General features: G+C 41.7%; 6 protein-coding genes and 1 long non-coding RNA gene across 8 annotated transcripts; 6 read left to right on the forward strand and 1 right to left on the reverse strand.

Annotated features, from left to right (window-relative positions):
• The first annotated feature begins 2,268 nt into the window (after window positions 1–2,268).
• On the forward strand, window positions 2,269–186,270 carry PLCB4 (phospholipase C beta 4). Its single transcript, XM_082049841.1, has 40 exons — window positions 2,269–2,366; window positions 20,982–21,041; window positions 70,170–70,237; window positions 103,419–103,519; window positions 107,244–107,324; window positions 107,626–107,685; window positions 109,030–109,173; window positions 118,374–118,453; window positions 119,004–119,057; window positions 123,549–123,630; window positions 124,739–124,839; window positions 125,455–125,512; window positions 130,402–130,510; window positions 132,140–132,350; window positions 132,984–133,077; window positions 133,721–133,800; window positions 134,272–134,356; window positions 136,897–136,987; window positions 137,898–137,993; window positions 139,524–139,624; window positions 141,345–141,380; window positions 143,902–144,043; window positions 144,677–144,761; window positions 144,968–145,092; window positions 146,946–146,997; window positions 149,247–149,349; window positions 151,104–151,268; window positions 154,083–154,287; window positions 157,363–157,451; window positions 157,883–158,027; window positions 160,699–160,748; window positions 160,865–160,930; window positions 164,601–164,716; window positions 169,146–169,221; window positions 172,639–172,814; window positions 177,113–177,214; window positions 178,925–178,982; window positions 179,408–179,494; window positions 181,588–181,624; window positions 184,428–186,270. The coding sequence occupies exons 4-40, from the start codon at window positions 103,436–103,438 to the stop codon at window positions 184,514–184,516; spliced, it is 3,615 nt and encodes a 1,204-aa protein (XP_081905967.1). The 5' UTR covers window positions 2,269–2,366; window positions 20,982–21,041; window positions 70,170–70,237; window positions 103,419–103,435; the 3' UTR covers window positions 184,517–186,270.
• Window positions 186,271–190,452: 4,182 nt separating this feature from the next.
• On the forward strand, window positions 190,453–200,086 carry LAMP5 (lysosomal associated membrane protein family member 5). The gene is made up of 6 exons (XM_082048893.1): window positions 190,453–190,598; window positions 190,866–191,038; window positions 191,297–191,428; window positions 191,512–191,617; window positions 193,141–193,329; window positions 198,958–200,086. Exons 1-6 carry the CDS (start codon window positions 190,559–190,561, stop codon window positions 199,134–199,136), a joined length of 819 nt encoding a protein of 272 aa, XP_081905019.1. The 5' UTR covers window positions 190,453–190,558; the 3' UTR covers window positions 199,137–200,086.
• A 7,337-nt stretch (window positions 200,087–207,423) lies between these two features.
• Window positions 207,424–249,079, reverse strand: PAK5 (p21 (RAC1) activated kinase 5; the record flags this gene model as incomplete). Its single annotated transcript, XM_082048447.1, has 9 exons — window positions 249,027–249,079; window positions 241,902–242,116; window positions 222,560–223,357; window positions 216,764–217,255; window positions 214,929–215,062; window positions 212,850–212,976; window positions 210,019–210,144; window positions 208,311–208,445; window positions 207,424–207,579 (listed from the first exon to the last, which is right to left on the reverse strand). The coding sequence occupies exons 2-9, from the start codon at window positions 242,103–242,105 to the stop codon at window positions 207,424–207,426; spliced, it is 2,172 nt and encodes a 723-aa protein (XP_081904573.1). The 5' UTR covers window positions 242,106–242,116; window positions 249,027–249,079.
• A 63,806-nt stretch (window positions 249,080–312,885) lies between these two features.
• Window positions 312,886–327,194, forward strand: LOC309438014. The gene is made up of 4 exons (XR_014183706.1): window positions 312,886–313,323; window positions 322,876–322,992; window positions 324,305–324,436; window positions 325,781–327,194. It is a non-coding gene; the product is annotated as an uncharacterized lncRNA (long non-coding RNA).
• Window positions 327,195–343,972: 16,778 nt separating this feature from the next.
• LOC309437757 (D-beta-hydroxybutyrate dehydrogenase, mitochondrial-like) lies at window positions 343,973–358,007 on the forward strand (the record flags this gene model as incomplete). Its single annotated transcript, XM_082048455.1, has 4 exons — window positions 343,973–344,306; window positions 351,809–351,961; window positions 354,688–354,818; window positions 356,966–358,007. 4 exons carry the CDS (start codon window positions 343,973–343,975, stop codon window positions 357,311–357,313), a joined length of 966 nt encoding a protein of 321 aa, XP_081904581.1. The 3' UTR covers window positions 357,314–358,007.
• A 7,746-nt stretch (window positions 358,008–365,753) lies between these two features.
• On the forward strand, window positions 365,754–377,896 carry ANKEF1 (ankyrin repeat and EF-hand domain containing 1; the record flags this gene model as incomplete). Its single annotated transcript, XM_082048415.1, has 9 exons — window positions 365,754–366,099; window positions 366,603–366,802; window positions 368,200–368,349; window positions 369,120–369,243; window positions 370,139–370,961; window positions 373,676–373,902; window positions 375,127–375,278; window positions 376,481–376,624; window positions 377,666–377,896. The coding sequence occupies 9 exons, from the start codon at window positions 365,754–365,756 to the stop codon at window positions 377,789–377,791; spliced, it is 2,292 nt and encodes a 763-aa protein (XP_081904541.1). The 3' UTR covers window positions 377,792–377,896.
• Window positions 377,897–456,354: 78,458 nt separating this feature from the next.
• SNAP25 (synaptosome associated protein 25) lies at window positions 456,355–484,324 on the forward strand. 2 transcript variants are annotated; one of them, XM_082048922.1, is made up of 7 exons: window positions 456,355–456,469; window positions 457,126–457,167; window positions 465,414–465,462; window positions 473,185–473,302; window positions 477,400–477,525; window positions 479,630–479,774; window positions 484,002–484,324. In XM_082048922.1, the coding sequence occupies exons 1-7, from the start codon at window positions 456,398–456,400 to the stop codon at window positions 484,068–484,070; spliced, it is 621 nt and encodes a 206-aa protein (XP_081905048.1). In that variant the 5' UTR covers window positions 456,355–456,397; the 3' UTR covers window positions 484,071–484,324. The 2 variants fall into 2 exon arrangements, with proteins under 2 accessions (XP_081905048.1, XP_081905047.1); XM_082048921.1 differs by lacking the exon at window positions 473,185–473,302 and adding an exon at window positions 473,440–473,557.
• The last annotated feature ends 19,655 nt before the right edge of the window (window positions 484,325–503,979 follow it).

Raw genomic sequence — 503,979 nt, forward strand, 5'->3', positions numbered from 1 at the left:
TAAGAACCACAATAATGAAGATAATAGGCCTGAATTTTCCCCTGCAATAAAATCCTCTTGCACAGGCAGCCACGACCTATTGTTATGTAGAAACCATTTTGAAGGATAAGAAATCATGGGAAAAGCCAAGCAGTGTTATGGACCAGAATAACAGTGTCTGTGCTTAGAGCCAGTGAAAGCTCTAGAGGTCTGAACACAAACCACAAAAGGATTCCTAGGGAGAGTCCAATACTATTTGCTAGCGAGAAAGCCATTATGCCTCACTGGAATTAAAATATTTTTATTACTATTTTTATTATAATTTACTTTATGCAGCCCAATGGCAAAAAGAAAAAAAATAAGCAATTAAAAAGAAATGGAGCTCTTCATTTGTATACCTACAAATGTATCCATTTCATCCATTTTGAAATGAACTCTTCTGGAACCACAAACAAAACCCTCTTCATTAGCTCTCTGTCCATCTCACATTGAAGCTAATGTTCTCCATCTTTAATGGCTATAATTGCTGCTCCTATATCCTGCATATTAGCTTGATCCCTTTAGCCCTGCCAGCACAACTGGCCTTCATCCAGCTCATGTGCTTCTCGGGCAGGTTCCTTTGTTATTTCCTTCCCACACCTGCTTTTGCATGATACACCCACCCTGAGCCTTAGCTGCAACCTTGCTCCCCTTCATGTATTTCTCAAGCCCTACCTCTACCACCATGCCCATGAGGAATTTCTAATTGAGTAGACATCAGCAAATATAAACATCTGCTTAAAATAACACTTGCCTCAATTACGGAAACCCCTCAGTCTGTAGGTCTGCTGTGCTGCCAGGCTGTCCCTGAAATCATGCATGATCGTTGCTGTTGTTCTCGGTCACACCTTTGCTTACTTTTCTGTGGCAGCTCCAGGAGCATGATGTCAGCTCTTGAAGGCAGAATAATTTTTATCACATCCCAGTACAGCACCTAGCACCAATGGGGAGGTCTTGTTCCAAGCTGGATATTTACAGTTTACAGTACAGGATAACATAAACATTGTCATTTGCCTGCGGAAGCTCTGGCCGCTGCATTACCAGATCGGGTAGTTTGTGGCCATGCAACACTGATGACTGTTTAGCAAAATTATTTTAGCTTTTCCTCCACTGTCTTCTCAGCTCACTCATGGTAAAATCTCCAGGTGCAGGTGGCCACCCCTCCTTCCTTCTGAGTGCTGCTGCTGGCTCTTGGTGCCAGTGTCCCTTTGGGATGGCTGACTTGCAGGCCCTGGGTGGCCAAACTCAACAGTTCACTATTAAAGTCCAAAAGGGCAAGCTGTAGGAGAAAAGGGATGGGGAGCCTGCTTTGGCTGCAAAACTCAGCACTTTGTGGGCCATTATTCTTGACACGAAGGAAAACACTTCTCGTAAAATCACAAGGAGAGAGGGAAAATTGAGACCAGGCACACGATGAGAGCAGAGGAGCACAGGGGAAGGCACAGGGTGGTATGTGGGCAATCCGTCGCAGTGGTTTGCAGCCAGTCATGGGCTGTGAAAGGGATGGAGGAGGATATTCAGAGAGGGAATCCCAGGCTCCTGACCTCAGCTTGCTTACCCAGCGCCGAGCCTTCTCTACTGCTCACTTCAAACAAACCCCAAGGAGTCCAACAGTAATTCTGAGACAAAAAAAAACTGTGAGAGTTTGGGAACCCTCCAGCGGCCTCTGAAACATCCATTTTTCTCTTCAGCCGTGTGTTATCTGTGATGAAGGCAACAGGCCTGGCGGGGGCCGGGAGCACACGGGGGATTTCCTTCTTCTCCATTCAGCCACCCTTTAAACACGTATAGTAAACACGGGCACGCTGGCGCGGGCATCCTCACAGAAACACGGCCCCCCATGCGCTGTGTGTGTACGTACATACACGTATGTGTGGTGCAGGGCCGGGGGAGCGCGGCCGCGCCCGGGGCCGCGCAGGCGGAGCTCCGCGCCCGCGGCCCCGCCGCCCACTTGCCATGCGCTGCCCGCGGCCCTGCGCGGCGGGGGGAGCCCGGTGCCCGCGTCCGGAGGAGGAGGGGTGAGCGGGTCGGCCCGCCCAGCCCAGGCGGCGGCTGTGGCCGTGGGGTTTCCCACTTCTCTTCCGCGTTTCTCCGCGCTGCGGGGGTTGAGGCGGGTGCGGCGGCGGGGCCGCCGGGGCGGGGGAGGAGGGAGCAGAAGGGAGCAGAAGGGGGAAGGAAGGAGGGAGGAGCCGCCGGCGCTGCGAGGCGGGCGGGTTGCTCGCACACACACAGGCACAGTGTGCGGAGGAGGAGGAAGAAGGAGGAGGAGGAGGTCGTCGCCTCGGCGCAGCCCCGGCACCCTGCGCAGCGCGGCGGGGCCGGCGGCGGCGCGCGCCCCGGCGGCTGAGGTAAAGGCGGCAGCCGGGGGGCTGCGCGCGCGAGGCGGCGCCGCGCGGGGCGACCGTTGGGGGCGACCGTTGGGGGCTCGCGGGTCTGTCAGCAGCATCGCGTCCTTCACGGGTAACGACTCTGCCCGCTTCTCCGCTCCGGGCCGTAACCTTGGGCTCCCCGCGCCGCCCGGGGCAGCCGCCGGGCGGCTTTGCCGGCTCCGGCTCCCGGCCTCGGCTCGCCGGCCCTCTGCCTCAGGAGATGGACGTACACACACACACACGTATGTCTGTGTGTACGTGTGTGAGATTGTATAGATCTCTATGTATGTATGTGTGTGACTGGTGGTTGAATTGTTTCTCTCATCTTCGCTGCCAGCTGTGCAGCTCGCTGTAGTTTCTGAGCGTATCCGGATTTTGTCAGTGCTGGGCGATGTGACAAATTTCTGTGTAGTTAAGTATAACTTTCTTGTAGTGTGTTGTTTTTTGTTGTGTTTTTTTTTTTTTTTTGTGGGTTTTTTGTGTGTGTTTTTTTGTTTGGTTGGTTTTTTTCCCGTCTTTTTCTCCTTCCTTGGAGAAAGGAAGGCTCACCTTTGAAGAGATTTTTGTTTGTTTTCCTTCAGATGCATTGAAAGGTCTCTCGGGTTACAAGTGCTTATGTTGTCTGTGTGTCCATAATTTGCACGGGTGTTTTTAAATCACTTACTGGTAATTTTCAAAGCAAGTTGCAAAAACATTATTTCTGTTTTGCCAGCAAGGCTATGCACCGTATTTGATGCATGACTTTGAATTATGTGCAATCAGACACCTGTTACTTAATACTGTTTATCCTTTCCAGTTACAGTTATCCAGCCTCAGACTTCTTTATTTTTTTAATATCTGAAAATAAATTCCAAATATTCTTTTATGTTGGCATCTGGTTGAAACGCAGGAATTCTAATTCAGTTGTGAGGTATATAATGCGTGTATGCTTTCTGAAAGGGAGATGATTTTGGAAAGTTATAGAATAATCTTTATCTCTGGGGAAGTTTATATAATGTTAAAAGTGTCCACAGGGATGCCTTTGTAAGGAAGGCGGGCAGTAAAGGCTACACAAAGGCAAAGTCTTGCACAGTATAAATCTTCAGTAAAGAGTGCATCATGCTCTCTTAGTATGTAAATAATGTTTGCATTTTCCAGACTTCACTTGATGTTACACCATGGAATTTTCAGTTTAATAATGGGAGTTAATGAGGATTCTAGGAAAAATGTCGCATTTCTGATGCCGCAAGAGGATGGAGCAGATTCTTTCATAACACATTTGTGTTTGTGGTTGTATTCTGTAGTTTACTAGAGCAGTTTTAGCAAGCTGATGATATTACTCACTTATAGTTATTTTTTCTAACTTCTGAAAGTGTAATGTTAATAGTATTTGTAGGCTTTCTCTAGATGAAGGGTACCTAACATTGCTATGTATCACAAAATAATTATTGTTATATAGAGTTGAACAATTTTGTATTATACAGAGATAGTTTCTAAATACGAGTTGGGAGCAGGTTTATTCCTCTCTGCAACTGACAACTTTGTAAAGTAATTAAAATAAATTACAGATTTCAGGGATGAGAATTCCCTTCCACAGCTGTTAATACCACTCTGCCTTCAACTGTCAGTTTTGATTCATCTCTTGATGATATCACTACAAACCAGGTATTAATATGAAAGTCAAACGTCAGGTGAAAATAGAACTGCATGTAGCTGTCAAAATAAAATTTTAAGATCTGATTTGATTGCTAGATGTGGCTACGTACTTGGTAGAGTAACAATGCCTTTTATTTTATAGACATGCGCCCACGCACAGGAGCTTTGTTCTAAAACAGTATTTTCTGTCATGAATTTATGCATAACCTACACTCAGCTTTTTCTTAACATGCAGGAAAGAAAGAACCTTGAGGAGAAAGAGAGAAAGACCAAAAAGGGGAGGAGAGAGATTTCATATGAATTTCCATTACTGGCAGAGGAAATGCCTCCTTGTTATATATCACAAAAAATCACTGGTTGTGTTCTGCTTTCACCTTTCCTAAATAATGGCAAGTTGGTTTGGCTTGATATACACTGCTGACTTCTGTTGCAGTCTTTGGCCATTTGTTCCAGTAATATCTGGCTGTGATGATGAACTTGGGGCTATGCTGTGAGTCTGTCAAGTATATGCTACAGCTTTGTAGAAACTGATAGCTTTATTTTCACCAGGTTTCCATATACTGTTTTGAAAACTTGTAGGAGTATAATTTCTATGCTTACTGAGATGGCTTATTTTGTATTTCTTTTTTGTTATTTAACTTGTCATTTTTTGTGGTCTACTTGCGTTGTTTAGTGGTTTGCTTTCCTTGGTGGTTTTAGAAGTTCAATTGCTATTCCTTCCTGTTTGTAATTTGCCAGATACTGAAGTCCGCAACTGCTGTATGAATATTTTCCTTAAAATTAAATTAGTTCCTTTTCCAGGGGAAAGGGAGAAAGGGACAGAACAAAAACTTAATCCAGGCATCTTACCTAAGAGTGGCTAGTTGTGGAAAATTGATACCTCATTGATTTCAGAGAAGGCTGGTCTCTTCTGTAGTTTTAATCATCTGCCCCATTAGATTCAGGGAATTGTTTTAAATTAGTTGAGAAGTGAATTTTTCCAAATCATAAAATCTCTGGTTGGTTGTTAGTGGAAATCATTATTAAAGGTTTCATAAGCATTATTTGTAGGACGGCTACTGAGTAGCCTGGGCTTAGTTCCATTCTCTAATAAATAGGTGCATTGTGCTACTTCCAAAATTGCAAAATCGATGACTTGAGTTCATTTACTAATTTTGCAAGATATGTAATATATCCAGTTTTTGGAAGACTCTTTCATGTCTACAGAAGTTGCACATGGTGGAGATGTTTATGAGCCAGACTCCTAACTTTTCAAAAGTTTTTTGATTATACTGTTTAAGATGTTTTATTCTTATGAAGGATGCACGCATAGCACTTACCACATCAAAATGATCTAAGTGCATGCCTCAAAGGCTCAGATAAATTTTTATTTCCTGGGACTTTCTGAGAGTAGACTTTGTGGTCCTTTTGCTGCTGAGGGAAAAGTGTGTGTTGACTTGACTTTGTTGTGTGGGGTTTTTTTTTTGTTTTTTGTTTTTTTTACTTCATATTCCTGGAGATCTGACCTATAGAGGGTTTGCAATGGTATAAATAACCAAAATACTGCACTTTGGCATTAACCATCCTGCTTTGCTTATGTTCTCACCCTGTAAGCACTAAGCTGTGAAAATCTATCTTGTTGGTCCTCACCCGTCTTCTTACAGTAGTGCTTTCTGGAAGCTTTGTAAATATGGATAAAGAGCCTTGTGAAACTGCAGGAGAAGACAGATTCCCAGCCATTCTGGTATTAATTAATTAATTAATACGAGTAGGAACTTCCATTTTCCAAGAAGACATGCTGGTATATCTGAGTGCCTGGAATAGGGCCATAACATGGGGAAGAGTATCAGGACAGCCCTTTCGTAGCTGTCCTCAGAGTGCTAATGCCAGAACTCTGTAGTTTTCAGGGCAAGATACTCCCGTGCGGCTTATGTGAGGCACAGAAATAGATGGCGCAGCACAATTGTGGTTTCAGAGATTCCTTTCCAGCAGAATTCTGGATGATGAGTTGTCGATCTTTTCCCTGTGAGATGGTCACTGCTGGGAGCTTCGAGAAAAATCAATACTTAACATGCCCTTCTTTTGAAGACCTACATGAGCTTGTATAAGGTAGTGAATTGCTGCGGTTTCTTTTGTCAGTTTGGCTATACAAGTCATTTTAGGTATCGTCCACTGAATGAAGAACTCATTAAAACTGTGCCTGAGCAATAGCAAAAGAATCCTGATTTTTGAAGAAGAGTGAAACAGAACATTCTCCTGCTTTCTACTGAAGAGCCCAGCCTTTAGACAGACTGTTACTAAGTTGCACTCTCACATACGCCTTGTTACTAGGCTTGGATCAATGATATTGGTGAATGGGAGCAATGTTTCATTTCAACTTTGGAGTTCTAAGAAACACCAGTCAGTCTTTGTGTGGTAGAGAACCTATTCCTGGGGAGCCATGCAGGTGTCATTGAAAGGTTACGTTGCCTTCGTGTAGTATATGGTCATGAAAAGGGAGAAAAACAAGGTTGCCAACCCTTAAGACCACTTGCCTTTTTCATGGTTTAGGTTTCTCTGGCAGATGGAGCTCTTACTTGGATCTCTCTGTGCCTTCCCATTCTTTTCCATTGCCAGTTATTGACCTTGGGCTCAGTCTTGACTCTGCAACCAATGGCTAATAGCTGCTCATAGGACAGATGTTATAGATCACAAAGACCATAGATATGGCATGGAATAGTCTCACTTGTTCTCCCTGGTTTAATGACCAGGGACCATTTAATGAGTAGTTGAGTCCATAATCTGACTTTCTGCAATTGCTGCATGCTGTCTGATGGAAAATCTATTCTATAACCAGTAAGTGCTCCTAGTGCCTCATCTTGTGTCTCTTGCTTTCCTTTTATAATTGCAAGTAATCAAAACTTGACTTAAATGATTGGCAGCTGTCATACATCTAAAGTTAGGGCCTTTCAATTTCATATGGAACATGTTATCGTACCACCTTAAGGCTCTACACTTGGATAGTTAAGGGTCACTTGCTTAGTCTTTTCTCAAAATAAGAGCTTATTTCTTTAACCATTAACAATAACCAGGAGCTTTAGGCAGATGATGTGAGACAGTCTGTTTGGAATGTGGTCTATTGTAAGGACTGTTTGTGGAGTTCTTGAAATCAGTATCGCTGAAGTAACCACGCACCTCTGCGCTCTCATTTCTGAAGAAGCTGGGTCTATTCAGTTGACTTTGTGGCTCTCAAATTGTAACTTTCTTTGTGAGCTAACCTTGCAAATGGCAATTTCAGAAGACCATGAGAAGATGTGTAATATTATAGATGGTAAGTTCAAGAGTGACTGTTCAGATTGAATACTCTTTGTTGTTCTTTTTCAGATGTTGTACTGATAGATGATTTATTCAAAAAGTTTTAATCTAGGCTTGGTGCTTGTATTTTGTTGTTTTTATGTGTAATACCATTTGAAAATATGAAGAGATTAAAAATTTAGAGGTGTCATCCACCTATTAAATAGTTATATAAAAGCACTTTATATCTGCAGTTAATCTAGCAATATGTCATCTGAGAGAGAATATATATTGAACTTCAGAAATGTTTACATACACTGTGGTAAGAAGAAAATGGGTACAAAAAAGGGATTATAAGAACAGGCTATTTATTCTTGAAGTTACAGATAGTTTTCCTTTTCTAACAATTTCTATATTGAACTTGAGCACAAAATGCTCCTGCAAACTGGAAGCGATCAGGAGGTTAGCGACTAGTAAAGGGGGCAAAAGAGTAAGGACTTGAAAGGCTAATAAAAAGCATCTATCCAATTCCAGTGATCTAGAGTTTCCACGATCCTGTGAACAGTGTAATGTAGAAAAAAACAAGCAATAAGGAAGGTCTGTGAGAGATAAACTGTGGTTTTGAACAAGATATGTTGAATGAAAGAGCTTCTCATAAGAAAGTGGTAATTTTTATTCCTTGATCTTTTAGGCCACTCCAAAACTCTACAGGGTTTTCTGTTCCCATTTTTCTCCTTCTTGAACATATTTATTTCCCATGCCTGAGATTGCCATGTGTCTCATACTTACTTTTTGGTTTTCCTTCCTAAGCTTGGGGAGATGTTTATATTGATGTTGCTGTATGTGCTATACTTGTTGCATGTACAGATCTTGTCTACTCTTCTCTTAGCAGAGGCTTTGTTCTGGATTCAGTATGCTTGACTGTGTCTCTGCCTTTAGACATCTCTACTACTACTGCTGCAGCTGCTAAAAGGAAACATAGGTAGGAAGGAGCTGATAACTGTAGTAAGAAAAAACAAACAAAACAAGCCTACCCATACACAAACCCCAAACAACAAACAAAAAATCCAAACAAACAATAATTTTGGATATTGCTACCTTTATGCAAGTTACTTTGTTTTATTACATAAACATGATAAGGACATTTTGCTCTAATTCTTACAGAATTCTGCTCAGAAAGGAGTGAGTGGAAATGGAGGATGAATGCTGTATTGGGAAGCATAAAATAGAGTCATGGAGTCATTACATTGGCTGGGCTAATGTGATCTATTAAACCAAACAACATTGATATAATCTTTTTTTATGAAGGACCCTGATCAGGGAAGTAAAAGTATTTTTGAAGAAGGGGCAGAGATGGGGTGAGAGGCTGATGAATTCCCAGTAGGTTTATTTGTAGCATATTGAAGCATATTTCTGCTAAAGGAGAGGTTGGGTGGCATGGAGTGGTGATGAAATGGACTGTGTATTGCTCCTAAATCTTGACTGCAAAGCAGACAGGGGCTCTTGGATTATTTGATTTTTTTTTTTTTTTCTTTAGATACAGTTCTTGAGGATTGGTGCAGATTAATTGGGCTCTCTGTGGGATTCAGAGAGCTGTACTGCATGTCTGACATCAGCAAAGAATAGACTGAGTAATTATTGCTTTCTGGTCTTTCAGTCTGTGTTATTTGTGTACGGCTTCCCTAGCAAAATGTGCTGAGGAATAATTGTCATATATTAAATGACAAGGGAAGATGGAATGTGATTGCAGGTATATCAGAGCAGCTTGCAAATTAGGTGCTGCAGTCTGGCATAAGAGCTGTTAGTTGCAGGTAATGTGAACACTTCAGCATCACTGCTCAGCTTGTAATTTCCACACTGGAAATCTCCTGAATCTTGGTATGCTGCAGATGCAGGGGAGCTCTCAGAAATTCCTCTCAGCCTGTCTGCCATCCCTCACATAATATGCTTATCTGCTTTGATTGGTGAATCCCCGTGCTGAAGCAGAAGGTGGGGGTTTCTGGAGACAGGGAGGAGGGGAGGAGAGATGTGACCTGAAGAACAATTGAGGGCTCGCACAGGCTGTCTGAGTGGAGAGGAGATTCAGCTGCTGCTCGTTGACCTGGGGGGTGGTGGTGCCGTATTCTCCCAGGCACAACAGCTTGGGCTGTGAGACCCTGACAAGCTATTCTGCTTGCTCTAAAGCCAGAATTAGCCCCTGCTGTACATCTGCATTTACCCTGGAGAGTGACTGTTGGTCCAGTAATCTCTCAGCTGCAAATGAACTGATACAGTAATTTCCCTTCCTGCCCCCCCTGAATCCTTCAAATCTGGCAATATCTAGTAGACTCTGGCTGTTCTTTTTGCTGATGCTCTGGTTTTCAGCTATGACATCATAACAGCTTTTTGTTGACCTGTAACTATAGCAGGTGACAGGGAAGAGAACTTCTCAGAAGGCCTTGCCCCAGGTCAGAATAAAACAGTTTTTTAGTTGCACAGGTTGCTGCTTCCCTGTGTTCAGGTATCCTTGGTATAATTTTGCTAACCTCAAGCAGACTCTTGTCTACATGGATTCATCCTAAAGTATTGTGTATGTTTGGCCCTACATGCATTATTTTTTTTTCTTCCCAGACTGAGAAAGTACTGGAACAGGCATATATGCCTAGCCTGGCCAACAGGTATTGATAAAATGGTCTCCTTTGAGATAGCCTGATGAGAGCGTAAAGCTAACTAGGAAAAGTAATATAAAAATAATTACTAACTGTGTACCATTTTGTGTGTGTCTTTATACAAGAAAATGTCTTACAATTAAATTAGTCTTTGCATCAGTTAATGGAAGTATTTGCGCTGGTTTTATGGGAGTATTGCCATCTTTTCCCTTGTTGAATTAATGAGGACTGACACCTTGGAAGAAGCATATGATACTTAACTGGACATGCCCTGGAGAGAGTTACGAAGTTGGTGTGGTGCTGATGATGAACTTGGTAACCTGTATTGGTACTTTTGTGAGTTGATGTATGGGTTTTGTGCATAGGAGAGGGTACCCAGAATGTCTCTCTTGCAACCTTAGCTGTTAATTACCATTGCATTGAAAAGCAAAGACAGCTGATGATCACTTAGTTTTCTGGATTGAGCTGGTAGTAAAGATGTACAGATGCTTAGATGGATAAGAAAAAGAAACAGCAGTATCGGTTTCTGCATTTTTCTTTCATCTCTCTAGAGAGCTGTGTGATCATTACTATGGAGAAATGTTGAGTGTTGTTGCTGTTGCATGTTTTTGTTTGGTTGGTATGGAAGGTATAAATCTTCATTTCTGCTAGTCTGGTCAAATTCATTTAGAAGGGTTTTTATTAATGAAGTCTGTACTGCAAAATTGTGGTCCCTGTGTAGACAGGGGAATCACAGCTCACTTAGACATTTATCCGGTAGTCCAGATCACATATGAAAAATTAATCACCATTTCTCTGCTGCATCTTCATTTTCAGTGCTGACCCTTTCACTGAATTGCAGCCTCAGAAAAAGTAAAATGTGCTGATTTTTGGCTATAGTGACAATCTACCAGTTGATTTATTCAGATTTGTGGTGAGGATTTTTTATTTTTTGTTTGTTTTCTTTTTTTAAAGGAAGACGTGTTTTCAGAGTTTTGTGTAGATCCCTGTGTGTTAGTTTCTAACAGCCTTCCCCTGTGGTGAACTAAATGCCTTGTGTAATGTAAATGCATTTCCAGATGTTTGTAGTTAATTCTTTGCTATACAAACACACATTTATTTTGTAAATGTGTCTTGTATTTTAAAACACATGAGGTGGAAGCAATACTTACATGAGTAGCTATGAATTGGCATGAATTAGAGTACTTTAAAATAGTGAGCCTTATTGCTGGTTATATTTTGTCATATAATGATCTTTGCGACATCAACTGAAACTTTGTAAATCAACCGAACCAATGTGTTGAGAAATGCGTGCTCTGATTTATATATCTTTGATTTAGCTATGCTTAGTTAAACAAACAGTGCCCTATAATATTAACTGATCTCATCCTGCTTTCATTTCTAATGTATCCTTGAAGAGACACTGCTCACTTTCATCTTGTGTATCCACCTCCCCTCTACACAGAACAACTGAAAATGAATATTGTGAAAACAAAGTTATAATTTCAGCTCTCAGATATTTTATGTGTTAGAAACGTCTATTGAATTGATCTGAAATTATGCAGAAAGATACACAAGTAGTTCATAGGCAACTTTGAATCATCAGGTGATTGATACAGTTCTCCATGATTGAGGTGCTGAGCAATGTGGCAATTACTTTAAGGCTTTTGAAAACTGGAAAACAGTTTTTTGAATTTCACAGGTAGAAGTGGCAGAGGGAATTACATTGCTGTGTTAACCATTGCGTTATACAGTTTTAAGCAGTTGGCTCCATCCCACTGTAATTTAGTGTCAGAATGTTTCCTGTATTTTTTCATGTTGTTTTGTTTTTTTTTTTTTTAATGCAGTTGTTTTCTTTACAGAACACTATTTTATTTCAACAAAATATGAGATTTTCCAGTTGTGTAAAATTACGTTAGCCTTTTTTGGGGCTTAGTTTTTTTAATTATTTAATGTTTTATATTCCCTTGATAAAGACTGATACATAAACAAATAACGCCTGCCTTTAGCATCATTTAAACACTGATGAAAACCTTCATAACTAATTTGAAATTTTAACCAAAACTTGGATTGCAAAGATGTTACTTTGCCTTGTTCTTTTGAAAGTTCTGTAGAGGTATTTCTTCAAAGTGTTAGAGGTAGTAATTATCAGAGTAAGGTGTCAGCTTTGTTAAGAGCTGTAAAACTATATACCTAAAACTTGTAAAGCTGTAGACCTATAATATTTGTTAAGTGAGGTACATCTCTTCCTTAAAAAGTAATATGTAATTTAAATTATAATTGCTCTTCTGGTAATATTGCTTAATTTTATAAACCACTACATTGAATCAGTTACTAGGAAGTCAACTCATCATTTCAATTAAAAAGTAGGTGCTTGTGTATACATGAAGTCCGAAAAAATTTCTGGCTGTTTTTCTTTTTGCAGAAGTTGGGGAGAAGGTGATACTTCTGAGTCAGTTTTTAATCATGTAAAGAAATTCCTATTTAAAGATGACTGAAAATGGATGCATCTTTTCTTTTTTCCTTCCATCTCTTCATGCTATCATCACATCTCAGGTCTTAGAAACTAAAGAATATTGTCTTAAAGGCTTTGGTAGGGCGTGTTTTGCTTAGCTGAGTAGTCTTCAGTTGAGATGGTAATTAGGACATCTGTTAATGACTGAAACATAATTTTAACAAAAGTTAAAAGCCCATGTTAAAAGTTTTAACAAAAGCTCTTTAGGTTCAGCAATGTCTATTGACAAAGTGCGTGTGTGTTACAAGCATGTAACCTAAGTCAATTTGAGCCTCGTATTCAACTCAAAATCACTTTGCACCTCATCCAAGGTGCCTTTTGGAAGGTGGTTGCTATTTATCTGCACTCTCTTACTGTAATACTATCATGACTGGGTTTATGCACAAGCAAGGATTCATAGGCCAAAACTGTGTGCCCACTTAAAAGGGAAAATAATAATAGAAGAAATTACTGTGTGAGGAGTACGTCACTGAAGATGTGGTTGGTTTGTTCTGCTCTCAGTGCAGCTCATTCAGAGCAAAGTCCATGAGATGACAATTGGTAAGATGGTGTTCTTTGCAGAACTGATGAGAAGCAGAGTAGATAAACTTTACTGTTTATTTCAGTGTTACGTTTTTTATTCTTGTGTGGGCTCGATAAGGTAGGTAGCTCTGTAGCTCATGTCTAGCTCTGTGCTGATAATATTGTTTTCACATTTGGGCCATTTCTGAACGTAGCACCAGGCTGACGTGCTTGCTAAAAATGCTAGGTTTTGGAAAAAAAAGCCCCCCCATTTGTGAGATCAGCTGTGAAAGAATGCACTTTTTCAGGATGGAGAGAAATCACTGGAATTGTAGATGACTGTATAGAGGCTGATATAATCTTCAAAATTAATTTTTAGCTCGGTTTTAGCAGAGCAGGGAGTGGCTATTAGGACACATTTCGTGCTGTGAGTGTGGTAGTTTTACTGGGTTAGAATACCTGACCTCTTGTGACAAAGGAGGGACAGGGGCTTGGCCTGAAAGCTCTTTTGTTGGTTTTTGGTAATCCACCATTTAGTCTCCTTCTGCCCTCCCCCTTTCTTTTGGATGTAGAACATATCTGGCTGTAGTGGATTTTTAAAATTGGATTTCTTTGTTCTAAACCAGGACTTGGGTTAAATACAGTAAAAGACACACAAACCCCACCACTCCCAGTGTTCTGATTATGGTATTTTTCAATACCTATCTTAAATGTCATGATAATGCCTGGCATGAAGGCTCATTGTCTTGTGAACAATGAGATACACAACAACCTTCAGCAGTGCATATCAGAACAATGTGCATAATTCCAGCTTAGTCCTTAACTATGAACAGAAGTGCAGCACAATGTAAATGTCAATTCAGGAATGTTAGGTAGGTTTGGTATGATCCCTTAAGGATTCTTCCTTCATGTCCTAAATTGCAAGGTTTCTGGGGCAGGAACTATCCTTGCATTATTTATTTTATAGCATTTATTACAATGCAGCCTTTCTTAAAAAAACTGATTGATGCCCATTTGCTTATATCTCAGATGAGATAACACGCTACAACACAGTGTTTTTAATTAGAATATATATACCCTATTTTGTACAAATTAAAAAGAAATGGCATCCCTGTTGTTCAGTTCAACATGCTGAAGTGTCTAACGGTATAAAGCAAATTTCAGAATGATTATGACGATTTTGTATCTTTTTATATTCCAGTTGTTGAGACTTTTTTAATGTGATAAGAGGACTTTACAGAAGCCTGCAGCGTAGGTGTTAGTAACAGCGCTTCTGGTAAATTATGTCTTGACCTTGACTTGCAAATCAAAGTGTAGCAAATCAGGGGCATGGGAATACTATACCAGGGGAAACTCCCAGGAGCACAGCTTAAGGTATGGAGCAAGACATTGCTCATACTGCTTAGACTGATGTCTCATGCAGTGTTAGAGACCATTGTTTTTAATACCTTTGTTAAGGAACAGATCCAGTTTGATTTATAGCCCAGCAGTAGCAAAGTTCCATTCCCCTCACTTTTAGAAGTATAATCTGATATAGGATATTTATCAAGCAGTCTTTTTTCATATAATCTTTGACACCAGTCTTCCAGCAAAAATGTAAATGTGTTTCTTAGTGTTATTTCTAGGTATGAAGATTCCCTGCATAAACCTTTAAGTCAGAGCAAACCTCATGGGCTTTTTTTATTTTTCGGCAACTGTGTGCAGATAGTTTGAATCAGCAAGGCTTTGCTTAAAGGGAAACTATCAAGCCAAAACCATATATATGTATGTTTTTTTTTTTTTTTTCAATGAACTGAAGTAGCTGCAGACATCAGGCCTGTCACTGAACATCCTTGTCAGTTCTAAAACTATATGGGTTGTATTACTTCTGTTTCTTCCCTCTTTTTTAGTTTTGTGAAAGGCAACAAAGAACAAACTCGACTGCATAGTTGGAAGAGAAAAGAAATAGAAGAGTCTGGGCAGAAATTGCAATCTAATATAGAAAGCACATAGATCTAGAAAGATGTCTCAGCTATGCTAAAAATTATCTGACACTTTGCAGTCTTACAACACTCAGTAATCTAATAGTGGTTCTGGAATCTGTTTTCAGGCATTGTACATACTTTAAAAATGCTTCTTCCCTCAATGAATTTGTAATACCGGTACAGGAAGAGCCCAAAGCTGAACACATTTTTAGTATGTAGGCAACTATAAGTGTGAAACAATTCTAATTACATGTTGCAAAGTTCAGCCTAAAAATTCAAGCTGCATGTTTTAACAGTTGTTGGTCAAGTAGGACTACCAAGTTACTGGCCTCACTTTTAAGTGTAAGTTTTTACATTGTGCAACCTAGCACAGACTAGGTAATGGCTGCCATCGTAAAAGATTTAGTTTCAATGGAGACTGTAGCATTGTGCTCAGGATGTTTGTACAATGAGGCTCTGTAAACCTCGCTTGCAGATATGTAATGCTTTGATCTGTTTACTGGACAAATGAAAAATTAAACTGATGTCTCCCATTTTTTTTTTTTTTCTGCTTGGGAGAAACTAGTGGTCAGGAAATCTGGCTAGCCCTATCAGATTTTGCCCCAAGAAATTGCATCAGTTTTAAAAAAGAGGTATTGTACTTGCAGCTTAATGTTTAAACTTAGTGTCAAAACGTTATGGCAGGATAATGCAAATGGTTTTCTTGGGTGGATTTCAACTCCTGTGCTAGTATCTGGTAGAATACATTTACTTTCTTGCATTGAAATACCATGCTGTTTCCATCACAATGATGCCACTTTTAGCTAGCTGGTTGCAGCCAGATTCAGAGATAGTAATCAAAATTGTTTTGAAATGTATCTCTGTTTATTACAGTGTAAATTTTTCTTTTATACTTCATATTATTCAGTGATTAAACATGTTTACTTTGAACAGGGTATGTGTTCTAGGTGGGTGGAGGCAAAATAAAATTGTGTTTAAGCCAGTTGTAATTTAATTTCAGCTTTGTACATTTTGTTGAGACAAGAAAAGCTGCTGGCATTTGGACCTTGCAGTATATTATGAAGTGACTACCAGTTCAGATTCTCCTATGGAATTAAAACAAATTGGAAAGCAGAGTAAGAAAGAGGAAGAGATGTTTCTATGAATTAAATGTCAATGGCTTGTGGTTTGCCATCCTCTGTTGCTTTTGTTGATAATGGCTGGTTACGTTAACTTCTTCCCACCACTTTCTTCTTGAACTTGAAGCAAAGCAGTTTTGTTGTGGTATAACACCTGCTAGCATAAAAATGGTTGTAAATCCACTGCTGCATCTTCACTCTGCAGCCCAGTAGGAAGGAAAGAAGGGTGGAAGAGACTGTTCTTTAGAAGTACAGATGGCTTTAGTAATTAAAAATGTTTTGTAAAATAATAAAAAAAAAAAAAAAAAGAAAGAAAAGTATAACTTCATATAGCTGCCAAAAAAGGGACTGTATGAAAAAGCTGAGTGCATCTGTTTGGTACATTTGGAAGTGGAACATACCTACTATGATCAGCTATGTACTTTCACATGTGTTGTGGGACAAAGAGGTTTGGATAAAATGGCATGCCTATTCTGTGTTATTTTGCACAGTGCAGTGTATCTTGTATTATAACAGATATGTAATTATCTCTAAATATTCCAGGGGAAAAATAATGCTGCTTTCTCTTGCTGTTATGAAGGACTGGGATAATAAAAGCATACATTATAACATGCTATGTTGGAGTTGCTGGACTACATCTCAAAACATGAATGACAAGAAGTAAGCTCCCAGTTTTTGAAACACAAGGCCCATCCCAAAAAGAATGACTGAGCTGCAGTAGGATTTCTGTGATGATGCTGAGGTTTCCCTGGAGACCTTAGATGATTGTGTTTTATCTTAGTGATTTAAAGTGCTGGCAACTGGTGGCTTGCTGGCTTGGAAGAAGCATCTATCGTCTTCTCACCTACTGCATGTGCCCCAATGGCTGCCCAGGTGTCTGTGATTGCCCTTTCATTTCTCTTTTGTTTGGATATGGTGAGACACTCCTAAACTTTTAGTTGGAGTGCAGTTTTTCATGAAAATAATTAATTTCATTGGCTCAAGCAGAGTAAAAGCATTTACTCATAATTGAGCTGGATTTTTTGTAGTGCTGTGAAATCTTGGATTGTTAATGCTTTCAGCAGCAGAGAGTAATTTCATAGATCGAAAACCTCTTAAACTGCAGCACAATAATTTTGGTTCCAAATAATTACTATAGATGACTGTAAAAATAGAGTACTTCTCTGCCTCCCCCCCAATATGACCATCCTAAAACATAGCTAAAACTACCTCTAGGAACTTTAGGATAGTCTATAGTTGTTACATCCAGGATACCCTGAAATGCTGTGACTCAAATTGCAGATTGTGTCTTAGGCCTGTTACATTTGCACGCAGATGAGAGTTTGTGGTACTGTTTTATATTGTGCAAATGCTGCCGCTCTTTATGGCTTGGCTTAAATGATGTGGTTTTATCACATAAGTATAATATGTTCGCTGTAGGAAGAAGACTGGAAGATTTTATTATTTATAAATAATTTTGGAGAGCGTACTTAACTATTATTGATTGATATGCTTTTCATAAAGCATAATTTCTGGGCTCTAAGTTATTTGAAGTCTCTGTGGAAATAATCTGACTGTTTCAGGCATTGGGTGTGCTGAATCTTGCTCAGCAAACACCAGGAAGTGTGTTTTCATTTTAGTGATATCCACCCTGAAACTGAGTCAAGAACTCTTATGACTGCATGGCTGGACTCAGATGTAGAACTAATACTTAAGTGTGAATTGTGTGTGGCATTAGCAGCAGGTTGTGTACTTTCTTTGTTTAATAAGTTTCTGAGATAATTCAGTGAAACTAAATGCAAAAACCCTTAATAAAACCACACGGTTTATGAATATATTTTCCATCATGGTATTCCTTTGGCAGAAATGGGTGAAATGTTATTTTTTTTTCTGTTTCTGAAGTTATCAACCAATAATTGTGTTTAGCTGTGTATTTAGCTGCTTCTTTTGTCTGCATCTGTGAATCATACTGTCCATTTTTTATTTACCTGGGAACAGCCAGCCATATGCCCTGTAGTCAGTGCCATCTAGGTCAGTATCAGGGGAGAAAAGGTGCAGAGTTATCTGGTAACCAAAGAGGCTGCTGATTCTGTGAATAAGTATGTGAAATGTTCCAGAAAAATATGCCAGAGGGTCAAATTATGTAATGCTTTGAGCAGGAAGCCACTGAATTGTGTGTAGAGTGTGTCACCAGCAACAGACTGATGTCCCTGGCAGAGCTCCACTCCAGGAAGGAGCTGAGGTTTCTCAAAGGCTTTACATGAGAATGAACAATTTGATGGCGTGGCCCTTGCTAGAACAGCTTGCCCTGTTGAAGGCAGACCCAGCAGCGCACAACCCTGCTGCTAGGAGGCAGGGGGCTGATATAACATTGCTTTGGTAAGTGTGGCTTCCTTCCCACAAGTGTGTACCAGCTGGCATCATCTTATCAAAGACCTAGTGTTAGGGTGAGAGTGATTTCTTTCATGTTTTTTGGTTTGTGTGTTGGTGGGGGGGGGTCTTGTGTGTGGTTGTGTTTTTTTTTTGCATGTGGTATTGGGTTTTTTTTCCAGATTGTGAGAAAAAAAAAAAAAAAAAAGATGTATGAAGGACCTTTTTAGAAACTAAAGATCCAGATTCCTGTATAGGGAATTTAGGTGTGGTAAATGTTAAAAAATCTGTGTCTAAAGATAAGCAGATAAAGCATGGTTGGCGTTCCTTTTGCATGCAAAATTAGTTAAGATTTGGTAGGTAATGACTGTTACAGAATAGGATATATTGATGAGCTAAAATTGTCATGTTTAAATTAAGAATCTAATGGTATTTTCCAAATTGAGTACTAAGACTTCACTTCTAATTAGAATCAGGCAAAAGGTCCTTATTGGATTTTAATGTTTCAGTCTCCTAGTGGGTAACTCACGGAAGTGCTCTTTGTCCCTAGCCAGGTGTCCATAAATGGAAGACAGTAATAGACTTCTAGAAGTGTGTTCCTGTCAGGTCATACTCCCCGATCATTTCAGAGAATGGCAGGTGCAAAAAGAAACATGTATGTTAGATCCCTGTCGATGAAAACTTGCTTTCTGCTTCAAAAACCAATATTAAAAAAAATTTTGATAAGCCCAGAGTCTAAGGCTGTCTATCCTTTCAAAAGTTCATCATGATTTACCTGGGGGTTTTGAAAACGTAAGTCATTTCCCAGTAGGTTACTAGGGGGTTAAGTGACAGGAAGAGAGAGAGAAGGAGGCAACCCATATGGTATGTTTAAGGTGACAGGAAAGTTCAGGTGACTAGTCAAGAAATGAGTCTTGCCTTACTGAGCAATAGTCAAGAAATCTGTGTTGTGGCCAGTAATGACCATTGGACACTTCAGAATTTGATGCCTCACCTCCTGGTTAGGTGTTCAGTTGCAGCTGAGATCTTGTGGTGTCTATCGTGTTAGGTGTTCAGGAAGTGAGGAATATAAAATTAATGATCCTTTGCAAAAAATATGTATCAAGGTACTTAAGACCAGCCGATTTACTTAGTTTTGAAAAATTTTATATATATATATATATATATTTTTTTTTTTTTTTCAACAGTAGAGAAATTTAAATGGTGGGGTTTTTCTGAATAAAATCTGGTGAAAAGAAAAAGATTTCTGGTATTTTCATAACTAAAAAGAAACTTTTGGTTTTTTTTTCCCACTAAATTTATGAGATTGTACTCATCTGTTTACATGGAATATGAAAAATTTCAGAGCCCAATGGCAATTTTACCCAGAAAGCTTTAAATTATTAAAACCAATTGAGAAGCAGATTCTGTTTCTGTTATGTGCATTAGGTATGGTATGATGCTACTAATTTCAGTGGAGCTGTGCAGGATTTTACTCTGATGTAACCATATTGAAATTTGACCACAATCTGGAAGATGACAAAAATATCTGAGGTGTATATCCCATTGCGGACTAGTAGAGTAGCTTATATGCTTGAAAGTATTTTTGTAATGTCTTTGCTTTTCCAACAGAAACATGTTTTGAATAGTGAGTTTATTTTAGCATTAAGTTGGCCTTAGTTGTCCCCAGAAGTAAGTGTAAGGACATTTCTGTGTGCAGCTGTGAGGTGGTGGGAGACCCGGTGATACCTTGTCATGTAATGATGAGCTACTGAGGCCAGCCTGAAAGTGCAGTAGCAAAATGATAGAGTTTGAGGTACTAAAACAACAATAACAACAACAAAAAAAATCAGATAAAGGCACTGTGTAGTCTTTTACTGGAAGAGTGCACTGTCAATATTTAATGAGAACAAAGTACCTAGATGTTATCCTCTCAGAGCTGCTGTTCATGTTTTGGAAAAACTTCTGGTTTAATGGAAGTTTTGGGCAACTTTGGGAGAACTCAGCAGAACAGGAAACTATTTTCTTTAACTACTCTCATTGCTATAATTGTGATTGCCATGGTACTCAGTCCCTCTACTGTGCTACTTTGGGTGGTTTTTTGCACCATGTGTTTTCAAGGCAAACACTAGACCTACAACATGCTTTGGCTTTTTTTTTCTTTCTTTCTCTTCTTCCGTATCTCATAAAACTTAAAAGGCATCAGGTCAGATTTAATCCTGAGTATGCACTTAGTGGATATGCTCAATTTTAGGCTTGAATTATTTTACTTTAAAGGAAAAAAAAAAAAAAAGAAACTTAATGAAAGAGTGAAAAATACAGATTCTGAACTAATGTGTAGAAGCTCTTGATAGAGATTTATTTGAAAGAGCTACAGTTAATTTCATATTATTTCAATGCGGAATACACTTGTTATTTTTTCTTTTAAAACTTCTTCTCTTATAATATGTCAATTTCTAACCTAAATTGGGATTTGACTTCACTTTGTCCTTTTCATTCTGGTGTCTGTTAATCTGCTGCTTTGCTTGTTGCATGTCTGTTGTGCTTATATCTGCTTTAAGCCCTCATACAATTACTTAGGTATAGGTATGTATTTTATTAGGTATTTAAATATTAGTATGCATAATTAAGGCTTTTTTGTTTGTTTGTTTTAGGGAAAGGAAGACATTTTCTACAATGGACACTTCTACAGAGTAATTTATGATTTTCAGAAGGTATGTGGGTTTTTTTACTAGATTATTTACTTCAGGTTTTAAATATGGTTTAATGTTTCAATGCTGTGCTGTTCATATTAGTAGAACAAGAAATGTATTCTGAAAAAACAATGGTTGGGCTTTACAAGAGGAGAGGTGTTATTAGAAATTTAGGTCATAACTCTGCGAATTCCGAGTATGCTGAGCAATCCTGAAAACCACATGCCCTGACTCTAAGGAACTGTGTGTGTGAGGATGATCAGTGACACAGGTGGATGGCAGTATTCTAGGTCCTCTGTGGCCTCAGCTTTTTGTAGTAGCCTAACATTCTGGGAAGTACAGGTGAGTAATAAGCTGATCTTTTGTTTCCTATCCCCCCTACCCAGGCCTGACTAAACCACAGTGGTAATGTGGAGCCATTCTTAAAACAGCTGCAAAGGCAATTTAAGTGCTCTAATCTCTATGTGATTCCAGCAGATTCTTCTCACCTCCAATTTGTGGAAAACACTTTCTTTTTTTTCCCCCCCTCCCCCCAGTTCAGGGTTGGGTCACTTGCACATCAACTTATGTTCACTTCATACATACTCCTAGACTTAAGTGTAGTTTTATATATCCCACTGGCATCAAGGTTTCTTACCCTATTGACTTCTGCTGTCTGAAAGCTACTTTTTCTCCAGAAGTGCCAAACTCTGTTGGCCAAGCCATTCTGTTTAGCTTAAGTGAGTTCTTTGCCCATCCTTACTGCATAAGAGCAGAGCACTGCACATGCAAGTAGAGTGTAGAACTCTCTGATATTATCTGAGATGATTTCTCAGATGAGGATTCCAATTGCAGATAGATCTGCTCTAGAGGAATCTTTTGCAGGACTATTTCAGTGCCAGAAAAGTCATTGACACCAGAGGATATTGTTGTGTTGGTCATCTAGAATTTTAGAATTAGAAGTAATGGTGCATTGATCATAGGTGCTGCTTTACATATGTACAACCACCACGTTTTCCACTTCATTGTTATTTGATCCCTATACTGTATACCACAAGGATTTGGGAACTTGTTGCACTGTGACCTGGTGTTCTATCACAATTGGTTTGTTTATTTGTAACTGATAAAAAGAATTCTTCTGTGGGCACAAGTACGGTTTCATAAAGAAAAAAGTAAACCTACATTGGCCAGAAATATCATTCTTGACAAGTAGAAGCTACTGTAAATATTTTCTTAGAGCAAAAGTCTGAAAATACAGATAGCACTATCTTCTTATCCAGGTGCAAGCAGTAGAACTCCTACTAGAGACTTAGAGTGAAATCACACCGATGACAGAACTGCTGGGGTAATTGGCTGATTTGTTCAAATCGGTAAAGAAGTAGGGAATGAGTCAGTTTACATTGAACAGCTATTGCATTTGAGCATCTTGCGTGCTTTCAAAATAAAACTATATGTAATAGAGGGAAAAGCCAGTACATATGGAGTTAGGTGAAGGAAGCTAAGGATGTTGCTTTTCATTTTCCACTTGGACCCATTTTTAACCGTTTGAACATAGCATGCATAAGGATATGCCATAGGTTTCACACATCATCTTGAAAGACTTCAAAAACTTTTGGTACAGCAAATTCCAGAACTTCAGAATTTACATCAAGTAAATATGAAGAGAATTTTTCTCAATAACAAAGCAAAACCAGAACAAAAATAGCCCAGGCTGTCACAATTTGTACAGTCAGTTTTAGGGTCTGAAAGCAGCATACTGTAGTTAATACTAGTTACATTGAGGATGTGTGGGAGAGGTTTTTTGGTAGCAATAATGCTGACATCATATTATTAAATATTAAATGAGACCATCATGCATTGTTGTCTGTTTCATTACACTGTCATTCTAGACAGTATTTCTTCAGGAGATGCGATCAGCCAGTCTGTCCTTAACAGGTTTATTCTATTTACATTGTGGTGGGAGGACACGAGTGTGCAAATGGTAGATGTTGCCTTTATCGTTACACATCATTACCTCTAATCATGCTCCCTTTAATGCCATCAGGAGCTACAGGAACTTTGACCCCTGTGCTATTCTGAAAGAGAATGAGCTGAAGAGAGAACTAGGCAAAGAAAATTTTTTTAATAAACTATTGTTTCCAATACTGTTGGAAGGAAGCAGTGCTGGATCCCTGTCAAAGTGTATAATGTGAGGCTGCGCATAATGTTCACTGGGCATTCCTGACTGGAATAATAATGAAATCGTCACAGTTCCCTCTTTGATTTTATTCATCACCACTTTTTAGTTGATTTTTATGGAGGTGACATAAGATCCCTGTGGTATTTTTACAGGTTAGAATTGCAGATTTTTTTTGTAGATTAAAGGACAGAGTCAGGTTATTTGGCATGTGTATTTTTGATGAAATTACCCATTCTCTTGTGTGGGTACTCATGTGCCACTGTCTTTTAGATGGGGAGCTAAGAGCAGCATTCACCCCAGCCTCATTATCAAACCCAAGGGGCTGCTTAGTTATCACTGTATCTCATGCTTGATAAGAACCAATTTACGTGCTGCCTATATTAATCCTATTTATGTGATTAAAAATTTGTCATTAAAAAAAGGGTATATTTACATGGGAAATATGAGAAAAGGCATCAGTCTCTGATTTGGGTACAGCCCAGCCTTGTGGAAAAGGGAGTCTGCTAATAATTCTGTTCAGGATTTAGCAGCACACTGGAGCAGTCACTGGTGAACTCTTTTTTTTTATCCTGTAGGCAGGCAATAGTTGGATCAGACTGTGATGAAAAAACACTAATGTTTTTCTCAAACTGCTGTCTGACTCCCTCTTGCTTTGGAAATGTTGAAATACCTTCCTGACTGAATGAAAGTGAAGGAAGGGAGGGATGCAAATTAGAGCCATCACCAAAGATAAGTTGAACTGTAAAAGATAGTAAGCATTTCCAGTACTAAAATGCTGTCCATTAATGTTTAAAGGTGGCATTGAATAATTGCATCCTTAGCCCTGATTTTATGAGCACCTAATGGACAACTGGCTAGAATCACAAGAAGGAGGGCAGGAATATTAGGAGCTAATGTGTTAGGTGTATTTGTCTGTGTGTATGACTTTCTTTTGTTTCTCTTTACCTGTTTCTGTATGTTCTGCAGTGGTACAGTCTGTAGTCTTCACTTTAAAAAAAAAAAAAAAGTACTTCGTCTTATAATTACCTGAAGCCTCTTCATCAAGCGGTCCGATGTACCCTGGCAGAGTAGGGGCAGAGTAGATGAACCTAAAGCTTGATAAAAATGTGGAGGTGAAATGATGCAGCTTTGTTTTGTATTCAAGATCATCATTAACAGATCACTTAATCATACCATTGCTGAAGTTTTCCGTTCCCTTTGTGATTGCAAAATAGAAGACTGGCTACTGGCTCTTCTAGGTTCTGAAAGAGTATTGAAGATTAACAGACTATGTCTGCTATGATCTTTAGAGCTGAAGCAACTGCTAATTTTGCTTTAGCAGTTGAGGGAGTACTTGGTAGATTTGTGTGACTAACTTGTTCGCGTTTCTGAGGCCTCCAAAATAGTGCCATATAGCTACAGATGACATCTTGTAGCTGTCAAAGTACTGCAAGTGCAACCACAAACACCGTTAATGTGGCGCTGTGCACACCAACATACTTGTAAGAATTATCTACTATAATTTCTATTGTTACACTGCTTACTTGCTTTAGTTGAGAAGACTAAACCTTGATGACCTTGTAATCTGTCTGCTACAAGTGCAGAAATATTTGTGCTTGTTTTCCTCAATTCTAGTGTGGATCTGTACTGACTCCATTGTCACACCTGCTGAGCTTATTCATTTAAATACTGACAGAATCGAGGATGGGTTTTAGTCCTAAAGTATTTGCTTTCTGGTCATTTTATGAGGCATGGTAACTGCTCCTAAAATGGAAGTCACGCTTTATAGGGGAGAATAAAAAAAAGTTGCTTTCTTGTTAGAGACCAGTGCAATTTGCTTAGATTGCTGTTCTCAAACTAAAGGGTTTTCAATCCTAGCTTTAGACTGTGTCTCCACTGTATATCTTCTTCCTGTCACTGATAAGCACAGCAATTAAGATATGTTGTGTGAGTATCCTCCATTTGAGCTGAATTTTGCTCTGTAGCATCTATTTTGGCCCTGAATCTTACTACTGTTCTCTTAATCGGGTCCATTGACTCCTACAGGCTGTTTCTTTGTACGTGTTATCTCTGGCTTCTGGTAATTGAATTCTTTTTAGGTCTGAAAAGTTATCTGCTGTTTGTAAACAACATGCATAGCTTATTTAGGTGGAGTATACCCTCAGTTTCCCTTCAGATGGACAGTGTTTTCTTTATAAAAATTCTCTTATTCTTAGCACATTTCTAGGTCAGGAATGCTTAAAATATCTTCTGTCATTAGAACTTGGAGTCAACAGTATAAAACAAAAATAGAGAGGCAAAAGAAAAATAAATGAAGCTCACTGAATCCAGATGAAGCATTGTTTTCAAAACATTCCCTGCTGTTTGTGATCATGTAGTCTTCATACTTTCCTTTGAAAGACTGTTCTGTTTAGTTACAGCAAAATCCAGCGATGGTTAGATCTCTTTGGTGAAAAAGGTGAGCATGGAAGAAGCAGAACTTCTATACTGATGAAGGTCTCAGGCTGAGAAAAGTTGGTGGTTCAGAGAGGAGGCAGAGCTCTGGGAGCTAAAAAACAAGTGCTAACAAAAGCATGCAGGTAATTTATAGCAGTAGTAACTGTCTCAGGTTCCCTGTAGTTTCATGTACATTTAAACTGACACTTCTGATAAAGAAAGTAGTCCCCAGTCTCACTCCTAGCCTCTGCATTTCTTGTCCCTGGATGCTTGTTCACACCAAAAGTCTGTGTAAGTAACTAGTGAATCAGGCAACTGATCTGTCTGGAAAGCAGACCTGCTAAATAAAATTCTGAAAGATTATTTTTAACCTGGATAAGAGAAGGCTCTGGGGAGCCCTCATTGCAGCCTTTCAATACTTAAAGGGGACTTAGAAGAAAGATTAGGACGGACTTTTTAGTAGGGTATGTTGCAATAGGACAAGGGGTAATGGTTTTAAACTAATAGCGGGTAGATTCAGACTAGATCTAAGGAAGAAACCTGGTCTTGAACGGAAACCTAGACAGTGTGGGATGAACTGGTCAGAAAATGTGAGACACAAAATGACAGCTCATATTATTAGGCCTTGATAAAACCTGAAGAAAGTGAAGTTTTGGCAAACCATTTTGTCATATGCAGGCTCAGCTCACTAAGACATACTGGGTTCTTTGTGGTTTCCCCTCTCCCCTGCCCTTTTTTTGGGGTTTTGTTTTGTTTTTCTTTGCCTGGATCATTTTCTTTCTTCCTTATTTGTGAATTAAACTGGCTCCAGGAGGAAACCAGAGCATGAGAGTCTTCTCTAACTAACCAGCAGGAATGTGTGTCTGGAAACGGAGAGCATAGAGTAGAAAGGAGTGGAGGAAACTTCCCTTTCTAGTTTCTCAATCTAAACTCAGACAGCATGACTCAGTGCGAAAGCTGCAAGGCAGTGGTTGCAGAGGCATAGTGAGTGACATTTCTGTGTTCCAAAGGGATTCCTTTGCAGACAGGTCAGTAGGATCTTTGTCGTTGACTTCAACTGAGGCCAAGTGTATAAAAAAAGAGAGAAACGGAAAGAATAAGCAGAACAATCTGGGAGGTATGAGGAGAGCTGCAAAATGAATGAAGCAAGATCGAAAAAGTGGTAATATAATAATAAAGCTGTCAGATGTAGGAAATACGTATGTGGTGGGGAAGAAAGCAAGAGGTCATACGCACAGCAGAGTTTGGACAAAATGTTTTATTCAGTTCTGACTCTCTTCTCCCATTGAAATTATTTGCTAACCCCTAGTATTGATACACCAAGATTATTTGCCCAGTAGATTTATTTTTTTTTAAACTGATGTGTCTTCTTATGCCAGATGAATAGTGCGTTCATCTTTAGCTCTTACTGTTTTATGGTGAAGCCAAAAAGAAAATTACTAAATTACTTCCAGAAAATGCATTGTATTTAGAAATATTTTTTTTCCTTTCCTTCCAGTATTTTCAACTTCTCTAAACCCCTAAACTATGGAAAATTTCAGAGGGATGTTTTCTCTAATTACATTTGTGGTCTGGTTTGGAGCAGCAATGCTCGGTTGACTGTTTAAGTAAACAGATTCTAATCAAAAGCAAAACCCTGTATCATCCTGTGGCTTTCCTAGAACCTGCTTTTGTTTTATTGTTCACATCTCATGTGATTTTGTTGCTCTTAAAATGTGTATTGCATTATAGAACTGGGAGTGTGCATGTGCAAGATAGTTATGGAGTCTGCCTTATGGGCAGCTATTTAACTGCAGAAATCCTTTTTGAGCGCAGTACCTGTGAAAACTGGAATCTGAGAAGATGGCATGTGTTGTTCCGCATCAGAATGATTTCTTGCAGGCGATGGAAATATCTGTGGCAAATCAAATTTGCATTCAAAACTTCATTTATAATGATTGTGGTTATTATAATTTCCTCATTCTCTGTGTACATCCTCTTAACCTACCGAGTGTAAATTTTCCAAACTTGACAGGTTGCATAAGCCAGAAAAGTAGGAAATAACTCCCAAAAGAACTGCTGCCAGATCTTTGAAGCACGTATTGAGTTATTGGATCTGAAACACAATGTGTAAGAGTTGCCTTGCCAAGTTTTGAAAGTTACAGTATGTGGAATGATGAGACTGCTGTCTAGTTATTTTCTGTAAAACAAAGGGGAAAGACAGAGAAATATGGAATGTTGTTTATTGCTTAACGACACACATTCCACTTTTCAGTTGTTTATGTTTTTAACTGTTGTTTCTTCTTTTCAAAATTAATAAGACTTGTTAAAACTTACAATGAAAAGTAGAAAGTAAATCTACGTAGATTTCATAACTGCACTTTTTGCTGTTTGGTCTGTACCAGACTGAAAACTTGGATTGTAAACAAGATCATTATGAGGTCTTTTGCATGCTGGGCTAGCAGTTGGGACCACATCTCTGGAGTTGATGTAGATATTACAAGTAATTCTTGTGGTGATACACAGACTGCTTTTTCAAGATCTGCAGGGGCCTTGTACACTTGGAACACTTTTATACCATCTATGCAGTGAGTGTTTTTATAAACGGCTTGATGATCAAGACTCTTCTCGTACAAAGGAAGCCGTGCTTCACTTATCTCATTAGATCACGTCTAGATGGCCAGATGTGTATATCCAGCTTCTCTCTGTGAGCAAGTGTGTTGCTCAGTCTGACAAAAATTCAGTCATTTTCTTCTGCTGAGCTATATTTTAGCCTTGAGAAAGCAACTCCATCTTTCCTTCTTTAGAGACCTTGGAGGAGGAGAAAAGCCAGTTAACCTAGCTATTAAAATATTTGTGGCTTGTCTTCGGTTTGAATTCACCTAGGCTGGGCAGCTGGCTCTATGAATTCAGTCGGTCCTTTCCTGCAAGATAGTCAGGCATACCTGCCTCCTGTTAGTACTTCGTTACTCTTCAGAACCTTTCTCTTTGGAAACAAAATAAATGTATTTTTAAATTTCCCCTAGTAAGATGTGCTTTTGCACATGTCAAGCCTTATATGTAGCCCACTAAGCAATTTAACTCTCTCTCTGAAAGGCAGATCAAATATTCTGTAATATCTGAGTTATAACAATGGAAATTTTTTGGTTCAGATGAACTGGTACTTGACTTTGCTGAATTTGAAGCTAGTACCCTTTTTTCCTTTAAAAAAGCAGTTCTGCCTTCCTTAACTTCATCCGGGTCTGTCTGCCTGAAAACTGGTTGGCTTTTATCTGTGCTGGCCTTTATGGCCTGCTTTTGTGTAAACAAATTTGTTTTTAAGAATGAAGGTAAGCAACTGGTAAGATATTCTGAGAAACCTAAAAGATAAACTTCTGTGTTTTTAAAATTACTTCTTTTGGTTTAACTAGCCTTTTTCTACGTGTCTTAATTGATCAATTTGTTGCCTGGACTCTATAGAATAAATATTTTTTTTATTTGTAAATTGTGTATATACACGATCAGTGAACTGGGAAGTTTACCCTTTTAAAATGTTAAACAGTTGAGGTGGTTTCCAGGTGAATATTTTAAGGAAATTGAAAGCTTTCCTCTCTCCATAATTGATACATCAGCATGGAGCGTTGTCTGTTGTCACATAAAAATTGGACTCACCTTTGTCATTATTGTCTTCTGTGTTAATCTACAGATGCTGTTAAAGTGTAGTAAAATATTTTTACATTCACTTTGATGTCCCTTTCATCTTAGAATCATAGAATCTTGTGAAGGTTTGCAATTTGGCAAGAGCATAAATGGGAATCAGACCCAAAGAACTTCAAAAATTATTATGACCAAAGCAGAGACATTACAGCAAATGCCTTTTAAATATGAGGTAATATAGCTAAAGCAACACTGCACAGAATGGCTAATCAGTAAGAGCTGGAGCCTATTCTGTGACATAGGAGCACATGGTTGTGTCCTGAGTATTCCTTAACGGAGTTGCTTTTACTCTCTAGTATGATTCTGCAGCTTATCAACTCTGTTGATCCAGTGGGATCCAGGGACAGCTTTAAAAAAACAGGGCTGTCTATGAAGAGAGTGAATTCACCATCTCTCCTAAGGGATATTTTGGCTGGCTGTACCCTCTCTGTCTCTTCTTTTCTTGCTGGTACACATTAACTACTGAACCTTGGCAGCAGGTTACACAGGCCAGCAGGTGACAGAAGAGCAGGAAATGATGCTATTGAATCTGCTACCTGTTATACCTTTGACTAAAGCAGAATGTACCAGAGTTCATATTATAAAACTAAAACACAGGCTGTTTCACACTTCATTGCTTATCCTTATATGTGATCTTTGCTGTGCATTTTATTTTTTGTTTTTAAAGACTTGTGTCCAGAACACAAGTGGTTTCTTTCTGTATCTGAGCATTTTTACTGGCACTTCATGTGACTGATATAAACAATAGGAACTTGAGTCAAGTGGTTAAATGTTAAAACAGCTTCCCACATGTCTTGGTTTACTTCCACAGGGAAAGGTGAACGTTCAGCATAAATGCTGTATTTAAACACTAATCAAACATTTATTATTGTTGAATGAATGACCTGCCAAGGATGCAATTGAACTAAAATGTACAGGTTATATTTCATGGAGGTGAAAAGCTTTATTAATATTTGAAGTATGGCTTTAATTAGTCTGACCGTTGGTAGGTGTGTTCATTTTCTCAGTGTACATCCGGTATAGCGTTTTTCACCAACTTATAATTGGCAGTTTCCCATAGGAAATAATCATTATTGGTATTATAAAAGCACTTTGTATCTATCACATTTGGGAAATGAAAGTTTTGCAAAGGTCAGAATAAAATGTGCCCCCAATTATGCTAATAGCTCATACCACAAATGATCCACTGGAAGGTTTAATAGCTTGGTAGTCCTCTTTAGATTTCCTTAGAACGGGAAGAATTAATATTACATTTTGACACTTTACAGAAAGGTGAAAAAAGAAATCTACCTTCTCTCCAGCTTTTGAAGTTTGTACCTGAATTCTGTTAGTTGCTTGATGATATTGAAATGTTGTGAGGTTTTTATTTTGGTTTGGTGGGTTTTTTTGTGTTGCGTGGTTTGTTTTGTTTTGGTTTTTCTTCTTTAGGAATGCTTTTTAAAATCATTGTATTCCACTTCACTGAGAAGTCAGTATCTTTTTTTTAAGGAGCCTGAATTTGAAAAAAACCACCATGTTTTGACATTGGGAAATGTCTAGATATATTATTTGGAATTTGACAGCATAGTCTAATAGACTTAGATCCTTTTGCTAAATGGAAAGTGTTGGAGTAATTTAAAAAATAACCTGCTCAAAAAAATAGTCAAAGTTGTTAAAAAATGCAAAACCAGAATTTTAAAGGAAATTACATTTTAATTTTGCTTTTTACCTGTCAAATAAAATTTCCCTTGTTTCCTTTGAGGGATATTGCACACCTGCACTGCACTCCAAAGATTTGAGTCACCAAACCATCCAGGAGTTTTCCAAAGATCAGAACAAATCTTCAGGATGTAATTACTTATATATTATCAGATACTGAATTTTCTTGCTTATATAACATGTCTACCAGACAGATTTCCTTTGAACCCGCAGGTCTGTGTTACTTGAAATGGCTCTTTGTTATTGTAATTTTGAGGTTAAAACATTAGTAAATGGCTAGATGAAATAATTTACTCCTGAGACTGATTATCCTAATATGCCCACTGTTACTGTGCATCTACTGAGTTGTTAAACAACCCATTAAGAGGGCAGTCTGAAAGGTAACATTTGCAAATGTCTCCAAATTGAATTATAAATGTCTCTGGTAAACAAAATGTTTGCTGCACTGTGCCAGTTCCACTGAGACGTCTGGCTGTATCACGTATGTGTATTTTGTAACATACTTTGGAAAGACAGAAAAGGTAATGAAATAATTATCTCAGATTTACCCATCTCATTTTTAAAGTGTAGAAACATTTTTAATTACATATAGTTTTGTTTGAAATATTATCTTTTTTCAGTGAAGTGTTTTCCATAAGCTTTATTTTGATCGAGATGCAGATGGTTTATTACTCTTTTTAGGTGAGCTGTAAATGAGGAATATTGACATGGATCAAAATGGAAACAGGATTGTTTGAAATTTGTATATGCTGATTTTATGAGCTGCATTAGGAAAGCTGCTGCTTGTGCTTTACTGAAGGTGTTGTTTTGCCTCATGCAGCCGTTATGGTTATAGCAAGGCCACCTCCATAAAATGTATAAGTCCTTTTTAACAGTTTTTCAAAAAGCAGTACTAGCAAGGTCTGTCTTGTGCAAATATTTCTGTGTAGAGCAGGATGGAAGCAAGCTCTTGGTAGGCTTAAACTTGAATCTTGATTATGTCCTGCTGTAAATATTTTTCTGTTGTGTCATTTATTTATTTTTTCATTGTCAGTTGTAATACATGCTTAATATTAGTGCAGAGACCCTTAGTTTCTGCTTGCTGTGTGTACTTCAGTTCGTTCCACAGGCAAATTACTCTTCTTCAGCATAAACACCTCATTTCTCTGAGGGGACCTTATTAACTCCAGTCAAGCCAGTCCTTATTTTACCTAGAAGATTCTTTTTTTGCTATTATAATACACGTAGTTCTGTGCGGAAGGCATAAAGGGAAATGTGTGAGACTTACCTGGTAAAATGCAGACACATGTGATTCAATAAAGGATTCTGTTTTCTGTAGCAGACCTACAAACCACATTGTACAGTCTGAAACAAATTTTCCAAAACAAATCGTAAGTTTTAAATATCAGGCATGCAATGGAAGATAAAGTTAGGGCCCAAAAGTATGTTTATTTAGCATACGTCATTAAATACATCGCAGTACTTATAACTGGCTAGATACAGCACTCAACTATCATTTCAGTAAACTTTCAAGAAGGTGTGGATTTTATTTCACAGTGATGTGAACAATTAAATCCTCTGAAAATTTTCTGACTGTCCTAATTATTTTTTTTCATGTGAAGCTTGCTAATGCAGGTCTCATTGCTGCTCACTCTGCCAGTGAGTCAGGTATGTCTCGATGGTACTTGTGCTTTTAGACCGATGGGGACAAAGTGATCCAGTTTTTCCTTCCTTCCAGGTGCAATTATGGGTCTCAATATAATAAAAATAAAATGATTTAATATCTGCAGAGGTTCATATGGCATATTTTCCATTTATTTTAAGTTAGGAAGCTAAAATATCTTAATTGATAGTCCCATAAGGTTTATTTTTTTATGAGCTCTTTTTTCTCTGAGGTTCTGTGTTTTCAGGGTATTGCTAGTTCTGTAAATGTAGCTATCAAACTATTGTAATTTAAGGCCAAATCCTTCTCACAGTTGAAAGAAAAAATTCAATGGTTTTATTGGAGTAGAATCGGATTTAAGGAGCAGAGCCTGAGTAGTCTATAATTGTTCTAATCCCTGGACGGCTTTCCAGCCAGGATGCTTCACGGACACTGCAGCATTTTGTATTGGTTGAATCTCCCCTGATGTGAAATATAAGAAGATTTGTTATTCATGAGTGTGCTACATAGTCTGCTAAAATCAGTGGGTTCAGTTTTTCCAGTCACATTTAATAAGCGAGGAACCATATAGATTTTTGTTGTGATGGATTTGTTGTTGTTTTTGTGGGTTTTTTGGTTTTGTGGGTTTTCTGCCCTTCTCATGTTTCACTTAATTTAATTTGGTTGGCAAAACTATTGATATGACAGAGTCTTTTCACAAAGTCTTGCATCTCCTGGGGCAGATTGTGTAGCCTGCACAGCATTTGATAGCATCAGTGTTTTGGTTGTTGCTTCACAAGTAATAATTTATTTTGCTGGTCAAGTATCTCTCATATATGTGTCCCTACAAGGATGTTTGTCTTTTGTACTGATGTGCTTTTGCTCTCATCTTGTAGTTCCCTGTAAATCTATCAGCTGATGGGTCCAGTGGAGACAGCATTGATCTGCGATGCAGGAGTAGGTTAGATTTTGCATTGCATGTATCACTTTCTTATGCCATTTTTCCACCACTGAAGAACTCTTCAAAGAAAGGTACCCCTCGATCTGTCAGTAGAGCAATTAGCACAGTGAAGTTAGGATCTCTGCTGGTGCCATGATGTACTTGTGCATTCCTGGTATTTCTTATTGCAGGAAAGTTTTGAAGTATTCTTGCTCTCAGCTTTGTCATTTGCATCCCAGTGTCACTCAGATCAGAAGAATTAGGAAAACAGAGCTCCACAGGAGTATTCTCGTGCAATGATGTGTCAATCACAGTGATGATTCTTATTGGCTGACTAATTTGGTAATTTTTTAGGTGGGCAAGAGCTGGTGTTCTCACTGTAATTTTACTGAGCAATTTCAGAAAGCATCAAAGTTTTATTTATTGATCACCAAGTGATATAAAAATATGATTAAGCAATATGAAATATGAAAATAAAAAATATGATGGAAGACATTTGCAGGAGAGTAATGGGTCAAGAGTTTGTGCGAATTTTAATGTGCCGGATGAATATTTCCATTTCTTAGGAGATGTGAAGAAACGTATCTCAGGATCTTGTTCTGAATTTAGCTACTCTTCCTGTTGTTTTCTCCACTTGGTTTATGTGATCAGAAATACTTACAGTCAGTTTCTGTTTGGGAGAACCCTAGATCTGCTGTGTAACAGTGGAAGATGTATCAGGCTCCTTCATTAGGCTTGTGGAGAGCAAGATTTCTTTGCTTTCCATATGTGTGCAGGAGGACAAAGAGGAGTTACCTCCCTGTGGCTTCTCTAATGAGTCCTAATACAAAAGCTAAGCATGGTAGAAGTTTCTGTGTGCTGTTGAACGAAGCAAATGATGTGGCCACTTCTTTCCCTATTCTGCTGTTACTGAGAGCATATTGAGAGTGAAGAAACAAATACCATATTTATTTGCTACTGTGGCAACGGATGAAAATCCTGGTCTTAACATGAATGGAAACATTGCTCTTCTAGTTTGGGATGCCAGGATTTTACCAGCTGTGCCTATCTTACTGGCTGCAGAAATGAAAACTAATTAAGAAATAATTCTGTGCTACCATTAGACTAGTGCTGCTGGAACTAGTTCCTGGCCCTGTCATGGATAATGGGCTTTTCATCACTAATGGATTCTTCTCTTGTGTTTACTGACCAAATGCAATCCACTGCTGCTACGTAAACAGTTGTTCAGCCCTTTCTCAGTACAGTGCTTTCCCATGGTGTATTTCAACTGTATGAGTTGCCATTCTGTCTACAGAATTATGGGAAATGTTCAAAACACCTCCCAGAGGTTCAGCGAATTAAAGCGTTGATGCAGAACTGCTGAATAACTGGGTAGAGCAGCACATAGATGAACATTATTGGAGCTGATGGGGTAGATATGTTGGACCACAGTAGTCACTGTTCAGAGCTAAATTGAAGGACAGCAAAACACAGAATTTCTTCAGACTCCAAAGTGTCACATGTGTTTGATCCTGGTTTTGTTTCTGAAGACATAAAAAACTAGGTACCATACCCAGAAGCATAGCAATGGAACAGGGTTTGTTTGCCAGTGCCAGCTAAATGCTGTAAAAGGGAATTTAATGTATCTTATGACTCTTGGTTTTTATTTTTGTATTAAGACATACAATGGGTTTTAATGTACAGTCCAAACAGTGGCATGTACAATTTTGTACAAACGGTGGAGAAAAATATCACTGTTTAAATTATTTTTTTTCTGCTAGTCATTATCTTAAAAAGAAGTGAAGACAGAACACATCAAACCTAAAATTGAGCTTTTTAGTCTTTGACTGAGTAGTCTCAAGTCAAGCTCCTGTCTCGCAGGTAAACCAATACATGACAGATAAGGGCTGAAAATTAAACTCATTGACAGGAGGAATAAATGTTCATCTGCAAAGACACTATTTATGTCAAAGAAAGCTGCTATATGAGGAAAACACTATATATATATATATATATATATATATATATATATATATATATAGTATGTATTAGTACTCTTTTGTCTGTGCACAACTTCTGCAGGCTTTTGGAGGCAACAATTAAGGAGAGTTTGGGGAACCAGAAGACATAGTGCTGAATACTTGAAAGAAAAAATATGTGGCAATTGTAAATAAAGATATTTGAAAGGAATAACAGTGATGCTCTGTTGGACAAAAGGACCTTTTTTAAGAGAGATAGCATTAAAAGAGTATTATGTGGGGAAAAGTGAGACCAGTGGCGTGGGTAGCTTGCTGAGTGAAAAGGTTAGGGCAAGTCTAACAGAGACAGCTGTGGAGGGAAAAGGCCAGCGTGTGATCCTCGAATCTTTCACTTCACTAGAAGTGAAGCCCAGGTGATTTGGCAGGAGGCAGAAACTGTCTTAAAAATGTGTCTGTTCTTCAGTCTCCAGGTGTGCCCTGTGATTAACTCTGTGCTTGCGACTGATGATCTCTCTTTTTTCAAGTCACAGCATCACAGATGTGCATGTGTGTGTTCGTGTATGGATAAGGGCCTTGGGGATTATTGTGATGCTCTTGTCATCTCCTTTGCCCTTCCTTTCTCTTTGCTGACAGAGGTGAACACCAGGAGGATAATATGTCAGTTGTGTCTTCTCTTTCTTCTATAGCAGCATTGAAGAATAGGATGGGCTCTTTTCAGAGAGGCTCCCCAGATACTAGGGGGCTGACAGGTATTTAGTGATCAGAGAAAAAGCTGAAAAGTTATTCCAAATAATCTTTGGCTAATATGCAAGAAAAATGTACTGTGAGCTTAGCTAACAGAAGGAGCTGTATTCAGTCAATTGTTAGCATAAAGGGAGTTTAAGCAAGTGACTATTTCCATGGTATTTCAGTAGTTTCAAGGTATGTAGTTTCAAAGTACGTAGCAGGAGAAGACAAAAGCCTCTTGGAGGCTGACCATAAGGTTTGTTGTGCAAATTTAGTTTAGAAAGAAAAGTGAATTTGTCTGACACTGTAAAATAGCTTTTTGTCCTGTAAGCTATTTCCTGATTGGTGTATGGAAAATTCTCCATCAGTGGAAGACAAGGTCAACATAAACACAGCCTGCTGCCTAAATAATTTAATATTGATATGGTGTTTAATTCTGTACTAAACAATAAACAGGGACAGTCATTTCTTTGTTTACATAGAGATTTAGAAATAATTATATTGCCCTTCATTCTTCTAGGTTTTGTTAGAAAAGACATTGAAAACAAATGGAACAGTGACAAGGCTAATAATAGGTCTTCTATGGAATGTGGTGGGTTTTTTTTTCTTTGCCAAACTAGAGCATCTTTACATCCTTGTGCTTTTAGGTTGACTCTTTTGTAAAAGTGGAAAAAGGGAGGTACAAAGATTTGATTTAGACTTTATTTCAGCTGTGTTGATTCAGAGCTGCTTGTTGTTTTCTGTGTCATGAAACATCTCTAGAGATGTTCTGCCCAGCTTGCCTATTTACTTTCTTTGTGGTTATCCATGAAAGTGCAAATGTGTTTACCTGCAATTGAAATTCTAATGTCAGTCATGAAAATGCACTTGGGGTTCCTGTAGATTACAAGGCAAAATGCTGGAGCCTCAGGAACGAGGAATTGGGCACACTTGTGTATGTTACTTTAACCTACAGAGTTTGGCTTATTTCCTAGCATGCACAATTCTCACATTGCTGTGTATGTTTCTAGATATTTCATACATGAGTATTTGCTTAAGTAATTTTTAAGACAAAGTACTTCTGAGTGCAGGATGGCAACTCTTATCTTCAAAGCCCCTACAGTGCTTCTGGCACAAAAGGAACATGAAGCTGCGTATGAATAATTGAATGTCAGCAATTAGAACTGTTATTAAAATAGGAAGTTACTGTGACTGTATTTTCTGCTCGTTGTCTCTGTTCTACCTGTTCCTCCTGTAAGTGTTATGCTTGACTGGCAACTGAAAGCTAAATATTTCTTGCTTCTCTCTGGTGTTTTATTTTGTCTCAGTAGTAGCATTCCACAAATTATAAACACCATAGGTAGAAATATAGTGTGCAGCAGTACTGTGCTACTCTTGTCACCAAACCCTCTGGCTTTGCAGAGGTGGGAATGGCAAAATATTTGAATTCCTTGATTGCACTGGGGAAATGTTCCATCTTCTCACTCTCAGCTTTTGAAGAGAGTGCTGGAGATGTGCAATACTGGGAAGGGGCTGAGGTTTCTGCATGGGCTGGGAAATCCAGTCTCACAGCTGAGACTAGCAAGGAACTGGGCACCAGATTTGGTGCAGTGGTTCTGTGCTGTGGGAAAGCTTGGAGGAACCATTCCCTCAGGGTGGTTTTTGGGCAGTTCTGAGCAGGGACAGGCATTAAGGCAATATTGCCTCTGGGGATTTCTGCTGCAGTCGCTCCGAGGGAGAAGGAGAAGACAGTGGAAGAGCATGAGCTGGACTGTTTGAAATTTGATGTTCAGTGGTCCTTCTCTACTTCTCCAACAACTGCCCAAACGCTTCCCTAAATCTGGATGGATTTCACCCATAGTGAAAACACGTAAGCACCAATACATCCATCCCCAGCCCCTGTTGCTGTTTGGGAGTCATTGCAATTGGCAGCTTGATCTCCGATTCAGTATGGTTCTGGATTTCCTTCCTCTCCTCCTCTAATGAAGGAGGGATTCACCTTTTCAAATATAGAGCAGTAACCTTCTCCCTCCTCCCCCTTCTCTCAATTATCAGATGTGCACTACATCTAGGAATCTAATTTCAAATTAACTTGTCACCCTACATCCCATCTGTAGGGCTTTACAATTTTAAACCAATTGCCTTTGAGGTGACTTTATATACTGTTTCATTAACATATACATATCAATTCTAGGGCACCTACAGACTACAGAATAAAATCCCCTCTCAAGCAAGGCATCTTCAGGGAAAAGAAGTAGTTTGCATTTGATTTACTGTAGAATGAGAGCTGTGGTAGGTCAAAACCTAACATTGAGTGGGGCACAAATGCTGTATCTTTGGTTCAAAGGGAGTTAAGTACAGTGAAATGGTGGATTGTCTCTAAAGAGAGTGAAGTAGTCTCTCTAATGAGAGAACATGCCTCAAACGAGGACTCACAAGTGGACAGAGGCCCAACCATGCAACGTACCCAGATGCAAACTGGCAGAATTAAGTCAGAGAGGCTGTTTAGCTCAGTGACAGTGGAGCATTTTCCACAGCTGTGCCTTAATAGCTCCCATGTAGGGCTAGTTTTATTTTGTAGACAGGTAAAAAGACAAGACAATCGGGTGGTGGTCATAAGGAGTGTAATACTGGCTGTGAAAATAAAGCTTAACCATTTTAGGACCCTCAGGTTTGTGGGAGTTTGTGTGGTTTTTTTCTTTTAAAAAATTTCAATATATAAATCCAAATATCTTTTTCAGTTAATTGCTAATTCTTCTTACAACATGTATCACACAGCTGTCTGTAGTCACCTATCCGAGGGCAGATGGGTGGAGATCTGGTAAACCTTTGGACCACAGTTCAGCTCTCCTTGCTGCCTCCTACACGACTACTGTTCTGCAGTCACTAAGGCTTTGTGTAAAAATCCTTTCTTATGCTATTTCTTTGCTTATGGCTTAAGGGAAGTACGATCTCTAACCATACAAATGTGCTTCAGATTGATACTGTGTGCATGGCAAAGGCTGGTCAGTGAGATAGATGTCTTACATACTTGATATTTGCTTATATTTAAGTAAATGCATCTATTTGGGCTGACATTCACCTCTGCTGTGTGTATACAATCAAAAAGGCCATCTCTGCCATGACATAAGTGCCTGTAATGCTGCTTTTTTTTTTTTTTTAAATAAAAGACTCCAGAGTATATACTGATTTTTTTATTTTTTATTTTAAATCCTTAACATCACTCTGTTTCAAATACATTCTTTAACAATGAAGCACATGCTGTACATAAGGAAAAAAGGACCTAAAAATAAATAAATCTTGGCTTTATTTCCTGCCATACATCCCTAAGTTAGAAAAGTACTATGTTGTCCTGCTAGACTACAAATGCTTAATTCTACAAGGGAGAACAAAAAATACAACAAATTTCATATCTATCTATAGCTATCTGTCTATATCTTACCTGTAAATATGCATCTATCTATCCATATGTATCTATACAATATGTATAAGTAACACTTACATTAAAAAAAATTATTAAATAGAAATAGAAAACATCTCTATACTACATGTAAAGAGGTATAATATGTATATTTTATACATGGGGGGGGTTATATAGTTATATGCATGCTTATTTAGAGGTACCCTTCTGGAATACATGAAAACCTAATCTTCAAGGGGGGGAAACAAACAAAAAATCAAACAAACCACACCAAGACAGCACAAACCAAACAAAAAAAAGCAAGCAAAAAACCAAAACAACAACAACAGCCAAAAAAAGGCACAAAAACCCCATAACAAAACAAAACACAACAACACAAAAAGCCAAAACAAAACCACACAGAACCTCCACACCCCCCAAAAAAGGCAGAAACTAAGTGGTGGTTCAATTTTAGAACAAAACTGGTCTGACAAAAATGTCATGAAAATAATTCCAGTGTTTAGGTTTGGTAGTTTGAAGATGAAGTTGTCCATGGATGCTGAAGGGTTGAGATGAGCTCTCACCTGTGGCTTCTGAATCCAGCCCCCCTGGGACCCGGCAGATCTGCCTGGCCTGGCTTGAACAGCGCTAGTGGAAACACTTGGTGGGTGCTGGAGGACACTGAGAGCCCTTTTGCTTCCATGGAAAGTTAATAGGCACATGAAAACTATGCCTGAGGGCTGACATTGACTCTTTCCTAGAGAACATTTTGATTTTTCAGGAATTGTCATATATCATTGGAAAAGTGGCATGGTCAGAAACCTGTGTTGTTTCCATTTGTAGTCTCGCTGGCTGGTTTGGTTGAGTGAGATGTGGCCTGGTGAGGATTTTCCTTAATTTCTGGAAAACTGCAAAACCTAGAAAGCCAGTAATGTTTCAGATCAGACTTCTGAAATGTTTTATTTCTCCTTAATAATATTCTTCCAGCTGTAAGTCACCTTCCAACTGGTAGATTTCAGCTGTCTTGTTTATATTTATTGGAAGGTGACCACAAAATAAACAGTGGGGTTTTTTCATTCTTTCCCCAGTTTGTTTAATTTCTGCATTAGACAGTGCTATGTAAATTATAGTTCCACTTTTTCTCTTGAATAGTCAGTCAGGCATGTTACCGTTTCACTTGTGCTGGAGATCCTTTTAAAGGTTACTCACTTCTAGGAGAGAGAAGTATGTTTTAAAAAAATAGGAAAATGAAATAAATTGATGGGGAAACTAGGGAGAGCACAGTATAATGAAGTTTCCTGGCTTTGTTTTGTTGACATACTTGCTTTGAGATTGGTAATATTCTTGTTTCTTATGTTTTGCTCATCTCACAGCTTCATTAAAAAGTAATAATGAAAACAACATTTACGTTGTGTCTAAATGTAAGAAAATTAGTCCTTATTGAAATAGCAGTTTGGTTGGAAGTGGAAGACTTCTGTGATGGGGGGGTGATGTTAGTGAAATTGGCTATTAGAAACATGATGTCTTGCTGTCTTCGGTGCATTTTTTGGTGTTGTATTTTAAGAGCTTGCAGGTTTCGTTTCTTCCTATTCTTTCCCTTCCTGTTCCGTTGGGGTGTGAAAATGGGAAAGCAATTGAACTAAACTGACTTTGTCCATAGACACCTTTCGGTTTGGCTGGCTAAAGGCCAGGATGGAGTGTCATGTGGGGATAACACAAGAAATTTTATTTCTAAAGATGGGTTTCCCTAGATGCTGGAAGCTTGCTTGGGCAGATGTCTGAAATGGCTCAATGCCAGAAGCCTGTAATTCTGTGTATTTGGCATGGCTACAACATATTACACCTCTTGGTCCCCACCTAAAACTTCAAACTTGGACTGCATTGCGGTTAGGTGATAGATCTGTCTTAGCTTAAGACTATGTCAGATAGACTCTTACGTGCCTTAAGCACTTAATTTTTCCATTGGTTAAGAGTAGTTCAAAGCTATGTAAAGAAGACAAAGCAGGTGTGGAAGGGGTGATGCTTTGAGGTGTTATTGGCTATGGAACAGTTCCCTCTTGGTGCTACCATACAGCTATCTGTAACAAACAGCTGCTTCTGATTTTTCACTCTTCAAGTGAAATATAATTCAGGCTTTAAAGGATTTTTTTTTAATGTCACTTGCAACATTTTTTTGCTATAAAACTAAAGATTAACCTTGTTTTATTATGTTTTTTCTTTCCATATTAGTAGTTTAAGTTTTGGAAAATGGGAAGGCATGGAAGTTTGCCACTGTTAATGAGGTACAACTTTCTTATTTTAGTTTGGGAACTTAGCAAAGGCAATTCATGGAAAAATTGTGTTTTATAAGTATGAATAATGGCTGTTCTGCATTATTTAGATACCGGTTCATACTGTGCAGCTAAAGTAAGTGTCCAAATAATGGGAATTTCTATAAATTTATTAAAGGAAAATGCTACTTGTAAACATATTTTCATTTTCCATTTTTCATACAACTTTATAGGTCTCTGAGACTTGCTTAAATGTATTGGACAAGAAGATCAAGTTTAACATATTCATCTGTTTGCTTTAATTATAGTTTGAGATTTGTTAAGAGTTCTTTATACTAAGTTGTTTCTCTTAGATGTGTCAGCTCTTTTTACCCTTCTTGAGTGGAAAAAATTACCTTTCTTTTTGATAGCACACTGACAAGTTGTTATCGTTTTGATTCGTTAAATGTAGTAATGTACACATTAAACTTCTGCTGTCAGTTTAGGGTTTAACACAGATTTCAAGGTTTTTGACAGGTATATGTGTATGTTTGCTTCTTCGAAACGCTGTTTTACAGCAGAAATACTTGATGAATGTTTACTAGGGCATTGTTCAAGTTTGCCCAGCCATATTCCCCCACTTTGTTTATTTGTACGATATAGGAAAAGAGTACAAACCAATACTTCTCAGCACATCTGTGTGGTTAGTGGAGTTACTTCAGCTCACGTTTATGAACATTTTAGTTTTCAGCTTTTCTGGGAGCAGGGTTGTTCTTCCTAGATAAATATTCACAGCAGTTTGTTCTTTTTTAGAAAAGGAATAAGAAAAAATATTAATCTCACTAACATCGCCACCTAATGTGTTCTATTCCACTCAGGGGTTTTAGAATAGACCATTAAATGTGCTTTATTCAGTTGATGATTTTACAGGGAGAGAGTTTGATTTGTTGAACATCATGCAATGTTATTTCTGGGACTGGTTTCATTAATGGTGGTGCGAATAACTGCTTTCCTGAATTTATTGCTCTGTGTTTGCTTTTGCTGAATCGGAATTTTAATAAGCTCAACGCATGGAAAAATGTCATGAGTTTAATTTTGTGGCTTCCAGGGGCTGTGTTGAGGAGTTTGTGCTTATGAAAATAGAGATAAGTCAATTTGGGAGGAGGAATATGTAACAATTTTCATCTGTTCTTTTAACTGTGAGCTGAAAGTAAGATAGCTTTTGAAAGGTAACATGCTAAGAGCTTTATCACAGGGTGACTGCAGAGTATGTTTATTGTAGATTCCTTTTGTTTTATCTTGCAGGTGTGATTCAGTTCCTGTTGCACTTTGTCCTTTATTGTGGGCTCGACTTCCCTGCCCTTTTCCATAGGACAGGTTATTAATTTGTATTCTTTGGAATGCCCTTGGTGGTGAGAAGTTATCTCAGGGCCGGGGTTTGTTCACCTGAGCTCCCTGGGACATGAGCATCTGAAGTCTGTCCATCTTCCCCCACTTTTATTCCGCTGGGTGATTGAGTTTTACTTTTTGTTTTTTAATGTAAAATGAAGTATGTGCTGGATTGTATTTATTATCTCCCTCTTTACTTCCTGGAGTGAAGGGAGATAATTTTTTAAATTTAAAAAAATAGGTAATTTTTTTACAATTTAAATGCCACATTGTATTTTTAAAATAAGACTAGTTTCAGATGGATATTTTTGATAGTACACAGTAGATAGCAAGTGTCTGTCTGTTGCTGAAACTGTAAACACAGTCAGCTTTCTCCATAATGGCAATAACTAGTGAAGAATGGGCACAATCTTTGCTGAGAAGCTCATGCAACTTCTGATAATAGGTTTTTGCAGAGGCAGAGAGTTTGTTTTCTGTAGTCAGGGTTGTTCAGGTGTGCCATCTCAGAGAGTAGCTGTTTGGCCACTGTTGAGGAAGTCGGGAACGGAAAACTGTGGCTTGTTTTGCCTTCATGTTCCTGTGTACAGAAGTAAGGTATTAGGAGAGAGCACTATGCATCTAGCCAACTTCTAACATGCTTGTGAGGGTCAGGCTTCCCACGTTCTGCTTATTTACGGGATGCATTGATATGTCTGCTTATAAGGAAAGAAGCTCTGTGCAAGGCCCAGGCAAATTTAGTTAATCAAACTATCCTTGGTGTCAGGACAGCAGCTGTGCAATGAGAGCAGCAGAAGGCATTTTTAAAATACTTTCCTCAAGAACAAGAATCTCAGTACTGTGAAAAGGAAGATTACTTCAGCTGTTTTCTACGTGTTTAATGAAAGAAATACTGAAGGAAATACCGTGACACCAGCCAGATAGTAGCATGAGAACACTCTACTGTTCCCTTATTTCTAATATAGTTGCAAGTCCACGGAAGCTCACGGCTGTCATTTTAAAGTAAGTTGCTTCCACCTAAACTGCTTGACAGAATTTTGAGGATCAAATCACTTAGCTTGATATATTACAAAATTACAGCCTTTGTGGTTTAAAATAATAAAAAAGGTAGTTGCGCAGTAAAGAATATGTTCTTTAATATCTGTACTTTTTTCTTCTTATAAAACAAAAATGTTAGCACACGTCTTCAGATGCCAGTAACTTCAACACAATTTTGAGTTTTCATCAGATGATGCGTCTATTCCTTCCCTTCTTCATACTTATAAGGGAAGATATTTATTCTGTGCTCTTATATAATTACATTTTCCTGGTATTCACTGAATGACGACAGCTGCCAATGTTCTGATCACTCATGATCATAAAATGTTCTGCATGTGTGAATTTCTGTAGTTAACTTACATGGTGTTTTTGAAGCAGTTTTAAGGCCTCACACTGTTTGCTGCTTTTCTTTTCATTTGATTTCAGAAATTGTATTTTCATCTCTAGTACTTTTGGTTGAATTGAAGAATAGCACATCAAGCCAGTGGTGAACACAGTCACAAGTGGTTAAAAAAGCCCTATTCCTGCACTCTTGTGAGCCTTCTGTACTTCTCTGCCCACATTTTTGTGCTGAATATTTGGAAAAGAGCTGTGACTGATACAAAAACATTCTCAAGTACTCATTTCTATACTGATTATGTTTTGTAGTGTATTGGCCTTCCAGTAAACTGCAGTATTTGTAATGATTCCATAATTTATTACGTTGAGGGAATGGGGTGAGTTTTTAATAGGTTAATTGACATGTATAAAGACAAACTTCGCTATGTTTTTTTTGATGCAGAGGAAGTGCAACAGTTACTTTGTTGCATAAAGTAAACTTACAACACAGTGGATGTTTCCAGATGTTTTAAAAATTCCTTTCAGATAAAGTAGTATAGTCTGAACTAAGATCTCCACAATTTTAAAGCCCAAAGCAACCCTAAAGAGGCACGAGCCATGAGAGAGAAATCGGGGAGAAAATGTTTGCAGGAGAAAGAATAAAATTAGAGGTTAGATGGGGGATCAGTTAAGCAGAAAGAAAGTATTATGTTGCCATACAGAAGAAAAGAAACATAAATGACAGTTTTTACATGCACAGAGAAGTGTAGATATAGCATTATGGGATATCTTGTCTAGCTCTACAGGTAGGATTTATCTTGCCTAGCTTTTACTGCATAAAGCCGGGCATCTATTTAAACTACTGTTTTGGCTTCTTCTAAAGTCACAGGAGAGAGTAAGGCACCTTTGGGGGAATGATTCATCTGTTTTCTTTTAGACAAATATCGTAGGATGGTATGACTTGTCCTCTGGAGGTGTCTAACATTTTGCATTGATTAGAGAGCTAGACAGATAACTTGGCTTGGACACGTAGCTCGTAGGGCCCTGAGGTAGGGGAGAGAGAGATTTCAGCTGTGTTGAAGTCATGTTCCAGTCTCTCATTTTCTCTATAAAGCTCACTCTGCAGTTAAGGTGATTTGTAGTTGTTCATTTTTACAGTTACCACATGTACTGTTGTCCAAGGTCTACAAAGAATTGTTTTTTTTCCTTGTGTTATCGTCTTACTTGAAGTAGTTGCTTTGACAGTTGTCAAGTGTGCTAAAAAACCTGCTCATTTTGAAGTGATGTAGTGTATAATCTGTTACTGAATTTTATTCAGCATTATGTTATCACGTAAATTAACACTCTTTGGTTTGTATAATTAACAAAGGGAAAAGTGAGCCTTTGTTTTAATTTTGGACTAGCTGAAAAAAAAGGATGTATTCCTTTTTCTCCAAACAAGCAGATAAAACCTTAAGTGAAAATGAAACTGAAGGTACATAATAACACAGATATTTTTTTCCCCCCCTAATGACAGTATCTGCAAAAACATCCATTTGGTCTTTATCCTCACACGTCAAAATATCATGTGAAACTATTCACTTGCCTGTGGCTTGCGTAAATATTGTAACAATAAAGGGGGAAAAGATCTTTGTCGTGTTCTTCATAATGGATTAAGAATTTCATCTCACTTTTTTGATGAGAAAGGTCGTGATTACTCACTGTTGAGCAGAAAGTCATTCTAAAGGTTACAGAACAACAACCGACTTTCAGCAATGACACAATAGTCTCTTTGGCCTTTATATAATTTGAAATCGTGCATCACTTATTGACCTTTGAAAATTAATAATTTTTAAGCCTCAAAAATTAATGCTGCCTTTAAATATAAAACTTTCATAAATGGAAGACAGCACAAATATCATGTCTCTCACACTTCTCTGCCGCTGAAGGAAGCTTTGTTTTCATTCCATCTGGCTAGTTAGCTGTTGGTTTATTGTGGTGGGTCTGCTGAAGCCTTTCTCTCAGCCTCAGGACTGGGGACAGGGGCTCAGTTCTGCTCCACTCCAACTGCTAGACTGTGGTGAGACTACACAGCCTCTTCATTTCCATCCCATCTTCCTCACCCTCATGTTTAGGGTGCCACAATAGAACTGGGAACAGAAAAGGGAAGGTTATCTTCTTTCAGTTCATGCTTATTGTATCTACTACTCCTACCTTGTATCACTGTGAAGAGCCTGGTCCATCTCCTTGGTAGGAACTAGTCATTACATGTACTAGTGGGGCAGCTGTTGGGTGTCCCGTGAAGCCATCCTTTCTCCAGGGCAAACAAGCCCTGGTCCTACAGTCTCTTCCCACTGTGCATGCTCCCCAGACCCTGGCGGTCTTGTCACCTCTGCTGGGCTTGCTGCAGTTTGTCTAAGTCTTTCTTGTATTAGGAATCCCCAAACTGGATGCTATTCCAGATGTGGTCTAACAAGTACTGAGTAGAAGGGGATAATCAACTCCCTTGACCTCTTGGCTGTGCCTGGGATGCTGTTGATGCTCTCTCCTGACAGAGCATCTTGCTTGCTCGTGCTGTGCTTCCTCTTTCCTGCCAGGACCCCCCAATCTTTTCTGCAGAGTTGTTTACCCATCTAGTTGCCCACCTCTCCAGACCAAAAAATCCCAACTGTGATGCAAGGAGTAGGCCAACCTGTTCATTAACCAATACATTTTCCTTTGTTTTCTTGTATTAGCATTAAATATCTGCAAGCCTTCTTGTCTAACAGTGCAACCTCAATCTTATTCATCACTGCACTGTAAATGACTGCACTAAACAAGTTGTAAGTGATTTGCTGGTGTTCATACAGCCTCCCGATTATTGTGAGAATATGGTATGTGTCCTTTCCATGCCTCTATCCACAGTCCGCTGCAGAGACAGGGTTTTTTTCCTTGCTCCTCTGCCAAAGACAGTTCAACAGCTTTGCTTTTCAGCAAGTAGCTTAGTCTCAGTGTATTCTGACCACCATATTCCTGTGCAAGAACAGAGTGAAATCAATAAGAATCCGTATCAATTTTGATGATTCTCACTGGTTTCTTAAAGGCAATTTTAAAATTATCTAGTCTTTCGTTCTTTTGTATCTGAGACTTGAAGTGGAAAAGCAGTTGTTTGCATATTGATAGGGTGCAGCATTTAACTATAAATGCACACGGAAGGGAATGAATTGCTGATGAGCAAGCACAGCTAGCATTTTTAGTTGGATTTTTGTGTTGAAGGCAGACTGTGCTTGTAACAAAAAAGCTGAACAGAAAGTAGTTCATTTTCTCCCAAAATATAATACTGAATAATAAGATCAGCATATTTTTTTTTTTCAGTCTAACATTGTCATTTGGTTTTCTGAAATTTGAGACACTATCAGAACTGGGAAAATTTATCAAATAGGGCATTCTGTATGGAGGTTCTTAGTTGCAGTGCAAATACACAGAGCAGCATCTGAATCATGTGAGGGATTGAGGGATTCACTCTATCACAGCTTTGGGCAGGATTCCCTCTGCTGACTCCACATGTTGAGCTGTGGAGAAACAATACTTTAGATGTTCAAGTTGCATAAAGAGTTGAATGAGGATGGGAAGCAGTGTGCACTGCACAGGTGTACTGGAGCCCTGGATGTCTGGGTTGAAGGATGATCATGTTTTGCTGCATGTTCTCCTATCTGAAAGGAGAGCAAGGTCTCTTCTAGCAGGGATTGCCTTGATACCTTGAACATCAATACTGGCGTAATCTAGAAGGGAATATGTAGAGATTGTCAGATGACATAATTGTAGTAGCACAGAAGACAGCCATTGTTTTGTGAAATCAGACTAAGCAAGGGCCTTATCATTTTCGTGTGAAAACAGTCCTGAAGGTTGATTAGAGGTACTGCGGGAGCAAGCCCACCACCTTTCTGTTTATTATCAGAAGCATTTTATATTTACAGGTCTTCACCAACTCTATTTTTAGGCAAGAGCTTTGTCAGGAGTATTGAAATCTCTTAGAATTTTGTCCAGTGCTTAATACAAGAATATTCCTGTTAGATTTATTGCAGCATCTAGATAAGGAGACTTTACCTGAGTGGGAAAGTCAAATACGTTCCTTTGTCACAGAGCTTGAGTTTAATTTAAATAATCTGCACAATCTTTTGGGTGTTTGCGTGCAATGGCACCACAGGTTTTACATATGTAGCATAGCCTGGCTTTATTAGCAACGATTGACTGCTAAGGGCCATAAATTACAAGTATCTGCATTATGGATGATACTAATACATAAATAAGTGCCTTACAGCTGAGGAAGTGGAAGTCCTTTGAGAGCAATAATTAATTAAACCTCAAAACAGTCCCCTGAGATGGCATTATCCCTGGTTTTACAGATGGTAGAACACGAAGGCTAAATGTATTGTTCTAGGATAGGTAGCCAGGCATTGTCAGATTAGAGTTTAAAACCTTGACCTCCTTTATATAGTGTCATGTTCCAATCCACTTTGTGTTTCTACCGCTTTGAAAGTTGCTGATAGTTACGCTGTAAAGCATATTTTTCATCCCATTTGATCTTTGCTGTATGAGGTGATACTTGGGTAAAATCTGGGCATTCCACCAACCTGCTTGTATTGTAAGACTCCAAAAGAGAGTAGGTAATAAATTCTGTCTCTTTAGTACTATTGAGGCTAACTTGACATTGAAGTACACATTTTCCTTTCAGAATATAATATTTTATGCAATTACTTTGCCTGTAGAAATGAAGAACACAATTATAGTGCTGTGTTTTCCTTAGCATAGCCAGCATGGAGAGAGTGAGAGTGGGTATTGCTGATACTCATGTAAAAACAGCATTGACAGGGAAAGAAGAGAGGAGGAGTTTGGGGCAGTTCAAGAGCTGTTCATGTAAGTGTTATTTTAAGAAATTTTGCTACTTAAAACTACTGCTCCTATTTACGTAAAGAGTTTCTCCTGTTTGAGGTTGAATGATGTCAAAGACTTTATCTGTGTTTTGGCATGTGATATCACACAGCAGCTGAGGCTCTTTGTCTTGTGGGATTTTTTCCAAGTGAAGAGGGAGCACATGTTCCAGTAGGAATTTCAGCACTGGCATGTGTTTCCTCTGGGGCTGACGGGGATGTCATGTTGCGTCCGGAAGGCAATCTGGAATGCTGCCCTTGTTGTTTCTTTGCAAGTCACAGTGAATGAAATCATCTGGTTTTTCTCAAAGGTTCTTAGGGGAAGGAAGAAGATTTTTGAGTAACAAAGTACCGTGTAGTAAACTCATTGACAAAATCCTTGTCTGATTTGGTGCTTGTTTTAGAAGCCTTTCTAATAACCTCATCTCTCAAGTAGGCTGTGATAGGTTAAAGTATACTGCCAGTGTAAAACTCTTGTAACCCAACTGAGTTTGCTGACAGCTTTTAGTTTAGTGCATCTACGAAACCTAAATAATATCACTCTTGAGGATTCCCCTGGGTGCAACTAGCAAATAAGTTCATCTGTGTTTTGATTTCTTTTGGCAATAAACTTTTATTTCTTAATAAAATAAATTTAACAAGTTTAAGCATTTGACTTTCTTAGGAAATAGTCTGAGAACTAGTGATGCTGGTATTTTCTGGTTTAGTTTAATTTATCAAATTTTATGTTAGCTTTATGCACATCCATTTTTGCAGAGTGCCTCAATGATATGGACTGTAAAGAGCTGTGGTGACAGACTTGATAAAAGCTTTAGAATGGCTGTATGCAGTGTTTGCAATGCCAAGCACACAAACACAAGATACAGAGTCCTCACCCAGAAATGTGTGGAACTACAGCTGATCACAACTTTTCTCTTCAGAAAAAAAGACTGGGTGATAGTATCAATATGATGATGACAGCCCCAAACTAAATCACTGAAGAGGGTCAGGCAAAAATTAATCAAATGTGTGTTTTCTGTAAAATCCCAATTTTGAGTGGAAAACTTTAAACTAGCCCTGTTAAAAATCTGGGTCAAAGTAAGACATCATTGAGTGATGAAGAAAAACTATTGAAAGAGAAAGCGAATTCAATTCAGTCTTAGTGCAGGCTGCTGGCTTTCATCAGTCTAGTACCATTTCAATGGAGTATTGTCAATATTGCTGTTTTGAGGAGTGAAGAAGTGAGAAAAGTGGGTGGCAGAGAAATGAAGTGCATGAGAGAGTGTACGATAATAAAATGCTAATGGGTTGACATGGGCAGAACTATGAGAGAACAAGGACTTTTCCTGAAAGGTGTGACAGCTCGCTGGTAGGAGCAGGGATGTAACCCCGATTGCTTCCCCATGCAAAATTGAGGCAGGGAGGGTTTGGCAGGGCATTTCCCGCGTAGCTGGAAGTGTAAGGTAAACGGCCCACGTTCACCCTTGCTTTAAGTAGTGTTGGTCCATTCCCTCTCCTTCCTTCTTATTGCAATACTTCTTTTCTCATCAGGTAGATCTTATGCTGAGATGTAGTACAATGCTGGCAACAGTCAGAGTTTTTCCATCTGTACCTTCTGCTCTGGATTTACTCTGCTTGCTCAACTGCACACTCCCATGCTGTAGTGAATTACCTTCCTCTGGTTTTAGGTCACAGCTTGCATTCCAGAGAAGGTAGAAGGAGGCATTTGCTATTACAGAACTGAAGTGGAGGTGAGGCATGAGAACTTCTCTGCTGGCTCGTACCTTCATACTACACACCTTCCCATGTGTAGCCTAGGAGTTTATACCCTTAATCCCAATTTTTCCTGCTCCGTGACTGCACATTCCTGACCTGAGAACACGGTTTCTGCCTCAGGCTGCCACAATGCCTGAAGCAGAGGGAAACCAACTGGCTTCACAGTCTTGCAGCTGCCAACTTCTGCTTTTACATGAGGCTGTAGCAAGAGCAGCAGCAGCTTTAGGCTTTTGCTTATGTACAGGATCTAGCAGCAGGCAAGACATACTTTCTCTGTGATTGCCTATAAAATTTTGTATATGGAAGAGTCATGAACAGCTGTCATTGTGTGCTGTCAACATATCACTTTGAGGAGGTTTACCTACCGAACCTTACCAAAGCATTACTGAAATGTGTTTCAAATCACTGATGCAAGGACTATCTATATTGACCTGACACGGGGGATAAGCAAGAGTTACCCTCAAAGCTGCTAATGAAGGAGTCCGTGAAGCATTACACATGCAATTCAGGCTCTGTAAAAGTAAACTGCTTGCAGTGGTTCCCCACACAAGGTGACGCACATGTCTGGGACTTTCTGGCTTTTGCCTGACTGCCTGTTAAATAATTTTGTAACTTTTAAAAATTATTTTTTCTTTTGTGATACTACACAATAATTAAAACCAAGAATTATGCTTCTTGCATTCCTGCTAAGATGACTTAGCATCAGAATTATAAGCTTATTCTTGTATAACTCAGGCTTTAGAAGTTGAGGCATTGGATTTTTTAAAAGCTCTTAAAATTTCTCTCTTACCTCATAAATAATTGGTGAAATTTTGAGACTATATCAGTTCCTGCTTAAACAAGTCTTGTATTTTCAGAACCATTCAGTATCTAGCTGCTCTTGATACAGACAATCAAATTATTGAACAGTGTTGCAGTCATTTTAACAATTGAGTCATGTAGTTGCCAGAATACCACAAGAGGTATTTAGTTCCCAAGCTATTAACAGGCAATGCCTGGAAATTAAACCAGCCTTCCCTTTTTTCATTGTATAGAATACTTTTTGAAAAAGGTATATGCAAAACTTTTTGCTTTATAGCTTAAATGTTAATTGTATATGTTATGAAAGGTAAGTAGAGTTCTCTGTTTCTATTTTGCCTTCTAAGGCAAATGGTTTCTTCATATTTTTGCACTTTATGCTAAAATAATTTTTTTATATAGCTGAAGAAAAAGGATTTTTCCCTGACAAAGATATGTGTGCATTAGACAATACACAGAATGAACAATACCTTGTTTATTGTATCTTTGAAACTTGCATAGTTTGTAAAATTTCACAGATTTGTTTTTTTAGCCTTGTTACACTACAGCTTAAATGCATGATGGTTTTTTTACACTGTGGTCACTGTATTAGAAATTGTGATAACTTGCATGTGGCAGGAATAACCTGAATACAGATAACCCACTGGATTATCTACCTAACATGATCAGGGATAACCCTTTGTCTATTGAGGTACCTCTGCAAATCCTAATGTATAACTTGAATTAATTACGAAGACCCGAAGAAAAACCCTGTTATTCCAATAATTACGACTGAAGAGAAACCATGACGCTATTATTAAGCTTGAAATCATCTGTAAAAACAACATCCTAAAAAAACCAAACCCCAAAACTCTTAACTTATCTCAGGTCCTGTTTTACCAGTCAGTTCTTTCAGTTTTCCCCTCTACTCTTTCATGGTTAGGAAGCATGAGGAGAGGTCCCTTGCAAGGTGTTGCTCTTACAGCTGCTCCTGACACCGTCTTCTGCAAAATTGTGCATTTGTGCTTCATGTAGGAACAGTGGGAAATTCTGCTGCTTTCCTGGCACTCTCCAGAATTACTAGTGATTTCAGCCTCTGCTAAGATCTGTGGCAAAATGCCAATCTAGTTTAAGTAAAACCGGGAATTCAAAAGCCATTGTTTTCCAGCCTGATACGCCCTCTTTTCATTTGGTTTAATGAAGTGTTTCTTTTGCCATGGAGAGCTGGACTGAAATGTCAGTGATATCCATTACTAGTGCTTGTGTGTTATTCAGAGGGACTGATTTGTAGCAGCATGAGCTGTATTAATGGTTTAACAATTTCGATGGATGTGTGTAAGTTTGTGAAAGATTAGATGGGTTGTTAGTTAACATGAGGTTTTCTCTTTTTTTTCCGTTGGTGAAGGGTAGTATATTTAGATCTCTTTATATGGAAATGAATCCATGTTCTATTTACAGATGTCCAATAAAGCTTCATAATATGAAGAGAAAATTGGGTTCTGAGTAGCCAGAAAGATTTAATTAAAAAACATGATATAAAATTAACGCAGCCTATCTTCAGCTTCCTTGTGATCTGAATAACTATAAACAAGGGGCTCTGACTGGTTGTGCAAGTGGTTTCAGAGAATTAATGTGTTCTGTGTGTTTTCCAAGTGTTGACTGATTTGTTTTGGATTATGTGTCCATATATTCTCACAAAAGCTGTTCCCATGCTTGAGGGCTGTAAGACTGTCCTTTTGAGGCAAAACATGTGCTCATATATATTTGTAACATTGCATTGTTGGTGTTTTGTAGTGGTTGTGGGTTTTTCGGTTGTTGGTTTGTTGTTTTTTCAAATGGAGCTTATCTCTGAGCACAGTAGTAAACTGAGCCCTCTCATTTTCTGAGGATGGCAGTGGTCCTTCTCCTTTATCGGGGGGTAGAGGTGTCGCAGCTGCAATTTTCTTACTTTTGGTATGTGAAAGTACTGGGGTTACCACATTCTTCACTTTCACTATCAAGGTTTTCATCATGTGGAACCCATGTGAGAAACGTTTTAACTCAGTTTTATTATGTACTGAGGGGGCTACTTTCAACATCTTACTAGTAGAAGCACTGTACATCACACTTCTTGCAGGGCTGCATTCAAGTATTTTTTGTTCAAGGGATTTTTTTTCTTTCCTATTTTTTTTCTGGTAGTGCTGGCTATACCCACAGTTACAACTTCCAAATACTATTTGCAAGGCTGTTTTATGTTTCTGAAAGCTTGTATTGCTTTGTTCACATTTAAAAACTGCGTGTCATTCTGTTTGACAACTCTTTAGTCCCTGTGTGTCACCAGGTACTGTTTGAATGGTAAATGATGTTTCCAAATTAGGAGTTTTGAATTAATGAATAGTGTGAAGCAGCAGCATTTCTAATGTGAATGAAAGTGTATCTTATATTGTCAGTGAGTGACTCAGTAAGTAACTTAAACTGTGACCAAACATGAAAGGGGAATAATTTGTTAGTGGTCTGCTCCCTGTTCAAAAATGAAACTTCTCAGCCTAATGAATGGGTAATATCTTAGACACACCGGCATCACTAGCTTTACCTCACCACTAAACATGGATTACTCATGATTTACTTTGTTTTAGGTAATTTTTAAAGCTGATTGAGTATATGCTGACAGTGTGAAATTGATTTTTCGCCTCTACCCTCACCCCTCAAAGCTGAACTGTCAGTCAGCTTCTATGATAAATGTCAACTTTTCAGGAGAGCGATATGCTTTCCTCTCAGGTTTGCTGTCACCAGAACCAGCTCTTCTGAAAATCTGTTGGTAAGCATGAAGGTTACGTGTTGTGTGCATTGATCACACCTGAAATTGGGGATTTTTTTTTCAGAGTGGATCTGGTTCTAGCTATGGGTACACAGTGTGTATTCATCAAATATCCTGTTAGACACATTGATACAAGTCTGTGTAGGAAGTTGAACGTGTTTTAGGTAGCAATTTAAAGACTGTCATCTTTCATCTTATCATTTCCGGGTTTTTGTGGGATAGAGCTTTTCTTTTACAACTTCATCATCCCATCGCTTCACCTCACTTTTGTGTTACGGGTATCATAAACCTGTTCATATTGAATTACTGCCTTGATTTTAAACAAATGAAGGCATGTTTTAATGTTTATGAGTATTATTTGAAGCAGATGATTGGCAGCAAGAAATGGAAGTTTTGGACTTAAGTTAGAGGAAGTTGACAGACAATATGCTCCATTGCAGAACTGAAAACTGCAGTAGAGGTAGATATCAGTAGAAAAATGTCAATTGATCATTTGCTACTATTCCATTACATCAGTAAAGATTTAATCAGCTTTAGATGAGATCTTATCCATCGTAGTTTTATAGTAATGCTTTAATCAGGCAGGGCTGAAAATAAGATTTTAAACCTTTGATGCTATAAGGTATTCCAGCCTTCCAGGCACAACATTTAATTATACCAGCCAGAATTTGCTCTAGCTTTAATGAACAGTTGTGTTTGTGTAGCCCAGTTCAGATTAAAGAACAGAAATTCATGTAACTGCCCCAAACTGGGAACCTACCTTCCATGGAAAAACTCTTCAGTCTCTATGGACTCCAGCTCAGTCTGTGGCTGAAAATCAAAGGAGAAATAAGATATTTATGTGAGGGACAGAAATATGTGATGTAGTTATGAGACATGACTAGGGATGAGAGGGTGAGAGGGAACAGCTCTGCTGTCTGCCAAGTGCCACTTAGGACCAGTGTCTTTTGGTGACCTTTGGCAAATCACATAAACTGTCTACACCTTGTCTTCTGTGCAAAGAGGATATGCCTTCTTCACAGTAGTGTTTTGGGACCTAATTAAGATTTTCCAAGCAATTCTAGAACCTCAGATGAAAGTTATGCACAGAAAGCATTATAATTAACAGGAGGTTATCAGCAAGCTTTACAGAATTAATAGATTCTTATAAATATAAAACGGAATGATTTTTTTAGAAGCTATGCACAACATCCCATCCCTAAAAAGCATCATTTGTTGATATGATATTTTAAGACTAGTAAAAAGAAATGTTTATTTTCTTGTACTGGGATATTCTTCTGTGTATCGACTCACATGCCTTATTGTGTTGGGGATCTGGAGGTTTGGGAGTGTGTGCATTGCTCTAGGCTATATGCACAAAAGGGAAAAAAATGATTAGACTGTGTCTGCAGATACTTTCCCATTCCTGCTATAAACATATGAGTGTTTTAAAATTATTTTCTGTTTTCCAAAGACAAAAAAATCCCACAAACAAACCCACAACACAACAAAAAAAACCCAAACAAAACCATTTAAAAATTAGTTGACTTGACTGCCTTTTCATGTGCATTTCCCTTCTCTACATTGGGCATATTTAAGTATTTCTGCTACTGAAATAAGAGGTTTGATTGCCAATGACTTATAAGGCCATTTTGCTTTACTCTGTTTATATGGCAAACATAGGAGTGTCTGGACATAAACTAGAGTTGGGGGGCTGCACAACCTGTATTGGAAGGAGATTGTGACTGGCTTATATTGTACCAAGAGGCTGTTGCCAGTATATGGTAGTTACAGTTCCAAAAAAAAGGCAAGTAACATGTGGGTGCAGTACCAGTACCCCATAGTGCAGACTCATGAGTACTGAATGTTTGTGTAACAGCGGGTGAACTTGGTTATACATGCATTGATTTTAATAAGACAGCTCCTGCTCTAGTCGAGCATTGAGTTTTATAGATTGGGGCCAATACTTGATGACGCTGAATAAGGTTATTTATTTTGTGAAATTTAAACCATATAAATATTGCTTGCAAAATGGATCTGATCTGCAAACATATACAGGGAAAACATAATAGAATTGTATTTAATGATCTGGGTGGTCTGCTGGGGGGGGCAGCTTTGTATTTTACTAAAATCTGTCACCAGGCATTCTTCCACAGTAGTTTGCTGTCTGGTAGGAAATGTATGTCAAGCAGAATCAATATTATAGTTCCTTTTTACTTATCTCTGCTTTTAATCATAACTGGAAAATAGTATATATGACGGGGCACTGAAACCATTTATCACAGTGCTTTTATTGTCTTGTTCAGCTGCAGTATAGCATTCACTTACCCCTCTCATAGCATGTTATTTCCATTTGCAATACAGCACAAGAGGATTCTTATTTCCTAGAAGATGTTTGCAAAATTAGAAAGCAAGGTACTGATCATTGCCATATTTTGGCTGTGTTGGTTTGTTTGTTTGTTCTGCATTTCTTCTAGATCTACAAAGTGGGAAATAACTACAGAGATAGCACCAGGTAGTTTGATTTCTAGATTAGGTGGTGGTGTGAAAGCAACAGGTAGTGATGATTGTTGTCATTTGATGATGATGTGATGGTGCAGACACAGGTATTTATTTGCATTATGCTGTGATTTATCACAATATTTATCATGGAGCACTTGAAATACAGGATCTCTGTCCTGATTTAGCACTTTACTTGCAGACATTAGGCACTGCTTAGCCTGTCTTTAAAGCAGAAACTGGCTGTTGTTAAAGCACTGTTAACTTGCTTAAAAATCAATAGAGAGATGTGGAAGGAAGAGGGCTAGTGTGAGATAATGGCTCGTGCTAACAGCTCGTTTCATAGGCTTGCAGTAGGGCTAGTTGTGTGCCAGGATGGCAAATATGATGGGTAATGAGTGCCCTCTGTTTCTGGGGGTCAGCCTCTGCCCAAGCAGTGACACGCATTGATCAACTGGTGGAGGTTCTTGGTAAGGGCGGATAAGGTACTACAGCATGTGGGTTGGAAGATATGTGCATGGGTGGGAGTACCTGACTTTGGGGAGACAGAGAGTAATTAATTCCCCCCCTTTTGCTCCTTTCCCTGTACCTTTTTTCCTTCTCCATCTCCTTCTTTTTCCTTCCCTCAGTACAAGCATCTTTCTGGTGTAATGATTTCGTTGTGCCCCGCAGTACAGGGTGAGACAACTCAGTCCTTAGGAGATGGCATTGGTTTCTCACAAGGAGAAGAACTGCTCGAATAGCACTGTCAGAGATGAGTTCTCGCTGTGGTTCTGCTGTGTCTGTCCTGCAGCTAGCTGTGCAAACGCAGCATCAGGAGTTCCGCCTGAAGTGGCTCTGGTCTGCCTTGCTTGGGTGGGTGCCAGCAGCGACGCAGCAGTGCAAAGAGACGTGTCAGCATCACTGGAGGAGCGGCTACGTCTGGGTACCCAGGCCTAGAGGCAGCTCCCTGCAGCATTGCGCTCATGGGCCGTCCTGATGTTGGCAGGCTGGAGAGTGGCTGAGCGTGTCCGTGCATGCGACAATCCCACCGCCAGCAGCCTTAGAGGTGACAGATTTAACATGAACACGTTTTCAGGCTTGTTCTTGTGCCATTTGCTTATCACAGAGAAGTTAATGTATAAAGAGATGGGTCGATTAAGAATAGCATCAGGGTAAACAAAGCAACCAACCTTTACTTAAGAATAAATGTGTATAACTAATGGCTCTGTACAATTGCTTCATGTAATTCAGACTTGTTTGGATAAGAATATTTTTTGAAATTTTGTTTCCAGTAGGTTTTGATCAATACAATTCAACTTTCACTTGAATTTAAATTGTATTGATTGTGATTTGCCAGTTAATATCGTAACATTTTTATTTATTTGATTTACTGACTAATACAATTGAACGAGTACAGGCCCACAGGTGAAAGCTGTCATCTGAGGAAAAATTGATACATCTACCTTACAGGAGGATGTGTACTTTGTATTTCAGTGATGCAAAACTGATAAAGTTAAGATAAATCAGCCTTCTGGTGTAGGTGAGGCTTCACTCAGTGGAAAGATCTATTTTCAGAATATCTGAGATATCTTAAACATTGCAAGTCTGTTTTAAGCACTTCTGGACCAGCACTGGTATGCTGTAATTGAAAGACAACAGAAAAACCTCCCAGTAAAATACAAAAGATTTTTGTTTTTAAGCTTGACATCAGTTAATGTTATTTTTAATGTTTCCTTTATGTGTTCAGTCAATTAGGACCTGTGCGTACATCTTTCATGAGCGGTTCCACTGTGTGCAGTCGCACACTTGGTCACTTTCTTGGTACTTGTATTTTTGTTTATTTATTTGCTTGATTTATTTTTAACTGGAGAACATTTATGAGGGTGTTAAAGAGTGGAATTATCTTTCACTCACACAATATTATGCAAGAAAACCATAAGACATCGAAAAATACTACTAAAAATATAACAAAAATGGGTCAGCAGTCTGATAGATTGAAGCTGTAGTGAGGGGACAGTTATTGCTTTATTTGAAATGCATCAGATTTTAAGTCAATGATATCTTCCTAAATTAACAGCCCTTCTAATTATAGGAGAAGTGTTAAATTGTAATCTCTTAGTGGTGTGAAGTCGAAGAGCTCTTTTTGGATGGGTGGGAGACTGATTTCATGGGGAAATGGGTGATATGAATGGATTGCACGAAGCTGCTGGTAGGGAACAGCAATGGATTGCAAATTGATGAAAAGCAAAGGTTTGTCGACTTAGAGGCTGCCTGGATACATTACTGTTAAATTACGGTGAGCATAGTTGAGGCACGCGTGAGACTTTTCCTTTTCAAAAATAAATGAAATAAAATATGTACCAAGTGAGTTGGATTAATCAATTGTGAACCATTTGTTTATTCAGTTCTGTTTTATAGAACTGCACATAAGATTGGTACACATACACAAATAAAAGGCAAAACTAGCCTAATACACAGTGGTTCATATAAAGCACCATTTAAATTCTGACTTGTGGCTGGAAGATATCCTGCATGTCAGATAACTGCTCATACTTTCTTTTTAATTGGTTGCACACATCACGGATACTGACTTTTTGGCAAAAGAATTGTTGGCTTTCTTTGCTACAGTCGTGTGTCTATTACAGTGTAAAAAAAATGTTAGCAATTTGAAATACCAAAGGATTTAAGAGACTTTTTTTTCTGTAAATTTGTATTCTTCCATATTGAAAAAGCTGTGATAAAACTTGGCAGAGACTGTTGGGAGTCCTGTAAAATGTAATGAAATATCATTTATCTATTTTAACGTACAGAATTACATGAGTAATGTAGCCCTCTTAAAATAAGCAGAATGGTTCAAAATACCTATGGAAAAATTATGAAACATTGCAAGAACCTTCACGTAAATGTTAAGAACAGAAACTTTACATGCAAAGTATGAAGCAGTATTAGCAATAGAATCTGGTAAAGCATCTCTCCTTCAAAATTCACTGTCTGGCTGGACACAAAGTCAGAGAGAATTTTGTGCAAATAAGAACAGATATCCTAATTATACATAGTAGGGAGTTATTTATGTGAAGAACTGCCATTGTAAAACACCATTTTTGACTGCGGTGTAGTCAAGACCATCCCACGTTATCTGTGAATAGGCTACATCTGTACAGCCAGTGATAATTCTAGACTCAAATCAGAAGCTGAACCTAAACACATTGGCGATCTAAGCTACATGCCTACAATGTTGTGCTGTAGTTGGAGCCTGCAAGGAGCCAGCTGACTTGCCAGGCAAAGAAACCGCAGATGTCTATTTGGGGATGCTCCGGTATTGCTGAAGCCCACACCTGACTCCATGTACAGCCCGGGCCCAGCGTGTCTGCAGACCAGTTGCAATTAGTTTGGCGTTTTTGTATTATAGTCTGATGTTGGATCAGGGACGCTGCCAGCTGAGAAGCATAGTCACCTTTTTTTGATGTACAGTGCTTGTCGTAGCTTGTTTTCTTCCAACAACAAACTTCTTGTATTGATAAAAAACCTGATCTAGTTCTGCAGATAATTCTCTTTTCTAATTTCAAACACTTTAAAGGCATCTTTCATCTCACCAACCATGTAGATGTGCTGACTGCCTCTTTGCATGGGAGTCAATTTATTCATGATCAGATGTTTTGAGCTAAACTGTCTTTAAAGTGTCAAGAATTCCATTCTTTGTATAAATTCCTGTCACTCTTATTTTCAGGCTTCATCAAGCAAATAATTTTGATAACTTGAAACCAGAGAGCTATAGTATCAATTAAAATTTTTACTTAGGAATGTTCCTGTTTTTTCATGGTGAAACAACTTGTTAGCCTTTTATGCCTTTTTTTAAAAAAAAAAAAAATTCTTTTGTAGAGACTGGAAAAAAAGGGACTTGAGTTTATAGCACACAAATTCTGGAAATATGATGAATCAGGAGCTTGCTAGACAGTTTTCTGAATCTTTTAACAGTCAGACTGTATTTCACATCACAGTTTACATTACAGATAATGTTAAATAGCATATGGTAACATTCTTTGGATGAAATCCTAGCTCCTCTTAAATCCGTGACAGACTTCACATACATTTCAAAATCATATTCATTGTGTGATTCATAACCAAAATTCTTTGAAAAATGGCATCCTTGGAATAAAATGTGGCCTGCAAAAGCGAGGAATGCAATTCGTTACTGTGCTGGCATCTTGTGGAGTCAGGGGGAAAGGAGAGAGTGAACAAGTGTGGTAAACTATCTTACAGCAGGCAGTTTTAGCATGGCTAGTGAAAGCTCACAGAACAGTTCTAAGAAGCTGGTTGTAGTTCTACAGCTTGACTGTGGATTTACAGCTCATACAATACATATTTTTTTTAAACAGTAACAAATATAAATTAATTAGTTTCTGTATTCTTAATGTATGGCAAATGTAAGAGATCAGATATATTTGGTTGACTTTAAAAAAGAAATCTGATGCAGCTTCATTTGTGATCCTCGTAAACCACAAAGTAAGTGTATTGTAAATTTTTTCATGCATTTTCTCTGAGCCCATTCCATACAGCTTTGTAATTAGGTCTGTAAGGGCCAAATGCAGTCCAGATGAAATCACTTGCATTCCACCTGCCTGCACTGAAGCGGACTTTGGACTATATATAATATGTGGGAGTAAGCGATAAGAGCACAATGAATAGACCTTCTGTTCATTAATGATCATGGGGAATTCTAAGAATGCCTAAAGAAAAGTATCTTTCTTTTGGAAAGAATTTATTTGTAGCTTTAGGAGCTTTAGGTTGCAAAGAAATTATATGGTGACTATGCTGACTCTTGCCTGTATTTTCAGAAGTAAAACCCCGAACTGTTACTGTCAAGCTATTTTAAGTTCAAGTGGAGAATTTGTCTCATCAAAATAATAGCAAATTCATTTTGAAAATTATATAAGCATATAGACATAGAAATATTTTAAAAATCCTATAAAGGAAAATCGTAAAGTTTTGCCTTTGTCTTCTAAGTAATTTGCACTTTTCGTCTTTTATCACTTATGGGTTTGCTTATTGTTTGCTTTTTTGGAGCTCTGCAAGAAATCTTGACTCTAGTTCCGTACAAGAGCTTCCTGAATGCCCCTTTATCTCTAGATGTTGCTTTTATTTTTTAGCCTTACTATTTTTCCATGACAAGCCTTGTTGAAGTGAGCACCATCATAGCCTTATATATATACAAGATGAAAAGATAAAGGCCTTTCTGTATTGGAGTGTAACTTTATACAACTTCCAAGCAGTTTTTCCCGAAGTCTGAAGTAAAATTATTGTATAAGTCTTTGTTATGTTTTCTGTTCAGTGTATTCTCATAATTTCAATAGAGAATACTTTGGACTGATTGTCCTTTTTTTTGATAATGTTATAGTTAGAATACTTGGCAGTCTACTCTCTTTTTTTCTTTCCTTTTTAATTTTGTTGGATAATCTTGCATACCACTGCAGTTGTGTGTTTATGATGTTTTCTTCATGGAAAACAATAGGAAACAGCAATGATCCATGAAGCATTTCATGGCATTTTACTGGTAACCATTGCAAAATGAAACAGGGTTAGCATAAAGTTTGAGTAAGATTTAATCCACACATTGGGATTAATTAGAGCATTTAGTTGATGAATGACAATTCATCATTTGAATAGTGAACTAAGAATTCTTATCTTTGCCAAAACTGTCTTATTAAGTGAAATGCAAATTTCAACTGTTTACATCACATAGTCTGACCACTTGGATGAAGATATACATTTGGTTCTCTGCAACTTTTCATATTTCATTTATATATTATACTTCTTTGTTCCTTTAGTATTATGGTATATTCATATCTCTAAATACATCAAACTGAAAATGGCATAATAGTTTTTATTGTTGATACTGGAAATATTTAAATTGCTGTTCTTAAGAATGGAATTTTTTTACTCCAGTTGTATATTAAATGTCTGTATATATTTTTATTCAGTTATAAACAGTATCATTTGACCATAGAATCATGACATTATTTTTAAAATGGGAAACATAGCAGAAAGTTTAGTGAGATCCATGAGCTCTGTGTTCTTACAGATGCATCTTGTATTAGCTGACTTAAAATGAAAACATAAATAGGACAGCATTATATGCCCATATGTGCACAAGTGTGACTCCTCCTGGGACTGATGACCCATCAGCCGTTGGGCCAGTAGCAAACTTGAGTTAACTTCAGGAGAAGAAATACGGTTGTGATCAGCTGCAGTGCTTTTCAGCCTCTCAGACCCTCGTTCATATGCACACAGCTAGAAATACATTTAGGCTCTCTAGGAGGCCAGGATAAACAATTAGTTTGAATATTCTGGAATTTCCTTAAGAAATTAACATTTTGTTGCATTAGGAAGGTCGCCTTCTCTTCTAGTGGTGATTTTAAGTTGGGTTGCTCTTTTCAAAATCTCTGCTGCTACTCAGCACCAGTGAAAACAAAACAATTGTAAAAATGTATTTGTACTTGCTGATGATCTGGATGCTCTGAGAAGCACGATGTGGAACTCACTCATGGCGCCTCCTGAGTGTGGAGAAGGGGCTGCACTGTCCTGTTCTAATCCCCCAGCTGGCTGATCATTTTGGCACAACAATTTCGGTTTGGCTGTTTTGTATCACTCCTAAGTCACTGGTGAAGGAATCAGCGATGCCTCTGGTAACAAAAGATGAGTTTCCTCAAGCTGAATGAGGCAGTTCCTGCTGAGAGCAAAGTATTTTCTTAGCTTTTTCTCTTTGTTCCGGCCACAGTCTTATGGGCGGTTCTTGTTTTTTTCTGTGGCAACGGTGGGCTTCTGTTTGACCACTCTGCAAATCTTTATAATTGGAGTATGTGGATGTGCTGATATTTTTCTTAAAATGGCCCTGTAGTTTTGGAGATCTTCCTTATTATACATTTTAAATGTTCTAAAGTGAACAGAGCAAATAATATAAAAGACTGAGTACAGTGCTGTGGAAAAGAGCAGGAGCGATGTATAACACTATCATTTCAAGACAGAATGAGTTCCCATGAGCTCCTAAGACTTCAGGCTGCAGAACAGACTTGTTGCTGGATGCTTTGACCGGGCATATAAATTTAAAACTTGAGTACTTGCAAAGAGAGATGTGAGGAGGTTGATGCCAAAAACCCATACGAGAACATCCCCAGAATGAAAGGATCTCCTGTGGCCCCCCGGGTCACCGTTGTGGCAGTCTGCAGAAAGGGACCCAAGCGTCTCTAAGTGCTCTGATCTTGCACAATTTAAATTCCTTCAGTGAGACAGTGATCTTCAAACTGGGTTTGCTGAGGCAAGTGAATTTGCTGACACTCACAGTAACATCTTCTCTACCATTTAAAAGTATTTTCCTTTACCCCAGTTGTAGAGCTTTTGCTATAGTCAATTTCCATCAGTGCAAATATCCCTGTTGACAAATGTGAATCCAGGATTTCACATTAAGGTTATGGTGGACAGGGCATTGGTTGCAATACATACGTACACCAGAACTAAACAGAACGGTAGCCGAGTCAAAAGAGAAGCAGCAAGTGCAAAGTCCAGCAAATAGTTAAGAGCTTTTAGAGCTCTGTTTTCCACGTGTTGCTCTAGATGTGGCACGTTACTGTATGCAGATTCTAAAAATCTCATCATTTAAAATAGTCTGTCTTCCCCACATCCATTTGGACATCATTTTTACTGTTCCTGTTTCGACCCTCTGTAGAAGCCAACGTTCCTTACAATTGTAAAGCAGCTTGAAATCACAACATTTAAATCCTTATTAATCCCCAGTTCCAGCATTTTATAAAATGCCAACTGCTGTTAGCATGCTGCAATTAAAGCACACATAAGGCAGTGCTGCAGAAAAAGATGAATGCGTCTGGCTTGCATGAAACAGAAATGTAAAGATGCAGGTCCGTTTTGTATTGCCCTGGGTATAAAGCTTTTTTAGCAGTTCATCATGCCAATTTGCTTTTTCTCCTTATTCAACTTCAATTTACTATTCCCTCAACTGTGCTCCTGTATCTATTTGTCAATAAAATCCTTAACCCTCATCAGTGAACTGAGAATAGAACATAAGAAAAAAGAAAGAAGGAAAGACGTAGGGTATGTTGTTTTGTTGTTGTTGGGTTTTTTTTGTTTGTTCATTTGTTTTCCCTCCTAAAATAATTTTAGACTCTCACAGCTGCATAGACGCAGCCATGTGAGTAGGATAGCAGCAAACTGCCAGTTTACTTAGTTATGCACAAAAGGTGGTGGGAACCTGGTAAAATGTCTTTGCTACTGCGAAATCGGAGTGGTCATCTTAGATTACACCTGGTGAAGCAGTCTCCCTAAAATAAGTACCGGTGTTCCTTGTGTAATTCCCGTGTTCCTTGTATATGTTTTGGAAGGCTGTTGGAGGAAGCTCACATCTGCCTAATGCAGGTGTTTGAACTTGGATGGACAAACCCCCCACTTTCCCTATTTGCTTGCTACAGGGTTTTTAGGAATTTTTTCGAAGAACGTGGCTTCTACTAGGTGCCAAAATTAGGCAGATTTGATCAGCTTGATCTGGCCAGAAGTACTTTGCTGTCATAAAAACTATCAAGACCACTTTTCTTCAAGAAAAGAGAAGAGCGCTGCTGGTCCCCTCTCCCTCCTTCCTGTGTCACCATCCAGCAGTGTTATTGTGAATTCTGTCTGTTTTATTAATCATCCAAATGGTGTAGCAGTCCTTGTATTATGGCAGAAATTACCGCTCTGCCTGGAATTCTACTGCCGTGCTTCCAGTCAAAAGTTTTTTTGCTTCAGCAACAGTAAAATATTTAAACTTCTAGCATACTGTACAGCAGACTAGCTACACTGGGGACCAGGAAGATTTGGTATTGTTGGCTTTGGCAATTGTTAGATTTAAATATCGCTCCATTATTTTTTATTGTGTTATAGTAATTGAATGTTAGAGTTTTTAGAAACGACGAGAAAATGTTTGCTGTTCCCTCCTTTTTGGGTTACTTTTCCTGCTCGTATACTAGCAGTGCCATTCACGTTTGAGTAAGTTGGTAGCTGTGTGTCTAACCCCTTAACTGTTGTCTCTTTATTGATCAAGTCTTTAGGAGCGAGGTTCACTGGGGACAGAGAGAGATGCAGAAGCTCTGCAGTGGGATGCAGGACGTGTCAGCGGCCAGCTTTGCATTCACTCATCATGGATGTTTTTTGTGGCTTCAGCTTTAGGTTAGACGTAAACAAGTGAAGCAAGGGTCTATGTGTATCTGTTGTATTTGTTGTAGCAATGGTTAAAAGCGATTTATTTACTGCCTGCCAGTGCAGTCGGTAGCTGGGGCAGCAATCCATGCTCAGATTGAAGTGAGGATGGATTCTCTCCTGTCTGATTCCCTCTGTCGTTCAACCTCTGTGCTGGTAGCGGTGAGGAACAGTGTCTGGCAGTGTCAGTTTTCTGTTGTGTGTTGAATTAGGTAGTGCCTTTTGTGCCTTTGCTATGATGCTGATTTGAAAAATGATAACATCTAAAAGTGTTTTAAATAACAAAGGGCTTAACCAACCCTAACTTGTTGTAATTTACATCTAGCTATATATTACTATGAAGTAGCAAATAATTAGCATGGATATCAGTAATCTGAAGGGCTTGCAAAGAGTTCTGTGGTTTCCACTGGGTCTGGAAATTACTTAGTTGGGTACTGGCATGCATAATACAATCAGCAGGTTTCAGTTTGATGATTTACAAATTACGCAACATGACTTAAAGCTCAGCTTTAAGAGAAATAGACTGCGTGATGTACAACAGGCCAGCTGTGTGATTGTGGACCCATTTATGTAATTATTAATACAAACTGAAACTCAGTCTCTACTTCAAATCAGTTATTGTTGACAAAATTAGTCATATACTTTTGTTATCCTTTAGCTATGCATATAGTTCCCATTTGACAGTCCATTTGATAGCTTAAGTAGGCCTCAGACTGCAGTTAGCACCATGCAATCTAGTTAGGCCTCCGTGGCACCTCTTGTATATTGTTAGTAACTATTGCAGATCAGGTGCTTTATATATAAAATATTTGTTTCTTTTTTACCTTGAGAGAAGCAAGATTTGTAGGAGCAGATAGTCTTTTATCAGGCTAACTGATGAGACCAGCAAACAAGCTTTTGAATGTGGGCTCTTCTCCAGGTCTCCAAAAAATAGCTTGGGTAATCCTGATTGGTCATTTGTGTGTTCTGTCCTCCAAAAAGATTTGTGGCAATGCTGGTTGCAGTTTTTCTTTCCTTGACAAAGGCTGATTGGAGATAATTTGTAAAGTTGAGGCAGGGTGGGGTTTCCTCACGGAAATAAAGATTAAAGATTATATAGAATTTCCCTTATTTTACTTCTTCCCACAGGGCCATTACTGGGATCTTTCTTTCAGTGAACAAGGCTAGAAGCAATTCCATTTTTATGCCTTATTTTCATATAAGTGTGAAGTTGCTTCTTTTGGAGAATGTTCACAGAAGAATCATGTGTCAAAATCAGTCCTAGGAACTGTTGTTACATCCCTGACGAATTTGTTCTTACCCTTGACAGACTCACTGTTTGTTGCCTAATACAGGAATCTATTGTATGCAGGACCAGGAGGATATATTTTTTTCCTGTTTACACAAGAGATTCAAGTAAAATTCATAGTTCCACCTGGAGTTAGCAGAGTTGTCCAGCTTTGTTTTGACTCTGAATATGAAGTAGAGCCTGTGTTGAAGTCCATTTATAAACTTCCTTATGGTGATAGTGATACCAGTTACCTCTGCAGATCTTTTCTTTTTATGTATCATTTTTGTTCATTAGCCCTTACCTCAAAGTATTACTTATTCCTTTCCAGATATCAACAGACTTCTTCATAAATAGTTGTTTTATTTTAAAGAGAACTCAGAAAACAGGACAAAATTCTTATTTTTGCTTCTATCAAAAATTTCAGATGGTCTTAGCATATAGTGCAGACGTCAGAGCATGAAGAATGTGAAAGATCCCTCAATATGGTTGTTAAATCAGGTCGAGTTTGTGTTTGCCTGGTGCTTGGCTGATCCTGGCAGTTGTTTGACAGGAAGCTAGCTGGGATTAACCTGCATTAGGCACGGGCAATGTTTGCTGATCTAAGGGCTGGAGAAAGAAGTGACAGGTCATTTAAGCTCCTTCTGTTAACATGATGTGGCTGTCATACTCATATCAAACTCAGCTTTCTTTGGATTGTTTCATGATTTAACTTGAAGGCAGGCTTTTATGCGTTCATTTTCAGAATTGCTATTTTAACTGGTCCCCTTAAAATTTATATTTTTGTCTTATCTCACAGCTCCATCTACTGTTGGCGCATTTGGTTATAGTCAGTCTCCCTCTCCATCTTCAGTTTTCTCTTAAACTCATACATGGATCTAAAAGCTGTTTTTACCTTTCATGCACTCTTGTTTGGTGTCTGCTTTATCCTCATTGGTCTCCTCTAAATTCCTCTGCTATTTCTCTCTTTCCCCTAATTTATTTTAAGTGTTGTGAGCACCACCATGACACTTCTCTGACTGACAATTTTAGGTATTATTCACATCTCTTTGGGTCACAGATTGAAGGCTGTTTCTTGGAGGGGATTGTGGGTCAGATGCTGTAACATTTGTTGGAAAAAGCTTCCTATCTCTAAAAGCATACATTTTTATTATGTCGCATTCTTGTTAACAAACTTGCTTTGATAAATGTAGTCTTACTTCATTCATACTAATTTGAAATGATTCCAAAATTTTTAGCCTACTCCTTCAATGGTGTCATTGCCCTTTTTGCCTCTTGCTTTCCTGGCTTCTTACACATCTGACATAAACTGCTCTTCTGTACTTTCAGGGCTCTTCACCATGATTCACACTGTCACTTCTGCCCTGTTTCTCTCAGTAGTAAGAAACGTTCTCTCACCCTTGATCCATCCAGGACCCAAGCCTCGGTTGTTCATTTTTTCCATTCTCAACTCGAGACCTTTATACTCTGATTTTTACTGCATCTTGCAGCAAAAGATGCCACCATAGCATCTGAAAAAACTGCCTTGTTATCCTTCTTCAGTTCTTCCTATAAAGTATCTTTTCTATAAACAACCCACTGTTTGGAGACTCTTGTGTGGAAAATATTATCTCGTTATTTCCAATACCCCTCGTACCACTCTACTTCAGCTATGAGTGTCTCTGGCAACTTTTCCCATGAGCTGTTTGGGAGACAGAATAACTTTGGTTCTGTTTTGGTACAATGCCAGACAAAATAGCGTGTGGCCTATGGCTGCCGCTCTGAGGTGGTATGGAAATACAGATCATACTAACATGTTCTTGCTAAATGTTTTAGTTGAAATAACTTGTGGGTGAAACATGGCCACATTGCAGAGGATGCTTAGAAGCCTTAGGAATGGATGTGCAGGAGGGTCATTGTCCTCATATTTTTGTACTGCTCATGCTCTACTCAAGTCTTGCGTTACTGAAGCTTGTCTGTTTCTCATTCTGAAGTGAAATCTTCTCAACTTTGTTGCTCATCTAAGGAAGACATGAAACACAATTAAAATCAGCTAGCATTTATTCTGGGAAGATATAAATGTGGCAGCACTGTTCAGCTGCTCCTTTGTGATGATTATTAATAATTCAGGATGCTTTATGAATGTTAAAAACTGTCCTGGCATGGTGCTGTGGGGAATGGCATGTTTCATCCAGAGCTTCCAATGCTACCAGCCATGGCTGATCTTTTTCTATGCAAGGATATATAGCAAAACGTTTCCCATGAAAAATTTAAGAGTAATATAGCCAAATCCAATTCTGAAGTGTTTCTTTTGATACTCTCCTTTGGTGGACTGTGGGAGGGGTGTTTTTGCTGATAGTGAAATCTAGCAAATAACACCACCAGCTTTTATACTGATCATCTTTTTGTTTTATTGCTTCACAGAAGGAAGAGTTTCCCAGCACATCAGTCTAATTAGACCACTGTTCATTCATCCAGTCCAGAACTGCTTTGTAAGTTGCTTTCTTGTAAACCAGAAATTACAGTTGAGTAGAAATTGCAAATGTGGTGCTAATGGATTATCTTTCAATATATCAGTTTAAACTGGAGTGGAGTATTGTATCCATGTATATGGATAAATGACTTGGCTTCACATATATTATCATGAAATTCGTAAAATGAAAACGATTAAGAGTATCAGAACAAAGAGGCTGTTACCTTGGCAGGTAATTTCTTGGTCTTTTGTGTTTCACAGCAGTATTGGCTTAAAATATTTTAAAATCTCAGACTGCTACCATCTTTCTCTGGTTTCTGTGGAGATGTCAAACTGTGACAGTTTTGTCCTTAAACAACAAAGGAGAACACACACACACACACTTTTTTGTATTGTGATGTCATCACTGTTAGAGTAGAATGTGTGTCATGGAGACGCGAACAACTCCTTGATGTTGGAAGGAAGGTCAGGGAGCTGGTAGTGTCACTGTAAGTATTTGTAACCTGATCCAATAGCTTAAGGTAGCCAAGACCCAAAAGTAACATCTTTATTAATTGAGGCGGCAGCTTGGGGAACAGTGGGGAGTGACTGTAGCGTGTGGGGTGTGAGTTGCTGGAAAACTGGTGGCTGGTAAACTCTGAGATAGCTGTTAGATAGCTCTCCACAACAAGAGCCTGCCCAGTTTGTGGCAGCATAGGGGTCTTGACCATGTAGATGACTAGCTTGTGAGGAAGAAGTTGATGAAGCAGTGAGTAAAAATGCACTTTTGTACAGCAGGGCTGCCTAGGCGGTTGTTGGGATTCCAGAAGCACTCCCAAATTGCAGCTTAACGAAACTGTAACATTGCTTTTGCACTTGCCTGTCTCTTGTTTGATTCATACTAACCTCAGTAATTGTCATGACAAAACCAAGCCAACAAAAATTCAGTCAGATGTTCCATCTAGTTCTTGCTCTTGCTAAATGGGAGATATCTTCATGATTGAATTTAGAACTCTGTTGCTGTGGATGATTGTCATGCAACAGTGGCAACAGATGAAACTGCTGAGGTGCAAAGCCTGCAGACTAATAGGAAATCAGTGGCCTATGTCTAGAAGTACTTTTTTTTTTTCATGCAGAAAATCCAAGATTTCAAGCCCAAGGGAAAGTAACTGTTCCTGAAGACACTTCTTTGTGGTGCACCTGAATGTCTTGCTCCTTAATGCATATCTGTGTGTTATGGAAGCACATTTCTGTGGTCTCTGAGTAATAAATTTCCTGGCGAAACTGGGTTGAGGTTCAGTGATAAACTGCACAGCCATCACTACAGAGTGGCCATTCTGCTTAAATGCCCTCATCTGCCTGACCAGTGTCATCAGGGTCTCTGGATCACTTAAGGGAATCTCATAGTGGGCACTGGACAAAGTTTCAATCTTTTTCTCTGCAGTCAGTACTGTGCTGGAAAGTCTATGTATGCCCAGAGGCAAGGGAAAAGGGAGTACTGCCTGGTACAGGCATTTCATGGAATTGCCTTTTTCACCCATAAAATAGGTTCAGCTCCAGGCCAAACAACTCAGCATTGTCATCTCATATTCCCAGCTCTATATTCTCCATAGAGATACCAGAGTGTTGCTCTGTTTTGGTTTTCCCTTTTACTATTGCACATGATTCCAGTGTCACTGATAGTGCCTAAACTGAATCTGTTTGTTACTATTAATGCTTAAAACAGTTATTAGAACAGTTGAAAATTGTTACTGTTTTCCTGGAAATACAGCTAATGCTAGGCAGAGTTTACTAATACAAACTTGAGAAATTGTGGGTGGATGTTGTATTCCCAAAGGCTGAAATAGTTGACAGTAGCATGACGACTGACTAACAGCAACAGAAGTCTTTATTTGGCATTCGTATGGGGCCAAAGAGAATCCATGCTGTTCAGAAATTGAGTGGGTAATGAGGTAGTTGGCTATGGTAGGACTCAATATCCAGGCTGTCCCAGAATTCAGAAGGGATCTGTATTGTTACTGAGCTGCAGTGGTTGTTTGGTGCATATGGATGCATATGTGTGTGTATCCTCAATGAAAAGTTGTCTCTAATTATTTAAAATTAAAAATACCCAAAGTGACTAGGTTACATTTGGACTTTTAACTTCAAGTGCTCTTTAAGAAGTATAAATAAATCTTTACTTAGAACTAAAACTTTAGCATCAGAGTCCAGTGCTAAACCTGTAATGAGATTCTGTGACTTATGAAGGCTCTTAATCAACTGCATTTGCATTCTGTAATTAAGCCTTATGATCACCTTGCTGGCTTTCAGTATTTTATGTGTAGCTTGGAAGCCTGTTTAAACATTTATTGGAGTCAAATAGGTTTTTCACAACAGTTCAGGAGATAGAAACCTGCACATGAAGTTCTTGAAACGACAGATGTTGGAGAACTTTTTAAATTTTAGTTAAGTACACAAGATTGCACAGTGGGGGAGATCAGTTTAGCACAGCAGCTTGCTGGAAATACTGGGAGTGAGAGCTCATATTCAATAAGCAATTTTTAAAAAATACAAAGTTTGTTTAAAAAAATTGAGTTTTCCCTGGTGCTTCTTTTCTAAGAAAATGGCACAGTGACTCTGCAACAATTAATAAATTCCTCGTTTTGATACACCCTTGGTGCTTCAGGGTGAGTTGCCTGACAATGTCAGGCTCCTGTACAGCCAGAGCTTTTGCCTCACAAAGACACATATGTCACCCTTCTGTCGGAGGTTACCTGTCGTGGTCCTCAATCTCTTCCATAAATGCTTGGAAGTTCTGTTGTCTTTTATGTTTGTTTTTTGTTTATTCCTGTTTCTTTTGTTTGTTAGAGTTAATTGTTATAAGATCAGAATGAGATTTTACTGTGGTGAGGATGAGTAACAAAAGCAACCAGGACATGTTGTTTGTTACATAAAATTCAGTACCCCCTTTGTGAAATTTAACATCAGTTGCTGCAAAAAAATTTACTTGGCCTTTCTTTCTGTTTTTCAAGTATATCATAACTTGATGTTCTCTGCTACAGGCAGTGTTTTGTATTCTGTTTGCTGAGCTGGTGAAGTCTAAATGTTTCATAAAAGCCTCTTTGGGAGAAGGAATCTAGCAATTTCTCCTTCATACTAGCAGCAGAGTTATTAAGGCTTCATAACTTCATACTCTCAAAGGTAGGAGCTGAGCCAGAGAAAAGGAAGGTGGGCCAGACTTGCACAATTAGGGGAAAAACCACAACCAGCAATTTATTGCTCTAGTTCTAATCTAATTCACTGAGTCATTCTTCTGGTTGAAAGGTTTTGTATTCTCAAGTTGCACTGTGGTTCCGTAGCTTTGAGGCCATCATAAAAATGAAGGGAGGCCTGGAGGAAAAGATACAGAGCTAGGTGGAGGCAGCAATCCCACTGCTGTCCTTCCTTGAATGTCTGTGCCTGGGTTCCAAGGGTGGAATTTTAGTCACAGTTAGCAGATTAGATTATGTGTCTGTTCTCTTGATTTACTGTTATTTAGAGCTTGTTCTTATGAATTTAATATGTCCATTTTACAAACTCATGAAAGGAAAACCCATCAAGAAAGCTGTTTAGCACAAAAATACTGCTTATGGCTCAAAGTTCCCAAGCACCGAACTGCAGGAGACTATAGTTACAGTCTTGGTCTGATCAAGTATGCTCCCCTAGGTTTCACCTCGTGGCCACTTTTGATAGTAGAATCTTTGATCACATCTCATATGATCATCATGTTATTGGATGGATACTTCTTTAAGAGTTAATATCCAGTGTTTTGTTGTTTGTCTTCTAGCCAAAAATCCAAACCAAATAGGTGACATTATATTGTTAGCAAGTGTAAGGCATAGCATATACCAAACTACAAGGAGCTCCCAGAGGGAGCAAAAGCCTAGCATTCGGTTTTCTCTCTTCTCATGCTAGACAAGCTCTTTTTGTGCCATCCTGTTGACTGTGCTTATAATCAGTAGCGAGCACAAAGCTGGGAGAGTATTTGGTTCACACAGTGAGAAAAAGGTGAGAGCCTGCTGCGCCCCTAAAAATGTAAAACTGGCATCATTCAGCCTTTAGGTTTTGATGAGTTCACTCCTCTTTTCCCAGCACTTCAGTAATAAGGATGCCACCATGCAGCTGCTTTCTCATATCTGTAGTTAGTTGGAGAAGGGACAAAATTAGAGCGTGTGTGGCTTTGAACACCTCAGTTAGTGGCTGAAGGTCCCAGTCCAGCATCTTACTCATCATATGTATACTTCCCATCCTCTTTTTCTCTTTCCTCATAAAAGAGTAGGTATGCAGAGGGCCCGGCACTTATGAAGCATGCAGAGGGCTTGTTGATCGATTAACTGAAGCTTGCCTGGAGGCCAGTGCTAGCAAAGACTAAACCCTGCCATTCAAAGACATAGAGGCAAGGCCTGTGATCTCTCAGTTTGGTTTCCCATAAAATACAGCAAAGCTCCCCTTCAGGAGCATGTTTGTATCCCCTTATGAATTGATGCAGACTTCTCTACAGACATTGTTGGGTATCTAAGGTCTTGCGTAGCAGCTTACTCACTGACAAATGATCTCATAAAGTTAACGTAGATGTTAAAGGTAAGTCATCTACCAAGCTCAGCCAGTTCTGCGTAGTGTGCATCTACATGCTGCTGAGATAAAATAAGCAATCAAACAAAAACCTCCAGACTTGACAGTGTACCTTTGCCGTTATTAGCAATCAGCGGTGTTACTCAAGTCAGTGAGTCTGCTAATAACCTGGTCTTAAGGTATTACTGTTTTATCATATTACCACAGTATCTACAAAAACCAGCCATACAGAGAGCCCCAGGACTTCGTTGGATTTGAAAGTGGACAGATAGACTACAAAAAAGTTTTCTGCCCTGAAGAGAAAGAAACTCTGATAAGGGAATGCCTTGTAAGAGTTTACGTTGGGTAGCTCAGACCCAAGCAAGTATGATAGGGTTTTTTTCTGGAAATGTCTTAGTACTTGCAGATGTAACTAGAGGTAACTCTTAGGATTGCGTCCTGTAATCCTTTCTGCATGCCTGTTTAGACTGCTGAAAATGAATGAAACAAGTACAAATCCTCATGTACTATTTTAAATTCTTTTTCCTTGTTTTCTTTTGCCTATTCTCTGCTTTTCCTTGCATGCGTCTCAAAAATTTACATGGCAATTTATGTTAATTATTCCTGGAAATTCATAACAATGACTGAATTACGTTCAAGAAAGCAGATTTTAGTGTGGCGTGACACTTGCAACTAAGAAAGTCTCAAATCCCCTTTTTGCACTTTACTTTCTCTATTTTGGTCTATAATAAGTCTATTTTTATATATATGTATCACATATTATGCATTTGTATACACCCAGGCAGTATATTTTCCTTGTAGAAGCAATTTGTGTCTATGGCTTCTTGCCAAGAAAAGAGCTTTCCTGACATTTAGTATATCTGTCTCAGTCAGTTTAAGTTGGCACAGAACTCCTTTGTGGAGAACCTTTATGTGAGGAAAAACATCTCTGAGTGACTGCCTTAACCCAGTGCTGGGAATATTAGTCATGGCGAGTGGCTGCGTTGATATGGAGAAGGAGAAAGAAAATCCCAACACAACCCATCTGTTTTCACTCCACTTGAAATGAACAGTTCCCTAATCACCCCCAAAAGTAAATTTTAATAAATACCTTTAGGAAGGTCTCTTTGCTCTGTTCTGCTCCCTTCTTGTAAGGGGATAATGCTGTGCAGATATATAGCAGATTTTTAGCAGCCTGGTCTCCTAGCATTAATAATTTTCTAACTTTTTTTTTTTTTCCTTCAAGTCTACATCTTATTCTAGAAGTAGGTAATCTTTGAATCTCTGGATCTTAGCCTCAACTGGAAAAATAGTTCACTTTATGTGTATTCTGATTGTTCGGAATGAAAGTTCTCTTTCATAGCAGCCACAGGAATTGAAACTCTTCAGCTGTGCTCACTGGTAAAATCATACAGCAAAAAATATGAGATATAAGATCTTTTGCTGGACTACTTTTGAGTTGATCTGGGATGACAACCTATTTCAGGCCAACAGTCATTCTGAGGTTTCCATGGAGATTAATGATGTCAGAGGAGCAACATCTGAGTGCAGTTTGCTAGAAAACAAGGCTATAATGTGATAGTGGAGAGGTGAAGTCTTTGCATTTTTGTAAACTCATAGAATAGTGAAGCACATTTTCTCAGTGGATTGCAATTTGGTTTCGGTTTGTGCTGAACGTGAGCTGAAGTAATGCTTTTGCAGTGTGGTGGTTTTCCTGCAGTTTCTCTCAGTGCTGTAAGTGATGATTTCAGTACCATCTCTATACTATCTATTTTAGCTTTGATTGCTGTTCTCTTTACTTGTGTATTTTGTGTATTCTCATATTGTCCTATTAAACTCTCTGGCATTTTCTGTCTGCACTGAATTGCTTTGACTTAAGGGTGATGCCCAGGTTTACCTGTGAGTGTATTTTGTAATACATGAGCATCAATATTAGAGTAGGTTACAGCTCCACTGAGTTTTCTAAAACTTAGGAGCTGCCACAAGGGGTAGTACGTGTAGGAGAGGGGAGAAGTGGCAAAGTGAGGAAAGTATAAAAGTTTACTGGGGCACAATTTAAAGCTAACGTTTGACCCTTAAGAATTTGAAAACTGTTACCATTGCTTGTAGTGTTATAAAGATTAAAATGCCGCTCCACTGCGGAGAGATTACTGACCAAAGGACTAAATCTGTTAGTATTGGCAGTGAAGGCATAGATAGCACTTTTGCATGGGGTTTTTGCAAAGGGAGGGATTAGGAGATGTAAAAGTGCCTCCATTCCACTTACATTTTGTAGCTTTTTAGCAATTCCTGAATGGGAACGAGGCCCTACAAGCATTGCTGGTTCCCCATTATTACCTAAGGCGTTGTTTGTGTGTTTGATTTTTGTTCTTCCTCAGTTCCACACCTGTGGTTTTGCTGTGCATTATTTAGCGGATTCTTGTAAAGTTCAGGTTATCAAAAACTTAAGTCAACAGCTGTACTTAAAATCAGCCATTTTTTCAGGTTCCAGCAGAAAATGGGAGAAAAAGACTTGTTCAAAATAACAAAAATAGAGAAGAAAGTCTTAAGATTTTATGCTTAAGTTGAATTCAGTTTTATGACTAAGCCACTTGTTGCTTCTATAGCACTACCTATAGAAAAATGCTCATGCACACATACTGAAAAACAATCAGAAGAACAGTAATGATGGTAAACTATGTCAAGTCTCTACTTTGCCTGTTTTTCTCAGAAGAGTATTGAACAGCAAACAGTGTTTTCTGGAGCATCTATTATGCTCCAATGACCGTACTTGGCTCTTGTTCCTTGACCATAGTTGTAAGAGGAACATCTTTTGTGTAGAGTGAAGCACAGGACTATGTAAACTTGCTTTTCTGACTTGCACAGACTATCAAAGTATACTCATGTTTTAGAGAATTTATTTTTTAGGAAAAAAAAAAAAAAGTGGGAAAGCATCTCTGAACTCAGATCCTTTAATGTCTGAGTTCAGCAGCAAAGGAATTATTTCCCCCCCCCAGGCCAGTTTCTAAATTCCTGAAATGCAAAACTTACACAGGGAGAGAATGGCCTACTCTTGTACAGACCAGCTGACAGCTCCTCCTGAAAATCAGGACAAGTTAATACATTCCACATGTTCTCTGCCCCAGTTTTCCAAATTGATTATTTTGAAAAGCAAAGCAAGATTATCTTTATTTTGCAGGAAGTGTTTGGTGCCATTAGACAGCAATGCTGTTGAAAAGAACAAAGCTGGAGCAGCTTTTGATTATACCCTCTGAGAAATGGCCAGTTGCTCTACAAGTGATCCGAACAGGACTGTTTGTTCTCTCTGGGTGCTGAACACTTGAAAATTTACGCGCTTCGCTCATGAGCCTAAAAAGGAGTCAAATTCTTTTGAAGCCTTAAATATTGAGCCGTTTTCAAAATCTATCCCTGTATGTGTAGTATGAACATATGCTGTATGACAGTAATGCAGCTATAAGTGTCTGACCATTACTTGGAGGGCTGGAGCTTTTGTGCATTACCTGACTTTAAAAAAGGGGGAAATCTGTTAGGAGATGATGTTCTATGAAGGAATACAGCCTTTTTTGGAGGGCTAGGTTTAGCAGGTTACTGAGTTTCATACTTGGCTAGCAGGAGTTATCTCAGTGTGGGAAGTGAAGCCGGGGTGAAACAGCCACAGTCTTGGTCTTGTTATTTCCTGCAAGAGATGAAGGTTTAATGAAATGTTCTGTAATCCATAACAGTGTTGAAGCTCCTTTGTGTTTGCTAGATTGACAGGGAAGTGCTGAATAGGGGAAAGTTATGGAGAAAGAATATAGTTCCGTATGTTTTTAAACACATTCCTTCAGGGCAATAATTTTTCACATCTACTGAGTCATGCAGATGATTGCATAATTGATTGACATTTTATATGCAAGTGTCCTGCCCTCCATCTGAATTCCTCCCTTCAAACAATGCCTTTTGACTCAATTCTGTTACTAGCATACCATGTTTGGCAATGTTTTGGTATGCTGAGTTTACTTAACCAAATACAAAGTTTACTTAACCAAATATAAAGCAATGGCCTGACAAATACAGAGATAGGAATCACTAAGCTTGCAGCAGAGCACAGCATCTTTTTAAATATTGCTGGGGTTTTTTATATTTTGCTGTAAAAAAAAAGAAGCAGATGTTTGTTTCCACCTCCTCCTCTTCTCCTGGTCACCTTTTCTCTTCTCTTTGGCCATCGTGCCACTGGCTTTGGCAATGACAAAGCCTTTTGTAGGTACTGACCCCCACACCTTTACTGGTGGACTGTTCACTCGTAGGAGGCACCACATCTGTTGGGAACAATGAGTCTTGGACAGAGAAGGGAAAGGAGGGGAACCCTCTGTCAAGGCCACGTTTAGCAATTCCTTCACTGCTTCTTGTTGTTTTTAAAAACTGTTTTCCCTTTTCCTGAGAAGCAAGAGGGAGTTAATTTTGGTTGGTACCCTCACAAAACTGGTACTGGAAAGGCAGATGCATAAAACACAAACTAAAAATAAAGTCAGAGCATCTGCATTAAACTGTAACCACATCAGACCTAGGCTGGCAGGTTGGATGTCTCACAGATGTCTCTGTGGACAGCCTGCAGTATATAGCTCGTCATTTAACTTTTGCACTTTAGAGGCATGAATGCTGCATTCAATTCCAGCATTTATACATGAAGTGGACATTTGTAAGAGCACACTCTGCAAATAGCTGCCTGGCTGACTGCTTGTTTACCCTCAGCATGAATGTCTGCATGCAGAGTGTTGCAGGTGCAGCCAACACGCAGACATTTTTCCCACGCTCTTCAGCCATCTCGTCCTTTTAGGAAGAGGCCTGTAAATTGACATCTGATACTCTTGAGGGGTTTTTTTTTAATCAGCAAGTAGAAGAGTGAGAAGTTTTGGGGGATGTGTGGAAGGTGCAGGGATTTATACATACAGAGCTTGGGAGTAGGAGAGAAGGGTTGCCTTACCTAGTGATGTTTGATATTAATGAGTGAAAATTAGTTTCTGTGATTGTGATTTATCATAGAAGAATCCCAGCAGTTAAGCCAGCACATTCTTCTGTGCCTCTGTTATCGTTGCTCTACAGAATTGCCTTCTTTATCCTAAGGGACCATGAGGTATGGCTGCCCTGGCAGGAATATCAGTAGAAGTTCAAAGACAAAACCAAAGCTCAAATATCACCTCCATTTAGCTTCAATTTTGCTCTTTCTGTTTGTCCTAAAAGTATGGCTTCTGTGTCCAAAGCTTGTCTGTTTTCAGCTGTTCTCAGTTTAAGTTACCGGCTAATATCCGTAAACTTCATCTCACCTAAAGCACTGTACTAGCTTTATCAGTGTGCCTCATGCAGATCATTTGAAACCTTAGAAAGTGGTAGAAATAGCATTTTTTTTCCTTCTGCAATGTTTTTTATTTCTTTAAAATTGAAGTGTGGACTTCCCTTTTAAAGTATATGGGAAAACAGTGAAGAAAACAGCAGGGCCACATGAGGGAATTCCATATTTATTTTTGGCACTTAATTTCCATGAAGAGGAGGATCCTGTTGACGCAGAACACTGTTTTTTCCCCCTACTTGCAAATGTTATGGAAGCATAAAAAGTTAGTTCCTTGTTGTCAAGATTCCAAAATAGATATTTGCGTAGTAGATTAGATGTCATATTTGTGTAACTTTGAAAACAGCTTTCAGGCTGGTGTTTCCTAAGCGGGATATGAAGCTGTATCATCAGGAGTAGTATTACTTCTCAAATGCATGTTGCATGTACAGAATTGATCAGTTTATAGACAGTATACTGTTCTTCAGCGATTGAAGAACCACGTGCAGATCATTAGTAGTATAAAACCAGAAGTATGTGTAGTTACAACTGTCTCACTCTCTATGTAAACCATGGTTTGTTGTAGCTAAGGTCTCATGTTTGACTTACCATGATTTTACCATTGCAGACCTCAGAAGGAGATGGCCTGAAACTGGCTTTGGAAGATAAAACATAATTTGAAATAAAAGCCTTACCTACATTATCTGTAGAGATATTATTTACCACCTGTAGGAAATGACTTCAAAATACTCATTCTCAAAGAAAATTGACTGAAAAAATGCTTTGGCTTTAACTTCTAATAATTTCTTTTAGAAGAAAATATCAAAGCAACGAATAAACTGTAAGAGGTCCTTTGGATTGCAGGGTCACTTTCTTCTTTTCCAGTTGGTGGTTAAGTTAGCAAAGTCGAGCAAAGTGGTGGTAATGATGAGAGGGGAGGAGGGCTGTTAAAATGTGCTGTCTTTTTGAATGCAAAGCTGGGCCCAAGCCCAGGCCTGCACACACACCAGTGATCACCTTCTGCCAGCTGTGCCTGCAGGAGGTGCTGTTTGCTGTTGGAATGTAAATCGTCCCTGAAAATGAGGTTGTCATGAACAAGCAGTACTCGGTACCTGGTAATTCTGAAATACTGCGTGAGGGGTTAGTGGTCCTTAAAGACAGAGAAGCCTGTGGTATTTCCAGGGGCTGTCACAGCATCCATAGAGCCTGTGTGCTGCACCATAGCACCTGAAGTAGTTCTCCTGAGATCAGCCTAGACTGCCCTGGTACTTTTCCTGGTTACAATCACAAAAATAGTTGGATAAACCCAAGAACAATGCCAGCTGTCCAATAGGGAAAATTGGAATGAGAGTTGGATTCATTGCTTCTCTTGATCCAGCTTTTGTAGTCTGCTTAAATAGGAGACTGATTAGACTCTTTGTGAGGAAATTACATATTTAACTGTAAAACTGCAGATGTAGCTATTTTCAGAAATCTACCCGCCCATCCTTGTACAGCTAAAAATGGCTTGTCGTGCCTCAGACAGAGGGATGATAAGATATGCAAGCTAGCTAGCCAGTCAGGCCAAGCTGTCTTCTTACCCCTAAACATTATACTGGAACTCTGCACAGAGTCCATGCAAATTAGCTAATTACCAGCCTCTGCTCAGGCTTCCATGATTGCTGAGTAGTGGAACTGAATGATTTAATTTCTCTAACATACTCTCTTGCTGCTTTTGCATGCAGAATATGTTGCTCTAAAGTATCCCTTGGTGCTGGATCTTGGCAGTGTTCCAAAAGGAGTTCAAGTTAAAAACCACTCAGTGTAATTCAAAGATTGGTAAATCTACATTTGTCACCTTCCCTGCATCATATAATTTTACTGTCTGTAATGTGGGCTTTCCTCTTCTCTCGCAGAAGAGATGATCTTGGATAAATGTTTAAAATGTGAATCAGGGAGTATAGCTGGCACTGGCTGTGTATGTGTTATTCTCTTGAGAGAGTAATTAAACTGAGGTGAAGTGATCCTATGATTTTTTTTTTTGTTTTCCAAATTAATTATGCTTTAAAAAAATGACTATATAGAGTTCTTGGTTACATTAATAACTGAGTGTGCTTGTCTTCCATTGTGATTTTCAGCATTGCATTGTGCTTACTCTGAAATGCATGCTGCTCTCAGAGATAGTAGTGGACTTTAATTTCCCATTGAAATTCTTGCAAGAGAGTTTGTATGTAGGGTACAGGAACATTTTGACTGTCTGAGTGTATGTTATTTAAATCACAGAAAGTTTTGGGATGTGGCCAGATTGAAGCTAACAGGAAAAGGAATTTGGTTAAGAGCTTCTGTTTCTCCTCAGTAGTTGGGTCTGAATCCTAGAAACACTCGCAAAGTGTGTTAACTCATTAATTTTACTGCAGCTATCAAATAAATGTAAATACAGGCATAAACACTGGCGAGTACTAGCCAGCTAGTTCTATTAGCTGAAGCATGCTGATGTCATTGAAGATTCCTTTAACAGTAGCTGCGTTCTTTAGCTGTCTAGATGCCATTAAAAAAACCCTGTGCTTTAAGCCTCAGGCAGGAAGAAGTGACTGCATGTTCGTCATAATAAGCCTTGGCAATCAAGAGGAAGTTGTAGATCAACTAATTATATGTTGCTGGTTGCCTGTCTGTCATCTTATTACAGTGTTTCAATGATCAGAGATATCACGATTTCAAATTGAGAAAATTTCATTTTCATTATGTTTACTAGTTAAAAAAGGTAAATGTAGAACAAAAGTATGTATTGGAAGGTCAGTGTATCGTACGTGTTTCTTTGCTTAGTAGAGGTTCCCTTTGTTGTGTGTCTTTAAAAAATCATGGATTAAGGCCCCATTTCAATGTATTTCAACAGCATCACTCTCATAAGCATAAGCAGAATACCCCGTGCCAAAACACAGAGTAGTTGCTAAGTGAAACTAGCTGTAATACATGTAGTTAACCCTTTGTAAGTATTTGTAGATCATAGTATTGACGTCATAGTTGGACTTTGCTAATCACTTCTTGGCTTAGATGGAACTACATGTAGATCTGTCTCGAAAAGCTCATGTGTCCTCATTCTTCCTTAATTCCTTGCATCTTTTTAATCCAGGCTGAAGCTGGATTGAAAAATTTTAGGTAGTAAATCAAGTACTGTGATTTATTTCAGTGACCTAAACATGATAATAAGGATTGTATGGAAAAGTGCTTTGATGCCTACTTTGTTTTCTTTTTTAAGCAGCTAAAAGAAGCAGTCTGGCACTAAGCTAAAATTAAGTGTATTTTGCAGACCTTAAAGAATTGTGTTCCTATTTTTTGAGCATCCTTATTTTTATAGTCATTTATTTCAAATCAGACAACATTTAAAAAGGAAAAGTATATCAAGATTGTGTAAACTGGAAACTATGTAGCAAAAAAACATTTTCCAGTTTTCTTTCAAACTTGTAGTGGCTTAATCTTGAAGCAAAATATTCCCAGCTAAGTTGCATAAACTGGGATGCTGGCCTTTCAAGATCACTTCTGTCCACTGGCTCAGCGTGTGCCAGTATCTTACCTGTCACAGCATGTGTGTTTTGTTGTTTCTGAAAGAACCTGCACATCTGAATTCCTGATTATAGGTCATACTGGAAATCAGTGGTTTTAATTACCGCTTGTATTTCCAGGAAAAAGAATCATTTAAAGTACTGTAAACTTGCCAGAATTCTTAAATTAATATCTACTGATTGATTTTCAAAGAGCCTGAAGGGAACGTAGCTTCTCTAGGTGTCTTCAAGAAATTGAATGAGGGCTTAATGCAAATCCAGTACTAAAGCTGACAATCATGCCAGTTATGTTTTCTTGGTTTTCTTTTGGAATTTTTTAAAATTATACTCCTCTCCATGACTTCTGAACCCTTTAGAAACAATTAAATTTTGGACAGAACTTTAATATGGTTAACTATCATAACAGTGAGGTATCACAAAGCAGTCTCTGTTCATTAAATAACGCAGGTTTTATGTATGTTTTTTTTAATCCTTATATATAAACCTATGTGTACATATACATAAAATCTTAAAACCTGCTGTGAAGACGCAGGCCATTTTGAACATGTTTGACAGCGTATCAGAAGATAAATCTTCCTGCTTATTTTGTACCTTTTGGTAACTAACTGTCCAATTTAGAAAAGCTTACTCATTTTACAGAGAGAAATAATTTGAAGTGCAGCTACCCAAAAGCCAAGATCTTATCTAGTAGCAGAAGCTGTACTTGTTAAGTTTTCCAAGCATGTAGAGGGCAGCAAGAGTTTGTGCTGAAAAAAAAATCAGATTGACATGAAGCTATAGTGTTTATTCTTCATAATTGTAGTTCACTGCTAGTCACATCTTTTGCAGCTGGCAGTCACTTAGATGCTATGCTATATACTTGATGACATCTTCATATTGATTTTAATCTGTCCTTTTAAGACTGCCCAATCTAACTTTATTGTTCTCTGTGTGTTAAGGGATAGCTGCAAATAGGAGAAGACTGGCTAGATTTAGTATGACTGAAGCCATATTTTGATGCAATGATCATTCTGGTAAAGCACAGTAAGACTATCTAATAAAGGTGATTTAATATACAAAGCTAAGCAAAAGTTTAAGTCTTACTATAAATTACAGGTTCCTCTGTGGCATTTAGATTGTGAATATTTGGAATGTATCTCAGGAACATGGTTTTGGATCCAAGCATATTGAAAGCATGGAATGAAAATGGATGAGAAACCTGCAAATTAGCGTGGAAATATTGCAGATCCAACATGACAGCACTATGAATTTTTCTTTGGCGCAGCTATTAGAAATGACAATTTTACTAGCTAAGATTGAAGAGAACCAAAATGAAGTCAAAACTGGGTCCTTATTTCATCTTTAACTTTTATGATAATGGAAATCTGTTAGATATTTCTGTGAGAATAATTCTCAAAATAGACTGGGACAATTCCTGTTCTGTCAGGAACCAAAAATGTGTACTTTCTACTTGGAAAAAGCTTCCAGACTGTTCCAGAAGAATTTGCTAGGTGCTATGGCAGTGTGTGACGTTCAGAAAGTTGACCTTATGAACAAGTCAAAAATCATAGGAAAATGACTAGCAAGCATTTGTGATGTTCAGAGGATGGATGGGGGGATCCAGGTAACATTCTGACCCCAGGAAGAAAATGGCAATATCGTTAGTACTTTCAAGGGAACCATTCACACATTATTAGGACCAGATTTGGAAGCACATTTAAACATGTAGCGTGAGTAACGATTCACGGGACTTTATAGAAGGCTGTGAGTTCACAGAGTCTCAGCGGTGATTCTGGCCAGTTCACTAAACTTCTTTTTCTATTGTTATTATATCCCCGTGCCTCTGTGGAAATGTAGTCCATGGCCTTCAAACCTGGAGATCAAGTAGCTGTACACCTATAAATGAGCAAACTTCTCCCAGCAGACTATTTGTGTTGTTTGTAGCTGCTTAAATGAAAGCACAAATGCAGTAGTTGTGCAATGTCAGATTAGGTATTCTGGTGAAAATAGAGCCTCTGATATATAAAATTAATACCATTACACATCTGGTGGATGATAAATAAAATTATTATGTTATATCATCTCTGGTTTCTGCCATTCGTGCCTTTTTCTCGTCTGCAAGGTCTGGTTTTCTGGGGAGCTTTCTGACCATCTGATGAACATTGCTCTATATAGTCAAGCTTATTACTGTACTCGAATTTGATTTTTAAATCCTGAAGAGATTTAAAGAGGAATTTTTCCCTCTATCTCTTAATCTTCTTTTATTTTTTTAAAGGAAGAGTTGAATGTATATACAATGTGCTGAAAAATACAGTAAAAGTATCAAATGGTGCTTTTTTTTAATTTTAGCTTTAATTTTTCTCCCTTGCAAGAGGTAGTATTAAATATGACACTATACATATGAAGAGTACACGTGAGGTGTATGCAACAAGGATTTATCACTGGGAAGAAAAAACAAGGTGAAATGAAGATGTTACATAGGCTAACCTTGCTAAATTTTTAAAAAGTGTTATTTCTCAGTGCCTGTCAACTAAACTACATTCTCTAATCCTGAAACGTTTTTCTTTAGTAAAATACAAAATTCTGTGATGTCAAAATGGGGTGAATGTGTAATGTATCCAAGACCATAGTCATGCTATTAATTATCTTTAATCAAGTTTGTCCGTATTACACTGATGTTGTCCATATTGCACAGAAACCTTCCTTAAGTTCTTTCAGTTCATTCCACCAACATTCTTCTCTGTTCTTCTGTTTTTCTGCCTATTATTTCTGATTAATATTGATATTAACAATATCTGTTCCTGTTGATTAATCTTTATTATTGGTTATGTACAAGACAATAGTTCCCATTATTGGATTTAGCAGAAACGGCATCTCTAGATTCTGTGCATTTTGAGGAAGCATTCTATTGTATTCATCCTACACGAAACAGGCAATGCGATTTAGTGAGACTTGCTAGTAAGGCGTACATTTCATTTCATTAAGCAGGTGGGACTGCCCTGGGAGAAAAATCAAGTTAGACCAGATCATCTGATTCTTCATCAAGGTGTCTGTCCACTGGGTTTTCAGTCTCTGTGCCTTTTGCAACTATGTTTTCTTGTCCTACTTTGGTTCAGCGTCAGAACACTATTTAAAAAAATACTTATTGACTGTATTTACTTTGAAACTGTGCAAACACCTTTATAAATGGTATATAATTCAGAGCTAAGCAACATTTTCACCGGCAAACAAAATGATATTGGCTAATCTTTACCGGGGAATTTCCCAAGTTGTTGATTCTGGATCCAGCATCCCTCTCTCCTTCGAATTAGGTCTATATTCTTTTTTTAACCTATAAGCTGTCGGCTGTGAGAACCTTTTTACACCCATCTCAAATGTTTGGCAAGCAACTTTTTTCCCTCCTTTTCCATCAAAAGATGAAAAAAACAGAATTCTCCTGCTGCTTCAGATGGCTTGTCTCACTTGAGACATGTCAGGTGCCTCAGAGTAAATTATACTGATGAGAAACGTCTGTTACTGCCAGAGCTTCAAACTCCTCCTGCAGCTAGTGCTGTGTGAAACCATGCAAACTGCCTGCTCAAGAAGCAGCTAAAAGGAATAACTAAAAGTTGTGTGTGTGCATTTGCATTCGCATTCATTTATTTGTCTCTAATCTTAATGATATTTCGCGACAATCAAGTTGTATTTCCAAGTTTTATTTGTAATAATGTGGAAGATGGATGCAGAGATTCTTGGGTTTTCATGTGCTGTCAAGTCCTTTGGGAGAAGCGAAAAACATGAAAATTGGGATGAAACCGAGCATCTCACATGGGGTGGTGGTGGCTGATCCTCTGCCAGCAGAATGATCAGGACTTGGACCTTACAGGTGTCCCACCATCCCACTTCTCTCACATTGTTTATAACAGAGGCACTGGCCCCTTCCTTGAGTTGACTGAGCAGTCTTATTTCATCTCTGTTGACTGTTACCTTTTGTAATTATTTGCTTATGTCTTTTACAAGAAAAGAAAAAAATAGTTTTGACATGTCATTCAAGCTGTTCTTCAGACAGGTCACTTGAATCTAGCAAGCGGGTTGCTTACATTGAAATATTACTTGCAAATGCCTTATGGGGTTCTCTTGGGTCCTTCCTAAGACGTATGTAAGCTGAACACAGGTCAGACTCAGTGGGGAAAAATGCTTACTTTTTCACAGTTGAATTTGCTTCAGTTTCCTGAGTTTTGGTTTCAACTTAATCCTTAAAAAATTGTTTTATTGAAGTACATTTTCTATTTTAAAGTACAAACCTGGAGTTTGGATTTCACCCATGCTTTGCTGAAGTAATCTTATCTTGTAGTGCACCTGCCTGGAGAGGCTCATAGTTAGAAGACAGAAATCTATTACGGACACCTGCATTTTCACCTTCTTGATATGTTGCATAGGAGCAGGTACTGTTTATGTGTTGTGAAAATGAGTGTTACAGCAATACTGCTGGTACAGAGTAATTTATGGAGGATTCAGTAACTGCAGGCTGTTATTCTGAACAAAGACAAGTGTTACTGAAGAGTTTTTGAGAATATTACTGCAGTCTAAAATAATCTCTGATTGCTTTGAAGATTGCTTTGTGATATTTTAAGGCTTTCAGCCAGGCTCTTTAGAGAAACTGTAAATGTACCGCGAAACAGCATTCTCACTAGAGTGTATCAGCAGAAGGTATGTTTGCCCTACATACCATAATGGGTAGAAATCCCCAAGATCCCTGGACAAGCACTAAAAGAGCTGGAAGCAGCCTGGCTGTAGTACCGCGGAGCTGTGTGTGCCTGGGAAGCAGACAAAATTAAACTGCACAGTGAGGTTGCTTCTAGCACCACAGAAAGCATGGCAAAGCAGTGCCAGCTCAGAGCTGACTCGCACATCTCCGTGGTACGCTGCACAGCATAAATTTATGTGCCCACGGAAGACTTGAATAAAACATTCATGTGCTATTGTAGCCTGAGCTGCTTTTGCTCTGTTACCAGCTTGTGTATCAGATATACTTGATCTTTGACCAGTGTTACCACTGAGGGACCACCTAGTTCTGTTTGGAAACATCGCTTAATTAATGCCAGAAGATTTTTGTGTAAGAACAAAATGGTGGATTGAGGCATCACTTTCTTCAAGAGCCCTCTGTACTCGTGATGCAGGACAAAAGGAGATGTCTCTTAATACCTACATGAAAAAAAAAAAAAAATGTGTATTTTTTTTCTGTTTGCTTGTTTAACATAGACTGAAATTCTAAAGATGTAGTTCAGATTTTTCCTGTTTTCATACTTCTGCTCCAAAACAAAGCTATACCTTCTAAGAAAGGCAGGTTGGTATAGACATGATATTACCTTGTACCTATCAGGACTGAGTCTGAAAGCAAAAGGAAGTCTGATTTCTTTAATTGTACAGAGCACTGTCCATTAGAGAAGCTTGAAAAGAGCAGCCTTTGTTTCCTAGATCTGATAGTTCTGCCACGGTGATGGGTTTGCCTGAGTAACTTATTCCTTCTTATCTTGTGTGTGAATTTGAATTTCCGACGGAAAGTGCAGTTTCTTTGCTTATCACATCCAGCAGCCGCATGATCTTATATTCAACCTGATTTTCAAGTACTCACATCTTGAACTCTAAAATTCGACTCTTCTTTAACTATAGCTTCAAAACTAAACTAAGAATAAAGTCTTGTCTTTGTTCTGCTTAATAGTTCTACTACCTGTTTATGTTCACATAGGATTATTTAAAAAATAAATAAATAAAAAGTAGCTCTTGAAAGTGTTTCAGCTTCCCGGTTATGGTAGCTGTAGCTGTGGGTTTGCTTTTTTACATTACAGTAGGCAAGTACTTAAACCCCTTTGTAGACAGGTAAATTTCTACTTAAAGCAGGGTTTGCAGTATTGTTGTAAAAGTTACAGAAATAGCAAACTTGTGATCAGACCAGTGGTAGATCAGACCAGCGGTCCTGACAAAATGGACTGCAGAGGATCAGTGCTGTAAGAAAGAGTCAGCCAGTTTTGAAAACCACAGCAGTCTTTCCCAGCAGTGTGTGTGACCCCAGCTTGGCTGGCCTAGTATTGCAGTTTGCTGCCACCCAAAGAGTTGGTGCTCTCGCTTCTCTCAGCTGCACGCTCCCAGTCTTTCCTTTATGCTGGTTCTGGTCATGACTTGACTCCTGTGTAACTGGGATACAGTGCATAAAGCATGCAGAAAATAACAAATGAATAGCTTCTCACCACCCTACAGAGATGAATGGGCTAAGCTGGGATCGCTTACACTAGCAGGAATGTGATCATCCAAAAAGAAGCAGAAGCAAGGGGTAGGACATTCTTTTCAGTGGGAGTTGGATTGGCTGCTTTTATCACTTGTGATCACTCCAAAAGGGCTCGTGTTTTGCTGGCGCTCTGAACAAGCGGCTGTGTGTTGTGTTTTCCTGGTTTCTCTGCAGTTAGGTTACTCTGCTTACCTCTGATAAGGGGTTGTCTCCAGCACGCACTTACAACCATTCACTTGGGCACAGTGGTGTCCACTGCACTGACTGTTTATAAAGCGAATAGCTATTACATCTATGCCCTCAGTGTGGTAAATCAAGGATACTCTGAGGTGGACACAGTTCATACTCTCTTAAACACAAATCTTTATGCATGCTAGTTTACATACTGCGGTGAACAGTATTATTGATTAACCCTTAACTAGCCCATGCTATCAAGATCTTGGAGGAAACAGTGGAAGCGCAACTTTGGAAGGGAAAGCTGTAACTGCAAAATCTGTTCTTTGTGCTTCTCTGCCAGCCACTTCTGTTTCAGGAGAAGCAGTAGCCTCTCTATTCCCCATGCTGCTTTTGTCTCCTATCCAAAAAAACCCTTGCCAGCAACCTGGTATCTCACTAAGTGCAGCCTGGGTACCTGCCTTCAAGAGGCTTCTGCCAGCTGTTCAGCATAAAATCCTTGCAGACCACTCTTGGTGTTACTTGGGGTGGCATTGGGCTTTCCAGAGAAGTACCGACTGGGACCATGTCCTTTTTCCTATGTGTGCCATTTCCCTCAAATGCCCAAAGGAACTGTGTATATATGGAGCAGAGAAGTGTCATCATTATGCAAAGCACCCTCTGACATGCGTGGGAATTGTACAGAAACTAAGATTGCAGGAGGGTGCACTGACAAAAGGAAAGATTTCTTGTTCTAAAACCTATATTAATATTTATTTTAAGAAAAAAGGCAAACAAAAACCCCTCAATGTGCAGCCTTCCTGATCCAGGCTTTCAGCTTGTGTGCATTGTTATTTCACAAGAAGACTCCTTTTAAACATTGGCACCTTGCTTGGCCTGTTCTCTGTTGTGTGGTATCCAAGTGCTTCAGAAACAATAAAATCACCTTCCCTGGTGATGCTGAAAAACCCCATTCTTGCTTTTCACAGCAGGGAACATTATGACTTGTTCAGGAAAAATAGTATCTTAAGGAGGATGGAAACCAAAAATGCTCAGTGGTGGGCCCGTAACTTTACTGTACAGATTTTTCTGCCCAGTTTCTTCCCTTGGAACAACCTTTCCCTAGATATTCCCAAGCCCTTAGTTGCTTTCCTGTGTATTGGTCAGTTGTTTCTTCTTCAGCTCCTCTGACTGGCAGTGCACCTTATGATCCAGTCACAGAGAACAAGAGTTACTTAGGGTCTTGGATGAGGCTGAAGAGCATTTTAAACAAAAAATTATCCTCAGGATGTTAAGATTCCTCTGGGAATAAATGGGGTACAGGAAGATGGAAAGTGGAACTTAGATCCATGATTTGACAGTCCAGTTGTGACTGTGCCAAAATGATGTTTCTGTCACATCACATTGTCCATTAATTCTTTTGGCAAGTTGTATTTCCTACTGGAGTCAGCTACAATGAGTGGTGTCCAGGGATAGTGTTTCTTCTCAAGCTTTTTCCATGGTATGCAGCTTAGTTTCCAACACACGAGTTGCACATGCTGACAAGTATCAGATGCACCTGTTCCTTGACCATAACCCACTCCACAGATGCAGATTTATAGAGCCTAAAAAGAAAGAGCTGCAAGGTGTGTACCAGTTGAGCTGGGTAATCTCACTGCCAGAGATACTTTTAGTATAAATTGTGTACTTGTATCTAAGTTTAGAGTGATTATAATTATATCAGATGTTTTGTTCTACAAAAATAAGCAACTGCTAAAGACTGAGGGCAGCTAGGGACCACAAAGCATTGAATGCACCGATTCACATCTGGTGACACTTTTTCTAATGTGCCCGTTGGGATTTCTCACCCAAACTCTGCCTTTATTGCCTGCTTCAGCAAAGAATCTTGGTCTTTATCAGTCTTAACAGAGCTTCTTCAGTTATTTTTCTGTTTGTTCACTGGACTGTGAGAAGTGCTTTTTATTATTTTCCTCAAGAACATTTACACTTTCATAGTAAGCTCCAGCTTTTTCCTTGCAAAGTAACACTATGTCATATTGTATGTATATACTGTGTGCATATTCTTCACGTTTCCCTGGGCTTATCTCTAAAATCTCAGATGTATAAAATACGAGAAATACATGTATTGTATATGTGCAGAAGTACAGCATGCACATTATTGTGCTTACTAAGGAAGGGAGCAAAAGGGTTTGCTAGCCAAGGGCAAAGAACTCTATTTAAGCTTTCAGTCAAAAAACAGTCTAGACATTTTTATCACATTAAACAGTCTGGAGCATTTAATAGGTATGTGACAAGAAGAAAAACAGTCTGTACTAGCTGACCAGTTTTCTTATGGGAAAGGGCTGCTGGGCCCAAATTTTCATTCTTTGCAATGGTGATTATTATGCTGGAAATGCTTAATGGTGGTATATGAAGCAAAGCTGGGTTTAGACATGTAAAAATGTTACCCTCACTTTCTATGGTGTCTGCTGTGCTGTGCATGTAACACTGCCCTTGATTTTGATGGACACTATATTCAGTGAGTGCATGTGCCACTTGTTACTACGTTGTAGGGGGCCAGAGTGTATAGTGTCAGTGTTAGTCAAGCACCACAGAGCACTTCAGCACCTGCAGCCAGTGCAAATGGCAAAACGTTTTCTCTGTCTCTGCTAGGGTCCCTTTATCGATGCCTTAGAATGTAACAAGTTGCATCTGTTGATTTCTCTTGCATCTGATATCTTCCAAACAGATGACTCTGACCTCCACCGTCTCAACGCGAATCAGTTCTTTCACCTTCCCAGGCATTTCACCCTTAGTTTGTCTGCAGCGCAAGGAAATGCTGAACTCCTCGTCTCTGGGAGCCCTGCCATCCCCACTCCCGAGCTGTCACAATAATTCACCCCACTCTGCTATTGCCTGGAATGTTGACACTGTTCTTGCCACTTCTTTCTTCTTTGCCGCATACACATAGGCAGCAGCATTTTCTTTTGTTGGTCTTCCTTAGTGTATTCCACCCTGTTCCTTCCTTTCTAGCCTTATTACAGAAACCTAGCTTCATACTTGGAATAAGCTCTAAAAATAGTCTTGCTTGTGCTACCCCAAACCGTTTCTATTTCAGTTATTCCAAACTATCCACTGTTCTTTTCCAACATTGTGAAAAAGCTGCCACCTTCCCTTTTCATCTTGGTTGTATTGGCCTACTTAGGAAGTTTATCATTCAGCCAGGCCCACATCAATGTCAGACATCCCATCCTTGCTTTCTGCATTTTTTCTGTTGTTAATTCCCCCCTCCTCTTTCTAATTCTTGTGCTCTTCCCCACACATCTGCTTTGTTTCTTTCTCCCCTAATAGTTGTCCAGAATCAAGAATGTTTTCATAGTCCAGCATGATGTGCATACTCTCACCTTTCCATGGAGAGAAGGGAAAACACTGCTTTTCTTCTTGCCTGCCGGAGCATGTTCTGTAGTATACCTGTCTTGCCACGAGGGCAAAGGTATCCTCATAATACGTGTCCCTTTCCACCTCAGTACAAGTGGAGGTCCCAGCTGGAGGTGACAATAAAGAACAGTGATGAGGAGGCTTGAAGAGGTAACAGCTCCCTCCTTTTGTTTCCTACTATTCAACACTGAATTGCATCTTAATGGTAGGAATTTATAGAAAGGAAGTCCCCTGAATCTGTCTCCAGTTGGTCCAGAAAAATCTGAATAAATTGAAGCTCTCAGCATGCTGTAAAGCCTGCTGGTCATTACGAGATGTCAAGTAAGTGTTCAAAATGGGCTGTGCATGCCAGCATGCCATACCAGCACTCTTGACTGGCAGACTGGCTCTCTGTCTGGACTGTCTCCATACTGGACAAAGAGGTTACATACCAACACTTTTATTTTAGTCTGTTTTAGAGTACTGTGTTGAATCATCCATTTGGAGCAGTACAAAAATTGAAATTCCTTTTGTCCAGCAAATTTCATATATATTGTGAATTGTTGAACAAGCCAAAATTTGGAGAGGCTGCTGGCTTGGAACACTTTCCCATTCTTCTCCTTAATAGTTGACATGCCTGGTTTTGGCCCATTTTTTTTTAAACAAGCAATATATTAATATTCAGACATTTTAGGGATATTATTCTCAAGCAGTGTAAACAACTGAATACCTCAGTAATGAGTGTATTAGCACTCTGAACTGTTTTATCAGATAAACTCATCTCTCAGATATCTCACACAGTCTCATTTTACCCTGAAAAGACAACTGTCAATTCGATCATGACTGATGTGACAGGAAACAGCACAATGTCAGGAGAGTGGTTTCAATATTTGATTAGTAGAAACACATATGCAGATTGCCCTGTTACTCTGAGTCAAGGATTAGCAAAAGACACAGATGCCATGTTTCGTGCATCCCTTTCTTCCATTTATAGTTACCTATGAAGTTATCAGCTGAAGGAATAATGACATTTATTTTTTTATCCTTGGTCCCATTACCTGCACAATCTTTGTTATTCTGTCTCCATTACCTTTAGAGCTTCTGGGCAGTGTCACAACAGCCATTTAAAGAGAAATCTGACTGAAACAACTTTACAAGAAATGCTTACTCTGCCACCTACCTACAATAATGAAGTAACAGTAATAATTTAAAGTTCAGAACCAGTTGCTTTTCCTCTTGAATCTCTAGGAAATCAAAGCTATAAAGAGTTGCTAACCCGCTATATCTCAGGCATGGTTGTCCATATTTGGACAGCTGTCCTGCTGGAAAGAGGGCTTCTGGATTTCCAAATTACAGGCAGCATTTTATTTTTAGCCCTGCCTAGTTGTGATACATTGTATTTAGAACTGTGGCAATCTCATCTTCAGAAAACTGACCAGGCATTTATGAATGAGTTAATACTGGATGTTATTGGCGATTAAAGGCATATAACATTTATAACTTTTAGCTCTGGGACACCTTTTTGTCAGTGCTTCCAAGCTCTCTATATGGATAAATGATCGCATCATGAAGTGATGAATCAGAAGTCTTGCCAGCCTCATTTTTTAGAGGGGGGGAAGGAAAATGGGAAATGGCCTGATGACCTTCCAAGGACTGCAGAGCAGTCTGGCCAAACATCGGCTGTAACCCACGTCCCTTGATTCCCAGCTAACCCCAAGGGCTGTGTGCTAATGAACATTGTTTCTGCATACAACAGGTAGAGTGTTTAGGAATGAGGAGAATAGATAAGCTGAGCTTATAAAACGGTGTTTAGGCCAGGCAGTTCGTGACTATTTTTTTTCCCCCCCATCTGTTAAGTGTCATTCCAATTCATAGATCTGCTTTTAGCACAGTAATGTTGAAGTGCACACCATGAGCATCACATGTGTTTCTTCTTCTGATGCTGACTGGAAGGAATCAGAGAAAGAGCTTTTATTAAAGACAGTATCTTCTGTTTCTTTCTGGTTTGGTGGTGGTGGTTTTGGGTTGTTGGTGGGTTATTTTTCGTTGGCACGAAAATAAAATGAAACCAACCAAGCATTAACACTAAAGCTCTGGGAGAGCTGCGGTGTGCTCCAGCCAGGCATTAGGTAGAGCAGCATAACGGGAAGTAAAGGGTGAGGAAAATTAGAAAAAAGGGTATCAAGCGCAAGGAAGGAAGGAGCGTACTGATGAAATGCAGATACTAGGTCTACATTTCTGGCTTTTCATTCCATTTTATCTTCTCTTGTTTAAAGAAGGTGATGCAAAACCCGCTATCTCTAGGGTGCAAGGTGGGTGCTTACATGAAATCTGAGCTGCACTAATGGTTCGTAAGATACAAACATTTTCTGACCAGTGCCATGGGTTAAATTGCACAATGACAATCATACCTAAAAAGTATAAAAACCCATTTATCTTCATGGTGACTGTAGTTTGTATGCTTTATCCAGGCTACCAAGAAATTCGTAGATAATTTAAACTTTCAACAAATATCTACTTTTAACACACTGCCAACTGTCAAATAATAAATGTACTTTTCTGATATTAATGCATTTTAGACCACTGGAACGATTGCCAAAGATCATGACCTTTGCTTTGTCAGAAGTTTTAAGCCAGCAATGTGACTCACTGCTGTATTCTCAGAAATCACCTAGAAAACTGGTCAGAATTGAACCCTGCAAATTAAGTCACTTGCTTAATTTTAGGTTTTAAAATAATATGTATGTTCCTCACGGTTTATTATTTTTTAAAATATCTGTATATTTTGAGCAAACTTGTATTAAGGCATGTAAAAACTTTAATAAAATTTGATTTGAACTAAAGCACCGGACCATAGAAGGGATTATTTCAAACACACAGAGATTTAGAAGTTATTACAAAAATGTGATCTTGACCTTTCATTACATTTTATTAACACAAGGTCCGAGTCAGTGTCATTGTTTGGAAAAGACAACTGTGTCCTCAGGACGTGGTCATGGAGCAGCTGATATTTGTAGCTTGTTCTGTTTTTCTTTGAGGTACTAGCTTGTCTTATTTCCTAAACTTTTCCTTGCACTTTGAAAGACTGTTGATACGAATCTGATTTGGAAGTTTGTGTTGCCTTTTGTATTTGTAGCTAATAATTTGGTCTTGAAGTTTTGCAGGGGTTTTATGTCCTTGGATCCCCAAACTCTTGCATTCATAAGAGGAATGATGCTCACTTGAGGTTATTTGGGTGTTTATCTCCTGCCTGAATTCTTCTTAGGAGTTTTATTTCAAACATTTATTTACATCTTCCTATCACTTTCAAGTACAGGAATCACTTCAGCTTGAGATCTTTTAGAGCAGTAAGCCCCAGAATGAGGCTAAAAAGAAGAAACTGAAGTTCTAAATGTCAAAATCACTCATTATTTTAATTAAAATAATTGACACAAATGCATCATACAGGTGTACCTAAAAGGGAGAAACACTACTCACTGACTTAAAAGATCTGTTATCTGTCAGCTACAGATTAAACAACAGTAGAAATGAAGTACGATATTAATTACCCAAAGAACATATTGACAACTCTGTTTTTTTTTTTAAATAAATCTGAGAAGTCCATTTCCTTTAGGGCTCATTACTGTAATTAATACAAGGTGTCAGACTTCACAAGACTGAAGAGAGAATTTGGGCTTAAGTAGTCATTTGCAAGCACTACATATTTGTGACATTTTAATTATTCCATGAAGTAGCCTTTAACACTGTCTTCAATGGAAAGCCACAGAGTGAAGTAGTTAAACTTGATAAAAGTCACTGCTGCTTAAATCAAGATAGTTTGTATACGTACATCACATGCTGTAACCATTCTAAAAGACCTTGGCAACTATTACACAAACTATTGTTTTCATTGAAGTCCGATACGTTCTCTCTTACTACATGGGGAGGAGATGGCTTCCAGGAAATGGGATGCTTGACATTATGCTAAAAATAAATCTTGAACACCTTCTACATGACTGAAGATAAAACCGTAGCATCTTCCGCATTCTTAGACAACTTAATTTTACTGATGGTTGGTGTTTGTGATTGGAATGTGACAAAACAGGGAGAGTTCCAGGGAGCTCATGTTATAGAATGAAGATCACTCAGGTGATGACACTTTAGCAGGTGGGTTGTACTAGATGATCTCCAGAGGTCCCTCCGACCCCAACCATTCTGTGGTTCTGTGATCACTCATTTCTTAGCCTGAAGCAGAGCAGAGCTCTGCTCACTGAACCTGTGTGAAATGCTGAAGAAGAGCTTAGTTAAGAAGGGGCCACTTGTAGTTTTGGGCTGACCTCTTAGTGGTCCTTGCGTGCCAATGCATTCCAGCAATTAATAAGAAATGGAAAATGAGACAAAATGGAAAATGAGACCATTACTGGACAAGACATGTTCAAGTGCCTGAGCTCTGTTATATGTCTTTTGTTGCTTCTGGGCCTTGTTTTTGGGAGAACTGTTTGAAGTTTCTTGTATTAGTGTGGGAATAGTGTGTTTAAAAATAACCTGCCGAAAAAGCACTCTTTTTAAAAAATTAACAACAAAAATGTTTAACTGTAGAAGAGCTTGGAGAGCTGTGAAATCTTGGAATTGCTTTACAGTATAGTGGGAGTAGCACAGAAATTAAGAAGCGTGGCTCTTGCCATTACTTTTTACATCAGATTCACACTGTAGTGGTTTTTATTTTCTAAATTTTCTTAAAATTTACCTTTTAAGCTTTCTAGTGTAGAAACTAAATTTTTGTGTTTTGTATATGGCGATGTTTGTACATTTAGGACCAAAGAAATTTTCTGAGGACTAAATGCATGAATATCTGAGTTCTCTTCCTGTAAATCTCTGTAATTATTGTAGTATTTGCATATGAAAGTGCTTCAGAGGCTTGTCAAAAAACGAAGGCATTTTTATAAGGATTTTAGTGTTGTAGTGCCTGTTTAGCCTTGGACAGCAGGTTTCTCACATTCACAACACTGCAGGTAGACTTTCTGGACTAGGATGAATTCCATAATTAAACCTAAAAGTTACAGACATCTACTGATGTAGATCTGATTGTCTTTGTTATGAACAATCTCGTTTACCAAAGGGAAGTAGTGGTGAAGGATAGATGTACTTAAAGGGCGGAAAGTGGGAAATATATTAGTTTTATTATTTTTTAAATTGTTTCCTTGCACCTATAAGAAAAATATATATGCCTGGGCGAGACTGGTAAACTCAGCATAGTGTTCTGTGAGTGCTTATACTTTGCCCTTGAACCCACGCAGGGAGTCGCTGGTGCAGGTTTAGGTGGTGTGATTTGAAGAGGTAAGTGGCGAAATGTCAAACACAGAGCGTGGAGCCTCCTCACTTTTCACTGAGCAAATAGTGATTCATTTCCAGAAGCAAAAATAATAATTACTAAAAAAAATATAATAAAAAAAAATTACAAGTATTGTTTAAATATTTGGGGCTAAGCAAACTGCGGAAATTGTGAGTGACTGTGTTTTAGGCTGGGGGGGCTCATCTCTGAGGAATGCTGCCGTCCTTTCCAACAGTGTCTCAACATTGACAGGATGTTTATGGGATCCGGGGAGTATCCTATCCATCACGCTAGCCAGCCCTCTGGGTTAGTTTAGAATATCACCTCTTTCCCCAAACATTTGTCTGCTTTATATTAACAGAATCCTTTCCTCCTCCTGTTCAGCCACACCTTGGCCTTCTTTCGGTCAAAGAATGAAAAAAACCAGGATTTATAGTCCCCCACCTCCCACGCCCCAGGTTTAGCTTAGTACAGCCAAGCTTACGAAAGAGGAAGACTTCTATGTTAAATAATACTATTCTGGATATGGTTAATTTTGTGTTCTCACTCTTTGGGTACTCCAGGTGAATCAAAAGGTGCTTTTTATTTCATGTGATCTAGATCATGTCTTATAATGCAGTGTTGAAAGAAAGGGAGATAGTTCAAGAAGCATTTAACTACTGCACTAGGCTTCACCTACTTCTCCTTTGTGGTCAGTGATTTAAGTCCTGAGGTGTATTTAGGAGTGTTCTTTCTGCTTTTGTGAATGGTATGTATTCAGAGGCATTTTTATACTTTAAGAGCCATATATCAGTGAAAATATTTTTATTTTTAAAAGCTACTTAAAAGTTTTAAAATTAAAATTTTGCTGTCTTTAAATTTAGTTTCTAGATCTTCTCTCTCCCAGCTGAATCTACACACATTTCGTTGTTATTACATTTCTTTAAAGCGGGTAATTCTTGATTCTCATTATTGTGAGACCATATGAATGTTGGAATGTCATGTTTGTTTGGGTTTGGTGGGTGGGGTTGGTTTTGGTTTTCACTTTCTTTGAACTGCTTAAACATTTCTGAAGACTAACAGAGCTCCAAAGAGTGACAGGGGAATATCTTTTATTTTGGTGATCTTAAAAGCTAACAGGGTTACAGAAGAATGGATTTTTTGAGAGGAGTGTAAGGGATGTGAGAGACCGAAAAGAGCTTTTCTAAAGGCAGAGAGAATTTTTTTCACCTTCTGCACAGCTGCCAAAGCATATGGCTTAAAAATCTTGTTTGTTACAATTCATGTGACTCCTTGCTATGTGTGCTCTTTCCCTCACACTTCATCTGTCTCAGTTCATCTGCAAACTGTATTGACCTGTGAGAGAGCAGAGCCAGAGAAGAGATTGGTAAGATGGTAAATAGCAATGAGCTTGAGTCCCTGAGACAGAACTTGATTGCCTGATAAATTATGAGCAATCAAGTCTGTTTTCTTGCCGTTAAATGCAAGGTTATGCAAATGAGGAGGAAGACTGTAATTCTGGTGTGTGTGGCAGAGCTCTGTGCTGGGCTACTGTGTCCTGGCCCAGACCCCTGACTTCAGAAAGGCAGCTGGCAAAGTGGGGAGGGCTCAGATTGACTGCAAGGTTTTGAAAAATGTGCATTGGACCAGAAACTGAAGATCTCAATCTCTTTAATTTATCAGCGATGAAGTAATGAGACAACTTCACTGTACTGTGTGAGTACCCAGACAAGGAGGAGATCTGTAAAGGAGGGATTTTTACAGAGCTATCATGCTGTGACTGGATGATGAACTCAGCAAAGGTCAAATTGGTAATAAAGTGCATGCTTGTAGTGCTAAGGTAATTAGTCTTTTGAAAGATAAGTGTCTGTTCAAGCGCTCTTTACATCCAGAATTCAGAATGTCAGATGCTGGACGAAATGTTGTGACATGTCTTATACAGTAGCTCAGAGCAGCTGCAGAGCTTCTAGCTTTTAAAATCTGCGTCTGTGTGGGGTTCAATGTCAGTAAAAAAGGGTAAAGGCCACGTGTATAGGCTGGGGACTGTGGAAGAGTACTCTTCACAGTCTTAAAAGCGTCATCACATTTCTTATGATTTAGCACACAATGCATCTGCTTTTCCCAGAAGGACTTGACATGCTGGCAGCATATATTGCTGCAAGAACTACCTGTCGTATTAGGGGTAACTTTTCTTCTTGGGAACATTCTGATAGTAAAAGTCATTTAAGCAGATAAGGGAATTATCAGTATGCCATAAAAATGGAGTGTTTATCACTTCAGGTGTGTAGGTTTAAAGTGTCCTGTAAATCTAAGGGGTATTTTTCCAAGAACTTTGAGGATTTGTTGTGTAGTATGTGATGTTGTTGGTTCTGGTTTCAGCTTTTTGAAGTCAAAAACCAGCTTTCTGAAACGGCTTTTCTCCAAATGTAGCTTTGCTGTAAGAACAAGCACTAGGTTTTCAAGGTGGTGTGATTATACTGAGCTACTGTGTGAAGTCCGTGAGCTGTGCAGAACAAAACACCATCATGCTATTGCACTGCACTGGCTGTCCTATTTTGCACCATCTTCCACAGAATGAGCAAAAGCAGCTCTATGGCGATCGAAACTGGAAAAGACCCTAAATTATAAGTGTATTTTTAAAAAATAATACAAATTTGATAATTGGGCACTTTCTCTGGAAGGATCTCAAAACATCTCATGGTCGTCATGAGGAAGATATTATTACTCTTTTACAGAGTGGTAAGAGCCAAATTCACAGGGCTGGCAAAAAGGGAGCTTTTAATAAGATACTAAATGTAACTGGTCCCTTCTTAGCCCTAGTTTCTTGTCCTCTAGTTTGTTCAAAACATCTCTTCATCAGGGAAAAAAAAAGTACAGGTGAGTAGTCTTAACTATTGTTTAGCCTCTTTTTTAATTGGAGAGTACAGATATATTTTGAGTTTTCATCCCGTTTGCAACAAAAGTAAACAATTAATGGTGATATATATAACTGTCAAATTGTATTTTTGATAGTTATGGAGAATTAATTCATTTATCTTATTCCTAAGGCTTTGGAAATCTGATCTGTATTTTTGATATTCCTGTATCAATGACCAGAAAAGGACATGAGATAAAGAGATAGAGGCAGTATTGAAATGTGGGCTTTGTTTTGTTTTGTTTTAATAGTAGTAAGGATTTATATTTTTTTTGATAGAAAACTGTCAAAAATAACCGTTCTTAAAGCTGGTGTTGAACAGAGTCTTTTAACTGTTCCTGTTCTTTTCCTTGTTAGGACATTTTTGATACTAATGAAAACAAGACAGAGAAGGAGGATACTACCATTTATTTATTTATTTTTTTTAAAAACCCTTGGATCTATTGTGGGTTTAAAGTTCAGTCAAAGTAGACATTTGTGTCTAAGAACATTGTGGAAGCATTGTTATTTAATTCATCATATTTTAGTCTGCTATTCAGAGTTTTGGCATACACAAACACTACCAAAATGGTTTGCATAGCATAGATTACACAGACTGTAATGCTCTCTCCCTTGACTTTTAGATATGCTTTTTGTTTTTCTCCCTTAGACGAGCTTTGCTTGGGCTGGGTGCCTGCACTATAACGGAGCAGGAACTGTTCAGGTTACATTTAGCCCTGTGTCGTGCTGCTAGGGATGGTCAATAGGAGCTGAAGATTGGCAGTTGTCGGAGCGGGGCCCAGACAGGCAATGAGAGCAGGGTCAGGACAGGCAATGAGAGCAGGGTCAGGACAGGCAATGAGAGCAGCGTCAGGCCGTGTTTGCCTGGGGTCACATAATTGTGACCATGTGCTGTGTTCATCCCAAATATACCGTTTCACAGGATGATTTGCTGACATCTGTGAGTCAGTCTTATCTCACTGCTGCCGAGTGTATTCCCTCTCATGCAAGACTTTCTGCTTTAGTGACTAAAGGAATAACCAAGATACTGTGTGTCCTAGATGGCATTAGTAAGCAGGAACAACGCAGATGTACTTTACTTGAGATTAAATTAACTTTAGTATTTCAGAGTATGTAGCTGGGACCTTTTCTGGTGTAAAGCAGCATAACCAGGAAGACACCAAGGTGTTGGAAAGGATACTGGGTGATTTGTTAGTCTTTATTCTAGTATCTGTATGTTACGACTTTTGTATTATACTCTCAGCAGTTTTGTTCACATCCCTAAACTTACAGAGATGCACAATACTACTAGGTACTTTTATTTAATGCCTTGTGTTCCTAAACAGGTTTTTACCTTATGAATTTTGACCTAGATATTATCTATAATTTGAGTTATGCATAAAATACCATTGAAAATGTTAAGGACTTTATTTAATATAAATGGATTTTGCAATATAAAACACAAAGGAAAAATGTGGCTTGCTCATGTAGTATGCAATTTAGAATGTTAAAAAATAATCTGTCTGTGGTGGATCTGATGTTTTCCTGTGTTACTCCCAGCCTCATTTTATTCTAGAAGTGATGTAGCAGATATTGAAGCTAAAGCAATAGTGCAATTGTTTTTTCAAATCATTAAGTTCCGACACGTATTTTAAAGTTATGAAACAAAAATACTCGTTCGAGGAAAATTCTCCGTTTAGAAATGCACTATGACTTTTTAATAGTTCTGTGTGAAAGAAAAAGCTGAAAGTCAGTTTTCTATCCCTGCTTAGGCTTTGAAATACTCCTTTTAAAAGACAGTAATTGAACTCTGGTTTTTCATTCCATTTCAGGTTTTTCTTCTATAATCATGGCAAAACCTTATGAATTTAACTGGCAGAAGCCAGTTCCCTCTTTTATGCAAGATGGAGCTGTGTTTGATAGATATGAAGAGGTAAGAGGCCAGTTGCGTTTCATTTGCTAATCTCATTTAAATATGTAGATGTTACAGAATGTTTCATGTTTTGTTTTAATTGCACACAAATAAGCTTTCAGATAACTCCAGAAATGTGTGTGGGGAGGGAATACCAACACACTTTATTGCTACACAGATTTTTGCTTTTAAAAGGAATAATTTTAACATATATTTAATCCCTCTGATTTGAAATAAGCCTCGAAGAGTAGGGGAGATTTGGATCAAAATATATGTAACGTGCATAAAGCTCTCATCTTTGCAGATTCGTAAAGCACATTACTGAACAGAGTGAATCCTTCAATTTTTTGTACATCTATCAAATTGAGGTCGGGGGAAATATGTTTGAGTTTGGTTTTTTTAAATATATAAACTGAGGACCTGCATCTCACAAGGGGAAGTAAGAGAACACAAAACATTTATGTTCTGATTCAAATGTGTCATTTGAGATGTGGAGTGGTTTTATCTGCTTTAGAAAATCAACCTGTACTCCATCTGAAATATGATTACTATGATCCTGCTTTCAGCTGTGCTTTAATCCAAATCTATTAAAGGAATGCAAAACCGGACATTTTATACAGACAGCTGAAAATAAAGTGCTGAAACATGTACCTTATATTCAGCATTGATATGCCTGTGAGAACAATTTTATCAGCGTCTATTATTAATCTTGTTTGGACAGGAAATCTCTAAAAGTTTAAGGTAGCTCAGTAAATGCCTTCAGGTGTATTAGTATTTTCCTCTTATCTTCTGAAATGTAAGTAAAAGGTATTTTTTATCATGAGGCCTGCCAAGATAGGGATAGTTGTTTGCCCTGTATTCTCAGTTTTGGGGACAGATAAATTAAGAAGATACTAGTGGACAGTGAATTTCTTGTAAAGGAAGTTCGTAAAGTTTTATTTTTCTTCAGGAAATATTGCTCCAGAAACTCAGCCGGTGAGGATCCCAGTGAGGGAATACCGCGCATGGTTGTTCTCTTGCACCTTAGATGAGAAGTGCTCAAATGCTGGTGTGAGATCAAGAATGCTCAGTGAGGCACCTGCGTCCTTGATGTAGTGACAGGGAGAACGAGACATCTCAGAGAATAACACTTCTGGCACAGTGTACTCAGCAGATGCCCATGCAAGACTAGGTAATGCTGGGCAGACATGTGGTGAGATGTTGCACCAGAAGTGTCTCTCCTTGCAGCTGAATTTACAGCCTTACAAATCCCTGTAGAAAGGGGGTCCTACTTGCTACCCGTGGAGCAAAATGTTGTTCATTCATCCATGTGCTATTCCGCAGCTGCATTGCTTGCTGCAGTTTTCACTACCGTTTGCTCCAGGTCTGCTGTGGTACAGGTGGAAGCCTGGTTTGTTTTCTCAAAGGGGACTCCTCTGGACACATTAAAAGGCTTTACTTAGGTAACTAACTGTATATTTTATCTGCAATTTTCCAGGAATTATTGAGGGTTGTAAAAAGAACACTGACTCAGAAGTTAAGATCTGTAGCCTGTAAACAGTGAGCACTTGATGGTGTGGCTGTTTGATATTATGAGATTTATGATATACGAAGACTATTATTTAATTGTGTTGTAGTAGTAACAAGAGACAGACCATTGTTTTAGAAATGCTATGCAAACATAGCAAGATCCAATGCCTATACTTGCAATTTTCAAGAAAAATATTTCAGATCTAGGCTTCTAGTTTTCATAGAAGTTCTGTGTTTAATTCCCCACCTTAACAAAATACTTACATTGGGGAAATATATGGAAATATACTTTGATCCAAGCCTTTTCATGTTTGATAAAAGGTCTGAGTCTAGAACAGAGTTATCTCAGCAGAATATGGGAAATAAAAATCAGACATGATTAGGGGTCTTACTGGTGGTGGTGCACACACAGTCAGATGGCAGGTGCCTTTTTCTTACCGTACAAGAAGACAAACTGCAGAAAAGGTTATTTGGTTCCTAGAGTCAAGGCTGGAGTGAACATCAACATGAGTGCAGTTTACATAGGCACCTTGGTATAAACAACATTTTTGGTATATCTAAGGCTTTTCGATAGATGGGGACACAGTAAATGATAAAAAATTGCCTGCCTTTTATTATGTGAGTGATCTTTCTGGGAAATGTAAGATACACTCATTTGGATTGGTAGCTAGCTACATTTCTATTGAAACAGGGCTCCAAGGGCTGTAAAACTAGTAAATCTTAGGTCTTGGGCAACGAGCTAGTGCTATGGTGAAGGCAGGAAAATAAATGTTAAGGTGAAGAATGATGGGCAGAGCAGTTCATGCTGGAAACTCATGCCTAGTGGTGTTGGCTCAGACTGAGCTGTAGCAACTTTATACTTTCTATCTCAACTTCCCTGCCTCTAAAATTAACATAGTTGTTTGCTATTTGGATGGAAAACTGCAAGTGTCAGACCTTAAAACCTGTAAAACTTGTTTGAGGACCTAAAATGTTGTCCAGAAGTGGTAGACATCATCCAATAATTAATGTATCCGGGGAAAAGGAACAATTATCCCAAACACAATGTATCCCCTTTGGCTGTACCCATCTCAGGGGGCTCAGGGCTATTACATGTTGATCCAGGTTCTTACTTGCCTTTGTGCCTGATGTCAAGTCAGGCTAAGACCTGACTGGAATGTGACCTTAGCCCACCCCATGCCCTTGTTCCAGGGCAGAGGATAGATAGTCCTGGATAGACTTAGTGACTTAAATACGTAGCTGTCCTGGATAGACTTAGTGACTTAAAACCGTGCTCCGTGGATTTGAGGGCATTAGAGTTTTTACCTGGTTTCGTTACCTAAATTCCCATTGTCCTGTATGCAAGACTCTGAAAACAGCTGTGGATATTCATGTGCTTGCTGCCCTTGCTATATGCACAGGAGAGGACGTGGCGTTTTAGAAAGGTACCTCAGTCTCTGACACGGAACAAAGCATGGGGCTCTGAACCAGCAGGCAGTGCTGTAGCCTGCACACGTGCTTGTTGGTTTTCAATTAAGGAAGTCAGGAAGTCCTGCATCCTTTTTGTCTTTAAAAAATGATTGATTCTGCACAGCTTTATCCTGCATTTTAGCTTAATTTATGATCCGTTAATTGGGGCTGGAGGTGTGTGGAGGAAATTTCTTTTCTCATTCAGCTAATCTGATTTTTTTGCCTTGTGTATTCTCTTTGGTATGCCATTCATTCTTGATTTCTCTACAAATCAATGTCCTGCAAACTCTGCTTGCCATTTACTCTGGCTACAAAATGCTCATGGCATGCATACTGTCATGATCTAGCAGAAAAGTGCTTCCTAAATTCTGAATGTTAAAATAAAATGTCATTTGATCCTGGAGGTAATATTGGCAAATTATGTATTTTTAACCTTTATGTAGTTTGAAGCACTCAGTTTTCAATAATTTGTTTGACGTTCCATTTCATTAAGGTTTTTTATTAAGTAGGAATTGCTGCTTTTACTATACAAAACAAATCTTTATAGTTGCAAAGAAGTAGGAAAATAGTAGTTAGGTGCATCCCAATGTCTCAAATGGCAGCAAGAAGACAAATCATTAAAAATGATCGTTTTATAAAAGCCTGCCTCTCTCATTTCTGATTGCTTTGGGAATAGCAAATTCTTCACGCAGATTTTTGGGGAGAAATGTAATAATCTTTTTACAGTAAATAAATTTATTACATTTGTCAAACTCACTAAAATAATGGTCTATATTTTTTTCTATAGGAATCTTTTGTCTTTGAAAGCAACTGTCTCTTCCAAGTGGATGAATTCGGCTTTTTTCTGAGCTGGAAGAGTGAAGGAAAGGTATATTAGTTATGTCAGGAATATATATCAGATATTATAGTGTTTGCTTTATATTCTGGCTAGTTTAAAAAGATCTAATATATCCTGTTAGTTTATTTACAAAACTAGCCTTAGTTCTGTTATTTTAGAATTAACGGAAGTGAGGTCTTTAAGAGAGAATTAATTGATATAAAAGGGAAACACACTGTTTAGTGTTAATTAGCAGTGTTTTGCAAATAAGGTTGTTTATTTTTGCTGCAATTCCTAATGGAGCCATGTGTTGATAGACCTTTGAACTTGTACTTCTTTTTTTCCTTTTCAGGAAGGACAGGTATTAGAATGCTCCCTGATCAACAGTGTTCGTTTTGGAGCTGTACCAAAGGTACTCTATACTTAGTTTATAGTCTTTATTTAAACAAAGAATATTTAAACTGAAGGCGAAATGGAGGATGAAGTTAATTTCTTTAAAAAATACCAGCAACACAGCTTTAATTTTCAAATCACGGCATAAAGTATTAAGTTCTAAAGTCAAGTAATTCGGCTTGATTGCAGTAGGAATGTTCTGTCCTCTGGTCTTTCTGATGCAATGCAGTGCTCAGCTTCCAGAATGCACCGAAAGCTGAACAACAGGTGTTAAAAGCACATATCAGGAGTTTTTAATTATTTTGTAGCAGCGTATTGTGATACTTGCCTTAGGGATCTGGAAAAAATGTTTTGTATTCCAAATATTGTTCCTATCTTTTAAAAATTTGTTCTATCTTCTTGCTCTGTTGCATAAAACATAGAAAGTTTTGTTTGCATCCCTCTTCATCCAGTTAGATGGTCAGAAAGGGCAGCTGGTCGCTGTCTGCCATTTTGAAGAATACCCACAGAAGTACTAGCTGGAGAAACCCAAAGCTTGGGAAATATTTTCAGTAACATTCTTCAGAAGGAATACATAGAATTTTCTGAAGTGAATTGTGGGCCTCCCTCCTCTAAGCCTTTAGTTTAGAAGGTTTCTTGTGAAGCAAGATATCTGTTAACACCTCTGCATTTCCACTTTCATGTGTTAAGTGTGTCTGTGTTAACTGTAGATGACTATCTCTTAGTGATTCTCTTGGGAATCCGTAGCCTAAAATCTTTGCCACATAGAGAAGGGGCATGAGAAGTGGTGGTGCAGACAACCCCATGCTTCATGTGCTGACAGCCATGCCAATATGCTTCAGACTTCACTTCTGTCTTTACATAGGTAATTTGTTCTTTATGCCCATTAAATCTATAGCCCTTGACCCTCAGCCAAGATCTGTATGTATGATGTATGTCATACTTGTAACATCAGCTTATATGGTCTGGCTTATATGATTTGGCTGTTCAGAAACAGCCAAAAAGTCACACAGATCATAACACTCAGTACCTATAGACTTAACTAGATTGGAATAACTTACTTAGAGATTAATACTGTTCCTCTTTTTTTTTTTGATAAAAATATATATTATTTCTAATTTAACGTTATAATATATATTTGAAATACTTCACTCCTGAGTTCACACAATTATGCTGCTAATTGTTAGAATATATTGTTTTTCAGGTTTACACACAATTCTAAGTGAAAGCGCTCATTTCAGATGATTGGCAAAGGTTTAAAGGTGTTAATGTATATATATGGAGATGGGAACGCATCTTTACTATACTGCGTTGCATAACAAAAGTATTGCAAATGTAACAAGTTATTTATTCTGTTTAACAGGATCCCAAAATACTAACTGCACTTGAGGCTGTTGGAAAATCAGAAAATGAGTTGGAAGGACGAATAGTGTGTGTTTGCAGTGGCACAGATCTGGTGAACATCAGCTTCACGTTCATGGTAGCGGAAACCACAGAAATAGCCAAGGTATTTCACAATTAAACAGTGTGCGGGAGTTTAAAAAACAAAACAAAATGGAAAGCTCCTCAGCAGTACTTGATTGTTTTTTCCTGAGTAAATCGACCTGCTTGACTGCCTGAAATACCTGTTTTAATGTCTGCTGCACACTCTACAGAAAACCAGCAAACCTCCATTTGGAGCATTCTGTAACGTGTCTGTGTGCCATGGTGAAAGGAAATAGTGACTTTATCAGCCTCTGCGTGCATGGTGATCTGTCAGAATTAGACACTGAGACCATTAAGTATAGGACACAGCTTTCCCACAACTGTTTAGGCTTGCACAGCAGACTGTGTGATGGTCATGCAGTGCATCTGTAACACATAGGGTTGCTGAAGGGAAGTGCAATTACTTTAATTTTACTAATGGATAGAGCTCAATCCTCCAAAATTTTGTTCAGCGATAACCTAATTGTATTGTATGTTCATATTATTTAAAAGTACAAAAGCAGGAAAGAAAATTCTCTACAGTTAAGGGGATTCCAGTGTACCCAGTTTTTTTTCTGTTTCCCGTTGACATGGAACAGTCTTTAGAAAACAATGGTGCTTTTTTACACGTCATCTTTCCTTAGAGCTTAAAATTGCAGTTCACAATGCAAGTTCTGTGGCTCCACCAAGGCCTGGTACTTGATCTGTCTGCTGTAAACTGGTCTGAGAAACTTGATCTGGAGTACTGATAGTATGGTACTAACTTAAATCCTGAGGTTCAAGGCGTTTTTAAAATACACCTTTTTTGCTTTTCTTTTCTGATTGTATATGCTTAGGTTGTATTATAATCTATTTTGCCTGTGAGGTAAACATTGAATAGTGATTAGTAACACACACCTGATAAATCCCCACCTTTTAAACCTGAATATCTGTTTGCCAAAAGTGACATCACTAAATCCCTTGGCAGACCTGGTTGAATTTTCATTGCTTTGGAACCATACCTCTTTAAACACTGGCAGTACTGAGTAAACTCCATGATAGGAGACATACTTGTATAACTTACATGGGTACACTGAATTGATTTTACTGTGTGTATTTTCAGCAGGCTTTTAGGGAAATAACATGCCACAGTTATGTTTTGAAAACATTTAAGAAGCAAAGAAAAGCAGATGCTGGCACCATTCACCTTTATACTTAACCCAGCAGTGTCTCTGATTCATTCTGAAAAGAAAAAAGTTGAAGTTAAGTTTTTTAGCCACCTGAGGTCTCAATAAGCTGTATTAGACTAATTGATTTGAAAGGGGTAAGTTGGCCAGTTATATAGACTGTCACAACCAGTGAGCTGATTATGCTGTCTGAAAGATCTACTGCTTCATTAGCCATCAAGATACTTCTTGAAAGTGGTGTGTCATGCTGCAGACAGCTTGTGGGTGGACTCTCAGAGGCCCATAAATGTGATAGTCCTACATTTGGGAATCTTTTCACCAAAATATATATATTCAGAACTTGTCAACAATGGTGATCCACCTGATCTGATATGTTTGAGGCACAAGGAAGAGGGTAAAGTAGATCAAACCGAAAACAATTTGGAGCTTTCTAGGGTACCTTTGCTGGACATTTGGGAAGTAATCTGGCCTGTGCTGTGTTGGCTTTTTGTATATGGTAAGAACATCAGCTTGCTACTATACTTCTGTGTTAAAATAGTTTTCTAGGAGCTACCTGCACATAGAGCTCTTCGTGCTTAATTCTTCCTGTTTTTTTCATAAGGAGACATCTCTTTTCTGGGACATAATAAATTTCCTTTAGAAGAAGTGAGTCTTTGCAAGGCATTAAGTAGCTGTGCAGCTACTAACTGCAGTTTAAAACAGGCCTTGATTTAATCCATATTCAGAAGTAAGCCCCACTTGTGAAATGACAGAGGCAAGAGTTTAGAGAAGAAGGAGCAGTGATTATAGCTGAAGCAGCCCAGACATGTGTAAGGGATGCATCTGGACTGGCTTCTGCTGTTTCCTTCCATGATGTTGTGAGGAAGATGAGCGTTACTTGCTGTAGATCTTTTGTCCCTTGCTCAGATAAACCATGATCAGGATTGGTCGCCACCTGATTGGAATATTTTAAAATAAGGGAGTTTGGTGACAGATCTAAATACAAAAGGCCAGAACCTTTCTGCGCAGAAAGAGGGCAAAAACATATTCTGCTTCTGTAGATAGTATTTTAGAATGGGACAAGAAGTAATTGATACAGACTGAAGGCTGCGTTATAACAGGACTAAGTAGCCATGACAAAGAAGAAAATCAATTCAAGTTCCTGGCTTCTTCAGGCTGCCCGTGTGAGGAGCAGTGTTGGTGGAAAGCAGATGCTATGATGCGGATAGGGCAGGGTGGCAGAGCGTGGGGACAGTCCCGTAGGGGCGCCCTGACTGTGGCGGGTGAGCGTGCGCAGAGCTGCTGCCTGCTGTGGTCAGGGCTGCTCACAGGCTGGCTGTTGTGATGTGTCATCTTCTCTGCACATTCCTCTGCCTCTTGTAGCGATGTGCTCAGCAGGTCTGGCCAAGTCATCGCTGAGCTCCAAGTATAGCTATTCCAACAGCGAGAGTGTGTTTATTATCTCTCCACTTGCCTCCAAGCTTCAACTCTGGTATTTACATTCTATCTACTTAAATTTTATTGGTGTTTTCAGCTGAGAAATTGGTTTTCATTTCCACTCTTAAAACGAAACAACCACAAAATGGGGTGTATTCTGTCTCTGATTGCAAGCAGCTGTCGTGGTCCACTCCTAAAGCAACTCCACTGTGGAAGCTGAGAGCGACTGTAAAAGTTGGAATTTATTTTCTAATGTTTGGAATGCTGATTAAATCAGGTCATATAAATTACTGTGAGCTAAAATTAACACACACACACACAATATTAGAGGTGTGAGTGTATGTGTGTTTTTTTATTTTTGTTTCTCAGATGGACTTTCTGTGACCTAGTAATCTGATAATCTGCTTTTTTCAATCTAGGACATTTCAAAGGCCAATGAGTATTTGGGGTTGAATTTCCTTAGTGGAGAAGCGATGTAGTGCTGATGTGAAGCCTTAGAGTATGGTATGTAGGCTGGAGTAAGTCCAATAAGGCTGTTGTAGTTCAGCAACCCAAAATCTGGATTTCTTGTTGTCTTTGCTTAGCCACTTTGGCAATGCATTAAGGACTTTAATTTAAAAGATTAACCTAAGTCAAGTCAGCTCTTTTTGCATTCTTTAATATTACTGCGTACCAGGGGTAAATTCGTCCTGGCAGTTGTTCTTTCCCAGATCCAGCTGTTGTTGGGAAGAACCATCTCTCCAGCTGATAGTTTCCGCCCTTCTGCCAGAAAGAACTGTTCCCACTGCCCTGCTGACCAAGGACTTCATGTGAACACTCCTAATTCACTTCAAGGAAGAGCCATAGCATTAAGCTTAGGTCACCTATTTAGGGGCAAAGCTCACACCAGTGTTTAAGATAACCTGGCTCTGGGAAGTGCTGATGCAGATGATTTTTTTGGTGGTAGGCAGGGATGGGAACAGCTGAAGGGGAGACAGGCTGGGAAGGAGAGCGGAGTAACCTTTTACACTGGCATAGCTGGATTTGATAGAAAATAGACATTTTCTACTGGTGTTACTCACCGAGACAGAGAATCACACATTGATGGCTAAACTGTGAGGCACCAGCATGAACAGCACGTGCTGAAATGCTTTATTACTCATATGCTAACAAATAACTTCAAGTAAAAGGTGAGCTTTATCTTACAGCTAATAATAATATGGTATTGAAGATGAAAGCATTTCATTTTGACATTCTTAAACTTCTCAGCTTTTCAGTTGGAATATTTTTTTCATTCTAAAATTGATTTCAGTTGGTTTAAAATGGTTAAGCGGACCACTGTGGTTTTGTTAAGATGAAGCACTTCAAGCTGATCACTTTTGTTGCTGTTCTACTGTATGGCTCTTTTTGACTTACCAAAAAGTTCTGTTTCAGTTGATAGTGACTTTCTTCCATGAAACAAGCTGTTAATTATTTGCACAAATCTTATTGGTAGGAGGGAAACTAGAAGGTAGCAGAAGATTCCCACAGGAATATCTCACAGTCACATTACATAAAAGTTCTGTTTTCCCATCGCTTTGGTTTGTTTTGATGTTTCAAAGCAAAACTTTCCAAGAAACCTGCAGAACATACTTGAACAGATCTCTAAAAGTCTACTGCTGCTCTCCTTGTCCCGTTATGTTAGTACATAACTTATGTCTCATAACTTATGTCTCATAGCCACGTTTCTAAACTATGACCATCTTTATATAACCACAGCTTACGTGTGTAGGTAGCCATGTGCCAAGTATGTAATACCATGTTTTCTAGAGAAATCTTCATATCCTAGCCAGCCTGTGGTTAAGCATTTGTGATTTCAATGCGCTTGCTTTTCTGCTTCTTCATGTACTCTCTTGTCTATGCCACCTGGAGTTCTGAACAAATCGAAAAGTTCAGCCCTGGTTCTCCATAGCCAGGAGGTCTCTTTCACTGTGTAAAGCTCCACTGTGTTTGTCTTAGTCTGTATACAAAAGCAGCCAAAGTGTGTTTTCCAGCCACTTTCTGAGCAGACCCCTCAAATGCTGGAAAAATCATTGTGGGTTGGAAAGCTTTGTTCAAGTGGGGAAGCACATCAGGGAACTCCCAACACAGAGTGTTTGTATGAGCCTCAGCTTGCTTGATGAAATACTTGAAAGCAGGAAGACTCCCTTTTATCTTTGTAGCAATACCCTGCAAGCCTATGCTGCAGTTGGCCAGGTAGGGGATGGGTTTTACACCATCACTTGTCTGCTCTCCTTGCTTTTGCGTTCTTACAGTAGAGGTATGGTAGTTTTCGTAGAAGAGAAATTACTTTTGAGACATCTGCATTGAGAGAACAGGGACATCTACTGGTCATAGTCTCAGTGAAGGAGGACGAAGTACCAGGGAATCCTGCCAGGCTGTGCCTGTCTTGGTAAGAATTGGGAAACTTGGTTCTGTTCTCTGTGGGTTTTCTGAACCTTCAAGGTATCAAGGCCTTGACTCTGGCAGCCAGTCACAGGCACTGAATACCGAAATCGGAGAGCAATGTCTCCTTGCCTCCTCAGCCTTCCCGATGCTTGAATCAAGTAGAGGGCAACTGTGGAGAGACTGCACTGTGAAAAAGTGAAGGTAAAATCTCAAGAGGTCTGGATAATACTGACCTCATCTGTAAGTAAGCCATGCGTGACCTTGTCTAGAATTTAATGAGCTGTAGGTTGCAGTGATTTTTAGCCTTTCATAAATTTTACTCTTTTTAACTCTTCTAAATGAAATGTTGATGGCTAAAAGAGAGCTGGGAGGTCAAATTTATCTATGCGCCCTGCCACAGCTGCCAGTGTGTCTTCGATGAACCCCAGCTAATGCAAGGTCACTAAGTGCCTCAGAAGCATTTGAGTACGACAGCAAAAGCTGAGAGAGTGCTGCTTTGATCAATTTTTCTTGCATCTTCTCCTTATAGAGATATTTGACAATATTGGATCTTGTTTGAGCGAAGCAACAGTCTGCTTAGTCCAGCCTGCAGTATACTTAGATTTTTGCCTCTTGTGTCAGCCTAAGGGTCTGTGTTTAAGGTGTGGTTGACTTTAGTTTTGCATCTTTACATCGTGGTTGTTTCTCTGGGCTTAGATATCAGGGCCCAGATTCCTCTTTCATATGAACCTGGACTAATTCTTGGTATATAGAGAGCCATTCAGGAATTACATTGGCAGAGTAAAGGTACTGAGCCATATTTTGAAAATCTGAAAATATTTAGCACTAGCATCACTAAGAATCAAACGTCTCATGTACTTCTGTCAAAAACATTTTCTAACTCTGCTTTCTGTAGGACCCAAGTGAAGTGTTTCCTATCTACCACATTTCAGAATTTCAACTTATTATAGGATTTTCCTTCTTTGTAGACGTAGTGATTTTGAAATGCTAAGCATGAAAAGAGAATTGAGGATCTTTATCCTCGTTTGCTTACATAGGTTTACAGGTCTTTCAGCTTCACCTGTAAAACAAGGAGTGTTGTCACAGCATACAAGAAAGGCTGCTGCTATATTCTTCATAGCACATTGCCTGAGAAAAATCTGAGATGCTCTTTCATCCCTCCCACAGGGTCATCAGACAAGTGTACATTAAATCTGGGAATGGTTTGTTGTCAGGAAAGCAATATATTGCCAGCTTGACGTTTGTCAAGTATTCAGGCTTTGGATATTTTGTGAGTATCTGTGCGCTGGATCACAGTGCCTTAAAAGTGATTATGAAGATAGTTGTTATTTGGAGACTATTCTGGCTCAAAAGGACAAAGTTCGAATGTTTGGCACTGAGCCTGTATACTAATCAACAGATGAGGAAGTTTTTTTGTCTTATGTCATTTGGCTTTTAGATAGTACGTTCACAATCCAGAAGCATTTCATTCTTTTTCCTTAGCTCTCTTATTAGTTTAGGGCCGGCTGGTAACTGTGAGGAATATCTGATGAAACGCTCCAGAAATTGCTTTAGCCTCAAACTGAAGTACAAGCAGGCAGATGCTGCATTGTAGTGGTGCTGTGTTGAGTGGAACAGACGGGCAAATGTGTCTCTCAAACTGCTGTGTCTTACCCAGGGGACATTGTGCCATAGACAGACAGAGACTCTTAGGTTACTCCCTTACTTGATGCCAGCAGAGATGTGATGATTTTGTGGCTTTTCAGTGTTTGGCTGTCGTTCTGTGCTCTTCTGGTGTGGGAGAATGCAGTTCCTGATTTGGCATCTCTATCAGGAAAGGGCATTATCACTGAAAAAAGATTAGGGAGTCCTCTAAAGTGGGAATCATCAGGACAGTTCCTGCAAAGAAATTACTCGCTAAGTGATTAGCGTATTGATTTCTCTCTATACGTGTTTTCTTTCTAGTGGTGTTGCTTTTTGGCAACTGTTCTTGACTAAGAGAAGTAACTTCAGAACTGAGTGCTGCATAACCTTAGTTTAAATGTTAGATTTTGTTTTATCAGGTGTAGCTGCAATCAGTTGCCTTCAAATCAAAATGAATCTCTGTGAGTTTATTTCCTGTTGAAACGGTGATATTGCTGGTACTACTCCAATGGTGGTTTTAGTAGAAAAAAATGGGAGCTTTGAAAGACTGAAGCTTATTTACGACATGCGTTTTGTGTAATTTAATTTTATAAAGGGTTTTTGTTTGCAGTGAATATGTGTCATTTTACTTTATGGGTCAGTGTTGAAAGGTTGAGGAGCTTTTAAGGGACTACTGGCTAATCCAGATCATACAAGCATATACTTTTGTATAGCTTTGACAGTGTTAATACAGCAGTAATTTACATTTTACTGTTCAGAGGAAAAAATAAAAAGAGAAAAACAAATAAACCACCACACGTATATAGTTGAATGATAATAATTGAATTTCGATGGTTCTAGGAGGTGGAAATGGATGTAAGGCTTGTTCATGCATTTATCCTGAAATCATCACTAGCACTAATCCTATATCATCTTAGGTAAGCAAACATTTGTAGGAGAAGATTAGTGTTCCCTAAGTCTGTCCATGGCTTCCAGTTATATTAGTTCTAATAAATAATATATTTTCCCATGAACCTTGCTTTCTTTATAGCCCTAGGCAAGTACCTCTGTACTATCCATACTGAGTCATCTTATCCATACTAAGTCATCTTATCTATGCAGTTGGGAAAAGAAAAATGGGAGGGCAGACTGTTACTGGTGGGTTGTTTTCAGGCATGAAAACACACCTGAGAAAACCTCAAACACTTGCTTTTCTCATAAGTCAGACTTCTATTTTTAAAGGATACGCACTTATTCCATTAGTTTGCATATTCTATTCAGTACTTCTTAAAAAGGATAGTTTGAAAAGGAATAATTGAATATTAATGTATGTCTTAATAAATGGCTACTTTTCCTAAAGCAAAATAGATTTATAAGGTGAATTTTTAAGTCTGATTAAGAATTTCCTGTTTAAAAAGAAGTTTGTGATGTGCTTGTAGTATGTCACAAATACAAGTGGATGCTGAAGCGTGTTTATCTACTGAATTGGCACCTTAGAGCTTGTTTTAGCCCGTAGTGCTTTACTGCCTACAGTTTACAATATGCCATTTTCCAAAGACATTAGTATTCCTCCTATATAAATGATTTTTTTTTCATCTGTTTTGTAGATGTACAGCACTAATTCATGAAAAGGAAAATATACTCATCTGCATCTATTTATAAGTGTCAAATTCTGGATCCTGCCCAAGTCAGTTCAAGCTGCATGCACAGAATTTGGCCAGAAGCAAGAGGCTTCTTTATTCATAAGGTTAATGTTAAGCAGTGGACCAAATCCCATCTCTGTTCCACCAGTGTAAATTATCTGTTAAGTAATCCTAGCATTACAATGGCATGATGGAGATTGAACTTGGCTTGTAGTGCTGTCATTTTTTTTCTCTTCCTATAGCTTTATCCTGGCAGGATTCTTGCTGAAATCAATGAGTGTTTGTGTTAGGGCCTAATCCTTAAGCTGCTTCTATACAGTACTGCAAAGTCTAGGTACAAGCCATAGTAGAAAAAATATATCCATGAAAAGGAATTGGATAAGTGCTGTAATGCTGCTTTTGGCTGAGGGTCATCCCAATGATAACTGGAATGTTTCACTTTTTAAGGATGAAAGTAAGCAGGACTTGAATATGCAACAGGGTGTCAGATGAGGCCAGCATCACCGAACAATTGATGTGCTTCCCTGTGGTTTGCTCTAGCTTATTAATATTTTGTTACATTCCTTTTCTAAAACTTGACCAGTTAATATATGATCACATATTGTATAATGTTGCTTAGTAATAGCTAATATTGCCAGCCGCAACTGAAAGGGAGGCGTATGTTTATATGGGCTATAAACAGAAGGCTTAATAAGTCAATCAACAGACTGCTTGCCTTTGTTAACAATAAACTGTTTTAATAGCACCGCTGATGCTACATGTCGTACTTGGAAGAATGGAAAGCACAATCACATTGTTTAGTGAAGGATGAAATAGTAATAGGTAAAATGTGGCTGGACTTTTCTGTGGCATTATAGGCTGTGAAGTGGGCAGCTTTTTTCCTCAACTCAGGTTATTAACATTATCCTTAGCTGCAAGGAAGAAGAGCCTTCCCCCACGACAAATTTTCCTACTTTTTTCCCCTCTTCTATTTTCCTAATTAGGTATTTCTGTATTTTCGTGTTTTTCAGCAATGGGTAGAAGGGCTTGGATCCATCATACATAACTTTAGAGCTAACAATGTCAGTCCAATGACATGTCTCAAGAAACAGTAAGTTTCATTCCTCCCCTTTCTCCTTTATTTTTCTTTGCTTGTATTTTCCTTGTGTTTTATTTTTTTAAATAATATTTTGTTTTTCATAGTTCAACATTTGCAATCACAAACCACTGTAATAAAGAAAAGGGCAGTAAATTAGTTTAGGTTTTATCTTTCATTGCAACCAGAAGAAGTCTAAAGTCTATATCTGGCACCTGCCCAGGAGCAATTATATATATATTTAATTTAATGATATTGTATGTTTTAGTTATTGTCTGGTTTGTTCTTTTATTGATGCATATGCAAACAAAACCCCATGAGTCTTTCTTGTCTTCATACTCGTTTTAGTTGATGTACTGTTTCTTTTGCGATGCTTTTTGCCTTTACCGTTACAGAACTGCTCTGCCTCAAGCACTAAATGGTTAAAGAAAAACGTTTTTATTACAGAACAATTATTTGTTTATACTCATTTCACAGACATGCCAATAATCTTAATCTAAATATAAGTATCTAGATCCCAATTTTAATAAATAGCATTTTTAAAACATTCCATTCTTGATTTCAGCTGGATGAAACTGGCTTTTCTAACAAACACAAATGGGAAAATTCCAGTTCGGAGGTAAGCATAACTGGGAGTTCAGGTTTTTATCAGGTACTGGTTGTATAATGTTAATAAAATTCTGTGACATAATAATTAATTATAATATCAATTTTGTTACTAATACATATATAAAAATAAGTACAGAACTAGACAAACTTAGCCAAGTTCTCTACCTCCTTGGTAAACTAGGCAGGACTTTATTTTTTCTCCATTGTAATGAAGATATGAGTGCTTGTAATTATTTTCAAAGTCATTTAGAGCTGAGAGCATTGGTTTTCTCAACTTCAAACTCCTTAAACTCCAATATGGGTTTTTCAGTTGTAAAAATTAACAAAATACTTAGCAAAAGAACCATAAAAACTTACAGGCCAGTTAAGGACAAAAAGGTACATTTTAAAATGTAGTTCCTTGTAAAAGAGACAGATACAGCTCTGCCAGAAATGCTTTTGCTTTTACAGGAACCCCCAGGATAATATTTGAGTTCCTCCACATGGTAAAAGAATCGTTGAGTTAGTTGTTGTTGTTAACAGAAAGCCTAAAACAGTGTATTTCTTTTTGTACAGCTATTAACTATTACAATTACTGACTTCCCATCCTCTGGCTAGGCAGTAATTCTCCCCCCTCCTGCTCTAGAAATTAATTCTTGCAGTTACATTGAGCTTCTTTCCTCCTTACGCATTCTGTGAAAACCACACTTTTGGTGCATGCTGTTTTTTCATAAATAGAAACTCACAGAAGGGAGCAAGAAGGAGGACTTTGTAAGATAAGCCTCACAGAATGTTTTTTATTAAGGAAGAAAGAGGATTTTGCATCTATGGAATCTGCAAAAAGACAAAGGGCCTGCCATGCTGCCTTACAGGTTTCTTTAATTTCATGACTCAAGTGACACCTTGACAGTGTTAAGGCTGCTTCAGTGTATTAATCTTTCACCTTTCATGTTGCCAAGCCCCTACTTATTTCTCAAACTTGAACTAAACTGCCATGGGGCACCTTCTGTGCAGAAGTGCCATGAGGAATATCAAATGAAGGGTAAAGATAAGGGAGAAATACTACAGAGGCAGATTCATTTTCAAGACTCCAGAGTTTTATGCCTTTGTTTGAACATAGAGCTTTATTCCTTGGTATGAATCTATAGGGCATTAGCTTGTCTGAAACCGTTTATGCCTTGAAATATTTTACCTTGCATTTAGTTTGCAGTATGAATTTGTAAGGGCTCTACTATCCCATGCTGTGCAGAGGGAAGCTGATTCTTCTTCACATCTGGATGTTCTAAGGAATGTGCCATGTTGGCGTGGGTGAATGTAGCAAACTTTTGGGGTGACAGGACTAGGAGAGGTGTCAGTGAGAGGCTGAGGGACAGGCGTAGAGGAGGAATATGAATGAAGGGGAAAAGCAGTTTGGGGATACAGGTAGGAAGGTTATTTTCTCCTGGCAGATCTATTAAGCTGTAGGAATGTGTATCACCAGATCACCTTTAGCTCATTTTTACATACAAGTGCAGTAAAACACCAAGAGAAATAAAAACTCATCTGAGAAATCAGAGCTCCTTGCATTTCTTTTCAGGTTTAAGACAGATTTTTACAGCTAGCACATGGCCATAGGGAATGATGAGCCTTAAGAAGCTGAAACTCCTTAGGCTTTTGATGGTAGATGGCATGAATATTCCTGATTCCTCATTAGTACAGTTGGGCATTGCAGAGTGATAAACGTTCTTCTTCTCCTGGATTTTAATGTACTCTGGGGCATAAATCTCTTTCTATCAACCTACTGTGTATGGGAGAGAAGAAATTCTGGCAATTAGTTATATGAAAACCTTAGGAGAGCACGGATTAGTCTGTTGGACTTTAGTAAATTTTAGCAGTATGAGTCTAGAACTACATCTACAGATCTTACAAGGACAGGGCATTTGGTAAGATATTTTATATCTTCAGATTTTAACACTACTGTAAATGATGACTAAAAAGGTCAGCCTTTAAAGAAACTGATTCTATTTGGTTTCTGCAACTTTCTGTTGGCAGAAAATGCACAAGTTGCACCTGTTCAGCTAGAGCCTGTTTAGAAATGAGCTTTGCTCAATCTATGCTTATCCCTTGAATAACTACGTTTAAAAGGATTTAAGCTAATTTAGCTTCTAACTATGAAAAAATATATATAAAAAAATGAAAAAGCTAAGCTATGAAAAATGAGGCTTACATCTGTTTTACCGTATAGCTTAAGTTAATTTTGCAATTACACTTTTTTGATAAATATGCTTTGTATTGATTACTCCAGAGTGTCTGGAAGACATATGTTTCAATACTTAGATGGAAATCGTAGTTTTAGATAATTTCTTCTACAGTGTAGGCAGTGGTACTTCCAGTTCTAGCAAAACTGATAAATTCAGTGGAACCACGATAAAAAATTGAACAGTTTATGTGTTGGCTTGATTTTTTTTTAAGTAATGGCTGGAAAGTGGTGAAGGTCTGAAGTAACAAAGTCATTTAATCCATCAACAGGCACGATAGATTCGTACCCCTCAGTCTCAAATTTGAGAAATATTTTGACTATTTATGAGCAAGTAGATTGACATGTTAGCATAAAAAGCCCCAAACCACAGTAGAACACGAGGAATAAACACCCATATGTATGTATCGACCAGTAACTTGCCTGCATCTGAAATAGCCATATTTCTTCCAAGATGTACAACAAGGGGAATGTAAATCTGCTCAGATGAAGTCTATTCTGACAGAGTGAAAAGTAGTTTTATTCACAATATCCTTAGCAAAATGAAAGTGTCATGCTGTATTTTTACAATCTTTTCTGATTCATGCAGTCTTTTCCAGACTGTTGCTTTCATTACAAATTACTGCTATGTTTGCTGTCGTCTTTGGTGAAATAAAAAATAGTTTGGCATCAAAAAATAAGTTCCCTGCAGCCATGGAATATTGGCTCACAGTTTCTGATTAATTACTTATGCTTTGAACTTGCGTTTTACATGACATTTATTATTGAGGCCCGATTCATTAGCACAGGCATATAATTTTTTACTGGGCTTGGAGATAGGTTGTAAATTGTAGAGCTCTGTGGTTTCGAATGGATAGAAAAATAAACGCCTGAAATTTTTTAAGAAGCAAGTGCCTAAAGTTAAATTCAGTCTATATTTTAGTGAAAACATTTTGGTACTTATCAGCTTTGGAAAATCAAATAACTTATTTAGATGCCTAAATAGGGACATAGAAATCTAACCGTTGTAAGAACCCAGTAAAAAAAGACCAGGATTTTTTAAAATATTATGTTATCATTTAGATCTTCGGCTTTCTGATCTTAATTTTATTAGTATGAAGATCTTTACAGAGGCGGTTTAGAGTATTTTGGAGAGTAAAACAACTGAATTGCCATGGCAACAAATAACAGCAACAGTTTCATGTCTATCACCATGTGAAATTATTTAGTATGCATGAGATTAACAAAAAAATCTCAGCAAACATTTGTCTCATTTGATGATGAAAAGCAACATATTCTTGTCAAGCAACTGTAGAGTCTTTCCCAAAGTGCAACTTTTGTTAGCATTAGAAATAGATGTTGCATACAGCCTTCTGTTGTGGGACACATCATTTTAGCTTAGACCCTACACAGAGGGAAGGAGAGCTGTCAAGTTTGGATCTACTTTTCCAGAGTTAGAGGTTGTTCAAATTCATCTCAAATGGAAACAGGAATAGACCATACGCTTCCACATTAATCACACCAAATAGCTAAGCTTTAATTGGATTTATTTAATTTCAAGTGAAACCAGTTTGTCAGTCTCATGCATGGTGAAAACACTCCTGTTTTGCGGAAGGAGGTGGATGTTAATCAGTTTGGTGGAAATATTTAAGTGGCAGCTGAGGTCTTCGTAAATGAGTTGTGCTTAGTATGTCCAGAGCGTGGATGTTCGTAAGGTGAGGGAGCATTTGAAGGGAGGAGGGAGCTCTGCAGCTGGCAGGGGAGCCGGGAATGAGATTCAACATGCATGGAGGAGTCTCTTGCTGGTAGCGACTGCTTGAAAAAGAAAGAGGGAGAAAACTGCTCTTGGCAACGGTTCCTGCCAGCCTCCTGGGTGCTGGGAAGCCTGGGTTAATGCTTGGAAAGGAAGTCACCACAACCAGGAATGGCTGGAGCCACCAGTCTCCTCACCTGCAGAATCTACTACTTTTTAAACACAGTCATTTATCTATGCATGGGGTTTAAAAGAGCCAACAGAATAACGCTTTGCATGGCTCTGTATCCCAGTATATTGGAAAAAACCCTCTTCTGTTCTTTTTGCAGTTCATTATTTTGATATATTTTCTAATGGATAGCTTGTAGGCAGAGCACTGCTGCCCTATGAAGCTTAGGGCAGTTTTTCAGCTGAGCTATTACTTGGAAGATGCTTACATTCATCATTTGAAGCCAGAGGAAAATGTTGGCAGTAAAAGCAAAAAGAGAGAGAAGTGAGTGTTTAAGAAGTGACTAACATTTCTCCTTTTTTTCCCCCACTCTTTTTTGTTTTAGCATTACCAGAACCTTTGCATCAGGTAAAACAGAAAAAGTGATCTTTCAGGCACTTAAGGAATTAGGTCTTCCCAGTGGAAAGGTATGTAATGGTTTTGAAGAACTTTTTTTGCATACAAAAAAGTTGATGAATCATTCACATTCGTAGCTGTGATCTAAGTCATTTGCATCACACAAAAACATGCCTATTGTTCATAAGTAACTTATTCATCATGGTGGGTTGTTTACTAAAACAGAAATGTAATTAAATGTGGATGACATAGTGGTCCTTAAACTGCTTAGATGAAGCTTCCTTTCTTTTCAGTTACAGACTACCTTTCATGCATTTATACAAAGTATATGAGCACAGAATATGGACGTGATTTTTGTGTGTGTGTGCTGCCCTCTCAGCCACATTTCTTGGATTTCTCCTGCTCTTTGTCCCCTCCTGTTGGAGACCTGCTGTCCAGCTCTGTCCCACTCGCAGCAGGAGGCCCTGCCAACAGCCCTGGAGAGGTGGTGCCTGCTGACAGTTGCAGCTTGGTTTTTTGGCTTTATTCCCTGCCCAGGCTCTCCCTTCTTTCCTTTTGGAGCCTCCAGCCCTTGGTTCTTGGCCTGTCTGCAGCAGGTGCCTGGTGAGGGGCAGCCCTGCAGGCTCAGCTCGCCGTCTCCAGCCAGGGAGAAAGACGTGAATCCCCAGCTGTCGCAGTGCTTGGCACCTGAGATGAAAATGTTCCTCTCTGCTGCAGTGCTCATCTTGTTTGGAGGAGGACATCATACTGAATGTATTAATGTTAGCTCATAGAAATTTTACATGCCCTGTATGAGAGTTGCTTTGCTTTTTAAAACCATTGCACCAAACCTGAGACTTTATCTCAACGTTCCTTGCCTTCTGTATAAGAATCCTGAAGTTTGTATGCTATTTGGGTTTTTTTTTTAAGCTTCAGAAGAAAAATAGAGACTTTTTCAGTTCTGTGTTTATGTAGAATTAATGTTACTGTGAGGTCAGAGTATAAGCGCTTCAAACAGATTTGTGATAAAGATGAATTAAGAACTGTTTTCAGAAAATACAAAAGAGACTAGGTAACCGTATATTAGGTAAAGAGTTAAAAACGTTCTCGATTGCTTTTGCTGATCTAAGATATGCTCTTGGGAAAAGAGCATATTAGTTCTCTTTTGCTGGATAAATGTACCTTTGCATTTTGTTACAGAATGATGAAATTGAACCTGCAGCATTTACTTACGAGAAATTTTATGAGCTCACCCAAAAGATATGTCCCCGAACTGACATAGAGGACCTTTTTAAGAAGATGTAAGTTCAAATTTAATATAATTTTGCTTTAAACTAATTTTGCCATATTTTTAGTCCATATCTAATAGTAATAGAACAAGGTAAAGATTATCTAACCTTGAATCCTAGTAGCATCAGCAATATTTTAAGAGAAACTCAAGTCTATGTTTTTCCCCTTCCCTGTCAGACTGTTAATGTAAAAGTTCACTCTCTATTTTAGAGCAACTTTTACATGAATTAGAGAAAGCACCTGGAACTTTTTTTTTTTGCATTGGCTTTACTAACTACTGTAATTTTAACTTGCTCCTGTAGGTGATTAACAAAGTATGTGAACTAACTAAATTAAATAAGTAATTTGAAGTTTTAAAAGTTTCGTCACTCAATTTATTCTCAGCCGGAGGACTTACATGTTGTTTTATGAAGTAATGTTTGTTAAGTTATAGGAAGTATTGGAGATATACTGTGCCAAGCATAGATAGTTAGTATGTTTTCTATGACTGTCCATTTTAAGGTTATAGAGCTACTTCAGGTAGAAAAGTAGGTGGTTTTAAAAGTATCAACAATGTCAACATGTAAATCATACCTACTGTAGCATCGTATATGAAAACTTACATTCTCTAATAAATTTCTTTTCAGCAATGGAGACAAAACTGATTATTTAACGGTAGACCAATTAGTGAGCTTTCTAAATGAAGTAAGCTTTTTCATACATTAACTACCATACAAGTCTGTCTGCAGTGGCTTGCTTCTTCCAATCTTTCCATTGCATGAATCATGTCATTATTTGCTGTGCTTTTGATCCGCTGATCTTTCCATTATGGTAACATCCAGGTGCAAAAATCAGCTCCAACCTTGTCTGTTGTTGTGCTTTCTACATGTTGGCTTTGCAGATTGCATCTGTTGATTACTTGCTGTTGTGCTATGTTGTGTGTTATGTATGTTTTATACATTTTACACTGTTACATTTAATGCAGTTTCAAGTAAAATACACCTGGTATTTTATTATAAGCAGTTACTTTACCTGTCGGCCACAGCTAAATATATCTGGTAGTCCTTCTGAATAACAGGAAAAATGAAGTAGGCTTTTATAAACAGTGGTTTGATTCTTCGCAACAGTATTATTTCGATCTATTATAAATCTAAGAGCTAAGAGGGTATTTTAAGATTTTGTATATGTTTTTTTTAAATACTATATCTGCAGAAAAAGAGGAAATATTTTTATTGCTCTATTTCCCTAATGCAGTTGTTGACAAGAGTATTTATTAATAGCATTTCTTAAAAATATCATGAGTGTGCAAAGTAGTTCAATAAATAGCGTGGGGTTTCTATTCCTAAAGCACAGTAAGTTATAGAAGATGGACTCATTCAGAACTGCAACATTAAGTACACTGTGTAGATTTGATTAGAACATACATATGGAAAATAGGCATATTCTACTTGTTTCTGTACTTGGAGATTCTTGTCATCTGGAACATGGATAGCTGCTTTATCTCTCTACATGATCTTTTAGGGACTGAGTGCATTACCAAAAATCTGCCCATCTAAAATTATTTTACTAGTTATAAATGTATTTTATATTTATAAATGTATACATTTATATATCTGACACTGCTATATGAAGATTCAAGCAATAAATTCCCCATATATCAAATTTAGAATATGATTTTCATTTTCAGGAGGCAATACATGCCCTACTCTTCACCAAACCTGTATTACATGGAGAAAGAGTATTCAAAAAATGTAGATAGTGAGAAGATTAACAGCTTCAGGACTAATGGTTACACACTTGGGGCCCTGGTTCATATACCCATAGTTCTCTCTATTAGCAAATTGGAGCACGTGCTTCATCTTAATACTGAGAGATATTCTTTTGTCACAGCTATTTACAAAGTTCAGTATCTCAGTGTTTGCAGGACTGGGGTCATAGCTAACGCGTGTGATTTTTGTTTTCTGCATTGAAGAGAGAAAGGGTTGCATTGTGATTGAAATTCTAAGTGATCACCCTAAAGTACCTCAGCCCCCCAATTCACTTGTTGTGATAGATACACTTCACTGCTTGAAGCACACAGCCCTGTCCACACGTTAAACCATATTAGCTTCTGATTTTTTTTTTTAGTGTTATTCCTCATTTTTCAGTAAATTACTGTTTTATCATTATTTTTAACTTGATCTCTGTAATTGTTTTAGCTTAAAGTGCATTTCCTTGAAGCCCAAACTTCTGAAGAAGTGCTGCCAGCAATTTTAAGAACTTCCTGGCTATCTCAAGGAACTGATTACGGAATTAGAATTGGATTGTTGTGCTCTCAGTTTTATATTGTTGTAGCCGTTCTTTTTACAGAATCAGAAGTCTTATTTTATGGGCAGTATTGGAGAAAGATGCATCTTGTTGGCTACATTCTTATTGACACATTTTGCATTTTGAAATCTCGTAGTTGGCCCTTTGGTTGGTGACCAGAGCTGGGAAAAATTAGTCAAGTGATTTTATAGAGTAGGACATTCATTCTAATGACTGAAACTAATGCCTTTGGCTCTGTGCTGCAGGTCTTCTGGTCTCCAAATAGAGTTTAGAGTTTTGGTTGTGATTTGAAAGGCACTAAATGACCCAAAATCTCCCTTCTGAAGGGGTCATCTCTGTCCCCTTGACAGCTGGCCAACACTGCAATTAGTGCTGTTTAATGCTGGAAAGTATAAAAGGATTATTATCTTTATATAGGAGAGGGGAGTTACTTGGCAGAGCAATTCTTCATGAGAGTCTTTAACCTAAATCATTTTGAATTCAGTAGCCTCCAGGGCATGTTGCAGAAGCTTTAAGTGTTACGGTTTTTTAAGGGAGCACAAAGGGTACGTTACTGGGTATGAGTGGAGAGTGTGAGCTGCTTTCCTGGCGTTCTTCCAAACAGCTGTCTCTGGTTGATTTTTAAATGCTGCTGGATGACAGCTGATTTAATTGTGTATCAGTATTAAAGCTTCTGGGAAGGTTTTAGAAATTCACTTAGTGTCAGGCACTGACTATTTTGTCTAGGTCTTTTTGAAGTCAAATTTTGAAAAAATAAAATGTAGTAGAAAAAGAACTGAGCTCACTACTAGTGAGATTTGCTCCTGCTGTTCATTTGCAGTGATAAATTAATAAGTCAAGTAACTGTCAAAATGGAAATTCAGTAGTCTGACCAGGACTCATCCTTTCTCCTGGGAAGGAGGTATGAGGTGATCCTTTTCTATCCTGCTCTTTCCCACTTCCTTGCCCGCCCTCCCTCCTTCCCTCCCTCCTTCCCTCCCTCCTTCCCTCCCTCCTTCCCTCCCTCCTTCCCTCCCTCCTTCCATCCCTTCTTCCATCCCTCTTGCTTGCTCTTCCTCCCTCCTTCCCACTCCCCTGCTCTTTTTGTCTCCCTCTGGTTTTCATCTCCATGAAAGGACACCCCTCTACCTGCTGCACAGGACAAATTCAAGAAGCAAAACTGGTTCTGGTGCATTGTTAACTGCTGTGCGTCTTGGTTTGTATCCACTCAGAGTGGAGATGCGTGACCAGGCTGGGAAGGCAAAATGATCTTTCTCTCTTTGAAGATTCATAGGGCATTCTTTGTCCCCACGCTTTCAGATAGTTAAGAATGTCTAGTGTAAGGGCGTCCTGTCTAATACAGTAACTAGAACAATCAATAAGACTTTGACAGGCATGTGTGATTAGGCCTGGGACATGTTTTCTTTCTAGGTGAAGCTTCATGCTTTTAGTTTTGATCAGCTTTTGGGATACAACTTCCCTTTGCCAACAAGCTCAGTAGAGCAGAATGTTTCCCCAAGAGGCACTAGTAAGCATTCATCCTTTTTTTTTTAAGAAAAACTTTTAAAGTAAGTAAACTTTAAAGACACGCTTTCTTTTTCAAATGGAAAATCAATAATGACTAGTGATCATTGCTGCAAGAAGAGTCTTTTTCTCTTAGCACCTTACAATAATGCTGGGACTCTTTCTCAAGATGAGTTTTGCTTTATCCCATTTATTTTCTTCTGTTTGCTATGACTAACTGTATAAGAAAGAGAGTAGGGAAGTGCACTTTTCTTGAGTTAAGAACCTTCCCTACTATTTCTTCCAATTTTTTGAAGTGGTGTGTTGTCACTAATGGTATAAAGCTTGTCATTTGTCACAGTAGACTGTACTGTTGCATGCCAGTGTTGAGTTGCTGTTGTGTGCTGCTTAGCAAGTTATGTTCTGCATCCATCTGCTCTGATATCATATTTCATCTGAGTTTTACTTAGATATCCAGACCGCTGATCTGTATTGAATGAAACTGCTGTATTTCAGATGCTGCAGACTGTCAGTAGCGTTACTTGAAAGATCCCTCCTTAATTGCATGATTAAATTGGCATTGGTTGTAATTTCTTGGAATGAATCAAGCACATGCACTAAGGTATTGATTGTAAGAAAAGGGATCGAGTGTTTATTTTTTGATTGGATATTGCTTTTTTTTCTTGAAAAAATGTCAGAAAGTTTACACATAAGAAATTACAGCAAATGCTGATAGTGCTGTGCCAAGCCATATCAATGCCATCCTGTCCACTCCAAATTATTGATCACCAAAATGGGGGTGGCCTGTTACATTTCTGAATTCTGCTTAAACTAAAGCTTGAAAACTATGCACCTACTGGAGTAAAAGAGTGTTTTCACAGTCATATTTATTTATTTATGTTTTATTGCATCTGCTTACACGCCACTACTCCGTTTTCAGTTTTCTTTTTGATGGAGAATCAGGCACACAGTGTGCAGCTCTAATCCAGCTTGGAGAGAAACAAAACTAACATAGCACACATTAAGTGAAAACTTAAAAACTCTGAGTTTTAGTAGTGGATTAGAAATCACTGCTAAATTGTATCTAAATGTTACATATATTATGAAAACCTAATATTGTAAATTACTGTGAAATGAAGAGATGATACTGTGAAGCTCTTTTAAGTCATATATATTTATTCTAAGAAACTATACTGTTTTTTGAATAGTTAGTAACACAATGTTTCTACTATTCGCAAATAATCATCAGTAGTTGCATATTTCTAAATTCAGGTTTCAAATTCTGTATTTATAGTATAGCTTTATTTTACTTTTAGTTTTTACTTTAGCTGTAGATACTGCTGAAGATCCGCATTTTTGCAGAGGTGATTGCAGTGCCATCTGTCAAGTCTGTCAGTTTACATGACCTACAAATAAGATTAGGGAGAGAATTTACAAAGAAGAGAGATTTAGCAGTTTATTTTCAACATTGCATTTGCACGTATGCCATGTGCAGTCATTATTCTCATAAACAAGCAATAGCAATATGATTGCACTGGGGTTTTTTAAAAATACTTTTATAAACAAACTGCCTAGGTTTCTTATGAAAGATAAAGTTTGTTTTCTGTCTAAAACTAAAGTTACTGTTGAATATTCTGTAAGTTTTAGGGCTCCTTTTTGTTGGTTTGTTTTTTTGTTTTTTTGTGTTTTTTTTGTTTTTTTTTAAATGTCCACTTCTTTCTTTCTCATCTGCAGTAATGAAATGCTCTTGGATGATAGCCATGCACTATATTGTTTTGCTGAATTCCGTTGTTTTCTAACCTTAGCATCAACGAGATCCTCGGCTCAATGAAATTTTATTTCCCTTTTATGACACAAAAAGAGCAATGCAGATAATTGAGACATATGAGCCAGATGAAGACTTGAAGAAAAAAGGTAAATATGGGAAGGAATTTAGTATTCACTGTTTTGGGGCATTTGGGGAATTCATTCCAAAGCAGCCAAACTTTTAAAAGGGAGCTTGTAGTCCTTGTGGTCAAGGGGCAAGCACTGGGGTGGCCAACCGGTGAACTGTATCAGGAAACTGATCTGCTGAAAAATATCTCCTGCTCAAAATCAATGGTTTTCTGGGAGGATCATTTCCCTGATCCAGGTTGTAGTGTGGCTACAAAGACAGCCATCCTGATAAAAAGTGATCAGTGCACATCAAATATACCAAGGCCATTCTGATGAGCACAGATAGCTCTGATAAGTTGCTGAAGTCTCAGCTATTGTTTGCACAGAACACTTGCTCACCTGTGACTTTTTTCCACTAAATGATGTGCTAGGAGTGTGTATCATGTGAGATAATTTGTGCTGCTGCTTTTAAGTTCTCAGTGACCAACAAAATAAAAAATTTCTTAAAGTTGAAAATTCCATTTCACCCCGTTTTTTCTTCCCCTTCCAAAACTCAGAATCAGCTGAGAGGATTTGAATAAGACATTCCAAACAGTTCACCTCTGGCTGACACAAAGCACAGAAAGCTTGAGCTTCAGTAGAGGATTTATTTCAGAAAGTGAGGAGCAGAATGAAAAGCAGGATTACCGGAGTTCTCGATATAAAAGTTGTCTTAAACAAAATAAAAGTGGGACTCCTACAGCCCGTGCCTTAACAAGAGCTGAGTGTTCATCCATGGCTTTAGAGAAAGCAACCTCCAAATTAGTGCCAGATAACTATTCTCTCTAGTGACTCTTAGTGAATAAGCTGTTCTTCCCTAACCCAGATCATTTTTCAGTCTCTTGGCCACTTTAAAACTGATATTGCGTTACTGATTATTCTTACTTTATCAATCAGGATAAATTTTAATGAGAACATTTTTTGTATTTATGAAGTATATAACAGCAGATAAGAGAAAGGAGTTAAGAATTCTGTCCTCTGGATTACTGTCCATCCCATGTTCCTTGTAGAAAATGACTTGCTTTTCATTATAAAGAAATAAACCTGTATTTCAAACAGTCAACTTGAAGGTATCTTAGATTTTCCTAATGCTTTACAAATGAACACATGCAAATGTTTTCAGGTACACCTCCACCTGTTTTTGTCAGCGGAGTACAGTCTGTGCACATACTGCAAGCTGATTAACAGTGATGTAGCACAGTCAGGGCAGGACTAAGTATGAAAGAGGGGAGAAAAATACTGTAGAAGACTGGTACCCATGCAAGCTCACGAAGTCCCAGAGCCCAAAATTATTGGGAGCATTCTGAGGAGATGTCACTATTTATTAGCCTTCTTCTCTCATCCTCTTGATGCCTTAGGTCTACTAGTGGTGAGTGCTGGATGTCGGATATTGAGCTAGGTGGCCATCTGATTTTTTTCTTGTTATTTGGGAACACGATGGCAGGTTTTGCACCAGGAGTGCAGTTACTGGTCAGCTTGGAAAACTGGAAGGGGGAGAGCTTCAGTTTGCTTGCAGAAGCCTGTTTAAACATAGCTTTCGTACTAGGGTTCGTGCTCAATGAGACAGTTTGATTCCTGCCCACTCTAAATTTCTAGGAGTAATTTACCACTCTTTCTTCTTCCTTCTAGGTGTCATATCAAGTGATGGCTTTTGCAGATACTTGATGTCAGATGAAAATGCCCCAGTTTTCCTAGACCGCTTGGAATTATATCAAGAAATGGACCATCCTTTGGCTCATTATTTCATCAGTTCCTCTCACAATACATATTTAACAGGCAGGCAGTTTGGTGGCAAGTCTTCGGTGGAGATGTACAGACAAGTGCTTTTGGCGGGATGCAGGTTGGAAGCAGGAGATAACAGCCTTTAATATTTGTGAATCTAATACTGGAAACCTACCTAATATACCTTGGTGTTGACACATTGCATAGTTGAATGTATAAATATATTAGTGTGGTAAATGAAAATTACATATTTAAGATGCTGTTTTTCTCAGAAAAAGCATTGAAAGGCAGTGGAATGTAAAAACTGATGTCAGGAGAGAGTTTGTGAGGAAGATAACAGAAGTTTGATCTTAAAATGACAGCTGAAGAATTTCAGAAGGCTTTCTGCTTTGTAATTAAAAAGTGTATATGTAAACGAGAATCTGTTTATGATTTCCTGCTTTATTTCTTGAAATAGTGGAATGTGTCACAATTAACTGAGTAAGAAAATAAATTAGAAGAGTGTTACAGTGCTGTAAACATTGAAGTTCAGGTGTAAATATATTGACCCACGCATATTCTATTTAAGGTAGTATACCCAACGTTTTAAAGCAGTCTGAAATTACACGTGTGCAGCTTAAAATAAATTGTAGAATACCCCAAACTGCTTCTTAACTTACTGCTCTGAACATCACAGCTCAGAGCTTGTCCTGAGTAGCTCACCTGTACTGAAACAATAAGGAATCTGACATCATTTTTCTTGGGCCTTTAGGTGTGTAGAGCTGGACTGTTGGGATGGCAAAGGTGAAGACCAAGAGCCAATAATAACGCATGGAAAAGCAATGTGTACAGATATTCTTTTCAAGGTAAATGCCTGACTGCTACACCTGGCAGTAAGTCCCAGTAGAACCCCTGGACAAGGATCCATGCAGGACACCCTCCCCTCCTCAGCACCCAGATGCTGCTCTTTGTGACACACCGACAGACTGTGTAGGCATGGTTTCTTGTCTCCAGATCTTAGGGCTTGTTTCCAACTCACATCATACACCCGCTGTGTCATGTCTGCCTTGCCACAGAAACTACCGGAAGCAGGCTTGCTTCTTTTGCCCCATATTTTCACATCCTGTGCTCTTTGCACCACAGAATAAATACCTTGTCTGTTGTCTGAGAAGTTCCTTAGTTGCGGAAAAAGCCTGAAGATGCAGGAGTTATTCTGGAAGTAGAAATTCTCCCTGACAAGAGAAGATGGCAGCGGGTCCAGGGGTGGCATTGATGGGCTTGGGGTGAAGCTGCCATTGCAGCCGCTAGTGCAGTGAGGTACCCGTTGGGCACTGAGTCCAGGGTGTTGCAGGGAACAGGGAAGAATAAGCGCATAGTTTGTTCTAGTTCTCCCTTAGCATATTTGAGACTCAGCTCTGTGTTTCTCATGGTGGAGAACAAAAAAAATCTGTTTGATTATGACTCTAATTTGATCTGTTCTAATTTGAATCCTATTATTGCATTTTATAGGATGTAATTCAAGCCATTAAGGAAACAGCATTTGTTACGTCAGAATATCCCGTAATTCTTTCATTTGAAAATCACTGCAGGTATGTGATGCCCTTGTAGGGCTTTTTGTTTTGTTTTTTAAAGCGCAATGTATGAGAGAGAAGATAAAGCTCAAAAAGACAATAATTTGAATATAATTGAGAACTGTGTAGGGCTATGCAGGTATACTGAATATCACTTGGAAGAGACTGTGCTTTAATATAGTAGTCAATCTTTATCTAGCTTAGTACTGGCAACATTTTTATCTGTGGTAAAGCTGTGAAATATATTTGGATGTTCCATTAGCTGTGTTGGATACAGTGAATCTGCATTATTGGTCTTATTAAATTCATCTATGTCAGATAATGGACTTTTATTGACAGTATAATTACAGTAAAGTAATACTTCTCATTTGAGAGAAAGTGGGCAGTATATAATTTAGGATGTCTACATCACTTAGTATTATTCTATTTTGCCGAGTAATAGTGGTTTCTTTTTTATATTTAAAAGTTAACCAACATTATCTTTTCCAGCAAATATCAGCAGTACAAGATGTCAAAATACTGTGAAGATCTTTTTGGAGATCTCCTGTTGAAGCAGCCTCTAGAAACACATCCAGTATGTTATATTCTGCCAGTGCTTGTATTTTTTTATACTAGCTAGATTTAAAAGAGATTATAAACTGGAATCATATCACCTATACTGCTGTTCACTGCCAGTCTTGTGCTTTTAAAAATTTCTAGTGATTTTGGGTGTCTGCTTTTTGGTACAAACTTGTCCTTATCTGATTTGTTTAATCTCTTCTGCACAGGGCTCTGTCAAGCAGCCTGGGGAAATCCATCCCCTTGATGTGTGACGTAATATCAGCACCTGCATAAAATACACCACATACATTGTATTTGCAGGTCATACATAACTCTGACATTACCAGTCACTGTTGAAAAACAATTAATTATAAATTGCATGGTCTCAGCTGAGGAAACCTCTTCCTTCAGCTGCACTCTGCATGCTTTGTGCTCCAGGTCAGGTCCTGCAGTCTAGGTGGTCCCCACTACTGCATTAAGAATTAAATTAAGCATGAAGAGTTCCCTGCAGCCTCATTTGAACTATCAAGTGCACTGTAATCTGCATGCACTTCACTCTCCTGCATGGCAGGAGATAATAACAGACACTTCTTCACAAACTCAATATTTGAGACTTAATAGCTTGTTACCCAGTGTTTGCAGCTACTCCTCCAGGCCTTGCTTACTCTCCTGAGCAATGTGCTCAATCTGCCAGCAGCCACCCAAAGCCTGCAGATGCTCTTTAGTGCTGTGGGGACCATGGCAAGGAGGACTCTGCCTTACCTTTCAGCTCCTGTCCATGTGACCTCTGCAAAGGGGCCTCCTGGCATTATCATCTCTAGAGCTGTTTCTCTTGGCTTTCCTTGTGCTTTACAGGGTCAACAATGCACAAGGCTCAGTGAATATTGGGTTGTTGCCCTGAAAAGTGCATCCCAGAGAACTAAATCTGTAGTGTTCCCCTATGATGTGTGTAGCACCTTGCCACGTTCCCCACAGAAGACAGCTTCCAGCTGCTTTCAGGAAAGCCTAAAGTAGAGCTGGCCAAAGGCTGCCGTGCTGCTATCTCAGGGCCCAGTATTTAAACCTCAGCTGCCTGTGCTCTCTAACACTACTGATCTTTCTGCATTTTGTGTCCATTCCTCCTCGTGGGTGAATTCAGTCCCCAGCTGCTCACAAAGCCAATGTTGCAGAGATGGCAGGAGGAGCTTGGAAGGTGTATTTTATGAGTGCTTGTTTTCTGGTACCTCAACTGGGAGAGGAGGGCAGGTTTAAGAGGGACATGTCACTGGCAGAAGCAGATTTGGTTTTAAGTAAAAGCAAATGTTTGTCCAAACGAGCATCCAGCTGTGCCCTGTGCTTGGGGATGCAGACTGGCATCCTAGAAGCCCTGGGACAGATGAACTCCGCGGCACTGACATCTAGTGGAATTACAACCCAAGTGCTCTCAGAAACAATTGTGTTTTCTCTCCATCCAACATTCTGATCCATGGCTGAGCTAGCTTGGTGGTTGTGGATGATCCTTACCCTCCTGCAAGGAGGTTTGCAGCTGTTGTTGTAGGATTGGGTTGATTTGGATTTTTTTGCTGGGTTGTTTTTCGTCACCTCTGCTGCTTTTAATTGGTTTCAAGTTACGGTGCTTTGTTCTTTTGTTTCTTCATCCAGAATGCTGCTTCTGCATAGCTCAGTGTTGGATTTAAGGATAAGACTATCTGAATATTTCTTCTAAGAATTTTTACTAGTCCTGGAAATATCTTCTGTTCTTGTGTCATGGTTCACTAGAAACCACAGTCCATTATAGCAGCAACTTCCTGTGTAATATTCTTAGCAAGTGTGAGGTGGAGAGGGTGATAATTACTATTCCCAAATCTCAATTACCATTCCAAATCCTCAATGATGTGATGGGGCTCAAACCAGAGCATCTTACACTTTTTCTCTTAATATTTGTTCTCTTTCCCCAAACTAGAACAGACCTTTTAGTCATTTCACCTTGGGTATGTTAAACTTGCCATTTGCCTTTCACAAATACTGGAGATGTGACCCTGTAGCCATACTGGCAAAAATAATCCTTATTACCTAGCTAAGGACTGGACAGTGTTCCATTCACCAGTGCCAGCCCATTTCTACTCTGTAAATATGCGTGGGCTGCCTCACTTGCATTGTTACAGCTTGAAGGGACCATAAAAGGTGACTTATTTAGCAATCAAGCAACTAAACTGTGACTTGGGCTGTGCTTGAACTACAGGGAGAGATGGGAGATAAGATGTCCTCTGATGAAGAGTTGTAGTCACATCCCTGCCCACTGCTAGGCAGGAGAGAGCAGATGTTTTGCCCAGTGCACCTGAGGATGGTGTAGGCTGGAGATCAGTGTACTGGTTTCAGCCAGCAACATTTCCCTGAGCACTGCTTTCCCGTGGGATAGGGAAGAAGCAGAGGAGACAATATAACTACAGTCACACTCCCTGTCAGGGTTGTGCCTGAAGTGGCACTGCTTGTTCACTGCCCCTTACCATTGCTATCCTCAGGTCAAAATCCCAAATAGGGATACAAAGAGGCCAAGCAGCTGTTATTAAATGTTTTCTTTAAATTATTTTACAGCTTGATCCCGGTAAAGCCTTACCTTCTCCTAATGACCTCAAAAGAAAGATTCTCATAAAGAATAAAAGGCTGAAACCTGAAGTAGAAAAAAGTAAGTAAAGCTGTCAAGTATTAAATTAAACAAGTCTGGCTCGATCCGAATAAGCTTAGTTACTAAAGTTTCCAAATTGCTTTTACTTTAGTGTTGGAGTAGTTTGACTTGCATATAAATGACACTTTGTTTGCACTTGCGTTTCGAGTGCCAGAGTCTCGGCCTTGATATCATCATGTAGCATAGGCATAGGTAGACCTAGAAATGTAATCCTGGGACTTCTATCAGGTTGCTGTTTGAGCTAAAATATAACAGGTAGAATCTCTTGTAAATTCTGCCTACGCTGGCATGTTTACATTGCTCTGTTTTTCCAGGATAAGCATAAAATGAAATGGAATTTCAAATTGCTGTTCTTGCTATTGTTACTAGTTCCGATATTTATCTTCTTTCAGTAACAATAATATTGCTATGTTAGTTTCCAGTATGGCTGTAGTGATAACCCTGGTCCTTCTCCATTCAAAGATAAGCATGGACACCCACCACCAACTTCAGTCGTACATGATTGTGTTCATACTGTCTAAGTGAAATGCACATGGGAGCATGATTGAGAATCTAAGCACTTTGCCTCCATTTGCACAGAGCAAGTACTACAGAGATAGCTGTCCAGTTATTTTTTGAAGAAGTAATATGGTTGCTCCAGAGATGTTTGCAATCTATGGAGATATTTTTCTTCAGTGAGCTTTGGATATAGCCCTTACTGACCGCTTTTCACATCTAACAACTCTGTATGACTAATGATGCTCTTACTCTGTAAAATTTTATTGCTAACTGAAAACTTAATCTTAGAGAACCAATTAATTAAAAGTAGCTCTTGGGATTAGAGAATCAATGAGGATTGTTCTCATCTATGTTTTTGAACTACAAACTGTTCTTGTCATGACTAATTTATTTTTATTTTTCTTATTAACAGAACAGCTTGATGCTCTGAAAAAGATGATGGAGGCTGGGGAAACTGCAGCTCCTGTAAATATCCTAGAGGATGATAATGAAGAAGAAATAGAAAGTGGTGAGGATTTTATAGAGAAGGGCTCTCAAACATTGCCTGTAGTAAATCAGTAGGCCAGCATGAGCAGCTAGGATGCATGTTACTCACCTGCCTGTGATCTGGCAGCAGCAGTAAATCTGAGCTCAGTGCAGGACCATTTTTACAGTCCTCCAGCCTTACCATCTATCTCAGATACGTACCACAGCTGCTCCTGGCTCTGGGGCAGGCTGTGGTAGGAACGTGAGCTCCCTTGGTGGTACTAGTGGTAATTCTCAACTTCCACTTACTATTCAAAAGTCATAGAAGAGCATCAACCAAGTCAGATTTTCACTGTGTGTGTATGTGTGTGTGAGAGAGAGACTGGAAAGCTATGATCTTTGCTTTGAAAGCAGATTTTGTCAGTATTTTTAATACTTGCGTCAACATCAGATTGGATTATTGCATTACACTTTATAAGGATAAAACAAGGGATGGGATTTTTCTTGCCAAACTTCTGTTATGTTCAGTGTAAACATCTGGACGTGAGCTAGTGATGTGGAATGTGTTTATAGCCAACAGCGTGAAATAGATGTATCTAGGGTGTGATTCACCTGGTCTGCTTTAAATGTCCACCTTCAGAAGAGGTAAATCATGTGTTGCCTGTACCAAGGTGCTGGCCTGTGACCCCTGTTAAACTGAATGGCCCAGCTTCAGCCTGCCCCTTGGGTCCCCTCCTTGATTTTTTTTGTTTGGTTGGTTTTGTTTTTTCCTAGCACAAAGCCACTGCTGTTGCAGTCAGTAGGGGGCATCATGAAGTGTATTCTTTGCAGTCGAAATCTGGTATCTGTCCTTACAAAGCTAAAAAAGACTGAAGTATAACAGTTATTTGGAGAGCCCTCTCAGTATCTTTCTTCAGGAGATCGAGGAGCACAGAGGAGATTCTGCTGTTTTGAAGGCCAATTTCCATTGGAATGCTTATTTCTAATAGTGCTCTTATTGTGGTGTGTTATTAATTACATGCTAGACTACGAAGAGGCTCAAATAAGTATTTTCTAAAACTGTTTAAATTCATATGAATAATGTGATTAATGATTTTGTGTCTGTAAGAGACCTTTTTAGATTCTTTTGAGTACACTAGGTTCTGATGGAGAATCACCTTAAAAGCAAATTAAAATGATTCCCTGTAGTAGGGGCACGTAACAATGCACATGAGAAGTCTGGACACAAGCAACTTTTTACATCTTTATTTAAATAACTCTGTCTTCATTTCTTGTTATTTCCCCAAGCCTACTGGGGCTTTTTTACTCTCTTGCTAAGCAGATTATACTGATTCCTTCAAAAATACCCTAAATGAATTTTTTCTTACTAACCATGTCAAATCTGTAAGAATCTCGTGCCTTAGCTGAAATTTACTACTAATGTTTGGAAATCTAAAACTCAGGCATTTTTCTTAAAAACAGAAATAAAATCCAAAACCAAACCTGTGTATTCAACTGTCATTTGTATCATATCTCTCACAAAAGCAGCAGTTGCTGTGGTTTTTGCACTGATCCGTCTTTCTTTTCTGTGCAGCTGACCAGGAAGAAGAAGCTCATCCAGAGTACAAATTTGGAAGTGACCTTACTGTTGATGATTACAGTCAAAAAGAAGCTGTTGCCATCAGTGTCAAAAAGGTGGGATTGCTTCTTATATGTTTCTTTGGAAGCTTTCCATGGAGGTGGGTGTAAAAGCCACTCTGTTTTCTGGAAGCATCACAGCACGTGTTGTCAGAAGGTCAAACACAAGATCTTGACCGGATTCCTAACCTTCAGGTTCACGAGAAGACAAAATTTTGTAGCCGAAAATACTCTCTGCTTGTTCAGATAGAATATTCATTGGGAAACAGAATCAGTATGTAGGTAAACAGTATACAAGAAGTGGATGATTTGATGAAAAACACTAATTAAAGGCAGAAAACAGATTCCTGCTTCTGGTATTTTACTTTGCATCTCAGTTGCAGAGCCCTAATATGAGGTGGAATATCAGCTTCCTCACTCAATATTTTTTTGCAAGACTGCATCCTGTGTCTTCATTATAGGCATTCCATGGGTCATTTTTTATTGTTAACTCTTAGAGTAGATTCTCCCTTCTACCTGCAACAATGAAGACAAAATAGGATGATCATTCCCCGGTGGGATGGTGTGGCAGGGGGGCTATTCCAGGGAGCCAGCTGGCAGACAGGGTAAGGTCCTCTGTGTTCCGCTCATGCCTGATGTAGTACAGTTTATCAGTTTGTGCTCAATAACTTGAAAATTACTTGACAGTAATTAGATACAGGATATTGAAATTCCAAACTAAGGCTGCTCTGGCACTGAAGGTGTTATTGCTGCTTGCTACAGAACAAAACCTACATGTGAATGCTAAGATACCTTATGAGATCCTGCTCCTCTGTCACTCAAGTATTTTGGCCACTTCTTCTCTCCTGCCTGGCTACCTTTGGATCTTACTCCACATAGAAGTATAGGTATGGAAAATCTTCCATAGTACAGGTTGCCCTTGGTAGTATTTCTCTAGCAATATCACAGAGACATCACACCTGCCTTCTTGATAACTTTTCAAGTCAACATCTTTGCTTCTTCAGGACTTTTATGAATCTTCCCAGTGAAGTATGGTTTAATGTCTTTGCTCTAGGGCTAGATTCACATAACTACCTGAGTGTCGTGGGCTTTGATTTGTTTTTGTTTGGTGTTTTTGTGGGGGCTTTTGTTGGGTATTAGTTTGTTTGCTTCAGATTAGTTGCTCATCCTCAGCATATGCCCTTGGGTAACTTCTCTGCTTCTTTGCTGATCAGTGATTTGATCCTTATTCTTTAGAGATGTACATCTAGTGCCAAGTCAACATTTATCTGTCTTAAGATTCTCAGTAGTGGCAGCTTATAGTTAAAGATAAACAGCAAACTGTCCCATTGCAAATAACATTTTGAGATAGGCCTTTTCCAAATGTGGACATTAAAGCACAGTTTACAGCAGTCTGAAGCCTTAAGTTTTCAGAGCCTGGGCAACTTGCATATCCAGCTCAGATGATCTTTTATGTTGTCTGGGTGTGTCATTCTTTCATTTTTCTCTGAAACTTCCTGGCCTTGGCATCTAGTGATAGTGCTGGTTTGGGCTTAACTGTCTGCCATCCTTCCTTTTCCCATTGCTACCCAGCTGTTGAATTTCATATCTGCTGTATGCAAATTTGAAAGAAACTGCAAATTTTTGCAAGTGTATGGGACAGATGAGCCACACAGGAAGGTGGAAATGGGTATATTTTTGCTAAATGCATTAATTTTTTGAGGATTTTTTTTTCCCTTATGAGAGTGTTTCCTATTGCCTTTTCTTTGGGTAATGTATATATATTTTTTTCCCTTAGGCTGTTGAAGATTCTGAGCAAGAAAACAATAAAAAGGTGACACATAGGATGTTACGTAGTTTGTTTTATTGCTTTATATCTAACATACATATTACTTACCATGCATTCTCAGTGGTACAATTAACAACTTTATGTTCAGTTTCACTGCCCCTACAAAGTATTTTTGAAAGTGACTCTTACCTCCTTTTCTCATCTAGGTTATCTATCTTCTGCTGCACTTTTATACTGGGGTTAGGGCTGCATGACTTTTGCCTGCTTAGAAGCATCTGATCACAGTCTCAAATGTCATGCACTGGGAAACAGCAGTTCTTTGAATGGTGTTGAGATGTATCATCCCTGCTGCTTTTTTTTCCTCTTCCCTTACCCTGACTGCACGTTGTTTTCCTCTCTTTTTCCTCCTTTTGCTTTCCTTTGGGACTTCTGCATTTATCTTCTCCCAGGAATCCCTTCTGTAAGCCTCTTCCCACCTCCTTCTGCTCTTCTTCTTCCTTTTCTTTTCTCATGAAAGCTACTTCTGTTCCTAACCACAGTTTGTTTCAGTCAGTGTTGTTTTGTAAGTGGATTCTGCTTCTTTTCTTGAGGGGTGGGGAGGTGTAAATAATGTAGAGAGATCAACTTTACCCCATTGTTTTCTCGAGCCCCTAAAAGGGTCCTGTCCTGTTGTAACCATTCCTTTGTTTCCATAGACTTTAAGAAAAATTCCATCCTTACCCCTTTCCAATTCATAGTTTTAAAGTTGTGAACACTGCAAAGAGTACAGCCCATTTGCTTTATGAATTATGGGTCTGCAAGTAAATAAAATAAAACCAATGACCAGTAGATTGTCTTAGAACATTGTCTTATATCTGGTATGTCAGTAATGCAGTCATACAGCTGTAGTCTATAGGGTATTATTCCCTTGGCACTAAGGATGCATAGACCCTTCTGACTTCCTTTTCACTGCAGTTTGTTATATAGACATATATGGATCAAGAGAGCAAAATATGTTTAGCAATTCTGAGCAGTCAGCAGGAGGCACATTGAAGGAGCCTGGTTTTTAGACGATGGGTGCTCAGTTCTTCCTGAGTTATTTGCCTTCCAAAAATGAAGACACTGGGAAAGGACTAGGTCATTTGAAGAAATTTGGCCTTAATTTGATCTGAACTCTATTAACAAATGTTAACCTAATAACAAAAAAATGCCTGTATTCTAGCAGTAAAGCTATGTACCATTTGACATATTTAGAGAACAGATCTGTGAACCCTCAATATGTGTATTTCTGAAAAGCAGTTGGGTTGAGCCCTGGTGATCAGCATTAAAATATGGTTTCAGTTTGATTTCATGGGCCACTGGAAGTTTGATTCAGTCTAAAATGCACATAAAAACACATGCACCTGGATTCATTCTGATAACTCAGCTATTCTTTGCATTCAGACAATGACGGTCCTTGTGACTATATTTGTCTTATCAAGACATAAATTGTTTCACTTCACATGGAATTCATTTTTTTGAAACGTGTCTGCACAGGTACATGCCCATAATATTGGCAAGTAGTGTCACATTTCCTTTATTCTCCCATCTCCTGGGTAAATGAGTTGCAGTAGTGTATTCTGAAAAAAGAAATCTATACTGTAAGAATTTTTGAATATATTTAGTATTTCCTTGCAGAAGTTCTCTGTCAGCCTACAGTAGGTTAGATTTTTTGGTAACTGGTTCACTGGTGGGAGAACAAGCAAAAATGTTTATGGGAAAAATGCCATGAACAGTAAGCCTTGCAGAGTTTGCTTAGATTGACAAAATCTTTCTTTTTCTTTCCTTTTTTTCGGTGGATAGAATGTATTTGAAACTGGTTTAGGGAAAGGAAAAAGCTGGACAGGCAGATCCACATGAGAAGCGCTTCTTATTGTGGGTTTTTTGCAGATGAGCTACTTGCAGAAAACGTTTGAAGTTCTGTTATAAATATAGTGGATCTTTCTGTGAATGATGGATTCAGATTTTTATCCTTTGAAGTGGCTGAGAATGTGAGCTTGGTACTGTGTCTCTTGTTGGTCTTGTTACATCTGTTTGTCCATTGAGGGTTGCAATCCCTATATTTTGTTCTGCTTTTATTAGCAAAGGTTGGCAATTGAACCTATATGTATTTTGATGTTGAGAAGGTTCAACTCAGTACCAAGTGTGCATTGCTCCACCACAGTTACTATCAGGAGATGTATATTACACTACAGTTGTTAGGAATTTATTTGGCAAAGCTAGATCTTTATCTCCCACCATTGTGCACTCTGTTGTAATTTTGTCCCAAAGTTATCCTACTAACATCATGTAATATTTACCCACTGCTTAGGAGCTTTTCTATCATCAGTCCTCTTGCATGCATCTTGTAACGTTGAGAGTGTTCGGTGCATATATCAGTAAGAAAATAAATCGTAATTGGTGACATTAAATTTCCACTTTTCTTGTATTAATTTGCACTTTCTTTAACTTTCTGCAGATTTGGGTATGATTTTGTATCACATTTGAAAATTCCAACAGTTGTTTTTGTACACACAAATAGTGATTATTCTTTTTAATGTGTTTTCAGGGTTTAGTAACTGTTGAAGATGAACAAGCGTGGATGGCATCTTACAAATATGTAGGTGCCACAACCAATATACATCCATATTTATCAACAATGGTCAACTATGCTCAACCTGTAAAATTTCAAGGTTTCGATGTAGCAGAAGGTAACATAAAAGGTTGAATGAAATAAAAGTATTTGTCTGCTCATTCTAGGTAGTTTTTTGATCTCTACGTTTTCTGAGTCTAGAAACAGTGTAAGACTCTTATAGTTTAATGACAGTCATGAGTATATTTTTAGATCTCTGTTTTCATGGTTGTAAATTCAGCATGTTATTCCTTTGGTCATCCACATGGAGTCACTAAATAACTGGGAGAACATGCAGCTGATGAGATTGATTATATTCTATAGGCCTTTCCAGCTAAACTGCTTTTTGTAGTTCATCTTTCTGTAAAGTAAGGTGAGTGTGATTGTCACAGTGGTCAGCAGTTAGCTGATGCTTTCATATTGCACACTAGACCATCTATCATGTTGTTTTGCCTTATCTAGCCACACAACACAGGCTCTGCATAACAATTCTGTCCTAAAAAAAAACTTGAAAGTTTTGTTGATTTCCCAGAAGAGAAAGAAAAAGGCAAGTCAGAAATATTATGAAATTTCAGTATAATATGATTCCATGAGTGACAGATAATGGGGAAACAGACCAGAATTTATTTCTTCATTATGTATAATGCATGATTTTGAGGTTTGATTTGTCTTTACAGAAGTGTTTTAACACGCCTTGTCTTTCTTTTTCTAGAACGTAATATTCATCATAATATGTCCTCTTTCAATGAATCAGTCGGACTAGGGTATTTGAAGACCCATGCCATTGAGTTTGTAAAGTATCCTTTCACCTCCTTATGCCACTTCTCTACTCATGCTGCAAATAAACAACAAATGCACATTTTCTAGATTTACAGTGTTCCACGTCTATAAAGGAAAAGGGATGAGAAAAAGTAAGATTAATGTAAGAAATATTAAAGATACTAGGATATGACCATACATTTCTATGATATTTTTATTTCATTTTCCTTGATGAATTATACAGTTATAATAAACGACAAATGAGTCGGATATACCCAAAGGGAGGCCGTGTGGATTCCAGTAATTACATGCCTCAAATTTTCTGGAACGCTGGCTGCCAGATGGTCTCACTGAACTATCAGACCCCAGGTAGGCACCAACGACCAGTGAACCTCAATCCTGAGAATGGCTTGGGCAGTAACTCTCAAACAGATGCCATGGATTTGCTTCTGGCATTTTTTGAGGAAACAGACATATGGCTAAATAATACAATGGGCTGGAATTATAGAAGCGTAAGACAAGGAGCAATAAAAAAGCCATACATGGATGCAAAATTCAGGTCCCTTTCACAGAAAAACAATAGAGTACTGTAATTTCTCACATAAATGTTTTATTAATAAAAAGTCTTAATTACAGGGAAACCTGTTTTCACAAAACACAGCTTCAGCACAGTTGGATGCATGTCTCCAAAGTAAAGATGGAGTGCACAAATTAAGATGGTAAAAAGTAATGACTCTGTGCCAAATGCATTTCTAGACCAGTTACTGTGAAGTGTTAAAGTCTTGTTTAGCATTGTAGAATGGGGTCTGGGATCCCAGCATAGAGAACAATGCCAGGGAATGTAAATGCCTCTCCACAGCATAAACTGAGAGGAGATGTGTTGTTCCTGTTCAGTGAAGGTGTGAATATAACTAACAGGGTAGGGGTTTTTGTTGTGCTTTCCCAAGACGGTGTGTTTGGTACTGCAGACACTCCTGGTGATCATGCCCTGAGTTCTGTCCTGCAGAGCTTTGCACAGCTGAGGATGCCAGAGAAACTGTATGGGGATAGATGCTTATAAAGTGCTGCACTGGGCAGGATTTAGAGGTTGGAGCAGATGTGCAAGCTTTACTCTTTTCCAACACTGCCTCTGCCCACTGCAGGTCATTCTCAAGCCTTTTGTATTGCAAAATAAGAGTGTTAATTGTATAATTGGAAGTGAGCAACTTTCATGTATTAGTCTTCTGTGATGCAGCTGTGCTGACAGGCTGAAAAATGATTGAGGAAATAGAAGTCAAGGCTGCCCAGTTAAGAGAATAATAACTGATATGAGCGTATGAGAATCTTGTATTTTTTTGTAATGGAGAACATACAGAAAAAATTTGTTCCCTTTTGAAGGCAGAGTCTGTTGGGCAAGAGAATAACTATGTTACCGCTGAACAAGGATATTGTATTCTAGTGTAACTGGAAACCTACAGGCAAACATCATATTTTTTTATGAAGTTTGGAAGAGGGTTGGAGGGGAATGGGATTATTACGTGTTTGCTCTGTGTCTTTATATACAAATGCCATAATAATGCATTGAATAAAATTCAGATGCTTTAAATGTTGAAAGTAAGCAATGTGCTGCTGGGATCTCTGTAGTTTCTTTTTCTGGTATTTTGTTCAATCAAGTCCATAGAAAACCAGTGCAATGTTCATCTTGCCTTCCTTAACACATCAGGATACAGATTGCTTCATTGGAGGGAGTTGTCTATGGTCATTGTAGAGAAATACACACTTCTAGGATGTCTCATCTAGCGTATTTTACATGGCTGCCCTAGAATGAGATCATTGCACTGCTAAAAGTGCTGGTATCTCTCCAATATTCGAAGTGATTCTAGATCACTATCACGAATGGAGACATCTCCACTATAGATACCAAAAGTTGAATGATGGAAGTCCCATCCCAGGCATTACTATGACCATAGTCTGATGCTTCTCTGCCTACCGGCTGTGTTTGAATTCAGGGAGAGACTATTTCCTAAGCACAGCTTGGTTGATATAGCTGTTATTACTCTGAAGAAATCTGAAGTTTTTCTATGTCCTTTATTTCTTAGATGTGTGTGTTTTATACACATTACATTTCATTTTCACATAAGCTGCTTATTCTGGACAAAGTCTTATTTTCTTTTCTAAAAAGGATTGTTCGTGATCTGCATTATTCAGAAGGAAAGTCAGTCATTTTTTTTCTCTCTTAATAGATTTAGCAATGCAGCTGAATCAAGGGAAATTTGAATATAATGGATCATGCGGGTGAGTGATATGATTTCAACTGTTGTCACTGTCAGAATCCCTTGCTATGGTTTTAATAAAATTTTGTCACTGTTAATTATGTGTTACAAGAGAAAAATGGGATGCTAGGTGAAGAGCAGAAATTAGCAGATTTCAGGGAGAATTATCTCCTGCAAGGAGGTATTCTGATAAATATGCTTTTTAATTATGCCCAGTTTCTACAGATGAGATAGAAGAGGCTTTGTGTGCAAATTATGAAGATAATGAATATCATACACAGTTATTTCAATACATCTTTGGCTTCTGTTCTCAGTCCTTCTTTGAAGATGTGCCTCAGAATGGAGATTCATTGCATAGTTCACAGAAATGCCAAATTTACTTGGACAGGTTGAGTCTTAATACATAAGGAATATTTTTTTTAATCTGCATGCTTTAGTGGGAGAGCAAATTTCACAGAGAATACTGAAATGTTTTCTCTCTGAGTTCTTGCTCATGACTTTTGCATGGAAAAGTATGCTCAAGTGATAGATTTTTCTCATATGTTGAGTTTATACATTAATAGAATGGGCTGATCATTAACATCAAGAGAAAGGAGAAGTTTGATGAATTATAGGAAATGACAGTCCAGAAACACATTAAAATCTGCAAACTCATTGTGGGAAGAAGCAGCTCTTTTACTAATGCAAATCTTCTTCAGAAAGGAAATCTGAGTAGATGAAGCTTGATAAAATTCCTTATCTGTAGAATGGGCAAAATAGTACTTTGCCACTCTGTGCCTTTATTTCACTTGTGAGCTCCTCAGGCAGAGGCTGTTGGCTTTGACAAAGGTGCAGTCATTTCAGTTAGAATGACAGAAGTAGAACAAAACCAAAGCTTTTTTATGGCAGAGTATGATTCCTTTATTATTTAACCCACAAGCCTAGTAAAAGAGCACATACTCACTCTTGCCAAATTCCCTGGAGGACAGGCATCATTATCAACTAAATTACTTGATTCTGATGTCAGTCTTGTGGTATTACAGTAATATAGTGGTGATACATAGTAAGATAGTGGTATATTTTATATGCAATATAAATGCAGTGGTGTTCCAGTCACAAAAACACACAGGACAATGAAAATAAAAAACTACATTTCCTTCTGTCTGTACTCCATTTTTCTCTGATTTACAGTTTTTTATGCTGGTGAAACTCTTAACTTCAGCGGTTTTTATTTCAGCAGGCCTGAAGCAGAAGCTAAGGGTGTTTTTATAGTTCCCTTCTGCCTATAACCTACTTCAGATTAATAAAACGTTATGAAATCACACACATTTATAATGTTAGGAAAATGAGGAATGTTACTTTCCTAAACCGAAGCCGCCTTATGAAAAAATGGGAGAAAGCATTGATATTCTTTCCATTGCAATTTTTCCAGCGTTTTAAAATTATTTGTGAATTCTATCTAGGACTTTATAACACTGTGTACCAGAGATTCACTGGAAAGACTAGGGGTGGATAAAAAATCATGTTCTAGCAGCTGTTGTCTGTCAAGGCTACAGAATTAGCAAGATGATTCCAGTTACATGTTTTCTTCCCACCAGTGGACGAGAGCCCCTGTCATGTGTAGCACAGCATTTCTGTGATCAACTGCTATTTTGATGGCAGAATCCTTTGGTTTTGATTCATCAGAGCACGTATCGGCTTCATTGATATGTTGATCCAGGGCATAGTCCTCAGGGATGTGTTGGAAGTGTTATTACGGGAGTACTTTTCATGCTACTATAATTAACAATCTGTCAGCACTGACATTATCAGCTGTTTCCCCCAAGGTTTTAAAATCGAGATGAAAAAATTAGCTTCAAGCGGAAATTTATTGTATGAGCTTGACTCTATGGAACTGCTACATTTTTCCCAAGTGTTAAAGAAATAAACAAATGAGAGCATCTACTTTTTTGTTATATGATAATTGCTGTATTTTATGTAATACTCAATGTGTTATTTAATTATTTTGAAATGTCTTTGATTATATTGCATTTATTTTCAGCTTGAAATCCAGGGTTGATTTCATCTCTCAGTATCTGTTAATTCAAAATTAAGATTAACATTTATCTGTATTCTAGACAAGTGTAAAATTTCCTTTTGTCTCCTTACACTTGCAGCTAGAATAGTAGTCTGTATTTTACAGTACTCTAAGAGAGTTCATTGTTTAAAGCTAGAACATCCCTTTTATTTGTATTTAATACATTTTTAATTTATACACAAGAATAATTTTCTTATTCTCTTTTGTGAAATAAGGTATCTACTTAAACCAGATTTCATGCGACGACCAGATCGAACGTTTGACCCTTTCTCTGAAACTCCTGTAGATGGTGTAATTGCTGCAACATGTTCTGTACAGGTAAAACAGCAATAGACAAAATTCTGTCATCACATTTAATTGTCAACAGGAATAGGCGACCTACAGAAAATGTGGTTGGATTGTGTGGATTTCATCAAATTATTTCTTTTTTTTTTTTTTAATTGCTGGCTTAGACATCTCTGTTTACTTGATCTGAGTGGAATGTGATAGAGTTAGAAATGGTTTGTTATTGCAACATTATCACTGAGTTTTAAGCCCCCTCATGTTCTTTTTGAATTACACCAGCCCACACAAATGAATAAATGAGCCAAGTTCATTTCTGTGGGCAGTAGGAAATTATACAAACATCACTTGTCACCATAGAGCAAGAAAGTATATGGGCAGACATGGATACAGTATTTTCAAAGTAAGTAGAGAAAAATGGTTCATGTGATGGAGATCCATCCTTTGGAGTTATCTGTGAGTAATAAATTCCGTAAAACTTCAGTCGTAGTTGTAAAGCATGGTGAGGTGTTACATTTTGGAAGGAGGCTGACAACTGTAAAGCCTGGTTTGTGACTTGACACTCTACCCTCTTTGCACAAAACCCTGTATGCAGCTTAATAAAAGACTTAAACTTTCAGTTAGCACTTTCTATGGGCAACATGGAAATGTCAAATTCTGTCCAACCAAGGGTTCCTTGTGCATTCTAGACATTCAATTAAGTTTCATTTGCACCTCCAAAAGAACAAAACCTTTGATTAGTGTTGTTTTTCTTTAACATTAATGACAGTACAATCCCCCCAAGAAGGAAGTGGAATCTGGTGGGGAGAACCTAAGTTCTAAGTATCTAAGTATCTACAGATAGCTCTTAGATCACATGTTTTGCTACTTGCTCATGTGTGACTAAAACTAGTATAAAATTCTGTATAAATTCTGTTATAAAGGAGTTGAGTGGACCAAAGCCAGTGATAGTATGCCTCACCTACGTAACGTTTGAGATTTGTTATGCCAAGTGTTCCCTGGACGAATGTTAGATCATGAAAAGAAAAGGACTTGAAATGAGCTTAGGTCTGTGAAATCATGATTCAGTATTTTTCTTCCCTCCTTGATCATAGCAATGGAAATATTAGCAGTATCGTTAAGTAGTAGATCATCTTGATGGAATAATTTTTTTTCCCTGGGGTAATTACCTGCTGTGGTGATTAATCTTGACTTGGAGTAAAATTGCAACAAATCTTCATATACATAACAATATAGAGGAGTCATGTGGGTTTTTTGTTTGTTTGCTTGCTTTTTAAGCATCCTACACTTCCCAGACACACAATATGGAGTTAGACTGACACGTGATTAGTTTAAAACCTTTACCTAAGTGAAAGCAGAGCAATAGCTTCCTTTCACCTCTTTGTAGTCAAGACATATAATAGATGACAGCGCTTCTGAACAGAAAGTTTAGAGTTGCGGAACAGCAGTGCCCAGTCTGGTTGTTTCATTCAGTGTTTTTCAGTAATGTGGTGAACACATCTGTGAGACATCAGCTAATCAGGCTGACTGACTTAAGCTGTTAATACCATAGCACACTAACCGCAATCGTTTCAAACTAAGGATATATTTAAGGTGTTATCACAAAAGCTTTTCTAAATAAGTGCAATTTTAGCACTAAATATACTATTTTCATATTATGAAATAAATACATCTGTTCTGTAAGAAGCATTTTTTCAAGACTGCTGTCAATAAAAATTCCCCAATATTTCCAGTATTCATAAAATGTTCTATACTTTGTATTACTTTACTGCTCTGTTACTATGTTGCAGGTAATATCTGGTCAGTTCTTATCAGACAAAAAAATCGGTACGTATGTAGAAGTGGATATGTATGGTTTACCCACGGACACGATACGTAAAGAATTTCGAACACGCATGGTGATGAACAATGGTCTGAACCCTGTTTACAATGAAGAATCATTTGTATTTCGAAAGGTAGGATACTTGGAAAGCACAGTTTGTGGTTGCCAGCCATTTCACACATGAGCATCCTTGCTCACTTGAGCCCCCCCAGCCTGCTTCAGTCCAACTGCTCACATGAATAAGTACTGCTCCCATGAAAAAGGGTTTGTAGGGTTCCCGTTTACTGCAGTAAACAATCTAAAGCTGAAATAAGCTTTCAAGAGGTTGTTTGTTTTGCTTTTGGTTTTTTTGTGTGTGTGTTTTTTTACAAATTTTGGTTGATTTTTCTAATGGATAACCTCTGTAGCTGTCACATGATTTTTATTTTTTTTGTTTCTGTTTGGCTTTTCCCTCACCTTTGCTTCCTCCTTCCGCTCGGAGGTAGCCACCTCCTCTGTAGCCATGCCTGTGTTCAAGGTATGCAGTCTGCTCAGAATGAGCCCCCGCTGCTGGACACCATCATTCCTTGGAGATTTCTTCTTCCCTGCCCTGCCAGTGGCTGCTATCTTGCACTGTTCCTTCAGCCCAGAGGGCAGGTGAGATGCTGCATCCAGAGCTAAGGTCAATGTTATTACATGGAAAAGTTGGAAGGGTGCTGTGTTCCTCACATGTCTTGCCAGCTCCCTCCTTCAGTAGTCCATGTGCATCATGTACCTTCTTATTTTATTTTTTTTTTAATTTAATGGCAAAAGAAAAACAACCCTTTTTTCTTGGTATGGGGGATTTAAAGAGAGAGATCAGTTTCCATGTTCAGTTTTTATCTCTCAGTCTTTATATATATGATACACACACATATATATATATATTCTTTTTTCTTCTGTTGGCTGGAGTTTCATCCAGACTACATGTGTTAGCAGTGCTGTCTTTGATAACGTCTGTTTTGCTTCCACCTGTTTTGTTGTCATGCAAAGTTGTTGCTCTTTTATTTCAAAGTGACAGACTTTGCTGAGTGGTGGTAACACTTCACACCTGGGTATATTACACACATAATCTGCTTTCTTAACGGTATAACCAGTTTTTAATGGAAGTGTAGTTAATGCAAGGGGGTTTTCTGGACTCAAATATATTCTGGAATGAATGTGACTTCAAGTGGTTTTCTCTGTATATGAGGAGATACAGGGAAGATGCTTAAGTACAATGACAGGCAATCATGCTGCCCATGGCTTGCTGGCCATATGGGCAGCATCTGCTGCTTTCTGATTTCTTAAATCAAAAGGCCCATAAACTACAGGGTGCACACAGCTTCAATATAAAAGGCAGTACCTTTGTATCATGGCATGGGTACAATGGCTGATACCAGTATTCCTTGGACTTTCTGCTCTATTCTGCAATGAACAATTACATGGTCGCACATTCTCCTGAATAACTCATACTGTAAGTCAGCCAGGAGATTCTTTTTCTTCACCTCAGGCCCTTATCATATCACGCGTAGCACTGTAATCAAGACATACATTGATGACAGGCAGATGAGTGGCATCAACACAGCAGGAACAACTCCTCTGTTTGGAGGAAATGAAGATGTGGTTGCAGAGTGCTGAAATGCCATGAGTGTGGAAGTGCCTACCAGGATGCCATAGAACAAATTCATGGAGGGGGAACAATAAACTTCTTAGTCCCCACTCCTGCTCCTTAGCAAATCTGTATCTGAGCCCATCATGTAATGAAAGATGTGCTGATCTGTGGCCTGTAGAGGAGTGACTCTACCTGCCCTATTTGGCTTACAGTTGACTCCTACACAGTTGCTCTCAGGTAACATGTTTGATTGTTTTTCTGTCATGTTTTCTTGGTTTTATTTTGATTTTAAAAAGCTTCAGTCATTCTAACCCAAGTTCTGTGTCGTCACTGTTGTGTAAGGGGGAGGATGGGGTGAGTGCTGGTGGTAACCCATGCTGGGATTGCTAAGTTATAGTCAAGTAGAGCAGCAGATCTGTGAATAGCTCAGGTGGGTTCAGAGACCAAAAGCAGTTTTTTTCCCTCTAAAACTGACCATGAAAGTGGCAGGGGGACAGTCTGAGGGAGATAGTAGACGCAGTTTACTTTAGCCTTCCCTTTTGTCCCACAAGCAATAGAGCCAGGTAGGGAAGGAGTGGGAAGACCTTTCCCAGCATACAGCCGAGGGAGGCTGGCGGGGGCTTCTCCTCACCGCTCCATGCACAGAGGCAGCACCATTGTTCCAGGGAAGTCAGGAGACTTTTTTTGTTACTGTTTCAGTGGGTCCAGCTGGGGGCTGACAGATGCAGATAGCTGGCAGCATCCCTGCCCACCATGCATACCATGTACCCTTCATGCCGTGAGTACAGCACAACTGCTTGTGCTGGTGACATGTCATTTCAGCAGGTCTATCACCCTGTCCTGCCCTCCTGTCTGCTGCTCCCTTTTGCAGAACCCATAGTTCAACATACATCCTCATCAGCTTGTGCTTGCACTCTTTCTGTTCTCAACTGCCCTTTTGGATACATCCCAAATCTCACCTTCCTGTCATAGTTCCTCATGATTCACCGCTGTCTACCCTTTGCCACTGTATCTGTCATTTCCCAGGTAGTATTTGCCTGCTGCCTTACCAAGGTCACCTGTCTTCAGTAATGAAAAATAAATATGCAAAATATTTAGCTAATGTAACTGTAAGCTGCAGGATTTGCATATTCTGAAATCTACCCATTATTTGGGGTGAAAAAAAGCTTTTCTAGGAAAGATTTGTTTTAAAGTGTGCAGTTTGTAGGGAATTACATTATCTTACAGTGATGATAGTCTGTTTCTGGCCTACAAAGTGAATGGTTCAAACTTGGGAAGTGGGGAGGGTGCTACTGTATTAGAGTCATTGAGTTTCTTCATTTTATGACTTTCCAGGTTATTCTTCCTGATCTTGCTGTCCTGAGAATAGCAGTGTATGATGACAACAATAAGTTGATTGGTCAGAGGATCCTGCCTCTGGATGGTCTACAAGCAGGTTACAGACACATATCCCTTCGCAATGAAGGCAACAAACCACTCTCTCTTCCAACGGTTTTCTGCAACATCGTGCTTAAAACATACGTGCCTGATGGTTTTGGAGGTGAGATAAACCTGTATCTCAGTGTGCTGTAGATCTTGAGTGTTGGTGTGAAGCACCAAAGTACTGCCATGTCTGTATGTGAGAAACGGGCACACAACGCTCAAGGACTGGAAAGATGTAGTATTTTAACTCCTTGGAAATCATGTGTATTCAGTTAAGAAATCGGTTTTCAGACCAAGCACCAGCCTCAGTGTTAATGATAAATGACATGTATCTGTTAAATGACAAAATAATATAGGAAATAATACTACAGTTAACTGAATTTGATTTTTCTCTGAAGATTCTTCTTTAGATTTTAAGTATATATTTTCTGACATAAATACTTGTAAGGTTAACATGTACTTTATGTATATTGCTTGACCTATAGTTATAAGCAATTGATGCAGAATCTAGATGTGTTTTTTAAAATAAAACCACATTTGTATTCTTGAGACTATTGGCATATTGCTAAAAATAGACAGTATTAACATAACTAAACAAGTTCCATGATTAGTGCTCCTCTCTCTTCCCAGATAGTTTTGATGTGTTTTGTGTATTTTTCTCATCGATACAGAATGACAACATGATGAACAACTGGAAAGTAACTTTTGACACTTGAGTGGGAGTTGGCATGTGTTTTTTAATTACTTATCATCTGCAGTGCACCTTTCATTGTTTTTATGGACTGTCATTAGGATCTCCATGGTTGTTTTAGCAAACCTGTAGGAAGGTGTAGTTCAATTCAATAGCTGCCTACCTTTTCATATCTTTTTTAACCTGTATGATTAAGATTTAAAAAATTGCACTGAGTAATAAGTAGAGTGGGTAATCCATTGTAGGCTTTAAAAGATGCATAATTTAATTTTTCATATAACTTAGTAATTTCTTATGGTTTATCTGCATCAGTTACTCCGTTCCAAATAAGACACAGTAGTGGCACAAATTAATGCAAATCAAGTAGCATTCTCCAAAGAGAAGCTTCTATAATAGAAGTCTGTACGTAAGTAAGCAAGGCTGCTTTGGTTAATGGTTAGAGTCCTCTCTAATGTACTCTTCTAGTGATCTTCCTCGTTTTATTTAATTGCGATTCTTCTACAAAATGCTACTCCCCACCCCCACCTTACCTCACCAAGGAGAAAAAAAACATAAGCAGAGCACAAACGACAATGTGAGAAGCAGTGATGAGTCACATTGCCCTTGTAGAAATGCTGAGCCTTTGGTGATGTGCTTGTATGGTTAGTAATACGATTTACAAAGGTCTCACTCTCACAAACGTGTTAGTCATTTGTACCTTGAAGCTCGTGATAATCAGGTTCCATTTTCAAATGACGCATCACGTTAACACGGTACTCCTAGATTTTCATTGAAGGGTGGATGCCAAGGACAAAAAGGCATGGTTACTAAGTTAGGGAAAGGGGAAACAGTCCGTGCAGAGCTACAAGGCCATTCTTAGGGCTGAAAAAAAATTCTGCATGGGTTTTGTGTATATCAAGTACAATTTCAGAAGACATAGTTGGTTCACAACAGTTTTTGGAGGCGACCTCTTTTTGTAGATAAACAGAGTTGTCCAGGGTAATGCTATGTTTTTAATACAACTTTGGATGGAATGGGAACCCTATCTCTGTTTTTTTTCTTAAAAAATGCATCCGCTGACTTTAGAGGAACATTTCGTAGAGCAACTTAGGTTGGAAGGGAGATACTAGAGTCCAGCCCTTGGTTTGCACAAGGATAGCAGGTTTCTTCCCAAAGCTTTTGGTGGCTTGGATGTTTTTACAGACCTGGTCAGTGGACCAACTCCTCTATCTTGCATCATTGTAAGCTAACTTGAAAAATGGCTGAAGAGATGACTGGAAACATGGGCAAAATTCAAATGATGATGAAAACCTTGAGTTTCAAAACCGTCATTGCAGAAATAATGGCCTATCATGCTACTGAGACCATCTAGAGTGTAAGGGTTTAAAAGCATTTGTCTTCTACTCATAAGCAGCCAACAATAGGGCTCTGCAGCATTCTGCAGAGAAACAGCTTCTTTGCAAATGGAGCACTGTCTCCATGGTCCTCCTAACAGTCATGACAAAAACCCTGAGTTAATTAAATGACAATATTTTGTAGTGAATGATGAGTCAGTCAGGCTGCAGTGTTCAAACTTCCTTTCTTAAGTTACTGTTCTGACAAGGAGGGATTATTAACTGAGACCAGTGACCCTTTCCTCCCTAAAACTGAAGTTCAAGTTTCAGAGGGATCATCAAAACAGATCACTGCTGTGGTCTCTGAATGCATTATTATTATAGATGCTGAATCAGTTTAACTCGTAAAATCATCTCTTGCTGTGGGGGTGTCCTTTGCCATTTGTTAATTCTTTGACTCTTGAAATTAAAGCATGGAAAGGGATTATTCAATGTGCAGGTAAAGATTCATGTGTCTTTGTCTTCCTGTAAACCTATGCTTGCACATTTATCACTGCATATAGAAAGAAGATTCAACAGTCTATATGGTATCTGGTGCTGGCTATGATACCACTAGTGGTGCTATGTCATTTGCAAGATTCAAATATTGGCCATTATGGTTCATTGAAAAGCCATTTCACAGCCTGTCATGTTCCAGACACGGAGCATCACAAAGGCGAGTGAGAACAGATTTTTCCCAATTGCTTTAACCACCCATCTGAAACTGCTGTTTAACTAGGAACTATAACGGCATTTTCTACATTTCTCTGCAGTCCCAAGTCAGTCCGCACCCCCTCAAATAACCAGGAGGCAAAGTCGTTAGTGCTTTGTGGCTCAGGAGATCCCATTCTGGTCTCAAATTCTAGTGTCATCAACTAGGAGTAAATTAGGGCAATTTTGGTCTTACAGAGTCAGTGTGTGTTTCCTAAATAAGATCCCTGGATTAGTACCACTCTCTTGATTGATGTTGCTGGTGTGTGCAAACACTGCAGTGAGGAGCACCTTCAATTCTGCCAGGATCACTAAGGAAAGTCAGACTATTGTTGCAAGCCTTGGCTCATGATAACAGGGGTAGAATAACACTCTCACAAAATATTGATTTCCAAATCCCTCTAAAGACTTTAAAAAGTTGATCATTTTTCCCTTACAGATATTGTGGATGCTTTATCAGATCCAAAGAAATTTTTATCAATCACAGAAAAAAGAGCAGACCAAATGAGAGCTATGGGTATCGAAACTGTAAGTAGAACTTAATGGCAAATACAGCCCATTTGTGTTCATACTATGTGGGGTTTTATTGAGTAAACTGATCCTTCTCCAATCGGTGCATGTTCCCTTATCATTTCTCATTTTCAAATAGAAGCCTCTTGGTCCTGCTCTGAAATACATTGGCTTATGTTAGTTACATGTCCTGAAATATCATTCACTTATTGACTGACAAATCATACACCACTTAGAAGTAGAAATTTTGAGAAATGAGAAAGGAGCCGTATTTTAGTAGGTAGCCATTTAAAATAGGTTGCAAATGCTTTAGTGAGTATAGTGTTGTTTGAAAGTATGTTGCAATTTTCTTGGTTATGTTTAAAGTAAACAAGTTCAGAAATTTCCCATACCCCAACTTTTATACTACAAGTGAAACAGCAATTAATTTCTGTGAATATTTCTTTCAGAGTGATATAGCTGATGTACCAAATGACACTTCAAAGAATGATAAAAAAGGAAAAGCCAATAATGCCAAAGCCAACGTAACGCCTCAGAGCAGTTCTGAACTTCGACCGAGTACCACGGCAGGATCTGGGACTGACGCTAAGAAAGGTTGGCAAAAGTCATGTACCATTCCTTCTGTTCTGAAGTGGTTCAGCCAGTCACAAAGTAGTACTCATTACTCAATTTTACTTTTGCAGTTATATTCATTCTTACCCTTTCAGAAGGTAACTTCTTTTGACATTGAGAGTGGTCTTTGTCTAATTGCAAATAAATTTTGTATATTTCTAAAATGGCTGTATAACACAAATACAGCTTTATTTTACTAAGTCACCTCTTTGGGCAGCTGTATACCTGCTGCCAGCAGTAGTAACCTGCATGACTCTGGGAGCAGTTTACTAAAGATCTGCTAGAGGAACACTAATAGGAATGACTGTTTTCTGGTATACTCCACAGAAACTCTTCTGCTTTTTTTTTCCTCCCTCTACAAATCCCTTGGCAGAGTTGCAGATTTAAGTAATTAAAGGTATTTAGAATTCATTGGATTCTGTAGAGATTTCCCAACAATTAGAAATGTTTGCAATGTGTGGTTTTATTCTGAACAGTGATTATGGAAATGGCATGTTTATTGTAAAAAACATCCGTATTAAATGTGCTCATTTATAAGTGAATAAGTATTTTTTCCTCACTCTTCACTGTTCACTCTACAAAATCGTCTTATAGAGTCAAATGGGATTAGTTGTTTCTCACATATCATCACAGGTAATGAAGATTGAAAGAGAAAACAGATTTGTACAGCTGAATGAAACACAATAAATATTTCTGTTAATGAGCCACAAGAATTAGAATCTGCTTCATTTTCATCCACCTTGGCCCAAAGGGATTGATAGGACTGAAAAGCAGCACTGATTGCTCTTCTTCTTAAACTTAAGCAGACATGGCTGAATACACACATGTGAGAAACAAGGTGCTCTTTCTCTAGAGTTACTTTTGGCAATAAAACAGGTCTTCTCTGACACCTGATCTCTTTCAAAGCTCTTCCCTAGTGTAAAACTCAGATTATTTTATGCAGTGAGATGTTTCCCTATTGCATGTATCATCACCAAGATGCACAAGTATTAGTTTTATTGTGCACTAATAAAACATGAAATTTGCTGGGGTTGGCAACTAATTCCTGGTGAATGAAGTAAATGGGTCTGCATTTTTAGATAAAATCCTGAGGAAGTTTGTTTAGAAGGCAGCACACCTGATGCAGCCCTGGTCTTAAACTGAGATTTCAGTGCTTAAACGTTCTCATCTGCAACCGTTTTTTATCCATATTCTCTCATGTTAATATAGACCTGGTCATGTTTATATCCCATGTAACCATCCTTATTTTGTATTACTTACCTCTGTGATCTGAGTAATTCTGCCATTGTTAGAATATGCAGCTTGCCTTGCTATTAGAAATTAGGTATCCAGCAAGATATGGTGTCTGGGGAAAGCTCTGAAATGCACAGGAATGTTGTGATTTTTTGTTTGCTGACTTTCAGTAATAGAAGTGATTTATATTTTTTAAAACTTCAGCTTCAAGATTTATCTGTGCCTAAATCTGTTCCACTCTCATTTACTAGACTAGTGTTAATACCATATAATTGAGCAGGACCTTGTGCTTCTAAGTAAATAAAAAATCTTGTTACCTAAGGAGATTGCCTACCACCCCTTCCCCTCCCTTTCTTTTTACAGCATCATAACTGAAAACATCTTTTTTCAGTTAAATTCATCTTAAAGGCAGAAAGTCCTTTACAAGGCAGGGGGGATATAACACAGACACTATTAACACTGCAAACATATTTAGTTAACCACTGTATTAATGAAAACCTGAATGTTTTCATGTAAAACCTCAGAAAAAAACCCTATGCATTACAATTCTCATGGCATTGTACTGACATTTTTATTAATGATTATATGTAGGATGTGTTTAGTAGTTACAAAAAATCATAACGTCACAAAAATTTATTAAAGCATAAAGATGAGATTGGGTTTTGTTTGCATTGCAGTTAAGGTGATCAAAATATATTTTCAGTCATCTAGATAGTACAGTTAGTCATATGTGACACATTTGCTTTTTGAATTGAATTTTCATTAGAATTTTCACTTATGATTCTTTTTCTCCTCCATTTTTAACTCTCCTTTAGTCTTGGAGTGAGCTATGGCTTCTTTTCTCATAGTCTGCTATTAACCAAAAGCAAATTTTACCTCTGTTAGCATGTAGACTGCAGGTAAATTTTCACTCCCTTGATTTTTGTGGTTTGAATTGAAGTATACCTAAACTCAGTTAACCCTTTATGCAGCTATGTAGAATATTACCCAAGCCTCCCTGCCCCAAAATTAGTGGTGCCAGTGGTGTCTCCAGCTATGGACCAGATTTCTGAAGTTTGTGTGGTTCATTTTTAATGTACATAAATGGTTTGCTGTGCTTTCAGAACAGGAGCTTTTTCAATTCTTAGATTGCTGTATTTTGACACTTCAGTCCAGAACTGTAAGAGATTAAAATACACTCATTGATTAATTTCTCTTTTTCACAAGGCAATTGATTGAGCAGTTCACTTGAAAAGGAAATTAACTGTATCTTTGCTATGTCTTGATGAATAATTTTCTCATTAACTTGGGTTTATTTTTATGTTGCAAATCACATGAATTAATTGCTGACTTAAATGTAGGGTTTTGTGATAAAAATCAAAAGTATGAGATATACTAATATGTATGAGGTTTTAGATAAACCGTATCAATACCTTTCTAGGTATAGACCTCATTCCTCAAGTGAAGATAGAAGATTTAAAGCAAATGAAGGTAAGGATGGACAGAAGCTTTTCAAAATATGATCCTAATTATTTAAGTAGCCAGGATTTTATCTGGTTACAGTCAAGATGACCGCGGAAAGATTGATCCAACTTCTCTCTTTGTAGGCTTACATAAAGCATTTAAAGAAACAGCAGAAAGAGCTGAATGCCTTAAAGAAGAAACATGCCAAGGTATGATTGTTAAGAGCTCTCTGGGCAACACATTCTAATTGGAAAAAGTTGCAGCACCCACTAGCACAGCTCTTAATTAAATCGTAGGGAGAAACTAAGGAACAGTAGTTGCACCACCAAGAAAGGCATATGTGTTCTAAATGTACTGAAATATGCTCCAGTGAGCAAATTTTCCCTTTAGCAACCCTTTGTATGTCTCCTTGAGTTCCAGTGCACATTTGTTTGACCCATATAAGCATCCAAAGCTCACCTTTTTCAGATGATTTTATCTAGCTCCCTCTTGCATGACATATTGACAGGCAGCTTGGAAAAAAAGGCAGTAATGATGTGAGAGGGTGCTGCATCAAAGCCAGGCGCTGGAGAAACTGCAAAACTGCCAAAGAGAACTGGAATGTGTAACTGAAAAATGAAGTGCCCTGTTCTTCCTCACTTGTATCTGTGTTAGCCACTTTATAGTCAGCTATTTGCTTGGTACTGTTGGCAGTGATGTCCCAAATATATACAACACTACCACAAATACACTTTACATTAGAAAATACAGCCAATTTTCTCCTGGCCTTTATAATTAGAAAAACATTTCTCTTATTACAGAAAGACGCATAGCAAGTAAAGAAGGTATCTTAAGTTCTGAATTTTGGCAATGCATACAAATCCATTCTGGGCTGTTAGAGCAATTGTTCCCTTGCCCCCTTTTATTGCAGATTTAATTGCAGAATAATGTAGTTGCCTGGGCATTTTAATACCAGTCTTTGTCTTTATATTCATGACTGTTGTTTGGGTGTGGGACTGTGTGTCTGTACAATGAAGTATGAAGAAATTGTTTTCAATAATTGGCAATTTTGTGGGGCTCTTAGTATTAAAAGTAGTACAAGGAAATTAAGTAGTTACGTTTCAGACTCCTTACTGACTTGATGCAGAAGGGAAGTGAGTGATTTCTCCGTTTTAGTATTGTGTGCAAAGCTCATGCTCAAGAAAAAGTATCTGTTGTCCACACTTCTATCATGGACAGTTTCCAGACTTTCATAGGGTTGATCTTTCAGGAGGCTTCTTATTTCTAAACACTACTTTCTCATTCATTGGACTACATCTAGCAGCTGGCTATAGCAGCTTTTTGCAAATGAAAATGGCACCATGATTATGTAGAAAACAGCCATACCAATGATATATATCCCTGATAGATGTGACCCACAGCAGTGTAAGGATATCTTAGCCAAGACTGTGCTTGCTAATGTTAAAAAATTGATCCATCTGTTCAGGCTTGTACTTGCTTCCTCTAATCTGAGGAAAAAATTGCCGGCCACAATCTGAAAACGCTGTGCACTCAGAAGGGCTTTCAGCATTAACTCAAGCACAGCTATTTTAGCTCTGAGCCAGCCTGTGTCCTGCTGGTCCTAAGTACAGAGTGCAAGTCTGTGCTAACAAGAAAGTGCCTGTCTAGAGCGTGCCTTGCTAAAGGCCCCAGGAAGGGCATGTTCTTGAATTTGGAGAGGAGAGGCTGAGCAGGAAAGTGTGGCCATATTGGCTCCTAGGTGATCTTAGGGAGGTGCTTGGTGTACTCATCACTGGTTTTAATGCATTTTATCAGCTGGGATGGAGCATGAGGGCTATACGGTTAGTTATCTGTTATCAGGTTGAGGAAACCCATGTATTAAGCAGACTGAACTTACAAGTTCCAGAGATAAGTTTGCTCTCATTTAGCCATAGACACTGCAGAGAACTGGAGGAATAAGTAAACAGAAGGGAATTGTTCATGTTGTTTAAGGAAAGTAAAGTCCAATTCTTTTCCACCTCAAGCTGGCCTTGGAAAATGCATTATGGAAAATGCATATCTTTTTTGTATTGAGTTACATCTTGAGTACTGTTTAGATAAATGATCTGGGGTGACATCACAGGGCTATAAAGGCATGTGATAAAGAGATAAGGCTTAAATCGTGGTTGTCCTGAGGGAAAAGCAGGGATTCTAGCTGATTATGGAGGAGTGTCACATAATTGGGCAGATGTCTTCTGCTTTGCAATGTTTGTGCTTAGTCTTTTAGAGCAAGAATTACATTGTTCTGTTCATGTAGAGGACAGGGGTGGTTAGAGAGATGCTCTTGGTCACTTCGCCTGGGGCTGGCTGGTGCTGTCAAGCTGATGTCATTCTTTTCACGGCCCATGTTTTTCCTACCTGGTTAGTCAGTGTAAATATTCCCTGGTGAAGCTGTTGGTGGAGTCTATTTGTTTCCCTTTAAATCCTCTATAGAATAGAGAATTCGGTTCCCCACTCTAAATACAAAATTTGGAAGCCGTACACGTTCCCTGGGGAAGTGCTTGACAGATGTTGGAGTGCTCAGGTCCAGCCCAGGGCTAGATTTTTAAAAGGCTCACAACATTTGTATTAATCTTTTGGTAAAAGTGAATGTAAAAGTCTTTAATTAGTATTTTTAGAGGAAGAAACAGTGATAAGGCAAAGGCAGGTGTATAGAAAATTATAACAAAAAGCAGTAGAATAACAAGGGTAAAATAAATGCAAAATGAACTGTAAAACAAAATAGAGATAAAGTCCTGGAAGAGGCCATATTAATTAATGCAAGGCTTTTTGTCACAATTAGGTAAAGTGTGGAGCAATTGGATATTAATCAAATAACATAAATTAACAAACAAGTTTTTCTATTGTAATGTAAATTCAATATTTAGTGCTCTCCATGGTAGTTAAATACATGCATCAGTATGAGCAGCTGTTCTGATAAAGGAGAATATGAAGTCAAGTTCAATAATGAAGTCTATATGTAAGCACTAAGTGAAATGTGTTGTTTCTGGTACAGTCTTGTAATGGAAAGGAACTGTCTACATGCTAAACCCAAAAGTGTAACATGCATTAGTCGTTCATCTTTTCATCACAGGAACAGTTTTTTCAGCCCTTTCCATAGATAACTCCTCGACCATTTCACCAATAACTTTAGTAGCGACAACGGGTTAGCATTGATGTGCAATACTCCACAGGTAGCCCTGTATGTCCAGTTTGTCAGCATGTGCTGTGTTGTTGGAGGGGGAAATTGGATGGAATGATAATTTGCAGTCTGTATGTGTAATTGAAAGTTGTATTGCACAGCTTACTGGCACTTGCAAAGGGAGTTGCTCTGCAGCAAGGTAGAATTACTTAATGATAAGATTACTGCTGTAATTAGGGATCACAGGCTCAGATCTACACAAAGGCAGTTGTTAATGATTTGATTTTTACCTAATGTTTGGGCTTGGAGCTATTTGGTTTGCAGTGACTAAGAGACTAGCACTGTATTCAGTATGAGATATGTAGAGGAAGGGGGGACTGGGCTGAGCTTTATTCTCCTCAGCATTCAGAAACTTTGAATGATATGATCTGAGCTTGTAAATCTGATTTTTATATTGCACTTAAGTGGACATTTATTCAAAAAGCTGAAGTTTTTTCCCATCATTTTTTGTTTTAAGGTATATCATATTTTAAGGTCCACTACAGATTTTTGTTTTTCAAACAAAGAAGAAATGTTTTAGGGCTTGTGGTGGAATATCTGGAATCTTTAATATCAGATGGTTAAACCACGTGAAGTTCCATTGTCAAAGTTATCTGTTTGTACACTCGTAATTTTACTCTGTAAGAAAGCTAAACATTAAAAATCTAACAACCTAATTGTAAGGTCCTACTGTTTTCCAGGAGCACAGCGCTATGCAGAAGTTGCACTGCACACAAATTGACAAAATAGTGGCACAATATGATAAAGAAAAGGTATCATACGAGAAAATGTTAGAGAAGGCAATCAAGAAGAAGGGGTAAGATATTATTTTAAATTTTCTTTTAGACTTAAAATACATTTTATGCTTTTGGGGTCTGGAATAAAACATTCATAAAAAGGTCATTTAGATGAATGAATTGCAGCTTGAACAAGCATCGTATATCAAAAGCTGCTTGAAGGCTCTAGCAGTTGGCCATAAATGTTGTACTAACTTTGCCTTTCTCTAGTCTTCTACTATAAAAAGTGAAGGATTGCCTCAGGTTTTTATTTCTGTGGTCTGATCTGGTCTCAGTTCATTCCCCAGGGAATGTCACTGTTGGATTCAGTGGGGACAGACTAAGGTCCTCAATAGCTCTAGTGTCCAGAAAGTAGCGATGTTTTGATTATGGGGAAAAAGCTGGCATCTAAATCCTGAACATTTTAGAATAATAGAGTTTTGCTGTGCTGTCAAGTTGAAGTTTCTTTTTAACAAATAAACCTTCATATCCTCATCTGGGATAAATCAGTTTTACTCCTTTGACTTGAGTGAAGCTGTTTTGCTTCGCACTAGCTGATGACCTGGGACATTGCATGTGTGGATCTCTTAATTGTCCCAGAAAAGCTCCCAGAAGATACTGGTGACTTTAATAAAATGTCTGTCTTACAGTCCCATTTGGAATTACGTAGCCAGGCCTGCTGTTGCCTTGCTGCTGTCCTGTAATCTGGCAGCAGTTTCTTCTCTCCACCTTTCACTCTATGACTTTCATTGAGACAACTTTTTATACTATAATACTAAAGCAGGAATTACTTTATTTAGATCTATATCAAGCTATGCTAATAGTTAGCCTTAATTTCATATTGTTGTCATCTGGCAACAACAACTGGCAACAAACTCACCGCATACTGAACATATATGCCTCTTTGGATTGGATTCTTCCACAAATACTTTTTATTTAGAGTGGCAATGGTTTCAAGTGTACATGTTATAAACTGAAAACGAAACAGGAATAGAACTGTCAGAATTAAACAAGGTAAGGAGAATTCTCCTCACTAAATTATTAAAAGCTCACAAACTCTTTAAAAAGCTCATGTTGGTTTTTTTTTTGTACAAGAAATAGGAACTCTAAGCACCCAAATACTTCTAATCCAAGTTGCTCCTTCCAGAAAATTACTACTTCTCCAAACACAGAGGGAACAGCTATAGGACTAATAAATTTAATGTGGCTTTGATCCAATTTATATTGAATATAACACCTGTTTCCATTAAATATAACAGTATGTCTGGATTTATCGTAATAGTCAGGGTATATTTACTACAGTGGTGGTGAACTGAGCCCTGGGCATTGCACCATAATTATCGTGTGGGGAGAAAGGCTTCCCCATGCTCTGGTATTTAAGAACCTCATATCAAGAAGAGTCAGGAATCAGTATTCCTGTTGGCCTGAGAAGCTGCCAGTGCCTCTGTCTGGGCAGAACAGCAAATAAAGGTGTGTTGGAAAGTTAAAGGTGGTAATGGCTGTTTCTGTGCAGTCAGTAGTGGAAAGCTCTGGGTAACAGTGCTTGCCAGAGAAACCCCAAATGGGAGAAGTATAAAAGTAGTTGATAATTTGATTCCCAGTTTCAGATCACTTAACAGGCTACATGCAGTGTCTTTTCTTAGTTCTTCAACACTTCTCTCAAGGATACCAAAGCCTTTATGATAGTTTTAAATTATCATTGAAAGTTTTTAAAAAATAAAAAAAGTTGGAAATGACAACTCCAGAAGCAGATCCAGTACACAACCAAACATTGTTCCTTGCCAGGACTCTGTGCTTTCCATGGACTCCAGAGCTCTCACTCATCTGATGGCTCTGCAGTGCCAAAAGAATAACTATTGGTATCTCATTAACAGCCAAATCAAATCCAGTATCAGCACAGACTTTCTGTGAAAACACTTTTCAACTCTGTATCAAGGTGTGTTAAGGGCTTTCTTCAGGGTCATTGTGTATGCAGCCCTGAAAGCCCTTTCAGCAAGGTACTTGTGCACACACGTCTCTTCACCCCAACTGTGCAGTATATTTAAGGACATGCTTAAAAGTTAACACATTGGTTGAGACTTAAAGCCTTTATTGAACTGAAATGATCTGATGAATTAGGGGTCCTGTGTTCAGTGAGTACAAGACATGCTCCATTTCCTTGGCTATAATTTTGGGACTTTTACGAGCAATAAAAGTTGTAAAATAACATGTAAAATGTGGTTTCAAGACACTCATATTGAAATTGTCAGATACTTCCTGCAAAAAGGCTTTATGATAGGTGTATGGAAGACTTCATCTTCTGATTCTATTGTGCAGTTTTTTGTGGTCCATTTCTGCCACATGGTGTGACAAATGTCAACTGCATATTGTTCAGCAAAGTAGAATTTTTTAATCACATGCTAATTCACTGACAGATGGACAGGATTTTGCTCTGTATGCTATTTCTGTTGTACACTTCAAATGCTTACAAATCTCAGGGAGACTTATAGGGATACGTGTGCTCGCGTTCCCACTCTGAAATGTAAAGATCCTTCTGATTCATTGGGACGCTCCAGAAATTCACGTGTATGTGTTTGTGAGCATGGACATGTGGCATCGGGTTGGGCATTTCTTCCCAACTGTGGTTTAACCATGGCCTATGCCACTGCAGCTGGGGACAATTCTCATTATCAGGTGGAAGTTGCTTTGAGAAATTATGAAAGCTGCATTTCCAGAGAAGGAATCAGCTGGTGATTTTGATACCTGGGATTCTGAAAAGTCCAGTGATTGTAGCAATTAGACTAATTTGGGATAAAATATGTTTGATTCTCTTAAGAATCTCTCTCTTTCATATTATGTGAGAAATCATATGAATTCTAGCCAGAATCTGATCACAGCTACCCACATGCATAATCAAAACCACTTTCTTTCCAGCTGTTTTTTTGTTTGTTTGGGTTTTGTTTTGTTTTGTTTTCAGGCACAGGTAGTAGTGGTCAGAACCTGTCTCTAAATGCCTTTATATTACTTCCAAAGTGTCAAATAAGTGTTAGAAATCTCTACAAAAATCTCCTCAATATGACTAGAAAATAAATAGCTAGTTCTGCTGAAGGCACATCACACTACTATTTTCAGTTAGGGCTTTCCTGGTACTGTTTGATGATAAAATTTTCTGCTAATTTCCATAAGTTTAGCAGTAGTTTGCTATTAAAGTAGGATTTAAACTTGTTAAGAGTTTCATAAATCTCCTTTTCTAGAGCAAACATGGATTAATGTTACTGCAGTCAAGCAATAGCCATTCTTATTAGGGCCAGCTTCAGATGATAAAATGAACGTGGCTCCATCCACTCAGTGAAGTTACACCATTTTACATCCATGGATGATCTGACACAGAAATATTACAGTGATGTTAAAATAGACTCCTCTCAATATAATATATTGTATTATCCCAGACACAAAACAAGAGACTTCCAGTATGTGAATTTGTATTCTGTTGTAAAAACTCTGCAAAAAGAACAAGAAAATTGGTAAAGATGAAGCTTGTCAGCCTTCAAAAATTTATTGACTTAGTGAGACAGTAATTGATGTTCCTCTTGCAGCTGCAATGGAATGTTTTTTTCTGTACATCCGTTCCACCCAGTTTATGGCCCAAGTAATTTGGTTTAGTGAAGGAATTTCCACAGGTGAGAGGTAGCAGTCATCCATCTCCTAACCCACAGGCGCGTCAGGGGAGCTTCAGCTTGGGCCCTCTGCAGGTGTTTTACCAGCCTGTTCCTTAGAATCACACACTCCTGCATTAAACAAGCTTTGCAACTTGCATTCAAACCCGTTAACTTTACCTAAATGCCATGCTTTATTCAACTTATTTGCAGGAGTGAAGGGCTGTCTTCAGGATTTGTTGTTTTCCAGGTCACAGAAGGTATCTAATGGCTTGGTGTGGTCTGCAAGGGTAATGAAGCCCCTTTCTTTGCAACCCATACACTTCTGTTTTCTCACAGAGGGGCACTTCGCTTTCAACAGGCATTCAGATTTACTATGCCCAAATTGTCCTGTGAGGTAGTTATTCAAATGGCTTCTTTTTCTCTGCCTCAAACTAAAATAAATAAATGAGGAGCAAGAATTACTTTTAAAACAGAGGATGAAATCCCAGCAAGGCAGTGACTATGCCTGTAAGTTTTCAGGCAGAAACTGGTTTCTCTTGGCAAGGTATTTTAAGCCTGGAAGAGGAACCAAGTACCATAAATGGAGATGCTTGACATATCCTCAGCAACAGAATAATTGCCGGGCCAATCTAGAATTAATCATGTGGTGTTTGAATTGAATGATCATTAATCCAACAATATTTTGTAAGTTGTGAATACATTGCCAGAAGAAATAATTTCATTCCAATACACTGCAACACTTCAACTTTGATTAACGTTTTAATTAGTAAGAGCTGACTGAATGGGAGGATGTTTAACTTGTGGCACACATTTGCGATTTTCCTTTTTTTAGAGGAAGTAATTGTCTTGAATTGAAGAAAGAAATGGAAATTAAAATTCAGACACTAACATCAGATCACAAATCAAAGGTAAGCAAACAGCCAGTTTTAACACATGAAAAATCTGAGAAGGAGACTTTGAGATCCAAGTGGTAGTTAATTTTCCTGGAAGCATGTGAATGATTTTCAGCAATAATAACATGTTGAAAAGAATGGGAGTAATTGAGTGTCTAAAAGTGTTTCTTAAATTTTAAAAAGCTACATCAATTTCCTGCCCTTTTAGAATTGCTGAAGAAAGTGCCATGTTCATGCCTTATGATATTAAACTGATCATTTGTGTCAGTTCTAGCTAAACAAAGAGATTAACATATTCTGTGTGAAATTTGGATGCTGAATACTTTCTCAAAATATATATATAATGAAGTTTCTTTTTCATTTTCCCTCATTGTCAGCATGGACAACACTTGCTAGTCTGGCTCTTAGGGAGGGAGTCCAAGTTGCTCTTGAGCCAAGTGCCTTATTTCTAATATATTTCTCCATTGCTTAGTTGCATTGTTTTATCCGAGGTGCTGGAGAATAGAAGTGCTCTGAGACGCAACCTCAGTTAATTTGAAAAAACTGTTCTCAAGTTGTGATTTGAGGTTCACACTGAGTTGCTTAGAGCTGCTTCCTCTAAACTTCTACACCACTGCTATGCTCACCAACTTCAGATTTCCTTTGAAAGCTTTATCCACCACCTACTGACAGAAAATACAAACAAAACCAGCTACATCTTTGAGATGGCAATAAGGTCGTTTCCATCTTTTCTTGCCCTCATTTTATTAGCTGGTATTATTATTTCATATGGAGAATGTCTTGCTTTTCTAAGCAAGGTTTCTTTCTTCTTGCTGACTGCTCAGCCAAATATGTAGCAAAATGCCCAGGAATGAAACAACCTTATGTCCCTATCTCCTACTCCTATGAAAAGTCCAAAATAATTTCCTTAAATATAAGCAAATTTGTTGACCAAAAAAGAAACAAAAGGTAATTCATTCATTTCGTAGTGAAATAAAGTCAAAGGAGCACTAGCTCCCTTTCATCCAGACATAAGCTCCAAAACTAATTTGAAGTTATATTGTGTAGAAAATTCTTGGCTGTGATCTCTGCTTCTCACCTGTGTCATTCACAGTCTGGAGTTAAGAGCTGTGATTTGTACACAGGGGACAGCCAAGTATTCATTCATCTTCCAAATCCAATAAATGTGACTCATGTTTTCCCTTCCCACAAATGTATGCAGTTTCTGGGCTCTTTTCCTTTTAAAATCCTGCTTTCAAATTGGTTCCCTTCCATTTAATCCATACCTGGAAAACAGACTGATGTCAGGTTTTAGGATGACATTTTCAAAGGAGACTTGAACATAAGCTACTTTGAAATGCCAAACCTCTGTGTGTTGGATAATTCCTAAAGAACTCCTCTGCAAGTCATCTACCTCTGTGTTTTTTCTCAAATTCACTGATTTTTCAATATCTTACTTACTCATTCCACCGAAATTGTCCAGATAAGGTGCCAATTTTAGAATTCTCACAGACCTCTTTTGTTTCAATTGCTGTGTGTGGCCCCTTGAATTATTCCTGGAGATCATGCAAAGGTTTGCAAGCAACATGTTGGAAAACAGTGCTCAAAGCCACAGGGAAATTAACTTTTCTCTTATGTGAAGGTTTGTGCAATTAAATTAGATTAATTTCTGAGATGCTGAATGCATTACACTGATATGGTGGGAGTTTGATTAATTAACAGTTGTTCAGCATTTCTCAGCATTTGGCCCACTAATTTTGATATCAGATTGTACCATAACTCAACTCTAATTATAGCTCATGTTCTCCAGTGTCACAAAGTGCATGTACACTTTTAGCACCAAAGAGACCTTTTCATCTACAAAAGTTTTCCTGTTATGAGGAGACATCCAGCCCAAGTTTGGCATTAAGTATTTAAATTGTATCCAAATGGCTCAATATGTACTTCACACACAATTAACCCAGCAGATGCAAATTACTCCCCTGCATTAGAAAAGTAGGTCCCGATATCAAGTAGGCTGAGGATGAAAAGGAAAAAAACAGGAAAAATTACTTCAAAGATTATTTCTGCTTGAACTTAGTGACTAAACAAACATCTTGCATATATGCTGTGCAAAAGAAAGTTCCTTATCGAGATTTTAATTAGTCTCTTAGGCCCAGTGTAGGAGCAGATGAAAGGACAGGGTTGCAAATACAGTCTGTAGAACAGGAAAGAGAGAATTTAGCTAATGGTTATTTTTCTTATCCTTTTGCATAAGCCAATGCTACCGTAATAGTGGAAAGTAGGACAAGAGCACAGCCCAGTGCAAATAGTCATTTTAACTATGATGCCAATAAATTGGAGAATAGCAGGGATGTACATTGAATTTACTACACCTGAACTTTGAAGTGTATCACAGATCTTCAGCAAAATGGGATTTCAGATGATTTAATGGTCTTGAGTTCTAAGGTCGTCTGAATCTGAGTCAAATTGGGTATTTCAGGTCTTGTAACTGGTGTTTGGCAAATCACTTACCTCCTTCTCGTCAGTTTGTGTCTTGCTCTACCTGAAATGACTCTCCCACTCCTAGAGAAAAACTTGGTTTATGAGGAGCTGTACCTGCTATTAGTTACCAAAGTAGCAGCCGAAATGACTACCTGAAAATAGGTTTATTGCGAGACATATTTTGTATACCATTTTAAAAGGGAGGATAGCTTGTCAAAATATCCAAAGATAGTTATTGAAGGATAATAAAATATATGTTTCTGTTAGCTTCTTTTCTAAATTATTGAGTGCAATATTTTCTTATAACAACAACTCTGGTGATTTAGACTTCTTCATATTGTCCTTGGGAACTTTCCAGAACTTTAAACTCATTATTCTTGGGAGTCTTGGGAGATAAGCAAGAGAAGAATTCTTGTCAGATTCCCTGCTGACTTAATGAGTACAAAACAAAGATACATAGCCCATCTTCAGATTCAGGCTTTATTAAACACAGGATTTCTGTGTAAACTGACTGTGTTCGTAAAACTGTCTCCACAAAATCAAAGACTGTAATTTAAGTCCTAAGAGAAATCCCACTTGCTAGATTTTTCCATTGTTAATTTCAGTACGTTTGATATAGAGCTTTTCTTGGCAGCCAAGAATGTGAAACCATTTTATATATGAACTCAGTGTTAGAGAAGGTTTTAAAATAACAGTAGCACAGTCAAGAGCACAAATGCAGCACTTTAGATAATAGAGGCCTAATAGTAGGGGTTGTTTTACATCTGCTTTTGTAATACACTGTAGTGTCCTCAGTAGTTTTATTACTCTGTGAAGCAACTTCATTTGTGTAACTTCATTTTTCACAATTTAGCTGCATTCTTTATGATCTTTTTAATGATTGTCTTTACATCGTCTTCAGCAGCAGTAATAGTTGATCTCCTAGTCTAGCTGAGAACCTGTGTGAATGCTGCTGTTACTTCTCTACAGGTCAAAGAGATTGTGGCACAGCACACTAAAGAGTGGTCTGAGATGATCAATACGCACAGTGCCGAAGAGCAAGAAATCCGTGATTTACACTTGAACCAACAGTGTGATCTACTGAAGAAACTGCTGATTAATGCTCATGAACAACAAACGCAGCAACTAAAATTTTCACATGACAGGTGAGCAGGGCAGTGCTACCCGATAACAGTTGATTTATGTTCACTTTGAGTAATGTTTTAGTTTCTTGTGTTGATAGCTCTTGTACTGCTGTCAAAGCTACTGGACTGTGTGTTCACGGTGGAAGTAAAAGAAGTGATCATGCAAGGGTTAGATAGATGAAGCAATAGGCTGCTTAGCTGGTTTAGATTATCTGAGCTTCATTAAAGACAGCAGATGCAATGAAGTGGTGGTAGTTCCCATCAACTGTGGATACTTAGACTTTACTCAGGAGCTTCAGTTCACAGGCTGGAAACTGAGAGGTGTTAAATATGGAAGTACCCTTTGGAGTTGCTAGCACTTGTGGACACATGTCTTTATAGCATTGGTGATTATAAGAAAGATCCATGAAAAGTAAGATCATAAAAACAACGGGTAGCATGATAAGCTACATTAGCCTGATGCATTATCTTCATACAATATCCTCCCATAATCCCTGGGAATACAAAAGATATCGCACAAGTGTCTTGTTGCTTTTGTAATTAACCATCCTGCCCATTTGAATGGAAATAAAATTAAATATGCATCATATCCAGAGTGTTAAAATTAGGAGTAAGTAGAGGAATAGTTTTTTTAATGCTGTTAGTTTTATGCAAAGGAGCCTAAAAGCATATGAATGCAAAACGTGTGTACGTACACACACGACTATTAATACATATTATATATTGATATGTAATTGTCTTCAGCATCTTTCACATAAAAAGCATGGGGAAAAAGAATTAAAAAATCACATTTGAAGAAGGAATTGAAATTCTTTTTAAAATTCCTGAGTGAAAAAACAGCTTATCTTTGCATCAGAGAGAACACACGCTGGGACCTGCAAGCCTGCCATCCAACAGAGAATTGTCCCAGCAAAAGGCTTTTAGTGAGCTCATCTTTATGTTAATCTCTGTGGTAACCCACGTATTCAAGCTGTCCTGCAATAAATACCCAGTCAAAAATGAAGTCCAAAATCGTTAAAATTATAATACAAATGCATCATTTAAAAGACACTAGCCAGAGGAATCTGCAGTCCTTGGTATTGTATTTCTAAATCATACCTGACTGCATCAGCCCAGACAAATCTCATCACTTTAAGAGTCCTGTTTTCTACCCTTTTTGAAATTCCCTACAGTGCTTAGAAGATAATTTTCTAATGCATAGCCTGTTTGTGGAATAAGACTTTTTCCCCCCTCATCTTTCTGAAAGTAAGTTTTTGGTTTCTATACATGTTTTCCTATTCTCATAACTTCACTAAAGACTGTCACTGAAGGCAGCTATTATATCTACACAAGGAAAAGATTTGATTGTGTGGGGTTTTTAAAGCTTTTCTTGTAGTTTTTGTCTTTGGATTTAGAGTTTCTATATCTTTACATTGTTTAAACAGCCCTGCATTGTTTCTTGTAAATGGATCTTATATATTTATTAATGCATCTTGCTCTCTTATTAGCAGTCGCTTGTGCTCAGTTCATGTATTGTTCTATTTTCAGTGCTACTAAGAACCAGATCTCATAATCTACATCCTGATAAATACTGAGAACTTTTTCTTCTCAGCTGCCCTAGGACTAACAACCTTCAAAATTATTTCTTCTTTATTCATTGCAATAGTGTGTTTCTTCTCATTTGCAAGTTCGTATGTAACCCCCAAATATAAGAGTGTCTGAATCTGTTAATATTAAAGAAAAATTTGGTATGTGAAGTATTGAAATATGAATAATATCTCCCCAAAGAGACTTTACACTTAATAGTTTGTAAACTTTTTCATAGAATATATTCTGTGTAGGAATACGTACGCATTTATCTGTAGAGGAGTATGTAATAGCCAAGAGACAACTCAGGTAACCATAGGAAAAGCCAGATCCATCTGAGAGCAGCGTGAGAGGTGGACCATGCTCTCAGCATGCTGTTCTCACCGCTTCCCTCTCTGTGAGCTGAGGTAATTAGTTCTCTATCACAACAGAGGGCACAGGGCTGGTAGGAAAGCTCAGTAATCTAAAATGATGTCGTTATCTGCTGTAGGGTAGATACTTTTCATCCACATGTAGTACAAAAGAACAGTTACAGTTCGTGCTTTCAGCTCATTTAAAAACAAAGCAGAAGATGGGAGATACTACTAAAAATCTGAAGCTTTACCGAACTCTGGGCATACTGTGCCTCCTGCCCCCCAGACTGAGTTAGCTTAACTGACTTGGGTGTAGTGAGCTTGCAGCATTTCAGAAACTGGGGACGTGAGGCTGTTATTTGCAAGCATTATGTACTCCAGCTAAAATAGCATGAGATAGAAAGAAAAATTATGTGGTGGGTTTGGGTTTTTTTTTAATGGAAGAGCTTTCTAGTCATTCAAACAATACTGATGACATAAAATAACATGCTAATGCACTTTTAATGTAATCTAGAGATCTGAATTCCAATGATAAATGTAGATGCTTAAAGTTAAGTATCCCTTTAAAAGACATGTTTGTATAAATTTCAGAGTTGCAGTCAGCATGATACAGTAGGAAATCAGCAGTTCACACATGCAGTTCACGTGCCATGTTTTTCCATTACTGTCCTGGCTTACCTGCTTCTTGCAGTGAGCTCTGGCTGGGGGCATCACCCCGTTTGTGAGGAGGAGGAGGAGGGTGTTCTGTAGCAGTGGCCTTAGCGCTTCCAGCCACAGCCACACTGGCAGAATGGGAGAGTCAACGTGAAACCCCACGCCAGCCGGTCGAGCAGTGAACTGCCACTAGAACCTCAGCCCTGTCTTTGAGAAGCGCTATTTTAGAAACAAGGAGTGGTCTCTACAAGTGATTCTTGGTCATCTGAAAAGGAAGATATTTCATTTATTCTGTTAATAACACCTTTTATTTCTTCAAAGCAGACAAAACCTAACACACCCAGAAAGACCCATCAGCAGTGCAGCTCAGAGCTACATTACAGCTGGCAGAATAGAGAAATAGTTGCATATAGATCTGTTGGCTCTTTTGGCCATATCCATGGCCAAAGCCTTATTTTTGAAATCATCAGTGATGCACAGTAGTCATCTAATCCTCTTAACTTCTTTCACTCTAAAATCATATCTGATGCAAATAGGCTAAATCAATTTGAACACCTACACTCAACATTTTTCATGTCCTTGAGCACAGTAATAAAAACAAGTGACTTCAGTACTGCTCTTAAGAGAGTGTGCTTGAAAATTACTTCAAATTCAGTATAGAAAATAAAAGCTTGTATTTGGAGAAAGGATTGTTGGAGTGAAATGTGCTTTCAATATGACATTTTTTAGAACCCAGTCTTAATTTTTGCCGTGATACCACTGCTTTTGAATCTGTATCCAGGAAATGTTTCACCTCCTGAACTCTTGGAGAAAAAAGAAAAAAGGCACTGCATTTCTTTAATAAAAATTTTAAAGTGTGGAAAATGTAAGTCATAGAACAAATTTTCTCATGCTACTTAATTATTAATGCATTTTAGAGATGAAAGCAAGCTAAAAGAGATTCAGTGACAACATTTCATTAAATTAAACACTCTGTTCTGTGCTACACCCTCCCTGTGCATACAAAATACTTAAAATTGGGGGTAATTAGTACAATAATTGCTTATGTCCAGAAAAAGAGACTAAGGCACTGCCTTGGCTTTCAATGGGTAACTTTTAGATGTATATGCACTACTGGGGACCTTACAATCCATTACTCACTGTCTAATTTCCATATATAATTCCTGTTTAAATAAGCACTTAAGATTAGGAGCTGGAATGCTCCACAGGCAGAAAGTAAGAGCCAGCTTTCAGGGATGGCCCTTTTGGAGCTGGCGAACCCGGAGCGACGGAAAGCTTTCCGCTCACTCGCAGCTCAGCAGCTGTTTCTCAAAGTCAGCATCTGTGCTGCTGCTCCCAGCAAAGAATCACAGTCTCTCTTTCTTTCTAAAACAACAGGATTTGTAAATTTATTAGGCAGTTTTGAAAGGCAGATTGCATTTTCTGAATGTCTGATAGTAGCTCATACTTGGGCATCTCTTATATACTAGGGAGGACAGTATTTTATACCCTTTTATAGCATTCCGTGTGTAAAAATGCTTAAAACTGATCTTTCAGATTATATTCTCTGTAACAAATGGAGACTTGAATGCTTGCACAAATTCTGTAAAGTCTACCCAAAGAAAGGCAATTTTCATATGGTCTGCTCTTTTTCTCTTCCTTAATGCTTCAAGGACAAAATCAACTATGGTGTAGAGTAATATCAGGAAACCAACCTCAACAAAAATTGCATTTCAGGCATTAATGACTTTATTTGGTTTTCCCTAGGGAAAGCAAGGAAATGCGGGCCAACCAGGCTAAAATATCTATGGAGAACAGCAAAGCCATAAGCCAAGACAAATCTATCAAAAATAAAGCTGAGAGAGAGAGGTAAGTAGCAGATCTCCCTTCTTGAGAAGGGAGGAATGCTGTCAAAGGCTGACAGGTGAACTCATGGATTACTTCCATTAATTAATGGAAATTATGCCTAATGTTTATGCTGAATATATTTTAGAGGACCATTTTAGGAAAAATGTTGCTTTTCTCATATTTATCCTTTTAATACATGTAGTGCTGTGATCAGGGAAATAAAAAGCTTAACTTTATACTCATCAGCTGTGACTTCTGTAGGTCTAGTCACACTATTAAATTGAAACACATCTGTAAGAGTTTTAATTATTGTTCTTCAGGTGCATTATACCTTTTTGCTTTTGCTTTTTAAATGAAATGAGGGCTATACTGAAAAGGGAGTCTGAGATTTGGTTCTAGCTGGAGTTAGAATAACTAGAGAGGCAGCATCGCTGAAAACACAGGAGGTAGTGCCAGTGAAAGGCTTTCTCCTTCATCCACTGATAACATGGAGGAGAGGTGGAACGGAAGAGCATTAAAAGTGATGATAATCAGCGGGGAGGGTGATGGAAGTCGGAGTGAAGAAGCAGGAGATGTACTCCACAACAGCACGTGTTGCTTCTCCACTGCTGAACGGAACTGCAGCACTGTCCCTTGTGTGCTGGCGTTGGAGACCTGGCCAGCGGCCAGACTCAGCAGAGCAAGCGCATTGCTGCACTTGCGAAAGTGGGTTATTCTGGCAGCCTTAACTGACTTGAGAGACTAGAGAGACACTTGCCAGTACCAGCTACCCAGACTTTTGGGAGGACTGATCTGTACTACAGCTATTTTAAGTTTCTTCTATTTATTATAAAGGTTACCAAATAAATAGGTAAAAGCAGGGTCTACATGATGATGTAGAACCTTCAAGGTTTCTCCTTCACTTTGGGCTTGCCATCTGGCTCATTCTTTCCTTTTTTACATTCTCTCATTGGCACTGGGCTATTTTGGTGAAAGGCTTGAACTTGTTCCCATTGCACTAAATCCCTTGAGTGTTACACACTCTGAGCTCATCGGGAAGACGAGTTGTCAGAGCCCTTGGTAACTCCATGCGTAGTTAATGTAAGACCTCCAGTAATGACTCCCAGATACATCTGTACCCAGATTTGAAAGCAGTCTGAATGCAGTTCTGGTTTTCAGGCTTTGCGATTAGTCTGATTCAGCTCTTTGAACTATTTTGGGTATACTTCATGACAGAAATCTTGGGGAGAGACACTTTGCAGTTAGGTATTTTGTGTAACTATTAATTGTATACTTACCATTTTACTTTAAAAACAACTTTAATAACCTTACAGCATTGGGAAGCTGTACCTTTATTCATGATCATCAGATTTCCATTACCACCGTTAGGAGACGTAGCGTGTTTTATATACTGAAATAAATTGAGAGCAGAGTACAGTAAGGGATACACAAGTGGATTAAACACTTTTTAGGTTCTTTTCACCACTCTTGACTAAGGAAAAAAGCAAACTTCATACACAACAGTCTTGGTCTTTTTTTCTTTCAAGTCTTCTATTGTATTTTGAAAGTGCTTGGAAACCTTCAGGTGTAAAGGTGCATAGCTGGAGGAGTGTACAACTTGCCATTAGCCCCACATGGTACAGATAATCAGAAACCAAAATATACCTCACAAGCTTTTGATTCTTTTTATTGTAGCTTTTGGGTTTCTATTTTTCCAATGAGTCTTCATGGACAACATTTGCATTTTTTTAGGCGAGTCAGAGAACTGAACAGCAGCAACACAAAAAAGTTCCTGGAAGAGAGAAAAAGGGTAACTATAACCTTGACAAAGTCACTGGGCACTATTTCTGGATATTCATTTTCACTTTTCTTTGTTGAGAATCCAGCTCTAGTAAACAAACAGATGTTTGTCCTTGCTTTGTTCCACATACTTGTAGTGTAAAAGATCAAACATCTATTTAAGAGGAAGCTATTTTAAATTAATATAATTATTATTCATTGTCATCTGTTTGCTACTTTTATGTGATATGTCCTATATGTGTAATATGTATAATATAAATACATTATTTTGCTAATAGCTCTTCTTAAGATTGGGTGATGTAATAGGTCTCCTGTGACTTTTTGTGCTATCCAAATGGGACAAGATGGTGTATATGGGTATGTTTCAAGTAAGTTTTTATTTTGCTTGCTACTAATGTGTTACATTTCCCCCTATTTTTTTTCTCTTGCTTACAGCTGGCAATGAAGCAGTCAAAGGAAATGGATCAGTTGAAAAAAGTTCAACTTGAGCACTTAGAAGTCTTGGAGAAGCAGAATGAGCAGGTATCTTATTTTAAAGGCTTAAAAGAAAAGCAAGCTAGTGCAAACAGTAACCAGAATGCTTCTGAGTGTAGGTCACCACCGAACCTGGGAAAATGACCTTGTTCCTGGGGAGTTTAAATAAAGGGGTGAGGTGACTTAAGTAATGATACAGAACCAGATTAGTTTCAGACAAGCGTGTGAAAGCTAGACCACTTAGCCAAAGTCAGTCCTTTCAGCTGTTCAGCCACATTGATACTCACTAGCTAGATATGACAGTCATAAAAGGCTCAGCATATCTATTTTAATTACTCCCAGGAAGTACCATGAGCAAATACATTTCCTTTGTTTTGGAACTTACATTTCTAATGCTGAATGGAAAATGGAGGTAAAATGTGCACAGAGCGTGTCTGAACTCTAAGAGATAGTTAGTTTGGACTGAAATCTAGAGATGTATAGTAGCGTAGGGAGTTTTATCTGTACTAGTACACCCTTTCCTCATTAAAATACCTTATTATTTTGCTAGTTTATAAGCTCTTTATTTTTTTTAATTGAAAAACTATTTGGCAAGGAAATGAAAATCCTAATTGTCTTTCTGGTAGAAGCAGTGCTATGTTCTGAGCAGTTCCCTTGGTTGAGCCAGCAGAGCTGTAATAACTGCATCGACCTGCAGTATGCACTTAGACAAATGTAAAACTGCAAGGGGAATGTACCCAGCAGTTCAGTGAGACGAGAGACAAGGGGTGCATTTAATACCCATTACTTTCAAGGGTTATGTACTTCGTTTATTAAATGTTCAGAACTTGAACTCTCTGGCAGATAGTATGAATTAAAGCTGTCTAGCAGAGTCGGGGGGAAGAGAGGAGAACATGCAAATCAAGTATTTACACTGTCAGGAGAGAATCATATAGCCCCAGAGCTGCAGCCTGGGAACTTGTAGAGAGGTGACAGCACATAGGGTCACAGGCAGCTGCTGCCACCAAGCCCCAGCCACCATGGCTCTGTCTTCTGATCACCTCCCTTCCGCACAACAACCAAAATTCCTAGTCTGTTCCCTCTCAGGGTGTCTGTAGATGCCATCTTTAACATCCAGCATGAACGGATCTGTCAGTCAGTCTGCTCCTGAGCAATATCTGCACATAATCAAAAGGCAGGGGGACAGGTACCTGGGGGAGGCAACTGGGCTACAGCCGATCTGTAGCATCACTATAGAGAGCATGATGGAGAACTCCCTGTAAACTGTGCTAGCTGACAAAAAATGATGGGCTTGATCCAGAGATAGGTATTAATATTTTCAGTGGTTTCTTTCCATTGGCTTCAGAGGGCTTCGAATCCATTTCTTAAAAACATAAGGACAAGGAGGAATTATTATAGTTGTACTTTTAACCACAGTGTGATAAACACATAACATACAAGGGAGGGAGGTTGCTGGGAAATAAGTGTGAGTCATTAAAGGAGTTAACGTCTTTCAGCAATTAGATACTTCTCTCACCTGGGGTTACAGCTTCCACTGCTGAGCAATGGTAACAGCCTACATGAGCTTGCTCATAATCCACTTCAGTGCAGAGGTTAAGTCATGTTAAATCATCAGTGATTAAATGCAGTGAGGTCATTCACGTGCTGGTTATCACTTTTGTGTGGGTGTGTAGTTGCCTCTGCCACAGGGATAGTCCTTAACAGCTTTTAAACTCACTCTAAGTTGATCCATCAGAGCATAGATTTTCATACCTGCTGTTTTGACCACTTCCTTTTAGACCCAAAAGTGCCCCAGTGCAAACCCCCAGCTGGGTCTGGTTTTGTTGTTATATACATCAATATATGAAGGCTATTTGGATCAAGATAAAGGTGGTATTTGTTTAATGAGAATTTCAAAACATGATATTTTTTTTTCCCCCGGATCAAGCAAGAGGAGAAATTTTTCATATAAATATACAATGTAGAAAAGTGGAATTACGGGTGGAAACAGCCTACAATGCAAACTGTTATGAATTTAAATTTGTTTTGGTTTATGTATGTTTTTCTTGCATTAATTTTTCAATCTCGCTTCAGTTTTCATTCATTTAATTTGCTTCTTGTTGTATTACTCAATTTTGACATTATTATTTTTGTACAAACAGCTTTTGAAATCCTGTCATGCAGTGTCTCAAACACAAGGTAGGATGGACGTATAATAAGCAAACTATTATTTCAGTGTGCTTTCCTTCTAAATTAAATCATTATCATTGGAGCCCTTCTTGTAAATGCAACTATTGAGAAGTACCATTGACATAGTGAACACAATGTTAATCTTGTTTGCACACAGGTATTTGATCCTGACACAATGTTAACAGTATTTTGTGCTTTAGCATCTCAAATTCAGATGCACGTGACCAGTGATGTGCAGAGGAAATATTTAGAGATTAACTTGTATTGTACATTAGCTGTCGTTACTGAAAGATAAGCTCAGAGTTCTACACTGTGTTTGTGAGAAGTGTCTATTGATCTAAGAAAACTATTTTAGCGTTAACATACGTATGATTAACTGCTAATGCTGATAGTCAGACAAAGAGTATCCACATAAATTAGTATGGTAATAAAATAAGTATTTCCATGCTAAGAATAGCAAAATATAGAATAGATGGCTAGAAATAGCTTTTCAGTATCTAAAGAAAAAAGGCTTCCAGCACTTTTAATTTCACTTTAAAATCCAACACATTACAAGACATGGTAACTATACCTACCGTGTGGCTGTGCTGCTGTGGTTTCCTAAATAATCGTTACTCACAGAAATCTCTGTTAACCCCTGTCTTACCAAGGGAAATAGTTGTGTTAGGCTTGAAAATCCACTTGTACAGTACTGCCTGATCTGAATTATTTATTGAATTGATAACATCTTCTACCAGTGAGTGTGACAGCACCCACTTTAAAAACTTTTATTTACAGATATATAATGAGGAAAAAATGTATTCATTAGGCTAGGAAAAAAAAAAATTGGTTTTGTCTTTTACTATATATGGTTCTTAGCTGTCCTAGATCTCACTAGAGAGCAGGCATCTTGAAAGCAAAGTCCATTAGCTGCCCCTCACTTCACAAATTCACTGTAGTTTCAACACCACCTTCTAGAAGGCTCGTCGGCAAGTGCTGTGATTGTGTGTTGACATCAGAATTCACTGTCTGAACCAGCTTCAGACTAGCGAAAATGGGCATCCTGGTCCTATGCTAATGTGTTCTTTGAAGCCAGGTTATCTCTAAAATAATTCTGTATGCCATACATTGGCATGCAGAATGTTTATAGGACACTATGTGCCAGTAGTTAAGTCACAAGCCTGAAACGTGTGAGTCACTAAGAAACAACCACAAGGTTTTGTTTTATCTGGAATTTCATTTCACACGCAAGCAAAATCCAGCCAACATTTCAGAAGAGGTTGTACATATCGATTTATTTATTATGTTTCCATATTTTCATGTTAAGATTATTTCTTCATTACTTTTAAGCTTTTAACTCATTTAAATGGAGAGCGTTGGTTAATTTTTAATCATATTTATGACAGTTGCTTTGCTATTATCATAATTACTTTTTTCCCCATGATGACGATTATTATGTAAGTACAGAGCTAGATTTTTCAAGCAGGCATATATATCACATCTGCACAGACCCACATTTACCTTGCAAAGTGAATAGCTGTGCATCTCATTACTTTAGATCTACATCTGCCCACTTTTGTGTATGCAGATATGTGTTTGCACATCCAGAATAGGTGACTTCTTAAGTAGGAACTTGCATAGCAAAGTTCCCTAAGTGACATTTACAACTTTTTGAGGAACTTAGTTCATGTAAGTCAAGTCCAGTAACCATTCTTCCCTGCATGATGGACACAAAGCCGTTACACCAAAGAAAATAGTAGCTTGGTTTGCCTTTTCCTAAACCTGTCCTAATCCTCAGGAGCTTGGTTGTAAAGATAGATGGGTTAGCTTGCCCTCTGGGTCAATTTATTCAGAGTCATTTGGATTTAAATAACTTCCCAGATGGAGAGACTTCAGTGAAAATGAAATGGTGACTCCCGGTTGCTTTAAACTGCAGAGTTTCAAACCAAAGCACAACTAATCTGTAACTGAGCCACAGGAGGAGTAAGTGTGCTGTGTGCACATCCGTGAAAAAGAGAGAGAGAGGGAGGGGAAGGGAATTCAAAAAGCTCTCTCTAAGCAGGGAATTCCCAAGCCAGTTACCATTTGTATCCAGTGCTTTAACTCTGCTTGCAAAGCCTGAGGCACTAGGAGTTTATAGCAAGATCTGGCATCCGTTCATTGCTGTGTCCTGCACAACGCATTTCGATACAGTTTCAGGTGGATTTGGTGTGTGTAATCCCATGGAGCATACAGCAGTAGTCTAATCCTGAGGTGAAAAATGCCACATCTGTAAGCATAAGGATCTGCTGGCCAGTTGGAGATTATTCTTTAAAAAATAATATTTTAAAAACTACTACTTGAAAAATCTTGCCTACTGCAAGGAGGGTGTTACACTGATGGAATTTTGTCGTTTGAGGTCTTTATGAAAGAAACGAGTCCAGGTCATAGATTAACTCCTAAACGTTTCAGGACACATCGCAGTACCCGCACAAAAGCCGAGAAGCAGACATTCCCAGAGATGTTTCCTGTCAGGAGAAACAGTCGAATCAGCATCTGCCTAGTTTTCTTCCCCATAATTGGAGCTTCTGCATTTCATTATACACCTCCTTCTGAAAACCAACCCATGAGTCTTGGAATAGGATCAAAAATATATCCCAAGACTTTGTAGACATATGAATTAAATCTCTTTTTGAATACAGAATGACGGGGTGGGGGGACACACACAGAATGTTGTTACATATATCTTCAGTGTGTTTTGCCTGTGTTTCACTCAGACACTCTCATATAAAACATGCTTCATTTTGAACAAATGGTCTAACGCAGTGCTTCATGCGGTTATTTTGGATTGCAGGCAAAGGAGATGCAGCAGATGGTGAAGCTGGAAGCAGAGATGGATCGCAGGCCAGCAACAGTGGTCTAAAGCCTCAACAAGCAAACTGAAGTTGGAGAACACAGCATCCTTAAAATGAGAGCAAAATCCAAAGTAACGTTGCTGAGGTTGAAAAGTGGGCTTTTTTCTTTTTTTTTTTTCCTTTTTTTCTTTTCTTTTTTTTTTTTTTTTTTTTTAATATATAAAATGTAGCTACGGACCACCAGTCTTAAGGTTTGCATTATTTCTTTTTTAACACTGGGCACTGAATTTCCTTTGTTGGATTTCCACAATAAGAATTTCCTTTGTTCAGAAAAACACTAATTGGAAGACGAAGACAGTTTTTAAACCTAGTCCTGTATTCCTTTCTGTATCTCAACAGGCAACTTGCCTGCATCAGAATTACACAATCAAAGCTTTGAAACACAACAGATATTTTTAGCATCATCTCAAATGGCAATGAAACTGTAGTCATGTTATTTACCATTTGTGTTCTCATGTGTGATATATTGTGTAGAAACTCCACGCTGCCAGATCCCGACAAGCAACGACTCGTCAGATGCTCGGCACCTGATGTCATCAAGCCCATTGAACTGGATCTTCTGCTAAGTCAGCATAATAATCAGTATAGTAAGGAGTTGAGTTTGGTCAGTTTTAAATTATATTTCAAAGTATTTTTCAGGCAGCAGACAGTAGGCAGTTGAAAGTCAACTGTATATATTCGAAAATACAATATGTACAAAGTCATCGGCCAAATTCATCAACTGTAACAGTAACTTGACAGAATATTTCTGCAGTCCAATGATGTCGTTCACAAGTGCCATATCAACTCTATCATGTCTGAAAGTTGCCAATATCCTGTAAAAGTTACTGCAATGGTTAGTGTGAGGGAAATACAGTGTATTTGTGCCAAAACTGATCAGTGCTCTAAGGAATTACGTGTTAGGCACTTTAAGAAAAGTTTACATCCTCCATAGCTTGTATAGAAATTGCATTTTGATCCTGTTGCTGCAGATCCCAGAAACTACAGTTCATTGTAACTTAAAGATTGTTTAAATGGCTTTTGGCAAAAAGTTTGTAACTGTGAAAATGTAAAAAGTATTTATACACTTCAGAATCACAACACTGTAGAAAATCACATACATGTTGCCACGTGATTAAAATTAGTCACCAGAAATGCTAAGAGTATGTTTGCATGTGATACAAATGCTACTAAGACTGTAATGCCTACTATATGACCACAGTCATTCTACTAGCTGGTAAATACTGAATAAATGTATGGCACAGAATATTGTTTGATTAATTACAAAGACTTTTAGCATAACAAGGTCTCTCTATATATATGTGTGTATATTAATTACGTGGGCATTCTTGATACTTGTAGTAAAAGAAAAGTACATAACTAATTTAATTTTACACAGAAGTATTTATGCAGATTTTCAGAATTTCATATCAGGAATAACCTTTTTATGTCCATTAGATATAAAAAAAAAAAATTGCTAGTGTGTTAATTTGCATGTTTCCAGCGCTTGCTGTAGTTATATCGCAAAACAATGCATGTAAGCATTCCACTTGGAATTTGTCCATGCTGCCAATTCAAAGATGACTGCATGGAAAACTGGTAGTTTAGAACAAATCAGATTCCTGATTTCAATGTACTAAGCACCAATTACTTTGTTGTATATGCTTGTACAAACAAATTCTACATATTCCTATAAACAAAATAAATGAAAAGAGATAATTATGTTACTGTCAGTCCTGAGATGAAACTTTCAACTTCTCTAATAAAAACCTTAAAAATTTGAAACCTTTAGTTTTGACTGAATTGTAGGGTGGTGGTATTATTACTTACAATTTTTTAGTACGTTTTATTTCCTGTAAAAATGTACATAGTGTAAATATATTTCTATCACAGCTTATTTATTCAAAGGAGTCTTATTTCTTTTAAGTGCTAGGAGAATTGCGCAGCATTGTTCCTCGCAGCACTGCAGAACTACCTGAGTACAGTGTAGCAGCCCTACCTTGAGATGCAGCAAGCCAAGTACAGTATAGCAGCACTACCTTGAGAATGCAACTGAGAGAGGTCAGTGAAGTCTTCAGGGGTTTAAGACAGGATTTAAACCTGTGATGCCTATTCAGAATTCCCAGTCTGATGCCGTTTAACGTAGAGAGGCACCTTCAGCTCCTTATGATCTGTAATGTTATAAAGACAAGTTGTGTGTGCCTGCACCACTGGGAGCAGCTCTCCTGCTCTCTAAGCTTGGCTTGTCCTCGGGGTCTGGAGGGAGGGAGGTGGGAGCATCAGCAGTCTCAGAACATGCTAAACAGGATCACAGAAGGCAGTGATTTTTATTTATAGATATATATATAGATTTTTTTTTTAATTAAAAACGTATTCTTAACCAAAGTTGGTAGGGACAGTGCTGTGAGCTGGAATTTTATACTGTTGCCCACTGCAGTGGTTTGTAGCCAGTAAGCAGAAGCAAATGACAGACCAGATACGGATGGTGAAGCATTGAAGATTACCAGTTTTCTTAGGCTCACAGTCTGGCTGGAAACCACTGCCCTGCCTGTTAAAGAACTAACTGAAAATGGAGGAGCTGGGTTCAGTTCATTTCCCTCTCTGATGCAAATCAAATCCGCCTGTCTTAATTCCCTGGTGAGTATCCTATGCATCAGGGAATAAGCTGGTTTTGGAAGGCTAGAAAATACTGTTCACAGCCTTATTCTGAGTCTGCGCTCACTGCTCAGCCAGGAGCGAGACATTTATCAAGTCAGAGACAAAATGTGCTTCTGTGAAAGCAGGGATCTGGGTAGCCTCAGCTCCCAGAACTGTTACATATTTCATCCATTGACAATTTAGCATAAAACGCAGACAGTAATTTGAAATTAAGCTATGAATTTTGTCAGCTAAGTATTTTGAAATGCTGTTTAAGTAGTATTTGATTCAAAATATGTTTGAAGTTTGGCCACTAATGTAATGAGGTGAGACTTTCATTTGAGATGAAATAGGCTAATCAATTTGAACATTGATACTGAGTTAAAGCAGTTTAAAATGTCATTCTCTGCCTGGGTGATGGATTCCACTTCACTGAGGTTTCATCGAGGGAAGTGTCAGATTCTCCCTCTCTGAATCTCTTTAGATAAATTCAGTGCAGCTGTGATGGGGAGGGTCATGAGACCCTGGCCTCACAGGCAGCCCTGCTATTCTTTCATGTCCAGTAATTTAGGGGTTGGTCATTAACTGGACTGTTTCCAGATAAGGGTCAGTTTAACTCCTGCCCCATGCGAGTGCAGTCAAACTGCATTGCCAGAGACCCAAAATACCCCTCGGGGGCTGATTTCCTTGCAGACTCGACATGCTGCTGCCCACAGGCTGCCGGTGAAAGCGGCTGCCAGCAGCCGATGCACCCCAGAGCCGCTTGGCCAGAAAACCCGCAGCCAGGGATGCGCCAGCGGTGGTCCCAGTGCTGCAGCCCTGTTGTCACCGCGCTGTGTGCTCTCTGCAAGGAGGCTGGTAAGAGTTATTGTTGTCTGGGGGTAGCAAGTGGGATTCAGCCTTCAGGGATAAGCAGTCTCCACAGTTGAGGGTAAGCTGGCTCCAGGTGATCCAATCTGACCATAAATTGGCCCTGGTCACAGAATTTCAGGTCCGCCAATGCTGCACTGGCTCCCTCAGGTGAGACCTTTCTTCTCTGTCAATGTTTTGGTGTTTTCTTGGTGTTAGGAAATCTTAGGCCTTTTTTTGCTATGGAGAGTGGGATAAATGCGGCTCTGCAGGCTGGGAGTGAGGATTGCTACCAAAGCTGGAGGCTTTTTGTTGTGCTGTGCAGCTGGCGGGTGCTGGGAGAGCAGTGTGCTCTGGGGCTCAGGGGGCTGTGGGTCAGGCTGGCCCGTGTCTCTAAGACAGCTGCTCTTTCCCAGCTGCTCCCTGTTGTACCCTCCTACATGGGCTGGATGCAAGAGCAGCTGCTCAGCATCGTGTATTTATTTGGAGGTTTAGAAGCTACCTAGAAAGGTAAAAAAAATTGGTAATTAAATAAGGGACTAGAGGAGGAAATAGATGCTAGTTAAATACTGAGGTCATCAGTGAAAGACCTGAGGAAGCCAGGTATTAAAATCACCACAGGAATGGAGTCTGTTGCAGTTCAAAAAGCCTCTCATAGAATTTTTTCCTTTATATAGTTCCCTGTAAGTATTACCTGCAGGTTAATCCCATACCACAACTGACATAGGTCTGGCTTTATTTTGGGGGGCAGGAATGACTCTTTATCATGAAATAGGAGAGAGGGGAAATGACCAGGACATAATATTTAATATGTACAGCAAGCAGAATTGGAATTTCAACAGCATAGTTACAGAAATCAATATGTTCCTTCAGTATCTGCTTTTATTTTAAAGAGGTAGTTCCCAGCAAGAAAACCCCACTGTGCAGAGGTGCCCTGGCAGAGAAAGGGCAGCTTCCCACAGTCAAAACTCACCTTGTAATTCCTTGCTTTGCAAAACCCTGGTCTGTTTCCTCCAGACTCCGTTTCCTGGACTAGAAATGTGAATTGCTAGTGAATCCGTGTAACGCCACTCATGCCAAATAGCTGCTGTCCCTTTGGCTTTTTGCAAAAAAAATATCCTTAGTGGTAGGCTCCTGTTCATCGCTGTTCCCGGAACTTGTGTTCCTGTAAATTGTGAGTATTCAGATGTGCTCCTCGGTCGGGTCGAGGGCGGGAGCTTATTAAAGGACCATAAAAGCTCCCGATGAGAGGTGGGAAAAAATATATATATTTTAACGCTGCATGGCCCGGCAGAAAAGAGAAAGGTGGAAGCCGGGAAGTGCGGGGGTGTCGGCGAGGCCGGTGGGGCTCCGGGAGCAGGCGGCGGGGGCAGCCGGGGCTCGTCTGCCGTTTGCAGGGCCCCGGGGGAGAACCGGCAGCTCAGCTGGGCGCTCTGGGCTGGGAACACGCCTGCTTCTCCTCGGGACACCCCTCTGCCCCCTCCTCCCCAGAGGCCGACAGGGATGGGGTGCGCGGTGCTTTTCTGCAGCCTGCCTTGCAGCCCTTTCTGCCTTCAGCGCCGGGCGGGGACAAACTCTTCCCAGCGCCCCGGCACAGCTCCGCACCTCCGCCACGCACCCCCAAGGTGTGCCGGACCCCCCACTTCCCTTTGCCCCATAACGTTCCGCGTAGGCGCAGCCTGGATTGTTTTAATGCATCTTCTCGGTGCTATCGGGACTACTCCCCTTGCTACGTGATGGTATGTTTTGTGTTACGGTGTGTTTTATGGTATGTCACGACATGGTAAGAGGTCAGGTGTGTTGGTGGCCGTTTACAAAAGACTGCCGGCTTTGCTTCTGACCTTGCCATACAAAAATAGCTGCACGTTTCTTTCTAAATTAAAACACGAGCCAGCTATTCGCCTTCACGAAAATTACTGGTGCTTCGTGAGCAGCCGGCGCTGGACTAGATAACCCCTCCTCCATCCCCTCCGCTGTCCCGGTTTAGCGGTTCGCTCGGCTCTCTAGCGGTGCTGCCCCGGGACAGCGGTTGTCCTGCGGGAGCAGCCGGCTGGCGCGGCCCCGAAGGGGAAGGGTGAGCGGCAGGACCCGGGAGAAAGGGGAACCCGGCCGCGCACTGTGCCCCGGGGGAGCCGGGGGGCGCTCGGTGCGGTTCAGCTCCGCTACAGCGGCACGTCGGGGCGGCCCAGGGGTCCCCAGCTCTTTCCTCCGAGGTCCCCGTTCTCCACCGGGATCCCTTCCGCGGGGGTTGGCGGGGTCTCGAATACCGGAGGCGGGGGGGGGGGGAATCCCTCCTCCCCCCGCTGCCTCCGCGTACGCCCCGTCCCTCGGCGTGGGCGCCTCCGTCAGCTCCGCCGGCATCTCCCCTCCTCCTCCCCGCACACCCACACACTCTTCCCCGTCCCTCCTCCCCGCCGCTCCGCAGCACAGTGCTTTTGCAGCCGGTGCAGCTCCTGCGAAAGGAGGTGTTGAGGTGTTTCAGCTTTCTTCCAACCTCGTTTTATTTTTCTTTTTTTTTTTTCCCTTTCTTTTTTCTTTCTCTCCTCCGGAGCGGACCCTTTCGGAGGAGCAGCAGCCGCGGACACGCCGGGGCCAAGCAGGGAGGATGGCTGGGGGGCGCCTCCCGGGGCTGCTCTTCCTCTTGCGTGAGTACCGCGGCGGCAAGTCGCGACACGGAGGAGCCCTGTCGCGATAAGGCAGCCGCTGAGGCAGACCCGCTGCTAGAGCACCGGTCCTGCTTCACTACCACCGGCTGCTCCGTCTCCACTGCCGGCTGTATCGCGACAGGGACGCCCCATGGTGACAGGGGAGCTTACTCCAGCGGGTTCGAAGGTGGTGGGGGGATGTTAAGGTAAAGGCTTAGGGCAAAAGGCCGCGGGTGCAGCCGCCGCTCAGCGCCTCTCTGCCCGCAGACGCCGCGGCTCACCTGGCTGCCGAGCAAGAAGTTGAAAATCTATCCGGGCTCTCCCCTAACCCCGAAAAGGACATTTTCGTGGTGCGGGAAAACCGGACGACGTGTCTCATGGCAGAATTCGCCGCCAAGTTCATCGTCCCGTACGACGTGTGGGCCAGCAACTACGTGGATGTGAGTGGGGGCCGGGGCTATGGGGGGCCAGGGGGCTGCCAGGACTCACGTTTGCAGCGCTGCAGCCGCAACCGCGGAGCCGCTGCTCGTTGTTACGGTAGGACCAGTGCTGGGGCGGAGGGAAATCCGCCCGTACTTTTGCAAAGTCCTTTATCCCCTCTGACGGTATTCAGCCGGGGCTGGGAAGCGGGGGGGCGGACTGTGGACGCCCGGGGGGACACCGGGGCCGCCCCCCTGAGCCCCACTGCTTGTTTGCAGCTGATCACGGAACAAGCCGATATCCCGCTGTCGCGGGGAGCCGAGATGAAGGGCAAGTGCGGCACCAACGAGTCGGAGCTGGAAATCTCCTGGCTGGAGCAAGCGTACACCCTCAAACTCTTCTTCCTGAAGGTACGGGGCTCCCCCCGCACACCCGGGAGCTGGGGGGGTGTACGGCGGCATTGCCGGGGTCCTGACCGGCCCTGTCTCGGCAGGAGGGGCACAACACGTCCCGGGGGCAGGAGGCTTTCTGGAGGCTCAGCCGGATCCAGTTCACCTACGACACCTCTGAGCGCACCTACTTCAAGGACGCTGTCAGCCGTAAGTGCCCCGAGGGGACGGGATTTAAAGCAGGGATCTGATGAACTCGGGGCAGGGGGAAGAATGCAGACACCCCGCGGGCTACGCTCTGAAAAGCAGTTTAACGGGAAAAAAAGAAACCCCAAACCCATCCGACACTAGCTGCCAATTTTAAAGCGCATATTAATTTTTCCCTTTTTATTATTGGCGGTGGTTTGGGTTTGATGTTTTTTTTTTTTTGTTTGTTCGCTTGCTTGTGGCATTTTTTGTTTTAATCACCGCAGTTGCAGTAGGAGAGAGGGCCCAACCTCTGCCCATTTGCTGCATGGCCCTGGGACCCACCCGCGGGGGGATCCAGGGGTCTGATGGGGTGGGCAGTGGGGAAGGGGTCTACCTGTCTGGAAGAATTTTTCTCCTTTCCAGAGGGACCAGCACCTTGATGTTTTTTAAGGTTAATTATTGCCTCAGTTCTGATGTTGGTTGGATAGGTAGGAAAGCAACGGTTCCCAATATAACAATGACATCGACATCAGTATCCATACTCCTACACATCAATATCTGTACTCCACACCCAACAGCCTCCTCTTTTCTCACTGGGTTTCCTATTTTTGGCTTTCATTTTATTTTTGTCTTATTACTGCTCAGAAATGAGCGGTCTTGTATTGAAAATTGAAATACAGTCATTTGCAAGTTGTTCTTCTGCAACATTTTCAAACTCCAGTGAATGGTGTGTTAAGGGTTTGTGGTGTAAGACACACTGGACATGGAACTGTTTTTCCTATCAGTTTTCCTACTGTTTGTGTCCCCAAAACACAGTGGTGGCCATGCCTCATCACCCTCTGGAGTGTGAAACACTGATTGCCTTTCTGTGCTGCTGGAAGGGAACAAAGGGCCGCAGAAGAGCGGGATGTGGAAGACATCCCACATTCCACCTTGCTGAGCTGCATTCAGCCGTCGTTTATAAAACAAGCTCGATGCAACAGGATGATATTTTCGTGTAATTTATACTTGGGCGAAACAGTCACGTCATATGTTCAGGAAAGGTGTTAGGGCCTGTTTTGCTTTGTAGTGAAGTCCTCAAATTGCATTGCTCCTTCCCACTTGAATTCAGAGCCCAAGTGCAGCGGCAGGAGTTGCTGTTTCCCAAATGCAGGGAATATGAGCACAATCTGAAACCTGCATATGTATCAATAGAAACCATTCCTCTGACTTGATGGACTTGGAGTCCTGTGACTTGAGCGTAGCTGGCAGTGGCAGAGCCAGCTCTCCCCTTTGTGCCAGCAGGACCATGCGCTGCAGCCGTCAATTCCTGCTTGCAGGCAGGCAATCCCAGTGCGGGACCTGCCCTGGCTATGTGGGGGTGTCATGCCAAAAGCACGGTCCCATCCCGGGAGAAAATGCTGCTTTAAGAGCAGTGGAGCATGCAGCTGCTGCATTGCACACCGCCTGCATACCTTGTGTTCGATTCGTGTGCTTTGTTAATGAAGTCACATCGGTCCCCCGGAGATGGGACCTGACTTGTGCTGTTTCTGCCCCTTGGCCAGCCGGCAAGCACACAGCCAGCTCGCACCGGCTCTCTGCCCTGGTCACCCCAGCTGGGAAGTCCTACGAGTGCCAGGCACAGCAAACCATCTCCCTCATCTCCAGCGACCACCAGAAGTCTGTGCAGCTCTTGCTGTCGGAAGTGCGCGTCCAGCCCTTCGATATCACCGCAGATTTTGTCTTCAGTGAAGGTAAGACGCAGGGCTAAGGCATGTCTTGCATCCCTGAGATGCTGATGCTGCTAAAGCCTTTCGGGTTTCACAATGTACTGAAGGAATTTGGGTCCTTCTCCTCCCTCCAGTGGGTTGTTAGTGCTCCCTGCAGTCCCTCCAACCCATTCTCTGCCTTTGTGGTCCCTCCAAAAGCCTTTACAAATACAGCCGAGCTGCTATTTGGTCAAAACATGGGATATTGTGTGTACATCATCTTCTGTAAGGACTCATCTAGCTAGCCCCGGCACTGCCTGGTCCCTGGGGAGCCCTGCAAGGCTCAGGTGTCTCCTCTGCAGCACAGAAGGTGCATCGGTACAGCTGCAGGGGCATTTTAGGGCCGTGGCACACTCAGGAAAGCTTGTGGCTGTGCGGGTGTAGGAAATGCTTGTGATGTGCGTTGCCAGCTCCAGTGTGATTAACGCTCACTGCAAGGGTGAAGGAAGAGTAACGGCGACTTCAATGAGGCGCCTTGTGTGCCCAACACACCCGACGCTGTTCCTTCCCTTAGGTTTCTTTAATGTTGATGGTGGATAAAAGAATGTGAGTTAACATGTGGTGTTCTTGTCCAAGGGTTGGACTGAAGTCAGCAGTAAAACTGCTACGGGGCAGAATTCCTGCAGATTTTGCCTTCCTTTATCCTAAGGAACCCCTGGTGCTCCTCCTCCCCAGCCGCCCCCTGTCTTTCCATCAGGTTGGATGAGGGATTATAAACATGCTCACCTGAATTAGTGCTTTGAGACTAGTCCCCTTTTTATAGTGCTATCTTAACAAATTAGTTAATTCCATTATTGTAACAAGATGCAAATAAAATTTGTTATAGCCAAACCTTTTAATAACGAGCTAGAAAATGGTGGTGTTATTTTCAAGCCTAGCATTAAAATCATGGGGCTTTATTATTTTGCGTGTGGGAAATATTTTAGAACACAATAAAAAACCAGCACTGACTACAGAGCCGAGCACTTAAGCTCATGACTCACATTCCTCTAACTGATGTAGTAAATATATGCTATTATGTACACTGGCTCTGGCAGAGCCTTGTGTGGCTGAATTACTCACGGCAAGGCCAGTGTAGTACGGAGTAGGTTTTATGCATGAGCAGAAATCATTTTTTTCTCTGTTGAATTAGTACCACATTTTGTGTAGGTTACAGAGAGAAAAAGATAGAATTTTGTATTTTCCTCTGATTTTTTCTTGGCACACGTCGATCCTCTCCCTCCTCCTGTGGATCCAGGCTTCCTGCACTCAGGGTTTGGCTGGGCAGACCCTGGAGGCTGAGAAAAGCATCTTTAAAATATGCAAGTCTGGACTGGGTTTTACCTGCTGTGTCTCTGTGATACCAAACTTGTCAAGTCCAAGAGCTCACAGTTAAAACACACAAACTCGGGGTTCATTGCAAAAGGGACCTACCTGCCTTTTTCATTATATGCTCTTTTGTATCAGGCAGTAAATTAATTTGTTGTGGCTTTTTTTGTTGTTGTGTTGTTTTTTGACTTGGTTTTCTTTTCTCTTATTTGTTGTTGTAGTTTAGGTGGATTTTTTTTCTCCGTGGTATGAGGAGACCCCTGTTGGTTTAGCAACCTTTAAACATATGTGGGGGATTTGTCCTTCCAAGAAAAGCATGGTTTCTTTTTTTGTCAAGCTATCTGGGTTTTTTTTGTTGTTGTTCTAGTTATTAACTGACGCTTCTCTTTGTTGAATTCCACTGCAAAGAGCACCTGGAGAGGACGGTCAGGAATACCCAAGAGGTGGTTTGTTAGTGAGGCTTCTCCAAGTGCCACGTCCCCACCAGCCCTGCAGACCAGCGTGTCCTCGGCACATGCATGGCAAAACATGATCCTTTGTGGGGTCTGCCAAGCTTAAATTACAGTAATTAGCCTTCTCCTTTTTGGTTCATTAATTTCCCATTAGGTAAAATTCCTATTAATTATGGACAAGCTATAGAACATTTTAAAATATTTTAGAATAGAGAAAGAGACCCGCTAGAGCAGAAGAATTGCTGAGATGCAGGAGGGTCAGGGCCCTTTTACCGCAAAGAAATAGGAGGAAAGGTTTTGTCATTTGTCCTGATACTGTCTGGTCTGGAATAAATTAAAAAGCTTGTAGGGAGTGATTAGATTGCTTTTATTTTTCGAATGCTTAAACTCATGTTTAAAAACTCATTAAACTCATGTTTAATCATGCTAGATTTTTTTTTTAAAGACATTGCTTCCAACCCTTACAAAAACATACACACACACATATATATATATAAATGTACATACATCTCTCTACATATTAACCTTTTAAATACAGAAGCAGCAGAATGTTTTTTCCACTCAGATCTTGGGAATTATTTTTTCTTAATACAGAAGATGTGTGCACATTTTTCAGCTTAAAAGAGCAGTAAAAAGAGAGCTGAATCAAGAGAGTGTGAGAAGAACATTTAAATTGGCAAAAGACCCCCACAAAAATTGTCAACTCTTTTGATTTTAATCAAAATCATGCAAAATCCTGATACAACATTAGGGACCAGGATCCCGGGAGACCTCGTCTCCCTCTGAGCCGTCCCAAGCAAGGGCCCCATTTTCTCAAGGGCCCCATTTTCTCAAGGGCCCTTGGCACCAAGTAGCTCCTCTTTGCAAGGTATGTGGCCACATTTTAAAAAGCACTCAGTCTTTTTTAAGCCAATAGCTTACAAATGTCTATCTAAAATCTCAGACACAATCGGGCTGTTTTTCCATCCCTTTGAACATCATTTCTCAGGCTTGGCGATCGTGACTGTGGGAGACTGCTGATTTTTTTTCCTTCTTTGCTGCTATTTGTTCTGCAGAAGGATGCTGAAACAAGAAAATGGGCCTGTTGGGTGGGTTTGTAGCCTAGTACTGAAATTGGATGAGCACTCACCATAGAAACCATGTGGGTACGTGAGCCTGGGTCCTGTGCGGTGCTGGAGGAAGCGCAGCACAAAAGAACAATGAGGAACGCACCTCAGCGCCTCCGTTGTCTCTGCCCGCAGCCTTTGTTCAGCGGGACGGGGACCGGGGCTGGGGGGTGGCACCCTCCGGGAAAGGGGTGACCCCACTGGCTTTGGGATGCAGCAAAACTCCCGGCATCACCTGAACTTTTCACGTAGTTAAAATTTGCCAGAGAGCTTTTTGTTTTAATGGACTGAGGGAAATGCTGCGATCCCCGTGACTTGAAGCAAAATACTCAAGAAAATTTGATGGAAAGGGCTGTTTTCCTGCAGAAGGCATTGATTTAAAGTAACAGCAGTTCCTGGTGTGACAGTGTTTGATTTGCTGTGCGTCAACCAGCCCACCTGCCCACACTGTGCTTGATGGGGTTGAGTGTCTGAATTTGTGTCTGCCGCGGACTTTATGCAAACCCTCCTCCCCTCCAGCTCTCCCTTTGCATTTTCCTTTGCTGACAGACCAAGAATGATGCCTGTTACCTCCCCCCCACCATGTTGTGGACCTCATTGCCTATGCAATGAGAAATGCTATATAAATGTTAGTTTTGTTTGTTGTAAAATGATGTGGTTTAACATTAATGTAATGTTAAAATAGGGCCGGGGCAGAGCGCTTTCTGCCCGGGGAGGTGCAGCAGGGTCCAGCTGGGGTTGTGGATGTGCTGCTGGAGACTCTGAGCTTTGCTTTGATTTTTTTTTTTCCTGTGGGCTTTTTTTTTTCCTTTTAATCCTCTTTACAAAGTGTCAGGATAAGGAACTGTCTTCCTTGGCTGCTTGGAGGAATTGACACCTTTTTGAGTTCTGATTCAGACGCTTAAATACAGCCAGGGCTTCATGTGGACACTGCAGTTTTGGCCATGTCCTCTGGCACATTTCATGCTCTATGGCCAGTTTGATTTGGCAAAGATAGGAATTCAAATATTGCAAGCAGATGTGTTAGAGTTGGGTTAGTGCTCTGCATCGCAGCACTCGTGCTTTTAGCTTTGCCTTCTTCACTGGCTGCAGACCCCCGTTCTGCAGACACAGCATCGTTGTTGTTTAAGGACAGGTGCCCAGGCAAACCCGCCGTGTTTGAGCGCAGGCGAATGCCCTCAGCTGGGTTTCCAGCAGGCATGTTTCGGTTTTCTGGCACCCCTGGCCATGCAGCTCTGCCCTGTGTGTGGCTTTTCCCGCAGTCAGGTCCAGGGATGCCAACCTGCCGCTGTGTCTCTACCTTGGAGCTGCAAGTCTGGTCAGGCCTAAACCAGGAAGAATTTCACAGAGATATAGAAACCCAATTTTGGGAGCTATAATAATAATCGGGATTTTTTTTTTTTCCCTTTCTCCCTAATACAAACAAACAAAACCCCTGCATTGCAGCAATTGCTGAACCGCCTGTAACACAGTCCTGGTGATTAATCACTCCTCTGGTGAAACAGTGAGCAACTGGAACAGAAAAGGACATTTTTTTTTGTTAGACCACATTTCACGTTTGCTTTTTTGTTTCACTTCATTTACAGCTTGAAGTGTTTCCTGCTGGCATCGCTGCGAGCCTGGCGCTGGGAGGACGACAGAGCTCCCGGAGGTGCCGGCACTGCTGGAGATACGGCCCTTCTGCCACCCCCTGCCTGGGCCCGGGCGCTCTCTGGGTTTTTCCTGCTCTTTTACCACATGCCGTTAGATTTTTAAAGCTTTTGCTCTTTGTGGTTTTTGCAGATCCCTGCATCTTGTGATCAGCTGCCTGGGGAACCCATCTGGACGGTCTTTAGCGATGGGAGGAATTAATGGTGCCCTTTGTATCTGCTCATGTAACATGCAGCCTTTTTTTACCTTTTTTTTTTTTTTAAGTAATTGCTGTTTTCATTGTTTCCAGCACAATTGTACCGTGAAGAAGATGATCCAGGGGCCAGCGCACAGCCCTCCTGCACCCCCATAATTTTCTTTGTATTTTGTTTTCCAGAGTTGGCATTTTTCATCATTTTGGTCTGGCAGCCCCATCTTGGCAGCATCAGCTCTGCCTGTCCCCCGGCACGGATAAGCAAGAGTCACGCAGGGAAAAGAGTGAATTACGATCCTGTCATTCGGGCCTACAGTAGACTCTAGAAGTGTAAGGGAATTGAACCAGGGTTGCCAGTGTAACGTGTTTCCTAACCTTGGTAGCCATGCCTTTGCAAGCTGTCTAGAGAAGTGTTTTCCCATCATAGCTGTGGTTATTATTATTTTCTAGTGGTTCATTAGAGTATGACGAGGACTTGTAGGCCAAAGAGAAAAACGCTGGGGAGGCTTGTTTTGCTTCTGCTCATCAGCCACCATCAGGACACTTGAACTTCCACTGTCCTGGTCCCAACAAGGCCATTCCTGTCCTGGTGTGGCAGGGGCCTGAAGAGGAGCTTACAGGCATGAAAGGTTTTTTCCCCAGTGTCAGCTGGTTTGGTAGATGTCACCTCTCCCTCCAAACCCTGCATTGTGACTGTGATTTCACTTTTACTCCAGAGCAGCCGATGTTCTCCCTGGGACTCCGATGACAGTTGCTGTCTCTCCTTGCTGCTGTGGCTATTTTTGCTGTGCAGGGACCCCTGGCACAGAGCCATGAATCCAGGGAGGTCCATTCACCACTGCAGCACTTCAGATTTGCAATATCTCATTCATTTCTCTCTTTCCTTCCTTTTCTTTCCCTGCAGAACACAAGTGCCCAGTGGACCAGAGGGAGCAGTTAGAAGAAACCCTGCCTCTGATCTTGGGCCTGATACTGGGATTGGTTATCGTGATAACCCTCTGCGCCTACCATATCCACCACAAGCTGACAGCCAACCAAGTGCAGATTCCTCGGGACAGATCTCAGTACAAACACATGGGATAGGCAACAGGATCGAGCAGCCCAAATATCAGGTAGAAAAAGCAAAAGCACTTTTTTCTAAAGGTGAGGAAAGGAAATGGGGGGGTAAGAGACGGTATTCACAACACCTAATTGTGGGTATTTCACGGAGGCACGCACGTTAAGGTTGGGCTTTAACATAATCAGTGCCATGACATAGATTTTGGATTCCAGAGACACTGATTTTTGGAGTCTGTCTGTGGCAGTAGGTGATATGAATACCTTCCTAAACAGCTGGGCTGATTATCTGGAAACAGAAACGCTTCCCATGACAAAGTTTAACACTGGGGCAAAATTAGCTTTTTTCCTTTTATTCTTCCCTTTCTTTCCCCTGTAAGGGACTCTTTCCAGTGTGCTGCTCTGGGCTGGGGGACAGAGCCATTGGACAGACTTCATTAAGATTCTCTAACAAAGGGACTCAAACCACATTCCTGAAGTTTGCACTCATGTTATGGAAAGCATGAAGGCAATACAGGTGTGGTTTGGGGGGGGAAATTAAAACAAAGGCCAGAACCTCAAGCTGGTATAACCTGGAGCAACTCCAGTGCAGCAGATTACAGCCAGCTATGAGCTGACCCCACACCTGAGCCTGAGTGAGGAAAGTTTGTTTTTGCTTCTTGAGCCACATCTGAATTAAACTTTAAAAAAAATAATAATGAAAAAAAAGTATTGATTCACAAATTATAAAGTGCCATGCTACTGCAAGTCAACTGAGAAATGCTTCTGGCTGGACATCCTGCACGTATCGTGATTGTTGTTGAGATGTTACATTGCTACCTGCAACTGGTATTTTCATAATGAAGCAAACAAAAAAGAGAAACCAGAAATGTTAAAGTTACTATGCAGATTATTCAGGTGTAATCTAATGTAACAGAAGACAATATAAGGAAACCCTTGAAATCTAACCTTAAATGTAGAGCATTTTTAAAACGAATTAAAACATGTACATATATAATGCATTATTTGCCTCCTTATTTTGAAATGATATAATGCTTTTTACTAACTCCATGATATCTAATGGAATCAGTACAAAAGTACATAGTCCGAATGGTTGTTAAATGTAGGATTTATTCTAGCAGTATTTTGGTGCAGATGGTTTGGCGAAGACATGGTGGTGGCTCAGTATTCTGTAGTTTGTTCCTTATTTCTAATGTTGTTCTAATCTCCTGGCTGGTTCTTTCTTATATGTTTTGTGGGCAATGGTGTGTCCAGTTCCCCCTGAGACTTCTGACTTCCCTTGGCTCTGATGGTACCACAGCGAGAGTTAGTTCAGAGCTTGTGTTGATTCAGGCTATGGAAAATACATTCTTGTTCTTGAACTGATTTGGTCCAAACAGGGGCTCATACAGACTGTCTTTTTTCAGCTTAAAACTGGTGATAAGCAAAGAAAAATAGTAATTTAAACATTGAGAAGTGCAAGAGGAGAAACTTAACTGCTTTTTAATGCTGCAGCCTCCTCCAAAATGTATGAGGTTTTTTGATAAAGGTGGATGCAGCAAGAGCCTTCCTTTAGTCCTGTCTTATTCCTGGTCTCATTTCTATGTTATGCTCAGCTCTCTTTGTTTTCTCATTTGGATGTAAGATACAAAATTATGGTGCTAATGATGCTTGTGGCTTTGCCCTTTTCTGTTAAAACTCTAGTGAAAGTGTTGTGGGCAGGCTTTAGGCTGACCAAGTGCCACTGCCTACAATGAGCTGATTAGTATTTAAAAGAACACAAAATCATTGAGAGGCAGCCGGAAAAAGCTGTAGGTAGCAGGAGGGCGAATAAAAGGATTAAGGTTCATCCTTAATAGAGAGGGGCCATAGTTATCAGCTTTGTCCTGCCTCGCTCTCATCTGCCCTCCAGCCAGAACGGCTTTCCCAGCCAGCTCCCGCCAGCCCCAGCATCTGCTCCTGTATTTGACATCCAAATACAAGAAAATAGAAAGGGAAGCAAACAGCTGAACTGCAGATGCCAAAGGAGCCACTCCATTGTCATTTGTCTTCTTAATGGCACATCTGGGCAAGGCAGTGGCAGGATGGCGTGGTTGAGTGGGTGAGCAGCAGTGATGCAGGACACAGGGATGGAAATTGCTCCGAGCTGGAGACATCCCGGTCAGGAAGAGACCGGTCCCCTCCCGGCTGGGCTCCTCCTGATGAGCTGCAAGTCTTTGGTGTCAGCAGGAGCAAGTTCTGCTGGTTCAGTTGAGTATAATTAGAGGTATAGAAGAGATGGGACACTGTCTGTGAAGAATGGCGGAAGAGAATGACTTTGGGGCTGGAAATAATAAGGAAAAGAATCCTGGTTTGCCCCTGTGCCATCTGTTCCTCTAGGAGAGCCCATTAGGGTGTTTTTTCCTCCCTCTTTTCACATTTATCAGCACCTATCCCTTTTTTGTTGTTGTTCATGGTTTGTTGTTTGGTTGGTTATTGGTTTTGGAAACTTGAGTTAGTTTCATATCCACTTGGTGTAACAGGGAGACTCTCTCCAACACCTACACGTATTTGAGATGGAAAAAAAATGCTAATTGATGCTTGACTTTGCAAACTAATTTTAATTCAACCTGCAGTGGCCCTGCAAGGGCAAGGAGCACATTATCTTAACTGCTCATAGGAAATCGTCCTTGACTGATCCCGCTGCTCAGGCACTGGCCACTGCACTGAAGTGATGGCATCGGCCATCTGACGAGGGTACAACCCCAAAAGCTGGTGCAGCTGTTGCGACCCTGTGCTCGTACACTGGGAGAACTTTTGCTGCTTTTCATGTCGGATGATGGAGGTTTCCCGTGGGTAGCACTCAGCATCGCCTTCAGGCTCAAAGTGTCTGTAAGCTCTCAGGAACAGAGTTGCATGAATACAGTAATTAATTTATTGGGGTTTTTTTCGAATTAAGATAGAAAATAATTTCTTGTTGGACTGAACTGTTTTCCCTCTCTTTTTTTTTGGGGGGGGGAAGAAAGGAAATAGAAGTAATAATTTCAGCTCGATGACAGTTTGCATTGTGTCCCGAACTGATGTATCCTGTTTAAAGTTATTTAAGATGTTGAAAGAAAAAACCTTGGAAGCTTTTAATTATTTCCATCCTTTTGCTAACAGTTATTTACTGAATCTTCCATTGACTTAAGCTTTCCAAGCCTATTTTTGAAAATAATTATTTATAAGAGGGGTTAAAAAAGCTGTTAAACTTCTCTCCTACCCATCAATCTACAGCAGCGTCTTGAAGATGGCAGCATGGTTATTGGGATTTCATTTGGTATTTAGCTTTTGGTCATTGATGGCTTATGGTGAGCTAGTTACAAACTTGAACACTTGGCTTTATAGATGTTTATGAACGTACTAGTAGAAGGTGGATAAATGTAGGAAACATCACTTTACTGAGCTCTGTTAAGGACCTGTAATAATTAAGCACTTACTAAAGCAGCTGTTAATGACTTACAAAGTACTTAGGATTAGAACTTTAATTATGAATTATTGATGTAGTGCTGAGGAGGGGAGTTTCATAGCCAGTAAATGCCCTGGCCTCTGCTACTAGAATTATTTGTTAATACCATTGGAATGGGTGCTATCGGAAAAAGCTGTTGTTTCTCAGCGACAGGTGGGAATAAATGCACTGCAGTCACTGGCCGTACGTGGAGCTCAGCAGATGAAGACGCCTTCTGGATGAACGGATGATCCCAACATCTGGTATCTAAAAAAACCCTGAAATTAAAGATATTTTCTAGTGATAGTGGTGGAGGAAATGGCTTCTGCAGGGACCAGGATCAGGGCTTGGGAGCTGTTGAGTTGCAGGAGAAGAGACCTGGGAAGATACTACAGAGGTTACCCAAGGAACAAATTCGCGGAGAAGGCGAAGAATAGGGCTCAGGGAACTTTGTAGCCCAAGGTAAAAGGCCAAGTGTCTGTGTGTGTGTCTGTGTGTGTGTGTCTGTGTGTGTGTGTGTCTGTGTGTGTGTGTGTCTGTGTGTGTGTGTGTCTGTGTGTGTGTGTGTGTCTGTGTGTGTGTGTGTCTGTGTGTGTGTGTGTCTGTGTGTGTCTGTGTGTGTGTGTGTGTGTGTGTCTGTGTCTGTGTGTGTCTGTGTGTGTCTGTGTGTGTCTGTGTGTGTCTGTGTGTGTCTGTGTGTGTGTCTGTGTGTGTGTGTCTGTGTGTGTGTGTCTGTGTGTGTGTGTCTGTGTCTGTGTGTGTCTGTGTCTGTGTCTGTGTCTGTGTGTGTGTCTGTGTGTGTGTCTGTGTGTGTGTCTGTGTGTGTGTCTGTGTGTGTGTCTGTGTGTGTCTGTGTGTGTGTGTCTGTGTGTGTGTGTCTGTGTGTGTGTGTCTGTGTGTGTGTGTGTCTGTGTGTGTCTGTGTCTGTGTGTGTGTGTCTGTGTGTGTCTGTGTCTGTGTGTGTGTCTGTGTGTGTCTGTGTCTGTGTGTGTGTCTGTGTGTGTGTCTGTGTGTGTGTCTGTGTGTGTGTGTGTCTGTGTGTGTGTGTCTGTGTGTGTCTGTCTGTGTGTGTGTGTGTCTGTGTGTGTGTGTCTGTGTGTGTGTCTGTGTGTGTGTGTCTGTGTGTGTGTGTCTGTGTGTGTGTGTGTGTGTCTGTGTGTGTGTCTGTGTGTGTGTGTGTCTGTGTGTGTCTGTGTGTGTGTGTGTCTGTGTGTGTCTGTGTGTGTGTCTGTGTGTGTGTGTGTCTGTGTGTGTCTGTGTGTGTGTCTGTGTGTGTGTCTGTGTGTGTGTCTGTGTGTGTGTGTCTGTGTGTGTGTGTCTGTGTGTGTGTCTGCGTGCGCGTCTGCGTCTGCGCGCGTCTGCGTGTGCGCGCATCTGCTTGTCTCTGTGTCTGTGTGTGTCTCTGTCTGTGTGTGTCTCTGTCTGCGCGCGTGTGTGTGTCTGTGCGTGTGTGTGTGTGTCGGGGTGTGTGTGTGTGTCGGGGTGTGTGTGTGTGTCGGGGTGTGTGTGTGTCGGGGTGTGTGTGTCTTGTGTCTGTCTTGTGTGTGTCTGTCTGTGTGTGTCTGTGTGCGCGCCTGTGTGTGTGTCTGTGCGCATCTGTGTGTGTCTGTGTGTGTCTCTGTCTGCGCGTGTCTGCGTGCGGGCGTGTGTGTGCGGGCATGTGTGCGCATCTGTGTGTGTCTGAGTGTGCGTGTGTGTGCGTGTCTGTGTGTGTGCGTGTCTGTGTCTCTTGTGTGCGTGTGTCTTGTGTGCGTCTGTCTGTGTGTGTGTGTCTCTGTCTGTGTGTGTCTCTGTCTGTGTGTGTCTCTGTCTGTGTGTTTGTGCGTGTCTGCGTGCGGACGTGTGTGTGCGGGCACGTGTGCGCATCTGTGTGTGTGTGCGTGTCAGTGTGTGTGAGTGTCTGTGTCTCTTGTGTGCGTGTGTCTTGTGTGTGTCGTGTGTGTCTTGTGTGTGTCTTGTGTGTGTCTGTCTGTGTGCGTCTGTGCGCACGTCTGTGTCTGTCTGTGTGTGTCTCTGTCTGTGTGTGTCTCTGTCTGTGTGTGTCTCTGTGTGTCTGCGCGCGGACGTGTGTGTGCGGGCATGTGTGCGGGCGCATGTGCGCGTCTGTGTGTGTGTGTGTCGGGGTGTGGGGGTGTGTGTCTGTGTGTGTGTGTCTGCGCGCGTGCCTGTGTGTGTCTCTGTCTGTGTGTCTGTGCGTGTCTGCGCGCGCGTGTGCGCCTGAGAGTGTCTGTGTGTGTGTCTGCGTGTGTGTGTCTCTGTCTGTGTGTCTGTGTGCGCGCGCCTGTGTCTGTCTGTGCGTGTCTGTGTGTCGGTGTGTCTGTGTGTGTCTCTGTCTGTGTGTGTCTCCGTGTGTCTACACGTTACTGTGCGCGGGCGTGTGTGCGCGTCTGAGTGTGTGTCTGAGAGTGTCTGTGTGTGCGTGTCTGCGTGTGTGCGTGCGTGTGTCTGTGTCTGTCTGCGTGTGTGTCTGTGTGCGTGCGTGTCTGCGCCTGTGCGTGTGTGTGCGCGTCTGTGTGTGTGTCTGCGTGCGTGTGTGTCTGCGTGCGTGCGTTTGTCTGTGCGTGTGTGTCTGTGTCAGTCTGTGTGTGTCTGTCTGTCTGTGTGTGTGGCTATGTGAGATTCGTGTCTGTCCGTGTGTGTGTGTATGTCTGTTTGCCTGTGTCCGTGTGTGTGCACATATGTGCCTGTCTGTTTCCCCGTCTGTGCATGTGTCTGCACGTGTGTGTTTATGTCTGTGTGCATGCTTTACTGTGTGTGTACATGTGTGTTTCTGTGCACATCCCTTTGTGTGTGCTTATGTGTCTGTGTTTCTGCATGTCTGGGTGCAGGTGCGTGTGCTTGTGTCTGTGTACACGCTTGTGTGTCTGTGCATGTCTATGGGTGTGCATCTGTGTGCGTGAGGTTTAGAAAACAAACAAGAAAACACACCGAATATGAAAGCATTTATTAATTTATTTAACTTGCATGTGCATTTGTCTCACCAGCAGTTGGTGTTCACAGAAAAAAAAAAAAACTTTGAAATTGACAAAACTTTCCGTAAACTTGATGAATACTGTTTAAAGTATCTAATGATAAGAAAGTTGCAGAAAATTCTTCACTTACAGCCTAAAATGTGCTGAATCTTGAAGAAAAAGTCCCCACCAACCCCAAGCCCCCCAATTCAAAGATGGTTAAAAAAGTTGAATTTTGTGGCTAGTATTCCAGTTTTGCCTGCATGTCATCGCCTTCACCAGAGCAGCCTGTTTTCCTGAGTTGTCAAGACTACAAAATAGAAATGCCTCCGAAGGCCGGGGGTGCTGCGGGTGGGGACCGGGAGTCAAACACATTTTCTTCAGTGTCGTCTTAAAATGTGCAAACAGGGTTAAGAAGAGAAAGCAGCGGTGTTCGAGTTCATATTTATCTCCTCCTTTTGATTGTTTCTCTCCCTTCAAATATGCTTTACCTTTTCAAGGGCAATACTAAAGGAGCTGCTGTACTACTGGCAACTCTTTTGTCCTGCAGGAAGATCTTTAAGCAACAGCTCCTGCCAGGTGTAGATGTTTGGTTATAATTTACTACAATAAATAACAATTAACTTATTCACTATGAAATGCCATAATAAGAAAGAAACTAATTGTGTTTTCACAAAATTGGCTTTGTGTTTCTTAATGAGATCGTAAAATGAGGTCAGTAAGAAAAAAACCTTGAAAAACATGGCTTTCATATTATACATAATTCAAAAGAATCATTAATAAATAAAATTCATTTATCATTGAAATCATTATGAAGCACTTCTAAAAATTTTAAAGGCAAATCTAGTTAGGCCTACAGTTAACATGCAAAGTCATCCAACAAATAACACAAAATTGTACCGCAGTAGTCAACTGTTGCATCAACATTCAAAAAGGTCTAGACAGCAGCACGACTTCTTCTATATGGCAAACATCTCGTAACGCATCACAACGGTCCGTCTGAGCTTTGGAGGGTCCCATGGGGTGGGCGGATGGACAGACAGACGCCTGCCATCCCCTTCCACTGCCAGAGCGAGACAGGAATACCGGAGATCTTTGTGCTAACAAAACTGAGCTTGTGGTGGCAAAGAAAAGAAGGGACCGCCACGGTGTGAGAAGACCCTTGAGTAAAGGTGGGGTGGGTGTTAACATCCTACCACCAGGGAGATGAGAGACACCCTGATGCCCACGACCATTCACCAGCAGCGCTGACTGATTGATTGATTGACAGGGTGTCCCTGGTAGTGCCGGCTCCATCGCTCTCTGAGCCACCGTGGCTCTCCTCACTGCAAAGGAACATCTGGAAAACTTTCTAACTTCCTAAAGGGTGTCGGTTTTCTTTTGTTTTCAAAAGGGTTAAAAAAGGGTTAAAAAAATTCTTGCTAGTTACACTTAGTACTTCAACTAACACAACAGTTACATGACAAAGTACTGCAAGTTATCAAAACATACTGTACAGAAAATTACAAATTCATTGCAAAATACATTGCGCTGCTATGACTGAGATAAAAAGTGCTTTTTTTTTGTCAGAAAAGTGTTCTTCTGAAATAGAAGTGCCGTAGCCTGCAATAAAATTCTGGTGTTTCACTCTGGTTGTGCTATCCTCTATTAATTACCTTTCCAACCTTGTTTGCGTTTGGTGCTTTCCGCCTGGATGGCCGAGACGATGACAGCGCAGGGGAGCGACGGTCCGTGTTGGACGCTCCCCGGTCCCTCGCAGCCCCCGAGAGCACCTCCCCGGGTTTTTACACACCACGGCACTGCCGCAGGGCTGGTTTTCCTCCACAAGGTTTCGCTCATCCCAGCCCGCGGTTCCCACACGACTGCTGGGATTCCTGCGTGGACTTTGCACTAACCTCCTCCCAAAAAGTTGCCGGCTTCAGCGGTGCCTGTGCTGCCTCATGAGGGGCACGATGCAAGAAGGAGGCCCAGCCAGTTTGAGGAATGGGTGTCTCAGCAGTTCCTGCGCCGTGGCTCTCTGCGAGGGCTCCCGCATCAGCATCGAGTCCAAGAAGCCCCGGAGTACCGAGGAGACCTGCAACATCACACTGGTGTTAGGGGTGGGCAAAGACACCCGTTTCCAGCCTGTGCTGGGTCTGTGCACTGTACTTGGGAAGACAAGGGACACCCTGAGCTTTCCTGTGGCAATAGATGTACTGAGCTGAAGGGCTGCACATCTTCTAAGGGCCATTAATACTGAACATACTGAGGTATCAGTGGGGCACAAACCAGCACACTATGCACATGATTTGCGTGTGGTGGGTGAGAAAAGCAATAATGCACTGAGGGCTCAGGTCTTTTTCCTGCAAGCACATCCAAAATGTGAGGTAGCCAAAGGCTTTGGCCCTGGGCATGGATGTACCAACCCACCCACAGCAGGGCGCATGTGCTGAGTTGCTCTGGTCCTCAGGGAGGGTGGGAAGCACAGGGAGCACGAGGCTCTGCACAGATCCCTGCTCTGTCACTCACTGCCAATGCAAAGCCAGGGCCGGGCACAATAAAAACCAAACAACACAACTACTAACAAACAAACAACACAACTATTAAAAACAAACAAAACAAAACAAAAACAAACAAAAAACCACACAAACAACAGTTTGCTGGTGGCTTTGGCCTCCTGTCCTCCCCACACAACACCAATGTAGGGCCCAGGGCTCAATGTGGTAGCTAAAGATGCAATTTATCCTTTGTGCATGCAAGTGTGTGGCTATGATTCTATTAAACACCAGTATATGCAAGGTCCTCATCACCTATGGCAAGTCTCACCTTGTGCATGTCCTTCACTCGGGCCGGCAGGTTGTCCCGGATTCGGCGCATGGCCTGCAGCGGCGGCTCATTGAAGTAGGGCGGCTCACCGTCTATCATCTCGATCACCATGATACCCAGGGACCAGATATCCACCTGTAACACAAAGACCCTTCATAAACACAGCTGGTAGCGCAAAGGTGGGGCACAGGTTCAGCACGTGGGTTTGTACAAACCTCTGAGCTGGCCCATGCTGTTGTACCTGGTATCTGTGGCCAGTCTGGTGAGCCACCACCGTAAATCTTTCTCGCTTAACCAGCCCACAACAATTTTTTTTTTTCTTGTGAGCAGTCAGTGAAATAAGAAAAAAGAAGAAATAAATTAGAAATTACTTGCAAACCCCGGTGTGCAGCGAGTTTAGGTGCTGGGCAGCGGCAGCACTGCTGGTTTGCGGGCTGGCTGCACCCTGCGGCGCTGCAGTCAGCTGTGCTGCTGTGCACCCCGGCAACCTTCAGCCCAGGTTGGTGCTGCAGTGCTACAGAAAGGTGCGGCGAGTGGGAGAGCAGAGCAGAATTCAGCTGCGCTGAAATCAGTTCCTCTGTTTGCCCTGAATATTAAAGACTACACAAACCCCACCTGAGACTGCAAGGCAGTTACTACACCTGGGCCCATTTCCAACGATCACAGGTAACACATTATATAATCCCTTTGGAAAACGATTCAGCTCCAGCTTAAAAAATGCACAAAACTATTTTTTTTTGTCCTGGCCTGCTGCAGAGCTGCTCCAGAATCCCTGATGACTGTAATTCCAGCATTTGCCAGCCCTAATACAGACACGGCCACTTCATACTGCTTTTGCTCTTTTGCCAACACTATCCTTCAGCTTAATACTTTTTTTTCCCCTCCTTTTCCCTTCTGGTGCGATACCTAATGTAGCTCTAAGTTCAGCCACTTTATAATCCCTTCGGTGTTATTAATGGGCTAAAAATAGCTGGTGCTATCTCTGCAATGTCTCCTACAATGCCACACATCCCAGGTGGACGGTGATGCCCGCACGGTCTCGCTCTCCCTGCCTGCGGCCCCTGCTGCACCATGTGAAGATGCAGCGTCTCCTTTCTCAGGCCTCGCCTCATTTCCCCATGTGTGCATATATATGTATGTGTGTGCATGTATATGCATGTATGTGTGTGTATATATATATATCTATATCTTTCCTGCAGGTTTGCTTGCTGCAGCTGTTACTACAGGCATGATCAAGCAGGTGACTCCCATCCTTTCTCAGACCATTGGACAGTGCTTAAAATAGTTCTCAGAGATATTTTAATACTTTTTTTCCACCTCTCAGCTAATGAGAAACTGAGTGTAAGGAATGAACCGATGCAGGGACACAGAGGGTGGTAATGCAGCCCACCCAGCTGGCTCTTGTCTTCGGGACCCTACGGGGAAGACCATGCCCATGTCGGCATGGTGCGATTTGGCTGCTGGTTTAGTATATGCAGGTGCAGACACCTGTAGTTGCAGCTCCAGCTTAAAGATCATCAAAGGGTCTTTCATGATGTAAAGATGATGCCAGTTTCCTTTAACGATGTAGCACTCTGGGGCAAACATAATTGCTGCTATTTAGCGTATCTGTGTAAATGCTTTTGAGCTGTGCGCTTCACACAGGGCTCGGCGCAGAGGGGAAGGAGCCGCTTGGGGTCGGCGCGGGGGGCGGTGCCGCTGGACTCACCTCGGTGCCGTAGGGCAGGCGGGAGATCACCTCTGGCGCCATCCAGTACGGCGTCCCCACCAGTGACTTCCTCCTGGGGACCTCCTTGGACACCTGGGCGCAGAACCCAAAGTCCGACAATTTTATCTGAAAAGCAAAGAAAAAGCTCCTTTTGAATAACAAGGCAAATTCCTCCGAGACAAACGTGCCTCTGAGACACATGTCTCCAGCTGCTGGGGGGGACGGGGACAGAGCGTTTGCCTCGGATGGAACTGCAGCGCAATTTTGGAAGCGTGGTTGGAGACAGCCTGGGGAACACACAGCTAATTAAAGCCAGGGCAAAGAAAAGAAGTAGGAGAGAGTGGCGCTGGTGCTCGTTACTCAGACTGCCTGTCACAGCTCATTGCCTCTTCAGCAGCAAAGGATGCGGAGGTGATAAATAGCTTATAATATTTAAAAAACAGAAGGAAAGCAAAAAATTCTGAAGTAACAGTATTTTACAATGAACCTATTATTGCCTATATATAAACCCCATGTTTGTAGTCCATGTATGTATATTAATATTTAATATATATTATTTGCATCAGGTATACGATCTGTGAGTTTGCCAGAAAACAGATTAAACAGGGGTCATTCCCCCCTTTTTCTTTCACCACAGGGAGCATGATCTAACACAGTAACACCTCCTGCCAAGGGTTTTTCAAGACCAGGACCTCACACGGTGAGCTATCACTAAAGACACTGTCTCCTTTACGTAGCAGGGGAGTTAATTTGGGGAAGAAAGGGAAGACTCTTCCAAAATGGTTGCAAGAGATAAAGGAGCACCTGCCCCCTTTGCTTGGGAACTTCAGGAATTAAAGACAGTCCTGTCCTTGAGTAGCTGTGGCAGTGACCTGAAATAGAAATAATGGGATACACAAGCACTCCGGAGAGCAGCTCTTGCTGCATCATGTGCCTGCTCATACTTTTACGCAAGAGGTTTTTCTTACAACAAAAATCATGGAAAATTATCTCCTCCCCCTCTCCATTGCTGTACAAGACCAAGGTGAAAACTTCTCCAACCTTCAACCAAAACAAGCTGGTCCGAGCGTTGTTGGCATCACCCTCTTCCAGAAACAGCTTGTTCCTTAAGGCTAAAGTGGTTTGTTTTGTTCTGTTTTGCTTTTTCCATGTATTTATTTAGAGGCCTGGAAGCTATCCTAAGGGTTTTCCCAGACATTAGGGCAACCCCGTCATCCCCAGCGATACACCGCATGGTGCCACGGTGACCCATGTCCAGGGCCCTTAAGACATGTGTCCCATCACGTACTCAGTGCCTGGGGATACGAAATGAGCCCAAACAGCCCCAGGACAACCAAGAGGGAAGTTTCATAAACCCCTGCATTGTGTAGAGCAGCAGTTTATTACCAGCACTGATCTACTTTCTTTCAGATTCAGTATAGACATTACTTTTTTTAAAACTAAGGGTGTGATTTTTAACAGAATTATGAAATGATTGTAGGTATTTCTAAAACAAAGCAAATAACAGCCAAGTTCTCCAAGCTAAATGTATTTTTCAGTTTACAGGATGAAGAATGGAAGAAATAATGCATAGTTTGGAAGGAGAGCCCAATCTTTTTTTGTAGGAGCACAAGAGGTTTTGCATATCTATTGCTCGTTCGAGTACATAAAAGAAGACGATTTTCTAAAAAAAGATAATTGCACAACACAGCCATGAAGAAATCTGCAATGCAGATAATAAGTACTGGAGTAATGAGTGTAATGAGGCACTGTATGCAGATCCTGAGAGCAGATCAGATGCTATTTCAGCAACGTGGACTGAAATTGCAACTGAAAAACTCCTACACACAAGGAATTTTCTTCCCTGACAGGATTAACAGGAGCAGAACCGCTCCCGTGACCGCTGCAGGAAGAAAATCCCTCTCCCTTGGTGAAGGGGGAATCAAATTATAATGGCGAGCCTTTGATTAGGGAATCAGATCAGCCTTGAAAAACCAAAAGTTTTATCTTCTGAAGAAGATGATTTAGGTTACTTCCACACCAACCGTGTGCTCTTAGGCTCAGTCCAAGCTGCTAAGCCTTGCTTTAGATAGGGGTATAATGCCAGTGGAACAACTCTTAAACCCTGCTTATGGGGCTCACCGGCCATGAGTGCCTTAGTTTTCCCTCAAATTATCCCAATGGTGAGATGCAAACTAGTGCCTAACTCAAGCAGAGGGTCTTATGAGTGATTTGCCTTCCTCCACCTAAACCCTTGGGTGCCCCAAGTTCAAGGTGCCTCATGTTTTACTGCCGTGTCTGCCCACCAGAAACACCATAGCACAAACCCACCTTTCTCCTTGTCAGGTAATAACAGTTTATTTGTGGCCAAACGCTGCTGATACAATATTCTTTTTGCACGCAAAGTTGTGGGTTTTTTTTCTTATTGAGCAGGTCATGGGCAGCATTTTCTCTCCCTCTCTCCTTACTCATTAACAACACTGACCAACTAACTGACAGCAGCACCCCATCCAAGTAAACGAAGCATGGGACAGGCATTATCAAGTATCTTCTAAGTATACATATGGTAAAAGCTACTCTCACCATCAGGGGAGTGTTTCAGCAGCAATGCAGAATATTTTCTATTCTTATAGACAGCCAGCCTCTTAACTAGCTCAGGAAAACAGAGCAATTGCATCAAAACTTGCAGATGTCAATCACCGGCCAGGCCAGGCCTATGTTTTTCTGATTCAGCTCAAGTTACTCCTGGGTCGCGTCCCTTGGTTTCACACGCCCGCCTTGTTGATTTTAAATGTGCGCAGCTATTTTCACACCAGCCCCACGGGACGGCGGGGGCCAGGCTGGGTACTCACCCTCCCGTCGCTGGTGAGAAGGATGGAGTCGCTTTTGATGTCACGGTGGATGACGCCCTGGTTGTGCAGGTAGGACAGGGCTCTCAGGACGGACAGGCAGACGGTGGCGATCTGCTCCTCGTTCATCCTGAAACAGTAAAGGGGAAATATGAGCTGAGCGTTAATGAGGACGGTGGGAAAGGGGACAAGGAGGGACAAGGCACAAGCCCCTGGTCACACCAGAGCGTTGATGGCGGGAGATGTTTTAGGCAATGGCTCTGTGGACACTTTGGTCCTATTTCTGTCAAAAAAAGGGGAGAGCAAGGAACAAGTCTGCAACGAGGTCTGGATAAGCCTCCCTGCAGCACTGAAAAAGCAGAGCGTACGATGTGCTGCAGCCTGGTACAGGGAGCCTGTTTTCCCCTGGGAAATAACAGAAATGCCTTATTTACAGTAAACTTACTGCTTGCCAAGGAGGGTAAATCACTGCTGGGATGGAAACAGGCATGGAATAAATATGAGGAAAAACACTCCTAATTGTGCAGACAAAACATCAGGCCCTGGGTCTTGCTCTTCAAGAGCATTTCCTTTTCTTTCATGACTTCTATAAAAATATTCAGGGTGTTTCAGTAGAAAAATGAACAGCAAGAGTCCTGATTTCTGTGCACGCACGCAAAACCCACTCTGGGAGAAGCTGCCGATGGCCGGGATGGGCGGCAGACCCTGACCCAGCCCATGTCCCCACCGTCTCTGCTACATGAGCAGAAAAACACCCACAGAGATTTCTGCTTTAACACCGTGTGCCGTTTGCAGCATTTCAGCGAAATCTTTGAGGGAAGGTTATGCAATGCAAAAAAAAACCCCAGAAGATTAAGAAAAGACTATTTTGAGTAAAAAAATAGATGACAGCTCTTAAGAAGTGGTGTCCTGGGAACATCTGTTTGCTGCTAAACTTCTGTCAGAAATATCTAAGACAGAGCTTTTAATGTTTTGGGGAGCAGCTGTTAACAAATGACTTGCAATATTGTGATTTATTTCAGCACATGAGCTAAGGCAACACTAAAAAACAGAATACCTGTGTTACAACTCTACTTTGGATAGGACCTAAGAGCATCATTAAACTATGAGAGAAGACAAATTTTCTAATTTACTATTCCTTGCTTCTTGCTCACCTAAATACTCTCCCACTAGCTTGGTGTGGAAATTGTTATTTTTTTATTCCAGAGGAAGAAAGCAAATAAAGAATTCCTCTTTCCTGTCTCATTTCATCCTCTTTATCAGGCAACGATGAGTGAACATCAGCTGTAAAGTGGGCTGTAAAATCTAATGTCTCCACTCAGAAGAGGAAGAGCAGTTCCATACATGGTGCTGGCGACTCACCTTCCTTAAAGGAACGACATTAACTGAAATATGGGAACAGGCTCTACCAGAAGCACAAATATTCTAATTCAAAATATTCTTCCCATTATGTTTTTGGCTTGGTTTGCAGTTAACATTTCTGACAGTGTGGTTACATGAGTTATGAGTATGGAGACAAATCGCCCTTAGAACTAACATAGTTGTGACAGCAAAAAAACAACAATACAGATCACCAAACAGAGCAAATAAGAAAATTTTGCTATTTTAGGAAATATGGATAAAAGTCAGGTTGCTGCTAAATTACCTCCTATAGCGCTGGCAAATCCCCGTCTACCAGTAAGCCCTTTCAAGAGATTTCTTTCCTGTCTGTTTAAAAAATGCCAGTACTCACAGGAATTCAGCTGCAGTGGCTTATTTATGCTGGTAAAGTGTGTATGTGTGTATATATATGTATATACCTACACATGCATCTATAGCTATACACATACATACATGTATTTATACATATATACACACATATATTTATGTATATATATTTTCCAGGTATCTATACTGTATGTATTTTTCTGTTTGTATATATGTATTTTGTACATACCCAGACCCAGCTTCCCTCAGCACCAGGTGGGGTGGAGAGGGCAGGGTCCGCAGGCACCCGGGAAGGAAATTGGGGGCACCCACCTCGTGCCCACCGCACAATGATGTGTAAACGCTGCTGGGCCCAGCACAGCACCACCCACCCACCTGGTGTGAGTCACGATGTCTGTCAACGCGCCGCCCTCCAGGAACTCCATCACAACCCACAGCTCGTCGCCAACAAGGTAACTGTTGTACATGTCGACCACGTTCTCGTGATGGTAATCTCTCATGATTACAACCTGTGAGGAGGAAAAAGATGATACGTGAATTGCTACAAGCATTATCTGACACTTGTTTTGACCTTCTTTTTCACCGTACTTACCTCTTTGTGCTTAGTAAAGGTTCTGCTATGAATCACATCCTCCCTAATCCTTATGCCAACACATAAACAAAATCAATATATTTACATAAAAATAAGCGTCGTTGCAAATGCATTAGGAAGAAGGAAGACTCTCTAGTTGCTAAATTATAAGTGGTAGGTAATTGTTTTTTCTTTTCAGATGGCAGGAACAGGACTATTCATTTCATTGTTTTTTTTATTGCCAGTTGCTTTCAGTATAACAGAGATGTATTTTTTTTTGACCCCATGAATTGTTCAGCCCATCGTAGTTGTCTTCACCATGCACCAAATGGTACTTTGCACAGAATTTTAACAGAGTGCTGGTAATACAGGTGTCATTCGTAAGATGATTCAAATCCCACATCTAAAAGGGACTGTACAGCACTGGGACCACAGTAACAGCGGCCCAGCCAATGCGGCAACTGCGACCCCGCGGTATTAAGGGATGTCACAAAGGTGATCAGGAGGGAAAACAGCAGCCAGGGAAGCCTCAATTATCTGTATGTAGACCGCTGAATATAAATTGTCAGATGACAGGAGTGACTGGAGTGTGTCAGGGCAGCAGCTTGGTCCTGCACAGCACGCAGGACCCGCATCAAGATGTTCCCATTCAAGAGATGCTCTGTTAGAGCCACCACAATGCAATTCGGTGTAGTCTTCCAGCAGAGGCAAAACAAAGCCAAAAAAGCCAGTACGGCCATGGACTGTGCAAAGGAGAACTCTGTGAAGTTTCTAAAAGCTAATGTTTAATCTAAAAATGTTAAGTTTTTCAAGTTTTTAAAGAAACCAGTCTGTCATGTGCTGAGGGAAGAGCCTCTTACAGTTAAAATACAGGAAACAAATGATGGAAACAAAAGGAAACAAGAGTTCTCCCTGGAGACCGGCAGCGGGTTTGGCAAATTCAGCACATTCACAAGTGATCTCAGAAAGAGAGCAGAGAACACCCACCACCAGCTTCTTCAAGGGAGTAAGAAGAAAAACAGGAGAACTCAAAGCATCAAACAACTGGGTAAAAACACGGCAAATGAAAACCAGTGTTCTTAAGTTTAAAATAATCTACATGGGAAAAACAATCTCCCATAAGCAGATGTGGGCTCTGAACTGGCTGCAGCCACTCAGATGGTTCCAGGAAAAAGGGACTGTCAGCTCTTTGCTAGGTAACCATCCAGAAAGCAAAGGGACTGCAAATGGTCATGAGAGGAAGGAGAAGGGAAACAAAAAGTATGTATTAATACATGCCAGAATGCAGTACATGTGCTTCTTGAACAGTCAGGCTAGTTTGGATCCTCCATCTCGGTAGAAAAAACTATGCAAGAAAACAGTCAGAAAAATGGAACCAGGCTGTGCCTGTGCACCTGATATGCTGCACGGACCAGCTGATAGATTTCTTAGTTGTTTACTGTGACTTTCCACCACGTTACGAGTTTAAAGCCGGGGGAAACACGACTCATTGGAAACTGGTCTGGTTATACACTATCTATACAGCATCGATGTGCAGGGGTCTCACCTCTTTTAGAAAAACATTAGGTTGCCACTTGGCTCCCGTCTCCCGTTGAACCTACCACCTGCAAAACCCATCGCACCACCCAAAACAAAGCACCTCATTAAAGAGCAGCTCCCTCCTCTGCTGCTTCCTGAGATCCATCTTCTTCACAGCCACTTGCTTTCCTGTGTGCTTCTCGGTGGCGATGCAGACAATCCCCGTGGAGCCCTCCCCGATCTTGATGAAGTTGTCCAAGTACTCCCGGGGGTCTCCGGGGCTGACCACAAGCTGCAGGGCAGCTCTGAACTGTTCGTGGGACACCCTGGAGGGCTGCTGGTCCGAGGAGGATCCCCAGCTGGGTGGAGGATAAGCACTTGACGTGATACTTGGGGAGCTGGGGTAGGAGGCGGTGGAAATATAGGGTGAGCCGGGCTGGAGGGATGGCTGGTGATAGTGGGAGGCTTTGTGATAGACCAGAGGGTACTGGTAGCTGCTGCTCGAGTAGCTGACTTTGCTCTGACTTTGAGGTAGCTTCACGGGGCCCCTGGGGTAGGTGTCCGATCCAGAGAGCGGGGGGCTGACGACCAGCTGCGCTCGATCATAATCCACCTGCAACACAAGAGCAGATGTGTGAACGTGGACGGACAGACAGCTGTCCTGCTGTCCATCCAGCCATCACCGCTTGAGGCATTTCGGTGACCCCAGCGTGTGCCCCCACGTGCATGTGACACTGCTGTCCTGTATCTGACAGGAGATTTTTAGACCACTGGGCTGCTGTGCCCAATGCACTAAATGAGGCCAGGAAAGACCATGCATCTCAGATCCATTTTTCTGTCCAGGTACCTGTTTGCAGACACAACTTACTTTCTTTAAAGTAAGTGTATGCTCCAGAAAGCGGATTTGTTCTGCATCTGCAGTGCCCTGCAGGCTCTTTGGGCCATTTCCTCCAAGAACTCATCCCTTTCACAACCTGCAGCCCTTTGGCAAATCCCAATTTGTCTTTCCTTTCAAATACCTGGGTTTTGACTCTCAGCCCTTAGTCCTTTCTTAAGCTTTTCTCCAGCGATTCAAAAACGACCCAACCTCTTGTTGTGGAGGTGGTGGCACCCTGAAATCCTGCAACCCGCTGCTATTTGCGTGACTGCGTACAAGGGTATGATAAGGAGCCTAATTCAATTTACCGTTTGTTAAATCATTTTCCAAAGTGACACAGTACATAACTGCAGCATCACAAACCCACTAGTTTTCATCTGAAATCAGAGACAATCGCAGAGGAAACTATCCTGATGGGAGGCCTTGTTCATTTGCAGGTTCCTTTCTTTTATTTTCCAAGCTTTTCTAAGCCTCTTACACTGAAAGCAAATTAATACTTCACATTTGCAAACATAATAATTTGCTTCTATCTAAAGTAAAAATAAATAAATAAATAAATAAGATAATAATAATAATAATAATAATAATAATAATAATAATAATAATAATAATAATAATAATAATAATAATAATAATTTTTTATATATATACATATGTATATATGAAAAAGACAAAAAATCCCACCCAAAACAAAACCACTTTTTTTTTTCCCCTGGAAAAGAGTATTTCCACCTTTATGATACAACATACGTGACTCCTGACAACGTACAGAGCATCTTGGGGCAGGGGGTTGGTTTGACACAGGCTCATGATGTAGCACAATTACAAATAATTATGGCAATGAATTCATTTAATCAATCAATTTCGGTGGCGGTGCACAGGGGTGGACAGAGCAGCAAACTCTACACAGCTCAGGGTTGCTACTATTACTGCTGGCTGCCGGCCAGGAGTCCCTGATCCATGTTAGTTAAATGCACATTAATCTGAATTTGGCAGTGTAATCAAGGACCCAACTGAACTGTGAAATTGAATTCTGCGGTGGAACATCATTTGACCATTTTATGCTAAGACTGCAAAAAAAAAAAAAAAAGAAAAAAGAAAAAAAATCTGCCGCAGCATCAATTTATCACCGGCAGCTGCTGCACAGCGAGGAGGAGTTTCGAGCTGGAGCCACCTCAGTGCGGGGAGAAAAGCCTCCGAGTGCAATATTATATCAGCACTTTCGCACCTCACGTGTGAGCAGGATGCACCCATCGCTCTGTTCCTCCCCCGGTTTAGCAGGGAAGAGGGAATTTCTCTCTAGGGGAGAGATTTCCCTCAGAAACACGAAGCTGGAGTCTGTTTCTGTCCCCGCCGCGCGTGCTGACATATGGAGCATCCAGCGAGCACGGACGTGTCGTACGGACACCTCCAAGGATGCTGCTTTTGTTTCAGCAAAACATCCGTATGGTTACAGTCGTAATTTGGCTTGCTCCGCCAGGCAAGGGGAGCCATAAAACAGAAGAGGGTCAGAGACATCATGAATTTCATGAAGGACATTATGTCTGTGCAACTAATTAACAGAGAAAAGTGCTCAGATGGTTTGGTGGAGGGAGAGGAGCTCAGTCTAGCCCTGTCCTATATATCTATGGACGTAAGGACACATAAATTATTGCTTTGGATGTAAATACGCTGGCTTTCTTTAAACTATTGAGACGGGGAAAGACTTGTCTAGAAATTTCGCTGGATAAATCCACACAAATCAATTATTTGAGGCTTCAGCCATGTCTGATCTTTCTAAGCACTTCCTAAGTTTAACGTGTTGGCGAAAGTAAATTCCATGGTGAAATTTTAAAACAAAAATTCAGAGATTTGGTATGCATTGCAGTACAACGTAAACCCATTCACATCCTGAATCCCATGAAAACTTAAAAAAACCCAAGAGCTAAAATGAGTAAATCAGCTGAACCTCTCTTCCAAGGCTGTGTCCTGATGCACTGCTTCACATTGAACACACTTTATCCCACTAATAATTCCATTTCTGTTACTGAATGTAATTACCTACCGAAAGGAAATTCTTTACAGACCACAAAGGAAAGAAGAAACCAGCCCTGCTCTCATTCAGGATCGGGTCACGGGAGCAGCCGAAGCTCTGACACGACATCCATCACGCATGGCGGCGCGAGGCAAAACCGCGGCTGCTGCCGGCTCGCAGCATCACCCGCATCCGCGTCTTTTTGTTGTTAAAAGGTTGTAGCACCGCGTTTAGATTCATTTCAGTTTCCACTCTGATGGCCGCGATGCCCATTTTGTATCGCCCGCGGTGGAAAGCCCTGCCTGCTCGTGCTGGGTGCTCTGCAGAGGGACTGCGGCAGGATGGCAGCCCCGGAGCCCAGACCCTCTGCAGGGAACAGCGAGAACCCCACGAGATGGGCTCGTCTTTCAGTACATGTAAAACAGATCTCAGTTTGATTATTGCAGGAAAAAGTATTGGGGGGGTGATCTGTAAATCACATGGGGATCGCAAGAGGAAAGGTTATTTTGGTGCTTCGCTGGTGGAAATCTCTGAGACTCGGAGCGCCACTACCAAAAAATGACCAGGAAAAGAGCTTTGAAATAACAGGACCCGGTGCAAAAAGCTGAGAGGGCTGCCTGCGATGAAGAGCAGGGCAAAAGGAAAACATGCCGTACAAAATGTACAAAAGCGAGACAAAACCTTTGTATAATAAGTAGAATTGGTGGTATGGGTTTGATGATGTGTGACAGTATTGAGAGGACTCCATGGAACAAAGTGGGACGTAATCTTTGCGTTACAAGGGTAACAGACGCTGCAACCCCACAGAGTCTTAGGGGAGTGATTCTGCAGGAACAGGAGCGCAGGTGGGTAACACAGAGGTGGGTCAGAGGTGGAACCAAACCTGAACCGCTAGATTCCTACATCTCCACTGCACGGCAGTGGCCAAGCCAAGCTCTGCACAAGTCTTCTGATGTCACTCACACCTCTGAAATCACTGATGATGAAACAAGGCAGACATTTCATTTATCTGACATCTATCACCTGCAAATAATACTGAAGCAAGTCCGCTCTTCACATTCACAAGCCAAAACGAACACCTTTACTAAAGGCATTTGGAAGCCACACATTTGTGCCTACAGACTTGTTTCACTGCTTACTTTTTCCCCTGATTTTAATTATACTTCAAAGCCAATCTCATTTGTAAAATATCTGATTCAAGACCTGATTCTCATTTAGTAAACCCATTTGCTGAACCATTATCTTACTAATGCGTCCTTGAAAAGAAGACTCTTCAGCAATCATCCAAGACAAGAAACTGCTATTCACTTCCAGGGGCCGTGGACCGGTTTGGGAATTGAAACTGCTGCATTTAGCAGTGAATCATCAAGTTTCAATACACCAAAGCTGTAGGAGTGTTTTTGATGCTCTGAGGAGAGGAACAGCTCACAATGAATCTTATAAAAGAAAAAAAAAAAGATGCCTCTGTGCAAAAGTTGTTACTGCATTTTAATAGGTTTTCAAAGTGTCTGGAGGACTTTGAGTCCTGTAAAATATACCTCTGTCTTCTGCCCTACGGTGTGCTGTAAAACTGGCAGCAGCAGATGCAAGAGAGTCTATGAATTACTGGATTTGTCCTTCTCCTTTCTAAACTCTGACAAAACGATCCTTTAAATGAAGCAAGTGGCAGACAGCCCATCTCGGGCTTTCCTCACGACTTCCAGAATCCATATTCTGGTTAACCACCCACACACATCCCTTGCACCACAGCCCAAGCTCAGGAGAGGCACACAAAGAAGCCTGGTCACTTTTCTACTGCCCCCGACAGGCTATCCTCAAACTCCAAAGCCCAGCTCTGTGCTTTAAAGCAACGTGGAATAAAATTGCACCCCTCTCCCTTTACTGGAGCAAGTAAGACACAACCACAGTGCTGTTCTGGATTTACAGAGACCTGGGACTTCTCCTGGGTCTGCAGCTGGACAGGACCAAATTCTAAACACACAGTAAGAAAATGCACCGTTCAGATCATCGTTAAACAGCAGAGTGGATCTCAGCGCCTAACACGCTACCTACCTCAGCACACTGGGTAAGTCACGGCAACCCAAGACGGTTTCAGCCCTGGAAAAATGAGCTATCATCTCGGTGCCCGTTGCTAAGGGAACTCGGTAATGTTCAACGCAATCTACACTGAAGAAAAAACATCTCTTGCAGAATACTGGATGTTTAAGCAGGTCATCATCGTAGCTATGTGACTACGCGTGTAAGAAAAGCTTTGTTCTCTTAACCGAACAAATAGTTACAACCAACTATCACAAGTATGGCAAGATAGCTTGTATGGGTAATATCCCTCACGGGACTTAGAAAAGGCAAAGCAGGCCACACATCTGTGTAGAGGAGCTGCTTGTAGATACCATGGCTGAAAGGCTTTTTTGCACCTTAGCCCTTTTTTTTTTTAAACTATATCTAAAATGTCTTGGGTGAGATAAGCTGCTCTGATTTAATTTCACTATGTAAAAGCAAAGCAGAGAGGCGTGAACCCTTACTCTCATCAGTAGCAAAGGGTTAATAAACCTTGTAAAATAAATATATCATAAATACAATATAAATACTAAAACACAGAGGTTTCAGCTTTGCATAGTAACAACTCGAATACAAAAGTATCTAACATACAAACCAGACCAGCTTCTCACCTCCTGCTGAGATCTGCACAGGCGTATGAAGCCCTAACGCTACAAAAACTGTCAAAGAACTTAGTTATTGGGAATCCCAAGTAAAAACCCTGGAAGCTGGGCATCTCCAAACCTGCCTTTTAATAAATATCTTAAACCCACTGGTTCCTGATGTCCATTTTCAGATACCTGAGTAAAATGGATGGGTTTTCACACCCGCGGAGCGGCAACCATGCAGCTCCCAAAAATGTTACTGGGGATGTGCCCAAGTGTGGCTCCTTGCCCTTACTTTCTTAGACGTGCTTAATTTTGTGCACCCCCGTTTTGGCGAGGTCGATCCCTGCCCTCGCAGCACCATCACCGGGGACGTCACGTTACCTTGGGGATGCCTGCTGCGGTTTCAGACAAGCGGGGGTAGGTGTAGGAGCTGTAGGAATGTCCCTGCTGGTGTGCTTTAAAAGCACTCGCTCCGTAGGGCATGGCCGGCTCCTGCAGACCAGAGCCTGACCTGGACCGCTGCCTCATCGCCGGCTGCGGGCTCGCCGGGTCCACGTAGGACGACTTCGGCCTCTTGTCATAGTCATCCTTGCCTAGGCCATGTCCCCAGTCGCCGTCGCTGTACTCCAGCCTCTCCTTGGGGCACTCGCCCTGCACCGACGCTCGGGACGGGGTGTAAGGAAAGGGATCTCTATAGTCCAGGGAAGATCCGCTGGGGATCCGCTGATACTCCAGCTTTAGGCCGCCGTATTCCAGCGGTTTAGGCTTTGTCTCCAGATGCGCAGGGTAATCTGGGAGGAACCTGGAGAGGTCTGACTGCAGGGGTGTCACTTCTGAATAATAGATGTCCCGGGAAGTCACCTTCATCATGTGCCCGTTCTGCTTGGCAGCATAGCTCCCTTTGTAGTATCTGTCTAACTCTTCCCCGTAGAGAGTCTTGTCTCGATACTTTTCCACGACATAGTCTGTTGTAGTGTCTGACTCACTCGAGTACTGGGAATATGTGATATAACCATTTTCCTCCTGGTGCCTCGGCACATGGTTTGCGTTTCCTTGGTGGTGGGTGGGAGGACTTTCCTTCCGCAGGGAATTGGATCGCGTCACTGAGATATTGTCGAACTCTTCCAGCAGGCCGTTGATTGAAGTATCCTTTCGAGGCTTATTTCCTCTAACAATAGTCTGGGGAAAAAAAATTGCTTTGATTAAATACTGATTTTCATTTAATATCTGACCATGAAAACCACAAAAAAGAAAAAAAGTTTATGATTTGCCCAGAAATACCTGTAGGAACGTGTTACGCTCTTCAGACACATAGCTCAGAATAATCCATTGCTAGGAAAAAAAAGTCTCAACAAATACTTACAAGAGGACATGCAGAAATGAATAAACAAGAAGAGGTTAACTTTGGTGTCCATCACTAACTGAGATTTGGCATATAACCCCAAGACACACCTAAAAACACCCAGTTTAAGAGGTGGGTGTTCAGCAGCCAACAGCAGAGATGTTTAAAACCACTACTTATTTTTTGTGTTACTATTCAGTTGTCTACATAAAGCCAAACTGGTGGGTTGAATCTGATTTACAGGGTATGGATAAGCTAAATGAAAATCATTCAGCAGTCGCTTCTACAAGTTATTTTAACAAACTGTTGGAATGGAAAGTAGCATATAGTTTAGCAGGCACTGGGCTTGTTACTTGTTTTGGTTTTGTTGGATTTTTTTTAACAAAACAGTATGTTCCTGGGTAGCAGAATTACCACTGGGGATTGCCTCTTAGTTAACTTAGCATTTGGGGAAGAGGGAAAAATAATACTTAATTACATCTTCTTATACAGCACTCAGCAAACCACTGTGCACAACCATGGCTTTGTGACGGCCACAACACAGTTGCCATGGGTGGCAGCGGTGGTGGCCCCACTTGTGTCCTAAAACTGCAAAGTCCCCCCAGTCCTGGATAATGAGTGTGCAGCAGCACCACAGGCATGACCCTGCTCCCACAGACTGCCCACAACCCAGCACCCACCCCTGCTCATCTCTGCTCAAAACACCGGTGCTCCTGGTCAGATGCGAGGTGAGCAGTGCCTGGGCACAGCTCTCCTTCAAGACAGACTATTTTTACAGCCAGTACCATCTGAAGACTGTAACACACGGCTGCACTCATTTTTCAGCAGTTGACTCCCATTGAGCGCCGCTTCATGTTTATAAACACCCCGCAAGAATAAGATGTACAGATTAAGGGCCAGGGCCATAAATCAGCACGGCTCGACTGAAAATGCATTTGCTTTGCTGATTAACTTCAGCTAAATATCTACGGCTGTATCTTATTTAACTTGTCGAGTTTTTAAGCAGAGTCACTGTGGTCACCTCAAGGTGTCCCTCTGCCAGCTGCAGCCTGCCCGTGTTGTGTGCTGACTGTGGCCTCCTGGACACCGACCGTGTCACAATGGGCACCAGCCATGACATACTGGGTGGTGACTGTGACCTCCAGCCTGGCCACCAGCCCTTTCATTCATTGCAACACCGACGGAGGAGACCTCTGCTCCAGGTACGATGAGGCTGCTCAGCCCTTACGCAAAAGCACACTGGGGCTCAAAGTTTGTCAAAATATGCATTTCATCACTAATAAAAATCACTTTTTCACAAAATTAAAAGCAGTGTACTGCTCTGTTCTTCAGCAAAAGGTAGCTGAGAAAAGCTGGGCTACAAGCAAAGCAGTCCTGACCTCACACTGATCCCCGCTCTGATTTATGCCTGTAATTACTTGCCTAGTTTGCTATTTTGAAGCTAGTGATACCTAAACAATAGGACAGCAAAAATAAGGGACAGCAAATAGATCACTCCTTTCGCCTCCAAAGCCATTCAGCAAGACGAGAAGAATTAGTTTCATTCGGCTACGGCCTCTTTGGCAGGATGACTGCGTGATCATTCATATTTAATTATCACATAATAAACCAGCAACATTCGACAATGAAATGCTTATAATTGAAAACGAGATTGAAATGCCTGACTGCCACCCTGCTTCCCCTGTGCAAATACAAGCCAAGGAGAAAAATGCCAATTTATTACTCTCCAAGGGACTCGCCTTCACAACAGAGAGGTTTCCTGGAGCAACCTGCGTGGTCCCTGCACAAAAGAACCTCGGAGCCAGAGGGAGCCCCTGAGAGCAGAGCAGCCTTTTTGTTCATAGGAAAGAGGAGTTTTCCCTCTGCTCCGCCAAGCAGATGCTCTCTGGAAGCAGGATTTTTCGATACCTTCAGAAATAAGCTTTAGAAAGATGAAGTTGAGGGTTTACGTGTTAGTGAATTCATTGATGACAAAACCCTGCGGTTTAGGGATTTTCTGCAGCCAGGTGAATGCTTGGGAGACACCTTTTTGATAATGGGGATTTCAAAAAAGTACTAATAGTAAAATGGTCCTGTAAGAAACTGATTTTCCAAAAAAAGCATTTGCCACCAAAGCTCCAATCCAACAAAGCAGTCTCGGTCAGCTCTGCGACCTCAGTGCCATCTCATACCAATTGACGAATTTAAGGAGATTAAAATCTAAAAACCTTTTGTTTTCTCCCAGCACTTTGAGGATGGCCACTGGCAAACACTGGCTTGCAAGGGTGAGGGCTGCAATTTCTATTGGCTTCAGCATCCCCCCTACAAATTAATTAAAAGGGCCAGCACAAAGGGAGGATAAAACTTAGCTATCCCACAGGCACATTTGCTACACAATGGTCAGTGCTTTATCACTATTATTAACAATTATTCATATTCTTAACAATTATTATAATTAATTATTAACAACAACATTTCCATTTGCTTTGATTTGTTTTTAAATTCAGCACTTCCCTTATGTGAAAGGACATACATCTTGGTGAAATGCCCCTCTGGCTAAATCAGCCTGTATGAGCTTGAGTTTTTTCAAGGCAACATCTAGCATTATTCCTATAAGAAGAACAGTAGTGTCCACAGAGCATATAATTTAGGAAGTGTTTCACTGAGACCCTCTGAAATACAGTCCATTATTGACTATTTTGCTATTTGAATAGAATTTACGATGTTTAAACACAAATCTGAAATGCAGTGGGTGCCTCCCTGAGGGGTAGAGTCAATTCAGCACAATTTACTAGACTTAAAAACCACATTAAAATCCCAAAGCACGTATTGTTCTATAAGAGTAAGAAAAGTGCTTGCTCTGTAAGGATGTCCACACAGCATCAAAAATTAAAAAACAAAATCAAAGAAGATGCTTTTAAAGAATGAAACATATGTTGGGCCACGTTAACCTGTCCTGAAGTCATTTACTGCAGAGAAGGTCTGTGCCAGGGGCTCACCTGCACCCGCAGCTGCCCTGTGAAATGCAATATTTGCAGAAAGAACCCAGAGACTGAAAACTGCCACAACCACGGCCCAAATTCCCAAATCCAACAGCCTGATGTACCCAAGTTCAAAGGTATGAGTTTGGTGGAAATTGCTGACAGGGGAGCCTTGGTTTGGGAACGTGGACTCTGGTAACTGCGTCGCCAGGCTGTGTGCTGCACCGCTGAGCAGACGGAAAACCTCCTGGGACTGAAATACAACAGCAGAAATCACAGAAGATGAGAAATCCTAGCTCTACCTTGAAAAATAAAACAAGAAACTTGAAAGAAAATGTAATAGAAAAGCAGTCTGCATTGACCGTGATATAAACACAGTTATCCTGGTCATTAGTTTCATAGGAACTAGACTAGTCTTTGCAATTTTAAAGGCTTTATAAACTGAAAAAAAACAACTCGTGTTTCCATATAAAGAAGGAATTCTATTTTTCCTCATCTGAATAACTCTAGAATTTTCAATACAAATTTTAACCACTTACTGGTCTTCAAATATCTAAAGAATCTTTTAAATTGCCATAGGTAAAGTAGGTAGCTAAAAGCAAAGCATTACCTGTGAAACTGACGGGCTAAGATTTACGAAGCCTTTTTTTCTATTGAGATCACGGAACAGAAACCTGTACAGCACCCCAACGTGCATGAAAACCAGAGTTCAAGCCCTACTGCAGACGCAGCTTTCACTGGGTTCACCATGGCAAGACGGGATTTGCTCCAGTCGATACCCCATGCTTATTAAAGGACGTTTTTCAGCACATTGTGCAATTTCAGAGGGATCAATGCTACAACAGATGAAGGAGTGAGGGTGAATTTTATGCTACCATTACCGCCATACATTAAAATCAATGGGGCGCAATCTCTGTGAATTAAAGCGCGGCACTCTGAAGCTGTAGCTCTCATTTCATTTCCATCGCTCTCTGGACAGGTTTGGCGTTTGCTCCGGAGCCCGGTGACAGTCGACATCCTTCATGGTGTTTCTGTAGCGGTCTGTCCTCTGGTGATAAGCTATAATGGATCTGTCTGTAAGAAATGCTGTCTTGCCTTGTTTCCAAAAGGAGATGAAAAACAGCTTCTGCGCTCAAATACTGTATTAACCTTGACAATAATGAAGTGGATAATTAACTGTTTTGCCCTAATACGACCTTGCATTTATTGTCTTTAAAACTACTATACTTTACACACTCGTTAAGAATATATCATCCTTTGTCCTCAGAGCTGTGTTTTCAGAAGTCGATTAGGATTTAAAATCTCTCTGTTGTGCAGGGTGAAAAAAAAGGTCTTTTAAGGAATGTCACCCTTATAAACAGCCAATCTAAACCCTGGCTTTGCTTCTAGTTAGATTATCCCCTCATTTGCATTGTACATAAACTAAAAGCATAGCCTACGCATATCTGAAAATCATTTTTTTCTTAAGAAAAGGTGCGTAAAGCAAAGCTGGGCAAAATAATCTCAGTGTAACTGATGGACGCGTCAGTAATTTATCTTCTTCTATTGCAAGATATTCAAAGAATTTGAAGCTGTGCTCATGAAACCACATCTTACTCCTCAGCATAAGCAAATGCGAGCAGCACTACCTTGGAGAGAAAAAGTGATCCCTGTCATCACATCAGAAGGAAAACTCCAGCTTTCTCTGGAAGTAAGAGATTTTTATAGCTGCAAACTGTCAGGTAAAAGACCATGTTTAAAAGAAAGGGCATGAGTCCTGGCTATTTTTTGGACAAAATGGGTTTGGAGACAGAATTAAGAATTAAATCTGTGCTGGTCACACCCCTTAGCTCTCTGTCATCTGCTCCCACCACCGTGCAGGGTCTTCTCACAACCCCACGTCTACACCATGTCTGTATGGTTGGACCACGAGGGAGCTAATTGGACATATTTGCTGCTTTGAACCCTGAAACCTTAGTCACACCAAAACCCAACTTCATCCTGAGTTAGAACCAGGGATGCTACGAATTGTACAAGCAAAAAACAGGCGTTGCATCTGGGCAGCTGTCTCCTGACCTCGGCAGGCAACCAGCAGCTACAGACAGACAGACAGACGGGCCGGCACCAGTGATCCGCAGCAGCCAAACCAACGAACTTCCCCGGTTATACAAAACATTAAACTAAGTGGGAAGCTTAGGGCACTTGTGCATTACAGCATTGCCCTGAAAACATGCTTTTTGCCACAGAAATTCATCAGATACGTGACGAGAAATGGTTCTGGATGGGAAGAGACGTTGTTTTTCATTCTGCACCCTCCAGTAGTGTCCTATGGGATCTCCTCCAGATTTGATCTACAGCCCATCTACGAAACAGCTATTACTCAGAGTTAGTCACAAGGAATATACAACAGACCAGAAAGCATGTCAGAACATTTCTTCCTGAAGCCTGTAATTTAGAGCTTGGTTTACACCTGGAAGCCTCAGAGTTTATATCATTTCTGTTACTAATTCCTTCTCAATGCTATATATGCTCATTATCCCTATAATTTTAAAATAAGAATAATTTCTGGTATGCCACAGATTCCTTCTGAGGAAAGAAGTTCTGCAAGTTTCACCAGTGCTGGATGCCTCAGTGGGTCTCTGCTCCCCAGACCATACACACACTTTACACCATGGAGTCACCCAGCAAAACCAGAAGCACAAGACTGTGTCACCTGTCTCTTGCCGTGAAGTGTCTAAGTACACGAGTCGTGATCCTGTCTCATGAATTTCTCTAATCTCTTTCTAGCAGATTGAGGAATCCTTGTTTGGGGCTGTTCTTAGATAGGATCCTTTCCAATGCACCAGAGAAATTAAATATAAATGTAAACTCCCAAAAGAAAACTCAGCCAAGTCTACCTGGATGGTTTTGCCAGCTGGGAGGGCAGAAGCCCCCAAACATGAGCCCAGAGGTGCTGCAGGATGTGCCATGTCCGGGACATCCTCGTTACCGGAGCAGACTCAACACCACTGGATAAGAAGCAGCAGGTTTTACTCTGTCCACTCACTATCAATCGACATGTTATTCGCCTCCCGGCACATGCTAAAAGTGGCAGAGCGCAGGGCTTCTTTGTGTTACGAGATAAGAGGCAACTGATACCTGTACCAACCCCTTGCTGCAGGTACAGTGCACTTTCCCAGAGGAGGGGGGTCACTGGGGTAGTGTTAGTTCAGAAATACCTTGCTCAAGAAGGCTGATTTACCTGTCCTGCATGAAGTCCTCCCCATTCTGGTTTTCTTAACATCGGACCAGAGATGCTGAGCTTGGGAAGTATCATGGCTGCTTCACTCCAGGACTGCATTCTTGTTTCTCTGCTAAATTCAGCAGAGTGAAAAAATAAATCACCCTCACAATTTCTTCTTTGGAGGAGGGAGGGGTCCCAGAGACTCCTTCCCATGCATCCACCTGTACAAAAACACTTCCCGCTGGCTTCTGCAAGCGCTACCTGACAAAACGCCATGGCCACCCCAGGCCGAGCTCCACAGCTTGTTTTGGTGGGGCTTGTCCATAGGCGATGGACTGAACAGGTCAGAGGAGCCGCTGCTGGGTTCTTGTTGCTACACACCAGCTACTCAGAGACCCATGAAACGTGCCCATCTACTCCTGAGCACACATCAACATCACCAACATTTTGTGCTGGGAAAATGTCAGCGCTACATGTTAATTATTGAAAGATGTGGATGGTGGTGAAGATGATGCTCTACACCAATGAGCTACAAATGAAATGTACTCAGCCTGAAAAATATGTATTACTAGATGGATCAAAATAAAGGTAACAGCTAAAGGTTTGAGAGAAGTGTAATATGCTTAACAACACCACTGGTGCCACCCGTTTAAAATTCTTCAAAAGTAAAATGATGGAAAATGATAATAAAAGGCTAAAATGGCACTGTGTAATTTGTCACCCTTGCAAGCAGTTTTAAAAGTTAGTTGCCATAACAACAAGAGCAACATTTCATTATAATCATATTCACCAGTAATTCTTTTGAAATATTAAAATATAGTAACTCTAACATTTAGTTTTAAAATTCCACTGAAATATCTACATTCTAGTAACTTTTTTATTTTAAACACACAAACATGGTTGTTATATGTAATTTGAAACATTATTAGAGAATATTAAATGTAAAAAAGAATTATTCTGGATCTACTTAAAGCACACCAGGTACGTGCAATTTCATTAGTAATATGTACACACAGATCTCTCAGACACAACAAATGAGAGTGAAATGTGACTTGGAAGTTTTGGTTTGAGTGAGAAAGTTAGTGTACTTACTACTGATCAGCTACACAAGCACTTCACAGGGACAGAAATGGAGAAATCTCAAAATCGCAGAATTTCTATTTCATAGGACTTCTATCCCAAGACAGAAAGAAAAAGCAAAATGTCCCACAAGATTAAAATCCTCAAAAATAACGCAAGGAGCCTGGAGATCCTCTGTGAAGTCACAAGACAATTGTCATCAACGTTTTACCAGCCAGTTGTCCCTTACATCTAATATTTGCAGCCTAGACTGTTATTTTTCCAGGTTTATATGTGGGGGAGGTGTGAGGAAAACAAAAACTCACTTCTAATGCACAAAGACAGTATCGTACATCTATACGCGACTAGTGCTAGAACTGGTGGGGCACAGCATTGTGTGAGTCTTCCCAGGGCTGATATGCATTAAAAAAATAAGTCTTTCTACAACCAACACCCGTGACACCATCGCAGATTTTATTCTAGGGGCCAGAAAGGTGTTGGTGTGGGATTTTCATGGGGAGAGGAGCCTCACGGTAGGGTGGGTGATGTAAAAGACAGCGCCCCATCATTTCAGCCTCGCTCACCATTACAGAAGTCACGGAGAATGCAGTATCCCCTCGACCAACAGCGCCAATTAAAAGAGCCCGAAGCGAGGGACAGCCTGTGATTCATGAAGTTGCACCGTCTTTGTAGCTCAGATGACATTTCCCCAGATGAGGTTCCCCCCGTGCCCTAAACATGCCATTAACGAACGAAAGGTTGATGGAGCATTAACCCAATTAATGATCCCGGCACTTTCTTCTCAGTGAAAGATTTCTGGCTGTGGTTTGATTGAGCTTTCTGATATATTTAAGTAAATTCCAGAGTGATAAAATTTTACGCTAGGGAAGTAATTGCCTTCATCTGACAGCTGTGGCAGTGGGGCACTTGCTCAGGAGAGCAGAGGCTCCTGGGTCACCCTGCTACAGTCACAGTCACCTCCCTGCTTTTAATTAAAATGAGGATTTTGACAGTCTGATAATTTAGAAGAAACAATTTAAACTGTATTACTTCTTCCTGCGACTTACCACAGCGCAGGAGGCTTTATATACTGCAGATGCTTGAAGACAAAGTCAACATTTCTGTTTCAGAGCTTCGGAGGCCAGCTCGAGAAGCTCCTGGTGCTCTGCAAGTCACGGCGCAGGGTTGTGAATTACCTTCCCGCTCCATAAATCACCAGGCGAAGGCGGTGGAAGTGGAGGAAGATGCTGATGGGCGCCTCGACCCTGAGCACCGCGCAGCCGGCGTTTCGCAGATCGATGGGGCTCGTCTGCCACGAGCCCAGCAAAGTTGCACACAGGGTGGAGACGGTCGCTGCAACCACAGCCCTGCGTGTTTGGGATTAAAACACCGAGGAAGAGCGGAACCGATGTTTGTGGTGCTCTGGCCAGGCTGGAGGGGAAGGGGAGAAACCACCCTGCAGCTTGTGCTGCGCTGAAAAATGCCTCAGTCCCACGGCATTAAAAACAGTGAGAAAATTTCAAAGTACTTCACTTAAATGGTGTGTTCCCGGCCACACGCATTTAAGGTTGTTTTTTTTTAAAATCTGATTTATGTCTCTGTGCACTACAGGCTCCTTCATCTTCTGAAACCTCAGTCTTTGATTTCAGAGAATTTAGGGATTTGTATTAGCAAAATAAAAACAAAAAATAATTGCATATGCATTGTAAATCACAGTATTCTTTCTTCCGAGGAGGTGTATGAGGTTTTGCTTTTCAAGGACAGCTACTAAATGGAAGTGCAGAGATAGGAATGTCCTAAGTAAGTGGTATTAACCCACACTGGGGGATTTTCACCTGGAAATGTGGATACAGAACAAAGAGTGCCCCTGTGCAGAAATCTAATGGTTAGGTCAAATTTACAAGGTGGGTGAGAGGAAAGACATGAGGAGCTTCCCAAGTTGACCTTTTAATTATTTGTTCTTGTAAATGAGGAGTGCGAAATCAAACACATTCTCGATGGGAACAAACTGAGGCAGATGAGTTCAGAGGATGCTCAGCAGTGGAGTAACTCGCAGACGTGATGCCCGGCACAACCCCACAATATCCCATTTACAAGAAACTGTTGAAACATTTCTAAGGTAATCTCGATTTGATTTGATTTGATTTGCTGGGCTGCGCTGCCGCCAAGTGCACTCTGTCCCCAGCGGCAGATTGGTCCTGACACGCTTAATAAATTAATCTGCCTGACAAAGTGCTGCTCCCTCCCCTCCCTCAGCCTCCCTGGACAGCACGGAAAGTCGGGAAGAAAGAGAAGGGCCGTGAAGCTGGTGCTGGTAGGAAAGCATTGGGGCTGCTCCCTCTGGCCTGGGGTATGGGATGGGATTCAGAGCCGATCTCCTGTCCCAGAGTGGTGCTTCACAAAAGCCTGGGTGTTTAAACCAGTTTTTTATGCCTCTACATCGCAATTCTCCCGCAAAGTGCTACTTCATATGGAAGCATAAGTCTTTAACAGCAAGCATCTTCACTTGCACTGTGCTCTGGGGGAATTATTAAATGCAAACTAGGACACGGATAGCAATTACTGCTGCGTTCAGACTACAAAACTGTAAAATTCGATAAAATTCATAATCTCTTGCTAGTCTTTTAACTGTGTGATCCTGATAGTTAACTAAAGCCTGTTCGATCTGTGCTTGGCAATTAAAAAGCAGGAATCATCATCATAAAGACTTCTGTTCATGTTTCTCCGTCCAAAGACCTGTATCTCAAAAGCCTTTTTTTTCTAGCCCACACAGTTCATCCCACAGACAACAGAAAAGGCATTTAAAAGTCTCTGCAGGCAAGTCAGCGTTGTTTCCCCATAATACACAGCACTTGTCTAGGGTAATTGGATCCTGCATGAAGCGGAAGACAAAAAAGAAAGAGCAGCAAAGCATTTTCAAATTCCTAGAGAGCCACCAAAGCCCAGATCTAATCATGTCAGAGCAAAAGAGAGAAAAAAACCACATTTACATCTGGAGCTTTGGCTCCACAGGTAAGTAAGCTGCTTGGCAACGGTATTTTCCCCCTGATCCTACTGCTCATTTTGAGCTAAACTCTGCTGGGATTGAATAAACTTGGCTGTTTGGTTAGAATATAGAATATAATTTAATGGGATTATAACCAGTACGGTTTCTGTTCTGGACCACAATGGACCAAAACAAGTTCATTACCAGACCTAGGAACAAATACATCATGGAGATGTGCAGAACATGTAGTTATTGAATGATTATTGACACTGCATGGTTAAATAGAAATGGAAGTAGCGAGCGCAGCCCTAGTGCCGATGTAGTGTAAATGCTGCGTGAGCAATTTTACACGGCAATCCCTTCCACAGACCTGTTACGCAGTGGGGTAAAACATCTATCTTGAACAAATGCCATCAGGATGCCCACGCAGATTTCTCATTACTTCTGCTGTCTAGCTCCACTTTTGACATGCAGGGAGATGAATTTCCAGAGATTTCTTGCTGCCACCTAGTGTTCCCCGCTGCCGGCCACATGCAAAATGAGCCAAGATTTTCTAACATCAACACAACCTTCTATCCAAGGGACTTCAGCAGCACTACCGGGGTTTGGCCAGTTCATAATGTTAAATCTCCTGGGTGTTTGACTCCATCAGTTTCCTCAGCTGAGCCAAGCAAGAGCCCTCTGGACTATTTGACTGAAGCTTAGTAAAACACATTCAGCCTCTCTACATGTTTGCTGGGGAAAACATTTACTACTTACACTTTGCTCCTTATTTTCCACATTTTGCTTGGTGGGATCACTGCCATGGTACAAGAACCAGAAGGATTCTCCCACTGCGGCAGTCACCCCTAGAACTGCCTCTGTTCGCCCAAAATCTTGCTTCTGGCTTCAGAGATCGTATGGATCAGTGCAGGGAAATTCTGGAGGCAAAAAGCTCAGCTAAACCAACAGGAAGGAAACAAAAGCCACGGCAGCTCTGATGGAGCCAGAGCCCTCCGGCTCCAGCAGCAAGCTGGGAGCGTGGCTCATTTGTCAGGGCAGCCAGAGGAGTTACTGGAACAGCTTCCTGTACATTTGTCTTCAAGGACTAACTTCCACATTAAAAAAAGAACCTGATTACGAGTGTCCTTGCTCAGGATCTAATTCCTGGCTCATTTCAGGTTGCACAGTGCTACCTGGGGAGTATTCCCACTCTGGTATTCCCAGAGGAGACCAGATTAATTTTCCAAAACACTGACACAGAGTTTGCCCCTTTTTTTGTTTAGACTTACAGGTTAACGTGTTTCTCAAGCTCTAAAGCAGGCCAGACTGCCTCAGCAGATGTAGACGGGAACTCTAAATTTACTTTCAATTTTTACTTCGTGTACTGCAAAGGTCTGCTCACCTGTGTAAGTTCTCATTAACAAAAATAAAGCTTGACCTTGCAATATTCCTCCAGTGCTAATATTACTCAAAATCACAATGCTGATGAAAACAGCATTTTAAAACATTCTTTTAGTAATTGTATTGGGGAAAACTACTTTTACTCACAGAAGTCTGTAATCTATATTAATGTCCATTACCGCTGCAGGCCCAGGTAAAGTAACTCCATTCTCATGTCACGCTGGATGAAGCGCTTCAATGGCATGAAAACAAAAGAGCTAAAAAGCCGATCAGGAACTTTGCTGTTCAGAAAAAGCCAGAAACTTGGAACTATAAAGAAGAACTGAGAATGCATCAGTTAAAAGCACCATGGGAAGAGGTGATTCCTTCATTTTATGATGACTCTGGACTGTCACTGTGAAAATGCAGCAGAAAAATCAATACACCAGTTAATCTACTTTTGACAGAGATGAAGAAGTATTAATGTCACTGAACATATGTGGATATGGAGACAACCTGAGAAGGGTGCAAGGAAAAGAGAAGCTGGTATTAGTGGAGCAACAGCACTGCTGTCCAGGGTCTATTGGAGGGGAGGGACGGGCAGGTCCTGCACAGCAAGTGCCAGAAGACAAGTGGTGGCAATGGCTCTGCTCTGCAACTTGACATCCAAGGCTGCTTTGTTCTTTGAAACCAAAACATTTAAATATTTTCCCAGATAAACCTGAAACCAACAAATTATAATCCCCAAAATGTATCCTCTTCCAGCTGAAAATCCTTACAGTAAAACTGCATTTTCAATAAAACAAACTACTCATCTGAAAAACTCCTTCCTATTCCTTTAATTCAGGCATTTTCTCTACTGTCAAACCCAACTTCAAAGGCAGCACAAATTTTCTTCTAAAGGACTTACATAAGAACCTGTAATTTACTGAAATCACACAATCAGAAATAAAATGGAAAGTTTCTCTGTAGAATGCAGTACACATGAGAACACAGTAACCCAGAGCTATAAGTTATTAAAAACTTCTGAGCTGTGTGCTTCCTTCATTAATGCATACTGTGGCTGGTTTTTATTTCTACAGTGATAGATTTTCTGCAGGTTTACACAGAAGTCACAACGTGGTTCTTCTCATACCAAGTAAATGTCGCAGTACGACATGCCCATGGACACTAGGTGGCATACGTGTATTACAGCTGCACGCAGGGGTGCAGAGATGAACTGAAGTAGTATTGTTACTTTAAAATGTAGAAAATCAAATAGCCCTCAGGACTGAAGCATTATTCCTTTGAAAGAAAGGCTCTACTTAAATATGTTGCAGTAGTTTCTCCTGGCACGGTGTAGCATCAAACGTAATCCTATTCGGTGACCAAAATAAATCACAAGTGCGTCTGCGTTGCAGGACAACAGCAAATCCGACTGTAATTACCTGTAGATAAAGGTAACCACAGGAAAACTGAGGCTGGAAGGGAGCTCTGCAGGTCACCCAGTCTCACCTCCTGCTCAGAGCTGGGCTAATGTCACAAGTCCGCTCAGGGCATTGTCCATCAAATTTTGCCCTCTCTAAAGGCTGAGATCCCCCAGGCTGCTGTTCTGCTCCTTAAGCATGCTTGCTGGCAAAAAAAATCTTCCTTTCACCCAGAATTTCCTATGCTGCAAGGTGCTGGCTCTTGCCCTTTTTGGCGACACCCCCTCCAGCTTCTCTCCTCCCAGCTGAGCACACGCCAGGCCCAGGATGTGACTGCAAAGCGTGGAATTGTGAGATGTGAGTTATTAAAGCATGAATTTTCATCATGTGCTTACAAGGAAGGCCCACGAGATGTCAGCAGCCATCCTGTCCCAGCAAGAAAAGCACCGTGGGACCAGAGCATCCCGGTGGGATGGGAGCCAGCCTTCTTCAAGCAAGAACTTCAGACTGCCTCATCTACAGAGGTGCCGCAGGAAGAATAAGTAAAAAGAAGGAGCTATCAAGGAGAGGCAAAAATTGGGGAGGGCGAGGAAGAGGGCAACTACCACTTCAACCATCTGCCCTTGAGTAGCAGGCAAAGCCTTTGAGCACCTCTTTATTTCTAAAACCCCCTTATCCCGGTCAGACATTTCCCCTGTGCAATTCCACATGTGAGAAGAGGGCTGTGGGTTATCTAACTGGACATCTCCAACTGCTCAAGCCCAGACAAGGACCCCTGCTCATGTCCCCTTTTCGAGGTCTCTGGCCACTCAGCACCACTGTGCACAGCTCTGCAAACGCTCAGCATCCTCCATCTAAGCAAGAAAAGCACACAAATGTAGGAAAAGACACCTTAAATGAGGCCTGAATATCATTGCTGGAAATAACTTTAAGACAACAAATAGGACGGGGAAGAGAAATATCTGCTCTTCTTTCTGCCAACATGCACAGTAAACAGAGCTTTGATTTCCACGTGAGAGCTATTAAAAGGGCTATGACCAGTAACTCATTTTCTGATTTTTTTTTCCCCTGTATAGTACAGAGGCTGAAATATAGAAGCTTATAAAGGTTTAAAAGAACTCGCCAGTATTGGGGTCAAAGTTTGAGAGACAGAAGTGAGAAAAAGTAAAACTAGTAAGACAAAACATATAGATTAGACCCCTGAAACAGGAGCATAACAGAAAAAGAGAAAAGCCAGTGACCCTGTGTCTGTCCCCTACAGAAATTCTCTGCCCTGCAACACCCACACATTGCAGGATACCAGGTAAATGACCTGCCACAGGTTAACGGCACAATTAATATGCATCTCAAATTAATGTGCATCTCAGCACAGGGCATTCGAGGGCATTTTGGTGAAGTGATGGAAAGGACGTTTTCTCTACTTTTAAGGCAGCTCAATCCACGTGGCACAGAAGAGGCTCCTTCCATTTTGCCGACAATGCAGCACTGATGCCAATCTGAGGATGCCACTCTGCCTTTGCTGGCTGAACACCAAGCCCTCTGCATCACCAAGCTGTGAGGATGCTCATCTCAGTGCATGTCAGATACTACAGGACAACTAAAGCCCTAATCCCCTTACACCCTGCGTTTTCAAGGGAAGAAAATGGGGGAAAAAGATCAGGAAATGTGAAATTGTGCCACATTAACATGGTTGGATTTATTGCAATGTGCGCAGGGCAGGACACGAAAGGTCCCAGCATGAAAGATTTGGTCCTCTTGACACCTGTATATATTTGGCCACCCAAATCCTCACAGCCACCTCTCTCTTTACTCAAGGACAAGCCCACCACCACGTCATCCTCAAACTGGGCACCCTGACCTTGCTGATGGTGTGCATGGGGGAGACTACCCAAAGCATTGACAACAGCAAAGTGATGGAGGCTTCACACGCATCCCAGCACAGACAACTGACGAATAACCCCGGCGTGGTGTTTCTTCAAAAAGAAATGGCATTTTTTCCTCCAGTAACTGACGGAAGCGAGGACGCTCAGCTGTTCCCTACACTGGGAAACATAAGGGATTTTAAAAAGTCTTCAGGGCCATCCTGCTCCCACTGACGGCAGCAGGCGTTCAAGCATCTTAACAGAGCATCTTTACAGAGAGAGTGCTAAGCTCTTCTGGCCAAAATCTCCAAAAAAGGGGTTTGGTTTGTTTTTCTAACATTTGAGCAGAGTGGAGGAACCATGAAGAATGAGTTTTGCTGCCTAAGGACAAAGAATTTGCTTAGTTATTGATTCTGAAGCTTTGCAAAAATCAAAGAGTGGCAACAAATTGAAGCTCCTGTGTAGCATAACAGCGATGACAGGCCAAGCACATTGTGTGCTGAGGGCAAACACGCAAGCCATGAACTCCAGGTACACATGGGACAACTACAAAATACTGAAGCAAGAGGACCAAGAGGCCTGGATTCAGGATCTCAAGACTTCATGAAGCCTGTTTTAAGTACAGGAAGGCACAGACGGTCCACGTTTTTCACAGAGATGTTTTCAGTCAAAAAATCAGTCTTTTTTCAAAATTGCCTTTCTCCACACCCCAAACCTCTCAAGATCATTGTCGCTTTCTATTTTTCATGCTGACTTGTGTTAGCATCTGAAACACACAATACTCTGCGGGTATCTGGGTCACCCACACCGAGAAGGGAAATCCCATTATTGTCTCTCCTCATACTTGAAATGAATGAATTTGTACAGTCAGCTCAGGTTTGGATTCAAACGCTGATATTACCATGACAAGCCGCCGCCGCCCACGTGCAAAAGCACTACAGGCCTTTCATCCCCGCCAACGCAGAGCCAGGGTGATGACATCCCCCAGGATATTTGGGAGCCCAGGGCGCTGCCTCTTCATCATCGCCGCTTCTGCCTTTGAATATAGATGGAGCAGAGAGAATATTTACCATTTATTTGCTTTACCCAAAGGGATACACCACGCATCATCAGATCCTATCTGCTTTGTGACTGAGAAACAAGGAACCACCACTAACGGGGAAAGCTGTAAAACCTACAGAAGTCAAGAAAATGTCTTTCCTCTGCCTCAGCCTTGGGTGAAGCCCAAAGCAAGCAAACACCAGTTATATCGCAAAAACAAGAAACTGTGCTCTCAGAGTCTACCTCTATGACCTGTGCTGCTCTTCAGTGGCGAAGAAGTGCTTGTTAGCAAGAGCACTTCTGCCTCACACCATACAGGTAGTCAATACTGAAGTAATTAAACAGAGAATAAATTTAGGAGTGCAGAACAGCAGTTACAGAACTCCTGTATGACCTGAAAACAAGGCATGAACTAACTCAGCCCAAACGCCTCAACCTGACTTAATACTGTGACACAGGACTCAATTATGAATCTTTTTCTGCTACACCTCAATGCATTCATAAGTGTGTTAATTAAACTATCAATTGCCAAGTGGAAAAGAAAAAAATTGTAAACAGTATTGAGATCTCGGAGCCTCTGGTTCCCATCTTCACAAACTGCAACTGCATTTTAAATCTTCAATTCTTAATGAAGTTATGAAATCCTTAGCGCCTAAATAACCTTTCAACAGGACTAAAGGTACTGGTGAACATGCACAAATTTAAAAAAATGTCTAAATTAAATGATTATGCTCGGCTAGATCAGCAACATTAAATATTCTTAAAGTGGCCACAATCAGTTCCTTTCTGTAAGTTAAGTTATAGCAAAACAAGCCATGTTAATTCTTAATAAAATACAGTAAAATGATATCTTGCAATAGCCTTAAAAGCAAATTCTCAGATTACACTCAATGCCTCTAAGTTGCTACTAAAACTAACCTGCTTTTCTTAGCACTGTTATTCCAAAGTGCATCCCTGGTATATGCACATTTATAGACCCCTGGTGTACAGACACATGCAGACCGCTGATACACAGACAAAAAAAAAGGCAAGAACTGACACATTTCTTGGAAAGAACTGGTAGGGATTTTCTCCACTTTAAAATGCAGCCATTACTCATTTAAGGCTTGATCCTTCACATCCTGCAATGTGAAATGTTTCAATGGGACTCTGCATGTGTATATACATGCATATGTGCATTCACAGCATGAGACCCAAAGTTGTGTTGCTCATATGATGTTGACAAAGCTAATACATTTTAAAACTTTTTAAGCTTATGGATTTATGGCCCTAGAACTGCAGAAAAGAGATGGTACTGCTGCAAGACAGTAAACTGATTTTGTTTCATTTTAAAACATCTTTATGCATTCATGTCAAAACATCCAGGGATGTTTTAATGTTAAGAAGGGCTGTGGAACAAAGTTGCTCTCCCCCCCCAGCAGGAAAAGGTTTACCTACTTTTTGCCTCATTATTCTAGGTCTCTATTATACAGTAAGATATTTTATTACAGCAAAAAAATTCAAGACTTTTGTTTTATCACCTTTGTCCTGTAGCAATACTCAGCAGTGCTGATCAGCAAGTGGTAAGTGTCCTCCAGGAGCAGACAATAAATGTGAATTTAGCAAAGAGCACTTATCAAATATAAATACAGGGTCTGTGCTCTTGGGATTATCTGATTTTCCCTTGCTTCAGAAAAATCCACATGAAGATGAAATCCTAAATGTACTTTGCAGCTGCATGACGGTGAGATGCACACAGCCAGTGAGGTATAGTCTACCACCAGCAGACAGATGTGATTTACTGGAATGTTAGGATGTGCGATCCCAGAAATGCTGCTAAATCAGAACAAATGTGTCTATTGGAATCCTGAGCCTCTAAGGACAGGGATCCCCGAGCCGCGCTGGTGCCCCGTCAATGCTGCTCTACCCTCCCAGCCAAGTTTTTTCCCCACTTGTCCAGCCTGAACCTCCCAAGCCACAACCTGGAGCTGTTTCCCCTCATTTTACCACCCAGCAAGGAGCTCAGCTCCATCACCTGTGTTACCCCCTCCAGGCAGCAGCGGGTGGCAATGAGATCCCTCCCTGAGCTCCTCGCCCAGCTGAACAAGCAATTTAATTTTTTTCCTTTGGTGTAGTTTTCCCTCCCTCCCTTGCTCCAAACTGACTTTGCCTAAAGCACTGTTCTTAAATTAATTATCAAGGAGCTCTATGCTGCAGAGAAGCATCGTTTTTGGGCCTCCAACAGGACTTGTAGCTTTTTCTTCTGCAGCCTGGGAGCACGAAGGCACGGCCCCTGCAAGACTCATGACTCACACTCTTCTGGGACAAGTTTTATACATATAACAATTTTTCCTTGCAGCCCTAGTATTAAATATTTGGATTTGCAGCTCTCTCTGTACTTCTACACTCCCCATCCACGCCTGCCTCCCAGGGCAGCCACTATTCATTAAGATTACATGCAAATAAAGGCGAAAAGGAAAATTATTATTGAATTAGGAAACTCAAAGGTGACTTTGCACGATACCTTCATAGGCGCCAGCTGGATGGGAGTGATGCATGAGGGATCCACCATAGGCTTGGGCCTGTTGGCCGTGTCCGCCAGCAAACTGTGCCACTGCTGAGGCAGCCCCGTGAACTTCTGCTCCCGGTGGTCAAAGCCAGTGTGAACCCGGTGCTCGAAGTTCGAGGGCCCGGAAATTTCCAGCCTTTTCTTCTTCTTGCCGAACATGGTGGAAAAATCTAAAGAAGTCACAGGGAAACAGGAAAGGAAAGAAAAAAAAAAATCATCTTTATGATTTGTTGCAACTTGCAGCCATTGTCTCTAGTGCACAGATAATTTTAGTAGATGCTATCAGTCAAATACCTACATGAATACCTATTTCACACATACTGCCTTTGAGATCTATGCAAGGGAAGTGTTTATTTAACCTCCTCTTGCAGGTTCTGAGACTTAAGAAATTAACCCAGTCTCTATATATGTTCACAATACCTTATGAAATAAGGAAATGCCTCTATTCCCAGGAAAGAAAACCTACTGTGTAAGGAAAGGAGAAATTCCCAGTCCTGGAAACAGACAGAGGTCCTGTTAATTTTCTATTAAATACTGTCCTGTCCTGGAAAAGTCCCCTGCCTTCTTTCTGCTGTCTCAAAACTGAGCAGGGTTCAGTAAACCCTCGAGCAGCATCTGCCTAAAATAGTAGCTGGATGAGGAGGCCGGCAGCTCTGTAAAACTTCTTGTATCACAGGAGAGACTCAGCTGTAAATGTGCTGCCCTGACTCCGTGATTCAGAAGGTAGAGAGATGATCAAGGAAGAAAATACAGCTGCATTGCTGCTACAAAAAAAGAGATGGGCTGATAAATCAGGTATTTATTCCACCCTCATTCCCTTTTACTACTTCATTTAAAGATCAGGTCCATTATTTGAAAATTGATTGCTGGCTCCTTAGAAGTCCCCCTGTGTGTTTGGAGGTGATTATGTCTCCCTTGTGTGTATTTTCTTTAGACAGAGCAGACCTGCTCCCGTTGGCCTTTCTTCACAGATCTCATCTCCCACACCTCCCGCTGGCCTTTCTTCACAGATCTCATCTCCCACACCTCCCGCTGGCCTTTCTTCACAGATCTCATCTCCCACACCTCCCGCTGGCTTTCTCCCCCTCCCTGAACTCCCTCCGAATGTCCTGCCCTTTGGACAGTCTCTCTCCAACTCTGTTAACCCTGATATCTTCCTCACCCTCCTCTCCTAAAATCTCTTACAATCACCTTGAAATCTGGCCCTTTTTCCACTTCCAGCATTGTAATATTTGTATTTTTCTCATCGGTGGCATGTTGGGTACCTTGTGGCACTTCCAGAAATGTTTCTAGCCTAACCCACAACCATCGTGGTTGGTCTCTACTCAAAGATTACTTATTTTCAAGGCTCAAACAGAAGAAGTCGGTAGTTCAGGTAGTAGCTTGTATTCACAGCCCATCTGCCGGGCTCCACAAATCACAGCTGGCTGCAGATCAATGGCACTGGATTGATTTCATTCACCCTCTGGGATGTGAATCCATGAGACCTATTGGAGTTGCATTTTAAACCATCGGGTCTAGACACGCACTTCATCTGATCAATGCCAGTACTCACAAGGTTTCCCACTGGACTTACACCCTAACACTGCTGTTGGAGGCTTGAAATCCTCCGGAGCCCCAAACACCACCAGATGAATAAAAGCATATCAGCTGGCATACTGCATATTGCCTTTTAAAAAATATACAGCGGTTTCATTCAACAAGATATTACTCTTTTGTTTTTAAATCGCTCTTTGATGCATTGTACTCTCTTGCTTTAATACCATTACAGCTAGAAGCAAATGTCAACTGTGCCCCAGTGGGACCTTTCTCAGGAGAATATTTTAGTCTAAAACCTGATGCCAAGGTCACATTTTTGCAGCGGGATGGTGTCTGAGGCCTGAGCAGTGAGACTTGCCCCCTCCTTTTGACTGCAGCTCATGCTTAGATCAGCTTAAATTGACCGTGAAGCTATAGCAGGAGAGACAGGGATACTGACACCTCGCACAGCAAGGGACTGATTCAGCCACGCGGATGCGTGCGATGCATCTCGGTGGCCAGAGAACATCCCCCTGTGGGGCTGTGGAACTTCTTGTTTGTTAGAGCCCTGAGTCAGGCCCCACTAATGTGCTTGGTCCTCATGCCTCAAAAAAGAGATGGTTTAATTTTTACCATAGCTTTATTGATATGGTACAAAAAGATAAAGCATTTAATCAGATGTGGAAGCAAAAAACATCCTGGACAAGTGATTAAATGAGAAAGCTCTGCAAGGCTTATCAAATTGTTTTAGGAACAGGAGAAACCTAAGTGGTTTGAAGAGACACAACGGACCTTTCCAGGATAACGTGTGTGCAACATAAATGCTATGAAATTTCTATCAAGAGCACAAAATGTATGAACTTACAGCCCATTCAGGCACCTATCTGTTCTCTGTCATGCAAAAAAGCAATCCCCAGGCAGTTGATAAGAACCCCTCATTTCCTAATGGGATTAGTTAGGAGAGCATCCCACAGACAAGTGGGACATCGGCTGCATTCTGAGGAGGCAAAGGGAGGTAAGTGGCTGCAGGGCTGCCCTTGGCACCCTCACCCAACCCTCCCCATGCCAGAGCACCCAGCCCGACTTAATTCCTTCCGACAGCCTTCAACATGCTCCTCATTGTGCCAGGTCTCTCAGCAAATGCCACCTCTCCGTCCAGCTCCTCCTGCACTCGCCCCCGCAAAACGAGAGGAAATGAGAGGTATCATATTCCAAATTTATTGCTGTTTTTATGGGGATGAGCACAACCAGGATGTCCGTCCGCTACTTGCATGTGCTTGGCCAATGAACAGTCGGGCTGATTTCAACATCATGTACATGGCACAAGGTGATACTCAACACAAGGGCCTGGGGGAGCCTGTCCTCCCAACAACTATTATACTATTAATGGCAGTGGGCTTGAGCCAGCTCTAAGCCCAGAAAAAACAGGACTCATCGCTATGTGGCTTCCATGGGGTATTTCTGTTGAGATACTTCACTTATCCTTATGCTGAAATGATGTAGCACATTGATTTCATGTTTCTAAATGGGAGGTCTGAAAGAGGTAGTCCTTCAATTGCAACAACCAAACAATTTAGTAAGTGTGATAGACTTTCTTTACCAAAGCCATGATGGAAAAAATACGGCCATGATGTTTACTGGAAGAAAACACAGTAGTAATGGGGAGAAATCAGACTATCACACCAGCTTTCCTGCTGACAGTGCCCAAGTAACCCGGGGCAGTGCTGGCCCTTGCGGCGCCGCTGGGGAACAGGGAAGGAGCAGGGACAGCAGGACAAATGTGGGAGCTGTGCTCTGTAGACAGAGCCCCCAAAACCTTTCGTAATGGTAGTATTTGTTATTCATGCTTCTGCCCAAGAAAGCAGCACTGCCAGCTCTGTGATCCTCGCCCAACAGTTACAAAAAAGCTTCATCCAGCTGCTCCAAGAATCCAGGTAATGCTGAAACGTGCTATCAGGAGCAACCACTGCAGCTTGCACTTAATGCTGTTTACTGTAGTGCATAACAAATCGAATTACATGCTAATCAACACACCTTGCCTGTTAGATCCTTTTCACTTCACTCCTTTCCATGCACTGAAATAATTCACTGAGCAGCACAGTGCCGTGGACTCCCAGACAGGTCTGAATTTCACACATGACCTCCAAGAACAGATCAGGTCCCCACAGGCAGAAGAAATTCCCTGTGTCCAAGATACTGCCTGTGCAAGGTATGAGACACAGAGCAGCAAAGCAAATCCACTCCATCAGCTACTGCACCGTTGTCGTGCTGCCTCCCCCTCACAAAGGAAGGTACAACCTGGTGACAGTATTATTTTGGGTGCAAGGGAGCCCATTCAGGTCCTCCCATGAGGGTGCCTGTGCTCAGGGCAGGATTTCCAGCAATAGCCTTCCCATGAGAAGTTAAAGCCTCACCCAGCTCCTACCCCGAGCTCAAGTTCAGAGGTGTTCGGCTGCTCTGTTAGTTCAGTCTCATACACCTGGACCCATGCTGGGGTTTTGGTGGGTCATCCCTCCCCTGTATGTGAGATCAGGGGACACACAGGGGAACTGATGAACTGAAAAGCTGAAAGTCTGCATTTGTGTAAACAGCCTCAAAGAACAAATTTTTGCACTTACAGCATGTAAAACCCAAGGCAGTTAGAATAAAAGGAAAAAGCATGCCTTTAATCTTGAAGTTAATAATATTCTGTATCTTTTATCATATCCTAAATAAGAGGAATCCAGTTAACCCACCCTGTAAGAGATAAATCTGTTCAACTCCACCTTATAAAGTGCCAAACCCTGTTCCCAATGAAAAAGTCGGAGCCACTTTTGCCTTCCCCTCTCAGTAGCTATTTCTTTTAGAATGAAAACTAGGAAGGCTTGAAAGACTTATTTTGTCTTGTAATCTTGAAAACTACCAAAAGAGTCCCAAGTGCATCCACTAAGCACTGACAAGAGCACTTGCCATCCCAGATGATGCCACAGACTGAGCAAAGGTCTGTGAAATTCTGCCATGCATAAAAACATACAAAATCCTTATAAAACCAGTAACTAGAATAATGAAGTGAGATAGGTGTTTTTACTTTAAAATTGGGCTTTTAAGGATTGCATACCATTGCTATACAAACACTATTTTTTTTCATTATAGTATTTCAGCAGCCAGATGCCGTGTCCCACTAAGCCAAGGAAATAATCTGTGCCCGGCAGCAGCGCCGGCCAATAACCCCCAGCAACCCAGGGAAACCCACAGGTACTTCTTACAGACCCCTTTCTGCTGCTGGAGCACAGGGCTGGGATGTAAAAACTGCCTCCAGAGGGGCTCGGTGTTCATCGTCTGCCTCAGCCCAGCAACACATTTGCTTTTTAAACAACTGGCAATTAGTTCATTTTCAATTAGGAAGCGCACACTGCGTTAACTCCGGCAGCCTGTATTTTTTCTGCAGGGATTCCCTGAGGTTCCTCTGCTGAGCAAACAGCAGCAGAGCCCTTTTGCCTCGGGGACAGACATGCTATTAGCAACTCAAAATTGCCTTCATGCACACTGGGTAGCATCTGCAAGCCCAGAGCAGGGGGCGGCAGCGACCGCTCCAGCCCCGACATAAAAGGCACATTTTCCCCCAAGGCCACCACACAGGCAAAAAAACTGGTTAAAACCAGGAGTGTTAATAAAATGCTTCAACTTTTAAGACAACTGGTAGAAATATGGATTGCAAAATGGGAAACGGGTGCGGGTCGCTTCCCTTTGATATTGTTTTACTTACTAATAATAGTTTTCCGTAGCACAAGAACTCAATTATTCCCCTCCAGAGCAAACAAAACGCAGTAATACATCATTAGCTTCCTCAGCTTCTGTTCCCCTGCTCTGATTAATTGTAACCTTTGCTGATATGTGATCATAACTGAAAGAATATGAATTGAGAAGTACAAATTAAATTAACGTGTCAGGCCAGCTTGCATAGCCAGTACTCCAGACAAATGTGAGCTGGGCTGATAATCAATCTTGAGGAGAAAGCAAATGTCTGGTACGGACCGACAGCAGCATAAATTGCTAAGAAATGCTCTAAGTGAGAAGTAAAAATGACATTTGTTCCCCTTCAGCTCACACTGGTGCAACTCCCTGCTGCCGAAGCAAGTGGAAGGAGACCAGCACACCTCTGTATATCTATATAGCTATAAAAATGAGGATTTTTTTTTTTAAGTAAGGAATAGCAACAACAATAGGTTTGTATTTCCTTTTGGTTTGCTTTAAGGATGGCTCTAAGCTTCTCCATGGGGACTCTCTGCTGCTGGCTGCAAGCAGAGCATGAGTTTCCTTTGCAAAAGAAGAAAGCGTGCCTTGATTACAGATATACTTTTTTTTTTTATAAGAACTTACCTCTATTTTTCTATTTTTAACCACAAATACAGAACACTACCCTATTGTTCAGGAAATGAAACAAGAAAAGTAGAGCTGACTGAATGAGAAGCCAGTAAAGTTAATGAAAAGGCTGTTAAAAAATAACACTGGTTTCAGGTCAGGCCTGATGCATCCCTGTGACTCTGGGACAGAGGAGAAATTCTCCAGATAAGCTATTCCTAAATACTTCCCAAACCACAGCGGGATGTTTCTGGATGCACAGGATGGAGATGATCCAGGAATCAGCTGCTGCAAACCAGGGGTAGGTGGGTCCTGTGGTTGTGTCTTATATTCATTCATTCATGTACTCATGTTCTCTAGAGGGAGATGTCATCACTACTTTAGATATAAGGTAGTTTCAGATCTCAGGAAAGGATATTGTTTATTTTGTCATGCGGATTCTCCCCATACAGGAGAATCCTGGGTTGGTTCATCAAATTAAGAAACCTTGTTTCCCGTGATCCCTGCTTAATCCTCTGCTCTTCTTGATTATAATTCAAGCATTTCAACTTGGCAACAATAAAATAAACCCTTAGAAAATGTTCTGACACACACTACCAATGAATTAATATTACTATTTTAAACATCAACTCTCCAATAGCAACAAAAAGGATCTACAAATCCTCAATGGACTAAGTCAGCCAGTACAGCCTCAATTTTAAGAGCCCTCTCTCTCTATCATGTTGCTGAGCTCTTCTGCATGTAAACAGTGTCACTGTTGGAAAATCAATCACCTGTGACCATATAGTTTTTTCAGTCTAACTCTGTTTTAATTCAAATAAAGTATAGAAATACAGTTTTCAGTGTATGTCCACATGAGTTTTAGGAACAAAACGGCTTGACGGTCAATAGGATTCAACTTATTCCCATGGATTTTCAAGATGCCTGACATTTTTTGAGACAGGACAGATTCGTAAGTCATTTAAACACTATTAAAATACATACTTTAATCATGGAAAAATATATACTGATGGACTAGACCGCACCCAGTAAGCACAAAAACGCCATCCTTCTCAAAGCCCCTCATTTACCCTATGGCATTCTGCTCACTTCAACCTTAGGTCAAATCAGCCAATATTCAGAGTTCCCCTGTCACTGCGCAACATAATAAAAATACATTTAAACAATTACAAGCTGTCCAGGACTTGTGACTGTCCACATTTCTTTTCAATGCCACAATACCTTGTTTAATTTTGAAAATGCCTTCATTTGCCACAGCACAGTGGGGTGTCTCTTGATAGCCGGCCCTCGAGACATATCTAATAGAAATGCACAATGGAACAAAATACAGGAAAAAATAATAACAAAAGGCAATGTATGCTTCCAGAGAAACAGTAAAAGCTGGTACAGAGTGGCCAAACCAGGACTGATGTACTCCAGGGAACAATACTCATTCTTCTTATTGAAAGCTTCTCTTGTACAAGGACTCATTTCCACACACTGACTGACATGTGCTTTCCTAATTTAGAAGTCTTGTGATTCCCAGTGGATTTTAATGCTCAGTAATTTTCAGCTGAGTAGCTTAAACGCATATATTGTAGTCAGTCACTCTTTATTATCTTATACACATGCACACATATATAGCACCGTACAGACAGAGGTTCCTGCAGTCAATTAGTCTGCAACAGCTCTGGGCAGATTAAAGAGAAAAAATAAATAACACCAACCCCCGGAGGTAACTCAAATAATTTCTATCCCTGGCAATTGAAAAGATTCCAGACTTGCAGAAGCAAATAATCCTTTGGGTCCTCAGTTTGAGATAATTAATGGTATTAACTTTGCAGAAAATGCTGGACACTCAGAGGGAGGGGGTATTAAATAAGGCACCCACCATTAAATGAGACACCCCAAATCTCAAGCTACTTGTGAAACATCAAAGCAGTTCTAATATTTTTTCTGAGTTCACGTAAATATTTTAAAATCTAGAGTTCTGTATTATAATGGATGTAGGTACTCTATTTCTATGTCTGAAACAGCTACTCTATTTCCATGTTTTGAATCAGGAAAAAATAATCAGTAAAAGGCACTACTGTCAAGAATAAATCAAAACCAGAGTTGTGAAACAATATAACTTAATTCAGAATATTAGTATTAGTAAATAGGTTTCTATAGGTTGGAGTGACTGTAGGGTAAGAACTGCAGGGATGCAACATCATACATCTGTCAAGAGAAAAGTGGTTTCAAAGACGTTGGAAAACAACTCTGATGGATCAAGCACTAGGTGACACCGTCTCTGCATTTTGGGTCACATCCTCAATGGGGTCCGCTAGCAAAGCCTCGGCAAAAATAGACGGATTGGCACCAAACCACAGCCCAGCATAGAGGGCACTCAGGCATCCACATTTCTTATTTGTTTTTGAATGTCAAGCTTACGTTTTAATCCTTCGAAACCGAGTTTCGTCCCCATCACTTGGTGGTGGTTGCAAAGCTGGAATTACAAACATCTCATTGACCAAAGCGTGTTAGACTGCGATAAGTTTTTTTACAGTTCCAGAAAAGACTAATCACAAGACCACACTGTTCCTCACAAGCAGCCTGTATTTACTACTGATATATCCTGATAATTTGTAAAAAATAGCTTTTCCAAAAAACAAACACCACCACCACCACCACAAAATGGTTTCTAGGTCTCAAAACCCATTTATCTTGCGCTGACTGCACCCATGAACATTCCGAAACTGCCTCAAGAAGGGGTCTGGGGGTTATTTCACAGCACCCAGCAAGTGTCACAGGGCAGGTGGTGATGAGCGCAGATGGGACCGGAGTGGAACACAGACCTGTGACAGCATCATGTGCCACCGAGACACGTTAATGAGATGGGGGCTCTGGAGCCAACCTCCTGCTGTAAATCCTCATTGGTATGTTCACATTCAACATGCTGATTTTTTTTTCTACAATAACATTTATTGCATTCCTTATTTTACTTCTAAAACTATATACAGGCTGTGCAGGCTCTCAGGAATTGCTCTATTACCATAACGTTTGTAATAAAGATTGCTTTCCAATGAATGATCAACAGAAACAAATGCTTCCTGATGCATTATTAATGGAAAGCCTCTAATAAGAATATTCTTTAGGATGAAAACACATCATCTGATCCGTGTTTACCAAGAAATGGAACAAAATCAGATTATTTGATATATCAAAATATCTTTAAAATGCAAACAAACATGTCTATAGATTAAGAAGTCCACAGCAAGTGCCTGAAAGATGAAAATCATGCCTGTTGTTGTTGCCACTGTGGGTTTCCTACCTTCGTGTTAGGTTTTGCTCTGTATCACTCTAATGTACAACTGAAAGAAAAATATCTCAGTAGTCTGCAATAAACTGCAAACGTACAGATCCTATTTTAAATTTTTATCCCTTATGTATTTTCTTGTCTTCTTCTCACTCCACATTGTGCTGAAAAACTGGTTTGAAAGTCAATTCTTATCCTATTATCTATTGAGTTGCTGTCAGGCAACACTCTGTTTCCGTATAAAAAATGAGAACTGATCCCTGGCAGGGTTTGCTAGGGCTTACTATTTATTATGTCCTTCAGAAAGTTTACCATAAGCTCTTTATGGAGAACACTGAATGTTTACAAAGCAACGCCTGGTCAGCCCTGCCCCCTTTGGATCATCCACAACAATCAATAACTGCAACCAGGCAATTCCTTGATGCTGATTTTTTGGGGATTAAGGGAGCTTGCCATGCAGACTTTGTATTTTGCCATCTCTGGACATCAGTTTAGAAGTGATGGGTCTCACCTGTTCTCTGTTTAACTGGGAGATAAAGGTTGAAGGGAGAAATTGAGATCCTTCACGCTGTATGTCTGGAACCAATGTGGAAGTTTTCAGGCTGGTCACAGAAAAGCAAAAAAATAACAAACAAAACCCCTCACATAATAGAATGTAAACTGAATGAAAACACCCACGCATTTTCATCTCTGGGCAACCAGTGCAAATCTAGAAAGATGAATGCTACTCTAAGTTTTTTATTGGTTTTCAGCTTTTAAATGACTAAAATAGAAATGGTTATTGACTGCAGGTAGGTGTTGAGCAACTGGAGAGGTTACTGAGGTTACTGCATCTCATGTGGCTGCCGCTGCCAACCTGAGAAATAACACTGCAACAGAAGGTGGCTGCAATTTCTTCCTTTGGAGGAAGGATGCACACACACGAATCACTGCATTTTGCTGGGCCCATCGATATGTTGGTTCTGGGAAGGGCATGTATTGCCTCTCCTGGATGACGAGTTTCATCTGAAATGGTCCAAAAGGACACTTCCAGCCTCTCAAAAGACAACGAAAGGAGGGTACCAGTTGACTATGTAACCAGCTAAGACGATTCCCAGAAACCTTGGGCTGGAAACACCAAGAGAAGCTGCCATGTGACCCTGAATGAGCTGGTTCAGCTTTGAAACTTCTAGACAACTACACCAAAACACAGCTCTGACGGAGGTTGTTTCATTGAGAAAACATCATGGGAACAAGGAGTCTGCGAGAGAAGGCAAAATCTTCTCCAGGTATTTTCTGAGAAATCTTATTTATTCCACAGGGAGAGATGCAGAGGTCAAGAACTTGGCCAGCATCTCTAGGGAATTAATGGCTTACAGCACCTGTCCTACCAAAAAAACGGTGCCTGTGGCCCACCAGACCCTGAGCCCTCTTTTTAAACCCCAGGAAAACACATGTTTAGCATATTCGTATCTGGGATTACAGGTCCTTCTTGAAGTTTCAGCAGCAAAAATACACCATCAATCAGAAAATAATAATAATAAAACGACATCTCTAGATACTGACTCTGGTTGCACTCACTACGGGAAGGTTTGTTAATTCATTCATTTGTTCTCTACTTTGTTAAGGAACGACTCCAACAAAGCTGCTGATACAACTGGGAAATCAAAAGACGAGCTGGGAAAGCAACTGCAAAAACACGCATTAAGGGAACGCACACGGTTATGCCGGGCGGCGGGGGCCAGAGTCAGCACTTAGTGAAAAAAGGGACTGCGAAGTGCACTGCCTGAGATAAGAATTAAGTGCGCAGAAGGAATTCAGATCCCAAGGGAAATACTTTCTTGCCAGAACAAAATTATTTTTCCTGGTCAAATGAAATATGTTGTCCAGCCAAACCTTTCATTTCATGCTGACCATTTTCCTTTTGTTCTTAAATACAGAATAACATAAAACTCAAAAGCTATTTAAGTTAACGCCCTCCAACTGTCAACTTAGGTTTTTCCTCAAATTTTTGGATATATGACTCAACACATTCCCTGGTATTTTTTGTTTCAGCTGATCTGAAAATCATCTGTGCTCTGGGTGGGCATTGGAGACGACTTATGGCATGCTTCATGGGGCAACGTAAAGGTTTTAGAAAGGTGATTTTAAGACAGCCATGACACTCAAATTATTGACGACATGGCAAGCGAATGACAACCCCATCTTTACAATATGGCCCTATATGTCTCCACATGTCAGCTGCTCTGTGTGCCCATGTGTGTAATGTCTCAGCCACACTGACAACCCTGTTCTTCTAAATTATTTCCAGCTTCTTCAGGATAAAGGCAGGAAGAAGTCCGGAACGGCTTTTAAAATGACTATGCAAAGCACAGCGGGCTGTATAATACCTTTTCCAGTAAAACTCCCTTTTACTAATCTGAAGGTAATGAACCGTGTTCTTATAACCACTATTTCTCCTTATTACATATAGGCTGGATGTTTTAAATGGAAATAACTAACATCATCTCATCCCCCCGTGTTTCTGACTTGTGGCGTGTCCTTGGAAGTAACCAATGCTCAGAATGCCAAAAGCTGAAGGCTCAGCTCGCCCACGTGTGAGATGTGATATGAATAAATCAGTGCAAAGTCCATGTGAGCTGCTTCTCTCTCGCTAGCGGGGGCTCGAGCTGGAAAAGCTGGATCTGCTGCCGAGCTGCCATCCAGCCTTTAACTACCCATGGTGCCATTTAGAAACATCAGTTCATTCAGTATATTGAGTCACTTTTTAAAATGCCAAATATACAGCTCAGCATTTAGGGCAAAATGAGAAAAAAATATGTACATTTACTATGGTGGCATGACTGTTTTTTACAGAGCTTGACTTACTGGCAAGGAATTTCAGAACTCAAAGGACACTCAGAAATTCAAAGGGCTTCAAACTTCATCATCGGTGTCACTATGAGACTCGTTAGGGCAGAACTTGCTCTCACACACCCAATTAGAGCAGTGCTGGGTACCCATTGCTGTGTGTTTTATACCTCCCTGAAAGTCATCTTGAGATGCCATTGATCTGTGCTGTGCTACAGAGCTTAGGCTCTGGAGCATCTGCAGTCTTGGGCTTTCTGGAGCATCATTTGAGTCCCAATTTAATTGTTGTTGGCTTCAGTGGGAGAACTCTGACCCTAGAAATAGCCACTTTTTTCTTTATTTCCCTCTGTTGACAGCAGGATGGGAAAAGCAACCCTAAATGGTGACAGTGCAGTCAAAATCAGGGGAGAGGGAGCACAGTTGACTTTATTTGAGAGGTTTATTTCCTATTCTTTTTCTTTGTAACACAACTAGAGGAGATGTTGCTGCCCCTCTCTCCCTCCCTTTTGCTGCCACTATCTCCCATGTCTTAACAGAAACCCAAGTCTTAGCAACCTACACCGTGCCCCTTCACCAATATTTTGTCAGCCAACATTTTACAACACTGGAGAAAGGCTGACCTGCACATTATCCGCTCTGAATCCAGCAAAGTTTATTGAAATCAGAAAAGGAAAGATAAAAATTTCCAACTTGGAGAATCTCCGAGCCAATGTTTGTAAATAAAGTCTAATTTAATTACAAATATATGTATTTTTCAGCTGTCCAAGCTCCAAAGAATACACTCCTGCTGGGATGAAGCAATCACACCATTTAACATGCAAAAATCACTACTCACTTATCAGCTTATTAATCGGTAGTTTTCTAATTCAGAGGAAAAGACGAGTTACAGGCAAAGCAGAAGCGCAATAATCCAAACACGAGCATCTAAAATGCTACACTGAACTCTGCTCCAGGAAACATAAGAAAATACATATTTTTTCTCTTTTTCCTCCCCTGATGACAGTTTTCCAGTGCCACTGGCATCCATCACATGTGCAGAGGCAAATGCTTCCACACTTGGTAATAATCAGAGCAAGGAAATTACAGACCGAGGGGAGAAGGAATTACATTTTGTTTCTGCTGGCTGAAAGCTCAGTGAAATCCAAAGAGTACATGAAGGGAACTCAGTAGTGGCTTCCTCCTCTATTTCCACTTTCCAAGCAGCGCCAGGACTCCCTGCAGCTCTTCCACATCACTCGTTTTTCCCTGGGCTCTTGGTTTTGCCGTGTTCCTGCTCTCCGTGCCCAGCCAGGGCTGGTTCCTGAAGCACCATCTCCATCGGCTCCCACCCATCTTCCCCTGCACTGCTCCTCCATCACCTACTTATGCAGAATAACCTTCCAAACTCTCTCAAAAGTTCACCTCAGATGTGATTTTGCCGCCAACTATTACTCTGTCCCTACACTCACTGTCACTCCGGTTTATCTAGAGTAAAGTTACCAACCTCTCCCTTTTTGATTCCCTATGTTTACAGCAAAATAATCCACAAGACCAAAGAACTGCCCTCAGAACAGCTTCTCCTGGTAGCAGATGAAAAGGATTTTCCTTAATGTCATCATGCGCTGAAATTAATAAATGCACAACAAGGCAATGCAGAGACAAATTCAGGCACTGCAAGGATGAAGTAAGAAACATACACAAATTATGGTTACGAGGACACAGAGTAAAAGCAAAAACAAATGGAAAAGATGCTACCAGATGCCTAAAATCAGGACAGAATATTAGTAAATTATTAACATGGCAGGTTTGAGGACAGGTGTTATACATTCTGTATGTCTACAAAATCAGCTTTCAAAAGTCTAAGACATTAAGGCTTAATGAATCAGCGTACATTGTTTTACAGACGAGATACCACCAGTCAGTTAAATTGCAGGACTAGAAGTGGGGGTTTAATTCAAGCTTCTCTAGGAAAGGGATTTGTTTGAAAGAGGTCAATTAAGCCTTCCACTCGAGTTAATCTCTCCTGTTTATTTAAAAAAAAAAAAAAAATGGAATGAGGAAAAATAAATGACGATAGGCCAGCAAAACAAAATTTTCCTATGGATGCATCAAAGCAAAAATCTGGAGGTCGGCTTGCTTTCAGCTGGGAGAAACACAGGCAGAAATTGCAATCAGTCTGCAATTCATACAGATGAATCACGTGGAGATGATTCAGACCGAATTATTCTCTGAATTAGCCTAGTGGAACACTCTCCTCTGAGGAAGGTAGCAGTACTTGAATGGTTTTGGGGAGAAGTTAATATTTTAACTTACAGGTCTCATTTGGAAAGAGTTTCTGTGGTCAGGGCAGAAGAGAGCAGACCCTCAAATAAACTATTTCCATTAGGGTGCATTTTCCTCCAGAAGCAGGGAGCTGCCCATCTCTGCCTTCACAGCGCCATTTTTCCCTGTATGCCTCTGTGCTGTTAACAGCAGCTACATTTGCATATATTGCCTTTAAGCTTTTGAGTCACCAATGGTCATTTAGGTTAACTCGTGTTTCTTCTGCTTTTCTGAATACTGATGGGTTTTGTGTGGGTTTTTTCCTCTTTCTTTGGTCCCGGCATAACTCATTTGTGAGCTTCCTGTAGCAAATGTCAGGCAAAGCGCACACTGTGCTGCCCATCTGCTTCCCGCTGACACCTTCCTCTTCACCCCATGTCGCATCCGTGCTCTTTGTGGCAAGGTTTTCTCTATGTGAAGACTGTGTTCTGCTGAATCAGAAAATGGGAAGAGCAGCATTACCCCTTACCACAGCCCTCGATGTACAGCTTTCTCTAGTGCCAACAGGCACCAACCCCAACACCAAACACTAGAAAAAACTGCAGAAAATATTCAGTGTGCAGCCATTTATCGGGCAAGTGGGGAACCACCATGGCACCATGACACCTCCCAAGCAGCAAAAGCATCAGTTCTCATTTATTTGATGTAATGATGGATCGTATTGAAGGATGCTCCCAGCATTTAAGAAAAATGCTCTGGTACATGCGCCTGTAGCAGGGATGCAAGGGATAGGTAATCTCTATAAGGAAACTATGCACAGATCAAGGAGGTAGGGAAGCGAGAAGTCTGCAATGGGAAATACAACAGCGATTAAGGCAGGGAGGTGGGTGCAAACGTGTAAATGATGCTGGGTTTCTCCAGGAAGACAGGAGCAGCACAGATTTATCAACACGAGTGGCTGGTAGAGGAGAGGGAGGCTGAGCCATAGGGGACAGAGACGATAGAAAACTGAGTGAGGGAAAAGAGGTCAGGCGAGAAGGAGCTGGATCTATCAAGTAGCTTCTACCTGATCCAGTATGGAAGAGGAAATCCCCGAGCAGCTAATAAGGGGCAGAGAGAAGGATGTGACCAGCTGTGCTTTACACAGGGTGAAGCGACAGTGGCACAATGAGCTTGTCACCACGTGACGGCTGCTGCGGGTCCCCTCTGCTGGGTCTGTCCTCCATATTTCTCCCAGCACCCTGATCACTCAGAACTGAGTTAATTAGACACAGATCCAGCTTTGGCAGCTCCCGTCCCCAAACAGAAGGACTTCACAAATCCATAAAACTCGTTTGGGCTCAGGTCTTTACCCCTCTCTTTCCCGGAAGCGAGACTTTCTGAGGTCAGTAACATCCCATCTCCATCCGTGGCCTCAGGAACGTCAGAAGCCACCTGACACACATGGATAATCCTTGGTTCTCTGCAAAACCACGCTTGCAATTGATTTCTAGGAAATTCATTTGTGTAGGAATGGCTAAAGAGAGCTCGCTTCCTGCACAGATTTATCAGTACCAGCGCATTTCTGCCAGGGTTGGGTAAAGAACTCCACCCATGTGGAGTACATGTGCTTTGTCCCATGCTCTGCCTTTCTTTAAAGGAAAAAAAAAATCTGCTTTCACAGCTGCCTCCATGGAAACAGCAACTCTGTGGTGCTGGCGATGCTCCACGCTCGATGGGCTTGGTTCAAACACAGAAATCTGCATTTCTTGATCGTAGAGTGCTGAAACCTCAAGCCAGGGTCCCAGGGCCCAGTCAGGTCTCCTCTGGCTCATTCGGCACCACCAGTAAAGTTCCTGTGGGTCAGATCTCACGCTTGGACATCTGTGCAAGCTGATTGCTGAGGAACAGGCTGGCTCAGGCCTCGGTTACGCTTGAGAAAGTGGAAGGACTAGACAAAGCTTTTAACTCGCACACTTCGTTAACTCTGGTGGTACTAATGCAGCTCCTGGACTACCAAAGTAGCTAATGGAGATAAGGTAAGTGTTCAGTTTCCCTCCTGTAATGAGCTTTGAGACCAAACATCCAGTAAATATAAATGAAGTTGGAAAAAAAAAAAAATAGTCCTCCCATCTTCATTGTTAAAAGCTTGCTTCCACTTGTGCTCTGCTCCATTTGCCTCCCGTATTCTGCTGCATCCCCCAGCAACACCTACTCTGGTCCTGTGTCCAACTGCCAAAGGAGTATAAATGACTCTTTTGGCCCCTTGAATCTCCCCACCTGCAGTTTTCTGACTATCGACAAGGATGCACAGCAGCTGCACAACCAGAGTGCAGGTAAAGAACAGATTTGTCCTCTGGCTTGGGAAAATAGGTCCAAGTGTAATAAAACGCATAGCTCTTCTATAATCATTTGTTCAGGTCCATAAATCCCAGGGCATAAATCGGGCTGTCGGGGAGAGCAGCTGTGTAGGAACCTCTGCAAGAGCAGAAAAGATGCTGCGACCACTTAGAGCATGAAGGCATGCAGGAGCCACGCCGGGTGCCAGCCTCGTTGCTCCTCTGGTTTTGCGCCTATTTACTGCCACTGACTTCCAAGGAGATGCTCAGTCATCGTACTATAAATACGCACAGAACGAGGCTCGCTGACAGCTTGTGGCGAATATCAGAGAACCATAAAATTCAACAATCCCTAATTGTCCTTCAGTCAACAGTACCTGTTTAAATTACTGTTATTATGGCAAAGATATTGAAATTGCTAATATAAACACGACCGAGGATTGCAGCTACTGTAGCTTTCCACCAGCAAACGTTTTACTTGCTGCTAAATATTTTCCCCTTGCAATACAGAAACACCACCTACGGTGGTAGATACCCAGCAATCAGGGGCTGCTCCAGCATTTGCAGGAGGGTGCCCTGCGAGCAAGGGCAGAGCTGGTGGAGGAGGAGAAGTAATTCACAAAGGCCCTGGAGAGTTCATGAGGGAAAGCCTGAGCACGGACCCACCTCAGGGCTGAGCTGACCAGGTTTAATCCCCTGGCACCAAGACTTGTGTGTGCCAGGGCTCACGGTACTGCAGGCTGAGATGTCTCCTACCAGGGCAATTGCTCAAGCCAGCTGGGAAGGGAAAGCACTTACCCTGCTAGTAACAGTTAAAACCAGTTATGGAAAAGAAGTCAAGAGAGACCAATAGAAACATCAGCCACTAGTCACACGAAAACAGAAATACGCCTTTATTTTAAAATGGACATGGCGTATTTGTCAAAAATACTGTTTCAAAGGATCTCAGTTACTGATGCACTTGGGCTGGATCCAGCACTCAGGTTCAGCTGCCTTAGAAATGCAGGTGTTGCTCATGAAACCGCTCTGGGTAAGGAAAAATGACAACACGGCTCCTATGCCAAAAGGCTACGCAGTTACACCTCTCAGCTGAGATGGGAGAAGAAGGTCGAGATCTCTTCAAGGTCTTATTCAAAGCAGGGATTTAACAAAGGATCTTCATGAGAATTTTCCTCACTACCGTCTCTAAACACCCTGATACCAGTTTCTCTCAGTGTCTCCCCAAAACACACTGATGTGCACACAGACTGAGGATGGGACTTGGGTTAGTCACCCACCAGCAGCACAGCTCAAGTTTGGTTTTGTTTTGCCTTCTCTGCCAAGAAAGCTGCCCATCCTTCCCATGTTTGCTGCTCAGACCCCAGAACGGTGAAGCATACTTCACATCTGCCAAAGCCTACAGAAAAGAGGGGTATCCCTGGCAACACCAAACCCAACAAGCCCTAGGCTGTCAGCCAACACAAGGTTCAAGACACGTTCACCAGCACCGGCCACCACTGCTAGGTACCAGAAGCCCTCTGCACCCTGCAGGATGAGGCCCCATCGCTTATACCTCAGCCTCCTGCCTCCCAGAGTCACACAGATGAGTCAGTCACTGAACAGCAACAATAAATTCCATGAGCAACAGTATTTCCACACAGAGGGAAAAACTCTGAACACTTGGTAAAAACACCGCCTGCACAGACAGGGAAAAGATCTTGAGTTGCCATGAAGCTTTGCAGATCACTGAAACCCAAATAGCTGCAAAATCTGGCCCAGAATACCTTTTATTTGGTTATGTGCTTGCATCGCAGTGATTTTTTTTAAACAATACATTTCTAAACCAGATGTCTCAGCACCAACGCCCCCAGCTCAGCCAAGGAATTATGCTGATTTAACTCTTCTGAAGGGCTTTGTCTGAACTTGGCTTAATTGATGTCAAAGAGGCAAACTCATCCCACTTATTATAAAGACCGTAGGTACCGCTACCGGGTGAGAGCCACATCTGCCGCACATACGATGCAGCCCCTACCCCGAGGACTCGCTGCCTACACGGAAAAGCCAGAGCAGGGAAAAAACAAGTAGTCTGAGCCCCATTCGACTGCATGGTGAAGTGATTTGTCTACACTACCCCAGGAGCCTGGGTTTGATTTCAGACCTTTGATTCTACCTCTTCTCACACGAGCGTTTCTCCGGTAAATCACAAGCTCAGAGGCGCAGATCAGGTCTGATGCTGAGGGGGGTTTAAGCCCTGATCCTACCCACACGCAGACTTTGTTCCTGCTTGTTTGGTCTTACAAGGGTTAACAAAGACTATTCCTGTGCTCAAACTGAAGCAAGTATCAAAGCTTAAAGGACCAAGGTCTGATTTTATTCTCTGAGGCAAGAAGTAGCTTAATTTGCCATCAGTTTTCTCGGGAAGGTAATCGCCTTTTTGGAGCTGCTCTTTGCCGTGGGTTCTAACTATTTTGAATCTTTTCAAAATGTCACTGCTAGAGCCACTTTAAAAGCCACCAATAAAATTAATATTAAAAATGACTTAGAGCATAATTCATGGCCTCTAGAAACCATTTCTTATTCAACTGGCAAACCAACCAGTCATGCATTTTACATTGCTTTCTCATTTTCTTAGAAGCGATGTGCTACTTCAGGAACAACATATCTGTGCTGCACGTGTAAGTCAGGCAACACACGGCTGTCAGATACCCCGACAATAACATAAATCCAGCCTGATCACCTGGGAGGGGACGCAGCCCTTCGCCATCTCACATGGGAGGGAAATCGGAGAGTTACAACAGATTTACAACCAGGCTGAATCAAATCAGGGGAGGATCTCTGTAATATCTGTCCAGGTACAAAATGCTCTACTTCATCTTTGTATTTGTTTCCTTTGGATACATTAGCCTGAGAATTTACGGTAGCAATGTTTGAAAAGCAGTGAATTTTATGCAAGTATTAAACGCCTGGGAAACATTTAGCAGAATAAACTCAAGAACTGGTATCAGAAACACTTGGGGCACATCTAGTTAGTGCAGGCACTCACCATTGCAATTTTCCTTTAAAATCACTGATACGCCATCACCGATCAGAATTGCTCCCCCCACCCCAGAACAATCTTCAAAAAGCAAAACCAAAGCTCTCCCAAGCTAAAGGGCCCCAACTGCCAAAGCCCTGTAGCTTTATTCATAGGTTAATTCGCTCATCAAGGTAGATTAATTGCTGCACGTTCCACCCATTCACTTAAAGCAATTTAACTATAGCACTAAGGAGCTGAGTATCTCATAAGAACTGTCTACAATACGCCATGTAAGAACATACATAAATTAAATAAAAAGTAAAAAAAATCTACCTATCGTAGCTGTTCAATCCTTTCAAAATAAATCCAGGACATTACGTATTATACTTAATTAAATATGCCCAAGTCAATATGTATTAAGAGTCAGCTGTGAAGCCCCTAGTTAAAATAAGATGGCCTGGAATTTAAAAATATTGGTTTAGACAGCCCATCTTACTTAATCTGCCATTTATACTGCACTCAAGAAAAAGGTTTCACACACTTGGTGTGAGATGATTCTAAGAAGATATAAGCAGACTCCTAAATTCATAACTGGAAAGGCCATTCTTAAAAATAAAAAGGAAACAAATCCTATTTACAAGCCTTTATTATGGCAAAACACTGCTAATGTTTAACATGGGGGATACCTCCACCACATTAAACACTAAGATGAAGTCTTAACAACATCCACCTCAAGAAACCCACAAGGTCTATTATTAATACCTCTCTTAGTTTTAAAAAATTTTAACTGATACTCCTAATGTAGGTTATACTGGAAAGGGAATATTGTAATTCTTTCTCAAGAGATTTGAATAATGGAGACCCAGAGTGGCTTAATTAAGGTTAAATAATCAAGTTCAACTTCATATAATTAAATTTAATCACCTATCAGAGTTAACAGGCCAAAAATATCAAACTGCATGAGAAGAATGAGAAAGACAGTCCACAAGGTCCTAGAGTCAATAAAACGGTTATTAAAGCACTCAAGTCTGGCATATATGCTGGTATGAAAGCAGAGTATTGGAAGACCCATGTCCATCCAAGCAACAGGATACCAGAAAACAGCTGGAAAACCAAGGCAGCGGAAATTCAAGCTTCATAGGTTTCCCAAGGAGAAAAACATCTAACTTTGGAATTTTTAATTTTTTTTAATTAGTTTCAGAAAGATTGAAGAGTAAAGGCTGAAAATAAGACTCACGCAGCAAGGAAGAAAATATTAAGGAAAACAAGGATACAATACAACGTGCACACAACAAAATGCAAAAAAGAGGTGATAAAGACTTTGCTGGAAAACTTTTCTAGCAGTCTTTCTCCTAAATGACAACTGGACAAGTCATGCAACATGTCCCTGATGCCAATGTGCAATGAGAGGTCATCATAAAGAGGTTGGTTAAAATGTATCAGAGAAGCACATGGACGGAACCACAATTCTTAGCTCAAAGATCCCAAAAGACACAAAAGGCTAAAAGCAACACTGAGTATTAAGAAGAACCAAGGCACTTAAGAGTTTTGCTTGCTGCCTTTTTGCTGATGTTATACGCCATCTCTTCTAGGATATTTAAATTCTTCCTGGGAAAAGCAGTGATTTAAATTGCCAGAAAACACTGTGTTTACAGGAGGCTGAGAGCTGCATCCTAACAATTAGGAACAAAAAGTTTCAGCCCCACTTATCAAAGGTGCATTCTTTTCTGTACTATCTTTACACTGATATTAGACAATCTTTGTCATGTCAAACACTGACTTGAAACAGAAAAAGAGCTTTCTTCCCACTGAAACCATAAGACAAAGGTATGAATGTGAAAGAAACAAAATAAGGAAAAAAGCTATTTGAGATTAGCAGATAACCATTTTCAATTCCACCTTCCAGTTTCAAATGCAATCGGTGTTTTTGAGTAAAAAATGGATTTAGCATCCTCGGCAGCCCGCGGATGTAATCCCGCACCCATCTGGTCCCGTCCCTCCCCGCGGGGTTATGGTGGCGGAGCCTCTTTCCACCCTCTCCATGGGCGACTGACAGATGCACAGCGGGGGAAACCGAGCCTCTTCCTACGATTATCTTTTTCTCCCCGAGAAGGATTTAGTTCACTGAGGCTGTTGCTGAGAGACTTCAGTTTACACAAGCGTTTTGCTCATGAGATATCACCCAGCGGGTGTGTTTTTGTTTTATTCAGGTAAGGCAAGACTGCGGAGAATCATTCACGTGTCTGTAAAAAGGTGCAAAGTCTGAACGAGCTCAGAGGTTCTGGATCGCAATAAGGTCTTACCTGCCTGCCCCCCCAGGATAAGACTCCATGGGACTCTTCTCCTATCACTGTATTCCAGAGCTTGAAATTTAAAAAAATGACTCTCACTCTGATATTGAAGTAGCTCAAAATACACAGTACTATATAACATGTGCCTATGCATATGTATATATACACAGATCTATACACACATGCATATAAATGCACACACATATATGCATACATACACATGACTAGAGGAAACTTCAATCACTTTTCCTGTGCCTGAACCTGTGGGCTCAGCTTCATTCAACCTTTTCTCCAGTGTCCGAAGTGCGGGGAAGTAATTGTGAAAACCTGAAACCTGAGATTCTCCATCACTTCATTTCAAGACATAGAACTTTGGAGGGGGGGAAATAAAATATATTGTGACCTTCACGATCTGCCTGTATGCTACCAACGCAAAAATCAGAATGCAAGTTTTGCTTTGTGTCTTCCAAATGTTGCCGATTTATCTAACATTGCAGAAAGCCTGCTTGCTGTCGTGATGTCTCCTCCACCGCTTGCAGCTTGCTATTTACAGCCAAACAGGCTCCTGCACAGCCGAGCTCCAGGAAAGCAGGACCGGGAGAGCCCTGTGAGCCCCAAGGCTGCCACAGCAGCTCTGCAGCAGGACCTGGACCATACCTGGCAAAATAAGCAATTCCCATGGCTGGTGTCTGATCAGCCATGAGCTGACACAGAAGCGCTTTTCTTCAGTGTCACCGCCTTACCCAGCTCCAAAAAAAAAAACAACCTTGCAGCTTTACTACCATCAGCACCTTCAGCTGATAAACTTGGCTGATCTGGGCCCACGGGTTCAAAAGTTCTCAAAGGGAGGGATGAAGATATAAACAGAGCATGATCACATAAGCCTCCTTAGGAAGTCGGGCTAAAAAGAGATTTGACTTTCTACAGTGTCATGATACAGTGTGTTAAGATGGTTTCGAGACAGGCTTGCATGGCTGTAAAGGGGATCATTGCCTCCGTTTGGGCAGCAACAAATAACCCTTTGTACTACTTATCCTGCAGACAGCTTTCATGGGAACATAAATATTCTGTATTATAAGCTGTGAGGAAAGGTCTTGGACTGGGCTGGTGGGATCTCAACTCACCTGTTCCAAATCAAGCAGGTTTAAAGCCAGACAATGAGACAATGGTGAAAAACATCTTTTAAAAAAAATTTAAAGGTGACTCTGTAGCCAAGCAGGTTCTGTGGGTTGAGAGAAGGCTCAAGCACTCTCAACATGTTGGAGATGCTGAGACCCCGGATTTCTGCACCAAAAAGAGAGATGCCCTGTTACCTGCCAGCATTATGCATCCTTGCAGCATTGCAGAGGTATTGATCTAGTAGCACCAGAGAAATTTTAAAACATAGAATAATATAGACAAGCTCTGGGAAACCAATATATTGATGTGCATCGTTTACCCCTGTCTACTTCCATATGGGGGGCAGAGTCCCTTCCTTAGGCTCAGTATCAGGTGCACTGATTTCCCAGCCACTTTAAATAGGAAATAAACCCCAAATTTCCACGGGGAGGATGGGAACTGCTGCACTATGTTGGTGATGCCAACACCTATGCTCACTATAAACTGTGATAACTACCCACGCCTGCCCTAAGATGCGGCAGCATTGGCATCCCATCCCCACACCCCCTTCTGCTCTTATTTTGTCTACAAAAACAAATCTGCACTCCATGGTGTTATTTTTATACCATGTTATGACTCCTTCCCACCCGATTATTCACATAATTACAGCCACCCCAAGATTATGTTAATGGTTTAAGTACCACATCTAAATAGAGAGATAACAAACTCACACTGGAAGCTGGGCGCCGAGTGTTGTCTGTTTTCCCCAAATTAGAGAACAATTCTCTACAATTACGGCATCCCTATCCCTGCTGTAATTAAGGCAGTGTAGTCAAAACCAATTAATAAGAATGGTGTTAGAAAGGTCTAATTTGTCTAAATAGGACAGTCTGTTAGTGAACAAATTATATATTGCCCCTAGGAAACAAGATAACACAACTACGCGTAATAGAGAAAGCTGATATAAAAGCGTTTACTGAAGATTTCAGTCATTACCAGCCCCACCTCAGCCCCTGCACTGGCAACGGGTTTGTGCACTCTGGCTCGCTCTTAAGTCTTGGTTTCTACCCATCTCCCATGGAAAGAAACTTTTTCTTGTGAAATACTGACAGAACCAATGCAAGTTCTGCAATAAGTTTCTGGTTTGGAGTTTTCCACTGGGAAAAGAAACAAAGAAAACCCACCAAACACCACCACCACAACAAAACCCCAAACACAAAACCCCCAGATCAATCCAAAAAATGTTTGGTTGGGGAAAATCCGCCGGGTGCCAGGGCCAGCGGCTGCTGCTCACGCCTGCTGTGTGTCTGCCAAGGAAGAGATGGCTTTAAAAAACCCCCACCATTTCCAGAAGTTTCCAGTTTTGGGGAAACCTGCACTCCAAGCAAGTCCTTTTTCCTTGCAGGTGCGCACTCAAAACTAGGATAACGCTTCCAGCATCTCCCATTAAGGAAAGCGCAAGATCATCTCAATGGAATTGATTTTTTATTAGCCAAGTCAGTGAAGCCATAATTATTATAGCCCTCCTGGGCTGATAGCTACTAGCCATTTATGGGGCAGCAGGGAGATAAACACGGCATTTACACGTATACATAATCACTTTATTTCTGCGTTAAACATTAATTTCCAAAGGGTTTCCCAGCACGCTGGCTCGGGCGCTGCCAGTCCCTGCGATGTCTCAAACACGAGCGCTCAGCTTCATACTCTGCCTGCTACTGCCTTGCTCGGCTTCAAAAAATTGTTATTATTACTATCCCATTTTTCTTCTACCTGCACAGCATACCCATTGGTGCCACTCCTTTGCATTTCTTTATACTAAATATAAAAGTTTTGAAGTTATTCTGGCTGTTTCTCAGTTCGTTGTGCACTCATCCCCCTGTTTTTTGGCTGTCGCCTTTCTAAGACCTCTCAGGACCAGTGACAGGTGCATCAAGGACTATTGCCACTCATTTTCATGACCACATTTGTGCTTTTATGTGCAATCCAGGGTATGGCGTCACATCCACATCAGCAGGGAACATCCTGTAATTCCTTGGATACCAGGGGATGCCACCAGATGATATACAGTGAGATCCTATCTTAGAAATCACATTTCACCCCAAAATTGCTCTGATCCTTTTTTTCTTTTTTAGAGAAACAAATATGAACTTGCACCTGTAACCCACACAGTTACTTTAGCCTAAATTAACTGAATTAATTGAACACTGCTAAGCCAAACAGAGGCACATTATTATTATAATAACAAGCTTTCCAAAGCACAGGAGTCCATGCAACCCTCATCCCAGCATTTTGCAGCAGCTGGTTTAGCAGGGATAAATACGGCCCCGTGGGCAGTTCCATATGCTGGCCCACCAGAAATGGCAACACTGAAAAAGAAAAACCACAAAAACTACCCAAATCTATGTTTTACTCCAGTGATGACACATTCATCCTCCCAGCTGGCTTCTAAGTCACTCAGCCTCCCAGATTTATGTGAAATGGTACTTAAAAATACTTCTTACCATTAGCTGGATGGGAAAAGGGGACGAGACAGCAAGTGAAGAAAGAGCATCTGCACTGAGACTACTGAAAATCTCAAAGTTTACTGCAAAGGGCTGTAAAGAAACCTAACCGGGTTATACAGCAGAAAATCCTGAGAACACTATTTTACACAAGAAGTCTCCTGTGAAGCCGGGCACAGGACGTGCGGCAGGTCAACACAAATGCCCAAGTCCCCGGTTAGGACGTGGTTTCAGATGAATTCAAGCAACATTTATTACCTGTTCTTGCACCAGTGACTGACAAAGCCCATGACAACACCTGTCTCGTACTTTTATGGGATCCATGAGACTAAAGCACCCCACAATCTTCACATATGACATGCTTTGATGTATGAAGGCACAACAAGCCTTCCCCAGACAGGAAAATAACTCACAAATAACATTTTGAAGGAAAGAAGTGTTGTTTCTGGGACATAGTTAAATCAAAACAAACAAAAACAATCCTGCCCCCCCCACATGCGTGTCTGGGTTCCCTGGAAACGTCGCTTTTGCTTTCAATGGCTTTGGGGCAAGACACAGCCTGTGCAAACTGAAGTTCCTACAATCTAAAAGGAAGTTTCCAGCACTGCTTGGGTAGAAGATGCTGAGCTCCGTCCTCCGAGGCTGCGAAGCACAAAAACAGGCACATGTAGTTCCCCATATGTTACGATAAGCAAATACCTATTTGCATTTACTGCCAAAACCACCGAAGATGACTGCACTGAAATCACAAAATTCCTCGTCACAGCCTGGAACAGTTCAGGGGGTTTCTACAGCTGCTGCCCTTTTCCAATAAAGTATAAACTCTCCTTTAATTGAATTTGACAATTGAGAAGTAAAGAGATTTAAAATAACAAATTGTTCCCCAGCTTTCCCTGCAGCAAGGTTAGAGACACTTAATTGAACTTCAGCTTCACCGCCGAACCAGGAAACCAGCAAACAAGAAAGCGTTAGGAATACCTGCGTTTATTAAGTTAGTAACTCATCTTTCTCCAGGAACAGCTCTGCATGGTTCAACTTTTTTATTTTTAATCACTTAAAAAGCAGTGAAAAGAGAAAATTATTGGGCACCACAAGGACCATGGAGGTAACCACAGAACTGACCACAGCTGCCGGTAACAAAACACGTCTGTAAAAATATCCAGGAGATCAGAGCACAACCTCTTCACGTTACAGTGGATATTCTGCTTACGCTATGTCCATGTAAAATGGAAAAGCAACACATGCAAGCTGGGAAGTAATTTCACCCCCCCCATACATTGCAGCTGATGAGACGGATATTGGAACAGCTTTGGGGCCAACCTTTGCAAGAGTATGTTGCAAAACCAGAAACAATATAGGAGACAGCCATAAAAATTACTACATGGGAGAAAAACATCTTATAATGAGAAAGCTGGAGCTCAATCTGTTCAGCTTGTCTAAAGATGAATGACAGGTAACTTAATTATGGTGTAAAACCCCCTTCACAAAGGAAAATACAGTGCAAAGAAAAGGCTTTGTTATCTGTGCAATAAGGAATAAAAGGAATCACCAGCTGGATGCTGAAGGCAAGGGAGAGCCAACAAGGAAAGTATTTTTATACTATAGATCATTAAACTCTCGAACACGCTATCAAATAGAGCAGCAGACGTTCAATTTCTTGGAGCCACATGAAGCCCAGACATCTTCCTGCACAGACAAGTGCAGTCGGACACAGCGTGGCCCGTGTTGATATGGGCGGGTGGAAAAAAAGCAGCTCACAAAACGCTGGAAAAATGACAGAATGACCAAAGAGTTCTTTCTGGATTGACTTTCTGAATCTAGGCGATGAACGCAGCATCTCATGTGGATAAGGAGCAGCATGATACGTACCGTAACATGTTCAGCCATATAAAAATGGAATAACTCTTCTTTTCAAAAGTCAGTTTAGAAGGAATGTGGAAACATGGGTAGCATCATTGCGTTTGGATTTTGAGGGTTTCAACATAGTTTAAATTAGAACAGATAATCAATACGTGCTCTTAATTATCTTAACATAGTGCTAAGTGCTGCTGGAGAGGTCCAGGGTGTTGCTTTTGGTGCCACCAGACTCCTGGCAGCCTTCAACGGACCTTTGGGCACACGGGGGTGCAGCCCCACAAACCATTTTGCTGCTGATGGGAACCAACTCGTGCTTTGTTGGCTCGGCTGGGTTTTGTCAAGGCAATGTCACGGGCAGCTAATTGCAGCCATTTCACTTCTTTGCTTTCCCTCTTCCAAAGTAATTACTGAGGGACATTAAAAGACATGAGGTAAAAAACATTTGTGCTACCCTTTTTTCTCCTCCAAGAACCAGCCAACGTTTTCCCACACAGCATCAATAAGAGCCTCTCTTATACTACTTATTAATGTTTAAACATGTTTATTTCAAGCTATAGCAGTGCTCTTTGATAAGTAATGATCCAGGTAAAATAAAAATAGCTAACAAAGGAAAACAAGACTGTTTGGCTGCTCTTCTGTCAAGCCACTTTCAGGAGTCAAACAACTAAAGTAGAACATATCCATGCTGGAAAAGCTCCGTGAAGCATGAGAAATAAGTTATGAGTTAAGAAACCCTTGGAGCTACATCCTCCCCCTGACCTGGGTACACGGTGGTTGGAAATTCGGCCACCAACGCCTGGCTGAGACGGCACATCAATCTGGTGAGCTGATCCTGAGAACCAAAGGGCTACACTTTGCACTCAACTGCAGCAGTGCAGCATCAGGATCTGTGCTTACAGATCCATTTTAAGAGCTCATTTTGCAAAATACTTATTATCACTAACTGGTGATTAAATAATCACATACTTTAATCTCAGATACTAGACAGCTTCCTTTGCCTGGTCTCTGAATTAAAGGAAGAATTTTCCTACGTTGAGCAGCAGCTCTACAAGGACTAAGAAATCACATAAGTCTTCTGGTAAGCTCTCACAACACACTGACATTTATCCTTCCCCAGTAAAATCTCAGCTTTAAAAGGTAGGTGGCTATCAGGTGAAACAGTTTACCCAGTGTAGTTCATCCCAATTTTATGGCAGAGATACAGAGCACTTTGTGGAGGTGGCTTAAAGCTACGGCTGCTTGTACCGAACTCCTGCAACATTTGCAGTGATTCAAAATGATTTAACGACACATCTGCTTTGGGTTTGTAATGATGTTGGAGACGCGAGTATATCGGCTGCCTCTTCTACTCTGAAGGCCCACTTCGCAATTTCTATGCTGAGAGCATACACTACCCCACAGACACGTGGGAGGGACAGATGGACGGACGCTCTCCAATTTGCTCAGTGCACTCAATGCAATGGGTTTTGTGGGAACTCACGCAACACAAACAACATGTACTGCTGATGACACCCAGTAAGCAGGCAAAAAAAGTTAATATATTATGGTGAGGATTACCAGAAAGCCCTACAGGAACCAGATCAACCTGAACTGAAATTCAACAGGAGCTGAAAGTCCCAGCCTAAAGATCGCACCACGTCGGTTCCCTCAGAGCCGTAAAACAGGGACCTGAGCCCCCTCCCAGCCAAGGCCGGGATTGCAGCAGTGGGGCAATGGTTCAGGAACAGGATTATATGAAGATTTTGTCTGTAGGTACCAAATCCAGCACCAGGCGACCCAGGAGGGTTTTGTGGAGCACTGTCTTTTCCCCCAGCTATAAGGGAATATACATCCCAATACAGCAATGTTAGTCCTACCTTACTATTGCAGAGGTCTGTGCTTTGCCTAAAGCTCATTTAAGCCCCACTAAAGCCCTCAAACAAGGCTTGAAATACCGCTGCTGCAGTGCATAGGATTAATGCTGGTCCTTCTGCAGAGGGGTGAATGTCATTTGCAGAACTCTGCTAATTCCTGATTTGAATTTAGATGATGTTTTTAAATAAGAAACAAGCTCAGAACATCCGCTGGGAATCTGTGACTTGGATAAACCTTAATAAGTCACTAAATATGAGTTACTATTGGAAAAGCGCTCAGACTGCAGTGCTGGCTGTATAAAAATAATAATAATTTTTTTTAAATGAAGATCACTTCTATAGAATACAGAATAACGGCTTCTTCAAACTGCGTATTATGGGCATGGCTGATGTATTCAGCATTAATGAGCTCAAAATCAGCAGGCACAATCTACAAAATACGCTCTCATGAAGAAAGAGAAGAGGAATAGGAAAGGAGCTGTGTGCCGTCGGCAATTCCTCCTGTGGTCAACGGGTGGTAACAAAGCTCAGGAAACCCCAGACTCTTTAAAATTTTGGCACACCTGACTTACCAGCATCTTCAGATTAACTCATTCTGCAGGATGATTTTCCAGCCCCAAATACGTGGAAGCTGGAGTCGCAACTCCAACAAATACCCATCTACTCTAAAATAACATGAAACCTTCACATTCATACTTGATTTCCCTCCACCAGTAATTCTAAGATGAATCTCCAACAGGTCTCCCCAAATCAACGGTGTATTAAAATAAAAGACAGTCCTACATTTATCTAGAAGGTGGCAGTGGGAAAACTTACTGTGAGCAGAAAGGAAGTTCGGCATCTTAAACTGGATTAGCACACAGCCCACATCTTTACATCGCTCAAAGCACGAGAAAGGCTTTCCAGAGAGAGAAAGCAGCAGCTGCACCAAAGAATTAAATTTAAAATACATTTACTTTCAAAGTGGGCGAAAACTGTCTCTTAACTCCTAATCTTTCATATTGTGGACTTGAGTAAAATGGATGTTCTTTTCTTTTAAAAAGTCATGCAATTTAATGCGACGCTTCCCAGCAGGCTGCATCTGTTTTAAATGCTTGCATTCAAAATGTGAAACCATTCCCTCCTCCCCCTTAATTTTAGCTAGAATTATGAATACTCCATTTGCTTAAGATATCCTGAACAGATGAGTCTCAGAAAACCACAACCTTAATCTGGGACAATCTTCTGCATCCTTTGGGATCCACCACATTTGGGAAATGCCATGGAAAGACTCTTTAGCTGTCGTCCACCCAGGTATCAGCAACATAAGGAGGGAGAGGAGCCTGCAGCCAGAATTTAGGGCTGATTTGTTTCTGGATGCAACCCCACAGTAACATCCTCTGAAACATTCAAAACATGGATGAACAGACAGTTTTGGAAGACGTTCAGAGCAATGGGGACTCAAGCAGACTCCTCAAGCAGGTCAAGCCTTTCCGAGGAAGGGCAGCAATCCCTAAGCAATGTGGGGCCAAGCTTCTGCCTTGGAAAATTCAAACGATTCCAGGGAAGTGTTAAGACCAGGAATGAGGGAAAACAGAAGAGCATATCTCAGGGTAACACTTCCTCTAAGAGTGAATGCCATAGAGTTATCTAATTTCAAAGAAGGCTAGTATATAAAAACAGCAAAGTAGACAAAGGTCAAATAGATGCATAGTTTTAGACAAATGGTAGACCACCCAAAACCCAAATGATGACCAGGAATGTTGAAAAGCAGCTCATTGCTACAACAGGCTATGGATAAATAAGAACTGTGCAACTTTTCAGGGAAAAGATTAACAATACAGTGCAGATTATACTGGAACGACAGAGCAGGGGCAGCGCTGGATGTCAAAGAAAGCTCAGAGCTACGGAGGTCAGCGAGCTAATGGTATCGGCACAGCCCCAGTCACAATGCCCAATTCCAGAGACACATCAGCGTGGCCACCTGAGCAGCACCTGCGATTCCATCCCCTGGCTCTTCTGCTCTTCCTTCGTGGACAGTGAGAATGGAAATTCCCAATTACTTGGATGTTAACTGGGCAATCACCCTGTGACTGTAGAAACTAAACTTTCCGACACCAGAGCCAACTGCTTCTCAGTCAAAATACTTTTGAAATGTCAATTTAAATTCAACACCAGGAGAACACAAAGAAACTCACAGGGCAGGGCAGCAAACTTCACTTTGCATGCATGGCAACAGGCTCTCAATTAACTTTAAGATCAGGAAAGAAATCTTGAAAGCTTTATGAGTAGCTTCCTATTAACATCAACCTAATATTCAGCAATAATTAAGATGAAAATATCATGTCAAGAACTGTTATGAGACAGAGAGGGGGAACAAAACTAGCAAATAACTTGATGAGATGGTACGTACTGAGGTGCTAAGTCTGCCGAGGGTCGGGCTCTGGCTGCAGCTGCCTGGGGATTTGCCGCAGCTCGTTTAGCTGTATCACCAATTTTGCTACTGACCACTTATCTTCGTACATAACCGTAATGCTTGTACAGACAGCAGTGACAGGCAGGTATTCTGCAGAGAATGAAATATTGATGATCCCAGCGTGGTCAGGCGATGCAGAGGTATGATACGGCAGCACAGTGTGACATAGCAGGGATTCCCGGGCAGGGGATGCCAGAACAAAAAGATGAGAGAGGGGTCTGAGGATGGTGCTGGACCCTTCATAAGCAACACTGCTTAAGTCCCATATCTATCTCATTGACAGTCAAAGAAATGCAGACCTTGGCCAAATCAGTTTTTGTGGTAGCAAAGAGAATAAAGAACAAGTATCCAATGTGTTTAACACCATATATACAGTAAATATGGATATTACGTGGGGATGCAGACTCTAAGAGCATTTAAAAGCACACTGGAAAATATGAATATATTTATTATCCCACGTGTATCCTAGAGCCCAGTGCAAGAAGCCAACAACCTCCACCTCCTGCTTCTCCCAGCAAGGAAGAATAAATGCCACCATCAGCAACGTGATCCTCCCAGCAGCAGTTCGGGACACTAATGACTCACTGCCTTGGTTTTTTTTAATATTAAGAGTAGTCAGAACTAGAAGCAGAAATGCTTTGTTGAAGAAGATGCATTTTGAATTTACAAAATTGTTGGTAAAGCTAAAGGGGCAGCTAAAAGCCCTTACAAGACAGCAATTTCCACCTGCAAAACTGGTCTGTTTGGTTGAATTTGAATTGAACCTCTGCTTCTGCTGGTTGCATCTCAATTCTGGGGCAGGCTTTGATGTACGGTACAGAAAGCCAGACACGCCTGCAGGGGAGCCAAGAAAGATGAAAAGACAAAACCCAAAACTCACCCCTGTGCCACCCCACTTTTTCCCCAGGGGCACTGGAGAGGTGAGCAGAGAAAGGCACAGACAGTAGGAAATACATGTATAGCAATATTGAACTTGTCACTGCGAGTGCTTCTGTAGCAGGATTTTTTATTTTCCTTTTATTTTTCTGTAATAAGTGGAGTTAAACTAATAAAAACCATTTCATTAGAGGGTTAAGATTTCAATTACACTAACGATACGTTCTTGGCTCTGCAGCTAAGATGCATTTCCTTTCGCTCATAACAAGATTTCATGTGCAACACTGCACTAGTTACAGTGACTTGCAAAACTTCAGATGAGAATCTAAAATCTGATAATTTGTTGTTGTTTTTCTGTTTTGTTGTATGTTGTGGTTTTTTGTTTGTTTTGGCTGGTTGTTTTTTATTTGGGTTTTTTTTTGGTTGGTTGTTTCTTGAAAGTTCCTATATTTTGGCAGATTCCTTCCCTTTCTCAGTTTTTGGACCAGGAGACATCAAACACCAATAAACCAAGATGTCTGCAAATCGACCCTCCTCTCCGGCAACAAAGTCAATCAACATTTAGATTCTTCCAGAACCTCAACCTTGATGGCCTCAAGGACAAGAGCCAGAACAGCAGCAGAACAGCAGGTCTAGAGATTCGCTTATTTTTCTAAGCAGGACACAAGCCTTATTCCCTGCTCCTCTCTTTCACTGGTCACAGAAGAAGAGGATAAAAACAGCAGCAAACGCAAGAAGAGCTACAGAGACAAAATAATTGAAAAGCAAAACTATCCACCCCAAGCCATCACTGCAACAACACAGAAAGCAATCAGTGATGAGGAGCAGGCTGCCAGCATTCCCAGAATGAAGTTCTCTTTCAGGGCACATTTGCAATAGCACTCAAGCACTGAAGTCGAGAGATTAGTTAGCTATTTTATGTAAGAAAGATTGCTTGAATAATCATTTTTTTCTGATGTTGCCACGTCTTTTCACTTGTTAGTGTGAAGCATAATTGCTTCTTGTAAAGTTGAATGACTTTACATTAGATGGAAAGATGGTCATTGCAAAGATCATTCTGAATACTCCCATTCAAAGTTATATGTTTATAAATACAAGTTGAAATGAGATAGAATAATTAATCTGGCAGCAGTCACTTAATTTGTCCCCTTTCTTTTGTTTTTTCTTTGCTACATGCTTTTAAGATATACCAGTATGTACAAACATGGAAAATCAAAAGCAGGAAAATAAATACATTTACCAAGATCAGCCCCCTTGCCAGACCTGGAAGCCTTCAGTGCAGTCAACACCATGTTTAAGCCCAGATTACATTAAACAAAATTTGCCATGTCACTCTTAATACTTCTCTTTGGCACTGACCCAGATATTTCTGTTTGTTTTTATCCTCTCTTCAAACATCAACCAATGTCACAGACTCACCCCAGCTGGAGGGGACCCCGTGTCCCCCGTTGGCAACAGAACCAGGGCAGGTTGTTGGGGTTTTGTCCAGCTGTGGCTGGAAAACCTCCAGGGCAAGAGGTGGGATCAGCTGATCCCCCACCTGCAAACTTTTTCCATGTAAGAGCTGTCCATAATACACCTGAAAATCACGATTCAATTACTGCAGCAATCAAACTGACTACTTCTCACCAGCCAATTCAGCTGAGCCTCATCACGGTGCATTTTCCCTCTTTCTGTTTCCCCTATCTTTCCAAAATTCCTTGCTCTCCTATTTCTTTTCTCCCTACCAAAGCACTTGCCGTATTCCTGAAGGCACCTACCACCCGGACTGCAGGAATTTTGCAGTTGGTATTTATACACCAGAGGTACTCGGCGGTGCCTTTTATCTGGAAATGCAAAGCCGCTCTCGTTTCAGTGCAGAGCAAGCCGGGAGAAAGCGCTGCCAGATAAAGGATGGAAGAAGCAAAGAGCAGAGGAGACTCCCGCACACCACCTTTGATTGGAAAACAATTTCCAGCCACTTAAAAACTTACAGGGGTTTGGGTTCATTTCTTCTTCCTCAAGTGTGCTCTGCTCTGCTTTCAGCCCGCGGATGATGAGAGCGCTGCTGAGAAGATGATGCATCGGGAGAGGAGATTTTAGTAACTGGGGCGGAGGAGAAGAGGCAGAGAGTGGTGAGAGGGGGAGGAAAAGGAGCCTATATAAAGCAGCAAAATTCAGAAACAGACAATGCTTTCTTAGAAAAGAGAAATGTAAGAGGGAGAGACCAAAGTTCGGGGAATTATGGAACTGCCAAATACATTATAAAAGTGACGTGAGGCCCAGCCACATCTTGCAACAACACTCATCCCATGGATCCAACTAAAACCCAAGGTATGTCCATCCCACCACCCTCCTCAAATGTATGTGGAAATTTTCAGGCCCCAATCCCACACTACCACAAAAGGCAGGAGTTTCGTGGCCTTCTGAGGTCTGAAATTCAAGAAAAATATTTGCAGAATTACTGCACTTAGATTGAAACTTTACTGGGATCAATAAACACAGTAACATGCCAAGTATCCCAGCAAAGCAACAAGCCCCACTACAGCTTCTGCTTTTTGAACTGCACCAAATGAGCTAAAACTTCACCAGATCTTCCCGCGCAGCCTCCAGAAACGTGAAATTAGGGAGATACCAAATTAGGGAGCTGATGGAGCCGGAAGCCCACCTGGCCATGTGTCTCATCCCATCAGAACCTGCAGCCGTCTGGGGACTCCGTCTCGCTCAGCCAAGTTTCCATCAGGGGATACTGAGAGATAATAAAGGAGGAGACAACTGCTGCACCCTGCTCAATCTTGTGTATGAAACAGCACACGTAACTGGAGCTGCCTGTGTATGCAAAGGCTCAAAATCAAAAGTCAGCAACTTCTACTGTTACTTCTTGATTCCGGTAGATCTCATTTTCCCACTTGGCATCCTTACAACGTCTCTGGTAAAGACTAAGATAACAGTCTTGATTGTTGAGCAACTGTTTTTTTGTAAACACACATGTGTGTACATCAGATAAATAAGCTGGTACCTGCTATACATTTAATCGCTCTGTGATTGTGCAAAGAACTCACCCAAGTCCGGCACAGCCCTCAGTCCCTGCACTTGAACGTGCATCCCACCGGCCCCTAGAGCCTGCGACACGCTCGCGGCTTGTTTTCTCATCCTTTCACACCATGTGCTTCCAAGACTGAGTTTTATTGGCACGGATCCCCAAAGTGCCTTCCGGAGCACACACAGTACTGCTAAGCAAGCCATCGTGACAGATAATAGAGCTCTTAAGCCAAGTACAAATCATCTTTAACTTACTTTTTCTGGAGCTCTAAGGTTTTTTTCTGCAATTTTGAAATAAAACTAACTATAGGTTCCCAATGTCTGTCTTTAAGAGGTGGGGGAAATCTCTCCTTGATTCATTAAGGCACTAATGTACACACCTCTGTTTAAGTGCAGAAGTCCAATTTAGTTCAAGTATTTCTGCTGAAATAGCTTAAGAAACTGATGACTCAGTCCTTGGACTGAAATGTGGGACCATACAATTGGAAAACCAGCATATTCCCCTGCTGACTGCGTTGTGGGACCTGTCTTGGCTGTGCTGAGGGGAGGTCTCTGCCCCATCCTGCCATGGGATGTTGTCCAAATCATGGCAGGACAGGGGTCCAGACACACAAAATTTCTTAGACAGTCTCCTCCTCTGATGGGCTAATAACTGGGTGAAAAGAAGCATGGCCTTTACACAGCCTCACCACAAGCAGTAGCAAAGATTGACTAGCAAAGGGCAATAGTGAAGCCTCCTACTTCTAAAATTTTATTACCATTACATAATATGCTATCATGCATTTACTAGCACGCTGTGAAGCGCTGTCATAAATATTTAAACTGCAATGACAAAGTAAGCAAGTTGTCGGTCGCTCCTGTGTTTCTGGTTTTTGCTGCTTGCTCTCTTGGGCCCACGGTGAAAAAGGAATTGCTGGGCAGAAAATAAAAGCGCTGCGCCTGAACCAAGCCACACGCACATACATGACTTCAAGTAAAGCGCAAGGAACTTAAACTTGTTATTAAAAGGTCTTTCTAAACTGGGGGCTCTTGCGGTCATTATCATCAAGCTTGTCATCAGCAAAGCAAGGCTCCCCTCCCCGAACGCTTGCCTGACTGCATTAGTTATTACATTTGATAGCTTGATAGTATTATTTGAAGCTTGCTATTTACCTAGTTACACAAGACCCAGCAGCTTAGAGCCCACTGTCCGCCTGGGCTGCAAAAGTCTGCAACTACCACCAAAATAGCCCAGATTTTATGACCCGTTAAGCTTAATGATAAAGCCTTGGATTTACGTTCCAGGCTAGCGAGCAATGGGAGATCAAGGGCTAAGGTTTGATTGATTTATCCGCAGGCCAAGGGAGATTGTTATTTCTATATTCTTATTTTTCTCACCATTTGCCATGATGATTGCAATGCTTTGCTATGACATCATGGCAATTTTTACTGTTATTTAGGGCAAAAACTTGGACCTTCCACAGGGCTGGCACTGGTTTGTCCTGTCCCAGCAGGATGGGAACATTGCCGGAGCAGTTTTCCATCCTCTGCTCAGCCTGAGCGCGGATCCTGCCTCAGATATGCTAACTCTGCATCTTCTTGGTGGTACGTAAGGCGATGGTTTTCAACCTACAAATACTGTTAGAGATGGGGGAATGGTCTGGGAATGCTGTTGCACCAGTTCTGTACATTTGTTGTGCTTTACATGCGATGCCAGCGGTGCCCGGAGTTGAAATTCTGTTTCGTGGTGCTTTAAATCCAGAACCATGCAAAGAGCAGCCAGTACTGTGAAGAGATGCTATTCAGCACGGCCCAGTATCTGCTTTTATAAGAAATCTCACCATTTTAACAGCTTCTCAGAAAAATCCATGCCTCTGGAATCAGGGGATTGCAAGCAAATCTCCAATTTGCTCTCCAAATTTACTTTAAAAGGAAATACAGAGAAAATTAAATGCCCTATGTTATAGGCAAAAGTCTTGAGAAACAGACCATAAGGCCCACAGATGTTCATGCAACACTTGCTTGGCTTTAAAAAACCCATCATAAAGCCAGACTGTATTTTAGAGCCTGACCCAAGGCTAGTTACTGGCTTTAGCAAGGGCAGGTGGGTGCATTGCTGAGCGACAGGGTGGAAGATTGGAAAAATGGTAAAGAATACCACAACATTGCAAAGCTTATCACACCTTAAAGTTATTTTCTTCAAAGATTATTACATCTATTTGACTATGCTGTACAGCTATACTACTTAAGTAACACTGAGAAAGGGTGGAAAAAGTAAATGTTAAAGGGCAAATTTTGAGTAGCTCAGATTTACAGAGCTAAGTGGATGTCTAATATAATAAAGGGAACTTGTCAGGGGAATGGTGCATTATCCAATCTTTGTCTTGATTGACAGCTTGACAGTCATTCACATATTTTTTTAAAAAGTCTTTAAAAAACATCGGTTAGCAATTATCACAAATTTTCCCATAAAGTCCATGAAAAAAATACTTGCAGTTTAATTTCTAGCTAAATCAGTTCACTATTTGTCTGTCTTACAAAGAATTGGAAATTGAAGAGAAATAGCACAGGGCTGTTACATCAGTAAGCGAGATACCAAAGAGCAAAGTAAACAGGAAGAGAAAATGTGTTAGAATAAAAATGGCAAAAGTAATGGAATGAGAACATCCAGAAACCCTTTAACCCTCAGTGAAAGGCCTCTCACAAGTGGCAACATCAGGTTGTCGAAGAAAAAATGCAGTAACAAAATACTGTGGACCACATCCAAACAGATGCTGAGGAAAAAAGTCAAAATGCTTCTTCAAGCAGAAGTTTATGATAAATGTGATGCACAGAGGTACCAGGTTTCTCATGTTACACACTGTGCCAGTGGTATGTTGCACTGGTGATGTCCAAATTCAGACTGGATTGCCCAAGAAGAAGCAAGCCCTGGCTTTAGCTTGAGTTCATTACAACAAGCCTTCCTCTTGGAAGGAAGCAGCCCTCCTGATTGGTGGCACATTCCCTACTTCTCTCCCCAAAAAGAGGAAAAAAAAATCCACTTACTGTTCACCTGTTAAGAGATTGTAAGTCACTTTTCAACCAGCGATGCTCTGCATCAGTGTTTAAATTATTTACCTCATGCCTTGTATTTCTTAAGTACTTGGAAAAGCTTTACTTACTGTCCCTGTGAATCCCGACAGTGCTAAGAGCTGGTCCTTAGGGAGACCAGGTACAGAAAGCACAGATGTGGGACGGATGCTGCATTTTTGCTAATTTTGGTATTGTATCTCTAATATAATGAAAAATAAAGGACATGCTGTTGTCCCTAATAAAAGCCTTGCCTCAGTAAAGCAGCTCTCGCTTCCCAGGACCAGGACTCTGCTCTCATCTCCATCCAAGTGAAGGTTTCTTCCATCTCACTCCTAGGAATAAATCCTCCGTGGCATACGAGGCACATGGTTTTGCACGTGTTTCCCCAGAGCGGATTTTAGGGTATGAATTACACCATCTGCTTTAAGCTGAGCCCTATCATCAATACTCAGTTTTGGCACGAGAGCTATTGGCAATAACTACTTTTATTCATTGCCAGCCCCTCCCCAACTTCAAGTAGGACGGGACTCTTTCCATGGAGCGACACAAATGCAATTACAGACATCCACACGAGGGATTTTTCTAATTTGTTAGCTTTTCTCCTTCTCATGCTTCTTTACTGTCCTAAAAATGTCAGAACACAGAGCAAGAACTTAAAAGGCAATCACCACCTGCAACCATCGTAGCAACACTAAACTATTTTGGCAGCCAGGCATCTCTCGACACAAGCTCACGGGGCCTATATCCCTCGTGCTGGGAAGACGCAAAATATTCCTCGATTTTAGGCTGCATCATTTTGAGCTCCTGCATAAAACATGGGAATACCCAGAGATTTCCTCGAGCGGCCAATGGCTTCAATTACAGCCACCACCTTGGCACTGGAGCACTTCCCAGTAGCAAACTAAACTTTATGTTTCCAACCTAAAATCCTCTGTAATATTCCTTCCCCCATGCCTGCCGGCACACCCCACAGCCCCAACGGTGCCTCCCAACCAGCCACCCCACTAACGGCACCGTGCTCCACAAGCAGCAGCTTCTTCATTAACGCTTTGGTCTCAGCTCCAGTTCAGCCATGGGTTTTCTGCCCTTTGATTTTTTTTTTCCCCCTGTGACACAAAGCACGAATGGGAAGAAGTTTTGCTATCTGGAAAAGAGGAGTTCTGTGTGTGCAACCGAGAGTGACAAGTTCATGTACCATTATTCTTTCTTGCATGCTTCAAAATCCAGGATACAGGCACAGCTCAGGGCACATTTACTTTGTGCTCACCTTGCTCTCACGAAACCCTTACTTCTTTAACCTAGAAAATCAGCCTTTTCTGTAGAACACAAAACCAAACACCCTCCAAAGCCTATGAGAAATGCAGCAAGTCTGTTGCCTTTGGGGTCTTAACACTCACGGTAGAGACAAGTTTAATAGATGCAAACCGAGGTTTCTGTGGAGGAGGCAGGATTCGGTTGAAAAAATAAACCATTTAAGCATTCTGACATTTTACTTACATTTCACAAGGAGTTCAGTAACAACCCTTTTGAACCGTATCTCGTTTCCATGTCCTTCAGTTGTACCCAAGAGCCCTTCTGCGAGTAGAGTGCAAAAGATTCATGGAAAAATATTTAAAATGTATTTATTTACATGGCCTAAACAGCCCAACCAGGCATTAAGCATTGTTTTCATAATCCTGCAAAGTACCAAAAGCCTCCTGGGATGGACTGAGCCTCTTCAGATAGTTCTGCACTTTCTAAAAAAAATAGAACTAAACACCTGAAAGTGCTTTTCAAAAGCAATTATCATAATCCCTCCCGCTACGCAGAGGGAAGCAGTGGCAGGCAGAGTTAAATAAGTTCTCGGAGGTGGCTCGGCGGGTAGCACAGCCCGGATTAGAGCCACGGTGCCTCCTGATTTCCAGCTCCATGCTCAGTCCAGCGCCTTAAATAGCTACAAGTAATTAGCTCTGTCCTGTGTGTGTGCATCTAACCTGGGGAATGGGAAAGCTGGAGTTTAACTTAACAATAGGAAAATTTCTATGGAGAATCCCAGAAGAGGAATCTAAAGGTTTAACGATTATCACCTGAACAACCTGTGTGAAGGCAGGAGGGAAAGCCGCTACTCAGATTTTACTGCCACCCGTTTGGGAAGAGTGCATTATTCACAGGCAGCAGAGCATGTCAGAATAAAAGGTTTATAGCGGCTATCACCAGGATCATTCTCGTGGCATCTATTCATTCCAGTTTTTGTTGGTTGGCACTTCTTTTGTCCTCTCCTTTGTCACTAGGGATCTGTCTCTGTACCCTCCCCTTTCTGAGGTAGCTTAACTGCTAGGAAAACAACGAAATTTTGCTAAGGGAGGGGTTTAGTGACATTGCACATTTTTATTTACGTTGTTATGTATTTCTGCAGCAATATCAGACATGTGTGGTTTTGCTCCACCAGAGGTGACTATGTATGTCTCCACTATTCCCTTGCCTATAGCTGCAGTATCTCACTTTTTCAGCTGCCTCCAGCAGGGAACAATAAATTTAAAACACAGTTGGAAAAAAAGGAAAATCTCTATTGCTATTTTTGGCACTCAAGTTCTTTGGCTTAACCTATTTTTGGAAGAGCATCTTTGTTCAGCAAAATCAAAGCTCCCAGACCCGTGACACGGGAGCGGCACGTCCCACTACCAGCGAACACTGGACGGCAAAGCCAGCGCACGGAGCAAAGCCAGGATGGCCCAGAAGGAAAATGATGGGAGGTGGGATTTCACTTTTGCTCTCCATTGCTGCTGAGCAAGTCAGAGCACTCCCCTCCCGCATGCTTTGGCTATCTTCACCCCGGCACACAGCAAACACGCTAATAGAATGGGTACAACTTATGCCATTAGCTCCCTGGGGTCAAAACACAACTTACTACGTGTCCCCCCACCCCTACTAGGACCCTAATCTCGGTGGTTTGTGAGATATAAATATTAATTGGTGTATACAGCTCATATTTTAATAAAAGGTTTGCTTACAGGATAAGGAAGGTCAGAGATAGGAAACGGTAGCCCAGCCAGTAAAAGAGCTAAACTTGATTCAAGCATTTTAGGTTTTTTTGTTTGTTTTTAAAAGATATTCAAACTCTGCCTGCTCTGAAACTTAATTACCTTTGTACTTCCACCAGATGCATCTTCCAAAAGTGGTAGCACTCTTATGGGACCCAGAATACAAAATAGTTGGAAAAGATGCAAAGCAGCTGACTTCACATGTCGTGGCTGGCTCTGCACGATGCAACAGGAGCACGTGCTTCTCACGTCACCGCGCTCACAGGCACTATATGAAAAGGGATAATCCTTGAACCTTTAAGGCACGAGACTTGGCTCAAAGCCGACGTTTTCTGCCAGGGCTGCATGACGGCTGCTTTTAAGAGGCACGGCTGAACCACACGAGAACCAAACGCTGGCAGCAGGTCTCAGCCCTGAAGCCCTGGCCACAGTCCTGCCCTCCAAGTTGTTTCTCTCCCAGAAAAAAACTAAACCAAAACACCCAAACAAACGCACAAAGCAAAGTTAAACGTTCATTTTGATAGAAAATATTTTTTCTTGGTTGTGGGGACAGCCCTCCAAACACAACAGGGCTCGGAGACAGGCAGGCTGAAACACCAGCACTAACAGCAAATCCCCAGTGAAACCGCATGGCCTAATGGATTAAAGGCTTAATTAGAGTTACCTGAACATTAAATATCATTACAGTGAACTGAAATTTGCTCTAAGTTTTTTTTGCATTTTAAATGGCCTCATAACTAACTGGTTTTTGTTGCACAGTCCTTTGGTGCACGCTCTCTTCCCTTGAGAACGATGCTGATGCAGTTGTGCTGTGCATTACACACACCTCATCACCAGCTGAAGCTGCATTTAGTGGGGGAAGCTGTCTCAAAAACATCAAGTTTTGTACCTGGAGAGAAGGGAGACACCCTAGGAAGCTCCTCCTGAGCAAGACACAAACCCATACCAGGCACCAGAGATGCAATGAGGAAGCCATAGGAACTGAGGCTCTACTGGTCATGCTATCCATTTTTTGAGCAAATAGTTGTATAAAACACTTTTCATGCTTCAAATTGCTACTGAGGGTAGTAAGACTGTATGGAAATGTTTAATAAATTATAATTAATGAAAAAAAAGAAACAGAGAGTATAATTGGAAGATGGTAAAACGTGGATGCTCCAGGTGTGAGGCATCTCAACCACATAAAGTTTCTACCAGGTGTTTGTAGTTTCGCCTGTCCCCAGCCTCCCCACCCCAAGGGCAGAGGGTTCACTCGGCTTTCACCAACACCTGAGGAAACCTGGCCAGACCCTGCAGGAGACCCAACAGCCCAACTCCACTGACTTCAGCAAGAAGCAAAGAACCAACAGCCCCAGAAACCCATCCAGGATGGCCAAACAGCACCTTGAGTCAGAGACACAAATGCTGGAAGGGGTATCAAGCAAGAGGTTTTTTGTTTGAGCTTAATGTGCATATCAGAAACTCTTCAGCTGGTGGTACTCACAAACACCTGTTGGTTTCAACACATGCCACCTGGCAGACTTCTGTTTGTAGCTTTTGCAAAGTAAACCAGTAAAAACTGAGTGAATTTATGTATTTGAACAAGTACATACTAAACAGTTGAAATTCTTAATCGCAGTAGCTTCAAAGCAATAATTGGATTTAAGTGTCAAGTCTGAGGGTGATCAGAGAAGAGGAGCAGAGATGCAGCCACTCTTCGCCTCTCTTTTTCCTCTTTTTTTTTCCATATCTCCCCAAAACCACATCGTACCCATGACAGATCTGTGCCAGCAGCATCTCTTAGGCAACACCCTCACCCAAGCTGGAGTCCTCCTTGAAGCTTTAAATCCAAATTACATGCTCCAACTGATGTCAAAAAGAAGAGTTTGCCTCCCCTATTTCAGTAGCAAACCCGGGGTCAGATGCAATGCTGATGAGGTAAGGCAAAAATCGTAATTGCTGTTAACGAGCACTGTGAGTTTATTCTCAGTTGACTGACAGCAAGAACTGACACTAGCGAGCAAATTTCTTGAAAAGCATTTTATTTCCTAAACATTAGCTTTCCAAGTAATCATTGCCAAAATAACTCTTACTTTGGCAAATAATAGTTGGGAAATAAAATGCTTTGCAAGAATCTCACTTGTTACATCTTTCTATTTTAGAATCAGCCATAGGTATGCTGATATTTCACTGAAGCCAAATAAGCCAAATATTCACCTACTGTGAGTATTTGTGACTGCTGAAGATATCCAGGAAAAAAAGCCACTGGAAAGCAAATAGAGGTACCAAAGTAACAAGGGATCAAATGAGCAATGGGATTTATTAGGCCTGGCTCTGCAGGGGGTCGCCAAAGGGATTCACTGATGGCTTGGAATAGTGTTCTCCACAACAGGACTGCCTTGGTCTCCTCTCTGTGCCACCAGTTCTCTGCACAGAAACATCTACTCTGAGCCCTTCTGCTAAATCCAGTTCAACAGTCGCTATGGCTGAAGGACAAGCACACACACAGTGACTGGTTCATCCTCATCTCCTTAGGATAAGGTTAAAAAACTGCAGAAGTGAGCAACAGCACTCTGAGCTTGTACACAAAAGGGAAGCAGGACTATGGCACTGACTGGTCTAAAATCTTCTGATGGAAATTCATCTCTTCTAGAAAGCAGTTCCACCTATATAAAATACATTTGTAAAACGTTTGAAGTGGGAGAAAAAAGAAAGTTTAGTTTCAGCCCACTCAAAATAAAAGTGAGACTTTCAATTCAAACCATGTTTTCACTCAGTTTATCTCCAATTATGACATTTGATAGCACAAAAACAATTCCACACTGAACAAAGACTTTCCATCAACCAAAAAACCCCTAAGTAAACCAAAGAAACAGCCGGCAAGGCAAGCTGCAATGAGTAACTCCTTTGCAGCTCTGATGCCGGTGACTGGTGCCACTCAGGTCCCTCTGTCCCCACCTGCAAACCTGGTGAGCAGCTGCTCCCTATGGGGGGAATCACCATGTCATTGATCACCATGCAGCACCAACAGCAACACTTCAGCAGGAAGAAACCAGCAATGCCATTTTGAGAACCTCAAAGCGGAACAGAAAAGCTTCCACAGCTTCTGCTCGACCTCGCTCCTGGGGGTGCGGACGGCCAGGGAGCCCCATGAGAAACACTAAACACGCTCCATGCATCGGAAGTATCATCCCCAGCAGGCAGCCAGAGCAACTGCCCAACACCTCCAGATGTGTTCACCATGCAACAAGAGGTCCATGCCCAACAGAAGCAGCGATGCTCGCAACCATCGACATCAGCTTTCACACAGGGCAGGGGAGCGCGGCTCCCTGCTTTAGTCCTAAGCAGCGTTATCTAAAGTTTCATGCTACAATAAAGGCAATAAATTAGGAGTGATGATCCTGTGAGTGCTGCCTGGGCAGCAAAGACCAGAGATCCATCTCAACACAGGTACCAACTCTCTTCCCTCATTTTGCAAATGCTAACGCACATAAAAAATAAATCAATTTCTAAAATTAAGGGAAAGGCCACCAGCAGAGTGGTCTTGCTGCTGGTGCAAATTTTATCCTTAACAGCAATGACAGTCCATTTGGTCTAATACTAAATATTCAGGGGGGAAAGAAAAAAATCCATTGTTTCTTCATGTTAACAGAGAGCTGGGATGTAACAAAGGGGAAGAACGGCAGCCTGCGTGCTGCTGGCAGGTTGGTAAATTCTCAAGGTCTGATCGATACCAAGCAAAAAGCACCTCTGGTCTGGCTCTGGAGCATTATTCCAGCACTGTACTCACTATGCAGCTCATTTTCTTGAGCTACAATGATCTGTGGCTAATGAACACAGAAGAATGGAGTCGATCACAGGCATTTCTAACCCCTTATATACAAAAAAAAAAAAGGCAAGCAGAGGTACACAGGTGCATGCATGAATATTTCCAGGAGCGGCTGCACGTCTCTCTGGATACCTGCCTTCTGGGTGAAACCTAAAAGCACATGATATTCAAAGAAAGTTGGGAGCAACTTCCTCTGGAAAAACCCTGACAAAAATCAAAATGCCTTGAGAAAAAAAAAAAAAAAAAGCCATTGTTGTGGGAAACCCGCCAAGGTATTCAGTATTTAAAGCTGCATCCCCTCCGCCAGCCCCGAGGAAGCCAGATCTCCGGGAGCCCCCGGCTCCCCCCGCCTCAGCCCCGGGCTCTGCCCGCTCCGCACAGGTGGGGCAGGGGATGCCCGGGCCGTGCCTTTGTCTCCCGGCCGCTGCCGGCCCCGTCCAGCCGGGCACAGGCTGTCAGGACCGGCGGGCGGCACCGCGGCCCCCGCCGCTCTCCGGGCAGCGCCTCACCCGCCCGCCGCCCCGCAAGGTCGAGCCTCCGCCCGCCCCGCTCCGCCGGGGCACCAGCCACGGCTCCCGGCCTCGCCGCCCCTACCTCGGCCGCCGCCGTCACACCGCCCCCAGCGCCATGTTCCCGCGCCGGCTACATCCGGGCCGCGCCCGCCGCTGCGCCCCGCTCGGCATCAGCATCAGCACCGGCCCCGCCGCGCTCCGCTCCGCACGGCCCGGCCCGCAGGTGCCGCCGCCGCGCAACGAGCCAGGGCGGGCCGGCCCCGCCCCGCGCGGCAGCAGCGCCCCGCCCCCCGGCGCGTGGCTCTCCGCGCGGAGCGGCGCGTGGCTAGCGCCGCGGGGAGGGTTCGCTCCGCGCCTGCCCTTGACATCTTTGTCCGTTTGTCCGTCTGTCCGCCCGCCCGTTCACACACCCACCAAACCCTGCATCACCCGTGCTCGCAACAATCCATCCATCCATCCATCCATCCACCAGTCAATGCACCCAGACACCCCCCCACCATCAGTGCACCCGTGCGTTGACCCATCCATGCATGCTCTCATTGCTTCACTAACCCATGCATTCACCAACTTGGGCACCCACCCATGCACCCACACACCCATGCAAGCACCAATCAATGCTCCCATTCCCGTACCAACTCGTGCATGCATTGACTTGTGCACCCACCCATAGAATCATTCCAGATCCTCGAGACCCTCAAGATCCTCGAGTCCAACCACAGCCTAACTCTGGCACTAAACCATGTCCCTAAGAACCTCATCTATGTGCCTTTTAAACCCCTCCAGGGATGGTGACTCCCACACTTCCCTGAGCAGCCTGTTCCAGTGCTTCACAACTCTTTCAATGAAGAATTTTATTCTACTATCCAATCTGAACCTTCCCTGGCACAACTTGAGGCCACCCATTCATTCAGCCACTCTTGTACTCATACACCCACATAGCGCCCACCCATGCATGTACCAACCCCTGGCTCCTGAATACCCAGCCACCCACACCCCAATTGATGCACCCATCCCCCCACCCATGCACCAATTCACACTCCCGTCAACATCCATCTAACCACACCCCAACTCGTGCACCCATCTGCCCACACCCCCACCCATCCATCCACCCAGGCATCCACCCACCCCACTTCCTTTTGCACTTGGACCTTGGGCATCATATATCTATAAATATATATATAAATATATTTTTTTAATACAAACAACTGTTCTGGCATGTTTTGTCACCCGTAAGCTCTCTCTGAGCAATGCCCAGGCGCTGGGAACAGATCTGGTGCAGGCAAGCAATGGAAGGAAGCAGAGAAGTACAAAATCCAAACCTCATCTATTCCGTGTAATTTAGGTGTATTACCGCTGGCAATTTGTGCCTGCCTCTGAAAGCTGCTCTAAGCCTACATTTTTATGTAATCTTCCGTAAGAAAGATTACGATTGCCTTTAATAAAGGTACTCATTGGTCCTTCCACATGCTAAATCAGGAGGGAGAAGATGGCGTGTGCTCATGCATGACCACAAACCATCCCTGCCAGGAAACACCGAGCACGGACAGCAAAGTGTTTTCAGAGACACCTGCAGCAGAAAGTCCCCAGGAAGAAAAGACCTGAAGCTGGTTTGCTTGATAGATGGCAGAGGGGCAATCTCACACTTAATGTTGTCAAATTAAACATAATTTCTAGTTCCTCTGAGGCAGGTTTGTGTTACAATGCACTCTGTATGGCAGGAGCAGAGATGATATGACAGGAATGGCTGGAAGACAAGGGTCTGCACTGGAGCTGTGTGGGGTGGCTGTGCTGGGATGGGCAGAGGGAGGCAAAGGATGAGGCATTTGGCCGCTCACTGAATTCTAAACAGGTTTCTGTATTTACAAAACCCCCTACATTAACAACAATAAAAATATTAATCAGAAACGTGCTCTTCTGTTACTCAAAATGTTTGCTTCTACCTTATTTTCTTTACTTCCCCCTCAATTGCTGCTCTACCTAATGCTGCGAGATGAAATGAGCTCCCTTTGGTCCTGACAGCATATGATGTGTTTGCTGGGATGGCAAAGCGCCTGCTCTGGCTTTGAAACCCACACACGGCAGCATTGGGCAGCACCAGCACAAGCAGAGCACAGTCAAAAATACAGCATAAAGCTATTCAGAAGCCCTGGACCATAACTGCAACCCCTTAAATATGAAATTCAGATGCAGGCTGGTTAGAGCCACCCAGAGTGGCTGCCAGTGTCCAAGTTGCTCTGTTGCTCCTGCTTTCCACTGGTTTGCAGTGGGTTTTGTGGCCAGAAGCATCATTTGAAAGCAGTAACCACTGAAGGATGTTCAGGTTTCTGGAAAAGAGAAACTAAACAACCTCCCCAAAGCATCCCAAGCCAGGCTAAAAATTTAACTTAAAGAAAAATAGACAACTTGGGCTTAGACCTCACTGCAAAGCTGAAGCCTTTCCCTGGTGCATCAGACTAGAAATAACGTGGGCCAAGGCTGAGTCAGCATGAGCGACGTGTGTCTGTACGGCAAGGTGTCGCGTGTCACATCTTGGCACGGCACATATGGCTTCTGACAGGGGAAAAAAAAAGAAATCAGCCTTCGCTGTTTTGTCTTTAGTCTCGAGCGTGATTGGGAGGAAATTGTTTCAGTGAATTGGCAAAATGGGATGGGCTGACGACGGCCAAACTGCAGCGCTGGGAGAGAGGCACCGCACTGTCGCGAGAGGGAGGGAGGTCGCAATAATCCTCTCGCGTCCCGCTGGGAGAAGGGGAGGCAGAGGGTTCAGGCGCGTGAACCTGCAGAGACTCGCACTGAAGAGGGGTGGATGCATCTGTCAGCACTGAAAACATCTCATTCTGTGTATCCCGAGAGCTCTGGACTTTCTGTCGTGATGGTTGAAGCCAACAAGAAACCAGGTATCTAACTTGGACATTAGTGTCTCTAATAAAGTCGGCTGAACTACCTGAAGGATGAACTTGACTATTTAATCCCTTCAATCTCAAAAATAGATGTATATTTGCATATGTATACTCCAAAGCCCAAAGCTTTAAAAAAAAAAAAAAATGTTCATTTGGCTTCTGGCTTATTCTTACACATAATGGTATAATGCACAAATACAGCCCCTCGACTCATTGCATCTGCACTGAGCTAGAGTTGATGCAAATAAAAGGAGGATGAAAAATGCAAAACATTCTTTTCCCAGAAAAATCAGACCATAGGATTATTATTTTTTAAAAATTTACTGATATTATTTGTTTAAAATTCAATGATTTTGAATTAAAACTGAATTGATGGCATTGAACATTATGGCCTACGTTTGACTGTAATTTTGTAGTAAATAGAAATAAACCCCTACGAATTTCAGGTGAAGTCGAGCCACTGCAGTGACTGAAGTATTTGCTGAACCACCTGGATCAGGAGGTTCTTGAGACTCTAAGTCCATTACGTATCGACCTGTTTCTCCTTGGGATGCACAGAAAGGTGTTTCCTCCCTTCGGTTCACTCAAATTTGAGAAAACCGTTGGGGAATGAAACCAAAGAGAGAACAGGTGATTGCACTTTCCCTCATGAGAGTCTTTATAGGGATTTGGTGATTAGTAATAGCCCAGTCTGCTGTCAAGGGGTAATATTTCCTCTCCTCAAAATGTCCATTTCAAATGCAGAACAAGTTTTGATAGCTGTATTCCTCTTCCTCTTACCCCATCTGTCCATCATATTTAAGATTATCATGTAATTTAAATTAGAGCACAATAACTAATGTCTGTTTCTTACTCTGCTCTGAAGTGCACCTTGACACAAATTAACATTAAAATTAGTCATATATTAGAGGCATCAGTCATCAGTTTAGCACAGAAAATGAAAAATGTTAAGTAACTTTAGACTTAACCTGCAGACTCTTAAATAAATGTGGTAATAGCATATCCTGATCACAAGTGAAAAAAGAGCACTAGGCTGCAGCAAGGAAGTATAGTTGTTCCTTAGGAAAATAATTTAAAAGTACGAATGAAGAACAGGATTAATTTAAATAATCAATTTTGTTTTTCCTGCTAGCTGATTTAAATAATGACAAAAATTGTGGATTAAAGCCCCTCATTTAAATCGGTGCCCCTTAATGAGAGTGCAAGACTATGAATATAAGCCCATAATAGTAATAAAAGACACTTCTGAGAAGAAATAGCTTTCACAAGAACGTTTCCAAGGCTGGAAGAACATCGTTCTTCCCTTGCAAAAAGAAATACATCTCACCAAGCTGACCAATTTTTCTCCCCTAAGCTCTTAACCTGTAAAAATAGCAGGAATAGGGCAATAAGTCATAGGATATTCACAGTCACGTTGTGTAGGTACGACTGAACCTGTGATCCTTTTCACTAACTGTTGGAGGGAAAGATGAAGTATCACTGGAGTAATTTAAAAGATGGGTTTGAATTCTCTAAATATTGCAGGTGAACATCCCGTCCAGCTATCCTTACTGTTCAACTATCAAAAGATACCAAGAATCTATAACTAGCAATATTTTTTGTAGATTTACATAGATTTAACCTCACAAATCCATGTTTCTTCTCCTTCGACTTGTATTTCTGAGAGCAGCAATGGGCCTTAACCCTGCAATGCCCCGTGGGTTGCAGCCTCCTGGGACACTGGTTGCAGGACATCGCTCCAATGGTGGGGACAACCCCGGGACGTGCAGGGGTTTCAGTCCTGCAGCGTGCCCTGAGCATGGTCCTGTCCTGACCGAAATGACAGCGGTGCTGGGACTATATCAGGCTCCAATCCCTGCTACCACCCGCCAGGGAACAGAGCCCACAAGTCCCGGCATCTGCACACAGGAGCTGTGCTGTGTCTTATCAGTGAGTGCTGAGCAGATACCATTCCAGGGACTTCTTGGCCTCTGGGATATAGCTACAGGGATCCAAGAACACATTTATTTGCTCTCTTTCTTCCCCCAGTGTTTTGCAAAAGCAGTATTACACCTTTGTGTCACGCTGCCCTGCAAATCTGCTTCCAAAAGGCTGCCTTTTTTCTTCAAAGAGCATTTCCAGTGCTTGGCAAGATCTCTCAGAACCCTTGACTTTGCAGCTGGCAAAGTTTACAACATGTTTACAATACCCTGCATAATTTGGCTATGAGATAATGTATAGTATAGTTCTTCAGTGGTGCACAGTGGGAGAAGAACAAGTCAAAAAAAAAAAAAGGTGATGGAAAGCCAAGAAAAACAGATGGTGGTGAGCTCTCCAAGGGGCAAGAATGAATAAATAACTGCAGATTTTTTTTTTTTTTTTTCTGAGGAAAAATATATTGTCAAATCAATAACACAGTTTTTAGGAAATGCAAACTAGATCAAATGTGCATTTTTTCAGTATTAAACAATGGCACTTCATCAGGACTCATGGTCTGTACTGCACGTGTTTGCCTAAATGAAACAGCGAGAAGTAAAAATAGCATTGCTCAGAAAAGTTCTTGTTTGATCTCAAGGTTAAATTTCACACTTCCTGGGAAGTCCTGCTATAGATAATGTACCAAACCTTTCCGGTGTAAATCAGAGTAACCCAGCACTTACCATGCCACTTAGGAGTGTTATATCTTTGACAATCTAAGTCAGGGCTGCAATTCTCAGAGAGCAGAACTTCTTGATTTTTATGGGAACTTTCCTGTGCCTGCTATTAGGGCCACGGGAAACTGTATTTACTTAATACATCTGTACACGCTTCTAAATGATTAGTTGTTACCTTTTTTTTTTTTTTTGACCACATCAGGTCAAGCTAGAGGGGGAGAAAGAGATGCTTAAAAATAGCCAAGTATACAAATACTCTCACTCTCTTTCAGCAAAAGATTTTTTCGCCTCTTTTCAAGTCACCCAGAGGAAGCCAAGCAACATATGGGACACATGAAAGTTGCTCTCTGCAAATCTGTCAATCCATTTTAGTGACGCCGTGCATCAACCCCAACTCTGCTATGAACACAGGCCTCCCTGTGCAAGCGCTGCCAACTGGCCCGCGGTCAGATGTTCACCATGAGACAAACCATCTCCTGCGACGCTGAGCTGCGGGCCCAAAGAGCAAAAAGCTGCAAGGAATCACATCTCATGTGCTCTGTAGCCATGGTGCAAAAACAATCTCTGCAACATCGCCGATGTGCTGGTGTGGTCACCCGCTGACGGTGGCGGGTTAGAGAGCAGAAGGCATCACAGGCTGGAAGGAGCTGCAGCTCTGAGAAGTGGAAAATGAGCAACCATCAGATCTAAAGTCCCAGAGCACCATCACACTTTGAAAATACCTTCCTCACACACATGGAACGGGGAGGCTCCCTTTTCACTTCTGTTTCAGAAGATCTGGACTCATAGGGTTGGCTGGCCGTAAAACTTAACTGCTTTTTCCCAGCACGTCAATAAATCAAAGTGCTTAGGGTATTTCTTGGAAGCTAGAAGCCAAGAGAGGCGATGAGAAGGAAGGGTCACCTCTTCATCTTACTGCTTTTCCAGGGGCAGCGAATGCTCAGTTATCATGCCCAAAACACTGATAATATTTTCTAGTCTGCCCATGCAAATTTGAACAGCAAAGTCACCACTGTTATCTTAGCTTTTAACTCTTTCTGCTGAGAGCAGAACCTGAGCTCCTCCTCAAACCCTCCTATGTTCTGGCAGTGATTGGTTTTGCTATTGTAACAGGTATCCTCTCTCTAAAAATCAAAGTCTTTCTTGGGAAGCAACAAACCCGCAGGCGAGCCTCCCAGCTGCCAGGAGCCCAGCAGGTACCAAACACTCCTCCCTCCAACAGCAACTCCAAAAGAAAAACAGACCCTGGGGATTTCCAGGGAGCAGCACAGAATTTAGAGCGGCGCAGTCAGGTTCGTGCGTCTGTGCGAGCTGCTGAGAAGTCGGCAGGGTCAGAGGTGGCTCCTTATGAAACTGGATGGGTTTCAAAGGGCCGTGAGCTGTCAGAAGAGGCAATCGCTGGGAACACCTCCAGCTCCAGCCCCAAGCTGCAAACTAAAGTGCTTCCTTTTGTTAGAGCATATGGCCAAATCCTGCGTCCTACACATGTTTTAATGCCAAGAGTGACTATTAGTTTGGCATCCTACGCGGCAAAGAAGCCAGCAGGAGTTCTGCCCAATGGAGAAGAGGGGTGAAAGCAGGCAGTTTATCCCACTTGCCATTTCAGCTTGTTCTGCATTTCCTGGCCACCGTCAAGACCCTGAATTAGCCCAGCTCTTGCCGTTCTTTGCTCTTGCCAGTCCCTTCATCTGAGAGAATGTGTTTCTGTACCTGACCCTTATATTGCAGGGTACAAAAGACCACAGTAAAAGTCCTTAGTAAACCAAAGCATTTTTTGATTGAAAACAATGCTTTGCAGCAAATTCTAGGTAGGTTATTGTAGGGTAATGCAATTACAATCACCTGGTAGAATATTTTTCTATAGCTCCTTTACAAGTATCAGTCCCTGGCCTATATTCTCTATCTTAAGCCTCCAAAATTATACTGATCAAAGCAACCTGCATTTATATGCTGATACGCTCCTGCATTCAAGAGATTTGCCAAGTGCTAAATATAAGGTTTCTCACTATAGTCAAAGTCAAATTCAAATTCCAGCTGCCTCTCTGCTAATATGCAGCAAAGGTTTAGCAGTACAAAGCCGTGTTTGTAGAATCAGACACCAAAGATGATTAAATTAAACTGAAAGGGGAATTGGTACAAGCCTGAAATTAGTTTGCTGAAGATCCCAGCATTTATTTCCTTCCTCTGACAGAAGGAGCCTCCTCGTGACCTTTAGCGATCAGAGCAAACAGGATCATGGCTTTGCCAAGACTTCCTCCCCTCCTTCCTCAGCCATGTGCTGACTTAAAAATCAGCTTCAGCTTGTGCTGACCATGGCAGGGGGTTCATAGGACGCTCAAGCCAGTGTGGCAGGCAGAGAGAAACCCCCTACGTGAGCTGTGATCCATCTCCTCCCACTCAGCAGGACATCCTCAGGCAGACCAGACGCCCACTAGGACCCGAAGAACAACTCTTGGGCTTATCTTCATGGCCTGTTTTCAAATCAAAGGACTGCTCGCTGTCTGGGAAGACACTGATTTGATCAAGGTAGAAAAACCAGGAAGGTGCCCACAGTTGGCAGGGTGTGTTGACGAGACTGTGAGCGCAGGCAGGAGTGGGAAGACGTCCCAGGGACAGGTAGGTGTCCTTCCTCGGCATTACTAATCTGACTCTTCTAAAGCGGCACTACAATTCCCAACGTAAAGCCATTCCTGAAGGGATTTAAAGCATATGGTAGCAACCTAAAGTTGTTCATCTCTCTCCCACTCTTACCCATGAGCTCTTATTCTTCGGCATTATGTCCCCGAGCATCTTGTATGCTACAATTATGCTGATGGGCACATGCAAGAAACGGAAAACAATGTGCTGCAAACAGGGATTTCTCTTGACTACTGCGTACATATGCACAGGTTTGCCAAGACACCTTGTTCTATCCCTGTGGCCCTTCTGCTGATACTGTTCTGGGTCTCCTCAGAGCACAGATGGAGAATAGCACCAGGTGGTTTGCTGTTTTTGCCTTGTTAACGTCAGCCAACCCTATTTAGAAACCAGACTGAGACCACTGCTCCTATTTGGTGTGTGGTACAAAGTGCTGGTCCTCAGAGACTTGTACACAGTGAGTTTTCAACAACAGAAAGGATTTTCACCTTTTAAAAGGCTAGGGTTAACATGGCTCCTTGGCAACAATTAAATTGAAAGGACAAATTGTAGGAGCAAAGCATCCCAGAGCAGCAGTGCAGTCTCTAGCAAAAAAAAGCCACTATCTTTTAAATCCAGTTCAACAGGGCACAGTCCAGGAGGAAGGTAAAAAAGGCCCATAACCCACAGCCTTGCAGGTCCGTGTGCACGGAGCATGTGGCACCTCAGCCCAGCAGCACCTGAGCTGGGGAGCGGGTGTCCTGCTGGTGGAGCATCCTCTGCTAGATGGTGCCAGGGATGTTCCTCTCTGCGCTCCATGGGTAGAGGTGTTCACACTGTTTCAGCAGAGCAGCGTCCCCCAAGACTTGGGGCACGTGATGGCACTGGCATGCTAACAGAAATCACCCTCTGCACCAGCGTGGCTGAGCAGGTGCAATAGAGGGAGAGGAGAAAACACCGACCCTCAATTCAGCAAGGAATGGCAAAGGAAGAGTTCAAGGATCAGATCTTGAGAGATATTTATTTAATTCCTTTTGAAATCAAGCCGTGAATGCCTTAAAGAGCATCTGGGCTGAAACAGTGCAAAGTCACACTGGAAATTATTAGAAAATGAAGAGAGCTCCCTACCCTTCTGCAGTCTGTTTCGGTGACTTAAGCAAAAGGGCCTCAGGCTCTTGGTAGCTCTGATATTATAGAGCTTTCCTTTCTACCATGCTGTTTATACATACTTCAGCAGCAACATCTCTCTCAGAGGGTGGATTCACACAGAAGTAGGAGAGGTTTTTAACCTGAACCATCCCCGGCCAGGACAGCATCATGGAGCCAACAAAGACCTGCAAGGGGAGGATCCAGAGGATCTGAAAACTGAAAGCAAAGGCCTGTATGAAGGTGACTGATTCGACTGGAGGAGATTATCATGTAAGACTTGAAAGTCAAGGTGACTGATGAACTGCACTTGCAAAGCTGGGGCAGAGCAGCACCAGCCCTGTCACAGGGCTGTGTGCCGAGAGGTGATTCAGTATTGCCCAAAGGGAACTTTTAAAGAATGCCACCAAGAAGGGAACGTGCAGCAGGGCCAGAAGCTCCAGTTTACAAGCCCGAGGTGGATGGGCTGGCGCTTGCCCGTTTCTCCTGACCTCACCACCCAGCTCAGCTGAGCTGGGCTGTCGCCACAGGGTGCAGGGCACGGTCTGGGGAGCATCGAGTGTGCCATTGTCTTCCCTCTTGACTACAGAGGATGCAAAAAAGGATGCAGGGTTTGCTGCCGAAAAATCCTGTCTGAATAAATAATGCAGTTTTAAATTTGAAATGGTGAACCTGCCAGAGAGCTGATCCTCACTTGGTTTGAGGCAACTGCCTCCTGCTAGGTAAACACACACACACACACCACTGAGTTCATGTGCTGCTGCACCGATACCCGAGGCCAGCTGGAAAGGCCAATATGGCCCCATTTTTCCTGCAGGATCTCCCAGGGGGAATATGCCTCAGCAGGGATAAATGCTTCACTTTTACTGTATCAGTACAGAAATCCCAAGGTTTAGGGATCGGGTTTCAAATAAATAAACGAGAAAGAAGTTGCACCTTGCTGAAAGGCTGGGTTTGGCATACGTGGGGAAAAGCAGAGCACGGTCCTGCTCCTGACAGCATAAGCCACAGTAAGTAAAAAATGAGGGACAAACCACCACAAACTCTAGTTTCCAGTCTTCTCATACAACCAAGGCAGTAAGTATGGGCTTCCTCACATGGCTGAAGGCCAGTGTGCCTCTGGGCATCACAGAGACAGCCCTACAGCAGCTAGTTTCTGCTGATGAACATCTCTTCCTTTCTTCTTCTGGCTAAAGAATGACTCAAACAAACAAACGAACAACTCTCCTTATAATTTGTCACCTGCCCCAGCGTTGTTTTACATGATTTTTACTTGTGGGAAACCATCCATGACTTGAGTAAGAAAATGCTCTTTTTAATGACTTCTTTTATGTGGATTTGGTGTTTTCTAGTGCCCAACTATATCTAAGACCCAGGCCTGGAAAAAGGAGCTGCAAACAAGGGTGAGGACCAAGCTTGGGGTTGGCAGTGCCATGCTGCATTCTCCTGCCGGGCTCCCCAGCAGATTCTAATCTGCCTGGCTGTGATTACTCTCTCCAGGATCTTTAAATCCAGGCTTTGGGGATTAAGGAGTCACCTCTTCCCAAATGAGGGAATCCTCCCTTAATCCAATCCTGCTGGTACAAAAACGCCAGGGAGAAAACAGCATTATCCAGGGAGTGCGGTGCTGGCTCTTTGTATTTCAAGACCTTTTAGGAACACCGTGTCCAACTGTCCATGGCTTGATGGTCCATCAGAGTCACATCAGATTCTGGTTATAGATCACATCTTATAGCCAACACCCTCCTTCACACTCTGCTCAGCACTGTTACGGGGTTATCTTGGGTCTCCCACTCCAGGTACAACCACTATACGCCTTTCCGAGCTTCACCAGTTTTAACCTGTGTTTCAATGGCAGCCAAACCCTGCACAAAGCAAGGATGTTTATGTGTTTGCAATCTTCCCCCCAGACTTCCAGTGTCCCACTGCTTTTCTGCCGCTGCTTACAAGATCCTCCTTCTCTCTGCAGATGCTTTTGCTGGGGGACCTGCGGTCGCTGACACCAGCTGCACTCTGAGCACCGTCCACAGCAAGGAGCATGTCCCGGTCCCCAGTCCCCAGCTCTGCTCATCTGCAGCCTCACTCATCCCAACTTTTCACTCTGGTTTTGGGTCAACAGGGCTGGCTGAAAGGGCCCCCTCCACTGTGCCTGTGCCAGCCCCAGTTCATGGGGGAAAGGATAATCAACAGTGTAAAGCTGTGTCACCTCCACCCTGGGAATTCAGTCCCCCAGCTCCCAGGGACACGTGGCTCCAGGAAAATCAGATTCTGTATGTAAAAAGTTAAAAAAGAAAATAAAAAATCCAAGACCTGTATAAGACTGTTTACAACCTGCATATAAGACTGTTTACAACCTGTATAAGACTGTTTACAACCTGTTTACAACCTGCAGGGGGGAAAAAACTAACTCTTTGTAAACCTAAAACCTGAAAAGAAACAACCTGTCATCCAACAGCAGCCATTAAAAGCATCCTGAAATATACCCCACTTTTATCATTTCGGGGTCTGACTAGGGAGAGCTGACCAGGACACACTTTTGCTGTCTCAGGAGCTCCCTCCAGTGTGGCAAGAGGCAGCTCAGGCTGGCCTTGTGCTCCTGGATTCACCCCCGCAGAAGATTTGGCCGCTGTCCTTCTCAGACCATTGGTTTCCAGGTGCAGAAGGCAGAGTAGGGCTTGGTGGACACCTCGGATCCCCCCAGCCATATTGATTTAAGTGCCTTGTTAGCAGTGGTGAGCACCAGCCCTGGGGCAGAACACCCTCCATCTCGCTGATTTATACCCCCATCATCTGTTGCCGCAAGGATGATTTTTCTTTTTAATCCGTTTTCGCTCTGGCGTGCTCCAGCTTAGCGTGAGCTTTGCTGGGGGAAGGGAGGCTTGATTTGATTTATGCCAGGAACAAAGAGGCAGAAAGCGATCGCTCTCCCCACTGCTCGAAGCCCGAGCAGAGAAGGCACCACAGCACCAGCTGGCTTTTTCCCCCGACCCCTTTATTTTCCCAAGGCTTTGCCCAGCTCTGTTCACACGTGGCACTAATCAGTGTTTGGAGGCAGCAGCATTGCTTTAAGCTTTGAATTGCTGTTGGCAGAAAGAAATGTTCATCCCGACAGGCTCATTGTCATGGCAACGAGAGATCCCCCTCTTATGAGGGTACCAGAGAGGCGATGCAGAACGCAGCTCATCTCGGTGGATTTAGTCCCGCTGAGGGAAGGTACAGCAGCAGAGGCAACTGGAGACACACATTCCCCAAAGAGCATCTCTAGGGCAGGAGGTCTCCATCGCACCACAGACCCAAAGAAAAGATGGGGATGGTTAAAGTTTTCCTAGCTCTGAGATCAGTAAATAGCAAATTGGGGAAGACGGCCATTACACCTTTGGATAATCCCAGGTAATACCCACTCACTTTAACGAGTTACTTGGATTGAGGGTATTTTTCTCTGAATTACATTTTTGGCTAGCCCACGCTCAGTGATGCTGCATCACTTGCACACTCCGGCACAGGGTAAACCCTGTGTTAGGAGATCTTAGCAGTGCCATAAAATTAACACATTTTCTCTTCCAGTCAACAGCAGTGAACCAAGGCAGGGTTATGTAGCTTGCACTGAAAGTCTCTGGAGCCTAGTAGGGCCTGCAGGCTGCAAAAGTACAATTCTACAAAGGTTAAATTTTGGAGACCTCAAACATTTCTGACTAAGACTAAGAGGCTATTTGCTAGGACTTTTTTCCCCCTGGTATGATGACAATAAACAAGCAAACATGATTATCACCTTCTACAGCAAGTGCTTCTCCCCTCTGCCACATGCCAAGGCATTCATCAGAGTGACCCGGACCTCAACAGTCATGAGGTGGGAGTGTGAAAAAGATTACAGAAGAGTTTGAGCACTGTAGCTCCCACCACAAATGCCTGACACAGCTCAAGAGAACCCCAAAGTGCATCTTTTAAGGATGCTGGTGCTATTAGTTATGAGTCCTTTAGTACCTGGAGGACTTTTCTCTCCAGAGCACAGGGTGACAAGGCTACAGTTTTGCTGATTTACAGTGGCATGCAGGTGTCCTTGAGAAGCTCACACAGAGGAAAGCCATCATACAGAGAATGCACAGACAGCAATCCTTGCTCTTGAGAGCCTCCAGCTCAAAATTTGGGTCATTTTCATAAAGAAGCCAGACCAGGACCTAGAAGCAAGCTGGGAGCAAATGCTACAGCAATGTTCTGCCTGGAAAACACTATTAATACTGGAAAACATACAAATACCCCTGGCAATACCAAACATTACATGGAATTAGTCACAATTTAAAGTCTACCACAACCAGCTCTAAATAAACCTCACGGAGAACATAAAGCAAGAGGCATCTGCTTCCCCCATCTAGTCTTCTTGGCAATGATAGTGGATTTTTCCAGGCCACCAGATTTCAGCTGGAGTAGGATCCCCCATTCCCAGCACTGCTCAAACCCGGAGGTCAGCAGGAATGAGCCAAGGTGACAAATTCTGGATGAATTTGAGAAGAGCCATCATTTGCCATAGGTGTTGCACTGATTTTGGACGGCAGAAGCTCACCCGACCCAATATAGACCCAAAGAGTCCTTTTCTTTTGGAAAACCACTGAAAATGAACACGTCCTCTTCTTTAGCGGACAAGCGGCTGTTTGCTCTTCATTGTGCAGACCCTTGCAATGCCACCTCTATGCCAATAGTGGGAAATGAAGAGCCACGTATTTTGCTCTTGGCTTGTTTTCTATCACAACGTGTACCATCAAACAAGTGCTGAAATGCTGTCTATTTCACACAGAATTATTGCCTGCAGTAAGATTTCACTAATTGTAAATGAGAGCAGGATTTGGCCCACAAAGTAGATGTAATAGATGGTCCCTACAATTAAAAATTAAGTGCACGTCCATTGGTTTACTCACCGTATTACAAAATAATTAGGCTGCCACAATATGTCTTAATCTCTATGAATCTAACATCCCAGAAATCAAAGTCTTTCTGATTTTATCTGCTTTGTGAAATGCTGGATTTCTCCTGTGATTCAGTGCTAATGCAATGGCAATTTAGTAGTATGTACTGAGGTATGCATTGCATGCTAAATACAATGTTATTTTTTTTCCTGTTTCCCAGGTGAACAGTTTTCAGTTTTAGACCAGTTCTTTTTCCATATAGCTCCTCAGATTTACTTTCCTAAAGAATTTTTATTCATCCTTTGAAAAGTCATTAAGATGCTGTAAGCAAGAGGGGAAGCTTTCAGGAAGACCAGAGGAGGCTTCAAGAACACATAAAGCACCACAGAAAGGCAACATGAATTTGCTTGGTCTCCACTCCAATGCTATTAAATCCAGTGCCACTGTGACTGGTTAACTTTTACTGAATGTATCTGCTTTCTGCCTTTATAAAGCCAGTCTTTAAGAATCCTGCCTCAAGGTGGAAAAAATAAAGGGGCATCTGATAAGCCTCTAGTACTAGAGCTTGCCAGGAACTTGCAGCAGATACAATGTCTTCATACTTCGCTGGTTTAGCTTTGAATGAACAAATTAATCTGGAGTTGGAAAAACAGGGCACTTCTTTCCATTAAATAAAATGAGAGACAAGGCAGAGAGATGCTGGTAATAAAATGAGAAGAACATGGAGACCATAAGCAGTTCAATTTGCTGGCTTCAGGTAACATTTCCTTTACTTGATAAACCAGCACTGAATGTAAAACATGCTGTGATAAGCTTGGGTTTTGCTTATGTATCCAGCACACTTGATATTATTTCATTCAGCCAAAGTCCACTTCTTTGCATGTTTAACTGTGTTCTTGTTTCTACCCAAGAGCCATTTGACTCAAGTTGCCAGGAAAACAAAATTTTTAAAAAACAAAATACCCAAAACCAACACAACACCCTACCCAAATAAACCTATAGCTTGAGCATCAAACAATGAAAAGTCAACATGAATAAATACATACTGAGCTCTAATTGCTGACATGTATGTGGTGTATCCTAACATTTAATGGAGAGGCTATATTTAATTACAGATGGACACATTTGAAAGGGTAGCAAATGAAAAACGGCTTTTTCATTAGATGAATGGCAAATTCAGCTAAGAATCTTGGTTTCATTTCACCCACAACTGAGTAACCCCCTCCGCAAAGCCCACTTGCTTACAATCCCACAGATGAAACTGAGCCTCTTGCATCTAGGTCATGTTGTGATGCTTGCTGAGGCTGCTCAAGAGCTGTGTTCAAAAGTGAAGAAAATTCTTACATAGTGGACCATGTCCACTGGTTACATCCTGGGCAAAGGGCTGGAAAATGCAGTGTAGTGATTTTGCCTGGTTTTCAGGCATAAACATTATCAAGAAATTTTGGATCACACTTAAACAATCTTTCAGGAATATGAGAAGTGCTAGACGAGCCAAGAGAGCCTGGTTGCCTCCTTGGCTCAGCTCACACATCGCACACATCACTAAGACCGGCTTTAACAAGTGTTCACTTACACAACAGCTCCCTCTGAGCAGCTCTAATTATCTACTTGCCCTGATGCTCAGCTCAACTCCAGCCAAGGTAAATAGGAAAGGCGCACGTTAACAGCTCAGTACTTATTAAAACAAGGGCTTTGAGGTGCGTCTCCAGGAGAACGACCAAGAATTAACTGGCGACAGAGCCTGAATTCACTTTGCCTTTCCACACTATGACTAAGACAGACTGAGATGCACTGGCTTGCGGAGAAACTTACCGTGCTCTCACCTTTGTAGCATTACAAAGCACGGGCACAGCCTGGTCTGGGCCACACCAGTGTGCTAAAGCAAAGCTTTGCTGCCAGGTGGGGTAAATAGGAGGGTGGGAGAAGGACCAAGGTTTTCCTGGCTCTGTCATGCCAAGAGCTCTGGCTCTCTCAGTGCCCTGATGCCCATCCCTGTCCTGACACACCTGCTGCAGGTTGCGCCACCACAGCCTCAAGCTTCCTCCTGAAATCGCTGCAATTTAAGCATCCTGAATGGGCTGCAGCACCATGGGGCCCTCTGCACCCGAGGTCACTTGCTCCAGCCCAGTGGTATCAGTCCTCTCTAATATTTCCATAGCACCAACCCAGCCAGGTTATCTCAAACCCTCTTGGCTGGGAGTGTGAAGTGGCTGGTGTTTTCTCTAAAATCCTTGAGGTATGCCAGGTCCAATATATTTTGATATCAATAGGAGCCTGAACACTGACTTCTACACACTTCAAATTACACGCTGTGTATGTAGATTTTTCAGTTCGGGCAACTAAGGACTTGGGTATTCTGTGCTCATCAATACTGATGGGATTTTGGCATCTAGATTGTTTGGATAGCTTTTCCATGTCAGCCATAAAGCATGATATACTTATATGCAGCATACTTGTCCTTTTCTTTGCTGGGATGCAGCAGGAGCTATTTCTGGTTATAAAAAACAGTTATCAGTGAAAACAACCCGCACCCCAAAGCAATAATGAGACAGTGGAATTTATTCTATTGCACAGACCTGTTGATTAAAACCATCCTTCATATCACTGAAAAATGAACTGCCATAGAGACAAACTACCCTGGAGCTTGCTCTTTCATTCTATGGTAATCATTTCATACAACATAATTATCTTGAAAAGTTGCTGATGACAAGGCTAAAATACAAAAATATTCAAGAGTCTCTCCATGAACAGTTTATTGATGTGCTTGCTAAATTTTCAGCACATACAGAGGTTGGAGAGGTCTTTGTCTGCTTGTCTACATTAACATTTGCATTTGCTGTTCACGAGAAAATATGAGCTTGATCATGTTAATTGCAGCTCTTTCATCTTTCTGCTTCAAGCTGTATTATAACTGACCTAGCTTAAATATGCAGCGCTAAAGGGATCCAGAAACAGAGGGATACACATGCCATAATCCTGTCTACTATTTTATGGGATGTTCCGCAAGATGTCCCCCCAATTTGGGCTGCAAGGCAGCTAAGACACCAGTGCCCAAACTCTCCTATCTCAAGGCAGTGCTGGGTTAGCTCTCATAATCTGTGAAGAAAAGGGACACAGGGCCATATTTTGGTATAGTTCTGTGAATGGCACACTTTCACAGGAAAATGTGGTACAATGTACGTGGGCAGATGCATGTTTGCAGCAGTTGAGGTCTGAATCATGAAGCACAAGGCACAGCTACTGTGGTTTACAGTTCATGGCATAATATCGTGGCATAACATCACACACCGTCTGAATAGGCAGGGCAGGGAAGGTTCGCTTTGAAGGAAAGTCAGGTAACAGAGAGAAGTCAAGCTACTCATTTAGGCTGAAGTGTAATGAAAGAAATTCTGGGAACAACCTAAGTCAGCCTCCTGTGGGCGTAAGGTGCAAAAGTCCAAAGCTGATGCACCTCGACTCAAAGTGCTGTGGAGCCTCGCAGCCCAGATGGAAGGACTCTTCTGTCCTTGTCTCTTCTTTGAAAAGAAGAGAACAGAATATTTCCCATTCCTACTGCTGTGAAGACTTTTATTTCTTGAAAATGCTATCAGCCTTCACACACTGTGTGCTAGAGGGGTTAATAAAGTGAAGCAGCACGGGTGATAAGCAGGCAGGATAGCTGGATGGATTTGCTTGGAGTGCTGCAGAGCCGGAGGAATGGCAGCCCCTGGCAGCCCCAGCCTGGAGCCAGCTACAGCATATTATAGATCATAGAATCACAGAATCGTGGAATCATTGAGGTGCCGATTGAGCGAAGCCCGTTGGCCATACACTGTGGGGAACAGATTCACCTCTGGGAGTGCGCTGAACGCTGCACCTTCCCAGGCAGTGATGTGAACTCTGAGAACATGTTGAGAGGAGGAATGGAACAGATAAAAGGCTGATGAGATCTGAATCCTTATAATAACATGAAGACAGCTAGAGACGGCTTCAGCGGCGCTTTGCCTGGGAGCAGACCCACAGAGGAGCAAAGGATGGTGGCATCAGTGCGATTAAAGGCTTCTTGGCATGTTCTGCTTTACACTTCAACCCTTCTCTCCAACAGATACCGGCAACAGAGGAAGGCAGATAAAGAGGCCTTATTTCTGACAACAGCTCCTGAAAGCCTGGCTTTGCAGAGCTCAGGAGATGTACGCCAGGCAGGAGTGGGATTTGTGCTCCCTGCAAGAAGGAGGCAATGGAGCAATATGTTTTTAGACAGAAAGTATAAAAAACAAAATGAAAATACAGAAGTATTTGTAACTTATCTGAGGCTATGAGCTATATCTTGCAGATTCAGGAAGGCAGCTTGGCTGGTCCCGCTGGAGGTGCCAAACCCTGACTGGGAGCTGGGCCAGAAAACTCAGCACTCGGGAAAACACTGCTGGAACATTACAAGTCATCCATTCAGGAAAATTAGGGTTTTTCAAGCGAAATAATGAAGTCCAGACAAGTATCTATGGAAAACACACAGTGCTCCGATGCCTTCTGGAGGAGGAGGATGTCGGCAGGCTGGAGGAAGGCCAGCGGAGGGCCACCGGGATGGCTGGGGGCACTGACCTGCTATGCTGGGGCAGGAGCCACAGGGATGGGGGAATCTCCACCCTTGGGATTCTCAGGAAGAGGATTTAAACTACAACCAAGCTCCCACACAAACACCACCTTCACCTAACTCTGACCTGGCTTGACCAGACTGGTCACCAAAAATGACACTTTTGGTGTTGTTCAGTGACTTGGCCAGAACACTTCGGGAGAAAAGATGAGAAATGAAATTAATTTCAGTAAAACACAGGTGAAAAGCACACCTAATGCACACTTGGCTGTTGTTATGAGAGCTTTTGTATGGAAGAATCCTTTGCAACAGCTCATCCAAAGCAAAGCATTTGTTTTACCTGCTCAATTCACTGCAGGGTGCTTCCTCTGCTTTCCTGCACAGACGAGGCTCTGTAACAGAGACCACTAAATATTTCTGATATATACTGGTACATATAATAGAGAATATGTTGACAGGCAGAAGCAATTACATTTCAGTCAGGTTTTATTTTTAAATCCTCAGCTCCTGACCTTCAAGAAAAGCTTGGCTATGGTGAGCACAGAAAGCACATCCCTCATCATGCTGGGGAAAAAAATGGGGAGCCAAAAACCAGAGGATGCCCATTATTTTTTACTCTGCATTTAATAATCTTCTGATTAAAGAACACTTTCAGGGTTTCCCAAATAGGGTTTCTTCTCCAGCTTGTCAATTTGGTGTCTGTAGACTCAAAAAAAGCTCATACGCTTAATTCAGAAAATCTGCATTAATATTAATGTTGGAGTTGGACTATTTGGCAGTTTTAAGGAATGTATCTAAAGGTGTGCTCAACCCAAGAGATAACCCATTATTGTCATCACCCAGCAGTTTCAAAGGACAAAAAGAAGTGATGCTGCTGGATTTTTCCAGGTTGGGAAGGACACAGCAAATGTCAGGGTCCGACTGATTGTCTCAGGGCTCCTCCACCCTCTTTGCCACTCCAACAGAGTTCCCTGGTGGCGTCCATCAAGTCATTTCTCCTGTCTGACCTAATTTTCTCAGCTGTGGAAGTGGGATAATACTGATTCATATAGGATTTATCATGGGAAAATGATTTATTATACTTTATAAAACATGACTTAGAGATGTTAGCTGCAGTTAGAGGCCCAGTGTGCGTGGCAGCAGGAAAACGCAGGGTCTGTTGCAGCAGGAGTTTGTTGTTTCATCCGCTGGGGCTGACCAAGCGAGGGAAAGCAGTGCTCACATTTCTAAATAGTGAGTTGTTCCGATGAATTATTCTATACTTCTAGTTACAATTTATCTGGATGTTTAATTTTATTTTTCCATTCATTCCATTGAATAATTTGTGAATCTGTTAAATGAACAATTCAGCTGATGAATTTTGCACTTTTTTTTCCTTACAAATATACCCATTTAGTTCCATGCTGCAAGCTGGCAATAGCTGACAGGGTTATGTAAAATTTTGAAAATGTTTATAGCAGGGACTTATTCTACTGCTTAGGTTTCCCAAACAAGACAGATATCTCAGGTACCTAAAGTCACCTTAAAAACATGGAAGAACTTCTGCCTGTAGCATTCCTGCTGCTCTTAAGACCTGTGCTGAGCCTTCTGGTTTGCTAGAGAGAATCATTAACACTTTCATGTCAAGTGAAACTTGATAAATCCCCACTGAGGGTCTCCATACTTCAGAGTTTTCTGGTTTTGATGCCAACACAATGCCCTGAGACTGACTCAAGCTTCTTCCACAGGAAGGAGCCCTAACAGCCTCCATGAAGCACAGGAAGGCTGTAAATAAAACCTGTGCTAATTACCCAAAGGAAGGTCCTGACCGACCAGCCAAATCAAGGGGGTTACAGAGAGCACTGGAAAGCAGATTTTACAGCACTAGTTAATTTTACCAAATAATCCCCCATCAGATGATTTCCAGTAATCAAAAAGGAGCTTTTTCACTCACATGTAGAGAATACTTGATAGCCATGAATATGATCCTTAAAGAATCACAGAAGGGTTGAAGTTGGAAAGGACCTCAAGATACCTCGTCCAACCTGCCTGGTCAAGCACGGTCAGCCAGAGCAGGAGGCCCAGGTCTGTGTCCAGTTGGGTTTTGAATGTCTCTACAGATTTGGGGCTTCTGAGACCCACATCACTGCCACTGTAGTAAGTTCATTGCAAAACTTCTGATAATTGGACCAGCTCTGAGCAGGAGACTGGACTAGATACCCACCAAAGGTTCCTTCCAAGCCAAATTATTTTACAAGACCATGACAGCTGGGATCATAATTCTGGCAAGATGTCTTCTGTTTCCGAAGAGCTTTCACGGCTATAAGGAAACACTTGAAACACTGGCTCCTTGGCCCATGGGTAATCCTAAAGCTGGAGTTCAGAGAAGGGGAAAAATGCAGATCTCCAGGTCCTCAGGGGCTGCACAGGATGCTCCAGAGGAAGGTAGGGCTGGACGCCAGAACATGTTGAGGCGTATTGATTCTCTGGATGGAGTTGCCAGGATTATGGATAAGCTAACAGCTCTGTCCTCAGGAGTTCTCCACCTACAGAAGGCCTGGGAGGCCAGCACAAACCTAGGATGGGTGCTCATATCAGGGTAGGGTTCAGGACTGAGACAATAAGAAAGGCCAGAGCTACAGCTGTGTTGTGAGAATGCCACAAATCAACAGAGACCATTTCTGCAAGCAATAGAGTTTCAGAAGCAGCTGACCTTTTAAAGGATTTGAGATCCAGTTCAGAGAAGCATTTAAGGAAAGGCACCAATACACAAGCTCTACCATGAAGACATTACTAAAGTCCTCAGTGGCTAGGAAACCCACTGCCAAAATCTGAGAGAAGACGAAAGCATTCTATTGCTGGCAACCTATTAATTAACACGGGACTTACTTAAGGATCCCAAACTAGCTGATAATGTTTGTGAAGCTTTCAAAAATGTGTATAGATCATACTTTTTTAAAACAACTTCAGAAATGATACGCATTTAAGACATAAAAAACCTGAAAATGTCAATGCTTACAACATAACAAATTAATAATTTAATGTTGTCTGTGGAATATAAGTTTGACCTTGTGATACATGTGCCCTATAATTATATGCCCATACTCTGGTTTTCAGATTTTGAGGGCTATGCATCCTTAAAGTTCTCTTAGTGTTGCTGTGTGTGTCACACAGACATACAGTCCATATATTCTGCTGCTACTGCACCACTCATTATTAGTTGCCTTTTTCCTTTTCTCCTCTCTGTTCCTGCCTAACTCAATTAGCAGGCTATGACTGAACAATATTTAACAGTGAGCAAGAAGCCTCAAGTAAAAGAAAGGAAATTTGCCCTTAGGAAAAAAAAAAAACAAAAAACACACAAAACAAAACAAAAACCCAAAAACAAAATGAGAAGAGGGCCAGAGCATCAAATAAGATATATAAATAAATAGGTCAGTATTCTATTGAATCGCAGTGGAACATCTAGGACATTACTATCTGCCCACGCTGACGGTTTTCTTCTTTAGATTCATAACCAGATAAGAAGTGAAGGAATTCTTTTATTACCATCAACTACTGCTACTGGTACCAAACTGAAAAAGAAAATGCATTAACTAGTCACTGTTTTCATTTTGCTTTAGAAAGCCTGAAGGATGGGGTAAATATCACATCAGAGCACTGCAAGAGATACAAATATTTGCATATGGATTCATTACTCAATGAAGTTCTGCAGACCAACTGAACCCTGTGGTGATGTCAAAATCTTCCCGGATAATAATGTTTTGTACCTTTAAACAACAATTTTCATTGAGTGAGGAACTTAGTTAAATTTCACTCTGGTAAAAACTGAATTTCCTGGTTATCTTTCATGCAGATGTAATATTTTTCAGTAACAATTTCAAACAAACATAAGGGAGGAAAAAGAAGCAGCTGCAATAAGAATTGTTCCCTGACAGCTCCCCAAGGCTGCTGGAATGGCTGCAAAAAGCAGCTGACCACCAAAGGGACTCCAGTGGTTCTTGCTGTACTTGCATTTTAGCTCTCATATCTCCGAACCTCTCCTGAGTGCAGTCCATATCACAGAAACTAAATTTGTACCTCCACTTTCTCAGCAGAATAAAATCAAAATGTAGGAAAACCATTGTAAAGGTAACATTAAAATTATTATTGAAATTACTTAATCTATAAAATTAAAATGTATGCTTTCTACTTAGGTATTCCCTTTTCAAATAGAGAAAAATATGCCAAGCCCAGCATGGAGAACAGGTCAACCAACACTCATGGCTGGCAGCAGAATAAACCTGCCCCAGTAGCAACGTTGCTGTGTTATGAGGGTGATAAACCCCTCAACGCATGTTTTCCAGCCTCATTTTCTCTTGAGGTGTCCACAGTAACATGGGCAGCAAAAGGAAGACAAAAAGACAACTGCACTGGCCTGAAACCTTAGTCCCCAGCAACAGCCTCGAAGCTTCATGGTGCCTCTGTGGAGCTTCCAAACTACCTGGAGATCTGACTTCAGGTTATAGTTTTTAGGAAAAATATCACTTTTTATTGCTCGGTTAGTAGCACCAGGAACGCAATGGTGGTATTGATCAGAAAATAAGTTGACCTTCAGGATTTACTCAAAAGAGGTTTAAGTTAAGTCTCTCTAATTATACAGAGTTCAACAGCACTCTCAAGATTTTAAAAAACATAAGCTCCCCATAGAATGCATTTTGAACCAAATCAAACCACAGTTGACAGACACTGAACCTCCCCTTTTTTGTTGGCCAGCAATTCTGGCAAACCCCAAATAAAGTCTAATCAACCTTTCTGAAAGATCACTATTTATATTCTTAAAGAAGGATTCTGTAACATGTATTGCTTTAATCCTCTTGCTTAACACAACAAACAGCAAACTCTATGCAGAAGGAGAGCATTAATCAGTAACTTCTTGAACAGGCCTGAAAACTACAATCTGCTGAGTAAAATGATGTAGCACCCCAAGGGTTAATTATGTCCAGGAAAGGATGCAACAAAAACCCTTGGAGGAGTGAGCTTAGTAATTACCATGCAAAACTCGAGTTGGGTGACAGCCATCAGCAGAGCCAGCGGAATGTCACTGCTGCCCCATGGGTCACCTACTGGCAAAATATCTTTATGCTTATGAATGTGATAAGATAAAACCCAGGGCAGGCCCGAGGTCTTGGCTGTTCCCAGATGGTGGGACAAAATAAGAAAAAAGCACTACTTTTGAAGTGTTTTCTTGACCCATACTAGAGCCTCTCATTTTAATGTTTATTCATTGACTATGAAGAACAACTGAACAGACAAATCACTCCTTAGAAAACTAAAAGAGCAAGCTACTGCCCTGCTGCAGCCACCGCTGGCTCTAGCGGGGTCACCCAGGGCTGCGGGTGACTCCCAAAGGAGGAGGGGGCAGCCGGGGTGGGTCTGCCGGTACCCCTGTCCGCGACAGCCGACAGGTGGCGCCATTGCTCCGCGGGCGGGGCTGTGCCGGCCCGTGGGCGGGGCTGTGCCGGCCCGTGGGCGGGGCTGTGCCGGCCCGTGGGCGGGGCTGTGCCGGCCCGTGGGCGGGGCTGTGCCGGCCCGTGGGCGGGGCTGTGCCGGCCCGTGGGCGGGGCTGTGCCGGCCCGTGGGCGGGGCTGTGCCGGCCCGTGGGCGGGGCTGTGCCGGCCCGGGGGCGGGGCTGTGCCGGCCCGGGGGCGGGGCTGTGCCGGCCCGGGGGCGGGGCTGTGCCGGCCCGGGGGCGGGGCTGTGCCGGCCCGGGGGCGGGGCTGTGCCGGCCCGGGGGCGGGGCTGTGCCGGCCCGGGGGCGGGGCTGTGCCGGCCCGGGGGCGGGGCTGTGCCGCCCCGGGGGCGGGGCTGTGCCGCCCCGGGGGCGGGGCTGTGCCGGCCCACGGCACTGCGCCCCGGGTGACTAGCAGGGACCGGGATTAGCTGGCTCTGCAGCTTAGGGCAGGGAGTTCAGTCTTCCCCTTCTGTCCTCTGGGAAGCCCTCAAACATCATATTCACCAGGAAAAAAAAATCAATTTTTTAAAAAAATCGGTTTTTTTAACCAAAAGACCCATTACTCTTATAACCCTAAAAACAACACATGATGAAAAGTTCTTACAAAACAAATCTTTAAATTCCAGCCTAGCAGAGCATCCAAGTGCACAGTGAAACCAAGACAAACACAACACTGCTCTCTCCTGAGAACGCACATGGTTTGAAAATCTCCACTGTTGCTCTATCCCAGACAATGATTCACCCTCCCCGCAGGGTCTGACTTGCCCCCGCACATTTCGCAACTGCTTGGCTTTATAACAGCCTGCTTGCACACAGTGACTCCTCGCAGATTTCTCAGCTCACTTGTGAGCGAGGAAGCAGCAACTAATCCTTTTAATAATGATTTTCCTCTTGCAGCATTTCTTCTTGCTGGTCACAGACTTATTATTCGCAATGACCCTTTCCTGCCTCTTTTACGCCTTTGTATGCGTTTCCTTTGCATTCTTGACCTGTTCCATTATCATCTCCACCTTTGGCATTGTGAAGAGGAATGCTGATGTGAAAGGGAGAGCAATTGTTATTCTCGTGTCCAACAGCTCCATCGGAAGGACGTTTGCAAGGAACCTGGATAAAGCAGGTTTCAGGGTGTCTGCTGCTCAGTGGCTTCCTCGAGAGGAGGGGACAGCTACAGAAGAAGAGTGGCCTTCAAGCTTGGAGGTGGCCCAGCTCCACGTGACTGAAGATGAATACCAGAAGACAGTGAAAACCTTCATAGAGAACCACTTATCACTGAAAGGTAATTTTTAGGGCAAACTTGTGGATATTGTCTACACTAGAAATCAAAACGCACAAGACTGAAATTGCTGTAGTTCATCAGCAAATGAGGGAGGCAAGAATGCTTTAGGAAATGTGTTATAATACACTAACTGCATTGCATTTTGTTGCGCAAAACAAAAATTTTGCAAGTGTCCTGCTGAGGGGAGGGCTGTAAGTACCTCTACTGGGGCATCTCCCTGGTTCCTTCTAGGTGAATTAGCTCTGCTATCCAGGAGTCTCTGTCCTCACAGACATAATTTTACACCTCTTGGGAGCAACAGAAAATTCAGCCTCAGCCACCAGTGCTGTTACCTCACTGCCTGCAGGGCTGCAGGTTTACAAGGGGCCAAACCTCCTCTACACTGAGACGCTACCTAAGGCACGACTGAGCAGTGAAGCTCTCTCACTGCCTTCCCATGCTGTCTCCTTTCCTCTCCAGCTTATCCATCCCTCTGCTCCTTGCTCTTCTCTCTGTGGTTTCTCCGAGGCTCCCTTTGAGGTCTCCCCAGGGCAGCCTCTCTGCCTGATCACGCTGTGCCGAGATCTCTGAGAACATCCGTATCTCACCACAACAAATAACAAGACCCTTTGCATTGCTGCCCAACACTGGAAGTTTTCTTTGTGCTCCCAGGCTCTGCAGAGGAAGGACATTATGACATTATGGAAGTCAGAGCACGCACCATGAAGCCTCCCCTTGCGCAGACACCATTCAGAGAGGTGGTAGGGAGCCCTAGACAATACCTGCTGCTAGCTACAGCTATTCAGGACCCAACGACATAGCTTCTCACATTGCTTTTGTCCTCAGAAGCATCCAGCAGACCAGAAGTGCCTGTGGTCAGTTCCTATGTGACTTCATATGGCCTGGGACCCATTTTCCCCATTCCCTAGCAGCCTGCAGGCTCCAAGACTGGGTGCCCTGCACAACAGAGGGCTAATTTAGCTAGTAATTTAGTAGCTAGTAATTCACTAGCTAATTTATGCTAGTAAAATTATTCTGGTAGTCTAGTGTAGGATCCATGAGGTTCTGCATTTAGGATCTCCTGCATAGCGTTCACATCACAGATGGGGATGTTAAAATGTATTTCCCGAGTGTTGACCCAATTGCATGGCAGATCAAAGCACTATGTTGGGGAGGAGGGAGAAAAAAGGAAACCTCACAGTTTTCTTGGATTTCTTTGTTAACAGTTTCAAGTGAGTACTTGTGTTTATTCTGCAAGACTGGAGTATTTTTGGCATGGATTGAGTGAACATGAACACCTGCCACCAGCTGATAATACAACAATTTAAACCAAATCAAAAGACTGTCTTGGTAGGTCCCCACATGCAACAGGCAGGTTGGGCAGCAGAATGTGGACAGGGAGAGGAGAAGAGTTTGTGCTGTAGGGACAAGACATGGCAGAACCATGGTAAAACTTCCTCCATTTAAAAATTTCTCTTGTGCACTTTTTGTGCATGCAATTTTGGGTTTCCAAAGAAAGGAACTTTTGGGTTTGTTATGATTTTTTTTAATAACTTGTCCCCAAAGGAAATTTTTACCACCATAACTTTGCTAATGTAACTAAAAAGACACTCGTTTCATATAAACACAGCTTTGAAATGCATCTTAAACGCCTTCCAAATTGATACAATGTGGAGAGAGAATCCCCTGATCATGGTTTCTTCTAGAATTAAAGTAATTATAACAATTAAAATAATTAAAACTAAAATAATTCATTTGTTATCCTAATTCAGGCCCATAGACCCGAATTTTCAAGTAGGCTAGTACCTTTATTTTGTGGTGGCAGTACAAATTAAGTAAGGTGCTATTAGGTCTAAAGAGATCATAACACAAAGGTACAGAGAAATGCAAGTCAGCCCCTTTCTAAATTCATAACACGTGTTTTGTGACAGCTTAACTTTCATAAAAGGCCTTGAGTTCTTCTGGCTTTTAGCTTCTGGTACCTTTAGATCCAATTAAGTTTTTTCTGTGACCAAGAGGTCAACAGAGGTGGTGGGGGGAAATAGGAGTCTTAATCGCTCACCTCCAGCAGCTGAGCTTGTACTATCAAATATTGCAAGAGCTCTTGGCACTGTGTCCAAGTGCTCTGGGATGGAGCTGCTTGAGAAATTGCTGTGCCATGATGTTCTTTGGGCACATTGCCTGGAAATGTGCTGGCAATTGTCTCATGATTTTCAGGACTGACTGCGGGGAGGGTGGGGCAGGGCAAGAAGGAAAAAAATATGTGGAGATGGGCAAGACCCGACAGACAGCAACCTGACCGGACTCCAGAAGAGTTCAGACAACCAGAACGCTGGGCTAACTAATTTCTGTGGCCTCCGTTGCTGCAGCACTTTTGGGTTCACCTAATCACACACACGCGCCCAACAGACATGGGGCTGAAATCAGTATTTACTGTGCCATGCCCAAATACTTGCTGCCTCAGGCTTTGCCAAGATGAGCAAGCCCCAAAAAGCTGTCAAGTGACCCTGCCCTGCCAGCCTGCACATAGTTCTGCTACCCTAATTAAACTGCCAGGACAAGACAGGATGGAGAAACCACTGTTTCACATCTAGACTCAGCCTTTCTCATGGTTTAGAGATTATTTGAACTATGTTTTTTCTTCAGTTGCATCCAAAACTCTTCCAGTGTCTTGAGAGATCCTCTCTTCTCCTTTTGGGGTCTTGAATGTCTCTCAGGTCTTTCTGCACTCCAGACAATACTCTATGTGAGCAATGCTTCTGGCTGTGCAGCACACCCTCCCCCTGTTCATTCAGATCTCTGCTATGCTGACATTGATTGCAAGAGCCCTGCTGATTTTCATAGGGTCAGGATTTCATTTCTTGTACCTGAATCTCAGCAAAGACTTGACCACTGCTGGATTCTTTCATACTTTATCAGCTTCCCTCTGTTCCAGCCCATTAGGTAGGATGGGCAATACCTTTTTCACAAGTAGAGAAATAACTGGTGCAAATTAATAACATTAATTCCTAAATAATCTTAGGTCCCATATCTGACAGACTCTCACCTCGCACTTCACCACGGTGTTGCAGACTGGTGGGAAGTGCTTGTTCTGAGGACTCCAAAGGGCCTGGAGAAAGCTGCCCATGCAGACAGCTAGACCAGTGGGAGATAACAGACCGTCATCCTTGGCCATCTGTCCTCATCCCCATGGTGCTGCTGGCAGAGTAGTTCTCATAACCTCTTCCTAGGTCAGTCCAGGCACAATCATCTGGATCATTTGATCAATTTAAAGAGGTAGGTTTAATTAATCCAGCTGATTACTCTCTTCTTTATATCATGGGACATTCCTGCAACCTCTTTGAGCAGAGCTCAAACAAAAATTAACCTGTTTTTCAGGTTTATCAAATCATAAATGCATGTGGTGAAAAGGTCTTAGACGCGATGTTTTGTTACAGTCAAATAATTTCATATGAAGAAATGATCCAAATGAGGGCAGCAACAACCAGCAGGGGCAAGTTTGGCTAATCCCGGGCAAGGATGGATACACACAGCTGCAGTCACTTGCCCAAGGCTGTGTACTGAGACACTGGAAGGACTATAGAGCGTGCTGAAGTATCAAAACTTCTTGCAGCCCAATGGCCTCTTGGACACTTTCCACCTCTTCTAAAGGTCAAGCTGCTTTTTCAGTTCTGCTCTGCAGTGGGAAACAGTGGTAGATGCTCCCATGGTACTTTAATTTGCCTTCCGCGTCTCCCTCAGCATCCACCCACTTTGGTTAGTCAGACAGTTTAGTCCATGGAGGCAGAAAGCAACAACCTATGGTTGGCCTGAACAGGAGAGAGAGACATGTAAAACACTCCCTTCTGCAGTGGGTGCACTGTAGAAATTCTTTTGCTTCCTCAGCATGACAATGTGGCAAATCAAATTATTTTATTAGAATGAGATCTTTCCTTACTCACTTTTCCGAGCTACGGTCACCTCAAGCTAAAAGGCCACGCTGTACTGTCATTCCTAAACTTACAACAGAGGGAAAGTTCAGCTTTTTTCTGCAAGACTATAGCTTAGTGCTCGGCACAGGCAACGAAGAGTCACAACCACCTGCCATTCTGTCTCACTTCAGAGACGGATCAAACAGATGTGATAATCATTGACTGCAATAAACTACAAGGGAGTAAGAATTATGAATGACTAAAGCAAACGAAATCATATACTCATGCAATTTTAAAGAGTACTGCATTATTTAACTTCACTCAGCTACAACAACTGCAGGCCACCTTGGATAAATCAGGCCATTTTCCAGGCTGCAAATGACTATGCTCGGAGTTATGAGTCAAATGATTAATTTCTGTAGCTACGCTTTTGTGCCTTTAATACGGGTTATCCAGAAGTCTTTCAGAAAACAGCTTGCAACTATATTGCCTTCCTATCTCCTGGGGATTTATCAAAACTAGAGAACTACTTTGATACAGCAGCTATCAGGGCTATGTAACAACTCAGAGAAAACAGATCTCATTCTGAAACTAGGTTGGGAGCAGCTATTTATTTTAGGATGAAGGGGACCTTCTCATTCAAAGCTTCTTTTTTGAAAATAAGAATCTATGCACCACCTATAGTCGATGTGCTTTTTCCTTTTTCCAAAAGAAGCTATGCATCAACACTTCCTGACACTTTATGGGAGTTTTCACATCCCTGAAGCGCTTTTGTAATTCTCTTGTTTCAACAGACTTCTCTGCCAGGAGCCAAAGACCCTGGACCTACACATAAAACCACATGATTAAAGAGTTACACAATCCAGAAAAGCCGAGGCAACACTTCTCATCCATCCCTCGTTCATTGCCAGTGGGCAGAGCCCATGTAGGTTCAAAACCTCCATCTCCCCATCACATTGCTGCTGCTCAGGACTCCGTGTGATATGGTTTTTAATCCTGGCAGGGGCCAGTCCTGTCAACTAGCCTGACCCGTATTATACAGGCCAGAGAACTTGATCAAGATTTCAAAAGAACAAACCAGGCAGGCAGCCATGCGTGAATACATGGGCAGGGAAAGAGGGAGCTGAGTTGTGAACAGCAGGTTGGGTTTGCTGTAAAATGCAGCAGGTGCCCGTGAGCCCCGCCGTGCACATCAGCCAGCGCTTTGCTTGTCTGTTTGTTGCTGGCTAGAGGATTGCTGTTTGCAAATCGAGATCTTTAAGCAATAAATAAAAAATGCATATTGGTCTACTGTATATTAAAAAGCGGGTTATTTTACCTGCATGTTTCAGAATGTGGTGCCATGCTCCTCACTAACACCAGCCATGCGTTTAATATCACAGAAAGAGAAGGAGGTGAAAGAGCCACACGCTGCCATGGCCTTTTTTTTAGCTTTCTGCCAAAACTTAGGTTTGCAGGCAACATGAACAGAAATGGATCATTTCTCAAAAAGAAAGCAAAAAAAGCCCAGGTAATTGGATACTTATGCTATACTGGCTCCTAAAATTTGCCAGAAGCTTTCTTTAGGACCATAAAGCAGTATCCTCTTTATACTGCCCCCACTTCGTTCATATGAATTTTACTCCTGCAGTGTAAGTTTATCTTACAACAATCTCCAGACAAGAGTTTCATTTCCAAGCTTCATCAATCATTAAAGAGCACAAGACTGAAGAGTATTTTTAGAGATCACCAGAACGATATCTATATTTATGGCACATTGTTCTTGAAAGAAACAATGCATTTTAAGGCAATTGCAATAGTAGGGTTAGAGATATAAGGTAAAATAAAAACAAGGTTATATGGGAAAGTATTTATTTATCACTTATGCATGATGCTAAACTAATCTCTGATCCTGTAAGTCATTGGAAATATTCACAAATGCAACATAACCTTTATGCTGATTTTAAATGTCCCAATCAAGAGCTTAAATTTGCACCGGTTTAGAAACATTGACTTACATTAACCAGAGCTGCACAGCTTCCGACCAGAGAAATATTTTGGAAGAATACCAGGATTAGAGCTCAAAGAGTTCTACAGATCTATTTCTCCGCTAGAAATAATGACATTTTTCTGAAAGAGTATTTGGAGTGTTTGCGTGTACCTGTATTTTTTTTACTCCACCCCTCACCTCAAGCCTTGAGGATATATTTCCAGAGGACAATTTTGAGAGGGAAAGGAAACCAAGTGAAAGAAAAGTTACCTGCAATACTGACTTCCCATGTTACAGTGTGTAGTGATGTAAATTTTCTCAACAGTTCCAAGAAGTATACTTAAAGACTTAATTTAAATTATGTAGTGAGACTGAATTTACAAAGAAAAGTATCTCTGTATATGATAAATCAATACTTCCTGGATACATACAAATAAATCTGTTTTATTACAGAACTCCCAAGTAGAATATTTTAAATCTACTCTCTTGAAATTCTCCATGCAACTGACGGGCCGTTTCCCTGACACTTTCTATGCTGTGAAGTCCCAGGTAACATGGAATTTCTGTGGCACTTTCAGTAGGAAACAGTGGGCAGGAACAAACTCTTTGACAAAGTTCCCCTTGCTGCAGCACAGAGGACTTGGCCAGACCCATGGTCAGCTCAGCCCCGGGAGCTTTGCTGTTGGCAATGAATTAATTTGTCCTCTGGTGTCCTGAGGAGGATCTGGGAGGAAATATCCAGCAGGTACAGCCTGTGCTACTAAAGCTCTTAGAAATCCCAGCACAAAGCCTAATTTCATCCCAAGTAGGTTACTTCAGTAATATCATCTTCAAAAAAATGGCAATAGTTTAGACCAGGCAACAATCTCCCACCAGAGGTTTAAAACAAACAAACAAAAATTAACCTGTTTTTCAGGTCTATCAAATCATAAATGCATGTGGTGAAAAGGTCTTAGACTTGATGCTTTGTTATAGTCAGTCAAATGATTTCATATGAAGAAATGATCCAAAAAGACAGAGCCTTCTCTCCGTTCTTGGGTGGTTTTCCCTAGTTTCTGGGACTACATTTATTATTTGCTATGGTTTGGACAAGTAGTTTGAAACTTATGAGCTGTCTGATATGAAATTATCCTGCCAAACAGCTGCCTCAGGTACCATTTAATTTCTAACCCCAGACTAGATGGAGTTAACTTTTTAAAACAATGGACTGATGAATAACAAACAGTTACTTTCAGTAATGAATAATAATTGTATTTCCTCCTGCAAAAGAATATTTGTCATCAGTGCTTAGAACAGATATTTATGCCTGTATGTCCAACTGGTGCTACATCTAACTGCTTTCCCCATAGGCTTTTCCCTATAGGTCTCAGCGTTTGTTTAAGTTCCATTTTGCCTCATCGTGAAGGTGAGAACACAACATATGCACCACACAAGTTCATTCAAGCCTTTGAGCTAAGCCAAAATATAATAGCCCAGAAAGTTTTGATTTGTATAGCCCTTCCAAATATTTTTTTGTATTTGAACTGCCTTTTTACTATAAAAGCCCAAATGCCTCTTCTGCATTAGAGCCTTGCTTACCCCACTCCCATTTTAAGTGGTCATCATTAAATTAATTGATATATCATCAATGTAAAGCTAAAACTACTTTCAAGTTACTTGCCTTGCATTCTTTTCCTCTGGCCACCTATGTGGTTTCATATTTACCTATATTAAAAATGCATTTTCTCTCTTACTACCCGAGACTCTTGCACAGAATCGGGAACACTTTTAGTCATCATCAGAGATTTGAATTTCCATCCTGCTTTCAATTTATGGAGAGCACATTTTCCAATGAGTAAACACACTGATGGAAAATTCCTGAACAGTTCCAATAACCCTACATACAGCGTTGGCTAATTTACCAGGTAGCAAACGGCAAAGGGAGGGACCACTCCCTTCTTCTCCATTCATTCAAGAGCAGCAGACTTCAGGGTTATATAAATAAGGTCCAGAAAATAAAAATATTGGCAGAAATATGAGAATAAATTACAGCCTGTAAAAATAAATGTCTAAAATACAACAGAAGCGAAGTCCCCAAATCCTTGGATGCCAGAAAGAGAGGTAGCAAAAGGAACACTACTGTCTTCCATTTGCTCTCTTTAGACCTCTCTAGCAGATTCTTTTATTCATATGACCAGCTCCAGGGCACAGGTCTTGTCTATCTGTGTCAATCACGTGGATTCACACTATCTGATGCAAAACAAGGCAATGCACCAACTCTGCAACTTAAACATGGGAGCAGGTAAAAGAAGGCAGTCATATCACAGTTTTCTAAGAAACAGAGAGGCAAAATGTTGATGCAGAGAAGATTGGGGACAAGGCGAGTCTTTTTGGGGATGTGCCACAAACCATGGTTAGCCCCAGCATAGCTACCATACAGCTGGCATGGCACTTCATTAGTCAGATACAATAAATGAGATATATGAAAAATATCTGATATACAAGAATGACATAATGAGTTAAGCCATGGGATACACAGTTGGGTTCAGGACAGATGTGGATCAGGGGTTCAGCCCAAGTCTCTTTTCTCAGGGCCAGCATTACAGGTATGAACGGACAGATAACAGGAGCCGAGTACCACCCACAGCACCTTTGGTTCCAGCTTTCGGATATCTTTACAGCTCTCGGCAAATGCAGCACAGAGAAGGATGACTCTTGGCCAGAAAAATTCATCTAGAGCTTTCCTTGGGCTGTCCCCAGAAAATCTCCCACAGAGTTACCTTCCTCAGGACCATATTCTGTCTCTCTTTCCCTAAAGCAAGGCAGGTCACTTCTTTCCTGGGGCAGGAGTCACCGTCTCAGACAGCTTTAAGCAGCCTCCAGGTTTGAAGGAAATATGGTCCCTTAAGTAGACACTGCCTTTTTATGCCTCAGAGCCCTTTGGCACCCTGTCAGGTAAGCAAACAGATAAAAATCCCCTCTCAAAGATTATTCACTACACCACAGACAAACAGGCCCCAGTTCTGATTCATTTGCCTCACAGAGTAGAAAAGTTTTAAACCTGAATTTGTCCCTGTACGATGTCCAGATGCAAGAATTTACCATTACGCGCCATAAATAAGTGCCATAAAGAGAACAAGTCCCAGCGAGTGATGTTTTCTAATAAATGCCCTTTGATTTTTCCTCAACAGTATTTCTTGGAAAACACTTTGCTTGCTTTGCTTCTAAGAAAAGTAATTTGCTAATGTCTGCCTGATCATAAAATTGATTTGACCTTCTGCAAATAATCTGACATCACGGCGTGATGCTGAGCCTTTTGAAGTGCATTACGTTGTCCATACAGCAAGGCTTTCTCCTATTTATTCTGTACAGCCTGTTCATATAACTGATGGAAACGTTTCCAAAGCTTTCATAAAAATAACTTCAAGCAACTGTTTAAAAAAAATAAAGAATTTGAAATTCCAGTGGAATATGTAATAATAAATTTCAATGGTTGCAGGGAGGAAAAAGAGTCTTTTCACCAGCTCTACTTCTAAATCTATAAGTCTTGCAAACTATGGCCTCCCGCCTCCCCAGTGAGCAAGTTTTTAATAAGAATTAGTTGCAAGTGGCAATATGTCAGCTGTACCTGTTATGTCTTCAGAGAAACATCATGATGTAATTTAAGAATCAGCTGTACGAGTTAACTCAGCTCATACCCTGTTAATTTGGCAGGCATGTATGGACTGATGAAGAAGCCATCAATCCTGATATGGGAAGAAGAGCCAGACACACGCAGGTTACCCAAGAGAAAAAATTCTTATAAATGTAAGAAGGTTTTCAAGGCTCCAGGTAGGAACCACTTGTAGCAGTCAAGTAAAATTGAATATATAGCATTTCTCTATGTCTAGATGAGGGGGAAAACATCTTTAAAATATCTTAGCCAGTAAGGTTTTTTTCTTAACATTGTTTTCAAAAACAAAGTCCTTGTTTGTGGCCACTCCTCACCAAGGTTGGTCATCGTCAGCTTGTGTTCAGAGGTGTTAGCTAGTATTTTGGAAAACTCTTGCTCTTGCAGGCTGGGCTTGTAATTAAGAGTGCCTGGGTAGTACAGAGCCAACATGTGCAGAACCAGCTCTGCAAAGCCCCCACTGTCCCAGGGACCACCTGAGCTCCCTCCTCCTGGCATGGGAAAAAATAAAACCTCACAGCTCCCACCAACAAAATAAAATTCAATAGTGGGCAGCACTGAGTCTTTATCAACTAGCAGAAATTCTCCTGGTTAGCTCTTCACACAGAAGCTACTGCTGCCTCAGCATTCACCAAAAGAGGTTTGTTGTCAGGCCTGGCTGTTCACAGGAAAAAAGACTTCCTGATTAGAAAGAACCTCCTAATTAAAGCATGACTTTAATCTAGTTACATGCCATGTTCATTTATAGTTATTTACATTATAAATTTGTTTGCCTTACAAACAGTATTAGTTAGTCGCATGCTATGTCCATTTGAAGGTGTTCCTCAGCCTTTTAAGAGCCTCGACACAGGAGTCAGACTCTGGCCTCAGGGAGGGAATGACTCTGGCTGCAGAGTCCCAGTGCACTTTCCTTTCTTAGTAGAGAGGAGAACAACAACAAAAGCTGTAAGAGCTGTAAGCTCTCCTTCATGAAATAGCAGAAAAAGTAGGTATCTTCTCCTCCTTTCCCAGGTTATATGTACTAGATGTGGAGTATATCACAAAAGCAGACAGGTAAATAACCAAGAAATCTGCCACCTAACTCCTTGAATCACCAACTCTACCATTGCTATCCACAAGCTCCAGATCCCAGCCAGCCATCACTGGGCGGCACCAGCCTTCTTGGCCACCCCGCTCACCATTACTTAGTTTAGATTTTGGGGGTACAGTGCTCACTTGCCCAGCGTGGAGGGAGCTCAGCTTGTGAGCAGACCCCTTCCTCACCCAAGCCATCCTCCTGTCCCCACAGCCCCTGTGCACAGGGCACTGGGGTAGGAGTGGGACAGGAGAGCAGTGCCCCTGGGTTGTTTGCTCTGGGAATCCAAAGCCAATAAAGGCTGTGCTGAAAATGCCTTTTTTTTTTTTTTTAAGAGATTAATGTTCTCTTTTGCTGTTGAATTAGTGTTTGAAACAGCAGCACTTTTCTGTTTGCAGCCCTCTGTGTTGCGGTCCTCGTTTGCTCACTGAACAGTGTCCTGACTTCCCTGAAGAACAGAAGCCTGCAGCTCCTTGTGCCTCTGCTGAAGTCCAAAAACTGAGAGGTGAAAAAACATGCTCACAGCTCAGGTACATGCACCTGGTGGAGAGAACCAGCATCTCCTGCAACGGCAGCTCTTACCTCTGCAGGGACACAAAGGGTGACCCAGCCGGTAGGAAGAGGGATGGGGAGGGCTGAGAGAGCAGCCCAGGAGCAGCCTCCTCCCTCTCCATACCCCAACACCAGAAGGATTCTGCTTTTCTGCACCAGTTTGGCCCTGAGGTTTCCAGCCTGGGGCACAGCCACCTACAGCCAGCACCCTCAGGGACAAAGACAAACTAAATTTGGCTTGTGTTCCCCTTACCTGGTAAATGCTGTCCTATCCTAACCAGCTGTAAACTCACAGCTGTCAACACTGGTGCTTGTTCACATATACAGAGATCTCACATCATATCAAGTGATGTGACCCAAATGTGCATTAAATAACTAATATAAATACTGACACAAAACCTTTTGCAGGGTCTGTCAGGGACTTCAGCAGGGGGTGTTTACCCAGAGCTCAGTCCAGCCCTGCAAGCACTGCCTCCAAAATCACTGGGAGAGCAAAGGGACGGGCTCCCCCAGCAAGAAAGCACAGGCAGTGCTTTAGAGCTGCTGCTGGGGGAGCAAATCTTCTCTGAGCTCTGCAACCAGAGAGCCAGAGCTGCAGAGGATTTAGGTTGGCAGCAAACACAAGATTAGCCAAGCTCAGTCTCCAACACTGAGGCAGAGCATTAGCTGCTCGCTGGCATCTCGCTTGGAATTTAGGAGGCACAGAAGCTGCTTTTAAAGGGCAAAACAAAAAAGCATATCCTGTAGCTTGTTCACTGCTGGATCATCTCTCCCCCATTCCTGTATTCTCGCTGCTGCAGGCTGTGAATACTCTTGAATTACATTTAGTCCAGCACATGTCTAGGAGAACAACCAAAATGGTCTATTCCCCAACATCCCTGCTTGAGACAAAGCACCCAGAGCCTGCTGTGATTCACCCTGTTTGTTGATCCAGGCTTTAGGATGGGGAAAAAAAAGGAGCAATACAGCAAATGAGATGGATCCCCAGGTGTCCCCAGTAGCTGGTCTGTTCTTTTCTTGCTAAAGAATAGAGGGTCCCTTGCTCTAACATTCTACCTTCAGGTGTCTAGTTCTCAGTAGCACCTTTGCTTTGACCTTTCTGAATTTTGGATCAGGGCCATAAAACATTCTGCAGGTGCTATGTTGAACATACAGGTGAAAATAAAGTCAGTCCCTCCCACTGCATTGTGTTCAGCAGTGGCTGCTGTAGCAGCAGTGATGCAGTGCAGGGCTGATGAAGGAGGGAATGCAGTAAAATCACAGAGTCTGAATGAAGTCAGTCAAAATGACTGAAGAGCTAAAACTCTCACAATGTCTTTCAGCTGGGAAGGAAACCCACAGAGCACTACATCTTAACGCTGTCATGCCACAAAGGAAAGATGCTATGGGAAGGAGCACAGCTGGGATGAGAAGTGACAAACTCTTGGCAGGGGAGGATTATGAGCAGCAACTTCAATAGCAGGACAATGGAAAGCTGTGCATGAAGACAGAAAGCACCTGCGGAACCATGAGACAGGTCTTCAACTCCCTTGGAAGTCTAATCTGTAAGGAAGAGGACACCGTGACACTGAAATTTTGGGTTGTACAGTATCACGCTGTACTGTACACACAGGGATATGCACATACAGAGAAAAAACATGGAGTGAAAGGAAATAAAGGAAGAATGCTGCTAAGAAGAAAAATGCTAGGGCTTGGTTTTCATTATCTAGGGCCAGAACTCAGAACTGTCTGATGGATGATAAGAGGTGTCACCCCCACAGGGAGCTGGGTCCAGAGGGAAAAAGGAGAACTTTCAGAACAGCTTCTCTAAGACATTAAACCAGTTTAATATCAAGCCAGACTGAAAACAAACATTTTAATTCCAGAACATCAAAACATTGGGAGAGAACATGCTAAAGTAGAAAATTCCTGAATGAAAAGCTTGGGGTTTTAGTCTTTACACATTTGGCAAGCAACCCATTATATAAACAATGCCAAACCCATATATTCTGCAGAATGTCCCAGGAAAGATTTCCTTTAGCCGGAACACCATTTTGAGGCAGACCTGTCAACTCCCTTGGCGCGTAATCCCATTCTGTGCACATAACCTTGTGCAATTTCAGCTGATAACCATCATTTTCTCCTCCAAACTATTGCAGGAGACATGTGTGGGCTGCTACAGGCTATTGCTTTTCCCCCAAAGTGACCTTGACTCAAAGGATGACGCCTGCTTGTATACACAGCAGCATTCATGGTCTGAAATTACAGACATTCTGTGAGCAAAGCTCCTGAAGACTTCAGTGGAAGTTTTGCTTGCCCGAGGACATAGGGATGGCCTACATTTATTTACAAAGCTCTCCAGTCCATTGGGATACAGAGAACTACTGTGCACAGGCATAAAATTATGACTGTGAGGCAATACGACCATGAGATAAATTATAACTGCACTTAAAAGTGTGTTTAACACAAATTAGCTGTACCAAACTAAAGTTACAGACTGTTGAATCTAAGGGATCTGAAAGCCCAGTTGTTTGAATGGGATTTGAATTCCTTAAATAGTCTCAAACATTTCATCACTAATGTATAACTGGAAAAAAATAAAGTAACTTGTTCCTAAGGTCTACAAACCTAGCCAAAAGATCTTGCCAACATCTCTTGGGACATAACCCTCTCACCCATACTGTCATTAAAATGAGAGATTTTCAGAAATCACTGAAAAAAGTCCAAGTTTTGATGAAAATCGTCAGGAAAAAACAATTCCCACAAATGTTTTGCAATAGATCACTTTGAGTCATTTGAAAGAAAAAAAAAAAAAGTAATCGGGCTATAAGTCTATTTAAAGAAAACAAACCTTTAGCTCCAAACCCTCTGTCCTACAATTCAGAACAGAAACAACTGATCACCCAAGACCTGTGCTTTCTCCCTGACGCCAACTGCAAAACTTCCATTTTTTGAAGCTTTTTAAGAAAGCACAGAATTTGACTTCAAATATAACAGTTCTTCCTGCATAACACAGTAACATTATTTCCCAATGGAACCAAAATGTTAGTGGTGATGGAGAAGCAGAGGGAAGCTGGTTACATTAATGCATCCTTTCACCATCTGAAAATATGTTAATAATGAATCTATGAGCCAACACTATTTCTTCCTGGATATCTGTGTGCCTGTCAAAAGACACTAAACCAGCATCCCCCTGGGTTAAGCACTCCTCAGCATTATCATTCTCTTACTAGCAGCCTTTCTTCATTTGGGGGGGGGGGCATTTTTCTGCACACTTTCCTCTCCTGAGCAGAGTTTAGCTGCACAGACAGCTCCAAACCAGAGCTCCACGTGCAGGTTCTATTCACATCCACAGAGAACACTGGGAGGTGTTTCAGACCACCAGGGCCCCTGAGGTGAGAAATTTCCCTATATGTGCTTACTGTATTCTAGGAAAAGCATTCAGGGGAGGAGAAAGAGGGAGGAGAGGGCAGGAAAGCAATCTAACAATGATTAGCGTAATGGGATTTGCTATTCTTGTTAATAGTTTAATCAATATAAACATTTACTGAACCCTCTTATGTGCTTGCCATGATCAAGTCACATTATATTTAGCTTAGCACTCGTAAACCCTGGTTAGCATCGTCTGCATCTCTACTACCCATTTACTTCTGCAACAAAACCAGCAAGTTGTGAAGTCTGGCACCAGGACTGGGATTTCCCAACACCCAAAATCCCAGCCATGCACAAGTGACCCCCTCAGCCACATGCCATCACGTGTGTTCTGGTTGTGCTGGACAGATCAGACACGTGATATGGAGATGACGTGTCTCAAGATATGTAGGACCTGCTCTATATGATCCAGTTAATTGCATAGGTGCCGTGCTCCAAGGCACCACTCGCATCAGATGTATAAATGGAGCCATATGTGCTTCTCACCTGCACTGGAGATGGCCAAACACTTATAAAAATTTACAGATCACACACAGTTGGACCCTGTGCTTCTCACACAGTCTTTCCTTGAAGGAATGATTTATTAGCAGCCCCTGTTTTGACAGTTCATTAATTAGATACTAAAGAATATGTAAAAAATATAAAAGCACACATATATGGAGGGATAAGGCACAACTGGTAGACGGGTAGGACAGCACCAGTCCCACAGAGCTCACTGAGGTGAGGCTGGTGGTGCCACAGCAGCTTTGCCACATTTTGCCCTAGAACAGTTGTGCTTGCTATTTCATACCACGTCATTTAAGTTGTATTATTGGTATCATACCACAGGACATAGCCTATGTTCTAAGGAGCCACAGGCCTTTTTTACAATCCTTACTCTTTGGCAGAGAAAGATTGCCTTACATTTTGCTTTAATCTCTCTAAATAGGTAGTGCTAAAAGCATGTAAAAGCATCCTATTGGTGTATCAGGATAAAGCTAATTTAAAAGGCTTAACGCTGGCTTTGAAATAAGCTGAGAGAATCTCCAAATTGACAACTGCAAGGGAAAAGAAAAAATCGAGTAAAGGCAGATTTCCCTGCAGAACAGCCCTCTTCTTGCAGAGTGAGAGGATGGGGGCACTTTTCCCCATCCAAAAGCCTGTCCCCATGACCTCACGACACGGGAAGCTGTGCCATTTATAGATGCTGGTCTGTGAGCAGACGCGCGTGGCTGTAACAGCATATGCCACAGGCAGCATCTGCCCAAGGAGCCCAGATACCACGTTACAGAACACAAGAACTCTGAAATGCACAGTAGCAAGATTAGTTTGCTATAATGTGGCTAATTTATTTTGGCATTTCCTAGGGACAAAAAAATAGAAAAAAAAACAACTACGGGCAATGCTGTTGTATGCGCTTCAAGAAGCAGGAAAAAGTACAACTGCGAGAAACATGTCTTTTGGGTGGGTGGTTATTTTTGGCTTTTGCTTGTTTGTTATATTGTTTTGTTTTTTTTTAAAGAAGAAACAATAACTTTCTATTGTGCCACTTAGATGCACTTTGCACTGCTTGGTATCACAGGTCAACTCATGCCTAAGGCATTGAATTCCCATTGAAGCTTTGAGATTGTCGCACATAAACATATTCAAACAGACACAAATCCTAGTAATTCAGCAATACAGAAGGAGTTATATGCTTCTAACTAGAATTTAACAAGAACAATCCTGTCCTTCCTAAGGCCACACCAGAGCTACAAACTTCAAACCTTGATCAAAGCCTTAAATATCTGCTGCTATGGCTGAATCTTTGTGTCAGGAGTAGAGGTCTCCAACTCCTTTGGCTTTTTTCCAACCAGTGCAAGAACCTACCACCCTGTATGGAGAGCACATTTAAACTGAGAGGAGACTTACGGAGTGTGCCACAGGGAAAAGAGAAAGATGAAGGGTCTGAAGTCCTAGTCCAGTGTTCTTGGAACCTTTTATGTGCCAGACAAGCTTCAGGTAACTCTGCTGACCCATCATCTCATGATATTTGAACTTGAACATCTCTGTCAAGGCTTACATGCAAACTTGAACCTTTTAAAGAGTCAGGGTTTAGGAAACTGAGGTCAAACCCATCAGATGCGGGTTATTCCACCAATTAGTCAATTGTCATAATGGGGAGAATTCAATGGAACTGCTTTCTTGGGAATTTGTCTGTAAAGTGAGTTCAGAAGCTGAGCAAAAAGTCAGTTATCTTTGTTCTTCCATATGTATAGCGCTTCTCTTTTTGAATGCAAGAATGCATTTTCTTAGTCAAAAGACTAATAAGTGCTCTGTGATAGATAAATAAAGGAATGAAGCAAGAAGTAGCCGACTAAAAATGTCCTGGTAGATTTTAATATCTGTTTTCTTAAAAATAAACAAGTGACTAGATGAAGAGAATTCCTGATTCCTGCAGGTAACAGGAATGGAGCTTTCAAAGAAAACACAGTCACAATGATTACACTATCACCTGTGAAGTGAAACATCACATGCCAGTTTCCTACTTGCACATTTAATGGAGCTGTTACGTGCAGACAGCTGTAAGGAAGAAATTACCTTTGAGTAAAAAAATAAAAAGGGAGCATGAGAATCCAGAGATTAACTACACGGAAGAAAAAAAAAAGAGATGCAAAGCATTAAGCAGACTCTATGAAGAAATGTAGATGAAAGGAAGAAGAGCCCAAATATGACCAACACTAATAGCATTTGATGGACTATTAAATGCTGAATATATCTGTATAGTCGACTTGTCCACAGTCTATAAGGCTGTCATTTTCTGCTGTTTGGAGGGCTGCAAGAAACCTGCTCTGCATTACTTCCCTCTATCAGCCTCTAAAATCACCGACAGTCAGGGGCTGAGGCAAAGTGGGATGAAATCAACTACTTTTAGCTAATACACTAATTAACAAGTGAGTTTCAACTTAGATATTGTCATTTATTAGTTGCTTTGTACACTCTCCTACCCTGCTTCTCTCTGTGCTTACGCATTTGTAAGTTTGGAGAAGAGGAGACTAAGGGGGGACCTTATTAATGTCTATAAGTATATAAAAGGTGAGTGCCGTGAGGATGGAGCCAGGCTCTTCTCGGTGGCAAACAGTGTTAGGACAAGGGGTAATGGGATCAAGCTGGAACACAAGAGGTTCCACTTAAATCTGAGAAGAAACTTCTTCTCAGTGAGGGTGATGGAGCACTGGACCAGGCTGCCCAGGGGGGTTGTGGAGTCTCCTTCACTGGAGACATTCAAAACCCGCCTGGACATGTTCCTATGTGACCTCATCTAGGCTCTGGCAGGGGGACTGGACTGGATGATCTTCTGAGGTCCCTTCCAATGTCAAACATACTGTGATACTCTGATTTAATACTTCTCACTGTCAAAGTGGAAAACCTCTGGATATCTATAGCTGTATTGCTGAGAAGACAAGATTCCCTTTCCATAAATACCAGATTATTGGTCTGACTTAGTTAAATTCACTTGGATTTATGCTGGTAGATTCGTGCAGATTAACCCTAGCAGAACCAGGGGTCTAGAAGGGATTTCCAGAGGTCATTCAGTCCATTCACCCGTCCTGACAGAGGTCTAGCCTATTTTCAAAGTGTCAGAGATTCAACTCTCCCAGGGAATCTACTCCAGTCCTTCGCACTCCCTTAGTATCAGATTAATTACTAAAAATAGAGTGCTCTAATTATCCCTTGAAGTAGTTTAGCCCACAGCTTCTTGTCTTAACTGCCAGGGTGAAGACTGAATCATCCCCCTTTTCCTTTGCAGCTCCCGACCAAGTTTTGGAAGAGGTTTAGTCTCCCCCTCAGTCTTGCTCTCCCGAGGATGAAACCTGGCATATCGAGTCTTCTAGACCTTCGATCAGTCTTACTGCTTTTCTTTTCATACTCAACCATTGTCCAGCTCAGTCTTGAAGAACACTGGTCAAAAGTGAGGGCTGTGCTCCTGCTTGTTAGCACAGAGCTGACCACAAGGATTATGGCACTTGCCATAGCAGCGGCAGCCCTGTTAATACATTGGATGTGCCTTTTCTGCAGCAGCATGGCATTGTTTATTCGCAGTTGGCTTGTGAGCCATGAAAAACTTTCACCCTTATTGATAAATCAATGACACATCGTTGTTCCCTGATCTGTTATAATTATATTAAGAGTTTATCGCAATACATAAATCTATATTCAGCACCGTCTCAGCTGAATGGTAAGCTGGTTTTATTGTGGATTTTTATTTTTTTACCACATCTCTAGCTTGCAAAGATCATACTGAGCTCTAACCCTGCCCACTGTGCTCACAGCCTCTTCCAATGTGGTATCAGCAGCAAATTTAAATTGCATACCCACTCCTCTATCAGCCAGATCACGTAAGGAAATGCAGAAAACAGCCCACACAGAATCTCCCTCCAAAACATCTTTTCATCAGTTTTGGACCCAGGTATTCTCATCCATGCCATCCTTATATGAGTGCATGTGAAACAGCTCAAAAATTCAAACCAATTTCAGAGTGTTGCCCTATTATAATGGGAAATTAGATTGATTTGAATCTCGTGGATCTCAAAAAAAAAAAAAAATCTATGCTGCCTGTTACTCATCCCCTCATGTTCTTATAGGTGCTCGCAAATAGTTTGGTTATTTGTTCCAGTGTTTTTCCAGGAACCGAAGCTAAGCTGACAAGTCTATAAGTCTAGGCCTGCTTGTTAGTACCACTTTTGTACCGATGAGCTCAAACCTGCACATAGTGCTCCTGGGCTCTGCTCCAACAGACCACTTTAGCACTTATTTAATTGCAAGAGCGAGAGACATCTGTGGCTCTAGAGGGGATGAGTCACATGCTTAACATTACACATGTGCTTGGATGTTTTTCTAGTTCCTCAGAATGGATACATGGAAAAAAAATCACACCAAAACCAAGCAAAACAAAGGCATGTTTCCTTACAACGCTTCTGCCTTCAAGAATGTAAATGCCAACAGATATTAAACATTCTGTTACCCTGTGATCACCTCTGCTACAACTTACTTTGCTATTGTAATGCTTTATTATCTAGTTTTGTTATATTTTTATCTAACCTCCTGTATCTTAATACCTGTAACATGATGCCTTCAGCAAGTTTTTCAGTATTATTAGTCTTTTATTGGAGAGTTAACTAATTGATCAGATGTCACTTAGTCTGTCACAAACTGCTATTGACACCTCCTGTAGCAGCTTTCTGTGCGTTTGAAGCGTATTTTTATGCTTCTGAAGGGCAGAGCACTGGCAGCTCTGGAGAGCTAGACTGATCTCACTCCTAAGTCAACTCTGTCTAGATCAGTTCAAACCAACAAAGCTATTTAACCCCACACTTCATTGCCCAACTTTAGGATTAACAGTAGCAATATCCCAGGTGGAAGCAGCATATTGAAAATGGTCAAACATGCAATGGGGTCAGCACACAATGGTGGAGGTCAGCAGGAGTCCTCTGCTGCTCTTCATCCTCTCCAGCTTCAGGTAACCTTTGCTGATCCCCAAGCCAGGCATTTAGCTTAAACACAGCCCTGGATCTGATTCGTGCTGCTTTCTCGAATTAACCGGTTACTCCTGTTGGGCTTGACCCTCCACATCGACAGTCACTCAGCTCTGCCCCAGGAGCTGCCAGTCCAAGGGCTAATTGCCATTTGAACAGAGTCACCTGGATAATCCAGTGCAGAGCTCCAGCACCCAAGTCCCCTCTGTGCTTTGCTCTGCTCAGTTTCCCCCATTTTCATCATCGCTTGTTGCTTGTTTCTGAGCCCAGGATGGATGTGGCCTGCCAGGCTTTCTTCCAAACCTCTTCTAGCTAATTCCTTCATTCTCTCCACACAAACCATTTCCCCAGACCAGCGAAAAGACCTCAAAGCACACTGCTCATCCCAGACTAAATTTATCTTATGCATACAGAATTGGGGAGGAATTCCAGCTACCAGAGCCCTCTTGAAATCTAATTATTCTTCAAAGAAGTTTTAGGCAGTCCCAGGGAGCATCTAACTATTGATTTTCTACTCTCTATAATTTCCCTGCAAAATGTAATCATTCTCCTCCAGTCTCACACTGTCACTTGTCTCTCAGAACAACCTGGGAACAATAAAAGAATGGAATGGAGGGCACTGAGAAGGGCACTGTCAAAAGAAAAAAATCTCTGTACCAGCAGAGTCTGTAAAAGCAAACCAAGAAAGGTATGAAGACTTTGTTTAATATTCATCAGCCAGCGCGCTGTATAACTGAAACCCAAATTTAACTGTTATGAAAACCCAGACTAGAGGAAATCACATGGAGACAGCATTCTAAGGACTCTGGCATTTCAGAGTTTCTCATTTCTGGCATAAATGTGACACAAAGGAAAACGTTATTGAATATATTGGTTGCTTACAAATGGCTACATTTGTATATAAACAGTATATAAAAAGTGTCAACACTTCTTAAAAAAAAAAAAAAAAAGAGAAAAGGAGTTTGCAGTAAGAGACTCCAAGGAACTGGCCCAGTATACATCTTATTGCTAACATGATTTTATGGAACAACAAAATACAATTGGGATTGAGACCAACAAGTCTAAAATCTCTGTTGTGCAATATTAAACTGTTTTTTCTTCCTCAGCTCCCTGTGCAACAAAGTGCTTGATGGATGATTAACTGCATTAAGAATGCCTTTTGCTTTCAAACAGTTAGCACCTCCAAATTTACCTGCATTCTGAATACTGAGTATTTAAGCAGATGCTGACTTCTATGCTGGTGCTTAATTCCTCTGTGTTTGCTATAAAATCCAGCCTACTTAAAGACACTATTGAATAATTTTTTGATTCTGCCTAGTGAGTCTGCTCGGTGAGGGATAAGCCAGAACCACTTTTGTTATGATCACAACACAGAGCAAGGAAGATCAGGGCTTGTTGAGAGAGAACAGGGAGAGCAGGTTGGGCATAGAGCGCTACTGCTTTGCCCACATCTGTGCTGATGTAAGTTAAAGCTCTTTGATGTAAGTTAAAGCTGGGGGGGCGCCGCACAAAGCCAGTTCAAGAAGCTGCATTTGGGCCTCTGTTGACCTCTGCCAAATCTCCACTCTTCCCTTGTAGTACAGGCATGACAGGGTAAAGAAGTGATTTTGATTTCTTCCGTGTCTAGGATTAAAACCCTGCAAGACTAGGGATGAATGTTGATTCTGAGGCTGTACTGCCCAAACTTGAGCCTGGTTTAATTAGGTTTTGACAGGCCCTTTCCTTTAGATGTCAAATGACAGTTCAGGAGGGGAAATGAAATGCTTTGGAAAGTAGAACACACAATTACAGTTCATGGTAGGGTTTTTTCTCATTTTCTTCAGAAATTTTCAAGTCCTTCCCATTTCCCTTGGGAAAAGAAATTCCTATCAGAAACTATTTAATGAAAGAAATGAAAAAGCTACTATTGACTTAAAGAAAAAAATTAGCTGAGCAAATTTAGATAAACTGCATCCCACTGCTGCTGCCAGGCAGAGAAGCTGATGCTCAGAAGACAGATTCTTCTGTGTGTCAACACTTAGCTATGCATCCTGGCACTCACTATTTAACAGCCTCCATGTGACATATAGCTTTCAGAAACACAATATTCTTTGGCAACCCAGATAAGAATTCAGCTTTGAAACGGTCTCATTGCTACCTGAGTAATGGCTTCAATTCTCACTGATCTGAAACACGGCTGTGTCAACATCCCCGCACACTGTCAGAGCAAAGCCAGTGGGTTCTGCTAGAGATGACCTTAAATCCAAACTTCCAAATGTGCTTAAAGTTATGCTCTGAATCCCCTGTGAGGAGCATTAAAAATGACCCAGTTTAGAGTGACTCTGTGCAGCTGTAGTCCTGTCAGCAGACCTTGAACATTCACTGCACTGCTCCAAAGCATCTCCTTTTCATTTGGGGGCCCTTTTCAAAAAGTGGGCATTTGCATGATGCAAAAAACAATGCAGAAGGACCTAAGCAAAGCCCAGACTTAGGATTTAGAATACGTCTATTTCCACTTTCCCAGTATTAACAAGAGCACTTTCTTCTACACCTTCAGGCATCTACATGCCAAGAGATGAGAGCAAGACACACAGATGCTGCAAGCCAAAGGAGAAGACAAGCTGGGAAGAATCCAAGCTTTACCCAGGAGCAGAATGACATTTGAGTACATTATGCTTGGGAAGGTGCCAGTCCAAATGATCTCCTACACACTGCCTAGGCTCAAAAAACGAGCCCCTATATTTCTGTAATAGTGCAGTTACAGTTTTGTACCAGTGATGCAACCATCAGAGGAGGCAAAGATCCTGAGTCAGGGAAGCTGCTCAGCTGATGGATATGGGTAAACACACAGCTGCTGCAAAACAGGTCCTATATTTCCCAGAAAAGCAGGGCTATATGAGGAGGCAGGGAGAAGGGATTAGAAACTGCCTTGAAGAATAACATTTACATCCTGTTATCTACAAAAACCGGTCCTGCAAACCATGTACTCCTCCTCTGAGCCCAGAGACCAGCCTTATGTCCTGTCTCACTTATTGAAGGGCCAAGAAGATAAACCCGTAGGGTTGCTCAAAGACAGAAAGTTTGACAGCACTTCTGGCAGGTGGAGACTGAAGTAGATCAGAGAAGCCAAGGCTTCTTTTCTGTAGGCTTTTGCACTCCGGGAGGAAGCCAGACCTATTGATTAATTCCTTCTGCATAATGTGAGGTTTGGGACCAGGTGCAAGCAGGCAAGTAGTAGCTGCTGTTTCTTGAACCATTCTCTCAGGGGCTCAAATTGCATCAGCAGACTTAGCAGCAAATTTCAGTATCTCTCTTTCTTATATTAAAAGCCCCTTCACTGTGTACACCACCTTTCCATCTCTTGCACCCCTCCAATTCTACCATGGAGTTGACTTTCGACTTCTATTTAAAAAAAAATAAATGCAAATCCTCCTGTATTTCCACCGTCCGGGGTTTTTTTTTTTCTTCTTTTTTTTTTTGGCAGGGGTGGGGGATGGATTAAGCTTGTCCTGCACACGGGGCAACACAGACATGTAAATAAGGAATCTAGGCTTCTCTGTCCTTGCTACCAGTTGGCATACTGCTAAGGAAAGGCAAACGATACTCAATACAAAATTGCAAAGTAATTTTGTAGACCTATTTCTAGTAGAAAGCGGTGTCTAGACTCTTCCAGTTTGGACCAACTGACAAATTATGCATCACATTCTGGGTTGTCCTGGAACAACCAAGCACAAGGGCAACAGGACCTTAAACCACCAGCCTTCTGATTAACTGTCCCTTAGCTAGTGAGGGACAACAGTAAAATGATTCACACCTTCACCTGTATCAGCATTGAGTCCCTATGACACAATTTTGCAGGCTGACAGATCTGGGTGCTTATCCAGAAGACTGATGGCTGTGGCTGGTCATCACCTAAAAGCACAATATGCCTTTATGTGAATGTTACTTTACTCTAGAAAGGTGTAGCCATCTGGGGTTATTCAGTTGCTAGCCTCACCTAGGTATTTGTCCAGGATGAATGAACACACGTTCTTCTGAAGCCTGTAAGCTGATGGCACCAAAGAGCAGAGAAGAGAGATCCTTCTTTATGCTAAGTCAGAGAAAGAGCAGCACCCTCCTGTGCTCATGTATATTTACTGCAGTGCAAACTCAGAGCTCTTCTGCCACTAATGCACACAAATTATTTTTTGGCCATCTGCCTCCCAGGTCTTTTTCACTGCATTTCCCCTCTAGCCTCTGTGTTTTCAGGGATGTAACTTTCCTGCTATCCCTCTAAAACAGGGGTGTCAAACTAATTTTCACCGGGGGCCACATAACAACTGGTATGAGTCGTTATATTTATACAGTCCTAAAATTACATTTGGCCCTTTGAAGGCAACCACAAGGCTGATGTGGCCCCCAGTGAGAGTTTGACACTCCTGCTCTAAAACATCACAGCTTGTCTGGGTTCTCTGTGACACTTCCATGCGTCTCAGCACGTCTCACCTGTCAGATCCCGCAGCACAGGTGGGAGCTGGCACGTCTGCACGGCATTATCCGAATGCTTAAACCTCGTGCAGCGTGCGCTGGCTGGGGCTGCAGGGCTGAGGCCACCTTTGCCTGCAGAGGGAAGGTGGCACGTGTACAGGATAATCCTCTTTTCGTGCAGGAGGTATAAACAGGGCCCATTTTTCTACTGCACAGGCTGCCATCTCGTGGGCACTGTCTGGCACATGCATCGCCCTGGAAATAGTAACTCCCAAGCACAAGTAATGCGACACTGTCAATACTGTCCTCTGCTGATCTATGCAAACCGCAAAGCTTCAGGTCCTTGGCTTTGGAAGATTACAGAGGAGCAGAGATGATGCAGTTGTTCAGTTTGTAACGTGGTTGGTGGGACAGATTTTCCATAAAAACAACTGTTTCAACAGGCAAATCTGCAGGTGCCAGTGTGGAATACTAAGGGCAGCAACAGCAAGCTCAGCATACTTCTTACACAAAAGCTAAAACCCCGCTGCCTATGTGACTGTATGAGCTCCAGGCTGCTGCTGTTCTGTCATCACATCAACACAGTGCAATCAGGCATCCAAAAGTAACGGAGATCTTTGTATTGACGTCAGAAAGTTTTGGCTCCGGTTCAGATGCGAGGCAATCAGAGCTAGCTTAAAAATTGCCAATGGACCCTGGTGCTGTCGTGAGCACGCTGTCCTTAGAGGGGTAAGCTACACCCTCAGAAAGGTCCTGATATTTTCTTACTGATCTTTTAGGATATAGCAACTTGAGTCAGATTTCATGTTTCTACCTCTTGCATTGTGACAATCTCCTGTCAAATCAGTGTAAATGTGCCCTGTGCTTTTTCAGGCACTTATTACACAATATTAATCAAAATTACTGGGCAGGTTCAGAGTGGGATATTTAGGGCTTGAGTTAAATTATTTCAAAATTTACTAATGCTTATGCTGGATCAGTTCATCACCATTGAACTCTTTTTTTATCTACTCTGACACCACTGGAATTTCCCAACAGTCCAATAGTGCAAGGGCTTTTCATCATACGGAGAAGTTCAGGAATAACCATTGCATTTAAACATTCTTTTTCAAGATGAATTAAATTTTAACCAGAGAGAAATCCTAATCTAATCCTAACCCTCAGGTTCAAAACAGTTTACCTAATGAATCTGTGTCCACGCTGCACGGCTAAAGTGAAAATACATGCTGGAGGAAAACACTTAGATTTCAGCACTTTCTAGCTCTGGTCACCAGGAAGAAAAGGAAATTTGATCTCCTCTCATCCTTATCCCCCAACAACAATTTGCTCCCCCAAGCTTCAATTTGCTACACTGCAGTAATCCTTCCATGATAGAAATGGGTATTAGTATGGGTGGAGAAGCAGTTTGAGTATTTTTACGCACTTTGGGTCATTTTGTGGTAGAATTTCAAGTCAGAATCATCCAATGTTTGTCTTGTAAGTTAGAAATGAGACCCATGTTTAATTTTGTGCTTGTTTCTGGAATGTAACGAATGGAAGGTATAGGGTGTCTTTTCACTTTCCACACTGCCCTATGCATAAGGATACACCAGCAGAACCATGACATATCTCTCCCTGGGCCAGGGATGTTCCAGTTTAAAGAGGATCAGTCACTTCAGGTTAGAGGAGAAGGTGGATTTTCCTTCTTCTGAGACAATTCCCTCCCAACTCCCTTTCTTTGCTACTACTCCAATACTGCTAGAAAGGACTTAATCCTGAGGACTTAGTAAAATAACTTCTGACAAATACACGACTTCATCCCTGGAATGGACTGGACATCGTACACAGTGACAACTATTTGAAAATATTTCACGGGTAGAGATATTCCTGCCATCTCCCTTTTATGACACACTCAGCAGTACACGTGGCATCCTAAATCTGTTTTGTCAACTGAGTCCTGATTTTAATACAGCACACCACATTATACAGAAGCAGACATCCTGCTTAGTCTTCAAAGACTCGCTATTCCCCATGCGCAGCCCCCATGCAACTGCTCCTATCTAATTACATGCGGTGACAGCCTTGAGCTGGCTCCCTTCCTCTGACACCACAGCGGAGCGTTCACTGGCTGAGTTCTCAACTAGGACGCACAGCGTGCCAGATCTAAAACTGCAAGCATTTCTGTTCAGAATGTCTTTGGCTGTCTCACTGCACCAAAAATACACTTTTTAAACTTTTTTTTTTCCTGGAAAGCTAGTTTTGCCAGTCCTAAAATGCTCGCCTGCAGAAGCAGATTAGATTTCAGCTTTTTGGATAGCTGCAGAGAGCAGTGTCATCTGCATGTCAGCATTAGAAGGCAGGAATGTATTTTGCTAAAGTTCTATCCAGATGGGCTGGTCAAGATGAGTTTCATGTTTCTTTCTGTTAGATAAGCATCTTTTCACTCTACCAGTATCCAAAAGTCCCAGGTAAGATCAGCAGCATGCTATGCTATTCAAGCTAAATGGTCTGAGCTGACAAGACGCAACAGATGGCAAAGAGAATACACAGCCAGCTCCTACAGGTCAGAAATCCTGATCCCGCACCCCAGAAATCATGAAACTGGCTTCAAAAGCATAAGAATATTAAACAAAAGAGAGGTCTGTGTTTATAGTTTCCTAGGTTTGCTTGGTTCTTTGGAGCTGTTAGGAGGCACCCTGTCACATTCTCAGCATTTTTCTGAAGCTTTGACAGAGAGATGCTTTGCACCAAAATGACTCTCGTGAGACCAAGGATGGCTTCGCAGTTACCTGAAAAGGCAACAGTTTCATCTTTCCTTCAGAAAATAAAAATAATAATGACTTCCACGCCATGCTGGAGAGTTGAGGCTGTAAGAAAGACATCAATTATCATTACTCCTCCTACCCACTACTGAGAGTGGGTACCACTGAGCATGACAGATGGCAAATTTTGAGGCAGTTCCAATTTGTGATAAGACTGCCAGGAGAGAAGAGGGATGAGGGAACAGAAACAAGAGAACTGGTAAAATAAACACAGGTGAGAAGACATGAGAAAAGGCAAAAAGATAAGAAGGTGATTAAAGGCAGAGAAGCTACACTGCCTCCTCCCCTCCCTTGTATCTTGATTTCTACCAGAGCTATGCTAGATAAAGATCTGTGACTATTATTTAAATGTCCTGCAGCAAGCTCTGCTCCTCACAGCCACTGACCTGCTGCTCAGAACTAGGTAAAAAGCAGATCTTTCTTCCCTGAAGTCAGGCTGCAAGTCCTAAAGTGCACTGGAGGAGCACAGCCCATCCCGGCTCTCCTTTTTTGTGGTCCTTTCCAGCCATCACCTAAGAACAAACTGACAGTCCTTCAGAAATGCACTCTGTTTCAAGGGTAGAAACAACATGGCAACACTTCTCTGCTCAATGAAAGGGTTATAGCATCTTTTTTTCCATCTAATTTGCTTCAGACCAATAACTAATGGAGCTCGTAAGATCTGAGCAGTATTTTTCCCAGGAGGAGCCTAATCTTAAATGCCTTAAATCCAGACTTGGGCACTTCTGGAAATGGACTGATTTTCCAAAGTGTGGAAGAACTGCAGCTTCTGTGGTTCTCAGGAATGCAGCACTTCTGAATATCTGCCTCTCCAATCACGAAAGAAGAGATTATGGTCCCTCTGGAAAGCTTATTCTTCGTTTTTTTTTTTTAACTGTAGCAACTTATTTCACACTGTGAAACTCACTGGGTGACCTAGAGGAAAGCTTTAAGCATAAACTTCACAGGTTGCTGTTCCCAGAAAGGCTCTCGGGAAGAGTGGAAGATCCCTGGGCATGTTCTAGGTACAGACTTGGTCAGATCCTCATCAGTATCAGCCTCTGGCATCTGCCATTTCCTCATCTACTTCCTCACAATCCAGACCTTTGCTTAAACATGCTAGAGGTAAACCATAACTGCTTTGAATCACACAACAGAGGTAGAACAGATTAAGACAGAGATATAAACTTAAGTTTTCATTTAAAATGAGTTCTAAAGATGAAAAAGGGATTTCAGAAAATAGACAAAACAGAGATCCATAAATTCAATGCGAATATTAACATGTATCCATGCGTATGTGTGTCTACACATGTATACAGGTATATTTGAGTTATGAACAAAATAATACGAACCAGAGGAAAATCATTCCAACAAACAGAGAAATTCTACTGCAAACACTAAACCTAAGTGGCCTCATTTACTGGACTAGGTAGCCATGAAGTTGTTTCAAACTGTGGAGGATACAGTTCTAACCCATAACTTTCAGTCTAAATTATTCTGTTGCTCTGACAACATACCGCTCCTGTTCTCAGATGGGAGCATGCCGCATTTGTGTGCCACATTTTTAATATCTTTTGAAGTTTACATGGAATGGAAACAGCATAAGATTCAGAGGTTAGTTGGGTCACCTTTTATTCTTTGGGAGAATAGCTTTGTCACTACCTGTGATCTTCGTGTTATTAACAGGACACGAAAGCTGAGAGAGCAGAGACTGGCAGACGGGGAGGAGAGGTGGGTGGGAGGCACGGAGGAGGTGAATCTGGAATCCCTCCCCATCTTTTTATGCCAGAGGAAACCAGACAGGGAAGCTGGCTGGAGGACAGGCTGTCATCAACTCTCATTATTTTGAGGGCTGCATATTTTTAAAATGTAAAGACAAAGCTTTGTGACTCATGTATTTGCAGAAGACTGAGTGATCTTTTGAAGCCTGAAAAAGGACAGCCTCTCCGAGTGTGATGGAGCACGATCAAATAAGCCCTACTGAGGACAGGTGTCTGGATATCTTCTTTTGGGTTTAACCATCCCACTTTCTACTTTGTCTCCTGGCAGGAAAGCACAACCTCCTTTTCCAAGCCACTTGAGGCTTCAAGTCCTATTACTCAATGCCTGAGCAGTGCAGAAGAGAGAGCACTGACCAATTTAAAGCTAAAGCCAATCTAAACAGATGGGCAGCTGACAAGAGTAAAGACACATGAATGCCTCAGCCCATGGAAACGAAATTTAAACAAGAATTATTCCCTTTCTTCTTACAATGTCATTCAAAGCACTCTATGTGAATACAAATGGAACCCCACGCAAACACAAAACACAGCTGACTGCAAGGACCAGTGCCACTTCTGGAGTCTCAGGAACAGCGAGGTGCCACCAGTTCTGAACTCGCTCTGCCACAACCCAGTATAGCAGATATTTAAGACAAACTACTAAAAGTGAACAAGGCTGACTGTGGAGCTACAGTGACGCAAATTACACAAATATTTAGGACCATCCCTGTGTGCATTAAGTCCAGCTGCTTCCTCTGCTGCTGTGTATGTGTCAATGAATGATTCTGGCTCCTTTGTATTTTTCACAAGCCGACTTTAAATCACAATTAATAAAGGTTCTTTCAACAACTTCATTTTAATCAGAGGAGTCAGATATGACATACTATCCCTTCCTGTAGCTGCCTGGAGAGTTCCTCAGAGGGGAGGGCAGAGAAAACACTGCCTAATGTTCTCCTGTAATCTTAGCTCTCAGAGATCTTTGTTCAGCAATATAAACTTGACATTTTAGCTTACAAGAAACAGATATTTTCCTCTACCAAGGACTATTTATAGGCACCCTTGCTATAACATAGCAGACAGAGATCTGGGCCATAAGAACCCACATCCACTTAATACTATACCATACAACTACTATAAAATAATAATGCAACTATATTAGAAATCCTCATCTCGCGGATCTAGAAATGCTCATGATACTTTCATGTCACGCCCTATGGCTAGTCTGTAGTGACGGGACTGCGGGAAATTCGGGTGAGCAGAGCGGCTGAACTACAACACTGGATTTCAGCACGACCCAGCTCCCTTTTGACCGCACAGATCCAGCCGACAGGCCATCGCACGATGCTGACAGCCTGCACGGTTGTTTATTTTTTTCCAAACAAGGCACGAGTAGCACGGGGGTCAACAGGTGCGTGGCCGCCGGTGGGGAGAGACCAAGCCGGAGGCTTCACCAGGACGCCGGCTCCCTTCACCACCGCCGCCGCCCGGCCCCAAACCCGCAAGCCCGGGGGCGAGGGCGGTGCCTGCGGACCGCCGCTGCCCGGGGGAGGGGATGGCGGGCGGGCAGGGCGCTCCCCGCCGCCTCCCGCCCGCCCACACGGCGCGGCGGCGGCGCGGGCAGCATGTGGGCAGCGGCCCCTGTCCTCCTCCTCCTCCTCCTGCTGCTGCTGCTGCTGGCGCGGCTGCGGCGGAGCTGGGCGGTGCCGCTGGAGCCAGCCGGCCGGGCCGTGCTCATCACCGGCTGCGACAGTGGCTTCGGGCACCTGCTGGCGCTCCGCCTCCACCGCCTCGGCTTCACCGTCTTCGCCGGCTGCCTGTGCCCCGGCGGCGAGGGGGCGCGGCGGCTGCAGCGAGAAGCGGGTGCCGGCCGCCTGCGCGTCCTGCGGCTCGATGTCACCCGCGCCGTGGACGTGCTGGCGGCCAAGGAGCTGGTGCTCAGCCACCTGCCCGAGCGAGGTGAGGTGAGGCGGGCGGGATGTCCTTAGGACGCGGCGGTGCGAGCCCCGCTCTCGGCGACCAGAGCTCCGGGGGCGGCCGCTCCTCGGCCCGGCCCCATCCGCCGCCTGGGCGAGGCGGCTCCCGGGCAGCGTGAGGGGCGGGAGGGAGGAGCAGGACCGGCGGACACGGGCGTCCCGAAAATGGCCCCTCGGTTCGCCTGGGGTCTGGAGGGGCCTGCTGAGCAGGAGCTGCCTGGGAGGGTCAGCTGGACTGTCACTCGTGGCTAGGAAGCGGTGTCAATAAGGGTACTTAACTGCAGTTACTGCTATCAGTAATAACAACAATATTTTATATTAAAAAGTGCATTGGTGCTTGGCTAAGCAGTAGGCCTATTCAGAGATGCTGACAGTGGAAAGTAGGTGCGCTTTTCCCTGTGCCACAGGTGTTACCTGTCTGCCAAAAAAGAAAATCCCCGGTACAGGGATCCCTGGGATCCCTCCCCAGGTATCCAACAGAAGGAAACTGCAGGGAATGCAAAGAACAAGTGTGCACACAGAGGAGGCAGCAGGAAGGTGATGTATTTCTGGGCATGACTTCTGAAAGGGAGAATAAATAAAAGAAATGCCGATAAGACAGCTGCCTTGCCACACGGGACCAGCTGTTTTGTGGTACAACTTGAGGTTTGCCAAGCTCATCCCTCAAAGGGTTACTTGAAAGGAAACATGTCAATTATACACCCTACAGGGAACACACGCCTAGGGGAATGGATAGATTTTAGCTTGCAGAATCATTGCAGACAACCTAAATCCTGGGTTATCCCTTAAGAACACATGACAGGGCGCAGGTAGTAGGATCAGAGTTACCTCCTTTCCTACTTAGGCTGCAGGGCGAGAGTCACCCAGTGTAATACCAGGGGATCCACTTGGCGCAGAACAGGCTTACTCAGGCTCAGAAGTAAGATTCCCTCAGAACTACAAACACCTCCTGCTCACACAGGGAATATAAGCAAAGAATAATGCATGCAGAACGATAATGAAATGCAAGGCCTCTGCCTGCCTGGTCTATTAGCATGTTGGGAAAGGGATGAAATCAGAAGGGAAGTAAGAAAAAGCCTGGATGCTGCTCAGTAAGTAAGTGTATTTATGGTTGATCTTGACCTTATCTGATTAAGAGGCAGAGCCTTCCCCTCTCAGGCTCTTTCCCAAGCTGCAGAGACAACACAGATGACTCACACAAGCCCTTACAGGCTCGATGGGGACTGGGTCACCTGAAACTCTGGGTTACAGACAATTTATCCTGTAATTCTGACAGTTTATGCAATGATGGTGTTCATGCTGTCGTGTAGACTCGAGTCCACAGTTCAGCACTAACTTGCTGGTTGTCCTTGCTCATAAGTGTGTGGATGTGCTTTCAGGTCAAGGCTAATACCATGAGAGATGTCAGGGCTTGCTGGAGGGGCCAAGAAAGACAAAATCTAGTTTTATAGTTTCAGATAGCACATACACCATTTGGGAAACTCCCAATTATCAAGTAATCATCCTCCTAAATTTATTAAATAAAAAAGAACAAAAAGTTATTTTAAAGTCTGATATTCATGGAGTGAATGCCATAAGTCTTCTTCATAATTTATAAAATATATGGGCATAAATTTTTTATCTCAAATGTAATGAAACTGTGAGGATACTCATGTAGAATCTTTAAGCATAAGACTTTAGTAGGAGTGGTCCTTCTTGGCATCTCTGAAAATAGATGCTTTCTTTGGCATTTTAACTTGATAAAAACAATTTCAATTTAATAATTCAACTGAAGGTTAACTTTCTTATTAACCAATTTATTGTTAAAGATAGGAATTTTAATTTTTTTTTTTTTTTTTTTTTTTTACATTCTGGTCAAAGATTTTTTTAAATGACATTATTTTTCATTAGGAAAGAGAATTATGAACCATCTGTAACTGCATTTATATTCTGAAAGTACCTAAAAGATGAGAAAAGGACGTTTGCTCTGCAGAGAGCATTTTATCTGCTACTCAAAGGTTCCCAAAGCACGGGCAGCACAGCATGTGCCTCAATGTCCCACCAGTTAAAGAACTTTCTGTGGTGAAACCTTGGGACATTTTCCCTACTGGGTCATAGACAGGAGCATCCAGGGCCTGCACCAGGAAACAGATCACAGTGAAAATCAAGTACATGTTGGACATTTGTGGTAAGGAGAACAAAGAGCAGGTGGTGAGACCAGTGGACCGTTTTAAATAAGCACTGGACAGACAGAAAACCTGCTTTTGGCTTTTTTTGCACAAACAATTCAAACTGATGTAGGAAGCCAGGGTTGTGCTGAAAGGTTATAGTAGATCACAGATTATCTTACTTAAAAAACTGTGAAAGCATCCACCTTTGAAATAGTTACAGTCAATGTTCTGGATCCTCTTTTAGCTGGTAAGAACTGTTGGACAATTCTGTCACTCTCTCCCCTTCCCTCAGAACAGGTAATTGTATTCAGCAAAGCCCTGTAGAAACTGAAAAAAGGGATCTGTCTCTGGGAATCACTACACATTTCCTTAGGGATTGTTCCCTCTCTGCACTTCATGCCATTTTTACTATAATCAGTTTAACTCAGGTACCACAGATTTTAAGTACATCACAACAGCGTGCTGGACTTGCAGTCAGGTCACTAAAACCCTCCTGTATCATTCAAAAAATGGTCAAAATAAACCCCTTTGGCAATCTTCAGCTTTAATGGTGAGTGTGTGAAGGCTACGCATTCCACACTGAAACCTCAGAAGATGTCACAAACAAGGAGAAAGCAGTTGAACAGCCATCGCTTTTTGCATACTGTGTTTAAATAGCTCACAGTAAATACTGGTAAAGAGTAAATATTTATTCTTTATGATTACAGTATCATCCTTTCCATGGACTGTGAATCTCAGACAAGTATGACTTGTTTCAATGCCAGACATTGGCAGATAGGCTGTCTTCCAAGTCATTGTAATCTGATAAGCCAAAATTTTGTCCTTTATCTGAAATCTTTCTTTGTAGTTGATGAAAATACATGTTTTCTTGCATTTATTACACCTCTCTGCACTATTTTCTTCCCTTCAAACTTGCAGAATGCTTTTGCTTATATTTTCATGAAGTCAGTTGAGCCTGGTCAGCATCACATACTGTTTTGTACTAGACATGATACATGCACAAGGTAAGAAAGTCCCTGTCCTGAAGAGTGTGCAACCTGCTACAGAGGGTTCTCCAGGCAAGAAGCTGGCAGCGAACAGAGGCTCAGAGAACTCAGGTCCATCCTGAATCTTGTTCTTTGGCAGATTTCAGTTGCCTCAAACCTAGACCCAAGTTGAAGAGGCTCTACACTGTAGAGCTTGTATTTTTTGCCTAAAGTCCCAATGAAGAAGTTAACCGCCTCATTGTGGGCTCCACTGGACACAAGAGTCACTCTCCCACTGAGTCAATTCACTGCATGGAAAGAAATGAGAAGTTCCTGGGTCTGGGGAAAATGAATCCAAGAAGCCTCAGTCGGCAGTTGCTGGTGCTAAGGGAGGTCATCCAGGATGGAGGAATACTGTGCTCTGGCATTTTCCTGTGCCTGGAATAATTTCTGCTTTAAGTAGACTATTTAGTATAAAATGTACAACTAAATATCAGGAATAAAGGACAGTACTCCCTACACTTTCTAGTTATGCCATAACCATGAGATAAATAACCCAAACTCCACCTTATCTTCTCTGTTATGCCACAGTAGAAATCCAAACTACGGGTAACACAACTAGCTGGATATTCAACCACTTCATAGTTTGTTTCCTTGTAAATATTTGTTCTATTCTAGACTGTAAAATTATGTCAGTCTGAAAGGATGGCAAATCAATTTCCATAGCATGTAGCTCATTCTCTAGAGCTGTCTCTCCTGCCTTTCTTTTTTTTTAATTGGTTTTTATGGCTTATGCACCCATTACGATGACTTTCTAAAATATTTAGAGTCCTTTCTTGCTTAAAAAGAAGAAACTTCTTGCACTTGCACATTAAAACCAAGATGAAGTAGAACAAGAGCTTTGGAGCATGTTGATTTGCAATTCTCTTAAGCTCTAAAGCAAACCTCAGGTGTTTTTTTTTTTCCTGTTTAAAACTGGAATTCCCTTCCTTGCCTATTGTGAGTGGGTGACATGTAGCTAGCTAGAAGGGAGGGATATTAGTTTTAGTCCTGCATCCTACTTGTACGTTATTAAATATTCCCCTCCACTTAATTGTTATTTCCTATTCACGGAATCTACCCAGTAGGCCCATAGTACCATATTTTCAACCAGACTTCCTAGTCAAATAGACTCATCCTTTCAATGAAGATGACCACAACATAATATTCCGAGCAAAGGCTGGTGACTCATGAGTGTCCGTATCTGAAACTCAGGAGTCTCAGCTGACCTGTCACCACCAACACCCTGCATTGCCACAGACAGACTGGCTTGTTCCCCCCATTTTTTCCATATGAATATGGCAAATCACACTTTCCTTCCTTTGCCTGGTTTCTTCTAGTATTGGATTGGAATCTTTCAGGAAAGAGCCTGTCATTTTTACAGGGGCTCAGGTTTACACAGAAACTCCAAAGACCCGTGAAATCAAGAATACGAGTTTGAGTTTACAAAACGTGGCTAAATTCAGAGATTATCTTAAGTTAGGTCTCCTAAAGTGATTTTTTAGATGTTTTAGCTTTTAGATCTTTTTAGATCTTTTAGATCTTTTTAGCTCTTAATCTTTGTCCTCAGGATCCATTTTCCCAACACAGAGTTCACTGAAAATCGATTTGACGTCCAGTTCTGCTTCCCAGTTTATTTATTCCCTGCCTGCTGTAGCATATATGGTCTGAACACCCCTCTTCCTAAATTGTGCTTGGACTGAGTTCTGTTTTGACAGTCTGAGTAATTTTTCTTGTCCTGATCAAACTTCAGCTGCTTTTTCCTAATGTGTCCGTGCATGGACACTTTCAGGAAATGCAATGTCTTTTTCCTTCTCAGGTTCAATTCTTACTTGTGCCTTGTCCTTCTAGCTTTCCATCTAAGGACTATACTTCTCAGGTTATCTGAGCTGCATTTGTCTAAGGAAATATATTGTATATTTTGTATGCACATTTATAGCATTAATTTTTACCACAAACATTTCAGGAAAGGAAGACCAAAGCTGATTGAAGTATCCTGAGTACATAGCTGGGCAGGTTGTTTCTCAGGAGGTAGGAAACCTTCTGAAAAAGTGGCATAAGGGAATAATGAACTGTTTGTTATTTGGGTAGAATTTTGCAAATTGATTCAACTGAACAAAGTGGCAGGAAAATTTGTGGAAAATATCAGAACATTTCTCACTTGGGAATGCTGAAATGTTCTGAGTAACAATATGTTTTGCTTGAGGGCAACTAAAATGTTTTGTACTGACCCCAAGCAAAATATCTTTATATGTTTTATTTAATCTTCTCTTTAGAAAAGTCTGTTTCAGTTTAACTCAAGCAAGTTTTTCTCCTCTTTTGATTTGTCATCTGCACAGAAAGGAGCCATTATTTTGTGAACTCTGCCTGTTTGCAGACTCAGGCTGGCCTCACCACTAACCACCTGGACTCTTGGAAGGGCATGAGCGACAGCTGACAAAGAGAGAGAAAACTCAAGCCCTACAAGCTAAATTCTGTGTTTCACAGTTTAGAGAAAGAGGAAGAAAATCAATTGTCTAAAGTTTGATGGCTGTATTTCTGAAGCCCTAAGGAATTCAGGGATATGTGGAGCAAGTGTTCTTGCTTTGCTGTGCAGGATGCAGTGGCATTTAGGAAAGGTAAAGCTGAAAAGATCAGGGAACAGCTTTTACAGTGATGCCAGGCTTTAGTTTGTCTTGTGTTAGAGTTAGATTATATAAAAATAAAGCTAAGTACAGAGGCCTCCAGCCTTAAGTAGAAACAGATGGGATATGCAGCTGCACAGTCCATCTGTAGATCAGATCACATGCAAGTACAAAATATTGATAATTAGCTTTTACAGAGGACTCTCTAATCCACTGGTCTTGAAAAATTTTACAAGGATGTCAGTCCCGTGAGGTTAGTTCCATTTTAAGAAAGAGAAATAAGCTTACAGAGGTCTGCTTTACAGACTAATTTTAAAAAAAAAATTGACTTTCAGCTTTAGCTGTTGTTGTAAAGGAAATAATGTATTAGCTGTTCCTAGCAGGGCTCTGGAAGGACCAAGATACCATTAAATCCTTGCAGGAGCTTTGTCGGAAAAGATCAGAAAGAGTTCAGCCCAAGGGTTTCTGCAACACCTTCACCAGGGTGACCAAAGGTCCCCAGAGAATATCTTTGCCACCACGGGCACAAGACGCTATGGCAGGGTCACATCACACCCATGCCTCAGGCCCTGTGTCCAGGGAGGCACTGTTGTCCACTCTGCCTCACCAGAAACTTGGGCTTGGAGATCCTGTAGGAAGCATGACAAAACAATCATTTGCCTCAAACAAGTACAAGAAATCTTTAAAAATGCATAAGCAAAATTTTCAAGGCTGGTGGAGACAGGCTGCAAACTTAGCTACCTTCTCTGTGTATTCAGTTACACTGCTGGTCACCCTAGAAATACCCTCAGTCAGGATTTGAGGACAGAAATAGGAATGTTTTCAAAAGCACCATGTCACTGCTTTACCATACATTTACAGATACGTGCTCTGAGGGCAAGAACAAGTCAGCGTGGCTTAATCAGCACGTTTAGGCAGCACGTCAGCTCTGAACTGCAAGTACTCGACACTTCAACGAGAAAGCATTTCCAACAGTCGAGGTTATTAACGCTCACATGAAGCGTTCTGTGGCTTTGGGCTAAAGGGCTTGCACTTGATGTAGAGCTGTGTCAGAACAAGCTTTGCTGCCGATACATTTCTGCTTGTAAACACTGGAATCTTACAGCATGTCAGGCGGCTGGGCTCCATGGCTCTAAGACGCATTGTTATGTGGGGAGCAGAGTTGGGCAAGAGTACAAAATCCAAAAAATACTGTAGCCACTGACCTTACTTGGTTACTTTATGCAATGCTACACCCACGTACTTGATTCTGGCTGATTTCAGAAGGAATCAAAGCTCCAATCCTGAGCCAAAGCTCCAAGATTCAGGCTCCTAAATTAATCAGGCACTTTGAAAATATTACCCCTTAGCCTTTAGACTGCTTAATATAATTTTCACAAAGCTGCTCATAGCATGCACTGGGATTAAAGTAATTAAAATATCATGGTACACCGCATTGGCGGTAAGATGTAGTCTCCCAGATCATGTTATTCATAAATAACTTAAGATGACTTTAAAGTGATTATTAAATAGCATTGAGAGTTACATAGTCCAGATGAAGAACACAATTATGTTCCTTCATTAAATAAAACGTGCCTGCACTTATAAGTAGAAAAGACAAAAAGATAACAATTAAAAAGTTGTTTCCAAATCACTACTGTTGTTTTGTCGCCTAATGGTGGTCGTTTTGCAGTGAAAGATGCTTGTTGAGACATTTCTCTTCCATAGGTTTCTGGGGGCTTGTCAACAATGCAGGAATATCAACATTTGGTGAGACAGGGTGGCTGTCTATGGAGAAATATGAAAAATTTGCAGATGTGAATCTCCTTGGGAGCATCAGGACAACTCTGGCATTTCTTCCTCTTCTAAGGAAATACAAGGGTAATGCTAATCCACTGTTATTTAGAGTTGTAGAATAATTAGCTTACTATAATCAGGGTAATGTAGCATCTATAAAAGAAGCCTTAATTGTCTCTCATTGAACTGAAATGACAGCTTCCTTCTGGGTGGCCTGAAAGAGCAACTTGATCCTGAAAAGAGGGTAAAGCCCTGAGAGGAAAACATGCCCTTAAAGATTCTGTCTGTAGAATATACAGAAAAAAAGTAATTACAAATAATGAATTATCTCAGTGTTTGATTCAAAAGAGAGAGAATGCTTACAGTAGATCATTAAGCCCAAGCAAGACTTTTCAAGCACTGACAGTCAGAAAACACAAAGATCCAATAAACTCCTGCTTATCTTTATTATTTAGGCTTTACTATTTTACTGTTTGGCAATTAGGAGAGGAAGGATGATCCTACAGAGGTGAACTAGAGACATCCAACTTCCAGTTCCAGGCCTAGCAAGATCCTGTGACCTTTGCAGGAAACTTCAAGTATGTGAAACAGTACTGTACAGAGATGCATGGGTATTGAATGGGATAAATTCATTTGCATGGACCTCCATATGCATGGGCTTTATCCTTTCTTCTAAGAAATGGTTCAAATAGCTACCTGCAGCATGTCTCAGTTGCTCTGCAGTTTGTTCCCTACCTGTCGCCATCTGTATTTGGGCTAGAAAGATACCCTTTTCCTTTCTCCCCCTTTTGCTTAGCTTGTCTATTTAAGTTGTAAGCTCCTTAAGGTGAGGATTTGTTCTGTGTGTATACAGCATCAAGCACAGTAAGGGCTAGGTTTCTTCCAGAAGCCCCAGATGCCACTGCTGCATAAAACATCAGTAAGATAAAAGCATCCCCTTTTTGGCTGCTCTGCTTCTTCCTGCTTGGTTGCCTTTGGTTGATGATATTCTGATGCACGAAAAAAAAAGACACCTTTAAATACTGCAAACTGTATGTGTTTTTGTAAAAGAATGTCCTATTGTATATACCCGGTGTGTTACGTGGCATTTACATGGGGAGACGTCACTTTTTTTCTGTCATGTCCCACTTACTGCTAAAACTCTGTGATGCTGATGCACTGGAAGCATTTGTCTGACTTTGTGAATTGCAAGGGGTTACTTTGAAGCAAAAGGGACTAATTGTGTGTGTGGTACCCAGCACATGCATAAACTTTTAGAAGATTTGGGTTTGGGTGGCTGCACACACACAATACCTTATCTCGAAAGAGTGCTCTGCATGTCACTCCCGGCTGTCAGTGCTGCCTTGATTAACTGCCCACACTATTTTCAAGTCCCATCTATGTAGGAGAGGAAGCCAAAGTACTTCTAGGAATAATCTTTGTCCTGTTCCTTTCCTTGCTGGGTCAGCAGGACAGCTAAAGCTCATGTTTTTGGGAGCAGCAAGTGACCTGTTCAAATGAAAAGCCTGAATTATGGATGTTAGAGCATTCTCCTAGGAAAGCTCTCTTAGGCAAAGACAGAAGTGCTGTGTCCCACATCCTGGGTGCCTGCCCCAAGTCACTTAGCTACTGGATAACAGAGGCAGAGGTCATCCTACCATCTTACCAGCCAGTAGCTGTGTTCTGAAGGAAGCATCTGACTACCCCTACTCCCAGAAGAAACTTAAATATTATTAATCTTTGCAAAGGAAGGTATTGCCCTCCTAAAATTAAGTGTCCTACTCTGAGAGAAGCAACATCTCCCCATAACTTTTCCAGATGGGCAGGCCAGCTGATGCAGCATCTTGATCAGCAAGCTGGTGGTTGTTCTGTTATTGTGTGTAAGATTTACTCCAGACACCGTGTAGGAAGGCAGGGAACCTAATTCAAAATGACAGATTTCTCTGCATTCTCATTATATCCTTTTGATATCCCACAAGCCTGTACCATTTGGTCAGATTGGGGCACAGACGCTATCTGCATCTGTGACAGCAACTACATTCTCCATGTTGTTAGCAACGAGGCCATCTTCTCGCTCACCTCTGGTATTTGTGTATCCACATTCACACATTTCTTACTCCATGGTGTGACTATGTGATAGAAGTTTACAAGTAAACAACAGCCCAGCACCTCAAATAAGAAATTTCTGCTATTTAATGCATGCCTGATCTTGGCAAGAGTTATAATGGGGAAAGAAAGCAGCACAGATCAGGGAAATCACAGAAAGGCAGCGTAAGGCTGCACACATTCTGTCAAGTCACCTTTCTCTGGAGCAGCTTATCACTGTACAATCTGATTTTGGCGTTGTATGCACAGCTGTAAGCCAGGACTCAGTGCAGAAATAGTGGTATGAGTAGTCACATATCCACCACAAGGAAAATCATCTGCTTTCCTCCTCTGCACTCCTCCTATTACTAGCATTGTCCTTTATTACTATTCTTCAGTCTAAAGTTTTAAGGGGACTGCTTTGTTTCCAGCTCTTTCATCCTGTATCAGACTTGGAAGGACTCAGCAGGAATAAGCAGCACGTTGGGAATGTGTTACGCTTTGTCCGGCCCAGCATCTGTCACCAGATGGAAGGAAGGTTTTTGTGTGAAGTTCTCTGCTTTACACAGCTTGGTGCACTTCTATGCTGGGACCTCACACTTACACAGCCCAGCTTTGCCATACTATGTAGTAAAACAGCATCATACTAAACACTACTTTATTAGCAGCTCAGAAGACTCAGGTAAATCACTTCTATGATAAAGACTGAGAGTGAAGCTATGTTATTTGCACTGTTTTCTTTCCAGGACGCATTGTTTTCATGTCCAGCATTATTGCCTATTTTTCTCTGGGAAATGGCATTTATTCTATGACCAAGGCAGCTATTGAGAGATTCTGTGATGCTCTAAGACTGGAAATGAAGAAGTTCGGTGTTCGGGTAAGTGATGTAATGAGTAGCTGTTGTGTGAAACTCCCTGCTATTTCCAACATGGATTTTCGTCTGAGAAAAAGAAAAGTTTCACTCCTGAAATTTCCTACAGAGCTGAAATGCATCTTTTTGTGGGGAAAGAAGCAAGCCACTTGCAGAAACAATACCAGATAATGGTGCAGGAGTGTAAATTTTGGTCAAGGGAACAAGCACATGCAAAATATCTTGTGCAAAGCAAGTGCTGTGCATCTGAATTACAAAGATAAAGATCTGAGCTGAATCCAGGGGCACAGCTTCCCCTTGGAAAGAGGTGGTTTGTCTGTGGTTAATTAGTGAGCTGGAAATCACTAAGAGTGGTGGACCTGGCTGATGTTTGCCATTCTTTGAAGCTGTGGGATAGCACTCCTCTGCTTTGGGCCAACAATCAGACTTCCACCCTTTCTCCACAACCTCTACAGTGGAGAAACTTTCCGAGTCAGGCCTGCCTGTGCAGTGCCATGCTCTGTGAAGAGCTTGTGACAGCACCAGGGAACCGAAACCTTCTCTGGGGTGGCTGCAGGAGCAAAGAGCCCAGATGTGAGCGACATGCTTGTCACCCACCTGAGGGGTTCTTTCTGTCTCCTCTCGCAACATCAGTGCTTAAAAGCCCCTTCCTTTTTGTGGGAATAGCTACACCACAAGAGGCAGTATCACGCAAAGTGATGGTTTTATTCTCTAAACCTAAGAGCCTCTAAGAGTGCTCTTAGTGCCCTGTCTAAGCAACACTGATAGTCAAACCTGAAGCTTAGATCACTAAGTAGCTTCACTAGGCTTTTTCACTGCAGTCACTCCATTGCTGAAATATTTCTCAACCATCAGAAGTCTTCCCTTGAGGATTTATGTTGGTGTACCTCTTATATACAGAGATTTACAGTATTGTTCATAAGCTTTGTGTTGGAGGAAATTACAGCCGCACATTATTAACTACCCCTCTCGGATAAATATAAACCTATAAAATGCAAGTTATTTTACACATCCTAATTCCACACAGCACGATGAGGATTTGCACCAATTAGCTGAGGATAATCTCGAATGCATGGAAGAGCTTAGTTTAACAGGTTAGCTACTCCGGTCATTTTGGGATTTTTACTGTTCGCCCACCTCCAGAATAGCCTCAGCACACAATACAGTGAACCAGACTGCCAGACATTTCCACAATATCTATGAGAGTTATTTTTCTGTTTCTCACTGTATGCAAGACACTGGCTGGCCTTTGCCTCAGAGCCTGCCCTGCAAAGAGCTTGCAGAAGACACTGTCCCTCTTCCCTGTGCTCCCCTTTCTCACCTTGGGTTGTAGTCTTTAGAAATCAAGTCAGTTAAATGCCATGGAGTTTTTAATGTTGGATATCTACAAAGTTTTAACAAGGCCACTGCTAATGGGGGAAAGACATGCATACTGTAAGCACTAAGCCTGCTCTGAAATTTCCCAGAAGCCTCAGAAATTAGCACAACAGTAGCAACAACACATGCAAAGAGAACAGGCAGAGCAGTAAAGGATTTGTGTGTTTTCAATTTAAATCCACACGCACAGAGATCTATGGAAATTTGCCAACGACATCACTGAGAGCTAGACCAGGACCTTTGGTCCCCTCTGTACTTGGCTGAAAACACCTATTTTAATTACACCCACTTGGAGAAAACAGCTATTTTTTCCCCAGAACCTTCTAATTCCCTGTGACATCTCCTTTTGTCCCAAACTAAAAAAATTACCAATCAGGAGATTCGCCACTGAGGGAAAAATCCAAAGTATTCCACTTTAGAGACATCAAAGTCATACTGAAATGCTTTGTCTCACTGTTGTCAAAACATTTATACCATTAAGCATTCTATATGAATCAAAGATGCATTATTGCATTCTGTGAAGGTATGCTGAGTAGTCAAAACAAGAACATTAACATCAGAGTGAAATGAGGAAGTCAGAATAAAGCACCTCTGCAATGTTTCACAGGAATATATTTGATTTCAGTCAAGTTTTCAAGGTTAAAATTTCAACAAAGCAGCATTGTCTGGAAGAAATCTGTCTGCAGAAAGCTTTTGATCTGTTTTACTGACTATCGTATTTAATTGAATTCAGAATGACTGATTGCATTGTGGTAAGTTTTACATCTTGCTTTTAGGTCTGTATTATTCAGCCAGGAAATTATGCACGCTCTACAAAAATTCAGCCACCAATCAGTGCCGAAGAGATTTGGAATGAACTCAGTGAAGAAGAAAAGGCAGTTTACAATAAGGAATACGTTCAAGAGCGGGCAAACTTCTTCAACAGCATTCTCAGTGAAGGAAGCACTAATGGCAATGAGGTTGTAGATGCTATGGTAGATGCTTTAACATCTCCTGCACCGAAGGCACGTTACATGGTAGCAAAGCTAAAGGAAAAAGCACTGGTGTTTGTGTGTGCTTTATTCCCAACTGTTGTGATGGATTACTTTATGTCTTATGCTCTGAGTAAAGTAAAACTTGCATAGCCTACATTGGTACTGTTCAGTGATTCAGGCCGGGCAGTTTTTCAAAATGTGAAAGCCAGGGCTCAATCTAACACCCCCAGAAATCAGTAGAGTGGCACCAGTTAACTGATACAAACTTCAGATGGTGTCCCTAATCAGAAATGTCACTTTTTCATTGGGAGAAACATATAAGACTCCATGTAAAATTAACACATTTTTCTAGGTAACTTTATTTCTCCCATGTGGAAAGAAAAACACATACGTCCACTTATGCTGCTTTATGTATTGCCTAGAAAATTTAATGCATTTTTTTCTAATGCAATACCAGGTTACTGTGTTGCAGACATGACAAAGTGGAGCATATCCTACCAGGCCATGGCATACCTGAGATCATTACAGCAGACATGAAAATACCTTATTTGTAGGAACCCGAGTAGTATGTTATTATTAATTTGTTGAGATGTTAATGGAAAAGTTAGGAATGAGCACTAGACCTTGAAATACTTTAAATAGAGTTAAGTGGCTGCAGAAAGCTAGGAAGAGTTGGACAATAAAGCTGTAATACAGAAGCAAGGTCTTGGCTAACTACAGTTCAGCACTTTTTCAGGTGTTCTGGATGGATCTGTAACAAAGCCAGTATGTCATGGACTTTGGAAAATAAGTAGCATATTCCATTTACAAATTAATATTCCATTCTAAATAAACTCTATCTTTTATCTAATGTCTGGATTAATCGATGTGTTAACCTAAAGTATAGTCAGAGAGCTAAATGCCAAGGTGACAGATATCAGTATGCAGTAGCAACCTGCAGCTTAGAAAGAACATATTCACCCTGAGGCTCTGTTTTTGCTACTATTATAGGGAATAAGGTCTGATGAAAAAATATCTATTAAAATGAACAGGAAAACTTTCATAACATGTATTATGAGAGTAACTGAGCAGAGTGGCTTCATTAGCAGTCTCTTACCAACTGATGTGGAACAGCTTCCTGTTTTATACATACACAGTTTTAAATTTGGCCTGGTTGTGGCATGGCACAAAATCCAAGAACTCTGGGACCAAAAGATCCCAGAATAATTGGCATCCACTGTGGTGACACTGGTAGGTACAGAACAGCAGCACGGAGCATTAGCCTTCGCCATGCCAGGTCTCTTATATCAAACTGAAGACTCTGCTGTAAGTTGACCTAGTTAACTTTTTGGTCTGAACCAGAAATTGCATCCTCTACCTGGGATATCTTTCGCAATATATTGAATTCATTACCAAGAAAAGTTACTTTCCCTTGTGGTGGGTAATTGGGCAGTCTGAGTAAGAAACATAGGCGAGATGAGCAAACGGACAGACGATTACAGGTCCTCTCCTGATACACTCAGCAGGGGAACAGTCGTCTTACTGCACCTTTTTTAGCTTGTGGAACACCTTACTTCTCTTCCTAAATGCTGGACCCATCCCAAGAGCTCACACTGGTAAGAGGACAAGCCAGGGCTCCCACCTGTTCCCCTGCTTGTCCACAGCAAGATTATCAGATGATTATCATGCACTCTCCTCATTTAACCACAACTGAGCAAGGCCAAGCAAGGGAATAGGAACAAGGCTTATTCCAACTGAACCAATTGATTTCTTGTATAGGAATTCTCCCTGCTTGACCTCGGGGATTTCAGCAGCCTTACATCGCTTTGGAAGAGTTGCTTTCATGCTCTTAGCAATTCTTTGTACAGATTACCCTTCCTTACAGTAAGTAGGCACTGAACTCAAACAAGCAGCTTTGAAACCCAGATGTTTCTCCATCAGACCCAGGATCCATGTGCTTCTCTCTGCCTCACAGACAATGTCGCTTTCCATTACATGATCTCCCTTCTATTTGCATTTCTAAAAGCTACAGCAATAAATTGTTGCTGAGACCCAGGACCACCAGAAGACCTGCCTCCCCAATACTGACCACATGAAATACTTTCACCTGAAAATCCCTGCCTTATTTGCTGTGTATGTGGTGAAGAATGTGATCAGTATTTCAGTAGCCTCATGTAACACCAGATGAGCAATACTCCAGAACATTTATTCCATGGTCTTGACAACTAAGAACTTGCAGTGTGTATTGTCTCACATGGGATACAGTGACAGGCCAGATGAGAATGGGTGGGACAAATGAAGACAGTTTGTATTTTCATTGCTGTCTAACCTGTCAGTGTGGAAGCTAACTGAAAAATAGCTACAAAATTATTGTCTTACATCTCTTCTGCCTTAGCTTTTTAATATTATGATCTGCATATAAAGAACTAATTGAGAGAGGCGGAGCTTCAGTTATTAACAGGCCTATGCACTCCTACTGAAAGTCATTTGGAGTCCTCCCACTGTGTTATACGGGCTCCAAGGTACAGTGTTAGATAAGAAAACCTAAAAAGACCCCACATACCAGGACTGATTTCAGAGTCCCTGAGATTAATGGAAAGAGATCCTCACATGAAATGATCACAGAAGGGGTGCAGCACTCCCTCTTCCACAGGTCTGAAATCACATAACCCTGAAATCACCTTTACCTCAAGTCAAAGTGCAGACCCATACAAGAAGCCTGTATTTACAACATCCAAAATAAGCAACAGTTGCTGTAATTTCCAGCTACAAACCTCTAGGGTATGTTCGACACTCTGGGCAGTTTGCACTTTCCTTAGTGCACGTAGTTACATCTGTCTGCAACCTCCTACTTGTTTTCCTGCATTAGCTTGGCACTCCTCCAAAACTGAGCTGTCAGCCAAAAAGAGCCCAACACCCTGAGGCTTCAGACCTTGGAATAATTTTCTCTGGTGAGTTTAATTTATCTCTAAAGACAGGGACTACTGTAAGTTTCTCTAACAGGATTTTGATCCTGTTTATTTTGGAGTTGCTGCAGTACCCTAATACCGGAGCAGCAGGTGGTAAGGCAGAGAAGCTCCACTCTTGAAGCCACCGTGCTTTGAAACATCCAGCTTTTGAAAGAGGATGTTTTACTTCTTGAATCATGAGTCCTCGTTATCACTCTCGAAAAGCTCATAGAAAGATGATCACCACAAGAAAATAAATCAAGCGTAAAAATCTAAATATCCCTCCCCAAACACACGTGCACTTAGACACACATCCACACTTGAGGTGAAATACCAAGTACCCACACTTGTTAATAGTGTGGTTCCAGAGTTTCCACAATTTCCAGAGTCAAGTCATGTGGGTGTTTCAGATAGAATCTTCAGTTATTTTCCTAATGGACTAAATTTCAAAATACATGCGCTAGCTTTTCTAATGTGTATTTAATGTGTGTTGCTCCACAAAGTGAAAAAAGGAGAATTCACCTGGGCCTTAGGCCAAGACCCACGTGTCTCCTTGTTTGTGGCAATAGCAAAAAAATCTTACACAGAACAGGCAACGAGAAAAAAGAGAAGGGCTTGGATGCTGTATTTTCCAAAGAGGAAAGCAATCAACCAAGGCAGAACAGCACAAGACTAATAATCCAGCCAACTCATACTACAAAGTACTAGCACAAAATAGCTACTGTACAAATGGCACTCCTTGCAGGGGAAATAATGAAATGCTTTCTGCTAAAATGATGCTATCTATTGTTGTGACTCACCACACAGCCTCATGCCTTGCGTCACCCGTCCTCCTGAGCTGTTGGACATGCATCCAGCTCCGCGTCACTGCTTCCCTGGCAGGAGAGATTTCATGTCAGAAAACAACTTTGTTGTTGAACTTCCCGATGCTAGAAGTGTTTTGCAAATAATTCAACAGCCAGTCTTGGCTGGGTCCGAGACAGATGGTCTCACTGCAGCACCCGGCCTCTCTGCCATTAACCCGCATACGATTACTGAGCCCCGTGGAATCACCAAGGGCCAGCGGGTTTGTGGCACTCGGGGGCTGAAATCAGAAACTAAAGGGATAGAAAAGAAGCACAGAGAGCTTGAGAAGCCCCATTGTTAGTGGTGTTTGTCTTCTAGAATGACTTAATGCTTCAACTCCCTTAAACAGTTTCGGGCATTTACTCCTATTTGTTGGCACTGCCACGTTTTCTTTGCTGTTAATAAATAGGTTTCTCCTTCCAGCCAGGTCTCTATGGAACTGTGTTTCAACTTAAGTCAGATTGATGTTGTAGTGCTACACAAACCTTCTGGGATGCCTATGAAGTTGGGTTATGCACAAATCCTGTGATTCCGCTTTTGTGGCTAGCAATTCTAGTCAAATTTAGAGGCAAAACAACTACACTGTACTGCTTTCCATGGGAGGAAAAGGAGGTTTGGCAAGAAAGTAAGTCTACAGTAGGGAAACGTCAAAGGCCGCGACATCCAACTCCTTCCCCGCAGCACCACGGAAGATGAGGACACCAACACTCGAAGGCAAGCGCCAACACGGGGAAGCCGGCGCACCCAGCACGGCCCAGGCTCCCCCTCAGGGCGGCCCAGGCTCCCCCTCAGGGCGGCCCAGGCTCCCCCTCAGGGCGGCCCAGGCTCCCCCTCAGGGCGGCCCAGGCTCCCCCTCAGGGCGTGAGGGCGGTCGCTCTCTCCCTCCCCATCAACCTCCCCCCCTAAACCAGAGGCCTGGCGGTGTGCCCCGTCTCACCCCGCGGTTGGGAGGGCGGCAGGGCACCGCTCCGTACCCCACACCCCGCGGTTCGGAGGCGGCCGCTCCGCTCCCCGGAGCCCTGAGGGGACGACGGCGCCGCCGCCTCGCGCCTCTCCCGCCTCACAACTGCCCGCCGCGCGACGCCGTTGCCAGGAGAAGCGCGCGCGGCGCCCCGTTGCTAAGGAGACCACAATGGCGGGCGCGGCGGGGGCCGGCGGGGCAACGCGGCCCTCAGGCCAGGGGACCCCGGCCGCCGGGCCCTCGGGGGCCCGCGGTTCTTCAGGTGAGTGCCCGGCGGAGGGGCGCGCTGGGGCTGAGGGGAGTGCCCGGGGAGGGGGGCAGGCGCAGGCCGCCGTCGGGCCTGGCGGGGTGAGGCGAAGCGGTGCTCCCGCAGCCGGCGGGTTGTGACGGCTGAATGCGGCCGGGCAGGAACGGCGGTGTCGGGCACTGCATGTGGTGCAGGCGCACCTAATGGGGACACACACACACACACACACACACACACACACGCACACACAGCAGGAGCCGCACCAGAGCGCTGCTCTGTTTCAGTTTTCTTAAAGAAATACTCCACACTAGACACCAGAAGCCCCCCCAGCACCTCTGGTAGAGGAGGGTGGGCTATTAATAGAAGTTACCTCAGCCTGTCTTTCTGCACCATCAGACACGCAAGTCCTTACCACTTATACACAGTGTGGGTCAACGCCAGCTCTGCAACATATTCCCTTTCCAGCGGTTTCTCTCCCGTTAAAGCCAGGCTGCTCTACAGGCCACTTCTTCCTCTGAACTGCAACCCAAGGAAAACCACCTCACACCAGCTTTATCCCTTACCTGGCTTCCCCAGGGCCCTCCACACTCGAGGATGTCTGAGAGTGGTTGCACACCCCGTTCCTCGCTCCTGGACTCAGCAGCAACTCATCCCCAGCAGTCCTGAGGCTTACAGAGAACCTGAGCTCTGCTCCTGGATGAGAAACAACCTCCTCTCAGCCCCTGTCCCCTGCAGCTGTTGCTCATACACCTGATTGCCAGGTGCTTGCTGGCCCCAGGGCTGCCTGCCCGCCCTCCCTGGCTCTATTACACTCCAGTCTGGATGAACACTAAAGTGACTGGAAGTTGCAAGGCAAAGTGAAGAGGCAAAAATACAAATCTTTTGCTCAAATCCAGCCCTAACCTTGGGATTGTATTTACAGCACTCAGTACCAGGCCCAGGTTCCCAGAGGGCTGTGTTGGGGCAAAAATCTCAGGGTTGAAACCTGCTCAGTTCAGATGGGAAGCGCCAGGGAAGCGACCGTCACTCAGCACTAAGCTATGTCTCAGCCCAAGACAAAGCATTTCTTGAGAGTTAACACCAAGAAGAGAAACCCCATCATTACAGGCTATTCATTTTACTGGCATTCGGTTTTAGGAAGATTTTGCTGCATCACTCCTATTAAACATTAGTCACAGCCCAAAATCCGGTGCAATTATTTGTATAAAGCTATAAATATAGTGTGGCACTATTATCATATTGTGTTTATTTTGGTGGGTTTTTTTTATACCAGCATATAGGGCTCATGCTTATCTCCATGGCCAGCAGGCAAATGGATTAAATTTAGGAAGTGCTAAGCTATTTTCTCTCACTAAAGATAAAACATATGAAAATTTTGTTTACTGGTTTGTGAATAGTGATAATTAAAGGGATGTTTCCAACTTGAAATGTTGAAACTGAAATATGTTGAAAGCTTTAAAAAAGGAGTCACAAGTGCTTCCAGCAGCAGTCAGGCACCAGGCTTCGACAGAGAGCCAGTGAGAGAGAGCCCTGGCCACCAGACCTTCCCTCCCTATCAACGTACGTCGATCACAGCTTGGAAAGCTTTGAGAGACAACAAGAGTCCGATTTAAATGATTTTCTTAATACTAGTTGTACTGGGAAAACGGTTAATCTGAATTTGAAATGAGATCATGGTCTCCACCAAAACAATGATACAAGCTGGCAGAATGAAGGTAGCAATTCTGTCAATGTTTGTCAACAGATAAAATTGTTGCTAAGCAGATGTTACAAGCTTGGGATTTATGATTATAGCTTCATGAAGTCCTCCCTGGAGCATGACCGTCTCAAAGCCATGTTAACAATCCCTAATTTTCCATTAAAAGATCTGTAACAGCTTAAGTGATAAAAACTCTATGAAGTACATATGGTTGGTAGTATTTAATGAAAATTTGCAGGATGCTTTAGTTATGTTTTCATTACAGAGCCTGTTTCACTTGCTCATAACTTTACCTGACTCTGGGCAGAGTTTTCTATTCCCCCCTGTCTTGCTGTGATTCTGTTACTGTATAAACTTCTAATAAAACTTGATCCAGTCGCTTTCAATAAATACAGCAAAGAAATATTAACTGTCACAGTTAATATGTTACGGTTGTTTTCATGTAAGTTGTTGGTTCTTAATGCTTTGAAGCAAAGACTTTAAACTTGGTAGGATGTCACTGGTGGTTGGATTGCGATAACAACAAACTTCACCATTGTGATGAAAATAATTTCACTTATGTTTATGGAAATAATTTTGTTACTGTGTGTGAAGTATTAAAAGAATACCATGATAAGCATCTCAAAAGCACTGAGAAAAAACTGATCAGGCTGAATTTGGGCTAAAATTGTAATGGAGTGTAACACATCGCCCTGTGAGCAAAACGGAAAGTGTGCAGTAAGTGCAAGGTGTGCTGTCAGTCTCGTGTCCTGCATGAGACAGGTTGTAGGGAGCAAGTAATACCTAACCATGTAGTTTAAATCATCATTGGACATATATACAGGGACATTGCAAGAATATTTTGTGGTTTGCTGTTTTTCAGCCCTACTCTGTGGTGTCTAACACGCGCAGCACATGTCCACCTTTCCCACTGGTGCTGCTGATTGTCCTGTTGCCTCTCAAAGCCACAGCTGTTCCTGCAACAGCCTGTGCCACTTGTACCCTGCTCCTTTGCTGCGTCTCTGCTGTGGACGCTGTCAGGAACAGCTAAAACTTGTAGTTGCTTGGGTGTGTAAGCACATTGTCATTTTTGGAGGACAGGCTGACCCAAGGCTTGCTGAAGCTTCCCATCCACTTACAGAATCTTCAGAAATCGTCCTTATAATATCCTTAGTGCTCAGACCAGCTAAAAGTGGCTAAAAAGCCTGACCAAAAAAAAGTAATCAGAATCGAGGCAACTGCAAAGCTGGTTTCCTGCAGCACACTTTCTTAAGCATGTGTTGTATCGCCAGGGGTAACCATTTTCCAGACCAGTGCCTCACTGTCTGCATCTTTTTTTCGCCGAGGGTTTTGCTGCAGAGAAATGCAATTTACTCTGTTATGTACGTAGCCCGGCAGGAAAGTCGTGCATCAGCTACCAAAAAAATGAAGGTGCTCAGGTACCGATGAGGTGATGCTAGTATCAGTTTTATGTTCCGTAAGTGCAGAGGACACTGTGACTTGTAATTTTTTTTTTTCTTTTCACTTTGAGGTACTAAAATGACAGAGGATCAGTCTCCCCTTAGGCTTCCAAGTTGTTGTAGATTATAACATTTACTTGAATGGAAAGCAGCTACCTTGCAGTTTCTCAACTTAATTTTCACCTCAAATGAAACTTGTTCAGAACAGTTTGAAGACTATAAAGAATAATTTTGCAAGGTGCTACATGTATTTATATTATATCTCTATATGCTGTACATACTAAATGAGATTAATTAATTCAAAGCTAGGTGCGCTGTCAAGTTAAAGTGGATATTTTCATGCCTTGAACGTAGCTTGATTCCTGTTCTTCCTGGCATGTAATTATAATCTCATCTCCACATTTACATGTTTTCTTCTCTCCCCATGCAGAAATTACTTCCTTGAAAGAAGCCACTTTTTCTTATTCTGGGATGTTACCAGTAGATTACAGACTTCTAAACTTACAGATCTACAAACTTCTTCAGTGCGTTCACCAGAAAGATAAGAAGAAAATAGAAAAGCTGGTCCAGAATGGATTCCCAAACCTCCTGAATTTCACAGAGCCTGAGGAAGGATTTAGTGCCCTTCATTTGGCCTGCATTAAAAATGACAGTGACATGTGCAGCTTCTTGCTGGAACAGGGAGCTCACCCAGATGTCCAGGACAAAATGGGATGTACTCCAGCAATGAAGGCAGCTGAGCTAGGCCATGAGTTGATTTTGGATTTATTAGTAAAAGCTAAAGCAGACATGACTGTTGTGGATAATGAAGGGAAAGGTAAGTAAAAGGGAACCTCATCAGACCAGAAATACCATGAAATGACTCCTTACTGTGTTACACCCTTGTTGCAAATGTTGTGTCCAGTCTCTAGAGAGGAGCCGTGGTTGAGGGTAATCCTTACAGCTCAACAGGAGCTAATGGTCATAAGAGCTTTGATGACAAGGAAAATAATTCTCCCTGAACAGTCTAGGCCTTTAAATCATACCTCTGTCCTGTACATAGCTGAAAGACAACTTGCGATTGAGAATCGTATTCTTCCCGTGACCTGTCATATTTTAAATTCTGGTTTACTCCCCAAGTTCAAAGGCTCTAAACTATTAATGTTAATTAATAATATTATTATTCTATTAATAGAAATCTTTTTTGCATGTATATACCCTGAGAGAAGTTAATGGGCCTCTATTGAAGGAGTCTGTCTGGTCAGCTGTGAAGATTACAGCCTAAGTAACCTTTCTAATAATTTACTATTGCACCAGAATCCCTGCTGTTTTTCTTTGCAGGTGTTTTGTTTTACTGCATGTTACCTACAAAGCGGCACTACCACTGCACGCAAATTGCCTTGGATCATGGTGCAGATGTTAACAACTGTACTACTAATGGGAAGCCTGTATTTCTACAAGCCTGTGAGCAAGCTCATGATATTGAAGAAATATGTCTGAATTTCTTGGAAAGAGGAGCAAATCCCCATGGAATGAACCCAGTATGAATGTTTCTGTAACTATGAACATATATACAGGAGTATATAGAATAGTTATTAGATGGCTAGAATATGTGACCTTAAATCCTCACATTAAAATAAGCAGTGACAAGTGCTTAACTCTGTGGCCATACCTATTCCCTTGTTCTATACCACCCTTTTTCGCAGGAGCAGGGATTTAAGTCTTCTGCTTGAACCACGTATCCTGATCTAGATTATTCTAGATTAGAGTGCAAATATTTTACAAACCCAAAATGTAACTGGGCCAGCTTTTAGCAGCTGCAGTTCACTGGACTTCATTGGAGAAGTGCTGATTTGTACTTTGCCTTGATATGCCCTGAAGGTTTCAGAGTTGAAATAATATCCACTAAAAGGTGAGTCAACATAACCTGATGGGGAAATCAAGGCAAGGATGAAGCATAAGAAACTGTTTTTTTTCTCTTTTGCATGTCTTAGTCATTTATTTGTTTACTTCCTTAATTTAACAAAGACCTGAAGGACTGGAGCTCGGTGCTATTGACCAAGTCAAGGAGTTCAAGCTTTCCTTTAAAGCTACCCATGGCTTTTGCTTTGGTCCTAGCTTTGCAGCATCCCTCCTAGCTTGTAGCTATAGTAAAACCAATGTTTGGACATCCTTATCCGATCCTTTCATGCACATGTCTGATTCATGCACTCAGTGCACCTGCAATATGAGAAACCTGCATTTTTTTGTAATATGATGGGCACATAACCTGTTCACACGATGGGAATGGTTTGCTACACCCAGAGAAATTTGGCAAGTCAGATATTCTAAGTGTTGCTGTAGGTCCAGATGTTAGTGGCAGGCAATCCCTGATTCTGGATGTGCTCTGCTCTTGGTAAGGTCACCAGATCTACCAAAATCAGCCATTATAAAGAAAATAGATCCTGCTAATCACAAACATACAGTATTATATAGAAAAAGACATAGCATTAATGTATTAGAATGGGAACTTTCCCTCTCAGAGGGAACAGTAGTGAAATTCCCCAGTCGCTCTGCCTTCCCTGTAGCACTCCTCCAGCCACAGCCCCTTATGCTGGTATTTTGTGTTAGGTTTTGTAAACATGCATGAGATCATGCACACAGAATAAGGAATTCCTTAACTAAGGAATTGATTTTCATAGGGACAATTCAAGGGACCGGAGCTACTAATGTACTTGGGTTTCTGGGATTTGACTACTCATATTTTAGCAGCATCATAACTAGATTCTTAAAGTCTACTTGCAAGTATCTTTGAAACTACTAGACGTGTCTCCTTTTTTTGGTAATACCTAAAAGGAGACCTTTAATTTTATGCCACTTTGCAACAATCAGATCATATTGCTCCAACCTGAATTAGCAGACAAAACAAATTCTGAATTTATTTCTTGCTACCTTGCAGGCGACGGGTCGCACAGTCCTAATGGAATCCGCAAGAGCAGGCGCTCTCGAGCTGGTGCGTGGTCTGCTTGAGAGAGGAGCTGATGTCAACCAATTTGACTTTGAAAGACACAGTGCTGCACATTTTGCAGCTAAAGGAGGCCATTTTGAGGTATCATCATTTGTGGCGTTAGAACATGGTTGCAAAGCCCAATCTGAGGTGGTTTTTTTGTTTGTTTTTTGGGGGGTTGCATGTTTTTTGGGTTTTTTTGTGTTGTTTTTTTGTTGTTGTTGTTGTGGTTGTTTGTTTTTTGGGTTGGGTTTTTTTTTTTGAGTCCAGTATCTCAGCTAATCAAAGCATCACAATCAGCAATCAAAACCAGCTTCTTTTTAAGTATCAAAGGGAATCCAGCAGTGATAGAATCCCTCTCATAATTGCAGAGCCTTTTTTGCTAAGGTACCTCTGAGTGTGTGTGCTCATATGGGTGCTCCACCGGAGAGCTTGTTTCTCTCAATGTGGAGCATCTCCCAGCTGTGTAACTTGGATGAAACATTCCCATTACAAGAAGGGCAGAAGCAAACAGCTGCAGGTAGGCGCTTTCTTCCTGATCCCACACATCATCCTGAGAGTATATAAAATTATGCAGTTTTGATTGTGCATGCAATGTCAGCATTACTTTAAGACAGGGACCTGCAGTTGACTGGCAGGAGTGAAGCTTGTCCTTGATACCTACAACTGAACAAAGTTTTTATTTCCTCAGTTAAATAATCACAGTACTATAAAAAATTTGAATATTACGTGCACGTTGACCAGCTGGGCATGGGAGAGAACTTCACTATATAAACTGGGAATAGATGATATTGCATTTATTTATAAATCATTCTCACCCTTCCCCATCTTAACAAATAAGATTTTTGGTGATTCTGTCTTTTTTTTTCTAGGTGTTGAGGATTATTTCAGCTTATAATGGAGACTTGGGCCTGATTGCCATGAATGGTAACACACCGCTTCATTATGCTGCAGAGGGAGGATTTGCAATGTGCTGCAAGTTTATAGGACAAAGAGGTACATTAAAAACACTTTACTTGGCAACAATCCTGTATATTATTTTTTCTGTGCTAAAGGAAAGATTTCACTTGGGCATCTATGAAAGATTTGACTCTCTGAGGTATCATGTGGTGTATGTAATTCTCATTAAGATGTGCCTAACATAGGCTATTATGACTGATTTCTACTAATGTGGCCGAGATAAAACATTCCTCAAAGAAAGCAGCAGAAACATCATAGGTTTGTATAATTTAGAACCGGACTGTATTAAATGCTTCTGGTTTTAGTTGTTTTTGGAAGTATCCTATTGAATATTCCAATAGAAAATTAATTTTTGGTTTGCTGATCATTTAAAAAATTATCTCAGTGTAGTTATGGAGAAACTTGGCACCCATAGCTATTGAAACATACTCCAAAGAAGCTGCAGTCATTTTCCAACTTAATCAGATAATTGTGCCACTTCAAGCTTTGATTCATGAGCACTGTGCAAAATCCTACATACTGTTCTCGTAATTCAAATGTTTAACCAGTGGTCCATCACCAAATTGCAAGTTTGGGATATAGAACGGTAAGTGACATTTTAATCTTTGTGTCCTCTTAACATTGCTCTTCCTGCTTTAAGAAAGAGAGTAAAATTTTCACGGAACTCGTGCCTTTTTGTACATATTCATGAGCAGATGGATAAGTAGAGCAGGGGTTATCCAGTGACTCTCCCTTTGGGAAACAAGTATGGACACATAGCTAACCTTCCAGTCTATCAATAATGTGCTTCCACCTACTATTGCTATTTATAATTAAAACAGCATAAAATTGTAGACTTGTGGCAATTAGTTGCATGTATATTAAAAGGCTTTTATATTACGTAATTAGGAATCCCACTGCATTTTCAGTGAAATTGTGTCCGTGTTTTTAGGCTGTGATCCTACATGGATGAACTTGTCACAAAAGACCCCAAGAGCTGTTGCCAAGGAGGGTGGTTTTAAAGCAGCAACAGCAGAGTTGCGTAAAGCTGAAAAGAACTTTAAAAAACAGTCCAAGCCTGAGGCTGAGGAGGAAAACCCGCTCTGGGCACTGAAGCTGTATGACTGGTCCTTAGAGCACCAGGATGCCCTCTCCAAGGTGTTTGAGGCTGTCAAGCAGGAAGATGGGCTGGTAACTAAAGCTGATTTTATATCGCTTATTCAGAAGCACTGTGCCTTTGTGGACATTGAACAAATACAAATGATTGCTGAAAAACACGAAGGGTCTGAGCCCGAGGGAATCAACGTAGAAGAATTTTTTAAGGGCTTTAAATACTTGCAGAAAAGTTGCCTTATAACAGCTTTTGGACCTAAAAGGAAGAAGGGGAAGAAAGGGAGGAAAGGAAGAGGCAAAAAAGGAGTTGCCGTCCCGGTGCCGATTTGTGTTATGCCGAAGAGCGTGTGTCCGCATAGGGAAGACGGCTTCCCTCTGTACATGGTCGAGGTTATTCAGGACACTCCTGATAGTGACCGCTTTAACCGAGACCACCCATCTGCCCATCCCGTGCACGACGACCGTGTCTGGTACATAGATGAGCCAAGGAAAGTGTACATGAATATTAACTACCTGGTCAGAGCTGGAGACTTTGTGTCTCTACAGAAAGCATTTGACGAGGGTGTGCCAGTAGACATAAAAGATAAATATTACAAAACACCTTTGATGACTGCATGTGCAACTGGGAACATAGATCTGGTGCAGTATCTTCTGGAAAAGGGGTAAGATCATTTCTGATTTTTTTGTTTTTTTTTTTTAACTGATATTCTGGAAGGGCTTTCAAAAAGCATCAATTTCCAGTAAACATTTGGATGCAACAAACTATGGGTTTTTATTTTATTGACATAACATTTAGCATTAAAGTTAGTTCCATAAGATCCTGAGTTAGAGGATCAGTTTATTATTTTTCACATTTCAGTAACAGGGAAATAGAAACACCCAAGAGGTATGTTTCCCGGATCTGAAATGTTTGGTGTCTGGGCTGTTGACATTTTGGTCAGATGTAGAGTGCCTACAAATCCAGTCTATTGGAACTGCACTTTGTTCACATCCACGCCGTAAACGGTGCATCCTCAAAACCGAACACTCAACATCAGATAAATGATTTTGGAGAAATCTGGCTCAAGTGACTTGCCTGAAATCATCAAGGCAATCCTGGACTTCTCTGTTCCACATGCCAGGGCCTTTGCATGCAAATGTTTTAAGGGGATCAGCCTTATAATCGCTTTCCTCAGCAGGCTGAGGCAGCAGGATTTACACCAGAAGCGCGTGCTCCTGTTTAGTCCGTTCCTCCCTTTAGAAATGCTTCAGCGACTCTGTAGCCTACAGGCACACTTGTGAAAAATCTCAATGACAGCTTAGAAATGAAAGCAATTCAAGAAAGATTCAGTTGTACTGGTGTAATAGCATAATCTCTTCTTTTTGTTAGACTGCTGTAGTCATTCACATAAATGCTTAAATGAACATTTCTCAGAGATATTTACATTAGCTTTGTTCTCTACCTATAGCTAGAACTCATTTTAACATTCATTTCTCAGAATAAGTGGCTGTAGTTGTTGCTCCAGCTCCTGCAGTGATTTAACAGCACGTGGATCTTTTTTCTCCCTGGTAATTACACTGACATTCCTGGAGCATATGGAAAGTTGTGTAAACGTGCATATTCAGATCTTCCAAAGATAAGGATGCAAGAGTTAGCAAATTAATCCAGCAAATTAATCTCAACTGCTTGTGTTAAACCTCACTAGACAGCACTGGAGTCACATCATATTTAACAATTGGACCTAGAAATGTAATAAATCAGTTTAAAAAAAAAAGTACCAATGTTGAGATTTTTAAATTGACCTAAAGCAGAAAGTGTAAAGTGGTCAGTACAGTGTTTAGCTTTGCATCTCTTAACAGCATGGACTTTCAGATACTCTCAGTTTGGCATGGAAGTTCAAATGCTTCTTACAACACAACTTTTTCAACGTGTTACAACAAATCCGCATCAAATAGAAAACAAAACACTTATCCAGAGCTATAGAAAATGCTGAGGTTTAAACATAATTTGGCGGTATCTGCTTTCTATCTTGTTCTAGCAAGGCTGAGAGGTAAATTTAATTTGGGCTAAAGATAAATTTAATGCTAAAGAATTTTTAAGTCAGTGCTGTGTTGTTCCTGGTCTGTTCAATCGGTTTGTTACTGGTAGAGTGAAGGCAGCAAAAAGGATTCAAGGGCAGACAGAGTATCAGTACTGGTGTGGAGGCTGGGTTGAGAGAGAAAGTGGAATAACTGGAACCGCTTATTTTAATGAGAAATATAAAGGAAATGACAACAGCAAATGAATAAACCATAATGGCTAAGCAACTGAAAGATAACAGTGGTAAAACTGATAAGTCTGGGGAATTTACTGTGATAAGATCTCACCAAAGGTAGAATTCTGAAAAAGATAAAAAATTTAAACAAGATGAACAGATGAATCAGTTCTTTTGATCTAGTCTTAAATATTAACCATCCGACCAGCAGAACAAAAAGCTATCCCAGGAAGCAGCTTCACTCGTAATTTTTCTTCCTTCTCCCTCCCCCCGCGTGTTCTGGGAAGACATCAGCTCTTTGTCCCTAAACGGGACAGTGCCCCTGATTGAGTTCAGGACCTCTAGGTCCATGGCACGCATGGGAGATCGCAGATCTGGGCATGGTCATGGACTGTGCTTTCTGAAAAGCTATGGGAACCATATTTCTTCCCTTTTAACACTATTAAGGGTTCTAGTGGCTCGTTCATGGCTTGCATGACCCCAGCCCGAAAGCTCCCAAGGCAGCCGGTTGCTAAAGGGCTGACAATACTTTTCCCCACAGCTTCATCTGAAGGCAGCATATTGCAAATGTTTCCCCCAAAGTAGCCCTTGCATCCCGCAAAACACACCAGTTTTAACATGGGAGGAGAAACAAATCTAGTCCAGTGGCACAGTGGCTGAAAAAGTTTTAAATCCTCAGATTTTCTGAAATAGACCTTGTCTAACTCATTTATAAATTGGACAGCAGGCAGTTTTGCCATGTGTTTTAGAGCACCTGTTCTTGGCCCAGGAGCATTCTTTTTTTCAATTCGTTAATCTGCTTTTTGCCATTCTCTGTGGAGCTGGAGCACAAACACTACCTGCATTTGACAGGATTAAGCTGTTTGAATGCTTGTTTTTCTCTGTACCTGTGAAAACCTCCATGTAGAGGTCACTGTGTTGGCTTCAAGTGGGATGTGATCACCACCCAGGCACACTCTTACAATTAATATTCCAAGACAAGCAATATATCAGATACTAAAATGAGTGGCAATATGAAAATGTTATTTACATTGAATATGCCCTTGCAGTGGGCAGTTAACATTGACTGTACTTGGAGCTGTGGATGTTACTATATCTAGTAGCTGGCTCCACCTGCCACATCTCCTCTTACTCTTCTGTAGGGCAGATATAAACGCAACAGACAATTTCATGTGGACTCCCCTCCACCACGCGTGCTATAACGGACACCTGGATATCGCTGAACTGCTCGTGGAGGCTGGAGCAGCAGTGGATGCGCTTTCAATAGGCAACGCCACCCCGCTAATGAGAGCCATCGAGATCAGCAGACTGGATATAGTCTATTTTTTAATCACTGTGGGTGCTGACATCCAAATAACCAACAGCAATGGTAAATATCAATCTCTCCCCAAAAGGTCTGTTTTCTTATGTGTATACATGTTTTATTAAAAAAAATATTCTTCAAACACTTTGAGAAGTGTTCTGAATTTGTGATTGCTGTCAGAAATGGGAGGAAGGTAAGACTTCGATTCTATTAGGTTTCTACAGTATGGAGTCACTAAGGAGTCAGCTTTGCTGGGTTTTATGCATCTAGAAAATAAAGTAACATGATAAATTACATGATTAAAGAGGCTATTGCTCCTCACAGGATATATACAGAGTTATAATAGCTTTAATGAAAAAAATTAGCTAGTTATTAATATTACTTGATGGAAAATTAGATTTTAGTTGTGCCTAGTATGTACTCTGCCACCCATTTAAATCACTTATTTTTATGCACAGGCAGCACTGGTTAAAAAAAAAGTCTTGCTGCTTAGCATATAAATATTAGTCCCAGAGAAAAAAACTACTTAACAGGAAAAAATCTGAGCTGATACTGAAGCGTTACCTCCTCTCAGCAGATTCCCCATCCAGTATTATTTCCTCTATTTTAAGCCCCTGCTCTAACATAGGAAGCAATATTGCTACATAATGAGACTTTCCTTCCTAAAATGCATTATAGGTGAAACCCTCTTCTAGAAGGGATGTGTATTCTCCATTTCTGTTACCGTGTCAAGTTTCTGTTCACACGGCAGTTTAGTCTCATAACTGTTCACAGCCACAGGGTCTCATCTCATAAGATCCAGGAGTATTTTTCCTTTCTTAGGCACCGAAGTGTCTGGCATAACTTAAACCACGGGGCTTTCCCTTCACTCCTTGCCAGCCATAGGGCAAGCAGTGGAAAAGGAAGATACCTGTAATAGCTCAGTCTACATTCCTAACCTTGTATTGTGCCAGCCATCTCCTAGTGCTAAATACTCTCAGCTCTCACAGGTCAAAATTATAACTTAAGCTGCAAACGTTAGGACATTAAGAGCCTAGCAACCGCTCCAAGAATTCCTGCAGTATTTAGTTTCAAGGCTCGTTTCTGCAAGCCCTTATTTCTACAAGCGGTGCTGATGACTGCCATGCTCACATCAATGCCAGGCACGCTGCTGGCACACTGAGCACTTAATATAATAAAATAGAGGCCTGATTAAATTCAGTTGACTGTAGTGTCATGATCCAGTTGCAATAACAAGTGCCAAGGTTAATTTCCATGCCTTATATAGGTATTTGATTTTTTTAAACACAGGAAAGAATGCTCTGGATATTGCTAAAGCATTCGCAGATTCTCGAATAATTGATCTGCTCCAAAATGAACTGGAAAATTTGCCAGAAGTACCAGAAAAAAAAGCAGCAGAGAAAAAATCTACACTGAAGCCTGTAGAGGCTGTGAAAAAAGAGGTATGAGAGATGGTAGCAAAGGATTGATTCGCTAGTAGTTAGTAGAGTACCTCTTTCTGTCATTTATTTGCCATCCATGTCTCTCTAAAGCTATAAATCAGGCAGTTTTGTTGAAGTGAGTATTTTCCAAAGCCAATACTCATTCTTGCTAGTACTTGTTCATCGGTTGAAATTTTGACTTGTTGATTGTATGAACTTCATGTCTCCCCCAATGCCACTTAAGAATTATGTCCTACATAACTGACAGGACACACAAAACCATTTCCGCTTCTTTTCCCCCTCCTCCTGAAGTTTATGATCATCCAGCTCTGATGTGGTAAATCCTAAACAACTGGTAACTAATTTCTTAAATGGAGCACCTGTTTCTTCATAGGATAAGACCAAGGCCCTTCGAATTAGTAGAAAGATCTTTTTATTCTGCTAATCAAATTAATTGAGGCAATACCAGCCTTGCTGACGTCTCATTTCCCACCTTATCTTGTACCCTTCCTCTTCTACCGTTGACCCAAGTCCTGTTTCTCAAATCCCAGACTGATGTTTGGCTGTTGTACTTCTGGATGCCTTTCCTGCACCCACCAGGAGCCTTGAGAACTTTCCTATTGCCCTCATTCCCAAGCTGACATCCGCCTCCGTGACCACATTCTGGTTGTCTTCTTGTAGATGAGATCTTCCTGATTTACCAGTGGTACTTGTTAGTCAGACTCAGAATGCTATTCAGAGAGAAAATGCAGTTTTATCTGCATTGCTGGAAGCGTCCTCCAGCCGTCCTGCCCTGGGTGGTGCAGTAAATACGTGCTGGTAGCCAAATGTTGGTTTTCCCCTTCCAAAATGTTCTGAATTTGTCAGGGATATATAGGACTTCCATAGGCAAGACGATGACAACGTTGGGTGCTTATTTATTCATCACCCAGCACAGGTTGGGATCACCAGCAGTACAAGGTGATTGCCTTGGGAGTCTTAAAGAGCGGTGAGTGTTTTAGTGTCCAAGAAGGGGAGTTATCCTCTATCTTTTAAAGGGTCTCCCCTCACAATTTTGGGTTATTAAAAAAGAATAAAATATCAGCTTTAAGAAAGACAGATCTTGAACAGATTAAGAAAAATACACGCACAGTAAAGATATCAAAAGAAGTATCAGAAGATGCGGGATGTGTGCCTTGCTTCCAAATGTGCTGTATTTGTATAACTGATAACTTCTCTTTCAGCCTTCACAGGTATCTCTGCCAGTTATAGAAAAATCAATTCTTGAAAAGAAAGCGCGTTCCCCTAAGGAGAGTGTTATTTATCTGAACTCTTTGATAACCAGTGGTGCTACCAAGAAAGAGGGCGTCACATTCAAACCCAGAAAAGTACGTACAGTAGCAAAACTTGAGCAGTTACACATTAATTTAAAGATAGACCTTGCTGTAGATCAAAACCCGGAACAATCTGATGAAATGACCTCACAATTTGACTAACTTATAGATGACGTGACACAGGCTAGACAAGTCACCACAAAACAATGGTAAACGAAAGAGTTCATATATATGCGCATACGTATTATATACATATACGCATATATATACATAAAACAAATTATCATGGAAATCAGGCTCTTATAAGATTTTAAAATAGGATTAAAGTGGAGCCACGGTAAAATACAAATGCAACTATGTTCATGGTGTGGATTTTTACATTCCTACACTTAAAGGATAGGAGCCCTTGTGCATAGGACCAGCATCAGCTTCTAATTTGCCTTCTCAACTAGTTATTGGATGATTATTAATACTCATGTCAGTGACAGTTACTGAACTAAATGGATCACAGTACACTAAATATTTACTACCTAGAGTTAGCATACTGGAAATATAATTTTTGTATCAAGGACTTGTTAATACTCATTCACAAATAACCAAGAAATAGATGATCACAGAGAAGTAATTTTGTAAATATTTTTTTCTCCTTAAAAAGGAAAAGAATACCATTGCTGACTGAGAAGCTTTGTTAGGCGTTTGTTACCATTTCCCTAACCCTGATTTGTGCTGGTTTCTGCAGTGGTCTCAGGGGAGTAAGGCTACATTGCCAGTGACTCTACAACTAATTACTATTTTCCACTCTGAGGATCTTGGGCCTGAGTCAGTCATTCTCAACAATTACCTTTACATCTTTTTTTCCACTTTATCCCTGATAGGAGCCCATGGCATGTTATAGATTTGAAGTGACAAGAGGATGCCCTGCTTATACATACACAAAATGTCATGGTATCTTCTGGGAAGCCACACTAGTTTTCTTGTACGTCTCAGGATGGAAAGGAGTGCCAGAATATGGCTCTATTTGGTTAACAGTGTCCTCTTAATGCTTCAGTTGCAGAAGTCATGTTGAAATTAACTACAAATACCTTTACTTTCTAGATTTGGTCGCCTGAAGCTGCAACAGAGGAGCTAGTAAGAAAGCAGGAATTGCTCCGTGAATACCTTGCTCTTGGTGGCCGCTCGGAAAGCTCCACAACCCCCTTTAATAGAAAAGTTGTGCAATAAGCACACCAGCTGGAAGAAGCTACTTCAGCACGTATTTTGAGGGGACAAAGATCTAAAATGCTACTCCTCTGTAAGGAAGGAATCGTGCAGCGCTCAGTAAACGTATCTCACTTATGATTAAAAACAACGGTAGCAAGTTTTTCCGCTTACAATCTTTTGTTAAGGTCTTAGTCTAGAGTCTCATGTGATTCTAAGTCTTGGAGCTGGCTCAACGTACTTTATGGCATGGCTGCTGTTGTGACACACACACACATCCTTTGTCTTTGTGAAGGTATGGCTTTATCAGGCTATTTTTCACCCCAACATAAAACTTCTTCCTGGAAGATACGTTACACTTACTACTTAAAGCGTATTAAATATAAAGATTAGCATTCAGAAATTATTTAAGACAACAATGTTCTTGATTGCCTGCAGAGGCAACGGAACGTACAGAATTTACAACCAGGACTACCACTGTCTAGTGTACTGCGTTCGTGTTCTCCCACACACTTGCAAAAGTGCACAAACCTTTCTCCTCAGTCACTGTATTCCCCAACTGCAGTGTTGCGAAGCTGTTATCAAAACCTTTAGATATTTTCTGCAAATTTGAAAAATATTCAGAGATTTTGTGAATCCACGTTCTTGCATTAAGAGCAACATCTGCAGCTAATCCAAATCAGTGTTTGCCCTACAAATGTGAAGTCCACAGATCTTGTCCCTGCAGTTTTAATGAGCTGTGTGGTTGGGAAGGAATTAGCGTCTTCAAAGTGAACTGACAAGGCTGCAGTAACTTAGTATGAAGAACAGGTGCTGGAAGTTCATTTTAGGAAGTGTATAACGTCAAAGATTCATGTGATAGGACCAGCATGGCTTATGCTGAGGGACTCCGCCTCTTGAGTTCTGTTGAATATGTCTACGAAATAGTTGGCAGCACAAAAGTGAGCCCAATTTGGAGCTTCAAAAAGGCAGTAAGAAGTGATAAATTTTGGGTAAGCAGAGGCCAGAAATACGGGGAATGTTTAGCTTAGAGAGGAAGTAAGTGGGAGGGAATGCCATAAAATATATCTAAAGAAGCAAAAAGTGTGGAGATGTGAACTGAAACCTTCTATCCTTTCACAGGATACAAGAACATTCAGATAGAGGAAAAAAAAGAGAAAGTAGCACACATTAAATACTGTACAATGTGTAAATAGCCTGTGGAACCCTCTAGGCCAATTATCCTTGGAAAATTAAAAAATATTTACATAGATTGTGAGAAGAGTCTAGTTAGCTAATGTATAAGGGATAAAAATCCCTCCTGTTTCAGGACCTCAGCTAATTACTGTTGGCATATAACACAGAAAGATTTCCAGCAGTGCAGTTTGCTCCCTGGGTGTCCAGTGTGGTGATGTGTGTGTCCCTCAGGAGAGAAGATGAGACGGGTCTTGACAGACACTGTAAATTAAATAGCTTCTGGTTTCATAGTTCCCATTCTTCAAATTTATTTTAATGAAGTCTCACAGACTTCAAGAGATGCCTGTCTCAAGAGTACAACTACGTTTGAAAATTTGTTTTCAAACATACTCATCTTTTTTGATGCAAGTTTTGAAGTCCAGAATCTGAGCTTCAAACTAGGTTCTTTCCTTCTGGCTCATCACTTCTTGTAATAAGAACCGAGTTTTGCCCATGATGTGTGTGATGTAACATTTCCATGCCTGGATTTCCTTAGGTATGAAGAGAGCAGAGGGGAAGAAGGTTGGCAAAAGCCTGGATGGTCACATTCTTAAAGATACCACCAGTACCTGCATGAAATGGTGGATTCCCCAACACCGGACCCTTTAAGATTCAGCTGGACAGGGTGCTGTGCCATCTTATCTAGACGGTGCTTTTGCCAAGAAGGGCTGGACCAGATGATCCTTGTGGTCCCTTCCAACCTGGTATTCCATGATCCAAATGTAAATGCGATATTTAGTAGATAACCAAGACAAATGCTTAGCCAGTAGATATAGCTGGGGAGATACTATTTTCAGATACCGCTGCTGAACATATTTGTGTGAGTGTGGTTGTGCATGAGTAGTTTATGACAAGTTGCTTACATTGAGGAAAAGATCCGGATATGTTTAACATTTTAATAGTTCAGTATAAAGAAAGACTTTACAGGCAAGTGAGATACCATTTAAAATATCAGCTCTCTTGGAATTCTTAGCATCAGCAGATCATCTTTGCTTGGCAGCATAAAACTTCCGCTGGCTGCAGATGATTGTAAATATTAATAACAAAAATAACAGTATTAAAGTTAGTCATAGAAGGCAGTGCACGCAAGGAGCAGGATGCCCATGAACAGTTGTAAATAAAACTACATCTCTAGAAGGAGAGGTGCAGGGTTAATTTGCTGAACAGTAGCCATCAAAAGAAAATCAAGCAGCACAGTCAGAAACTCCTAACTCATCACGTAGGGTAAAACTGTGTTTCTGGCAGAGTTACGGAGATGAGCTCAGAGAGTTCTGCGCTGTTAAAGCCAGTTGCTCGGCTCTGCTCCCTGGAAGTACCACAGTATTCCTCACTCGGGTCACTACTGCCACACTAACATGTGGACCATCAGCAGAAGGAAGGGAATACAGGAAAGAGCTGGGAGCAAGCTGTGAGGGAGGGAAAGAGTCTGTACTGGTCATGGAAAAGCTGAGTGATGGTTTGATGGACAATGTTAAAGGGTACCAAGCGATGGTCAGAGAGGGGGGCCTCGGTGATAGAGAGCAAAGCGAGAGCGCCTTCTGGGAAGTTGGATCAATAGCAGAAAATGTACCGAGAACAAGGAAATCTGCAGGTGGGAGTTCAAACAGATTATGGTGGTGACTCAGTCTCTTGAGACCGGTAGCACAAGTGAAAAGTAAATCAAAGGGAGAAACCAACGCAGAAAAATTAGGCAGACAGAGGGCAGCAACGCTGAAAGGAAAAGGGAAGATGAACTCTGCACATCTACGCAACCTAAGACTAGATGAGTTGTGTACTAGTTTCAGTTCACAATCAGGCTGTAATCTAACCCCAGTCACCTTTGTGATTTGCCTCTAAAGTTCAAGACACTTGTGAAATCCTCAAGTACTTTTCAGACTAACACGAGTACCTCAGGCTGGCTGCTGTTGATACCCAAAAGTGCTTCACCTACCACTTCACTGCAGGACACAGACAATTACGTTTCTCATCTCCTGATTTCCAACATGTGCTATTTTAAGTTCACTTGCAAAACACATGCAATTAGGGCTGGGTATTGCTGTTGTATATGCCATTGGCACATATTTATGTGCTTAGAACTCTGTTCTTTAGCTCTGGAGTGCTTTTCAAAGGCTCCTCATTATGCAGGAAGCCCCAGTGCTTTATAACAGACTCAAAATTCATCAAATACTACAGGACATGAGAATAACTGGGCACCAAGAGATATTTAGTAAAAAAGACCTTGGTGAACAGTCAGTGGTTCAGGCCCATATTGCACCAATTTTATTTTCTATTTTTTTTTAAAAAGCACCTCACCACGGGGCTTCTTTCTTCTCACATATAGGGACAGCTGGATTCACACACACCTGCCTAATTTCCCATTTCCACCATACCCTCCACCCTGGCAATCCACACGTTTCTCCCCAAAATGCGAACATGCACCACATGTCCCTTTGGGCAGTTCCTCTGTCCCCGAGACTTCTCTAAGTCACTATATAGTTTCACCAGCTTGCTTCTGCGATCATTTTTAATCTAGGAGGAAGCCACGATCAGAGGTATCGTACACATTAAATAAACAGTACAACGAATCATCACTTCACTATGATGACATTAATACAGCTTCAGTAAAGGCCACAGAATAAGATGCATTTGACAAAAAGTTCTCTCTCCTCTGTTCTCAGATGATCTCACAGGCTTCCTAGACCCAGCACATGTATTTTCCCCCAGTTTTCATTAAATACAAATTTATGGCTGAAATGCAAGAACATGCTTTTTCTCCCCATTTTTAGTACATTCACCATTCACAATGGGGCTTTATTTGAAAGGCAAATTGCAACTCAAATGTTGTTCTAGTTACAGCCATCGATGCTGTTATGCTAATGCAAAATGGACAGTACAATGTGGAATTCTTGAGCTGCTGTAAGTGCAATGGAAGTAATAAATATGGTTACAGCTTAAGACCTTTGAATGGCTCCTGAATAGCCCAGCTTATCAGTTGTTCAAGATTGAACCTCAGGAAATTCAATTTATCCTTGCTACTGCTACAAACCCCTTGCCATAGCTCCCAGGAATATCTCATTTGTAATAACAAATCAGGGAGGAGTTCCAGCAAGAGGAATTGAATTGGTTTTAAGGGGCTGGAGGAAGGAAGATTTCCTCATCCCCAAATAAGGGCTCTGCTTCCTCCCTCTGCAAATGCACTTAACTGGAACAAGGCTAAGTCACAATATAATGTCATTATAAGGCTTGGAGACCTCCTGAAAGGGGGAAAAAAAAAGAATTACTGAGTGGAATCCTACTGAAAGAGTGGGCTGAGTAAGTCCTCTCCTACTACCAGGAGCGCTTGTACAACCCAACAGCTCTTCTCCTGTAGCACGGGGCTTGCAGGGACACTACAGAGTTGTTTCGTCTGTCCAGTTCCTACAGCCTATGACATGCTGCTGACAGGAGAAATGGAGTCCAGGTACCCCAAAAGGAAAATACGGGAGAGCTGTAGAAAAACAAAGAACAGACTATAAAAATGGGGACCAGCTAATTTTGTGCAATCCAGCTCCTACCTGATGATGAAGAAGAGAAAAGCAGCCTAGCACATCCCAGGGAAGCACTGTTGGGTTGTACAGCTATTACAGAGGGACAACCAGAAACATTCACATGAGCCAAAAGAAGCTTCAAATTGCCTCTTAATTCTGAATGTCTGTCAGCATTTATTATCTGATGGGCCAGAGTGACCTGGCATCTACTAAAGAGAAAAAGAAGAAATCAAATATAACCATTACTTAAAAGAAATAGGTACAGAATAATTTCATCATGACTTTCATCCCCTCGTGCCTTTTAGCCCCCCCCTTCACAATACCTTATTCCTCCTGATAGCACTCCCCACTTGTTCCTAGAACTGCTACTTCTCCCTTTAATTCTCTCCCTATCTTCTCCTGCCCCAGCTGATTAAACTGGCTGTTAATGACCAACAGCTGTTTTTTTCCCTTTGCAGCCCAGTAGTTCAATGGTTTCTTGTAGCCACTGGGTGACTCTTAGAGCCTACCTGGGTGAACAGATTTTAATTTCTCAGTAAACAAGGAATATCCACCTTCTGACAGTCAGACCTCTGCGTACTGAAAGGCACCATCCGCGTTTGAAACACTGATTTGCATCTTTTTAAAAACAAGTTTGCTGAGGCCGGGCCCGTGACCTTGTGCACTGTGCTTCTGGCAAACCGTGGGAGGGAACTTTTCCTGAATATTAAAAATAATCAGCAAAAATGAATTTCAGAGATGCATGTTGCTTTGCTTACAGAAACCAATTTTGAAATGAGCCTTGAGCATTCACAGCAAGACCTGCTGGGAGAACACTGCAAAATGTTGAAATATTTTCCTCTTAAATAAAATTTTGATAAAGCTTGTAAGAAAAAATTCAAAACTGACCATCTTCCTTCAAGCTCCAGATAGGGTTGCAATTAAAAATGAAAAAAAAACTTAATGCAGGTAAGGATTTGGACCAAGCCAGCATGCGTTAGCGCCACATTGAATAACCTGAATTTCCTTCATGTTTGATGGGCTGCCCATTCTCTTCCCACATAAAATATGTTTGTGTTTAATCAGGACCAGGGCAAAGGCCTCCTGGTGAGGAAGGATGTGACCCTGGTAAACACCACAGCACAGTGAGGTAAGAGACATCCTGCTCCTTCCTTTTGTAGTTAAAAATGCCTTAGAATTTAAAAAGGCTTATGCTAGAGCAGCTGAGACAACAGTAGTTTTTAACTGGGTTTCCTGCCTGGGGTACTGACAACAGTCAGAAATTTGCCTGGAAGCAATAAACGAAGCCAAAAAAATGAAGCACAAGTGAAAGGCACAATTGAAAGTCACATCTGAACAGACAAGACACTGTGCCAAAGCAGTCAGCAGCCCGCTGGATATTTTAGGCGGTTTAATCCTTCAAATATATGCCGAATATATACCTGCAAGTGCTCAGCATAAAGCTTTGCTTCAGTGAGAGCTTCACTCCAAAGAAAAGCAAATTGTGGTGCCTTCTTTGTGCTGGAGCTTCTAATTGTAACATGTTACAGTTATTTAAGTTAATAGTCATAATTACAATACAACACACATAACTGGACCCCTAATAATCCTGTTTTGTGGAGCCCTGGTCCAGCAAGTAGCTTTCTCCATCCATAAAGCTGAATTACTTGATGAGGTTTGCAGCAGCAGGCAGCCAGCGGAATGTGGGGCAATCTCTGTCCAGCCCCTTTGTTTTGGTTTCTGGTAAAATCAGACTGTTTTGCTTGGGCAATGGCCCCAGAAAGCAATGCTTGGAGTCCATTTCTCCTCACCAGCCTGCGAAAGGGGATGATGGTGACGTGCTTTGGCACTTGATGTTGCTACACGTTTAACCCTGCTGTGAAAATTTGGCCCTCAATTGCAAAATTTGCCTAAGATCCATCTAAGAAGGCAACGTGAAGCTGCCTGACACCATCTTGCTCCAGCATTTACTGCTGGTGTTAATCCACGGAGAGCACAGGGCCAGTGTTTGTCAAGAACCTGGTGCTTGAGTGGGCTCAGGCCACCCCTTTGCGGGTTCTATAGCCCACAGGCTTTAATTATGGAGGGGAAGGCACGAGAAGAGCAAGCGGAGAGAAAAGCTGCTGGTAATGTCAGGGATACAAGACAAGTCTGCTGGTGTAAGGGAAGCCAAGGTCTGTCCCTGGGGCTGCGGGCACGGCGGAGGCTGCGGCACAGGGAAGGAAAGGGACAACTTGCCGACACGCTGTGAATTAAAGTCGCTGTCAGAGGGGAAAGATCCCTCCACAAGGCTTTCGCCTCAGCTGGGCAGGAGGGACCGAGCATTTTGCACGCTCTATTTTCTTCACAGCCCCAAGCAAGACCTGGGGCTCAGATGTCATTCTGAATTGCTCTTCTCCGTCCTTGCACATATTTAACCGCTCTGTTTTCCTCCTGCCAGTCAGCCGACAGGAGCAAGATCCCGGTGCGCAGCGTAGGCCAGAAGGACAGAAATATGTTTGCATTCCTTCAAAGAGCGTCAGCAATGCAGGGGTGAGCCCTTCGCTCATGCTCATCCTAATTTATAAGAATATTTTTCTCCTCCTTTTTGGCCACTGCTGCAGGATTTTCATAGCTGTTTTCTTCTAATCTCTGCTGCCCTCTGCTGATGCAAAGCCAAGGCAGAGAGGAGAGCCCTTGTGATGAGCCAAAGCCTCATTTTCTTGCTGCAAAAGCTCACCCTCATCCTCACTAAAACACCAGCATAGTCACAGCCTGTGGTTTCGTCTTCTCTGTCCCTGACACAAACTCTGAAGCTGTAAGGCATCTCACCCAGGGCAGGATTTCTTATTTAATCGATCGTACCACAGTGATTTAGGAGGAGTTAGTTCATCCTCATTACCTCACATCAGGTAAATTAAAAAACAAACAAACAACAAGTGAGATGAGGGTTAAAGGCTCTGCCTTGAAACCAGGTGCCTACACATGGGATTTTCCACTTGAATTCCTCCCTGCACCAGGAGTCATTCCAAAAAACTTTGTCCTGACCCATCGGCTCCTGCCTACACCCTCACATTTAGATCAGGCACCTGTTTCCCATCAGAAACCCAGGGAAGACTCTGCCTCTTGTAGGGCTCACCTGGAAGAAGAGCATAGAGGGGGATATTCTCTAATCCCTGCCTGATGTGCTTTTAAACTAAGTTAAAACCAAATCTGCCTTTGCTATTGAGTTCAACACCATGACAATTGAGCAGGAACAGAGTCAGACTGCTGCATGTGTATAATAAGTGTCATTTTTATTCCAAGCTCTGCTGTTCCCATCACCTGCTGCAAAACAGATCTTTAAACCACACACAAATTGCTCTGCCTCTCCTGCATGTGCAGAGACCAGCTCAGAGGACACAAAACCCAGCAGTGAGGCTCCCAGTTGAAACAGCAAACCCCGAGCCCTGTGTTGAAGCTGCTCCTTCTGTGCCGCCCAGCGTCATCCTGGCCCAGCACAAGTTGCTTCCCTAAAGCACCCACCAGAGAGACAAAAAGCACCAGCGGGTTATTCCCATGGCGATTCGCTTGGTCGCGGGAGGGAGGCAATGTAGCCCTGTAGATAACACACCGACCGGCCCAGAAATCCAGACCCTTTTTTCTCTCCTGTATCTCTAGGAACAATCGCTTCATTCCTCGATGCTTGAATTTCCGCCTCCACAAAGTGAGGGCATCATTCCCACTGTAAAGCAGCTCGAGAGCTACTGGTAACAAGATTTATGATTATCGAGGAGTTATTTAGTGCAGCTTTTAGATACTGCTCCATTGATTTTGTTTCGCAGACTCTGTGGCTCCTGCCGCTGTTACAGGTTAACTAATGCCGGCCCTCCAGTAGCTTCTGGACATTGTGTTTTTTGGAGGAGGACTCCAGCGCTCAAGGCTGCATAGGCTCAATTAGACCTTGGATGTAAGCTTGTTCCTTTCTTTTTGCACTGTCCCCTTGGATCAGTGCTTGCAACAAGTGATGAAAAACACAACCACCAATGCCATACATGCAATACTTAAGAGGAGTTAAATAAGACTGAGGATGAATAAATAAGCCTTAAGAGGATGAAATATGTTTCTCTGATGAGCTCTGTGAAAAGTAACAGGTGATGGCATCCCCTAAAGCAGGTAATTCCTCACCAGTCCTGTTGCTTGTGTGACTTACGGCCAGTTCAACAGCCCTTGCCGAGCTCGCGGTCCCCAGGAAAGAGCTTATGGATTGTACAGTGGAAGGTTTCTTCAAGCTGCTGCAAGTTTTGATCCTTAAGAAGGAGTTGTTTTAATCATCTGGGCTGCAGGGCAAAGAGACGTGTCACGTTCAGGTTATGGTGTCTGGGTTTTGGTGAGGAGGTGGGTAAATAGCTGGTAAATACACCTTCCAAGAATTTATTACGTTGAGTTACCTGGATAGTAACAAGCAATTTTTTCCCTTCAGTAAAATCTATACAATTTGGCTTACTTGGATTAATAATAATAATAATAAAATAACAAATTTGCCACAAGCAGTTTGCCTGAACATCCTTTGTGAGTGTGTTTCTGAGCACGTGAAAGACAAGAGCTTGAGTGACTGAAGAAAAAGGTCTCAAGAAGCCCAGATAAAACATCGAATCGCTCAGCAGCATTTGTGCTCTTTTAATGCAGTTGTCATTTGGCCATGGTCACAAAACCAAGTCTCCCTTCAAGTAGCCAACCTGCCAGTTCATGGCCTGGTATGAAACAGCACTAGTTGAGTGTTGGCACTGCCTGTGCTTTCCCTCCCTGGTCCCCTGTGTCTGAATTAAGCTGGTTAGACCAGGAGGCAATGCTGCAGGATTCCTAATCCCAGCAGAGCCAGCAAGCTGCCCCCAAATACATCCTCCTACCTTACAGCTGCTTTTAAACCCAAATCAAATCCCAGTCAGGAGCCCAGCATTCCACTTCCAGACCCAAACGCTGGGCTTTCATTCAAGCACATTTGTTTTACTCTGAATTCCATTTGCAAAGCAACACCAGACAGACAGCATCTGCAGACAGGAGGCATGAAAATGCCCTCACTGTATTGGGAGGTTGTGTATACTGGAATATCTCAGCATCAGTGCTGGACCTTTTGCTCTTGAGGATGCAAGAAATCATCATTGATTTTCACATACTGAGAGAAAATGGTCAATTCTTCATAAGGTAATTAAAGTTCCTCTTTAATAAACCAGCACAAAACATTTTATGGCTCCCAGCTAGTGCTCAGTGTAACTGAAGTTCAGATAAATACAAAGACAAAGAAACATCCATTTCATCTAATGCTTATTGACCAGATTTAAAAAGCAGCAGGCTGCTGCAGGAATTCTCCGGAGAGCTGGCTGCTGCTGCTGGGCTGCTGGGGATGTCTCCAGGTTTTGGCTCGCTCCGCTTTGCTGGTGTGCAGCCTCCCGCTTCATCAAGAGATCGGAGCTTCTCTGATTTTCCACCATCCACTTCCATCCCTTATTGCGGCAGCAGCTGAAAGCTCAGTACGAGACAGCCTGCCTTGGAGCAAACAGAAAAGCTCAGCTCATCGTCACTGAAAAATGACTCTCTGCGTTCCTTGTTAGGGTGCTGCGCTAATTAATACAGCAGAAGGGGCTGGTAGGAGCACGTGCTGGTTTACTGTAAGCCCAGTGGTGAGGGGTTGGGTGCAAGTGTGATGCTGGAGCTGGTTTCTTTATTTAACTCCAGATTTCTTTGCCTCCCTACAGCAGCTTTCTGCCTGCACTTCTCTAAGGCTCTGTCACAGCCCCAGGCATCACAACAACTTTGATTTCTTAAAGACAGACACAACTATATTTGTACTGCATTATTTTTACCCGTAAATATCACAGATGTGAAGACAGAACAAGAAGTGAGAAAGTCTTAACAAAACCAACCCCCCACGCTCAGCCCCAGCATTTCAAGATCCTTGTGAATAATCCGGAGATTTCAGGTCAACCAAAAGGTTGTTAAATGACATCCACGAGGATTTTTTTTTTTTTTTCTGAATTTCCTAGTGTAGCTGGATGGCAAAAGCACAGTGGCTGGCTCCTGCTGTGATTTTTTTCTGGAGAACAGACTTGCTCAGTTTCTGCTACCTGCTTTTCACCCTCATGCCTTCTTGCTTCATCACAACACATCTCTGCTGCATCCATCTCTGCCCCATCCTGGGCTGCACCTCATGCTTCTCCCTCTTGCATCAGTCTCTTCCTCCCCATGGTTATCATACTTTTTATTTTGGCCCTCCTTCCACTGGAACAGGCAGTTAGTTGGTATTCCCATACTGGAGGAAGAGCACTCACGGCACAGTTCTCAAATTCCCACTGCTAACAGCCAGTCTCCTTCAGTTACCCAAAAGGGAGCTCAGCAGACAAGTTTCCAGCTGCCAGCTAGCAAGCATCCTCAGGAGTATTCTCTATTTCTGTCGATAGCTCCTCCATTGCTACCAGCACATACCAAGATCACATAACCTAGTATTTTTCCACAGGAAAAGATAAATTAGCCAGAATCTTGTGACTTTCAAAAAGTGACCATTGATTATCTTGCGGTTGCAAGCAGGAACATCTCAAGGAAATTTATACTTTTGAATGCAGAAACGACCACGCAAAAATTTGTCTTGTCGGCAGGATTACAATTTGCATTTGTGCTGCTAAAATGTAAATGCCACTGTGGACCAGCTGCAAACATACCAGTAACTCCAGCTCTTTAAATAATCCAGATGTGTGACTGACTGGTGTTGCCTGCTGTGTGACAGGAGTCTGTTGGGTTTGTGCCTTCAGATCAGACAAGGAGGAGGAGGTACCTGGAGGCTGTATAAACATCAACCAACCCAAAGCAACCAAATTCCCCCAGTCTGGTTTCAGGGAGCGCTGCCTGCATTGGCCAACACTCTGCCAGGGCGGTGAGGTCAGGTGTGAGGGGCACAGGTGGCACAAGAGACCCTGCAGACACATCCCTACCAGAGCTGTCACCTCCTTCTCACCCTCCTTCCCCTCCCTGCACACAGACCCCCCCGTACCCCATCCAAAGTTGCAGGGCAGCCCTGGCCGCTCTCCTTCAGCTTTGCAGAGACCTGCCCACGGCTGCAGCATTCAGCTGCTCTCCAGTGCTCGCTTTCTGCTTCACCATCTGCTGCTAAATCTCTTCTGTTAACACGTTATTTTGCAGGGGCTGTTGGTGCATGAAAGGAAGCAGGTTTAATAATCACCACCGCGTTATATTTCTGAAAAGTCAAACACTACATTTCCCTTGGTGAGTTTAAGTGCTCTGACCTTTACAACTCCACAAAGCGTTGGGAGGCACGGAAGAGAAAGTGTGGAGAGCAACAAAGTGACCCATCGCTGCTTGTGCTGCTGTTCCCAGGCAGGTCCTCTCTCCTGCTCTGGGTTTGACCATGCTCTGCAGAAATGCTGGATATACCAATCCCCAAGGCTGTACCCCCAGGGGCAGTGGAAAAGTTATTACAGAAAGAGTGAGATGATCATGATCTCCTCCTTCCAAGGAAGCTCAATACTCCCTCCTTTCTGGGGGTGGTGGCCCCGCAAGGTCCCCATGGCCAGGCAAGCTCCAACTCAGGGCTCTAAGGTGGCCAGATTTGGCCCTTCCTGCTCTCACTGAGGGGCATTGCCAACATCTGTCTCCACATTGTCCCCACCATGAGAGGACACGCAGCTCTGGGAGCCTGGGTGACCCTCATGGCCAGCATGGTGCAGGTGAGAAGCTGGGGTGGACATGTCCCTTTGCCTTGTGGCACTGAGAACGCAGAGCATGGCAAACTGCACACAAGGACTTGGCAAGCCACCAAAGCATGAGAACTTTAGCTAGAAATTGCAACACTCCCTTCCAATGGAAAATAGATACCATATGCATTTATCAGAGTCCTGGATCTCTGAACTCTTCTGTACCAACATCCTTCCCTGTATATGTGATAAAGTAAATGTCATAGATGAAGATGCATCTCTGCAATCACTATCCACGTGCACAAGCTTCACCTCTCTGTTCTTCAGCGAAGGTGTGATCCAAAGGATGACAGAGATGACAGACATCTCTCAAAACTGCCTGGGTTAGATCAGGCTCTGTTTGCCCAAATACACATCGTAAAAAGGTAAAAAGAAAATGCTTCTCAAGATTTGCTGTAAACTGCTGTATACATAAACTACATTTACATATAGGTATGCAAACTTGATACAGATGTAAGCTATATTTACATACATATATACGTTAAGCCTCTGGTAGGGTTGCATGATCCCTACATGGTGAGCTATTTGATTTCCTCAAGATAAGACTTAAGCACCTAATTTTATTCACTGCACTGGGGACATTAAAATATTTATATGAAAAACCTCATATTTTCAATAGTTGAAATTCTTAAGGCTTTAATCAGGTTAGAGGGATTTAGAAGCTAGAACAAGATCTGCATCACATGGGAAAAGAATTGCATTTTTTTTTTCCCCTAACTGCCTACAATGATGATTTTAAAAGGAAAGAAAATCCAGCATTTCAGCAGACTTCTCCAAGTCCACAAAAGACACGCTCCAGCAGCTGGGTGCCAGGCTTCTGGTTTCTAAGAGCTCAGTAGCACTTCAAGGCATTACTGCAGAAAACAGATGTATTTCTATGGTAATCATTTTAACACCTTTGACATTGTTTTGTAACTACCTTGGATCCCGTTAGGCTTCACAAAGCTGCGGAGAGATGGGGGCTGACAAGACTTGATTTAAGGAGCAGAGGAGACCTGACTCACTTTCTGGCACTGCCACTGGCTCCCTGCGTGAGTGGGTAAATCACCCAGCGTCTGTGTAGCATCTCAGCCTCTCCCAGGAGCCTTTCTTGCTTTGGCCATGTGTTTCAAGAATTTTCAGGGTGCAGGTCAGGATGAGAAAATCTGTGTCATGTGGACATGTCTCCATCACCATCACACACTGAGTCTGCGAGAGGCCACGGGTGCTCAGGCTAATAAACCATCAGCATGGTAATCTGGTGTGTGGGCAGGCCCAGCCTAACTTTGTGCTTTGCTTTGGGCTAATGTTTCAAAATAATAATGAAATCTAACCCTTTCAAAACAAACAAATGGCCTTTTGGACCAAAATTAAAAGTTTAGTGGTATTTTTAGTTTCTGTTCCAAGTATTCTGCATTTCTAATGGGAAACTGTGAAGTGGGAGGAAGATGATAAAGATATCTGGGTTTTGATTTAAAAAAAAAAAAAGTGATTAGTTTTCAGGAACCCTGCATATTGTTTGGTCAGCTCTGAAAAATATATGGCTATAGAAAAATAGAAAAAATTCTGATAAATGTATTTCAAGATAAACGTAAAAGGCCATGAGAAACCTAGAGAGAGGCCCTGCCCTCAGTGGGGACAATCCCCTGGCTGTTTTAACCACCTCCAGCTCTGTGCTGGGGACCCTCACTCTACAAATAGCCACAAAAGCCTCTGAATCAATGTACGTCTCAATGGCAGCGTTTGTATTTGACAAATCCTCTGCTTATGAGATCCATGTATTATGGTCTCTCTTTCTTCTGCTACAAGCATTAATCAGAGAGGCCTTTCTGGAGGGAGGAAATTGATGGCGAGTTGAGGATAACATCTGCAAGGTGATTTTGCTACTAACATTTCTGCACTGTGACTTGTGGCACATCCAATGTCAGCAGCGCTCCTTGGAGACAGTGTCCTCCAAAACCATCTGCTTGTGCAGGTGATACCTCGTGTACCTTGGAGAAAACAAGCAGAAATCTGCTACTATTCCCCTTCCCCCACGTCCAAGAACCTGAAGCCAATAAAGGCTAAGCTGAGCTAAGGAAATAAATATCATGCTAGAAAACCAAAGCCCTCACTCCTCTGAAACAGAAGGTAAATATCTCTAGTATTTACAGTACCAAAGTTATATTGGAGAACAGTCCCACAGAGACACTGACTCAAAGGGAAGCGTTATTGGGGTTTCAGCTTTCACGGATTTAAGTCCCAGCTGCAAAGACTGCTGCTGTCTCCTAAGGACAGGGGGCCCTGTGATGGCCAAGGACACGCAGCCCCTGGCCACCCGGGTAAGAAGCAGCAGAGCATTACTAAGACCTAGAGAGAAGAAACAAATATAAAAATAAAAATGCTCAATCTCAATTTTGTCCTAAGGACCAGGTTATAATTCAGGGGGACACGCCTGCTCCATCAATCCCATCCTTCTCCTGCTCATCACACCACCAAATCCCTCACACTGCAACAACCCCGAGGCTTGGGGCACCTTGCTGTCTGGGCATGGGGATTTCACCAGGAACACCAGCAGCTTCGCTCCAGACATACGGTGAGATCTGGTTGGGATTTACACCTTCCCTGGCTGCCAGGAGGGCAGTTCTGTCCCATGGCTTGGCTGAATGTAGGACCCGGCAGCAAGAAAAATCAGAGGCTGAACTGATGCTACTGAAAATTATTCCTGTATCCATTCAAATAATCACTTTTCGGGAGGAAGGTGAGAAAAAGAAATACCTCACAGGATTCTTTTTGTTTCTGGGGAAATCAAAGACAGTGAGGCACTGATGAGATAAATATCCTTAGTGTGAGCACAGAGCAGCTGCTTCACACACAGCACCCTTCCCATCACACTGCTCATCCTCAGTGAGCTGCACTGAGAAACTGAGGATGTGCAACCCCGTCCCTAGAGTCTAATTTCTGTTTCACAGAGAAAGTATCCTTGCCCTCCCCAACAGCTCAGTCCTCCATTTCACCCTCTAACAGTGTACCTGGATGGTTTTCAGTTGCCTGTTTCACTGCAATCCTCCAAAATCCTCCTTTCTTAAATCCCGATGGGTCCATCATCCTCTAGGTAGAAATTGCCCACTGCTGCCAGCACCGTATTTTCTGGATTTTGGCTTTGGAAGGCACACGGAACAGTCTGAGCAGCACACCACGGGGAGCTCCCCACCAAAAAGTGGGAGCAGCAGCAAACCCCAGCCTCTGGTTGTAGCCCCAGTTGCCATGTCTGGAGCAGGGAGCCATCCCTCCTCCATTCCATTTTGCCCTGGGTGATGCTGGCTGGTGAAGCAGGGCTGCAGGGTGGTGGGAGGTCCTCAGGACAGAGCAGCATTCCCACTAGTGCAGGCAAAGAAAGGCAGGCAAATTATCTGTTTTCATTCTGATGTAGGAGCAAAACCTTTCTAGATTTAGAGCTTCTTGATTAGTTTCACTCCTCAGACTCACTCCAGCGCTTTCAGCCTGTGTTTGAGACCTGGAGTCCAGCTCAACCCATCTTCAACGTCCCTCACTTATGGCTTCTAATCATGCCCCAGCTATCGGTTCATCCCACATTGGCTGGAAATCAATGGATCCCCTGACAGACTCACCCCCACCCTGCCTTCCCCTTCTGCTACTCAGCACATCTAGTTGGAAAAGGAGCCCTTTGAGTAACCCTACTTGGTAAGAAAGCATTTGTGGCTCATTTTTCTGCAGAACTGTGTGTAGGTGTTTTCTCATTGCCAACCACCCCATCAGCCTCCCAAGGGGACGCTCATGTCCCCTGAGCTTGCTCTGTGCAGTGAATCCTCAGACGCTACCGACAGTCTGAGCATTTATCAGTAATAACACAATTTCCTGGGGAGTGGAGAGTGAAGGTAAACCAGATCGCTGTATGAATAAACACAGATCTGAAGTAATGAATCAGAAGAATATGTGCTCATTAAATACATTAGATCTCAAGGTTACAACCTTCTTTAAAACAACAAAATACCCCAGCTCTTGGGGTATTCCTCTCCATTCAGGAAAAGCACAAGAGCCTACAAGTACTGACCAGGACTGGGGTCAGAGAAACTGTAGGATTTTTCTAAAAGGGGCAACTTTTGTGGTCTTCAGCTATATTTTAGCCAGTATTTTGGCCCCAAGCTGTCTGCCCACCCAAATTGCTGCAGTGTCTGAACACGAGCTGCCTTTCCCATGCTGCACATGTGCATCGCGTGGATGGAGACGCTGAAGGAACAGCAGCTGCAGCAAAAGCGGAAAGGTTGCACCATTTGAAACTCATCTGACTTATGAAAAACTAATTTACCAAAACAAGCCAGACTACAGCTGAAAAAAAAGTTAATCTCCCTTGCTCTTCCATAAGTGTAACAGTTACTAGCTGTATTTGGTTTTTTTCTTTAGTTGCTCCCAATCTGAAATTCCACTTTCCAAATTCCAGCCCAGACAAAACTTCCACTGCTGAGTTACAAAACCCTCAAACTGGACAACGAGACATGTGACTGCAATAGAAACAATGGCACTGCCTTGACTCAAAAGGGACAGGGTCACAGCTTATAAATATTAATATCTTCAAGGCGACAGTACATGAGAAGGCTGGCAATTATTAATAGTTTTAACAAATAGTTGGAGAGAGAGCATTCACTTACAGGTAGTAAGGGAGGATAAGATCTCTAGCTGGTGGAAGTTCTTGGCAGGAAAGCTTGTAAAGCTGGGAATTGCTCAGCAATGAGAGGAACTCATTGCTAGCAGTGTCCAGCCTGGGTATGGCACCACTGGGCCTGTTTCCCTTCAGCTGATATCAAGGATGCCCATGGGCAATGAGGTTGGATCCCTCGTGGCCACACCACAGCTCAGACTCTGAACCCAACAGCGCTAAAGTACAAGAGAAGAGTGAGTCACAACCTGGCAAAGCATTGGCACAAATACTGTTAACTTTGTTCAGCTTCTGACAAAAGGTAACCAATACACATGAGCAGTAAAAGTTTGCTTTTTCTCCTCCTTATAGAGTGGCAAAACCCATCTCCTGCCACTTCCAACACACGGAGAAGCTGAAAGTGCTGGACACCGAAGGTGCTGCTCATTTATTAAATCAGACAAGTAAACAGCATCCCAAGTCAAGCTGCCATTGCATTCTGAGGCTGATGGAGGAATACAAAAATAAAGGGGCTGACTTTGGGGTGAGGGTTATCACACATTTCCTTTATAAGCTCTGCAACGCTTCATTGCTGCTGTTGGACACTTTGACCTATGCAAATCTGCAAAATATTTGCCTTCGGTGCACGCTCACACAAATACATGACCCATGACTACGTGTTGCATAAGTTGCAAAGTGCTGGCACCTCCCAGCCTCTAGGAAAACATTAGAAAAATATCACATTTTCTTTGAGAGACTTAACAGGTTCCTTGTATTTCTTTGCAGCTTTTTCCAGCTGCGACACAACAGCCTTCAGCAGCAGCACAACAGCCTCGAGGCCCAGTCCAAATCTATGATTTCCTTCAAAATTTTCCACAGTAATGCTTCACACTGTCAGTTTATGTCCCCACCATGATGCAATGGGCAGGAGGGAATGGCTGGGGCAGTATTTTCAGCTGCTCTCACCTTTCCAAGCAGCTTCAAGACTGCTTATTTCACTACTGCTTCAATATTTCTCTCCTGTTCGAGAGTCTCAACACATGATGCTCTACTTTGGCTAATTAATTTTTAAAGAAGCTATGTATATTAATGCAAATTCTATTAGTGATGCCTCTTGGCAGCCTGTATATTAAATCAGATGCCAGTAGCATGACAACACTTGACAGTCTCCACAGTGGTAAATTACATGTATTATTATTTTATGCCCCTTTTAATGCTTTTAAGACACGTCCTTAAAATAAGTCAGAATTGTTAGCATGCTTGTACTAAAGTACAAAAATATTCCTTCTTAATTTAGCAAAGCGTATGCTCCTATTAGAGCTATAGATGCCGGATAAACACTGGCACACACCATGTGTGGTGTGAAATGGTGGAGATGTGTCGCCTCCAGTGGGATTGCAGAGACTGGTATCAGCGGAAGCTCTGACTTGCTATTCCTTTGCGACCATAACTTGATATTCCACGTTGGGTGATTGTAATCAAGGGGCAATCACAACATTTGACAGTAAGCCCCACTACTCCGCAAATTGTTTTGGCAATAGAAGTTTATAAATCTCTGCTCATGCCACTAGAGAGGGACGAAGTGAGATACTTTGCAAGTGCAAATCGCTGCTTGGGAATGTTTAGAGTGCAAAGTTTATTGGCAGTACTGCCTGTGTTAGATTCAGCCTTTTCATGTTAAAGGAGAAAAATCTGCTGACAAGCTATATTCCACAGCAAATAAATTGTGCTGACTGCTCATGGTCTAGCAGGAGCTGGACACAGGAAGGGTAAGATCCAAGAATAGATGCTCAGGAGCTTGAAGTATTACAGAGAGAAACGAAAACTAAACAAGGCCAGAGCATAAACAAAGGGAACCTTTTCGGGGCCATGTTTGTGGGACCAGCAGGACTGAAAGCCTGGGATGGGACAAGCAGCAAAAGGGGAAAGGAAAAGGGAAAAGAAGAAGTCCTAGAGCAGACAGGGACACAGCTGGTCCCAGAGGGATCAGAAATGAAAGACCCTTAAACCTGCAGAATCACAGTAGATCCTGGAGTGGAACCAGAAGCTGGCAAAAACTACCCTGTAGCCACAAAACTCATTGGTAAAGACTCTCTGAACTTGTGTGCCTGGCTGAGGCGTTCACTAGTTTACTGCTCTGCTAGTTCATAAATGTAAAGCTACTTAAAAGGTCCCAGTACCCCATAGGTGTTAAATGCAATGCCACACAATGAGGCTTATTGATTTCTAGCTCCCTCCCATTCCTTTTTTTATTTTTTTTTTTTTTTTAAAGCAGCACACAGAGAAGACATGGATAATTAGCAGTTAAGCTCACAGAACCTGAGATGCCCCAGAAGCAAGGCTGCATAGGTAACTTTAACTCAGCCCTCTTGACATTATAACAAAACCTTGAGTTGTACACTTGCACCCTTGGTTTAGTTGCAGCTCCCTGCTTCACTTCACTGTGCAAGCAGAGCAACGTGGTGGGAGTTGATGCTTTGCTCCAGCAAACACCATTTGCTGTCTCTTACCTTTGACTTGGTAACCTCAGCATCCTTCAAATACAAGCAGCAGATCCACTGATAAGGTCAAGCTGCTCTCTGCCCCTGGGGTATTTGCTGCTGTTCAGATGAGTTCACCTGGGTAGGCTACTTAGCAGGAGGGAAAAAGGACTGGCTGACAAAACCCCGTCAAAACACATTGAGTGCCCTTGCAAAAATAATTTGTGACTGGTTAGCGTTTTGCCTGTGTCAGGAGCCAGCAAGGTAAAATAGGTCAGCCCAGCTTTACGGCCAAGTCCTGCTACAGATGGAACCTTCTGAAGATGTCGCTGCCTGCAGACATCTTAGGTTTTGCATGTAATATTTTTGTTTCTGTCTGCAGTGCATCAGCTGTGACAAGCAACATTTGCAAACAGCACGATGCATCAGCTAGAACGCGCACATCATGCCACCATGGAGGTAGCTGATTTTGCAGCTGGCAAGTTGCTAGGAATAGTCACTTCTGCCCACCTTCACCTGTACCTTCTCTATCCCCTTCTTCATTGAGAAAGTAAAACAAAACACATCCTTTGACACATGATTATACAGCAAAACAGTATGCCCTTCTCTCATGTTGACTCTCAGAAGATGAGAACCAATAGGCCTTGCTTGGTCACTGCTTGGTGCATCACACACTTTAAAAGTCCTAATATTGCCTATAAGCCATGCCAGTGACTACTGTGCATCTGCTGGGGCAAACCTAACACAGCACCATCACTGCTGCAGTCATGTTGGAAGAGGCCCATGGCTCCCCTTAAATAAAGCATTTCTCCAGACCCTTATTGCCATCAACTCAAGACTCAAAGCAGCTTGAGAGAATGTGGCAGCTCAGGAAAGGGTGAGGAAGGTGCAGGGGAGCAGACATCACTCAGGGTTTGTGAATGTCTCTCCCAATTTCTTTAAGCCTTAGCTCCCATCTGATAAATGCAGATATTCTGTTTCAGGTCAGATGTCTTGTTCAACACCAAACAGCTTGTCTCAAGTCTTCCCTCACCCATGCCTTTGTTCATCCACAGAACAGAAGGAAGCGGGGGGGAATAATACCAAACCACCACACACTGGCACAGCTCTACCTCAGACTGCCACATGCTCCTCTGAACACCCTCTCTTGTCCTCCGAATAACCAGTTTTTGTTCTCTGCTCTCTCACATGCAGTGATCAAAATACTGAAGGAAAACTATCCATAATCAGCCATAACATCTGACACTTCAAACTCCAGCACCCCGGCCTTCCCTCACCCTGCCAGTTTTGAAGCCGATCACCACATTTCCCACTCACTGGAATTTCATTGGTGGTGGGAGACACTTTGGCAAAACACCCTATTCTGAAGCACATGGCACATATGAGATATCAATGGCAATCATCCCATCCATAATGTCAGAACCTAAAGAGAGATTTGATCCTATGATATTTGAAGATTTCACAAGAGCAAGTTTCTTTTTTTTTTTTTTAATTTGACTTTGGGGTTTCCTGTAACTGAAATAACGATCTTCAAATTATCTTTCTGGTTAGAAGGAAGGTTTTGTTGTACAAAATGTACAGCAATGCCTCAAAGAAGTTTTTACCTACCTCCTAGGAACAAAAGGTCAACACAAGAAAAAGCACAGGAAGAAGAAGTTGCACATTGCAAGGATCAAATGTAGGTCAAGCCTGGCCTCCTGTGAATTTTTCCTCCGCACTGAACAAAGAGGTTAATTCCACCTCAGGCCAGACCACTCTGGGAAGCAGAGCAGCTCTCCTCCACCTTTCGACTCCTTCCTAGGCTGCAGTTCAAACTAGTTTTGAGAACCTGCAGTCAGCAGTGTAACACAAGTATTAAAAAGATTTCAGCCTACAATGTGTGGCTTTTCCTCATCTGAAGGTACATTGCTGGGTAGGTTTATCCTAGATAACAATTCCACCATTCTCATACATTAACTGGAGCTAACTGGGATACCAGACCTCCGATTGCAACCCACACATGACGCTACAGGTGCATCCCAGCACAGCCAGCTCTACCATCAGTTCAGTGAACTTGCCTTCTGCAGACTTTGCTCCATTCCTGAGATGAACCAAGCTTTTGACACTGCAGCAACAGACTGTAGAGACTCAATAAAGGCAATTTCTGTATCTCCATACAGAGAGAGATTAAGGCTTTAGCAGCTGCAGTCAGGAACACTTGCCAACAGCTCATTCACAAAGGCAAAGGAGGGGGGGAAAGCATCCTTCAACGTTGAAGTAAGCTGGTGTCAATTCTGGCTTGCTAAAAAGCAGGTAAGCCTTGAAGCCTTGAAAGTGGTGTATGGGAAAGGGTCTTCAAAAGGTCTGATCTAACCCTCTGGTCTCTAAAAGCACCTCTTACAAAGAAAGCTTCGCAAACTGCAGCTCCAGTGGTGCAGGGGAAAGCGATTTGTTCTTTAGCAGAAGGCAGAACAAGAAAAGGTTCCTGTGGAATGCTGGAGGGGGAAGGAAAGACCATAAGACTTCAACAAACTGAGCTTTAAATCCCAAAACAGTCACGGGAAGCTGCTTGGAATCAAAAGCAAAGGAAAAAGCAACTTTCCTGGATGCAGCTGTGACTTCAGGGCAGGAGGACTCACAATTTTCCAGGAAGGATTTTGCCCAGGAGGGACAGATCTAAGGACAAGACAAACCAGCTGTGTAAAAGCTCACCCTGCCCTTGGTTACATCGTGCAGGTGTCCATCATCCTCTGTGCGGTTAATCTTGGTGCCAAGTCACTCCAGGGGGATGAGCCTGTTGCTGCCAGCGTTATCATCAGCAAGTCAGTGAAGGTCTCCACACTCCTCCAGATGTTCATTACCAGAGACTCTTCCCAAACTTCTTCCCAAACACCCTGAATATGAACCGTGGACAACGGTGGCTCAGTACAGCAGCAGAAGCATTCACCCTCAGAGTGCTGATAGCCAGACAGGGAAAAGCCGTGGCCATTAGACTCCTCCTCTGGATGCTTTGAATTTAATGCATCAAGGAAGACGAGGCAAGTTTCCTCATTCCACCAATGCCCTCTTCGCTCAGGCCTTGCCGAGCCTTCCTGAGTGTCTGTCAGCAGATAAGGAAATGCTTCTTGAAGTGCAGCTTACAGATTGCGGCACAAAAAAATAGTTTATTTGCCTACAGTGCCAGGGATGCATCATCATGGATGCTTTCAAGTCACTCCAAGTATAGGATGACTACAATACGAGCTACTGAAGCAGAAAGCCTGAAAGGGGGAAGGGAGACAAAGGAAAAAATATTTTTCAGGTTGTCTTTAATGCTATAAGCTTCACTTTTTTCTGTTTCCTAATGTGACACAGTAAGCTGCTTAGGAGCACAGAGTAACAAACTGCTCCTGTGTGGATCACTATTAAAGAACTATTGATAAAGCCAAAATTAAAACTGCATTTGTAATGCCCAGGCAGTAAGTGCTACTTCGCATTTATAGAGCAACCTTAAGCCCAAAGGTTTTCATGACTGTCTTAATCACTTGCAAAATGGCTTTTGAGGAAGGTTCTGGATATTTTGTGAAACCCCAGAAGATCACGAATTAGAGCTGCCTACATCATAAAATTATGCTCATCAACTGAGTCAGCACTGGAACACAATTAGCATTAACAGGGCTTGATAGACAATAACAAGACAAATTTAAGGTATGACAGAAAGTTTACTAGAGTGCAGATGTACTATGAAATAGTTGCCACTAGAAAAATATACTACAGTGCGTAGTTAATAGCTAATCTTCAACAAATATGTTCTGCAGCAACTTTGAACACTCAACTGAAAAGTGGGTGTTGTGGAAGTGAAAGGGTTCTGAGCCAAATTTTGCTCTTAGCTAGATGTGCTGTTATTGTAGCTCTTAATAAGATTTGGTCATACAGCTGAGAATCAGAGCAGTAGCATGCAATTTTTTTTTTATACTGAAATAATGTTGATTCAGAGCTTGGTGGAAGAGACTAGATGTATCTAAAGAGTTCTACTTTAATTTTTAAACACCTGTATCTTTGCAGCTGTCAGGCTTTCATAAAATAAAATCGGAGGTCAAATTCAGTGGTACCTTCTTCCTTAAGCAACAAGCTGCATCACTCCCTCCTGCACTTGCTATTCAGCCTCCTTTCTCCAAAGCTGTTCCATGCTTCAGTGGTGGTTTACTCCAATTTTTGCCGTATCCTACATGGCTACTGAGAATCAGTTCCTCAGACTTCCCCGGCAGAGCTAAATATGTTGGTGCTATAGGAAAAACAGCACCATATGGCAGTTGTTTGATCTCTAAGCAGAAGCTACAGTTTTTTGAAAGCTGCTGAGCTCCACCTGTCTAGAAAGTTTCCTTTCCCTCCCAGACACTGCAAACTATTTTGCACATTGCACATGTCCCCAGCATCCAGGAGAAGGAGATTTGTTCTAGACTGGCACTGATTCCTGACACATCACCCACAATCTGCAGCGTCACTACTGTCTGGAAAGGTGATCGGGGTTGATTTTTCCCCACCAGGAACATCATCAACCTTTGATACTCAGACATCAGTAGCTGATGGGATTTTCCCACCTGTTTCCTGGGGTATTGACCTCAACTGCAACCCCTGTATTTGTACATAACCTCAGGTGCATAGGTATGTAACATGGCTCAACATCCAGTTCTATGAGCTTGACATATATTAACAATCTGCTTTTAAGAGCCTCAGCATTACCTTGGACTAATCCCGCAGGACAGTAATTCTTGTTTGGTGTATTTATGACATTTATATTCACATTAAAATCACTTAAGGACATAAGAAGGGTTCAGCCTTTTGTGGGACACAAAGTGTTTGCTCTGATCTACTGTATGGTGCCAAGAAGAGACCAACTAATACCCAGTTTAGTCCACTCTGTGCATAGCACCATGACATGGACTGGATGCATCTATAGCAAAAGAAAATGACTAGAAAAGAGGCATAAAGAAAGGAAAAGCAAGCATAATTTGCCTTTGTAAGATGCTGGCTCTGCTTGCTTTCTTCATGCTGCACAACTATTTGTTAAAGGAAGTAATTTCACCAACATGCTTCTCTGCCTTTGTGAAATGACTATTTAAATGCTGATTCTCCATCTGGTGCACAGCTCCAGATTTTTAAGGATATTTAGGGACCTAGCTCCCAAGAATTTCAAATAGATGTCTGACATGTTTTAAAAATCAAATTCCTCTGCCTTTAAATGTAACAATACATGTATTTAACCCTTGATTTTTAGGGTGGGGGAAAGACATTATAAAAGTAGTCTGAGAGGGATTTAAGAAAAACAAAAAGACTTCACTTTGAAACAAGATATAAACTTTGATGTGAAATGGAGGTTATTGACCTGTCTCACCCATGAAATAACCACAAGTTACAAAGAGTTTCCTGGTTTGTGAGTGGCTCTCAAGTGGAAAAGCAAGTGAAAGTTAAACTTCCTTCACATCATATGTGCTTCAGTAAAGGGCTTACTTTGCATAAACTCACCACTAACATCTGGCTCCCAGGAAGCTTGGCAGGGAGCCCTACAAGAGGTGCAGACTTCCACACCATCGAACCAAAGCCTGCTTTATTGAGTGGAAATGGAAAACAGCCTCAAGAAGGAATTCTTCCTATAGGAAACTGCCTGTCAAAGCTCCAGAGACACAGCTATATGCCTGATCCCCACGATCCCATAGGCAAAAATGCTATAGCATCACAAGGGTAGGGTAGAAAGGGTTTTACAGACCAAGGCAGGCAGCACTCTCTAGTCCTCACCAAGGCTCCTAGGCCTCCACCACTCCTCATCACCTTCACTTCAGTCCCCTGACAAGTCTGCAAATCACAGATTAGAAAGATGCCTTGACAATAAATAGTCCCCTTGATAAGGTTGAGCTGCTGCCTGCTTGCACATTTTCTCCTTGTCAATAATCAGACAATATCTCACTTTTGTTATAGGAACTGTAAGTTTAATTTTCCTGGATTGTTAATTTTTAAATTGGCCTTTTTTATCCCTACATTTTCACACTCACACCATGCTTATATACACATTCACATTTTTATAGAATCCTTCTGATTCTATAATTTGAAGTTATTTTGAAGACACTCTAAAAGGAAACACTTCTTGAGTCATCTATCCATAAAGTGCTTTCACTATCATGTGTCTATCCACTGAGGACTCCAAGGGAGACAAAACCCAAAATGAATAGCTATCAAAAAACCTCAACGTTTGAGATATAAGCAATAATTGAAAATCAACCTATAAGAAGGAAGAAATGCTGTGTGACTTATTTGAAATGTGAGCCAGTCTTCCAGTAGATGAAGGTCCTAAACAGCTTTCTTGGTTTTTAAATAAAGCCCAAGCTCGGACATCATGGCAAAGATACTTGATGCATTTAACACAAGACATGTAACAAATCACTTCAAGTCAGTCATATATTCTACTTTCCTGTCACCATGGGATCTTCTAGGAAATTGGAATCTTGCTGCAAAACCTTGCTTAGTCTTTCATTTCTCAACAAATTGCCATGGAGCTGATATGAGACTGTTGTAAATTCTCTGTTGATGTCAATGGCATCACACAGACTCAAAGCAACCGTAATTGAAACACATCTTTCACTCTGTGTTTAAAAATTAAGGTTCAGCACACTGCCAAGTTTTCTTTTTAGATACACAAAGGTCTACAAAGTTTGCTCCAAGAAACAATTAGCTCTTCCATTCACCCTGTGATATATATTCATTCAGAAACCCAATGATGACTGACCTCCTTCATATTAGCCAAGATTCATGCTCTCTCGTATTTCAGGATAGCACTCTGTAGCAGACTGAAGAATCACTTAAAATGATGTATTCATTATTTATTTCCAGAGTTCATTAAATAAGAATCTTTCATATTTGTTTTCTTCATAGCTTTGTATTTTTGCCACAGCTGGGTGCAAATGAACTTTACTGCAGGGTCTGAGCTGAGAAGGATCAAGGATGGCAATTACTTCAACATACAGCCGATGTTCTGCTGGAGTTTACAGAGCAGGGTGTTTCTGCTCCTGAAAGCCCCACAAAACCCCCAGTGTGAGCAGCAGTCACTGCCTGCAGTCCACATCAGCAGACAGTTTGGGAAGGACCCTGTGAGAGCCCTCACCAGGGCTTTGGTAAAGAGTGGAGCATAACCCAGCTTTTGCCCTTGGAAATGGGCATTCAGAGAGGAAAACAGGCAGCAGGCAAAGGCTGCCAAAGGGGAAACCAACCTCAAAGAGCAAAGAATGCAACTTCCATGACAAGCATGAGGAAGATGATGTCTTCTTCCTGAAGACGAGCTTGCAGCAGAGAACTCGTTGATGGAGAAATTCTGGTGAGGAAGAACCACTGCCATGGGGAACAACCAGCAGAGACCTAGTTTGAAACTGTGTCCCTGTTTTGTTTGATTGTTCAGTCAGAAGGACATCTCTTATGTTTTCCTCATGTCCTTTGCAAGACAGAGGTGTTTCTCCTGGCATTTCCTGGATTGCAAGATTCATCTCCCCTACGCCGGCATTTGATGCAGGACCAGGCAGCTTCCAACCAAACCGAAGCCTGTTGACCCCTGCACAAGCTGCTGTTCCACTGCTGTCCTCAGAGTCCTTTACACAGCCAGTGTATCTGCTCCCTTGGGCCCTGGGGGAGGAATAAACAGCATTCATGGCCCGAGGGACTACCACAGTTGTTTTGCAGAAGCTCAGACTGTTATTCAACCACTACACCCTCAGATGATAGACTTGGCTTATGTCAAGCAGTGGATATTCACAGTTGCCAGCAGGGCAGTGCTGCAGGAAAAGCAGCCTTGACTTTGACAGGGTGGAAGGGGAGGGAGAGAGGGCTGAGGCTCTGGTGAACCACACTGTGCTGCTGGCCTCAAAACACACACATCAGTGCCTTGGTGGCCCTTGATATCTGCCAGGATTAGCTCCTTTCTGAGAAAGTGCTGCACTTAGGAGGGAATAAGAAAAGCCCTAGGGACAGAGGACAATCCTTTGGGGTCTCCCCTAGAAGTGTCACACCTCTCTCCACATCTGGTGTTTAAGGCAAGCTCTGCCTCCCCCTCCTTCTGTCCTCCTCCAGCTGTGCTTATTTTCCTCCAGACTAGGACAGCAACACAAAAAACAAAAAGGAGGGAGAGTCAATGCCTGCTGCTAAATGCTGTGCTGAAGTAAAGGAAAAAAAGGTGCAAAAGAGAACAGGCTTGTGTGCCAAGCCAGGGCTGTGGCAAATTGATGCTACCACATGGCAGCGACGTGTTGATCCCAGTGCTGCATGGGTTTCCCATCCACAGCAGCACCAGCCCTGCTGATATGTATCTGCTGTTTTTCCACGGGGCTCTGGTCAACAATGTTTTGAATATTTTTCTTCTTTCTTAACATGGTTGCTCAGAATGAGGCAGTCAAAGGGAAACACAGAGGTCCTGGATCTATCGATTAGGCAAGTTCTTGTTAGCAGGGTATATCATCCCTCTCATCAGCTGCCTCCTACCTCCTTTTCCTTCCCCCACACATCTCCTGTTGTTTAGGCACTAATGAAGACAGAAAAATGGTTATAGGATTCTGGGGATAACTTATCAGGAATTCTACATCTATTTTAAAGGCCCCTTTCATTCACAAATGTAATGATTTCTCTCCGAAGGATACTCCTCAGTAACTGATTCATTTGAGAGCAGAGCTACAATTCAGGTGAAAAGTAGAGAAATGTCTCTTTGCTGAATCACTGCAAAGAAAGAGATGATCAATATTTACCTGCATACTTTCTCACCACCCTACAGGACAGCTGTTCCGACACATAGGAAGAGATGAGTAAGGGCACAAAAGAAGGAAAAAAAAATACTATATTCACTCCCACCCCCTTTACAGGGCAAATAAAACTATTAAAAAGGCAAAAGAAAAAGACTGTTAAAAAAAACACATTTGTAGCCTGGTGTCTTCAGCTGCCACTTGTGATTTACCTGTGCCGAGCTGAACAGCACAAGGGGCACTTCTGAGCTTCACCCTCAAACCATCACTCACTTGGAACAGGATGAGATTGCTTTTGGTAAGGCATCCTGTAGCCCACTTGAGGAATTTGATATTAGAGCAGCCTTTGGTACTTCACTTTCTGTAGGAGAATCAGACTCTCAGAATGAGGATAACTGCTGTCTTATTTTGTGAAGTTAACTTTACATACACATACCAACACTTTGAGATCCTCTACAAAACTAGACCCAAGAGTAGATTCAGCCAACTTGAAGGTTTAAAGCTCCAGGCTAGTTGGAAAGCTCAGCCTCACTGTCCTGCCATGCCCTGGGATTTTAGTTGCCTGAGGTCCAGGCTAGCTCCAGCTTTACCAATCTTGTCCTCTGAAAGAATCAAACCTTGATACTATCACCCTGCCAGTAGCCAAGACTGGTTTTGGTCTGCCAGATGATGTGGCCTCAAAGTTAAGATCTGGCTCAGCAAAAGACTGGGCCAGTTCAGCCAGCCTGTATGAGAGCAAATAGACAACCTTGGTGCCCTATACAACATATGGGCTTTCAACACTGTTTCTGACACAGACGAGGAGTCAATCCACCAAGCCCCTTCCCCCAGAAGACACAACATAGCCCACCTCCAATGCCACCTGTGCAGGTCCTTGTAAGCCAGCAGAGTAACTATCCTAGCATCTTCATTCTTGTTCAGTAGGATGCTGATTTTGTTTATAGTTATGATATGGGGTGCTCAGTAAAGGAAACAATTGTTGATTGAAGTTGATAATGGGACTGGGATCTTTCACCTGTGACAACACTTCAGTCTGTCCCAGGTCATTGATGTCCATTCAGTAACTGACGAAATTATCTGAAGATAATTGAAAGACATACACACCACAGAAACATTCATTACCAGCCTTGGCCACCTCCTTGGCTGTCTGTGGGAGATGCCAAATACTAAATGGATGACAGAAATGAACTCTCCTCACTTCATGGATTAAGAAGAACAAAGACAAGACACGTTGGCGGAGAATGATGACAAGGGAACCACCATCGCATCCCTCCCTCAAGAGATAGATTATTCCCTTCCTGGGCAGCTTTTTCCTAGTCTGTCTACATATCATCCCTCATCAATATTCTGTGTAGCTTGGAACATCTTCTGAAGGATTAAAGAAGAAACCAAGCAATGGGCTTGTTCAAACCATTCTGCTTTTGAGGACTCTGCAAGTGAAATAATCTGTGCAATCTGCTCTGCTGAACCACAGGGAACACAAAGACACCTCTGTTAGACTGAGAGAACTTCAGAGACAAACTTAAGCAAATAGAAAACTGTCAAAAGTAGGGGTCACAGAAATAGGTGCTGTGATGATAGATTTTACTCAAAGTTGAACAGTAATCCTACCCCAACAACAGTTAGTAATGCCAGTGGGTTTTCCTCAAAAGCTCATTTAAACTCTATTTCCAGCAAATCTTTACACAAACCTGTTGTGGGTACAAGGAGAGCACGAAGCACTTTCTTCCTTTTGCATCACCCTCCTACAGCTGGTGTGGGATTACAGTGCTGAGCTGCGGAGTCCTTAAAAAAAGGGACAGAAGACAAATATATATGCAGCATCCCATGTCATCTCCTACAGCCAGCCCAAGTAATGCAGTTGGGTTTGCATAAAGCAGGTACTTGCCCCTCATTAAAAGCTTTGCTGTCACCCACTCCTCCTGGGAAAGCCGGTTGTCACCATTGCAAAGAGCCAACATCACAAGCTTTTCCCTTCCTGGCTAAATAGATAACACCAGTCCCCCTCATACTAGACTGAAACCTGCAATTTAGAATTAATTCAGGGTCAGATATCTAACTGGCTTCTCCAAGGGGACAGGGAAACTCAGCAACATGTTGTGTACACTGAGGTCCAAAGAGGACTCCAGCAAATGGTGCTGTAGGAAGAGGTATTTGCATCCTTTCCTGTCAGGGCAGGAAGTACAAGGGAAGCGAAAGGAAAAAAATACCTTCCTCTGATGATGGAGCATGTATCTTCAAGGTCTTTCAGCTAATATTGCATGGTTTAGCTCCTTGAAATTGCCCTTTCCTCTGAATACTTGCAAGACTTAATAAAAATAGGCTTTCTGAAGCAGGCAGCTGCTGCCTGCCATCTCCCCCACACCGATACAAAAGCAATACAGAGAGTGGGCTAAGTTACTGCAGCATCTTCCCCTGGTTTGTTTTTTTGTTTTATTTTTAGCTCCATGTCTTTCAGAGTTCTCAGAGGAACCCCTGCACATCCCTGTCATTCCAGACTCAGTGGATTTCAGATTCTTATGCTATTTCAGGTATTCCTAAATGAAAATGTCAGGACAGATTGTTTTTTCTTGATCTTGGTACCCCTTTTTATTATTTAATTTCACCAGGCTTGTGAAAAGTACTTTCTTGTGAACAAAACGACAAGGACAGCAGGGCCACATTGTAAACACAATCCTGTTTCTTCTGACCAGAGTTTTGATGCTGGTTAGGACATGCTGTTCTAGTCCAGGTTACACTAAAGTCAATCCTTCCCCTCAGCCCAAGTCAACAAACAAGTCTTGGACCATGTGCTCCAAGAAGAGCAAACATAATACACTGGGACTTCTTTAATCAGATAAATTATACCTTAGAAGTGAAGAGAGGATAACTGGGCAAGTTAAGGATTTGTTTAGTGCATTTCAACCTCAGATTTTTACCTATTATCTACTGTTTGCATAATTTCTCATTAGACCGCCCTTGTGTTTTAAGAAGTCAGCATGTTCCCTGCAGCAGGCTTCAGGTTATTTTCAATATAACATTCCTAGTTGGTTTTGACTCATGGAAGAGCACCTGAAAACAAGAAAACAGCCACCAAACAACCTATGGTCTTCTAACCATCATTGTCTCATACTTCTGACTGAAGCACTGTAGGAAACATGCTATAGTCCTGATCAAACACCACACACCAAAGCCTTCTGCATGGCCAGACAGAAGCAATACCCACAAGTACTAGGCTGTGCAATATTTTGCTCTTTAATATCATGTCTCACAGAAGAGAAGCAGCTGTAACAACTCACCACAAATACATCCTTGCAATTCCTTCCAGCCTCCACCAAGGTGAGCCAAGACCATTATCATACAGCTTCTCCTTTGCAAAGGGTACACTGAACCCTCTGCCTCTTCTAATGAAGGCTAAGCAGACAAAATTGAGTGAGGTCCTGCTTCACTTGTTCTCCCCACCCCTCCTCCAGTATTTTTCTGGACAAAAATAACCATTGAGATGAGCATCCAGCTTCATACTCAGAGAAACTAGAGGATAGAACAAACACCTTGCAATGAGATGCAAAGAGTCGATGGGATCCCAGGTGAGCATCTTTACCCAATGGGCTGCCCAGTTTCTGGTTTGCATTTGCATGGCCATTTAGCAATGCAATGACTACATGGTTCTACCGAGCGTTCCTATCACATAATGCTCTCTATACGGTCTGCATATGTATGCAGGAAAGCCATGTTGTACCACACCGCTGGCAGCCTAGCCCAATACGCCAAGTAGGAACTGTAATGAGGAGACATAGCAAACTGGTTTATCCTCCCATCATCTTCACAGTTAGGCAGTTATGAGACTATCTCTATTGGGGGGTGTGTGTGTGTGAAATCAAGATCAGGAAACAATTTTGTCCCCACAGAGAGGTTGCATTATGACCCGAAGCATATCAGTTTAAAAACCTCCCAGGTCTCTTGTCTTAAAAATAATAACCATTACCTTGCACAGCCTTGGAGTTCTCAGCATACAGGGCAAGTCTACTAAAGGCAGAAAAGCATAGACTGGAAGTTGATATTTTCTACTGCCTTTTGCCAGTGTCACCTATTTTAGACTGCAAACTCATTAAGGCTTGGAGTATCTCAGTCACTATATTCACATATGACACAAGAGAAGCTGTGCTTAGTCTTGGTTTAGGCACTACTGTCATGTTAGTTATTTCTAATGGCAATGTTATATTCTAACTATGATACACCCGTCCCTCCCAGAAGCATCAGTGCTACTGCTCTTGCAAAGTGCTATATAACAGGAAAGAAAAACAAAAGATTTCTTCAAAGTATTTAAAAAAATAAATCAGCTTATGAAACTCAATAGCTGAACTCTAAGGGATTCAGATCATGGTCTGCCAAATTCTCCTGCATTGAAAGAGAGAGACAACTACTTCACAGTTTTTCTGTTACTCTTCAGACGCTGTCCCAGAAGCAACTACTGTTGGAAAACTACAGTTTAGCTCTATAGGATGGTTTACAACAATAAAATAAAAAAAAAAACACAAAACAAACCCAGCCCTCTGCTGGAAGCCTCTTGCTCTTCCCTGCATTCTGATTTTTAGTGCAGGCAGGTGGAGCTGAGGGCTCCAGCCAGCACACAGCGTTTTGCTGGCTCGGGATGCAGCAGTCTGCACACTGATGCTCAATCTGCTCACCACCCTCTCTGCACACTCTGGTTTTGAAAGATCTATAATACAACCAAAAGGATAGAATTCATTTACCCAGAAAGGACAGAAAAAGACCTTCCGCAATAGTATCAATAAGATCTCTTCCAAACGCTACCCCTCCAAATACCCACTGCAATTTTAGCAGTGATTTATTAGTGGCTGGCTGATGTGAGCAATTAAAATAGAACATTAGAAGATATAGGTGAATTCAGCACCTTGTGTGGATATGTAGCAATAAATCTGTTCTCTGTCAGTGTGTGGGAGAATTCCTCCCTGCTGTGGATTCATACCCAGTACCAGACAAGGATTCTTGATCTTATTGCCAAATAAGCAGTGGGACTGGTGCATAGGATGGCAGCAGTCCCAATCTCTATGCAGGATGAAAACAGTTCTAGTGCTAATTCTTCATACAGGTGAACTACAGACATCTCCTTTTCTACAAGGAAATGTCATGCCACAAATTAATACACACAGGCTGCTTCTCCCTTCAGCCTACGTTATGTTGTTTTCTGTTTGTTACGGGTGAAGATGAAGCCAGCCCATTTTACAGAGCTTTGACGGTCCCCCGCACAAAACCCATTGATATCACCAAGTGGATCAGTTTAAAGAGTCAAATTCCAATACCTTTGCTCACTCCCAGGGGTTCCTCCAGCTTTTAATATGAATAAGGTTGTGCAAGGAACGATGACTTACACCATGGGTGCCAACACAAGAGGGCACAGCAATGCTGCCTTCTCCACATGGGGTCACATCCCAGCTCCTCTCAGAGTGCAGAGTACAGAAAGAAATGAAGAAGCCAAGAAAAATTCCTGGGAGGAGCCCACAAAGGTAATCAGGCAGAAAGCCCAGCATATGACCCAGCTCCCCCAACACCGTAGGGCAGCTCTCACTCTGGCACGCTCTGTGCTGTTGTGATCTTCGGTCCATTTTCTACCCCCTGTAGCTAGAGGTGGAGGCACAGCTTTTAAAGAGCTGAAAGCTAGAAAGCAAATAGAGTGGTGCTCCAAAGGGATCATTTTTAATTTCTTTGAGTACTGCATGTTTGGGGCTGGACTCCCAATGAATTCAAATAGCTGAGATTACTAACAAGCCCAGTGCTGCTAAAATCTCCCAAATGAATGATTCCTGCCTTAAGAGGACCTTGGCTCCAGCACAAAGCTATTTCTGCCTTAGCATGATTGATTCTGCAAACCTGCTGGTTATTTTTTTTTTTTTTTGTGCAGAAGATCTCAGATCAGCTGAAGGGTACGTTCTGCAGAGAGATTCCAGCACTGAGACAAAGCAACGCACATAGCACCAGGGCCACGTGCCAAGTGACTCACAGGAACAAGAGGACGCTCAGAAACCAAATAAAGGAGTGTAACTACTCCGTCTGGGCCTTCCTTGCAGACCTTTATACTCAAGGAAGGCTCACTGCCTTCCCAGGGTCCTACACACTGGGAACAAGAGCGGCTCAGCTCTGCTGCAGCACAACAGCCATGGTCCTGCTGGCCCCAGGGGGTCTGAACCGCCTTGAGACATGACTGGAGGGGCAGCAGAAGCATCCTGGCATAAGAGAGGAAAAAGACAAGCTGCAATGAGGATATTTTCACATCCAGACTCTTCTTGCAGGAAAGCAGATAAATGACTTTGGGTTCTGCTCAGCTGAACGTCTCACCTGCTTGGAGGATAGCCAGAAGTTTCTCCTGTTCTCCTCCTTGAACTACTATAAACAAGAGTCAGATACAAACCTCAACACATCTATATCTTGTTTGCATGGGTGCTGTGTGATGGAAAACCCCACAGGAATAAATCACTCCCACAAGGACTCTCTTTGGACCCCCAATGAGTAAGTGCTCACAAAGTTTGGAGTAAGGACAAGACAAAAGCCAACACTGAGACATGTCAGATACTGAGTGACAATCCCATGATGACTTGTAGGTAGTGCTCAGAAGTAGATGTAGCATCAGCACTCCAGCATTTATTCCCTGACAACAGTGGAAAACAACCTCCCACGCCACTACTGTGCCATTGCAAAGACCAAACCAATTCTTCTCTTATTGGCGGCTGTTCTGCAATTAGATAGACCTCATAGCTTCAGCTCACTTGCTTGTTCAGGGCTCTCTTCCACTCTCTGTTCTTCATCTCTTCCTGCCTTTTCTTAAATCCCATCCTGCACACCAAATGTCACCCTCAGCCTGTTACACTGAGCAGACAGGTCACAGACAGCAGTAGAGAGTCAATCTATATATTAAACCCTTCATTTCTGGCCTTCCTTCAGGAGAAGGAAAAATAACTCATCAATGGACATACCACAAAGACTTAGTCTCCATCCTCCGAATGTAGCAAAAGACAAAGAGCAAGCTGTAAATCTAGATTGGAACCAGATCAGGTGTGGGCAAGAAGCTGCTCACTGTGCCTTGAAGGTGCTCCAAGGCCCACACCATCACTCTCACTCCCTGGGTGATCAGCAGCAAAGGGCCACAGTTCATTTGCTAAGCAAGGCAGCACAGAGGGGATATTAGCTCCATTTTCCTTGTACCTCCTCTTCCACTAGGACTCACATTGCCTGTAGAGAAGCACATGAGTAGTCCCCATCTCCTCCACCCAGATGCAGAGTCAAAGTAGCAGCCTGGCTCCAAGCAGAGCAATCCCCAGCCTCTAGCATCCCTTGAGCCCATAACAGCAAGGGAAGTGCCAGAGGCAACAGCTTATTTTGATCTCCCTGTTATCTGGATCATTCTGGTCATGAGGAACATATTACTCATGAGCCACAGCGTAGGAACCATTGTTTCAGCTGTAGTAGCAACACTAATAAGGCAAATACAAATTTAAAATTAATTATTATTTTTTTCTAGTCACCTTTTAACTTCAGCCCTTTGCTTTGAAAAGGTGCTGGGTGATGAATGAGGAAGCCCAAGTCTCCAGACCTCTTTCACAAGCATTTTTGACACAAGTCAGAGACAGAAATGCCACAGGCCAGCTCCAGGGCTGCAGCACTGCTGTGGGCACTGATGGGAGCTGAGCTTGATAATAAGGGCTCTAATGGGCTTAATAGGGGCCACATGATGGGCATCATGTTCACCTGGGGGTGTTCACTTGTGGTCTGTGCAGGCTCTGACAGCCTCCTCTTAATAAAGGGTCTTTTTTTCTTTTTTTGGCAAGTGTGAGAGCTGCAGTCTGAGTTGTGGGTGGTTGCTCAGACAGTCTTCAAGTAATGAGCATTTTTCCTGCTGAGGAAACAATCCCTAAGGAACTATTTTTAAGTGATTCAACAGCAATCCATATACATCCCTCAGTCCAAAGCTGTTCACAGACCTGCACTGAAGCCCTCAGGAAAACTCCTTTGGATTTTGGATCAGGCCTCCACTTTCTCTAGTCCTTTATGTTGGTTTTCTTACACACCTCAATCAGACAACGTGAGAGCTTTCTCATCAGCATGCCAGCAAACCCAGACCTGACCTTTCACACCCCCTGCCAAGCCAGGGCTGGGTTCACAGTAGTGCAGGTTGTCAAGTGTTATCACACTCCAGAGTTCGGTATTTGCATGAAAAAAGTAGATGAGGCAGTAAGCTGACATCCTCTGATTCAGGTTTGTATTATTCATATAGCTCCTGTGAGAGAGCAATGCTTACTAATTACTCAAGAGTCCATAGTGTGCATATTTTAGAAACAGGCAGGTCAAAGAACACTCCCTAAACTCCTTAAAACACCTTAAAAACACCAGAGGCAAGAATTAAGCTGAGAGACAGTTTTTCTCAGCTGCGCTCCAGTTCCTCAAAATATTTTGAACACTTACTAGTTTTCCAGAAGCGAGGAAAAAATTATCCCACATTCAGAAGCTGGGGAGTTCTTAACAGATCAGCTTCCCCATCTCGTGCAATTTTCAGCAAGCTTTTCCATTAAAAAAGAAAAAGAAGAAAATTAATTATTTGAAGAACACTAGGAAGGAGGAGGGGAAGTTGAAATAACCCTCAGAAAGTTTCCAGGACAGTTTCACTCCCGTTTAAGAGATGTATTAAGACATTGACCCGTTGATACAGAGGCAGTCTTTCTGTTTGACTGATGATGCGTAAGAGTGCTTTGCCTCAGACCAGGCTGAGGAATATTGCCAGGAGTAATTTTAAACCTACTTCTATGTATATGGAAGCTGAACACAAGGGTTAACAACCCAGGCTAAATATCTTAAAACTCAGTCCTGTTGTATAGAGTAAGCCTGTCCTTTTCTGAGTCACCTGAATTATTCCAGTTGCACATCCACGGGATGGAAAGTTGACATCATCACAGTATCACAGTATCACAGTATGTTTGGGATTGGAAGGGACCTCAAAAGATCATCTAGTCCAATCCCCCTGCTGGAGCAGGAACACCTAGGTGAGGTCGCACAGGAACATGTCCAGGCGGGTTTTGAATGTCTCCAGAGAAGGAGACTCCACAACTTCCCTGGGCAGCCTGTTCCAGTGCTCTGTCACCCTCACTGAGAAGAAGTTTCTTCTCAAATTTAAGTGGAACCTCTTGTGTTCCAGCTTGATCCCATTACCCCTTGTCCTATCATTGTTTGCCACTGAGAAGAGTCTGGCTCCATCCTCATGGCACTCACCCTTTATATATTTATAAACATTAATAAGGTCCCCCCTTAGTCTCCTCTTCTCCAAACTAAAGAGACCCAGCTCCCTCAGCCTTTCTTCATAAGGGAGGTGCTCCACTCCCTTAATCATCTTCGTTGCCCTACGCTGGACCCTCTCCAGCAGTTCCCTGTCCTTCTTGAACTGAGGGGCCCAGAACTGGACACAATATTCCAGATGTGGTCTCACCAGGGCAGAGTAGAGGGGAAGGAGGACCTCTCTCGATCTACTAACCACCCCCCTTCTAATACACCCCAGGATGCCATTGGCCTTCCTGGCCACAAGGGCACAGTGCTGGCTCATGGTCATCCTGTTGTCCACCAGGATCCCCAGGTCCCTTTCCCCTACACTGCTCTCTAATATGTAATCTCCCAACCTATACTGGAACCTGGGGTTGTTCCTGCCCAGATGCAGGACTCTACACTTGTCCTTGTTAAATTTCATCAGGTTATTCCCTGCCCAGCTCTCCAGCCTGTCCAGGTCCCGCTGGATGGCAGCACAGCCCTCCGGCGTGTCAGCCACTCCTCCTAGCTTGGTGTCATCAGCAAACTTGCTGATAGTACACTCAATTCCCTCGTCCAAGTCATTAATGAATATATTGAATAATATTGGCCCCAGCACTGACCCTTGGGGCACTCCACTAGATACTGGCCTCCAACTAGACTCCGCACCATTGACTACCACTCTCTGGCTTCTCTCCCTAAGCCAGTTTGCAACCCACCTCACTACTCTATTGTCTAGACCACACCTCCTCAACTTAGCTGTGAGGATGCTGTGGGAGACTGTGTCAAAGGCTTTACTGAAGTCAAGGTAGACAACATCCACCGCTCTGCCACCATCCATCCACCTTGTTACATTCTCATAAAAGGCTATGAGGTTGGTCAAGCATGACCTACCCTTGGTAAAGCCATGCTGACTGCCCCTAATAACCCTCTTATCCTTGATATGCCTTGAGATGGCACCAAGGACAAGCTGTTCCATTACTTTCCCAGGGACAGAGGTGAGGCTGACCGGTCTATAATTACCCGGGTCCTCCTTCTTGCCCTTTTTGAAGACTGGAGTGACATTTGCTTTCCTCCAATCCTCGGGCACCTCTCCCGTTTCCCAAGACTTGGCAAAGATGATGGAGAGCGGTCCAGCAATGACTTCAGCCAGCTCCCTCAGCACCCGCGGATGCATCCCATCTGGACCCATGGATTTATGAATGTCCAGACTATTTAATTGCTCCCTAACCCAGTCCTCATCGACTAAAGCAAACTCCTCCATTGACCTGGCTTCATCCGGGGTCTCAGGGGTACAGGGCTCCCCAGGACAGCCTCCGGCAGAGTAGACAGAGACAAAGAAGGCATTCAGTAATTCTGCCTTCTCTGTATCTTCTGCCACCAGGGCACCCACCCCATTCATCAGTGGGCCTACATTGCCTCTGGTATTAGTTTTATCTGCTATGTATTTGAAAAAGTTCTTTTTGCTGTCCTTGACCCCTCTCGCCAGCTGTAATTCTAAGGAGGCCTTGGCTATCCTAGCTGCCTTCCTATATCCTCTAACAGCAGCCTTATATTCCTCCCAAGTGGCCAGCCCAGAGGAGCACTTGCCATTTCCCCTCTAGTAGGTTCCCTGTCTGATGTAGTCTCCTTTCGTTCAGAGATTAAACAGACACATCAGGCTTTCCCCAAGAGCCCTTAGTGACAGAAACGAGTCTCCAAAAGGCTCAGCAAGCTTATGACTTCACTTAACAAACAGAAACCTCCTCTCTAGGCACTCGCCCTGTTGCTTTCTGGGCTCTCCTTGGAGAGGTAAATTACAGAGGTAGCACCAAGTCCCACAGAGCAGGTGTATAGTAAACAATAGGTAAGGATGAAAATATTTACAACTTTAAACGGGGCAAGGAAGGAACAGAAGCTGAGACAGATTCAGCTCAGTTTAAATAGGGGGAGAGAGAAATGCAGCTGCATCAATGTAGCATATTCTGTAAACCACCATCAAGGACTGTGCCAGCCAGTCCTCACAGGGAGGCTGAGGACACTGATTTTCAGGGTGGAAGTGACTTTCCAGAGTGGCACAACTGTTCAAGAGCAAGGCTAGAAGTAAAACCCAGGTAGGTTCCTGTCCTTTTCCCAGAGCTCAGTCTCTTCCACTGCTCTGCACAGCAAGAGAATTTGCCAAGGAGAAAGGACCATTTCTTGCACAGGACAGTGAAAACTGTAGCATGAGGCGATAGCTGAGAGTCACAACTGAGTATGGACAATAAACTTGTTCTGATGTGCAGTGAACACTTGCAGGCTCTGTAAGTAACAGTAACCCAGACTGCCTGACATATATAACAGAGCCATTAGTTTAATCTGGAGTAAGAGCTAATGGTGAGCAGCACAGTCCTTGAGCCTGTAAACACAAGATCTCAAAAAACGAATTATACCTGTTGAAGCTATCACCCTCAGCTTTTGGAGCTCCTAACAGTAGATCTGGACCCAGACTCAAATTCTCTCCTCAGAGAGGGACTCAGCTCAACACCAGGTTTTTCACTGAAAGCAGCAGCTAATGGCTGAGATACCTCTGACAGTGAGGCCTCAAGGGCAAGACAGTCCCTAGGACTGTGCCTACGTTAAAAAGCATGCTGGACTTCACATTTCCCTTGCTGTTTAGTCTAAGTGAGGATGATCAAAAGTCCTGTTGTGTGGTAAACAACAGCTCCCAGATAGAGATTGTTAGCAAGCTGGGAAGTCATTCCTTCTTTTTCCAGATCATTTCTACAGGTGCCTGAGATTATTGCAAACTACTGCATCAATGCTGAATCACTCCCTCCTTTGCATATCTAAGTACAGCTCATTCCCTTTGTAATATTTTGTCATTTCATTGAACCAAAAACAAAAAAATAGGGGAGAAAAACTATCCAACCACCACACTTTCAGCTTCCCAAGTCACTTAGTCTCAGCTTGAATTTTAACTACACAGTCAGACAGCAGCACTAGCTGTTACATCAGGGGTTTGGAAGCAAAGGGGAAGGAGGAGGTGAAGCAAGCCCAGGAGACAGCCAAGAGGAAAACATCTTTAAAGCTCTCCTGAATTGGTGACACTTACCTGTTTGTTCTGTTTTATGCCTCTGAGTTTCTCTGAAATAAAGAAGAGCAATTATGAAGTGACCCACTTTCCTCCTGTTTAGTGTAAGGAGGAAACAGGAGGAAGGGGAAGAAGGGGAGGAGAGTGAGAGGTGCAGAAGGATAACATCAAAGGGGAAAGAGAAGGGGAAAAAAAATCCTTACTGAAGGTAGGAGGGTAAATTGTGATGACCCAGTTTAAAGGAAAGAGCAGGAACTAGACCTACTGGCAGTCAACACCTTCCCACACACACTGCAGAAAGGAAACAGCAAGGGAGAGGAACAAACTCAGTGCTCACAGCACTTCTTTTAACACTACAAACTCATCCCTCCAGGACAAAGGTTGCACAAGGAAAGCTCCACAGCAGAAGATTTCTCTCCTGCCAGCTCTTTTACCAGTGTGAGGGAGCAGTGGAGCAGCAGAAGGCATCCTAGGCAGGATGGGGCAAATTAGAGACAGGTGCTAGAATTTAAGGTCAAAAGAGCTCAGTTAGTTTGCACCAGGTGAGGCTCCCTCACAGATGGGGGGTGGGAGCCACATTGAGACCCCAGGGATATGGGGTCTCCCCTTGTAAAAGATGCAACAAGTGGCATCACATGTGCTAATGTCAGAGGAAATCACTCAACTTGATAGTATGATCTGACATGACAGTTCTAGCCTCCATAATGGTTTAGGCCGACATCTTCAGGAGATCTTCATCTGCTGTGGCTTTCACCATTTGCTGTGACAACTGATGGCCCTGAACTTATAACTCTGCAGGGGAGCCCAACAGCCATTTATCTTCTAGACAGAAACCAATATCTGGGAGGAGAAGAGGTGTTCTGGTTCGCTTTACATTTTTGTCATTTACTTCGGGGTTCATGAGGTTTTTACTTCCTCCCTTAAATCATATTTACCTCACTGGGTATAATCAAGAACAACTCAAATGAAGTCAGTGCTGCTGCACCATTTTGCACCATTCAAAAACAGTGAAATGTTGTAATAAACATATTTATGATGTGAGTAGTAATTATAACCATCAAGGAAGGACTATCCATACCCTCATCTCCAGGTAGATTATTAAAAATTGCAAGCCAGCTTTTTGAGCTCATCACATGTCCATTGATTTCAAAGCTTGCAAACAGAATTGCCCTTCCAAAAGTCTGCTCACAATTTTATATAGCTTGTGTTTCCTGTAAACAAGCAATATTCTCCGAAAACATAACCTCATTCTAAGCGTGGATTGAACCAGCATGTTAATTTGCACTCGCTTAAAGCTTAGTGGTCAGCTAGAGTATACGGTCAAAATTACACAGGGAACTGCAAATATATTATATTGTATACCACTATATTTGTATGCGCTACGGACAAGGTTTTGAAATGGTTGTCAAGCTAAGGTCACATGCGCAGGAGGAGAATTCAAATCTGATTAGGGTTTATTTTATGAAAGCAGGGATCGTTTTCAACGAAAAATGGAGTTTAATCCTTACTTGCTGTCTATGTCACAGGCACACAGACATAACTCTGTCTATGTCCCCTTTCCTCCATAAAATACAGACCAAATTTCTCAGTTGAGCTTGGCCTAAAACTCCCATTGGTAAGACTCCTGGAGGCCTCAGACCAGTCACACCTCCACACTACATTATAATCCCTGGCGATTTGTTTATGTTGTGGCTACTTCTCCTTTACACATCGGATAATAGGTGTTAAAGTCTGGCATTGCTGGAAATGACGTGGACAAACTGGACTGTGTAGCTGGGGGAAAGCAACCAGGCCAAGGCAGGGGAGGTGGGGTCAGCAGTGGAGACCCAGATTCATCAAGTATTTATGTCCTGGTTGCTCCTTAAGGACCTGGTCAGGTAACAGGTATCAAAACACCTTTGTGGGTCTGGCTCTGTACATCTAAGAGAGTAATCAGGAAATCGGTGGGGACTCATCGCTGAGGGTTTATGTTAAAATTGTATTTTAAATCTATTTTTTATCATAAGCCTCAGAGGAATCTTGGCTTGGCTTGAATTGGAGCACCCTATCATAGACAGGTCCTTAAAAAAGCCCACAGCTCAACAGTATCTCTAGAGATCCTGAAAATGTAGGAAAAAAAATGAAAGTTCGGCCTAGCTATTCCCTCAAATTTAATCAGAAGCAGCCTGGGGCGTGTAGATGCAAGTGCCAGTGATGGTCAAAACTCAGTAGTTACATAAACAGCAATGAATGACACAAAATAATTAGGAGTCTGGCATAAAGGGCTCGATCCTCAAATTGCTCTGGTTGCACAGCCCTTAACAGACTGCGGCATGCCTTGGCATCTAAGCCTGGGAAAATGCAGAAATCAGAGGGGCTATGAGGCGTTCAGTGCCAAAGCAGGTACATTTTCCCCTCTCTTTTTTGCTGTCTCTGCCCTATTTCAATTTATTTCCTATCCGCATACTTGAGGCACACATAAGCAGCACTTGGATAAGCAAGGCATTTCCCTCTCTGCTAAAAAACCCACATGGCGATGCCTAGGGAAGGTGGAGGGAATCGAGGCGATCTTTGTGTTGCAACCCATTCCAGGAGGGCCTGGGAATTAACATCCAGGACCTGGCAGCACTGCTCAGCATTTTGGTGTTTGGTTCACTTAGCTGCCTCCCAGCCCAGCTTTGCAGCGAGCAGGCGTGCGTGTTGGCAGCTGAAGGTGATTCTGTGAGCAGCCAGAAAGCTTCCACTGCCCGCGATCAGACCTCGAATTGGGGACAAAACAGGGGCTGTTGTTTCCTCCCTGCTAACGTGCTGCAAGCTCTGCCTGCTCTGCCCTTTGCCAGCTCCTGGCCGGTAACGTGGGAATCCGCATCGTGCCACTCGCATAGAGGAAAACATGTTCCCTGTCTCATTATTCATGGGCTGTGCCCACAGGTACTGGTTGTTCAGCTTGCTGAATATTTGCCTGAATAATTAGGAGGGAGCTGAATCATTCTTAGACCGAATTCCGGTTTTCTCTCTCCTCCTACTTTATTTTTAGGCTTCATTTCTCACAGCTCTCCCATACACAGTGTGAAATGAGTGTTTAAATACTATCAGATAGAGTCAATAATCTCTTCATCCTCAAAAGATGCTACAGAATCAGCCAAAATTGCTTAGTAGCACTTATTGCGACAGAAATCCTAGTGCTGCGGTGCAAAAGGCTGCCCCCCTCTGCATCTCCTGGGATAGAGGCATCGGCATTCCTGAACAACACAAAATACATCCCTTCCCTTGCTCATTTTAAGAATAACTGTAGGAAAGGTAGTCATTCCTACTAAGCTCAATGGGCAGTGTACATGGTCTATTTAATGATTCTACCCTATGTTGCTTTATTAAAATATGAGATTTCTGCTGCAGCAGAGCTTGAAAATGAATCTTAAATTTAACTCAGTTTTCTAACTGGAAACTTACCTTTAATCCTCCTCTCATTCCCTCCCACCCCTCTCTTCCTTTTACCATCCCTTATCCCACTTTCCCTAAGTTATGCTGCATTTTGCTCTGCCTTCACTGCATTTTCCTCCCTGGCTTTTGATACAAGGAGCCAAATTGATCCCTGCTGGTATCCAATGGACTGAAATTCTTCTCAAAGGCGTTATTGGGCTGAATCCAAACCCAGCCAGCATTTTGCAGTGCTGGTGGCTTAGTCAAAACAACAGTTTAGAATGTCTCTTTTGCTCCCGTTATCTACCGTTAATATGAATTATTAATAAGCACTAGTATTGCTCTCTTGAAAATCATAATTTCAAACCCACCTATCAGACAAGCTGTCTGTCTGAAAATTTCTTTTTAACTTTTTGGCATGTACCAGGAACTTGCAAAGCGCAATGCGTGCACACGGACAGCCTGGATTTCAGATCAAGGCTCACCCTGGGATTCCTCTTGCCATCTGCAGTGCCGGGTACCATTAACCCATGCAGGAGCTGCCCAGAAAAGGTTTGCTTTCCCAGACTGCCATTTATGATGTTAAATCTGTTTCCTCATCAAGCTGCTGTTCCAGATCCCTCACTTGGGGGAGAAAAGGGGTGTCAGCACAGGGTTAATCTTATACTGTTAGTCTGTACTTACAGCCCTAAACCTGACAGGTTGTCTCCTTCCCTGCAGTTTTCATGTGCACAGCTCATTAGATACTCTAATGCAGCAGGGACCCCCTCTTGCCTGAGAATTCCTTTGTCATATATTTAGCAAACTTTTGATTGCTTTCTTCCAAATGAGACTGAAGGACATATTTTTGTAGGAGAGGGTGAGAATTGCAAAGCACGATCCACAGTCACGTTTTTCTGTGGGGAACTACAGAGCAGGACAGGAGGAAACACCCGCAGTTTCTCTCTCCTTCTCCCCCGCGCTTTCCCTCCCCTCCCCTTCCCTCCTCCACCCCCGTACAACCATAACACGAGATGAAAGTGCTCCAAAATACAGCTGCATAGTCTTCCCTCTCTTCCGGTTTTCCCTGCCATGGCAAAAGAGGGGGGTGGAATGATGAAGATAGAATTATCGCTAATGTCGGACTGATGTTTTGACTCTGTGTCATCCGCAGGCTATTTAGCAAAGCCTGTGCACGTGGTGTCAGAGTTAAACATAGCCAGTGCGTGGTTATTGCTCGCAAGAGAGGCTCAGGCAGGGAAGAGGGAGGCATCGCCGCTTTAGGTCTGGATGGTTCTGTAAATGAACGCACCAAGGCGTGTGGAATGAGAAGGAAGGAAAGACTGAGGTTATAAAAGAGAGCGCCGGCACTCCAAATGCAATCCCCATCTTTCATTAAAATCCCCATTAAGAGATACATTTTACAAAAATACAACGTTTTGTATGAAATGAAAGGATTTTCTCCCCTTTAGAACTCACATTGGAGACAGCTCCATTTGCTCCAGATTGGGTGCACTCTGAATGAATATTTTCATTACTCCATGACAAATAAACCAGGCTCTTTCCTGGAACAGAGTTACCATTTTCCTCCTCGGCAGCAGTGGGATGTGCTCACTCTGCTGTGTGTATGCATGTACGTGCCTGGGCTTTTGTTCGTTTTTAATTTCTCTCTTTTTTGAACCCGTCCCTCAAATGATCAGTTACAACACACGTCCTTAACCATGGATTTCCTTGGGTTTGGCTGCTCTTACTTAGGGCGGGAGACGAGGGGGGACTAATCAGATTAACACATCCAGACCCCTGGCAGGATGTTCTGAGAAATAAAAAAGAGGGAGAGCAGGAAGAATTCACACATAAAAATAGAAGCCCACGTAGATTGGCCATATATGGAGTACCGGGGACTTCAGAGGGATACCCTCTTCGGACCACCCCTTTGGCGGAGGAAATCGCTGCTGCAGGAGGCCCCGTTCCCCCTTCCCCCCTCCCCAGGCGGTTCACCCGCAGCCGCGCTCAGCCCCCCGGCGCTGCGCCCCGCACCGCCCCGCACCGCTCCGCTCCGCTCCGCGCCGGGGACGCCGCGGAGGGGCCGGTTCGGGAGCGGCGTTGGGGCCGCCCGGCCGGCGGTGCGCGATGCGCGGAGCGGTGCAGCGGCGGCAATGACTCAACCCCGCCCGGCCCGCTTTGCCCCCCGCCCGCTCCCGCCCCCCCCTCCCCCCCGCCGGGGAGGGCTATTAAAAGCTGCTGACGTAGGAGCGGACGGCCATCTTTGATGAGGGCACGGCTCCCGGTCCATTGAAGAAGGAGACCCGGGGAGGTCAGCAGCGGCTGTCCTTGCCTCCCATCTGCAGCACCGACCAACCGACCCCGTAGCCGCGGCCCGGCGTAGCGCTCCATCAGCCGAGGTAAGGGTGGTGGACCACCGCGGGGTTCGGCTGTGCAGGGGGAGGGGGAGGTGTTGATGAAAATGAAATGAAAAAAAGGATATATTTAACGAGGGACCTGCTCGGCTTTTTGTCTCCAGCCTCTGGGCTGCTACCGGGATGGAGGAAGGCAGGGAGGGGAGTGCAATTCGCCGCCAGCCTGATCGCCGGCTGGAGCCAGGGTAGGGAGCCGGGCTCTGCCTCTCCCCCGTCCCAGGCTCTCTTGCGGGGAGCAGGAGGCCGGAGGAGAAGGGAAGCCCGGGGAAGGTCGGAGGAGAAGGGAAACCAGCGCCATCCCTCCCTAAAGCGAGAAGCGGGGTCTGCGAGGGCTCTATCCTGCTCGGCCAGGCTGGGCTGCAGCCGCCCGGGGCACTGCAGCGCCCTTTCCGCGCCGCAACCGCGGCGGCGCTTCAGCACCGCGGACAGAGGGGGTTGGAAGGGGGGGCTGTCAGCACCGCGGACAGCGGCCGGGACGCTCCGCTCCGCGGGCAGCGCTCGGCGGGCCGGGGCTCAACACCGCGAAGAGCGCCGCGCTGCGCGGCCGCGGATGCCGACGCGGCGCCTTCCCGCCGGCAGCGCGCAAGGCTGAGCGCGCCGCGGAGGCGGGAGTGCTGCAGCGCCCTGCGGCTCCGCGCCTCCCCCCCGCGCTGCCCTCCTCCGCGGCACTACCAGTTGTGGTGGAACGGGGTTCCCCGGCAGCTCAGAATGCGGAGAGGGAAAAATTTTTAAAAAGGAAAAAAAAAAAAAAAAAAAGGAGATAGCTTCAGTTCCTGGATTAATCGGCGTTTAAACCTCTGGCCTCTCTCCCTGCCCTATCGTGGAGGGGAGAGGTATTTCTGTAAGGGACACGGGGGGTTACGTAACGCCCGGCCCGCGGGGTCCCTCCGGGAGCGGGCATTGCCAGGGGGGACCCCGGCAGTCTCTCGGGGCTTCCCCGCGCCCGCGGAGGCTCCGCGCTCCGGACCTTCGGCGCCCACCCTCTTCCTGCCGCGCAGCGCCAGGGCACAGTGTGCCCGGGGTCTGGGTCCTCCGTGCGCCCGGGGGCTCCCCAAGTCATGAGATGGGAGGGGCTGAGCTCTGTCCCGTGTCGTCCCCTCGCGCCCCCGCCCTGCGCGGCCGCGCTGCGGAGCGGTGCGAAGCTGCCGCCTTATGTAACGCAGCGCCCGGGCTGCCCCGTGACGGGCGAGCTCGGGCGGGGGGCGGCGGCAAAGCCGCACCGCGGTCCTGGCCCTGGCTCCCCCATCCCCGGCAATCCTCCCTGCATCGTCCTTTCCGCTCCCCGGCACCCCAACCTCCCCAAACCCCTCGGTGCGGCTCGTTGTTGGCAAAGTTGGTAACTTCACAGCTTCCTGCGGGGCAAATAAACAAGGGGAGAAGGGTGATCGGGCTGCGCGTCCAGCCACTGCGCTGCGTAGCTGCGTCAAACCAGGGCCGTGGGATCTGCCAGATTTACGTGCTTGGCTTGAATAATTGCTGCTGGTTTCATCCTCAGCTGAAAAGCTGGGGCCGGGGGGGGGACTGGTTTGCGGTGCAGCTTGGGGGTGCTGGAGCAGACCCGCAACCCACGTTTGGCTGCTGCCAGCCCTGGCTGCAGCATCTGCAAGGACATGCCTGTCCCGCAACCCCCATCCTGACCTAGCTCTGGGCATGCAGCAACTCTCCCATCGACCATGGCAACACGGGGATGGTGTGGGGCAGCCAGTCCTGTGGATGGCAAGGGAAGGGATGGGGCCATCTGGGAGATGAGTGTTCCAGGAGATACAGTTGGGGAAGCAATTCTCTCCTGGGGCCCCCATCTCCCTGTACGTCCCTGCATCATGGGCAAAGACGCCAGTCTAGGAAAAAGCAGCAGTGTTTTTCCGTTGCTTCTGCGTAATGCAGAAGGGATCAGCCAGGAGGTGACCACTGAAGAGTTTGATACCTAGGACGAATGCCAAAAAGACAACAGAGGTGACCAAAACAAAGGTGCAAGCAGGCCAGATTCGCAAAAGCAAGAGCTTGAGTCTCCCAGTGAAGTCAAGAGGAGTTGCAGAAACTCAGCATGTTATGAAACGAAATGCAGCTAAATAGTGACCCCCAAATAAACATAGCTTAACTTTCTTCCTACAACTAATTAGAAAATTACTCAAGAGCACTCAGGACCAGGCTCTGTGTCCACTGAACTCATGGGGGCAGTGAAAGAAAGAACAGCTGAATCCAGTCAGTACCAAACCCTCAAAATACATCTAATGAGACGCAGCTTCAATTTGCAGATTTGTTGCACTGGAGGTGGGAGCTGCTTTTCAGGTCAACAGAAAGCTTTTCCAGTATGCTTTAGGTACGGCAACAAATAGCAAGTGTTAAGGCAAATAAAGCACGATCTCTGCCTAATGCTTGAACACCTTTAACTGAGCAAGGTAACGAAACAAAATACTTTCCTGTCAGTATGAATAACTTCAGCAATTTTTATGCCTATGTGTTATGAGGCTACAGCTTCTGCATATGTAGCAACCCTCAGGGAAAAATAGAAACTATATGGCACACTGTAGGACTCGCTTTGTTAATTATTTGTCCTCTCAGGAATGTTGGGATGCCTAGGAGGAGAAAAAACTGATTTACCTTTGCCTTGGCTTGTTGTTACACAACTACTCTTTTTCTTGTATTTTTTCCCTAAGCTCTGTCATAACTCTTTATAATATAAGCCAAATTCTTTCATCTCTACATATGTACACACACATACTCATTTTGGAGATTTCTAGGGTTATAAGCTAGGTAAAACCACAACAAATGTAGACTGACTTTGCGGCTTTCATTGGGAAGGGTGCATTTTGCTACCTGTGAACCTTCGCCCACCACTACCAGCGCAGTCACCTTTGGGCTGAGCGAGTGCCAGGCGATCTGTAACAATACACTTGTCACAGTGTTTTAGAGCATCGAACAGAGAAGAAGAATGTGTTGCTTGAGAGCTGCAGCAGGATGCAGATCTTGGGCAGATCATGATTACCTCTAGGAAGCTGGACTTTGGATTGGGCACCAAGGTTCATATATCTACTCCTGGGAGTGCTGGATATAGTTTGTCAAGCACATCAGTTGACAAATAAAAGCTTATTTCTTTTTAGCTCATTATTTTTGAGCCTTAAATGAGATCTTTGCCCTTCACTTCAATCAACTCTGGCTTTCTTCCCTACTGACTTGGCAGATTTAGCTTGCTGCATCATATTGCAATGAGGACTTCTCCAAAACACACAAGTTCTATTCCTAGTTCTTGTCTATCACCCCTTTGTTATTCCCTCCACAAATACTTAGATACACACTCCCACCAGCAAAATCTGCCTCTCATAAGATGATAGTTTTCAATATGCTGTCTCACATTCCACTGAATTTTCTGCTGCTTTCCACCAAGCACAAAGACAAGTCAACTTCATAGGCTCAAAATTGTTCTTTCCTGCTTTCTGGTGGCTCTATGGCTGATATTGCAAGACTCAAAAGTGGTTTGAGTTGCCTGGAAGAAGTGTTTGGATCACTTCCCCTGTTATTTTAGAAGGAAATTTAGCTTTACCTTTACATCTTTCATTGTGTTTACTTGCTGTTTCCTCATCACACACCTCATCTTCATGCTCACCTACAATCCTCTCTTGACTACTGTTAAGGAGCACTGTGACGAAAGAAACACAAACTTGTGAAAGCATTAGGACCCTGATGTGAAGGGACATGAGCATGTACTTCTGAGTTTGATTATTCCAAGGTGTCTAATGCTTCCACTAGTGAGGCAGACCTTGCGTAAGGCCCTGAATAAGCTCATCAGTCAGGCCGTGGGCTGGTAGAGATGAGCGGAGGATATGGAAAGCTTTCCACTCCCAGCAGTTCAAGTGTATTGATCAGCCCTGCAGTCCAAGAGGAAACACTGCGCATCATTTTGTGGGACTATTAACAAAGAGAACATTTAGCACTTTAGGTTTTTCAAGGGAAAACAAGTCCTGCGTACATGTCCCCTCTGAAATATACTGCCATGCTGTAATTCTAAAGAGTATTCAATCATTGCATTATAACATTTATTTTTTTAATTTTTATTTTTAATAATGAAATATATAGTATCCTATCTTACCCACTGGAGAAAGCTGAATCCTAATAAAAGCACAGGGAGGAGAAGGAAATACTAAGTAATTAATCACAGCTGTTCCTGGCCTTTGAAAGCTGAAAGTTAACGCTGACCAATCTGTATTCTGTCTGCCTATTTAAAAGAAAATAATTTTTTGAGCTGAAAATGCTCTACTTCACTTTTAAAATGGGATTTAATTTATTATTGGGCCACATTATCAATTGGCGTGAATTAGCATAACTGAGCACTGTGCTACACTACGGGCTGATGAGCTCCTGGGCTGAGCTTCATCATTCTTGTCTTAAAACAGAAATGGATATACTTGCCGAAGGAGCGGGTCTTTCTATAAACAAGAGTAACTTGAAATGTCATCCCCATCCAAAACCCTATTTTTCACCAGCCAGGTTTCATCGTCGCAGCTTCTCAGAGACAAGGTTCCTGCAGTTATTCTGCCTCAGAAATGGTGACGGGAAGCGATGATGAAGCAGCGGAGGAGGAATCCTGCACATTATGGCTGTATTTCGGGTTGGGTTCTGCTGCACTCTGCTGGTACATAAAACCAGCAGAACTTTTTCTATGGTGTAAAACCCCAAGAAGGCAGCCGAGTTTTTCCTAGAGGCATATTTGTGTGCAGAAAAAGTCAGAACTGTATAATTGGAAGTGTAAGAAAATGAAACCTGCACTTCCAGGTGCAGTTTGATTTCACAGACCACAATTCCTAGCAGCAGTCATTCATTTTTCTTCCAAATTGGGAAGATGTGGGAAGTTTTCCTGCCTTGCAATAAATACACAGTTAAATTAAGCTTCTTCCACCAAGTTTTTTAAGGCAATATTTTAAACGTGTGACTGCTTGGACATATTATTGGCAGAGTAGAAGTAAAAAAGACCAAAGGCAAAGTCAAGTCTCACTGTAGGCATTTCAAAAACAGAAAGAGGGGAATTGTTCTTATACAGTTTTACTATAATCACAGTTTTCTTTGTGCCTTTAATATGACAAAGTTACTATGCCAGAGTTTACTGGTAGAATCTGTGAGCAAAATAATGGTTATCAGCCTGTGTCAGTGCTAATAACCAAAATGTATATCCGAGATATTACAAAAGGATGCTTCACGCAGGTGATCTTTGAAATTAATGCAAGATTTGCCATTTCTTACTCAAAACCTACCAGTTAACAGGAAGTGGCACATACAAAGGTACTGCAGAGTGCTTTGTGGGGCACGTTTGTAATTTTATATTGATTGCTTCCATCTCCCACATTTTCTCAGTAGTACATCCTTACTAAAAATGCCAGACAGCAAATCTCCAAATGCTTTTGCAGACACTAGGCTCTCAAAGAGACTAGAAGACTTGTGTGGAGTGGGCTGAAAACTAAAGGCTCCGATCACATCACAGCTATGCTGTTTGTCATGATGTATTTGTTATAATTACTATGCACTCGGAGGAGAGGAATTCTGTTTCTGCATTGCAATACAGTTGTACTAGAAGCTTTTCTTTCTTTCCTTTTTTCATATAAACCAGTGATTTTGAAGATGTGCCAAGTAATCCTTTGGTTCCTTCCCCTCTCCTGGAAATTATAGCTCACAGTGGAACTGTGCAGGTGCCAGTTCATTGATCTGCCCAACAGAGGTAAATATATTTCCTCCAGCTACTCTAAAAGATGTCATGAAACAAAAGCATACTTCTTCAGAAGAGCTGATCTGTCAAAATAGTGTTACTATTCACTGATTATTTTTTTTTTAGAAGAGGAACAGAAGTCTTCCATGCATATTCAAGCATCTTTTAAAAGAAAAGGTACTAAAATTAGCTTTACTATGCTTTAGATGCAAATGAAAGTTTTTTTCCTCCCCTCTGTGTTAGTATCTTTTGGTTCTGTCTGGTCCTATTCACATCCTTAGACAACTCACCATTTACCTCAAAGGGATTTAGCCAAGGTTTCATTCCTGCAGGCATCAGGGACCTGCTGTTTGATTCAGGCCTGTGCTCTCCTGCCTGGAACACCTCTGCACACAGACATGGACACACAGACATGGACACACACACAGGACACACACCTCTCGGAGCTCAGGGTTGCTCATGCTGAACAGCACTGACCCCATAGGTGACTGATGTTGTGAGGAGAGAGAGTTCTGTTCTCTGTTTATTGTGCACAGACATCTCTTAGGGAACAATTGGTTCTCACAGAAAACAGTAAGAAAGGTATTGCAATTTATTGGACTGGAGGTGTTCAGTAACCGTCAGTTTAGCTTCATATATAGTTGTTTAGTGATTAAAGCACAGGGGCTGCACCCAGAATATCTGGATTTGGGTGCAAGTATCACACACTAAATAAATGCAATCTCTGTTAAGTGCCCCAATTATCTCCATCTACAGAAGAAAGAACTGACATTAAAACAACTTTTCTTTTCTGTTCCTCAGCTTCAGGTGTAGGACAAGTATCCCATAACTTTGGAAAGATATTTTTTTTATATATTAGGGCACAGCAGCCTCCACTGTCTGGGGCTGGGGACTTAAAAATGGATATCCCTGAAAGGCAGCCTCCTCCCAACATAGGTGATTGTTATTTACTTAGCATTCAAGGGGATATTACACAGAATTGTCTCCTTCAGGTTTGTAAACTGCTTGGCTGGAAGGTGCCATATAAACCTGGATTATTAGTATTACATTCACGATAGCAAGAGAAGAAAGTGATCTCAGACCAGAAGGTGTAGGAAACACCGACATGTTTGATCATAGTCTAGTGGCTCGGCATAATCCAAGACAAGGAGTTTGCCAGAGCCGCACGTTTTGCTTGAGCTGCGTTAAGCTGCAGGGAGAGAGCAGGACCGAGCCATCCGGCTTCAACAGCATTGGTTCCAAACTGATAACGTGACAGCTGGATATACAACCCAGATACGTTTTGTGAATATTGGAGTATTTCAGCCAAACATTTGCTTTTCCGGAAAGTATTCACCTTAGTGACACTCAAGTATGTGAAAAGCCCTCAAGAAACAAACTAAGGTATGCAAACCCAAATAAATTGGAATTTACCGCTGATTTCTAACAGCCGTTCTCCCCAGAGAAGCATTTGTTTCATTTGCTCAGCTGTATGGAGACATGTATTGGTTTCCTAGCCTTTTGAAGGATTTCCTATAATGTTGTTTTTTTTCCATTAAAAACATGTTCTTGGCATATGTTACTCATTTTTGAAATTCCTGAAAATGTATTTCTTTTATTATACCAACAGAAGGAGCAAGAGATGGGAAGGCCAAGAGCAAGAAAGGGTTTTAAGATGGTGCTTGATGAATGCACAAAGGGCATGATATGACGTAGCAGTTGGTGGTCAGACTAAACTTGATAAGGCAGCAAGTCTCTTCAAGAGGTTTTTCTTATTTATCAAAAGAGAAGAGAGGAGAAAAAAATAAAGAAGGCCTGGATAGCTCTTTGCTGTGGTGGAGGCCTGTCAGTTTAGTTCATCTTAGAGATTAGCATTTCAAGAAAGAGACAGTGGAAAAAACCCTCGAGGCGCCAGGAATGCACGAAGTATAGTTGAAAATGCTTTAGATCACTTTTGTAATGCAACAGTAGGGCCATCTGCAGGCCTCAAATTTTCAATATTAGCCAGCTATTTTTAAATATTTGCATTGCCTAGTTCCTCTTTTCTTAATTAACTGTTCTAAATCATACAATATAGCTGTTCCTGGAGCAAATTTTAGGCTCTGAAGATCATTTTCTGAGCCTGGTAAAGAAGAACTGGCATGCATTTTTAACAGGTTGACAAATAGAATGCAAGAGAGCTGCAGACATCACAAAAAGGGTGTTAGCTACTGCAGTACCCCAACAGCCCCATTCAGGACAGGCGGCTCGGTGCGCTGGTGTGGACAGAAAAGGCATTAAATGCCACACGTGAGCCAGAACACAAAGGGACAAATGGGGAAAGAGTAGGAAGACAGGAACACAGTGCAAGTGGAGATGAAGAGCAAACTCTGAGCTCCTTGCTGTGTAAATATCCTCAGCTACAAGGACTCCAGTGCTTCCTTCTCCTTTGGCTGGTTCATGGAGGAAGAGGCCAGAAGAGGTGACCCATTAGAGAACTGAACCCCTCTTAACATCCCACAGGTTACAGGGCTTTTCTGTATTACCTGCTTCTTCAGCAGTACAATTATCCAGTCTTAATTTCAAAGATTGCTCATGGTGGAGAACATGACAATACATGATTTTTAACTGAACAGTGAAATCTAATATTTTTTTTCATTGTGGATGCGACCGTTTATCTGCAAAGTTATTAAACTGCTACTTTGACTGACTAGCAGCTCTGCTGCTGTCCTACTGTGATTTTCCCATAGTTACTCCTGTTACTTTATGGAGTAACACTTGCTTTCCTCTTCAACATTCCTATTCTTGAGCGCTCCATTCCTTCCCAGTCAGGATCCCATTGTGTTTCCGTTCCTTCCTTGTCCCCAGAAAGCCTTTTCTTGCACTTAGGAGATTCTTGTGCACAAAGCTTTTAAAACATTCCCCAGCCTGGCAGGTGAAGAGATAAGACACTGATCCAGTGGCCAGGACACACTCCGTGGTGCTGGAGATTAGACCTTCAAGCACAGAAGGTGGGACTCCAGAGCTGTCTACCGATTCCAGTTTCTTTACCTTCTTTTTGTGGTCTAGCCTGTTTCTGTGGTGACATTTCCAAGAAAAGTGTTGTACACTCAGCTGTTCTCCAGACGAAGAGCTCTTCCATTCATGCCTGCAGCCGGAATCTTTTATATTTCTGAAAACAATTTACTTCTCGTATAAAGTCAGAGACCCTTCAAAACTTAACCAAGCTTTCCACTATTGTCAAACATGATAGGCCAAATCCAGGACTTAGACGAATCACTTTTATCTTAACCAAGCAATGATCCACTGTACCAATAAGGCTGAGGAAGGGAGCAAGAAAATAAGAAAGTGAAGAACATAACCAGGGTAATGGCATTTTGATTAATTCTCTTTCTTGGTGTCTTTCCCTATCAGCATGCCAAAACTGATTAACTAGACTTAAAATGTAAATGTCAATACTCAGGTTTTTGGAGGTAGCACCTTAAAAGTGCCCTGAAGCATTAGGTTATAAAACATTCTCACTCCTGGAATCCAGCCTGTGTCCCTTTAGAAGACAGAGCCTCTGTTCAATATTTGCATTTTAAAATGCAAAGAGCATGCAAAGGTGTGCCCTTACTCTTAGTATCATGAAGAGTTTGAATTAGTTTAATTTTTATTTCTTTCACTGAGAGAAGAAAACCTATAGTGGCTGTTCATACCCTGCTAGAAAAGGGGAGAATCAAGAACCAGCCAGAGTTTAGCCACGCTGAACTCTTATAGATGCATATATGGACACCAGGATGGCAGGATTTGTGAGAACTGCGGGGACTGTTCCCCTGCAGTTAGTGTTTCAGAGACAAATAGCTGAGCAAAATATTAACAACTGTTATCTACTCACTGCGCTATTTGAGACACACACTTGCTCTGCAGCACTTACATTGAAAATAAAAGCAAACCAGCGTTTGTGATATCCCAAGGTAGAGACTTTTTAATTCTAGCTAGGAAGCCTAAAAAAGGCACTATTTTCAAGTATTTATAAATAGAAGCCTATTTTAGAAGAGACGTGAAGTTATCAGTGCAAATTAATAGCGCCAGATGGGGGGTTAAATTACTGCCTCACAGCTGAAGACATGAGACAGAATGAAAGTGGTTGGCTATAAAAAGGGCATCACCAGAAGTTATAAGATCCCACTACAAGGTGGGATTTGCGAACACCATGCTCGTGTTTGTAAGCTGTTGCTCAGATGAATGGTTTTATGGGCTGGAGCGAGGGAGAGAAAGGAAAAAAGTCCTAGTCGTTCTGAAGATCGTGTCTCATAGGTTACTGCTTTGCTCAGGACAAGCTGTCCAGCAGCACAAGCTACAATTAAATATCATAAAGCTCTATGTCTCCTGGGCTGGCTCACAGCGCCAGGACAGGGGAGCCCGCCGGACCAGCCAAATAAACGTGGCTGTGTGCTGGGACAGCACTGACTGAGTCGGCTTCCAGAGCAACAGCAAGCTTCATCAGAACAATTCCAGGTTTAATGATGTTGTTACTGAAAAATGGCAGCTCTTATATTGAGAAAGCAATTCTTTAATATAGGTATTTTTCAAAATACCGCAGTTACGTTTCAGTTGGGTAGGTAAGAAGAATGTTTCTTCCTGTCTCCTCCCTGCTTTCAGTGGGTAAAGAAAAAGTAAAAAAACAAAGAACATTTTTTCAAAGTCTTTTAGACCAGCACTGGAATAGGGGTGTCCTGACACACAAAGGCCTATAGGTTTATGCCAGAAACCCTTGTGCAGACTGTTAGCAATAGGATGGCCAAGAACCTGCCATGGGCAGATCCTATCAACCAGAACTTCTCCAACTGATACCATGCTGGTAATAAGACACCCATCCTACAGAGCTGAAATAACAATAGATACAAGAAAAGAAAGCTGCTTCAGTGCAGGATGATTCCCATTTCAGCTCAGTATTTACTTCCAGATGCTTAGCTGGGTAAATCAGTACAGCACCACTGCAGTCCAAAGAGCAAACTTGATCCACACCATGTGGAGATCCTAACAACTGACTAAAGAACACACTTTAAGAGGAAGAAGAAGGTCTTTTTGGCAGTAATTAAGCACTTTTAAACTCTCTGGGCACGGTAACAAAGGAGCCTATTCAAAAAGCAAACATCTTAAGTGCAAACACTTTAATAATGCATAGGTGTTTTACACAGAAGACAAGCTGTGGAGCTGCTCCTCCTTCCTAAGGGAAGCACAACATGAACAGAGCAGGATGGAGGCTCAGGAAGCTTTGAACACCATTCGTCCTGTGCCCTAATAAAACAAGGGCTGCACTTGCGGTCTTCTGCTCACCACAAAGAACCAACAGCACAACCCCTGCCCAAATCTCAGAGTAAATGTAATTTAATTCACTGACTGAGACCTAAGGAGAAAGTTACATACAGACGAACATAGTCATTTGTACAAGGCAGGAACACAGCCTGTTCTATAAACCCCTTAATCATCTGAGCGTAATAGGAATTGTGCTATGAATCATCGTATGTCTAAAGGAGAACTTGGTCAAGTCCTCTCTCCATCACGGCAGAGCAGAACTGACTCACCTTTACTGAATCAGTTTTTTAAGTCCAAAGCAGGGCCAGGGCTGAAAAAAGTGGTTCATCAGCACCTCAGTCATCACATGGCTGAGATACTCTCAAGGTGTGACTCAGCTGAAGAAGCAAGAGAACAATTTGCAGCGAATCAATTACAAAGTGAAATCTCCAACATTTTTCTATGGTTTGGGAATGCTCACCACAAATTTTATTTTTCTTGACTTCCTCTTAATCTGAAATGATTTGGTGAATCTTTTCTCAGAAAATAATTTCTAGATCTGCAGACTGCCCACTACACAAATTCAAAGTTCCACCTGTGCTGCATTTCTTCCATTTCCATTTTGTTCAGAAGGCGTTCTGCTCCCTTACTGGGTGTGCAAGGGATACAGATGTGGGAAGAGTGAAAAGCTTTTGTTTCAAATTCAGAATTTGCTCTCTCTGAATATTCTTAACTAAACATTTCAAAAAGTGATGTTTTGCAAGCATTAGTTCCAGTAATTCTGTCCACAAGATTTTTGATAGGCATCTTAACAGAGGCATGTGAACTAATATGGTTTTGAGGCAACAGGGGGATGCTATTGAAAATGCAGAGTTGCAGCTGGATATACGTTGGTCACATTTCCTCAGCTGAGCGATGATGTTCAGCTCTGCAGAAATAGCAACTGTCACTAGCAAGAGTCACAAGAGATGCAGCCCGCAGAGAATCACATTAAGCAAAGAAGAATATCTAGGACAGTGATTTAGCTTGTCTGGATTATAACTTCCCTCATAGATGCTTTAACATTGTTGAAAGGCCTCCTAAAGGAAGACGACAGGCTATTCAGGTCTGCCACAAATAAAATAGAGGAACAAATAGCAATTGTGGGAACGCTAATATAGCATGATATACTTACATGAAAAATTCTAAGGAAGTTGCTGGGAATGCTGGAACAAGAACATTCAGCCTGAATTTTAGAACATCCCTTTCTGTGCTGCCATATGTTGTAATACAGGGAAGAGCCATGAAAACAGCTTTGAATCAGTGAGATGTAAAAAGGTTTTGTTGCCTGGTTGACCGTCTCATTTTCACAAACTCACGGGCCCATGGTTAGTCCAAGATAGGACACAGCAAGCAAGACACATGAGATCAAAAAAGTGTCTATCTCAATCCAGGGGTGGATTTCTTTGAGCTGAGATAGAGGCAGGTGATCCACTATTTAAAATTTCTTAACAGAACTGTCAGGACCTCTCTTCAAAGGAAGAGAAGACATACACATGTCGACTTGTAAAGGTGAACAGCAATCTGGCATTCTTTGAGAAAATTATACACACGGCAGGACTGTCAAACACAGATGGACCAAAGGGAAATGTCCAGATGTAACTGCAGATGTCACAGGAAATTAAATCATTTGCTTGTGCTTGTGATTCAAGAAGCTCAATTTCTAGGTCAGGCGATAGCTCAGTTGGCCATTACTGCAAACACCTCTGACTTTTCTTGAAGTTTTGTGCCTAGAACTCATAAAAAAGCAAAGGACAACTACCATTTTTATGGGAAGTACATTGTAAAACCACATGAAGAATTAACTTTGTCGAGGTTAACAATGAGCTAAGGAAGTAAGTTGATAAAGCATGAGGTTTCTCTAGTACACAATAAAAAAAGAAAAGAGTTGCAACTCTCTGTTGTCACTTTGAAAACAAATATTGCCAGTTTTGCTTATGTAAAAACATAAATATTTTTTTCTCATAGGTACAATCATTATTGTTTGTGATGAATTAGATTTTTGAGTAAACTTCCCTCCAGGAGTAACATAACCTATTGCATTTATTTTAGCAGCTAGTTAACTAAGTGTGGATACAAAACGTGTGATAAGATAGTCAGATCCCTACGCAGGGATTTTATTTGCTAGCAGAAATAAAATGAATAATTTTTGTCAAAGCTTTGAAAAGGATAAGAGTGATTATTAGAAAGAAATACTTGCACTTCTTAAACTTTCTACAAAGCTTCTATTTATGTAAGAAATGAAGAGTTTTCATCGTAGTAAGCTTTTTGATCTTTATTTGATTAGTTTTTAAGATCAGTATATCACACATCTCTAATGAAATGGCAAACTTTTTTCATTTTCTTTCCTTACTTATGTCTATCTATGTGTCTGGCATGAGTCTAGTTCTACTGCCAAATAGTCTATACTGATGAATGACATTTGTACCGTTGTTTAGTCTAAAACCCCCTAACGCATTTAGACTGATTATAGAGTTCAGAGCCAAGAAATACTGATACACAATCAAAATTGGAGAGACAAGGGGACAAAGTTCTTTTGCTTTTGCTTTGGAGATCTTAAAAAAGCTTTTTTAGCCTCATAACTTTGCCCACAGAAATGTAGTGAAAGTGGGAAATGTTTACATCTCATTTTTGGATAAGATGAAGCAGATGAAGGCTGATTGGGCTTCCTATGGCTGAGCCATTTCTGGAGACGATGCATCAGATGTCTGGGATAATATAGAAGCTGTGGTTGACAGCTGCTAATGCAGGTTCCTGTCTCTTCTGGAAATAGCACTAAGCATAAAAAGTATGGCCTTGAAACTTAGATTTTCTGGAAGAGCAAATGCTGTGCCATGCTACAGAAAGAAGAATCTTTAAAAAAAAACCCAATCAAACCAACCAAATAGCTGGAGAAACAATATTTTAATACTGGTGTCCTACTGAATTCTGTACTTTACTTGTATCACAGCATATGCCTGTAATTGATCCCTTATGGTGCCTTCTGGGCACCTGCTCAAGTCTCAGGCTCTCACAGGACAAAAGCACCCACCACAACAGCTGGAAAAGCTTAACACGGTTCTTTCCCTGCCTTTCCACACGCCTGGTGTCTCTTCTGCTTGTGGGCCTTGGGGTGTCTTAAAAGAAAAGATGCTGACAGGCATTGCTCTTCCTTAGTGGCCCTGCATGGGGCCACCAAAGGTCTGAGGCTACGGGTCAATCAGGGAAGATCGTCAAGGCACTTGCTGGGAGGTGATTTGCGGCGTACCTGAAAGGCTCATGTTTTGTGATCTCCTTCTGTCCAGCTTTCAAACTGATCATATTTAGAGATGGTCCTGGGAACAGGTAACTATTGAGGGTCAGAGGACAGGTACCCACTTTCATTGCTGGGTCTCTACGAGCAGTTGTTCGTGCCTTGAACTTCTGGTGATTTGCCCACAGGCTTTCAGTGTGTGATTGATACCGCTCCTTGGTGGTCACGGAAGAGCTAAGGCAGTAAATCCCAGTGATCAGACTTCTGGTCCAAGAGGGTGGTACGGGAAATATACTTAACAACTCTGCTTTTCCTCTTGCATGGGTATAAGCGACATGACGCAGGTTTTGGATTTTGTTCAGGATGGGGTAAGTTCTTGGGCAGGGCCTAAAGATTCTGTTAATCTGTTAACAGTTTCAAGCGCTGCCTCAGGAGGCGGAATGTTTTGACAGGACATCTTCACATCTTACCATCAGTATAACATATCTGCTAACCAAGGGCAAGTGTTCAGCAGCAGTGGAACGAAGGAGCCTTCTCAGCAGCCCAAACGTGGCACATTCCTTACCTCATCAAGCTTCACTGGCTCAATGACATTAATTTGCTCCTGACCTAATGCTCCCAGCGCTGCAGTTCAATGTGTTTATTAATTCCAGGGACGAGCTTTCACATGAATTTTGTTGTTGCACTGAGATACAGTGAGGGGAAGATATGTGGTTTCTGCCCCATTCTCCATATCTGTGCCATAAAACATAGCGTTTGCTGTGCCTGTATTATTTGTGAGCTTAGCGCTTAGCTTAAAGCCAACTGAAATGTTGTGGAAATACAAGCTCATTAAGCTTTGGGGTAGATTTTTAAATTCTTATTCCTGTTTTAAGTCAGAGGAAGTCTGAAGCAGCAAAGCTTGCCAAAGAAACAGGATTTGTATATTACAGAAAAATTCACTAACCTGGCCTAGACACATAAAATAACTACGAAAAATTTGCTAGTGGATGATCACATTCCTGGCATTAATCAACTTCTAACTGAGGACTGATGGGTTGGTCTAGAAGGTGGCACAGGGTATTATGGAGACCGGTGACTTGCATTGAGTGGACTCATATTGTGCCGCACCATAGGAAGTGCCACATTTCCGTAGCAGACAACTTTCTTTTACCAATCGATAAATGGGAAATCTCAGCTTTCACAGAATGATTATTAAATATGAATAAATACTGATTTGTTCATTATGGAAATGATATCTATAGATAGACAAGGTAATCAATATGAGCTACTACAACATTTGCTACCACTGGGTTCATAAGGAAGACTTAATTCCTTCTGTAGAAGTGAGACAAACTCCTCTGAGAAAACTTAGGCAGGAGTTTCTTTGTCACCTCAGCCTGACAGGGAGAAGAATCTTTATAGTGTTTCACTAAAAAGAGAGTAACCTGTTCCAGGCTCTTCAGTCAAGTCCTCAGAAGAGACAGATTGTAAATGCTTCTTCCCTCAATGAACCCAGCAATAGCTCAGTTCACCCAGCCCAAGGCACTTTGCTGCTTTCCAGCAGTGAAGAAAAGGAGGCGTGCAGAGCCCTTCCTCACAAGCTGGTGTTTTTTTCTTAAATACAGAATTAATCTAAAATTAATTTTTCACATTTTCCAGTTTCAGCCACAGTTACAGTTATTTCCATACGCCAGGACAAAGTTTAAAATCACGGCCTGTATTTTTGGGTTGTCTGAAATGCAGACTGAAGCTAAGTTTGCGTCACAGGCTGCTGCCAGCTGTCTACTGGGCATTGATGATGCTCGTGTTCATCCGGGGCCTGGCTGAAGTTTCAGACAGCAATTACCCTCAATGTCTAATGAAACCTGAGAAAGTAATTAGTCTCTTTCGTGACTCCGCTATCATGCATTACTTAACCTGGATTCAAGGCAGCCTCATGGTGAGGAATAGGGAATGTATGGAAAAGGAAAGAAAGTAAATAATTTGCCAGCTTGTTGTTGTGCCTCCTTTCACCTGGGGTTCGAACAACAGCAGGACAGGGCATAAAGCCTTGCCAAGAGCTGCGGGGGAAGGGGGTTCCTCAACCTGACCCCTCTCCTTGCCTCAGAGACTCACACTTGGGGCCTTTCTTGCCCAGCGAGGCTGCCTGGTCCCTGCAGGGCTCAGGATCCTGCAGCAGACAGGCAGAGGGCTTCCTTGCATCAAATATTAAAACGGATACTGCATTATGCCCTTTACTTCTGGTCCGAGTTTAACACCCAGCAAATCTTCTCCGCCTCTTCACTTCAGCCTTTGAAGCAGCTCTCGAGCAGAGTCACTCACTGCAGAGACTGCAGTGCCCTCTGGTTCACAGCAACCAGGGGATGTTGTCAAGAGCAAGGAGGTGACTCCCTGGAAAAGAAAGATTTGTGGGTCTGGTTGCGAGTGGTGGAAGAAGGGGAAAGGCATCCCACTGCTCATGGGGCTGCTCCAGAGCAGAAGAGCCCAGTGAGGACAGGAAGGTGCTGCAGAAAACATGAAGGCACACAAAGGGATTGGAATACATCCCTCTGAGGAGGAGGGTGCTCCCTTATCTCTGGCAGCCACCTAGCTCCAAAGTGTAATAAATTCCCCAAATGGATTATTTTTTCTCTAAAAATAGAGCATGCCCCTCCTACAAGCTCCTTAAATAAATCTCTTGCCCCTGTTCTCTTCAGCTCAAGGTCACCTGGAAGTGCAGCTTTTTCACAAGCATGTCAGTATTTCTGCACATGAGGGAGGAGACCTGAGGGCTGTGACCACAGACGTTGCTTGATGTCTTTGCCAATCCAACGTCATATCTGGGTTAAGCCTGGGGCATTTCAGACAAGAGTTTGGCTGTCAGTCACAGGGCTCCATGCTTACAGTGGGTGAAAGAGAGTTACAAAGCTCTCTTAAGCCATTCACTGATTTAAGTGACATAAATATTCATTTTTTTTTTTTCAACAATGGCTTTTTTTTTTCATTTGCTTGAACAAGGGCTTTTAGTCTACCAGATGGGTCCAGCCTATATGTCCTCAAGATGTGCTCTTTAGATGCATTTTTAAAGCCTAAGAGGGTAACTTCATTTAAACCTGTGGTCTTCAACTTACCCTTGAGTTAAGTATGAAGGCAGCAGCTGCACTACAAGATCTCTTACACCACACGGATTTTCTGCTGTATGTGTCATTGTGGTTTCACGAAGGAAGAAGTCATGTCCCTCCTTCTATTCACTTATTGGGAAATAAGTGTCAGCACCGTGAAAGCAGTTCAATCTGAAATTTCTGAACTGAGTAACATTGCTTACAGGAAACACATTCTGCATCAGGCACAGAATTGTCCCCACATTATTCTTAGGTCAAGAATGAAGAATCGCTGGTTCTTCATCAAGTAATTTGGATTACATAAAATACACAAGAGAACAATGATTGCTTTAGATTTAAATTGGATTACATTCAAGTTTGTGCCCCATCCTGCTGTCTTTACTTAGAGGAGTAGTATCTATAAATATATAGTAAGGCATGTCAATATTTTTGATTGGAATTTATTTTAGTGACAAATGACTTCATTAGCAAGTACTGTTCTTGTCTTCAAAATATTCCCATTTCTAAAAATCCTCAAACATACATTTGGGGAAGGGACAGAAGCAAAGGGAGAGCTCTCCAAACCCAGTCCCTAACATTCTCTGATTCTGCGTGATTCTGTGAAAAAATAAAGATATTTCAGTTGTGCCAGGGAAGGTTCAGATTGGATATTAGGAAACATTTCTTCACAGAAAGGGCTGTGAAGCACTGGAACAGGCTGCCCAGGGAAGTGGTGGAGACACCATCCCTGGAGGGGTTTAAAAGATGTATAGATGAGGTTTTTAGGGACATGGTCTACTGCCAGAGTTAGGTTGTGGTTGGACTCAATGATCATACGGGTCCTCTGTGTCACAGACTGTGCTGGGCCAGATGCACCCGGTGTTATGAGTTGTACCCCCCAGCTCGTTCTCATCATGAGCTTTGCCCCGTGGTCCTTGTCATGCTGCAGCTTGGTGAGCAGCGGTGCTGCTTGCTCCAGGCTGCCGGGGGCTGAGGCTGCGTGAGTCATCTCCGCCATGCTCTGGAGGCAGCGCTGCCGATAGTCGCCTGTCCTTGGGACAAGCTCTGCTCTCATTGAGAGAGCTGGAATCGGCTGAAACCCAGATTTTTTTTCTGGATTTGTGCTCAGGTGAATGAATGCAGATGTGCTTAAATAAACGAGAGTCCAATGAAGGTAGAGGTTGGAAGGCAAATCCTGTTCTTCAGATGTAAAACAAGTACCGTTTTAATGTTTAGAAGAAACAGATTGGCTGTCACTATTCATCCACTGTAAGGAATGTTTTATTCCTTCAATTTGGCATGGCTCTTTATAAAGCCTCTGGTCTTAAAGGCCCAAAATCACCCCATGTAGCTTCCAGTGATGGCAGAAAAAGATTTAGGGATTTAAATGAAAAAATAATTGGAGCTTTCATTGCCAGGTAGGGGAGCAAAATCCCTCTGCCCTCAGCTGTTCAGCACACGCTTTGCTCCCCTGCTTGAAATCTGGAGCTGTAGGATCTCGACAGTAAGATTGTGGGAATATCCAAGCACAGTTCTGGGGAAATCCTGTATTTGCTGAATTCTGTGACTTGTTTGTGACCAGACCCTTGTTGCTTTCAAATGTCAGCTATTAATTTTTTTCCCGAGTTTATTCTCGCCATTGCTTTTGGTAATATCTGAATCGCTCTCATCCCAGCTTGTTTTTTTTTTTCTTTTTTGAGTCCTGTTTTCTCCAGTAAAAACACTTCTGTGCTACAAGAGTGAATGCTCTTGCCCTTAGCAGTAGTTGTACCTGCATACCTCAGAGATCTGTGCATTAAATATAACAAGTTTCAACAGGAATCCCCATATACCTCTATGCTGCAAAGTAGTTAGCACATCAGCTTCCTGGTAGCCAGGCTGCTGGGCCCAAGAATCCTTCAATTGTCGTTTATTTTATTTCCGTGATCAAATTTGGTTTCATGTTGTATTGTTCAGCAGAGCTCTGTAAATCTCACATAACCCCATAGGACCTAGCCAGCTCCTGCCTTCCCCCTGCAGATTGTATCACAGCCTGTTTCAATACATCCATCTCCCTTAATGTCAACATGAACTTCAGCAGGGAAAAGAGGGAGGTTTTGCAAAATGTTTTAAGTACTGACCTTTCAGAGCCATCATCTGTGCGTTGATGAGATTCAACCAATAATGACGCAACCATAAGACCCAGGGAAGGGGCAACATTCCCACAAGGAACTGGAAAACTTCCTACTCCCAAATGCGAATTGGAAGGGAAAGGTTAGAAACCAAACCAGGCCATCCTACGTGCCCTTGCAGGCCTTAATTCCTTCGTAAACATGTGCAAACTGAATAAAAAGAACAAGCTAAATAAAAATCCCCATGCAGAGAGAAAGATTTTGATCCTCTGTTAAAACAGTTTGAGCGGAAAGGATTTTGCAGCCTCTCTGTTAATCTGCTGATCACGTGGTTGAAAGCGATGCCCTTCAGGCACTATCCAGCCTGTTGTTGAATTGATTGGTCAACAAAAAAAGAAAGGAGGAAAAAAGGGAATAGAAGTTGTGCTCTTGTATTAGTACAGCCAAATCCTCGCCTGCAAGTCTGGGTAATCTTCACAGGAGCAGCATGTTGTGTTTTTTCCTCATTGTGAAGGCTGAAATGGACTTCAGGGGAAAGATAAGTTTCTAAATCAGCCTCGTGAGCCATAATAAATAATGAGGAGTTCTCATGCCCTGTACCAGAGACAGCCAGCGTGCGTGTGTGCCCTTGGCCGCTTCGAATTTCTATTACTGGTTCCTGGGAAATAAGTAGCAGCCAGGAATTAGTTGTAGGTGTGAATCAGAAAGCAGCAGTGGCCTTTGAAAAAGAGTTTTGCGTATCTGTGGGGTGCTATTATGCATTCCTGTGGCTAATACAATTTGTTACTGCACCTAAAAACATCAGATGCTTTCAATATTTGACTTGGACATCTGTAAGCGCATTGTAAATATAAATATTAAACAGTAATTCCCAGTTTATTGGGTTTGGTATAAATATTCACTGGCAATGAACAGTGGATATGACACCAGCATCTCCTCGTTTAAACTCTCAGTTGTGCCCAGTGAGAAGAGCAGCCAGATCCTCTCCCTTTTCCGAACAGCATCCGCAAAACTTCGGGGAGATGAGCTGTTTAATGGCAGCAAAAGTTTTTGTCCTTGTAACTTTATAAAACAGCCTTTAAACCATAAAATTTAGATCTCTATAAGATTTTTTGTTTAAAGTTGGTTTCCCAGGCCTTTTTGTCATAAAAGCTGCATTTTAAAAAGATACTCTGCTGTGTCCTCATATTGTGCCAGCTGCATTTTACATACTCACATGTCTGTCAGTGTATCACCTATATATAGAGAATGAGGGCAGCTAAAACCTAAGCAAGGTCCTTTTTATAACGTGGCTGTAGCTATTTCTATTTCTTTCTTGAAGGGAAATAAGTTTTTCAAAGCTCACGGACTTTCTTCAGCTTTGACTCCTATTCTCACAGTTTAGGTCGCCAATGGAGAACACGGCACAAAGTAGAGGCGAGTGGAGCCAGGGACAGGACTGGCTGCCCTGGATATGACAGAAAGTGAGGCCTGAGCCAAGAATGTGGCTGTTGGTCTGCAAAACCAAAGACATCCTTGGGGGTAGCTGGGAGCACCCTCAGAAAGCTCAACCTCCTTGTTTTTTTTCCTTTTTTTTTGAAAGAACATGAATAATCAGTGACAGCTAAGACTCTCAAAGACAATGAGATCTTTCCTTTAACATCTTCTTTGCTGTCCCTCATAGATAGAAAAAATAGCTCTTCTTCAGTTAAAAATCCCATTCTACAAATAACACCATCAGGCCAGTTTCATAATGCTTGTATTTTGTCAGCTGCTGATTTGACCCTGGCAACTTAGTTAAAGAAGATTTCTGCTAAAAATATATCAGTCTATTGGTTGAAACATGACCACACTTTTACCATCATGCAGAAATGAAAGGAATATATGAATACTATAAACATAATTAATTGCTTTGTTTATCACTAATACATCTCAATAGGGGAAGTTGCATATTTATATGCCTAATACCCTCATGATCACAGTGTATAGAATTTTACTCCCCTATTAAAATGTTTATATGTGGCAATAGCTGCATTAATCATCTTTCATTCATCTATGTTAAAGTTGAGGTCAGAGCTGCAGAAGCCAGAATCTACACTACCAGCTCTTGCTAGAAGAAGGTGTCCTTTGGCATCGCGTGTTTGCCTCAGTGCCCACACAAATGCACCAAAAAGCAGTGAAACCTACCAAAAAAAGCCACAGTGAAGCTACAGCCCTTTAGCTGAAAGAAACATAAAACTTAAGACCAAATGCTGAGAAGGAGTGAAGCGTTGGGGTTTGTGCAGCACTCAGTTCAACAAATACAGAGTTACTGAGTCCTGTTTGGTGTAGGAAAAGTAAATACTTATCGGTGTAATACAGCTCAGGGGCAGGGGAAGGTGTGAGTCCTGGGCTGGAAAGAAATCTTGCAAATACAAACCACGCAGAGAAAAATGAAATGTTCCCTGCCTGAGTCTGCTGACAGCCCTTAACCAACACCATCAGGGGAACACCTTCTGTCTATTGCTTTGAAATTAAAGCTACAGCAACATTGACGCTGATGCTGTTAACTATGTCGCTGACAATCTTTTAAACTAAAATATTGAGTTGTTGTTCTTTCACCACAAAAACTTTTTCCATATTTTTCTGTCTACTAAAATCATTGGCCCTTCCATACTAAGCTTGTAAAAGTGTTAGTTACACTCATAGCTTGTCTCATCCAGTCCTAAAAGCATAAGGATGAGTAAAGAAGGAAGAGTACCCAATTAACCTCTTTTTAACACATAAATGAAAAATTCTGTGGCTGTTTTAATGACTGAGTTATTCACTGTTCTGTTCATTTAATTAAAAAAAAAATCACTTTAAAATCAAATAAAATCACCACAAATTTTCCCCCTGATTTGCAAACTTTTGCAAAACACAGCAGACATTAACTCTACTTTGCGACAGAGGGCAATGCAAATGTGCTCTTCTTTTCCTGTAATACTTGTGGGTTTCCTTTCTATCATCCATTTAGCCTAAAAATAATCTTTCTCCAGTTTGTGGGTTTCCTTTTTATCATCCATTTAGTCTTCTTCAGTTGTCTGACTGCTTTCTTGGATCATTTTGCATTTGCTGCCATTGATTTAATCTGCATATAAGTGTAACTGCTCTGAGATGGTGGCATTTTGCACTGACTTTGCAAAGGCAGAGAAGAGTTAGTGTGGAGGCAATGAGTAAGGCCTTTTGAACAACTACTCACATTTAATTCTCTGTTGCAGAAACTCATTCCACTTTTCTGTTGCTACTGGGTCTGCTCCTCTTGATTTATGAAAATACAGGGAGAGACCCTTCACCCAGGAATGCAAACCAACAGCAGCCGGTTGGTTGCTACCACGCTGACATGTAAGACATCCCCACTAAGAGCAAAAGAATGAGCAGACAGGTCTGAGTTACTGTGATTTTCTCATGCTGCATTACCTGTTATGTCACTGAAGCACTCCTGACTCACAGACGCTATCTGCAGTACCCGGGGGTAGTTAATAGGCACAGACATAGCTCACCTTCTGTATAAGATGAATCTGATTGATCCAGCTTCTGTGGGAGAGATGTGAGCAAACAGGCTGCTCACTGACCTCCCAGGCTACAACCAACCCCTTTCCTGGAACCCACAGAAAGGATGTGCCTCATACCACCTGCAAAACCCCTGCACTCTGCAGTTGTTGCCTGTGAGCAACTCTTAAACAGCGAGGAAAAGGAGCAATAACGCTTTGGTGCAGACGGGTGGCGAACACCTTTGGTGCTCTGAGCCAAGGGTGGATGCAGATCCTGCTCGGCTTCCTGGGGAATCTGTGCCCCGCACTGGTTTCCCCGTCACTGCCCAGGTTTGACTCCTGCCCCAAAAGATCATTTGGTTTGGGATGCTCAGCAAAGGGAATATTTAAATTAAATCAGGAGATGTGAAAGCGGCTTGGGTGTGTATATGGAGGCAGCAGGCTGGACCAGGAGCTCTGGGCATTCTTGAGAAGACTGTACAGAGGGAACAGTCTCTCTCTTTCCACAAAGCTGTTATAGGAACAGTGAACGCAACAGGCCTCATGCAGCTTCATGGGAACTTGCTTTATGCTCCCCAGGAAAATCTTCCACGCAGTTTTCCCCCTCCTTGCTGTCTCCTGAATCCCTCAATAATTGTCTTGCAACAAGTGCAATATAAATATGCATACATATATAAAAAATATATATATATATTTTCCATCTATCCATCCATCCATCCATCCATCCATCCATCCATTCATCCATCCATCCATCCATCTATTCCTCTAGAAGAAACAGAAGGGGGCAGTTAAACCCCATGAACATCTGACACAAAAGCATTTAAGACAGCAAGCACTCCTGTTTTGTGTTTGGACACAGACCCACATGCACACGCTTTGCTGTTCACCCTCCAGACACTGCCAGCACCTACCAGCACGTTGCTGGCCGGTAGCTCCTCCTGCAAGGCTGACCCTGCTAATGGCAGCGGTGAGACTCCCTCGAACTCGAGATGTGGCGTGACTTTCACCCCTAGCTTCTAAAATTGGCCTTTAATCAGATTTAGTGGCTTAGGAGAAACGTAAAGAAACCCAGGCTGGAATATAATCAAAGGGAAGAGAGGCTGACTGCTTCTCATTGCTGCAGTGATGGTGGGTGAGTATTGTGAGAAAAGCCCAAATGAATTCAGGGTGGGAGTTTCACTGAAAATCGTGACACGGTCAGAAATCTCATCCACTAGCTAAGCAGATGCCTTTTGTTTTTCTCCCAGATTCTGGCCATAGAATGTAAATAGCTTTGTCGTGAGTCCAGACATTTTCTTTAATCCTCTCTACTAATACCTGGATTTCTTGTCCTGAGCCACCAAGATCCAGCTATGCAAACGGCAAGTGAGGTTGTAGGATATTTTGGAGCAGGTGTCTCCTGGAAGGATAGGGAAGCACTAAGCCCTTCAAGCAAAACCTCATTTAAAATACCTTGTGAAATGCCATCCACCCTTTACCAGAGAACACTAATTCAATCTGGAACCAGCATAACCAACAGCTGCCAGGATGATCAGGCAACAAACAGTCCATCTACCAAGCAAGGACTAACAGAGTCTGATCTTTCATGTCATAAGAAATGCCAAGAAAGGTTCTGACTGCTGTTTATATACCTCACAGAGAGAGAAGGAGAGAGCAGGGAAGGAGAGAAACTAAGTCACAGGGCAAGACCAACATAGGAGCAAGCTGATATTTTCTGCCTGTGAATTAATCTGTGCTAGAAGTGAAATTCTTCTGGATACTAGAGAAGTGATGTTCTGAACTCAAAACTAGTGGGAACATGATAAACTTAGGGAATCATGGGACATGGCTTGCTTAACCATAAATGAAGCTGTATGAGGCAGGTACCTGCGAGAGCAGGTATTACTCACAGCAGGTTATTACTCACAGCATTCTGCTCAGGCCAGGTGTCTCTTCAGTGTTCCCTGTGCTACCAGCAGCTCCCTCCAGACAAGGTGCTGGCTCCTGGTAAGAGGGTTCCTTTCTTCACCCTCCACCACTCTGGCTGGTTGTTCTCCCAGATGGAATAAACCCAAATATTTTTGTCTGCAATGTTTTTCTCTTGCTGTTGGAAAGAAAAAAAAAAAAAAAAGGGAAAACGTGTGGGTACAAAGCTGTAGAAATAACTGCAAAGAGAGAACACATTAAAAGGTTTATTTTCTAAAGCAGTTTTGTGAGCAGTAAAATAGACAGAAAGTCAAGTTGTTATTACTCTGAAAGTGAAATTCTTACAAAATGGCTGCTCTGTGCTTTTTTTGGTTTGTTTTGGTGCTGGAGCCTGATAAAGCCACGTGCACATGTTGAAGCCTCACATTAATAAAACAAGCAGTGCAGTCTGACAACTGACAGAACAACAATGACTCGCTTTGTCTTGGGATGGGGTGGCTCCAGGCATTTCTTTTACAATTGCCTGTTATTTTCCGAGATCTCAACGGCAACTTTTTCCACCTGCCGTTGCCCTGGCTGCAGAGCCCGGGGGAAGCGTGGGAGGTATTGCCGAGAACCTCCCTGTTTGCAGAAACCGGAGGCACCGAGCGGTTGTGTCAACACAACTTCTCCGCTGCGCTGCAACCGTATACACGCACAACGACGTTCATTTAGCGCCGACCATCAGGGCTTCGCCAGGGGTCAACGTGCACACGTTTACAAGAAGCAGCAATTCCCCCAGTAGCACATTTATGTTGCGTAATTGCCTTCGCACCAAGAAATCGTTTTTATCGAGCTTTCTGACGTTATAACAACACAAGCCCATAGGAAAACTGCTTTGCAATTAGTTTTTCCAACGCGTTCAGCAAATAGTCAGGAGTCATAATTTTGTCTAAGTATACTTCTACATGTTCATTTTGGCTTCTGACTGGAGAGTTCTTGTTCTAGAGAGATATGGGTTCTGACACAGACATGCATTTATCCAAAAGCCCCTGTTGTCCCACACCACATATGGCCCCAAACCAAGTACCACTCCATGCCCTGAAACACCTGCAACTTAAGTAGGGAAAAAAAGAAAAAGGACAAGATAGGAAGGCAAATAATTTTATCCATATTGTGTAGATGGGCGATGGTTTCAGTCGTTAAACATGGACAAGCAGTTCCATCAGAGGGTACCCAAGATGCCTACACGATGCTGACAGATACAGCCAGCAGCAGGAAACAAAATACCTACAGCACCTCATGTAGCTCTAGACACTGATCTTCAGGCAACATTAGCAAGCCTGGAGAGTAAAATAAGTTGTCTAAGGTGATGCAGGAAGACAGCGACAAACTAGGAATCGCCTGCTTCTCCTGAGTTCAGATTTGCAAGATCTCAGTGTCTGTCTTTTCCAAAGTCAATCCCTGACAAGCATTCACTAGTAGGCATTATTCTCTACTGAATATCAAGCAAAAATCAGAGTAGAATTGGTTATCACTGTACAGGGCTGTGGAGATTGGCTCAAAGGTTTGCCAGCAACACACTGTGGGACAGAGATGAGGTGTCTGTGCCACATTTTAATGCTGATGTACCCCATGGAAACACAGAGGCAGCTTTTTGGCTTAATAGGTAACACCAACAGAACAAAGATGTTTCTTTGGAAATAAGAACTTTGCTGAAAATCCTGTGAATAAATTACATCCAGGCAACAGGCTGTGCTGCAGAATTGGTATAAAAAGCAGACTTCCCTCATGATTTTATTTCAAAGCTATTTAAAATTTAAATCTAAATAACCAATTTGAGTAATGTGTCATTGTTACATTTTGTGCAATAGCATAAAATCTTTAAATAGGATCTCTCACTACAAAATCAGCTGATTTGTCCTCCAAGTGCTTTCAGATCAATTAAAACACAATAAGAGCAAAAGCAGGAAATGTTTTTGTTATAGGTGGTATTAATTGTGGTGAACTCTGGGTGAAATGGAGATGACAGAAGTCGAAACCCAGAAGAGCTAAGAGTTTGTGAGGGCCATTACTGAGAGCCTACATTTGATAAAATCTGTTCTCCCAGCTCCCTTAAATAATTTCTGACTAGCTGTTTTTGTCACACCCACTGTGGGCAGCACACAAATGCTTTTCTTGGCTTTCTGTTGGGACCTGCTTTTGACCACCACATCCTCAACATAATTTCAGGGGGAACATGCTGGTGCCAGCAACACACAGAGCTGTCGGTATCTAAGCATCCTTTTGCAGCAGGTTCTCACTTTTGATGTCATTTTACTCCCTGTTGGTATCAGTGGGCAGTTTCTGGTCTAGACTGAGCTTTGGGGTTAATGCTGGTGCATTTCTTATAACTCAGACACAAAAAGCCCACCTGGGGAAGGCTGGTGAAGGTGGTGAAAGACATGGCCAGTGTGTGAGCTCTAGAGAGCTCCCTGATGGGCAGGGAAAGCTGTTGGGGAGGTGCAGCGGGGAAAAGGACGCACACCTAGAGAAGGTTCCAATACAGCCCCAGAACTGCCTTGTGCCCGGCCCCATTGCGGCTGAACATGCCTTGTACAACACTTGGGGAGCCAAATGAACCACTGCAAGGCAACACTGGGGGGTGAGGATGACCCCCTTCATCCAAAATCCAGATAAAAAATGAAAGGAGAAAGGCGTGCTGTCAAAGGAGAGTAGCTGCAACCCAACATCCGGCTTTAAATGGCTCCACATCCATCCTAGAGATGTGCAGTCTGAAGTCTCCCTTTGGGTTTGCTGCGGCTCTACTAATGCCGTGCCACTGCGGTAATGCACTTTCAGTCCTACAAGAAAGAAGTATGAAGTGTGGTATTGACCGATTCTTGACTTCTTTAGTAGAATACGCCAATGCAGTCATCCTCTGGCTACAAATAACCACGGAAGAATAGATGTGTCCTTTAATAACAGGGAGAGTGCTTAAAAAAGAACACTTTATTGCAGTGTTGCCTTCACCACAGTAAATTGCAGCATTTTCGTTTTTCTGTATTTATTACGTTGCAGTGTTTATATGACTGTGAAGCAAATATTTGCTTTCAAAGGTCACTCTCATCCTCTGGGGATATATGTAGGTCTCTCTTAGACCTCAGTATAACTCCACAAGGATATAGAACGTTCTCGCTATGAGATTCTTTTTTGTATCTGAACACTATTAAATAGCAGGTGCAGAATTCAAAGTGCAATATGCATTTCCATTAGATAGACTCTCTTTGTATTTTTGTTTAACCCTTAGTCTGCATAACATGTAAAAACTGGTAGATAGGGACTTTTATGTCAGTCACCCAAGTCCCAGAAGTGACTTGTGTTGTCTGGAAGACACAAAGTACAGCTTGGTACATGAAGTACACAGCTTTTTGTAACAACGTTGGGACTTTTGTCTCCTTTTAAGAGACCATCATGCCTGAACCCAAAGGATTTCTGTTTCCTTTTCTGAAGTGGAAAAACCAAGGTCCTGAAATTTTGAGCTTGCATTTGTATATGTAATTAGTGCAAGTATAAATACGAATAGAGTGAATGTGTGTAAGTGGCTGTAACTTCTATAACAACTTTTTTTTTTTAAATCAAAATTCTAGATCTAAGAGATAGACATATTACCTACAGCTTGGGTTTTCTAATCTGTCATATCCTCAGTGACTCTAGACAGAATAAAATGTAGTTTATGTTGAAAGTACAGAGAACATTTTTGAGAGATTATTTCCAGTCCTATTGAGGGTTCCTATGACAATTATAGGTTTTTGATAGCTGGTTCAAATCAGCTTGAATGAGAATAGAATGCAAAATACGGGCAATTTCCAAAAATAAAAAATTCCACAAGGAATTTGTTCCCCAAAGTGCACAATAGTATCTTTGATCTGTTCTTGTTTTACTAAACCAGTTACAGATTTCAAAGGGACCAAAGACAGACTAGTACTTTATGCTTTTCAAAGTCCATCCGGTAATCAGTGAAAGAAAATCTGTTATGGTTTAGCTTTTGTTGGCCATTCCAGTAATCATCCAGTTTCAATGTTTTTATACATCAAGAGTGCTATATATAAGTGTTTCTAAGAAACAGCATAGAGGGAAGACTCTTTGTACTCCGGATAAATAATTCCCTTTAAAATGTATAAATCTGCTCTCTGCAAAGAAGATTTATTGATAACAGGACTTGTTGTTGGAAATCCATGACACCGGAGTGGAATTTCAGTCTAAATGGACCTTTTCAAGGAAAATCCTATCTCTAATCTATCCTACTCCCCATTTTAAACTGCAAAACCTGCAAAAAATTTAAACCCATTCCCAGCCATCTTCAAAATGCATATGGTTTATCATACTGTGTGGAAATCAGTAACATTTATTGATTCTTGTGCACAGTTTTCTTGTAGATAAAGTTGAATCAGCGCTGCTGCGGGGCACTTTTGTTTATGACTAAAACTTGATGTAAAATGACTTGTCTGGAAGAATGCTTTTTGCTGTTTCTCAATCCATTCCAAGTACTTCACAAATACCAAACAATCTCAATAAACCTGTCAAGTTCAATCACTTGCTACAAAACATCTCCCTGGTTACAACCTCTGATCTTTTTTTTAGCTTCATGCAAAATAGGATGCGTTTGCCATTAAGATGCCAACTGATGGCTCTGCCTAACTGAGGAGAACTCTTAAGAAAAATCGCAACGTTTCTCCATTTCTCCACTCTATTTCTTTTTTTGCACCACCCAATACCACTGCTGGCTCATGATAAAAAATTAATAAGTAAAAGATCAAGAGTCAGGCTGGAATCTACTTGAGAACTGAATTTTCTGTGCAGTTTTTATTATCTGACTGACAAACAGACTGCATTATTCATTATTGTCAGTAGAAGCACTCATGTCACCTTCACTCACTTACACATCTGAAATCATTCAGCTCACACTGGATGTGCTTGGAGACTGAACCAAATCCCGTCCTCTCACTGATGCATCATCTCCCACTTTACAGCTAGTGAGATGCTACCGTACAGACCTAACACAGAACCAGGTTCCTTCCCCTCACAGTTAGATGTATATACCAATTAGATGACTCCTAAAGTCACATCTAAATTGTCTTGATTTTTGCTAAAGCTCAGTTTTGCTATTCTGTCAGCACAAGTGTAGTGAGGGATCCAGGCAGAGGAGAATATTTTAACTAGATACTATAAAAGTAGGTGCACAGACTCGATCCTGGTATTCTGTCACAGAGGCTGTGACAAAAATATTTAAACACTGAGTTTTGTCTCGATCTGGGAAAAAAGCACAATCTGTGAAGCAGTGACCAGTGCTAGTGCCAGTCTGTGCCAAGTGGGACAGAAGTTCGGAGAGCAGATCTTTACTGAAATAACTTGTTTTTATCTCAGCCAATCATGTTCCATTTGCTGATCAGGAGCAGCGTCTTCCTGGAGCTGCACGATGTGCCCCAACAGGCCACACAAATGCAAAAGCGGGAGGGTTGGGGTGGCCTTGAGAATTTAGCTGCACTCTCATGTGTCCTTCAAGAAAAGACCAATTCCTGGTTCATCTTTTCCTCCTAATCCTCAGAGTGTGCCATTGTTTCGTAAAGAGTATTTACTGCTGTTTATGAGCATCCTTGAAGGGCCTGATATCAGTCTGAATATCAGCCATGAAAATAAACCCTGTGTTTTCATCAGCTGGGGCTGCAGATGAGTTGCTTAAGCTTGGTCCTTCGCACCGCTGTGGCCACGCAGCTGGCAGAAACGGGTGGGCTTTTCTTCCAGCGTACACATTTGGGCTCCTAAACCTCGTGTGACCCATCACGAAATGTCAGTCTCCCTCTGACAAGGATGTGGTGATGTGCTCAGTGATGAAAGTAAGATGCTGTGCCAGTAGCTGCAGGGCTGACTCTTGGAGATGGATTTCTTCCTGCTGTAGCTTCAAAGAGGAAAAGCAACCATGAGTGAGGGCACAGCTAATGCAGCAGCATGAAGGTCACATATTCTCTCTTAGATAAGAAAAATGGCAAATCTGTTGTTGAAGCTGCAGAAGAATGGAAGGAGCTGTCTCCTTTCCTTACAAGTTTCTACACAAACAGGGTGTGAACTTGAAAATCTCCCTGCCCCTCAGCTGTACCTGTTCAGCCCACCCTCCTCTTGTCCTCACAGTGAGCGCTGTCAAAGGAACAGATTAATTTCCAACAGATAAAAACTTCCATTTAAACTGAGTTATTATTGTTAAAATTTTAGAGCCAAGCTCTGCCCTGACTTCTCTCATTTCATAAAGCTGCACGTATTGCAAAGACAGGACAGAAAATAGCCCCTGGGTTTTGCCTTCTTACAGAATGTTTGCTGAAAGAGGCTGCTTTGTCCTCTTTCTGTAATCGAGCATGACGGCATGTGCTTTATGGCTGTTTATTTGCAGCCCCTCGCAACTTCCCCACCTCCTCCGCACCTGGGATTAGGTTCTCCTGCAATGAACAAATCTAACATTCAGTGAGCAGTAATTTGCAATGTGCCGTGCTTGAATCAAGCAGAGAAATAAGCCAGTGTTTTTGTTATAAAGACCTGACAGATGGTAGGAGGACCCGCCTTTCTTAATCAAGTCATGCTCAGTAATCAGAGCTGGCTCAAATTTATAACAAAAAAGAAACCCTACCCAAATGAGGATTAATGGGCTACATCCTGATCTCTGGTTAGGATGAGCTCAGTGGCATCGTTCTCTATTGAGAGCGATAACGACGTTCAGAATCTGACCCATTTTGAGGAGCAGTTGAAAATATCAGGTCGTGCCATCGCTTCCCCAAAATGAAGGATTCTCCCAGGTAGACAACTTCTCCCAGCCTAGTTGTAAATATTATTTCAGAGTCTGAACATGGTGGACAAGTCATTAGCTGATACAAATCTGCAAAGTTTCTTTGCCTTTCATTTCATTGCCTTTCATTTTGTTGCAGATGTATTAGCTGAGCATACAGCCCCCAAAGCGATGCAGCTGGAATATAGGACATGAGGGGCATAGGCTTGACCTTGACCTCCTTCGTGTTAAGGCTTTTAATTCTAGAGAAGAGTGAATGGGCCTCAAGACTGTTTCTGGTAGCAAGTAACACCTCCCAAGTCTCCAGCTTTGATATGAATAGCATTGGAAAGGTTAAGAAAAAAGGAAGGCTTTTCCTCAAAGAACACGACAAGGATGCATCCTTGTTCTTCGAGAGTGATTAATAATACAGAAATAAAGCACCACCTTGAACAATCCTCTACTGTCTACTACGTAAGATGTGCTCTCTACCATATAGGAATTGTTATCTAGGACAAAAGAGTTTGGGTGAGAGCGCACATGTAGTAAAAGCACTTTTGTGGGACTGACATTTAAGCACAGTTCAGTGAGTCGGGCAGCCTAACCGCACTGTTTCTTTCCCTTTTCGCTGTCTTCCAGGCTCACGAGCAGCTGAGTACAAATCCTTGATCTGCAGCTTCCACAAACACCCCCACAGCTAAAATGGCGGAAGACGCTGATATGCGCAATGAGTTGGAAGAAATGCAACGGCGTGCCGACCAGCTTGCTGATGAAGTGAGACCGAGCGCTAAACTGGAAACTTGGGGTTGGGGTTGGCATGAGAGACACATCCAGAAATAGGAGCTGATCCGGCAGAGGATGTCTAAGGCTGATTCTGTTTTCTGTCAGCTTTACACTGAAAGCAGAGATGGAAAAGAAATGAGCCAGGGCAAAATATAATGTCATCTTTAGTGTAGATTAAGCCATTTATTGATCGTGAGTTTGGTGTAGGCAGTAGAGTCCGCATCAATTCGACCGGCCTCAGAGCAAAAAGCAGCAATTTAGTATTTTCTGAGGACCCCTTCAGTTTGCCAAACCTACGAAATGTTAAAAGTCACCAACAAGGTCTTGAAACATCTTAGCTGAAAACCACAGACTTTATTTTTAAAGTGGAACACCAGCTGTTCCAAGCGCTACTGCCGCAATGTGCGAGCGAGGGGAGCACAAGCCTCAGAGACGGCAGCGCCTTCGAGATGCGGTGGGAACTGCTGCATTAGCAAACCCTGACAGAGAGCTGAAGATGAAGAGATCACCAGTACCCTGCTGGTGGCCTGATTTCCAGAGAAGGCAAAGAGCGTAGGAAAAGCGTACTGTCAGCATGAGCCTGTGCATTAGCGTTGGAAACTGTATCTTGCCAAATCTAAGTGTTTTTTTCCTCTCTTTTTTTTCAGTCCCTTGAGAGCACCCGTCGAATGCTGCAGCTTGTTGAAGAGGTAAGAACCTGCATTTTATTAGCACTTCTGTTGTCAGCAAAAGTGATGAAGAGTCTGACACTGGAATTGATTTTTTTTTTTAACTCACATTGCTAGGGCATGGCCATGGCTTCACATGCCACTCTGTCCCCCCTTACAAGGGTCATTCAAGACACTGTGTCCCCTTTGCCAAGTGTCACAATACAGACCAGCTGCTCTGGCACTATTTTGCCTACACCTGAGTGTCCATCGAGACTGGCTACTTGAGACAAACCAAGAGAACAGGCTCTGAAGGTGACCTGGAGTCAGGGATGTGTGGCTGAGTTTGCTGCAGAGCTCCTGGAGCATCATGACAGCACAGCTCTGATGTTCTTGCCATAAAACTGCAAGTGGCAACGGTGAGAAAGGCCCTTGGTCTGTTTACCCCGTTGTCTTAAAACACTTCCCCTCCCCATGAACACTTGCAGCTATTTACAGAGCACCAGTAGCCACAGCCACTTCTTTATGTATCTCTCAAACATTTATTAGGATTTCCAGGCTCATGAGATGTCCTAGATCAACAGCTCTGGAGAAGGAAGTTCTCTGGTTTTCCACGGTGCTGACGAAGGGAACCCAGGCTCAGTCTTGCCTGGAGGAGTCACTCCCCAAAGGGAAAAAACAATTAAGTCAGGCTTAATTTCACCCTTTTCATAACAAAGTCAAAAATTCCCGAACTCAGTTCAGTTCAGAGTGTTCCTCCATCAGGTGGTAGAAAACTTTGCTCCCGCCTGACAGGACGTATTATTTTCAGACACCGAGCGAGCCTTGGCTCTGGAGCTGGTGACATTTTTAATCAGGGTCATCAGCACTGACAGTCCCAGTACTCCTGACAACCAGAGGAGTCTCCAACAGAGACAACGGGAAGAAAATTACATCAGGTCCCACATTCAGGAGCAAGTACAAGCCCAGCCGTAGGCTTCATGGCCTTGAAATCAATCACGACTGTGGAGATCAATGGAGTCCAGTGGAGACAAAATTAAATTTCCGTGTACAGATAGACAGACAGATGGGTCATTGAGTGTAGTCAGTATCGTGTCTCGTCCACAAACACTTCAGATCTGGGCCTCGTGCAGCTGAAACGTGCTCCTGTCTCATGAGCAATCTGTCCCTTTTTGCTGTTCAATTCCCTGGACATGTCATGTCTAACCATCACTTCATGTCAACTCTACGCTGGATGCAGCTCCTGCTGAAATCAGTTCAATGACATGGAAGAGAGTGTCATATGGGTACCTCCACAAATGCAAAGCAAGAGAGCCTGCTGCCCCAAAATGCCTGTGATCTAAATAAACAAGGCAGATGATGAGTGGGAAGAAAAAGAGGAGCAGGAAAGGGAAGTGATTTGCTCAGGGCCAAACCATCAGTGAATATCAGCCCTGTCTCTCCTGAGCCGTATTTGTGTGACCTATGCACTGCTCGAGTCTTCCTAACATATTGAACCAGCATATTGTGAATGCCACTGGGATTTCAGTATTAAATTGTGGCAAATGGCAAAGTGGGAGGAGAACTGGGACTGCTGAATTTGCCAATGAATTTACGTACTACTCTAGTGCTTCTTGGAAGAGCTCAGCATCTCTCTGGACCTGCCTTTTATTCAGATGCTACAATATCTTCCTGTCCAAATAGAGAAGTTTCTAAAACCCACACGGAGCAGTCAAGGGAATTCTTCTACAATGAGCTGAATATTATTTTCACTAATCTGACTACAAAAAACCTTTAAAATTCTTCTGCAGTCTAAACAGGTGGCTGATTTCTCCATTTCCTAGGTACTTTTAAAAGAATGCAGCATTTAGGGAGTGAGAGATTTTATACTGAAAAGACAAACTGTGAGTGTCTTTGAAATTCAACTTGTGCTGCTCTGATTTAATAGACCAAAAAATCCAATTATACTCCCTTGCTTAGCAGAACCTGTCTGGTGGGTAGAGATGGAGGATATTCTTACTTAGTGAATGAATGCCTTTTACTCCATTCTTTTGACACAGCAAATCTGTTATTCCTTACCCAGGAAAAGGATGCCTCCATGTTCAAGTGTCATTTATACATATATATATATGTGTGTGTGTATATATATATATATATATGGATTCCTGTCATGGTTGGCTTTGCTCTGTTAGATACTAGGAAGATACAGAATAAGCAGACTGACCTGGTTCTACTCTGGGACAGAAGAGTGTTGTCCACCCAGGGAGGCCCTATAGCAGTACAATGCATCCTTAATATGTAGGTCATAGCCTGGGGGACAAAACCAGTGTCCCCAAAGGACCATGCCCTCCTTGCCCAAGAAGACTAGGCTGAGTTTGGAGACTGAGCCCTGGTGCTTTTCCCAGGGAACGTTCATGAGGAAAACTATACTTGTATTTTGCGATGGTGCTGTGCAATGTTGGGACCAAAACATAAAATAAAAACAAAGTGAGGCAGAAGAAGTGAGACTAAATACACAGTTGTCGGCTGACCATCTTATTTTCTTCTTCAAGTTTTTTTACCTCTGAGCCAGCTTTATGAGGTGTAGAATAAGGCATGCAAGGGAAAAGCAGTGAGTGTACTACCATCTTCCAGTGGCAGCACCATGGCCTTTAAAGAAAATCAGTCATCGTAGGGTGGGGAAAAAACAAGATGGTTTCTAGCTATGATGCAGCAAGGGAAAAAAATACCAACAAGATCAGCACTGCAAAAAGCCCAGCAAGAAAGCACTTAACAACGTGTACAGACAAAAGGTCTGGTTTGTACATTTATATCCAAACAGGACTATCTTCTCCTCTCAAATGCTGGGGGGAGGGGGTTGGAGTCAAGTTTATTAACATTTCAAAGCTGAAATGGTAAGCTATAAATGTTTGATAACCTCATGATGTTGCTCTACACCGGACACTGAACACACAGTATGCCACTTTACTAACTTCATTCATGATTGGGAAACAAGTTTCCCATTACATTATTATCATAGTCAAACATTCCTTAGTCTGAGGAATAAAATAAGAAATATTCTATTAATTTAGAGTTTGGTCTGAAGCTTGTCAAAGCAAATTTGAAAAATTCCCTTGACATCATCAGCTATTGGAATGGTTCTACTAAGAAAAGTGTTTTAATCTGCATAATTCTACAGAAACATATATCTGGCACAGGGGAAGGAGATTCATAATTCTCGCCTTGGTTTTTCCTACGCAGGATTAGACCCCTTCATCTATGTAAACCAGCAGGGGAGCACTGGAGTCAGGATCATCACATTAGATGAAAACAGGGCGCACAGGATTCGCGTGGGGGTTCACAGATTCGGATCAGCTGAGGATCTGAACCACAGGGTGAATTAATAGGCTGAGAAGTAACGTGGCTCTTTAATCATGCACGGATAGACATTCCGGCGTTAACGGGGTGACAGAACTTGGAGCAGGAGCTGAGGAAACGCGTCACTATGGATGACTAAAAAATGTTTCTTGGACCACATTTTTGTCTTTAGGGTGTTGACACTTCTCTTTAGTGTCTCTGGGAAGTGCTAGCAATGTCAGCCTCTCCTGCTACATAATTGTCTGCATTAATTTATTCAAAACAAACTCTATAATCCATATTGATTAAAACAAAATTATTCATTGAAGTGGAAATTTGTGTGTTCCTCACATAACTGAGAGTGTATATCCATTTTTCAGGGTATGTCCTGAAATGCAGAGAAAGTGAGTTGGATTGCCTGATAAGTCATTCACTTACACTGTTATGAAAATCACCCCTCAGGCTAAACCGAAGTTGGAGTACCTGCCTTTTGTAGCAGGCGTGGATAGGATGCAACACACTGTGTTGCTGAGGGACTGATGGACCCTTTGAGAAATCATCCCAATTCCCTTCCTAGTGTTATTCCCATCTTGGGAAATTAAGTGACGTAACAACAATAATAATAAGAAATGACACAGCAATGCATTTCTCCTCTGAAGTGCTGGGCAAATTTCAGTGAATGTTTTGTTGCTGAATTGTTCCGAGAGTCTCATAAAAAAAAGTTTAAAAAGCTGTTACAGAAGATCGAAAATAGTGTGTATTAAATCCTCCAAAAGGTTTCCCAGTCATGCTGTTAAACTGGCTTCACGGAAACACTGGTAGAATTAGGTATCTAAAAGCTGAACTAAGCCCAGAGTTTTAAAATCACATATTCTGGCTTACTGACAAGTAGCTTAGCTGGTGGTCCAGTGGAGAACGAGCTTCATAGAAAGCGCGTTGAACCCAAACCAGTGCTACTTGTTGGTTTGCTTTTATCTAAACATTAGAGCTTAATGCAACTGAAAGGCTGAAGGACATCAACTTTCGTAAACTGTGGTGCTGTTTCACCCAAAGTAATTAATTTTTAAGTTGAAAGTGATGGCCTCCTGCTCTAAGGGGTCACTTTGCGTGCAAAATTGGGCAGATCTTTGCAGAGAAACAGTTGGCAACCCACAGCAGTCTCCTTGGAAATCACAGTCTGGGAGGACACACCAGTTGACCTGCTCATTCTTAGAGTCAGGGCTGAGTATGCTCAAGGGCTGCGTGAGAAAAGTGGTATGTTTTATCATCTCCAGTATTCTTTCTTTATGGATAAACAGAGGAACTCCAGAGCTGTCCATTCAATGCTTCAACAAAAGCAATTCATGCTGTGCTGTTTTCTTCTAAAGGACAAGAGTGTGAGATGTTTGATGCACCATGGCAAAATCCAGCAGTCCAAATTCTCCTCTGAAGTTCAACAGGAAGACAAGAAGAGCCAAAAGTAACTCCAGCAAGAGAAGGCTGTTTCCAATTTAAGAGCTGGATTAAAGTGGCACGTGCTCCATGAAGTCTATAGGGTCGTATGAAAGATCTGTTTTTCTTCCCTCTGGCCTGAACTACCCTAAGCATCCCATTTTTTGAGAATCCTTATTTTGTAACAAGCTAAACAAAGGATTGCCTGCGCAAGGGCTGGAGGGTCTTAAGAAATTCCTCCATAGCACAGGAAGAAAGAAAGGCTCTAATACTGGGGAAAGCATCCCATTATTACAAATGTTCATAATAAGATGGACCTCACTAGTTCTACCCATTCATGACCTTCCATGTAGGATATGATTGAGGTTGGTGAGCACTGGATTTGGGTCAGAACGCTTCCTGAGCCCTCAGGAACACAAATCAAAGGATGGTCACCAGGCCCCTGCCATGACCATGGTTCTCCTGCGAGTGTGCTATCAAGGTTGATGATCAGTTGTTCTAAAACATATTCTTTTTGACTGGCACTTTGCAAACACAACTTTCGTCACTTCCTGTTACCCATTCTTTAAGCAAGTTCAAGTGTGTTTGCTGGCACCTGCCCTCACCAACACCAAGGGGAGGTTCTGTGATTGTTCTCATGCAGAAAAGGCCAACGTTGTTTGTGTTTGGGCCCCAAACACACTTGTGTGGCACATTTCTTCCTCTATATTCCTGCAAATGAAAAGGTTTTGTGGTTTCCAGAGATGCCTCAGTGTGTTGTCACTCAAGGTCAGTTACTGAGCGTTTCTCTCCTGCTCCAATTAGGGCATTTTTAGAATAGTTCTGTCTTACAGACATGTTTGGTTTTGAGCTAAAAGATCAGTCACAATGGAAATAATGAACTTTGAGGAAAGCCTGAGTCAGTTTTAAATGCCCAAATGTGTTTTTTTTAAAAGAATTGGCTTTACACAGTTAATTTTTGTGAAAAGGCTGAAAATTAATGCTTAATAGAAACTTGGAACAGAAGGAGATTGTCACTTGATGTCTGAATCACCTCGTCTTTGTCAGTGAGCATCTTTTTATTAGCCTCGGTATGCTTTGGATTAGGCCTCAGATGCAGAGAAATACATTCAGTGCACACCCTTTAATATTTTCACATTAGTAGCAATGCTGTGGCAGGCTGCTCTTAAGAGTATTGCCTGATAAAATTAAATGGCACTGATGGTCAGGTAAGTAAAAGAAAATTGCACCTCTTTTGCTCTGTGCAAGGATTTAATATGAAATACAAACCATAAGGACTAATTGCTGAATTCTTCTCTCAGAATAGGTCTTATTCAGGTCACTGGACATCTGCATGAAGGCAGTTTGCTCAGATGTTAAAAAAATCCAAGAAAATAAGGTCAGAGGGTTAAGGAGCAGCAAACATTTCTCAGTCTGACTGTGTCTGACTCAGTGAAAGCCAATAACTATCATACCACCAATTGCGGGTTTTCTGAGTCCAATATTTAGAAGGGCTCCGTGTCAGAATACACCATATTTACCCAGACACAAGATGACTCAGGACCTAAGGAGCCTCCTTGTGTTTGCATGAGGCATGTTTTTGAAAATACATGTAAATATTTTGGGGTAAGACATCCTTGGGTGCCAGGAGTGTAGAAAGAGTGCAACAAAATGCTATTGCATATCCAATGCTTAGCAAATCTGGCACCTGCCCTACAGAAAACTTAAGATCATTAACGGTGTTTCCTTATGCTAAACAGGCAAATTGAAGATGACCCTTGGACCCTAAGTTTCTAAAGGCTGCAAAAATAAAAGATGGCTGGGACTTAAGTAAACACAATATGAGCTTGAAGGGCGAGAGAGCAGCAGCGGGTAGCTGGTAGGTAGCTGACCCAGGGGCAGTGGGGCACAGAAGACTGTGGGGAGTCCAGGTTCCTCCACCTGGCAACTCATGGAAGGATTTAAAAAAAAAAAAAAAAGAAGAAGAAAAAGTAAAAAAAGGAGGGGAATGAACCAGGCTGCACACATGTGATGTTTTTCCCAGTTTCTACAGTGACGCAGACATTAAAGACAAGAATGGGAGTGTAGAGAGGGGCAGATGAGAGCACAATGAGAGGCATGTTGCATCCCTCTTGAAGTAAGCAGGATCCTCTTGAAGCAGAGTAGAGAAGCACCAGCTGCAGGAGCCAGACAGCCCTCGAGTGTGGCAGTCGGGCTTGGAGCTGAGCTGATGTGGGCAGTGCAGCTGACGGCCACAGACACTTCACTGATCCCAGAAAAAGAGATGCATGATGGCAGTGAGCAGGGCAGCTGGGAGGAAGGAGAATATGAAGTCCATAACATGCCTCAAAGAGAGGGTGGGGTGGCCTGAAGAAGCAAAAAGGAAGGTCAGGACTCCAGGTTTCTGTTCCTCACCTTCCTGTACAATGGCGGGCATCTCTCCCATCCTCTGCAAAATCAACACCACCAACTTCATGTGCTTCACAAGGGTATGGATGGCTTTATGTTCATGGAAGCAGCTATATTACTACTGCACACATCCTGGCAAGCTGATGAGTCTCAGAGGACTTTACTTCATCTGTTATTGAAATGCAACAGTCAGGAGATCATTCAGGCCATTAATTATTCACAGACGTTATCACTGCTCCAAGCAGAATGGAGCTAGTTTTCCCTTCGTAATTAAAAAGGAGCTAATCTGATCTGTGATATAGCTTAGTATCACAGCACCTAGAAACCCGAGACACCTGGTCACATCCCAGTGTGATGATAATGCATGCAAAAATGCTTTGTGAAAGTGCCCTGCTGCTGATTTAGGCAGGTGGGAGCTCAGAATTGTTCTGCTTTTGCTCTAGCTCTGTGTCCAGCAAAGGTGATGATAAGACTCCCATCAACCTCCATAAGAGCAGGAGTAGGATCAGCATGTAGAAGTTTTAAAAACCCTGCCATCAAGTTCGATCTGAAGTCCATTGATGCTGAAGGTGTCTCTTGGCTGAACTAAAACTTGGCTCAAATCCATATCTATTAGATCTCCAAGCCAAAAAATGTAGCTTAATCCTATTAAATATTAGCCTGCTTTAAAATGGATTTCCTAAGTAGGTAAGCTTTCTGACTTCTGTGTGGCAAGGGCTACATACAAACCACTATGCCTCCTTAACAAACACATTTATATCATATCTATTTTCCTTGGGAATTTCTCCTGTGGGATGAATGTAACCTGCAATGTCAACACCCCCTACTTCCCTTCTCCTGCTTCAGAGAACTGGGAGATGAACCCTCTCTTTTTGGAAACTACCCTTGTGTAAAGGGATTGTTTTAATCTCAAAGTCCAGGACTTTGTGTTTTCTGCAGTAGCTCAGTAACCTGAAGGATTGGTGATACAATTGAGAGTACCCAGTGTCCAGGTACATATGGTCTTTGGACTGTGTCATTCCTTTCACTGTTTTTCTTTTGCCTTCCTATGTCCCGTACCTAGGGCTGAGTGTTCCCTCACTGATCTCTCTTTGTCTCTCTCTCTTTCTTCTCCCCTTCTCTCTCCTTACCTTGCTACCACTATTGGGATGTAGAGTAAAGATGCTGGTATCAGGACTTTGGTTATGTTGGATGAGCAAGGAGGTAAGTTCAGATTGTTTCAGTAAGGAAGTATAACCCTTCTCAACGTACTGTACTAACTGTGTGCAATCCTGAAAATGAGGACTATAAAACACATGTGTGGTTGTGCATGAGAATCCAGGAATCTCTTTGCCTTCGGCTTTGTTGTCTGTCAGAGAAACATACAGTAACTGCATAATAGTCTGTATTTCTTTTGATATGTTTCCCATTAATGTTAAAGAGAGCTGCAGGCTGAACTCTTCCAAATCATCATTTTTTCAGCAAGCTTTGGGTCAAGAACCAGCTACACAACAGGAAGATTTGCCTCCATAAGTGTAAAATCCAATATTATTTACACAGGTGCTATGTAATTTTCTCACTTGTTTAACTACAAGTGAAAAGCATACCTTAAATGCAATGAAAGAGTAGGTAAAAAAGGCTTAGCTTGTGTAAAATTCAGCTGCTTGTTGTACAGAAATGTCAGTGAGGATAAGAGGAATTTATCATTAAAAGCTATGACACAAACAACTTATTACAATTGACCATATAGGAGCTTTCAAGCTTAGATGACAGTGACAAAGATTCTGTGGATGACAGTGACAAAGACAGAGCTAAATATATTCAACACATTCCAGGAAATTACATTTTTGCCCTTCATAATATTACAGAGAAGCAGGTAGCTTCTTCCCCCTCCCCTTTGCAACTAATAATTCTTCATTTGCTGCAGACCCACAGCACCAGCAAAATGGTGTCTCCAAAGAGAAGTTAAACCAACAGACTATAAATTTCTGCTACTCTAAATCAAACCCGCCCCCCCAAAAAAAGCCCTTGTTATTATTTACTATGTGACATGATATGAAACTGCACTGGGAATTGTTTTCTACAGAGGTAATGTTATACTGCTCATCGAGCCCAGACAACGATTACAGGCAAGGGTACAACATTGTTGGGAAATGCACTGCAGAGCCTGATGGACCCTTTTCATCTGTAACGTCCCTGCCCCTCTGGCACTAAAATGGACAAAAAAGTAATAACAGAACCTAAACAGAAAGTATTTTCTTCTATTTGCCTTTATATATACATCTTATTAATTCTCCCCTCCCATCTCCTCCTTTAGGGAAAATAATTCAACCTAACCAAATTTTGTCACATCAATTTGTCTTGACAAGAAAAAAATTACAGAGAATATTTTGTTGCCTTTGATTTTTTTTTTTTTTTCTGAATAACTGCAGTGGAAGAACCAGCACTGAATACAGAAAACCAGAAATCACTTATGTTGAAACAGATATGGCACCTGTCTAAATAATGTGTTTTGTTTCAGAAGTGAATTATACAGTTAAAATAAATTATGAATGTTGGCAGACAAAATCTATAAATACCCAGGTGTGTGATTCACAGACAGATCAGCAGAAACTTCAGTGGTTCCTGTAACTTCCCTTGTCTTGGGACAGTATGTTTCTGTCATTTAACTGTTATTTTTCCACAGATTGCTTGGAGGTTTCATTTGGGTTTTAACCCTGATTTTTTGTTGCTATTGTTGTTGTTATTTTGGAGTTCTATTATTGCTAAACCCTTGTGCACATGGGTTGTCTGACCGACTCTCTAGCCGAGCAAGGAAGGATTGTCCGTGTGAGCCAAGGAGCTGAGACTGGTCCTGCTGATCTCTTTGGACTTCAGGGAACTCAGTATTAAACTCCCACTGACAGTAAAACCTGAAATGTATGGCCAGAGATGTGGTTAGTTGATACTTTCATGAAAGAATGAGCCGATTTAAAAGCCTCTTTAAATTGGTTATGGTCATACTTTAAGTGGTTCAGTAAATTAAGCTTGTGACTATACAGTAGGGGTTTCTCAACGAAAACAGCCTAAACAATGCTATTAACAACGCTAATACAAATTGTGGGAATATTGTAACCACTGTACTATGCTAAATGTTTAATTTTTTTCCATTTTAGTGATATGCAGCTGTAATAATTCCTGATATATATTTTTTTTTAATTTTAGCGACAAAGAACTTACTATACTATTGGGCAAAATACGCTAATGATGACTTTGAACCCTCTGTAATTAGTGCAATGTGTGCAACTCATGGATGTCTCAGCAGATTATAAGATTAAGGAAATAATTTGCTAACACTGCCATGTGATCTCTTTTCAGCTGACTGCACAAGTCACTTAAGATTATTAGGTGTTAAACAGACAAAACCCATGACATTGATCTTTCCAGTGGGTGGCAAGCAGAATATCTAATCTCTGCAGTTGCTTGAAGCTCTGTTTCTAGGTTTCCTTACAAAATTGCTTGCCTTGAAGCTATACAGGCCTTCACAAGGAAAACTTCTTTGAGCCGATCTCAATCTAAATAATGCAAAACAGAACTCATTTTCTGACATCAATAGGCAGATGCCTTTGGGAACATAAAAGGAAAGAAGTCAGTGTAATTTTACAATAGTGGGTATTTATATGTTAAAGCCGGGCTGACTAGGTCCTGTTGCCCAAACGCTCAGCACAGTTGGGCGCGCAGCAGAACACAGAGCCTGTTATGACCCTGCAGAGATGTGGAGCTTCACAAGAGCTTTTATTACTCCTGTTTCACAGAGGATGGGACTGTCACAAAAACTAGAGACCTCCCTTCAGTGCCCTTTGAAGTCACTGGGAATCTGAGGTGGCTTTTGAACTGGTCCCTCTGCAGTACCAAGGGTTATCATTTTCTGACCCAGGTAATGTCACCCAAACCAGTTCACCAGAGTTCTTTCCCTGCGGAACCCACAAGAAGGAGCTAAGAGGTTAAATTCTCCTTGCTGAGATTTTTTTTCCATCGGTGAGAAAGTCTTTCCTGGACATTATGTGCATCCATAATACTTACATCTTTTAAAACCTGGCCTGGAGTCAAACAACCTTATTTATTTAAATATAGATACGTAGATAATGCTTTAAAATAAAATATTCCCATTTTACACTAAAAATGCGATGCTGCATAGGATTATCGAGCACTAGTGAAACATGCTAGTTCAGAAAAATGTTAACATTTGGATGCATATTAGTTAAAAGACTGTAGAATTGAAACTGATACTGCAAAGTGGGGATACAGAGATAAACCTGAATTGCGGACATAGCAGGGGTCCCAGAGTGGTAGCTCTGTTCCTTTGAAGGGAGCTCCCATCACCTGGGCGTATCAGGAGGCAGAGAGATTTGGACTTCCAAGGACCTTTGTTTTTGGGTATGATGACGTCCTCATGCAGTTTATTATGAAATAATTTTGTTCTTGTATTCAAAATGAGGTGGAAGGGAAAACCTTTTCCACTAACAACACTAGCAGCACAGCCATTTTTCATCCAAGGCAAGACAGAACCACATCCACAACTTTGATAAGCCACAAAGAAAATGTCAATGCAACTGAAATGTTCTCCCTGCACCACACCAACAGCAAATGTGAAGCAGCAATGCCAATGAAGATGGGGAGCAGCTTCATCTACCCAGCAGATCAATACTCCGAGCTGAACTATGGAGATAAAACTTTGGAATAACTGGGCAACTGTAAAAGCAAAAAGGTTGACACCACCTGGTGGTGCCCATGCCAGCTGACCTCTACAGTTTTTGCAGGAGCTGCAAGTTTTACAGTTTTGTTTGAGTTGTGGCTGATCTGTTTCTATAGCACTGGAGAAATAACTGTAGTAAATACAAAGATAATTTCAATTCCTTTGCATCAGAGAGCAAAACTATAGCCCCTTGTGCAGGGTCCTTCCCCAGCTTATCTCTTATTCAACAGCTACCATGAAAAGCAATGGGCAGTGAGATGCCAAAAGCAGAGTTGCTAGAGGAACTCCAACAACACCTATGAGCTGAGCTGATCACAGTCAGAAATGCTTTGTTAATTAGTGGAAAATAAAAAAGGTAACTATCAACACTTTGAGATTCTACAGGGAAAATGACATTAATTATGTTGGAAATGTAGTGTAGAACAAGAGACAAATGAAGCCCCTGCAAAAGCAAGTTGTGCATTGTGTAACTGTTATTTTTAGCACAACTACATGTGGGCTTACAAGCTCTCCCTTCCAACTTCCTTCCATTCACACCTGTGCTCAGTAATGCCTTTCAGAGCAGAGCTCGGTCAACACTCAGGATTTCTGAAAAGCCTGTCCTAGAAATGTACTTCAATCCAATATGATTCTGCTTTATGGAAAATGGGATCTTTGGCTATCATTGGAAATAATCTGCTGACTCTCTTTCAAATTTAGCCCTCTTGTATGCAATTATTATTACAATGTGTTCTTAGATGTCCTTTTTTTTTTCCTAAATTAAAATTGTCCTTGGTGGAAATTACTTCACTGCACAATACTCCAGGCAAAAGAGCGAGTTCTCTTGTCCAAATGCAATTAACTGACATTCAAGCCCAGGCCTCAGATCCCAGACACTAGTCAAGGAACATTTATTATAAATTGCAGATGGGATGCAAAGGTGGAGCAACCGCACACTTGCCCTGTCCTGGTCCTCCATTCAATGCTGTGTTAAGATGATTTTGCAGCAACGTTTGCTCAAGAGACCACAGGAGCAGCTGAGCGATGATCTTGCTACAGCTTCCCTCTCGGGGATTTGCCGGGCTGTTGTGGAAAATCCTGGCAAAGACCCACTGGCAAAGGGCCACAATGCTATCATAAAACTCACAGGACTGGTTTATGGTCCCTGAGTTGCCTATGGCTTTAATACAGAAGGAATTAATAAGTATAATGATACAGGTAAAAATACACTAGCCTCTATCCTAAGATATGCCATTAGTTTGCTGTAAGATTCTGAAGAAGATCTATGACCACTGTGTTTGAATTGGAGTGACATTATCAGATGTAAAATGGTATCAATATACAAAGAGGGCTAATAATTAGCAGAGCTTCCTGGAAAAAAAAAAATGAAGGAAATCTCAATGAAACATGCTTCTGATGTGTATTCTGCTTCCAGACAACGCCAATTCTCTTATATATCACATATAGTGATATGATATTTAAACATATATCTATAGATGTAGTATATTCAAAGAATACTGCAACAAACTATCAAGAGATGCTTAAACTCTGACCTTGGAGTGCTTCTCTAAATGGGAGGTAGGGGACATGATCAGTGGTGGGTGTGAACTTTTGTAGATTCATGGCAGTATATGCTAGCAGACTGTCTGCCATAAATCCTTTAATTCAATATGCAAAGTTGGAATATGGAAGATCTATGAAATTATTAAATTAACCTTTTGCTAGCCGTCTGGTTTCTTAGCAGCAATGATTCATTCTGGGCCAGATTTTAATATCAGTTATATCAAAACAAATCCAGAGTGACCTCATTATGTTAATTCCTTGATAATAGTTATGCTTCAATAATTGTCGTTGGAATCTACTTCCTTGCCTGTGGGACCAGATCTTTGACAGGTATAAAGTGGTGCTGCTCCACGAAACCAGCGTAACTATGCCAATTTAAACCAGTTATCAATCCAGCCCATGACATTAACAACCAGCAAATGGTTTTAGGACCAGCAGTCAGCTGTCTAGACTTCCGGGCTACAAATATGACATGGGCTTTTTACATTGATGAGGTTTCCTTTAATGGAAGATAAATTAGTTGTGGATCCCTTGTGTAGTCAGAAAAAGCATAGGCATCACACACAAATCCTGAAGCAGGATAAATTAAGTCAGGTTCCTGAAGAGAGCTATAATTTAAATGAAAGTCTTTGGGTTATGTCAAATATACTCTTCGTTTAGCACTAATTTGTTCAGGCAGAATAGAGCAAGAGCTGGTGTTGCCCAACTATGCAGGAGCAGGCAGGACTCTGAGTTAGTGAGAAGCAGGAACACTTAGAGCAGTGTCACCTTCTACTTCATACTCACATTTCTGATGAGATAGACAATCTGTGGCTACAAACATGAACCAAAGCTTCTGCTAAAGCCTCCCAACCAAAATGTAAAATTACAATGTGCATTAAAACAATCCAACCTTATATTTTGGGTTCTTGGCTCAGCAGTTTATCTGGCAGAACTTGTGCAGTGTCTCTCTCAGGTTTCCTTATTAGTTTCCCAATCCTTTGCTCACATTATATGTGCCCCTTTTAGAAGGCACTGCCAGGTAACGCTGATCCTCTAAATGTATCCTTGGATTTGGGATCAATATGCCTGTGGTATCAGGAGACAGGTACATCCAGCTGGAGAGAATGAGACCTGGTGGCTGAAGCGCAGATGCAGCAGGCAATACCAATGTGTCACCTCTCCTTCCCAAAGTCCAGCCTTGTGCAGGAATTAGACTAAGAGCACAAGTTCAATATTTGAATTGTTTCAGCTTGAATAATTTTGGCCAGGATTTTCAAGGCCCTGTAGGGGTGAGATACCTGTTTTCCATTAAAATTAATAAAATAAAATTTAATGGGAATTTGGTATCCAAACCTCCCAAAGAGCTTTGAAATGTTATTAGAAACATAAGTAAGACATGAGGCCTATTCATATTCCCAAAGCAGTGGAGGCTTGTACTGACGTCAACATGTACGTGCTTTTTTTTTTTCCTAAAATGCCTCCCTTTTTATTTTTCTTCAACATAGGGCTCAGTTAACATCAGGGATGACATTAAATTTCTCCTATAACCAGTGCTCTCTTAGTTCCTTTCCTCTCAGGTTTACTTCTGTGTTAGTATTCAACATGGGGAATAGGGATGTACTTGTGTTTGACATTGTAACACTCTGTTCCCCTAGGCCATTTTTCCCAGCTTTCATAGTGAAGAAATTAACACACTAAATTATGAGCTACCAAGTCACTAAGAAAACCTTAAATCCTTGTCAGCCTTAGGTGGCAATAAGCCAAGTTCTGTTTGATGCCAGTGGAGAGACAGTGTCTCTATATGGCTGGTTACTGGGCTTGGTTCTTCATAACTTACCCTGGAGCAATGCAGAAGTGACCCCACTGAAAACAAGAGTTGTCACCAATGCTGTTGTCCTAAGATCCCTTGGGGACAGAGATAACAAATGCCATAGCAAATGGTCCTCTTTCGGTGAGCACCAGGCTCCTGTGCTGGTTGTAACTCCTCTGTGTTCACGCGGGTTACTCCTGATTTGCAGCACCCACACCAGAAAGAAAACCAGCCCTGAGGCCTTACACAGATTAGAAATGAATCTCTAGTGACAATCAACGTGGCAGGTCTCGATTTCCTCAGCCTCTGGAAAGAGGAGTACTTGAACATGGCTCTTCACAGCTCGCTCCATCTCTGGTACTACCAGCTTTCCCACTCAGTCACCCACTAATCAAAGCAGTTATACTGCCCAAAATCACCTCATTCCAAGGGATTTGTAAGTGTAAGTAACTGAAGTATTTTCCATGGAAGGACACCTTTTGTCTTGTATTAACATAGATAAATGCAAAATAATAACGTTTTATCTTTCTTTCTCTTGGATGTCATTGGTGTCTTAGTAAGTGAATGTACTGTATTATGTTTCCAGATCTTAAACTTTATAACCCTTCCTTTCTATTTATACATCATTACATCTTGTTTAAATTAATATATTTCAAACATCTTCCTCCTTTCTTTCACTCTTCCCATATTAGTAAAAACCATCTTCGGCGTCCAGTGCGGCATACAACCTTTCAACAATGCATCAGCTCAGATTAATGCATTGTAATGTCATTATTAATTCAGTTCTACACGGTCATTTTTCATGTTCTGTTGAAGACAAAAGCAAACAAACAAAAATACAATTCATTCCACACTGTCATCCCTTTGTCCTGACCAGAACAACTCGATCGTGTTGAAGAAGGCATGAACCATATCAACCAAGACATGAAGGAGGCCGAGAAAAATTTAAAAGATTTAGGGAAATGCTGTGGCCTTTTCATATGTCCTTGTAACAAGTAGGTACTGGGTACCGGCTCTGCTATGTGGTGTCCAGTTTTTTGTCACAGTGAATGTCTGAAGTTTTTGTCTTTTTTTTCTTTGTCCTTTTCCATCTGCTTCATTCTGTGGGGATAAAATACTTGTGTTTAATCAGAACAACTGGAACGCATCGAAGAGGGAATGGACCAAATCAATAAGGACATGAAAGAAGCAGAAAAGAATTTGACGGACCTAGGAAAATTCTGTGGTCTTTGTGTCTGTCCATGTAACAAGTAGGTGCTGCCTGCCTCATCTCTTTGAGCACTTAAGGCTGATCCCAAAGGCCTTGTGAAGCTCATCCTTGCTAGGCACATGGGCAGGATGAGCATGTGGCATGCAGAAAGAACGACTCTGGTTCAAATGCATTCATCTCATAGCATAGACAACTGACTGGGAAATACTGTAGATGCATTAAAATCAGGCATACTGCAGTGAAAGCTTCACTGTTTACACCTTTTAATGGTAAAAGTTTCAACATTTTACACAAAGTGTACTGAGTTCCAGTGAGCAAAAGCACTGGGGCTACCTTATTCCTGGAGAGCCTAAAATTTGAAAAGTATTTTCACGAACAAGTTTAATAAACAAAACAGCTGAAAAAAACGCAGAAGAGGTCATAATAAACATTACTCAAAATTATGGATGAAAACCATACCTTTTTTCATCGTTCAAATAGCAATAGTGAGATCTTGAAAGAGACATGACGTTTCACAATTGGAACCCAACTTGAAATGGTTTTCATCCTGCCGTAGGCAACAAATTTGAGAAAACCTGAACACGACAAATTTCTCCTGTTTGGGTAGCACGTACACTAAGCAGAAATGTTGAAATGCATCGAACTTGCTTGCATGCCATCACACTTGAACGAAACCGTCCTCCAAGTAATGCCAAGCTTGTTTTTAATGCCAAATGAAAATGTGACGTGCGGTTATGCGGGTGTAGGAAATAAGGGACAAAGTGGACCAACCAGAAGTCCTTGAGGAATGGCAAATGCAGCATGCAGTGAGCAGACATGCAACCAGGTTACAGCGAAAACATTTGTACATGGTTGGCCAGAGATCATGTAGGAAGCAAAGCAGAGTGCAGTGGTTCTGTAGTATTATACTCCCTGTTTGTGTGGCACAGATACTTTGTTCGCAGCCAGGGTCTTATCCTGCCATGATTATCAAGACCAAAGGAAAGAGAGAAGTCATGGAGTTCAGTGGGTATTTTGCCAGAAAACAAAACTGTAGGACTTGGTTTCTGCCTTATCAGTCACCATTTATTTTGAAGTTAATTCCCTTGGGACACAATGCAGATACTGCTTCAGCTTTTAAAATAAATAAATAAATTTTCCTCCTGTGAATCAAGTCATTAATACGGAGGAACCAGCACAGAAGAGCCGCAGGTACAGGAGTGTGCAGCAAAATCTTTACATCTCCCAGACCATAAAAGCTGTTGCAGCTCTAAGAGGAGCAGTATCCTGGCTTGCTCCTCCTAGACAAACCTGGCGTAGCATCCATATGAAAAGTTCACCCTTGAAGTACAAAAAAATTCCCATGTGTTTTGCAGGAATCTTCAATTTTTTGGAGCAGCTTTAGTATTCTGCACTGTAGGAAAGGCTGCTCAGAACTGACAGCCCAGCCTGTGGCATGGATGGGGTTAACACCCAATATGTGGCCTTAAAACATTTACCGCTCCACTCTGATTGAAGTATTTTGAAATCAATAGATGCAAGAACAGAAAGATACTGCTTATATTCCATGTGGGGGATGCTCATTTTTAAAGGTGTCTCTTCCCTGCTTTGAGGCAGTATTCTGACCTTTGCAGTCTGCAGCCAGGTTTCATAAATTAGCATTGCTAACCAGTCAAATTGTTCAGAGTATGGATGAACGACATTTTTAAAGACTGTTATTTGAATCACTATGCCAGGACTCACCTGCTATGAATAAAGTGATATTCTGAGAAGTGGAGTGTAGGAGAGAGAGAAATCCATACAGTTCTTGGCACCAGTATCACCATGATCCCCTAATGCTCTTCTGGCTGGTGATAGATGAATGCCATATATTTAAAATAGATTAACTATTTCCCACAGAACTATACTCTGATATACAGTGTAAATACAACTCCACAAGCCTTCCCAAAATGTAAGGCTTAATCCTACATTCTCAGGAGACCTAAAATGCCCATGGCATGAAACTTTGACCAGACTGCATTCAAAAGGACAACTGCTATGGAGCATGAGCAGACCCAGACTCCACCTGTTGACTTTAATGGGAAGTCCACAAGAAAACAGAGATCAGGTTCTAGGTATATAAAATAACTCACCTCAAACACAGAGATTCTCACACTTTCAAAGCTGTACAGGTCTAAGGAACAGGCAAAACCCTGTAAATGTATGTGCAGCAAGAGAACTACTTCCACTCATTTCTAAAAACGCCAAAGCTGACGTATAGTTCAGAAAACTAAGAACAAACAAGCTGACCGTCATCTTTTCAAATCTTCATAAACTTCAATAGGAAGTAAGCAACAAAACAGAGCACTAGGAAAGATCCTCTTTCATCTGCATTTTAATTCTGTAGTGGAGTATGCAACTAATCTTCAGGCTCAATAGAATCTGAGCTGCTTCAGAGGGCATGGAGAGAACATAACACCAGAGATGGATTTATTGTGTTGTTTCCCAAACCCCTCAGAAGCACGTTCAGTTCCTCCCCCCAAAGCCAAGCCACGGGGCTGTTTATATGACTGATTGGAGCTGACCAAAGAACAGGGAAACTATGGAGATCTGCAGTTCCAAACAGCTTTGTTGGAAACCGCTCCATTTCCAGAATAAAATCGAGAACTTAGACCTACAGACCCCAAACACACTCTCCCATTAAATTGCTCAATCTCATCTGACAACCCTAATGACAGGAACCCTAAATATGCTGCACATGCTAATCTGCCACTGAAGGTATGCCCGGATTTTAATTTTCTATCCACAGCAGCTCAGTCAAAAATGGCTCTCAGAAAGCTCATGTAACTGTCATAAACAACAAATATAATGAGTTGCTAGGCTATTGTAAAGTCCTGTGGTTTAAAGCTCCTGAAGGAAGTGATGATCCATTTTTGCCTGTGTCTTGCTTATTGTGAAGGCTGTTACTGCTGATGCATTAAGAGTATGATGAACTATTGGGGCAACTGTGCTTAGTGAGAATGCTTCACTTCTTATTCATGCCTGTAGCTGGTGCATGAAACAAAAAATGTAGAAAAATTTCCCTTTCTGATGCTAGATTGCTCGTATCTTTTCTCCTGCACTCATTTCACTTCTGCCTATTTTACTTTTTGTCTCTGTGGACAAAGGTTTGTACATCAACTGTCGATGTATGATCACTATTTTCAAGTACCGATATATTATTTGAAAAATCTAACAAACCCTATGAATTTTACTATAAAATCATCCCCAAATCACCTTGGGAAAGGTTAGTGGCTTTAAATGCCTATTATGCCACATATGTGTTAAAAAAATACCAATAGAATCCAAATCTCCTGCATGGTACAATGTTAAAATCTAGCTAAATCTGTTTTTCTCTATGAGGGTGTGTTGCTGTGATGTGATGTACACACTATACTCGGCAGTTCTGTTTTCATGTCTGTCTGCCAGTATGTTCTCTGTGTTTGATGTCAAAATGTATGTGTCACTGAAATGAAACAATGTTTTCTACTGATCTGTATTTCTTCTCTTCTTTTTTTTTTTTTCCTTTTTCCTTTTATTTTTGCCTTCTTTCTGGAAACTAAGTCAACATCCAAAAAATCTGTGTGCAGTGTTGTAGACTTGACAATTGCAATTCACCCTATTGGAAACAAAACCTCTGACCATCACAGTCATTGTGGCAGTAAAAAACAACCAACAAAAAAAATTTTAAAAATAACAGAAAAAAAAATCCAACAACCCACACCAAACCCCACCTTTTATTCAGGCTTATGATATATCGGTATACAATGAATGACCCTCTATCTGAAAACTCATTTTGCTTGATTCAGCTTTTAGCTTGGAGAAGAGTTTTGCTTTTGTCCTTGTCCACTTGATGCTTTGTTACTCATCATCTTTTTTGCCTAGGCTTAAATCAAGTGATGCTTACAAAAAAGCCTGGGGCAATAATCAGGATGGTGTTGTAGCCAGCCAGCCTGCACGTGTTGTAGATGAACGGGAGCAGATGGCCATCAGTGGTGGCTTTATCCGCAGGTGAGCCTTTTTATCCACTGTTTTCTCTCTGTTCTCCTCCTCACTGATATATTTAGATTTCTCCCATATGGTCATGAGTTCTTGATGCTCATTAACTCCTTCAACAGTGCTAGGTAATGAAATGGAGCCAGTGTTTTCCACCGAGTTTTGGGTGCTTGGATTTAGGTTGACAGCGATTAAGACAGGTACCAAAGGCTTTCCCATGGCCCTGTGGGTGCCTCCGTGAGCTAGTGCAAAGGATGGTTATGTTGCCAGAAATCCTGGAATTTGCACTCTTAGCCCTGAGAACCAGAACGTGCTTGAAAACGTGGCCCTAAGCCTTCCTCCTTGAGACTACCCAGATTTAGGCAATAATAAAATATAAATAATATCTGTGTATTTACTTGACAGCAGCAATGTGAGGTCGCAGACTGTCACGGCCAGTTGGCACTGTCCTCTGCACTCCATCTCCTGGTGTGAACAACATGCTTTTCCTGGGGGGCTTATTATGGGTCTTGTTAATGACAGTTGTCAAATGCCTCAGAAATTAAGTGTCAGATAAACACGAGTTTATCATTATTATATCTCAAGATACGCAGTGCCCATTACCCATCCTTGCCAGAGGATGTACCGAAGAATCCAGCATCCATTTCTTTTTAAAAAGAAAAAAGCCTCAGGCTTCCTGCCAAAGCACCAAGCCAAACACAGAACCTGAAGCACATTTTTAACAGAGGTACACCGCTTCCCTGCGAGTGACTATCCAGAAAACATTGCTGAACGGGGAACGCTGACCCATCCCTCAGCTGCTGTAAAGCCACGAGTATGGAGAAACATTGATGCCTTAGTGGCAACCCCTGTGCAGTCAAATAAAAGCCGGTTTGAAACACACAGCTATACTAATGGCAACCAAACTGCAAACTTTCCGCAATACGTAGGGATCCAGCAATAAGTACCTACTGATTAACAGTACTTATGAAGCATGTATTTAGATGACAATGCTATCAGCTGAATGGATAAAGGCATACCAGTAGGCAAAGCTTTGATCTCTGAAGATTAAGGACACCAGATTAATAAGTAATTATCTTTCCAAAAACTATTATCCACTTATTTTTTTGGCTGCTGTGATAAAGGGAAATCAGTGCGATAGAAACAATGCTGTCATGCAATTTGGAGCACGGGATGGAGTTGCCATTTAAGTTTGCTGGGTCTGCCATTCACTATTTTTATTTTCTTTTTTAAATTTCTGGACAGCAGCCCCACCAAAGCAAATGCTGGGGCACGATAACAGAATAGCAGTGAAGGAAGTTATGCTGCGCCATTATTATCCTGCAAATAGCCTGCGGCACCCTTTTGGCACCTACAGGAACACAAATTGTACGAGAGGCTCAAAGTAGCAGTTTTCTGAGTGGAACCAACAGACTTTGCTTTTCCCGGTGTCAGTCACCACATGCCTCTCCAGTCACTGGAGCGTAGAACTGGGCCTTGGCTCAAGCACAAGGTTTTTCTTCTAAAAACAAAACAAAAAAAAAATTAAAAAGACAGTGCTAAGAATGAGACACAAAGGATCTTTACTAAAGTCGGTAAATCTGAGAGAAGCTGCTTCTGTCATTTACCAAAAATACATTTAATTAAATAGGATGTTAGGTCAGGATTTTCACAGCTAAAGCAGCTCCTTCCTAATATTTCAGTATGGGAGGACTGGACAGTATCCATTAGCAACCTGTAGTTCACGGAAGGGAGCTGGTATAATTTAAATTCCACCACTCTCCAGCACCTGCCATGCACTCTAATCACACAGAGGTCCAAACAAAGCACCTTTCACTCTTTGAGGACCATCACCAGCAGAGAGGTGCAGCATGTGGCGCAGACAAGCTCAGACAGCAACACTTCTAGAAGCAGCTGGCACAAACAGTATAAATGGAGCAGTGATGAACCCAGACAATTAATCCTAACATCCAAAAAATAAGCATGTAATGTTTTTCAGGCTAGCTACTTATTAATCCTTTTTCTTCAAAACTGAGCACAGCAGCATTCTCCTCAGGTGACAAGTGAAGAGGAGGTTTCGGATGAATCAGAGTTTCAGGGGGATCCTCTCTGCTTTAAATAATTGGACTTTTGCTCACAGGGTAACAAACGATGCCCGGGAAAATGAAATGGATGAGAACCTCGAGCAGGTCAGCGGCATCATTGGCAACTTGCGTCACATGGCCCTGGACATGGGCAATGAGATCGACACACAGAATCGCCAGATTGACAGGATCATGGAGAAGGTAAGAGCTGAAATATCTAAGAGAACCCCACAAAAGGGGCTGTGTTTGCCCTTCTGCAAGCACAGGCTGTGCATGCTGCAGTTTCTGTTTAGCTTGGAGAAGGACAAGAGACAGAAATAGCTGCTAGAGATCCTTTTGCTTCTCCTTCCAAATCGTTGGGCCAAAGCAGAGATCACTGCTGTGGAGCATCAGTAACCTCCAGTGCAGGTTGGGCTGAACCCGTGCTGTTGGGTTCATCAGAAAACAGTGGGCAAGGGGACCCCTTAGCACAGATCAAGGCACCTTCTGCGACAGCTTTGGGAAAGGAACAGCACTCTGAGAGCCATGGGGCTTGGATCTGAATGTCCTGGCACTTCCTGGCAAGTTTTAAACCTTCCTCGACTTTCCTTCCCTTGGAAACTCCTAGAGCAATTCAGAATTGGATGACCTGTTTGGAGGGCCAGTCCCCAAAAGAGGATGGGGATTTATTAAGCAAGACTTTGCCATATGGTAACAGTGCAGCCAGTCATGTCATGCTGCCTGCTTATAAACACATTAGGACAGATCTACTGGCTCTCTTGGTGTATGTATATATATTTATCTATATCTAGAGAGAGACATAAAAATGGGCCACACACAGCCCCAGTGAAATACAAAAGCTCAACATTACAATTGCAAAATCACCATCTAAAAAGGCAGAGAGCACCATTCCAGGGCCAGACCTGCATTGCAGATTTCTGAAGCAGACAGCAGCACCCTCCAAATCCAGCTGGGAGCTCACAGCCACCCTCAGATCCCAAGATCCACAAGCCATCTGCATTGGCACTGGCAGAGCTCCAGGCACAGCCAGGCTGACGCGAGATAAGAGGCTAGATCTGCATCTGGTGTAAAAATCAATACAACGTTTGACTTCCGCTGAGATTTACACAACCCGAGGATCTAACCCAAGGACTTAAACGTGCTGCTTAGAGTTAATTCTGACCTTAAGTGGTAGAGCTTGTACTCCTGAGCCTTCTTACACGTGCAAGTCTTCTCACACGAGCAGGATGCCCACGCTTATTTTTCATGTTAATTAACTACATCAGGGACCGGTGAAAAAAAATTACTGCACTGAGGGATTTATCAGTAGATTTCCCTATTGGAGTTTGATTCCAGAGAGAAGTAGGTGAAGTATACATTGTCTTAAAGGTGGGCTTTACTCCCTGACAGAAAGACAGTCACATAACACAGTAGAGCACATGGCTTTGTGTCAGTCAAAAGTTTGGGTTTATAACGCTGCATCTGTTAGTTTGACTGTACTGGAAAATGCACAGTATTACTGTGACGCCATTCTGGAGCATTTCATATTTCTGGAAAAAATAGGAGCAGAGGGAGAAGGATTTACCACTGCTACTTATATGAAAAATACTACAAAACTGCACATCTATCTACATTGCAAGAAAGGACTGGAAGATTCTACAGCCTATATCATAAAACATTTAAATAAGAAGTCTAGGACATATTTTAGTTTCTCTGAGCAAGTATGAGGACATGCACTATTACATTTTACCAGCTACCCTGCTCATGACATAACATAGTGGCAGGAGACATGCCCTGTGGATGGGAGTCAGCTGCATCCTATCCGTGCCTGCAGGACACTGTCACAAACTCCAGTGAGCCTCACAAGGCACTGCTCTCCCTTCAGTTCAGGCTTGCAAACATCTGGATTTTTAAAACATTCACCAGGCTCTTTGTGCACACGAAGCACATGGTCCAAATCTGTAGGCGGTGCATGCTGGGAGCAGCTGGCGAACTGAGGGACTGGCCATCCACATCCACACAGACTTCTTATGGAATTAGGCATTTCATGCAGCAACAGAAAGAACTGACATTGCAGGGTAATGTGATTCATTAAATCCAGCCTCCCAGGCAGAGCCCTTGGCTAAAGAACAGTGACATGTTTCTGAAAGATGGACTTCTAGCATACACAGAGGAGTTGTCGTGAAAGCAGCACAAAACCAAGACAGTCTACAGTCTTAGGGAAAATCTGCCAGATTCCTCAGAGTAAGGACACACAGTAACGAGATACTAGAAAAAGAAACACAATATATTAGGAAAACCCTCTATAAAAGACAAAAACAATGGTTAGCTGAATAATACTGAAACCACAAATGCATACACATCCATTTTGCAATTAAATATGTCAACAGACCACTGTCCCTAGCTGGCGGTGGGCATACAGCATTGCTGGAGTTGTTTTCTTTTCCTGACCAGCCAGGAGCACTGCGCTTTTCATCAATTATGATCATTAGAAAGACCCTTGGCCGGCATGCTTTCCAAAAGCTGGGGTGCATCACAAAGGTAACCCAAATGCTCCTACAGCATTTGTGTTAAACTGGATGCACGCATCCAAACCAGAGCAATCTCATAATGCAGAGATGTCATCTGGTCTATCCACAGTGACCAGGATAGCAATGAATAAAAGGCTTTATCCTTCCCCTCAGATCAGAGAGAAAGGGACAAAACCTAAAATAATGATGTGACGAGTGGGTCAGACAGCCCAGACATCATCACCAGAAGACTCTCGCTCTAAAATGAGCCATAATTAGTAACTGGGAGGAAAGCAGGAAGGGCTGAAAGCATTCAGTCTTGACCTAGGTGAGGTCTGCACAAAGACTCCCACTGACTTGGATGCAACATCATCCAGAGTTAGACCTTAATATTCCTATTTAGCAATATTACATTTCATCAATATTCAATTAATATTAATGTATTTCATTACAAATGTAGCTGCTTCCAAACCCATTAATTTATTTTTTTGGTAGTCTTTTAGCAAAAGTATGCAAAACTGAACTGTGATAGACAAGGTCCAACTCCTGGCTAAAATAAAGGAGTGTGGCTTATAATGAGTAGTTATGCTGATTTACGCTTGTTGAGGATCTGGCACATGGTACTGTACTAAAAATATACATTGACATAGCATTTGCCAAAACAATTATGGAGAAAAGCCCAATATATTTAAGAATGATTTATTGCACATCAGTGTAGCCATTTTTAAAGGATTTTTAAGCGTGTGTGGGAAAGTTGCTTCACCGTTCTGTCTTTGCAAATTGGAGATCTAAAATAAATCTGCACAATTTGGATACACCCTAGAGATGTGGGAACAATCATCAAAGCTAACAAAACACAGCCATCACACCACAGAAAGAAGTTGCTACTTAAATCTATGCTTTTAAAGAAGTAACACTATTGACACCTTTCCCACAGGTCTGATTTCAAAAATTCAAAACATTTTCTATCTAGTCCCCTGTTAGCATAAGTTGGCATAGCAACGTGGGCTGGAATGGAGCTTTACCAACATTTGTCAGCTAAAACAATGTCTTTAGTCTCCAAAACTAACTCCTGCAGAGCTACAGAAAGCCACGGTCAAAGTGTCTTCCCACTCGAAGACAACTCCTAAGCCTCCCAAGTGGTGCCATTTTATTTATTTATTTTTAAATTGTATTTTATGAGCAAGTGCTACCCCATGGAAGAAAGTGAAGTTAGTGGTCCAGCCTACACTGGACTAAATTCTAGTTTGATTGCTTCAAATAACAGTAGGATCCCTGTCTTTTCTTAACTCCTGTTTATACTGCTGCCCAATGAGAGAGTTTATTCTGTCTTGCAACTACACCGGTGAACGTTGTTGAGAGAAAGGAATAACAGCCTCACTCCCACCCATTCCATTCCTTTCACATGTAGAGCAAAGAGATTCAGAATGATGTATTTTCAAAGAAATTTATCTCTGCCAGCATTCCCTACATCAGACCAGCTCCAGTGATTCTCTACACTGACCAAAATTCTGGTTTTGATTGCATGGCTGGTGATGTAAATTAGAACAGAGTCCAGGTCCACTGAATCATAGAGAGCATTGAAGCTTTTCACCAGTGAAATCCATGTGTACATCATCATTTCTCATCCTGTCATCCATTACCATCAATACTGCTTACACTGTCAGTAGCACCAGCTACAGACCTGGCACAGCATTTACAAAAGTTCAGAGAAGCTAATACAGACATAAAAGCTCTGCTCAAAGGCTACCTAAGTGTCACAAAACCAGCAAATCCGTAATTTCATTTTAGGTCCCTAATACCACTGTAAAAAGCAACGTTCTAGTGTTTTCAAGCTTATTTTTTTTTCCCCGACCTGGCCAAAACTAGAGAAGTGCCCATAAAATGCTGTAGATGTTCTCATTGTCTTCATCTGTTTCTTTCCTTTGTGTTCTTCTAGGCTGATTCCAACAAAACCAGGATTGATGAAGCCAACCAGCGTGCAACAAAGATGCTGGGCAGTGGGTAAATGCAGTGAAGTGCATTTCCTTTTAATGCTGTCCCAAAGGGCAGCACCTTCATGCTTTTATCATGGTATTTACCTACTAGGTTTGCACACATGCACATATCAGCCCCATTGTAAATGTTGTCCTGTGTAGTTTGTCAGCTTTCCAAAAATGATACTTGTAATTATTTTTTTCTAGATATCTTTCTTTCCAAAGGTTGTACATAGTGCTGATTTGATGGCTATAGCTCACTATGATGTTTTTTGGGACTTTTCCTTTCTTTGTTTCCGTTTTGGATTCCTTTTTTCCCCTCTCCTCATTTATTTTTTTTAAATGATGTTTGCTGAATTGACAACACTGTTGGAATGCTAAACGTGCTGTTAACCTTTAAATATACAGTATTGTTCTTGTAAAACTGTGACATTCCACAGAGCTACTGCCATGCTCCTGTCTTTGGGTATCATGATGTTTGAGCACTTAAACCTGCTGTCTTCAGTTCTTCATTGCCATTATCTGTTGTTATGATTTCATGATTAGACAATGTGGAATTATATTACTATAACAAGCATTGCACTAAAAAGTGATGTGATTTATGCATTTATGCATGAGGAATAAATAGACTTTTAGACTCCTACTTAAACAAGAATTTTCCCATGGCAGTAGCACACCAACAATGACAACAAAAGCATGCTCAGTATTCGGACTCTTTTGGGACTATGTTATACCAGCAAGTTTGCAGTTGTGCCACTTTTTTCTTGTTGATATATATATAGTTATTCATCATGATCATTTTTTTTTATTACGAAAAAAAAAGAGGGATTTGGCACTCACCATTTAGCCATTGCCAGCAAATAAAGCTTGGCTGAAAATATGTCAAAGACAAAAAGAAATAAGTGTAATATATTGGGTTTGTCTGCTGCTTTTGAAGACTATCTTTTGGAGGAAACGACTACCATATGAAATGGTGCAAAGAAATGTAATTTTTATAAGGCTCTCTCTTACTAGTCGCTATCCCCATGTGGTTTGTTATCGGTACAGTTCTCTGTTGCTTACCTAGAGCTATGCACACCAAATCGCTGAGATGTTTAGTAGCTGACTTAATTAAAAAATAATAATAAAAAAAAAACCTAAATGAATGAACTCTAGATAAACTGTGAGATAAATATCATTTACAGCATGTAATATGAAATTCCTTCTGTCTCCTGTCAGTTTGTGAAGTGATTGACATTTTGTAGCTAGTTTAAAAATTATTAAAAATTATAGATCTCCGAATCCACGTTTGCTTTATCTATTTGTTGCCCTACTTGTCAGTGACAAGTATTTATTTGCCACTTACTTGGGAAAAGCAGAGGTTCAGTCTAAAGAATCTTTACAATCTGGATCTGTATTGCATGTGGGAAACTAAAGAATTTCTGTTTACAATAATGTATAAAAGTAACTATTATAAAAACAGCATTTTACACTCAGCACATTCCAAGTGAATATTCTTTTAAATAACCTGGCTTGGATTGCCAAACACCAGATCAAAATATATTCTCTTGTTCAAGGGCAAGAAAAAACAAATGTTATGGTACAAAAGGATACAGTTCTTTAGTCGTTAAAATCTATTCCTGTAGTGGATCTAGCCACGTGCTGATACACCTCTTTTCAGCAAACACTTTGAACTACAGAGTTTGTATAGTCTGCTAAGAATCATTTTCTCAAATGACTAACAACAGCTAGTGTTTACTGTCAGTGAAAAGTGTTAACATATTTTCCCAGGGTTTTTTTTCCCCTATATGGACAAATTATAATTAACTCTGCATGAGTGACAGTGCACTCATGTGTCTCACATGGCCCTAAGTCAAAATACACGAAGAACATAAACGCTTGCATAATTAAAATCGCATGATAATGTAGACAAGCTATATTTTCTTTACCAGCTCCTTATTTTTAGTATCTATTCAAAATTCATTTATGCAAATATTTTCCCCCACTACTTCAAACCAGAGTCAACTTCAAGGGAACATTTTTAATCTGCTGATCATTTCCAATCCTGTTCATTCAGGGATTCTAGTATTTGTGACACCACTATCGTTCTGCAATGCCAAAGCCTACTGAAGGAGGGCAATAATCCTACCAGAAAATGCGTCACTATTGGAACATACAAATGCAAGGATATTTGAGAAGGGCAAGAAATATATAAGAAAGTAATGAAGGTGATAATCAAGGTATTATTCTCATCTGTTTGACAGGAATGCACCCTATCTGAAGTAGATCAGACTTCCCGAAGCCATTAAAGCTGAAAAAAAAATGTAAGCTGTTACTGGGAAGTAATTATGTTTTGACATCTGGTTTTTGTCTTGAACAAAGATCAAAAACCAAAGTATTGGAACTTTTTGCCAAATGGAAAGTTTAAAGGATAGAAATATTGAAATGTTTCATTGCATTTGTCTTTGTACCTTCCTGCACTGTTTGCAGGGTCTCTTAGGAGCTGGCTGAAAGTGACTTAAGTAAATAAGTTTAATATACTGCATTTCTCTGATATTTTTGGAAATTGACTTATGTAGGATTAATTCATCTCAAAATAACTCAAAGGCAGGCTCGACCTCATGCAGTTTGTTATTAACAACAATCCACTTCTGTTCATTATGTTTTGTGCACACAAGTCCCTGATGTAGCAGCTGACTCAATAGGAAAAAAAAAAAAAACAGAACATTGTCTCAAATGTGGCATTTCCCTATTTTCCCCTCTTTACCTCTCTGACCCACCCCTGTTTTCCCTGAGGCTGGACAGGCACAGGCACATTTACCTGCAATGCTCACTAGGAGGACAGGGACACTGCAGGAGCTGGAATTACAACTCCCCTAAAATCAAATGGTCACATTGATTGTGGAAACAAACAACAGTTAAGTTTTTCTCAAGTCAAAGCTGCCATTGCCTGGTAAGAAATTTCCCTTTGACCTTGGTTAGATTTTGCAGTCAGTCATTTCTTTTTGTCTCTGTACCCGTGCCATCTGGAAATCCAGGTTTGAAAGAAGGAATTAAAAACACAAGGCTTCATGAAATATCGCTCCTTTTTTCCTAGCCTTTTGATGCAATTTCACCAATAGTTTGTATCATAGCAAGATCCCCATGTTGGTGTTGGTTTAAGGTGGTTAAAGGGCAAAGGTTTTTAGATATTCTCAAGTGCCATAGCTGAACGAACTACCCAGCTGGATTACATAACATTTTGTTTCAAAACTGAAGTTCAACTAAAAGACAAACTTCTGTTGAGCTCTGCAAATCTACAATTAATGACTTCTTTGATTTCATGCATTCTCCTCCTTTGCTAGACTAAGCTGGAAATGAAAATACTAAAGTAATCCCAAGGAAGGATATTTGAATGTTATTCTTCAACAGAACAAAATTTGTAAGTAGCATAAAATCTCATGTAAAAAATAAAAAAATCACCTTAATTAAACACACGGCCTGATTTCAACAGTGAGAAACTAAGACATAAATCTGGAAAAGCTGTATAAAAATCAAGGTGGCATATCTCAAGGAAACTTTAAAGCTTGTAGGATGTTGATGGTTGCTAACATTAGCATAAACACACAGCTTCTAAACTCAAAGGAGACGGTTACAGCTTTCTAGATTGACAGAAATGCAAGAAAAGAAACTACAGATCATACACAGCATCTTGTGGTTTGACAGAGCACATCTTATGAAGAGCAGATGGCCTTGATGTAAAGGTACAGAGTAAAATAAATATTTATATTCCTTGACAATTTAGTGGTATTACTGCATGTAGCAGAAAATTATAACTAAAAACCAGTGATGAGTATTTTTTTTTAATAAATGTAAAACTTATTAGCTTGCATGGGTTAAATAAAATGCATCCTTCATTTCTGTAGAAAACTAAACACGATGGAGTTTGCATGGCGAACTGGAAAGCATCTCTTTCGAGAGATGCCTGTGCCACGTGACACACTTATTACAGAAATACTTCACATCTAAAATATAGATGACAATTAGTCTCCAAAAATATTCTGTGTGCCCCACTAGCAACTGATAACTTCCACAGGCTTCAGATTTGGACCCAAATCTGAAGAGACCACTCAAGACTTCTATTTGAGGGATTTAGAAGCAGACAAACCAATTCCTGCACATTTTTCCCCTCTCTCTTTCTTCACTGTGTGCACATAGGCTCATATAACTCTTATTTTAAAGGCACTGAAAAGGGAAGAGACAAGTATTTAGTAATAAGGAAAATTATGTGTGTTAGAGACAGCTTAAGTATATGCAGGGCTGCTGTGTGCGCCTGTGGGCGTAGGTGCTCAGGATGTGACTCCTGCCTTCTGAGCCATTCTGTTGCCTTTCTAGAGAGAGATGGCGACAGTTTGTTTGGAAGTTAGCAGAGCACAAATAGTATTTTTAAACCTGCAAATAGCTACAAGAAATGCAGATATAGGAGGTAAACCCTGCTGAGAAGTTAGGGTGTTGGGCCTGTGTGATGGGGGCGAGCAGGCCATGTTCTGGTTGATTTATTTTGCAAAGTGCTTGCCAAATAGTGTTGGGTTCTCTCTGCAACAGTATTGAGAGATTGTGTTTGTGTTATAAAATATGAAGCAGATTGAATGTGTTTAGTTTGGAATGTTATTTTGTAATTAAAAAACAAACAAAACTAAAACACCAAAACCAAACCAACCACCACACACAAGACAGCAGTGCAGGAAATCAAAATAAATCATTACATGGGACTACACAAGATCACTGCTGCCCATGCAAAACCTGCACATAATGGGTAACTATGGTATCAGGGCTCAATTACTGCTGTGGTTAAAAACCCTGCCATGGGTCTTTCATGGGAGAGTCCCAGCTTTGAACTGTCTTTCTCTTCCCACCTACCAGACCCCTGGCTCCTCTGTCCCCTTCTCCCATAGATGCTCTCAACTCTCTCAACTCTCCCTCCTGCATCCCCCCTCACCCACTCAATTCCTCATTCCCTTCCCCTTTCTCTTGTGCTGAATTATCCTGCATCCAGTCCTGTCTCTCATGGCACTTGCTTCACACCCCTCCACCCACAGATTTTTCACCCCTGGGCTTTCAATCAGGCTCTCTCTCCCCCGCAATTTCAGCAGGAGACGCAGTGAAGGAACAAACAGCCTCCTGCTTTGCACCCCACGCCGGCATCACCCACAGGGACACCTGCAAGCAAGTCTTGCTCAGCCCTGACAGTCCCAGAAGGCAGCATGTGTGTTGAAAGAGGAATTTTTTGGATGATCTATCCAAAAGGATCTAAAAAGTCTCAGTAGGTTGATGCAAACAAAGATGTTTGGACAGCTGAAGACAGACAGGTGAGCACTGGGTAGGTATTTCACAGCAAGGCAATAGCTGAGAGGCTCTCCAGCCTGCATTAGCAGATAGTAGTGCTTCAAGACAGTAGAAGAAGCTTTTATAATGCTGCAAAACAATTCTCCTTCCTATTCCCCAAATTTCATTCACAAAAACTACCAAGATTTTGTTACGTTGTGTTGGTTTTGTTTGGTGATGTGGGTTTTTGTTTGTTTGTTTTTTTAATAACTGAACCTTTCAAAAGCCTGTGCTTTTAAAAAGCAGGTAAAGGAAGCAGATTTCCTGGGATGGATTATCCAGTACTGGGTTATTTGTTAAAATGAAATACTATATAAGAAATGGTTTCGTAAACTTCACTATACGCATTCCCTAAGTTAATTTGCTAAGTGTTAACTTAAATATAGGCAAGCTGTAAGTTCCACTTACAGCACAGTAGGTTTTCCATCTAAATTCTGATCAAAAGTTCATTAAAATGAATAAAACTGTTCTTTTCCACATTTGGGGGGGTTGACTAGACCTCCAAAGAGTGAATATGCATAAATCCCACTGCACTAAGGGTATTTGGTATAAAAACCAACAGTATGCAAATGTGAGAAAAATATCTTTAACAAAATTTACTTATTTTAACCTTACTGTACAGTACTCCCAGACTTTACCAATAACAATAAATCCAGCTGATGACAGTATTTTATTAACTACTTTGGATGCTCTGCAGGACTCCTAAAAGCCTAGGTGGCTCTAAAATCAGTTTATAAACTCCATGAAAACACATGCTGAAAAGTTAATTTTGAAGAAACAGCATCTATAATTCTGATATTCAGCATTAAGTCCCTATCTTAAAATGCATTTTCAGTGTCCACTGCACATTTCTGTTTCTTGGATTAAATTAGAATATGAGCAGAAACTAACCAGAAACATAGAATTTAATGAACTGCTGCTCCTCTTGGGCAAACCTTACAGCCTTTACCCTCAGAAGTCAACCCATGTTCACTGACTCTTGCTGGGCCCTGAGGTGAAAGAGAGAAAAAGCCTTAAGCTCTAAAACTAAAGTATAATTAGGTTTTAAAAGTCCCAATCACACACCAGAAGTGCTGGTAACTCAGCTGGAGAAGAGCAGAGGGTTGAGGCCAGAGGAGGATGTAGAGGACAAGAAATCAAAGCTGCAAATGGACATAAACCAAACACACGCTGTGAAGCAGAGCTGCTGCGAGAACATGGTGGGAGCTCAAGCCATAGCCCTGCAATAATTTTCTGCTCCGCAGTGACCTGATTTAAGAACACAGCAAACAGTAAGAACTTGATAGAAGAAACCACTGTACACATGGACAGGGAGCAAATACTTGAGTAAACGTGGGTGATACTAAGTTGGAAACCTATAGACTGTATATTACTGTATTACGAATTTACTCTAGAATAGTTCTGCTGATGCTCATTAATAAAATTTAAAGCAAGAAAAGCAATCTAGTGGAACAAGAAAACTCTGCCAAATTACCTCAGTAACTTTTCCAATCTATTTGCCTAAAATTCCCTTTAAAATACTAGAACTAAACAACCTTAGATAAACTCCAGCCAGCCGCAGCGTGGTGCAGGAGAGGGGCTGACTCCTTACACAGTAGGTGCCAGCCAGATGTTCTCCCTGCCCATCAAACCCTCTGCGGCAGTGTTTGTGTCACAGCAGCACCTCGAGGCTCTTACCGAGGTCAGCGTCCCTCTGGTATGGGCATGCACAGCCCAACGCTGCCCCAAGAAGCTTTCAGCCTAAGCAGACAAGACAGGCAAAGGTGTAGCTAGAGAAAAGGAACCGCATGTAGGCAGTTTGTCTAAAAGCCAATATCCATACGTCGGAGGGAGAAACTGCACTGGTACAGGGCGATCTGCTTTTCTTTCAAGTCATCTCTACCGATAAAGGTTCATTTTAGTTGAGTCTGGCTGGTAAATGTGTCAACAGCGCAGAAGTCAGAATGAACGCAGGTTTGGGTTTTTTTCCTGCCTATCTAGAGGCTCTGCAATGATGCAAGTCATCCTACACTGATCAAAATCTACCTGCTATTTGTGGTCCAACACATACAGCATGTTTCTGCAGTTTTAGAAGTGAGAAATGCTGCGGAGAATTGAGCTCATTATTGAAGGAATAGCATACCTAAAAATATCATTGCTATGTACCAGCTTTGATTATCACACCTTATTTAACTGTCCAAAACAACTAAGCACATTATTAACCGTTTAGAGTTCCAGCCCAACAAAATACTAAGGAAAACCTGAAAAATGATGAGTGGGGTTGCTGCCGCCACAGAAATCTTTCAGGTGTACTTTACCTGTTGCCAGCCCCTGTACGGTACTGCCTGGAAATGCTGCATTAAATAGGGCTTGCCTAAGACAAACTCATGATGCTCTGAATACCATGAAGGGTAAGAAACACTTTAGTTTTAAAATTATATCCACAAATTCTTCAAAATACAGAAAATCTTTTAAAGGAAGAAAAAGTGTAAGACAAATGTGGTAGGATTGGAGGTTTTCCAGGTTTAAAGAAATCATGACAGAGCACTCAGAACATTTGTTCTCCTTCATTTCCCCAAGTCTTCTCACAGTGACTTCCAGTCAAGTATTCAACCCTGAGCCAGCATGGCACACTAGCTGGTTTCAATAGTAAGTCTGAAATTGGATTCCTCAATCCTATTTGACTTAAAGGGAAACTAACTAGGACACAAGACTTCAGTCAATGAAGTGACACAGGTAACAGCAAAATTAATCTGAAAATCAAAGAATGTGCAGGTCCATACCAGCTCTGTAACACATGCATCTCCTCAAACAGAAACACTCTGAACCGTCACTGTTCTGTGAAAACTCTCTAGAATTAAGAATCCACTTTGTGTTGTACAACACGGTGATATAATCAGCTTTTTCTGAACTTAGTGATTCACAAAGCACCCAAAATCAACGTATCATAGAAGTTAAAAGAATTAAACATGATGAAAATGTTAAAGTAAATGGTTGCATGATACATGAGGACACTGACTTGCTGCCAGGGGGTCACGCGAACATAGAAAATGTTAATAACTGGCAAGAAAAACACAAACACAACCAAAACCAAACCAAACCACAAAACAACAATAAGCAGAAAAAGTGAGGAAGGGACAGTTCTTAAGTCCCATCCATCCTTTAACTGAGATGGGGCTGGCACAACTTCAGTCTGAACTGAACATTTAAGCGATAACACAAAACCCTCAAACCTCCTGGGTCTGGTAGAGTCTTTGGTTTCAGCCCATCGCTTTACAGAATATCCTTGCAGACGTTTCCCTCCTCTCCACAGGTGGTACTTTCTAACACATCTGTCTGCTTACTTGGCTGGCCAGCCACATTAAATCTATTTTTACACTAAAGAAATGAAGTCTTTTAAGCAATTTTTCTCGTGTTTTTGCATAAAGAATTTTCATTGTTCTATTAAAAAAAAAGGTTAAAACAAAGTCTAGTGATTTCAAAACTTGAAAGTCCCACCACTGTTTTTTTGTCTGAACTGAGTTTCAGTGCTGACAAGTAACACACTGTTGGTGCAATCGTAAGTAATAGGAACCACTCTGAGAAAAGGAAGATTATACCTGGGGTGGCAGAAAAGTGATCGTGGGGTAAGGAAAAACAACCAACCAAACTTAACAACACCCCTCAAATAAAACCCACACCAAAATAAAAAACCCAAACCAAACGCACAAAAACAAAACCTCAAACACTGGAAAGTGCACAAAACACTTGGCCAGCAACTTCCATGGAACAAAACAGCAGCATTTCTGGATCAAATCCTGTAGTGTGTTTTTTCCCCTGTAAATTTTATCTTGGTTTCCAGGTGAGCTACATATTTTATTTTTTCCCCTTTTAAATTCAGATGTTGGGATTTTTTGTAGGAAATTCTTTTTCCCCAAACTGTCCCTCCATTTTCAACCATGTCTGTCTCTTTCAAGAAATGCCCAACACCTGCAAGGGCATATACTGCAGCATCTGATTTTCACAGCTGAGAGTAACTTTGGCAAAAAGGTTATTTTGCAGCTCTGAGAGTAAAGAAAATATGCTGTCAAGACAAACTACAGCTGTTTAAATCATCCCTCTGTGAAGCAATGGTTTCCCGCAGGGAGAAGTCCCAGAAGTGTATTTTTGCATCTGCAGACGCCTTAGCTGCTCTTCTGCCCAGCACAGCGTGGAGAAAACGGAGACAATGAAGCCATTTGGGTTATTTGTTGTTGCTGTTTTAGAACAAATACTTCAGAAGAGGAACAGAACATTTCTCCTCTCCAGTCTGAAGCAGCTGCACTAAAATCAGCATGGCTGTACGAGCAGTACTAAGTCTTAAAGAGAGCACATATGGATGTAAGGATTACTAACAGCAACACTGAGAAAACACTTATGGATTTTCCATCTAGTTTGCTCCAAGGTACTTAAGTGCCTGGACCAGAGACACCTCCAGGAGACCACCTGTGACTGTTCCTGGGCCAAATGCTATTCAAAGCCACACAAAACGTAACCTGGAAATGCTTGTGACAGCAGATAGTACATATCCAGGTCCGTGGCAAAGCTTTACATCAGGCTGTGCTCTCTTGACTCTGGAGACACCTGTTTGTGCTCTTGTCTCCATCAGTGCAGCCTCAGGACAAAAATCAAACCTAAACATCTATTATTTGTCAAAAAAAAAAAAAAAAAGGAGAGGAAGATTAAAAGCAATAAGTTCCATTTTTCTTTTCAGGCTGAGTCAAGATATGCAGAGCCTATACCAGGAAAGTAGGGCTATATAAATGCATAGGCAGGGAGGAGGAAAAAAAAGGCAGAAAAAAAGAAAAAAAGGATGTAAGGGCAGATTTAAAGAGAAAACAGCTTTAAGTCTGTCATTTTCAAGAAAGAGGTGCTAAGACCTGCAACAATGAAAGAGTAGGTTCATTTCTGAGCTCTTGGCTTTTGCTCGCTCCACTTAAGGGCCACATGTTCAGGTGTTCAACTGCCTTTTAGGAGAGCTCCCTTTCCTCAAGTGCGAGGAGGCATCTCCTGAGAGCACAGGTATTAAAACAAAACCAAACATACAAAAAACCCCACCAGGTCTGTGCACCACATGCTGTCCAGTGGAGTGCTGGCTGTTAAGGGCTGAGCTGGAAATGCTGAAGCAAGATTTGTTAATACCGCTCTTCAGGGAAGCACTGGATTAGCCCGGATTAGCAGCTGACATTGTGGTTGCACAGAATGAATTATGTAAAATGGTCGTGTTGGTGTAAAGCAGATGTACCACCCACATGACTTCAGCTGCAGACACAGCGAGGACTAAAACAGAATGGATTCAGTTAGGGGGGGGGATTAAAAATATATATAAATATATACTTCCCAACATGCACTGCATCATATTGCTTATTCCAACGACATTTGAAAACAAAACAATACATCAGTTTCAGCATGGGAAGCAAGCCAGAGTTCACCGCTTGCAAGCAGAGGAAACCATTTTCCTTTGCCTCTCTGTTCAGTTACACGACCCAGGAAACACCATAAGAGCCTCTAGGAACAGCAATCAGCTATAGCCACTCTTGAAGAGATACTGAAGATACAGTCTAATCATTTTCTAGTTAAACAAAAATTCTTTCACCTAACAAGATTAGCCTATGCATTTTGATAACAGGCTTCCCTTCAGAATGAGGTCTTCTATCAACTTAAATGAACCCAACTGCCAATTAAACAACCAGCACAGACATCCATCAGCCAGCAAGGATAAATATGGGAAAATTAACCACAGGGAAGAACGAAAGACAAGACAGCTCATGTTTTCAAAACAAACATAAATGAGATTAATTTAGATTGAACTGTGGTCAACATCCCCTTTAAATATTACACATGGAAACGTTAATATCTGGAGAATATGAAACACAGACTCCAGTGACAGCCACATGCACACATCATTCGTCTATTCCTTTACTTTGTACAACTTTCTACTCATGCTAGACGTTTAGATAAGATCAGTTTGTGGATGAAGAACAAACAAAATATCTGAGGCTGGTGGGAGAAATACAGAAAAAGAAAGACTTAGTGCTTGCACTTTATGCCAACAGGAGATATTGGTGGTGAATCCAAGAGAGATTCTGAGATTTCATCCCATCTCAGCTGTTGCCTTAGATTTGACCACCCATTTTGCAGTGTGTTTATCAACATTACCTGCCACAGTACTATCACAGGAGTGTAACATGGTAGAAATAAACTAATGGCTAGTTAGCATGGGGAACGATGCCAACATCAAAATGGCAGTTGTTATCCAGTCAGGAAGCTGGTTAAACAGCAATAATCCAATAATCCTATATTGCTGTCTCACATCTGTGATAGCTTTGGCATGTGTGAAGCACTTAAAAAAAAAATCAAAGGGAAAAGAGAATGCTCAACAATCTGAGCAACACAAAGTCTTCATATCTGTCTGTTAAAATGATTTGTTAAAAGACACTTTCAAAAGACTCTTTCAAAACCATAGGTTTCTGATTTGTTTTTGCCCTTTAAATTGACTGTTTTCAGAACAATGTATTTTATATATTTGAAGTAACAGTCATCCCCTGTATGGGTATGGAAGACGAAACAAAGTATTATTAATGCTGCTCAATTCAGAATCTAGATTTTAGTCTGAAAAACAATAATAGTACTTTGATTAAGAGAAGATTTATGAACAAGCAAATCAAATGGCATGGAAGTTGCCTAGAAATGTATGCTGCAGCATTTTATATTGCAGCATTCGAAGCTGCCTATGAGCTCTGTACATTTGGGCAATTTTCATTGAAATTCAGCGTACTACGCTGCAGGCAGGGAAGCCTGCCAACAATTTTATTTTAAAGATGCAGCAGCTACATGACCCATTTATGCCTTTGACAGCTAGCAACTTCTCCCTCAAAAATAAAATAAAATAAAGCCCAGTGCAGAATTCAGTACTTGTCCTGTGTTTTGCTTTCTTCCCTTGCCACACAGATGATGTGGAAAGACAGCAAGAATTGACAGTAGACAGCTATTAAGATCTGGCTGTTTTCCTTCTTCATTCTTACATATTTAACCTCCACATGTCCGGAAGACAAAGTGAAAGACTATGAGAGAATCTATTTTGTTAACTGCCAAATACATTAGCGTACACCTATTATTTGATGAAGATATTAAAAAGAGATATTGTCTGACAGCACCAGGATAACAATGGTATTTGCCATCCCCTCCAAAACAGGTGGGTGCTCTTCTACCCCCATGCCCCGCAGTTACTGCTCTGGCTGCACTGGGCTGGTCCTCTCACTGCAGAGATGGCAGAGGTCTCGGGAGCCCATTATATAACACTACAGCAAAGGAGAACAGGCTGTTCTTCAGACTTCCTACGGCTCACACTTCCAGGAAGAATCGCACTCACTGCCAACAGGAAAGAATAAAAGTGGCTTGTCCAAATCCTCAAGCTGGGATGGACATGACAGAGTTGGAAAGTGTGAGGGCTGGGGGTAGAAAAAAATAATATTAATCCCCCCAGCAGACACAGAGCTAATAGACACGACTGACTGACTGCTATAGGAAATTATGTCTCACTGCACACATCAGTGGGAAAAGCAAATGTGCTCCTTACATATCTCTCTCTGGGACAAAAAATTAACATGACTCTCCACTTAAGTCCTTTTGCACATACACTAATGTAACCCATGCTTTTAAAAATCAATATTAGTCATATCAAACCTCTAAACCCCCTACAATAGTCTGTCCCCCCCTATAATAAGGTAGACCAAAAGACTGGTCTAGATTGGTCAAGATTCACTTGCTCGGAAACTGTCAGATAATATTTTCAAGCCGCTCTGTACTGCAATCAGTACATGTGATTTTTTTTTTTTTTTTTTTTTTTTTTTTAACTGAAAACTGGGACTCCAAGTGCAGTACCTGCAGGAAGAAGCCAAGTTTGTGAAAGCTTTTGCAGGAACTGCAGGTATATGCCTGCTTCCACTGCTTCAAGACAGAAATCGAAAGAGTTACATTTGGTGTATCTGCCAAGTTAAATCACTACATCAGATTATTTAATGCTGCAATGGAGGAGTACTCCAGACTTTCTAGACAAGAAGAGGGGACACTCGCACCATGATTTACGTGAGATTAATCAGATACACACTAAAACTCCTGCTGCCGAAGCGTGGAACAGCTTGTGGCTGTTTATGGACACTCTCAAACCCCAGAGGATACTCAAAGTCAGTAAATGGGCATGAATGTAAAAGTATCTTAACAGAAATTGAAGATTATCCCAAAACTAGTGATTCGGGACACGTTTCTTGCTGTACAATGCCTGCATTTGCCCTCTATTGCAGATACAATATCCTCACTATAATTCTATTAGCTGCACAGGCTAGGCCTTGCTTATGATCCAAATATGTCAAAAATAATATCACATTTTTGAGCAGATTAACCATAGAATACTTATTTGATTTTCCACTGTACATCTGTAGAGATGATTTGGACTCAACTTGAGATTAACAGTTTATGATTGCCACTTCTCTTGACTGAAGCTCCAAGCAAAAACCATTATATACATACATATACATGTACATATATGAAAACATATTAAAACATAAAGATTTGGAAGGCTATTGCAGTGGATGACTTCCCAGGAATGCAGTTGGCTGATGCTGAGAAAACTGACAGGACAAGAGGAATCAAGGTTAAAGTAAAGCAGTCTACCTGGAAAGGAGGGAACCCTCCTAAGTGAAGAGAATTTGAATTAATTCACTTGTTACTTCCTGGTGGTTGATTTGTATCTTTAACAATAGTTCCTATCATTTAAGCAACCAACCAGGCGCGCTTTTTTTAACCTCAGAGAGCAGCTACTTTGATTCCAAAAGGGAACTTTCTTAAATAATAGTAAAACATCTAATCCAAACTCACTGATTTCCCTATTTCCTGATACATATTTCACAGACTCAATGTTCATCCTCTGTTCTAACTCTCAGGGCAGTCTTATGTTCAGAGTGATCCACACTCTACAGTCACGGTTGTGAAAAGTCACTTACTGCCTCAAATTTTGCTATATATTAAATGAAAACCACCAGCATGAAGTTTCCACCTTTCTACAAGATTTTTGCAGCAGCTTTCTACTGTGTTTGCCACTCCAAAGGTTAAAAGGCAGTCTTCCTAGGAGCAACAATATTAATACACAATGGTTGTCTGAGAATCCAAATAGACTGAACGTCACTCGAAGCAGTTCCCTAAAAAGATCAAGGGACATAAAGATCAGTACAACAGGGCTGGGATGAATAATAGTCAATCCACTACTGGGATGAAGTGAATCAGATCTTCAGAGAGCTCTAGCAAATTTTTCAGGCTTTCTATACAGCTGAAGGTCTTTCACAAAGTCAAAGAAATGCAAGGAGGAAAAGAAGGACACTGATCTCAGTAGTTCTGGTCCTAAAATATAGACAGAACACCTTAGTCACTTTAGAGAAGCAACTGTAGTGTTTAAATATGTATCTAAATTCAGAGGGTCACTGATAGAGTATTTTGGAAAATTCTACTTGAAAAGCTTAATTTTATCTGGATAGAAAGCAGAAGCAACATAGGAAACCAGTTCTAAGAAATAAAAACTGAAAAATACATAACAGCCATTTCCACCATAAATCAATCAGCCAAAAATCCTGGTAATTTTTTCTGTGATTGCCCATGAGTTTTTGTGCTCCTGGGGATGCGAGCCGAGGAATCTTGGAGTCTCCATGCATAGCAGCCAGAATGAGGAATCCCCTCTGTGTTTGTAAGAGAGTGCATGCTCCTATTTTTTTTTTTGAGATGGAAGAACACAAATCAAGCTAGTGACAGGGACTGCAGCACAAATTCTTTGGTAGATTGTCTCCAGCAAAATACAAATTAAAAATCCTTGCTTTGGCTGGCTAAGCCTAGAAACCTCATGATCAACTACTGGACCAAGCACACTAAGGAGACAATTCTTTGTCCTGTGATCTCTGACTATTCCTGGACAATTCTGCACCCCAAAAGTTCCTTGCTTGACTTCTAAACAAAATGATAGCACATTTTTTCATTAACTTCAAATATACTTATGAAATATCTTTTCTAAAAAAAAATCCTTGTAATTGCTATATTATAACTTAAGGTAGCCACTTAATGTTCACCCTTATTGGGTAACCTATTTAATGAGCCCATTTTGAGTGTCTAAACACTCAAATTGCAGAGCACCAGTTATTTTCCCCCAAAACCCTGCGCTAATCCTATTTTCACCATATCCTTGGGTGATCAAGTAATGTTCCATTGTATTTTAATCTACAATGCACTGTGAAAAGAGGTCAGAAAGCCATAATCTCAAATGGATTCAATCAAGTTCCTACAATGAAACTAGTTTAGTTAATAATTACTTTAATCTTATCCATATTTCTTTCCACATTAAACATTTATTTGCTCGGTGCTACTAAAACAACAACAAAAAGGGCTTTGGTATTTTTACTTTTTTCTTTGTGCAAAACTCCATATTTTCCTCACAAGAACACTTCAGTAACAAAACCACATCTTATTCCCAAGAATTCTTTTAGCAAGCAGATTATACACTATAACATTGAATTCTGAAAGCTGGTTGAGTAGTTTACCTCTGTCAATCCTACCTTTAAGATTTCAATATTCAATTAAGCAAGCAGGTGGAATGAAATATCCAGGTAAAATGTAAAGACAACTCCCTTTTTTTTTTTTGGTAAAGAAATTCTGCTGACACAATACACAAGACATCCTCTGTAGCTGATCCAATGCGTGATCAGATGCCTTAGGATCACTGGAAAATGAGACGCGCATGCAGAGAAAACACACAAGAAATTGGAGAGTAAGAGGTGTGGATTTGAGTTTTGGGGTTTGTGTGTGTGTGTGTGTGTGTGTGTTTGGTTGGTTTGGGGGTTGTTTGTTTATGGAGTTTTTTGTTTGTTTGGTGATTGGTTTCTTTGTTTATTTTTCCCCAGTAAGCTCAGGATGAGCACTGGCCTGTGCAGAGCTCAGAGCTCACATCAAATAATCAAAATATCTCCGAACCAAGCAGACTGCCCAGATGTGAAGAGACAAAAATCCAACGCCTGGTGCAGCTCTAGGCCAAGCACAGAAGCGCAGAATCACTCCTGCCGCTGAGTCACAGCAAGAGGAGGTTGTGAGCGGCTGCGAAGCAGTTAGGGAACCACAAACCTACCACAGGAGGACAATTTTCAGACACAACTAGTGGTTTCTGCTATAAACCCGTTTGTGACCAGTGCAAAAATCTGAACATTGCCTATAATTTTAAAAAGATAATGCATGGCACCTTTTGGAGATCAGGGCCTTTTGGCTATGGCAGGTGACTGTAAAGTCAGAGTCACTTAACCTGTCAAATACTGGACATCAAGGTGACTCAATGCAAAACATCTTAACAGGAAATGCAGCTCATGACCAGTTATTTCCTTTGTAATAAAGATGAAAATTTTAGCGTTGAACCACACTAACAAGTACCTATTGAAGTGAGCCCAGACTTTTCTTAGTCTGGGAAGATCCATTTTAAAACAGAGAGCATAGGGTGGGTTACATGGAGGGGATTTTGCTTGAGCCATTACAATATCACGTAGTGAGATGCTGTAGGTTATAAGTCTTGGGGTTGTGCCATATATATGTGATTATCCTTCACATGACGGAAACATTTAACATCCATGTTACTCAGTTTTCTGAATCTCATGACATTCCTGGCTGTGTAATTCAAATGACTACCAATATTAAAGAACATTTTCTCAATTTCTCCAAGTACACAACTCAAATATCTGGCTTTTTGCTGCTGGAGATCACTTGCACTAATCTAATGGAAAAGAAAGTCATTCCCCACACTCTCCATCCCCTGCCAAAATTAGGACCGACCAATAGGTGAATCTTTCAAATATATTAGAATATTACTTGATCACAACATTTTCAGACATAGCCCAAAATGTATTTGCCTGTATAAGGAAAGTAAGTTTAAATTTTGTCTTAAAAATAGAAATCCTGAGATGCAGTCATGGCTGGATATGGAAGGAAAATTGATGCTTTTGGTCGAAGTTGTTTTACATATTGCATTAAAAAAATGAACTTCCTAGATACTCATTTTAGATAGAAACCTTACAGAGTGAGGGAAATAGTGCCTGTCATGCCAAAGCAAGAGACTAGCTTGACCTTATGGGGAGAAAACAAACAAACCCAAACACACACACACACACAATTAACCATAATAAACAAACAAAAACCCCAAATCAAAAAAAAAACAAACGAAAACAAACCCCACAAACAACCATGAGAGAGAGAGATGGAATTCATACCACACTTATGATAAAGAGTTATTTGCATTCATCCTGGACACTCTGGTAAAGTAGAAAATTCAAACTAATCTGGATCTCTAGCTTTTCTGCTTTAAAATGACAGAAAAAGCATGGGGTTTAGATAGATCTTGGAAGAATAGTAGCATGTGGATACACTGTGTATAACTTCATATATTGCTATTACCTAATGAAAAGGAAAGGGGAAAAAACCAAAACAGACTAGACACTTCATAAAACACTTTTCAGCCATCAGGACTTATTTGATACTAGATTTTTTGAAGCATATTGCATAATAGCACCTCCTAAACAGAGGTATTTATTAAAGAAAATTATTATAAACATAGACCTAAATAAACAGATTTCAGTGTGAAAAAATCTCCAGCTTTATCCTCCTTTGTTTACCAGGCTAGTCCTTCCTTAGAGCACTGTATACCACACAGATAGCTAATGGTTTAATATTAACACAGATTATTACTGAGCACCATTACTGTTAGCTTAAAATTGACTTTATACTTTCCCTTATTGCTGACTTCTGCGGCTCCTCTTTTCCAAGAACAGCCCTTGGCCATCATGTCATGTCCCCAGTGTTACTTTTAGTGTACTGGCTATTATTTTCTAACTTAATCAACTTCGCTTTAAAAAACAAAACCAAACCATCACACCTGAGAACCCAAACCATTGTTTATTCCAAGGGGGATAACAAGAAATAGGAAGAATCGGCTAACAGCTGGCATGGGCAATGGCTTAAAGATATCAGTTCAATGAGCAGACATGGCACAGTGGGCCACATCTACTGTACAATTGGCTGAACGACCTGAGAATTAACCTATTGAAAGCCTTAATTTATAGCACAATATTGTTTTAGAGTCAATCACTGATTTGCGTTAAAAGGCAAAAAGATTGAACTGCTGGAGTTCAGCACTAAAGGCAAACGGACAGGCCAGACCACTGGGGGTTTTGGACCTCTTTGGTCTTGCTATTCCCACCCATCTGTCAGAACCAAAACACTCAGAGAATCTTGTTCTTTTAAAAAGATTTATCATGATACTTGCATATTTCCCTTGCCAGTTTTTGAACTGACATAAGCAGCACTGCAATGTTTCACTGGTGTATTGAGGCTGGGGGACAAATACTGCTAAGGCCTGAGCTGCTCTGGAAATAGATATGTCTAATACTGAGAGAAATGTAAAATGTATATTTGCAACCCAACTTTATCACAATTCAAAATTCTACACACATTTTGTGCACATCAAACCAAAAGATTAGCAGTAAGGTGTTTATCTTATTACAGCAGCCTGACTCCAGTCCCATGACAGCGTTGCAGCAAGTCAGTAATTGATGACTTAAGTCTTATCATAGCAACCAATTTTATTATTATTTTTTCTTGTTTTGCTAAAATGGGATTGGGTTTGGAAGAATTGGCCACCTGCCACTTTCTCTGTCCTTTGCTTATTGCCCATCTGCAGCAGACAAAACTGTTAAAGCATATGAATAGCAGAGGGAAGAAAAGCAGCAAAAGCAGAGCAGCAGATCTTGTCTTCCATTTGCATAGTTACTCCAGACAGAAATTCAGCAAAAAGCACTGATTTTCTCTCTTATGCTTGTTTCCCTGGTCCAACAACTTGCTAAAAAGTGACTTCTAGAAGAATGGAGCATCTCATCCTTGATATCAAGGGCATCTCAAAGGTTTCAACCTTTAATGCAACGTGAATTTCAGTATTAACTTCACACATGAGTACAGGAGAACTGTTACATATAGAGCTGCAAATCCCAAATGTCCAGATCAAACAAACCTTTACTCTTTAATTTATCAGTATGTGGATGTAAAGTAGAAAACCTCAGGCCCTCTGTAGACAAGACAATAATTTAGGACATGAGACAAAAGATCAAATACCACCTCTCCTCACCCAAAGTGTGACCTATAGCATCTTAAATTAGGCCTCATCTTCTATCTGGAAGCCACATCTATCTGCACTTGCTGTGTTGTAAGGACTATCTAACAAAGTGAGCTTGGTTCTGCCCTTCATTTTATACGCAGGCAGCTCTGGTTGAAGAACAATTGGTTTTGTTTGCTAAAACAAGCAAACAAACCCACCAAAAAAACCCCAAACAAACCCTACAAACAAACAAAACCCAAACACACACCAAAAAAAACCCAAACCAAAACACCATCCACAAAAAAACCACAAAAAAGCAAACAAAACCACACCAAACCCAGGAAATAGATGGGGTTTTTTTCCTCTTAAAAGACTTAGCCTGGTAGTTGGGGTTCTCCCACGGACTGTGGGATGCTGCCACACAGCAGAAGGACTTT

The sequence above is a fragment of the Streptopelia decaocto genome, assembly GCF_964273445.1.
Source record: "Streptopelia decaocto genome assembly, chromosome: 3".
NCBI classification, from domain to species: Eukaryota; Metazoa; Chordata; class Aves; order Columbiformes; family Columbidae; genus Streptopelia; species Streptopelia decaocto.

Excerpts from the sequence above, each read along its gene's own strand:
- LAMP5 (XM_082048893.1), top strand. The coding sequence starts at position 190,559 with ATGGCTGGGGGGCGCCTCCCGGGGCTGCTCTTCCTCTTGC. Across the intron at positions 190,599-190,865 it reads GGGGCTGCTCTTCCTCTTGC|ACGCCGCGGCTCACCTGGCT; the intron begins GTGAGTACCGCG and ends CTCTGCCCGCAG. Across the intron at positions 193,330-198,957 it reads AGATTTTGTCTTCAGTGAAG|AACACAAGTGCCCAGTGGAC; the intron begins GTAAGACGCAGG and ends CTTTCCCTGCAG.
- PLCB4 (XM_082049841.1), top strand. The coding sequence starts at position 103,436 with ATGGCAAAACCTTATGAATTTAACTGGCAGAAGCCAGTTCCCTCTTTT. Across the intron at positions 123,631-124,738 it reads TAGGTCTTCCCAGTGGAAAG|AATGATGAAATTGAACCTGC; the intron begins GTATGTAATGGT and ends ATTTTGTTACAG. Across the intron at positions 145,093-146,945 it reads ACTGAACTATCAGACCCCAG|ATTTAGCAATGCAGCTGAAT; the intron begins GTAGGCACCAAC and ends CTCTCTTAATAG.
- SNAP25 (XM_082048922.1), top strand. The coding sequence starts at position 456,398 with ATGGCGGAAGACGCTGATATGCGCAATGAGTTGGAAGAAATGCAACGG. Across the intron at positions 456,470-457,125 it reads CCGACCAGCTTGCTGATGAA|TCCCTTGAGAGCACCCGTCG; the intron begins GTGAGACCGAGC and ends CTTTTTTTTCAG. Across the intron at positions 479,775-484,001 it reads TTGACAGGATCATGGAGAAG|GCTGATTCCAACAAAACCAG; the intron begins GTAAGAGCTGAA and ends GTGTTCTTCTAG.